Source organism: Daucus carota, chromosome 5, assembly GCF_001625215.2.
Source record: "Daucus carota subsp. sativus chromosome 5, DH1 v3.0, whole genome shotgun sequence".
In the NCBI taxonomy this organism is placed as follows: Eukaryota; Viridiplantae; Streptophyta; class Magnoliopsida; order Apiales; family Apiaceae; genus Daucus; species Daucus carota.
The window spans coordinates 31,744,128-32,281,097 of NC_030385.2; the positions used below are offsets into that span (position 1 = coordinate 31,744,128).

General features: G+C 34.1%; 71 protein-coding genes, 4 long non-coding RNA genes, 4 other non-coding genes and 1 pseudogene across 127 annotated transcripts; 47 read left to right on the top strand and 33 right to left on the bottom strand.

The window, feature by feature from the left end:
* Nucleotides 1–3,512: 3,512 nt before the first annotated feature.
* On the top strand, nt 3,513–3,620 carry LOC135146873 (small nucleolar RNA Z107/R87). Its single transcript, XR_010283967.1, has one exon. It is a non-coding gene; the product is annotated as a small nucleolar RNA Z107/R87 (small nucleolar RNA).
* A 91-nt stretch (nt 3,621–3,711) lies between these two features.
* Nucleotides 3,712–3,809, top strand: LOC135146912 (small nucleolar RNA R30/Z108). Its single transcript, XR_010284005.1, has one exon. It is a non-coding gene; the product is annotated as a small nucleolar RNA R30/Z108 (small nucleolar RNA).
* Nucleotides 3,810–3,861: 52 nt separating this feature from the next.
* On the top strand, nt 3,862–3,952 carry LOC135146885 (small nucleolar RNA snoR31). The gene has a single exon (XR_010283979.1). It is a non-coding gene; the product is annotated as a small nucleolar RNA snoR31 (small nucleolar RNA).
* A 5,311-nt stretch (nt 3,953–9,263) lies between these two features.
* On the top strand, nt 9,264–12,512 carry LOC108224113 (histone-lysine N-methyltransferase, H3 lysine-9 specific SUVH5). Its single transcript, XM_017398670.2, has 2 exons — nt 9,264–9,441; nt 9,615–12,512. The coding sequence occupies exon 2, from the start codon at nt 9,638–9,640 to the stop codon at nt 12,368–12,370; it is 2,733 nt and encodes a 910-aa protein (XP_017254159.2). The 5' UTR covers nt 9,264–9,441; nt 9,615–9,637; the 3' UTR covers nt 12,371–12,512.
* Nucleotides 12,513–13,374: 862 nt separating this feature from the next.
* LOC108223706 (polycomb group protein EMBRYONIC FLOWER 2) lies at nt 13,375–31,048 on the top strand. 9 transcript variants are annotated; one of them, XM_064093620.1, is made up of 23 exons: nt 13,438–13,573; nt 17,917–17,967; nt 19,117–19,219; nt 19,891–20,038; nt 20,535–20,587; nt 20,733–20,847; nt 20,926–21,097; nt 21,185–21,247; nt 21,945–22,084; nt 23,247–23,309; nt 23,416–23,525; nt 23,681–23,745; nt 24,797–24,849; nt 24,935–24,988; nt 25,066–25,128; nt 25,490–25,533; nt 25,683–25,807; nt 26,478–26,667; nt 27,558–27,606; nt 28,487–28,570; nt 28,885–28,964; nt 29,502–29,591; nt 30,685–31,048. In XM_064093620.1, exons 3-23 carry the CDS (start codon nt 19,191–19,193, stop codon nt 30,833–30,835), a joined length of 1,941 nt encoding a protein of 646 aa, XP_063949690.1. In that variant the 5' UTR covers nt 13,438–13,573; nt 17,917–17,967; nt 19,117–19,190; the 3' UTR covers nt 30,836–31,048. The 9 variants fall into 9 exon arrangements, with proteins under 9 accessions (XP_063949693.1, XP_063949691.1, XP_063949698.1 ...); XM_064093623.1 differs by lacking the exon at nt 17,917–17,967 and having other exon boundaries at nt 13,375–13,573; nt 21,188–21,247; nt 21,948–22,084; XM_064093621.1 differs by lacking the exon at nt 17,917–17,967 and having other exon boundaries at nt 13,403–13,573; nt 21,948–22,084.
* Nucleotides 31,049–41,868: 10,820 nt separating this feature from the next.
* LOC108221577 (oleosin L) lies at nt 41,869–43,392 on the bottom strand. The gene is made up of 2 exons (XM_064094344.1): nt 42,646–43,392; nt 41,869–42,178 (listed from the first exon to the last, which is right to left on the bottom strand). Exons 1-2 carry the CDS (start codon nt 42,942–42,944, stop codon nt 42,064–42,066), a joined length of 414 nt encoding a protein of 137 aa, XP_063950414.1. The 5' UTR covers nt 42,945–43,392; the 3' UTR covers nt 41,869–42,063.
* A 1,284-nt stretch (nt 43,393–44,676) lies between these two features.
* LOC108220123 (ethylene-responsive transcription factor 2) lies at nt 44,677–45,732 on the bottom strand. Its single transcript, XM_017393801.2, has one exon. The coding sequence runs from the start codon at nt 45,633–45,635 to the stop codon at nt 44,859–44,861; it is 777 nt and encodes a 258-aa protein (XP_017249290.1). The 5' UTR covers nt 45,636–45,732; the 3' UTR covers nt 44,677–44,858.
* Nucleotides 45,733–56,382: 10,650 nt separating this feature from the next.
* LOC108223678 (ATP-dependent 6-phosphofructokinase 4, chloroplastic) lies at nt 56,383–66,504 on the bottom strand. Its single transcript, XM_017398054.2, has 14 exons — nt 66,004–66,504; nt 62,140–62,186; nt 61,947–61,986; nt 61,797–61,859; nt 61,594–61,731; nt 61,226–61,384; nt 61,092–61,145; nt 60,433–60,501; nt 59,879–60,008; nt 59,743–59,783; nt 59,343–59,567; nt 58,802–58,850; nt 57,610–57,764; nt 56,383–57,007 (listed from the first exon to the last, which is right to left on the bottom strand). Exons 1-14 carry the CDS (start codon nt 66,307–66,309, stop codon nt 56,840–56,842), a joined length of 1,644 nt encoding a protein of 547 aa, XP_017253543.1. The 5' UTR covers nt 66,310–66,504; the 3' UTR covers nt 56,383–56,839.
* Nucleotides 66,505–67,730: 1,226 nt separating this feature from the next.
* Nucleotides 67,731–73,405, bottom strand: LOC108220255 (lipid droplet phospholipase 1). Of its 2 annotated transcripts, none has more exons than XM_017393970.2 (10): nt 73,005–73,405; nt 72,295–72,362; nt 71,521–71,591; nt 71,201–71,440; nt 70,691–70,854; nt 70,535–70,590; nt 70,392–70,444; nt 70,191–70,311; nt 69,312–69,412; nt 67,731–68,093 (listed from the first exon to the last, which is right to left on the bottom strand). In XM_017393970.2, exons 1-10 carry the CDS (start codon nt 73,121–73,123, stop codon nt 68,022–68,024), a joined length of 1,065 nt encoding a protein of 354 aa, XP_017249459.2. In that variant the 5' UTR covers nt 73,124–73,405; the 3' UTR covers nt 67,731–68,021. The 2 variants fall into 2 exon arrangements, with proteins under 2 accessions (XP_017249459.2, XP_063950549.1); XM_064094479.1 differs by having other exon boundaries at nt 67,872–68,093; nt 69,312–69,415; nt 73,005–73,275.
* A 1,744-nt stretch (nt 73,406–75,149) lies between these two features.
* On the top strand, nt 75,150–81,847 carry LOC108224016 (uncharacterized). Of its 2 annotated transcripts, none has more exons than XM_064094144.1 (8): nt 75,150–75,345; nt 75,517–75,703; nt 76,082–76,295; nt 77,138–77,304; nt 77,578–77,702; nt 78,611–78,665; nt 78,967–79,015; nt 81,520–81,847. In XM_064094144.1, the coding sequence occupies exons 2-8, from the start codon at nt 75,524–75,526 to the stop codon at nt 81,609–81,611; spliced, it is 882 nt and encodes a 293-aa protein (XP_063950214.1). In that variant the 5' UTR covers nt 75,150–75,345; nt 75,517–75,523; the 3' UTR covers nt 81,612–81,847. The 2 variants fall into 2 exon arrangements, with proteins under 2 accessions (XP_063950214.1, XP_017254024.1); XM_017398535.2 differs by having other exon boundaries at nt 75,175–75,345; nt 75,522–75,703.
* A 1,371-nt stretch (nt 81,848–83,218) lies between these two features.
* On the top strand, nt 83,219–83,941 carry LOC108221578 (F-box protein At5g07610-like). Its single transcript, XM_017395446.1, has one exon. The coding sequence runs from the start codon at nt 83,219–83,221 to the stop codon at nt 83,939–83,941; it is 723 nt and encodes a 240-aa protein (XP_017250935.1).
* A 69-nt stretch (nt 83,942–84,010) lies between these two features.
* On the top strand, nt 84,011–84,556 carry LOC108221579 (F-box protein At5g07610-like). Its single transcript, XM_017395447.1, has one exon. The coding sequence runs from the start codon at nt 84,011–84,013 to the stop codon at nt 84,554–84,556; it is 546 nt and encodes a 181-aa protein (XP_017250936.1).
* A 266-nt stretch (nt 84,557–84,822) lies between these two features.
* Nucleotides 84,823–84,893, top strand: TRNAG-GCC (transfer RNA glycine (anticodon GCC)). The gene has a single exon. It is a non-coding gene; the product is annotated as a tRNA-Gly (tRNA).
* A 520-nt stretch (nt 84,894–85,413) lies between these two features.
* Nucleotides 85,414–90,347, top strand: LOC108220875 (uncharacterized). Of its 8 annotated transcripts, XM_064092904.1 has the most exons (7): nt 85,414–85,720; nt 86,990–87,130; nt 87,252–87,281; nt 87,481–87,816; nt 88,532–88,772; nt 89,390–89,461; nt 89,609–90,347. In XM_064092904.1, the coding sequence occupies exons 5-7, from the start codon at nt 88,635–88,637 to the stop codon at nt 89,747–89,749; spliced, it is 351 nt and encodes a 116-aa protein (XP_063948974.1). In that variant the 5' UTR covers nt 85,414–85,720; nt 86,990–87,130; nt 87,252–87,281; nt 87,481–87,816; nt 88,532–88,634; the 3' UTR covers nt 89,750–90,347. The 8 variants fall into 8 exon arrangements, with proteins under 8 accessions (XP_063948974.1, XP_063948970.1, XP_063948969.1 ...); XM_064092900.1 differs by having other exon boundaries at nt 87,252–87,816; XM_064092899.1 differs by lacking the exon at nt 86,990–87,130 and having other exon boundaries at nt 87,252–87,664; nt 87,762–87,816.
* Nucleotides 90,348–91,573: 1,226 nt separating this feature from the next.
* Nucleotides 91,574–92,929, top strand: LOC108221580 (F-box protein At5g07610). Its single transcript, XM_017395448.1, has one exon. It carries the CDS (start codon nt 91,574–91,576, stop codon nt 92,927–92,929), a length of 1,356 nt encoding a protein of 451 aa, XP_017250937.1.
* A 1,087-nt stretch (nt 92,930–94,016) lies between these two features.
* On the top strand, nt 94,017–95,339 carry LOC108221582 (F-box protein At5g07610). The gene has a single exon (XM_017395449.1). The coding sequence runs from the start codon at nt 94,017–94,019 to the stop codon at nt 95,337–95,339; it is 1,323 nt and encodes a 440-aa protein (XP_017250938.1).
* Nucleotides 95,340–96,664: 1,325 nt separating this feature from the next.
* On the top strand, nt 96,665–98,366 carry LOC135152583 (F-box protein At5g07610-like; annotated as a pseudogene).
* A 207-nt stretch (nt 98,367–98,573) lies between these two features.
* LOC135152867 (F-box protein At5g07610-like) lies at nt 98,574–99,877 on the top strand. Its single transcript, XM_064093999.1, has 2 exons — nt 98,574–98,725; nt 98,770–99,877. Exons 1-2 carry the CDS (start codon nt 98,574–98,576, stop codon nt 99,875–99,877), a joined length of 1,260 nt encoding a protein of 419 aa, XP_063950069.1.
* Nucleotides 99,878–100,828: 951 nt separating this feature from the next.
* Nucleotides 100,829–102,019, top strand: LOC108222427 (F-box protein At5g07610). The gene has a single exon (XM_017396350.2). It carries the CDS (start codon nt 100,829–100,831, stop codon nt 102,017–102,019), a length of 1,191 nt encoding a protein of 396 aa, XP_017251839.1.
* A 1,571-nt stretch (nt 102,020–103,590) lies between these two features.
* LOC108223227 (phosphatidylinositol 3-kinase, root isoform) lies at nt 103,591–115,957 on the top strand. 4 transcript variants are annotated; one of them, XM_017397369.2, is made up of 18 exons: nt 103,591–103,814; nt 104,462–104,561; nt 104,765–104,861; nt 105,551–105,709; nt 105,819–106,028; nt 106,175–106,353; nt 107,522–107,669; nt 107,930–108,025; nt 108,184–108,319; nt 108,409–108,530; nt 109,272–109,460; nt 109,572–109,742; nt 109,806–109,943; nt 110,380–110,534; nt 110,659–110,802; nt 110,920–111,067; nt 111,151–111,295; nt 115,554–115,957. In XM_017397369.2, the coding sequence occupies exons 1-17, from the start codon at nt 103,736–103,738 to the stop codon at nt 111,286–111,288; spliced, it is 2,409 nt and encodes an 802-aa protein (XP_017252858.1). In that variant the 5' UTR covers nt 103,591–103,735; the 3' UTR covers nt 111,289–111,295; nt 115,554–115,957. The 4 variants fall into 4 exon arrangements, with proteins under 4 accessions (XP_017252858.1, XP_017252856.1, XP_017252857.1 ...); XM_017397367.2 differs by having other exon boundaries at nt 103,591–103,847; nt 115,554–115,655; XM_017397368.2 differs by having other exon boundaries at nt 103,591–103,847; nt 115,597–115,655.
* A 1,531-nt stretch (nt 115,958–117,488) lies between these two features.
* Nucleotides 117,489–122,945, bottom strand: LOC108219941 (uncharacterized Rho GTPase-activating protein At5g61530). Of its 5 annotated transcripts, none has more exons than XM_017393542.2 (10): nt 122,808–122,937; nt 122,186–122,262; nt 121,838–122,100; nt 121,045–121,107; nt 120,922–120,940; nt 119,790–119,888; nt 119,632–119,709; nt 119,312–119,556; nt 118,817–118,979; nt 117,489–117,936 (listed from the first exon to the last, which is right to left on the bottom strand). In XM_017393542.2, the coding sequence occupies exons 2-10, from the start codon at nt 122,244–122,246 to the stop codon at nt 117,791–117,793; spliced, it is 1,137 nt and encodes a 378-aa protein (XP_017249031.1). In that variant the 5' UTR covers nt 122,247–122,262; nt 122,808–122,937; the 3' UTR covers nt 117,489–117,790. The 5 variants fall into 5 exon arrangements, with proteins under 5 accessions (XP_017249031.1, XP_017249030.1, XP_017249032.1 ...); XM_017393541.2 differs by having other exon boundaries at nt 117,589–117,951; nt 122,808–122,945; XM_017393543.2 differs by having other exon boundaries at nt 117,589–117,933.
* Nucleotides 122,946–123,639: 694 nt separating this feature from the next.
* On the bottom strand, nt 123,640–126,064 carry LOC108219716 (hexose carrier protein HEX6). Of its 2 annotated transcripts, none has more exons than XM_017393219.2 (3): nt 125,808–126,064; nt 125,125–125,447; nt 123,640–124,871 (listed from the first exon to the last, which is right to left on the bottom strand). In XM_017393219.2, exons 1-3 carry the CDS (start codon nt 125,944–125,946, stop codon nt 123,807–123,809), a joined length of 1,527 nt encoding a protein of 508 aa, XP_017248708.1. In that variant the 5' UTR covers nt 125,947–126,064; the 3' UTR covers nt 123,640–123,806. The 2 variants fall into 2 exon arrangements, with proteins under 2 accessions (XP_017248708.1, XP_017248709.1); XM_017393220.2 differs by having other exon boundaries at nt 125,125–125,475.
* A 190-nt stretch (nt 126,065–126,254) lies between these two features.
* LOC108219715 (hexose carrier protein HEX6) lies at nt 126,255–128,677 on the bottom strand. The gene is made up of 3 exons (XM_017393218.2): nt 128,283–128,677; nt 127,626–127,948; nt 126,255–127,413 (listed from the first exon to the last, which is right to left on the bottom strand). Exons 1-3 carry the CDS (start codon nt 128,419–128,421, stop codon nt 126,349–126,351), a joined length of 1,527 nt encoding a protein of 508 aa, XP_017248707.1. The 5' UTR covers nt 128,422–128,677; the 3' UTR covers nt 126,255–126,348.
* A 4,174-nt stretch (nt 128,678–132,851) lies between these two features.
* LOC108222209 (putative expansin-B2) lies at nt 132,852–134,683 on the top strand. The gene is made up of 4 exons (XM_017396115.2): nt 132,852–133,119; nt 133,246–133,358; nt 133,726–133,913; nt 134,004–134,683. The coding sequence occupies exons 1-4, from the start codon at nt 132,906–132,908 to the stop codon at nt 134,368–134,370; spliced, it is 882 nt and encodes a 293-aa protein (XP_017251604.1). The 5' UTR covers nt 132,852–132,905; the 3' UTR covers nt 134,371–134,683.
* Nucleotides 134,684–137,616: 2,933 nt separating this feature from the next.
* Nucleotides 137,617–141,263, top strand: LOC108220512 (DNA-directed RNA polymerase III subunit rpc4). The gene is made up of 10 exons (XM_017394302.2): nt 137,617–137,670; nt 137,739–137,808; nt 137,926–137,984; nt 138,214–138,274; nt 138,682–138,721; nt 139,206–139,450; nt 139,527–139,590; nt 139,972–140,063; nt 140,224–140,628; nt 140,817–141,263. The coding sequence occupies exons 2-10, from the start codon at nt 137,767–137,769 to the stop codon at nt 140,964–140,966; spliced, it is 1,158 nt and encodes a 385-aa protein (XP_017249791.1). The 5' UTR covers nt 137,617–137,670; nt 137,739–137,766; the 3' UTR covers nt 140,967–141,263.
* Nucleotides 141,264–141,885: 622 nt separating this feature from the next.
* Nucleotides 141,886–158,805, bottom strand: LOC108223767 (mitochondrial intermediate peptidase, mitochondrial). Of its 5 annotated transcripts, none has more exons than XM_017398178.2 (17): nt 158,520–158,805; nt 158,113–158,194; nt 157,042–157,094; nt 156,888–156,942; nt 156,385–156,523; nt 156,245–156,299; nt 155,746–155,947; nt 155,379–155,474; nt 153,321–153,440; nt 153,088–153,213; nt 152,411–152,566; nt 147,386–147,502; nt 146,062–146,187; nt 145,919–145,986; nt 145,563–145,698; nt 145,289–145,454; nt 141,886–142,308 (listed from the first exon to the last, which is right to left on the bottom strand). In XM_017398178.2, the coding sequence occupies exons 1-17, from the start codon at nt 158,678–158,680 to the stop codon at nt 142,061–142,063; spliced, it is 2,106 nt and encodes a 701-aa protein (XP_017253667.1). In that variant the 5' UTR covers nt 158,681–158,805; the 3' UTR covers nt 141,886–142,060. The 5 variants fall into 5 exon arrangements, with proteins under 5 accessions (XP_017253667.1, XP_063949399.1, XP_063949400.1 ...); XM_064093329.1 differs by having other exon boundaries at nt 156,883–156,942; nt 157,029–157,094; XM_064093330.1 differs by having other exon boundaries at nt 156,883–156,942; nt 157,029–157,094; nt 158,113–158,189; nt 158,520–158,682.
* Nucleotides 158,806–159,853: 1,048 nt separating this feature from the next.
* LOC108220688 (uncharacterized) lies at nt 159,854–164,776 on the bottom strand. The gene is made up of 2 exons (XM_017394525.2): nt 164,345–164,776; nt 159,854–160,375 (listed from the first exon to the last, which is right to left on the bottom strand). The coding sequence occupies exons 1-2, from the start codon at nt 164,638–164,640 to the stop codon at nt 159,901–159,903; spliced, it is 771 nt and encodes a 256-aa protein (XP_017250014.1). The 5' UTR covers nt 164,641–164,776; the 3' UTR covers nt 159,854–159,900.
* A 5,486-nt stretch (nt 164,777–170,262) lies between these two features.
* Nucleotides 170,263–170,868, bottom strand: LOC108221583 (uncharacterized). The gene has a single exon (XM_017395450.1). It carries the CDS (start codon nt 170,866–170,868, stop codon nt 170,263–170,265), a length of 606 nt encoding a protein of 201 aa, XP_017250939.1.
* A 1,497-nt stretch (nt 170,869–172,365) lies between these two features.
* LOC108220395 (probable UMP-CMP kinase 2) lies at nt 172,366–176,654 on the top strand. Of its 3 annotated transcripts, none has more exons than XM_017394151.2 (9): nt 172,366–172,819; nt 174,233–174,286; nt 174,644–174,698; nt 174,974–175,091; nt 175,183–175,339; nt 175,471–175,551; nt 175,670–175,777; nt 175,959–176,023; nt 176,201–176,654. In XM_017394151.2, exons 1-9 carry the CDS (start codon nt 172,751–172,753, stop codon nt 176,202–176,204), a joined length of 711 nt encoding a protein of 236 aa, XP_017249640.1. In that variant the 5' UTR covers nt 172,366–172,750; the 3' UTR covers nt 176,205–176,654. The 3 variants fall into 3 exon arrangements, with proteins under 3 accessions (XP_017249640.1, XP_017249639.1, XP_063950826.1); XM_017394150.2 differs by having other exon boundaries at nt 172,532–172,819; nt 175,465–175,551; XM_064094756.1 differs by lacking the exon at nt 174,233–174,286 and having other exon boundaries at nt 172,611–172,819; nt 175,465–175,551; nt 176,201–176,341.
* Nucleotides 176,655–183,702: 7,048 nt separating this feature from the next.
* On the top strand, nt 183,703–184,599 carry LOC108224042 (21 kDa protein). The gene has a single exon (XM_017398582.2). It carries the CDS (start codon nt 183,788–183,790, stop codon nt 184,373–184,375), a length of 588 nt encoding a protein of 195 aa, XP_017254071.1. The 5' UTR covers nt 183,703–183,787; the 3' UTR covers nt 184,376–184,599.
* A 4,568-nt stretch (nt 184,600–189,167) lies between these two features.
* Nucleotides 189,168–190,828, bottom strand: LOC108222375 (21 kDa protein). The gene has a single exon (XM_017396294.2). It carries the CDS (start codon nt 190,162–190,164, stop codon nt 189,589–189,591), a length of 576 nt encoding a protein of 191 aa, XP_017251783.1. The 5' UTR covers nt 190,165–190,828; the 3' UTR covers nt 189,168–189,588.
* A 2,089-nt stretch (nt 190,829–192,917) lies between these two features.
* On the top strand, nt 192,918–193,814 carry LOC108222020 (21 kDa protein). The gene has a single exon (XM_017395899.2). It carries the CDS (start codon nt 192,982–192,984, stop codon nt 193,588–193,590), a length of 609 nt encoding a protein of 202 aa, XP_017251388.1. The 5' UTR covers nt 192,918–192,981; the 3' UTR covers nt 193,591–193,814.
* A 4,782-nt stretch (nt 193,815–198,596) lies between these two features.
* On the top strand, nt 198,597–199,505 carry LOC108220821 (21 kDa protein). Its single transcript, XM_017394681.2, has one exon. The coding sequence runs from the start codon at nt 198,705–198,707 to the stop codon at nt 199,311–199,313; it is 609 nt and encodes a 202-aa protein (XP_017250170.1). The 5' UTR covers nt 198,597–198,704; the 3' UTR covers nt 199,314–199,505.
* Nucleotides 199,506–205,614: 6,109 nt separating this feature from the next.
* Nucleotides 205,615–206,385, top strand: LOC108223685 (21 kDa protein). Its single transcript, XM_017398061.2, has one exon. The coding sequence runs from the start codon at nt 205,689–205,691 to the stop codon at nt 206,295–206,297; it is 609 nt and encodes a 202-aa protein (XP_017253550.1). The 5' UTR covers nt 205,615–205,688; the 3' UTR covers nt 206,298–206,385.
* Nucleotides 206,386–207,756: 1,371 nt separating this feature from the next.
* Nucleotides 207,757–210,998, bottom strand: LOC108223686 (uncharacterized). The gene is made up of 6 exons (XM_017398062.2): nt 210,798–210,998; nt 210,615–210,670; nt 210,267–210,390; nt 210,078–210,184; nt 208,179–208,248; nt 207,757–208,088 (listed from the first exon to the last, which is right to left on the bottom strand). Exons 1-6 carry the CDS (start codon nt 210,877–210,879, stop codon nt 208,009–208,011), a joined length of 519 nt encoding a protein of 172 aa, XP_017253551.1. The 5' UTR covers nt 210,880–210,998; the 3' UTR covers nt 207,757–208,008.
* A 2,887-nt stretch (nt 210,999–213,885) lies between these two features.
* Nucleotides 213,886–214,482, top strand: LOC108221584 (uncharacterized). Its single transcript, XM_017395452.1, has one exon. The coding sequence runs from the start codon at nt 213,886–213,888 to the stop codon at nt 214,480–214,482; it is 597 nt and encodes a 198-aa protein (XP_017250941.1).
* A 4,302-nt stretch (nt 214,483–218,784) lies between these two features.
* On the bottom strand, nt 218,785–221,865 carry LOC108221585 (endoglucanase 4). Of its 2 annotated transcripts, none has more exons than XM_017395453.2 (6): nt 221,699–221,865; nt 220,106–220,606; nt 219,738–219,908; nt 219,520–219,628; nt 219,262–219,425; nt 218,785–219,176 (listed from the first exon to the last, which is right to left on the bottom strand). In XM_017395453.2, the coding sequence occupies exons 1-6, from the start codon at nt 221,861–221,863 to the stop codon at nt 218,856–218,858; spliced, it is 1,431 nt and encodes a 476-aa protein (XP_017250942.1). In that variant the 5' UTR covers nt 221,864–221,865; the 3' UTR covers nt 218,785–218,855. The 2 variants fall into 2 exon arrangements, with proteins under 2 accessions (XP_017250942.1, XP_063950737.1); XM_064094667.1 differs by having other exon boundaries at nt 219,520–219,646.
* A 5,052-nt stretch (nt 221,866–226,917) lies between these two features.
* LOC108223684 (probable pectinesterase/pectinesterase inhibitor 59) lies at nt 226,918–229,582 on the top strand. Its single transcript, XM_017398060.2, has 2 exons — nt 226,918–228,083; nt 228,752–229,582. The coding sequence occupies exons 1-2, from the start codon at nt 227,159–227,161 to the stop codon at nt 229,444–229,446; spliced, it is 1,620 nt and encodes a 539-aa protein (XP_017253549.1). The 5' UTR covers nt 226,918–227,158; the 3' UTR covers nt 229,447–229,582.
* Nucleotides 229,583–245,830: 16,248 nt separating this feature from the next.
* On the top strand, nt 245,831–249,943 carry LOC108222169 (NAC domain-containing protein 7). The gene is made up of 4 exons (XM_064092979.1): nt 245,831–246,197; nt 248,200–248,402; nt 248,516–248,791; nt 249,019–249,943. The coding sequence occupies exons 2-4, from the start codon at nt 248,240–248,242 to the stop codon at nt 249,645–249,647; spliced, it is 1,068 nt and encodes a 355-aa protein (XP_063949049.1). The 5' UTR covers nt 245,831–246,197; nt 248,200–248,239; the 3' UTR covers nt 249,648–249,943.
* Nucleotides 248,899–251,399, bottom strand: LOC135152596 (uncharacterized). Its single transcript, XR_010291904.1, has 2 exons — nt 251,111–251,399; nt 248,899–249,594 (listed from the first exon to the last, which is right to left on the bottom strand). It is a non-coding gene; the product is annotated as an uncharacterized LOC135152596 (long non-coding RNA).
* Nucleotides 251,400–253,993: 2,594 nt separating this feature from the next.
* Nucleotides 253,994–257,807, bottom strand: LOC108222818 (beta-fructofuranosidase, soluble isoenzyme I-like). Of its 2 annotated transcripts, none has more exons than XM_064093056.1 (7): nt 257,165–257,807; nt 257,028–257,036; nt 255,639–256,495; nt 255,378–255,539; nt 255,031–255,185; nt 254,606–254,693; nt 253,994–254,360 (listed from the first exon to the last, which is right to left on the bottom strand). In XM_064093056.1, the coding sequence occupies exons 1-7, from the start codon at nt 257,505–257,507 to the stop codon at nt 254,154–254,156; spliced, it is 1,821 nt and encodes a 606-aa protein (XP_063949126.1). In that variant the 5' UTR covers nt 257,508–257,807; the 3' UTR covers nt 253,994–254,153. The 2 variants fall into 2 exon arrangements, with proteins under 2 accessions (XP_063949126.1, XP_017252228.1); XM_017396739.2 differs by having other exon boundaries at nt 254,953–255,185.
* Nucleotides 257,808–257,935: 128 nt separating this feature from the next.
* On the bottom strand, nt 257,936–265,230 carry LOC108222817 (beta-fructofuranosidase, soluble isoenzyme I). 2 transcript variants are annotated; one of them, XM_017396738.2, is made up of 8 exons: nt 264,542–265,230; nt 264,350–264,358; nt 261,728–261,972; nt 260,900–261,511; nt 260,300–260,461; nt 259,937–260,172; nt 258,695–258,782; nt 257,936–258,461 (listed from the first exon to the last, which is right to left on the bottom strand). In XM_017396738.2, exons 1-8 carry the CDS (start codon nt 264,972–264,974, stop codon nt 258,261–258,263), a joined length of 1,986 nt encoding a protein of 661 aa, XP_017252227.1. In that variant the 5' UTR covers nt 264,975–265,230; the 3' UTR covers nt 257,936–258,260. The 2 variants fall into 2 exon arrangements, with proteins under 2 accessions (XP_017252227.1, XP_063949125.1); XM_064093055.1 differs by lacking the exon at nt 264,350–264,358.
* Nucleotides 265,231–275,485: 10,255 nt separating this feature from the next.
* On the bottom strand, nt 275,486–277,468 carry LOC135152600 (uncharacterized). The gene is made up of 4 exons (XR_010291921.1): nt 277,421–277,468; nt 277,122–277,320; nt 276,356–276,464; nt 275,486–276,257 (listed from the first exon to the last, which is right to left on the bottom strand). It is a non-coding gene; the product is annotated as an uncharacterized LOC135152600 (long non-coding RNA).
* A 1,367-nt stretch (nt 277,469–278,835) lies between these two features.
* Nucleotides 278,836–281,167, bottom strand: LOC108222191 (uncharacterized). Its single transcript, XM_017396097.2, has 4 exons — nt 280,895–281,167; nt 280,309–280,477; nt 279,766–279,875; nt 278,836–279,166 (listed from the first exon to the last, which is right to left on the bottom strand). The coding sequence occupies exons 1-4, from the start codon at nt 281,006–281,008 to the stop codon at nt 279,041–279,043; spliced, it is 519 nt and encodes a 172-aa protein (XP_017251586.1). The 5' UTR covers nt 281,009–281,167; the 3' UTR covers nt 278,836–279,040.
* A 3,302-nt stretch (nt 281,168–284,469) lies between these two features.
* LOC108223229 (E3 ubiquitin protein ligase RIN2) lies at nt 284,470–292,962 on the bottom strand. Of its 2 annotated transcripts, none has more exons than XM_017397375.2 (13): nt 292,749–292,962; nt 291,479–291,899; nt 290,670–290,747; nt 289,999–290,085; nt 289,808–289,929; nt 289,493–289,589; nt 289,289–289,391; nt 288,168–288,325; nt 287,916–288,053; nt 287,774–287,841; nt 287,456–287,683; nt 286,531–286,891; nt 284,470–284,808 (listed from the first exon to the last, which is right to left on the bottom strand). In XM_017397375.2, the coding sequence occupies exons 2-13, from the start codon at nt 291,716–291,718 to the stop codon at nt 284,752–284,754; spliced, it is 1,737 nt and encodes a 578-aa protein (XP_017252864.1). In that variant the 5' UTR covers nt 291,719–291,899; nt 292,749–292,962; the 3' UTR covers nt 284,470–284,751. The 2 variants fall into 2 exon arrangements, with proteins under 2 accessions (XP_017252864.1, XP_017252865.1); XM_017397376.2 differs by having other exon boundaries at nt 289,319–289,391; nt 292,749–292,906.
* A 787-nt stretch (nt 292,963–293,749) lies between these two features.
* LOC108219767 (putative glycerol-3-phosphate transporter 1) lies at nt 293,750–296,427 on the bottom strand. The gene is made up of 3 exons (XM_017393274.2): nt 296,271–296,427; nt 294,638–295,692; nt 293,750–294,507 (listed from the first exon to the last, which is right to left on the bottom strand). The coding sequence occupies exons 2-3, from the start codon at nt 295,638–295,640 to the stop codon at nt 293,948–293,950; spliced, it is 1,563 nt and encodes a 520-aa protein (XP_017248763.1). The 5' UTR covers nt 295,641–295,692; nt 296,271–296,427; the 3' UTR covers nt 293,750–293,947.
* A 6,255-nt stretch (nt 296,428–302,682) lies between these two features.
* On the top strand, nt 302,683–309,203 carry LOC108223923 (nuclear cap-binding protein subunit 2). 4 transcript variants are annotated; one of them, XM_064094227.1, is made up of 9 exons: nt 302,683–302,791; nt 302,978–303,028; nt 303,964–304,187; nt 304,603–304,741; nt 304,819–304,852; nt 306,834–306,944; nt 308,195–308,242; nt 308,353–308,459; nt 308,862–309,203. In XM_064094227.1, exons 2-9 carry the CDS (start codon nt 303,011–303,013, stop codon nt 308,931–308,933), a joined length of 753 nt encoding a protein of 250 aa, XP_063950297.1. In that variant the 5' UTR covers nt 302,683–302,791; nt 302,978–303,010; the 3' UTR covers nt 308,934–309,203. The 4 variants fall into 4 exon arrangements, with proteins under 4 accessions (XP_063950297.1, XP_017253885.1, XP_063950296.1 ...); XM_017398396.2 differs by having other exon boundaries at nt 302,685–302,791; nt 308,195–308,251; nt 308,826–309,203; XM_064094226.1 differs by having other exon boundaries at nt 302,685–302,791; nt 308,195–308,251.
* Nucleotides 309,204–311,678: 2,475 nt separating this feature from the next.
* On the top strand, nt 311,679–312,583 carry LOC108221586 (putative F-box protein At1g67623). The gene is made up of 3 exons (XM_017395454.1): nt 311,679–311,833; nt 311,921–312,077; nt 312,167–312,583. Exons 1-3 carry the CDS (start codon nt 311,679–311,681, stop codon nt 312,581–312,583), a joined length of 729 nt encoding a protein of 242 aa, XP_017250943.1.
* Nucleotides 312,584–314,414: 1,831 nt separating this feature from the next.
* On the top strand, nt 314,415–316,656 carry LOC135152632 (uncharacterized). Its single transcript, XR_010292006.1, has 3 exons — nt 314,415–314,558; nt 315,466–315,542; nt 316,392–316,656. It is a non-coding gene; the product is annotated as an uncharacterized LOC135152632 (long non-coding RNA).
* Nucleotides 316,657–325,410: 8,754 nt separating this feature from the next.
* LOC135152617 (uncharacterized) lies at nt 325,411–328,056 on the top strand. Its single transcript, XR_010291972.1, has 3 exons — nt 325,411–325,561; nt 326,867–326,943; nt 327,792–328,056. It is a non-coding gene; the product is annotated as an uncharacterized LOC135152617 (long non-coding RNA).
* A 1,005-nt stretch (nt 328,057–329,061) lies between these two features.
* Nucleotides 329,062–330,329, top strand: LOC108221587 (putative F-box protein At1g67623). Its single transcript, XM_017395455.2, has 3 exons — nt 329,062–329,334; nt 329,417–329,582; nt 329,736–330,329. Exons 1-3 carry the CDS (start codon nt 329,180–329,182, stop codon nt 330,129–330,131), a joined length of 717 nt encoding a protein of 238 aa, XP_017250944.1. The 5' UTR covers nt 329,062–329,179; the 3' UTR covers nt 330,132–330,329.
* LOC108223598 (uncharacterized) lies at nt 330,318–337,234 on the bottom strand. 3 transcript variants are annotated; one of them, XR_001807280.2, is made up of 10 exons: nt 337,073–337,234; nt 334,882–335,010; nt 334,296–334,335; nt 332,502–332,577; nt 332,217–332,417; nt 331,910–332,122; nt 331,392–331,799; nt 331,243–331,298; nt 331,030–331,112; nt 330,318–330,523 (listed from the first exon to the last, which is right to left on the bottom strand). XR_001807280.2 is itself a non-coding variant. In XM_064093496.1 (8 exons), the coding sequence occupies exons 4-8, from the start codon at nt 333,911–333,913 to the stop codon at nt 331,455–331,457; spliced, it is 897 nt and encodes a 298-aa protein (XP_063949566.1). In that variant the 5' UTR covers nt 333,914–333,927; nt 334,296–334,335; nt 334,882–335,010; nt 337,073–337,204; the 3' UTR covers nt 331,302–331,454. The 3 variants fall into 3 exon arrangements, 2 of the variants coding, with proteins under 2 accessions (XP_063949566.1, XP_017253410.1); XM_064093496.1 differs by lacking the exons at nt 330,318–330,523; nt 331,030–331,112; nt 331,243–331,298 and adding an exon at nt 333,852–333,927 and having other exon boundaries at nt 331,302–331,799; nt 337,073–337,204; XM_017397921.2 differs by lacking the exons at nt 330,318–330,523; nt 331,030–331,112; nt 331,243–331,298 and having other exon boundaries at nt 331,302–331,799.
* A 1,641-nt stretch (nt 337,235–338,875) lies between these two features.
* On the bottom strand, nt 338,876–345,988 carry LOC108220296 (F-box protein At5g51370). The gene is made up of 3 exons (XM_017394029.2): nt 345,376–345,988; nt 339,440–340,108; nt 338,876–339,270 (listed from the first exon to the last, which is right to left on the bottom strand). The coding sequence occupies exons 1-3, from the start codon at nt 345,906–345,908 to the stop codon at nt 338,979–338,981; spliced, it is 1,494 nt and encodes a 497-aa protein (XP_017249518.1). The 5' UTR covers nt 345,909–345,988; the 3' UTR covers nt 338,876–338,978.
* Nucleotides 345,989–347,551: 1,563 nt separating this feature from the next.
* On the top strand, nt 347,552–349,883 carry LOC108221588 (QWRF motif-containing protein 7). Its single transcript, XM_017395456.2, has 5 exons — nt 347,552–348,253; nt 348,373–348,609; nt 348,750–348,842; nt 348,962–349,069; nt 349,204–349,883. The coding sequence occupies exons 1-5, from the start codon at nt 347,552–347,554 to the stop codon at nt 349,252–349,254; spliced, it is 1,191 nt and encodes a 396-aa protein (XP_017250945.1). The 3' UTR covers nt 349,255–349,883.
* On the bottom strand, nt 349,392–353,585 carry LOC108223545 (leucine-rich repeat receptor-like protein kinase TDR). Its single transcript, XM_017397868.2, has 2 exons — nt 350,683–353,585; nt 349,392–349,952 (listed from the first exon to the last, which is right to left on the bottom strand). Exons 1-2 carry the CDS (start codon nt 353,297–353,299, stop codon nt 349,543–349,545), a joined length of 3,027 nt encoding a protein of 1,008 aa, XP_017253357.1. The 5' UTR covers nt 353,300–353,585; the 3' UTR covers nt 349,392–349,542.
* A 7,268-nt stretch (nt 353,586–360,853) lies between these two features.
* On the bottom strand, nt 360,854–363,848 carry LOC108219841 (large ribosomal subunit protein eL15). The gene is made up of 4 exons (XM_017393385.2): nt 363,710–363,848; nt 363,348–363,514; nt 361,471–361,668; nt 360,854–361,296 (listed from the first exon to the last, which is right to left on the bottom strand). The coding sequence occupies exons 1-4, from the start codon at nt 363,711–363,713 to the stop codon at nt 361,051–361,053; spliced, it is 615 nt and encodes a 204-aa protein (XP_017248874.1). The 5' UTR covers nt 363,714–363,848; the 3' UTR covers nt 360,854–361,050.
* A 1,419-nt stretch (nt 363,849–365,267) lies between these two features.
* On the top strand, nt 365,268–368,644 carry LOC108222069 (uncharacterized). Its single transcript, XM_017395957.2, has 4 exons — nt 365,268–365,807; nt 366,826–367,069; nt 367,683–367,776; nt 368,077–368,644. The coding sequence occupies exons 1-4, from the start codon at nt 365,368–365,370 to the stop codon at nt 368,355–368,357; spliced, it is 1,059 nt and encodes a 352-aa protein (XP_017251446.1). The 5' UTR covers nt 365,268–365,367; the 3' UTR covers nt 368,358–368,644.
* Nucleotides 368,645–373,588: 4,944 nt separating this feature from the next.
* LOC108224084 (protein EXORDIUM-like 3) lies at nt 373,589–374,949 on the bottom strand. Its single transcript, XM_064094231.1, has one exon. The coding sequence runs from the start codon at nt 374,873–374,875 to the stop codon at nt 373,826–373,828; it is 1,050 nt and encodes a 349-aa protein (XP_063950301.1). The 5' UTR covers nt 374,876–374,949; the 3' UTR covers nt 373,589–373,825.
* Nucleotides 374,950–387,573: 12,624 nt separating this feature from the next.
* Nucleotides 387,574–390,523, top strand: LOC108220693 (uncharacterized). The gene is made up of 3 exons (XM_017394533.2): nt 387,574–387,841; nt 388,206–388,536; nt 389,971–390,523. The coding sequence occupies exons 2-3, from the start codon at nt 388,207–388,209 to the stop codon at nt 390,484–390,486; spliced, it is 846 nt and encodes a 281-aa protein (XP_017250022.2). The 5' UTR covers nt 387,574–387,841; nt 388,206; the 3' UTR covers nt 390,487–390,523.
* A 1,992-nt stretch (nt 390,524–392,515) lies between these two features.
* LOC108222059 (uncharacterized) lies at nt 392,516–393,683 on the bottom strand. The gene is made up of 2 exons (XM_017395947.2): nt 393,518–393,683; nt 392,516–393,394 (listed from the first exon to the last, which is right to left on the bottom strand). The coding sequence occupies exons 1-2, from the start codon at nt 393,572–393,574 to the stop codon at nt 392,780–392,782; spliced, it is 672 nt and encodes a 223-aa protein (XP_017251436.1). The 5' UTR covers nt 393,575–393,683; the 3' UTR covers nt 392,516–392,779.
* Nucleotides 393,684–397,935: 4,252 nt separating this feature from the next.
* LOC108222258 (uncharacterized) lies at nt 397,936–399,971 on the bottom strand. Its single transcript, XM_017396185.2, has 3 exons — nt 399,849–399,971; nt 398,918–399,165; nt 397,936–398,807 (listed from the first exon to the last, which is right to left on the bottom strand). The coding sequence occupies exons 2-3, from the start codon at nt 399,065–399,067 to the stop codon at nt 398,193–398,195; spliced, it is 765 nt and encodes a 254-aa protein (XP_017251674.1). The 5' UTR covers nt 399,068–399,165; nt 399,849–399,971; the 3' UTR covers nt 397,936–398,192.
* A 403-nt stretch (nt 399,972–400,374) lies between these two features.
* On the top strand, nt 400,375–402,469 carry LOC108219951 (probable rRNA-processing protein EBP2 homolog). The gene is made up of 2 exons (XM_017393554.2): nt 400,375–400,511; nt 401,315–402,469. The coding sequence occupies exon 2, from the start codon at nt 401,318–401,320 to the stop codon at nt 402,194–402,196; it is 879 nt and encodes a 292-aa protein (XP_017249043.1). The 5' UTR covers nt 400,375–400,511; nt 401,315–401,317; the 3' UTR covers nt 402,197–402,469.
* Nucleotides 402,470–403,846: 1,377 nt separating this feature from the next.
* On the bottom strand, nt 403,847–408,635 carry LOC108224107 (AT-hook motif nuclear-localized protein 7). 2 transcript variants are annotated; one of them, XM_017398662.2, is made up of 6 exons: nt 408,370–408,635; nt 407,762–408,144; nt 406,494–406,561; nt 405,655–405,786; nt 404,905–405,066; nt 403,847–404,618 (listed from the first exon to the last, which is right to left on the bottom strand). In XM_017398662.2, the coding sequence occupies exons 2-6, from the start codon at nt 408,084–408,086 to the stop codon at nt 404,226–404,228; spliced, it is 1,080 nt and encodes a 359-aa protein (XP_017254151.1). In that variant the 5' UTR covers nt 408,087–408,144; nt 408,370–408,635; the 3' UTR covers nt 403,847–404,225. The 2 variants fall into 2 exon arrangements, with proteins under 2 accessions (XP_017254151.1, XP_063950452.1); XM_064094382.1 differs by having other exon boundaries at nt 407,762–408,140; nt 408,370–408,542.
* Nucleotides 408,636–409,728: 1,093 nt separating this feature from the next.
* LOC108220216 (65-kDa microtubule-associated protein 3) lies at nt 409,729–414,975 on the bottom strand. Of its 3 annotated transcripts, none has more exons than XM_017393919.2 (13): nt 414,743–414,975; nt 413,863–413,924; nt 413,511–413,717; nt 412,922–413,173; nt 412,608–412,814; nt 412,366–412,521; nt 412,072–412,231; nt 411,824–411,975; nt 411,657–411,744; nt 411,347–411,420; nt 411,029–411,103; nt 410,638–410,932; nt 409,729–410,420 (listed from the first exon to the last, which is right to left on the bottom strand). In XM_017393919.2, the coding sequence occupies exons 2-13, from the start codon at nt 413,908–413,910 to the stop codon at nt 409,942–409,944; spliced, it is 2,193 nt and encodes a 730-aa protein (XP_017249408.1). In that variant the 5' UTR covers nt 413,911–413,924; nt 414,743–414,975; the 3' UTR covers nt 409,729–409,941. The 3 variants fall into 3 exon arrangements, with proteins under 3 accessions (XP_017249408.1, XP_017249407.1, XP_017249406.1); XM_017393918.2 differs by having other exon boundaries at nt 413,863–413,948; XM_017393917.2 differs by having other exon boundaries at nt 413,863–413,975.
* Nucleotides 414,976–416,179: 1,204 nt separating this feature from the next.
* LOC108223749 (protein YLS7) lies at nt 416,180–421,120 on the bottom strand. The gene is made up of 4 exons (XM_017398150.2): nt 420,880–421,120; nt 419,886–420,689; nt 418,525–418,799; nt 416,180–417,184 (listed from the first exon to the last, which is right to left on the bottom strand). Exons 2-4 carry the CDS (start codon nt 420,517–420,519, stop codon nt 416,375–416,377), a joined length of 1,719 nt encoding a protein of 572 aa, XP_017253639.1. The 5' UTR covers nt 420,520–420,689; nt 420,880–421,120; the 3' UTR covers nt 416,180–416,374.
* A 950-nt stretch (nt 421,121–422,070) lies between these two features.
* LOC108221589 (zinc finger BED domain-containing protein RICESLEEPER 1-like) lies at nt 422,071–423,007 on the bottom strand. The gene is made up of 3 exons (XM_017395457.1): nt 422,495–423,007; nt 422,241–422,326; nt 422,071–422,131 (listed from the first exon to the last, which is right to left on the bottom strand). Exons 1-3 carry the CDS (start codon nt 423,005–423,007, stop codon nt 422,071–422,073), a joined length of 660 nt encoding a protein of 219 aa, XP_017250946.1.
* Nucleotides 423,008–431,904: 8,897 nt separating this feature from the next.
* LOC108221922 (uncharacterized) lies at nt 431,905–436,064 on the top strand. 2 transcript variants are annotated; one of them, XM_017395779.2, is made up of 3 exons: nt 431,905–433,002; nt 434,623–435,179; nt 435,279–436,064. In XM_017395779.2, exons 2-3 carry the CDS (start codon nt 434,655–434,657, stop codon nt 435,825–435,827), a joined length of 1,074 nt encoding a protein of 357 aa, XP_017251268.1. In that variant the 5' UTR covers nt 431,905–433,002; nt 434,623–434,654; the 3' UTR covers nt 435,828–436,064. The 2 variants fall into 2 exon arrangements, with proteins under 2 accessions (XP_017251268.1, XP_063949154.1); XM_064093084.1 differs by lacking the exon at nt 431,905–433,002 and adding an exon at nt 434,276–434,481.
* A 6,088-nt stretch (nt 436,065–442,152) lies between these two features.
* On the top strand, nt 442,153–444,023 carry LOC108220264 (protein PSK SIMULATOR 3). Its single transcript, XM_017393981.1, has one exon. The coding sequence runs from the start codon at nt 442,323–442,325 to the stop codon at nt 443,757–443,759; it is 1,437 nt and encodes a 478-aa protein (XP_017249470.1). The 5' UTR covers nt 442,153–442,322; the 3' UTR covers nt 443,760–444,023.
* A 561-nt stretch (nt 444,024–444,584) lies between these two features.
* On the top strand, nt 444,585–445,917 carry LOC108220168 (uncharacterized). Its single transcript, XM_017393857.2, has 2 exons — nt 444,585–445,567; nt 445,651–445,917. Exons 1-2 carry the CDS (start codon nt 444,725–444,727, stop codon nt 445,756–445,758), a joined length of 951 nt encoding a protein of 316 aa, XP_017249346.1. The 5' UTR covers nt 444,585–444,724; the 3' UTR covers nt 445,759–445,917.
* Nucleotides 445,918–445,956: 39 nt separating this feature from the next.
* On the bottom strand, nt 445,957–452,673 carry LOC108220166 (LRR receptor-like serine/threonine-protein kinase ERL1). The gene is made up of 27 exons (XM_017393855.2): nt 452,242–452,673; nt 451,692–451,836; nt 451,520–451,591; nt 451,342–451,413; nt 450,943–451,014; nt 450,782–450,853; nt 450,543–450,614; nt 450,370–450,441; nt 450,208–450,279; nt 450,051–450,119; nt 449,886–449,957; nt 449,685–449,756; nt 449,540–449,611; nt 449,362–449,433; nt 449,215–449,286; nt 449,028–449,099; nt 448,863–448,934; nt 448,711–448,782; nt 448,564–448,635; nt 448,406–448,477; nt 448,241–448,312; nt 448,098–448,169; nt 447,948–448,021; nt 447,730–447,861; nt 447,310–447,648; nt 446,800–447,170; nt 445,957–446,591 (listed from the first exon to the last, which is right to left on the bottom strand). The coding sequence occupies exons 1-27, from the start codon at nt 452,336–452,338 to the stop codon at nt 446,232–446,234; spliced, it is 2,955 nt and encodes a 984-aa protein (XP_017249344.1). The 5' UTR covers nt 452,339–452,673; the 3' UTR covers nt 445,957–446,231.
* A 5,930-nt stretch (nt 452,674–458,603) lies between these two features.
* On the top strand, nt 458,604–460,329 carry LOC108222032 (CDGSH iron-sulfur domain-containing protein NEET). The gene is made up of 2 exons (XM_017395916.2): nt 458,604–458,933; nt 460,079–460,329. The coding sequence occupies exons 1-2, from the start codon at nt 458,725–458,727 to the stop codon at nt 460,179–460,181; spliced, it is 312 nt and encodes a 103-aa protein (XP_017251405.1). The 5' UTR covers nt 458,604–458,724; the 3' UTR covers nt 460,182–460,329.
* A 4,986-nt stretch (nt 460,330–465,315) lies between these two features.
* On the top strand, nt 465,316–467,157 carry LOC108223975 (xyloglucan galactosyltransferase XLT2). The gene has a single exon (XM_017398472.2). The coding sequence runs from the start codon at nt 465,460–465,462 to the stop codon at nt 466,918–466,920; it is 1,461 nt and encodes a 486-aa protein (XP_017253961.1). The 5' UTR covers nt 465,316–465,459; the 3' UTR covers nt 466,921–467,157.
* A 4,677-nt stretch (nt 467,158–471,834) lies between these two features.
* LOC108223738 (mitochondrial metalloendopeptidase OMA1-like) lies at nt 471,835–478,554 on the top strand. Its single transcript, XM_017398134.2, has 3 exons — nt 471,835–472,935; nt 473,016–473,164; nt 478,135–478,554. The coding sequence occupies exons 1-3, from the start codon at nt 472,024–472,026 to the stop codon at nt 478,385–478,387; spliced, it is 1,314 nt and encodes a 437-aa protein (XP_017253623.1). The 5' UTR covers nt 471,835–472,023; the 3' UTR covers nt 478,388–478,554.
* Nucleotides 478,555–481,046: 2,492 nt separating this feature from the next.
* LOC108221591 (mitochondrial metalloendopeptidase OMA1) lies at nt 481,047–483,735 on the top strand. Its single transcript, XM_017395458.2, has 3 exons — nt 481,047–482,654; nt 482,737–482,885; nt 483,323–483,735. Exons 1-3 carry the CDS (start codon nt 481,740–481,742, stop codon nt 483,573–483,575), a joined length of 1,317 nt encoding a protein of 438 aa, XP_017250947.1. The 5' UTR covers nt 481,047–481,739; the 3' UTR covers nt 483,576–483,735.
* A 5,371-nt stretch (nt 483,736–489,106) lies between these two features.
* Nucleotides 489,107–491,229, top strand: LOC108222674 (transcription factor bHLH118). Its single transcript, XM_017396560.2, has 4 exons — nt 489,107–489,595; nt 490,046–490,083; nt 490,197–490,562; nt 490,654–491,229. The coding sequence occupies exons 1-4, from the start codon at nt 489,349–489,351 to the stop codon at nt 490,720–490,722; spliced, it is 720 nt and encodes a 239-aa protein (XP_017252049.1). The 5' UTR covers nt 489,107–489,348; the 3' UTR covers nt 490,723–491,229.
* Nucleotides 491,230–494,062: 2,833 nt separating this feature from the next.
* LOC135146722 (transcription factor bHLH36-like) lies at nt 494,063–496,472 on the top strand. 5 transcript variants are annotated; one of them, XM_064093041.1, is made up of 4 exons: nt 494,063–494,622; nt 494,756–495,121; nt 495,239–495,327; nt 496,303–496,472. In XM_064093041.1, the coding sequence occupies exons 1-3, from the start codon at nt 494,332–494,334 to the stop codon at nt 495,281–495,283; spliced, it is 702 nt and encodes a 233-aa protein (XP_063949111.1). In that variant the 5' UTR covers nt 494,063–494,331; the 3' UTR covers nt 495,284–495,327; nt 496,303–496,472. The 5 variants fall into 5 exon arrangements, with proteins under 5 accessions (XP_063949111.1, XP_063949110.1, XP_063949109.1 ...); XM_064093040.1 differs by lacking the exon at nt 496,303–496,472 and adding an exon at nt 495,422–495,673; XM_064093038.1 differs by having other exon boundaries at nt 494,065–494,622; nt 495,252–495,327; nt 496,303–496,465.
* Nucleotides 496,473–508,469: 11,997 nt separating this feature from the next.
* LOC108222696 (uncharacterized) lies at nt 508,470–512,359 on the top strand. The gene is made up of 4 exons (XM_017396578.2): nt 508,470–509,776; nt 509,859–510,272; nt 510,371–510,418; nt 510,745–512,359. Exons 1-4 carry the CDS (start codon nt 508,633–508,635, stop codon nt 512,166–512,168), a joined length of 3,030 nt encoding a protein of 1,009 aa, XP_017252067.1. The 5' UTR covers nt 508,470–508,632; the 3' UTR covers nt 512,169–512,359.
* Nucleotides 512,360–517,407: 5,048 nt separating this feature from the next.
* LOC108220175 (carboxylesterase 1-like) lies at nt 517,408–518,615 on the top strand. The gene has a single exon (XM_017393865.2). It carries the CDS (start codon nt 517,475–517,477, stop codon nt 518,441–518,443), a length of 969 nt encoding a protein of 322 aa, XP_017249354.1. The 5' UTR covers nt 517,408–517,474; the 3' UTR covers nt 518,444–518,615.
* Nucleotides 518,616–518,645: 30 nt separating this feature from the next.
* On the bottom strand, nt 518,646–520,934 carry LOC108220174 (receptor-like serine/threonine-protein kinase At4g25390). Its single transcript, XM_017393864.2, has one exon. The coding sequence runs from the start codon at nt 520,662–520,664 to the stop codon at nt 518,793–518,795; it is 1,872 nt and encodes a 623-aa protein (XP_017249353.1). The 5' UTR covers nt 520,665–520,934; the 3' UTR covers nt 518,646–518,792.
* A 7,639-nt stretch (nt 520,935–528,573) lies between these two features.
* On the top strand, nt 528,574–531,991 carry LOC108220497 (alpha-L-fucosidase 1). Its single transcript, XM_017394282.2, has 3 exons — nt 528,574–529,159; nt 529,692–529,931; nt 531,113–531,991. The coding sequence occupies exons 1-3, from the start codon at nt 528,624–528,626 to the stop codon at nt 531,780–531,782; spliced, it is 1,446 nt and encodes a 481-aa protein (XP_017249771.1). The 5' UTR covers nt 528,574–528,623; the 3' UTR covers nt 531,783–531,991.
* The last annotated feature ends 4,979 nt before the right edge of the window (nt 531,992–536,970 follow it).

Here is a 536,970-nt window from a genome sequence, read left to right on the forward strand (position 1 = left end):
AGCTAATAATTCTATCAATCAAAGATTGCTCCAGTTTTCTGTTTAGTTTCCATAGTCAGCAAATCACTCCTCAGCTTCTATCCTTCCTTGAAGTATATCCGCTTCTGAGCTCTTTCCACGTGTAAACTCTGTCGAGCCTTGACTATGTAAACTCTGATCAGACTTTATTAAACTCTGTCAGACTTTGCTAAACTCTGTCAGACTTTGCTAAACTCTGATCAGCTTCCAGTTTAAACTCTGATGATTCCTGTTCTAAAACAAACCTTAAGAACATCAGTAATCATCAATTATATCTAACATAGTTTAAACATCTTTTTAGATATATTCAACACAATGATAATTAGTGTTCAACAACCGATGTTGAACCCCAGTTATAAATATGTTGAAAACACGATTTATTTATGCGTTATTTTTAAAAATTGTGATGTTTTTTGAAGAATTTTCAACATGGATACTTTATATAACTAAGGATTAACACGATGGAAGATTGAAAAAAAGTTTGTAAGTTTGTAACTTAAAAAATTTTTTATTTGATCCTATCCCTATATATATATATATATATATATATATATATATATATATATATATATAATTTGTAATAATATATATTTCATAAGTTCATTTATAAGTTATTAAAGTCAATCTCTTCATTAAACTAAAAAAATATAAAGCAAGTAATGATATACAAATCATATTTAAAATATTAAATTATGTAGGAATAACTATTAAAATTTATGATTAAAAAGTATATTCTATTTGCAAAAGTATATAATTAAGGTGAAATATTTTCAACATTTACTTATCATTTATTTTTTATATTCAAATATAAAATAAAATAATTTTTAGTAATAAGTAATTTTAAATGCTTAACGGGCAATAATAATCCAAATTAGAATAAAAAAAGTATTTCATAAGTGTGTACTGCTTGTTCTGTTGTTTTGTTTTAAGAACAAAAATAATTGCATGTGCTAGGATTTGATGCCAGGACTTGTAATAACGGGGCGCAACAGCCGCTTTTGTGAAAAGCAGGGGTATACCTGCTTTCTGTAAAAGCAGCTTTTAGACAAAAAGCGTGGTTATAAAAAGCTGTTTTGGACGTTACTAAACAACTTTGCACCAGTTTATTGACAAAAAGCTACTGTTGTGGTTCACAATCACAACTCCAAACAGGCGCTTAATCTTACCAGATTTTTCTAAAGCAGCCCAATTTAGTTTGAAAACGGCCCAAGCCGATTTTAATGATATTTATTTTCCCGTCTCAAATCATTTTTAGGACGAAAAAAACGAACGGCTATATTCTAGCTTAAATTAAATGACTATATTCTAGCTTAAATTAAAGAAGTGGAGTAGAATTGAGAAGTAAATAAGTTAATAAAGTGTTTGGATTTATCGACCCAACCCATAATTTTATAAATTTTAAATATGATTTGTATATCATTACTTACTTTATATATTTTTTTAGTTTAATAGTTATTTTAATTTATATTTTTTATCAGGATTGTGAGAATTTGTTGACTTGCTGTATATTTTTAATTAATTGTCATTTATTATGTGTTTTGTTTTAAATTTTTATATTATTTTATACGATCATTTAACGTCTACAATTATTTTGCAGGTTCAGCATAAAAATATTGTAGTTTACGAAATTTTGAAGATAGCCGATTGAAAAAGATATAAGTGTACACATCATTGGATGCTAATTAGGCGATAATTGTACCTTAATTAAGAATATTAAATATTCTTAATTAATGGTTTTTGTACCATTTATGGCGACCATGATTGGGGTATTTATTGCCCGTAGAGGCATTTAAGTGCCATAATGTTGGCTCATTTATGTCTTTATTTTAATTTTTTCAAATTCGTTCACTTTCCTTCATTCGGTTTTGTCTTATTTTTAGGATGGTTGAAAGAGATTTAAAGAATTTACTAACAAGACGCGAACCTTGGTGTCCCAGACAATTGAGCTACCAAAATTGATAGAAAGGAATAAAGAAGACATCAGTTTTTAGTCTGTTTTATAATCGATGTAATTTTTGTAGGGCACTCTTTTTCCCACTTGAGTTTTTTTCCCACAGGGTTTTACTCTTGAGGGGTTTTAACGAGGTCTTTTTTTGTGGGTTATCTCTTCTGACTTGAAAGGCTATGTTATCTAAGCTTCCGGAGTATTTACATACTTTCGGTTAGATGATATACCTTCTTGAATGATAGAAGCTGTGAGACAGAAGCTAGCAGTCTCAGCTTCCTTCTACTTTTTTACACAAACAGGTAGGGGTTTACGCGGGCCTGGTTGGCCCGGTTTAGATTTTTTATCGACCCAACCCGTCAATTAAAATTAATTTATAACCCAACCCAATTTTCGAACCCAACTCATTAAAATTAATTTATAACCCAACCCAATTTGTCATACTTCGGGTTGGGTTGGTTTGGGTAAGTTTGACGAGTTACTAAGTACTACATCGTAGTTTTAAAATTGCTACACAACCTATAAATTATAGAGCATTAAAACAAGCTCGGACTTTTAAAGAATAGTAGTCTCATTATCGAACTCTCAAAGGCAAGTAGACGAATGACAAATATGCAGGGAAGATATTTTAAAGGAAACTCGAGGAAAGATACCAATGTTATAATTCAATTTTATCACACTAAAGTTATAATTTCAATTGGGTAGCTATATTTTACATATATACAATTTTGTTATATATATATTATATATATATATTGGGAACTGATAAATAAGCTCCATATATTACTATTTAAGCTCTAATTGTAAATTTTATACCACATTTACCCATGCCTTCTATACATGTTTCATACATATTATAGGTAATAATGCCATTTGGATAAACGAAAAAGTAGAATTTGGAGCTTAAATAGTAAAGTTTGGAGCTTATTTATCAATTCCCTATATAATGTATTTTTATTAAAATACCCTCGAGCTGGGTTAGGTTGGCCAAATAAAATCTAAAACCATGCCCAACCCATTAAAATCGGGTTGGAGACGATTCAACCCAATTAAAAAACGGTTTAAAATTCTGGTAAAAAAAAAAAGGTTTAAAATTTTCGGTTTGGTTCGGCCGAAAATAGGACCAGTTTGTGTCGATTTAAATGGTTTGGGCAACCGATGTACACCTCTATAAACAGGTAATAAAATAGAAGCCCAAGGAAGCTTTTGCTTCTCCATCCCAAAACACGCCGTTATCACGAAAATAAATATAAAACCGCGAATCAATATTTTGCACATGAATATTGGACGTTATTCATGATGAATCTGAGTTGTCTTAGCAGAAGCTTAATTCCGAGCCCAAGCCCAGGCCCAGTTATCTTTCCCCGTAAACCCTAAAATGAGAGTAGCAGTAATCTTATAAATACCTCTCCCTTCGCCTCCGCTTCTCTCACATCTCTTCACAAACACGTCTATTTCTCACTGTAGTTTCAGTTACAAAGCTTTTTTCTTAGAAATTATAATTTTTATGTTCTCGTTTCTAATTTACAATAATCGAAAAAGAGAAGGAGATCGTGATGATGACTCCATAAATTCAAGCTCAACAGACCGGATTGCAGGGTTTCTCTCTATAAGAGAAGCTTTATGCGTGTCGAAAACCCCGCTGAACTGAGCGATCTCTCTCTCTCTCTCTCTCTCTCTCTCTCTCTCTCTCTCTCTCTCTCTCTCTCTCTCTCTCTCTTTGTTTCTCTTTATTTTGTTATTAATTTGAAGATTACAATGATGATATCAAGCTCCCTCTTCTTAATTAATGTTGAGGACACTCGCTGGCTGAATCGAACCATAATATACTGCCAACACTGAGTAATCTTCTCATATTACAATAATTTTTCTATTTTTATTTTTTTTATAATTCTGAAGCGATGATGAAGAAGCATAATAGTTAATTATCCAACACTTGGACTGAGAAATTTGTTTTCGATTGATGTCTCAACTTTATGCTGAATCGTTTCTCTTCTTTTTCTGTTATTTACATTATTTTATGTTTAATTTTAAAAAAAATGAGAAATGCGAGATGGATACATATATTTGAAATGAGATCAAGTGATGAAAGATAAAATAATCTTAGGACACCATTGGACACAGCTCATTGTAGTTGTGGATGAGAAGTATATCTTTCTGATGTCTGTTATGATTTGATTGTTCGTTTTGCTTTTCTTTCTCTTTAATTTTTTGTTCCTGTAATTTTGGTCGATTGAAATTTGAATATTTCATAGTTTTTTATTCAAAATATGATTAGTAGCATTGTTCTTTTATTTGCAAAGACACAGAGTAGAAATTTAAAGCGATACGTGTTGGGAATAATTTGTTTGGTAAATACTCCACAATTTAATCCCTGGCCTTGTTCTAAAAATTCATAATTTAATCGATTAATTCCTAATTAATTCTTGTAATGTTGTTGACCGATTCAATTTTTGAAATCATTTAAGATGGACAAGTCTTCATTTAAGATGACCAGTCATTTGATTGTGATACTGCAACAGCTTATGCTCTTTGGTAGTTCTCATCCATATTGTTTGAGTTAGTGTTGCTTTTCAATGATCTTGCTTAATCGATAATTTCATGTTTATAAGGCTGATCCGCTGTCTTCTTTGATTTTTAATTTTTAGTTCAATCTCAACATCATGAAAATCATGAGTTTTTTGACTCGAATCAGATGTTAAAAAATTCTTACCAGAGTTTTGACTCGAATCAGATGTTAAAAAATTCTTACCAGAGTTTGTGAAAATCTAAATCGAACTTGAATAAAACTCGACAGGTTTGGGTTGGAGTTTAATGATTCGGGTTCTTACGGGTTTGGGTTTGGTAAAGAAAATTTCGGGTTTGGTTTTTTACTAAACTCGTTTTTACCTACCCAATTGTCATCTAGGATTGGAAATGAGCTGAAATTCTCAAGAATGGCTCGAGGTTCGGCTTGGAAAGAGCTCTAGTCAGGTTTAGTTCAATTTGTGATTGGACAAAGTTAAACACAGTATTATTAATCTATTAATCTATTTACTAATGTATCCACCATGATAACAATATAATTACAAGTTTGTGAACTCGCTTGGACAAAGTTTGTGCTGCAGCAGAATATCATATTTTGTAATATTATATTATTAAAATTGATTGAGAATTTTATGTTGTAAGTTTGATTTGCATTTATAACAAAGTGCATATATATTATTCCCTCCATTCCAAAATAATAGTCGCTTTGATTTTCTGCACGTATTTTGAGGTGCAAAAAAAACATACTTTTACATGTTATTTTTGAATTTTTTTTCTGAATAAAAATAGAGATGTTAAATTTTTATTCAGAAAAAGAAAATTTCAAAAATAATGTGTAGAAGTATGTTTTTTTTACACCTCAAAATACGTGCACAAAGTCAAAGCGACTATTATTTTGGAATGGAGGAAGTAACTGATTATTGTGATGATTAGGTAGTAGTTAATGATTATTATGATTTGTAGTAATAATTTACATATAAAGATAAAGTATCTTAAATAGCATTAAGTTGTAATTTATATTTATATAGCTAAGTAGATCATGACCATTGAATTGAAATTCATCTGATGGATGTGTGTGGTCTCAAATTCTAATTTTAATATTGGTTCTAATTTGAATCTCAACCGGTTGGTGAATATGTTTTATTATTAAATTTGTGAACATGCCCATTTTTTATATTGTTGAGTAGTTTATGAACAAGTTTAATGATAATCCAAGTTTTTTTTATCAAATGATTATAATAAAGCTAATATATATGTGTGTATGTGTGTTTTCACAATCCAATTATTTATTAAAACATAATTAGTGACATTACTAATTAAAAATCTATTTTATATCATATCAGATATTAACAATATTAAATTTATTCACATTAATTAAACAAAAAACATATTTAATTGCAAGTGTTAAAAGTTTTTGAGTATATATCATTCTACTCAAAAATCTCATCCAAACCACCGATTAAAAAATCATATCATTTAAACCACTGAAATGAGTATATATGTCATTGTGTTTGACGATATTATGGTATGTTAAATTTTTTAAACTTTCGGTCTCAATTTAAAGTTGACGTGTTCATCAACGTTATTTTCGGCATGTATTCGATATGACGTCTTAGATTAAAAAGGTTAATCAGGTCAACCTAATACAAACGTGTAAGGAGAATAAAAATCTCAAATTAAACTATTAACTCAAGATAAAATGAATTTAAGAGGTCATATATTCGACCCATGAAGTTTGAATTGTGATGAAAAGTTTAAAATTTTGACATTCCTCGTCAATTAGCATGACGTAATCAAACAAAATTATATATATATATATATATATATATATATATATATATGTGTGTGTGTGTGTGTGTGTGTGTATATATATATATATATATATTCAATTTAATGGTTTAAATAATATAAATTTTTAATGGATGGTCTAGCTGAGATTTTTCGGCAGAACGGGTGTCCTATTTGATATAAAACTCAGTAGACAAATGACCTGTACAATAACATGATATCTCGCTCATCCAGTTTCACATATTTAATTTATTCATGAATTTAAAATCATGAAAAAACTAATGAATGAGCTCGTGAAAAATATTAATGATTTGTTATGAACTCGTGAGACATTTTCATGAGCTATTCGCGAACTTTCGTGAATAAGTTATTCCTCAATAAACCAAATTTTTTAGTTCAGCTAAGTTCGGACCTAGGTTTGATTTTTTTTAACAAACGATATATACAAGCACACTAGAGTTCGGCTCGACTCATTTACGGTCGCAAATAAAATTAATTATAATCTTTTGGTATAAATGACAGATTCTAGTCTATCTCGACATAATGGGGCCTTTTGGTTGAGCTTAAAAATAGTGACTTATTGCTTAAAGTAAAAAAGTGGATTAGAAGTGAGAAATTAATTTAGACTTATAAGCTATTACAAGTGTTTGGATACCCCGGCTTTAAAGTTTTTTAAGTGTTTGGATAACTTAACTTATAAACTGGTATAGTTTCGTAATATTGTCATATAATTATTTGATATTTACAAAATAAATTGAGAAAAGTTGATAAAAATATTAGATTAGATTAATATTTATATTATATAAAGAATTATCTCACATTTAACTATTTAAGAGATTTATAAGTGTGTTTAAAAATTTATATAAACTTAATATATATGAGTATTTCATAAAATTGAAGGCAAAAGTTTATATAAAAAGTATTATATTCAATCACCTCGTGTTTGGATGAGATAACATCAAGTAGACGGCATGAATAAAAAATAAACAAAAATAATAGGTAGCGGAATGTCACGAGTTTAGAACAGCAGTGCGTGACAGGAAGCTGAAAAAAGCTGGAGTCCCAAAAGAAGCTCCATTTAGTAGTTTTTTTTTTCTTAACTTCTTTTACTTGTTTTAAGTACTTCATATCATTTGCCAAACACACAGCAGAAAAGAGAGGAAGTGGACTTGCACGCTTTTAAGCCCAGAAGTCCAGTTCCCAAACGCCCACAATAATTACATTAATGAATCAAAGGACATCTTTTTTTGCTAACAAATCACAGTGGAAATACTGCTCCCTCTACATGTTATATCATTTATGAAAAATAATAATGATATTAAACTATCAAAGGGCATTGTGTTGGGCATTGTGTTTTCTTGCAAATCTCACTGAAAATACTGCTTTTCCTGCATGTTAAAATCATTCAGAAAAATAGTTTAATAACATTATATATCATATGGTTGATGACATATATCCAAAGTGGTCGATATTAATACAAACTATTCACAACCATAAGTCCATGAAAAAGTGTTTTGCAATAAACAAGAGGCGCGTCAAATGTATGTATGTATATGTGTGCATGCATAAATAAGATGAAGCTTTTTTAGATACAACCTCATAAATTTTTGGAATAAGACATATTCTATGGAAAATGCTACGTATCCGATTTTTAACCAGATTTGGCAAAAATCGGTTAAATCGTATCATATTCTATCGGACGAATTTTTAACCCGATTCGACAAAATTCATTTAAATCGATGATTAATTGGTCAAAAATTGTATTGATCAGTAAAATATCATGTATAATATTAAAATTTACAAAATTTGTGGGGAAATTTTAAAATGACTATATATATATATATATATATATATATATATATATATATATATATATATATATTATTTTTAAGTATAATATTAAATTAATTTCAAATGATAATCTTATTAATCATTCCGACTAATCACCGATTTTTCTGATTCTTGCTTTTTACAAGGCTGGATATTTATTTATTTATTAAATCATGATCTTGACAGGATTATAACATAATTTTAATAGATCAACGCTTTCATTGTGCGGTACTGAGTTAAATAACCTCATACAACTGTTAAAAAGCGCTATGCAAGCACTGCACAACGCTTAAAAACCAGTGACATATCTTGACAGGATCCATATAAATATATTTGTGGTGGGTAATGATAGATTAGTCTTTTCGAATTAAATTTCATTGATTTAATTAGGTGATTTATGACATTTGTAATTTTATCGTTTGTATTTTAAATTTAATTGAAATACAAAATGATCATACTGATCGAATTTTCTTATATATTTTGCCTTTATTGATAATAAAAAGGTTGCTGGAACACGTTATATATTAGAAAGACCCTTAAAATAATACCGACGACCAATAAAATTATTTATATTTCAGTTTTAATTGAATATTAATAACAATAGTATAGTATAGCATAGTATAAACAGATATTTGGTAATATGGAATAAGTAAAAAAATTATTAATGTATAGTTGAAATATATCATTGGTTGTATGACATATTATATATAATAATATTATCTTATATATATATATATGTTGCATGTGTTATTAATAGAAAATCGGTTTTTTAGTTAGGATTCTAAAGAAGATAATGTGTTTTAAATTGTTATTGTCCAATGTTATTTTTAGAAAAATAGATTTTTTATTAGAAAATATAAAAAAAATAATTTTAGCTAAATAAGATGGTTGATTATATAAGTGGGTTCATAATCTGGCTCATGTATCGACCGCCCAAACATTTAATATTTTTGTTTTAAGAGTATAGTATAGATAACAGATTCTGAAGTTTTAGTCTCGCCAAAATTTTCTATTTTAAACATTATCATAAGAATTTTTTTAAGAACAATCTAGAATTTAAAGCAAATGGATATTTATTTAACATCTTATTTTTATTAAATATCAACAAAATCTAATGGATATTTTTAGCATATCCTAATATTTTTCTAACGTAAATAATCTTTAAAATCTATCCCGCTACACCGTTCCGTTATAGAAAAACATCAAGTCTTCTCGCCGTTGTAAAATTAGGGCAAAGACTAGGGTTTCGCATCCGTACTTAGATGCTCTGTCAATTTAATTTGGTCAATTTGACGTCAATTGTAGTAAATCTTCCTGTCCAATCACTAAGAATCGTAAGTTTCCTTACATATATTTCTCTGAATTTTATTTTCAACGTGTAAAATATATGTTTGGGTTTGTTAATTGTGCATTTTTACATTCTATTGTGTATTTAATTTTTATTTAGTTGTCGAGATTGATTACTCTAGTTAAGTTGAATTTTAGTTTAAATTTTATATTGACGCAGGGTTCATATATGTGATTGTGTTGATGGTCATGAGCCCTGTAAGAGATGGCGATGTTTCTTTAGTGAAGCAGGATAGAAATTTTAAGCCAGACTCGAAGCGGAGAAAGGTTGATACAAGGAGACCTTCAGGGAAATATTGCGGTGTTGGTGGAGTTTATGATGAAGAGTGCATTGTAGAAATAGCGAATAAAAGGGCAAAGGTTGAGTGTTTAGATCATCCGGGATGTGATAATGGATATAATTCCGAGTGTAAGGATTTGATCAGCACAAAGTGTGGTCGGGAAGTTGAGCGTTTTGTAGGTTCTAGAGCGATAGACGGTGAAGTGGAAGAAGGAGAGATTGTGGAAGAAGATATTGAGGGTGAAGTTAATGTTGGAAGTGGAAAGGGTATTGCTGAATCTGGAAAGAGTGAGCACTCAACAGAAGTTGAAGAAGGGGAGATTATAGAAGATGCTGTTAGTGATTATGTTGAGGATGTAAACGGGGAGGGAGATGATGTTGAAATCGATAAGCCTGTGGATGAAACTGGAAGAAATTCGAACAGTTGGGGGATGGTTTGTTACAATGACAGGGAAACAAACTTGCCCGAGAATAAAAGTGCATCTCCAAGAGATGTCGAAGGAGGGATTATGAAAGGTGATTTTAATGACTCTATTGAAGTTGTAATTGGGACGGGTACTGAAGTTGAAAAGGATAAAAAGGTGCATGTGACGGAAACAAATTTGAAGAATCAGGAGATGATCTGTTACAAGGAGGCGGAAACAAGTTTGAATAGTCAGGAGATGGTTTGTTACAATGCTCAAAGCATCAAAAGCTGCGATTATATAATGATAGATGATCCCAAAAAAGGCACTGGGCACAACTTAAATGGCGAAATTAATGGTTCAAAGATGTGCTCCCAAGGTACAAAATCTGTTCTGAGGAAACAAGGAAAACGGGTTTCTGATTGTGCACCTACTATAGCTACCCTTAGTAGATTCAAAGCAAAGGCTGATGGTTCTAACAATTGTCCAGTCGAACCTAAAAGAAGTAGTGTGCCAAAAATGAATTTTGCTAAAAGGGTATCTGTTTTATATGGTAAAGGGGAAGGCAGAGATACTCTAGCTGACAAAAAATTAAATAATATGAGCATTGTTCCTCATGATGGCCAGGAAACTCCAATTCGCAAAAAGGTGAAGGAAACTTTAAATCTGTTCCAGCAGGTCTTGCAAAAGTTGTTACTAGGCAAAGAAAAGGTTTCACAATATACTTACGTAGAAGCTGCAATGCAAGTTAAGGAACAAGGGAAGTGGGTTAATATGGATAGGCGAATCTTGGGAGCTGTTCCAGGTGTTGAAATTGGGGACAAATATCACTGTAGGGCAGAACTTGTTATCATTGGCTTGCATCACCCGTTTGCTGCTGGTATAGATTCCATGGAGGTTGATGGGAAAAAGATTGCTATCAGCATCGTGGCCTCAGGTCGTTATGCTAATGAAACGGAATTTCCAGATGTTATAACTTATTCTGGTGAAGGAGGAAATCCAGCTATTAAAGACAGGGAGCTTAAAGATCAGAAACTTGAGCGAGGTAACCTTGCCTTAAAGAATAGCATGGATGCGGAAACTCCAGTAAGGGTTGTTCGAGGTTATCGAGCTTGGAAGTCGTTTAGAGCCGGGGACAAGAAGAGGGAGAAAGAAGCAACATTTACTTATGATGGTTTATATGTTGTGAGTAAGTATTGGCAAGAGAAAGGGAGACATGGGAATTTGATTTATATGTTTCAACTGAACAGAATAAAAGGTCAGCCAAAACTTACAGTAAATAGTTTGAGTTCAGAAACGTCCACAATATCGGGCAGTTCAGCAAATTCTTCTATATCTAGAAGATCAAGAAAATGCAAAAGAATATTAAGCAAGATTGGAAGATCTAACCCGTTGAACATGCCAGAAAATTGTCAAACATTGATCACGTTGGGAAAAGCTGAAGTCCCTCGCAATCCTATATTGGTAGATGACATTTCTTATGGGAAAGAAAAGATAGCTATACGCTTAGTTAATGACATTGATGATGCGATACCTCCTGTCTTTAATTATATAGCCAATATGGTATATCCACACTTGAGAAAATCCTCTACTAAGACAAAAAGTTGCCAGTGTATGGACGGGTGCTCCGATAGTGTCAAATGTTCTTGTGTTGTCAAAAATAGAGGTAAAGTACCATTTAATGAAGATGGAGCGATCCTTAGACAAAAGACTATCATTTATGAGTGTGGTCCATCTTGCAAATGCCCCCCTTCTTGCAATAATAGAGTTAGCCAGCTTGGCATAAAGTTTGAGTTAGAGGTCTTTAGGACTGAGTCAGTGGGATGGGGCCTTCGGTCACGAGATTTTATACCGTCTGGAAGTTTTATCTGTGAATATGTAGGGGAGTTGCTAGAGGACTCGCAAGCTGAGGAAAGAAGTGATTGTGATGATTATTTGTTTAATTTAGGAGGGAATGATGAATATACTATTGATGCAGGTATTTATGGGAATGTTGGAAGATTTCTCAATCACAGTTGTTCACCCAACTTGTATGCTCAAAATGTCCTCTATGATCACGGTGACAAGAGGATGCCTCACGTGATGCTATTCGCTACCAGCGATATACCTCCTTTACAAGAGTTGACTTTTGATTACAACTATGAAATAGATAGTGTTTATGATGCGAATGGAAATGTGAAGACCAAAACTTGTTGCTGTGGTGCTCCTGATTGTAGCGGACGAATGTATTGACAGATTTTTATTTTTCAATAACTTGTCGAAGGAGACAGAACAGTCTTTCATAAGTGTAAGCCTGGTTTATGAATATAGTTGTGATGTGTCATCTAAGCATTTATTTGTTACAAAATTAATGTGAAGATTCGTTTTTATTGTCTCTTTTAAACGCTTCTTTTTGATGTAGTGAATGGTTTTACCGCAGACATTTTTGATGTAGTGAATGGTTTTACCGCAGACATCCCATCGTTTTGTGAAGATTGTCTTTTCCAGGCTACATGTCATCGATTTGCTAGGTCTATTAGAGTTTAGTTACAACTTACAATTTCACTGTGTTATGAGAATAATCCAACTTGTATATAAATTTCATGCTAGCAGTTTTTTCTTGCTCTAAAGTTAACTTGGATGTTTGTTTGCATATCTATTCAGAGTACCAGGTATCTTCTGTGCGTGTCCATGACAGTGGAAGATGAATAATTTCAACATGGTTTTTTATGTTCAAATTTATGCATATGTTTTCCTCTCAAAAGTTTAAGAGTCGGAAAAGAAAGGAATTTTGGACCATGTGATATGAAAACTCATTGCAGGAGACCGGGGGTTAACATTATTTTGTACCATAATAAAATTAAGTTACACGGTTTAATCAAATATTTAAGTTCTGAAATTAAATTATATTGTTTATCAAATATTTAAGTTTAAAAGTAATTATTAATTTGACATGTTATTTGAAATTTATAATTGACATTATTATATTATTTTTCACAAACATATTTTTTTTTGAAAATACAATAATTATTTACTTATTATCTCGGCAATTGGAAAAACTCACTAAAAAGGACATCAATCTAATCAAACAAGCGGAATGAGCGCCATATTTGAATTACGTTAAAAAAATTTAAATAAGCAAAGGCGCAAAAAATCCAAAATTTACCAATTATACGAAACTCGAAAAATTATTTTGAATCATAAACTACCAAAATTATATGCCGAATAAAGTCAGAAAAAACCCGGTTCCCTGTTATAAATACAGACGGAGACGCACACTCACATAATTCACATTCGATGCAGTAATTAAATTAAAGTCTAAAAAATTGGGTCTGGTTTGTATCTATTCTAACAAATTGAGGAGCATTCCAGAAACCAGTCCGATAATAGAGTTGTAATCAGCTGCATCTTCTGCTTCCGTGAAGCTCTAGGTGAACCTAGGGTTTCGATTACCAGGTAACTCTCTCGCTATTTACTTTCATGCAATACATATCGCTGTCCTGATACTATGTTATTTTTCGATTCGTCAGATCTTATTTAGGATTAATGTTAGGGTTTGGTTTTCGATAATTGTTCGATATAGATTTTGTTTAAATTGTGTTGCGCGGAACAGGAAATATATTAAAGCCTATGTATGTATGTGAATAGGTACTTTTTGTATAGTTTGGTGTAATATGTGTCAGCTACATTTTAGTTTACTCTCTCTTTGCCATTTAATTTCAACTGCTCGACACGCATTTCAATACTCTTATAAAATATAGTTCCGTAACTTATTTTTGAGATTTTTTTTTCTGAATAAAATTTAACATCCAAACTTTAATTCAGAAAAAGGAAAATTTTAAAAATAAATTGCACAACTACACTTTACAGGAGCATTAAAGTTCGTGCCGTGTCTCCGTCCCCATTGAGGGACGGAGGGAGTAGTTGATTATGGGATGTATAAACTTTTGGCTTGAGTATCTTTTTGAAGAAATAGAGTGAAATGCAATGAATTAATTAGGAAAATTGGGTGAAAATATGTGTTGATTAGTTGGTATGGTGTCAGGCATAGAATTACGATGATTCGGGTTCAAGGTGGCGGTCCTATGTCAATGACTTAAAGTTGATATTAGTGCAGATATTTTTATTTAGGTTACGAATAGCCTAATATGTCAGTTAAGGGAAAAACGTGTTCACATATTTAGGTTAATGCTGCTTGAGCTTACTTATGTAAGATGATTAAGGGAGCCCGGATACCTACAAAGGCTACACTCTCCATAGGGTAGGTCAGGAATTTCAGCAGATTTAGGTCATTTATCTTACCAAATTATATAACCTGATGACAGTAATAGTAACTGAGCTGGTTTGTGTATTAATCTTTGCTTTGTTTAATTGCCCTACATCACATACCTTACTTACCTGCCTCTTCGACTTACTTTCTCTACACATACTATTTTTTGTGGCTTGCCGACTATCTGTTTAATAACCCATGTGCGTATGATGAATTATCATTTGCTGTGGGCAATATCAGTGCCTAAGCAAAGCAAAAATGACCCATAAGAAAAGTTTTAAACTTTTGATTGTGGAAAAAATTTGAGTTGTTGAAGAAGTCCATTGTATTAAAATTGATATACAGTAAAACCTCGGTTAATTAATAACCCATAATAAATATATATATATATTTGAGCTACATATATTTGGTCTCAATATAATAGTGATAATACATATTTAACCTTGATAAATAATATTTATCAAGTTATTTAAATAACTTGATAAAATCTAAATATATTATTATAAATACTAGAAGTCATAACATATTAGTTGTTTGTGGTAACATTTAAAAATAATGTGTAAAACTCTGTAAATAATATTTTTACTGCTTGAACTCATATTTCGAGGTACTTGTTTGATATTTATGATGACTTTAGTTGATAACGTTTTCAGTTCAGTGACCAACTTGATATATTAAACCCACTTCAATGACCAAATAGATATTTAACCCAAATTATATCTCCCTAAATATTCAATATCGATCCCCGCACGGGTTTAGATGTGTAAGCTATAATTCATGATGACAATCTACAAAAATATAGTAAGAATAAACCAAGTTGGCAGAACTATTATATACGGCAAGAAATTGCTAAATCTCTTATAAAGTTTTGTTAAATGATTAAATGTTTGTAAATTATAGATAGCTTGTGCTGAATATATTTAGGAGCGAACTAGTGAATATGTTAACTGCCCAAAAGATAATTTTAAAACCTGTGACTGTGTTCTTTGCACTAGGTGCAATATCTTAAGCTAGGCATATCTTTGTGTGGTGATAATTAAATTTATAGAACTCGTGGACAAGCTCTTTTCATGGAGAGGGGAATTTTGAAGAGCAGAGAATTTAAATATTAAGATTTATAATTTTGTTTCGGGAAAGAGGTTAATTTTAATTTATTAAGTATGATAATATTATATCAATAGATTTTTAGGAATATTGTGGTTTATAGTTTTAGACGAATAAAAGGACGGGTTTCCTTACTAGGATTTTACTTGGTCAAATGAGGGTTTTACAATTGAAGGAGATGTAATTTTTTATTATCAAAATCCACTAATTGTATGTCTCACCCTTAATTTTATGTGCTTATTATGTACAAGATTTCTTTATATTAAGCTGTCTGTGTATTGTTTTCCTTGCCTGCATCAATACTAGTCCTACATCAATATTACAAGGAACAAATTAACTCAGTCGAAGAAAATTAAACAAGCAATGTGCTAAGCATTTACGAGCCATAAAACTTTGAATATATATTTGTTTATTAGTTACTTACTAGACATTTGTATTAAATGTTTACCGGCTTATAATCTAGAATCTATCTTTAAATCTTAATAAGAATTGATCATTTTATTGGATGTGTTATGTATAAATATGTTGGTAAGTTAAATCTTTGTGAGTTGTAAATTGTAATTTGTTATTTCCATTGAATAGGTTAAAAACTGATCAGTGCTAGTGCTTTACAACTTACAACCAATGAATAGGTTAAATAATGATCAGTGTTAGTGTGTTACAACTTACATAATTTGCGGCTCGTGCCATGCAACTGCTAACTGGTTCACTTGTGTTAAATTGTGGTTGAACCATGTCAGATACAATAGTGATTTGTTTTAAGCAATTCTAGTAACGTAAAAAATGATGATCCAAAAAGAAGATAATTATGAAATAGGCGATTCGTGGCCAACAACTTTAGACTGGACTTGGGCAATCTCTCTAAAAAAATATAAATATGAAAATGCACAAGTCAAAAGTGACCAACTGTTATTTTAACGTCGTCCAGGAGACAACATAGCTTACTATAGTGTTTGCCAGTTGAGTATTAACTTCTAACTCTATCACGGTGCTGCAATTTAACTTATTATTGAGTTTGGGTGTATCTATACTAGTGCCCAGATATATCCAGAAAACTAATTTGAATACTGAGTTGTTACCAGCTGCTGCTTAAGACTTGTTTCGCAGGATCTCTCTCTATATATAATTTTTAATTTTCTTTCCTTTTTTTTTTGTTCGAGGGTCAAATTAGGGTTGTGATTGATTGGCGACTGTCTTCTTGTTATTCCATAGAGTTAAGTCTGTGATTTCTTAAATAGAATTTTGTTCTTAGCTTTAATTTGGTGCTTATTGAATCTTCACTCTAAATTTTTTGTGCTACTTGAACTTTCTCCCTCTTTCTCTCAATGTATAGATTTACATATATGTATTTGGATACAATATTGTTTGGTATATGGTACCTATGTTACACGGACTTGGCTAAAAGTGTCCCACATGGATATGTGTTAGAGTGTCGGACTCGGCAATATATTGAAAATTTTACATGTTTTTGGCCTATAATAAGTGTCGGAGTGTCCATAGGACTCCATACCCATTTGGGCATGTCCGAGGGTCGAGTGTCTGCCACGGATACTCGAGGCAAAATGAAGAGTCGGGTTAACATAGATGATAGCACATCTGTACGTACATGTACTTGGATAAAATATTTTTTGGTATATGACAGCGCATCTGTTTTAACTTAAACTAGTTCACTTGTCATTAAAATAATTAGTCTATAATGGACTGCAGTCCCTTACTTGTCATGTTCAGTTTACAAGAATGATACAAGTAAGGTGTCAAGTGTGCAAATCCATACAGACCTTTTTATTGCATATTAACGTTTTAACCTTCTTTTCTCTTAATTACTGTCAACCTTCATTATTTCAAAATTTATACCAAATTCCTTGGTTTTGTTTTTATTTGCTTTCTTATTTATGCTTAATGTACACTCATTCTATCACCATATTATATATCAAGAGATTCTTTTTTTTTTTTTTCTGAGAAATAATGATTTCTCAAATTGGTAAATAATCGAATAATATTTTTAGTAAGTATTTATCACACTAAGTTTTGGTACTAGTAGAATTATGATTGTGTCGCCATTAGATTTTGGTAACTATTTATTAGTATCAAGACTGTGTTAAATAATTAATATTTAATAAGCAGGAAAAATTTAGATGTAGAAATGTTTTATAAGGAGCTACCCATATAATATAATGATTGAAAACATAATTGGATAAAGTTGTGTTATGGAGTGAAAGGGCCTACTAGTCTATATTAATGCCTTACCAACTTGCTCAAAGCTTGGGGCTGAGGCCCAATACTATGAAAATAACAAGGCCCAACACGGTCGAACTTCAGTTCTAAAATATTATAGAAGTTAATAGTTTGGGCGTGTATATGTGAGCTTGGGTTTGAGAATTGAGTTGTCACCAGTGTCAACTTTATACCTCTCTTGCTGTTGCAGGATCTCTAAGTTTTTTGGGGTTTTAGGTCAAACTAGAATTTTGATCACCAGGTAATTTTTCTTTCTCTATTTAGATGCACTTTATGTTTGATGTAATACGATCTAAACATTTCTCTATCAAAGCGTGATTTGTGGATCTTCCAGATCTAATTTGGGGGAAGAACATAGGGGTCTGCATAGGTGAATCTTCTGTTGTGATTTTGTATAAAAGTTCGTTTTTAGCTTTGATTTGGTGTTGATCGCATTTTACTCCCAACTCGATTCGCTGCTTGAGTCCTCTCTCAGTTATATACCTGCCCAACAGTCCATCTGGACGCTTTGAAACTCTCTCATCCTTTAAATTATGGTCAACCTTCTTAGGAATCTTTTAATGTTTTCCGGCTAATTCCATACGAATCCTTTACAATTTTTTTTATCATGGGTTTCTGTATATACCTTCTATTGTATCTATGTTTTCTATGTCAAGGGCTTTTGTTTCTTTTTAGAACTTTTATTGTCTCAGATTGATTAATGAGCTATTGAATTGTTTCAAGTATTTATTACACTACGAATTTAAAGTTAAAACTCAAGACTTGAAATTTCAATTTGTTACTAAAGAATTATACTTCCCAGTTCTTGCAAAATATCCATTATTCACTTCTGTGTGCTAGACTTGCCTGTTGATCTTTGCTAATCTATAACAACTATCATTTAACTATTTAAGTATGGTACACATTGCTTGCATTTTAGGTGCATATGATTTTAAGTTTGTGCAATTTAATTTTTGTGCTCGAAGAGAATATTTGTCTTCTTTTTTACATATATTATTAGATATGAATGTAATATTACTATAGAGGTAACATGTAATGTAAAATATATCTCACTACAAGTCAAGATGAACTTTACATAGATTGGGGGTTGGTTATGTCAAAATGAATGTATTATAATGTATAAACTATCTATCAGCTCTCATCTATATGGTTGATGTAACCCGGGTAAGAAGGTTAGATTAGCTGCACATCGGTCATGAGCTTTACAATATGTAAGCTTCACTAATTGTGGTGACTGGTGTTGATAAAATTATTTTTCATATATGTAATGTATAATTGTATATCAGTATATATCTACTTTGTGGGTGAGCTTTTCTTGCTATGTGTGTACCACCTCCTCGAGAGGAAAGAGAAAAGTAGGAGCATTAATAATCTAGTTATTGTCTTGCAGGTCCAGTGGGTTAAATCTTTTATTCTTGCAGAGGATGCCATCTTAATGGAGTTACATATGTACCTGTGAGAAGAATGCCAGGCAGACCTTTGGATCCTTATATGTATGTCCCCTTTTATTTCAGGCAACCTACTCCTACCTTTTCTTACTCGTGTACAATTCAGTATTTCTGTTATGGTGTGAAAGCATCCATCGTTCCCCAAAAGCAGTCACTTGGATGAATCTCTTTGTGTTTGTTTATCAATGAAACGACACAGGTGTGTCTAGGTTTGTTTCAGTTAGATCAAAATGATTGTGTTAAAGTTTTCTTTATTGGAATCTGGACAGAACATCAGTATAACAGTGAGCGGTAATTGACTTCGCAGTTCTGTCAACTATATGTGAAGATGCAATTTAACTTTTGTATTTTAAGTGTAGCAACTATAATACAGACATATATGTTCAACATAACATATTGTTTTGTAGCAGAATTAACGAGGTTGCACAATTGTCTTTGATATTTCCTGGTTCATCTATATTCTCTAGAATTGTGACTGTTCCAATTTAACGCAGCATAAATAAAATATATAATCCATTATTACATTTGGCATGCTAATTATGCCATGGGATCCACCAGCCTCCATCACTCTGGTTTTTATTATTAAACACATATAGCACATGTACATGTCAGACCGAGTTAACAAGAAGTGTTAGATTCTTTTGGTGATTTCTTTGACTTCCACACATTTATGTTTTACTGCGATGGAGCTGAGTATGAGCTGCATACTTTTTCAGCAATTCAAGAGTTGAAGATCAAATGTGTCGCCAAGATTCTCAACCGCATTTGTCTCCAGAAGAAGCAGCTGCAGCAGAAGCAAGCCTCTCACTTTACTGCAAACCTGTAGAATTGTACAACATTCTTCAGCGCCGTGCTATCGATAAGGTCTTCATTTCCATTTCTTTTTTCTTTTTATTCTGATGTAATGGCATTTAGTGTACAATGAATTGTCCTGGGGCTTAAAGTTTCTTTTATATCTGTCCTTTGATGGCTATGTGAATTTAGTTATTGTATTAAATGCTGAGGATGTTTATATAATAAGACCAAATCCTTGCTTCACTTTTAGTACCTATGTGGGTGGACGCTTGGACATGAGTATGAATGTTCGAACACTTCAGTTTGGACTAAAAACATGCAATTTTAGAAACATGCATGATTTTCTAAAATATTGATGACTCTGACGGACACAATCGATTTTGGACATGTCACACATGTAGCCGGGTCTGGGTAATATTAGTGGCTTAGTGCACACCCTCATACATAAAGTTCACAGTTTGGGGATGGCTTAGAAATACACCATTCATGATTCAAGTCGGAAAAAAATTTGTTGACAAGTGTTAATTTTTTATATATTTTTAACTTTTAGTACATTTTTATGCAGCCAAGATTTCTCCAACGATGCTTGCGGTACAAAATGCAAGCAAAAAACCGGAGGTAACAGGGTGTACTTTTGTAGTAATATTTTATTTAAACAGATCAGTAACTTCGTTAGTTCAGTGGGATATTCCCTTATAGTGATTTCAGGTGCTCGAGTGCCTTTCTGAATTTGATATTCGGTGGTTTTGTTCTGTTTTTGTAGGTTAAAAATGGCAATATCCCTAACAGGAAGTACAGTCCTTGGGTCGCAACCTCAGAGTTTATTCCCAGTCTATGTATTGTTGGCAAAACCACTTTTTGATATCCAGGATACACAGGTACTAATGTGCTTAATGATTGCTTGACCCATAGTAGTTCCTATAATTTTATTGACTCTGTTTTCTGCTTAATGTCAGTCCAAAACACAGAGTTCTGATGTATATCACTACAGTCGGATGGGTGTATTGAGCAATTACATGGGAAGTGAGAACTTGAATCAGTCTCATGTATATTTTATTCTTCCTGAAATGGAAAAGCTCTCTGCTATCATTGATGATAATGCATTTTTTGTGCTGTTGATCAGCTGTGGTATGTAGTACTCCATAGTATTCAATGACATTTTAAATTGTAATGCTCGCTGATGATTTGTTTATATGTCTTTATTTCTTTTTTAAGCAGGAAATGTTATCTCTGACAATGATTCTACCATGAACAACATAGATATGCCATCTTTTCCATGTAAGATGCATCATTTCGGAGCTTAAGTTTTGAATTTTTTTTGTTCAAGATTCTATATAGAACTTTTGATTATTTTTTTTAAAGCACCAACTCACAAGAATTAGTGCAATCAAAGATTATGACAGACCTAGGGGTGGTTAGTATTGGAAGTATATAAGAATTGCTGGTGATGTGAATCTGAAGTCGAAGTGCTAAGACTTTTCATAGATATTAGATGGTTGTTGTTTCTGCTCTTTTGGGGGAAGTACAGGATTTTAAAGTTAAAGAGTTTACTCCATTGCCGATTGTTCCTGAAAGAAGAGTATACCCAGATGTTCTCCATCTGCTTTAATTGATACATTGAGTGCCTATTTTGGATCTCACTCCTTTTGGGGGTCCTTTTGGTTTAAATAGACACCTAGCGTACATACAGTCAGCCCAGTTGGATCTTTCACAGTTTGTTAGGAAATAATTAAATGACTACGACAAAGCACTTAAAGATGTATGTCTATGTTGATAATATGGGAACCTAGAATCTCATTATTATTGTTTTTCAGACACCAGGATATGGTTGTAGTAAATGCAGATTTAATATATTATTTTCTCATCTTCATTCTTATCTTCCTGTCCTGAAGTTCTTTTCCCTGTCCGATATCTAATGTATGAGCACATATACATGCTTTCTCTAGTTGTTTATATTGTTTTATATGCCGTGTAGCAGGTACTGGAGGCAATGCCCTGGTTGGTGAAATTCCTTTACTTCGACTGTTCAATTCATGGAAAGAATCTCTTAGATCAAACGGAAGGGAAAGAGCTGTTATGTTGACGACTGTTGACCTGAACCCTCGTGCTCTGAAGGTATTCTTATCACTTCTTAATACAGAATTACCCTGCCCTTTGAAATGATTTAATGTTATTGGCTTGGAACTGAAAGATGTTGTGTGTGGTACTTTTCTGCCATATAATTTCTAATTTTTCTTTCGATAATTGATCTCACACAAGGCGTTTTTCTCCTATGGAGGCTTAAACCCTTCCTCCCCTTTTCCACTCTACCCCCCCCCCCCCCCCCCCTCTTCCCTCCCTATCTCCTCTCCCTCTCTCTCACACACACACACATGTATGTTGTTATCAGTGACCAGATTAAATACACTATATGTACATAGAAGGATGAGTAAGCGAAGGAGCTATGTTAACGACAAAACTGGATTGGGATTTGAGACTTTTGAGCAACAATTAATAATTGATTACTCGAAGTAGAAAAGGTGAATAAGGATAAGTGACATGAAGTTGTGTTCGTGAGGCTCGTTAGTTATAAATACTACAGTCGTAAAGATTTTGATACGGTGATCAAGTTTTGGTGTCTGCATTTGAGGACTTTGACTATAACAAGATGACTGGAGGAAAGTGGGTTGTAACTTTTTCACTAGAAAGCAGGTCATGCGTACTGCATGTTTTCTACTTGTTTTTGTAGCTGTTCCTTTTCCGTATCTATTCATTGTAGGGTCATGATTACATATATGTCCTTGTTCTCTTTATGGTATTATGCTATTCATGATGTCAAGCTTTTCTAGAGTGAAATGTTATGAGAGATGCCATAGTTCAGTTGTAAAGCTAAGTGACATAATATGATATTAGGGTTAAGTATGAGGATATAAGGTGCAATTAGCTCTGTATTAAGCAATGATGTTATAGTCAAAATTTATTATTTTCATTGTGCATATTCCCAAGCTCCATATGGGAAAGAATCGTTGTTGATTTATTTTGTGCTAAGGATCCATATTAGATTATTATTTGCTTTTGTTGCCATGACATTAGGAAACTTGTGAAAATGCTGTAATTAGAATATATAGAAAAAACTCTTACATTGCGGTTCTAAAATGTTCCTAACCTACTGTTGTCAATGCGAAAAAATCGTAAAAACCCCTCTGCCTTATATTGCTAGGTATTTACCTTTTTTTTATCATTCAATTTATACCATTTTAGTTACTGAAAGTTAATCCTCGTTATGTGCTATTTGCAGCTAGTGACATTGGAAGGCAAAAAATGTATATCTATTCAGGATCCATCTGACTCTGGGGTTGTGGTATGTTTGCTTGCCATTATAATTGGGCATTTATTTAATATCTCTGTTCACTAATTAAAATTGTTATTCTTATGAACTTTGCATCCTTAAATTTGACCTACTGAAGAGTGTGCCCCTGCAAGTCCCTGTCAGTGGTTGCGCAGAGGAGATCTGGACAAAAGACAGAAATCCGTACAATTCATCGAACTATGGCCATTCAGAGTCTCATCTTGCCCGGTAACATTTTTGTTTATATTAATTTATCATCTTTTTGATTGATGTGATGTTCTGCCGGTTTTTACCATTTTCTTATTCGTTTGCTTTTGAACATGGTCTAGGAATATATGTATACGAGTCAGTTAATCTGTGTTATCTCTTTCTTTCTTTTCTAGGTTAAGAAATGGAAACGTGATATTCAATTACAAGTATCACTTCAACAAACTGCAGAGAACTGAAGGTAATTTATTTAACATCTGTCTCCTCATGTTTCCTAATCCTATTGATACACCACTGGTGGAGAAAATCTTCAACAGGAAGTGTTATGCATAGAACATATAAAAATTATATGAGAGTTGTACTGCAACAAATTGAAATAATTTAATATGTGCGTGTTTGTAGTTCTTGTTTAAACTCTTCTCTTTGATGATGTATCACTCTAGAAGGCAAGGTGATTTGATTCTCCCATCTAAATAATACCGGTTCTTTTATATATGGAATTTGGTTAAAGTTTATTATGGGAGAATAGAATTAGAGTTATTAGTTTGTATACTCACTGTGTTTGTATATATATGTATATCTAACTTATGGGGGTTTTCTTAGCCTGGACTATCAATGTTTTAACTTGTATATCACATAATAATATTAGGAAAAAAGCAGTAATATAGTACATTTTAAAGTGGGATGGTTTAGGTGATGGTACTTTTACTTTGGATACTTTCTAACACAAAAATGTAAATAAAAACATGTTGTTTATAAACCATTTTGGTTTAAAGAAATCATAATTTAAGATGGTGATATAGTGTAGAATGAAGTACTAAGTTAAACACTCACTATTATATAATTACACATTGACTAGCCATTATTAGGAGAATATGGTTAAATGATGCTAATTGAAACTTAACTTCATAATAAACTCCCTCTGGTTATAAGGCTTGACTACTAAAATGATGCCTAGACTTGGTTAGAGTCATATCCTCGTATAGCATGCTGCTTCATTATAGTTCCTCTCCCATATTCATGTCATATGTTTGTTAAACCTGAATTGAATTAACTACTCCTGGGCAGCTCATCTTCACCTACAACAGAGGAGTTAGGTGGTTTATAAACTTTTTAACTGATGCTTACAAGAATTACTTCAATCTTTTCAACACACACACGCACACACAGACATACACATGTTTTAAGTGGTATGGAGCATGTTTTTTTTTTCTCTGAAAACTTCTGGCAGTTGTTAATATGCTGTGTAATCACATAGACTCAAGATGTGCTTATAAATATCAATTTTGTAGTGACTGAAGACTTCACCTGTGCCTTCTGCTTAGTGAAAGGTGCAAGCTATGAGGTAGACCTGAATTACCTGTGCGAATATTTAATTAGTTTTTTTTTTTTTGGAATAATTCTTATATACTTGCTTCATTTTCTTTTAGGGTCTGAAACATCACTTGCTCGCATCCCATGATCTATTCAACTATGAATTTTTGGTTGGTAACCTCATCAGTGACTTTTGATTAGTTGTTTGTTTAGTGAATACACTTCAATTCTATTCACTTTTTGACAGGTAACAGAGGAATGTCAAGCCGTTGATGTTACTGTAGATACTGATTCTTTATGCAATTCTGAGGTTAGTTTTTTGAATGTTTGTATAATGTTTTGCCACTGATATTTGATGGGTCCAGGATTCTTATTCATGTAAAGCTATTTATTAGCACACCTTTAGTTGTATATTAAGGCATATACACCATTTTGTACTGAGACCACGGCAAAAATATCTTGTTAATCGGACAGTAGCAGACTGGCAAACATTGTAGTTTGTTATTTACCAAAACAACAATGTCACAATGAGATCCCATGAGAAACATATCTGCTACATCTATCTAGAAACATGCTCTCTCTTTACTCAATAACTCTATCACCTACTTGTTTTGGGTTAATGGGGTTTAGTTCATTATGCTAGTGATACTTTTTCTTGATTTTCCAACCAGATGAAAAGCAGTGTTGATCCTAAGCGAGAAACATTCATATTGTGGTAACTCTCTCTCTCTCTCTCTCTCTCTCTCTCTCTCTCTCTCTCTCGTGTGTGTGCGTGTGTGTGTGTGCGTGTGTGTCATTGTGTAATGTAGTTCTGATCAGTCTTACATTGATATTTTTTTTAACATAAGTGAATTGTGTGAACAGCTCGAAGTCATTTAAACGCAGAAAAACAAAGAACCATGGTCAAGGTGCAAGAAATGTGACTGCACTGGTCTTAGATTCTGGTGAGTTGCCTTCCACAATCAATGGACATCGCGACACTGTTAATGGTGTGTATTTATTTTCATCTGCAATTCCTTCAAGTCAGTTTGTAACTGCAATTTTGATTTTAACATTAAAGTTTCTTCTTTGTGGATGTTATATTTCATAGTGTTTTCATATAATGCATCACTTATGACTTGTGAGAAAAATATCAATTCTTATCTATCTTGAATTTTGTGGTAAATGTCAATTACAGAAACCTATAAACAAGCTCATTCCAACCCTACTGGTTTGAACCCTCAACCTCTTATTTCCAAGAGGATAGAGCTATCAGTAGGTGAAGCCTTGCAGATATGTCTAAATTTTAATTAGTTTTGAATGGATAAAGAATAAAATATAGGAAAGAAGGGCTTATTGTGATTTAAAATTAAATGTATCGTTTTAATTAAAAAAGAGATGAGACGTAAGGTTTTTCTTCAAATTAACCAGCTAAACCCCTTCAATATGAAGGGAATGAACATATGATGAAAAATCCATCATACTTTATTTTATATTAAAATTAGTGTTCCACCAAGTTGTTCACTCTGCGTGTAAGCTTCCAGTTGAGGAAGAAAGTATATCTAACATAACCAAGATTTTGATTCCCCTCATACCAGTATTTAACATTATTTTTAGATATTGATTCCGGCCACAGTAATGATGACCTAATATATGGTGCATGTTTTTGGGTCCTATCAGGTGCCCTCGAATATCTAGAACACAATACATCTAGCCTTAATAATGCGACAGGATGCTCAAGTGCCACAGCTCATTCATATGCAGATCTTGAATGTGCCCAATCTGCTCCAGGAAGCAACCTTGCACTTTTTTCTGCACCACAATCTGCAAAGTCTAGAAAGTTATCATCTGAGCGCTCTGACCCAAGAAAGTATGTTGAGAAAATGCACTTAATACTGTTCTTTTTTTGGTATAGTGCGAAGTATTACTTTTCAGGACTATTTAAATAGCTGATTTATTATGTGTGATCAGTATCTGTAGTTCTGTACATAGTGATAGTAGTCAAAGCATTAAGTGGGTAACTAATTGGTACAATGGTACCCTTATTAGGATTAAAAGGTTTTCTACTTGTACAGCTGACTGTCTAATGTCATGCAAGTAATTGGCTTGTGAATCATCACGGTCCCTCAAATTTACTTGACATGACTATCTAGGGTCAAAGTTTGATATATACTATTAATAACCGAAGTAGGTGCATTATCATTTCTCTGTAAATCTTGGCGACAAGAGTGGAAATTAACTTCAGGACTGTATTCCAAATAAGCACAAGGGTGATCAGCAGTCACCTTTCTTTCTGGACTTTATACTATATCTGTTTGCCGTACAATAAGCAAAACAATATTGTCCGAAGAATCTTTCCATAGTGTCATTCTTGCTTCAGCAATCTACGAAATCTAGGTTGTCAACAATCAGTAGGTCTTCACAATTGGAAAACATATCAAAAGCTCTGTCACTCCAGTAGTCAGCTTGAATCATTATTTTGGTCGACGATTTATAAGATCTTAGAGGTCTTCTCGTAGCTTGTCAGGTTGCTTTTTTTGTTTGTTTGAACCGTGTTCCAGGTCATTTCGGTTGCCATTTCTTAATTTTTTTAAAATTATATTTAAATACTTAAAAGGGTGTATAATACATGGTTGACATTTAAATACCTTTGTATTAAGATGGTCCAGTTCATGAATTTACTGTTTAATCTGTTGTCCAGACTATGTATATAGTTTCGGTGGCTTCATTTGACTAAGATGTTTATGGTTTTTTCCCCAGTCGAACTCTGCTGCAAAAGAAACAGTTCTTTCATTCACACCGGGCTCAGGTACTTGCTAGTATTGTACTACAATATTATATGGCCCCCTCTCTTTTCGCCATCTCTGCATGAATTTTTGTATATGTTTCGTTAGCCTCAGTTTATTTAAAAGTTGTAGCTCTAATAATTCTATTAGTCATGCAAATGACATTGATATTATTGTAATATGTCATTAAAAGTGTATAATTGTCTATACTACTTATAATCAATTACAAATACTGATGTACATCACACATGCTTGTGACAATTTCAGTTGGCAGAAAACCCTTCTATCATCGGATGTTAGTGCTATCATGATGATAAGATAATGTCTCATTAGTTTCTGTTTGAACTTATTTGATATCATTATATATTATTCAATCTTAGTAATATTATATAGTTTAGTCTGCATTTAGTTTTGCCTTCTGTTTGCAATTCAATCTTTGCATTCTGTAGCTCGAAATAATATATTTGTGGCTATGCCGTGCCTGCCTATGCATGATTCTGTCAAAACTTGCTTTGTTGAGTTGATGTACATCTTTCGGAGCTTTTAGAGTACATTTTTTGTGTGAACAAATTTCAAGCAACATTGTAGATATGAATCGGTAGAATGGTCGGTTTGTGCGTTTCTGGTTATATCAGTATAGCACTTGAAGGATAATACAGTTAAACGTCATTCAATGCATGTACATTCACAGATCTGCCAGCTACTGGATCTTATGTTCATCTGTTTGTCAACATCGTTTCCAACTTGTATCTTAAAATTAGTTGTAATCACTCAGTCCCAAAAATAATTACCTTGCGGGAAGATTGAAAAATTTCATCCGTCTTTTGCCTTTCAATTTCTTGTAAATATAAATTTCATGGATCATAATCACCAAGTTGGGAACCTTTTTTCATGTGGATGAAGCCTATGGCATTGGAGCAAGTTTTATCAGACAGAGACAGTGAAGATGAGGTTGATGATGATGTTGCAGATCTCGAGGACAGAAGGGTAAGTTATAAAAACTTTAGTTTCTGTGGTATTCAATGTGGTTATTTATCTTTTCAAAATATTATTGCTTGTTTAGGAGAGGTATTATATTTGGTCAAGTATTTTTTTTTAGATTGATTTAGTGTGTTTCCTGGAATCATGAACTTAACTGAAGTAAATCAGTCAGCATTTTTATTTTTTGTTTTCTAAAAACTGTTTTAGATTTACTTTACAAATTAATATTGGATTTATGGATAACCTATTGATATTAATCAGAGCTAGTCTTGTTCTGTTTAACATGTTTCTGGTTTGTCAATTGTGGTTAAAATTTTCAGATGCTAGATGATTTTGTCGATGTTACCAAAGATGAGAAACATATGATGCATCTCTGGAACTCGTTCATAAGAAAGCAACGGTATTATCTAACTTTGGCTTCATCTTATTGTTTCCTACTTTATCATTATCTTTCATTTACCAAACTTTACAAAGTATCCGCTGACATGTAAGCAAATGTTATTTATTGGCTGCAAAAAATTTTACCGTGACATTTTGCCTTTTTTCACAAAAAAGTTCTGGTCATGATTTTTTTGGTTGTAGTTGTGTATATTAAACAATGGAGTTACTAGAGTAATTTTAGTTATTGTGCTTGGCCGGGGGGGGGGGGGGGGGGGGGGGGGGGGGGGGGTCGATTCACATTTATATTTTCTTTGATGTATATTTTAGACCGTATTAAGGTTTAGAGTTTAAATTGAATCGATGAGGTTTAGGACTAATCCCTTGTTATGGTTTTTATGCCCACACACTTGGCCCCCCTGCTGCTTGAGCCCTCGGCCTCTTATTACCAAAAGGAGATCTAGAAAGTTGGTCATTGAGCCATTTTGTTGAACTAAGGCTGCAAATCTGGGCATAAGTTTATCCTCCCGTCTAAATTTTATAGTTGTAAATGTTGCAGAGTACTGGCAGATAGTCATATTCCATGGGCATGCCAAGCATTTACAAATTTGCATGGAAAAGATTTCATACTGGCACCAGCTCTTCTTTGGTACACTCCATGACCTTTCTGTGCTTGTCCCGTAGATATCTTCTGTTCTTCTTGTTATTTTGTCTTTGCATTAACTTCGTGCATCTCATATATGCATTGACAATGAAATTGTTGCAGAGGCAGACCCTAATTATTTTATAGAACTCGATATCTATGCTACTTAAATATAACCTGTCTCTTGATTTGTATGTTTGATTCAGAGTCCTTATCTGTAAGGACCATAACATGTACTTCTGAGTTCTAGCTTTGCCTTTAATTATGGGTTTAGTAGATACTGGAATATCTGTGGTAAGACTTCTGGTATGATTACTGCTGGGGATACGGTCTACTTATTGAGATTTTGACTTGACAAATTTATCAGTTACTAGCTTATAACCCGTGTCATGCACGGGTGACTTATAATATATGTTATTTAATTACATATATTCTAATATTTACTTTTATTGTGAAGATGAAATTGTATTAGAATAATATGCATTTTTTAATTAAATTGATTTTTTAAATAATTTAGACGTGTTTGGGTTAGTATATTTTTTTATTGGGTGTTAAATAATTTTTTTTATTTAACTTGTTGAATAAGTTCTTAATAGTTAGGCCCTTTAAAATATATATTAACAATTGAGCCGAAAACATATGTTTCCATTAGAATGTTTAAATATGTTATGATGATGAAAAGGTAATGTTATTTATTAATATATTGTGGTTGAAATGTTTTAGTTTGTGATTATAACTGATATATATTCATCTAGATATGCGAGGCACTTTTATATGATATTGTATTATTGTGACTTGCAGTTAAATCTTTTACATGTTTTGTCAGTCTAGTCCACTTTCACAAGGCACACCAAATGAAAAATTTTGTAGCGATTTAACTAAAGGAGTTATGTTTGAGGAAAGACAAAACAGCTTTCTATTTGGTTTTACCACCTTTTAATATGCAACAAGACCAGCTTTAGCTATGGTGCCATGTCAAATAATTCATCATCTGATCCTGTTAGTTGTTTAACATGATTGAGGCTCAACTTTGAATCACATAACCTGCAATCTTTTTTTTAGCTCCTCTTGCAAAGTAAAGTACGTTTTGATGTTGCAGGTGCTGGAGATTATTTTTGATCAAGTTGTGGAATCATGGGCTTCTAGATGCATGTACCATAAACAAGTGTAATGTCTTACTTGAGAAGTTTCAATCCCAAGAGGTTGATCCTTTGAGGATCCAAGCAGGCGATGGTCGATTATCTACATAACAAACATGTGTCTGCATAAGACCCAAATGTAGCCAGTCACCTGAGTTATTTTGGTATTTCTTTAAGTTGTCCCCGTAACTTTTATGTAAAAATGACATTGGAGTTCACATCGTTAACTTTTGATACCCTGACAATCGGTCGTGATAGATGCGTATACAAAAGCACATTTGCTACTTATGGACATCAGATTATGTTATCTTCTGCTTTTCCAAATTATCAGCATCTCAAGCTCAACATGGATATAGGCGTATATGGTAACATTATGCTAGACTGTATGAAAATTATTTTGTACATATGGGTCGAATATGGTGAATTTAAAAAAATTGGAACTATGTTGTCATGTTCTTGACATAATATCTGCTTGGGTAAACGGTGTTCCTGCTCGGTGATTCCCAGAATATGAGCTTAACAAGATAAATGATAAAAATTATGATAGTAACTGTTTTATTTCGAAAAATAAGATCCAACCACAAATGAGAGGGTTTGCCCGTATAATTACTCGAATGAGTGAACTGAAATTGTTGGGGAGGATGATTACCGCAAGTTTTTAGCTCAGGCGTAATGTGATTTTTGACTTTAGATCTGTGCAGAATATCCGTGTTTAATAAACCTTAAAGTTAAAAATAGTGACAAGTTGATCTTCGATTTTGTGCGGTGGTCTTCGAGACGGTGGAGGCTAAAATTTTACATATAAATTTTAGTGAAATTTGACTGAGACATGTATTGTATTGTAAGAGATCTTCTATTCAGAAAATTTATTACCTAATAGAAAAACATGTCAAAATGTTCCTGGACATGTAGATAATTAGACTTTTATGTCTAATAAGCTAAGTTAAATCGTTTTTACAAAGACAAATATCCTAATCATTATTTATTTTTTCCTCCTATGAAACTAAGTTAAGTAATATAATAAATTTGAGGGATTATTAAATTAATATAATACTGAGACAAATAATTTTATTAAATAATGAATCAAAATCATCACAAGTCAAGTACCCTCACTATCATGAATAAATGTGATTATGACTATCTCAAATCAAGTATTCTCACTGGTATGAACAAATGTGATTATGACTATCTCAAATTAAGTATTTTCAGTGTGATTATGACTTTCAACTGAATTAATCAGATATTATTCATGAAAAAAGATGTGTCTTGTAAAATACTAATAAGCTTTTTTAATACTCTTTTGAGTATTAATAACCTATTTTAAAATATAATGAAGTCGATTTTTATGATGTCAGTTCAATGTTCATAGACAATTAGCATAGAAAAGAACAGGATAGTGATGCAACTAGCAACTTTGAAAGTTAATATATCAATTATTCATTTTGTTATTACTTAGGGTAGCTAATTTTGATAAGTAAATCAAAATTCTCATATATTTAAATAGAATATAAATTTCATTTTCAAATGATGCTGGGTAATCTACCATGAATTATCATATTTAAGCCGATTACAAATAATAATCTCATTTACATACTAGTATTTAATCAATCAAAATACTAAAAATAACCCTGGACATGATTAGAGTTGGTGTATTTGCATTACTATACATGAATGTAAATGTGTGCATCGAGAGGTGGATCTAGCACACAAATGTTAGTGGGACACGAAACAAATTTTCAGAAAACATCTATATATTTTTAAATTTTTTGAGATATTTTATAATTTTGTAAAATTTAGAATAGTAAAAAAATATATAAAAAAATGATTATGGAGGACTCATGTCAGATATAAAAAATTTATCTTACATCCTTTATCCTGTAAGGAAAATGGTAAATATGAACGCCTCTAAACTTGACCAGCAAAACTCGTATAATAGCAGGTCAAGTTAAGCTAATTTGATCGAAATTTGTAATTGAAATTTAGCGGTTTTGCTAGCAGCTGTAGAGCTAAAATTGACGACTTTTACGATGGCGCAACTTATTTCTTCTATGATGTCATGTGTTCAGAGTTTTTTTTTTTCTTTTTCGGATAGAAATTGCATGTAAATTTGTCTCTTTGTGAGTTATAAGTTCCAAGCATTTACACGGCAGTGTCCAGATAAAATGTATGAGCCGTTTCATAAATTTAAGGCAAATGTATTGACCAAATTTAAGATGAGAGCAAGTCCAACAAACGTTTTAATTCAAATTTTATATATAATATACAAATTATGTTATAATAATTTGGTACATATTCAACTATCTTTAACTTTTTACAATTTATCTTATCTTGGTCATATACTTATTTAATATTTTATTATTTTTTTTGAAAGCATTTAATATTTTATTATTAAAATTTTCTTTCATCATTAAAGGACAATTTAGAATAGATAGAGAATTAGAGTGTTTATAATAATTTATTATAAAATATAATATATATAATAAGAAAAGAGGTGATTTAAAAATAACACGGGAAGAGATTGTTCTTGGGATATTATTGGATTGAACTTTTTGTAAAAAAAAATAATCAAATTTCCTAAATTATAATCTAGGACATCAATAAAGCATCATCCTTATATCTTGACAACATGTAATACTGAGTGAAACCTATAACTCACAAAGGAAAATACTTCACTAACAAAAATGAGGGTAAAATCTTTCATAAAATAATTTATGTTAAGTTTTACGTGGAGTGAGCACCTATATCATCTAGCACCTATATCATCTTATGCCAGATTTTATATCCAATTTGTTAATGCTCGACTCAAAATTAGCTATTCATAACTTACAAGATTGAGTACTCTGTAAGATAATTAACTAACTTAACCAATTTAAACCATTCAACAAGTTATATTTTCTTTTCACATTTTTACGAAACATGTCATATATATTATGAAAATTTGTATAAGAAGGTAATACTCCCTCCATCCCATTTTAAATGTCCATTTTGTAATTTTCACACATATTAAGAAACAATTAATGTAATGTTTTTATCATCATCTTTCCACAACTAATCAGCTTAGTTTTCATACATATTAATTACGTATCTTATTAATTATTGTGTATTGGATCTTCTCTCACTTCAAATTACACTATACATTCATAATGCTTCTAAATATATTTATGAGGAGTTGTTGGTTGTACTTAATACTATATTGGAAATAGTATAAATTTTACATGGATAAAGTAGGGCTGTCAAAAAAATCCGAAAAATCCGAATCCGTCCGAATTATCCGCCACCGTATCCGAGAAAAAGCTAATATTTTTCGTATCCAAGAAAAAGAGAATATTATCCGTATCCGAACCCGTGATATTCGAATCCGAAACTAAATATATATATATGATATTTAAATAATATAATATATAATTATACGTAATTAAAATTTTATGTTATTAGCTTGTAGTGTGTGTGTATATGCATTAAATAATACATTTATACAAAATTTATATAAATATATAATACTAAAACACTTTATACATATATAAAATTATCATTTGAGCTTAGTCATAAAAAAATTGTTCGAAAATCATCGTCAATATGGTATGAACATAAAAAATATCCGACATCCGTCCGAAATATCCGCACCCGTATCCGTAAAAAAGCGGATATTATCCGTATCCGAAATAAAGCGGATATTATCCGTATCCGAATCCGACAGTTGCGGATAAGGATACGGATATAGGCATATCCGTATCCGAATTATCCGTTTGACAGCTTTAGGTTAAAGAGTATGACACATATTTTGGGAAATTTTTTTTTGGCAAAGTGGACACTTAAAATGGGATGGAGGGAATAATAACTAAATTTATAAGAGGGATAGGTCGTCAAATACATATTATTAAGCCATATCCCATCTATCAGACGTTGCCGATTAAATTCAGGCCTATTTGACTGTTACAGTTTTGATCCGATTTCAAAGATAAGAAGAGAATAGCGATGCAATTAACTGTTTTAGAAGCTACTACATCAGAGCTAATTCATTTCGTTTTTAATTATAGTAGCTAGGCAGCTAGCTAATTTTGATAAGTGGATTAAAATACTCATATATTCGTATTTTGAATAGAAATTTTGGCTCTGTTTGGAAATTAGAGGGTTGGGACAAAATTAGAGGTTTTGGGTGATTTAGAGGTTTGATCATTAGAATCCGCTAATATAAGTGTTTGGTAGTTAGCAGATTGAAATAGAGGTTTGGACCCATAAAGCTAATTTTGAAAAAGAACTTTGAGGAGTTTTTTGAGTAAGAGGTTTTGGTTTGTATCAGAAAAAGCTAATCAATCAGCTATTAACCACACAGTTTCATGAGAAACAACTAATTTAATCCATTAGTCAAAACATCTAATTCAATCCGCTAACAGCTAATCCCGAAACAGGGTCTTTATTTTTGGATGGTAAAATGTAATCTGCCATTAATTATTGTATTAAGGTTGATTGCACATAATTAATATTTTTACTTATTTGTATTTTGAAAAAATAAAACGGTCTTTTGAATGTGTGCCCAAGGGCACACAATAAGCACCAACTTTCATGAAAATGGCTTGTTTTGATTGGTGGAATTGATGTGAATGCAGGGGGGCCATTTACATTTATTATCCATCCACCAATCAAAAGTTAGTATTCTCATGAATATTAGTGACTATTGTGTACTCTTGGGCACACATAGAAAATTCGAAAATAAAATACTAAGAAAAAGCCATGCATGCAGTACACGTGGCGCATGACCGAATGTACATATACCCACCTAAATATACCTCACCTGCAATTAAATACTGCATAGATCTTCAGTCTTATCTCACGGTATTTAAAGCTAAAGTTTGTGATGCTTATATACTGCATGTAGAATTGTCTTATTCTAACAAAAAATGCATGCAGAATTGTCACTTTATACAAGTTCAAAACATGTATCCGATAGTTACGACAATATTGAACGTATGAGCCGTTTTCGTAATTTAACGGAAGTGTATACAACCAAATTAAAAGTTCTTGAAGCTCTTAGAAATGAATATCTTCACAGACACAAATCACTTAACTTTATTATTATGCATACGGTACATCTGAGAAATAACACATAAAAAGGACACAAACAGTAACAAGAACATACAACCATAACGAAATACACACATAAATTTGACGCATAACACATAACAAGAGTTTATCGGAAAAAAAAAAACACATAACATGAGTTGATCACGATTATAACTTCAGAGAGCTTGTTTTATTAGTTCCACAAACGGTATTCCCGAGTCCAAACCGGTGCTTCCTCTCCCGAGTTGTTGTTGCGGCCAGTGAGAACCATCTCTTTGAGCTGCTCAGCTAATCCATCGAAATCAGACGGCCAATCGTTCAAGGCTGCGCTCCAAATTGAGGCCGGAGATGAGAGTTCAAAGGTCAGAGCAGGCGGATCCGTCGCAGCAGAGTCATCAGTAGCAATCCCTTTGTCTTTACGAGCACGGGATGGATCAGCAATAGGCGCTTGTGCGACAAAATGAGTATTTGGAACAGGAGAGTTGGGACGGTCACCAGCAACACTAGTAGTGGCCCTTGAACGCGCTGAGAGCGCTCTGAGGACCTGGCGAGGCGCGATGGCCACAGGCATGTGAGAATCAAATGCAAATGCGTCATGAATCTGATCAGGAGTCAGTTCCCACTCTTTACGGAGCTCCCCTTCGGTGTGTGCAAAGAAGCAGACCTTCCTCTCACAGCTTCGCCCGTTCGTGCATCTAGTAGTCCTGTACTTGCCAGGGTGCAAGAAATACTCAAACAGCCCATGAGCAAACTTGCACGCTCCGCCTCGCCTGCATTTCTCGTCGTCCTTGAAGAACGGGCAGAGAATCGGAAGGTAATGACGCGGGTCACGGCGATACGCACGCTCCCCGAGGTGAGTAAAAGGACAAGAGGTCCAGTCATGAGAGAAGTGTCTCGGACAGAGCATCACCTTGTATTTGTACATCCGGAACTCATCAGTTTCATAGAATGAGGGATCCATGTTGACCAAATACTCATCAGCTTGGTGATTGCAGTGCCTGCAGTGCATATTAATAGTGCTGGATGAGAGCCTTCGGGCCATAGTTTCATCCATAAGGGGGAGGGGATGGAGAGGTTATTTTTTAGTTTGTGTTGTAGTTGTGAAGAAACATGGATCATAAACGCTGTTTATATAGCACTAGAGTAGGAATATTAACGTTTTAGCTGACACAAGCTCCATTTGTGATTTGTGGTGAAAGTTGGATCTCAATTCTAAAATAATTTCTTGTATTTGTGCTTTAATAATTTACCATTATCAACTAAGTATTGTGCTTTAATAATTTAAGCCAACGTTCCATTCGATTCAAATTTTGCAAATTTGTAAATTTATTTAACTCTCAACACTTTATTGTTTCAGCACATTAAATCTTTAAAATTAATATTTTTAACTTCATATATTGATCCGGTTATTAATTAAACTAACTTTTAAATATCGTCGATAATAATTATATACTTTATAAATCAGTATACATGCTGACAAATAAAAGGAACGGTCTTATGTATTATATATAATATAACGACAGTTATGTGTCATATGTATTGTTTGGATATTACCGAACTCGATAAACGACAACTTACATACTTTACAATAAATACACACAGACAATTAAACTTAAAAAACGATCATATGCTTACGAATAATATAACGACAATAGATACTCATAACGTATATCGTCAAGTTTCGTAAACGACAATTAACTATTTTACGAATATGAAAATATGGCGTACGTGTAAGTAAATAAAAAAATTGATGTGTGCAACTGATAATGCCATATTCAAAAGTTTTTATTTGATAACTTTTACGTATACTTATTTCCGGCCATGTATAAATATTGTTTTGTTATTAAATTTAAAATACATAATTTTATATGCATAAACATACGTTTAACGAAACTAAAACTCTTCTATCATACATTGCCGATTAAATTTGGGGCCCTTCGAATATATGTTACTCTTTGTATCTGGCTTAAATCATAAAAAGGGGTTAGATGCAACTAGCAAATTTTAAAGTTTTTATATTAGGACTAATTTATTCCGTTCTTAATTGATGTAGCTAATTTTGATAAGTGAATTGAAATATGGGTTAAATATCAAATTGACCACTATATAATTAGCAAAATTTCAAATTTACCACTCACAAATTCGGGATTACAAATTGGCCACTTTCCACACATAATTGCTGATTTTCGGTGATAGATTTGAGATTTTGTTAGTTTATGACAGACTTAAAAAGTGGCCTATTTGAGACCCACCAACTTGAAGGTGGCCAATTTGACACCTCGAATTTGTGAGTGGTAAATTTGAGACTTGGCTAATTATACAATGGTCAATTTGATACTAATTACATATATTTGTTATTTTAGTTAATTCAATGATGTAGGCTAATTTATCATGAATTATCAAATTTAAACTAATTACACATAATTAATTTATGGGTCTTTCTAGTGTGTGCTTATGGACACATACTTCAATTATTTTTTATTTTGGTGAAATATTTTACATGCGGAGGGGTCATCATTATTAATGGAATTGGAATCAATATAAATTTGTCACATAACTAAAAAGTTATTGTTAGTGTGTGCTCATGAGAATCGGTTAATCTATTTACACAGTGGTGCTACGATAAACAGAAAAATAAAACATAGTCATGAAGTACACATGGTGCATGCGCAATAGTGGAAGTGTCTAGTATGCATAAATGTACACGTGTCTACTTTTTAAAACACTTCAGCTACACTTAACAACTGTATAGATTTGCATGAAATACACATGGTGCATGTGCATGAAGTACAAGTGTCTAGTATGAATGTACACGTGCCCACTTTTTAAAACACTTCAGCTACAATTAACAATTTTACAGATTTTTATTCTTATCTTAAAGTATTTAAAAGTAAAGTTGATGATGCTTACAACAATGCAACTTATTTGTTTTGCAATGCATGTATAGCTGTCTTTTTTTGACAAAAATTGCATGTAAAATTGTCACTTTGTGGGTATTCAAGTTCAAAGCATCTACGTACCATCAAATTTAAACAAGTATGGAAAACAAAATCAAAGATGATGAAGCTCAAGTATACCTTGATGTTAATCCCTAGATAACTTAGAGGGGGTCGAATATGTCACTACAAAATTATCAATTTCGTTTTCATTTGCGGATTATCAAGTTCAATTAACTTCGTAAATCGAAATCCAACTACAACAAGTTCAAGGAATATATTCGTACTGCATAAATTTCGAGAGTGTTATAAATTTAACACGACATTTAACTGTAATGATAGTAATACTACTGATCACAATCTCTTGACTTTCCTACCAATCTATCTTTATAACTTTGCTAAGTGTATGTGAAGAGTAATGTACACAAATAATTGTGTTTTGTTTTACAAGTGAAAACATTTATCTATTTAATTATAGGCATTCAATCTCACCATGATTGGTTAAGTAATTGGTTCCTTGCAGTCACTATGTATTTTCGTTCTTACGATTTTGATGCTTGATGTCGAAAGTTATGTTCACTAGCCATCTATATCCTGGGAGTAGGCCTGTAAACAGATCGGATTTGGATCGGATCTAGCTAGATCCATATCCTAATCTATTTAATTTTATCGGATTCGGATCGGATCGGATCAGGAGTCGGATATTTTACAAGTCAATCCATATCTGATTCATTCAGATCGTGGATAATCCCACTAAAAATTATGAAATATTTTTTTTTTCACCGTGGAAAATGTTTTAACTTCCATACAGAAAAATTGATATTTTCTAGCTATATCAATTCATGAATTTTAACGTAACAAGCACACAAAAAAAACTAATAAAACAACAAAGTAAAGTCTGTAGCTTCATGTTATTAATAAAAATGCAACTGAAAAACTTTGTTGGATGTTCTTATAAAACCTTCAACATAGAATGTATCAAGTAAATAGAAAAATAATAAATAAGTTGCTTGATACTTTTGGAGGATTCTATTAATAAGGATTAAAATCAATAAATATGTCTCAAATACAGAACCAGGTGATTGAGTAGGTGTTAAGTGTAAGAGTTTAGCTCCCCTGTGTTTATATTCACTCTACACAAAAAAAGAGTGATCATTAGATTAACCGGATAATAAGAGTGAGAGTCAAGTCAAGACTTAGTAACGGCTGACCGGTTATAAAAGCTTTGTTTCCCCTAGTTCCAAAACACAACAATAGAATTTCAACTAGAGTCTAGGAAAAAGCTTCTCTATGATAGCGGGAGTTCAGAAAGGATCTGCTAGTAGATTAAGACTGAAACCTGCACGGGGGTAAAGGCAGGATGTAGCCAAGTGGATCAAGGTAGTGGATTGTGAATCCACTATGCGCGAGTTCAATTCCTGTAGTTCTCAATCATTTTTTGGCATCGGGCGTGGCTAAACCAAAAAATATGATTTAGGGTTTTGTCTTGTATTTTTAGAAATTTTTATTTTGTATGTAATATATTAATAATAAATTATATTATAATACAATATAATATGAAATATATAATATAGTCAAGCTGGGATCGGATCGTTAATAGATCGGATTTGACTATATCCATATCCATTCTTTATCGGAACAGATTATTATCGGATCGGAGGATTTTTTTTAAAGGATCCATATCCATTTATTTAACCACGGATCCGATCGGATCGGATCGGATATCCGATCCATTTACAGGTCTACCTGGGAGCACACACCAATGCTGATAGATAGATGTTATGATATCATTTAGCACTCAATGATATTTATGTAGATTCGCGTGAGTTCTTCTAAATGCTACAAAGATATCCTTCACCTTTGTTTCATGGTTTTCAGCTTCCATTTCAAGTAGTTTGAACACATCATTTGTAGTGTCCCATTTCCCGATCATCTCCTAATTAATTTTTGATTTGTATTCTTCTGCCTTATAATCTTTCTTTGATTTTCCAACTATCGACTTATCTTCCTCTTTTTAGAAAGTACTTCTTTAAATCGAGCGCTTCCTGTGGATTATCAACTTCTATTTCATTTCATAGTTTCATACACAGGTAAGCGAGTTTATTCATGATTTACATTTGAAAATTAAGATATCACAAACGATGCCAAAAAAATGCAAACAACTAATTTTAGTTATAATTTTTAAAGAAAAAACTGGTCAGGATTTCAAAATATAAAAAGATTTTGAAATTTATACTGAAAATTATCGCACAAAAAAAATATAATACTACTATACATTTGAGTCAAAGTTAAGAATTACAAACGGTAATTAACTCTACATTAAACGAAAAAAATTAAACGATAGTCACATGCATGAAGTACACATGATACATTTGCATGAAATACAAGTATCTAGTATGAATAAATATACATGTGCCCGCTTTAAAACAGTTCAGCTACACTTAACAATTATATAGATTTTCATTCTCATCTTAAAATCTTTAGAGCTAAAATTGATGGTGTTTATGATAGTGCAACTTATTTGTTTATGATAGTGCAACTTATTTGTTCTTAATACGTACATAGCTATTTGTTTTGACAAAAATTGCATGAAAATTATTACTTTGTAAGTATTGAAGTTCAACTAATTGATTTTCATTCTCATCTTAAATTTTTCAGAGTTAAAATTGATGGTGTTTATAACAGTGCAATGAAAAATTTGAATATATCTCACTCAATTTATTTTATAATATGTTAAATTTTATACAATATAAGAGTATTCTTGGTGAAAAATCAAACATACATGATTATCAGAAATAAAAGTAAAAAATATGATGTTACCGTCGAGAAAAGTCAATTCCACCGACATATATACCATAGAGAATTTTATTTTTTTGACATTACTATAGCTATTATCTTCATTTATTTTTTGATCATTCTGTTCTCCCAATCAAATAATATAAATGAATCATTTCTTTAACTAAACACAGCATAAAATGAATAAAACCATTCGAGAACCAGAGCCCGTTGGAATGCTCCGAGTCCCCTTGAAATGCTCCAATGTCCCGCTAACCCGGTAGATTCAACAAATTCTTTTTATCTCCACTAACGTCCAATTACAATCAATTTTCTTAAAGGCATATTACAATCTTAATACCTACACCAAATATAAGTTATTTGGAAACCGATTTTTCTTGATATCCAGAGATTGCAGTTGCAGGGACAGATGGACTCACCAAATTAAACTATTAAAACTACAGATGTCTGATTATTACAACTCCAATTACGCAGTAGAGGTAAATAAAGAAGACGCATCTCAAATCGAATATTATAAAAGAAAGTGATGCAGAATTTTAAGTGCAGCTAAGTACTGGTGGCGTGCTCAGCCCTTTCCTTCATCTCCCGAGCCCTGGCCGCCAGCTTCATTCTTGCCTGCTCCAACGCATCTGATCCCACTGCCTGCCCTCCTTTCAAGTACCTGCACCCATATAAATCCACACATACTCAACGACATCAATCACAATATAAATCCACACATACTCAACGACATCAATCACAATTACACATAAGACCCATCATCCGTCCCTTTGATTTCTATACACTTTTTTTAATGTCCCATTTAATTTTATATATTTTAAAACTTTACCAAAATAATAAGTATTTATATTTAAATATACTCCAACCACCAACTACTTTCTACTTTTTCATCTATTTTTCCAAATTTATCAATTAAATACTAATAGGTCCGCTCACTTTCCCTACTTTTCTTTCTCCTTCTCATTTATTTTATAATTTATACTACTTTTCTCATTATCCTTCTCATTATTTTATACTATTTTACACATTTTTCTTAGTTTCTATGTCCAATACTAGGAGGGACGGAGAGAGTATAGAACTCAGAGGGACGGAGGGAGTATGTATTAAATTTATTCTTCATGGGTTTACTTGTAGATCCATGTGAGCACAGAGACTGCGGCCACACCGAAACCTCCAGAAGCCAAGAAGCCGGAGATGATAAGGAACACAAAGATAGCCGCGGGAACGAGCACAGGACTGAAGATGACAACCAGAGGAGTGGCGACTGCTAGTCCGATCACCGTGCCGGCAAGAGTGAGGCCGGAGAGGAGGAGCAGTGAGCCACCGGCTGTCACTGCAGTCGCTGCTTTCACCACTTTGTGAGCCTTCGGTTCATCTGCCGGCTCCATCTGGTGCTGCCCTTGTGGATTCCTGCGAACACTAGCCATTAGTACTCAAGTCTCTGTATGTGTATTCTCTATATTATTATATTAAATTATATTATGTTTTGTTTACACTTTGATTTGATGTGGATGTTATGTGGCTTGGTGAGTGTGTTATATAGTGACAGGCGTGAAGTGTAGGCGTGCCACGTGTTATGGAGGCTAGTGCCGCGTGTTCGAGGATTTGCATGCATGCAGAGGTGGCTCGTTAGTTTCGTACACGTAGCTTTTCATTTTGTCTTATTGACTCAGAGGAGCTGTTTTCATTGACCAAGCTGACGGTATTCTCCTGCACTTTGTATTTTTCGATTTTTCAAAATATTTCTTCAGAGCATGGCCCTGTAGAACCCGAGTACGTTAAATTTAGCCCAAAAAATATGATGGGCTATGTTCAGATAATAACCAGATTCAGCCTAAAGACTTCTGTTATGAGCTTGTGAAACTCCTCAGGATCAACCAAGCCCAGTGTAAAAATAGTGACCCAACAAGTTTTGCGGAGATTAACACATTGGGCTGCTACATACAAAATATATGTGGGCCTAAATTTGTTATCACTCAAATTTAGCACAAACAATGGTGTATGTTTTTTATTTGGGCTTTAACGGAACTAGGTAATCCCTTTCTATTTTAGAAAACTCTTTAGTTCTCTGTTTTCATCTTGCAGGTAAATTTATTAATGACAACTCACTTCTAGAAAAAATCAGAGAATCCGGGTGATAAAACAACATCCAAGCTCCTTTAAATACCTCCTACCCCATCAATAAGCACAAGCTGAAAGCAATAAAATTCTTGTACTTCTTTTGTAACATCCACCCCTATTACTGTTATGTTAGCAGCCCATTTTAGCAGTTATATATGTGCAGTGATCCAGACCGCATGAAAAGAATATATCCCCTGTTATATTTATTTTAGTCCTTTATTCGGTATAATCTAGCCCATATATTAAAACAATTCAAAGCTCGGTATATGTTATAAATTTTTAAAAGATCAATTCACAAGAAAAAATGCGGAACATTTGAGACACCCAGCTTCCATATTATATGGAACATTTTTACCCAGTTTGACATCGAGCAGATTTGTACCTTTTCCGATATTTTTATCGTGCTGATTTTGGACAACAAGATATGTACCATCTTAAACTCTAACCGGCTAATTACAGAATTGATGCCGTTAGACATGACATATTCCAGAATTTGTCTACTATTTGTGACTAGTTGATACTCGAAAGAAAATTTATTGATTAATGTTATCAAGCTGATACATTACGTATCATGTTCTTCACCCTCGAGGTTCTATCGAGAGTTATATACTTGTCACTTGTCAGACATGATCGATGCCTCCTCTTGCCAATAATCATAAATAATCATTTTCATCAACTTTATCTTTAAAGATAAAGAGCACCCTGCGTTATATACTAAAGTTGATTACTTCTTTTGCGTTTTTTCCTTTTCAACTTTGGCATTTGACTTTTTAGTAACAAACGGTGCCTTTTTTACACAAGTAAAATATAATTTTCTTGTTGGTAGATCTATATTAGTGTTAATAACAAATTTAAATAAAATTAAGGTGTTTATTCGTGTTTATGAAGAGACCCCTGCTTTCTTTTTGGTGGGGAAGGTACACTTAGCTTTCCCCATTCATCACTTTTCCAAAAGCTTAGTTCCAGCACAGTGATATTTCATTGTCAAAACTAATTTGGTTATTTGACATATAATGTACAATGACGTCATCGCTGATCTGTGATCACAATATAATATTGTCTCATTTCTTCTGGAAGTATGCGCTTTAACAAGCCCCAGATTTCACGCTCCCTTTAATGGCAAGTGAAATTTAAAAGAAAAACAAAAATTGAAAATATTCATTTCTATACAAGGTCACACACAAGCCAAACAGCCCCTACAATAATTTCACATTATTAATCTAGCTAACCAATAAGGTTTCCCCACCTGGCATTTGTTTTATCTGGCTCTCTACTTCCGGCTCGGCTTTCTCAGCTACTAAGCCTTTCTTTCTACGCTTTGAAGACTCACTTCCCGAAGCCGATGAAATCGAAGCCGTCGGCTCAGGAGAAGCTCTCCTCTTAGCGGTGATTCGCACCGGATCAGGCTCATTTGAGCCGGCTCGGTGCGGGAAATTCAACAAAGCCTTTGAGCCACGCATCCTGTAAGCCGCTCTATCATACGCCAAAGCAGCTTCCTCCGCCGTTTCGTAAGTTCCAAGCCACACTCTCGCGCCGTTCTTAGCCGGATCTCTTATCTCCGCCGCGAACTTCCCCCACGGCCTTTGTCTCACACCCCTATAGTGCCTTCCCTTCGTCGGAGGTGAAGCCGGCTCAGCCGATTTAACAACAGCCGGAGCCGAGGTTGTAGGAATAGAAGCCGCAGCTGGAGCCGTACTAATAACCACAACCGGCTTAATTTCATCAACCAGCTCACACTTCACGGTCTGTTCTATTAACGGGATATACTGAGTACGTTTAATTTGACTGCTCGACTCGGGCTTAATAACGTCGTTCGCTGTAAAAGCAAACGGCGTCCATCCAACATTAACCGCATCACGCAAGAAATTATAGATGACCATATCTTCAGAATCATCTTCTTTGAGCGGCAAATCACCCCAAGTATCCGATGATAAGCAAGTCATCAAACTACTAAAACTCGAACTTCTATTGTAAACCGGCAAACATATTTCAGACATATCTAACTGAATATTAATATAAGACTGTGTATGAATACTATGTTGTTGGGTGTTGAAACACTTGAAAGAAAAGAGAACAGAGAAGATTAATTCTAGGATGGGGTGGGTGTGTGAGAGATTATATAGTGGAGTAGATTCATGAACCTAGAAGTGCACGTGGAAATAAAATTAGCCAATTTTATTTAATTTAAAACATTTATCTGGGTTTCACTGAAACTTCGCTATAGTTTAAGACACAAGTGGGCAAGTGGGAAGTTGAGCTTTCTCATCACGTGCCGAAACATCATATTATATGTAGCTACTGACATAATTTTCTTATGTCACCACCTTTTCTTCTGGACTCGGACGAGTCCACATACATTTGAATCTTTGCTCAAAATTGAAGAAAAACTGAAATTCATAGTATGCTTTTGTCAAACTTAAGTTCCGGGTTACTTATTAAATTGAACTGCAGTACATAAAATATTTTAGATTTGCTGTGAAGGGAAACCGTTCAAACAGAGATGAATTAAGCAAATTTTAACGACACAAATATATGGCCGGGATATAGACTCGACACACATATAAATTTCTTCATAATATATAATTTTATAAATTGTTTTTCTTTTGAATAATAATACAATATTTAATATTTTATTCAAAAATTAAAATATTAGAAAAAAATCATACCATTTTATTTAAAAATATATTTAAAAATATATTGAATTGAGTGAGACAGAGGATTATATGAATTCCAAGTTGGTGCATATTTTATTCATTTATTAATATATGATGAAAACCGTGAAATGTAAACAGTTTGTCTAGTGTGTGTCCATGGGCACATGCTAAGAGCATCTCCAACGGTGTTGCCTATAATCGCTGGCTAAACTGGACATGTAAGACATTATGTAAATTTTGCTGAACTTGTAAGACATTTTGCTACAATGGTACTGGCTATATTGGTTGGCTATAATTTAAAAATAGTATGTTATTAATATTTTAAATTGTTAAAATAGAATATATCAGTTCAATATGGTAATAAATGATGTACAATCTTTCTACAGATTTTCTTACAGTCATGTAGAGGTTCGACAAATTTAGAGATCCATAGGAGGTTGGCTAAATTTATAGACAACAGCTCATCATGGTTGGAGTTGAGTTTTTGGAGCTGTTGGCTAAATCTTTTTATTTTAAGTATGCCAACTCATTTTTTAGCCAAGAACTTTAGATGGTTGGAGATGCTCTAAGCGTAGATTTCCATGCATTTAACTCGTTTTAATTGGTGTAGTTTTTACATATGCAACTTGATCTATTATTATTAATAAATATGAACCAATCAAAATGAGTTAGATATATAAAATTCATCGCTTCGCATGTTCATCGCCATCAGATAAAAATCCAAATGTAAATGTTAAAACTAAAATATTGTGTTTTATCATTTATGGTTACAAAATCTAGGGGACATACATTTTCACGTACAAAGATACGAAACATATTAAACTGGATATGGTCTTTACTGCTACTCATTAGATTACTTTTATAAAGGAGACAAACGCACTTCGATAACATTTCGGTTGGTGAAAAACTTGACCTATGTGCAGATGTTTATGACCTTATGGGTATGATTTGTGCACATGTAATTATTCTAAATTTAACGGATAACAACCAATCGACCGTGCAGCCCGTATATTAAGCAACTTATGAGGCTCTTCTGTTGTTTATTGTACCTATTACAACACGATTCACGATTATAATATACAGATGGAGTAATCTTTCTTCTAGTTCAAATCTATCTTCGGGATGGTTTGACTCTTTGTGGTTGAATATTAAGTGGCTAATGGTAAGGGGGCAGAAGATGGGTGCCTTTTTCTAAAATATCATAATATTTTTTCACTAAATTTATAAAACAAGACCGGTTATCTTATAAAACATATAAGAAAACAATTTTTTTTATTGAATATCTATGAAAGGAAAATATGTAGATCGTGCTGATGATATTTATCATTAATAATCACAAAATTTGATATGTCAAAAATTAAATATATATTATGTGGTTTGATCCCGTGTGGAGCTCGTAAATACATATGAATATCGCAAATTTAAGTGTGTTGACGACACATAAAACTGTTAAAAGAAATTTGAACTTGATCCTATTGAAATATAAAGAAAATATTTAAGATTAATAATTGATATAAATTTAACTTTCTTATACACTTACATTTCATGTAATTACATTTTATATATAATCATAAGTAGGATAATTTGGTGGTTTGGTATATTACTGTCCAATTGGTTTGCTTTGGTTTTAAATTTGTAAAACTGCTTTTATTAGTTTAGTTTGGAAAAAATAAGAAAATGGTTCAATACATCCGCCAACACCTTGTCGTCCGAATAATGAGTTAGTTGATTTAATCAGGCGACTTATATGTACTAGCCTTTAACCCGTGCGAAGCACGGACGGATATATAATTCGTAATTTATTATTTATAATTTAAAATTTAACATCATTTTATTAGTATTTTAGTATTAATGGATTGATTTTAATTAAATTATATTATTCAACTGACTATATTTTCTCCCAATTACTTGAAAATGGACAAACCCTAATAAATATATATATAATGTCAGGATTTTAGTACATTTAATCCGAATTTAGTACATGAAGATTCAAAAATAAAAAAATCTGAAAATTCAAATCTTTTCCAAACATAGCCGATCATGTAATACCTTTGTAGGATTCAGTAATTTAATCAATCGAATTTCAATGAAATTTTGTAATCTTGGTTTTTTTACAACAATAACTTTAAGATTAGAGTTAAAAAGGGTTATGTAATGGTTCGTGTTTATATTGAAATAGAATACGTTAAACTTAAAAAGAGTTATATGAAGGTTCTTGTTAAAAAAAAATATTCAAAATTGTATATTTATAATTTTATTTATAACATCATTATAATTTTTTAATGAAATATTATATGATAATGAATTGTTATGAGTGTTTTTAGTAATTGAAACTGTTTAACAATATAATACTAATAGATACCACATTTGTAGACTTGTAGTATCAAAAGGAGAGGACCAAACCAAATAATAATAGACTCCACATTTGTAGACTTGTAGTACCAAAAGGAGAGTACCAAACCAAAAAATATAACTAAGACCTTGGACTACAAATTATACCCATGTTGGCTTATTATAGTATAGTATAGTATAGATAGGTCTCATTATTATTGTTGATAGTAATTAATTTAAGAGTATATTACACTTTGTAACCCCAGATTTTAAATCATAGCAAATTAGACCTCATACTTTGAAACGTGACAATTTGTAACTTTAAGTTTCATTTAGCTTTCGGTTTGTAACTCTGACCCACACATCCGTTAAAAACAGCCGTTAACTTTAACTGTTTAAGAGATAACAGTATGTATATTAGTTTCTAACAGCTACTTTACCCCATGTGACCCCTCAAAATTTATGTATTATATTCTGAAATTAATTATGAACACACACAAAGATGTAAAATAATTTTTAAAATATGTATTTAGATTTAGAATCTGAAAATTTATTTATATTTACATAAACGATGTAACTTATTTTAAAATTTAGAATAAATACATATCTTAAAAATTATTTTAAAATTTCTTTACATCGTTATGTGTGTTTAGAAATAATTTCAAAATATAATACATAAATTTTGAGGGGTCACAGGGGTTAAAGTAGCTGTTAGAAACTAATATACACACTGTTACCTCTCAAACAGTTAAAGTTAACGGCTGTTTTTAATGGATGTGAGGGCTAGGGTTACAAACTGAAAGCTAATTGAAATTAGGGTTACAAATCGTTACATTTCAAAGTATGGGATCTGATTTGCTAATGAGCTAAAGTCTGGGGTTTGAAAATGCAATATATTCTTAATTTAATCAAATCTTAAGATTTGGTGAAGTTTTCGAAATAATTTTAGATTCTCTACCATTTGTTTTAATATCTATCTATTATATATATAATAGGCCAACATGCCACATTTTATTCATCATGTAAATTACTCTTTTGACCCTCTGTTTCATTAATACACTTGCAACTAATATCTCTTCCATTAATACATATAATTAATAACTTGCAATTAATAAGTGTAATTATATCTAAGACTTTAATAAATTCATTATTAGACATGTAATTGATGTTTACCTTCTTTATTAATACATTAAATTAATATTTATAATTAATATGTGTGATTTATCTAACATATTAATTTATTCATAATTAAATTTGTAAATAATATGTTAATTATTAATGGGTGGGTAATTAATTACATCGTCAAAGCATGTATCACACTAACTAATTTATTGTAAAAAATCTAAATTTGCATAATTTTTAACAAAAATACGTTAATTAAGTTCTTGGATGAATGCCTATCTAAATTATCTGTGGGCCCTAAATACCTCTAAAATATTTTACCGTTAAAGGATTATTATGAGGATACGTCACAATCAATTGGATATCATGTGATATTTCATTCGGAGTTTTGCAACATATACACTACAGCCAGTTAAATATCAATATAATACTCCACTTGAAAAAGAATATCAGTGTGATACTTGCTCGCATTATTATAAGGACAACTATATATAATTCATATTAATGGTTAATGCATCACCCTGCAATAATAAGAACTCAAACCTAACACTTGGACAATATTAAGATAACAACATCCACGCGCATGAGAACATTCCCGTGTGACTGTGTCTCAACAATATCTAACCCCATTATGAATATTTAGTAGAGAAGTCCTAAATATTCTCAAAATATTTGACTGCAAGAGTATTATCATGTTGATATGGACAGCCAATCAAATATCTATATGATACTTCACTTGTAAAAGAATATCAGTGTGATGCCTTACTCGCATTATTATAAGGACAACTATATATAATTCACAATAATGATTAATGCATCACCTTGCAGTAACAAGAACCCAAACCTAACACTTGGACAACGTCAAGATAACAACATCCATCCACGCGTATGAGAACATTCCCGTGTGATCGTGTCTCAACAATATTTAACTAAATTATGAATATTTAGTGAAGAAGTCCTAAATATGCGAAATTTTTTTGTTTGGAAGAGTATTATCATGATGATAAATCAAATTAATTGAGTATCAGGATGATACTCCAATGGTAGAGGAGTATCAGTGTGATATTCCACTCGGAGTGAAACTTATACATTTATAAAAACTTAATTGAATTCTTTGGTAATTGCCTGCCAAACTACTCAATTTTCAACAATGTTTGACCAAAATATGAATATTCAGTAAGTTGGGGCCCTAAATACCCAGCATGCCCGTGACTTAACAATATTTAACCAAAATAAGCATATTCAATAAAGAAGGCTCTAAATACCGACAAAAGCTTTGATTGCAAGAGGATTAACATGATGATATATTGTAACCAGTTGAGTATCAGGTGATACTCCACGGGTAGAGGAGTATCAGTGTATTTCTCACCATGAGTGGAGTAACATATTTATAAACTTGGTTAGATTTTTGGGCAAACTTCCGGCCGAAATAATCAATTTTCAACTATATTTAGTCAAACTATAAATATTCAATTATAAAGGGCCTTAACTACCCACAACATACTCTAATATCAGAGTATTATCAGGATGATATGCCACAACCAGTTGAATATAAAGATGTTACTTTGCTAAGGAGGACAAATATCTACAAAATTTTTACTATAAGAGGCTTATCATGATGACACTTCACAACCAGTTACCTACAAGGGTGATACTTCATGTGTCGAGGAGTATTAGTGTGATATTCCACTGACACTGGAACAATATATTATAAGTTTAATTAAATTCTTAGGTGAATTATTGGTCGAAATAGTCAATTTTTTTTAAAAAAATAATTAAAATATATTGAAGGTGAATGAGGAAGATACACTACAACCAGTTGAATATCAACGTTATACTTCACTGATACATGAATATCATTGTGACACTTTGCTTACATTATTTTAAGGACAACTAACAGTTATCGCACTCTAATAATAAAAGATATGTTTACACTGCACTGCAATAACAAGGATTTAAAATTCAAACTCTTTATATTTGACATTATCGAACAATAACAAGAATAACAATATTCATTACGCATATGAGAACAGCCCGTGCCTCGCACGGGCTACAGTGCTAGTTATCAAATTATACTGCACAATGATTTAGCTATCAAAATTTTAACCACGCAAGCTTTTATATTGATCTGTAATAGCATCAAATAATAGCAGATGCGATCTAAAAATTCTGCAACAATATTAAAATAATGTAAGATAAAGAAACGCCTTTTGGCTGTACCTGAGGACAAAATACAGAGACACTAAAACACATGCGTATATAGATTTATAGATATCTCATGTTTTTCTGCTTCATTATTGTTTACAGAAAACTGAATGATTCGTTTTGGGAAGCTATAATTAATTTTTTAATTCTGAATTATTTGATTCCACCGTCTAAACAATTCCCCATCTGGACTTATGGTTATGGGCTTCAATTCAAAATAAGGATAAACTATATGAAAAGATAAAGTTGCTGAGTTTTACTATTAGATAATAAAAATAAAAAATAAAAAGACAACCCCGTGATTCAGCACTCGACATTATTAAACGTTTTATACTCTTATCAAACAGCACATAAACGAATGCTACCTGAATCTTCAGGGCCCATCTGCTCAACTTACGAAGAAATAAATAATCAAAACGTCTTTATCGCTGTTCCTGTTCGAAAGCATCTTGGTAATGTTGTTCAATTATTTTTCTTTGTTGAATACTAATATCTATCATGTCCATATGTACAATCAATTAATATTGTCCTATATGAACAATCAATTAAGATATTTTATTTATAAATTTTCAGGCAATTATAAAAGGTGATTGTAAAATATAGAATATTTCTCAATTTTAATCTATCATTTCAAATTAATCAAAATAATATATAATATAAGGAGTTACTTATATTATATATTATCGAAAGATCGACAATTATCGAAAGAATTAAGTGCGCGTTATGAGTTGGAATAAGGAGTCCAAAAATCCAAAAATTTTAATTAATTTATTTTGATTTTTGAATCATATTTTATAAAAATATGTAATTATTTCAGAAGATAATTATCCTATTTTGTAATTAAATTACTAGTTTTAAATCCAATAATCTATAAATTATTTATCAATTAACTCATTAGATATTTGGAGTTGCACATTATTTCAAATAGTCATTGGTGATGATTGGTAACATAAAAACTAGTATATTGTAGAAGTCAAATGTTTTAAATTCACGGGTTTGATACTGATGGATGAGTCTGAAAATAATTGCTAACCTGCCTCATTTTTGATCTGAGAACTATAATTAATTTGAAACTAGAAAAGAAAATATAAAGTGCTAACCTGCCTCATCTTTGATTTGAGAACTATAATTAATTTGAAACTAGAAAAGAAAATATAAAGTGATTAGACTTCAAATTTTGACACAGACTATTTGGCTTAATGAGATTAATTAATATTACTGATTTGGTATGTTTAGCGTTGTTGTTGCACACAGCAACTTTTACTAGAAAGCAAGAAAAAAATTGTTTAATCTAAAATTAATTTTTTTGAATTGCAAATTTTAGTTGAAAATTTATTTTAGAAAAAATAAATCCTCTCGTATTTTCGAAAAAAGCCGTTTACTATACTGTATAATTTTTTAAGCATATACTAGTTAGAAACTCTTTTATGAAAAGATACAAGGAATTAGGTACCGCGAGTTTTCACCTTTTGTAGGAATTTGTTACGGATTTCATTATAAAACATCATCAAAAAAATTATTTTTTATATTATAAAATTAAAATAAGCACACATCAAAAAAATTAACAAACAATAATCTCATTTTTACAATAGCATTTTTTTTTACCGTCACAATTTGCAACATCACTACCCTTGATCATACATGCATTTTGTTTATGATACTTCGTAGTTTGAGAATTATTATATACATATTGTGGCTGTAATTTTTAAGTACTTGTGATACTATGGTCCAGGAATGAACCCTAAGTTAAAATCCATCCCTAATTTGTGAGATTATGATTTAGGTAGCTTTTCGTAATTATGAATGTGTGTCGGCAAACAGCCACATTCAATTGTATATATACTCCAATTAACTTTACATTAGCTTATAGGGCTGTAACCCAAATATATAAAACAAAGAAAGCAGGTGTGCAAAGTTATTAGCAAACTTTAATCAAGACAAATAATTGATACGGACATACGTACAGCGATGCAGGTGGATTTGATTAATATGAAATTGAAACTTGATGGTGGTCACAACTTGCGGAAGATTGCAAATATCGCTTACACTTCTTATGTGTTGTCACGCACGCATATTGGATTGCCATTTGCCAATATAGCCAGATTAGTTGTGAACTACTAAAACCTTCCAAATTGTTTACTAATTAATCAAGAGCTAGCTGCTTCAAATATGTTTCCACTTTCAGTAAAAGAAAAAGAAAGTGTTTGTTGATCAGGTACGCTCGTTTGATTCGAGTTATTCGGATGTCATTATATCTATTTTAGCTAAAAACCGCACCGCCCGCACCGCGATCACCCCTATTTTGAACAAAACTGCTGACCAAATTCTCATCCCTCCGTTGATTGTGCTGGCGTATAGAAAAGGACAAACATATTTTCTTCCTCGCTACAACATTTATTACCAAACCCTACGGTGGCTTGGGTCCCAAAAGAACTACGAATAGAGTGATATACAGAGGGAACAAGAGGGGCTCAATTTGTCAAGCGCAACCAAGTTGTTGTGAAAACTCAGTTTGCAACTTGATGATTCTCCCGCAAAATGAAAAACTATAATTAAATACTAAAACAAATTGCAAGTTGTCACAAAACTGATGTCCAGGATAAATGAACTCGCGAAGTCTGATTGCTACATCCTTGATCATACATAATAGTTTCGGCACCCATCTTTCGGCAGCCACTTTTTTCCGAAATAATATTTTAATATCGATATGTCTTGACTTTAATAGAGAACAATTATTTGTTTGAATATACTACAGGCCTGAGGCATTTTTTTAAATATAAATAACAGAGAATGTATAGCAATTGATCACTACTAGATCCAGATCTTATTGTCATTTATCAGAAACTACAGGAAAAACATGTTAACTCAATCTGTATTAGCTAACTGGCTGTGTATTTAATTATTATATCTTAGATATTCCGAATATTATGAGGAATTTTGCTATCAGTATTATTAAGAATTAAGAATGAGATCAATTAAATTTGTCACTGTTTATTTTGTCGATTTATCACAATTCTAATCTCAATAATTCCTTTTGTTTCATACTCCTTAGGGATGTCGAATATTGAAATTAAAAATATTATTTATTTATTTTTTTACAAACAGAAATTATCACAGAAATAACAAGTCATTGAAATAATTATGGAAAAAAAACATGTCATTGAAATAAGAAAATACGTAGATGAAATTTACAGTTTCGATCTCCAAATCTGGGGGGTGAAAGTGAATGCAGCAAAAAGGGTTTGTTGCATGTTTACAATAATACTATATCATATCTATCCGCGTACATTCGCGCATAACATTTTCCTTGGTACAAGATTTTTCCAAGTCAATAGTATATAAAATAGTATATATATTCATTCTTTTTTTATCTCCGGCTATAACCGGTCTTTTGTAATTTCTTCACGTTTGAAAAATACACGCATACGGTTCTTAACGTAACCGAGAGGTCTTCACCAGGTGCAGTGTAAACGAGGGTTTGGCTTTAAATGTAATAAGGCACCGTCTTATTTTTGATGAATTTGCAGTTAAAAAAAAAAAAAAAGAAAATCGTATTTCTAACTCCAATTACCTTTTTCAATTTCAGATCATTCCACCACCACTTCATTATATAATAATCTGCTTGCTTTAGATAATAAAATTATCGTCAACGTAATAATGATATAAAGGATCACAAATAAAAAATTTGTAAAGAGAAATTAATTTAAATTATATTACAATTCAAATTAATTTATATTATATTTGGTGAGACTTAATTAATTAATTTAACTAAATTATTAATTAATTAGAAATATGATTTCCATAGCTATTAAATTATTAATCAATCATTTATTTAGAGAGAAATATTATATTAGTATACACGAATTTTGCCGACTTAAACACATAAATAAAGTCTCATTTTTAGATCACATAGAATTTTCAACCCCGACGACCTCAGGGCTCCGAGGTATATTTGGGGTTCCTGCTCTAAACTCTAAAGTCATATCATGTGTGTGGAAAAGCAGCTTTCTAAGAACACATGAATAAAATAATCATGTTTTAGACTCCAAGACTTTCCTGCAGAAATTTATATTGGACCCGCAGCTAAAAAACTAAACGAATTCAAATGCGGATCAGAATCAGTTGAATAAAACTAGTGTTTACCAGACCAGTGGACCAGTAGTAGTTGACGAAACTAACCATGGGGCAGGGCCGAGCAAGCATACTAGCGGCTAAGACCAGTATCTAATGCAGCCAAATATATAAGTCTGCATCTGTTAGTTATCTGGCGAGTCTACAACATTATGAGATGTGTACAATAATTGTGAAAACAGCCTGAGCTAGTTGACCAACTTGCGTGGGGAAATCTCTTCAAATTGTAAGTTCAACTTGAATGATTACTACCGGCAAGTCGGTTAACTATGATCCAAACCAGTACTAGATTCTATAGTCAAGCGCTTAGAATTTTGTTCAATAAACATAAAATAAAAATATCAGTAATAAACAGCTCTGGTCCATCTCTTGCCTGAGTGTTCCTTGTGTATGTAAAGCTCCAGTTTGTTTACGCAGTCACAGTCATTACTCAGACCTTTAAATAAAGAATTAAATAGATATTCTATCATTATACTGACCTAGCTAATCTATTCCAATATTGCACCAGACTTTACACAAGGATGATACTTGTTACAAAGTACAAATGCCTGCTAATCTGAGTTCTGCAATAGTCTATTAGTCTTCATCCGCCAAGAAAACTGAACACACTGGATACATGTATATGTATCGGTAATAACACAGTATCCCATTGATAGACCGTCTTCTATGTAGCTGAGGGCTGCAATCTGTAGTCAACATGAATCAATGAAAATATCTGCAGATATATCATTGTATACAGGTGTATGAGCTCACAACTTCTAGATAGAGGTGATTCTCATGCTGTCGATGGCATCAATAGTATCCTGATCAAGCTTTTCTCGTTCCACATCATTGTGTTGTACAAAACTGGGCTGATTGGTGGATGCAAGAAGCCTAGCCCATGATCTATCCGTCAACTTCACAACGTTTTGAGTTTCAGTCACACGCTACAATACGAGATTAACTTTATTATTCCGGAAAAAAGAGCAACACCAGAATTTACAAGTCAGTCCAATAAGGAAGCAAGAACCCCTAGATCCAATCTAATTTAATGTCCGTCTGTATAGACATGAGAAGGTTAAATTTGGTTCTTGAATCACCTAGAGGACCGGGAATGAAAAGAAAACTGAATACAGGATTTGTAATTTGATGAAGATTTGGGAAATGGAGAAAAATGAAGATGAAACTTCTACATATCCCCCGCATATAAATAGACTCCCCAGATGTTACCATAGACTCCATAGACTCCCCAGATGTTACCATAGAATGTGAATCTGGCAAATGTGCATTTAGGTTTTGTCAGCTGTATGGCAAATAGAGGTTTCGTGGACCTTTCATAAGATAATATGATCATCTAGTATGCAACAGTATATTGCTTATTGGGAGCACTGTAGTCTAATAATAATATGATATCAAGAATAAAGAGAGTGGTTCTGTAACGGTGGTTGGTTGTGGTGTGTCTCTAACTAAAATTTTAAATTCAGATATACTTGGAGTTTATTTTTCAAAAACAACAAATTTGCAGGCAATTTGCCTAGAAGGAACTTACAGATATGGGAATATATGCATGTCTGCTATTGACTGGTCCAACTGTAAAGCCAGTGTACCCAGCCATGGCCCCGTGAACAGCACTTTGAGCCAAAAGAGTGCAGTAGATATTGTCCGATGCATTACTGGGGACTGCTCGGATCATGTAGGTTGGATCTACAAAATAATCAGCTTATCAATTATGATTAAAATTAGTCTGCTTAACTCTTTGCAGTTAGAACTATGTATATGACTGGCAGCACATTGCAAAACTTAGGACAAGAGAAAGGATGGGAAACTGGAGATGGCCATCTCATTTAAAACTGAACCCCCAAGGTCTCACGCAAGTTAGAGATGCTTGTGTTATTCATAATATATCCTAGATAATTAGCAAAACAAACTTAGGGTGGGAAAAATAGAACAAGAGTTAAAGCTGAAAAGTACAGATACCATTAGATTTGGGAATGACTATTAAAGTCACATGACTGTGCACATAGAGGACGCGCATTATAATAGCAGATGTAACCCATTAATTGAAACAAACATGATCTTTGTCATCAGACAAACAGCAGTGTCACATTTGCAAATAGAAATTACCGACTACCGTCTACCAAATTTTCCATGACTGGCTGTGGATCTAGTGAACAAAGGAAGAAAAGAAGAGGGATGCAATGTCGAATCAGAAAACTCCAGACCCCGTTGAGGCTCATTTCAGTGGCAGGAAAGTAGAAATAATCTTTCATTTCAAGAAAATATAAGTACATCTTTTCTTATTTGAGTTATCATTACTTCTTAAGTAGGGTTCCTGATATGGTGGATCACGTCACACATCACAGGTTTATGAGTTAAGACTGAGTTGATAGTCCGCCCCTTCTTTAAAAGACAGATCTTTGCAATTGAGTGTTTGTTTCCCGAATCTCCTTGAATCTTCAATGAAACTACTAGGACAGGTTAATTCATTATGAATTTCCTCCTTCACAGAGGTAGGAAGAAAATTGTCCGCGATACAACTAAATCTGTTTCGATCCTATATTTCCAAGAATTGCAGAATTTCCCAACTGAAAACCCAACTACTGGAATGTAAATTTTACACTTGATTACTTGTAACATTTCTGGTTGACAGTATATAACTTACTTTTTAAATCACTATGGTTAAAATAATAGAAAAAACAGATAACATGGCAGCAAATATAGAGTCAAATTCCCAGATTTACCTATGTATTTTAGATTTATTGTCATCTTCCGAACCTTTGTAAAGTGATCCTGTGACGGAGAAAGTATGCATGTAAGTGATCAAAAGCTAAAACACTATATTTATTAGATAAAAAGTAGATGAATATAATAGTGTCCTGAACAGAAAACATAGGCAAAGGATGGGTAGAAGATGAACACAACTGTCAACTCAAGCAAAAAGTGCAACAGAACTTTACTATGAGAAAATGAGAGCCCAAGGGAAAAACTAATAGCCCAAGCTCTGGGTAAAGTTGTATCTTCTAAAATTCATACATTCCTACACTCTTTACCTTGTTGCCAATGCCAACACCTACACAACTCGGCAATATAAACTAACAAAAAGAAAGTGATGGTGACATGCATATGAAATTTTACTCTTGCCTTTACAAATCAAACATAAATTTTTCCACTTCTACTTGCTTTCAGATCAGAGATAGATTTACACGTCTACTGGGCAATTTTGAGATGAGGATTTCTTTTGCGATCCTCGAAGATGATGTTTCAATGGAATATAAATCATACCTTAAATTTCTGAGTTAGCCATTGGCCAACGTCTAAAAGCAGCCTATTTCCAGATGCATCTTTCTCGTCGATTGATTGCATGGTTTGAGCAACAAATTCCTGCCCTGCTCCTTCTGCAACTACAATCACAACATGGCTGTTTTCTTTGAGCCTTTGTTCAACAAACTCAAAAAGTCCACCCTGACCTTCCAGATAAAATGGAGATTCTGGAATCAAACAACAGTCCTGTTTCAATTCAATACAATTATGAACTCTTGCAATAGTCATAGTGTCAGGAGAGAGATACATCCTTTAATTAAGAGCCAATTTAAATCTAATTTAAACTACACAGAGCATTGACACAGTTCCCTGATCAAAAGACATGTGAAGTGTTATGTGATGAATCAGTCTTAAATCTTACCACATCTCTACTAGCCAATGTTGCATACAGAGCTATGAACCCTGTAACCAAACAGTCAACATTTGAAAAATAAGAAAAAAGCGTACATGTCAGGAGTCTACCCAAAATAAAAAAAATTCCTTCACAGGAAACTTACCACTATACCGTCCCATAAGCTTCACAATTCCAACTCCATTTTCCACACTCTCAACTTCAACATGTGCTGCATTAATGGCCCTCTGAGCTTCTTCAACAGCAGTATCAAAACCAAAAGACTTGTCTATTACCTGATACAAGAGAAATTTTATGATCTTAACATGTATATGCAAGTAATAGTATTTTATATCCTGGAAACATTACTAGCATGTGCTTTTTGCAAGGTTAACATGCAGTTTGCATTGATATCAAAATCAGACATCTTAACTAATTTATGCAAAACAGAATGCACACCTAACTTACACGAGTAGTTTCTTACATACGAGAATTACATATCAACTCATCTTCAAACATCTTATAATATTTGCTCCATTACCAACAAAATATATTAGAACAGTTGTCCAAAACACAAGCTCCATGTGCCAAGAGAACTGGTCACAATCAAGTACTTAATTGGGTGTAGCTGAAGGAAGCAGGTTATAGCATATACTTAAGTGCTATACATGAAACTGCAGATGTAGATAAAATCAAGGTATAATTACTCATAAAACTTACTGCAATATCATTGTCAATTGTCTTTGGAATCCCAGCTACCGCAACTTGAAGACCTCGTTTTTCAACTTCCTACAAGAAAAAAGCAAGTTTTAGATAATGGTTCAAACATAAATATAGTGATCAGTAGAAACCAAAACTATCGAGTGGGTATCAGTTAATTGTTATCAAAAGGTTCATTACACTCAGCTTTGTATCATTCCATCAACTTCCATCTCTTATCTTGTCAAAACTAACATAGAGTAGGCGATGGGGAACTATTTGTAATTAATAGATAGGTGGCAGCTAACATGGAAAATCAGTAAAATAATATAGAGGTTTATAGATTAATATACAAACATACATATGCAAAGAAGAGGAAGAAAGGATGAGGGCACCGAAAAAGATATATGCTAAAAAATTCTAGCATCAAAGGCCATGTATATGCCATATCATTGCCAATTCATCAAACATGCCAACTTGTTAATATTATTCATTTGACATTAACAGAGAGATACCATTGCTGAGTTCAATGGCCCTTTTGAGACCATTTACAACAGATGACTGACTTCATGTATTAGGTTCCAACTGATTACCCAAAATATATCAATTTGGCCTAGCTGGCTAGCTGTGGCCTGTGATCGGACAGTAGTGTAGAAATTACAGTTATTTGATCATCTCACCTTGTAAATAGCATTAGCTCCTCTTTGTGTACCATCACCTCCAATTATGTAAACCTTAGAACCAGAAAATTTCAAGTGATGTAAGAAACTACTTGAACTAATCATGCATATAACAAAGAGAAATTTGTGTCAACCTGATTTATTCCCCGGTCCTGAATGTTGTCAACTATCTTAATTGTATCAGACCCCCCTCGTGAAGTTTGAAGTAGAGTGCCACCACGTTTATGTATATCATCGACACTTTTAGGTGTCAATTTTTTAGTATTTTTTGAGTAGAAGCCCTTATATCCTCCCTAAGAAATTCAACGGTCAATTAATGTGAGTTCTATAAAAAGAGGGAAATTTTTTTACACTTTAGGCACAATTTATACTATTACAAATAGTAGATACCTAATTTGTCATACTTGCGAGTGAATAAAACTCTATACGTATGCAACTCCTGCTTTTAAAAGCATACTAGGCAACATATCTCTTAATTAGAACCCTTATCAACATCACTCACCTCAATTCCAAGTATATCATCAACGCCATACATAAAATTCAAGCCGCAAACTATTTCCCTAATCACTGTATTGATTCCCGGGCATAAACCGCCGCATGTCACAATGCAAGCACGTACCTCCTCCGACTTGAAATAAACCTGAGGTAACAAGCTGCTTAGAATAATATACATTTTAATGAAGTAACTGCTTGTGACATACAAACCTTTTCCCGCGGCCCGGCACGAGGAAAATGCACCCCTCTAGAGCTGCCCTTCTGGAGAACAATCTGAATAAAGAAATGAAATGACTTATCATCACATGACTACAGCTTGTTAGCAAAATTGCAACATAATGGAAAAGAAAACGACCATACTTTTTGTGCTACCACATCTTCAGGGCTGACAAACGTTTTCCTGAAATAGAATGGAGTGACAATTTTGAGGAGATCTTGGGTAGGCTTAAGTATAAAGAAAACAGATAAATAATATAAATATTCAACTTGACACACTAATGCACCTCAGCCCCAAAAAATAATTAATGTTTACAGAAACACGTTGTTCACTTACTTGACTATTGCATAAGCCGGGCTCTTCTTCAATGGGTTTGGATAAGACTGAAATAATTAGAGAAAAAATGTGTTATAAATAATCTTTTACTCCCTACCTTGCTAACTTTTCCAGCATGCATTAGGGAGTTTTAGAAAAAGATACCAACACATCATGCACTTTTGCGACTTCAGTTTAGAGTGAATATTTAGACTTATTTAAAATAACATATTTATTAATATATAGTGTAAATTACAATAAAATAAATGGAAAAGAGAACTAATCTAGCGGAGTAGATAATTTTCCTGCCTATGCACCTTTGAGATTCGTATCTTCAACTATATTTTTGCTTTATGAAAAATTGTTAAAAACATGATTTTAAGGCGCTTAGATGGAAAAAATCAATAACACAAATTGTACTAACGCTGAAGTATAGTACGTAGGAGAAGAGGCAAGTAACTACTCCCTTTGTCCTGGTTCCAAAGGGTTCAACACGCATTTTAAGGCTCTTATAAAATATAGTTCCGTAAATTATTTTAACTTTTTTCTCAATAAACATTTAATGTTTATATTTTTATTCAGAAACAAAATATTTTAAAAATAAGTTATAGAACTATACTTTATAGGAGCTCTAACATGTGTGCCGAACAATGTAAAAGCCTGTACAGAATTGAGTGGGACGGAGGAAGTAGTATCGAGAAATAGTAAACAAATACAAACTTCGCAATTTTTTTGTAGTAGGCCCTTTTAAAACTCAGGATTGTGAGTAATCTTATTCTAGTGGTAAGTCCAACTCAACGCAAATGTAAAACCCTTAAGGGTACATAATAGAAAAATGAAACTATTTGTTTCATGTATTTATTATTTATTTAATAAGTATGGAGGCTCAATTATTTCATCTGAAACAACAAAATTGATATGATTAACCACCTCCAATATATTTTTAATTTCTATTAAAAAAGTCAACATGCTCCAATTTATTTCAAATTTAATATTCTTTTAAGGCTTCAATAAACTAAGAATTTAACTCCAAATTTGTATGATAATGCCCTCAAAGCAATTGATTCATGTCCTCTAATAATACTTATAGTTTTCCAATTGATGTTTATTCTATGGTGAATCGTCTCTTCATTCATTAATTCTCAGTTATGTGAAACTAATGGATTAGTTTTTTCAAATGGTGAGGAGAATGACGTTAAACAAGGAATCAGAATATTAATTGTAATTCATATTCGAATATAAAAAATTAAAAAAAGAAAGAACGCTTTACAAAAATAAAAAATACTATCATAATACTTCTCTTTCCAAAAAAAATGATTTGTTAAGATTATAATTACATAGTTAAACACCAATTAAACTTAATATATGAAATCTAACATTCAAGTTCATCATATTATTAATATGAAATATTATAGAAACCAGAACAGAATCCAGAATCAAATCATATATATATAAACATAAATTTTACATGATGAATTTAACATATAATCATGTAAGTTCTAATCCATATTTATTGTTAAACATGTAAGATACTGTTATTATTCAAAATGAAAGGTCAATTAGCTTAAAATTAGAATTTTATTCAAATTTCAGATGAGATTCTGTATTCGATTCTATAATGTTCTTTTATGTTATTCTTTTAAGGATGCTCTTATTTGAGCAATGACATATATATAGACACTTAGTGTTGTTTAAGGTGCAATATCTTAAAATTTATAGGACCTAGTTTCGAAGCACGACTCACGGAGCGTCATTAATCATGCGCTTTTTTGTCGGGAAAAAAAAGATCATAAATATATATTATTCATTAGATTCTCAACTTTCAAACATGGTAGAGCATGTATAATAAAACAAAAATATAGATGATAAAGTATCAATCACTGATTTCAATATTTCAAGAGCTTCAAAATCATTTAGTTCAATTTCCAGTCCTTCAATTTCTCATTTTTCCTCTTCCTCTTTATCTATTAGAGGTAAAAAAGAAAGCCTTTGAGTTGCATTTTGAGGCTGAGATATTCCTATTGTCTATAGAACTTATACGATAAAGAGCTCCCTCAACACCGGAAGCAATACACAAATCATTCTAATTAAGGCCTTCGCCTTCATGCACACACCTTGAGGGTTTTCTACTTTTTAACGCTTAAGTGCACTTCTTGAGCACTTTTGCTAATTTCATAATCGCATTAAATCGCTAATATTTGAATTGCACATTTTGAGCCTAAACTGAAAATGTCATTAATCACACAATTAAGCACGCCTTTAATAATATGTATATAGTTTGTTTAATACTCCCTCCGTCCCATTTTAATTGACACTTATTCCTTTTTGGGACGTCCCAAAAAGAATGAACCTATTAAACTTACTATTTTTGAACACTACTTTTCACCATTACACCCACTACTTTCTTCCACTATCTCTATTCTATAATAATATAAACACTATTACACCCACTACTTTCCTCCACTATCTCAAATCTATTATTAAAATTTTGATGGGTCCCACCACTTTACCAACTTTTCAACCTTTTTACTACCTTTTTCTTAATCTCCGTGAAAGTCAAAGCGGTTCAATCTTTTCGGGACGGAGGGAGTATATGTAGTTAGGAACAAATTTATTTATAAGATTTTTACTTAGTGATGAAGATTCACTCTTGAATATTGAGATATGATGTCTTATTAAAAGATTTAAAATGATTAATAGAAAAATAGATTTTCTCTTATACAAGTTTATTTATAAAATATCTTATTATTGGAAGACTTTCAATGATAATATATTATATTCCCTCACATAGGCTTAAATCTCTAAAACTTTATCACCTAGTAAAATTTTGATAATAAAAAAGACCAATCATATTCTTATTTCAGGCATAATGTAGAATATTCTTAATAATTTATTTATATAATATAATTAAAATTATAACAAATTACGAATAACTTTGTTTTTAATTAACAAATAATAAATCAAGTTCATATTTTAATTCCTCGTTCTACATCATTCTTCTCGCCTTCTAATGTATATGCCTCATAGGTTTTAGGGATAAAAATACGAGGTTAACTTTCTATTGCAAAGCACACACATAAAATATATATAACGTGGAATACCCACGTTATTATTAATCAAAATCGTTATCAATAATACAAACAATTAAACTATGATACTAAAATACTCAAGAATCTGCTCTCCAAGCGATACCTAAGTCTACATCTTGAGCACACATAATAAACACAATATATATATATATATATATATATATATATATATATATATATATATATATAAACACACACACACAAACACATATATTGACTCAAACATCCACTCTTTACGTACCTATTGTGGGATACACCACTTGTGCATGTATATATGTAACATATATTGTATAAGCAATGTGAGGATAAAAAAGTTGAAACTGAACAACAATGTAAGAGAAACAACAACACGTTTGTATAATTACAAAATATTCAAAGTTTTGTTGTTTCTCTTACATTGTTGTTCAATTTAGAAAATATTAGCTATGTAAATAGATGAAACAAAATTGGAGCCTCCAATTGCAATAAGACAAGTAGTGACTAGTGAGTAGTGAATCATAAGACGGGGACACTCCTAGATTCTGGAATGCCTACAGCTAAATAAGCAACTAGAATCCGTGCACAAAACTTGTATTCTATAATGTATAATAATTAAAAACTCGATCCATCCTATAACAATCGTGCAATCAATTATTCATACAGTAAACACACAAAATTAGCAATGATGTGAAAAAAAAAAGATATACAAATGACTATCACCGGACAGTCATTTATTAATGTTAAAAATACATCGGCTCTATAACAAAGTAAATCAATTTATCGAGATTATTCATTTATCGAGGTTGGGGAAAAGAACCTGTAAATCAGGGAGGAAATCGGTTAAGTGCGGAACATTATCAACAATGAAAGCATCGTCCTGACTGTCGATTTCATTTCGAGATTGAGCTCTTGCTTGATGCTTCTTTACCAGAACCAGAGGTCTATAACTCAATTTGTTAATAAACTTGGAAGAGAAAAAAGGAGTTAAACTAGTGCGAGAAGAGAAAGAAGTGTGTGTGATTCTAGAGAGAGAAAGAGAGGAGGGAGATTTAGAGAGAGAGTAAGAGATAGAGAGATCCATGGACGGAGTTGAGATCGCAGATGATGGAATAGGAATATACATACAGATTTCAAAAGGATGGCGGCCTAGCTGGGAAATATCGGGACGACAGTGTTGTTGCGTTTGACTGAAACAACACCAAAGGGGCAATTAAATAGAGGACTGTGTATCTTTTTCTTCCCGCCGTGGTGCCATTCTTCAGAGCATCTCCGACCACAGAGTAACTTTGGCTAAAATGTGAGTTGGCATACCATAATTAAAAATTATAGCCAACATCGTTAAAAAAGTACACTCCAACCACGCCCACCTGTTATCTATAATTATAGCCAACCTCTTATGGATGGCTAAATTTGTCGAACCTCTACAGATCTGTAAGAAAGCCAACCAATATAGCTAGTATCATTGAAGCAAAATATCTTACAGATTCAGCAAATTTTACATAATGTCTTACAGATCCAATTTAGCCAACGATTATAGCCAACGCCGTTGGAGATGCTCTTAGCTCTTTTTTACACGTTTTCTTTTGCATATTTATATTTAATTGAACCAGTTTTTTGTCTTTTTTCAACATTTTTATATTTAGTTACCTGAGCAGTTTTTGTCTTAGTATTTATCATATCTTCTAGATATAAACTGATTACTAGTATAGTAGCATTCTATTATAATTACGCATGTTACTAGTGATTTTAAAAGCTTATTTGATACCAACAAATATCACGATGGTTTTATTACAATTCTTTTATTAAGGATCAGATTTTTAAATAGACTCGTAGCATTCAAAATATTATCTTCAATACTTGTTTATAGTGTTAACCATTTTAAGAACTTATTTGAGATTGTGATTCAAGTATAAGCAATTTTTTTTTATAAAAGCTGAATTATTAGCATATTTTCGGGTAAAAGGTTTAGTTTTACAAATTAATAGTTTTATGGACTTCTGAACAAATTAAGAATGATATGTATAAATGCCACCCTCCCTCTCTTGAGTTTCAACTTTTAACTGATGAATGATAGGAGTTGCACCCCTAATAGGAGGTCTTGCCACAAGCTACATTCCATTACTCCCTCCATCCCTCCTATTTCTTATCAAATGGGTTGGGCACGGAGGTTAAGAAATATGAATAAAGTAGTTGAAAAGAGAAAGAAAAGTAGGTGAAGTGGTGAGACCCACTGATTTTTAATGTATAAAAGGGGGATAGTGGAGTAAAAGTAGTGTGAAAAGGAAAAAAAAAAGTGGAGAAGTGGTGGGACCCATTGATCATATTTGGTAAGTTTTGAAATGTAAAGAATTGGATGGGACACCCCAAAAAGGAAAGTGTAAAGAAATGGAAGCGACGGAAGAAGTATAATTTATAACAAATACAATCTACATTTGGTAGAAGTGAAATGGAATATGCAAAAAATAGTGTTGGCTTTTAAAGGTTAGTTTAAAATAGTAGCCTAACTAAACCAAAAGAGAACGAAGAAAGAAGAAAGGAGAAGAATTACTGAAATTTGACATCTACAATTAGCCTATAATTCTATTCTTCGAATAAAAATATTTTAAACATATTTTGTTGATAAATTGTAATATATTACAAGAATACATTCTACAGCTGCATCTTTAGTTACAATATCCTACATACTATATGCATTCAAGAACATTTCAACCTGCTATCAAGAAACCATTAGTCCAACTCGGATGATGGAGACATCAGTCAGCTTCCAATGATTTGACCTTTACAAGAATAAGATAATCTCCAAATCCTCTCCGATAAACTGGACCTAAAAGGCTTCTATACATGAAAATGATCAATTATGTGCTGAATTACATCTGCACCTTCTGAATGCAAGTTTTCATTTTTGACCTGTCAATTACAAATATACTTGAAATCAAATAAACTGCCGAAGGTCAATAATCAGCTGCAGTCAGGATGAAAGACACGCAATAATAATGATACAAATTAAAATGTACTTGTCTATGTTATCAGACAATACCATTTTAATCTAACAATGATTTCTATATATAGTTGATACAGAAGTTGATACAATAGAAAAGTCCAAGAGATACCTTATATGATGTCCTAAGTTAAAATTTAGGGCATTTGATAAAAAAAAATATATTGATCAAGCAGTGTCCTAGTGATGCCTTAGAGCAAGTCCAACAGCTGCCCTATTTAGTGTCCGAAGTCATAATATAGGGCATTTGATGAAAAAACTTGATCCAACAATGTCCTAGTGATGCCCTATATCACTAGGACAACTCATTCAAACCCTATTTTTGAGGCACTCTCTCTCCTTACCCTATCCCATATTTTATAATAAATTCTTACCAACACTCTCTTTCTCTCTCTATTTTATATTATGTTTTAATGATGAAAGTGAACTTTTAATAATAAAATATTAAACATATAGTGAAAATAAGGGACGTTGGAGCTTAAGTTAGTAGAATATGTCCTAAACTACTAGGACATAATTTTTTATATTATATTTAGGGCTCCAACTAGGACACTGTTGAACTTGCTCACTAGGACAACATCTTCGAGCCTTATTTTCAAGGCACCTATCCTATATTTTATTACACACATTCTCTTTCTCTCTCTACTTTATATTGTCCTTTAATGATGAAAGAACAACTTTAATAATAAAATATTTAATATATAGTTAAGTTAAGACACATTGTTGGAGTTGAAGTTAGTTAAATATGTCATAAATCACTAGGACATCATTTTTTATATTATATTTAAGGTTTCAACTAGGACATTGTTGGACTTGCTCGTAGTAAAAGAAGTGATAATGCTTTCGACAACAGAAAGCAAGTACTGATATTCTTCATTAAGCAACACTCAATAACTGGGCAAAGTAGAGACTGTCTAGTTCAGTGTACAAGAAACGGGTACATACAACTTTAATTTCAAAACCTTACTGAAAAATAAAAAAGAAATGAACGGTACTAACTAGCAGACAACAACCTTATCAGAACTATATACCGATGCTTTAATGTTTAAGACGAAGTCAACAAATTATGTAGTTGAAATGCTTATAGAAAAACTCCCTACTTGCACACAAAGAAGCAAAGAGGCTACCTGAATTACACTGTGAGCAGCAAACCGCTGTATACTGCCGCTGTGAAAGCTGACATCTACTTTTTCCCATGACACACGGGACAGGCCAGTCACCAATTCCTCTGCTTGAGTTGGTTCAGAAAAAGAAATCATAGCATTAGGAATTATATGCAGAAACAAATATAGAGCACAGTGTACACTAAATAATAGATTATCAGAAAGAGCGCTTGCAATAGCAGTGCCACCCTCACTCCTTTGCAGGAGGTTGACGGATGAAGCCTTGTCAAAGGACAAACGGCTGTATGAGTGTGTTTCTTAGCAAAAAAAGAAAAGAAAAGAAGATAAGCATAATAATTAAATAGCTACTTAATGCAGTAGAATTAAAGCATATGCAAGTAATTCGCTTTTGGCAACAGCACATCTCAAGCTAAAGCACTCACAGCAAGCAACTATGAGTATGCATTTTTTGTTGGAAATGCTGCAACTTGCAAGCCAACAGTGAAAAGTAGGAACAATTAATCAAACACACTTGTCATAAAGAAATTGGCTTTTTGCAATCTTGCAGCAAAAAGTAGATAACTATAGATTTAGATTCCGAACAATGAGGTAGCTAAGATGATAAATCCTGCCCAGAATGCGTATAAAAACAACAAAACCTTAACAAAAAATTCCTCTTATCCCACTCTATAATTTGAGAAAAGAGAGAAGCGCTACTAGCAAGCTATTTGATTGCAGGGTGATATCATGATAAAGAAATGTGTATTTGTGTCAGAAACAGTAAGGCAACAATTGTTCATCGACTTTATATTCATTGTTTTTAAATATGTATTGGATCTAATGTCAAGGCGTCGGTGTGCTTAAATGCTCACTTGTTGAGTAAACAGTGATTCTAACAGTCACCTTCTATATTGTCTAAGCTATCAGCCTCGGCTGACATAGGCTCGTCCTGCTCAGCATCACATGCCTTGCAAAGTTCTTCATACACGACATGAGGATACTTTTCATTCACAGAGTCCTCCCACTATACCAAAAAAAAATATATCATCATAATCATAAATATAAAACAGAGTATTAGCACCAATTAAAAAGCTGCGATAATACCTTGGGCAGTTCAACTGCACGCCTAATTGATGACGTTCTCCAGCCAACAATATCTGATTGTAATAGTCAAGGAAAAATGATGATAATGTATGATATGAAGAATCCTAAACTATCCGTACAGCTCGATTAAATAGTAAGGATACGGTCATAACCAACATTGGAATATGCTACACGACGTTTAAATGAACGTAGTCCAGACCTGCATTATAAAATAGGGCCTAAATAAGACTTAAGAAGAGCATCATAGTAATACACCATAACACAGAGACACTTTACAAAAGAATGATTGGACAGCATACATAAAATAATAGTGCTCGTGATCTTCCACCATGCGCTTAAGCAGTGGTGGCTTTCCATCATCATTATCAGTAAGAAACAAATGCCGTCCAGTTCTTTTAAAAATCCAATGGATAACCCCAGCAGCAACTTTCTCGAGAGCAGTTAGACCAAAAAGAAATGGAACCTGCCAGATTACTGATTACCCTAAGATGGAATGGCTTACAGATATAGTAGAAACCACAATGTCATTAATAGAAAGTTCATTATATATATATGCCAATGGAAGTTCAGGCACCCTCCAGACACTACTTAAAAAGTCAAGGCAGGAGTAATTAGGGTAAAGAGGAAAGTATTGCATCCAAAAATCAAGATTTAGTTTTAGAATTAGACCTCTTTATAATGAAAAGATTGGCTTGCTCTAAATTAGACTATGAGAGTACCTTAGTATCAACACCCTTAAATCCAAAATAACATTTCAATAATGCATAACAATCAGCTTCTCAGTCCTGGCTAAAAAGCAAGGCTCGTACCTGCTTGTTACCTCTTGAGCCAAGATGAGGCGTGGCAACAGTAATAAAATTAACTGGTTCTAAACCACCTATTGTCCCCTTAAACTCATCACCAGAAACAGCTGATAAATCCTTTTCATTTTCAGTTTTACAAGGATTGTATAATTTTCCGATAGCATATCTTGCCACCAATCCTCCAACAGAATGAGCAACAAATGAAATCTTACGGAGATTTGGCTTCTGTTTAATCAATTCAAGGACCTGAAAAAGAAAATTATAATGTATTATCTATATATTTTAAAGCTGACACCTATTGAGGCATAAATAATAGTATAACAGACCTCTTCTGCCAATCTTTCCCCCATTACGTCCACACCATCTAGCGTTAGCTTATCCATATTCTTTTCGCTTCCTATACGGAAAATTCACAGTTAAGGGTTAGATTTAGCAACAATCCAACCTAACGTAGATGGTAAATGATATCAGAAATTGCTGAGCCAGATGAATATAGTTGAACAATTCTTAGCAAAGACCCCAACCACAGGAGAGAAAGGAATGGGAATAACAAACAATATAGAACTCAAATGAATACTATATGGCACGCCATTAAAGCTTCTTTTCATGTTGCCAAACCTATTTCAAATATTGACGTATTAACGTATTATAGATATCATTAAGCAGTTACTAGGGATTACAATCAAGGGACTCTACGGTATCGTTATCAACTCGTCAAATAGGCACAAATCTTATCATTTACAATCTTCGACCAGACTCATAATAGAATGTTCTGGTGAGCGGTCTAGTTTTCACCTATCAAAAAACCTTGAAGATGATAACACCTACGAGAAAACAAATCCATGGTAAATTTCACCAATGCAAGCATAGGAAAATTTCCATCTTCAGGAAAAAATAAAATTTATTTTCCTATATTTCTGTATATGGAGGAAACAGATGAATACTACCATTACATATTAATAATCATACATGATACATATGCACTACACTCTCAGAAAAATAACTAAATGAGAGTAAAGGCAAAGACAACATGAGGTCCAGAGGGGAAGAGAAAAAATAAGACGCAAAATTTTCGGCAAGCATAAAAGCATGTTGCTTACTGTGAACAAATACTTTGTCAGGGAGCTTTCTGACAAACTGTTCAGCAGCAAACTTCCAGTTTGCAGAACTGCAAAAATAGTACAACAAAAATGTCAAGAATCTTGAAAATTAAAAAAGAACAGAATCACAACACAAATAATACCATATCCAGAAGCAAACAATACCAGAAGAACAATCATAGTTCTGCTTAAAACTTAGGAATTTCAAAATTTCTTTCACAGAAAGGATTCATCCCCAGAAACTGTGGTACATGCGAGGTATCAATAACTACAGTAATAAAAATTTCTCTATGGAAGATATTTACTTTTGGAATATAAATCTCGATAGAGAAAAATCAAAGCATTAAAAATGTTGATGCACATTATAATCACAGTTCATATCCCATTATAATTTCACATAGAGCAACTCACATAATATAATCATACTAGTGTAATGAGTTGCTTCGCAAAGCTATATACATATCACACTTTCCCCGGCAAACTAATTTACTGCAACCAATATCCAAATCATCCATCACAAGCACTTTCATTTAGCTGTCTAAATTATCCACACCAATTAGCCCTGATCAACTGATCTACAATTTCGCAGTCTAAAATTCAATAATTACACAATGACCAAACTAAACATGACCCTACAATCCATTACACGATACATAACTCAAACAACATTAAAATTGTACATAAATGCAAGGAATGAATTGAAAACATACTTCCCCAAAATACCATGGATCATAACAACAAGATGATCAGCAGACGAAACATCAGATGGTTTGCCAGAAAATACATCTTCCCCATTAATCGAGTCCGATGAACAAACCCCGGCATCCATTTTCTTCAATATGTTCGAGATCACTAGAATTGCATTACAATACGATAAATATCTAAGAAATATATAAGAAGAAGATTAATTATTGGTGGGCTCAAACGTAAATAAGTTTAGAAGCAATGAAGTTTGTTTGTTTGGAAAGTTCAGACGCAGTAATAAACCAGAAGAAGTGTAACCGTGTGATAATAGATGTGTTTTTCCGTAGGATGTTGGTCAGTGGCAGATATATATACAACATGTGCCTGTAAGTATAGATTTGTCTATCCATCGACTTCATTTTTCTGTAACCGACCTTTCCGGTGGGAGACTTTATTGTTTTGGATTGTATTGTGACGCTGACTTTATATTATTTTAATTTTTCTAGTAACGTTGTGTAATTTTAGAGCGGCGATTATGTGAGCCGTGAGCGTCTAATTAGTAGTAAGAAAGATTTTGATATCGAAAAAAACGTATGAAAGATTTATTTGTATGATACAAATTCAGAAAATGTATATTTTGAAAAATTAATTATGATATAAAAATTTTATTTATATGATAAAAAGAAAATCAATAAATCGGAGATTTTTTTTCACAACCCTGAAATCATCATCAATATATATACTTATACAAAAGAGAAGTAGACGTTGAGGGGCGCCTCTCGGAAGGATCCGTTATGTTTTTCAAATTTTTTTAAAATTTCTGAATTATAAATATTAAAAATTAAAAATTATTATTTTTAGTTCGATATGTTTGAAGAAAATTTCAAATTTATTTTTTATGATTTCGAAATTATTGTATGGAAGTTTCCACTAAGAGATCTCGAACGAACATCGCTTTGGTAGTAAATTACGAAGGTATGTCATCACATTGCTCTCGATATATCAAGTTGGTCACTATTTTAAATGGTCTTAAATCGGTCACTTAAGTCAATTACAAGTATCGTCGAATATTAGCTCAAGGAGTGAGAATGTTATATTATTTATAGACGTCTACACATTATTCTTGAACGTCATCACAGCTAAGTACAAGGTTATGAATTCTAGTATTTATTATAATATATTTAAATTTAAATTTTATCAAATTTATTTATTATTTATTTTTAATTAAAACAAAAAAAATAACTACATAATAAAAAATATAGTAAATAAATCTAATAAAATTTAAACATACTATCATAAATACTAGAGGTTATAACCTTGTATTTAGTTATGGTAACATTTAAGAATAATCTGTAAAGGTCTATAAATAATAAATGTACTCTTGAACTCATATTTAGTGGAACATGTAACTTCATATATTGAGCCCACTTTGATGACTCACCTTATTATTAACCCTGAAGAGATCTTTAATCATACAAACTCTTAGCTAAAAAGTGCGTTGGTATACAAAAATAAAAAAAATAGTCAAATTCTTAAAAAAAAACTGCACTCCAACCATACCCATCTATTGTCTATAATTTTAACTAATCTCATATGGATGACTATATTTATCGAACCTCTGCGTATAAGATTACACATCATTTATTATCATATTGAACTAATATATTATATTTTAACAATATAAGATATTATTAAGATACTATTTTTAAATTATATTTAATACCATTAAAGTAGAATGTCTTACAAATTCGGCAAATTTTATATAAGAGCATCTCTACCCTTAGCTAAAAGTTGAGTTGGCATATAAAAAAATAAAAAATATAGCTAATCTCTTCAAAAATTTACATTCAACCATACCAACTTCTTGTCTATAATATTAGCCAACCTCTCATGGATGATTAAATTTATCGAGCCTACCGCTAAGATATCTGCACGGGAGCTCGTGGATTTACCCAGTGCGTACCCAAAGGTAGCGGCTGCGGGTTCTTATGTTTAGAAAATAAAACAAAAAAAATCTGCATATATTCTATTTATAACAATCTAGATCAATATAATCAATATCATCAAAATACGAATTTTTACAAATTCAACAAAATTTACGTAGTATATTATATTAGACGTCTAATTTATCCGACGATTATAAATAATAGTCAGGTATGCTCCAATATCTTACCGGTCCTATTTGCCATTAGAGCCGGGTCTATCAGTCCATGTGATATTATACAAAAAGTAATCGAGAGCACACAGCGGGTGATGCAATCAAGACCGTCCAAATTCACCTAATTAATCGACAAGATTTATCGCTAGGGTTTCTATTCTCTCCGGACTCCGGCCAAACACTCCTCACAACACTTTCCACTCCCGCCGGTAAGTTTCATCTCTCTTCATTTTATATTTTAATTTTAACATAATAGATATTGTGAAATCAACTCTGCTACAATCACTAATACGCGTGTATATATAGGCAGATAATTAATTTTGTTATAATTAATTTGAAAATAACTAGTATTGAGATACTGTTGGTGTGTGTTTTGGTAGATCAGAAATGTTGCCGAGATGGAGCAGAGCTGTTACTCATCTTTGTAAATCAGCTGGAATTCGTAGTAATATTGAGAATTCGAGGTATCGAGATTTCAGTGTTTTTTCATGTCGAGGATTCGCGAAGGTAGCTGATGCACGGGTTATTGATGATGGTGCTGAGGATGCCTCTGCTGTTAGATCACAGGTTTATTTCTGTTTCTCTGCTTGTTTATTCATTTTCACGGTTTCAGCTGCTAATAGATGCCGGTGCAATTAAAATTTAACAAAGTTAATGGCATTACGATTGAAGTTAAAGTATGTAAATAAATAATGAAAATGGCAGTGTAATGAGCTTGTTGAGATTATTTTGTTGATAACTGTAACGGAAACTGAAAAATTACGCTGAGTATGGGGTGGGGATATGTAGGCAACCCTTGCCTCTATGTCCTTGGATAGAACTAGAGGAGTTCTTTCCGTAAAGAAATGAAAAGTTCATTTGGGCAGATAGTCACACAATATATGTAATGTTGTTCAGTTGTTTCATCCAAAATATGACCTGTGGTGTTTGCGTTATTTTCGACAGGTAAACCTGAATAAGATGTTCTGGTCCAAGCCCTGTTCATTGGCTTTGCCCGCTGATTCTCCAATAAGATTTGAAGAGCGAAAATATACGGGTATCAAGCATATTATGATGAAGTTAATGCTGGCCTATAGTAAAGAAAGCAGGTCCATTGAGCGTGCAAATGTAATTTACCGTCGGGTGGTTTATCATGTTGATCCTCCTGCAATATACGATGGTTAGTCTTACCTTGTTCTAATGTTCAAGTAACTTGCAACTTTAATTTTATTTCATGATATTTGTCTGCCTAAGGAAAGCTTCCACTTTTTTGCTTTGTATCTGTTATCTAGTAGTAGTTTCATGTGATAATTGTGTCATTGGTAGTTTCTTATATGCATTTCATCACAAAGGAAGTTACTTGTGACGAAGTTGAATATCATTTCCATTACCGATAACTAACAATTGTTTATGTTAGTGAAATTGAAAAATTCCACAATTTGTCAACTCACATAATGTTTAAAAAACTTCTACTCTATTTCAAATTAGTTTATGTTTGTGAAGTTTAATACCAAGTAGAGTGGACATTTGATGTCTGATATATTTTCAATAAGTTTCTCCCTTGATTGAGAAGATGTTAGTTGCTAAGGTTGCAACCTCTGTCTGCAAGATAAAATGGTGATATATTGCAAGCATTTTTGGACACTTTGTTGTTTTTATTTGCAATAATACGGCTTATGTTATAGAAATGCCCTTGATTTTGTATATACTTATGAAACTTATGATTGGTGTGTCAAATGGAAGACTTTGCAGTGCATATTACTGTAATAATGATTAATGACTGAATCTGGTTGCTTTGATTTATTATGATACACAGTTATAATTTGTTATTGTATCGACAGTTATGTACTTATGTACTCATCTTTCGCGGTGTCATTGATGACATGCAGGGACTGTGTCAATGTCAAAGTGTTTATTTTTTATGCTGTGATTGTAGCAGAAATATTTGAGGCATTTACATACATGATAGAATTTCAACTGCTTTGTAATGCTAGCTCTAATGATTCTTATTTCTATGTGCAGTATTTAACTTGGAGAAAACCTTCAGAACAAACTTCTCTTTGCTTGTACTGCATATGTGGTTAATCTTGCATCGTCTGAAAGAAGAGGGAGACGAGGCTGCAGACTTGGCGCAGAACTTATATGAGATTTACAATCACGATGTAGAGCTAAGGGTCTATAATGCCGGGGTTAGTAATATGGACATCTATGCCTTCAGTTCCCTAGATTTTGATTTTAGTTGTTGTTGCAATGCAATACTTCTAGCAAAAAGTCTCTAGCCTCCAGTGCAGATAGCTGTAATATGTTTTCAATTCAAGGAAACTAATGGCTAGGCAATAAGTAAAAATGTTGTAACTTTCTTTGCATCTTGTATGAGTAGAATTTTACTTTTACATATACCATGTCAGATTTGGGAGTGGGGGTCTATAGTTAAATTAGTCTATTATTCTGTGAGCCACCAGGTTAACCTACTGCTAGCTCGATGGATGAAGGAGTTAGAGAAGATATTTTATGGGAGCGTTGCTGCCTATGAGGCTGCATTAGTTCCAGAAGCAAAACAAGATGAGTTGCAAAATGCTTTATTTAGGTAAGAAAGGCACCACAGTTCACAGCGTAGTAATGATCATATCTTCTTCAAGTAGAATTTTCTTTATTCAGCACATTCTTTGATGGGAACAATATAATTGGGTAAAATATCAAAGTGGTCACTGAAGTGGAGGTCATATATCACTTTGCTCACTAATCTTATCGGGGTCTCATTTTAATCATTAAAGTCACAATAAATATCAATCAAGTACCTCCAAATTTCAGTTCAAGGAGTAAAAATATTATTTATAGAGTTTGACACATTATTTTTAAATACTACCACAACCAAGTAAAAGTTTATGACTTTTACTATTTATGATAATATATTTAGATTTTTTAAATTTTATTTACTATTTATTTTTTATTATATTAATACATTTTTTTATTTTAATTAATAATAAATACTAATTAAAATTGATAAAATCTGAATAAATTGTCATAAATAGTACAAGTCATAACGTTTTACATGGTTGTGGTAGTATTAAAAAATAATGTGTCAAACTCTATAAATAATATTTTTACTCCTTGAACTGAAATTTGGAGGTACTTGATTGATATTTATTGTGACTTTAATGATTGATATGAGACCCCGATAAGATAAGTGAGCAAAGTGATATATGACCTCCACTTCAGTGACCACTTTGATATTTAACCCTAATTATAGCTGACTAATGAAACTTCTATTCGACAAACCATGTCTGCAAGTCATATTTTAAAGGTGTGAATTGTTAGTAATGGTCTTTCATCCACCCTGTGTTACGATTAAAAATTGTTTATCAAGGAACCTGATACTAATCAGTTTAAGATGGTTCTCTATGGAACAATGGCCTATATTATATATATATGTGTGTGTGTGTATTCAACTTTTGGTGCTCTGCTTAATCAAAGTGATATTTGCTTGTGTGCTAGGAATGTCTTTGCAGAGGAAGGTGTGTCCATAGAAGATGCTTTACATGAAGTTCAGGTAAATTTTTTTTTTTTTGATCGCATTTCTTGTTTTAAGGTATTACTTGGTACGAAATAGCTTTGCTCTTCTATGAAAAATGCAAGTAGTTTTAAGTAGTTAAGAATAAAACTTCTACGATTCTACTCTTTTCCTCCTACTTACCAAATTATATCTTCCCCAGTATTTGATGTGCCAATGATGGCATAAAGTGCTAGCAATGATAATGACATTATTCCAAGTAAAACCCTAATATTAATGCAAGAATATAGGTTCATTCATTCTTGACCATCTATTTTGTGTTTCTTGTTCTTAATTATAGGCTATGTCAAGGTATGTCCGTCGGGAAATCGCTTGCATGTCGTTAACAGGTCAGTCTCAATCTCCCTCAACATTACCGTTAGTGGATTTATTTTGATATTTTGGTGTAAGAAATTAAGAAGTTAAGAGGCATATGTTTTAAGTTTTTATTTAGAGAAGTTCTACTGTAATATTTTAGTATATTAGTAAAGTAATCATATGGAATATTGCATATTTATAGGCCAGTGGAGTCGTAAAGTGACTTTTTTTTACTTTAGTATTTAATCATTGTTCAGGGTATCAATTGGAATAAGTAATATTTCCCTAGGATATTACTTGTTCACCTAGCTTTGGGACCTCTATATACAATGATGATGTAATCATGAATTTATATATATTTCAATTCCAAATCTGTGAGATCTAGAAATATGTCTCCATATCTAAGTCCGTTTCTACCAGTGCTCCGTGAAGGTATATGGAGGCATCTAGTATTCTAGTGCTTTTTCTTTCACCTGTTTAGTGTTGTGTTTCGTCAAGCGGTATCAATAGCCATTTTTTTTGGATTTAACTATTTCTTACTATAATCGAATTTCTAGCATCACTTTTTTGTTAGTCGTTAGAAATCGAAGACAAAAGTTGCAATCTCTAGCAGGAATGTTCGTTGCCTGGTCTCAACTTTACTTGGTAAAAAATTGTTTATCCGGGTTACTAACACCGACACATTATTTCAGAACATGTAGTGAAGTTTATGAAATAGCTGAAATATCGTAGTTCACATCCCTGAGGCCGTTCAGAAAGTATCTTAACCCCTGGCTTATCTAATTTGCAATTGAGACCCTGAAACTTTCTTGGAATTTTTTATGGCCATATATCTTCTGTTTGCAAAAGGCCATTTAATTGTTATTTTTAGCTTTATATTACATTATGCAGAGTACAAGTTAATTATAACGGGGGTTTGGTGTGCGGGTCTGTGGGATACAGGCATGTAGCTCCACTGATATCTAGGCTACTTTTAGTTTAGAGAAAGAAAAAAAATCTGAAGTAGCTAGCCTCTTGTCATCCGTATTATGTGAAGCATGTGTGTGTGGGTTCTATATATATTTTAAAAAATGATGTTTCTTAAATATCATTCTTTTTTATGAAAAAATTATCATCTTTAATGATAATAATACTTTTGATAAGACAAATATATAAAAGAAAGCAGTTATAAACCATTATAATTTGTTAAATAAAAAAAAATTAGAAACAAATATATTTAAAGTTTTTATTTATAACATTTAATATCTATTATAAACTACTAAAAAGTAAAAGACATTATTATTTTTAAATGTTATATATAAAAATTAGAAATATAAATATCTATACTTGTTTGAAATCATATTGCCATTATGAAATAATTTAAAGATAAATAAAATTTAAACGTAAACCATTACAAAAATATTAAACTTTCATAGAAAGTATTTTTATAAATATATATATATATATATTCATAAAATTTACTTTATGTAATTAAGTAAAAAACAAAACAAGCAAAGCAATTTCTAGAATTAGATTTTACAAAATAAAATAAAAAATCTCTAAAGTTATTAATTAAAAAGAATTAAAAAATAATTAAAAACACAACAACTAATCTTAAAATATATAATAAAACAATTTAGAAGTGTTCAATACTAGCGTAGGTAAATCCAAAAACCACGGGTAGGCTAACTAAGTTCCGGTTTTTTGCAGTAACCCTAAACACATCGGAAGTATAAGTTCCCAGGTATTCTCTGAAAGTTGTATAACCAAACAACGTAACTAATCCATCTTCCAAGGAACTTAGAGTTACATAATTGGGTTACACTCAACCACACGAGGCCCTAGGCTACTTTTTGTTAAGAGAAAGAAAAAAAATATTCTGAAATAGCTAGCCTCTTGTCATTCGTATTATGTGAAGCATGTGTGTGTGGGTTCTATATATATGTGTGAGTGTGTGGCCTTGTGGGGAAGCTTGCCTTTGGAGTTATTGTGCTATTTTTTAGTTGGGGTTATAGGTTCCCTACTGATATACATCTCTTTTTTGGGGGTTGGTATATGCAGTTATCCAATAGGGGGTTGATATATTCAAATTTTTGTGGGAAAGCTTGCTTTGGAGTTTATTTGCATCTTTTAGTAAGGTTTAATGGGTGCCTTACTGTAATAACGAGTTTGCTTTTCACAGTAAAAGTTTTTATGCCTTGCTATATTATTACTTCATAGATTTCTGTTTCCTTGCCTTCTTTTACTGATCTGTTCCAGTCTTAATAAAAGAAACTGATTAGACATCTCAATAGGAGCAAGGAGCTGAGAAGATGTCCATGAGGCAGTTATTTGATCTGTGGCTAATTGTTTAATACTATCTGTATATTAAAGTGAATACTTAAGGGCTCTGGGATCTGTTGATGCATACCTGCAAGGCTGCAATCATGTCTATATTTTACTTTCTTGAGGATATTTACATCTACTGTTGTCATTGGAGGGGGATGCTATGAGAACGGCTTTTACTTGGATGACTGTTTTTGCTTATTTGATGATTTACCCTTTTTTTTTGCTGCAGAAAAAGAAGCTATTCTATCTGGCAATTTTTTGTTCACCCAATTTGATAATGTAGTTCCTTTGTCCGGGCAGCATGGAGAAACTCACAACTGAACATCCGAAGTTGCAACGTAGAATGTAGGTGAAGTTGTTGCATTGTTGAACACTGTAGACATTAAATAAGCAACTGTATAGTCATTGTCGCGGGACAAGTTTTTGCCTTCATTTATAGCATGCATTTTGCCTCGACTTCTTAATATTTCCAATATATGTAACAACCTAGACAAAAAGGAATGTTGAAATCAGGATTTTTTGTTTTATTTATATCTATAATTGTGTTTACACGGATATCCCAGTTTGTTGTTTGCCTAATCTCTTGTACAGTGCGAATACATTTATTGTTTATGCATATTACATGCTGCTTTTATATAATTTCTTTTTCGACCCTAACCGCTGCCGCTTTTCTTCACTTCATTAAAACATCAGTAAACGTTTTGTTACGTTGTATCATCTTTCTCAACTGTCAGTTGGCACTGGCTTATATATTGATCATATATGGCACACTTAGACATCCAAAGCACTCAATAATCTGACACTGCTTACACATTCAAAGTGCTCAATAATCTGAGATGGCTTATACCTTATTTTTGTGGTATGCGTAGACGTCGAGAGTGCACTGTAATTCAAAGCACAATTAAGATGTGTGTGTGTCTTCGATTATACAGGTGTGCTTTTGATAATTCTTTATAGTAATAATAGAATACATTGCTCCTATTATGTATGTAATACTTGAATAACAGTCTGCTCTTCATACTTTTTCTCTGTTTATATTTTATTTTTTCCTCTATTTATATTACATTTTCAGTTGATAAAAAATTGAAGATAGAGTTGAAAGAAAGTGAATGGAATCGGAAATATTATTTTCACAAAAATAAGTTAAAGTTAAAGAGTAGTCTTTCAGGAGAAAATTGCACTGTATTTAGGTTCAAGTTTCGGTAGGTGTAAGATGTGAGTAGTCTCATTTCTATCATCTATACTATACTATAATAAGTCAACATAGGTTTAATTTGTAGTCGTACAAAATTTTGGTTTGGTCATTTCTTTTATAATTACAATTCGGTCACATGTAGACTTCTCTTACTCTTACAATATTAAAGAGTTTTATACCGTTCAAATTACAAACACTTGTGATATAATACAAGATAAAAAAAAAACTCCACCATTATTCTTTTAAATATAAATTATATATTATTTATATACTATATTATAATAAACTGATATTGGTATAATTCGTAGTCGTAAAAAAAAATGTAATCAGTTGGTAAATATAATTTGGTTAAAATCTAATTCATTAATACTAAAATACTAATAAAATGATGTTAAAATTTAAATTATAATTAATAAATTACGAATTCTATACTCGTCCGTGCTTCGCACGGGTTAAAGGCTAGTCTTATTAAAAGTCAACCAGCTTAATAAATATGGTCACTTGGTCAGACTAGTATAACTTGAACGTTTTAGGAGAGACGTAAAGTGTATCAAGGAATTCTCCCATGGTTGTTGATTGATAAGTTAATGCAAATGGATAACTAAGAAACGCAGTACACTACAAGATTAGCCGGCAAAGTGAGTGAAAGAGAGCCAGAGTGTATATATATGGAGCAAGTCTTAGTATTACACATACATCAGTCTCAAGTCTCAACACAAACACTAGATTTAACATGATCACAATAGGAGCCAAAAGAAGCCGAATATCGAAACAACACTCTCCTGTTTCATGCCATCCTGACATGAGTTCCTCTCATATGATAGCATCTGCTGTCAAAGTTGCTTCCAATGAAGACCTTCTGCTTGAGATTCTGTTGCAGGTCCCCATAAAGACCCTTATGCGCTTCAAATCTGTATCCAAACAATGGTTGTCTCTCATTGCTAATCCATACTTTGTTCGTCTTCGTAGCCCTCTCGCCCCCTCGGCCTCTTCACTCTTCTTCGCTAATTCCTCCTGCAGAAGCAACCCTGACTACCAGTTCATTCCTCTGGATGTCGTGGATGGAAGCCTGGCCCCCTTCAGAACTTTTAAATTCATTAATGACCCGTTAGGTTCTGGCGTTTCTGCTTTACAGTCCTGCAATGGCCTCCTTCTCTGTGCTAGCTATCGAGCACGTGAATTTAACCGTAGATACTATGTGTACAATCCCACCACTAAGCAATTTGCCACCCTCCCTCAAATAAAACGCGAATTTTCAAAAACTGTTTGCGGGATGAGTTTAGCCTTTGATCCCGTGACTTCACCTTACTACAAAGTTGTTTGTGTCAGACGCTCTGAACTGCGTCAACAACATTTTCAGATTGAAATATATTCATCTGAAACTCGGGTGTGGAAAGTCTCTGGGGAGCCTTTTACTGCACCAAAGCATACCAAATTCGAGAAATGTGTATACTAGAACGGTTCGGTTCACTGGTGGAAAGGCTTCGTCCACTGGGGGAATGCCTTGATCCACTGGAATGTCTGGATGGACGAGCCTTATACGCTCTACTTCAAAGTGGACGCGGAGAGACTAGAAAAACTGCCAATGCCTGTGAAGCATCTGGAGACGGTTCATTTGCACGGGCATGAGAAGGCGAAAACTTATTTTGGGGCTTCGTACCTTGGAGAGTCAGGGGGCCATTGGAATGTCGTCGAATGTAATTCTAATATCACATGTTTGTTAAATGTGCATGAGATGGCAAGAGACTATTCAGGGTGGTTTTTGAAGTATCAGGTTGATCTGAATGCAATTTCTGATGTATTTCCGGAAATAATCAAGAAGAAGGGCGACAACCGAGATAGCGGTTACACATTTAACGTAGTTTCGGTTGTGAGGAGTGGAAATGAGGAAAATCATGAGTCCTTCGTGGTATTGGAGATACCTGGTGGAATGGTTGTCCGTTACAGCCTTGTGGATAAGAGGGTAAAGAAACTGTGGGAATTTACTCAGACTGGTTACAAATTTTATAATGAAAAGGGTCTAAGAGGTGTCTGTGGATTGCCCTACATTCAGTCTCTTGCCAGTGTGTGATACTTGGCCGTTTGCTTGTGATTGTTATGCATGATTTCTAGTTCAGTGGTATTCAGATTGTGAAGAATGATAAATTGGTTGTTATTTAGTAGTCTTTACTAATAAATCAGGATCCAGGCGGTCATTAAAATTTAGTGAACTTTAAAGATTTTTTCAAAAGACAAACGATTTATTTTCACTCATTTCCGAATGCACTTTAATCTGGAACCATGTATACTCTGTATTCTAATGGATATGTAAGTAGAATCATAGCTTCTTGTCATCAAGCACCAGTGGTCTAGTGGTAGAATAGTACCCTGCCACGGTACAGACCCGGGTTCGATTCCCGGCTGGTGCAAAAGAGTTATGATGACAAATGCACCAACTGCAGACGGTTGGGTCCGCTGCTCATTCGGACAAATTTGGACGAATTAAGGTGTTGCTGAGCTCTTCCATTTTTGGACATTTCTGATCTTTATAAAAATGACATGTAGATATTCTCCTTGAACGCTGCAATATTTTTTTTTTTTTTATAGAAAATGCATTATGAGTTGTTTCATAAATTGTTCCATATTTCACCTTCAAAGTTCCCAACTAAAAAAGGAGTTAATAGATATACTCTTCTAAGAGGCCGTTCGTGGTGACTTGAAATAATTTTTATTGCTTACAAGAGAGAAGTAACTTTTAATCCATGTGTGTGGATAATTTTTTGATATCTGCAACTATTAAGTATAAAAATTATTCATAAAATATAGTATTTTTTAAAATTTTCCAATACATGTTTGTAAAGTCAAATTCCAATAAAAGAAATAAGTCGTTAAAAGAAGTTAGTATTCTCAACTTCTATAAATCAGAAGTCGTCAAAGAAGCTTTAGCCAAACAGAAAGATCCGACCCAGGGTGTTACTGGTAATTCGACAATCAACTTGGACCACCCAATACAAAGCGGGTTCCGACCCGATGCCAAATACTGCTGTTTTACTGAAGAATTTTTCAAAGATCCGAATATGGCCGGGCGACCCATCACTTTTTTGAATTTGTTAGTTAGTTTCGTGGAGCCATAATTTCAGGAGAAGTTTCCTCCATCGACTTCAATTCGTCGTTAACTGCTGACGACGAATATCTCCTCTGTGCTGTGCATTCTTCACATTCCGAGATTTGAAACTAACAGTGGCCATGGATTCTGGTTAGTTTTCGACTTCTATTGGTTATTTCTGCATGAATTTTCACGAAATGTGTATCCACTTTCTCTTTCTTTTGTATTTTTTATATACTTGCTAATGTAGGAGTGATTCTTCTATAATTTTTTGATTGATAGGTATCAATTTAATTTAGCATTCATACTGTTTGATATAAGTTCTGAGAGAATTGTTTGCTGTTTTTCCATGTTTAACTTTATCTCTTTAATTGTTCGAATACAAGTACGCGATATGTGTAAATATGATTTTTGGAAACAACCCAATGGGACATAGGGAGCATTAAATTTGAGCAATATATTGGTTTTCAATATCATTCCCGAAAACAGAACCACCAGCTACAGTTGATGGTAATGGGACTGGGACAGAGATTAGGCATATTATGCTGACAACTATTGTGAATGTGTATTAGCGTCCATGTTATCCATGTCTTCCGGTTTCAATTACCATCCTCTACAATCTCTTCCGGTTTTAATTCCTCCGGTGAGTGTGATATTTTAAGGACCCTATTTGATGTACATTTATATTTTTATTGCTTTATTGATATTTTAAGGACCCTATTTGATGTACATTTATATTTTCATTTTCTACCCTATTTGTGAAAATATTGTTTTTAAGGTATTCACCATCAAGGTCTTATGTCACTGATCCCTCAACGTAAATAAACTCCAGCCAACAATCTTGCTTCTTTTCGATTACCAGCGTCTAGGTTATTTCCCTTAACAGAATGTTGTTTCATTCATGCTTGATAACTGATTGCTATCAAGTTTAAATCGTGATATATATATTACTTAGCTGATTATATTCCAGGTTTTAATATTTATGACACAAAAATAGGTAGGATCAACGTCGTGCACTTACAATCTTTTGGCAGACACAACCAGGCCTTCACAATATAATTGCCTTTTATTTATATTATTTTAATATACAATTAATATCATTTAAATGTTTTTAATTTTTTTAACATGATGTAATTTATTAAAGAATTATTTCTCCAGATGTAGCTTTTCCCCTGGACTTTTTACAGAGATTTATTGTTATTTTTCAAAAAAAAATTATTTCTCCAGATGTAGCTTTTCCCTCCATCCACACCTATTAGTTTTCTATGATTTTTCTCTTGAACTCAATTGTTTTACCATAAATTGCATTCCGAGATATTTATTGTCAGAAAGTTTCAAGCCCTCATCCTTATATTTTTTGCATCATAAATTTATAATATCTTCCTTTGTTCATGTATGTTCCATAAACCTCCTGGGAAGGGCATCTATATACAAATTTTGATACGATCCTAAAGAACCTATAGAACCTACAGAAGGAAGTCAAGAACTATAAATCCAAGCCATTTATTATCTTTATCAATGTAGCCAGCTTTGCATATCATTGCATAAGCTGAATTTAAGGTTGGCCCTACTATGTACTGTTTTACATTTTGCTCTGAATTGTGCAATGTAAATATGCCAGAAAAACATATGTTCTAATTCACTGATGTCAAAGTATCTGTCACGATTTCATTTACTGCAGGTCAAAAGAATGTGTAGAGGCATAATGATGGTACGCTATATCTTGACACTTTTAAGGATGGTATATACTTCTATAGTTATCACAGATATTCAATAAAAGAAATTTAATCCGCAATGCTTACTATTTCTGGATCATCTAAGATGAGTAGCAGGTCTAAATATAGTACACTGATTGTTCCAAAATTTAAAAAAACTCTTAGTGTTTCTTGAAGCATTGAGCTCGGTTACAGGATGTTCGATATTGCTTCTTTACCAAACAGAGGAGGCTCTTGGTGAAGCCATATTGCAAGCTCTTAGTCTAGGTCTGATCAAGTCTCGTGATGATGTCTTCGTCACTTATAAGATCTGGTGTTGTGATAATCATGGCGATCATGTCCTCCCTGCCCTACCAATGACTCTGCAGTAGTATATCGGGTTAGACTTTATAGTTTTGCTGATGAATATGGTGGAATGCATTATGTTCAGGAAAATGAAGATGGAGTATCTTCATTAATATCTCATTATATTCCAGCGAGCCTAAAGCCTGGAGCAACTATTGGCGGAAAATTATTAGCAAACCCTCCAAAGTAAGCCAGCCCTCTTTCCCTGTGTTATGCAGTTATCTATTTTCTGCTGACTTTGGAAATTGAATGAAGAATTAAGCTGAGATTTATATAGAAACATCACTTAGATCAGTCTTGATTTGTTTATTTTATGCACTGATCAACTCATGCACTATTACTTCATTTTTGGAGAACTACTCCCAACTACTGGTATATCTGTTAGAGCTTAAATTCTAATAAATCTTATTTTAGTATAATGTCCCTATCTGTTGGAAATAATTATATTCTTGGGTTATTTATATAATCATAATTTTCGGGCTATTTATTAACCAATTTTAGAAGAATTTTTTTTTAAAAATTAGTTGAAACTGAATATTCCCATAAATCATGGAAATTCATGGTAAGTATAAGCTTTCTTTTCGAGGTGGAATCATTCAAAAACATTGAATGATTCTAGCAGGACCATAATACACATACAATCTTTCTTTCTTCAATCCAGGATTCTTAACTTGCACGTTCCCGGACCACCTGTTAAATTCTTTAGTATTATCAATACTCTCCTTATTAAGTTGAATATGTCAAAAATTTTGCGCTTGGAAAAGCAGAACTGTTTTTATTATTAGATTCTCAAGAAATGCGGTTCAATATTTTTTGTTGGCAAAATGTGAATTTGTAAATATGTTGTATTTGGTGCCAACTAAATTTATTGTACTAAGTTAATCTCCGTGGACCATGGCAGTGCAGGAAAAAGCATTTGTGAGAAACATCTGAGCATAGAGGATTCCTGGTTCTGCAATTGATGGCATATAAGGAAATTGTTTAGGTGGGATTAAAAGAGATAAATGATAGGAATTCTGAATCTATTTCTTGCTGCTTCAATGCCGGTGCTGAAGGTGCTTTTGATAACTGCTGTTGGTTCATTCCTTGCACTAGACCGGATCAAAATATTGACAGAGGATGCACTGAAGCATTTAAACACTGTAAGAAACAATTTAAGTCCTTGATGCTCTGTATCCTGATCTGTAATAGCTGCATGATATCCGGAACGCTTAACTTGCTAGCTACAATGCACATACAAAGCTGAATGACTGGTCTCTGGTATTGCTAAATGAATCATGATGCACCGGCGTTAAGTTTGCCACATACATATTAAAATGATGTTGCCATTCTGTTTTAATCACGGTTGCTATATTGTTCATGGCTATGCATATTCCAAGTTTAAAGTAGAATTTTTGAGAGTGATTGAAAGTAATTAATCAATCAGATCTAAAAAAATATTGAAAGGAATTGAAAGTGGGGTAATATTAGAGAGTAGTGGGGTTGTGGAAAATTTAGAAATTTAATCATGCCCTTCGCCAACATATTCTGAGTCATAATATGAGTATAATTTATGGACTTTTTGTTCAATATTTTAACTGTTTATTTATGGTATATGTTAAGCATATCAAAATGTCCACTTAAGGTGTAGTTTTGGTTATTCCTGAAGCTTATGATTGCATGCTGGAACCAGCCTCTTTTTATTTATTAGCTACACATGTTATTTTATGCAGTCATAATATATACCTTCCCCTCACCTTTTCTTTCATTTTTGCTGCAGGTGTTATTTTCAAAAGCTGGTGTAATTGGTCTTGGTCCTAAATTCATGTCAATCTACATTCAGAAGCTAGCTGTATGTGCCTCTCCCACTCATGTTACAAGTTTAAAATTTACCCACTTTTTCCTCTTCAAAAAGATAAATATTGAATTCTATAAATTTGGTTAGCAGACAATATTTCTAACTTCCCTACTATGCTTTGTGTCATCTATGTGCACCCAGATTGAGCGGCATATATATTATGATGAAGTTGAAGGATTGACCGCAGAATGGCTTGATGCTACATGTACATTGGTACTTAATTTGAGCACAAGTAAACGTTTGAATAAGAAGGGGAAGTCCAGCCTATTGCAGGCCACTTGAGGAGGTTGTGTTAATCATTAGTCCACATAAGCTTATGCCAGCAGTGGATTCCTCTGGTGAGAACTTCATTACAGTTCTCATGACAGAGGATGACGGTCCTCCTGACGTAGGAGCAAGGTTGTATGTCAGTACCTATTGTGGATAAAGATCTTTCTGGTCTAATACTTGGTAGAGCAAGTGGTTACTGAAGATGACATGATTCCCAGTAAATATTTCGTCGGAGATTGAATCTATTAAAAAGTGGAGGAAGCAGAGGCAACAGAGTGGGTTCCCTGGGGATGGAAAAGATTTTGACATCAACTTATCATTTGAGGATGAAAATTTATTGGAAAGCTTAAATAAAAAGAGACCTGGGGTGCTGGAGGCAAGGCACAACAAGGTACTGGCAAGGGTAAACCAGGAGCCAAACACTGCTGAGACAACTAATGATATGCGGTGCTATAGTAAAAGGTTTCTCCCAGAACAAGAAAAAGAAGACTTGAACGGATAGGTTCCTGGGTATTGTATTAAGTTAGATTTATTGTAGCTTGATTGTACTTTTATAATCTAAAACAAATGATTTTCATTATAAAAATTCCGAAAAATTAAAATTTTATTATTGACCAACTTTTATTGTTATTTAATAATACATACTTGATATAAATCTAATTAATTATACTCAACTCAAAATTATATAATTAGATTTTTTATTATTATAATAATTTATATGTTAAAGACAACGATTAATAATCCCCCGGTCCCAAAATAGTTGTCACATATCTATTTTTTTGTCACAGTTGTCACAATTCTATTTTTGTTGGTCAAATTGACTAAATTTTGACCCAAGATTATAAGTCAATCACTCATTATTTTTAAAAACTGAAAATCACATCTTAACGTAGATTAAAAGTTATTTCCGGTGATATTTTTTTTTATTCTGTCAATTGATAAATATTAATAAATTTCAGTCAAACTTTAGTCAATTTGATCGGCACAAAACCAAATGTGACAACTATTTTGGGACGGAGGAAATATTATGTTATGGGTCAGAGAATAATTACTATAATTCGTAACGTTATGGGAACCTATTGTATTTTTATTAGTCAATATTATAATTAAAAATACATTACAATTAATTATTTAAGATTAAAAATTCAAGCGTTACCCGTGTGCGAAGCACGGGCCAAATTGCTAGTTCCAATAAAAGAAATAAGTCGTTAAAAGAAGTTAGTATTCTCAACTTCTATAAATCAGAAGTCGTCAAAGAAGCTTTAGCCAAACAGATAACAGATGGAACAAAAATTCTAATTCCAGCCTGAGAAGATGATGGCTGGTTCAAATGTCAGTGACCACGGACCAAGACCCTTTTTTCTATTTGTATATGTATGTATCCAAACTGTTTTATGGTTTTCCTAATATTTTTTCTGCCCAGTTTCTTTTTATGTACTGCTTGTTTCCAAAATGATGGTTGCCAAGTTTGTGCAGAAAGTAGTTTTGTACAGAACTGCATCGAGTTACAAATTATCACCCAATTTTTTCTTATTAAACTTGTCTGTTTGTGATGTTCATTAATTTATTGGCCGCTTAAAATTTAATAATTATAGGCTGCTGATCAAATGTCAACCGGCTTAAAATATATGATCACACTAATGGAGGTAAAGTTTGTTCAGGAATTTTCGCAATCCAGGGACTGGTGACTTATTACTTATTAGCAACAAGTAATCAGGTGTACCCTGCAAGCTTTGCCGGCCGAGAAAGAGAGCCAGTGTCTATAAATAAATGAAACAATTCTCAGTATTTCACACATCAGTCTAGCACATAATCCTTAAACTAAATATGATTAAGATGGGAGCTAAGAGGGGTCGAACATCTAATCAGCTTTCTCTCGTTTCCTGTAAAGAATCTTCTATGATGGCATCTGCTGTCAATGTTGCTTCTAATGAAGACCTTCTGATTCAGATTTTGTTGCATGTCCCTATAAAGACTCTCATGGCCTTCAAATCTGTATCCAAACACTGGTTGTCTCTTATTACTAGTCCAGGCTTTGTTCATCTTCGTAATCCTCTTCCCTCTGCTGCCTCCCTCTTCTTTGCTACTTCCTTCTGCAGAAACAATCCCAGCTATCAGTTCATTCCTCTTGGCGCCACTGATGGATGCCCGGCCCCCTTCAAGACCCTTGATTTTGTTCATGACCCTTTAGGTTCAGGCATTTCTGTTCTTCAGTCCTGCAATGGCCTGTTGTTATGTGCCAGCTATCGAGCACGTGAACTCAAGCGTAGATACTATGTGTACAACCCTACCACTAAGCAGTCTGCAACTCTTCCTCAAATTAGACGTGAATATGCAAAAAAAGTTTGTGGTATGAATTTAGCCTTTGATCCGGTGAAATCACCTCACTACAAAGTTGTTTGTGTTAGGCGATCTGAAACTAATCGTCAACTATTTCAGATTGAGATTTATTCGTCTGAAACCCTGTCGTGGAGAGTCTCTGGTCAGCCATTTGCTGCACCTATGTATACCTCATTCCAAAATTGTACATACTGGAATGGTTCTGTTCACTGGTGGAGGGGTCGTGTTGACCCGTGGCATCGTTTCATCCATACAGGTGTTCGCATTGATGGACCGTATACTTTGTACCTCAAAGTGGACGAAGAGAGAGTAGAACAATTACCACTGCCTATGAGGAATATTGCCACTGTTAACTTGAATGAGCAGGATGAGGTGAAAACTTATTTTACCGCGTCATATATTGGAGAGTCCGAGGGCCATTGGCATATTATAGAAGAAGTGCCAAGGCATATTCTAGGAGAAGTGCCAAGGCATAGAAATAATCCTAATTTAAGTTTGTGCAATGTGTATGAGGTGGCAAGAGATTACTCAGGGTGGTTTGTGAAGTATCAAGTTGATCTATCTGCGATTTCTAATGTATTTCCAGAGATAATCAAGTACCGTTACAACCGTTGTAGTGGTTACATACTTAACATACTTTCAGTTGTGAGGAGGGGAAGAGAAGAAGAAGATGCTTCCTTTTTAGTCGCGGAGATACCTGGTGGTAAGGTCATCCGTTACAACCTTGTGGACAAAAGCATGACAAAACTGTGGGAATTGACTCCAATTGGTTACAAGTTTTATAATGATGATGGTTTGAGGCGTGATTGTGTCAGTGCATTCTCATACATTGAGTCTCTTGCTTGTGTGTGATTATTGATGTATAGATCAAATTTTATGCAGTATTTTAAGTACAACTGTATTCATAGTTTGAAGAGTGATGTTTGTGTTTTCATAGATTCGTGATTTTTCTGCTATACTTTGTTTCTACTTTTGTTCCTTTGTGGATAATAGCTTTTCCCTCCACAGCTGATAACATTTGAAATCTCTGTGTTCTCTACATAAATTAATCAATTAATTCATTCAAAAATCGTATAAGGATGCTTAGTGTATGCAGTTCATGTATATATAGTCCCATAACTATTTTGCCTTCTCCAAGTATACCTAGACAGTGCTCCAGAGATTTTAGTTAAAGAATGGAAGATAAGAGTGTTTGTAGAAAATGAGAGAAAAATATTGAAAATGATGCATTGAAGGGAATTTTTTAAAAATATTGTGATTCTTATTTGGGAAGAAGTTCGCTGGGAGAAATTTTTGAAATTTTCTTTCCAAATCTTTCTTCTTCTCTCCTAGAAAAGGTTGGGAGCACAGCTCGGAAAATTTTCTCTCTCTCTCTCTAAAAATCCAAGAGCACAGAGATAATGTCCGGACATTGAAACATGAGACAAGAACATCTCGAAGGAAAGAAAGACAAGGTCAAGTAGATAATGAGCTATCTTGGTTGAAGGCCATTCTCAGGCCAGTTTGTGTTTCACAGGCTTTGTAAACATTGACTTGCAGTTGTGTCTCTGTTAACACTCAAAAAGCTTAGATGTATTTGATTTGAATTATTAGCAAACAAGTGTATCGGAATAAAGAAATGCTAGTGGTTTGCTCTTGATTATAATTTTTCAACTGTATGTAAAATCATTCATACAATGTGGATCATGGGAATCACCATAATAAAATTACTCCTATATAAATAAGAAAAACTAAATCAACTTCTTATATGGTTTTTTTAATGTCAACGCTTCATTAGTTAGGGAAAAGTTTGTTGAGGTCTTGAGGATTGCTGACATGTTAGGTGCCTCCTGATTTACTAGCAAAATATAACGAGCAGTACACGATACGCTTTGCCAGCAAGAGAAATGGATCATGTATATATAATGAAGCAAGTTTCCCCATAACAAATCAGCTAATTATGATTCAGATAAGAGCCAAGAAGGGGCGACCTTCTAAACAGCTTCCTCCTCTTTCATGTAATCCTGGCCCGAAATCATCCTCCCTCATCATACCATCTGCTGCCAATGTTGCTTCAAGCGAAGACCTTCTATTTCAAATCCTCTTGCATGTCCCCTTAAAGCCACTTACTAGCTTCAAATCAGTTTCCAAACACTGGTTATCTCTCATTACTAGTCCACATTTTGTCCGTCTTCGTGGCACTTTCTATCCCTCCCCCTCTTCCCTCTTCTTCCGCGTCCCCTGCCCATGGAGAAGCAGAACTACCCCAGAGTACCGGTTCATTTCTCTTGACGTTGCTGGTGAATGCCTGATCCCCTTCAAGACTCTTGATTTTATTCCTGAGTATTGTTCAGCTAGAGAAATATATGTATACGAGTCGTGCAATGGCCTGCTGCTATGTTCTCTTCAAGCACCTCAAAAAGAAAAAGTCTTTTGTGTGTACAATCCCACCACCAATGAATTGGCTACCCTTCCTCCAATTAGTCTTGAACATATTGTACACGCTTCTCGTATGAGTTTAGCATTTGATCCTGCAAAGTCACCTTACTACAAAGTTGTGTGTCTTGGACGTCGTCCAATTTTTCCTGAAACTTTTCAGATTATGATTTATTCCTCCGAGACTAGGTTGTGGAAAATGTCTGGTCAACCTTTTATGCCACCAGAGTTCTCTAATTTCTCTGAATGTGTATATTGGAACGGTTCTCTTCACTGGTGGGATAGTTACTATAACCAGAGTCTTTGGGAACACGAACCATATGCTTTGTACTTTAAGGTTGAAGAAGAAAAACTAGAAGAGCTGCCAATGCCTAAGAATCATACTGAAATGGGGTACTGGCAAGATCAGCAATGCCAATACCCTTGCTTTTGTGCCGGTTGTGCTGATTATTCTTATTTTGGAGAGTCTGCAGACAGTTTGTACTTCATTTCAGTCAATCCTGATTACGTGTTAATTGTGTATGAGCTGGAAAGAGATTACTTGGGGTGGTTTGTGAAGTATCAAGTTGATCTATCTGCCATTCCTAGAAAATTTCCCGAGATAAATCAGTACAACAAATACTGTGCTCATGCCTTTGCTATACTTTCACTTGTGTGGAGAGGAAAAGAAGAGAAAGCTGGATCATTCGTGATTTTGCAGATACGTTATAAGATTATCCGTTACAACCTCGTGGATCAAAGTATGGAGATGCTGTATGAATTGTCTCCAACTGGCTACTTAAATGACGAATATGATTTGAATTCTGTACTTCTTCTACCGTACATTAAGTCTCTTGCTTCCGTTTGATTACTGGTGTTTAATCAAGATTGATTAAAACTATTAGTAGATTGTAATGTTTGATTCGATTATTGTCATGCACTGTCTCAAGTTCAACAGTATTCAAAGTCTCACGAGACAGGAAAATTCCTGGTTCCAAGTTTACTGTATGGATATAAGAAAATGTAATATATAAAACTTCGTGAATTTTCATTTTTTGGCAGTTATCTTTGTGAATTTTTTGTACTTTCTAAGATGTTACAAGCATATGCCTATCCCGAAAATCTTAGTTTTAATCTACTTTTAAATGCAAAGTAGAGCATGTACAACAAGCAGCCCACAACAGCTGATTAGTAGTCAACCAGCTTAGGAGACAAAGTGTGTTCAAGAATTCTCAGAATGTTCTCTATCAGTTAACAAACAAGAGTAAGCTGCAAGCTTTGCGGAGATAGGGACACTGTGTAATAAATATGGAGCACGTTTATTCTTGTGTCGAATTCCAGTGAAGCTTTGCTAAGGTTGAAAAGACATTCCAACTGAAGTTAATATGACGCTAAAACTTTGGCAAAAATACATAGAAGTGATCTTACCACCGTTTGTTACAAATGATTCAAGACATGTGTAAATGTGCTGCTGAACATGAAAGTTTGTGCTTCTGTGGTATGAATTTAACCTTTGATCCGTGTAAACCCTGCTACAAAGATGTCTGTTTTAGACGATCTGAAACAAAACTTCTAAAACTCAGAGTCTCAGTTTTTCTTTTTAACAAATTTTGATGCACTGTGTTTGTTTTCTTGATGAAGTAAATTCATCTTTATCTAGCATCATAACCTAACTGGATACCTTTATTCTCTCCAAATTTGAGTAACAAGAGGTTGACGGCCCGTGTTTGACAGTGAATATATCAGGCTGTCAGCGTTTCAAACTGGAATGATGATTCGTATAAAGTTAAAAAGGTTTCAGAACTAAGCATAGAACTTTGATGTCGTGGTATGTTGTATAACTTGACTCTGTCTGAGATTAATAACGAAAATCATCATGAATGTGGTTACAAAATTTAATCTTGGGCTTATTTGTTTGGTTTTTAATTATACAAGTTTTAAGTAGGTGTGGCCATGTAGGATAAGAATTTTATCATCTTTCCCATCTTCTGATGTCAACCATCTTAGGAATTATGCTCAGAATAGTTTAATAACTGAATGCCATTAGTTAGGAAACTCAAGGTGAAGTATTTTGAGGAGTGCTGACATAGTAGATGATTGGTGATTTATTAGCAAAATATTGTTAGAAGTGCGCTGTAAGCTTTGCCGGCCAGAAAACTTGAGCCAGAATGTATATAATGGAGAAAGTTTCTGCATAACACATCAGCTAATACATACTCAGTGAATAATTATGATTAAGATAAGAGGCAAAAGGAGCCGACGAACTCCCAAACAACTTCCCCCTCTTTCATGTGATCCTAACCCAAAACCATCGTTTCCCATAGCATCTGCTGTCAAAGTTGTTTCAAGTGAAGACCTTCTAATTCAGATCCTGTTGCATGTCCCATTGAAGGCACTAACTAGCTTTAAATCTGTATCTAAACACTAGTTATCACTCATTACTAATCCACACTTTGTTCATCTTCGTCATGCTCTCTTCCCCTCTGCATCTTCCTTCTTCTTCCGCCTTCCCTGCCAATTGACAAGCACCCCAGAGTACCAGTTCATCCCTCTTGACCACGGAGGTGAATGCCCGACCCCCTTCAAAACTCTTGATTTTGTTCCTGAGCCATATATGCGTACTGCATATGTTTTCCAGGAGTTCAATTTTGTTCCTGAGACATATGCAAATAAAACTCTATATGTTTTACAGTCGTGCAATGGCCTACTGTTGTGTTTTAACTATGGGGCACCTGAAGTGGGGAAAGTATATTATGTGTACAACCCCACCACCGCAGAATTTGCCATCCTTCCTCCAATTAGACCTGAACAACTGAACATTGTTTATAGTATGAGTCTAGCATTTGATCCAAAAAAGTCACCTTACTACAAAGTTGTTTGTATTGGACGCCCTGCAAGGGTTAGTGAAGATTTTCAGATTGGGATTTATTGTTCTGAAACTAGGTTTTGGAGAGTATCTGGTCAAACTTCTACCCCACCAGTTTTTTCCCATCTCACTCGGTGTGTATACTGGAATGGTTCTCTTCACTGGTGGGATAGTTCTTACGATCAGAGTTTTGGGGAAAATGAGCCATATGCTTTCTACTTCAAAGTTGATGAAGAAATACTAGAAAAGCTGCCAATTCCTAAGAATCAGAATGGCATGGAGTACTGGCAAAAGCAGGAGAGTGGTTGCCTTTGTGCCGATTGTGCTGATAATCCTTATTTTGGAGAGTCTGCAGACAGTTTGCATTTAGTTTCAGTCAATCCTGATTTCTTGTTAAATGTTTATGAGATGGCAAAAGATTATTCAGGGTGGTTTTTGAAGTATCAAGTTGATCTATCTGCCATTCCTAAAAATTTCCCGAGATAAAGATGTACAACAAATACTGTGCTCATGCATTTGCTATACTTTCATATGTGTGGAGAGGAAAAGGAGAAAAGGCTGCATCTTTCGTAATTTTGCAGATACGTTATAAGATTGTCCGTTACAACCTCGTGGATAAAAGTATGGAGTTGCTGTTTGAATTGTCATCAACTAGCTGCTTAAATGATGAATATCATTTAAATTCAGTACTTCTGTTACCATACATAAAGTCTCTTGCTTCTGTGTGATTATTGGTGCGCGATCAGGTTTAACTAATTGTAATGTATGATTTGATTATTGTTATGCACTTTTCCAAGTTCAGTTGTATTTGAATTCTCACAAAACAAGAATGATCCCTGGTTCCAAGTTTAGTACTCCGTATAAGGATGTAAGATGTGCAGTCAAATAAAACTTTTTGAATTTTCATTTTTGGCAGTTATCTTGGTGAATTTCATATACTTTGTTTGAATGATAGGAGGATAAGCCTTTCTTTTGCAATTCTTAGGTTTAATGTATTTTTAAATGAAAAGTACAATATTTACAACAAACAGCCCACAAAAACTGAATAGTAGTACCAAAATTTTCACAAGTCAACCAGCTTAGAAGACTAGAGGCAAAGTGTGTTCTGGAATTCTCAGAAGGTTCACTATCAGTTTGTAAAGAAGAGTATGCTGCAATCTTTGCCAAGACAGAGAGACAGTATGTATATAAAAATGGAGCAAGTTTTTATACACAATATCACTTCAACACATAATCATGGAATCATATGTGGTTAAGCTAGGAGCTAAAAGAAGCCGAACATCCAAACAACCTTATCCCTTTTCACGTGATCTTAAACTGAAATCTTCCTCTCCGATAGCATCTGCTGCCAAAGTTGCTTCAAGCGAAGACCTTTTAATCCAGATCCTGTTGCATGTCCCTGTTAAGACACTTCTCAACTTCAAATCTGTAGGTTATCTCTCATTACTAATCCACACTTTCTTCGTCTTTGCAACCCTCTTTCCCCCTCCCCCTCTGTCTCTTCCCTCTTCTTCGCCAGCTCCTCCTCCTGCAGAAGCAACCCTGACTACCAGTTCATACCTCTTGATGTCAATGATAAATGTCTGGTCCCCTTCAAAACTCTTGATTTTACTGATGATCCTCTAGGTTCAGGCATAGCTGTTCTACAGTCTTGCAATGGCTTACTGTTATGTGCTAGCTATAGAGCACGTGAAATCAAGCGTACCTATTATGTGTACAATCCCACCACTAAGCAATTTGCTACCCTTCCACAGATTAGACATGAATGTTCAAAATATGTTTGTGGTATGACCCTAGCCTTTGATCCTATAAAGTCGCCTTTCTACAAAGTTGTTTGTCTGAGACGCTCTGAAAAGTCTCGTCAGCTTTTTCAGATTGAGATTTATTCATCTGAGACTCTCTCATGGAGAGCCTCAGGTGAACCTTTTACCGCACCAAAGCATACTGAATTCCAAAATTCTATATACTGGAATGGTTCTGTTCACTGGTGGAACGGTTCTTTTCACTGGTGGAATGGCTTTACCAACCATGGTTGTTGGAGGATGGACACACATACTTTGTACTTCAAAGTTGATGAAGAGAGTCTAAAACAATTGCCAATTCCTAAGAAGCAATACGCTTACTATCATGTAGCTTCTTATGTTGGAGAGTCCGAGGGTCATTTGTATCTTGTTGAAGGAGATTCTGATTTCAACCGTCTATTCAAGGTGTATGAGCTGGCAAGAGATTTTTCAGGGTGGTTTATGAAGTATCAAGTTGATATGTCCGAGGTTACTAATGTTTTTCCAGAGATGATGAAGAAAAACCCCTTCCACGGGTACACATTAAAAATCATTTCACTTGTGAGGAAAGAAAAAGAAGAAAAAGATGGCTCTTTCTTGGTTCTGGAGATACCTGGTGGTCAGATTATCCATTACAACCTTGTGGATAAAAGTGTGAAGAAGCTGTGGGAATTTCCTCCGGGCCACAAGTTTTACAATGATAATTGTTTAAGGCATGTTTTGGCCTTATCCTACATCGAGTCTCTTGCTTGTGTGTGATTATACTGTGATCCGGTTTCAGTAATAAGTTGTTATATATGCAGAGATTGTTACTTTGCAGTAGTATGTCATAGGGGATGTAATATATTCTCTATAATTTTGTAATCTTTCTGTACTATCATTTACAAATTGAAGAGAATAAATAATTTTGTTAATAAAAACGGAAATAAAGAGTGGATTTCCCCTTGAAGAACAAATTTACTCAGAAATAAACCAAAAAGATTAAGTTTAAGAATACCTACTAAATGCAAAGAAATCAGTGACACTAAATTGCAACTTTTCAGAATTCAGTGAAACTGTTAAAGGGCCAAGTAACCAGCAACTAATCAAACCACTGATTGTGAAAAAAAAAATACATCAGGGTTGTGTAAATTGTCCCAATTCACTTCTGCTTTCTATGAAAGAACACAGAAATTAATAACTCTATCATTGCACTTGATCGAGCATTACTTCAGCTAGACGATCAAAGATTCACATACCAAATATTCGTCACGGTTCGTTTCTGCAACCCTGTTCATCACAGCTCACTGATTCATAATATGCTTCACATTGTTTAGGAGTAAATTAGCATATTGATTATATTATACAGATAAGATAATATGCTAACAACCTGAGATTTTGGCACAATTATTTTAATAATTAAGATCATATGCTAACTCAAGCTTTTAGTAGAATTAGATTACTTAAATATATTAACATAAAATTATAGCAAGTTGTTAAAAGTCAATTGGCTTATAAAATATGATAGAACTAGTTGAGTTGAAAGCTTCATTGATGAGCAGACCTGAGGTGAAGTGTGCTCAGGAATTTTCACATGTTAGGTAGGTTATTTAATAAAAACATACTTATAATCAGGAGTACACTGCAAGTCTTGATAATTGCTAAGTGTATAAATATGGAGCAAGTCTTTATATTACACATCACTTTTAACATATAATCTTGGAATTAATCATGATTATGAAAGGAGCCAAACAAAGTCGTATATCCAAACAATTTTCTCCGGTTTCATGTGATTCTCATCTGCAAACCTTAAGAGAATCTGCTGTCAAAGTTGCTTCAAGCGAAGACCTTCTGATTCAGATCCTGTTGAAAGTCCCCATCAAGGCGCTTATGGGCTTCAAATGTGTTTCAAAACAGTGGTCATCTCTCATTACTAATCCGCACTTTGTTCATCTTCGTAGCCCTCTACCGTCGGCATCTTCCCTCTTTTTCATCAGTTCCACCCGCAAACGAAAGAACCCTGACTACCAGTTCATTCCTCTTGATGTTGGCGATGAATGGCGGACCCCCTTCAAAATTCTTGACTTCATTCATGACCCTTTAGGCTCAGGCATATCGGTTTTACAGTCTTGCAATGGCCTGTTGTTATGTGCTAGCTTTCGAGCACATGAATTAAGTCGGAGATATTATGTTTATAACCCCACCACTAAGCAATTTGCTATCCTCCCTCAAATTGGAAGTCAATATGCAGAACATGTTTGTGGTATGAATTTAGCCTTTGATCCTGTAAGATCGCCTTATTACAAAGTTGTTTGTGTTAGACGCGTTGGTAATCTGTTTCAGATTGAGATATACTCATCTGAAACTCAATTGTGGAGAGTCTCTGGTAAACCTTTTACTGCACCAGAGTATACAGAATTCCAAAATTGTATATATTGGAATGGTTCTGTTCACTGGTGGAGTGGTTCTTTTCACTGGTCGAATGGTATCATCTACGGTGGTCACTGGAGAGACGTGCCATATACTTTGTACTTCAAAGTTGACGAAGAGAGTCTTGAAAGATTGCCATCACCTAAGAAGCCAAACTACCTAGTACCTAAGTATGTTGGAGAGTCTGAGGGTCACTTGCATCTTGTTGAGTTTAAATACACTATTTTATTAGATGTTTATGAGATGGCAAGAGATTACTCTGGCTGGTTTGTGAAGTATCAGCTGGATCTATATGCAATTTCTAATGTTTACCCCGAAATAATCAGGGAGAATAAAACCTATGCATATCATATAATTTCACTATTGCGGAAAGGAAAAGAAGAAGAAGAAGATGGATCTTTCTTGGTTTTAGAGATAGTTGGTGGTAAGACTGTCCGTTACAACCTTGTGGATAAAAGTGTGGAGAAGCTATGGGAATTTGCTCCAGGTTAAAAGTTCTATAATGATGATTGCATAAGGAAAGTATATGGACTACCATACATCGAGTCTCTTGCTAGTGTGTAATTGATAATGTAAAATCTCAAACATGAGGTAGAATTACCTTGTTATGTTGCTGGTAGATGGGATTTGACTTATTCTAAGGATGGAAAATCCCAGTTTCAGGTTTACTACAAGTATATGAGATCATTGTGGTACATATATATGTGAGACATTTTATATTTATTTGATGTAGCTTGGGAGATTGAATGATTTTTCCCTGTCGATAAATAGTTCAGGGAAATCACGTCAACAGCTCGTAGATAAATTTTGATTTAAATGTCAAAGTTGCTTCAGGCCAAGACCTTCTGATTCAGATTCTCTTTTTTATTTTTGCTAATTAAATATATTAAAGAAATTTATTCAAGAGAAATATATCAAGTGGAACTTCTCTTGTATGTTCCGGTGAAGACACTTATTAATGATCCTTCAGGTTTAGGCATATCTGTTTTGTCCATGGTGATCCTGGAGACAAGAGCCCTACACTTTGTATTTCAAAGTCGACGAAGAGAGACTAGAACAACTGCCAATGCTGCCATGTTAGCGTGTAGCTTCTTATGTTGGAGAGTCCGGGGGATATTGCATCTTGTTCAAGTTCATTCTGATTCAAATTGTGTGTTTGTTGGGTATGAGATGAAAAGAGATTAATCAGGGTGCTTTGTAAAGTATCAAGTCAATCTATCTGCGATTCCAAATGTTTTTCCTGAGATGACTAAAACCAACCGCTACAGCTATGGTTACACATATAATGTAAGAAGAGGAAAATAAGAGGCTTTGTGTAAAGTTGAATAAGCTCCCACTGTGTGAGAAAACAAAAACATTATAAATAAGTTGGTTTGGTTTACGATCATAAATAATTATACTGATGGCGCAAAAAATGAGAAAGCTATAAAATTTCTATCCTCTACGTTGCCAATTTAATTTAATAAATTTAAGAAATATAAATTGACAATAAGGGTTATGTTCTAGAGATAATTGTTAGAAAGAGATTCTAATATTAGTTAGGGTTCTGCAACACAACTACACATGAAAAAAATTATATTTTTAAATTAATTTTGAAGACAACGATGCAAAAATACGTGTATTTAGATTTAGATCCTAAAAAACTATGAAAAATATAAAATTTTAGTGGTTTTATGATTTTATTTTAAGCGTTCTCTCTTGAACGCAACACTTAACGATAAATCGAGATTGTTCAGTATAATATTTAAAATAAATATGTTATAATATGATGAAATGAAAAATATATGATAATTGAGACCAATATAGAAAAACGTATGACCAAATACTTTTTAACAAGAAAATTTCTTGTTACACGCACGACAACATCATCCAGTAAATTATTAATAATATATAAATTTTGATGAGTAATTAATATTATTAAGTAATTAGTCAAAATTATTGATGAATTAAATATAAAAATACAATTAGAGTTTTTTTATCCCAAGCAAAAGCAATTTTGCAAGTTTTGACAAGCAGCCAGAGAGACTCAGAGATGATAATAAACTGCACAAATAGCATATTTGTGTGTTTATTTAAGTGCAGCTTTTAATCTTCTTCTTCAGTGATCACATATTAACATCTGCGTAAACTCTTAGTACAAAAATCACACTTGATCTACATACAAACCTATAGATACATGTGTGTATGTATACATAACTTAGTTACAAAATGAGTGGGAACGAGTTCCGATTCTTCTTATCGTGCGACATCAATCTCCCCGTTACTTTTCGAATCGATAAATTAGAAGGCAAGTTTTCTTCTAAATCTTCCCCTAATTCAGGTTCGCTCTTAACCTAATTTGATCGTCCAATTCTTCAATTTTGTCCTTTTATTTCACAATAGTTGTATTATTTATCCACTTTTTTGTATTCTTCGTATTAGTTGATTTCTCGCTACTAATATCTAATGTTTACTTCTACGATTAGCTCACAGTGAAAATCAAGTCTTAAATTCGTTTGTTGTATAGTTGTATCATTGATTCAGTTGTTATGTTCTTCGTAACTAGTTGATAGGTGGACATGAAAGATTATTTGTTTACTAGTATAGTTGGCTCGGAATGGAAGCAATCGAGGCCTAGAATTTGTTTGACATTTAGTTGTATGATCTAGAGTTATTATATTCTCCGTAAGATGGATAGTTATATATACTTAAGTTCTAATTTGTTTGTTTATTAGATAGCTCATAATTCGAAAGCTGCGGATAGAGTATTTATTTCTACATGTTTACTGTAACTGTTAGAAATGATTAAAAAATTGAATAGTTTGAGAGCTATTGTTGGAATGAATAATTTTGTCATGCGTACTTACCTTTGCGAGTTGGGATTATAGTTTTAGCTTTGTATGAAGTTTACGGTAGGTTTTTCTTTGTTTTTGATGAATATTTTTGTTTATATAGCCAATGAGAATGGTACGGTAGAGGATAGGAAAGGGGAGGTCTATGTTGAGTGTGCGTTATACATCGATGGTGCTCCTTTTGGGCTTCCGATGAGAACAAGGTTTGTCAGCATGACCTTATTCATGTCTCTGTTTAAAATGTATACTATTTCATTATCTATATTATGTTGTTTTGCATTTATTGGTTTTCTCTTTAATGTCTACTTCTGTGCCATGCCTAACAAATACCCTGGTCTATGTAGTTTACACCACCTTGTTGTGCCATATTGGGTTTTAATATCTATTAACAATGACTAAATACCAGGTTAGAGTCCCCAGGGCCATCATATTGCTGGAATGAACTCATCACTTTGAGTACAAAATACCGGGACTTGACGGCCAACTCACAACTTACATTAACAGTATGTACTTCCTAGAATAGTATGTGTATTATTTGGGTAGATTGAGGCTCTTTGGTTATTATATGTCCGTTTTGCATGATTAGTTCACCTGCACAAGCATCATTTTGAGAATTATATCAAGTGATAGTACATAAATGGACAGCACTTTGTCCTCAAGCCAAGCTCTAAAAATTCGACAAGATTATCTTATTATACTTTTCTACTACCTCTAATTGGGGCGAGCATCTTGTGAATTACTAAAGTAATATTTCTGGTTATAGTAGTTTACTGGCTATTATACTTTATTGTTCACTTGTTTCCCAGGAATAAAGTAGTAGTGGATTTTGTGCATCCATCATAAGCCACCAAAACTAACTGCTTAAACAGAATCTTGAAAAGCATATAGCTCGTAACCTCCGTTAAAAGCTAGGTTAAGAACTTTTTAGAGAAGCAGATACATCAATTTCAGTGCTTGGATTCTTTTCAGCAACCAGTCTGACCATCTATTGGTGCCCCCTCCCCCTGCGTCTATTTCCTCCCTTTTTGGTCATATAACCGTTTATTATTGTAAGTATCTCTCTAGGCAGTTCGACAGTAAGCAAATTAAGCCGATACAAACGGGGGCTTGGTAAAGACGATAATGGTATCCTTTAACTTTCTTTAATAGGAACTTGTGTTTGAAGTACAATGCCTTTTTCTTGATATTGCAGGTTTGGGACGTTTCGTGTGAGAAAAATGAGGGTTTGATTGGTGGAGCTACGATTCATCTTTTTAACATGAAAAAACAGCTCAAAACAGGGAGACACAAGCTTAGGCTTTGGCAAGGAAAAGAGGCAGATGGATCTATTCAAACCACTACTCCCGGAAAGGTTTGCGATTAGGACTTCATTAGCGGTTTTATATAAACTATACTTGTTCTGTTGTAATAAGTTCTGTTATATTATATATAATCTTTTTGCTTATTTGAACCTTCTGAAGGTTCCCAAGGAGGAGCGTGGGGAGGTGGAGCGTTTGGAAAAGCTTGTGAATAAGTATGAAAGAGGACAGATTCAACGAGTTGATTGGCTGGACCGCCTCGCATTCAAAGCTATGGACAAAATTAAGGAACGTGAAAACAGTAAAAATGGGAGTTCCCATCTTTACGTAGTTGTTGATTTTAGCAGCTTTGAACATCGAGTTGTTTTTCAGGTAAACATACTGTCCTGTTGCCAAGAGATTATGTATATATATGCTCGGAACAGAGGTCGGCTTTTATAGTTTGCTGTACATCATTGCTGTATATAATTGCCCTATATTGTGACAATTGACATGGTGTAGCTCGGTTTGATATCTAGGAATCAGGAGCAAATTTCTTAATACCCTCTCCTTTAGCGTCAACTAATGAACTGGTTACAGTTTGGGATCCAGAAGTGGGAAGGATTAATCCCTCTGAACATAAACAACTAAAGCTTGCTAGGAGTTTGACTCGTGGCATCATTGATAGGGATCTCAAACCAAGCTCTACTGAAAGAAGGTACGAGTAGATTTAGGTTCAATATGGCTTTTCCATTATGACTGCTTGTTTTTTATGTTTGCATGCTTTGGGCCTACTGATCATACTTTGGTATCTTATTTGAAAGTACTGATAAGCTGCCTGAAGTACAAAAGTGAAGTCCTTTTGTAATAAAGCTAACAAATGTTCCCAACTGAAATCGTTTTTCAGAAGTTAATTTTTCTATGCCTAATTGAAAGATAAATATATGAACTTATTCTAGAACTTTATTATGGGTCCCCAAAGCCAATAATAACGATAACCCACTTGGAACCTTTCTGTAAATGTCCTGCATTAATGGAAGGCCTAGTTAACTGTAGGTAACTTTTCCCTCAAGTGCCACTGTTATTACAACAACTAATGCTAATAGTAATATCCATATCATTTAAGCATTCGAGGCCTTCCTGGCATCCTTCTACACTTCATGAAACACAAAGTCCTCAGGGTGGATTAATAATATCTGGAAAACTGCACTTGAGCAAATCCTCATCCTTCGTGGTCGTGGTAGCATTACACTACAGCTTTTCCACTGGGTTGAGAGCTGGTGAACTACCTTATACTTTTTTACATGCTCCTTGATCCAATTATTTCAGAGGAAGCGTGTTATAAATCCCCTTATAAAGTTATATGAGGAAGTTGTTGCTACATCTTTTTTTCTACTGTGGACATGGTTGATAGGATGAGCCCTATCTAAGTTAATTGAAAGCCTTAACTAAAGATTTATATAATAATCAACATTCCTACAATATAAAACCCAAAATAGGTTTTGATCTTAACTTGTGCCTTCCTTGTCAAAAGTTCAATTCTTATTTTTGGCACAAAAATTTTATTTGGACCTACCTCCGGGTACCTTTGTGACAGCACGGGCCTGTTAGTAGTCATATTGTGCATTGAAACCTAAAGGTTGGAGTAAATTTTGTGCAAATGGCTAATTAGTCTACCTCAGTCAAAATAAACTCTATCCTCAGCCTTGCAAATATGGGTAATTAGTATACCTTAGAGTCAAAACAACCTTATTCAGCCTTTTCATTTTGTTTTAAGTAAAAATTTTATTTTTGTTTTTTTTTCATTTGCAAATGTATATGCTGTTTACAGGTAGCAATGCTTAATTACTTATCTAACTAATAATCCTTAACTTCTTGGATTTTAGGTCAATACAGAGAATAGTGAAATACCCACCCACACGAACTTTGAATGGAGATGAAAGGCATCTTTTGTGGAAATTTCGCTTTTCGCTAATGTCGGAAAAAAGAGCTCTCACAAAGTTTCTTCGATGCGTTGAATGGAGTGATGTTCAGGTTTTAACAAGTTACTGATGTTTAATTTGTATTATTTATTAATTTTACAGTATATATAGTGTGAACTTAATGATCGGTAAATGATTTTTAGTCTGTGTATTTCGTTTAATTTGTTGATGTAAACGATCCTATCTTATCAACATGTTTCTATATTGTAGATCATATTTACTACTCGCTAATTAGCAGCTGGTTTAGTCTTCTTATACTGTGAATATAGGCTTTTATACACTGTAATTTATCAAGTCGACTATGTTTTGCAGGAAGCGAAGCAGGCAATAGATCTGATGGGTAGGTGGGAAATGATTGATGTCTGTGATGCATTGGAGCTTCTATCTCCTGTATTTGAGAGTGAAGAGGTGAGTGTTTCACCTGTACACTCCTTGCATGTATGTTGCAAGAATAATTTATAATTTACTTGTGATGTCATAATTAATACAAATATGAATTTGGTGTCAGCTACTGATATATTAAGGTTTTACAGAAATTACGTGTAATAGAAATATGTGCAATACAGGTCCGTGCATATGCTGTTAGAGTTCTTGAAAGAGCTGATGATGAAGAGCTACATTGTTACTTACTTCAGTTGGTACAAGCTCTTAGGTTTGAGCGCTCTGATAAATCTCGCCTTTCTCATTTCCTTGTTCAACGATGTAGGCTTCTTCTCGTCTGCTGGTGACTTCCAAATTGTATTTTTCAATAGCATCATGGTTATGATTGATATATCTGCAACTTCTTGCAGCCTTGCGCAATATTGAATTGGCCAGCTTTCTCCGTTGGTATGTTGCAGTGGAACTTCATGATCCTACATATGCGAAACGTTTCTATTGCACCTATGAAATATTGGAAGAGAATATGATGAAGGTGACTCTTTATTTAAATTCTGTTCAGTTTAGTGATACCTCTATATGTGATTTCATCACTATGACATGCACATCTGATATTAAGATGATAATGTAAAGTTACCGTTTTTTTTAAAGGGGTATACATGAATATTAAAATAGACTTTGTGCCCGTTTTTCTGTTCTTACAAGTAATCTTTGAGTTCTAATTGTTTATAAGATTATTATCGGACTGATTCATAAGAAGTGAATATCATTTACTTGTGAATTACAAGTTAAATATTGAGAGCAGTAAATTTATACTTATTTCATTTACTTATTGTGATTTGTAACTTGACTTCATAGAAATGAATGTGATTTCTTCCAAAGGTAACTTCTAGTACTTTATTGATATTTTATTGTTTTTTATATATTTAAGTTACATTACTACTAATAAAGTTATCCGAACAGATAGTAATATATAAGACCAAAAATGTGTTTTATTTATAAGTATAAAAGTAACTTTAAGGTGAAAACTGAAAAGTAACTTTCTATAGTAACCTATGCATGTTGTATATCTACTCTATTCTCATAGGCATTGCTCCTCAAATTAGTGGGCATCTCAGATGGATATGGAAAAGCAGCAGTGACTAGTCTATGTATATATAGCATTATAGCTAGTTAATTATAATTATTGAGGAAAATAATTACTTCGGCCAATAATATGTATCTGTAGTGTAATTTCATCCTCAACTTTGAGTGATTACTAATGCCTTGCAAACAGTTGGGAGGAAATGAAGATGAAGATGGATACAAGTTGTGGCAGAGTTTGGTGCGTCAAACAGAATTGACAGCGCAGTTGTGTTCTATTATGAGAGATGTAAGAAATGTTCGAGGTGGAACTCAGAAGAAGATTGAAAAGCTTAGACATCTTTTATCTGGCCTCTTGAGTGAGCTTACGTATTTTGAGGAGGTACTTCCATTAACTCTTCAAATGATGCCTGAGTCAGCTTACATTGCATGTATCTACTGTTATCACTAGATTCCATTGAGATTCTATATTAATATACTTAACTATTGCCAGCCGATTCGGTCACCTCTCGCTCCCAGCATTCTAATTGCAGGAATCATTCCCTCAGAATCATCAATATTTAAAAGTGCACTGCATCCTTTGCGTCTAGCTTTTAGAACAACAGATTGTGGAAGCTGCAAAATCATTTTTAAGAAAGGAGATGACCTTCGGCAAGACCAGCTGGTATATCCTTAATATATTTCTTGTAATGGAGAGCCTGTTTACAATGATACTTGGTCTTTGCAGGTGATTCAGATGGTGTCACTTATGGATAGACTCCTTAAGTTGGAGAATCTTGATCTACATTTGACGCCATACAGAGTATTGGCTACTGGACATGATGAGGGCATGCTGGAATTCATACCATCCAAGTCTTTGGCACAGGTGTTTTTTTTACTTTTTTAAAAAAGAAGTTTTTAGCACAAGTCATGGTTCTAAAGAAGTTAATGGTACATTGTGCTAAGTATTCTTACTATATTTATGTCCTTTAAATTTACCTTTTGTATAGTATAGTTTACTTGAGATGATATTTGATGATTTTATTGTAATTTTCTTAAGAGAATATATCATGTGGCTAGCTACTGATATGGTTGGTGTGTTGAGTTGACATAAGGTCGTATTTGGTTTGTTACAAGTCCAATGTAAATAACGAACAACATAACACAAGGAAAAGAGGTAAACGAAGTGTTGTCTACCTGAATGCCACTGTTTTCTCAATGTTTGACGAAGGAACTAACAATTTTAGCTAAAAAAATTTATAGCACATTGTGTATCTTATTGCTGTGTTTAATACATTGTCATTTCCTCTATTATTTTCCAGATTCTCTCAGAACACCGTAGTATTATAAGTTACCTGCAGAAGTTCCATCCAGATGAGGAAGGACCATTTGGGATCACAGCCACATGTTTGGAAACATTTATAAAAAGCTGTGCTGGCTACTCAGTTATTACATATATACTGGGCATTGGGGATAGGTAAAACAATATGAGCAAATATAATAATGATAATGAATGTATAACTTCTTAAAGATATCAAACTCTAAGCTGCATAAATAGGGCATACTTGACTAATTGTTGTATACGTCCTTGCGGTTTATAGGCACCTTGATAATCTTCTACTACGAGATGACGGCCGCCTGTTCCATGTTGATTTTGGTTTTATTTTAGGTCGAGATCCAAAACCCTTTCCGCCACCTATGAAGCTTTGTAAAGAAATGGTTGAGGCTATGGGTGGAGCAGAAAGGTACGTTGTTTCTAGTATGCATGGAATGCTTGCTAGCGCTGTACATGGTTCTCGTATCTATCTGATCATCATATGCAACTTATATTTGTCTGTGTTTCCTGGTTCTGTCTTCTACAGCCAGTACTATACCAGATTTAAATCTTATTGCTGTGAGGCATACAACATTCTTCGGAAATCTAGCAACTTAATATTGAATTTGTTTTATCTGATGGCCGGATCCAACATCCCTGACATAGCATCTGATCCTGAAAAAGGCATCCTAAAGGTAATACTTTGCAGTACTTCATTATATTCTTTTAATATCATGTTGTGCCCTGTTGAAATGACTGAGCCTTTTCTTGGTTAAAGCTCCAAGAGAAATTCAGATTGGACTTGGATGATGAGGAATGCATACATTTTTTTCAAGATCTCATCAATGAAAGTGTCAGTGCATTGTTTCCCCAAATGGTTGAGACAATCCATAGATGGGCTCAGTACTGGCGCTGAGTTAAATGTAAGGTTTATATACATGCCTATGCAGTTGAGCTGTTTATGCTTTATATCTGTTGTTTTGGTGGTAAGTCTCGCTGCATGGTTTATACACTGTTCAGCATGCTCTGATTCTATTCTGATCCGGTTTCTTTTTTTTTGCTAAATATTAAAAATGAATTAATCTGAAAAGATTACAAGGATAGGGTCCAACCCTTAATGAAAAGGGGGGACTATAATACGAAGACCAGTACAGGCACTAGAACAAGCATTAAACTACCAAGCTACAGATTGTTAAAAAAGACAAGCTAGCAAATTAAATCAGTAGAGAATGGCTACAAAGGAAGGGTCCCGTTTAATTCTAGCTCTAAAAGCAGCACATGAATAAAGTTTCTCTCGAACAATCTGCTTGATCTTGCTAATCATAGTGGAAGGATTGCATCTGGTGTCACGGTGAATACGATTATTTCTCTCAGTCCAAATAGCATAAAAGACAGCCGAGATGAATAAATAACCAATATGCTTCTCAAAATCATTCGGTTCAGGTTCAAGAAATCGTCCACTAATAAAGTTGTCCCAAGTCGAGGACACTTTGAAGGGGCATGCATTAAGAACAATTCTGCTGTAGGCACAGTGAGAAAACAGATGAGAATGCGTTTCCGGGTGAGTAGCACAGAGAACACATATTGGATCAGTGTAAAGACCGAATCTCAGCATACGATCCTTAGTGAACAAACGTTTTTGCAAAACAAGCCAAGCGTTAACTGCATACCGAGGAATGTGAAACTCGTGCCAAATAAAGTCCAACCAAACAGGAGCGGTGTTGTGTTGCACTAGGCTCTTATAAACAGAAGATACTGAAGCCTCACTATCATTGTTCCATAGAATAGCATCACGGCCTGAAGGAGTGATATTCTGGCAGAGAAGTCTTAGGTGAATGACGGAGTAGCAATCTCTCAGGTTCCACTGGCCATTCCAAATAATTGTACTCAGCTTAGCATGCAACGGGGATCGCATAGCAGACCTAAGACTCGCATCAAACTGATGTAATAAGGGAGCACCATTACACCAAGGATCATGCCAAAGAGAGAAGTTGGATTGGGAGCCAACTTTATAATGAAGGTGTTGAAGAGCAATAGGCCGTAAACGAAGAATACGTCTCCAGCACCAAGAGCATTTAGATGGAATTTTTAGCGTCCAGAAATGATTTTTATCAAGCTCATAAGCATTAAGCCAGGAAATCCAAATTGATGGTGCCTGATTAATGATTCTCCAGATTTGAAATAAAGCTGCAGCGTCATTCCATTTCCTGATGTGTTTGAAACCAAGGCCACCTTCATGTTTAGGGAAGCAACATTTCTTCCAAGCCACTTTAAAGTTGCAAGAACCCGAACTCGTACCCTTCCAAAGAAAAGTGGAGAGGATAGAGTGGATTTTCTTGATAACAAGAACCGGGAGGAAAATAATTGAAGTCCAAAATTCTTGGATGCTGAAGAGAACATGACGAAGTAGTTGAATTCTACCAGCTAAACTCAAGAATCTACAAGTCCAGAGGTGGATTCTTCTACAAAGCTTATCAATAAGAGGTGCACATTGTCTAGCATTTAAGCTTCCAGAAATAAGAGGTATGCCCAAATATAAAATTGGCAGAGTACCTTCAGAAAATCCCGAGGCAGAGAGAGCAAAATCTTTCACAGTGTTATCAACATTGCCAAAGAAGCAGTGACACTTAGATAAATTAAGCTGCAGACCTGAGATGCTAGAGAACAAAGAAATGCCCTTGAGGAGTAGAGAAATTGAGTCCTGATTTCCGCGACAAAATAGTAAAAGGTCATCCGCAAATACAAGGTGAGTAAGTTGAAGCTTTGCAGTGCGCCAGTGATACTGAAAGTCTCCTTCACTAATGGATTGTTTCATACATGCATTAAGAACTTCCATAGCTAGGACGAATAGATAGGGGGAAAGAGGGTCCCCCTGTCTAAGCCCAGATTTGGCATCAAAGTAACCTTCCAGTGAACCATTGATTTTCACAGAGTATTTGCAAGAACTAATACAAACTTTCAACCACGAAATAAAACCAGGAGGGAAATTCATAAGATGAAGAGTCTTCCATAAAAAAGACCAATTAAGACTATCAAAAGCCTTTTTAATGTCAAGTTTACAAGCAAATTTTGGAGTTCCACTCTGTAAATGATAGTCTCTACAAAGAAACTGAGCAAGCATAATATTATCTCCCATTTTACGACCCGGGATAAAGGCACCTTGATTTGTAGAAACTAAACTCCCCATGATAGGTTTAAGCCTGGCAGCAAGCATTTTTGCAATACATTTATACAATGTATTACAACAGGAGATAGGTCTAAACTGCTTCATAGAATTAGCATTCTCCTCCTTGGCAATCAGCGCAATGGCAGTAGAATTAATAGCATTCGGAAGGTGCCCCGTATCAAAAAAATGAAGAATAGCTTTACTAACATCCTTACCAACAATAGACCATGCTTTAGTGTAGAATTCAGGAGTAAAACCGTCTGGACCCGGGCTCTTGCCTTTACCCATGGACTGGAGAGTAAGAAAAACATCAATCTCAGAAAAAGGTTGCATAATTTCCGAGGCCTGTTCAGTAGAGAGCTTTGGCAAATCGAAGGAGGAAGGAAAATCCTGGACTAAATGCTCACTGCCAACCAGATTCTCAAAGTAATTAACTGCCAATCTAGAGATGCCCTGGTGAGAAGTAAAAAGATTCCCTTGCTCATCCTGCAGCTTGCATATTTTATTAGAGTTCCATCTCCCTTTGCAAGAGTTATAGAAGAAAGAATTATTCCCATCTCCATAATTGAGCCATTTAATTCTGGACTTTTGCTTTAGAATTTGCTCTTCCTTTGCTAAAGCATCATTGAGCAGACAAATCAATCTATTTTCCTCTTCTCGTTGGGAAGCATCAGGAATTGAGGGAAGAGAGGACTGAAAATCAGCAAGATCATTTCTGCAGGAGACAACTAGATGGTGCAGATTGCCCTGTTCAGAATTCAATGACTTTAGAGCATTCTTCACAGCATTGAGTTTAGATTTTAGCACAAACCAAGGGTGACCAGAGAAGTGAAAAGACCAAGCATGGGATACCACCTCAAAAAATCTTTCATGCTCCAGAAGATAATGAAAAATTTGGAATGGTTTTTTAATTCTTTCACAATGAACACCAAGGCCAACAACAACAGGGCAATGATCAGAGATACCTCTTGGCAAAATTTCTGCAGATGAGAGATCAAATGTAGACAACCATGTACTGTTAACTACTGCTCTGTCAAGTTTTCGAAGTAGAGGAGAGCTTGTGTTCCCATCCCACCAAGTAAAGATTGGACCAGTGAACCTTAAATCAGAGACACCAATATCACAAATACAGTTTCTAAATTCAGAGATAGAGTTATTCCTCCGAGGCAAACCCATATTTGATTCAGAAGATTCAAGAAAAGTATTGAAATCTCCCATAATACACCAAGGAGTATTATCAGAGATAAAATCAACATCAATTTGCTTTAAATCATCCCAGAGAACTCTTCTATTACCAACAGCATTAAAGGCATAAATGAACGAAATTACACAGCAACAAGAACCATGTCATTATGCCTTTAGTTATTTGGAACCATTTAGATAAAATTAGTTCTGGGAGACCAAGCTAAATAACTGAGCATTACAATGCTGAATCTGAAAGCATCTCACCTACCTTAAATAAGTTGCAAGGTGGTAATCCATTCAGCTTATGCCCATATAAATAGAAAATTCATTTTATCTTTAAATGTGTGTGTGTGTGTGGGTCTGTGCTACCTTTTAATTTAGCAGTTTTTTTGGTTCTCATTTACTGTTTTGTTTGAATTGACACTAGACAATGCAAGCTAAAACGCATGGGGCAGTTTCAAGCCCCGCAAATAATAACCATTTTGGGTACCTTATGAAGGTTGACCTCGATGTGATAGCTTAGATAATAAAAAATAACTTAGCCATGGTGCTGAACAGAGATTGTCATGGATTATGCAAATCTGCTTGTAAACACTCTGTAAATTGCATCACGTGAAAAGAATTTTATCCTTGGCAATGCATTAATAAGTTTGAGTGATTTATAATCTATTAACCTGCAGTGTAGTTTGAGTGATTTATAATCTATTAACCTGCAGTGTTGGTTCATTAATTTGATGATTGCATCACATTATTAGAAGTAATATATTAGTTTCTTAAAGTTGACTATCTCTTGTATGATAAAATTCTTTTTATTTTGGCAATAATTACAGCTTTGGCAGCATTGATCGAGTATATAGGATGTTTATTTTCTAGGTCGCGGATGATGGCGAAGAAAAACTGTACATGGGTTTGTTCACTATTAATGTATAGCTTGGTCACAGAAAAATGAATTGCATGTGCCACTGGCCCAGAGGTATAAATTATATCGAATTTTCTAGTTAGACAGTTGCATTACAAGCTGCCCTGTAGCACTTTGCTGCTGATCTAGGGGTGATTCATGTGTATTACTTTCTGGTAAGTTGTAAATAGTATATGTCAATCTAGAAGATATAGTCAGAAATGTTTTTTCATCTTTATGACTAAACCTTTTTGTTACCTAGGTTATTCTCTGATCTCTACTCATTATGATACCCCTTGTAAGCAAGCAAGGAATGTAATATTTGAATTTATATTACTTGGTTTGTGTTTTATGCTTTTGGCCGTCTCCAGCACCCTAGCATTATTCACTTTGACAGTTTGACAATAATCAGGAAGGCCGTGACAATCATATGAATATCATCATCGCTGCTCTGCTCCAATGGCTTTTATTCACTTGATGATTTTAATATTAAAAACTAGTTGAAAAATCGAGCATTGGAAATAGTTACTTGAATTTTAATGTGATAGTTGCAGTAAAACATTGGTAAATCATATGCATTGCTTTATTTCGAAACTGTGGTAGTAATTGGCTGTTCCCGCCAAAACCAAAACAATTGTCTGTGATATCAGTTTGGTGGTAGATGAACCTCAAACAGAGAACCAAAAAAAATGACATTCTTCAAGTCAGGATGATGTCGAAGAAAAATAGAGCTTCGAAAATATGAAATGTATCTGTTACAGACCTAGAGCTATAATGAATGAACGCAGACCCTGACCTAACAATTTTGTGTTCACAATACCGTTATTTTGATATTACTCTTGTTTTATAGAAATATGCCTTCAATATACAGAACATCACTTTGTTTTAGATTAACACATGAGTTTCGAATTATACTCAAATATTAAGTCTTTCCGGAACCTGAATCTCTTTCCAAGAATCATTATTAACAGAATACATCGCTTGAGCCTTGTAGAGCACAAACAATATCATCATCAAGCTCCTGCAGAATAGGAGCAATCCTAAGAATCTTGAAATCATTAGAAATATCATCAAAACCAAAGCCAAACAAAACCTGTTCGCTATCTGGTTGTTGAATGGGAGTAGGAAGTTGTTAATAAATCGCCAAGTCATGGGATTCAATAAATAATAACATTACCACGATGATTAGCAAGACAAACAAGACCATTACAAGAACATACCGAACCAATAATACCCCAAAATATTCGAACGTGGAGGAGTGTACAAGTTTCACAAGTATCAACACAGATGAATTTGTTGACAACTTTGAGTACAGAGGAGAGCTGTTTTTGGTGGGGTTTGGTGAGGTGCGTTTGAAAAAATTAGAGAAAATGTCCCAACAGTTACTATTTTGAGACAAATAGGCCTGAACCTAAAGTTGCGTTTTGGTTTTCTGAGAAAAACACGACTTGAAGTTGCGTTTTCAACTAAGAACACGACTTGAAGTTGCGTTTTTGTTCGATACTGTAAATCGAAGTTGCGTTTTGAATTGACATTTTGAGTATTTTTTTTCAAAAAGTGACAATAGAAGCCTAAATAGTGACATTTGAGATCTAACACCCAAAAAATTGGGGGTTTGGAATAATGGATAGCCAGGATTCGCAAACTGATTTGCAACAGAGTGCCGAGATTACAAGCAAGAATGTTAATACACTCAACACGGGTCGGATTTGGATTAGCTAAATCCAAATTCAAATACTTTAGTGTCAAAATCCAAATCCGACAATTAAAGAGACTGCAGTAAAATATCAACATATCTCCAATTTTACATTTCATTCACACTCCATAAGTGTATTTAGAAGTGAAATAAAACCTTCACCAACTGATATTGGTCCATCAAAATTTCGGGAGCTTCTTGAATTTAACAGCAAAACCAATCCCTAATGTTTATCACAAGTATACATCCCCATGACTCTGTCATGTACATATATAGAACTTTTTCCTAAAATAACTTGACAAATTTACAACTGTCACATTGAGCAGGGTAAGACTGGATAATTTTCCTTCATATGTAACTACAAGTTTAGGAGTCCTGAACCTAAGCAAAGGATATGATTGATTGATCATAAGAAGCTACAAGTTTATGAAACCTGATTCTAAGAACCCATGTAGAAGAATTATATGCCAAATTCACCTCCAGACAGTTTCATTTGCATCAGTGAAAATCTCATTGTGATGTTCTATCAAGCTTTGAACAACATCAATCGCACCAAAATCAGCTGGAAGGCCATCATCCAAAGATATGGGTGTAGATGCATCAACTCCTTCATTCTCTTCTGCATCAGGAACAACTAAAATGAAGCCACAATCTTAGGTTATTGAATTGAATCTACTAAAGAACAACACTGATGGCTTATATATATAATGTAGTATCCCGAAAGTGCAGACTATTTTATCCAACGAAACATGACTTTCATATGCAACTCTAAGCGACTAGCTAAATGGGCTCCTAAGGTGGAAATACAAGGAATTTGGCACCAAAACTTGCTCCAATAGCCTCTTAGTGAAACCTTAAGAAGTTAAAAGCTCCACTTCCTCATTTTTAACAGCTCCTAGTCATCCCTTATACTTTTTTTGTGAATAAAATATTCACTTCCCTCCCACTTAATCTTCTTTTCTCTCTCTTTCATTTGAATTTAAAATTATATAATATTATTAAGGAATATATATAAGGAGTGCTGGAGTTGTAATACCTGGCAATGTTCTAAATCACAAAGAGCCTAATTTTTTAGGGTTCGGTCCCTGACATACGAATTTCAGGGCAGGAAAAACCGTTGGACGGCTTAACCTTAAGTTTTGGATGCATATTCCAGCACTTTTTTTCGGCTGAATGTATACTACTAACATTCGCCTGTTCAGGACCAGCTGCCAATTGTTTATATTATTTATAAGGAATGCACTAAGAGGCTCTTTGAGTTGCACTAAGCCAAAAAGTAAATTCAATAATCCAAAGTTGAAGCAAATGCAGTAAACATTTCAAAATAGCAATTGCAACGAGAAGTTAAAGATTCATTCAGGCATGAGCTTGTCAAAAAGTTTTTACTGAGAGAGTTCTTATTATCTAACAAACAAAATTTTAAACAAAATAACAAAACAAAAATTAGAAGTCTAGATATAAATATAAATAAAAATAGGACTAAAGACAGGAATGTTTACCTGCAAGCATATCAATTTCAACATTGTCCCTTGAAAGATCCGCATTATTCTTGGGTTGATTTCTCGAAGGATGACTCCAGAACTGTCTATGAAACTCTGGCCTCTGACCCTTCTGCCACAATATAATGGGAGCCATTTCCATGGCAAGACTCCGAGCATCCATCTGTAAGAATCAGCTAAAGTTAATCATCATGGATTTAAGAATTCCTTAATATAAGCCTGACTATCCATAGCAATTCTTAACTATTACAAATTTTGAAGAAGCACTTTAACATTCATAATAAGAGTCCAAGACTCAACCGCATTTACTTTAAAAGGCAATTTTGGTTTATGTAAAGACCATTGGGAGAGAGGAGACACACACACACACACACACATATGTGTGTGTGTGTGTGTGTGTGTTGAAGGAAGGGGGGAGGGAGAGAGGGAGGGAGGGAGGGAGAGAAAGAGAGTGGGGGAGAGAGAGAGAGAGAGAGAGAGAGAGAGAGAGAGTGCCTTGGTAAGGAGTGAATTCTGGCTAACACGGAGCAGGAGTGCAGTAACAAGTTCTAGTGTCATATAGTTAACTGTTGGAAGCCTTTTCAATACATCTCGCAACCCAGGTATGCTGGAACGTGATCTTTTAATTTCATCATGTAGTTCAAAGGTAGTTAAAGGCTCGGGCAGGCTTTCAAAATAACACTTGATCAAGGTTGCAACATCAAGAGGGTCTGTACCTTCTGGCAGCGAAGCGTTGGGATCTATGAAGAACAAACACCAATTATGCTATTTACAGTATATAATTAGTGAAATCTTAAGAATCTTGCACTTCATACCTTGGTTGTATAATGAAACCAACTGCTGTATAACCTTTCTATTTCCTTCAGACTTGAACAATTCTTGAGAGTTTAATCCTAAATTAGCAATAAAATTGGTCATGATATGTAGAATTCAAACTACCATCATTCATACATTTACTTGTCATGCAAATTACCTGACAGTACAAGATAATCTGCACACTTCACTAGTATGTAAGGAATAGGCCTGGTTGACTCTTGCCTTTGCACAGTGATTTCAATTGGAACTCCAAATACTGAAAATATATATATAAAGAGTTAATGCATTACGTTTTGAATGGACTAGTTTTTTACCCTTATCAAGTGCATTAAAATCTTTCTTACAAGAGCAAGAAGCATATATACAAAGAATTGGTACAGGGTCTATAATCTTACCTCCCAGTCTGATCCTGAGGACTAACCAGCAAATAATTGGTACTCGAAGCATTAATCAGTTCTTTTTAAAAGAGTACAATGGCGACTACTTGTTTCTATGTAAAATATAGTAATTACTATTACAATATCAGTGAATTATGTTTGTGTTATTTATTGCTTAACTTTTTTAAATATCCCTACTTAGATGTGAACTTAATACCTGATTTAACATCTTATATTTATACATGGAGACTGGAGAGTAAATAAAAGACGGTAATATCTTTTCTGCTCTCTTGCTTTTTGTTCAACATTTTTTTTAATAATCTGCACACTTCATTAGTTTGTCTCATTTCAAATTTTCATTTCTCCAATCTCTTAATGCAATTCCACCAATCCCAAGCTATGTTACCCGGACTCTTCCTTTTGTCTCGAGTATCCGTGTCGGACATTCGACACTCGGACATGGGTATGGACACTCCTACACTTATTTTAAGCCAAAAACATGTAAAATTTTCAAATTATTGCTGAGTCCGACACTTCGACACGTATCCATGTTGGACACTTTTAGCCGAGTCCTGGTAACTTAGATCCCAAGCCTTCACATGTCCAGAATCGGTATTGATATCATTTTCATTTATTTTAATTAGCTCAACATTCAAACTCTAGCCCCCACCCCCTTCCATCTCTCTAAATTCTCAACCACAAACTGAATTCCATTCTCATGAAAACCCTAATAGTGACGAGCGGCTACAATTATTAAATTGTTGTAGATATAAACTGTATTTATGTTTTAAAAAACCTATTACTAATGATAATTATAGAAACTAAAGTTTGCTTCCCCAAAAAGAAAAATATATGGTTACTCCTAAATCAACTCATAAGATAAATGTTGACAAAGGTAACTAAGACTCTTACCATCTGTGCTTGCAACTCCCTGCAAAAAAAAAAAAAAATCAGATATAAGAGATCTACGAATTGTAAAGTACGACGTAAACAAATGTTAAGAACATTAACTTTTACATAGCATATACAGTATACCTTCTGCCAACGCTCAAAATCAGTCAAAAGAACCTTGCTCTTCTGTTTAGTTATCTTTGCCACCTGAAATACATGACCAACTCTTATATGTCAATTCTGACATTACAAATTATGCTTGTTACATAAACGAAGACAATGTCTGGAAATAGTGAAGGAAGCCCGATTTTCACTCCTAGGATAATTTTCTTTTTCATTTTTTCTTCTTTCAATAATGAAGTTCCAGGTATAATAATTTCTTAATTACACTATGTAACAATGTACATGAGAGGCTATAGCCAACTTTGATGCCATGAAAGTAATATACCATCATTACTATTTACGACACGTAGACGTCCACAACATTGAAGACCTATTAATGGGTTACCTTATCGCATTTAATGCAAAATAGTATCATGCTATGTAAATCTAAAACAAGCAATTGAAATTTTATCCAGCTATATGTTGATCAGTCTTTCCATAAAAACCCCAATTGTTCACTATACTTTTTTAGAATTGGCAGGTCATTAAATAATAATAAAGTGAGGAACAGATCAAATTGAAAACCCAACCCAAAGATAATACAACATATAGTTATATGAAACCTGGGGCACACGTCAAAGGTTATTATCAACATTCAACACATCACTATAAAAACAAGTACCAATAAAACCATGATTAAATGAAACCCACTTAATTATAATCTAATATTTATCACAGAACCTCTTAGGGGTAAGCTTGCGATACCAAAAACAAACCCTAATGGAGTTATCCAGTGCTTATTAATGCATATAATAAATAAGAAATATTAAATTACCTCTTCGACCTTTATCTTTCCAACATTGACCTTCTCTTTTGTTTCTGTAACACCCTTTCTAAACAACATTCCAGTTGTGGCAGCAGCAGAGATAAGACGTTCTTGCATAGCATGTCTTGTAGATGGTTGTTGAAGAAATGACCAGCGACTTTTCACTATTGAGCCAACTTTTTCAGCCACGTCTGCAACATTGCCTTTGGCATCTTTTGCAACCTCGCCTACAAATGTTCCCGCAGATTGCCCAGCTTCTTTAAGCTTCACTCCTGAATTAACAATATAAGCATACTCACTATAGAGATATACATATGCATTTTTTACTAAAAATGGCAGAAATTATCCTTTAATTACCTGATGTTGAAAAGAAGTCACTAGCCTTCTCCTGCCACTGAGGTGAGACTGGTGTAGGCATTGCAACGAAACTAAACCTGATTCCATTAACAGAAAAAATCATTAAAAACACACAAATGATATGAATAGTCCAGTTAATTCCATTCAGCTAAACAAACTATACTATCAAGAACTCATTTCAATATACCATTCATTTACATTAGGTAACAGGTTTAATACATCCTAATTACTCTCTATCTCCCTCCCCCTCTCACTCTCTCCCTCCCCATCTCTCTCTCTCTCTCCCCCTCCCTCCCTCTCCCTCCTCTCTCTATCTCATTCGTAAATGATACCATATCAATAAACACTAAACCAAAAACAGAAACAACGAATAAGACTAACTAGGATGAATTCATAGAGGCCAACATAGGATACATACCTCTATTTCTATACATACATATACATCTATACATGATCAGATCAAATCAAACATCAAAAACAGACATACACATAAATAATCACTCCAAGTTGGAAACTTTAACATGAATCTCAAAGCCCACTCTACACTGAAACCCAAAAACCCGAAAAGATTAAATTTTTAAACGAAATTCAAGAAAATCTCAAGTGGGCACTAAGAGTTTACCTTGTGTTTCTTGTATACAAAGAGCTGTTGGTTTTGATCAACAGGCAGGGGGGAATGAAAGAAATATAAAACAAGAAATTAAAAAATAAAATTGAAAAGTCACCCAAGTACAAAGGAGAAAGCTGATTGGTTGAGTGGTAGGGTGTATATTGTTATTGGTGGTCAAGCACCCAGGCTAAATAACCCATCAATCTGGAATTTTCCAACGATTATAACGGTTCTTCGGGTCTTTCTCCTTTCAAATTTTCCACCTTTTGGGGAAATCGGATAACCAAGAAACCAATATGCAGTAGATTTCTTGTTTTTATTTAATCTTTTTTTAACTTTATTATTAATTAATATTGGCTAAAATTGATTTTTTGAGACTCATTTACGACATCTTGACTAGTTTTTTTAATTTTTTTCGAAATGGTTAGTTAATTTTTAATATGTTGTTCTTAGTAGAGAGAAAAATATCAAATTCATTTTTATTATTATTTTCAAATAAAATATCAAGAAACTATATAATACTTTACAATCATTGTATTTTATACTTGATTCAAGATTTAATCAGTTTATAAATACAAATTTTAAAGGTCATAATTTGTGCTACACTTTTCTTTATAGTATGTGCGTCATGCTTTTATATCCATCAGTTTTATAAAAAATAATAGATAAATGAATAATATGATTATGTAAATATTCCATCTTTATGACTGAAAAATCATAAAGAAAAATGGATAAATTTAAAGTATATATGATTTTGATTTTAGTCCCATAAATACCTTAAAAATCATGAAGGTTTAATAATAAAATCACACATTGGAAATTGAGGCTCAAGAAACCATTGACATATTATGAAAATTCATAGAACAGTGATCATTTCATATCTTGTCTAAAAATCAATCACTTCACTTCATATTCCAAGGGAAGATGAACTATGATATTTCCCATTGCATGAAGTTCTGCTATCATGTATCAGATTATCTATGCAATACTAAAATTCTTATGCTTGATAGATCATATGACTTCATTGGATGCATCTCCTCTCACTGCATTCTTCCAAAACCAATGTCCTTGCCACACTCTCTCCATTTGCTCAATCGGCACATTTTTCGTCTCAGGCAACAAAAAGTGCACAAAAAGTGTCATCACAAGCACCCAGCCTCCGAAAAAGAAGAATATCCCAGACTTGAAGTGACAAAGCATGGCTAAAAATGTCTGAGCAATTATAAAAGTAAACAAAAATCCTACTGCAACTGTTATACTTTGGCCAGCTGATCTTATCTCTAGTGGAAATATTTCACTTGGAACTAACCAGCCTAATGGCCCCCATGACCAACCAAAACCAGCTACATACATACATATCAAAATTAGAACTATGTATGACCAGCCTTTGCTGATTCCACCTGCATCCCCAAGTTTAGCAGCTAGTACTGCTCCTACCATAATTTGTGACACAAACATTATAATCCCCCCGGACATAAATAATGTGCGACGACCTAGTTTATCAACGCTCAACATTGACAGGAATGTTGTGACGATGCCTACAGAGCCCGTCACAACTGCAGACATGAGTGATGCACTTTCACCTAAGCCAATTGTGCGAAACAAGATTGGGGCATAAAAGGAAATCACATTGATTCCTGTCACCTGTTGGAAAAAAGGAATAGCAATTGCCATGACTAGTTGAGGCCTATATTTTTTCTGTAATATGTTTTTGAATGGTTTTCTGGTGGTCTTTGAAGTGTTGCTTGCTTCAATCAGATCATCTAATTCAGCTTGAACATTGTCTGTGCCTCGTACTTTTTGTAGCATTTTCTTGGTCTTTTCATGATCAGTTCCACGCTGAATTAAGCTGTTTGGTGTTTCTGGCAAGAAAATTGCACCCACTGTTAATACTGATGCCGGGGCTGCAGCCATTGCTAGTGATATTCTCCATCCCCAACCTGCCTCAATTTTTTGAGTTCCGTAGTTTATAAGGGTGGCCATTAAAACTCCGATACCTACACTAAACTGAAATCCCATGTTTATGGCTCCTCTTAAACTTGGAGGTGCCATTTCTGAGAGATAAAGTGGAACGGACTGCAGAAATAAAAGAAAAAAAATATATAAATTAATACTACTGGTGTTTCATTAGGAAAAGATTTGCTGAGCATCTATACGTTTTGGCTGTAATTTTCAGTTCGTATTATTTCTATGACAAAAAACAAATCATTTGAGGATTTTTCATAGAGGATTGATGCAAAATGTTACTTATTAGCATATGGATTTATCAAATATTACTGGAATCAGGTATAACATAAATAAGGAGTAGAATGAGAGAAGACATCGTTACCTGATTAGCAAAACCAACTCCGACTCCAAGCAAAACACGGCCAAGAATGAGCATGTAGACATTATAACTCCATCCTCCAAGGCCTGAACCAGCTAAAAATGCAATTCCAGCAACAATAATAGTTGGCTTACGACCGAAGGAATCAGTTATGACTGAAGCTACAAAGGATGCTATGAGACCAGCTACATATAAAGATGATGTAAATAAGGTCAGAAGTTGACTCTCAAATTTGCAATAGTTGCTAACTTCTGCATCTTCTTTCATTCTCCTGTACACCTTTGGGAAGAACTTCTTCAGAAACGAATCCATTGACGTAACTCCACCTTCACAATATTTACAATTATGGCAAGTCTGTGACATATATAAATACATATTGAGTTTGTTTCTGTATCGCTAACCTTTTTTTCAACATATCATAAGTATGAAAAAGAAGTGAAAGATACTTCAGAAAATGAATTTTGACATTTTTCAGAAAAAAAATTAATTCCATGAACCAAACTGCTATATATTCCTCAGATGGAAATAAATTTGCAGAGAGTGATAACAGTACAATTTTAATGTCACGTTTGAAGGAATTAGCGCAAGCCTACAGAATTTTGTCATTTGTAGCTTGTAAGAGTGGAATTAAACATGCATCTGTGTACTCGACGCATATAGAAGAAAGTAACCAGTAAGTTATGAACCTGAGATTCCAATATCATAGCCGAAAAGGATGCCACCCATGGCAGCAACCATACATGATAATACAACAAAGAGTGTGATTTTTTTGCTGTAGTTATACTGCCCAACTTCATCGCCTTTCAGGGACATGCCTACTGCCATGGCTATCTACCAATAGATTTCTATTCTGCAGCTACCACACAGTGCTCTGGATCAGAAAGCAGATTTGTGTAACTTCACTAATTTCTTTTATATAAGAAGAAAAATAGTTGTAGTATACTACTAGTATTCCAAGTTTGACTAGTCTATTTATATAGAAATTCAAAGATAAGTGTTGATATTTGAACTGTCTGATATTTATAGAAAAAATGACTTAATTTGTATTTTCTGCAACACAACAATCAAATCCCCTGATGCCTGATACCAAATTAAGCACATAGAATGACTTAATATACATTCTTCTGTAAAAATCATCAGGAACTTTGATTCTTTTCATTGTATAGTATAATCCTGTATCAAATTTTTTACAGAATCTCAAAGTTATAAACAAAATACATCATATGTTCAAGTAACTTCATTATACTTGTCTCCTCCGACTACATTCTTCCAAAACCAGTGTCCCTTCCACACTCTCTCCATTTGTTCAATTGGCACATTTTTAGTCTCGGGCAACAAAAAGTGGACAAACAGTGTCATCACGAGCACCCAGCCTCCGAAAAAGAAGAAGATCCCAGACTTGAAGTGACAAAGCATGGCCAAAAATGTTTGAGCAATTATAAAAGTAAACAAAAATCCTACAGCCACAGTTATACTTTGACCTGCTGATCTTATCTCTAGTGGAAATATCTCACTTGGAACTAACCATCCTAATGGTCCCCATGACCAACCAAAACCAGCTACATATACACATATCAATATTAGAACTATGTATGACCAGCCTTTGCTGATTCCACCTTCATCCCCTAGTTTAGCAGCTAGTACTGCTCCTACCATAATTTGCGAAACCAACATTATAACCCCCCCGAACATGAATAATGTGCGACGCCCCAGTCTATCAACACTCAGCATTGACAAGAATGTTGTGACAATCCCTACACAACCCGTCACCACAGCAGACATTAATGATGCACTTTCACCTAAGCCAATTGTCCGAAACAAGATTGGTGCATAGAAGGCAATTACATTGATACCGGTTACCTGTTGGAAAAATGGAATTGCAATTGCCATGACGAGTTGAGGCCTGTAGTTGCTCTTTAGTATGTTTCTGAATGGCTTTTTAATTGTTTTTGTATTGTTGCTTGCATCGATGAGATCATTTAATTCAGCTTGAACATCATCTGTGCCTCTAACTTTTTGTAGCATTAGCTTGGTCTTTTTCTGATCAGCTCCACGCTGAATTAAGCTGTTTGGTGTTTCTGGTAAGAAAATTGCACCTATTGTTAATACTAATGCTGGGGCTGCAGCCATTGCCAGTGATATTCGCCACCCCCAACCTGCCTCAATTTTTTGAGTTCCATAATTGATAAGATTAGCCATTAAAACTCCGATGCCCACACAGAACTGAAATCCAATATTTATTGCGCCTCTTAAATTTGGAGGTGCCATTTCTGAGAGATATAATGGGACAGACTGCAGAAAATATTGGAAACATTCATGAATGAAGAGGACAAATTTTTTATGCAAAAAGAAGAAAAAATTGCTTGGCAGTACCAATTTTGCAAATATAAGTTATAATGCATTCAAATTTATCACATATTATTAGAATCAACAACAGTGTAATTAAAGAGTAAGACTATTATTCATCAAACAAAGAAAGTAAGATCAGAAATGAGTAGTGTTACCTGATTAGCAAAACCAACTCCAATTCCAAGCAAAACACGGCCAAGAATGAGTATGTAGACATTATAACCCCAACCGCCAAAGCCTGAACCAGCTAAAAACGCAATTCCAGCAATTATAATGGTTGGCTTACGACCAAATGAATCATTTATGATTGAAGCCACAAAGGATGCCACAAGGCCAGCTATGTAGAGAGATGATGTGAAAGAGGTCAAAAGCTCACTCTCAAACTTGCAATAATTGCTAACTTCCTTGTCTTCTTTCATTCTCCTGTACACCTCTGGGAAGAACTTCTTCAGAAATGAATCCATTGATGTTACTCCACCTTCACCAAATTCGCATCACAATCATTTCAAAATCAACTCCTTATCATACATAAAATTATTTAGAGTCTCTGTTTCAGTGCATGACACTTTGACTAACCTTTTTCCAAACATGCAAATAACATTTGAGCTTAATTACTTGTTCTGTTTGTTAAGTGACCAATTCTCCCAAAATCTCAAGGTGTTAGGAGAAGGCTTACCAGGATATATCATAATGTATTTTAACACTGTTTCCGTAAATCAAATTGCAATACTTTCTTAGGTAAATGGAAATAGATTTCAAGAATGTGTTCCAATCTTTAAAATTTAAAGCCTATAGAGAAAATAAGCATGAACCTGAAATTCCAATGTCATAGCCAAAGAGGATACCACCCATGGAAGCAACCATACATGACAATACAACAAAGAGTGTGATCTTTTTGCTGTAGTTGTACTGCCCAACTTGATCAGCTTTCATGGCCATGCCCACTGCCATGGTATCTACCAGTAGATCTTTATTATTCTAGCTACCACACAATTCTCAGGATCAGAAAGTAGATATGCGGGCAACTTCTTATTGCTCTTATTACAAGAGAGTGGGAGATATAAGTGGTGTCCAAGTCTGACTAGTCTATCTATATACAAACTACACTTCTTTATCAATGATTGGACTGATGTTGTAATAAAACATCAAAACAAGTGTGCTTAATCAACCAAATTGAATTTGATATATCCTGCTCGAAAATAGGGTTAATACATGCATGCAATAAATTTATTCCAAAGAGACCGTTCTGGTAATAACAGCACTCGGAGCTGGAGGTGAAGTGATTACAATTTTAGATAGTTGGTGAGACTTAAGAATCTTGTTGGAGCCCAGAAAGTAGACGCACCACTTAATAAGCTTTGTCCAAATAATATTTTTCTTTTTATTTATTAGAGCGAGTCCAATATAATATTATAAATAAATATACAAATATTACAAAAATTAATAAATAATTAATATAATTTTTATAACAAGTTAAGAGCATCTCCAGCAGTGTCTTAGTGTCTTCCTTATAAATATTATAAAATATTGAATCCTAGTGATTTAGGACAAGATTTTGTATTTCAACTCCAACAATGATCCCTATAATTCATTCCTTATTATTATAATAATAATAAATTTGGAAAGAGATTGATAAAAGATGGAAGGAAGAGAGAGAAAATAAATGACAATAAGAGAGAGAAATGATTTTTTTATTAAAGAAATCAAATAAGGCATGGCTAGTGGTGCCTTATTAATAAGGCATGGAAGGAGGATCCTAGTGATTTAAGGCACCTCTAAGACACTGCTGGAGCACTAATTTATGTCACATTCCTTATAATTGGACTTAAGATATGAAATAGGGAAGCTGCTGGAGTTGCTCTAACAACCCTTTTCTTTACTGACACATTTTCTAAATAGCACAACTATCTTTTTAACAGCATTTACATTTTACACTCTCAAAACATTTTCTAAGCGAAGCCGCAATATGTATGTGATTCCAGGTACGTTATAATAAACGATTTGAGTTAATTGCAATTGGCACCCCTTTGGTTTCGGCTTATTACACATTACATCTAATAATTTTTGAAAATACACTTTGCATCCCCAGACTTTTAGCCCGTAGACACTTTGCGCCCTTTCCGTTAAATTTTGCCGTTACCGTTAATTTTTGCAGGGGCATTTTGGGAAATTTAATTATATTTAATTAAAATCAGACTTTTATTTAAATTTTTTGACCATCTAAACGATATTTTTCGGAAAAACTTAAAGAACGAAAGTTGTAGAGAATAAAAAGATCTTCTTAGAACTATAAGGTTCAAAAATTTTCGTAATTCTTTATATAATTATTTTTAAAAAATTCAAAAATTAGCAATTTTGTAAAAATGAACAATTATTTTTAAATAATTATTTAAAAATGAAAAATATAATTATACATGATAAAAATCGAGATAATAGTACAACTCAAAACACTAGTTGACTACTGAAATCTCACTCCAAATAAAATTATATTTTTCTAAATTTTTTTTAATATCATCAAAATATATAAATGTTGACATCCGTACGGTTGGATCATCCAAAAATATTTTTAAAAAAATGTAAGCAGTAATACATGATAAAACACTAAATGCTTATACAAGTCAAACCACTAGTTGACTGCTAAGCTCTCCATCCAAATAAAATTATTTTTTTCCTGAAACCTTTTTAATATCATCAAAATATATAAATCTTCACATCCGTACGGTTGGATCATCCAGAAATAGTTTTTAAAAAATGTAAGCTGTAATACATGATAAAACACTAGATGTAAGTACAAGTCAAACCACTAGTTGACTGCCAAACTCTCCATCCAAATAAAATTATTTTTTTCTGAAACTTTTTTAATATCACCAAAATATATAAATCTTGACATCCGTACGGTTGTATCATCCAAAAATATTTTTAAAAAAAATGTTAGCAGTAATACATGATAAAACACTAGATAAGGTAAACCACTAGTTGACTGCTAAACTATCCATCCAAATATAATTATTTTTTTCTGAAACTTTTATAATAACATCAAAATATATAAATCTTCACATCCGTACGGTGGATCATCCAGAAATATTTCTTAAAAAATGTAAGCTGTAATACATGATAAAACACTATATGCTAGTACAAGTCAAACCACTAGTTGACTGCTAAACTCTCCATCGAAGTAAAATTATTTTTTTATGAAATTTATTTTATATCATCAAAATATATAAATCTCCACATCCGTACGGTTGAATCATCCAGAAATATTTTTAAAAAAATGTAAGCAGTTATACATGATAAAACACTAGATACTAATACAACTCAAAACACTAGTTGACTACTGAAATCTCAATCCAGATAAAATTATATTTTTCTGAATTTTTTTTAATATCATCAAAATATATAAATCTTGACATCCGTACGGTTGGATCATCCAAAAATATTTTTTAAAAAAATGTAAGCAGTAATACATGATAAAGTACACGATAATTGTACAAGTCAAACAAACCACTACTTGACTGCTAAAATCTCAATACAAATAGAGTTATTTTTTTCTTCTGAAATTCATATAATATCACTGATACATTTAGACCTCAACATCCGTAAGTATGGATCATTTAGTAAAAATGTAAATAACACTGTATACATCAGGGACTTGAACTCACTGTTGTTATTAATGTATACACCATCAGGGACTTGAACTCACTGTTGTTATTAATATATACACCATCAGGGACTTGAACTCACTGTTGTTATTAATGCGGTAAGGGTATGATAGGAAAATGAATTATGGAGGGGACATCAGTGATATAAAGTCACTGATCAGTGACTTTAAGTCACTGATGTACGCAACCAGCACCGTAGATCTCACCCAACCAACGATCATGATTTGTTGGTTGTAAAAATGGGCTGTACAATTGTGTACATCTAAAAATAAAAATAGAACTTCTGTAAGTACAATAATTTGCTAAAACAAATATTTTTCGCTGAGAAAACTTCACCATCAGTGTCCAAATCTAAATACGATCACAGATATATTAATATTAAATATTTTTAAAAATATTTGCTGACAAAAATGAAGGCCATGAATATTTGTTGACAGAGAAACGAGAGAGGAAAAGATTCGGTGGGTGAGATCTCAATATCAACGAGATTGTTAATATTATTTAAGATAATGGTTTCGGCATAAAAATCCAAGAAACTCAACAATAATTCGTTTTATTGCCCTTTAAACCAAAAGTCATACAAGTAAAATAACAGAAATTATAAATTTATATTATCACAATACCATGCATGAATGTCGTTTTGATAAACCCATACATAGAGTAGTATTAACTACCAATGGAGGGAAATGCGCACAATAACGACTTATAACCTCCATCAACGGCAGAATCGCAGAATTTTTGTCCAAAAGTTGACTTGTTGAGTTTGAACGTTTCATTGAAGGATTTTATATGCCCACCTCTGCCGACAATTTCTCATCTTTCTCTGGTTTTAGTACTTGTTTAGTGGCTTTATGACTCTGCACGAGGAAATTAAACCATAATACCAAGACATTGGGGATTAAAGTATTGATTAAGTACCCAAATCTCGCATGCTAAATTTCAATACCAAATATTGAATATAGAAAAATGCTAGTTAATTCAAACTTTCTTCCCAACTTCACGTGTCATCTTTTTCGACCTAATCCTGCATTTACATCAACATCATCAAAACATTTTTGCTGTTAAATATATTGACATACTCTCAAATATATTGATCACGGGCTCACGGCCCTTCAAAACGCATCATAAGGCAAAATTTATAATTTGTCAAAATCCATGATATATCCTTTTTGAGAATAATCCATGATATATCTGTTTAGTGATTTGGATAACTGTAAATAGTCTTTAGCACTCTGATTAATTTTTTGTTAATTATGATCTCTTCTCACTAGCTAATCAATTCGCAACTTGACAGTACCATGATTATTTTAGCTGTACTTGCACACTAATGATCGATCACATAATCTGAAGAGATTAGATACGTACGTGTACTTATGATGGTAATTTTAATCACAACCTTATGGATGAACTTCGGATACTAGAATCCTTGTAGTAATTTGAAACCAAGTTCTCAAGCTGAACAGAATTGCCCCCAAGTTGTGGCAGATTCAATGGTGACATGCATGTTCTTCATACACGACTGCTCAGTAAAGCCAGCGATAACGCCAAAATTTTGTGACGGACTGACGCCACAAAACAAGCCTATGAAAAACAACGAACATGGGGTAACTTTTCGTTCAACCATTTTCTTTGTATTTTTAATTTACTCAATATTATTGAATTTGTATGTGATAGCAACAGGGCACATGCTTTTCGTCTATATATTACAGTGAATTCAACACTGCAATGTCACAACTAACTTAGAGCAGAGGAGCTACTTGGCTAGCAGATATAACTATGGCTACTAATGTTTCCCCTGTGCTCTTTTCAGTTTCGAATTTACCACATTTCTTCATTGTTTACACATTGTGCTTGCTGGTTTTCTGTAGTCTTAATTTTAACTTGTGCTATGGGATCAGAGCAAGACATTTTAACTTGTCCACTGTAGCCACTCACTGGTCCACTGCTGGTGCAACATGGTACGGCAGCCCTCAAGGCGCCGGAAGCGATGGTAATTTTCATTCTGTTTTAGCTACATTGACTACTTTTTGAGTACCGCTGTCAACTTGACTGAGCCTTGAACCCTCGACCTCTGTTATATGTGCATGGATAATCTAACACTATTATGTACATGCAGGAGGATCATGTGGATATGGGGATTTAGTGTCTCAACCACCTTTTTCTTCAATGATTACTGGAATTGGCCCTTCCCTGTACAATTCTGGCAAGGAATGTGGAGCTTGCTATCAGGTACTTGGCTACACATAACAAAACATTACAAATAATGCATGAAAAATATAATTTACTTACATCAGCTAATTTGCTTTATCTTAACAACGTTGACTTGCCTTATATAAATATTATCATTTTGTACAATCCAAATGTTTACATTTGTGTGGGCACGGAAGTTAAAAAAATATGTAAAAGTAGTGGGATAGTTGATTTTTGTATATATAGTTGGTAAAAATTGAAATGTAAAAAATTGGATATATAGCGTGTAAAGAAATTGTTTTGACTGAGGGAGTAGTATTCACCTGAATGATGGCAAAATATTCAATATTTATAGTTCAGTGCTTGAGTCTGTTATAGTGGTTGAGAAAACTGTTGAATGTTGTAGGTGAAATGTACCAAACACCCTTCTTGCTCAGGCAAGCCAGCAAGAGTTGTGATTACTGACTTTTGCCCTGGATGCACAACCGAGAAAGCTCATTTCGATTTAAGTGGAACATCATTTGGTGCCATGGCCATTCCTGGTCAGGAGAAACATCTCCGAGATGCTGGAATTTTAGAAATCAGATTTGCTCGGTAATTAACTATTTTCTTGCATCCAGCAATCACACACTATACTCAGCTTATCTACAATATCTTAGACCTGACCTGTGACTTTAATTGCAGTGTTGCGTGTGATTATGCTGGGACAAACATAGCATTCCACGTTGACCAGGGATCAAACTCTAATTACATTGCATTCGTGGTTGAGTTTGAGGAAGGAGATGGTGATATTGGCGCGGTTGGCCTAATGGAAACCACCTCCTCATCAAAAACCTCGAGTACTAATGGCCAGGTAATCACAACTGAATGGAGGGGAATGCAACAATCCTGGGGCGCAGTTTGGAAGCTCGATGCTGGCGGAGAATTAAAACCTCCATTGTCAATCCAATTAACCTCTCAGTATACAGAACAGACAATAGTCGCAAAGAATGTGATTCCAGTAGGCTGGAAACCTGGTGCCACCTATCGTTCCGTGGTCAATTTTCTTTGACCCCCATCCGTGCTGGATAAAATCCAGCAGCCTAGCAATTATGTATAGTTAGTATGTTAAATCACGTCCCGAGAAAAGAATTGTACTGTGTCTCTGCATCAAGCAGGGGAAAAATGATCATTCTTTTTAGCAAGGAGACGAGAGTTCGAAATAATGAAACGGTGTGATGTTTCTAAGTGTCTTGTGTTTGACACAACATGTAACTTTAGTTTATGATTATGTGACTGTGGTACTAGATTGTAAGTTGGAAGTACTTGAGCAAATCAAGTCCATGCCCGTTTATGTTTTAATAAAGAGGTGTTTGTCACTTTAATGCGTTATGAGATGATAGTATGTAGGGCTGTAAATGAGAACCACTCGTCCACTCGGTGTTCGGTTCGATTTATGAACGAATCGTTCTTGAGCATAATTTAAAGGTTCGTTTTATAAATGAGCTGAACTTAAGTACAGTAGAGTTCGCGAACAAGTTCGAATTATGAGTTCGTGAACATAGTTCGTGAACTTGGCTCGTGAGCGTAGTTCGTGAACTAGCTCGTAAACATAGTTTATTATGAATTTATGATTCCTTAGAGTATAAATTAAAATATTGTTAGAATTTTAATTTATTTTTTTTAATTAAGTTAAATAACAAGCAAGCTCATAAATAAATTTATAAGTATAAGCTAGCTTGTTAGCAAAGTTTATTAAACAAGCCCGTGAACAAAATTAATAAGCAGTTGTGAGCAAAAATTCGAGAGACATGTTCGTGAGCGTAAGTTAATGAGCAGTTCGTGAGCAAAAGCTCGTGAGACATGTTCGTGAGCGGTTCACGAGCCGTTCGTGAACAGAGTTATTCCTTAATGAGTCGATCCTCAAATAATATTTTTGGCTCGATCCAAGATCGAGCTCGAGTTCGTTAATTTTTTAACAAACAATACACGAGCACTCTAGAGTTCGGCTCGGCTCGACTCCTTTAACCTAACAGTATGTGCATTTGTTCTTTCTTTGTATATGTAAAAACAAATATTTGATCAACCACTATGTTAGGTAGTACTCTCATCGTCCCACCAGGTAGTTTACGTTCACTGTTTACACGCATTTTGAGGTTCTTATAAAGGATAGGTGAATAATATTTTTTTAAATTATTTTTTTTCTGAATAAAAGTTTAGACATCAAACTTTTTTTCAATAATTTTTTAAAAGTTATATATAAAATGTAAGTATACTTTATAGGAGCCTTAAAATGCGTGCCAAAAAGTAAAGTAAAGCACCTGATGGGACGGAGGGAGTATGTTTTAACCATGCATTAAATATTAAACATGCAACTATAGCAATGACTCGAAGAAAATTGTATTCGTCTCCCCAGTACTCAAATATCTCCGTATCTGGTCAAGAAAAGGACCAGATATTGCACTGAGCGAAAATTGTGGTAACAAAAGCAGGGAAGAAATATTGACGAGGGTTGTACTGTGAGAGATATGCAGGTAATGAGGCAAAGTATATTCAGAGTATCTCATGGCCTCTTCAAAAAAATTTTATTTTTAAATTTAAATTTAAAAATTATGTCAAAAGAAATAGTGCTATAGCTGATTCCTAATAATTTACATTGTATTGTATTAGTAATAATCAAGTAAACAAGTTATCATTATAATTACATAACAAAATATATTTCAAGACTCTATCGACCTCTAATAGTTAAATTATTTTCAAATTTCATGTGATTGACAATTGAATGCATTATAATTAAATTAAGTGTGTGGAAGTCATGTTATTATATTTATTTTTATTCAAAAAAAATATAATTATATAAAAACTAGTTTAATATATACTTTCGTACACAAATTACGGTCTTCCATTTTTACTAAAATCTATTGTTACCAAATATAAAATTATATAAAGGGAAAATAGATTTTTTTGCCACTGAACTTATTGTGTTTTTAGAAACTTACCATCCAACTAAATTTTTTTTCCATTTACTCGCTAATGTTAGGTTTTGTTTTGTTTTTAGCCACCAACTTAGGTTCGGATTTGATTACTAGCATTATGATAATTTTTTGTAGTATCATTTATACATAGTGCTAGTATGTAATATTTTGATAATGTGTCATATATTTATATCTTTATATATAGCAATAATAATAATATAAAATAAGCCGACGAAAAATTAAAATCAGAAAAAATCGTAATTAGAATTCTGAAAATTCAATAAATCATGAATATAAAATCAATGACTCCTAACAATTCTCCCTCTCTCATAAGATAAAGTGTATTTGAGTGATATGATGCATCATCTTTCGCTATTAAAGTTTCAATGGACTAGCTCAGTCTAAGATCTCTCTTAAATTTATCTTCAAAAATTTTAATAACTTTATCTTATTACAATTTTCAAAATAAATAAATAGAGAAATAAACTTAATTTTCGATGATTGTCCTCTATAATGCATCATTTTGTGTTATTATTACTCCCTCCGTCCCTCTCATTAGTTTACAGTCTTTTCGACTGCTTAACAGTTATTTAAGACTCTTATTAAACATAGTTTCATAATTTATTTTGGTATTTTTTTTCTGTGTAAAAATTTAAACGCTGAATTTTCATTCGGAAGAAAAAAAAATTATTTACTAAACTACATCTTTTAAAAGTCATAAAATACGTGTAAAATTCTTATCAACCAAGGTAAACAACCTTGAAGACCTAAAAAGTACTATATATAAAGATACAAACATATATCAAATCATCAAAACATTACAGACTACTACTATATCTTAATAATGCTGCATAGAAAATGTAATGCTAATAATCAAATCCGAACCTAACTTCAGTGACAAAAAAAAGCTGAACCTAACATTAGTGAGTAAAAAAAAAATTATAGTTGAGTGGTTAGTTTCTAAAGACACAATAAATTTAGTGATAATAAAATTTATCATAATGCTAGTAATCAAATCCGAATCTAAATTGGTGGTTAAAAACAAAACCAAACCTAACATTAGTGAATAAAAGGAAAAAAGAATTAGTTGGGTGGTAAGTTTCTAAAAACACAATAAATTGAGTGGTAAAAAAATCTATTTTCCTTTATATAAATTATTATATCAACAATTAATAAAGTTCGCAAGATAAACAAACTCAATAATCATAATAATCGAAATCGAACCAAAGTACCAAACCTATAAACAACAAATCTGAAAAAGGGACTAATATTTAGTTATTTACTCTCTATGGGACTCATCTCCAGGAAAAACTATTAAAACTATATATTACATCAAATTTTATAAATTCACTTGTGGTCAACTGGATAGATATCGTTTTATCGCAGCACCAGTCCAGGTTCGACTCCCCACGGTTCTTTTTTTTTTTTCCTTCCCGTTTCTAACCTAACCCTAGCTTTCTCACAGATCGGAGATCAATTACCGGAAAACAGCCATGGATCTCGACGGTAGTCCTTCAAAACCTAAAGCAAGAAAGGTCTGTGATTCATAACTACTACTACTGCACTAATCAGTCATCATTTTATTACTTGATTTTTCTTCTAATTTTGATGCTTAAATCACCAGAATTTAATGAAATTGTTGTGTTTTACAGGTCAAATTTGCTCCTAAAGGACCTCCTCCTCGTCGTAAGCTCCCCGTTGCCCCTAAAACGTCCGTCTTCTCTTTTCCTTCCATCTGTCTATATAATATAAGCTTGTATGTATACATATTTTTTGGTATTTATTTAACTGAGACTCAAACTCTCGAGCGGTTAAAGCGAGACTCGAACTCTGACCATATCTATTTTTATTTCCGAATTTAAGACTAATGTATTTCGATGATTTTATATTTAAGTTAATATTAGTTATTATTAGGAGTATGATGTAAATTGTATTTGCAGGGAGGAAGAGATTGATGCAAGGGATGAGGAAGCTGCACAAGCACTCTTTCGTAGAGCCAATGTAAACTTTTATCCTTTCACTTTTTAAAATTCTATTATAGATAAAATAGGGAGAATTTTGTTGTTGGGGTGTTTTGAACCTGTGACTTGGTGTTTATGTGAGTTTTTGTTGGACTAGCTGGACCAACTGGGCTAGGGGTCATCATGTGGTTCTGTGAATTGATTATATTTAGTTTTATATATTTCTGATAACAACTAACAAGAGTTGACCAAGTACATAAAAATTGTGTGTTCACCAAGTGAGCTCACTTTTATAGTGTGTTGCTTGTTTAGCCTGGACCATAATCGGTTTCAGAAACATAATAATCTCCTTGAACATGTTAATTCCAGAATTTGGAGCACCATTGTGGCTGGATTTGTTGTCATCATTTTTACTAATTTAATCATTTAATTTTCTTGTTTCTGCAGGAGCGACGTGGAAAACGAGAACCTAAAGTCGACAAAAAATGTAATTAACTATCAAACTATCATTTTTAAATGACTAATCATAATGTCGTGTGAGCTTATTGTGCATCCTAGCTGCATATGTTCATGATGGAGTTCAGTTCAGTTCTTGTGTCATAGTCGCGCATATAATTGACGTATATTTTTGTGTAGAGTTTCTAGTTACTTTTGAGTTTTGATATTAACCAAATTGGTCCGTGATGAATTTTATTATCTTTGACTGCAGAACAAGTTTTAAAGCATTGAATTTACTTCCCTTGCTTACAGCCATTATAAAATTAGATTTCTAGTAAAAGATTGGTTAGGAAACCAATAATGGTATACTTTCGTGTGTGGCTATTGTGCTACTAATCTGTTGATATGAAAATTTGTAACACTTGTAAAAATGTAAGGTGTGACTCAGATGAATTCCTATCAAATTGTTTTCATATTAAATGTAGTTCCTATCATATATCTGGTTGTGCCTCATAGTTGGATTCACCTTGCAGCATCAGTGCATGTTGCTTTTGGTGGGAGATCTGAAACTTCAACTTCTTTAACTAAATGGGGAAGGCCCAAGGAAGGAATTTTTAGTAAAACTGAGGATCTAGTATTACATGATTCCGCCCAAAGCTACAAGCAAAACACTGTTTCTTCCCTTTTAAATTCTGCCACAGATGAAACTGGAGGAGGTCCATTAGTCTGCTTTGATACATCACATCAGAAACTTGAAAAGGATTACATAGAGCCCTGGGTAACAACTCTTTGTAACATTTTTCATTTTCCTCCAAACTCACTAGCTGAGGATTTTTTATTTTTATATCTGGCAGGATTACAACCACTCATTTTATCCTGTCACTCTTCCCTTAAGGAGGCCTTATTCTGGAGATCCAGGTATGCTAGTAGTGCTTTGAAGAACCTGTCTTTTTTTGGTATCCTAGATACATCTATAATTAATCATTATCCGAAACATATTATCAATTTTCTGGTAACCTTGCTGGAGACCCAAAGTTGTGACTCTTGCATCAATAGTTTTGAATCCTTGCATAATGTTTGAATGGAGGTCCATGGTGTCATAGTTGTAGTACATCTCATGACATTGGTTTTGCAAACCTATTACCTTGAAGGGAAAAAGAGATAATTGAAAGTTTCTTTCCAGTCAGATAATATCTGTTGTGTACAAAGTCATCTGTAGCAATGATTCCCGACCAAGTAGCAACATTGAGTTTCTATAGCAAATCTGTGTGCGTTAAAAAATGTTTTTCCTTTTGCAAGAAATTCTTGATCAAGCTGAATTTGGGGAAGGTGGACCTGCCAAGGAGTATGATGAAGAGCTCACAAATTCTGCTGCGGAGCTTGGGTTGCTGGTCAGTAATACCCCACCCCCACCCCACCCCCCTCCCCCCAAGCATGTCCCCAAAAGAAACATGTTGTAGGATCGAATACATACCATATGCGGGTTATATGTTTGTATCTTGTGCACTCATTTTGGTAGACTGTGAATTCTTTTCTGTGTATGTCTGACAGACTGAAAACAAGGATACCCAGATGCTTTTTTTCCAGCTTCCTCCTAATCTGCCACTATTCAGGAGTCGGGCTGGTGCAGATGCTACAGTTGACAACTCAAAGATATCTGAGAGTGAAAGTGCTTTGTGCACTGGAAGGGAGCAAGAAACTGCTAGAAGCTTAACACCATTGCGAGGAGCAGATGCTTTAGCTAAAGCAAAGGGAAAAGAGAAAGTTGGCCAAGGGGGTACAGGTATTTCACATGGTGTTTCACCTGCTTTAAAGGGGGTGGAAATCATTGGCAGGTCCATGCTATCAAGGAAGAAAAATGAACATTTGGAAAACTTACCAGCAGGATACATGGGGAAAATGTTAGTTTACAAGAATGGGGCAATTAAACTAAAGCTGGGAGACATCTTATATGATGTGAGTAACATGTGCTTCATATATGATTGCATTTTAATTTCACTATAAAATCCCGTTAATAACTTTGCAAAAGAAATTCTTATTAATTTCATATAGTGCACTGCATATTTATTTAGGTAAATGAAAGAGAATATTATTGTTGGAATGGATGAAGTTGTTTGTACTAAAATGTTATAAATTCTGTGCAGGTTTCTGCTGGTTCCAGTTGCAACTTTGCTCAAGATGTTGCAGCTATCAATACAGTTGATAAAGAATGTTGCTTTCTTGGAGAAATCGGGAAGCGAGCTGTTGTAACACCTGACCAATCCCTTTATGACAATGTGATTGACTTAACATAAGGGTATCAAGTTTCAATTTTATGGTTAATTGTTACTACGGTAACAGTGTACAGGGCAGAGCTTTTACTGTGCATTGTTACTAAGGTAATGGTGTACAGGCAAATCAATTCCTTTAAATTTAATTGACCATGTGTAGGAAAATCTGTGAGACACTGAGGAATTTTCACCTCTGATCTACATTGTATCTTTTGTATAAAAGAATGATACTAATGTTGAGCTATGGCTCCCTGCTAATCTGATTTTCGGAAATACTGTCCTCATGATTTGTTTGAAAGATTACACCGCTATCTTGTTGGATATAGTTCTTGCTCTTTGTAATTCTTCTTGTTGGATATATTTCTTGCTCTTAGTAATTCTTTTTTTTCACTTTTTATATAGTTCTCTTGGTAAATTCTTCGTAATTCTTTTCTTCACTTTTTATATTCCTATTCAAAGTTGCCCCGCCTGGAAGAACCCGCTTCGATCTGTACCGGGACCATCGTCTAGCATCACAGGCTTTTACTAAGGTACCCAAGGCCGATTAATTCATCCAAAATTGTTAATGTTTCGAACTTACAAAAAACTAAATTATGTGAGGTAAAACTTGTAGATAAATTAACTTTTCATAAATGAGGCACTGCCTTTTTTGACTTGTAATGATTTTTAACATCCACGAAGCTCGAATACATACTTCCTTTTACCTGAACAACTTCTGATTGATGAAAGAAAAATTAAAGGGGTGATAAATAATCGTTAAGCATCAACTGTTTTTTTAAAGATAATAGCACATGTAGGTACTCGATAACAAAGTATAAACTTCATGGAATAAAAGAATGGAGCAGGTTTGTTTAATTTTCCATAGGATTTTTTTGGCAAATGGCTTTTTTACAGGAAGAATTGAAATTTTGTAACATCTACAATGAAATATATTCTCTAAAACTACATGGAAATACATTTTCTTTTATCCAGTTAGAATTATGCTTTCAGTTGTAAAAAGAATAATTATTCAAAATCGTTAATATCTACCTACATCCTATCTGTTGATACAATAACAGACTACATATAACAGATTAATGTTGCTATAAAAGTTGTTACAGATGGCTCTTGCCTTAATGTTACCTCTTCCGCAATCCCAGTTCACCATATAGACTACTTACATCAGGAACAACATCCCCACCAAACTTTGACAAAATTCCATCACCTGCAAGGTCATTCAACAGATCTGCTGGGTCTTTGGCTCCACCATGCTGCAATAATCTCATTCTAATTGCAGACCCGGTGGCACGTGATAGCGGATCATCCTTGCATATTTTTTGCCATATGGTTGCAGCAAAGCACTTGGCATATAAGTAGGTATAATAACCTAAACATTTTAAGATAGTATACATTCAAATATTCAGTTAGGGTCAGATATTTCAAATTTTAATATGTTATCAACTAACTTTAACAGATCCCCGTCAAATAACAAATAAATCAGGGATATAAACAGTCATATATTTGAACTAAAGGTGGAATGTTGCTTTATTTAAATTGTTAGGGCCAATACTAGCACATTGAAGCTAATCTGATTCGATAATAGTTCTTAATACAATTATCCTATCCCATGTAAAATTAGCTATCCTAAATATAATTAGCGAAAAGGAGTTATTTGGTCCATGGTCGTCAAGGGGCCAAAATCGTGATTCTAAGGATGTCCAGGAGGTTCTTCTGATTTCCTTTAAGCAACTCAGTTTTAATTTGAACTTTAAAGTAAAAACTTGTAGGTTTTTGTAATAAGTAAAAAAGGTACTTAAAACTTTAAAAAATAAGTGGTAAGCACTTTTTGAATAACTTATTTCATAGTTGTGAATTTAGTTGATGGGACACATGCACAAATTATGATTTTTAATTTATTCTATTTGTTATTAGTAACCCACATAAATACAAAAAATTCATTCAAACAAAACATAACTTGAATTTTAATTTTGAGTTTTTTTTTTTGATTAGTTGAAATCATAGAAATATTTTAAATGGGTTAATTATCAAACTTATCACTGAAATCGACAAAAAATATCAACTTCATCACTGATCTCTACGGGATAACACTTGGCTCACTAAACTGATTTGATGGTATCAAAATCATTACCGCCGTTAAAAAGACTAGCGGAAGCATGGGTTGAATGACAGATGGCATGAGGAATGACCGCTGGCAGGACATATGTGGTTAGTCTGAATCTTTATAGTTTAACATTAATTGTTGTAATCTTTTTGGGGTTATTTGTACCAAAGAAAGACATGAAAATAAATGTATGTATTTTTTATTTTTTTGCATCTTAACTTTAACTTTGCTAATGTATGCAATTGATAATAAATGAGAAAAATGCAACAAAATATTTGGAAATAAATGAAGATGAGTGTTGATTAGGCTTGATTTGAGGATTAGGGTTCTTCTCTGCTGATGACTATTCTCCTTCGATATGAATCTCTGTGCGAATGGATCGACATATTTGTAACCAGTGTAACTATAAGTGAGTTTTTTGTTTCTTTCTTTCTATTTTCTTTGTTTTTATTTCCTTTCTTTATATTATCTACGGTCTTTTTTTATTACTATGCCACATCACCCACCCTGGTGTATCTCCGTTTAACTATCCGTTACTTTTTTAAAAAATATTAACGGCGGTGATGATTTTGATACCGTCAAATCCGTTTAGTTAGCCAAGTGAGACCTCGTGGAGTTCAATGATGAAGTTGATATCTTTTGTCGACTTCAGTTGTGAGTTTGACAATTAATCCTATTTTAAATGTTACTCAAATGGGCTCAAGGGAATTTACGGGCCCAATTCTCAACAAATACAAGAAATAACATTGTATTTATTCCTAGGACAGCTTAAAAAGTTAGATTTCTCAACACTATATTGTTTGATTAACATGAAGAAAGATTAAAATCAGGCAGGCATTATAAAACAAGATAAAATAAGATATCATAAGATACACAACTATAACCAAAAGTAAAATACAAACTACAAACTAATTTAAGCCATTAGATCAATCTAATCTAATGGCCCCCTAGAATTCACCACACAATAAACTTGTACCCTCCCACACATGATTCCACAAAATCCCTCCGTTTTTAATTTGATTTTTCCCGTTAATCAGTTCACTTTTTTTGAAATCTGACTTCACTGTGTTTTTCTTCATCTCCCAACAATTAATTTCCATACCGTATTTGATATATTTCGATGTGATTTATAAGTTTTTTATTTTGGTTTTTAGTTTTTATTCTAAGAGAGGTTTGTAATGGAGGAGCACCCTATATTAGGGTCCTACTCCAATACAAACTAAATACAAGCCAATGAGATTAAGTATGGGAATAGTTTTAGGACCGGGGATCGACCCCGAGATGGGCCTAGATGGGGTCTAAGTGGGGCCTAGTAGGGTCGGGGCGGGGCCAAGTTTTAGCTCTTAAGAGTTAAGGCTGTGTAGAGCCTGTCTAGGGCCTGTGCGGAGCCTTGGCAAAGCCCTAGCGGACCCGAGGTGGATTGAGTGGGGGCGAGGGTGGGCCCTAGGTGGGTGATGACATATAGGGGGTGGGTGATGTCATTTAGGTATAGTTTCTCTTGGTTTGTATTTTAGTGGTTTGGTATTTGAGCAATTGCCTCGAAAGTAGCTGGTTCAGCTTCAGCCACTCGAATTTTCAATATTCCTTTTTATTTCTCATCAAATGATATATATATATATATATATATATATATATATATATATATATATAGTTTTTTTAAAAGGAGGCCTTGTGTTGCACACACAAAATACACATAATCCGCCATCTCTCTCTTAAGCTCTTATCTACACTAGTAATATTGTCCATGCTTCGCACACAGACAATTCATGTAATCCAATTATAGTCGGAGATAATAAGTAACAAATCCTATTAACGATGGAGGTTGTTGTGACTAAGATAATAATCATGCTGTTTAAAATAATTTAATAATTTATTAAATTATCATTTTATTAATTTAAGTACTACTAATCACGACAATGGATAGAATTGTATTTCCTAACTATATTTCCTCTCTTTTCACTCGCAGATAACCACAGATGCGTTGCAAATGGACGAAGAATGTATGACACAAAACACACACACACACACATATATTTATATAAGCTTACTAAGATGCTAATTCAAGATTTAGAAATAACTCTCCAAGTTGCAGCATGATTATTAAGCAAAATTCGAAATGATCCAACATTTTCTACCTTCTAGTCTCAGAGCTTAGATATCATGTCAAATATATTATGTTGAACCTCTGATAGGATAATTATACATCAAACTTACAACTGACTGTTAAATAAGAAAATAAAGTTACCTGCCCCATAATTTAGTAGGTGGGTAAATCGCGTGTGCCAATGTGTGCCCTCCATATGCTTCCAGCTTGTATGTTGCATCTTTAAATCCCTAAAAATAGCAACTGTATCCTTTGGAACAGACAATTCTTCCCCGAAAAATTTTTGGTCAACCATTGCATAAAAAATCTAGTGATAAATTTTAAAAAAAAAAGTCAGAATAGGTTGTTCTTAAGATGTGAAAAACAAAAAATTATAATAAATAATAATTGTAGTCTTCATTCTTCCAGAAAGAACCTGGCGTTGCAACTCAGTTGCAGCAAACATTTTTCTGGCTCGATGCAGCGCCTCCACCAATTTCTCAGGTATAGGTTCACCAGTTGAATAGTGTTTTGAAAATGTCCTCAACACCCGGTAATCCCAAGCATAGTACCTGCATATAAAAAGCAAAATATGCTTTTACATTGAAAAAATTGTAGTATATAAAGGGAGACACAACTGCATGCATATAGTATAAATGGATAGTTAGATATAGCCGATTTTCAACAAAAAATCATTAAAAACATATCACTCTAATGTTTTAACACATACAAAATGTCATTGTTTCCATGTACCAAAAAAAGTTTGCATTCATCTCGTAGCATGCTACTTACTCAAATAAATTTGAAGGTGTTTCAGCAAGATCAAATGCTACTCTTGTGCCTGAAAAATGTTGGTAATCCTGCAGCAGGAAATTAGCACGGTATCAGATGAAAGTCAACATAAATGAAATAATTTTAAAGTTTCAGCATCTTACTGTTCTTGAAAGCAACGAATGTAGGGCATGTCCAAATTCATGAAATAGGGTTTCTACTTCTGAGTGGCTTAGCCTTACTGTTGATGAATTACGTGATTCTGAAAAATTGCATACAAGGGCTACAACCTACACAATAATACTGAACAAGGTTAATAATTAGATAAAAGAATAACCATATACTTTACCTGTACGATATTGAACAATATACTTTACCTACAAAAGTGAACATTGGCCCTAACCTCTATATATATATATGTTAACATGCATAAAACACTGAATACTTCATGGGAAATGAACACCATCATATAAAATAATAGAGTACTAACATCAAATATGATTAATAGAAGGTTAAAATACATGCAAGCAACTAAAATGAGAAAAGGTGATGTGGAGCGAGGAGTTTTATAAAATTAATCTGTTTATATCATACAATATTATTTGTGAATAAAACAATTGCAATTAATTAGGTATGTTAGTTATATAAGTAGGCATATTATAAGAAACATTCTAGCTTATTGCAGTAGAATAGTAAAAGGATTTTCTTTAATTAACTATGGAAGTAGATATAGATGATGTCAGGAACAGTGATTCTTGACTTTAGACATGTAAAAGTTTTTGTTTTTCTGTTATAGAATGAGTAGACTAGCAAGTAAAAGACAAGGAATAGCAGAGAATAGCACTGTATAACAGAGAAAGAAGCTAACTTGCTGAGAAAGTAGTTATAGAGAGGTAAAGTCGTGCAGTCCCATATAAATCCTCAAATTCATACAATAATTAATAATTCAATATTCATCGTCTATTTAATAATAGTATATATGGATAAACTATAACTTGAAAGCCAAATAATTTCTTATTGAAAAGAAATTTAAGTCCCTTATCTATGTCTACTACCATAATTAACCAAGTGACACAATTCCTTTATTGTTCTACTACAATTATCTAAAATGCTCCTAATAATATATTTGATTTAACTGAAAAATTAATAAGTTATAATTAATTTTTCGCGAATTAATAACTAATAACGTATAATATATACAAATAATTATATTAATTCTTTGTTACATTCATCTTCCAAAAACCATGCTCTTCATCTATGTGAATTTCCCTTCATGATAAATAAATTAAGCACTCCTAAGTCACACCAATGCCTTGTGCAATTACATCACTGTGTTGATGTCAAGGTGTTGGCTAGGAAATGCTGTTGTAGATAGCTTTGGACTTGGGCACCAATTGTTTACTGTGTTCCATATATAGGCATATATTTAATACATAATTGAGGTGAACAAAATATTGAATAAAGACATGTTAAACAACTTTCACATACCGGAAGTTGATAGTCTGATTCCGAGATCCTGCGACCCCCTTTTATGGTATAATGTGCACAGCCAGGATACTTGCCCTTCCTTGAAGTCAGATCAAGGTACAAGTACCCCAAGTCGCCCTGATAGACAACGGTACAACAGATCAGTCAAAAAAAAACCTTTAAAAAATAATTTTCAGGGTTCACACATAGATAGGATGACAAATGAGTTGAGAGTTTGGAGACTCTTTTAACAAGATTGTTTAAAACTCGTCTTTTTTTCTAATGAATGGAGCATCAACACATCTCGGTTCACTAACGAGCCAATCATAAGTGCGGTGAAGTTCGGACCAAAAGCTCATGAACAGTCTTGCTTATAATGTTTATGAACATGACTCGTGAACAGGCTTGAGTGATGAGCATTACTCTATCATATTTATATGGTTTATAAATGTTCATTTGCATTAAACAAAATATTTAACTTTTCAGCTAGAAATCCGAAAAGTCATTATGTAACAAACTTAGCTGGTTCTCAATAGAGCATGGATACAGGTCCATACATCTCATCTCTTTCTAATCCTTCACTTGTTTGTCGATTCAAAAGTAGCAAAAATTTCAAGCAAATGGGTTTAATTGACCACTTGAAAAACTAAATTACAAAATACGGAATAGTAAATTCTCAAATAGTATACTGGGTAATAGGGCTGGCAATTTCAGACACGACCCGATAACCCGACACGAATTCGACCCGCAAAATACGAATTCGGGTCAGGGTATTTCGGGTTCGGGTCGATTTCGGGTTGACCCAAAATTGACCCGAAAAATCGGGTCGGGTTCGGGTAACCCGAAATTAACCTGCATATATATATATATGTGTGTGTGTGTGTATGTATATATATATATATATGTATGTATCTATATATCTATATATATGTATATATATGTATCTATATATATATATATATGTATGTATGTATGTATATATATATATATATTATATAAATTAAATATTATATATTAAAGCTTATACTTAACATACATCATACAACCCTACAGATACTTATTGATTTTCTTTCTTTTTACAGATATGAGCGGCCGCCTTCATCCCTCTCAACCCTAAATCTCTCAGACTCTCGCCTTCCAATTCCAAATCAAAAACCATCCCTCTCTTTTCGAATCTCCTCCCCTCTCACTCCCTCTTCACTCCGATTTGAGTCTCTCAAATGGATTCATATCTGATTTAGTTTTTCACTCTCAAAAACTCTCCCTCCACTCGAACTCTCACTCGCCCAGTCGCCTTCTCCACTGGATTCGTATTTGGTAAGTTTCACTCGAACTCTCCACTGGATTCGATTATTTAATCCTATTTACTGTCTTATTGATGCAGATGGAAAGTGGCAGCGAAAACATGGAATTGAATCAAGAAATTGAAGATGATGTGGTGGAGGTAGAAGTCCAAGAAAGCACCTCCAGACGGGAATGTAAGCGTTGAAACCAGTAGCACGCAGAGTAGAATGCGACTTAAATCTGATGTTTGGGACCATTTTGAGATGCTTCCACTGATACCACCAAACAAAAAACAGCGATGTAAGTGTAAAAAATGTGGTACAACCTATGCTTGTCCTAGTACTTTTGGTACCGGTAATCTTCATAAGCATATAGAAAAATGTGTTAGGAGAGATACTAGAGACATTGGTCAGATGCTAATAACCCGTGAAAGTTCATGTTTAAATTTAGCAACTCCTAAATTTAGCTAAGAGAGATATAGAGAATTACTTGTTGCTGCTATTATCATGCATGAGGAACCATTTCAGTTTGTGGAATATGAGGGTTTTAGAGCACTACACTATTATTTGAATAATTAAGTGCAAACAATTTCAAGAAATACGTGCAAGGCTGATGTACTTAAGACTTATGCTAGAGAAAAAGAAAGAATGAAGTTTATGTTACAATCAGCCCCCGGTTGAATCTGTTTTACATCTGATTTATGGACTTCCATTGTTACTGATGGGTATTTGTCATTGACTGCACATTTTATTGATAAGGATTGGCATCTACAAAAAAGAATACTGAATTTTTCTATCATTCCCCTCCCCATACCGGTGTTAATTTGTGTGAGAAAATATATTCGCTCTTCTTAGATTGGGGCATTGAGAAAAAGTTTTTTACAATGACTTTGGACAATGCAAGCTCCAATGCTCGTTTTATCAACTTGCTGATTTCTCAATTAAATGTGCGAAATTTGCTTATTTCCAAGGGTAATTATGTGCATGTTCGTTGTTGTGCACATATTTTAAATCTTGTTGTGCAAGATGTTTTAAAAGTCATCCCTGAAGGCATTGATGAGATTAGAGATAGTATTAAATATTTGAAAGCATCCGATGCAAGGAAATTGAAGTTTAGGGAGTGTATGAAAAACATAGGAATTGTTGCCAAAAAAGGTCTAAGACAAGATGTTGCTCGATAGTGCAATTTATTATCGCCAAGCATTTTGTCATATGGCTCTTGTTGACCCGAACTTTGCATCTTTGTGTCCTAGTTTAGATGATTGGTATATAGCTGAGAAAATATGCAAGTTCTTGAGTGTATTTTATGAGATCACACAAATATTCTCGGGAAGTAGTTATCCTACTTCGAATTTGTATTTTCCGGTGGTGCCTATAGCTCATTTGACTTTAAAGGATAAATTGGAAGATAATGATGAGTTTATAAGGATTATGGCACTTAAAATGTACGAGAAGTTCAAAAAGTATTGGGCTGATTTCAGCACTATTTTGGCAATTTCTTGCATTCTTGATCCTAGATATAAGCTTAGTAGTGTTGATTTTTTCTACAAAAAGTTCTATGGTGCGAATTCCTTCCAATTTGATAATCCCAAGGAGAAATTGTTCTCGCTTTTTGATGAGTATGCTTCTACTGCTATAACAAGTGAGCAACCATCATCAAGTAAAAAACAAAGCAGGGCAGATATTTTGTATGCTAATGAAGGCCGAGACGTTTTCAAGGTAATTCAACTAAATTGCTAAATAAATTTCAGTAGGCTGTAGTCTTGTATTTGGTCTGATTTGATATATATTTTTTGTAATTAAATAGGATCTTGATGAATTTGAAAATGAGGAGTCTGTTCAGTGTGCTAGAAAAACCCAACTGGAGTTGTACTTGGAAGAGCCAAAAATTGATAGAAAAGTCAATTTAAACATTTTGGATTTTTGGAAAGGTAACGAGTTTAGGTATCCGGAGTTATCTGCAATGGCTCGTGACATACTGAGTATCCTGATATCTACTGTGGCATCGGAAGCTACTTTTAGTGCAGGTGGCCGTATACTCGAATAATATCGGAGTTCTTTTTTGCCGGATACAGCAGAAGCAATTGTGTGTACAAGAGATTGGCTATACGGAGAAAAAGGCAAGTACCATGTCAGTTTGTTACTATATTTTTTTAGTTGAATGTTATCTGACTTGCATAATATCTGTTTTTTATTGTAGCTGTTGCAAAGTTGAAGCTAGAAGAACTTACTGAAGATATCATGGATGTAGACCTTAACAAAGAAAAGTCAAATAATACTTAATCATGATGTATTCTCAGGTTAGCGTACTATCTGTACAAGCATAACTATTTGTGCATTGATTAAGAAAGAAACAAATCTGTCCTGTTTTTACTTTTGTATTGGATCCATTTCATGCACTTCTGAGCAGCCTTAACATAAGCTAAAATATTAGCCTCAACTTCAGACTTCTTATTATAACATGATGAATAATTTCTGATTTATTATTAACAGTTATAGACTAGATAATCTATTTATTGTGACTTGTTTTCAAATTAGGAATTCTATTTACTGTAATAGTGATATTATTTTGCTGCAATTCTAGTCTTCTTTCTTGTATACTAGTTAGAGCAATTTACTAATATTTAATTAGATTACTTTATCAGGCATCTTGATTACACTAGTCTGTTGTTGTAGTGTTGATTCACAGAGTACTATATTAATGAATATAATTATGTGTATTGCTTTAAATGCTCCGAAATTATGTAATTGTCCTTGAATGCAGAATTGCAGAGTATGCTTTATATGTGAATGGAGGTGACTGGTAAGGAGGGGCACTGGTGCAGTCCAGCTTTCAAGCTAAATTAAATTGCAGACAGCAGATTTCCACTTCCTTGTGACATTCAAGTTGAATTTCCACTTATTTGTATTCAAGTTGTAATTTTTTTTATGAAATTTAATTATGAATGTTTGAACAATTTCTATATGTGTGTAATGAAATTTAAGCTCCTGTGAAAATATGGCAATTTCTCCTCTGAATTACATGATTTATGGCTATTTCCAGTGAATTGTATTAATAGCGGGTCGTGTTGGGTTGGACACGAAACGAAACATTTTGGGTCGTGTCGGGTAACCCGAAATATAATCGAGTCGTGTTCGGGTTAGGTACCTGTACCCATTAAATTTTCGGGCCGGGTTCGGGTTGGGTTAAAAATACTACCCGACAATGTTGACCCGACACGAACCCGACCCACTACCTGAAATTGCCAGCCCTGCTGGGTAATGGTAATAACAAAATAATGAAAGAGATTTTGACAAAGCCCCTGTAAGTTTCTGGCTGTGAACTTCAAAAATTGTTGCCAATTATCAAAATCCAAGTAACGATATGACCCACACACAATATAATGAAGGAAATCAAAAACCAAATTTTGTTTACCCCACTCCCCACAATTCGCAATTGCTTTTTAGATGTACTACAAGAATTAATGAGTTTCCATTCAATATAATAAAAGATTATACTTTATACATGACCCCAAACATAAGTTGGCCCTTTTTTTTTTGCTTTTTTCCTATCAAAAGACGACTTAAGCTTTTTTTAATGTTGAATCCTCTCATTTAATAATTAGAGCTACTTATTGTTTACACTGCAACAAAGTCTTACAGATAATAAACAAGGTATTAAAATTGGAGATTTCCATTCAAAGAACAAGATAACTTCTACTGTGTTCGGTAAGAGAAACACATTACAATATACTTTTAACAAAAATTAATTAGTCATCCATACCTCATCTGGATGATATAGAGACATTTTCAGCACATCTGGATGCCATGTCTCACCAGGTGCTACAGGGATACTACGAAATGTCATACCAAATAAAGACTCGGCTAACACTTTCAGGCCCTCAATACATTGTGACAAAGGGAAATATGACGATACAACCTGCATCCCAAAAGTGTGACAAAGGGAAGTATGACGATACAACCTACATCCCAAAAGGAGCAAAATAGCATATATATATATATATATATATATATATATATAGGGTCATATTCAAGAGAGAACCATTAGAGAGAGAACCATAGAACCCTTACCTTATTAGGTAGGGTTCTGCAGCCGAACTTAAGTATTAGTTAGAGTTCTGCAGCAGAACTTCACATGCAAAAAAATGACAATATCTATATATTATATTTTAAAATTATTTTTGAACACATACAACGATGAAAAAACATGAAAAAAAACATGTATTTAGATTTAGATCCTAAAAATCTATTTAAAATTTAGGGTTCTGCAGCAGAACCTTAGTGGTTCTATGGTTCTATTTTAAGGACTGGTTCTCTCTTGAGCGCGACATATATATATATATATATATATATATATATATATATAATATTTTTCCCTCCCCAAAAGATGAATTAAAAAATTGAAATATCATGTGAACACGTGAGAAGAAGAAAACTAACAGAGAAGTCCAACTCGGAAGCAGAAGATTTCATCAATCCTGTCAAATAGGTCTCATCCCACGGCTCTAGATCTCCACAATCTTGACCGAATTTTTCTTTTTTAAAATTCCAGATAGCCTCGAACTCCTGAAAAATTTTCAGGTACACTTTAGTCTCAAGAGATGTAAAAAGGTTTCAAGGCAGATATATAGAGAGAGCGAGGTTTTGCATTAAAGTAGTTCAGAAAATAATACCTCATCGGCCATGGGCCTCACCATTTCGCTCATCTCAAGAAGAAAATTAAAAACAGCATTAGGGCTCGAAGACAAATTCAACTGCATACAATATTCCGCATACGATTTATAGCCGACAATCTGCAAAATTCCATTACCTGAAATCATGACTTATCTGACATTTCTGCATAGTGCATAGACACGCAACTGAAAAGACTAGTATTATGCTAGGAAGCATAAGTGCGGGTGCGGGTGCGAGAATACTTGAATTCGGGAAATTAAAGAATATGGGGATATTCATGCTCGTGCAGGGGGATTCAGCAAATATTAAAATATTAAAAATATTATATATATAATATAATATAATATAATATATATATATATATGGGTCATGTTCCAGAGAGAACCATTAGAGAAAGAACCATAGAACCCTTACCTTATTAGGTAAGGGTTCTGCAGCAGAACTTAAGTATTAGTTGGGCTTCTGCAGTAGAACTTCACAAAAAAAATGTCAATATCTATGGATTATATTTTTAAACGGTCTTTCTAATGTGTGCCCAAGGGCACACAATAAGCACCAACTTTCATGAAAATGGCTTGTTTTGATTGGTGGAATTGATGTGAATGCAGGGGGACCATTTACATTTATTATCCATCCACCAATCAAAAGCTAGTATTCTCATGGATGTTAGTGACTATTGTGTGCCCTTGGGCACACCATAGAAAATTCGATTTTTAAATTATTTTTGAACAAACAAAACGATGAAAAAACATGAAAAAAACATGCATTTAAATTTAGATCCTAAAAATCTATTTAAAATTTAGGGTTCTGCAGCAGGACTCTAGTGGTTCTATGGTTCTATTTTAAGGAGTGGTTCTCTCTTGAGCGCTACCTATATATATATATATATATATATATATATATATATATATATATATAACTGCTTAACAAAATGGAGAAGTAATACTCAAATTAAACGAAATAGTCAAATACATAAGTTCACCAAACTTAAGTCTTCAAAAGTAAAAGACATAATTTGTACACTAGTTCATGCAAAATCACTTAATAATACCTAAATATATAAACTAACTGACAATTAATTCTGAAAATTCAAACTAAAATAATAAGTCAACAAAAATCACCCTCCCGAGATGCATATATACATACACTAATACACGACACACACATCGGAGCAGAGATGGTGGTCGGAGCTGAGACCTTCTCCCTCGATATGTATGTGTATTCCAATTAGGGCTCAAAACTGAAATTAGGGATACAACTCCTGGCTTTTCTAGTTTGACTGGAAAATGAACAAAAATGCCCACCTCGTATCCTCATCCCGTATCCCCCATGAATCCAGTGAGCGGTGCAGTCCATAACTGTTGCACCCAAGCTTCCCAGGTATTATACATCTAGAATTGTGCTTGCGTTCAATGTCGTTACAATTAATACCTTCTCACAGAAGAAGGATACGCAACTAATCTATCATTAACCTAATTAGCAGACAAGGTTTCAATTTCTTTTCCATAAAATATAATGCATAATTCCAAACAGCAGCCTGATTTTATGTCCATATAGTTGCACTTCCACGCAATATCTTAATAGTTCCTCCGAGTAAGGACAGGCAACTAAGTAACTAACGATTCCGTTAACTTAATCACTTGAGATGTTTTTCTTTTGAAGTTTTCAAATATCCATAAATTTCAATTTATATTTCTAAACAGCAGCCTTGATTACAATCTAACACATACAGGATTTCTTAAAAAGGACATAACCTGATACTTGGAAATTGGAATGGTCTTTATTTGAAATAATCTATGTTTTAAATGTATTCTATACCAGTAACAAAGGTGTCTCTGCACAGGAAAATAGAGAAACCAGATTCCACAGAGCGCCCAAGCAATAATATAAATACACTATGCTTGATTGCTAGGCCTGAGAACCGTAAAGGCAAAAAATGTTTCTAAACAAAATGAATTATTCTATCAATACTAAAAATCAGTATATGTATGTAACCATTAAAAAAAATATTGTTACGAGTATTCATCTGACTTCATAATATATTATGTGTTACTCACCTGAGCAAGCTCATGGCGGGCAGCTATGAGCTTATCGAGAACAGCAAGGTTTGCATGTGGGACAGAATTTCCTCGGGCGTATGCAATCTTCCTAACCTGGGAAAGAACAGATAAAACAAAGAAAAAATGTTGATAACAAGGAAAACAATGAATCGTACTGAAATCATCACCACCAGATTGCCTATTTCCGAAATTAGGTGTTATTCAGTAAGTTAGCAATTTAAAAGGGGGATTTTTATTTTTTTTTATTTTTTGAGGGGGGGGGGCTCACAATTTAGACAAAAAAAGGATAAGGAAGAATGAGGTCTCAAGACATTTGACAAGTAAAACCACTAGTTATGTCAGACAAAAAGCAACTAATGAGAACCTTATCATCAGGTACATGTTGCAGAATTGAGTGCAGAGTATTCTGCTCAGTAACTATCCGAAATTCCTTCTCCTTGTGTCTACTGGTGGACCCCAATGATTTGTATCTTTTGATTGGTTTCACTAGATGGTGCAGATGTTTTGGTATAACTGACGCTGGAACGTCCACATGACCTGGATCATTGTCTATATTTTCACTAAACCTGGACAGCCACAAACTGAATATAAGCATGCAAATCACACAACTGCACATATGCTATCGTCTCTGCAAAAGGAATATAAATGAAACACATTTGTATGTAAATGACTAAACTTCAACTAAATAGGACATAGATTCAGTCAAAATGACTAAAACTTCTGCGACTTTATATTTACTAATGACATAAGCATTCACTAATGAAGAGTCCAATTAATAAAAAAGAGGAAAAGTGATTATTTGTTTTAAGTATAAATCTTTCACAATCAATCAATGTAGTGAAACAGTAAAGGTTATCACTTACTCCATACAGAGTTGAGCAATATCCCCATTTAGCTTGTTAACTCTATCCAATTTGTCTGGAAGCAAATAAGTAAACATTAGTCCAAAAGATAAAATTCATAACATGCAAATACTAGAACGACTGCAAGTAAAAATAATTACCACTACATAGATGAACTCCACCCTTCTCAAAGTCAAACCGCAGGTGATAGGCAGCCCTCTTATCTTCCTCAGTAGGCAGAGATTTATCTTGCTCAGCTTTTGCCACAGCATTGTATAGGTTCCGGTTCGTGTTTAGTAACTGCAGGATAGAGGCCAGAAAAAAATGATGCTACACGCCTGCTGACCATTCATAACTGTACAACCATGATTGTAAATAGATAATTTTAAGTTAAAATAGCAGATTAGGCATGAGCTGTCTAGGGTATTTTCAGTAAAACCAATAGTACATTACGAAGTGTTGTTGACAAGCAAAATAATCATTTATTAATTGGGATTATTACATTATAAAAATTGGTATAGGCAAATATTGAAAGATGAAAATAAAAACTGGCATCATCCATCATAGACAAGACCAAAAACAGCTCATACTATAAACATATAGAATAACCTTATTCTTTAACCTAGAATTATTGAAATGCCAAACCTATCTTTAGTCACCTCACATGTAGATATTCGTTCATTCTCATTGATGCCTTTGTTGCCTCTTGAACAAATTCCCTGTAAGAAAATAAATGTCGAAAAAATACTCACGATACAGTAAACTTCACAAAAATTACATGACAAACACAAAGGAGGCACTTAACAACTATGAGTAACCTGTCCGGATGAGTTTGCCTGCAGAGTGTTGTAGAATCAAGAACCGTACAGACCTAGAAGCACAAAGATACAATCAACCATTACATATAAACACTCGAATATACCTATATTATACTATAAAAAAACCAAACTGAAGAGCTGTTGTAGTAGGTCAGTGTCTTCGGTTTTTGGCTAACTTTGCTTGACATGATATTTCCATAAACAAATGATATAATAGAAGATGGGAGTTTAAAAGAAAAATATGTGATATTATCTATTATCATAACTGGGTTAAACAATATAGTTGGGTAAAAATATAAAGGATCTCTAACACAGTATATTAAACAGTTCATAAGAACTGCAAGTAAGTTAAGTAGTTAACATAAATAGTTAAGTTTAAAAATTCTAAATATTACGCAACAAATCGGTAAGGCACAATATATAGCTAGTTTAGATGAAGAGGTTTAGAAAATTAATTTATAGATAAAATATAATTACACCACAATTGTACTATCTAACAATTTTTTATATACTCCCTCCATCCCATATTAGACGAGCTAGTTGAATTTGGGCACAAATGTTTAGGTGCATTGACCACATAGTTACGTAAATTATTTTTGAAAAATTTTGCTATATATAAAAGTTAAAGTATCAAAAATTTTATTTACAAAAAGAAAATTTAAAAAAAAAAAATTACGAAACTATATAATCAATGCACCTAAACATGTGTGCCCAAAGTCATTTAGTTCATCTAATTTGGGATGGAGAGATTACTTAGTAGTATACAGGCCCATAAAGCATAACCTCGTGACGTTTGTACTAAAACAAAATTATACATGATACACAAAATAAAGAAAAATTTAAGATATGATCTAAGCATAAAAATTAGAGTTCATACAGGTTGGTTCACATATTCATACGTAAAAAGGTTCGCCATGTTCATACATAATATTACAAAAATTCGCTAATTACAGAAATCAATGATGAAACTTGCGGATTTTGTTAGCCAAAAATTTTGTAAGTCAACAGATGTCTGTACATATAACAATGTGGTAATACATAGAGCGTGCAGTTTGAAAACTTGAAACCTACTGTATCCGATATCTCGTCCATCGCCTGCAAAATTTCTTTCGAAGATGGCATTCCAGCTATGTAATCAACAAGTTCCCCTGACCTAACATTAAAAATTACAATCCAAACTTACAAAGTTAAAAGAGAAAGTTCCACATCAGCATTGGCCAGGACGTGCTGTTTACTATCCATAATTCTGAGTTTTTAATTGTCTATCGAGATTAGTTCTAAGAAATTCACTACTAAGCATTTATTTTCGAGTACTGACTCTGACCGTCACCCCGACTAAAACGCTGGATATAATTGGTTTACTTGCTTGTGGAAAACATAATGTTATCAACAAATTTTAACAAAATCATTATCATGGTGTAATTAACAACTTTTAAAATCAGACAATTACACTGGTACAATTAGGTTTATTTGTTTACCTTTCGATAGCATCGTCGACGAAACGTTGAAAGCCTTGAGGAGACTTCAATTGATGAAAACCATAGAGTCCGGTGGCGTTAGAACCGGCAGTCCAGAGGTGACGAGTTCCGGTGAGGTTTGATCGGAGATTCAAAACGGCTCGGCGGACTAGGCATGACATTGGCTTCCGTGCGCGTACTGATAATCAAAGAGAGGTTGCTTCCGACAAAAAATGCGCCGTTGCTCTTAGCTAGGTTTTATGGGAAGGCCAGAATGGTAACGATCAAGGGAGTGTCAGCTGTAAGAAAAACAAAAATGGTGAATGTAATTTTAAATAATCTAGAAAAACATGCTTGCAATTTAAAATAAATTAATTTTTAATTTTAGCGTCAAAATCATATCATTCAATTCATTATTATTTTAATTTACATCAAAATAATTTATTTATGATGTGAAAAGAATAGATTTATTTTGTTAATAAAAATAAGCGTATTGTCAAAATGATGAAAAATTATCAAATTTAACGTAAAAATTATATCAAAATATAATTTTAACACCATATTTAGATCATACTATCCATTTGATGTGTTTCTTTGAGGATAATTTTACTTTTTATAAAATATATAATGTCAGAGTGTTGAACTGACAAAATATAATTTTAACACCATATTTGGATCATACTATCCATTTGATGTGTTTCTTTGAGGATAATTTTACTTTTTATAAAATATATAATGTCAGAGTGTTGAACTGACACACATATTTAGGTAATTACTTAAATACAAAAAATATATATAAGTACGGTATATTCTAGAGTTTAGCAAAGATTACTGTTTTGAATTCTAGAATTTGACCCAACTTCGAGCTCGAATTCGTTTATATTTATTATAAAATATTATTAAAATTCATCTTTATTATATATATTAAAAATCAATTATATATTTTGTTAAATTTCTATTATTTTTTATTATTTGCCGATCTTACTTAAATCAGGATTGATTAACAGCAAGTAGATTTGACTCCACTCGTTTATTATACGAGTCAGGTCTGTTAGAATATTCTAACTCGCTAAGTTAAATGATCGGTTCGACCTAACTCATTTAAATATAAGATTGAATTCGTATAACAAATATCATTTTCGTTTTGTTCTACCTGATCGAATATGTTTCAAACTAAAATAAATTTTGATCTCCAGAATTATGAACATTAATGCGAATTTCGAGAAGCCATGTATTTAATAAAAAAAATTATATTCATTTACATCAACAAGACAGCAATATCCCTCTGAAGTACCATTTAATCTGTATCGATGTGCTCTATCCTGAAGAAACTAAAAAATTCAGCCATCCAGAGCTCAACAGAAAAATAAGGTATATAAACCGACTTCTGGAATAAAATATGTCATAAAAACATACGAAACACATCTATATCAAAATTGATAGGAGCAACAGGTAAGACAAAAATGTCATCTATTTTATACTTAAATGCATCCAAGAAAAGACCCATAGTAACCCCTGCCTTCCAAAAATTAAACATGGAAACAAAATTCTTAATCTTTCTAAGTAAAGGAAAAGAATTGTTATACATAAGAGCCCCAATTCCCTCAACCACAATCACTGCTAGACCGGCAGCTAAAACATCCCAATCACCCGTTTGTCCGATGACAGTTGCAAAACCTGTTGCGCAATAAAATCCTACCAAGAATAACAGCAACTTCATTGGAAATTCATTCTTAATTTCTTCAAATCTTGCAAACAACTTTATTTGAAAATCTTTAATGATCTTTACAAGCCGAGATGGACCACTGCTGCTATTTCCAGGAGAAGAGTTGAATCTGCTACTGTCCATACTGCTATTAACTGACCACGTTGTTTTCCTAACAAATATACAAGAGTAATGTATCAATTTTAATAAAAATGTTTGATGTACATATTCATTATATAAAAGTGAACTATATTTATCAATTAACATGTCAGATTTTCAGATTTATTGTTACGTATTTCATCCATAGGTATGCACTTAAGTTTATAGGACGAGTTAGCTAGGAGTATTACATTGCTGAAAAAGTATAGTGAGGATTATCTTCTCAAAGGGGAAAAAAATTAATAATCCCTAAAAGTGAAAATAACCAAAGAAACTACTTGGAGAAATTGCGCAATTAGATGATTACTTCGGTAGATTATCACGTAGTTCTCAAGTCTACGAAGGTTGCAACACAAAACATATAGAAAAAATGTATGTATTCGGTCAAAAATGTTAAGTATAGGTCATGTTACCTCGTATCAATACTTGAGCAAATAAAAAGATATGCATACTATATATTCCACGAACAAGAATAATGCATTTCGAAATACATATTCTGTATTGATTCATTCAAAAGCATAACAACTTCCAAGACTTGCTTTGATACGTGGACGGGAAAAGACTGAACTAGACACATATACATAACTTCGTTACTAAGATGATCCACTACCATGAGAATGAAATTTTAAACGAAAAAGTGACACGCAAAAAGTTGAGCTAAAAACTACAAAGAAGAGGAACAGAACATTGCAGATAGTTTGATGATGTTGTTGATGCTAAATGTACCATGTCAACCTTTTAACATCATCATAAAAACATACAACATATCGAAATTCAGTGTCACATGCAAGCAAGTATAACAACTTCCATGTATGAGTTCTTAAGTTACAAAGAATGTAGCATAAAATAATGCTACAATAGTGTCTTAGTGGTTCCCTTAAACACCAACACAAAGAACTTTTGACCGTTTCTTATTTTTGAGGAACCGTGGTCCATCCCTCATTTCATATATATCAACATAATAATCATTTCCCAGCTTTTCTACACTTCTTTTCTCTCTCCAATAAATTTATGATTACAATAATAATAACAACAATAATAGTAATAGTAATAAATAATTAGCAGTAGACAGTAGTAATAACAATAAACAAAGTATAAGGATTATTGTTGGAGTTGATATACAAAATATTTTCCTATATCACTACTGTTCCTTTTTCAATACCAAAATTTATAAGGAAGCTACTAGGACACTATTACTTGCTCCACGAATCACTTACGATGTGTTCACGAGTTTAAAAAAGAAAAGAATGGAAAATTGGTTATTTTCTTTTTTCTCCTATCTTCTCATAAGTGGGAGAAATTTTGTTGGACAAATATACAAGAGATTTCTTTTCCTTTCTTTCTCAGTATACCACCGAACACGCAAGAGAAACTGAATATCTCTCTTTCTTTTTCTTTTCTATTATAACAAGAACTCTGGAACACAGCGTTAGTTAAACTAAATCCGGTGAGAATGAAATGAAATTTGTATATGGATAAATGTTTATAATTTCCATACCTTCCTCCTAACCAGTCATGAAATATTAAACTAGAGGTCAATATTACCAACTCAGCCATGAATGATCATATTCATTTCTACTTCCTATGCAGTCATTCACAGTCCCTTGTTACAGAAACTCGCACTCTCCTAATTCATCAACTACCCCTCTTACATCCTTCTATTTAGCATTTAGCTTTGTTTATAATTTCATAACTACCTCATTCCATTCTTTCTAACAAAACAGAGCATAATATATTAAAACGGCAATAACAACATACACACTATAAAATAGGCACACGATTCAAGAAAATATTTAGCATTGCTTTCCATCACTTCTAGGCCTTCAATCAAACTTGCAACAAATTAAACTCTCATGATCTACTTTTCAGGCAATATCTATAGATCATACACATAATTCATACATTTCTCCTGTAGCCGTTGAAGACGAACATAGGCTAATCACGAGTTAACTAAACGTAAAGAAGAAATGCAAATAAATGTTACATTATATAATTTAAAAAAATATAGTTAGAGCATCTCCAATGGGGTTGGCTATAATTGTCGGCTAAATTGGACTTGTAAGACATTATGTGAAATTTGCTGAACCTGTAAGACATTGTGCGTCAATGGTATCGATAATATTGGTTGGCTATAATCTAAAAATAGTATGTTATTAATATTTTAGATTGTTAAAATAGAATATATCAGTTTCATATAGTAATAAATGATGGGCAATCTTCCTACAGATTTCTTACAGGCCTGTAGAGGTTCGACAAATTTAGCCATCCATAGGAGCTTGGCTAAAATTATAGACAACAGATCAAAGTGGTTGGAGTGTAATTTTTTCAGGAGGTTGGCTATATTTTTTATATTTGGTATGTCAACTCAATTTTTTTCTAAGGGCCTTTTATGGTTGGAGATGCTCTTAATAGTTTAGCACTAGAATGAGGCTAAACAGTATTAAGTTAAGTAGTACTACATTGTACATGTAGTAAATTAGTGTAAAGAGAAATGTTTTAACATAAATTGTTTTGTCCTTCTGTAAGTGGTACTTAGAATCAAAAGAAATTGCAACGAAACTCTTGTTGTTCGGGGATGGAGGCGAGGTTGGTTAAAACTGTTTATAACTAAAATAGTGATCGGTTGCGAGACATCTATCCAACGAAAAGATCAAAACTTTGACTCGCTTGTTTCAAGTATGAAGTAAAATTAATATTTCATAATTTTTTAAAATTAAAATATGGTATATGTATTTTTATTCATAAAATTATACAAAAAAAAAAATCAATTTTAGCTATATAATCAAAATCTAGTTGAGATGTGCATAAAATTTAAGAAATGATAAGTATGAACATATAGTTTTAATATATCGGCTGAACTTTAATTCTAAAATTCGAGCTTTATTTCTATCTATCTTATTTTGGTTTTAAAATGAATCTTAATAAACTAATATTTCAATATATATATAATGTTTTTTCTCCAAGGATACATACATACTGGTATTAGATCTTAAAATAGCAGTAATACTATATTTTTGATTTAATATTAATAATGAAATATAATTGACTCGATTAAGTTTAAATTCTCGCATCATTCACAAATATTTGTAATTTATATTGTTAGCAACGAACTTAAAACTTAAAAGCATATACTTCTAATTTGATTCAACTAAAGTATCTTTCTAATTTTGATAATTTTTCGTTTAAATTTAATAGCACAGAAGTCAACAGGTTACAAATCAAAGATTCATGTTAATAGCCCAAGTGCACAAACCAAGTACAATTGAATAATAGGCTGGACAGGAAGGTGTAATGGACCAGTACATATACTTCTGATATTTGTTGTTGATAAGTATAAATTTCTGCTTGTTAGAGAATATAATTCTGCCCAAGTCTGTTTTAAGGGCCAGGATTTTTTTTTTCTTTTTAATTATAGTTCCTGCAATTCCGACCCCCCTACAATTATGGTTTATACGGCACAGTTTGGCATTGTTGTTGCACATTGTTGCCCGTACATCTTATTACCTTGTTTCTACTAATAAATTTGACGAGGTCTGATTATAAAGTGTCGGCATGTCACTATTTAGCTGAAAAAGGTCTCTATTGTCACTTTCTGAAAAAATGGCCCAAAATGTCACTTCAGAACGCAACTTCATGTCGTGTTTTCAATATCGGACAAAAACACAACTTTAAGTTGTGGTTTCAGCTGAATACGCAACTTCAAGCCGTGTTTTCCTCAAAAAATCAAACGCAACTTCAGGTGATGTTTTGAAGTGACATTTGGGGTCATTTTTCCAAAAAAGACATTGAAGCCAATTTATAAGTAGCAACTTTTGGGACCTTTTCTCTAAATATATTATTAAATACAGGAAAAAATTAATAAGATGACATCTGTGATTATATACTAGTGGCTGGAGTTTAGGACACCAAATCAGTTTCAAAGGGTTAAGGACAAGTGATTTCGAGAGCAATTACACTGATACAGTGAGGGTAATTTGTATACCTTTTGACAGCATCATCGACGAGACGTTGAAAGCCTTGAGAAGACTTCAATCGGTGAAAGCCATACAGTCCAGCGGCGTCAGAACCGGAAGTCGAGAGGTGACGAGTTCCGGTGAAGTTTAATCGGAGATTTAAAACGGCGCGGCGGACTAGGCAAGACACTGGCTTCTCTTGGGGAAACTTCAATCGGTGTAAGCCATAGAGTCCGGTGGCGTTAGAGCCGGAAGTCCAGAGGTGACGATTTCCGGTGAAGTTTGACCGGAGATTTAGAACGGCACGGCGGACTAGGCATGACATTGGTTTCTGTGCGTGTGCTGATGTAATCACAGAGCAGTTGCTGGGGACTAAAAATGCGCTTGCTCTCAGTTGGGACTTGGGTTCTATACTTGGAAGGCCAGATTGGTGACGACCAACGAGGGTGTCAGCTGTTAAAAATTTGTTTGGATACTTCACACAACAAATATGTGATTTATTTGTTTTCTGTATAATGAAAATTCATATCATTCCAATATTAACAAAGAAATCCCGACAAAAAAAGATAAAACATTAACAAAGTAATACTCTTGACATTATAAAATAGGCTAAATGCCCTCTTAACCGTCGTATTTGAAAGCTTGTATCTATATTGTTTTAATGTTTTAATTCAGTCGATTCAATCATTCAGGGGTAATGAGAACGAGCAAACTTTATCTTCAATAGTAATTGTCAAGTTTATCCTTCGTTAAATATCATTTTTTTTAATTTCTCCTTCATTAAATATCATTTTTTAATTTCATCTCGGTATGAGGGTTAATCAGAATATATCGAATACTTGGAGCGTTATATCGGTCGAGTTAAAACATTGATGATGTAAAGGACGTGAAGACTACAAAATATCACTAATTTGGATATTGATAAAAAAAATAGTCAATCTCAATCCTTATTATTTTCATATTATTCATCGTCAATAATAAGCTATATTAATATATTTCAACTTAAATTTTCTATTTTATTGTCAATTGTATTGATTCACCGATGTTAAATGAAGAACTTGGTCGTTTTTCTTTACTTTCATGAAAACAAAGATATATCTTAAAAACAAGAGGAATTACCTTGTATACTGTTTTTCCAATCTTATTTTCAAAAATGCTACCTTCTCCAATCTTATTTTCAAAAATATCATCTTCTCTAAAATTTTTCAAATATACTATCTTTTTGAAAATATTTTCCAAAAATACGGTGGTTGCATATGCAACCATATATGCAACTACAAATCCTGGTTTCAAGTTCCAGTTTTCAAATGTCATTTTCGACCTCATCTTTGAAATCGATATATATATAATATATTGAATATATTTTATATTGAATTAAGTTGTGTATATTTCCATACACATAAAAGACCACAAAAAGAGTTTTGTTTTGTGGTTCTTACGTTACGTATACGTCTTCTTTGACTAGAATGAGCGTTATGAAGAAACTTCATGGTACAGAAAAAAAGAGGTATTCTTTTGTTTTTATTTCCTGCTGAGAAAGCATTCATTATCTCAGCTCATTTCTTAAAATACTTCAATCGGTACACGCAAGAAATAGGCCAATTCAGCAGCTTTTTGTTCGATTTTCCGTGGAGTAACATTCTCATCAGTACGAGTTAAAGGAATGGCCCCCTGGCCTCTGATATCCATATAAAGGACACGACGAGCATAAATACCCTCTTTAACTTCTATTCTGACGGACTGGATATCCTTTATAAGGAATCGTCGGAAGATGCGACGATTATATATTATATTATATATATTATATATATAATATATTATATAATATTATATTTGTTATAAATCTAAAGTAATAAACTAAATATAATATCAAGCGAGTAAGAGAAATATGCGTCGATGAGAAGGTGAGAAAGACATGAGAGATATGTTATTGCTTATACCTTCAACTCATTTGTACATGCTTTATTTATAGCTGAAAATTACTTAACTTGCATAATATGAATACAAGCTGGTAACCGTGTATCGAAAATAGAAAGTAGGCTACAGTTTTCAAATTACGTGTATTGGTAATTGCATTCTTCTGGTAACTTTGACAGTCACTCTGCTTCATTTATAACACTCCCCCTTGATTGTCAATGTGAGTTATTATTACAAAGATTGACTGCCTCGTTAAAACCTTGCAAGGAAAAACCCAATGGGATAAAAACCTTGACGAAGGAAAAAGAGTACAGCCTCCCCCTGAATAAATTGTCTCACATGTTGACATCTTGATGTAGTAAACCTTTTAATCTCCGCATACCCATATTATTTCTCAGCTTCTCAAATGTTGATGTCGGTAGTGATTTTGTAAGTATATCCGCCAGATTATCGCATGAACGAACTTGTTGTACATCAATATCACCATTTTCTTGAAGTTCATGAGTGTAGAAGAATTTTGGCAATATGTGTTTTGTTCGATCCCCTTTAATATATCCTTCCTTAAGTTGTTTGATGCAGGCCGAGTTATCTTCGAATAAAACTGTAGGTTTGTCTGAAACATTTGATAATCCACATGATTCTCGAATATGTTGGATGACAGACCTTAGCCAAATACATTCTCTGCTTGCTTCATGAATCACTAGTAACTCTGCGTGGTTTGATGAAGTTGCAGCCATAGTATGTTTTGTAGGCTTCCAAGAAATAGCAATACCACAATATGTAAACAAATAACCAGTCTGTGATCGTCCAAAGTGAGGATCTGACATGTATCCAGCATCTGCATATCCAGTTAGTTGCGAACTTGAACTGCTTGGATAGAATAACCCAAGATCAATTGTACCCCGAAGATATCTGAATATATGTTTGATTCCATCCCAATGCCTTTTAGTAGGGTCAGAACTAAATCTCGCCAATAGGTTCACTGCAAATGCAATATCCGGTCGTGTGTTGTTTGCGAGATACATGAGGGCGCCAATTGCACTGAGATATGGAGTCTCAGGTCCAAGAGCCTCTTCATCTTTCTTTCTAGGACGGAAAGGATCCTTTTCAACCTCAAATGATCGAACAACCATTGGTGTGGTTAGTGGATGAGCTTTGTCCATGTGGAACCGATCAAGAATCTTTTCAGTGTAGCTTGATTGATGAACAGATATTCCTGAAGGTAAGTGCTCCACCTGTATACCTAAACAAAATCTTGTCTTTCCAAGATCTTTCATTTCAAACTCATTTTTCAAATAGTTAGTAGCATTAGCAATATCTTCAGAAGTACCAACAATATTCAAATCATCCACATATACAGCGATAATAACAAAACCAGTCAGCGAACGTTTAATGAAAACACAAGGACATATTTGGTTATTAACATATCCATCATTCAATAAGTATTCACTAAGCCTGTTGTACCACATACGACCAGATTGTTTCAAACCATACAATGATCGTTGTAATTTAACTGAATATAAATATCGAGGCTTAGTGTCCTCTATATTTAATCCTTCAGGGATTTTCATATAAATATCACTATCAAGTGATCCATATAGGTATGCTGTCACGACGTCCATCAAATGTGTTTCTAGTTTTTCCATACAAGCCATACCTATTAGAAAACGGAAGGTAACTCCATCCATCACAGGAGAGTATGTTTCCTGGTAATCAAAACCAGGTCTTTGAGAGAATCCCTGAGCTACAAGCCGGGCTTTATATCTTACAATTTCATTTCTCTCATTTCGTTTTCGTACAAATACCCATCTATTCCCAACAGGGACTACACCAGCTGGTGTTTGGACTGCAGGTCCAAATACATTTCTTTTGCGCAATGATTGCAATTCTTCTTGAATTGCAATTTTCCATTTTGGCCAATCATCTCTTTGTCGACATTCTTCCACACTTTGTGGTTCAGGATCAGAGTTCATAATAATATCAAATGCCACGGAAAAAGCATACACGTCATCAATTTCAGTACTCTCACGATCCAATAATTTCCCGTTATGTACATAACTCATTGAGATCTCATAATTCTTAGGTACCTTTGCTTCTATGGAAGCATTTGCCACTTCTGGGGCATGTGCCACTTTTGGGGCAATTTCCACTTCAGGAGGTTTTGTTACAGCCACTTCAGGGGCTTGAATCTCTTCAGGAGGCAATACCACTTCTGGGGTATTTTCTGAAACTTTTGCCACTTCTGGGGCAATTCCAATCAATTTCTGTTTTCGTGGTACAATATCTTTTGCACCAATAGGTCTACCACGCTTTTGGCGTGGCTTTGAATCACCAATCAATTCCTCTGAAATTGATTTATTGCCAGGTATTTCACTCCTGGCCGGAGCATTTACAGCAGGTATATTAAAAGCATCTGGCATTTGATTAGCAATATTTTGCATATGTATAATTCTTTTAACCTCAGATTCACATTGTTTAGTACGTGGATCAATAGCATTTAATCCTGAGGCATTCCATGATATTTCTGAATTTAATTTATGCAAAATTTTATCTACCCCTAATGTAGGGAACATAGATTCATCAAAATGACAATCAGCATACCGAGCAGTAAATACATCACCAGTCAATGGTTCCAGATACCTTATAATAGACAGAGAATCAAACCAACATATATACCAATTCTTCTTTGAGGTCCCATTTTAGTTCTTTGAGGTGGTGATATAGGAACATATACAACACAACCAAATACTTTTAAATGAGAGATATTAGGCACTTGACCAAGAACTAATTCTTGAGGGGATTGTTTGTGGTAAGCAGAAGGTCTTATCTTAATTATATTTGCAGCATGAAGTATTGCATGACCCCAAACAGATATAGGTAACTTTGCTCTTAGGAGTAAGGGACGGGCAATAAGTTGAAGTCTTTTAATTAAGGATTCTGCTAAACCATTTTGTGTATGTACGTGAGCTACCGGGTGTTCGACTGAGATTCCTACTGACATGCAATAATCATTAAAAGTTGCAGATGTAAATTCAACAGCATTATCTAGTCGGATTGATTTAATGGGATGATCAGGAAATTGAGTTCGTAGTTTAATGATTTGGGCAAGTAATTTGGCAAAGGCTGTGTTTCGGGTTGTAAGCAGACATACATGGGACCATCTAGTTGACGCATCAATTAAAACCATAAAGTACCTAAATGGGCCAGAAGATAGATGAATAGGAACACAAATGTCACCTTGAATTCTTTCTAAGAATTTCGGGGACTCGGTTTGAAACTTAACTGGGGATGGTCGAACAATTAGTTTTCCTAAGGAACATGCTGAACAATGAAGTTCATCTTGGGGTATTATCTTTTGAGCTTTAAGAGGATGTCCTACAGAATTTTCAACGATACGACGCATCATTGATACTCCTGGATGACCGAGTCTTTCGTGCCAAAGGGAAAGTAGTTTTGGGTCTATGACTTTGGGGATGTTGACACTATGAGATTCAATAACTCGTATACTCGTAACATATAATCCGGAAGAAACCGAGTGGAATGTTTCTAGGACGTTTTTATTGTCAACGGTGTTTGCGGTGATGAGAAGGTATTCTTTTTCATTCTCATTAGTAGTTTCAACGTGAAACCCATTAAGACGAATATCTTTAAAACTCAATAGGTTTCTAGTTGACTTACTAGAGTATAGAGCCTCTTGTATGTGTATGTTTGTCTTATTTGGTAGAATAAAACTAGCTTTCCCAAAACCTTCTATTATATTTGATGTACCCGATACCGTCTAGACATGTGAGTTGGTTTTAGTCAACTGTGAGAAGTATTTCTAACTCTGTAAAATAGTGTGTGTGGTTGCGCAGTCAACAATGCATATATCTTCCATCTCTATACACATATATAAATGAAAAAAACATCTTTATTAAAAACACACCGAGTACATATAACAACAATATAAAACAAGTACATAAAACGAGTACATAATGAAAAAACATAAAACACAGAGGAAATAAGTAAAGTAAGACAATACATATGAAGCCTAGTCGTCTAAACCATAATAAAGATTAGCACCACTATCTTTTTCATTTGAGGCCTTATTGACTGGTTCATTAACTAGATTATAATTAGCAAAGTTTGTTTCCACTCTCTTTCCAGTATTCCTTTTGAACGACTCGTAGAGATCAACAAGATGTTTGGGTGTGCGACAAGTACGTTGCCAGTGTCCCTCAGTTCCACACCAATGACATATGTCTCGTTTCTCTCCTTCTTGGGGTGCCTTTCTTTTGTTTGACACTTCACGTTGGCACTTGTTGTAACCATCACGTTGCCACTTCAGATGGCCAGAATGATATTGATTGCGAAACCGACCACGGAAATTTCCACGTCCACGGTTTCGTCCATAACCTCGTCCTCCTCTATGCCCTTTCCCACGTTCATTCTTCAGGAATGACGTGTTATGTACTTCAGGTAACTGGGCAGAGCCTGTGGGACGTATCTGATGATTTTTCAGTAGCAACTCGTTATTCTTTTCAGCCACAAGAAGGAGAGATATCAACTCGCCATATTTCCGAAAATTCCGCTCCCTATATTGTTGAGCCAGGATCATAGTGTTGGGGTGAAAAGTTGAGAGGGTTTTTTCAATCATTTCAGCATCAGTAATATTTTCACCACATAAAATTAATTTTGAGCTTATCTTGAAAAGAGCAGAATTATATTCAGCTACGGATTTGAAATCCTATAGCCTCAAATTAATCCAGTCATATCGGGCAGATGGCAAGTGAACAAGTTTCTGGTGATCAAATCTATCCTTGAGATTATTCCAAAAGGTGAGTGGATTTTTGATAGTGAGGTATTCAGATTTTAGGTCTTCATGGATGTGATGCCTAAGAAAGATAATTGCTTTTGCATTTTGTTCAACAGTTGAGATTTTTTCTGGGTCAATAGTATCTTTTAGGCCATTAGCACTAAGGTGTAATTCCGCATCAAGGACCCATGACAGATAATTATTTCCAGAAACATCCAAGGCAACGAACTCTAATTTTGCAAGATTCGCCATTCTGAATTTAAAATACGACACAATAATATAACATGTTGGTAAATAAAATAATTAATCATGTGTCACATAATAATATAACAACAATATAAACAAGTTTAAAAAACTATAATAATGACAAGGGTGTTGATAATAACATTTATAAAATAAAATAAATAAGTTAGAGCGTACCTTCTTTGTTGAAATAAAACCCGGATAAAATCTTGTACTCCTTTATCGAAATAAACTCGGATAAAATTTTGTACTCCTCTATCGAAATAAAACTCGGGCAGAGATTCGTGCTGATAACGTGTTATAAATCTAAAGTAATAAACTAAATATAATATCAAGCGAGTAAGAGAAATATGCGTCGATGAGAAGGTGAGAAAGACAGGAGAGATATGTTATTGCTTATACCTTCAACTCATTTGTACATGCTCTATTTATAGCTGAAAATTACTTAACTTGCATAATATGAATACAAGCTGGTAACCGTGTATCGAAAATAGAAAGTAGGCTACAGTTTTCAAATTACGTGTATTGATAATTGCATTCTTCTGGTAACTTTGACAATCACTCTGCTTCATTTATAACAATATTATATATTATATATCGATTCCAAAGATGAGGTCGAAAATGACATTTGAAAACTGGAACTTGAAATCAGGATTTGTAATTGCATATATGGTTGAATATGCAACCATAATATTTTTGAAAATATTTTAGAGAAGGTAGTATTTTTGAAAATAAGATTGGAGAAGGTAGTATTTTTGAAAATAAGATTGAAAACTTGGTTATGAATAAAAAAAGCCCAAAAACAAATACATATTTATATATGAGTTGAAATTTCTAGTTAAAATAATATAATGACTAAAGGAACGAAAGTTATAAAAATATTCTATAATCAAACACTAGACGATCGAGCTCAAGAGATAGTCGATCCTTAAAATAGAATCTTAGAATCATGAAGGTAGAACCTTGAATTTTAAATAATTTCAACATATAATAAACAAAAACAATATTTTTTACATGCGCAATTCTATTGCAAAATCATAATAAATAGTAAAAATAGAGATACTAAAAATTCTAAAGCCAATAATTTTTTTATATAATTTTTAATTTCATTCTCCTTTGTTCCATCTCATCTACGTGACCTTCATGAAACAGGATACCCACCGAGTCCGAAAGGGACTTTGGCCGTGAAAACAAAACAAAATAAATCTTGTAAAAATGAAGACGGTAATATCCGGTAAATGCATCTGAGTGATGTGGGACAACGACGCTGGCTGTTAGTAATTTTGTATGCCACGTTCAGCGTAGAAATGCAAAAATCTACCCTTAAAAGGTTTGATTAATTCCATAGGCATTTTCCAGACCTGTGATATCTACAACGAGCACAAGGTGTTTGACAAATCGCGTAGCTGAGGTAAAACAAATCTCACTCTCGCAACTCGCATTGTAAAAACAAAGCAGAAGAGCTGAGTAGATCTTAGCGATGTGGAGACGAGTCACTTCGTTGTCTCATCTGCTTTCTTCCCCCAAATCATCTCCTCAACTTACTCCGGTATGAGATCTCCTCATCATCATCATTTTTATTATTTGTTTTCTTCGCGCCACCTATCTGTTAACTAGTTGCTATTTATCTGTTTTATGCCGTGATCGTCGCTGAATGTAGTGAAAAGGTCAGTGCTGTTTACTGTGTTTTGCAGCTTATGATTATCACTGAATTTTGTGGAAAATAACTTGTTTGTAGTCATGATTGTGAGAGCGGTGCTATTGACTTGTTTTTAGCGATGATTGTGACTAAATTTTTTGAACAAGTTGTGGTGATTTTTTTTTTTTGCTGGTTAAATATCAACCTTAACATCCGAAAGACTCTCGAAATAAGAATTATAATCAAACATAGGGTAACTTGGAGGATTCATATTTAGAAAGACTGAAATGGATGATATAAAAACAGATAAACTGAAATTAAAGGTACATGGACAAAGTTAAAAGGACAAGAGAACTGGAATCGAAATAACTGAATGAAAAATACTGAATTCAAACAGGAGGAAAAAGATAGCTGGTTTCTTCGATGCCCTTCTCTTGGCTCCCTACAACATATATATAGCCAGACTTTTGTTAAATGGGCTTTATTTTAAACTTCCAGTAGCAAGAGGTCCCACTTCTGTCAACAACGTAGCCAACTTACAAAATATGTTCGAACCTGTTACAGTTTTATGCTATTGTTGCAGCAACTCTTTGTTTGTAATGAATCAATAAGGATTTGTTGGGGATGATAGCGTGTTTATATGCGTCGTTGTGCTATTGTGGATCCTGATCTAGTAGTACACTAGTGTTAGTCTCGTGTATAGAAATGTTGAAATTGAATCATTTTAATTACCTCTTGGTGCAATGCTGTATTAGTAGAACTGTTTTACATTATATAGTGTTAATATTAATATTACCTATTTTTTGTCTATTGATCTCTAATAATGAAGTAGATTGAAAAGGCATACCTGAACAATCAGATTTACATAGTTTTTTTATAGAGTAAATCATGCAGTCTGAGGAACAAATGGACATAGGGTCTATACTCTATAGTGACTAGTGAGTATCTTATTTGAATTTTGTGTGTCCAGTTATTGATTACGCTCTGCGTAAATTGCTAAAACTACAAGATTCATTCAATGCCTTTTACTAAAACCTACAAATTTTGGTCACTTGAACATGGTATCCGAATGTTTTTAGGAGAAGTATCGGGAAATTTAAGTCCTGTAAAGATATTGTTATGGCAGTTCACTCGTGCGAGTGGGGGATTTGTAGAATCCATTTATTAGCCTCTTTTAACACTTTAAGATCTTGGCAGACTCTGTAATCTAATAAATATGTCTTTGTTTCAATAATTAACAAATTAAAATTGATGTCGAGTTCTACTACTGGTTAGCATACAACTTTTGATTGTTTTCCTTCAACAATTATTTTCCAATTTCAGACGAGCTATGGACCGAAGATCTGGGAAACACTTAGCACGGAAGTATCAAAAAAGGTTTAGAAACTTCCCTGATTTGTCGTTGAACTAGCAGAATTTTTGTTTTCACAGATCTCATTCAATATTCTATATTTGTATTCCATTGTTTAGGCCTTTATGTAGTTTTTACAGTTTTTTTCTCAATACAGTTATATTATTGTTTCACTATCTACATTGGAAAAATACTGATGACATCTTGGCTATCTAGTTAATGCTGTCTATACATCCACACTTCAATATTAGTTCACCTTTAAAGTTCAACTTCTTTTTATCTGTCCTATCAAAATGGATATTATTAAATATAGTGATCCACTTTGTGTAAAATGTTCCGGATGTTATATTTTTTCTGATATATTTTACTTTCTTAAAATGCAGTCGGGAGGTGGAATCTTCTCAAAAGAGAGAAGTCCATTTATCACCTTTGTGTTGGGTAATTATCTTCACTGAAAAAAGTTGCTTAATTTTTCATTCCCGTCAAAAGTGTAGTTCTGTTCTGTCTCTTTTATTCTTATTCTCCTACTTTTTTTCCTTTTTTTTTTTTGGGTACATTGTTGCTTTTTTCAAGCTGTTTAGAAACTCGTGGAAAAGTAATCTGCACTCCCTTTATTGTTTTAACATATAAGACATTTGTACACTTCTTGCATAGCGATGCTACAATAGATCATGCGAAGTGATATTGCTAAAGCTTAAGATTTGTACTTTCAGGAGGCCCAGGTAGTGGGAAAGGTACACAGTGTTCTAGGATTGTTGAGACCTACGGATTCACCCATCTAAGCGCTGGTGATTTGTTAAGAAAAGAAATAACTATGAATAGTGAAAACGGGTAGAGTCAAGTTCTTTTTCCAGCTAAAAGTGTCGTCCTCTGTACACGTCATTTTGTGAAGTAGTGCACTGATTCATTGATATGATTTCAGCGCCATGATTCTTGACACAATCGCAAAAGGAAAAATCGTTCCATCAGAAGTGACAATCAAACTAATTCGAAAAGCAATAGAATCAGCTGAAAATGATAAATTCCTTATTGATGGATTTCCAAGAACTGAGGAGAATCGTATTGCCTATGAACGTATTGTGAGTTTTTTATGATTTATGCAAACTAATTATCTGTATTCTGCCTTACCTATATACGAGCAAATAATTTAAGGTCTTTTCATCAATATACTTCTGTTCCAAAATGATAACTATAAGAATGTTAGGTGCAGATCGGAGCAGAACCAAATATTGTGCTTTTCTTTGATTGCCCTGAAGAAGTGATGGTGAAACGAGTGCTAAGCCGTAATGAGGTGATTTTTTTTTATTTTTTTTTAATTTTACTATATGAAAACAACAATCAACAAAAACTTTTGTGCTGCTTTTTAGTTATTTGAGGGAGGGGTAAAGAGGTGCTTTTATTTTGTACAGGGGCGTGTTGATGATAATATAGATACGGTTAAGGAACGCCTCAAGGCATTTAGATCTTTGAACCTTCCTGTTATAAATCACTATTCCAACAAAGGAGTACTTTACAAGGTATTATGTTGCCAATTTTTATAAAGTATTGTGTCTGTTACTTTGTATTAGGTATACATTATGTTAATGTTAATTTATAAGTTCCCATGCATGTATCTAGGTTATGGACTTGTGGTCTCTTCTGGTTACTGAGTTTTTTTTAGAAATTTGACCTAGATTTTTGTATGGGGCTTTTGTGCAGATTGATGGTACTGGAACAGAAGATGAGATCTTTGAACGAGTTCGTGCAGTTTTTGATGCTTGGAAGTATGTACATTATATTTAAAGAAGCATATAATATACTATCTACTTTTCCGGGTTATTGCCAAGTCTACCGTATGATATATTTTCCTTATATATTTTGGGGGTGTTCCCAATACTTGTTTGTTGGGTCAGGTTAAGCATAATGATTTTCTTACATACAAAACTGTCTTTTGCTTACAGATAGTCAATGTTCTCCAACAGGCGTACTTCAAGGAGGGAAAAGGCAAGTCGAAAACAGAAATAGTTAATGAGACTCCCAACAGCAGTTACGCTGTTATTACTTATTTAGTAGTAAGTATGCGCGGCATAGTGAAGAACCCTATAGTTGAAGGATAGAGTGGTCGGAGTGAACACCTATACCAAGAGATAAGTTTTCCTTGCATCTGGTAAGCAACAAACAGAATGTGATTTGGTTTGCACATAATATCAGAACATTAAACCTATGTTATAGGCATATGAAGATGTGTTGTCCTTTTATTGTCTGTAATAGTGTAACTTGCAATTATTAATACATTGCAGAAACTGAGAGCTCACCTAACATTCTCCTTTAGTGCCCGCTTGTCTGGGCTTACATGTCAAAAACTCCTTTAAAATTGTGATTCCCCTTGTCGTTATAAAATAGCTTCTTCGAATTGTTTTGGTTCTTGAATGATATGTATCTTTCAATTTAGAACTTGAAAAAGTCCATTGTCTTATCACCGAGCTTTAAAAATAACTAGTCTTATTACTCTTGATTCAATCAACTGTTCTCGGGATGATTCAAAACTAGCTTTATAGCCCGTGCCTCGCATGGGAATGTTCTAGCAATGTTTTCATTTGAGGTTTGGATACAGATAAAGATAATGACAATGTAGTTTGAGCATAATTTTTCCACACTGTGTCCTCCATTGGATTGGTTGATCTTCTAAATAACTCAGGGATCTATGAATATAGAGAGTGCGTTTGCTCAGGAGATTCGTACATGCATAAATCATATCTATAATATAGCAAATAAGTTGTTAATGTTGTCAAAAACTTCTCACCGAAGGCATTTGAAAAGAGTCTCAAACACAATAACCTGGAGTTTCACATGGTTTGCATGTTAAATGAACACACTGCATTTTAAGAAGAGTCCCAAGAGCGTGGTAGAACACGCTGCCACAATAGTGTATTCCATCGCTCCCCTTTTCTGAAAATTAGTCACTATTTGAGTCACAAAAGATGCTTTTGTCCAATAGCTACATAAACATATACTTCCTCCGTCCCAAAATAGTTGTCACATTTGGTTTTATGCCGGTCAAATTGACTAAAGTTTGACTGAAATTTATTAATATTTTATCAATTGACAAAATAAAAAAAATATGTTACCAAAAATAACTTTTAATCTACTTTAACTCTTTAAGATGTAATTTTTAGTTTTTTAAAATAATGAGTGATTGACTTATAATTTTTGATCAAAACTTAATCAATTTAACCAACAAAAATAGAAACGTGACAACTATTTTGGGACGGGGGAGTATTATTTTTTGGTCTTGTTGGTTCATAATCGTATCTATTGCTACTATTTTTTTTCTCTGTTTGTCTGTCCTCATCGAATCAATAATAACTTGCTCTTAATCCATCTCTTGAAAGGGGAAGGTCCATAACAGAGTTTAGCCTTCTATACGATAATTCTAGCTCGCCATCTTCTTTGTATGGCATTTCCTCTCTGACTCCTTTGATCCTGACCTAAGGATTATGCTTTCTTTTTCCATTAACTTCCTCATATCTTACGTATGGCTCATCCATGCTTAATGATTATACTGTCCAACTCATAATTGGCGAATTTGTAGATTCAATTTTTACTGAATGCACGCCAATGAGACCCTCCAATAAATCTATTAAAATTGGTTTTGTATCAATGGAATCTCATCATCCATACATAAGGAATTAGTGTGATATATTCATATCATAGTATATGAAAAATAAGGACTAGCGAAAAGGATGCAAGCTGGAAGGACCTGGACAAGAGTGAACAGAAGTATAAATATCTTCATAAACCAAACGCTCGTTAGTGAGCATTGCTTCTTCAAAATTCCACGACATAAAAGTTATGGGATAGGCAAGGCCAGCTAAAATTGGAAATCTTATTTATACTACAATATATCATTAAAATTAAACACACAAAATTTTGATCGATGATTTGTAACATGATGTATTATGAGGCCGTTTGGGTTATCTTAAAAGAAGTGACTTCTAGTTTAAATTAACGAAGTGGAGCAGAAATGAGAAGTAAATAAGTTAATAAAGTGTTTGGAAAAGAAGCAGAAGCTGTGAGACAGAAGCTAGCATTCTCAGTTTCTTAAAAATGCTTTTGCTTTTTTACACAAACAGATCAAAGAAAGCAGAAGTCAGAAGAAACTTTCACCTCTCCATCCCAAACATGCCCTATAATTATATTATTAAGATTAAACATACAAAATTTGATCGCTATTTTATGATTCAGTAAGTTGTAACTATCGATCATTTAAATCAAATTTAGAAGAAAGGTCTTGATCAATTAAAATTGGTAAAAGTATATATATATATATAGGGTGGTGCTCACATGAGAACCCCAAATAATATGAGATATGAGATCTAATCTCAGCCCTCCATTTTATATAAAAGCTTTTAATCCAAGGCTTTTATCTCTCCAAAATCCCTCGTCTTCATTTACCTGCCAGTTTTGTTTTTTCATCTTGCTTTCACCCATCCACCCACCCACTACTCGCCGACATCCCTATATTGTACCACCATCTCTCTCCACCATTGATCCCTAACCTTAGTTACTTACACCCAAAATCAATACACACGCCCTTGCTCTGTTCATAACGCAATCTCCGCCTTCCCGCTGCAACACGATATCGGCGCCGCCGTAGTCCCTCTCCACCTTCCAGTGACTACCGCTCGTCCCAGTGTTTCTCCAACGGCGTCTGCTGTAGCCTCTTGTTATATTTCGGCCGACGATAACGTAGCTGATGCCCCCCTCCAACAGCCATGTCCTTGTCCCGCTAGTTCTTCACCTCCGATTTCAATACTTTTCGATTGAATCGACCGTACTAACGTCGACGCAGATCTGGAGATGGTTTTGTTGGTGGTAGTATTAGTGTGGCAGTGGTGGTATTGGTTTAATACAATGTTTTGTAAGGTGGCTGGGAAACGATTTTTCGGAAATGATGCGGTGATTATTTTTTTTGCAGTGGTGATTTTTGTTTTTCAGTGTTGATTTTGCTCTGTAGTTGGTGATTTTTCAGATTTGGGGGTTGTAGATGGTGGTGGTGGTCTGTAGATGTGATGATGTGGTGATTTTCGATTTTTGACAGTGATTTTCATTTTTCCGGTGGTGATTTTTAATTTTCCGGTGGTGATTTTCGGTTTGCGGGTGGTGATTTTATGTTTGTCGGTGGTGATTTTCCGGTGGTCGCTGGAGGTGGGGGTGGTCGGAAACGGTGGTCGGCGGTGGTCAGAGGTGGCAGGTGGTGGAATTAGAATGAATATGGTGATAAAATATTTAAATATTAATAATTAATGTGTAGTGAAATATTGATATAAGATTTAAAAGGTGTGGCTGAGATTAGATCTCATATCTCACAATAAAAGTGGTTCTCATTTGAGCAAGACCCTATATATATATATATATATATATATATATATATATATATTAGAAAATAGTAACACAGCGCCCCTCCGAGAAATTAAAATAAATCTAGGGATACTCTACTGCATTGTGCAGGCGTGTAAACGAGCCGAGCAGAGTTACTTCGAGCTCGAGTTCGCTAGAACTTTTAGTTTTAAGCTCGAAACTCGACTTGTAAAGTTTGATAGACTCATATTCGGCACGAAAACTCGAATGATTTCAGCAAAATATTAACAAAAACTCGAAATATGATCGGTTTTACTCGAGTTCGATTCGATTAAATATATAAAAAGATGTAAAATTAAATATTTTATATAATAATATAGAAATAATTATAATAATACAGGCTCGATTAGGCTCCCGAGTTTCACGAACCAAATAATATGAAGCTCGAATTTGATTCGATAGACTATTCGAATTGTCGAGTTTGAGTTCAGCTTGATTATTTTCAAAACGAATTCGAATATTTTCCGAACAGCTCACGAACTGTTATGCTCGTTTACATGGCACTAAACGGTCCACTGTTTACTGTTCATATATATATTGATTGGAAGAGTAAGCAGATATCTACATCATAATTTTCAATTAACATCACATATACCTGCACATGACATGTCGAATGTTATTTCACAAGACCGGAGCTATCATGATGCAGATATTTTTTACTCTTATGTGGATACCTCGACAACTGGACTAAATTTTCAGAGAGATTTTATTACACATAAGATCTATCCATTCTTTCTATCCACTAATCTGGTTATTCTTCTGTAACAACCTTCAATGTAGTGTCAAGTGTCAACAGCATGCATGCACGCAATTGATATTCCGGTATGTCATAACGAACTTCAATTATATACATAGTACAGTACATAGAAGAAATTGAGAAGAAAGGAGAATCGATGATGCACTGCGTCGCTGCAAACAACGATGTTTGAACACGCAAATTGTACCTGCGGGTGAATAATATATTAAGGAACAAATTGCTCTTTAAATGCACAATTTCATCCACCTACGTGTTATATCATATTTGTAAGAGCGTGCCTCTAAATTTAAAAAATATTTTTTTGTGTGATAAGTCCGAAAGTTAAAATTAAAAAAAATTCTGAAACTGATCTTAAACTATAAGTCAGTTTGAGATCGACTTAAATTTTTTATTTTTTATTATAAAACTTCGTCAGAATTCATAAATTATTCATAAATCATTTTTATTATTATTTATTATTCATTTGTACAACATGTAAAAAATCGACTTGAAACTAAAAGGTCACAAGCCAACTTAAAATTATAAAACATATATTTTGATCCACTTATTTTATCTTTATAATTTTGTTTTAAAAAGTCAATTTCAACACTTAAATAAAAAATTATTATCATTTTTTATTTTCTGAAAACTCATAAGTAATTTATAATATAAGATTACTTAAAATAAATTATTTAATTGAACACTTATCATATTAAATTAATTATTACTATAAATAATGATTTTTCCGGATATCATAATCTAACCTGACAATAAACATGGGAATATAAAAGTGGAGAGTTAATATATGAACTTAAGGACAAATTCGTCGCTTTCAATCTGAAAGCATCCAAAGCAAGTCGATTCATCGGTAGAAAACTAGAGATGCAGGACTCAACTAAAGTTTTGGAGTAGCACGGTTTTTTAAATACATCGTGCATGTTTAGGAAAGGAGGAGTTGGGCTTTCTTAATAGAAAGCCGACTTGTTCTTTTCTTAATCTGTGCGGGTAAAAGGGCATAATATCTTTAATAAATTTTGGAGAGAAATATAAATTGAGAAATTTCAGTTTATTGATAAAATTTCTGTCTTTTTTATCTTGTTTCCTATTATACTCTACACCTTTAAATGAACAAACATTTTAACTAAAATTATCTATATATATATTATATAAACTATATTAATCAAACACTTAATAATTTATTAATAACAATCTCCTATAATAATTCATTTTTTTTTTACTTTTTCTTTTAGAAAAAAAACTACTTCTTATATTGACCAAACCGTCTCTGACGCATATTTTAACAGCATTTCGAGTTTTCCTAGCTATCAACGTTTTGGTGTAAAAAGTTATGGAGGGTACGAAAGACGTGGAATTAAGATTGTGATCAGTTAAAAGTCATATTGATTGACATAAAGCCATGAGTGCATAATTGCAGGCAATCTAGCCCCCACAACCTAGCAGACGTCCCCGTGACTTGCATACAGGAAGAGCACTTATTTTCTTAGCTCTGATTTTTATATTTATTTTATGGCCGACCACAAGAAATTAAAAATATGGCCACGGTGTACGTATACACATATCAGTCGACTTTAGTTTTAGCTGTATTGTTTTTCCGACTATATTGCTTTCTTCTATTAATAATTGGGTTCAGACTCCTTGCACCGACTTAAGGTGGTTTTTGCGTTGGCTGTTACTCGTATTACTCTATTAGTCGATGTCGGTAGCACAAGTTGTAGGGTACTACTGTATAGTTTACTTTTTATAAATCATCCGTACTATTTCTTCTTCACACTTGACCTTTTAGACACTTAAAATTTTTAGTCTTTCTTTTTATACACTCATGTCATGTGTTATTTGTTCGGTTTTTTCCTGTCCATGAGGGTTTCGAACATGCAAAGTAGAGTATAAGTATGAGTAGGGGTGATCGCGGTGCGGGCGGTGCGGTTTTTGGCTAAAACCGGAAACCAAACCGCGTATGCGGTTTTGCCAATTTCTCAAACCGCAACACGAAAAGTTAAAACCACATAAACCGCACCACGAAAATGCGGTGCGGTTGCGGTGCGGTTTATGCGGTTTATATATTATTATATGTTAAAATTAAATTATAAAATTTGTTAATAATTAAATATTTTTCTGAGAAAATATAATATGATAAAAATGGAAATACGAATACTAAAAGCCAAGGCCTGAAGAAATGAATTGAAAGCAAGCAAACCTGTCAAGATGTTTTATATAAAGTTCAGCATAAAATGCCTTAATTATTCATATTAAATGCTTTCAAATAAAGTACATATAATTTAATATATTAAGAAATGATTTTAACAGATAGGTAAAAACTAAAAATAAACAAAATAAACAGTAGGCAGAACATATACACATCCTTACATTCCAGACCACCTGAGGCCCAAATTGATATCTAATAAAGTAGCATACTAATACATATATCCTCTAATATATATATATATATATATATTTATATATATAGTTAATATATTTTATTATATAATATATCAAATGCGGTGCGGTGCGGTGCGGTGCGGTGCGGTTTTAACCGCATTTTGTAAAATAAAAACCGCAACCCGCACCGCACCTTGCGGTTTGACAAATTTTCAAACCGCAACCGCACCACAAAAATTAAAAACCACGTATCGCGGTGCGGTTTGGTGCGGTGCGGGCGGTTTTTGCGGTTTATGCGGTTTGATGATCACCCCTAAGTATGAGTATACTCCGTCCGTCCCACCAGATTTTTTACGTTACGACACGTATTTTAAGACTCCTATAAAGTATATTTACGTTATATATATATTTTTAAAAAAATTTGTGAAAAAAAATTTGAAATTTAAACTTTTATTCAAAAAAAGAAAAAATCAAAAATGCATTATAGAACTATATTCTACGAGAGTTTCAAAATGCATACAAATAGTGTACGTAAGCTTTCTGGCGGGACGGAGGGAGTAACTTTTTATTTAAATGACATTTCTTTGATAAATTTATGCAGTATGAATAAATTAAATGGAAAGCTTAATATTATAAGTTCGTACTTATCGGCTCAGCTAGCTTTAGACAAAAGAACTGGTTTACGGTTAATAGGACCATAATATTCAAGTCTCCGTGATTAGTGGGACATTTCAATATTTCATCCTCCCTGATTACAAAAGGCCAAATCGCACACATCCTTGGTCTATAAAAAACAAAACAAAAATAAAAATTTAAATACAGTACAGTAACACAGTACATAAATTATCAGAGGACCCCACTCATAGACATGTAACAAACCCCTCAGCCTCTATAAGTAGCAACACTCACATCCACAACTTCCCAAACATCACAAACTCACACTCTCATCATCAAATACCTAACCAAAACTTTATTTTCTCTATACCTCTCGAAAATGAAGCTTTCTAAATCAACCCTTGTCTTCTCAGCCCTCCTAGTCATCCTCGCCGCCGCGGCCGTCTCAGCCGCCCCGGCCAACCAGTTCATCAAAACCTCCTGCACCCTCACCACCTACCCCGCCGTCTGCGAACAATCCCTCTCCGCCTACGCCAAGACCATCCAAAACAACCCCCAAGAGCTCGCTTCCACCGCGCTCCAAGTCAGCCTCACACGCACCCAAAAAGCTCAAACCTTCATGAAGCGCCTCAACAAATTCAAAGGCCTCAAGGCGCGCCAATACGCCGCCATCCACGACTGCCTCGAAGAGGTCGAAGACAGTCTGGACCGCGTGAGCCGATCCTGCGACGAGATGAAGAATCTGAGCCACGCCAAGGGGAATGACTTCACCTTCAGGATGAGCAATGTGGAGACGTGGGTCAGTGCTGCGTTAACGGATGAGACCACTTGCATGGATGGGTTCGCTGGGAAGGGCATGGATGGGAAGATCAAGGAGTCTGTTAGGGCGCAAGTGGTTGCGGTGGCTCGTGTGACTAGCAATGCTCTTGCTTTGGTTAACAACTTTGCTGCAAAACATAAGCACTAGAGTTGGGGCTTGTTTCAAGTTTTGCGAGATCTACTGTAGTGAAACGGTGTCCTGATATATGTAGTATATAATGTTATATATATGGATGAGGATGTTCGTGTGTGTAAAATGTAATATACTGGGTTTTTTCTTTTGTGTTTTTCGTTCTTTCGGCCACTTTTTGTGACCTGGGTGGAGTGAAGTGTAAAATACACCAAGGTTAATGATAACTTATAATTATTCCACTTTCCTGTCTGTCTCCATGTCATAAAAAGTTCGGTCAAATCAGAATTTTGGTAACTACAAAAAATAATTTCAGGATCGATTTTGAATTTAATCTGATTAAACTCTTGACAGTTATTTTTGGATTAGTTTTATTCATGATTTGTTTTCGTATTGGTTAAAATTTCTATATTTTAGTGCGAACTTATAGTTCAAAATTATTCAATGGAACTTCTTCTTCTGTTAGCTCCTTTTGGTGGACTATCTATTGGTAGCTGTCTGTCATTTGTGTAATTTTAGTATTCATTGTGAGTCTGTGACGGTCAGGGTTTCTTCCTTATTTCTTTATCTCAAGTATCATATAATCGGCGGAGCGGTGGAGATATTAAAAACAATCGCGAAATATTTCATTGAAATATTAATCCAAGATATAGCTTATATTTAGAAACATGCAGAAGAAAAGTTGATACAAAATTTTCAGAATAGATAACTTTTTTTTTTTTTTTGAACTCATGGATAACTTTTGTTAGTAAGTAAAAGATAAATTTTCATAGAAACAAGTATGGTAGTGTATTAGTACTCGTTGATAAGTTGTTCCGTTATATTTGATGATAAAATAAATTTATTTTCTTCATGTCATAGAATTTTTTCTAATATAAATTATGATATCAATGAATTAAAATGCAACTTATGAATGATTTGATTTTAATACATAATTTCTTGATTTTTTTTTCCGTAAGGGGTACGGAAGGCAGAATATCGAATTAACTACACGGAAGGCGGCAGAATATCGAATTAACTAGATGCATTAACTTGAAATACGTCTTTACTGGAAGGAGAATATCGAATTAACTAGATGCATTAACTTGGACTATGTCTTTACTCGCTGCTGTAGTGCTGTAGGCAGAAAAATAACATTGAAATGGAAACTTCTAGTTAAGTCTTTCCTTTAAAAATGAAAGGACGAATAGGTACATATCAGAAAGTCTAATAAAAATAATTCTAATGAGAATAAATAGTTAGTGTTCGAAAATTTAACAATACTAGCTAGTCACCTCTCAAACAGACATTACTATTATTTTCCTTCGACCAATTCCCGTGAAAAAGAATGAAGAAATCAAAATTTTCTTGCTGATTAAATAAGAAAAATAATATATTAACTGGAAATTGATGACATAAATTTAATGTGATTAGAGAGGAAAGCTGAAGTGCTAAACGACCAAATTAATATTCAACTCATGGTAGTTATATACTACTCCCTCCGTCCCTAGGTCGTTTACGTTCACTGTTTGCACGCATTTTGAGACTCGTATAAAGTATAGTTCAATAATTTATTTCTAAAATTTTCTTTTTTTGAATAAAAGTTTCAACATCAAACTTTTATTCAGCGAAAAAAAATAAAAAAAATATATTGTGGAACTACTTTAAATGAGAGTGGAAAAACGTGCCAAAAAGTAACGTAAAGAAATGAGAGGGACGGAGGGAGTACTGTTTAAAATAAAACTTGGTAGTTGCGTGTCCTAGTCATATGACGTTCTTCGAACGAAATCACTCAAATCAGGGATATTATACGCACTTAGGCAATCACGGGTTAGATTGTGTGAAACGACTGATCAAATAAAAAATTCCTAATCATTCACTATGTAAAACACTAATTTGTCATTAATCTATGTCCCTTATTGTACAAGAATTTCTTTTAGCACAGTACTTGTGATGACCTCTTCAAGAGTAATTAGTGATTTTTTAGCACCAGTGCATGACCTTATTATGCAGTTTTCGTCCCAGAATGCAAATATGCAATAGATGTTTAATCTATTAAATCTATTCATCTATTCCACTTTGAAAGCAATAATTTCGGTAAAAATAAGTGCGCGTCTTTTTTAGTAATGAATAACCAAACCAAACATATGCATATATCTGTTTAAAGCAGGGTATGAGGCGAATAAAATGTACGACTATGTTCATAAATTGCTTCCAAATCTTAAATATTATTATTTTGGGTTTATCTAATGTGTGCCCATGAGCACATGTTAAGCACGAAAACTCATAAATTTGGTGTGTTTTCATTAGTGTGGTTTGTGTGAATGCAGGGGCCATCATTATTAAAGGAGTGTAAGCCGATCAAACCATAGAAAAAGTATTAAATTTTGTGCTTATTGTGTGCCCACTAGAAAAACCGTATTATTTTAATAATAAAATACAGATATAATATTCTTAAAATTAGTATATCAAAATAATATCCTAATGGGAATTACTTTTTAATATATTTATAACATGAGTAATGCTAGGGACACAGAAACGGCTACAGAAAATTTTCACAGAATGACGTGTCTTTGCTGAGATGTACCAACATTAAATAGGTAGTCGGCCACTGTGACATTTACTTATACTTTCTACACTGTTATACTTATATTTATCTCACAACCCTTTCCACATAATTTGACGATATATATATTTATTATCTAATTTTATTTTGTTTCATTACAACTTTTTTCTAACACACTTACTAATATATTCAATTATTATTTCCAATTCATGTTACCACATTCAACACATATTATCATTTTTTGTTATATTATTTTAAATTTAAATCTTTTCTACTCTTTATGTCCCAAAATAATAGTCGTTTTGACTTTTTACACGTAGGTTGAGGTGTAAAAAAATATGCTTTCACATACTATTTTTCCAATTTTCTTTTTTTGATTAAAAATATAAATGTTAAATTTTTATTTAAAAAAAGAAAATTTTTAAATAACGAATAGAAATATATTTTTTTTACATGCGAAAAGTGGAAGCGACAATTTGGAACAGAGGAGTATTACGTTGTATTCAAAGTATAGAAATATAATTACTTATTTTCATTTTTTTGTGAGAGAAGAGACATAACACGCCATCACAAACTACATCAAATTACGTAAAAGAATATTATCTGTTTATATTTTTGTTTTTTATATTTATATGTTTGACATACTTATTAATATATATTTATATATTTATATTTGGCTCGTGTTTTATAATTTTGAAATCTTATGTCAAGAATAAATCGATTCAAATAAAATAAAATGGAGTATATTTAAATAAAACTTTGTAGATTTAAATAATTTGAGTTGTTGTTTAATATATATTCAATTCTAATTTAGTAGTGAACAAGTTTTAATTTGTATACTAGTCAAATTATTTTATTAAAATATTATAACAAAAAATGATAATATGTGTTAAATGTGATAACATGAATTGGAAATAATAATTAAATATATAAAAATATATTAGTAAGTGTGTTAGAAAAAGTTATAATGAAACAAAATAAAATTAGATAATAAATATATATATCGTCAAATTATGTGGAGAGGGTGTGTGAGATAAATATAAGTATAACAGTGTAGGAAGTATAAGTAAATGTCACAGTGGCCGACCACCTATTTAATGCTGGTACATCTCAGCAAAGACACGTCATTCTGTGAAAATTTTCTGTAGCCATTTCTGTGTCCCTAGCATTACTCTTATAACATACTCTTGTTTCTTTCTGAGTTTTTTAAATTCATGATAGTGTGTGTGTAGATCTTAAATTAGGCTGGCGGAATGGAGCGAGCACATGGGCTTGATGACTTTTGTGATCTCCTTGATGGCCCATTATCCGTTATAATAGCACATGCTGCGTGATAATAGCTGGGGCCTACCTCAGTAGTTTGTTTCCACCACCAAATAATAGAAGAGACACTATGATGCGTCTCAATTTGCATTCAAGAGAAAAATAATGTGTTCTGTTTAACGCATTCAACTTACTTTTCTGTGCGCGACTTGTGTATTTTTAAAACTAGCAATTTTGTCTGCAAAATGTTAGGTATTTTTCATATTCGAATTGGTTACTCACTGATGTTAATCCAAGTGTTATTCTACCTGATAATATAACCGATTAGTTTTTTCAGCACTGTCCTAACAGTTTGCATTATATGTTTGGTAAAATAGCAGATTAGAATTGAATATATTGCTCACTTTAGAAACTAAACTCACCCGAACTCTTTATAAAAAAAATAAAATTCGTCTTTTATAGTAAGAAAATGCTTATTCACACGAGCTGTCCTACTCTTATCGTATTTGAAAAAACAGATAATCTCATTAATAACAATACGTGTGACTTCAGATTTCCCCACATCAATTTATCCACATGTGACTTAAGACTCCTCCACATCAATCCGAATTTACACTTTGTCATTATTTGTTCAATCTCATCCTCCGAAACCAAATTTTTATTGTCTTGTATATTAGTTTCACTATTGGAGAGTTCAAAAAATTTCATTTAACACAATAAAAAAATCTTTTTGCTAATATACAAAGACAATAAAATTTTGGTTAATTTCTAGAGAAGTTCAGAAAAAGGTAATGGTTGACTTAATATTACAGTGTCCCGACCACGAGGTACGTAAACTACACGTGGCAAATGCATGTTCACATCGCATGCAAGGCATTGTGATTTGTAATAACGTGCATGTCAATGCACAATCCTCTTCACTTCGTGAAGCAAGCTTCAAACCAGATGAAGTTAACAGTATAAAACTATTAATACAAGATCAATTTATTCACATGAAGGTCATTAGTGAACAGTGCCTATCTAATTACAGTACTTCTTAGGGGGCGTTTGGTTGATGGTTAATGAGCCCGGTTAACGAGAATCGGAACCTAATACCCATACATTGTGTTTGGATGAGTAAAATTTTTGCTTGGAATGGGAACCTCATTCCCTCTTGAAGGGTAAATCAATACCTCCACACCCCTTGGGTTACCATTTCCCATACCCTCCATTCTCATACCTCCCATTCCCATTCCCCATTCCCATTCCCACCAATCATCCAAACACCCCATTAATTTTACAATAAATTCACATAATTAAATAAAAGATACATGATTTGCACCAACATCTCAGCAATTTCAATATGCATATATTGCCAGAATGCCAGACAAGCTAATTAACTGTAATCAATCCAAATATAATTTACTTGTAATGTAGCTAGTATCTAATACAGATGATTAATGAGATATAAAGCATTACTGTTTAGTCTGGTCACACCTACCAGGCTGTTCTGGACCCTCTTCTTAACAGATGCACTTACAGGACTCTCCTGGAAAGCGTCAATGCAAGTATTCTCATTCGTGATCGCAGCACTCGCCCATGTCTTGGCATTGGAGAGCTGGAAGGCCTTGTCTTCACCGCGAAGATGGGCAATTGCCAGAAGAGTCTGCTGAAGCTGATCCACCGAGTCTTCTATATTCTCAATGCAATCGCGGATGATCTCGGCTTCATAGGGTGTCAGCCGCTTGTTCTTGGCTAAATTGGAGATCAAGGTGGATGAGGCGTTCGCGGCCTTGAGGGTGAGCGAGAGGGCGAGGTAGGTCAGCTTGAGACGACTCGATTTGATGTAACCAGCGTAAGGAGATAGCGCTTTGTTGCATACGGAGGGGTACGTGGTCACATTGCAGGAAGTCTTGACGAATTGTTTGTCGGCTTTGGGAGCGGAGGCAGAGGAAGCTGAGGTTATTTGTAGGCAGAAGAGGAATAACAAGGCATACGAAACTGGCTTTGTTCCTTGCATATTTGATTATCTGTCGCAACTTGTAGATTAACGAGAGTTGTAAAATTGGTGTGCATTGGGATAAGAGAATGAAGGAATTTATAGGAGAAGATTAAATCATATTTTAGAGATGTAGATCGAGGGATCGTAATGTGCAGAATGTATATAATAATGTCTTGCTTCTGTGATACAACAAATTGTGATATGGAAGTAATGGAAAGATCTGAGTGATGGAGATAAGAAGTTAACAATGGTGGATTAGTATGAAAGGACAAGTTACTTATAATTCCAAACAACAATAAGGTTATAAAATTGGGGATAGGCGAGAAGGCAGAGGGGTACGCAACGTGCTCCAGAGATGAAGGCGCGCTGGCAGGACGGGGCGTCGGAGTAAGAATGTGCACACGTTAAAGCTGGACTTGCTGACACCTCTTTTATTTTAAGACAAGCAAAGTCAGCCGTTAGTTCTGGAAAATTAATACAAAATTGTCTAGAACTTGTGGTACTTTATTTCTGTACTGCTGCTGTGAACCACTTTTGCTAGCTTCTTCGGGTCTCCTGCAGATGCAGTCTGCAGGTTCATTTTAGCTAATTTGAAGCCTGTTCTATTGTTTTTTACCGTGTAAAAAATTAAACGACCTAATATCGAAGATGACGGGAGTAATGCGATCACAAATCGGGACTAGTAGTCGATAATCTGGTAATCTCAGACATTGAAATATATTTGAAGCTGACATGGTCTGAATGACTAAATCTACAAGGAAGAATAAGAAGATTAAATTAGCAGCCAAAAGTACTGTGATAATTCCATTTGGAGTAGTGCTACATGCACAAAATTGGGTACATAATTTTACACAAAATGACATGGCAATCTAGGTGGGGAGTTTTAATTGGTGCTATTAATGCATGTGCAGGAGGCCCATTCCAATCACAAGTTGACACATACTCATTCTGTGAATATTTCTGTACCCAATTATGTGCATGTAGCATTTTCCATTTGATGCATCATGAGCCGAAAAAATCCCAAGCAACTGTCCCACAGGACTGCGTATATTGTATTATATTGATCGTGGGAAAGTATGCATGAAAACGGGAGTACAATAATACACAGACACTAGCAAGAAGAGTGGGCGTTATGAGAAAGTCAGAGCTTGAACTGTACGGTCGATCATGTTAGGTGAAATTCTAAAGTCGCTCTTTCTGGAGTGGCCGATTATGGCCGTATGTGTGTAAATAATTATAGAAGTATGAATGCAAGTAGCGTTGGCCTCTTGAGTCTTGTGTATACTAGTTGAAGTTCATTGCATGATTCACATTTTCTTTTGGCTTGCTTCTACTCCTGGCCGACTTTTGTGATGGGAAGTTTGGGGCATGGCTTGCTCAACTTAAATGCTGGAAATAAGAGTTTTCTCACTGGTTTTTATATTTGCATACTACTAGTTTTCAGAATAAAGTGTAGAGAGAACGTATGGCTTCTTATCTGACCAAAACAAGCATTTATTTTTCAAGAAAACTAATAAATACATATTTTTTCTAGAAATAATTAATTTATTCTAGAGAAATAAGATACGCAAAATATTACATTGATTAGGAATATTAGTAGTCTCTGATATTATATTTAGCTTGGTTGAATGAAAATGAAAAAATATAATAATATTTGAATTATAATATAATTCAATATTAAGAATTTCATTCATTTCATTGTTCCATTCCTGTGAGGTGTGACCACCATTTATTGAGGGGGTGTTTGGATAGTTAGTGGGAATGAAAATAAGAAGTATGAGAATGAGATATGAAAAATGATAACTCAAGAGGCGGGGAATGAATGATTTATCCAAAAGAGAATGAAATTTTCATTCTACACAAAAATTTTGCTAATCCAAATATAGTATATGAGCATGAGGTTTTGATTTCCCTTAATTGGGCTCCTTGACATGAAACAAACACCCTGTAACTCAAACCTGACACTCCCTCGAGGAATCATCCTCTTTTTTAACCAAATCTCGTCATCCCCTGTCATTTGCTATTTATCTTCATTTTTGTTTATTCTGTTATATCTATTTACTCCCACCAAACACATTATAGTAAGTCCTTGAACTATCTTGAATTTTTGAATTGCTCCGACCTTCGTAAAATTTCCGCTAAAACAATTCCTCATTTACATCGGCTGGAACAGTCTTTACGAATATGTTACCGTATTAGCTAATTACTGGCTACTGGCCTCCTTTGTTATGTCAATATGAGAAATCATCATTATTGCATTTTGGAACGTCTCACATCATCCACACTTGATCCTGCTACGGATTGGTCGACCAAAAATATGGACACCATTGTGAAGCAAGTTGATATTTCACATTTGCCAACTAGCCAATATTTCAGTAATATCTGTTTTCCACTCTAATCCAAACGCTGAGCAGACACACAGCATCAAAGCGGTCCAGCCTCGAAAGTTCTTACAACTTGCATTCTCCACGTTGCTTTGCCTCCAACTCTGCCCACTTCCCAACTATACTAAGTTCACTGTATTAACTCACTCTTTCATTCGTTTTTTTTTCCTTTTTTTTTTTTATCACAATTACGACTATTGGCTCTTTCTTCTTTCAGTTACTAAATCTATCATTCCCGCTATTCGACAAAATTAAAAGAATTTGAATCATCCACTAGGCCTTGATTAACTTGGAAGTAGCCCCCTTGCGTTATTTTTCACTTCTCTAAACAAATATCCTCCGAATAATATCTAAATATAACTGCAAAGTTGCTATAAATAGGCAACATCTTTTAAGTTGAATCACTCAACCAGTTCATATTTTATAAAATTCGAATTCAAATTTCCTAGAAATGGAAGGCTCCTCAGTTAAGATCACTTCTGCCCAAGCTTTTCTTGTTCTAATCATTTCTTTCAATCTCTGCATTAGCTCAGCCTTGGCTATCGACTACGGAGCCGAAAAGGCAAGCGCCGAGTTCATCAAAACCTCGTGCAGCAAGACTACCTGGCCTAGTCTATGCTTCACCTCACTCTCGAGCCACACCAGTGCAATCCAGACAAGTCCTCGGCTTCTTGCTCAGACAAGTCTGTCAGTGGCTCTCAGTCACGTGGTTTCGACATCGGCAGCCATGCTAAGGCTGTCAAAAGCTCATGGCATGAAGCCTGCAGAAGTTGGGCCGATGAACGATTGTCTTGAAGAGCTGACTGACACGATAGATGAGCTCAAGCGATCCATGGGAGAGATGAGTCAGCTCAATGAATCCCCCAAGTATAGACTCTTGATAAGTGACATTCAGACCTGGGTCAGTGCGGCGCTGACAGACGAAAACACTTGCATGGATGGGTTTGCAGGAAAAACAGGGAGCACCAAGAATGTGGTTCGGGGAAGAATTTTAAATATTGTTCATTTGACAAGCAATGCTCTGGCTCTGATAAACAACTACAATTCTCTTCATGGATAGTTCAGACTTCAGAGTAGAAATCAAATTAGTGGTGTGTGGTAGCTTGCTGTGATATCTGTTGAGAAATGAATATTAAAATAGTATCGATCTTGTGATAATATGGCATAATCAAGCCACAAATATGTATTATGTAACTGTAAACATCCATTTTTGTAATATGTATGTTGATCTTGTTACACCTTTTTTGAGACCGAACACTGATTAATTATTAGAGTACTTGATAATCCGCAAAGCTTTTATTAATTTTAACCTTAAATACAATTTTGCTAGCATCAACTTCTTTCATAGCACTGAATGTCGAGCAAAACTACAATTAACATGCGGACGTACAATACACAGCAATCTAAAACCAATTACATGCTCTTGAGACGTTATAGATTGGTGTCTACTTAAGAATCTACAGGATAAGCGGTGTGTGAGCGTGTAGCCGGGTATACATAACCCCGGTCTCCCACGTCCATTTTATTTGTCTATTTATTTTTTTCCCCACCTACTTTTAGAAAATTTGGCTTAATATTTTTTTAAAATTTATTTTTTTAATAAAAATTTAATATTTATATATTTATTATCAAAACACTTAGAAAAATATTAATTTTAGTTATTGAATAAAACAAACATCAAGTAAGTGGACGGATATATAATACGTAAATAATCTAAGTCTATCCGACTTATAATTGGCGTTCACTTATAATCTAAGTGCGTGTTTGGCTGTGTGACTTCTGGGCTTAAAGCCTCAGAAGCTCACTTCAGCTTTTACACGGACCGTTTGGCAACAAAAGAAGCTGGTGGATTAAGCGGAAATAAGCCCAGCAAAATAAGCTTTGAAATCTAGCTTATTTTTCACCCCGACTTCTGCTTCTTTCTAGGTGGTGTTTAGGTGTTGGAATTTAGGAGTTGGTTTGATTGCTGCTAAGTGTAAGGAGATGCAGAGTTTGGATCTGTCTTACTTACTGGTAATAAATTATTTATGTTCATTAGCTGATAATATTGCTCTTGATCTAGAATTTAGTGTATTAAATTTAGTCCAAATTTTTTTAATTTTAATGCGGTTATTAATTTTTTTAATTTTAATGCAACGTTTAAAATTTGGTACTTGTAAAATATTTCATGTATTAACAATAAAAAATCTTTTGTAATTATAATTGATTTTTTAAAAGAAACAAATTATTTATATTACAAAATTACCAAACTAATACCAACTTATAAGTTAAGTTATCCAAACATTTAAAAAACTTCTGGTAGCTTATAAATCACGGTATCCAAACACTTCTGGTAGCTTATAAGTCCAACCAACTTATCGCTTTTAATCTATTTCTTTATTTTAAGCAATAAGTCATCTCTTTTAAATTCAGCCAAACGGCCCCTAAGTCTTTCTCAAATTGGAAAGAGCAACTTTGCGTTCACTAGAACGAATTGATGGCCGAGTAAAAAGATATATGTACTATGGGTGATCAAGGAAAATATTATAATTTTCATTCTTTTCATTCTAATAATTTAAACTACAAATTTAACCAACATAATTTGAAAGGTATGCTTTGTGTATAGTTTACATGATAGAAAATTTAGACTTACTCATATTTATTCATTATTTTCTCATACTCCCTTCATTTTTTATTAATTTTATTTATAATTTTTCATTGCATTCTCCCCGGTTTTATCCAAGTGAATACAATCCAAAGGACTGTTTGATTTCATAATTTTTTCTAATTTTTAGAAATTAGAAAACCGTTCTTATAATGCAGACATGGTGTCAAATAATTTTTTTAAAAAGAAAACAGAAAACTAATAACATGAAAATGTAGATTCTAAAAATAAATAGAAAATAGAAAATAATACCTTATGTTTTATTAGTGGATAGCCTATGATTTTTTTTCTTTTTGCTAAGTATTACTATCATCCTAAAAAAAATCATACATGGATTCCTTTTTTTTTTTTTTTGGTGGTCATTGTCATTTTTCAACTTGGATAGTTGCCGCAACATATGGTGAAAGAATCGGACCCAAAGAGTTGAAGTGATATATAGGGAGCTAAAGGGGGCTTCATTCATTGGACCGAAAGGCAAGTAGGAAACCAGATTAACCAAGGTCGGAATTATTAATTGAACTGATTGCAAGTTTAGGGTGAAGTGCCAAAATATCCATATTTTGGATAATTTTTTTTAAAATGTTTATAGGCGGAACGGGATGCCCAGAATGATCAATTAAACGCGCATGCTATACATGCGTGGTCAAGTTTAATATTTTTAACAAAAGAACACGCATTTTGAATTTGCGTATATATTAACAAGATTGTGATTACGCATTTTAGAAATACGTGTTGAGCATACCAACTTGATACGCATATAAGACATGCGTATGTCTTCTAAAAAAAATCACGGTCACGTAGGGCGACCGGGTCAGGCCTAACCCATGAATAAAAAGGACTGACCAACCCAGCTTTATTATATGCGCAAGACTTGATCCTGTATCTTTGTCCTGTATCTAGATGTGAGAATTCGTGCAGAAAGAGCGAGGAAGATGATAAATGGACACGCATTCGAGACATACGAGTTCGGTTGATTAAAAAGGACACACTCTCCTATATACTCCCTCCATCCATTTGAAGTGTCCTGTTTGACTTTTGAATGGTCAAATTGACCAAATTTTGACTGAGATTTACATATATAATATAAATTTTAAAAGTGAAAAAATATTATATCATTATAAAGTACATATAATATACTATAAAATGTAATTTTTAGTTTTTTAAAATAATAACGAATTTGTTCTTTATGTTTGGTCAAAAGTAGATCAATTTGACCGTTGAAAGTCAAAACAGGACACTTAAAATGGGATGGTGGGAGTATGTCACTTGAATTTTAGTTATTCTAGGCTTTTTCTCGCAAGTTTACGGTGCGGGCTATGAACGTAGGTGCAGTGCTTTCACACTCCACACGTACCTACATCTTTTAAGACCCCCAAGTTTTATTATACACGTATTCTTTCTCAGTATTCTTAGCTCTTTTACATCTCCATTTATTAGTTATTCAAGTCCTTATATAATTTTTTTATGAAGTCACTACTAAATAAAAATATATTTCTATCTAACCAAAATTTATTATTAGTGAAAAATAAACTCAAAAATTGAACTAATATTCCTTATAGTTTAAACTTTCTCATATTTATGAAAATTTAAAATAATATAAACAATCCGTATTGGAAAGTACTAGTACCTCTTAAGTGTAGATTCATTTCAATATAATACTATTCTAATAATACGTATATTTAAAAATCAAAATAGATACATATTTTTATTTTGAATAATTTATTATTTTATTATTTATGGATAAAATATATTACTACGATTTAAAATATTTTATAGGTTTTATTTTTAAATTTTGAAGATGGCCCTTCATAAATGATCATTAGCCGCCCGCAATTTTGTTCGATATGTATGTTTGACAATGAGTCTTTTACTACAACAGTACGTAGAGAAGAAAAAAAATACAATAATTGTAGTTTTATTCTAATAACGAATTCACTCGTTGTATAAACACCTTATACGACCCGCAGAAATAAAAAAAGGAATTCTTTAAATACGATGGTCGTTATTTAATTATTTCTATTCCACGATTCTACGACCACGCAGACATGTGGAGATTCTTGGACACATTTGGCTGCGGCTGCTGCCTGCTTTAATCTTGAGACGCTGCAATAATGCATCAACGAACAAAATCAGATCGCAATTCTCAACATTTAAAGCAAATTTAATCATTATCAAATTGTCATCATGTATAATAAATTCGAGTATTATTTTATGCAAGTCAAGCTGAAACACTAAATCAAATAATTTGAACGAGACATAATCGATCTAGAAGGGAAGAAGATAGAATCAGTAGAAGTGTGCGCATAAAAAATAAAACTTCTAATCAAGCATAAAAAGTTAAAACTAAAATAAAACGAGAATGAAACTTCTAGTTAAGCATGTCAGATAATTTTCCACAGTCAACTGAAAGTCCTTGATACTATAGTGGTGTTGAATCTTTTCACCAGTTGATTCGAACTGTACTTAAGATGCGTGTATGTAACATACACGGTGACACTAATACTTACTTTAAGCGCATAATTATAGATAACTCGATACAATACGGAAACTAATCTGAATGGTTACAACTTACAAAGGATAAGGTAGCAAAAATATGTATGATCTTTGTTGCTTCTACGTACGTTAAACTACAAAGAACGAACATCACTATACTTTGCATTATTGTACTCTTTTTTTAAAAAATTATTGTTTTGTGGCTAGTGTGTGGTCGAGTATACTTGGTCCTTATGCAGGACGTTCTCCTAAAAATCCAGCCGCTCACAGATGATGCAGGACATATATTGGGGTCATTACTTCCCTTTTAAGTGCTAAACAGCCAAATAAAGAGTTCAGTATGAGGCTACAAGACATGAGAAAGGGTATTTAATCATGTCTCACTCGTTTTTACAATTTTTAAAATCCGAATACGCGACAAACATTGTATAAGCTGAAAGTGCCGACTGCTCAGTGAATTTGAGCATCCCGCAATTATGCTGAGACATGAAGTAGGGGTGAAGTTTGCGTACATCTTACGACTCGTAAAAGTTTAGCTAAACCAAAGAGGCGGAAGGCAAGTCGATATTTTGTTGCAGTGATGTTACTCTATCCAAATGCCGAGTAGATAAGAATATCAAAACGCCCCAGCCCCCGGCCTCAGAAACTTCTCCAACTTGCCAAGTCCAATTTGCCATGCATCAAACTCAGGCGACAACGCTAGTTTGGAGTACCAGACCCCATCGTTTCATTTAATTAAGTTAAGACCACGTACCCAAATTCATTTACGACAGACTAATTGTTCAGCCTGATCTAATCACTAATCTTATTACGCTATTGAGAAAAAAAAACAAATTGACATCAACCATAAGGAATAGATTAACTTCAATAGTGGCCCCTTTGCATCAACTTGTTGTTCTCTTCGAACCAAATCTTTCACATAATATCCAAACACATGGACAACTTCGAATTCTCCTATAAATAGGTAATCAACTCCCTTCTACTTTCATCACTCCACTACTCCATAACCTAATAAGTTCCACAATTAAAACTGAGAAATGGAAGGCTCCTTGATCAAGATCACTTCTGCTAAAGCTTTTCTTCTCGTGATTATTTCTTTTAATATCCACATAAACTCGAGCGTGGCTATGGACTATGGAGCCGAAAAGGCAAGCACTGAGTTCATCAAAACCTCTTGCAGCAAGACTATCTGGCCTAGTCTCTGCTTCACCTCACTCTCAAGTCATACCGGTGCTATCCAAACAAGTCCTCGGCTTCTAGCCCAGACAGCGCTCTCAGTCGCTCTTGATCAGGTGGTTTCGACGTCTGCTGCCATGCAGAGGCTGTCAAAAGCGCCTGGCATCAAGCCCGGGGAAGTTGGGCCGATGAATGATTGCCTAGAAGTGTTAACGGACTCGATAGATGAGCTGAAGAATTCCATGGGAGAGATGAGTCAGCTTAACGGATCCCCAAACTACGCGCTCTTGATAAGCGACATACAAACCTGGGTGAGCGCCGCTCTGACAGACGAGGACACTTGCATGGATGGGTTTGCTGGGAAAGCTGGGAACACGAAGAACGTAGTGAGGGGAAGAATTTTGAATGTTGTTCATTTGACAAGCAATGCATTGGCTTTGATCAACAACTACAATTCTCTTCATGGATAGTTGAAAGTTTATTAATCGTCGTGTGATATATAGTTTGCTTTGATTCCTAAATCCTACTAGACTATAGAAATTGAGCTTGTAGTGTGTGCTAATTAATATGCTGTAATTAAGTCAGAAATAGTTGTGCATCCATTGTGGTATTTTGGCCTTATATTAATATATTTTTATAGCTATATAAGATGATTTGCGGCATGCATGCACACTCATTTTGTGTCGCACGCCTGTAAACTGTAATCCTCTAGCTCCTAGGGTTAATGTTGGGATTATTTATTTAATCTAAACTTGTGTCAATTATTGTTATGGGGTGTTTTATTTGTTTAGTTGTTTTAAATAAATTATATCAGTTACGTGTGTATAAGTAGCAGTAGGAGAGATATTATAGGAGAGTCATGGGAAGTGGAAGTATATTAGGAGTCCAGTACGCTACTTTCTAGGTTAGTTGCTATTTTTGTGTTACCCACCTCTTGCCTGTGGTTCTATTTAAACTGCATGTACCTTGTTTAGTTTATCAGAAGAGAATACAATGTAATCTTTATGTATTTTCTCCGTTTATACATATAAAACTACCGTCTCTATATCCTTTTTATTATTTTTATCAAATTCCAACATGGTATCAGAGCTTGCGGGGAGTATCAAGGCTTAACAGCCTTCCCTACCATTCCTTGGAGGTACGTAAGAGCAGTTGGAGTGAGGGAGCCGGTGAAGAAAGAGTTAGGACAAAAGGTTGGTTTGATAGAGTGCGCCAACTGTTCCATGAAATGCAGGAGAGATCATCATGTGCAGTATGGGATGCATATGGAATTCTTTCATTAGTCTAAGTGTCAGATGGGCGTGCCAGACGGGCAAATTTGAAGTGCGATACAGTCAAAGAAGTAATAGCCATACGGGCTTAGAAGTAATAGCCATACGGGCTCAGAAGGATAGCCATACGGGCTTGTGAAGAATAGCTATACGGGCTCAGTGTAAAAGCCATACGGGCTTGTGAAGAATAGCCATACGGGCTCAGAAGAATAGCCATACGGGCTTGTGAAGAATAGCCATACGGGCTCAATTTAAAAGGCCACACGGGCCAATAAAGAAAGTCTTATCGGCTACCAAGGTCTTGCCAGATGGGCATCAAAGATCATGCCAGATGCGAAGAATTTGCCAGGCAGCTAAGTTTAGATTAAGGAGGAGATTGTTGGGATTATTTATTTAATCTAAACTTGTGTCAATTATTGTTATGGGGTGTTTTATTTGTTTAGTTGTTTTAAATAAATTATATCAGCAGTTACGTGTGTATAAGTAGCAGTAGGAGAGATATTATAGGAGAGTCATGGGCAGTGGAAGTATATTAGGAGTCCAGTACGCTACTTTCTAGGTTAGTTGCTATTTTTGTGTTACCCACCTCTTGCCTGTGGTTCTATTTAAACTGCATGTACCTTGTTTAGTTTATCAGAAGAGAATACAATGTAGTCTTTATGTATTTTCTCCGTTTATACATATAAAACTACTGTCTCTATATCCTTTTTATTATTTTTATCAAATTCCAACAGTTAAGGCGGTGACTTTGGTCATTTGTTGCATTCAGGGGTTAAAACTCAATTCAGTCTTCTAAGAATAAACCGATGAACGCTGCTTAAATGTTTGTTTATTAGAACCGGAATTTTAGCAAAGAATAAGAACGTGTGCCCTGAATGGAACACATGCAAGAACAGAAGATATTTTTGTGTGTAAAACGTTGATAACATCCGGCTCGTATAGTATATTTGCGCAGACAGAGGATAGGCTTGAACATACTGTGGGCATGTTGTCCACATGTTTTTTAATGAAAGCAAAAAATTATTTTCAGAAATATTTTGTATTTTTGTAATAATTTGACGAATAAATTTCAGGATTGTGACCAAAGTTTTTGAAATGAAAATGTTGCAAGAAAGTAGTTGAACTTCAAAAATAGCAAATATGTAGCCGAACTTCACCTCCGTTTTTTAAAATAATGACACCGGTCAAGTGCTGTTAGTTGAGCGCCGTTAACTAAAAATAAAGAAAATGAAGGGGTACATGAGAAAATTAACCCAACATATCCTAACCCCGTGAAATTCACATCTCATTACTTTTACTACTTAATTGTAAACCCTAATCAGAACAAGCCCGTGTGGCCGTGTAGGAAACAGTGAATTCTGACTCTTGCAGCGGCTCTGTGTTTTTGCATTGGACTGGCAGTATATGTTGTACACTTGTATTTACCTTTGATTTTGTGTTATTTTATTTGTTTGTTGGATTGAACCTTCTACTAAATCTCATACTTAATTATACAGAAATCTAAGTTTCATCCGTTTATCAAAACTCTATAATCACTAGTATTTGGATGACAATAGTTGAAAGTTTTGTTAGTTAATACTCCCTCCGTCTCAATTTATAGGTCCAGTTTGGAAAGAAAATTGTCCCAAAATACTTGTCCCTCTCTTCTTTCAATACAAATTTATCTACATATTAATTGTGATTTTTTTGAAACTCAACATTATTCTCATTTCTCAATGCACTAAATCCCTATATTTATTGTGATTTTTTTGAAACTCAACAATATTCTCACTTATCAATGCACTAATTAATGATACATGAGATAAGATTCCATCTAACTAACTTTTTTCTTAATATGTGTGTTTATTCCAAAATGGACCTATAAATCGAGACGGAGGGAGTAATTACCAAGATTGCAAAGTTTATATCAAACAAAGAAGATATGTGAATTTTTCTGCCAAATAAAACCACTAAAATGAGATGAAACTATTTTATTTTATATTTTCAAAATCAAGTGCACCTTATCCACTGCCAGTTGAGATTAAGATGTTTGCCATTACGAAGTATAGAACTTAATGATAATCTGGACAAAATTGCATGTTCTGAATTCAATATTCCGAACGTGCATGCTGGTTAGTTCTCCGGATTAGTTGAGGTGCACGAAAAATGGTCCGGACTCCAGAAAAAAGTATGCTGGTTAGTTCTCCGGATTAGTTGAGGTGCACGAAAAATAGTCCGGACTCCAGAAAAAAGTATGCTGGTTAGTTCTCCGAATTAGTTGAGGTGCACGAAAAATGGTCAGGGCTCCAGAAAAAAGTATAGACTTCTAGAAGATATGTGCACAGTGTTCCTCTGACAATTTTGTTAGTGTATTATGAAAGAAAGTTCACCTAAAAAGTGAACACAAAATTTACATCATACAAGAGGCAACTAAGTGATGTATAATCAGTCTATATATATCCTGTCGAATGGAAATATCAGAAAATATATTAATTCTTTAATAATAATATCTATACCTTTGGTTCCTACCAAAAATCTGATAAAGACTCGGACCACAAGAGAGCATGACTGCATGGGTAGCCCATCTTCGACCAGATACATTATACAAAGTTATTAAATTAATTCATTGAATTAGAATCCAAAGGCAACTAGAAAATCACGGCTGATTTCTAAACATTGAAACCAAGGCAACTTGGTTGCAGTCCTATCCAAGTGTACTGTATTACTCCCTATGTCCCTCTTATTTTTTTACAATTTTTCACACTGTTCGACACGTATTTTAAGGCGTATACAAAACATAGTTTTGAAAGTTTATTTTTTTGTATAAAAATTTAAACATCAAATTTTTATTGAGAAGAAAAAAAATTCAAAATAATTTATCGAACTACATTTTTGAGAATATTAAAATGTGTGCGGAGCCCCCGTCTCGCGATGTAAAGAAATGAGGGGACGAAGGGAGTACACTCTATCGGTTAACGCTCAAGTAGATATATCTTCGAATCAACAGCAAGTGGCATATCGGACAAGCCATTATATCAGCACCTTAAAACAAAGCGGACTGTATGGGTTGTTTATCACAAACAAGTACATTTTTAAAGATAGTTTTATAAGACTCTTGCAGGATTCCGTCTCCATGTAACGTAGGCCGTAAATGTATGCATCATACATACATGTCAAGATGGAACACAACTAGGCACGGACAAGAGCCGAGAGCGGTATCATTTTCTTTTCCTTTTTTTTTTCAGGATCTACATACTTGTAGATGAGTTGTATCATAGATACAATAGCCGCATCAGAGATTACTTTCATCCAATAAAGTTTATCATCTAACCGAAAGATACGCAAAGATATCTCCGGACGTTTAGATAATAAGACTTTAAAGTCTGATAAGAAAACCCGTAATGTCTCTCTCCAAGATCCTGAAAAACAAAGCAAGCAAAAATAAGCATAAGAATGATAAATTAAAGAAAAAAAGTATGTTGGAGGAAAATAAACCCAATTATGACATATAAATCCTGAAAAAAATAATTATAATAATATAACAACTTATTCAAAAATAAGAATTTTAGAACTAATAAAAATAAGATACAATTATAAAAAGTGATAATGTCTAACCAAAGTAAGAACTTTGGTTAGACACGCAGTACTAAATAAATCATAATACATACTAATCTTTCTTATAAGAACAAAAATACATAAACAAATATTTTAGATTTTTTTTTTAAGGAAAAGAAGGAAATCAAAATTAAATCATATTTATATCCCAATCAACGTAAATTTATTATTTAATTATCCAATTAGTCAACGAAAGGGTTATCATAACATCACAAAGTAAAAGAAATAATAGAATTTAATTATTAATCCAAGAACAAATTAACCGCAAAATATTCATTTAGGACAATAGGACGATAATCGTGCCAACCCATATTGGTCCAAAAAATATATGCCACCAATTATGGCCACCCAAATTAGTACAAACTCCTTGAACGTTATCAAGACCTAATAAAAGCCATAAATTAGGGCACCCAATAAATTTTCATAAATATTAATAAAATAACAAAATTTAATATGCCAATTAAGCGGAATAAATGCACATAAATACTTACCAAACACACATTTATTCAAAAACATCCCTAATATGTAAATATAAATTGCATTTACACAAATATTTAATACCTTCTGATGTATAACCGAAGTTTTTAATACCTTCCAATCCAAAATTATTGCATACTAACATATATACATGCATAATATATAAATTTATACCATAATTAAAACAATTCATATTCAAATCATAACAAATCAATAATCTATTCGTACCTGCAACTAAAAACAATTTTGAAAACTAAAATTTATAAAGTAGAAGATTAAACACACACGAAACACATCCATCAATCAATAACTACGAAGAACACATATAAAAACTAAAACACGCCTCATTTTCGACTAATATTGTGGCCGACGACCACATCAAATCCGGCCAAGATAAAACAACTTAGAAAAATATAGGTACTACACTCAACAAAATTCACAACCTAAACCGAACAAATTCCAACAAAGTTACAAATGAATCCGATAACCGAAAAAACCCTATACAACTTCTATATCAGAAGAGAAGAGAAAGAAACATGCAATAATGTACATATACGATCATAATAAAATACAAAAGCCAACCAAACAAGCGAAAAGCACACAACAAACATAAGAAAAGACGTACCTTTTAAAGAGACATAGGGAATTTGATCAAAAAAATAAAGGAATGATATTACCGATTTTAAAATAAAACCCATAAATCACCATCGAATCGGAATTGTGAGGAGGAAGGAGATCGGCCATAGAATCGATCGATTATTCTATTGATCGCCATCCAAACAGATAAATGTAATTAGCCGTTGACCACAAATCGTAAGAACTCAGATGGAGAAAGAGAATAGTGGCGGATAGCTTTCGATGGTTTTGGTTTCTTGGGGAGTAATCTCTTGTTTGTATTTTTGATGATAATTGGCCGGTAAGTTTGTCATCGAGAGCGGTATCATTTTAATATCATAGGAACCACGACTATTAGATATTTTGCGATTAGATATGCTGCAGTGATTTTATTGTTCATAGGAGCCGCGACCATTAGATATTTTCCCATTAGATATGTTGCAGTGATGTTATTTCTCACTTTACCGAAACGCCATGTAGACAAAAACACCAAAGAGGTCCAGCAAACAGCCTGGAAACTTTCGAAACTAGCCTTTTTCGACTTGCTATGGATCACACTATGGTGGCTACACTAATTGAGAGTATCAGACCCCGCCTCCCCCCCGTTTCATTCATTCATTTAAAGCCAACACATGTTGGTTAGATTCAACCATTAGCCCTTCATTTGCCCCTAAATACATTATACGCATATCGACTGAAATATGTTCTAATCACCCACTAGGCTTTTATCAACTAAAATGCCCCACCCCCTGCCTTTGGCTAGATATCCTTGAACTAATATCCTCTGAATCATTATCCAAATTTCACTATAAATATGTAACCCCTCCTTCCACTTTTCATCACTCAATTATTCTATAACCTTCAAACTTCTACAAACAAAAGTGAGAAATGGAAGGCTTTTCAAAGAATTTCACTTCTGCTACAGCTTTTTATCTTCTATTGGTTTTCCTTTGTATCTGCATAAACTCAAGCATTGCTATTAACTATGGAGCTGAAAAGGCAAGCACCAAGTTCATCAAAACCTCTTGCAGTACTACCAATTACCCTAGTCTCTGCTTCACCTCACTCTCGAGTCATACAAATGCTATCCAAACAAGTTCTAGGCTTCTAGCTCAGACAGCTCTCTCAGTCGCTCTCAATCATGTGGCTTTGACATCTTCTGCCCTAGTAAGACTGTCAAAAGCTCCTGGCATGAAGCCGAGAGAAGTCGGGCCAATGAATGATTGCCTTGAAGAGTTAACCGACTCGATAGACGAGCTGAAGAGATCCATGGGAGAGATGAGTCAGCTTAATGGATCCCCAAACTACGCGCTCTTGATAAGTGACATACAAACCTGGGTCAGTGCTGCTCTAACAGACGAGGACACTTGCATGGATGGGTTTGATGGGAAAGCCGGGAACACCAAAAACGTAGTCAGGGGAAGAATTCTAAATGTTGTTCATTTGACAAGCAATGCTTTGTCTTTGATCAATAACTACAATTCTCTACACGGATAGTCTACGATAGATATTACATTAGTGTTGTGTATTATGCCTCCATTGTACTACATTGTCCTTATATATTACATACACATTTTGTGTTGCATCCAGAACGTAATACTTGTTCGTTTCCAGGGGTCTGCATATAAAGGTTAAAACTCTATATAGTCATCTAACAATAAGTTTATAGCTTTCGAGACATCAGACAAGATACATTATATTTTGTATATAACAGCTGAAGAAGATTTTTATTGGCTTAATTCAAAACACAGGGCACGACATTTAAACAGGGGCAGAGCTACGTGGTCCAAGAGTTACCTATGGCGTCCTCTTACATGTTACATATATAAGCGATCTCCAAAATAAGATGGGCGGAGCTAGTTTGAGCTGCTAGAAGCCGAGAACAAGACTCTTTTAGATTAAAGCTGTGAGTGCACTTCCGATAAATAAAATAGTAAATTTTGAAGTACCCTAAAATCGACGGGTCTCTGCCACTCGTATCACCACCTTATCTCCAATTCATATTGAGCTCGAGATAAACCCAGACAATTTTGTTCTGGATAACATGTAGAATGAACAGATGAAGATTATGAAACTGACTTATCACCACACCGAGCCAATTCTTATAGATAATTACTATAGATAAGGTAGTAAACATTTGCATGATATGATCTCTGTTGTAAAATTACTAGAAAGCCAATTCATGTGGAGACAAATTTCATTTACCAAGAGATTTAATATACTTGGCCCATAGGCCGATGATTGTCCAAAGTGCAACTAGGGAACATCCTTATAAATCTAAACTTACACAGATTAAACAGGGTATATTACTTCCTAACAATAAACCTAGTAATAAATTCAGCATTTGTTAACAATGAATATTTTGAGTGTTGAATCACTAAAAAGAGATGAAAAGCAAGCAAGCGAAACAATATACACTTAATAAAGTTCTTTGCCCTGTAGTTAGTTGCTATCCAGTCGGTGTTCTCAAATCAGGAAGAAATTAGCAAATATTCTGTCACTCGAGGTTATCCTATAAATTTTTATAATTTAAATTATTTTATTATCTAGTTAATCATCGTTTCCTCCCATCCCACAGATGAGAGCGAGAACCACTATGGCTATTCATACACCGGACCCCAACCCCAAGACATGGGTAGCCATCTTATGCTAGGATACAGATGTTTGCTTTCATACATTGCACTCTAAGCAAGTAGGATACCAAGATTCAATTTCAGTTAAATCCAAGGCAAGTTGGTTGCAGTTCTTTTAATCCATTCGCATGTAACATAAACCATTCCTCTAACACGTGTTCTGAACTTCATATCAACAACATGTAGGTCTGCTAGCTTAAACCCCTCAAAATATTTTTAAAAAGTTTTCTCCTCAAATAATACATCCGGACCAATTATGTTAGCAATCTTCCTAAAAGATCTAAAAAAATATATTACAATTAGAAATTTAATTGCACATCATCTTTAAGTCATAATCATCAACAGTAAAAAATCATGCATCATTCAAAGTGTACAAGGATCCCAAACTGCTGCAAAAGAAGCTGTGTAGGAAACCAGCATACGATATGGTTTGACGAAATAAAGTAATCTGAGATCCAATGTCAAATCTTGAAAAAAAAAAAAAGAGAGACCTTTTTCAAACAATTAGGAGAAAGGAAGTACTTGTTTTGTATAGCCTGGTGAGAAATTTGAAGTAAATAAGGTTACAACAATACTTAAGAAGCTCTCTTAGGAGGAGACATATTACTAATTAAAGATGTCGTCGTGCTGATAGACAATATCTGTACCAGCAAACCTGATAATTGAAGTGAAGGCATTAAATGACAAGAAACTTTCAAGACTTCTGTTATATAATGTAATTAGTTGTAAGAAATATGGAACTCACCAACTAAGACATCACCAACACCGATAAGTTCAAATTTCTTCGCTTCCCAGACAGTGGAATCCTGGACAATCTACTGAAATTATGACTCAAATTAGCTATCACATCTTATATAAGATTAACGTTAGAGAGGAAATTGATCAATAATATCATGCTTATATGATATAGTTTTCTTTTTGCCAGGAGAGGATGTGTTGTATGGATATGGGCAGTAAGTGTAGAAGTGGACATTTGACACTCCCAAGTAAACTTTTTATAATTGTTCCAAGGGCACTTGTAGGACTCCCATCTCCATGTAAATTAGGTCAAAATGGTATAATTATAACTACTAGATGGCATAGAAAAGAAAACCTTACAAATGTTCCCAAATATTTATTTGCTTGCAGATTATGGCAGCATGAATACAGATTGGAGAGAAGCTAGGTGAACAAAATAGAATCAACAACAAAAGATATCTTATTTTCATTCTTAGGTCAATAAAAATAATGTGAACATACTCTTTCTACAATAAAAGTAGCGAAGAATCATGGGACTTCTCCGATACCCTTATGTCTTGGAAATGAACTCAATCACGGAAATGACCGGGCAAAAGAGAATGACTACTTCTTAATTACCGAATGCCCCTCCCCATGACTAACTAAACTATAAGTAAGTGTACCGGCTTAATTAGTCATTTTATTGTTCTGCACCTAACCAATTATAGGAAGGAGCCCTTCATTTTCTTAATCCTCCAGGAAGACTCTTATATGGAGTGTTCACATTAAAGCAGTATTTTGATAAAGCTTATTGTATCCATAAAGTGTCCCTTGGCTGGAACAATTATCTTTTAGAGACTCAGACTATACCTGACATTTCTATTATACTCCGTGATACTTAATCCTTAAATTGGGAGGTATAGCAAGGCAGTCATCTCTTTGGGTTACAGTCGATTAAGGAGCAGGAGCGGTGAGGCAATTGACTAATCGCACTTTTGTAATAGAAATGATTTTTTTGTCTAGTAAGTGTAAGAAAATAAAGATCATATTGAGAGAGAAAAATGTAAAGAAACAGCAATTAAGAAAGTAATATTGAGAAGATGAAACTACAATCCAAGATTTGTATATTTGTACTACTTTTACTTTGTTTCTATTTGTTTAATTTTTTTTGTTAAATTTCTATATAAAAAATTAGGATATTTATTTCTCTATTCCTTTTTGCAGATAACTCTTCCTCCTTTATAACATTTTAAATAAAAAAGATATCATTACATTTCTATAATTTAATTTTTCAATTTGAAAGATAAGCGTCTATATACATTTTTGTAACCCTGAATAAGTATTTTCATTAAGGAGATGCCTTCAATCTCCATTAATTGATAGAAGGCAATTATCTCCCCACCTCACCTCCACTAATTAGCACTGGTTTAACTCGAACCACATGGAATCAAAATTTCTATTCTGTCATCCAAATTCATAAATATGGAAGAAGATATACTTGATTAATTCAAAGATATTATGCCTCCATGGCGCACATTTTATATACAGTCAAGGTCATTACCTTGTCCGACACTCTGTCCGTGCATGTCTTTGGTTGAAAATAAAACCATATAGGTAGCACATGCTTATAAATATAACTTTTTTTTGACTAATATGGCTTATAGCCTTACAAAGTGAGTATCTGTTCGAAGATATTCTCGGGGTGAGCCAGAGTCGAACCCATGACCTGGGACGACAGAGGATAAACCCTTAAATATAACTAATCATGCTAATTAGTATACTCATATGACCTTTTCAATACGATTGAGAGGGATATTACAGTACATAAGACTAAAGATGATGAAACGCTAGGCAAAATTAATAGGAGTCACCGGTCCTTACAAGTCAAAAACAACCATTGAATAGGGAAGATTATAAATCAGCATACCTCTTGTAAAATATTACTCTTCAGAACACTAACAATTGAAAGCAACATTCCCAGCGAGGAGCACACGATGTAAAACTTTAACATGTTTACTCGACTCCGCTTCCGTCCTTGAACAAAACACCCAAAATAATATTAAGTATAAACACTACAAACAAACCATGAAAACGCCATCTAAGCTTTAGCTATTACCTATTTCCCCAAATAGCAAAGAAAAGAAAGAAATCGCGGTGGCTGACACAGCTAGCTGATCAGTACTTCCATCCTTGGAATATGAATAGAATAACAGCAATGCTCCTAACAACTGAACAACAGCCTAAAATACAATGACAAACATAATCACGCAAAGTGAAAGTACAGAACACGCGATGCATCCAAGTGAAAAATAATATTAATAACAAATCGCTTAAAACACACTATACTCTACAAACAACATCAGTTTCTCAATCAATAGGTAGTTAATTATCTAATTTGTCAATAACATTGAAACCCGAAAATATCGAAATTATAATACAGTTAACAGAATTAGGAAAGAATTACCTGAGAAAAGATGAAGAAAGAGAGACGAGACTTTGCTTTGGCTACCTTTTTGTATCCTATTAATAAAATAAGCAATGATAGAATAAGAATACAACATTGAAGTATTAAGAACCCTAATTACTTATACAATACATACAGATCGGGATAAAAAAGATTAATAAGAGAAAATAGAAGGAAGCATACTGGAATCGACGACCATGCGGTAAGAGAAATCAGAGCCGTCAGTGCCAGATGGTCTTCCATTCCCTGTTTTTCTCTGCTGCATCTCTCTCTGCCTTGGGTAGTAATATGCGTTGTTTGTTCAAACGGCAGCAGTCTATTTACTATTTAGACACTACTGCCGGTGAGCCGGTGAGGTACAGTGGTACTGGTTTCAATGATTTTACAGATTTTATAATTTAGGGGCTTATAAATAGTTTTGTCCGATTATGAAAAAAAAAAAAAATAGTTTTGTTCGATAAAAAAAAAAATCAATTTTGAGAAAATAAAACTTTATATAGAGTGGTGTATATAACAAACAATTCCTCTTTTAGAAATGATTTCTTTTTGAATATATTATCCCTTATTATTTGTATAATGTATATACTTTTATAAATAAATTAATATTCTTCTTGTTTTTTTTTTTTTTTTAGGATCCTTGGTAGAGATTTTTATGGGTTTTTCTCCTCTCAGACATTAAAGTATTATTATCTAAACGTGTGGAGATATCCTGCATGTTTTTCGATTAGCTGATAATTTTTTTTGGATGAATGAAGTCCCTTGTAGCGGCTATTGTATCTCGAGATACAACTCATCTACGAGTATGTAGATCCTGACAAAAAAAATAACAAACAATTCAAATTTTAAAAAATAAGAACTTTATATATTGATGGGAGGATTATTTTTTTTCTATTATGAAATTCGGTTGTATTCAACTTAAGTTTTAAAAAAATATATCACGATATTTAATTAGAATTTTAAATTATGTGATAAATATGATGATATTCAATCAAGATTTTAAATTATACTTAAAAATCCAATTATATTAAATGAGATTATTTAATATCCATTAAAATCTGAGTTGAAATTCTTTTCCATTTCAAGATATTACCTGTATTTGGACTTTGGAGAGGCTCTGCCACCATTCTCCCATATGGTCAGACTGAGGTCCAAAACTTAGCCTATCCTGGAAACATTTTGGATCCTCTCCTGGAATGCCGTGGATCACTATTGGATCAAAATTGGTATTTGGCTCCTATATAAGACTGCCAATTCTTCACTGAATTTGAGCTGTTACATGAGGCTACTGGTTCCGGTATCAACATGTACCTTGGAGATCCTAAGGCTCAATATTGTAAAGATTGATGTCTTTATTGGCATCTAGGCCACTCCTTTTAGAATTAATCTTTTTTTCTTAGATAGCAATCCACCACACCAGTTCTTCATCAGTTGGATGGAACGAGAAACCAGGAGGGACTACATGAGAAGATGTATCCATTTTTGTCTTTCAATAATCATCTAATCCGATTCAGACCTGCAACTGATCATTAATAATAATTAATTGTCATTTAGTTATAGACGGTCCATTTTATTTTTCACGCATTCTTGGACCAAGAGAGCAAAAAATAAAGATAGGCAGAACATAGAGTGAAAACATAAACAATTCTTGTTGGTAGAAACAAGAAATTTATATCTGTTTCTGCAATGTACTCAGCATGCAGAAAGTTCAATTGCTGGCAGGAGATCTAATCAGAGTAATTCCTGAGGACTGAAGTTACATAGCACACGATACGATGACAATGTACAATCTCCGCAATTGAGGTATATGAAGTCTAGAACCTAGTTCATATAATCACACGCACTGCAAATTATAGTCAATAATATATACTATATTCAACCACCAACCTTTGGAGTTTTTTCAAATTAGAAGAGGGCAGGTGCCAATTTCAATCACAAAACAGTGCCTGGAATTAGCCATGCAGCATACCCCTTGGCCCTTGGGGACAATAATACCAAGCAGCTGAGCCACGCCATAGCTCTTCCATGGCCATATTTTGGTGACATAAGGATCAAAGAGCAAACTTAGGGCTCTAAATACTAAATGACCTTCTATTTCTTAACTTTTTCTATTCCATGCTCATCGCAAAGCCAATAATTGATTAAGCAGTCAGGGAGGCACCATTTTGCTGATCATAATGAATAAACTATTAACAGACCCCCCTTTGGCCTTGCTTGATTCTGCGTGTGGCCCTGCGATTTTTTTTTTATGTCCCCTATCTCTAACCCTGGTAAAGGCTTCTATACATTCTAAATTAAGTAAGAACAATTATTTTAAGAGGTTGCATATATATAGTTGTAAAATCTGACTCCAGTGAGGAACTCTTGAGATCCTGTTTGTAAATATAACGAGGCTCCAATTCACAACTTGTTTTTGGACAAGTTCAGAATGTCTTAATAAGTGCCAAATATATAATTAAAAGCAGTGTCATAGTGATTAGTAAATTATTTTGGTGTATAAATTCTATCTAGCATTTCTTATAATTGTGCTTTCTTATTAACATAATAATCTAAAATACTTTATTACTGAAGAGAATGGAAAAGATGAGAGAAAGAGGTGCGACGGAAATTGAAATGAAGGAAAACAAATTTTTTTTTATTGAAAAATATGTTTTAGGACATGTAGACTACTTAAAAATAAGACATATGTTAAAAGTCTAAGTATTTTAAGACATAAGTGAAACATCTTTGGAACAATTGTATGTGTCAAATATCTTACATCTTGGTTTAATACATGATTTTATGAAAATTTGCTATTATATCTAATGAGAATTATGCATGCAGGAATAAGGTACGAGTTGGCTGAGTTGTAGAGTGCAAGGAGGCCAACGTGTCCATTTACTTTATCGCATTTTATTTTATCATACTAGTAGTTGTGACATGCTGATGTGGCATGGGCACTTTAGTATTTTACATATGTAGTTTGTTATTATGGTACCGTTATGCTAGAATATAAGCTGGACGAATGTAGGGTGGTCCTCAACATGTGAGGCATTCTCTTTTCTGAAATTATTGTTGAGAGCTTAGTAGTACATGTTCGTTTGTTTTCTCTCCTACACAGCTATTCATTGCATACTGTTTCTAGATCTATAAAGTTTTTATGGCATCAGAGCTTGCATCTGGTAGCTGCATTAGTGAGAGAGTTTAAAGTTTAAAAAGTTATAGTCTAGTGTGTTGTTAGTCGAGTTGTCTTTCCTGGAAAAGAGTGAAAAGCTGTAAGTTTCCAGATTTACTCATGGCTAATGGTAGGCTGAGTTTTACAGACCTGCAAAACCCTTTGTTTTTGCACCCTTCAGATGGTCCGTTGTGTATCAGCGTGTCAAAGCTACAAGGGGCTGCAGACTACAGATCTTGGAGGAGGTCATTTGAGATCCAGTTGTCTGCGAAACGAAAGTTGGGGTTTATAGATGGTTCTGCGAAAAGGAGTGTCACCGATGAGGTTGAAGCATGCCAGTGGGACACATGCAACAACATGGTAATTTCTTGGCTCCACAATAACATCTCTGATAATATCAAGAACTCTGTGCTTTTTATTAACACTGCTTTTGAAATATGGAAACAACTTGAGAAGCGTTTCTCACTTACTAATAGGTCTAGAAAGTACAAGTTAAATAAAGATCTGTTTAATTTAAAGCAAAATGGGATGAAAGTGAGTGATTATTTTACAAATCTGAGTAGTTTGTGGGAGGAAATCGAGTCAATGAACCTTCTACCAACTATTAATAATGTCACTCCTGAGGTAACTAGATTGTTAACAGCTATAGATGTAATGAAAGAGGAGGCTAAGTTGTTTCAGTTCTTGAATGGGTTGGATGATGTGTATGAGGCTTAGAGAAGTCAGTTATTGATGATGACACCATTACCCATGGTGGAAATAGCTTGTGCTGCTGTGCAACAAGAAGAGTTGCAGAAAGAAGTGTTGTTGCAAGGAGGAGCAAGAGACACTGACATTGTTGCCATGTATAGAAAAAGTCAAGGTGAAAAGAGCTCACCTGAAAGAAATATGGTGTGCACTCAGTGTGGAAGAAGAGGGCACACAGGAGACAAATGCTGGGGTGTAACAGGTTACCCGAAGTGGCACTATAAATACAAACATGGTCAAAAGATAGTTCCAGGAAAGTGGAATACAAATCGATAAAGTCAGGGTGCTCAACCAAAGGTTGCTAACAATGTGCAGGGAAATACGAGTAACTCAGACACTGTGACAATGACGGCTCAACAGCTGGATCAGCTTTTGAAGCTGATACCAAAAGATGACAGTGCAGCCAGGAAAGAAAGTGAGACTGATGAAGAGATTGACTATGGTTTCTCAGGTATGGTGAGCAAAACAGGGGTAGCTAGTGGCGCAGAGTGGATCATAGATTCCGGAGCCTCAGATCATATGAAACACTCGTTGCGAAATATGATGAATATCAAAAAGACTACGAAAACGTTCACAATAACCCTTCCAACAGGGGCAACTGCAGTCATAACACACATTGGTGATGTTCAGCTCCAAAATGGACTGACGTTGTCAAATGTGTTACATGTTCCACAGTTTAACCACAATTTGTTGTCAATTCACAAATTGGCCAAGGATGCTGGGTGTGAAGTGATGTTCAAACCTGAAAGTTGTGTGATATTGAACTCGATTACCAAGGTTGTGATGGGGATTGGAGAAATGAGGCAAGGACTTTACTACTTGAAGAATGACAAGTTGTTGGTCACAGGACAGTCAATGAATAGACAAGTCACAGCAAAGGCAGAAAGTCACAATGCTGCAAAGTCAGGAGAGCATGCCTCATTCTCCCTATGGCATCAAAGATTGGGCCATGCCTCAATATCCAAGATGCAACATATACCAGAAGTAAAGTCATGTCTCAATCAACAACAGGATCAAGTATGCCTTACCTGCCCTCTAGCAAAGATGACAAGGCTACCGTTTCCTGCAAGCAGTTCACATGCACTACAAAAGTTCGAGTTGGTGCACACAGACATCTGGGGTCCATACAAAGTGCCTACAAGAGGAAAATATAGGTACTTTCTAACACTGGTGGATGATTTTAGTCAAATGACTTGGGTTTATCTTTTGGAGAAGAAGTCAGATTACATGAACACACTGTTGAAGTTCGAGAACTTTGTGGAGACACAGTATGGGGGGAGTTTAGGGTGATTAGATCAGACAATGCTCTGGAGTTTGTGGATAAGATTTGTGCAGATTACTTCAACAAAAGGGGAGTAATTCACCAGCTGTCATGCCCATACACTCCTCAGCAAAACGCGAGGGTTGAGAGGAAACACAGGCAGGTGCTTGAGGTTGCAAGAGCACTGCATTTCCAGTCTGGGCTAAACCTAAGTTTCTGGGGTGAATGTATGTTGACAGCCACATATATCATTAACAGAATTTCCAATGCTGCTCTCAAATTCGAAGTCCCTTATGTGAAGCTGACTGGTGAAGCTGTAGAATATGAAGACTTCAAAGTGTTTGGTTGTCTAGCTGTGGCCTACAACTCATCTCATGGTACTGATAAGTTTGCAGCAAGAGGTGTGACGTGTGCATTCATAGGGTATCCTTATGGAGCTAAAGGGTATCGTCTACTGAATTTGGCTACAATGCAGATAATTATCTCAAGGCATGTGAAGTTCAATGAAAAACTATTTCCCTTGAATCATCATACAGCCAAGCCATACATGCATCCTTTGCCTCTGACCATGCCATATGTTGATGATGAAGAACTAGTAGTTAATGGGATGAATGATGACACAGAGGAAAGGGAGATTGAGGAAGAAGGAGACAACCCCACCAATGACACTAATGAGAATGAAGTGCAGGATGATGCAGATGAAACCACATTGCGTCGAACAACAAGAGTGACAAAAAGGCCTGGCTGGATGGATGACTTTGTTGTTGCAGGGTCTTCAAACAATGCACAGTGCATGAGTGTTGCAGCAGTGGCCACGCAAGTTACAAGTCCAGAATATCATTGTTTTCTAGCAGCCATAATTCCTCAAGTTGATCCACTGCACTTCAGTCAAGCAGTAAAAACTCAGAACTGGGTGGACGCAATGAATGCTGAGTTAGATGCGTTGGAAGCAAATGAGACATAGGAAATCACTGAGTTACCTCCCAATCGAAAGGGAATTGGATGCAGGTGGGTATTCAAGACCAAGTTCAAGGCAGATGGTACCATTGAAAAGTACAAAGCAAGGCTGGTAATTTTGGGATATAAGCAGACATACGGAATAGATTATGTGGAGACATTCGTCCCCGTGGCAAAGATGACCACTGTGCGAGCACTACTGGCAGTTGCTGCATTGAAAGATTGGGAAGTTCACCAGATGGACGTGTCTAATGCCTTCTTGAATGGAGATTTAGAAGAACTTGTATACATGTTGATGCCCCCAGGGTACAAAGGATTGGGTAGCAGAATTGAGTTGAATCAAGGAGCCAACTCACCTGCAGAGACTCAACAGTTGGTGTGTAGACTCAAGAAAGCCATATATGGGCTAAGACGAGCGTCTCGCAGATGGCACCATAAGTTGTCGGTAACATTGGTGTCCATAGGCTTTAGACACTCTAAGGCTACAGTCTCTATTCCAAGATAACATGAGATGTCATAACACTGGTGCTCATATATGTTGATGACCTTTTGATATCTGGGAACAAAGTCAGTGTTATGGAAGATTTGAAAACTGTCTTGTCATCTCACTTTCACATGAAAGATCTCGGAGCAGTAAATTATTTTCTGGGTTTAGAAATTGACAGAAGCAATGCAGGTATCTTCGTGTCACAGAGAAAGTATGTGTTGGATTTGTTGAAAGAATTTGGTATGTCGAATGCGTCGCCATTGAAGTTACCGATGAATTCACATGTTTCTTTGACTCCAGACAAGGGAGAAGTGCTTGGAGATCCACAACCCTATCAGAAACTTCTGGGCAAATTAATCTATCTGACGATCACAAGGCCTGATCTTAGTTTTCCTGTTCATCACCTTGCCCAGTTCATGTAGAGACCCACAAATGTGCATATGCAGGCTGTAAAACGAGTTCTGAGGTACTTAATTAACAATCCAGCACAGGGAATACTTCTAGCATCATCAACAGCAACAAAGTTGACGGCATACTGCGATAGCGATTGGGCTAGTTGCCCCACTACACGCAGGTCTACCTCAGGATACTGTGTGTTGCTTGGAGACTCACCCATCTCCTGGAAAACCAAGAAACAGTCGGTAGTAGCAAGATCCACAGCAGAAGCGGAATATAGAGCCATGACTATGGCGTGTTGTGAAGTGACATGGATATCATCACTGTTGAAGGATATGGGTCTCACTGATCTACCACCTACACTCATCAAAAGCGACAACCAAGCTGCACTAGCCATAGCAGCTAACCTTGTGTCGCATGAAAGGACAAAACACGTGGTGATCGATTGCCATTTTATTCGAGACAAGATAGCGGAAGGAGAAGTTACAACTATGCATGTCCCATCTCATGCCCAGGTGGCAGATATGTTCACAAAACAACTTTCAGTGAAACAGCACAATCATCTACTACGCAAGTTTGGCGTCTCGAGCTCACTCTCCACCCCACTTGAGGGGGAGTAATGAGAATTATGCATGCAGGAATAAGGAACGAGTTGGCTGAGTTGCAGAGTGCAAGGAGGCCAACGTGTCCATTTACTTTATCGCATTTTATTTTATCGTACTGGTAGTCGTGACATGCTGATGTGGCATGGGCACTTTAGTATTTTACATATGTAGTTTGTTATTATGGTACCGTTATGATAGAATATAAGCTGGACGAATGCAGGGTGGTCCTCAACATGTGAAGCATTCTCTTTTCTGAAATTATTGTTGAGAGCTTAGTAGTACATGTTCGTTTGTTTTCTCTCCTACACAGCTATTCATTGCATACTGTTTCTAGATCTATAAAGTTTTTAATATCTATAGTTATATTCAACCACCGGGCAATTTTGGATTAGCTCCATGCTTGCTTGTACTAGCTAGCTAAAACGAGAATCTTGCCTGCGGTTCATGCGAGCATAACAAGTTCATGCAGTTACAATTATGTTTTTAGAGACCATAAATAACATTTCTATATATTAGACACCAACTGCTTTAGGGTGGAAAAAGTAAGGAAGAACTTTACAGTCCCAGAGAACTCCATTTAACAATAATCTTTGGTATAGATTGTATAAAGTTTTTACACAGGCTCTAAAGATAATATCTAAGAACCATAATTTGCCTTGAAATAGGATAATAGACCTACCAGAGGTGCATTTACATAAGTTGCCGGTTCAGAGTGACCGGCATCATGTCGAGTATCGTTATACTGATCGTTGATATCCGGACCTCCTACTATAGCTCCGATTAGCAAGTTATAATTAGTATTGTTACTCCAAAAATAATCCCATCCATGTCCGAGGTGTGGCTCTTGATCAATGGATGGCAATGATGATGCCCTGTGATGTATTCTTTCTGGAAATTTTTCTCCATATCCCACCATGTATGACATGTTCATTGGATTTTTTCCCAATATATAATCCACCTGCAATCATGGAATTTATAGTTATTTTTATTTTTTCCGAGTATCAGTAAGTGGCCTAGTCATCAAACTCTTAACTTTCTGTTACCTGTGTTCTTGCGAAATAAGTAAGCCTATAAGGAGTTGCCACAAATCTGTCACAAGCGATCACTCGATCTGATTGCTTAAGATAGCGAGCATATACAACAAGAAGAAAAGATAAAGCTGTTACACGTTGCGAGTTTACCATGCCTGGCTTGTACATTAATCCACCTGCATATAAAATATATATGAACAATTATATAATCAAATAAGATTCTTTACAAAATTAGTAGGGCATGCTACAAGAAGAGAGAAACTTAATCACCTGGAGTAAATTCAACACTCGGGTTTAATGATTCCGGTAGTAAACTACATGCAAACTTATCTGCCCAGTGAAGAAATGGACTTGAATGTTGCTTGTTGTTTAATATGTACTGTTTACAACATACACTCTTTAGCATTAAGATAAGGAGTTTGCAAAAATTCACAATATGATATATACTGATATAGTGATATTTATCGGCAAATTGCAAGACAAATTACCTTGGAAACAAGTACATTGATGCCTGCGTTCTTGGTGTCCCACCCAAATTCATACAAGCTGCCTTCATTTTGAGGACTTTCTACCTTGTGTATGTTCTCCATGACATACTTCCAGTAAGATGTCTTATTTGTTGCTTTATGAAGCCATGCTGCTCCCCACACCAATTCATCCTATTAAAATTCATGTTTAGCCTAATATAATCATTAATTTGTGATATTTAGTAAAATTATAGTATACAACCTATTAAAATTCGTTTCAACTAAGATCAAGTAGCTAAAACTTACTTCGAACAACAAAATTTGACTATAAGTTTTGAAGGAAAGATTAGTCAAACGAACTATCGCCAGACTAGTCAAGTAATACATACCTGGTAACCACTAAAATCACAGTAATGTGGACAAACCCAACGCCCAATGCTATCATTATACGAACCCTGATACTTATCTGCAAAGTCGAAAACCTGAATGGCTCTACGAAGAAGAAAATCAGAGTATTTGCGATCAGAACGCCTAAACACAATAGAGGAAGCTGACAAAGCAGCGGCAATCTCCGCGGAAACTTCAGAGCCAGGAGACTGCGCACTGACTGCAAATGCAGTTCGGGGAGTGTCCATGTCCTCTGGCCTTTCCCAGTTATCATGGTCAACAACGGCATCACCAAGTTGTGCATAAACAACACCAGGAGTGTTGGTGCATTTGATCAAGTAATCTGTTGACCAACGGATTGCTTCAAGTGCATGGTTTAGATCACTATCCATGGAATTGCCGAATTCTATTACGCTCCAGGCTAGAACTGTTGTTGTGAATGCCATTGGAAAACTAAACTTGATGTTGTCTCCTGCATCATAGTATCCTCCTACCAAATCCACCTGAGAGTTCAAGTAGATTATTACAAATTATTGTAAATATTTATTGTCAGTTTTTTCAAAGATGTGGTTTTATTGCATTTAAAGATACCGAGTTACATCTCCATTGTACATCTAAATTACAGTATAATTTTGAGAAATATGATAATAAATACTCCCCCGTCTGTCCGAAGTGGGTTATATACGTTCACAGTTTACACGCATTTCGAAACTTTTATAAAATATAGTTTCATAATGTTTTTTTTTAACTCTTTTTGTTTTCCATAAAAGTTTAAAAATCAAATTTTTATTCAAAAAAAAATATTTAAAAATATTATAGAACTATATACCTTAAAATAATCTTAAAATGCGTATCAAAAAATAACGTATAAAATTGAATGGTGCGGAGAGAATATTACTCAAACGAAGTTCTAATCAATGCCTCAAAAAATTAGGATCCTCCTCTCCTTCCTCCTCATCCTCATTTCGTTTTTAATAAAGTACTCCACTACCCACCTTTTCCGTATTTTTTCCGCCTTTTTTACATTATTTTCTTAATATATATATTTTAAATTTAATAGTATAATAATATAAAAACAAATAAGCATAATTTTGAAAAATATACTAACTTTCTAAATTAAATTATTTATTATATTTTAGGGTCATCAGGATGCTGACACTCTCAAGTGTTGTTTAACAAACCAGTTGAAATTTATGTTTGATATTTCCTCCTATTTCTTCTCATAACCACGGTGGGGTTGATATCCTAGCAAATAAAGAAACAAAAAATATAATATTTTGAAAAATGTAAATATATATGGAAAAAAATTATATGATTAGCCTCACCCTCACTCGGAAACAACTATTTCAAATATATGAATCTCCATTCTGATCGAAAAAATAATCAACAATAATCATTTTCCTTTTATTGAAATTGAAATATATTAATAGATGACGACGAAATTCGCAACTAGCAAAGTTATCACAAAATTTTAGAAACAGAGTTAAGTCAAAAATTAGGCATGTGTTACATACTATCTGGTTTGTGTTCTGCAACCAAAAAGAAAAGAATGAATGAAAAATAAAATATCAACTATGCAGAGCTAGAAAACTTACACCCTGGTCAAAGCCGTCACGGAGACCCGAGTCTTTTCGCCATGTCAATCTCTGGTTATTTGGTAATTTTCCCGACCTTTGACCTTCAAAAAATAAAATGCTCTTTGTCAAGGCCTCCGTGTAGTCCAATTTAACATCATCTGCAATCACCACTTTGCCCATCATGCTCATTAGTGTTACCATAGCCAAAAAAACCATTTTCTTTGCCATCATTTTTCAAATTTTAATATCTTTCATATGTGAGATGTTGGGTGGAGTCTTCTATTTATAATAATATCACAAACTCAAAAATATTAGCATTTATGTTTTATACTACTTAATAGGATTTTTTTTATATATCTTCATATTTAATTCAAATGAATCATATATTCGGTATCATAATAAAAACATTCCATCTAATGTTTATCAACTTTTCAAATAATTGTGTCACTAGTAAGTAGCATCAGATCCATTTAGCGGTTATAAGCAAAAGTGAGTATATATCACTACATTTTTGGTATCGTTCGTGAGAAAGTTGACTTCTTGGCTATCCGTTTTCTATTTTCAGAATAAATACTACAGTACCCTGTATATGTACTTTAAATATTACTGCACTATTATCTTAGTCCGGCGAAATACTTTTCCAAATCAGTAAAGTATCAAAAATTATACCAATTCTCAATCGAAATATGCAAATTCCGACAGCGATTACGTAGATGCAAAATATATATATAGATAATAGATACTCTCTCCGTCCTATTTAATTCTATACGTTTCATTTCAACTGCTCGACACGTATTTCAATACTCCTATAAAATATAATTATGTAACTATTTTTTAAGATTTTTTTTTCTGAATAAAAATTTAACATCCAAACTTTAATTTTTTTAAAAAATTAAGCAACTACACTTTAAACGAGCATTAAAATCCATGCCGCGTCCATATCCCTGATGTATACTACTATCGAGGACAACGGAGGGAGTATATGTTAGACGAACATGTGTATTTAATTGTGATTTTGAAGGAGTTTTTTCATTTATGAAATATGAGGATATTCAAATTGGTTTTAAAAGAAATCCACTAAAATCTTGAGATATTTTATTGGAATTTTGAATTATGCTACAAAATCTGGTGTTATTCACGATTTTAAATTATGCTTAAAAATTTGATGGCATTTAATTGAGATTGTTTAAAATTTATTAAAATCTAATTATATTCAAATGCTGATGAATCTTTTTAAATTTTATAAAATGATTGATTTTGTGAGATTATTTAATATATATAAAATCTTTTGAAATCTCATCAAAACTTATAAGATTTTGAAACATTGGGACCCGTTTGGATTAACTTAAAAAAAAATGACATTTTGCTTATAGTAAAGAAGTGGAGTAGAATTGAGAAGTTAATAAGTTAATAAAATGTTTGGAAAATAAGCAGTGTAGAAGAGAAGCTAGCATTCCCAGCTTTTTAAAAATATTTTTACTTCTTTACACAAACGGGATCAAGAAAAACAGAAATCAGAAGTCAAATTTGATTTTGGAAACAAACACCACCATTGTGTTTAAATCTAAACACATGGTCTCTTCTAGGTTGCCTGTAGAATTTGGTAGGCTGAAGAATTTGGCAAGTCTCAACTCGTAACGCGCTTCTCAGTTTTCACTCGCCGCTGTGTTTGGCAGGTTACCTGACTCAATAGTCCATTCTTTGAACACTATTATGTTGTCTAACGGTTTAGTTAACATATAATTATTGGTGAATTAATTACTTTTTCTAATTATTTATTCTTTTTGTTAATTAGTGGACAGTTAATTTGAATGTATGTAATATATATGTTGAGTTCGATGATAAATTTAGGTATGCACATGTTCACGATAGTATTGCGAAATTAATATTTACGAATTTTGATAGATGAAAGATTTAGTGTTGCAGTTCAATTTTTATAATAAAGGGAAATAAATAAATAAGTTTTTCTATTAATTTTACTCTATAAATTATCAATACTTAAATTTATATGATTAAATCTTATTTTACTACAAATAATAAGATACAAAAACTTTTAAAATCGAACTATTACTGTGTAAGAATTTAAAAGTTACAAAAGCAATCCTTTCATTCGATAATTTTTCTTTTCACAGCCATGCTAAGTTGCTAACGGAAGACAGAGAAAGCAGAAATTTTGATTTTTAAGACAACGCATGGAGACCTGGGGTGAGTTAGCTTATACTTAAAGGGACAGCGAGTCTCGACTGAAATCTGAAAATCTACACAATTTTATTCATCCAAGTAATCCAAAAGATGCACTACATGATCCCTGATCATTGCACTTACTTTCCAAACTCCTTTTATTTGTTTAGTGATCTCGTTTGTTATCCACTAATCTGAAAGTTCATGTGCTAACCTATGATCTAATTTATTAGATAAGTATATATTTTTAGAAAAATCTATATATAGATATATTAAACATTAAATATTTTTTCTAATAAATAAGAAATAAGCCAAACAAGACTAAATCTTATATTAAAAACGAAAAGAAAGTGATATAAACATCAAAAACCTTAAAAAGGACATCATAAACAAGATAATAATTCGACTTTTCCAACTAGAAATAGAATCAATACCCTTTATTAATAAGCGAAACCACATTTCAGTGGAACATCGGTACCAAAAATACCAAAATTTGGTCACTTTCCTATTGATTAGGATTTTATAGTCATTATTATACAATTATCAAAAGACTTCTATATTGAATAAAGTTTTATTATTAAAGACCTTAATAGACAGCGAAAGACTTCTATATTGATTAAAATTTTATGAAAAGACTTCTATATTAATTCCGATTTTATTATTAAAAATTTTAATATCTAATATAACATTTATCCTATCCGCACAATTAAATCGCTAACAATTTAACTATGAAACAGTTTTATAAAATTCATATCAAAATTTGGCTATCATCATATTATTTTTTATTTAACAATTATTACTATTATCAAAAAACTTCTATATTTGACAGGATTTTGTATTATAACAATTATCTCACTAATATACGGAACGAACTCTATAAATCTTTTAACATGCTTTATAGTTCAAATTAATAAGGAGTTCATATTGATATTAATATAATATCCTATCAATAGAATAATAATGTCAACGAAATTATTCGTTTTAATTTTTACAAATCATACAATTTAATTTACGAAATAAATTTATAAAATTTGTATCATATTTTAGAATTAAAATAAACAAGATTCAATATTGATACTAAAGTAACAAAAAACTTGGTCATATATTTTTTTTAAAATAATAATTATTATCATTCAGTGTTTTCAGAAGATTGCGATAAAAACGAATAAGGCGGTGGTAACACTGACTTGAGAAATAGAAACTCAAAAAAAATAAAGTCATTGTCCATATTGTTACATATAATAAAAAAACCGAAACTCTAGACATACGTCAAATATTCGTTTTAATTTTTAAAACTCATACAATTTAATTTACGAAACAAATCTATAAAATTTCTATCATATTTCAGAATTAAAATAAACAAGATTCAATATTGATATCAAAAGGATCGTGTTCTTATTAAAAGACTTATATTGGTCATGACTTTATAATATTCATGAATTGATTAAAATATTATATTAAAGACGACTTCTATAATTATTAGGATTTTGTGATCATATAAATTTTTTATTTAATAATAAGAATCATTAAATTATTATGAAAAAGATGTCATATTGGTTAGGATTTTATACATCATATTATTTTTTATTTAACGATTATTACTATTATAAAAAAACTTCTATATTTGACTGGATTTTATATTATAACAATTATCTCACTAATAAAAACAATAATTTAAATAAGTATAATAAAAAAATGATGAAAATATGATAATATAATTAAAAAGACATTATTTTTTCAATAAATAACAAATTTTAAAATTTTATTTAAACCCGTGCTTGGCACGGGTTATCAACTAGTAAATAGAATAAGCAAGAGGGTGGTTTGATTAGAGTATTGAATGACGCTTGGGTCCTCGTTAACATATAACTTATGCTTATTTCCGACTTATCCGAATCATCTGGTTTTATAATTTTTAATTTGAATTATGCAACTCACACTTCGTTATGTATTATAAGACTTTTTATATTTATAATATAAAATTATATACATATACATATATACAGGGCCCTACTCCAATACAAACCTAATATACAAATTAATGCGATTAAATAGAAAGAGATTGAGGACGGAAACTAATCAGGAAATGGACTTAAACATGATCTAAACGAGTCAAAATTTTAACTCTTAAGGCCGTCTAGAACCATAAGACCTGTGCAAAGCCTTATTGAGTCTCTAGTGGACCATGTTGTATTGCGGCGGAGAAGGGTGCATGGTCCCTGGGTGGGTGATGAGAGTGATGACATAGAGCGTGTGTGATGTTGTTTAACGGTTTTTTTTATATTTTAGTTTGTATTTTATGCATCTTTTTTAATATTATAAAAAAAAATTCATGACCCTTTTCTAAATTATATAGAATTTAAATATCAAATTTTTGTTAAATTATTTTAAAGATATTTATGAAATTATATTTTATATTTTAATTGAGGAGACAACTAAATAAATAGGATAGTGGCAATAACTAATATTTCCACTGTCCCAATCAATAGTATACTTTTGTTTTCACTGCTCGACACGCATTTTAATACTCTTATAAAATATAGTTCTATAATTTATTTTTGAATTTTTCTTTTGTATAAAAATACAAATATTATATATTTATACAGAAAAAATCCTAAAATAAATTACAAAACTATATTTTATTGAAATATCCCTCAACTTATACTATTAGCCGGGACGGAAGAAGTAACGCTGGTAAATAATGTGAAACAGATCCGAATCTGATTAGTTACTCCCAAAAACGTAAACGTAAAGTAACGTTGACATTTCGTATTTAGTATTTTCTTTTGATGCTATAATTTGGTTGCCGTATAACCTGTCACCTCTTGTTTATAGTTACAGCCACAAATACACCGACCGTCCCCAGGCGGAACAAACTTTAGGATCAAGATTATGCAACAATTATTTCTTTTAAATTAAGTACAAAGCAATTATAACACAGATATTCTATAGTGCTTCTGTACTTGAAATTAGATCATCAGACTAATCCACTGTCGTTAAAATCACAACTTGAGAATATTTAATTTCACGACACATGGCTCTACTAATAGAATTCAACATGCTTTCGACTCGTTTCGGTATGATGTGCACAAAATTTATCCTATATATGATTATACTTGCGAGCAAGACAAGTCAAGTATTTCACCCTCTGGTCAACCCTTCTAAATTTTATGCTTGTTGAATCTTATAAATTATATATCTGATCATTAAGCCCAGGTCTCAAGCTCAACTCCTTCAGAACAAACTTGAGCTCTAACTTAGACAAGAAAAGCAACTTTTTTTTTTTTAAATTTTTTGATGGCAACTAAGATGTTACTATTGTTGATACACATCTATATCTTCTTCATCATTCTCATCTCCCGATCAGAAGCTGCAGATTTTGATGAATTATCAGCGACTGGTGGCGACATTTCCTACTGGTGCAAAACTACTCCTCATCCCGAACCATGCATGTATTTTTTAGGCCATGATTCTCATAATAGGCCAAAAAATCGAGCTCATTTCCGGCAAATGCTGTTCCAAGTGACTCTAGACCGTGCTCTGCATGCGCGGAACTGCACGACGAGGCTTGGAAATGAGTGTGGAAGCAAGAGAAAGAAGGCGGCATGGGATGATTGCAACAGGCTCTTGGGTGACACTATTTTTCAACTCAACAGAACTGTACAAGGCACTAGAAGAAACACAAGTAGAAAAGGCTGCTCAAGCTTTGACGCGCAGACTTGGCTTAGTGCTGCCCTAACAAATCTTGAGACCTGTCGATCAGGGTCGTTTGAGCTAAATGTCACAAAATTCATAGCTCCAATTACTACCAACAATGTTTCAGAACTAATTAGTGATTGTTTGGCTGTTAATCGAGCTTTCTTGTCTCATAAAAAATATATTGAAAACGACGAGGATCCAGAGTTTCCTAGTTGGGTCAGGGAGGGTGACAGGAAGCTGTTGCAATCTTCACCGTGGGCATGGAGGGCGAATGTAGTGGTAGCGAAAGACAGATCAGGGCAATTCACTTCAATACAGGCCGCGATAAATTATGCAGCCAAAGTGAGGAGAGGACATGGGAGGTTTATAATATATGTGAAGCGAGGTGTTTATTGGGAGAATATTGAGGTTGGCTATAACTTAAACAACATTATGTTAGTCGGCGATGGGATGAGATATACTGTTATTTCTGGCAGCCGGAGTGTTGCTCGAGGATTCACAACCTACAGCTCTGCAACTGCAGGTAAAATTCTCTCTGTTTTTCATTTCGTCTTATGTTTTACTATTCAAGCAACCGTAATAGTCCATTCCAAAAACTTGTGCTTACTAATCAAGTTTAGGAAATTCTAATCCTGCAAATTAATTTTACGCGTTGAGATACGCCTAACAGTGATATCAGCGGCTTCAGATACTCTGGTTATCAACCAACAGATATCACTTGAGTGTGTTCGTGAGTTCTAAATTTGTAAAGATTTTTAAAATATACAATTTTTCAAATTATGTGCTTTTGAGAGGGCCTTGGGCCAAAAATGACATGGTTCTTGAGTGCACATCATTTTTAAGTTGCTTCTATGACAAGAGTAGAAGAAGTGGAACACTTACCACAAATACCACAAGTCCATAACAATTATTGCCAGTTATAATACACATCTACACTTTTTTTCTAGAGGCTTTAAACTTTTAGTGTATGCAATATCAGTGAAAACTTGGCTTGTACGAGAGGTTTTAGTCTTTTAGATATAACATTTCATAGTATCATTTTCCGAATTATAATCATCTCTTTCAGTAAACTACATACTAAACGAACTGATTTCATATTAATCTCACCACTCAACTCATAATAACTTAGGTTTAGTGTTAAATTTTACAGTTCATCATTATGAGAAAAAAATTAACGAACTGATTGTTCAGGAATTGATGGAATTGGATTCATAGCTCGTGGCATAACATTCCGCAACACAGCCGGTCCACAGAGTGCACAAGCAGTTGCACTTCGATCCGCGTCTGATTTCTCCGTCTTCTACTCGTGTGGATTCGAAGGATACCAGGACACACTCTTTGTCCACGCCCAGCGCCAATTCTACAAATATTGTTACATTTATGGCACTGTCGACTTCATTTTTGGTAACGCAGCTGTAGTTTTCCAGAACTGCCTTATCTTCGTTCGACGGCCTTTACATGGCCAGGTCAATGTCATCACAGCTCAAGGCCGCATTGATCCCAACCAAAACACTGGCATTTCGATCCAATATAGTGTGATCAAAGCAGCCCCGGATCTCAAACGTGTAGCGCGACACTTCAGAACCTACTTGGGGCGGCCTTGGCAACAATTTTCGAGAACAGTGTTACTAAAGACCTACATTGATAGTTTAGTGAGTCCACAGGGTTGGTTGGCATGGGAGAACACGAACTTTGCATGGGATACTTTGTATTATGGAGAGTATAAAAATTTTGGGCCTGGATCTTCTACCAGAAACAGAGTGAAATGGAAGGGGTATCATGTTATTAGGAGTGCTAATGAGGCCTCTAAGTTCACGGTGAACAAGCTTATAGCAGGCAGGACATGGTTAAGAGCCACCGGGGTGCCCTTTAGTTCTGGGCTTTGATTTATTATTTCTTTTGATTTAGCTTTATCTTAAGTTATAGTGTTGTTATGTGTGGTGATGAATCTGGTGATGTACTGGTGTGTTTGTGTTGATCAAAGGAAGCATGTAGTTGTTTAATGCATTAATTTATACAGTAGTACTTGTGATTAGTATTTTGGTCCAAGTAGTGGATGGTTTTATCTTATACAACAATTGGGCCTGTTTTCTTGACAGGAATTGGGCTTCTTTCAGAAACCTAGATTCTATTGTGCGATTAAGAAACTATTTCTCCTAAATAATTTTGGAATAACGGCCCACAATGATAATATATAGAAAATATTGTCTCTGCGTAGGGGTGTACGCGGCTTGGGTTGGGGCGGGTTGGACCCAACCCAATTAAATCGGATTTTCAAAATTTCAACCCAACTCAAACCGTATAAATTCGTAACCCAAACCAATTTGTAGTACTTCGGTTTGGATTGGTTTGGTTGGGTTAATAAGTGGTAACAAATAATGAACAAATATATTCTTAAATTTAATATGTTTGTTTGCTACTTAAACAGATAAATTTAAAGCCATAAAATACATTTACATAACAAACAAACAATATTCATGTTTATGTGCTCTTTGACAAACATAATAATGAATTTAATCTCATATTCTCATTCATAAATTAATCTAATATATATTTAAATAGCAAACAAAAATTACTATATTAAATTTAAGAAGCACACAAATAAAAAAAGAAAAGAAAAAGAAGCACACAAATACAATAAAACTAAATAGACTTGGGGGCCGTTTGGTTAGGGGTAACTAACAAAGAGAAAGGGAAACAATCAGTTTCATTCCCTTTGTTGTCGTTTGTTTTATGAAATCTGTCATTCCCTTTCCCTTCTTTTAGTTTTAGGTTTACCCCAAATCCCTCATAATCCATTCCCCACCCCCACCAGGTTTCTTTTCCCTTTCCTGATTCTTTTTTTATTTTCATATATAATTTATTTCAAAAATCTTAACATTAAAAAATAATATTTAAAATATTTTTGAAGATCAAAAATAAATTTTAATTTAGTTTTTACATATTAAAAATAAATTTAATATAATTTTAATGTCAAAATATTTATAAGATTAATGAAATTTTTAAATAATAAAATATATCAAATTATAAACGTAAATATATTTAACTCTTTCAAAATATTTAATATTTAAAAATCAAATATAGGAATAATCATATAATTTTTCATTCCGTTTCCGGATAAAAACCAAATAGGTAATACAATTCAGCATCATTCATTTCCTTTCTCTTCGTTTCCCTTTCTGTATTCCATTCTCTTTCCTTAAGTCTAACCAAACGACCCCTAGGCTAATATGTGACGGGATTGATAAATTTAATATGTTCTCATCTTTTTTAATCGGGTTGGGTTGGATCGGTTTATAAAACCCGAAACCCATATCCAACCCAACTAATTCGGTCGGGTTAAAAAATTTCGGTTTGAATCGGACGAAATATGGTCGGTTTGAATTGGGTTGGTCGGTTTCGCCACCCCGTGAGCACCCCTATGACTCTGCGTATTTTAACATTTGAAGTGCATATGAGTCTTGTGGTGGTTCGAAAAAGATGAGCCGGAACGCTCAACATAAATTTTTTTTTTAATCGTCCGACGATCATTTCTTTCTTTCTTTTTGCTAGATCGTGCGAAGATCATTGGTGTTATTATTGTTTAATCTTTGTTTCAGAAAAGTGATTTCATATGGACTTCTACGCGAACATGGTATCATCTATTCATATTTTTTTATTCCGTATGTAATATACACAATACGTTTTTTTTCTCGATTATCTTGTTGCAATCATAAGTAAATGATTTTCGTGTGTTTTGTTTCTTGTTTTGTATATATTATGATAGCATATCTGAATTAGTAATTTTATGCTTTCTTATTTTAAATTTAAGGTTGTATAGATTTTTTAGGTGATAGATATTATGAATTTGTATCTGGTTTAATAATCTTGTTTGGATTAGTTTGTAGATCAGGTCGAGTTTTGTAACTTTCTTTTCGTATTTTTCTAACATGTTTTGTCTTAGCTGGATTTGTTCAACCGGATTTGTTTTGGTTGGTTGGAGTATTGATTTGAAATTAGGTTTGTTATAGATTTTGATAGGTGTTCTTGGTGTTCTTGATTGTGTATTGGTGTTCTTGATTGTGTGGGTATGTTAAATGTGTGGTTTGATCTTCTATATTAAAATTTTTTAATTTTCAACATGTTTTTAGATGCATGTTTCTATTGATGATTATTTTGTTATAATTTTAAGTTGAATATTAATTTTTAATTATGATTAATGTGCTAATATTATGGATGTTCAAATCTCTTGCATGATAATTACACTTTATGAATATTTAGTAACATTTGTGGTGATCATTATTGACGATTTTAAACGATTTAATTTTTAATTGTGCCTTGATTGAGGTGTATTTGTACCATTCATGGGTGGCCATAAGTGATGGCGTATATTTCGGCTTGTAAGGAGCAATTAACTCTATTTTAACTACTTTAGTGTCTAACCAAAGATCCTTCTTTGGTTGAGACTTTATTTTATTTGTTACTTTAGAAAATATATGCACACACGCTTTTAGAAATAATCTATTTTTGGATATATTATCCTTTATAATTTGTATAATGTATATAATTTTATATATGAACTTATGTTCTTCATGTTTCGTTTGTTTTTTGCAGAATCCTTGATTTTAATGGGTTTTTTCCTTTCAGACATTAAAGTATTATTATCAAAAACGTCCGAAGATATCTTGCATGTCTTTCGGTTAGATGATAATCTTTTTTGGATGAATGAAATCTCTTGTAGCGGCTTATTGTCTCTCAAGATACAACTCATCTACGAGTATGTAGATCCTGACAAAAAAAAAAAGATACAAACTTACAATTTTTTTTTCAAAAATATATTATTCTTTATCAGAAGGAGAAAAAAAGTTAAAATAATTCATTATATTATATTTTATGTGTGAGTTAAAATCCTTGTCGAGCTCCCATCCCAGAGTAAAGAGGACACAGAGAGTAATATTTTACAGATTAGGTTGATTTTTATGGAGTTCACTTTTTATCTGTAAATTTACATATATTATATTATAAAATATTTTATTATACAAAATATGTTCCTTAGAGCATCTCCAACCATGAAGACCCCTTAGCTAAAAGGTGAGTTGTCATTCCAAAAATAAAAAAATTATCCAACTATTTCAAAAGTTCACACTCCAACCATATTGACCTGTTGTCTATAAATTTAGCCAACCTCCCATGGATGGCTAAATTTGTCGAATCTCTACAGACTTGTAAGAAATATGTAGAGTGATTATACATCATTTATTATCATATTATACTGATATATTATATTTATAACAATCTAAATATTAATAACATGCTATTTTCAAATTATAGCCAACCAATATAGTCAATATCATTGAATCACAATGTCTTACAGGTTCAACAAATTTTGCATAAAACGCTACAGGTCCAATTTAGCCAACGATCATAACCAACCAATTGGAGATGCTCTTATACATAACAAATATGGATGATTTCCAAGATTCGCAGTAAATTGGTGGTTTTCGTATTACTTTTTTCTTGTATACGCAATATTATTTTAAGTTTTAAGAGCCGCTTTTATAAATAATCCGCTGCCACATGGGAAACCAGATATTGAACATGATAGCGCACGCATATATATATATATATAGAGGGTTACTCCAGTGAGAACTTCTTAAAATGTGAACCGTGAGAACTTCCTTAATTTATCATATTTTGACTAATCTAAACATCAAACTAGTGGGTACCCAATATAAAAAGTGTATATAAAACTAGTCTCTCCCTAACTAGTCAAAAAAAAAATTCAAAAAAAAATTCAAAAAAAAAGTCCACTGCCACGTCATCAGTGATTTTTTTTTTTTTTTTTTTTATTTTTTTTTCGGCTAGCTAGGTGGAGACCTTAATTATATACATTTTTTGTGAAGGTGCCCCTGGCGGGGCCCTTCAAATGAATGAGATATTGATAAATTAGAAAAGTTCTCACGGTTCTCATTTTAAGAAAGTTCTCATTTGAGCAAGTGCCTATATATATATACACACACACTAGCTTATAGTCCGTGCAAGGCACGGGAGCTTTTTAATTATTTATAATTTTTTAATATATTTTAAATGGTATGAAAAAATTTAATTTATAAATAATAAATTAAATTTTCAATAAAATAAAATTCGAAATTATGATTTGTTTGTAAGTTAGAACTGTTGTAAATACACCATCACAACCATTAGTGGTTTCAAATAAATTATTGTAATCAGGCCATTCCTTTTGTCGCATGTATCAATGCCAAAATATTAAATTCTTTTTATCAAATTTTAATATATTTTGAGTAGAATACGTTACGCCAACTCATATTAGAATATATTTTTAAATTTATTTATATTAGAATTATTATAATGTAATTTAAATATTTTCAAAAAATTTATATGGTTCTAGATTAAAATTGATAAACATAATTTGTTTTGAATTAAGAAAAGGAATCATAAACATGCAATAAGAAGGTAGAATCTATTTTGGATTAAGAAAAAGTTTTTGTATTCGTTCTTCACGTAAATCCGGCTTATTAATTTTAAAATAAATTATAAAAAAATTGTGGCGGTGCAATTTATATGATTCCACAAATAAAACTGGTAGGAAATATTTATTTTGGATTAAAAAATCCATAAACACGTGAAAGACATAATTTGTTTTGGATTCAGAAAAGGAATTACAAACATGCAAGTAGATATTAGTTGTCTTATAGAACAGAAGTTAATTTTGTTCCAATCTAAAGGTGCTTATTTGTTCAATATACGATCCAACGGATGATAAACTTTTGGACCATATGATCATGCGACCAAATTATCTCCCTTACGCTTATTATATATAAGTATATAATGGTAAACTAATATTATTGTTAAAATAAAATTATGATATATGTAGCCCATGTTAATAGTAGAAGATCCGTTTTTTTAGTTAGAATATATAAAAAAGATAATGTGTTTTAGTTAAAAAGGTAATTACTATGTTGGTTGATGGTATTTTAAATAATAGAGTTTTTTTATTTGGAAAATATAAAAAAAAGATAACATATTTTAGTTAAAAAGAATAATTGGTATATAGATAGGCCCGTATTTTGGCACAAGTACCAACTGACCAAAATTTCAATATTTCGGCTTCAATAGTATAGTATAGATAGATGCGTATATATTTTTTAAAGTTTGATTTTAGTTTTTGGTATAGTCAAATAAGTCTTATATTTGTTCTATGTTTTGATCTTATATTTGTTTTATGTTTTGAATTGTTTATATTTTGTTTGAAACCCACTAATTTTGTTTGAAGCCCGCTAATTATAAGAGTCCGCATAAAAGCCCGTGTACCGATCGATCAAATTTTTATTGTTTTGACTTTAATAATATAGTATTTTTTAAGGTTTGACTATAATTTTGGTATAGTCAAATATGTTTTATATTTGTTTTATGTTTTGATTGTATATTTGTTTTATGTTTTGATTTGTTTATATTTTGTTTGAAACCCATTAATTTTGTTTGAAGCCCGCTGTTTTGATCGTATGTTTGTTTTATGTTTTGATTTGTTTATATTTTGTTTGAAATCCACTAATTTTGTTTGAAGCCCGCTCACTACAAGAAAAAACACTAAAAGCCACCAAATAAAAGCGACCAAGTATAAAAGCCACCAAAAACGGTGGCTTTTATTCAAAATAGAAATTTAAGTTGACTGATAAACAAAAGCGACCGTGTTTGGTCGCTTTTATTGGCGGTCGCTTTTGTTTGGTGGCTTTTACGAGGGGTCGCTTTTGTTTGGTGGCTTTTGAATATAAAAGCAACCGGCTAAATCTTGCGATCGCTTTTAACTTTCATGTGTTTGAGCGGGAAATTTCCCGCCTGAGAGAAGTAAAACTATATAAAAACAAAAGCCACCATGTTATAGCCGGTCGCTTTTGTCAAGAATAATTAATTTATGATTTTTATAAAAACATTATGAGTTGATTTTTGTGATGTAAAGAAATAAAAGTAAATATTTATTTATATTTTATTATAATAGTCAAAATTAAATAATTATTTTTAAATAACTTGTCTTGTGGTCTATGATATTTGATTTATTTTTTTTACCATTCAATCATAAATATCTTAATATGTGTTGATTTTAGTTATTTGAAGAAATAAAAAATAACAATTTAATTGTGTATTCTCATAATAGTCAAGAAAATTAAACAATTATTTTTAACTAGTCTTGTCACGCATGATTATTTCCATTTTTCTAAAATTATTTTTTCATGCAACGACTTGATTGTATTGAAACGTAATAGTCAAATTATCAGTTGACTGTTAAAATCTCAAATTATATAAATTGAATATTTATTAATTTTTTTGGAATATGACTAAAATATATTGATCTTGACATCTATAAGGTTGGATCATCGATAGTTATTTTAAAAAAAATTCAAACTACCAAACCAGGAATATACACCATTTAGATGTAATAGTCAAATTATCAGTTGACTGTTAAAAACTCAACTCATATAAATTGAATATTTATTGAAATTTTAGGAATATGACTAAAATATATCGATCTTAACATCTATAAGGTTCGATCATTGATAATTATTTTTATAAAATTCAAACTATCAAACCAGGAGTATACACCAGTAAGATGTAATAGTCAAATTATCAATTGACTGTTAAAATCTCAAATCAAATAAACTAAATATTTATTGAAATTTTAAGAATATGACTAAAATATATCAATCTTAACATGTGTAAGGTTGGATTATTGATAAATATTTTTAAAAAATTCAAAGTACCATACCAGGAGTATACACCATTTAGACACCGTTTAGATGTTACAGCAAAATTAGTAGTTAACAATATTTTTTAAAAAATATAAGAATTTAAGTAAAATATATTAATCTTGTCATCTATCTTTTGAATTGGAGACTAAAAAATAGTTAGATTTAATAATCAAATCATAAATTATATATCAAAATCTTGTGATAATCGATTAAATTTTGTGAAATATATAAATATTTGAGGTATTCAAAAAAACGTTAGATTTTTCTTTCAAAATTAAAGGTGGCTAATTTGTAAAAATTGTGTTGGAGTTAGTAAATATTACTCAAAAAATTCATTTTTAAAAGAATTATATCAGTGGGATTCTAAAAGTATTTTAAAATTTTCCTATTTAATAAAAATCTTCAATTTGGTGAACATAAGATTTTCTATATCCCTTTTATTTCTCATAATATTTCTCATAATCTCGCACAGAGTCAGCCACGCACATCTCCATCTCTTGCTCTCTGTCTCAAAATGTCTCAAAATATCAGACCAAAACACCTATGGCATCGGCAGACGTCACCGACGGCCCCCCTCCCTGTGAGTCAAACTCTTCTCTCTCAGCTCCCTTTGCTCTTCCTCCGCCCTTAACACTCACCAAAACGACATGGTCATCCCCAAAATCGACCGTGCCGTTTTCACCGAATTCGGTCCTGCTGAGATTTTAGCTTCTAGAGCTAGGGTTTGAGATGGGTATAGCCGCAGATCGTTTTCAGAGAGAAATTTATAGGCGGCCCAGGTGCGCGCACAACCTGTCCGATGTTTTGTCTCCGAGAATCAGGGTTTCAATTGGGGCGTTTTCAGAATTAGGGTTTTACTCCGCTTTTCTCTGGTATGACTTCGAATTTTGGGTTTCCATTGGTCGATTTCCATGTTTTTGTAAGTTATGTGGGTTCGATTTTGATGTTTTTACAATGAGGGTTTGGTATGTTTTATACGGGTTTAATGTTTATGTTTCAATTGGTTGGTTTCTTATTTTTCGTATTTGTCGAATTGCTATTTTTTTGGGTTTTGTATTTGCCGATTGTGTGTCAGAATCAATGTTTATCATATGTCCTATGTCCATTGAAAATAAGTTTTTAAGGAGATAAATTAAAATTTTATCTTATACCCAGAGCTTTTGTATATCGAAGTTTGCTTTTCCTTTGAAGATCAGGAGTTGAAAGGAAACTGTTTATATGTAGTCTGTATTATTTTATTGAGTAGGTACTGTTATAAAATACTTGAGAACTACCCTCCGGCATCAGCAGCGCCTTTGCTATGTGCTGGTATAACTGTTTACACTCCCATGGTTCGCCATAACATGAATAAGCCTGGTACTACTTTGACAAACTCTGCTAGTATGTTTTGTTTTTTCAGAGGTTTGGATTTGGGTATTTTGTGTAATTTTGGGGCCAAGAATTGTGTTGAATACAATTTTTTTGGGCTTTTTTTATGGTCTGTCGTGTGGCAGATACTGTTTAGTTAGTGGTTAGCATATTCATGATGTATTGGCTAATAGTCATCATATTTACTTCAGTTTTATGTGATATCTTGTTTATTAATTTTCATTGTGTTATTAGTCGTGCATTTTCAACTTTTTTGGTTAGCTCAGGTGATATGGTCACGAATTTGACTAGCTAGTTGAATTTTGATGATGGGTGGTTGTGGATTTCACCGCTTCATGGTGTGGACCTTGCCATTTCATTGCCCCAGTTCTGGCAGAGTTTGCTAAAAAGATGCCTCATGTCATCTTTCTTAAAGTCGATGTTGATGAACTTGAGGTAAGCCAACTTTTCAGAGGCCAGCTTAATCATTATGGCAGTTTTTTTCGTTTTCTTCGAGTTTGAAATTTATTATTTTTTCAGTATAGTGATATGTAAGTCGCAATTTCAGGCTGTTTCCAAGGAATATGAAGTGGAAGCCATGCCAACCTTTGTGCTTATAAAAGAAGGGCAAATTCTGGACAGGGTTGATGGTGCAAAGAAAGATGAGTTGCAGATCACCATCATCAAGCATGCTGGTGCTTGGGTTGGAACGAGTTGTAAACTTGGAAGTAACTTTCATTTAGCCATGGATTACACTAGTTTCCTAGTGGCGTAGGGAGTAATGCGTTTCTGTGCTTGTGAGTGTGTGTCTGAATCCTGTTCTAATGTTGTTGTTTGTTGATAAAGATTTATCTATTATTAATATTTTGTGTTTATTAATTTATATTTTGTTCCCACCTCTCCCTAGTATATGGATACGTAACTTATTTGGATGATTGAATGGTTTATTGAGCTGTGCACTAAACAGGGTTAGCAACAAAAATAATTTTTTTTAAAAAAAATAGCCATATAAAAGCTACCGAATGAATTATGGTCGCTTTTTAAATTCCACCAATTTTGTAAGGTGGGAAATTCAAAATATGGCCAAAAATTTGGAGTGGTTTAAAGGAATTTATTTTTAACAAAAGCGACCAGCAAAGCGGTAGCTTTTATATATAAAAGCGACCAAATCAGTAAAAGCGACCCCCTTCGAAGCGACCAACTCTTTTCGGTCGCTTTTACTTAAAAGCGACCAAATACGGTCGCTTTTACTTAAAAGCGACCAAATTTCGTTGGTAGCTTTTAATTATTTTTCTTGTAGTGGCTAATTATAAAGTCCATATAAAAGTCCGCGTACCGACCGACCAAACTTTTAATATTTCGGCTTTAATAGTATAGTATAGATATGTTGGTCGATATATTTTGCGATTATCCAAAGTATACAATTGTATAGAAGACATTTTGTACTTTTTCTGCTAGGCCAAGACATGTCGAACTTTATTATTGAACAAACAGGGTAACAAAATTAATAGAAACTTGTTATGTAGTTAAGGATGGGTGTAAATAAGGGATTAGTCTATAATTTCAGAATTTTGACTTTAAAGAATAAAATCATTTTCTTTCTTGATATACTTGAATATTAAAAATCCGAGATGCGATGATTATCACGGGACGAGCGATACACAAGGAAAATGAAATGATTTGCGGGATTTAATTTGTAATGTATATTTCTTTTGTTTTGAAATAAACATACTTGTTTCAATTGATAATATCAGAATCTAGTACACGAGGAAATCATGTGACTTATCATATCACATCTCCAAACTTGACATAAAATATGCGACTTTTGCTAACACATGCGCCATACTATTCGTAGATTGATAATCAAATTGAACTAGCAATGGATCTATGTGCTTTAATAATTGGATACAATTTATTAGTATGCATGATACCAAAAAATGCTTCGTCCAGAGTTCCATTGCAAACCATAGCAAGTGCCAAGTGGTTTAGAATTGTCTCAACAATATTATAGTGGTCATAGTGTATTAGTGTTGTTCTATCACCCAAGACAATACTCCCTCTGTCCCATTTTAACTGATGTTTGACTTTTTGACACGTATATTGAGGTGTAAAAAAATAGTATCTACGCTCAATAAAAAGATTTAATTCTTATATCAAATAAAAGTTTAGATTCTAAACTTTTATTTGATATAAATTTTATAAACAATAATTATGTTTAGATGTGATTTTTTTAACACCTTAAAACACGTGTAAAAAAGTCAAAAGCAGTTAAAATGGGACGGAGGGAGTACTTCTTTCAAATTAATTGCTTTCGCCTCATTTTGGCACTTCTTACATCTTGCATCTACAAATCTCCTTTGAGTATCACAGAAAACACAGTCAACATTGATGTTACCATCCTGGAAAACTGCAGTATCAATATTAAGTTTCAGCCTCCTGATCAGTTCTGGTTTATTCCAGGTTCGATCTACATGTGAGTTTCTTCCATGCATCCGGCCTGAGCAAGTTGGTTGCAGCAGCCTGAGCGAGTTAGTTGCTTTCTACCACATCCACTTGTTTCGCCTATTCCAGATACTCCAACACAACATGCCGATAAAAACACCGATTTTTGATTCGTGCATATATCAAAGGCTCTGTGGATCATCAAAAAAGCTATATCTTGTACCCAATGCATGTAATAAAATTATTATTAATAATTAACAAAAAAAATCATTTCGTTTGACGTACTTTCCGGTAATGCATTAGCATTTCTCAAGTAATTCCTACACTTACACATTAGCAATGACATTACTAATAAACATACACTATTTCTTTCGGACATTTTATTAGGTCCCATTATATTACATACGAAAATATAAGTGTTCTTCCCGTTCTCTTTATGTCATTTTTGAAAACTAGATAAAGAAGTTGGTTAAAAAAAGTCGTTTACTTGTCTTTTCTATATACTTAAATATATTAAACTAAATTAATTACACGTTAAAAGTAGTACTCCCTCTGTCCTCCTCATTTGGTTACAGTTTTTTCACACTGTTTGACACGCATTTTAAAGCGCATATAAAACATAGTTCTATAAGTTATTTTTAAATTTTTTCTTTTTTACAAAAATTTAAGCATCAAATTTTTATAAAACTTTTTATCCAACTACATTTTACGAGGGCATTAGAATGCGTACCGAGCTCTCGTCCCCTAATATAAACAAATGAGGGGTCCGGAGAGGTCCTACAATACTTGTATAGAAGGACGAAGAAAAAATATATTTTTGCAACGCAATACTAGTCCGGGTAGAAAAGCAGGGAGTGTGGGGCAAGTTGGGACAAACTTTTGATTAGAGAAACCGCAATATATATCATAGATTGCTTTACTCTTTGGCCACTGGGGAATAGCCACGTCACCGGAAAAACGGAGTTATTTGTGACCATTCAACGTTGGAAAGGAAACAACGAGCTATAAGCATGATTTGGATGTAGGTCCACCCCAGCCCCACAACCAAAAAGTATGACCCTATTTTATTGTACTTGGTAGTAGAAACAACACATAGGGACTTGCGCTAGAAAAACATACTCCTATGTTTTCTTCGGAAGATCCGAGAAGAAGAAGATATTCCTTTCTCATATTTTAGTTGTCGATTTTTTATTTTTAAAGCTCAAATATTTTTGATAAAAAATTAGGAAGTTTTTATTATTTTAAAAATTAGAATTTTTATTTTAAACATAATGTATGAATTTTATAATAATAAAAATTTTCTTCTGTAAGTTTACAAAATATTCTTACTAAGACTAATATTATATATCAACAATAATAATAACGAATTAATTCACTTCACAAACAAAATTATATTTTTGTTATATTTTGTCTGAGCTGAACTCCATATATTGAACTCAGTGTTCGTACTTTTATCCAACAACAATAGGTTGAGTTTATGGTCGACAGGCATTATGCTCTTAACATTTATTTCATTTCGAAAATAAATTAATATCGGTTAATTATCTGCGTCCTTAGTTGATCAAAACAGTTTTTCACCTCGATACATTAGATCTTAAAAAACAAAACTTTAATTACTAGACACATCGGACAGCAACACATTTTACCCTAAAAAAACAGCAATTACATTCAAGAATTCATTATATCACCAGTACTCATTCGTACATGTTCTTTCTATCAATCTATGATATGCTGTGAGAAAATAGGGCGGGACCCAGTTCACAATCAGTGGGATCCACGCGCACAACTCAGCCACACACAGTATATCCAATGCATGATAGCGGCTAGCTCACGCCAGACCGCAGAGCCGCCAAGCGCAGAGTCACCCCATCATTTCGTCCTATCTAATCGGACCCACCAACCAGCTTGGCTCACGTAGCTTCTATCAGCTCGGCTCTGGCATGACCTAAAGGAGAAAGGGTAAAACAGTAAATTCGTAAGCAAGGGCCATTCTCCCCACAAAACATAATGGACACTCGTGCAGTACTGAGAGCAATCAAAACAAAGAAGCTTCAACGGGACGGAGCTGATGAAACTCATCAACGGACAGCTGAAGCTCCGTTATACTCGAATTGGAAACCAATATTAGCTGTATACGCATGTAGATATCCATGTATTATTATACAGGAGCGTTTGTATAGACATATTATAGTAGAACAAGTTGCAAAGCTGTATAATGATGAGCGTCGGTGGTGGAAGTAAAACGTATAAGTTACGATCATCAACAACGGGTACCGTTACTCTATTGTGTCGTGGAAATTTTTTGTGTTGTGGGTTATCATAATATTAATCTAGATGTGCTAATTACCTAGCCTATCTATTTGCGTCTACAATTTATAACTTGGTTATTGTTGCTCATGCTTCAGTACTTAGTAATGGAGTTTTTGCACAATTTGTTTAATTTGCAGCAGAGAAAAAAAACTGATTGATTTTCTAGCATGTGCAACCAAATTTTAGTTAAGTACTGGATTTTTATTTGCTCTAATCTCATTAATAATGATATCGGTTCTAATTAAAATCATTGACCTAAGTAACCGATAGTTATTATTGTGTGTTTCTCTGAACACACTAGAAAGAAATTTTTTTATAAAAAAAAGACTCAGAGAGATAGATCATATATCAAAGTCTTTTCTTGAAATCTTATATGAGAGTTATGTGAAATTCAAAACTGATTACATAATTACAACGTATTGAATGCTAAATATGCTTCTAACCTCAAAAATTCCATTGTCTGAAGATAAGTTTGGACTGATAACGAAAACTCACTACTGTATCTTTTGTTTAAGTTCCCATTTGGCTTTGATTGAAAACTACATATATATCTACATTTTTTTTTTTACAAATTACTGAGGTTGTGAGGGCTTCTGAACCAATTAACTTTCACTACAATATACCGAATTGAATCTTCGTAATTTCTTGATAAATTAGTTTTATCTTGCTTTTATTATATACAACTTGATAAATTTACTTGAACCTTAATTTATATACAACTTTCAGGAAAAAAACTCATTTTGTAATTTTTATTTAATTTCAGAGGTACCTAATTAAGTCATATAATTTACTTGATACCAACTTTTAACACAACAAAAATTTAAGTTGCGCAAGTTTTTCCGTGACGAAGAATAATTTGACGGAGAAAAAAAATATGTAAGCATTGCTGATTCAGGTTGTCGATCCCCTGAATTTTTTTTATCATTTTGAATCAAGGGCCAAGTATCATGATGTATATAGATTGCTTTAAATAGTGTGGTTGTATATTTGTCACGTACTACGTCGATCATATTCACGGAAACATACTCCGATCCTTATTTTCTCACAAACTAAAAATATGATCCGCTTACATTTTACATTCTCAACAATATCCTGTTTTAAACTTGATATGTTTGATTTGGTTTGATTTAACATAAATAACTAAATGATCATTTATATAAAAAATTAGGATTTGGATCTTATTAATTATGTTTATCATTAACATTAATCCCTTAGCAAAAAGTCTCATGTACTAAATAGTATGAGTTCATCATCAAAACTTTATCACAATATATATTGCGAGTAATATTGTAAAACTAGATTTTAACATCAAATTAAATATTATGCACGCACTTGTTAGCTAATAAGTGGAGAGTAATTTCCATGTAAATTAACATGTATATGAAACGATACCCAGAGTGACAGAGGAAACATATCGACAGAAAGGGGAATGTTATTGTTAATTCGGATTAAGCCATGCGATTAGTACTGGATTACTGATTACTGATTGGTGCATGCCATTCGCTCATCTCTGACGTCCTCCGTGTAATCTTTCTTTTCATATAAGGTTCTCACTCCCGTAATCAAAATCTTTATACTTATTCACATAATTATAGCTAGGGGTGTACACGGGTTGGCGAAACCGACCAACCCGATCCAAACCGATCATATTTCGGCCGATCCAATCCGAAATTTTTTAACCCGATTTGTAATTGGATTGAAATAGCATTAACCCGATTTAATTGGGTTGAACATGGGTTTCGGGTTTTATAAACCGATCCAACCCAACCCGATTGAAAAATATGGGAACATATTGAATTTATCCATCACATCACATATTAGCCTAATCCAATTAGTTTTATTGTATTTGTTTGCCCTAAATTTAATATATTAATTTTTGTTTCCTATTTAAATATATATGAGACTAAATTTATGAGTGCGAATATGAGATTAAATTTATGAATATATTTGTTTATTATTTGTTACTACTTATTTTTTTTAACTAAATTCAATTTTATGTTTTTGACAAGATTGTTAAAGTAATTTTTAGTGTAAAAAATTTGATGTTGAAGACCTATTTGACACCGGCGATTATAACCAAACCAATCCAAACCGAAGTACTACAAATTGGTTTGGGTTACAAATTTATACGGTTCGGGTTGGGTTGAAATTTTGAAAACCCGATTTAATTGGGTTGGGTCGATAAATTCCGCTAACCCGCCCAACCCGAACCGTGTACACCCCTAATTATAGCAGTTCATTATTATGCAAGTGTGTGTGTCACTTTAACATAGGAACGTAAAATTTTCGATGTACAGTGTAGGCAGAGTCTTTATCAGTTGCGGCCTTGCGGGTGGTGGAGTTAGCGCGCAGTTGCCCCACGCTCCCCTTTCTCTTTCTCCACCTGTGTACTGTATGCATCTATATCAGAAATTAGGTCCGCAAAGGACTACTGCCCTCGTTGAAATTAAGACAAAGCAAAAATACTTAAATAATATTAATAACTGCTATAAAAATATTTCCGATAAACTCTTCAAACAAATTTTTAATTTTAAATATAAAAAGATATTATTGTTTAAAAAATGACTTGGGTTAAAGATCATCTAAATATATTGGTATCTAATCCATATCTATGTAAATTAACAATTAACAATAAACACGATAAATATATTATAGATAAGTATGTGGTAATTACGCGTAAATTATCAATGAGATATTTGAACTATCTATATATTGTGTTAGAGCATCTTCAACAGATCTTCATTTAAGTTATTAATTTGACTTTCTAGAAAGAAGAGGAAAAAAGTTGTTCCAAGAAATTTTTAGATTTATAATGGCTTTTGAAATTACTAAGAGTATCTTCTCTCTTCTCTCTTATGAAAAATTCTTAATCATTCTGAGTGAGAAGCGTTGTTGGAGATGACTACACATTAAATTACTAAAAATCAATATTTTATAATATATTTAAGAATGTGTTAAGAGTCTTTAATTTGGGATGCGCTTGAGGACGACAAAAACTTGTCCTCTAATCTAGGTTGAGAGAGAGCTCTAACTTGGACAATGAAAGAACAAAAAGGGTGCGATCAGATCACAAATCCTTGAAATTATGGGGCCGTTTGGGCAAGCTTAAAAAAAGTGATTCCGTGCTTAAAGTAAAGAAGTGGATCAGAAGTGAAAAGTAAATAAGTCAATAAAGTGTTTGGAAAAGAAGCAGAAGCTGTGAGAGAGAAGCTAGCATTCTCAGCTTCTTAAAAGTGCTTTTACTTCTTTACACAAACGGGTCAAGAGAAGCAGAAGCCAGAAGCAGCTTCTGCTTCTTCAATACAAACAGCCCCTATGCCTACTAGCTACCACAATTAATAGTTGTTAATTGTTTGCAAATGATTTATCATCATTAGGGCTTCCATCTCTTCATGTAATAAGTACCAGTAATATATTATAATATAGATAGTGCTGCTGTGTCATATATTTGTTTGGTGGTGGTCATGTCCATGTTCGTCTCTATATAGCCCTAGTTCTTTTTCCCTTCTACCATTCCTCACCCTTTTCCTTTTTTTACTCCTCCATCCCTCCCTCCTTAAAATCACTTCCTCTTCTAATTCTTCTTCTTCATTTCCGGCCTCCTCGGGATCTGAAATATTCCTGTGAGCTGCTAGGTTCAAGTCCCGAGGTAACCTTAATTTGTCTTTTGTAGTATCATCCCACTAAATAGGATCGAAACCTGTTACGTACGGCTACTAGGGTTTCCGATTATATTGACAAGAGGAAGAAGGGTAATTTGACTTGCAAAGAGATTGCTTATCATCTCTGTTACCGTAAGATCCCTCTTATTTACTATTCTTTACATCTTTAGTTACTGTTAATTGATTAATAATCTTGAGTAATCACACATGCTTTATCTCTAATAATAACTGTTATGACATGCTTTCTTATTACCAGACAGGATATGTACATGTTGTTGCCATGAATTATATATCTCTTAACTATAAGTAGATGAGTAATTCATTTCGATCCATTGACTATTTTCATCATTACATGCCACGTTTTCATAATTGCATCAAACCTCAGTTGCTTGACTTTTGTGGATTTCTCACATGATCTTCATATTTATAACTAAGTGGATGGACAATAATAGTTAATATTCTATATCGCGATATAACTGGTTTACTCTAATATAACTTCAGTAAAGTTCACGTAAACTAAAATCGAGCTTTTTGATTAACTTAATTATTTATTTTGTTTCCCCAAGAACTTGGTGACCTATTGGTCAAGTGATCTACAAGCATTATGAATCCTTCCACGCCGTTATAAAGGATATATAATGGTGATGATTAATATATATTTTTACAGATTTTTCATTGTTAATTTCTCCTGTTAAATTTTGAATTGTTATATATATATATATATATATATATATATGTTTAATTTGGCTTCTAGCTCGCTAGCTAGCTTGTTATATATTAATATATTTCATGATTTGAAATATCACGGATTTCACAATTAATAATTATAAAGTGATCTGGCGATTTGATTTTCCAAATCCTATTAATTGTTACATTTTCTTTTAAAAATGATGTAACATGTTTACAGATTAATTCTCAGTAATTTGATTAACTTTTAAATGGTGCATGTCTTCAAATGGACACTGATATTTTTCGTTTCCGTTGTTGATTTATTCGATTGCCTTATCCCTGCTCAAGTTGAAATCAATATTAATTATGTACTGAAAAACATATATACTAATTTTATTTATCCAGACCAAATATTTTTTTTACGCAATCAGGACAAATTATTAAATAATACAATGCAAAATATTACATTGATCAGGCATTATATTTTCCAACTCTATTAGGATGTGAAATTGTGAGGTCCTTTCTCACAAAATATATTTATGTTTGGCTTGCTCCGACGAATACTGGTCTCCTTCATCGAGTCAAGACACGTCAGCATGGACTTATCCAAACCCTTCTGCCGGTCTAAGAAAATTACGAAAAGCAAGTACATTATTCTAGGGTTAATCTAACAGCAAGTGCAATAACGTAGGTTACACTAACGGCCAACTTACGGCCATAGTTGATTAATTATTTCTGATTTTTGGCCTACAAAGATCGATTTTGTGTCAAAAAAAGACCCTGTTTCTGTTTTTTGTTGTGTTAGTCGTTTGCAATGGAATCATTCACTACACTTTCATATGCTGATCGATTCTAATATTTAAGCAAAGTTTGTCACACTGATTTTGTTTCTCTACTAATTAACTAGATACGTTGCTCAAAGGATAACATGAATTTATTATGCCCGCATGAAGCGCAGGCAAGATGCTTCCTTTTAGCTAGCTAGCTAGTACAAGCATGGAGCTAGTTAAGGAATACAAGGTCATTTAGTATTTAGAGCCCTAAGTTTGCTCTTTGATCCTTATATGTCACAAAAATATGGCCATGGAAGAGCTATGGCGCGGTTCAGCTGCTTCGTATTATGGTTCAGATTTCAGAAACTAGTATTGTCCCCAAGGGGCATGCTGCAAAAAAGTGGGTGAATGTTAGTGTGTAAGGCTTAATTTAGTCTGCTCTTGGATATATCCTTGCTTTCTTAAGATTATTATGAGATAAGTAATGGATTAGAAGTGTATAAATCACGGATCTCCTGCAATTAATTGAACTTTCTGCATGCTTAGTACATTGCAGAGACAGATGTGTACAACCGGATTTGTTTATGTTTTCACTCTATGTTCTGCCCATCTATCTTATTTTTTTACTGCGTGAGAAATATGAAATGGACTGTTTATTACCTAAACGACAACTAACTATTATTAATAATCAGTTGCAGGGTCTGAATCGGATTAGATAACTGGAAGACAAAAATGGATACATCTTCTCATATCGTCCCTCCTGGTTTCCGTTTCCATCCAACTGATGAAGAACTGGTGGATTACTACCTAAGAAAAAAGATTACTTCTAAAAGGATTGACCTAGATGTCATCAAAGACATCGATCTTTACAAAATTGAGCCCTGGGATCTCCAAGGTACATGACACATCTTAATATGATCATTATACATAATTAGACACACACGAACAGAATTGATCACTAGCTCAGCTTATAATTAACACGGAAATTGCACTGATTAATATATGCAGAGCTATGTGGACTGGGAGTAGAAGAGCAGAATGAATGGTACTTCTTCAGTCATAAAGATAAGAAGTATCCAACTGGAACTCGCACGAATAGAGCCACAGCTGCTGGATTCTGGAAAGCAACAGGAAGAGATAAAGCAATTTATTCTAAGCTTGATTTAGTTGGCATGAGAAAGACATTAGTGTATTACAAAGGTCGTGCCCCCAATGGACAAAAGTCAGATTGGATCATGCACGAGTATCGCCTTGAAACAGATGAAAATGCACCTACCCAGGCAAGTTTTAATCAAATACTATACTCCTTGTTACTAGCTCACATTGCTCATACTATTCTTTGTTAAGCATTACAGCATTTTGTTAAATTTGCATTCTAGAAAAACCAAGCATAACATGGATCATGGATGTTTCTAATTAATTCTTATTGTTGGTTTGAATGACAATCAAAGTTTGCCACAATTGGCTTATATATGTGTGTGTGGCTTTGCTTTTGTAATGACAACAGGAAGAAGGATGGGTTGTTTGTAGGGTGTTTAAGAAGAAAATTGCAGCAGTGCGAAGAATGAGTGAGCACGAGTCACCAATATGGTACGAAGATCAAGTTTCATTCATGCCAGACATGGATTCTCCCAAACAACCGAACATTACATACCGTTATCCTTATCCTTGCAAAAAGGAGCAGGAATTTCAGTATCAAAATATATCTGGATCGGACCATTTTTTCCAGCTTCCCCATCTTGAAAACTCAAAAATGCTGCAATCACCGCTACCTCTCATCAGAAGCTGCAATTATATGCCCCCGTACGGCCTTAACGTGAACCTTAGCAGAAACATTCCGCAATCTTCATCCATTGCACAAGACGAAATCAGCTATCCATCGAGTTATGATCAAGCAGTTGAGCAAGTAACTGACTGGCGTGTTCTTGATAAGTTTGTTGCTTCACAACTCAGCCACGAAGATGTTCCACAGGATAATCATGAATATTTGAATGTTAATGCAGCCGCTCTAAGCAGTGTCGTTTCTGCAGATGATGATAACTCAAGCACCCTTGTCAGAAATTTGAATAGCCAAGAGATATTGGATCCTGAAAACACGTCAAACTCAATTTCAAGTTGTCAGATTGATTTGTGGAAATGATCGTTATTATATGACCTATTGAAGAAAAAACTTCCCCACATTCTTGTAGATAACAAGATTACAGAACTATATATATATATATATCTATAACTCTTATAACTGCTGTTTCTGGATATTATCTGTTCCAGTAACCAGAATGTCATTGTATATAACATAGGCTGTATTATATAGCCTATATTAACGGAGCCAGATAGCCGCAGGCCTTTTATGTTGTTCAAGCCGCGCCTGGTTTATATGATCAGATATGTTCATCTTGTGTTGTATTCCAGAAGTACTACATATATAAATGAATATTATGTCTATTGACTATTGTATAATATCTTAGTTTTTATTATACGCAACCTACTCATCAGTACAGTGAATTACTAGTAATTAAGTTTTTAGATCTCCTTAAACCAGATCAGAAAGCTCTACATTTGCATTCTTATGTATCATACATATGTAATAAGGCAAAATATTGAGTTAATTGCATACATGCAATGATATCTTCATCATGATAGTGCTAACGGAAGATGGAGCTAGCTGGGCGCATTATGCATTGAACGGGAAAATGTTTATTAAGCACACACAGATTTAGTTACTTCGAGAGCAAAGTGTGTGGAAAGATGTAATGTGTGTGCACACATAGTGTGTGTAATATACTAATATATCCATAGATTAATACATAAGAAAGTGCGATTATCATCCAGCAGATATCCAGATCTAAGACTTGTTAAAAAAATGTCGAATATACATTTTGCAGTTCAGTATTAAAGAAGGCACAGACAGCCCAGTTCTGATAAATTCATCCCAAGGTTATAACTAAATGTATGTTTTGCCGCTTGTAAGGTGCAAAAATACTGCTTATAAAGTAAGACCAGTTTCCTTGCAGGAAAGTTTAAGTGAGAGTGTAAAATTGTACTTTGACAACACTTTAAAGGGAAGTGAATGTCATCAACAAAACAATATAAGCGTGCCTTAGAGCATGCAATACCTTCAAAAAAAATTCCTGAAGTGGCAATTGCAAATTAATCAAACGTGTTAAAGAAGATAAAGGTCTATTGGATGCCACATGTATACAAAGAAATGTTTGTAAGAGAAATCAGAAGAGCCGAAGTTTTAAGGGCAGGAACTTAACTCCTTAAACAATGCCAAAGAAACTCCGAAGATCATGTATTACCACGACGTATCAGGTTATGAAATTAATCAAGCAAGTATACATCTATCCATCTATGTTTCTTATGGGATAAATATATAGAGGGAAATCCCACTATTAATAGTTGTTGCATCCATATATGCACGCAGCATGCTAACTCCAGTCAAGAAAGTGACCATCATCAAGATCAAAGAAAGAAGAGAAACCAAGAGGGGATCAGTTATCTACAACCGCAAAACCAATGAGAACGATTGCTATAGTTGGAATATTGCTAGTATATCTGAACAAAAAGGGCTTGGAGCCTAGTACATTGGAGAAAATGACTTACTGCGAACAATGGAAGCTCCGGAAATGTAAACTTTATTAGCTAGGTAGCTAGCTCCAACCTTTAGCTTCGTACTTACATGTGAACGATTTCAACTTGTTGTGCAGCAAGTAGAAGCTATGTACATAAAACATTGAGTCATTGTAAAGAACACTCATATTTTGGAGACATAAAAGAGATTGCAGATGATTAACAGAACAGTGTCCAGGAAGAAAAATGTAAACAACTTCTTTCTGACCAAGCCAAGTTACGATCATTGTTGTTGAGGTTCCACTATACCATATATACAAACACGTGGCTTTGGTTTTGATTTTGATTTTATAGATTGTAACAGATTCTCATTCCCATCGATACTTTATCACCTTGGCTTTTAGTTGGACATCATTTTGGAAGGATAGGAAAAGAAAAATTGGAAGAAAAATAAAAAGGATATACTTAAACGTGAAGGGGAAGTTAGAATGATGCAGCATAGTAGGGGGGATACAGTACTAGTACTTAATTGGATTGCCCTCTCAATATTTCAGTGTTCATCTTTCTCCCTACAAATCCCACTGTCTGCCGCAGGCCTACCACTCCACTAACTTTTTTGTATAAATTTAATCTCCTCTTGAAACTACTACTACTTCTTAAAACTACTTAATCATGTGCCAAAACCAAAATGCCAAATGGTCCTAAAAGAAGTGCAAGTGGTGCTGCAGATGGAATGTGCAATGGCTTCAATGGTATTTTACAAGGTCTTCTGCATCCAATGGCAGAACCTGGATTTTAAAGGTCCCTGTTTTGGTGATCGTATCAAATGAGATTTTAAATTATTTTACATTAACTTCTTGATGTCTGTCGGGACTAAATTAAATCTTTTCTACACTAAATTTGGAGGTTAGTCGAGGCTTCAGCCTTCCTAGCTCCTCACCTGGTTTCAATAGTACGGCATGAGAACCTAATAAACGATGCTTGATAATTGATATCCAATTTGGGTCCTGATCCCCAACAATAGATAGCCGGAAACTTTTAAATTACACACAATTTTTGGTCCGTTGGACAGGATTGTAACATCTTTTTTAACATATTCAGCGTTTTTTAACTGCTAGATGGGTAATCGTCCGGCGCTTTTTTAACCGTTGGACGGAGTCATTTTACCCATCCAGCGTTTGAAATGTGTTGGACGTGTTAAAAAATTATTATAATCTTGACTGTTGATGTTCATCTAACTGTCCAAAAATCGTGTGCCGTTTAAAGGTATCTAGCAATCAATTGCCAGGGGTCAGAGCCCATCTAATTTTTAAGGAAAACTAAACCGGCTAAGTTAAAATACGAAAAAGCACATCGTAAAACTCAAACTAATTACTGACCATTCAGAAGGAGCAGAAGCAAAGTTTACACCAAATTTTACATTACAGACACCCACTTTTCTGATAATTTGCAAAAGACAACTAAAAAATTGCAAAATCTCCTCCCTCTCTGATTAAATTCAGAAAGCTTACCAAGTCTGAACACATCTACACAAGCATAGGAAGCCTTTCCCTGTCTAACCCACATTTACGTTCACTTTCCCAAACTAACCTACTTTGTTCAATTCTTCCCAAAATGATCTATTTTTTTCAACTCTTCCCAAACTAACCTAGTTTTTCTATATTCTAATATTTGGTTATAATTATAAAATATACAATATTATTAATATATATATATATATATTTATATATTTACTGAATTAATATTTTAATATTATATTTTCAATAATAAATTAAAATATTAAAATTACAATAATTCATTAATACTTGCTTGAATATAATATACATTATATTTTTTCAATGTATATTATATTCTTGGTAGTATGGGCCTCTAGTGTTAATCCTCTTGGTAGTAGTATTTTTCAAGGTCAGTGTTTTGAAGATAAACAATCATCGATTCAAAACAGATAAGGGATTAAAATATTAATTCAGTAAATATATATATTAATAATATTGTATATTTATAATTATAACCAAATATTAGAATATAGAAAAACTAGGTTAGTTTGGGAAGAGTTGAAAAAAATAGATCATTTTGGAAAGAATTGAACAAAATAGGTTAGTTTGGGAAAGTGAACGCAAATGTAGATCAGACAGGGAAAGGTAGAACAAAAAATATAAAGATAGTATAGGGAAACAACCCCATACCTGGCACAAAATAGGGAAAAAGCCCCTTTCATTTTGAGCCTCAGTTTTAAAATAGCATTGCTAGCACAAAACAAAGTGACATCATAATTCATAATAGTCTGCTGAACCTCACTTCTCTCAAAAACTAAACTAGAAGAGAAGCTGACAAATCTGACCAGCATTTCAAACGTGCAGGTGCCGAAAAAATTAGTGATCCACTTACTTTCACACACCACTTGTTTATACTCCCTCCGTCTCAGTTTATAGGTCCATTTTGGAAAAAAAATTTGTTCCCAAAATACTTGTTCCTCTCTTCTTTCAATACAAATTTATCTACATATTAATTGTGATTTTTTTGAAACTCAACATTATTCTCATTTCTCAATGCACTAAATATTGTAATTTTTTTGAAACTCAACTATATTCCCATTTATCAATGCACTAATTAATGATACATGAGATAAGATTCTATCTAATCAACTTTTTTCTTAATATGTGTGTTTATTCCAAAATGGACCTATAAATTGAGACGGAGGGAGTATACTGTAAAGCTCTGTTGTCAATGTTATCACTACGACAAATATATACCTCTACACAGAATAAGAACAATATTCTATTAACAAATGGCCTCTTTTGTGATGTTACATATACATATACTTCTGCATAAAGATTTTCTCAGAAATCTTTTTCATATAACAGCAACAAGCAGTATATTGTTGGTTAATTTTAATTCAAATAAGTTGAACAATCATAATCTAAAAAACGTATCAACTACCAAAAATTTAATAATTTAATTCCATGACAAATCTCTAGTGTTGAAGTAGAATGCATAAATTCACCCCACTGTTTGCTTGGCCTCAAGTCCTTAACTACCTCATTTATCTTACATGTGGTGATAAAGGAGAGCTCCGTTACAAGTGATCGCCATTTTGTGGAAAAGGAACCGAGTTTGCAGAAATCATTTGCCAGGCTTTTACTGATGCTGTTACACTCACTCCCGTAGCATTGTTAAACACAAATAGTTTTGCTCCTCCATTTATTGCTTTTGTTGGATAGACCCGCGATGTTATCACCTTTCTTCCTCCTTGTGCAAAACTTTCTACAATCGAATGATCAACCTGAAATATAACATCCAATACATTAATTATCTATCATGTGCCCGAATTTTAATGCTGCTGAATCGGGTCTTACTTATAACCTAATTACATTTTAATCTTCGCTTTGAACATTGATTGTGCACAGATAACATGATTTGTCTGTGTCTCGTTCTTTTTACTTTCTACTTCGCTTACTATAAGTGAAGATACAATTAATTTTGTCATCCAAAGAAAAAAAAATGGAAATTGGGCAGATCTTCACATACCAATAACCTCATTGACAGTTTTTCACCATTGAGCACAGGAACATCACTTCCATATATCAGCTTTCCAACATCAGAAGCAGTTGAAGATCTACATAAAACACGTAAGCAATATTACTTGCTCTTACAGCAAAAGAGAAGGAAAATGCTATTTTTTGATATGGAAAATTGCAGGCTTATAAGTATGCCACCACTTTATTGTTTTCAGGCAAAGACATCAACATTCACTCCATAGAGAAGCTATTACTATACTTATTAGATATTTAGACTTTGTAGGTTGAACACTTCATGAAAACAAAATTTGATTAAAATAACTCAAAAGTCTAGATCAGAAAACAGAAGGGGCAAACCGTGATTGATCAGCACAAAAATGAGTTTTGGCAATCCCATCAGTTCCTTTACTAATGTAAAAGTAAACAGGAGTTAACTCGGACAATGGTTCGTCTGCAAGAACTAAAATGCCAAATGGTCCAAGAACCCCTCGACTGGCACCACCACTTGAGCTGCAGTTGTAATCCTCATTAGCTTCTACTGTACTTTGTAATGCTTCTTCATCTATCTCAAATGTAGCAACTATGTCCAACTGCAAACAACAAGTATATACAGCCTTAAGCTCAAAAGTATTGTACACAGAATCACATTGAAACATGTGCAGAGCGTGCAACTTAGCATCAGATAAACAGAACATAATCATAAACCTGTGTTGCTGCAACTTCAAAAAAATACAGTAAAATCATTGCAACTTAGCCTTATGACATAAAATATAGTGACAAACCTGTGTGGCTGAGCCAATATTAAGTGGCAAAACTGATCCTGGTCCAAGCTTGAGCTTGTCAAAATCATAACTTACTGATCTCAAGCTCTCTACTTCCTCCACTGGCCATTGAAGTATATTGGTTCCAGTTTCTTTATCAAATACAATTGTTCTTGGAATGGCCTGCATATACAAAAGGTAGCAAATTATCTGACTATACTCAATCTTTTGACTCCAAAAATATGATATTTATAAAGCTATGAAACACGACACTGCCATTACCTGAAGAGATGCCCATCCCTTCAAAACGTCAGTAGATTCACTATCACTTTCACCAACCCAAGCCCAAATGATCCGTCTCTTCTTATTTTGGTCATAAAATGTCTTGGATGCATAGAATTGCCCATCATCCACCCGCAGGCCAAGGCCAACATCTGCCTTCGGGTCATCGGGTGTCCACTTGTCGCTCATTGGATCATAGGTTCCTATTGCATAATAATCCTGCATATACTGATCCAAACTTGCTTTCAACACGTGTTTTACACCCGCCCCATTAGCTGAAGTGTCCAATCCATCTGTGCTGGCCAGTGACACCGGGTAAAAATCAATACATTCCCACATACCGGAACCAGGAACCTCATGTAACAGCTCATCTGAAAGCTCAAATTCAGTAAAATTGGCAGTTTTATATACGAGCGATAAACCATTGTTGTTAATTTTTGATCCAATAGTGATCCGCCACATTCCATCCGGGCCAAGCCAGGCAGTGGTGGGATCCCTAAAATCCTTAAAACCTATGCCGGGTGGTGGAACCATAACCGGATTACCCGGATGCTTGACCCATTCCAGGAGGAGAGGATCTGAAAGGTTTGCAGGATAGGCTAAGTTTTGGACCTCAGTGAGATTGGCAGTCTTTCCTGTGTAGAGCATAATAATCTGACCATCTGGGAGGATGGTGGCAGAGCCAGTCCAAACACCAGCGATATCATACCAATTATCAGGGACCATAGCGATGGGAAGATGGAACCAGTTGATGAGATCCTTCGATACAGCATGGCCCCAGGTAATGTTTCCCCAGACAGCAGAATTAGGATTGTACTGGTAGAAGAAATGGTACCATCCCATGTGAAACAATGGACCTAATGGGCAGTGCTTAATATTGTCATTAAAGAGTTACTTACACATTGTCTTCCTAACAAAATTAAATTAATAGTATCATGACGTTCCAAGATTTATACTTGCAGAGTTGCAGGACGTCATAAACGGACTAGCACCAAAACTTGACAATATGACCAACATCCTGTTGTCAAATTTTATTCTACTTGTATGCTTTATTCTATACAGAACAATAAAGGTGAAAGAGTTGGCAAGTTTGAACAAATATTTACTGTTACAGTACTACATCTAATTCATTGCAGACATATCCTGACTTTGTAAAAGTTGCAGCAAAACAGATTAAGCTTTAATGAAGCTTTTGTAAAAGTTTTATAGGGAATCTGGGTCTTTCTGTTCTTAAATTGTTAGGTTACTACTGTTATGTATTCGGACTTCATATTATTCAAAAAAATACCCTACTGTACACAGTTTAAAACTCCTCAAGGAGCTAATTGGTGTCCAAAGAAATTAAGAAATGGCCGTAAAGTTAAAAGAACAAGAGTTAAAGTGGCGTACCATTAGGATCTGCTCCAGAGATACAACAGTTTCCCCAAATTTAGAAGCCATGAAATTAACATGAACAAAGATTGGGTCATTACAATAAGATATTGAAAAGTCAATACTTAACTGTAAGAGTGTACGAGTGGGCTAACCATTCATCCAGTTCTTTTGAGGTTGAAAATGATAAGAAGTTCTCTGCCAAGATAACATATCATTGGTCCACGGATAAGCCTTCACTCTTTCACCGGATACATCTAATGTGATCTCTTTCGACACCCATCTCCATGCTTGCTCCAGCGATTTCAAATTAAGATCATTTTCACCATTCCTAGTAATCCTTGGTCCTTGTTGGACAAAAAGCAATACTAACAAGGTTGACACTAAAAGAAGAGAACACAGACCCTTGATGGATCGCTGGTGAACCACTGAAGCTTTTTCTGTTTCGGCTTTGTCCAGGAGGGGACTGCATGGAGGGACAATAATCTTGGTATCCATTGTAGTAAACTGGCTTCAGAGTCAGTACTACAATGGCGAATCACAAATTATGTTTTATCTTACAGTACTTAACTACTTATGTATAGACAAAGAGAAATGATGATAAGCTGCAATAATGTGTGTTTACTAAAAAAATCCCAGATTCAGAGACCTGAAGTCATCCAAGCAACTTAGTAGATCCAATCATAAGAAGCCAAACAGGAATTACATACGTGCAAAATTAGCAGCCTAAGGTGACCCCACCAGATGTATATAACTGGAACTTGTACACAGATCATGTGATCATCCAAATAATATCTTTAAACTGAACCAGTTCAAAATTGTAAAATATTCTAATTGATCTACTTTCAGATTCATTTGTATCATAATTTATAATGCATACCTTCAAAGTGGCAAGTAGATTATAATAATGAAAAAAAAACAAGATGGGCCCAATAAAAATTCACTATATATTCCAAATTTCACTCTTCACTATATATTGCAAATTTCACTCAGATTGGAATACAACACAAATAATCATCAAAAAAGAAAAGAATACAATACATATATGCAATAGGGACAAGCCTATCTTTCTAACCTTCTGGTTGCAACTTGCAAGTCCATCATAAAAAATACCTCTCTTCATAATAGAATCACTTCCAAATTTTGTTCCTTCAATAAATCACGATTTGCTGCCAGGCGAAACTCTCGTCCTTCAATTATTTGTTGACCCAAGGAAAGATAGGTACACACTGGGGTAGCTATATTACAAGGTTACAACTGATCGAATGGGAAAGGTTTGAGAGTTGCTGAAGCCATTTGCCATGCCTTCACTGACGCTGTGACACTCACTCCTGTGGCATTGTTAAACAAAAACACTCTTGCTGCACTGTAAATTGCTCTGGTTGGATAAACTCGTGACGTTATAACTGTTCTACCTCCTTGAGCAAAACTTTCAACAATGGAATGATCCACCTAAATTTTGTTTACAGATATATTTCAGGCTCATGTGCATAAAATTCAAATTTGGATTCATTCACATACCCCTAAATGCTAATATTAGTAATTTTGATAAAGTTTGTTTTCTTAATTAATTTTGAACTTCAGGTATGGCAGTAATAGATTCAAAAATCAGGGATAATTCATAAGTCTAACTTAGCCTGTCTATTCTTTAAGACATATTGTGATTAAAGTAAACTTTCACATACCAATAATCTCATGGATAAGCTTTCACCAGGGAGCACGGGAACATCACTACCATAAACCTCTTTATCAACATCAGAAGCAGTTGATGATCTGCATTACATGACTTCGCTTATTCATTAAAATGCAACATTAAACAGAACGCAAATGACTACTCCCTCCGTCTCAATTTATAGGCCCCTTTTGAAAAATAAATTTGTCCCAAAATACTTGTCCCTCTCTTCTTTCAATACAAATTTATCTATATATTAATTGTTACTTTTTTGAAACTCAACATTATTCTCATTTCTCAATGCACTAAATCCCAATATTTATTGTGATTTTTTTGAAACTCAAGTCTATTCTCACTTATCAATGCACTAATTAATGTCAAATGAGATAAAATTATATCCAACCAACTTTTTTCATAGTATAAGATTAGGATGCAAAGCAGTTAACTCAGTTCCCTTCAAGTTCGGCTCTTTTTTTGGCAATAATCCTTTTATGCTCATAGGGGTAGAATAAATTAAGAAAAGAAACATAAGCATAATCAATGCTACAAGTAAGTATCGAACATATTGAGCTGGACTAATTAAATTACAAGACTTGTCACCCATATAGAGTATAAATCTGAGTAAGAGATAAATTCTCCAATGAATGTCCCTTTAAAGCACAGAATTTCTTTTCTGCATCTTTTCATCATTCCAAAATCCAAGTACGTCTTAATTTTATACCATGATTGTTTATTCTTGGGAATTGAATTTTATACCAGTTCAACTTATCTCTGTGTTGAATATATCTGTGTAGATTATATTTTTTACATAAGTTTGACACATATCTAGTGCCTTGGGTGATCAATGCATTCAATTCATTATAGGCTGCTCGAAATTTTTTTGGGACTAATATATTGTTGTTTTTCTTTTTCCACAATTGTAAGCGCGTGCCAAAGAACCTGCTGTTATAACAGCTCTTCCCAGGATTAAGAATAGACCACAATTTACATATACATCAAAGACTTAGATTATACCTTAATATTACTCTGCATACCGGATAATTTTTCCAAACATGTGATCCAAGATCATTGAGGAAATAAAAATTTACATTCACGTTTATATGTACCTTTTTAAACCAAATTAATAATCTTTAAACATAAACATCAAAGGCAGACATATAATTTTAGCAAAATAGATATGAAAAAATTTACGCATAAGAAAGAATCAAGAATGTAATTATTAAAAGGTATTCAAAGAAATTATAAACAGGCAAACCTTGATTGATCAGCACAGAAATAAGTTTTTGCATTTCCATCAACACCTTTGGCAATGTAAAAATAAACCGGAGTTAATTCGGAGAGTGGATCATCAGCAAGAACCAGAATTCCAAATGGTCCTAAAATGCCTCTACCAGCAGCACCCTCACTGGCAGTGCAATTGTAACTCGCATCTGCTTCATATGTTCCTTTAAATGCCTCTTCATCAACTTCAAAACTTGCGACTATATCTAACTGGACAATTAGGTTTTAAAGAAAAATACACAATCAGGTGTCAATCTTTATTTGTTCAAATCAAGGATAAGCTAGCATTATACAAGGTCAACATTCCACAAAATCAAATTACATGTACAATATATACCTGTGCTGCTGAGCTTATCTTGAGCGGCACAAGTGATCCTGGTTTAAGCTCCACATCATTAATTTCATAACTTCTCGATCTCAAGCTTTCAACTTCCTTGACTGGCCACTGAAGTATATTAGTTCCAGTTTTTTTGTCAAAAACCACTGTTCTTGGAATGCTCTGTAAATTAAAACATCAGCATTATCACAACTACACCAAAATAGAGTTGTATTCCAAAACATAATCATTTTAGCCTACAATCTCCCAAAAGCTATATACAGAATTCACTAAATACTAAAACAAAGATATCACATAATCAGAACATAAAAGATGAGGTTAAAACATTACAATTCACCATTACTAGTCTGACTACAGTATAATCAATATTTATTAATAATACACATACAACATAGAATGCAGTAAAGTTGTCTGAATGATTAGTCTGTAGGCTAAATAATATTGTATTCATGTACACATAAGCATGTGTATGTTCCACCAATATTTAAAATCCTACTTCTAAAAAAATCTCTAGCTCTTTAAATAAAAAATTCATGATTTGTGCTTAGCAAAAAAAAAATACATAATTTGCACCTTTATTTTACAAGTTCTTAGATTTACCTGAACAGAAGCCCAACCCTTGAGAAGATCAGTACTTTCATTGTCGCTTTCACCAATCCAACCCCAAAGTAGTCTTCTTTCTTTATCTTGATCATAAAATGTTTTTGATGCATAATATTTGCCATAATCCAATCTCAACCCAATGCCCACATCCAACTCCGGGTTATCGGGTGTCCACTTATCATTTATCGGGTCATAAGTACCCAATGCATAGTAATCATGCCTGTCATCATCTAAACTCGATTTCAACACATGCTTAACTCCTGGTCCATTGACAGATGTGTCCAACCCATTTGAACCGGTGACTGATACCGGGTAAAAATCTACACACTCCCACATACCCGTACCTGGAACTGCATGCAACAAATTGTCTAATAACTCATAGGTTATAAAATCTGTTGTCTTATACATAAGTGAAATGCCTGTTTTGTTCACTTTTGATCCGATTGTGATCCGCCATTTTCCATCCGGGCCAATCCAGGCTGTAGTCGGGTCTCTGAAGTCTGTACTACCAATGCCTGGTGGAGGGAACATGACCGGATTATCCGGATATTTTATCCAGTCAAGCAGGAGGGGATCCGACAGGTTGGCAGGATATGCCAAATTTTGAACCTGCACGTAGAGTTGTCAACACTAAATACCGTCCAAAAACCACCAAAATTAAACTCTAAACATATAAAAATAATTTCAAGGTGTGTATATTCAAACATCTTATAAAAAAAATATTTTTTTTATCATCCTAAAATTAGTGAAGGTCATAGAGTATTGAACTTTGCGGCATGCAATAAAATACTTGACCGGTTATTGTTACACTCCACCCCTGCCTACCTGCACAAGATCATCTGTGTCTCCTGTGTATAGCATTACGATCTTGCCATCAGGGAGAATTGTAGCGGAGCCTGTCCAGACACCATTGATATCATACCATTGATCTGGCTGCATTGCAAAGGGTAAGTGGAGCCAATTGATAAGGTCCCTTGAGATTGCATGGCCCCATGTAATATTTCCCCAGATTGCAGAGTCTGGATTGTACTGGTAAAATAGATGATACCATCCCATGTGGAATAAGGGACCTGTAGTTGGACACATTATTGTGTGGATTATAAGATATTCATTTGTTTACAATCAAGCAACCAAGCAGAATTACGTACATAACACTTCTGTTTCACATGCAGTTGTTTAAATGTTCATAGAACTCTGCATAATTCTTACTATCTGTTTATCTTTTGTAACTCTCTAGTTATGATTTATGAATATACAAATTTTTCAATACTCAGTAACATAGCTATAGAAGAACCCTTTATAGGATGTGAGGATAGAAAAATTATACACCATATAATATCAAATTATCTTCTTTTTTTTCACTTTTAGTTAGAGCCTGAATATTTTTCGACAAATTTTTAGAACTCCGCTAGACACAAACATTGATAATTTTTGGATTTCAGCTGAAGATAAATCCTAATTTCCATATACTTTTTCCTTTGACAGAAGAGGAAATTCCAGAATAGAATGATTGAGCTTGTTTGTTAATCTTCTACAGAATTGGCAAATTGCCATATGAAAAGATTCGAGCTAGCAAATATATAAAGCAGTACAACTAAAACCAGTAAACTTTACATCAGAGAGCGATTGATGGTTAGCAACTTCTAACTTACTAGCATCTTGCATAACATAAAAGCTAATCTAATTTGTAGTAATAAAAACTCTATAGTCCCAACATATTTATCAACTATACATTCAAATAAAACTCAGTAAGCATGAGGGTGGAAGATGATATTTATTTTAATATGTTCGAGAGAGTGAGATTAAAGGTTAAATAACTCGATTTACCTGTTGTTGGTCCAGATACATTTCGCATCCTAAATTTATTTATTTATTTAAAAAGTTACGTATTAAAATAATAATAATAAAATTTTATTATTTATTGTGATGATACGATTAGAAGTGTATTATTGAACAAGTACAGGTCATGTACACTAAGCATTCCTATCCATATCAACCAAATCACTGTTGTGTGTATTGTCCCTATATCACATGCTTGAGACTTGAGAGAGTTGAGACGATACCAAAAATATTGTTTGGTAATGAAAAGTGTATCCCAGTCGTACCAATAATACAGAAATGCCGCATGGAAAAGATGACAAATATAAGAGGACCGTGCTGGGTTAGCGACAGTGAAATGACTAATCGAGCAAAATCATTTATCTCATTGGTCCACAGCTTTGAAAAAGCCCGACACATTCTTTAAAATCTTGAGTTTGGTATATTTTATAATCGTGCATAGATTAAATCACCACGTCTGCTAATCGAATCGTATCATTTCAATAATACTCCTGCTATTCAGATTTCCCCGTTTACATCCCGCACGATATCATATTATAATCTATCTCTACATTATTTGTGAAGCTCATTCTCTTACCTGCTCTTGGCGTATCTAATTTGCCAAGTTTCTTACCTCTTTTGGCAAGTTATTGAATTTTCTAATTATGATTTTTCAATAACAAATTGCTAATCACACACTAATATTACAACTTTAACAACAATAGCATAGTCAAAGGATGCCAAGGGACAGATGACAATCCCAAAAGTCGGTCAACGACAACGAGTGTATATCTGTCACAATTATCTTTATGCAATTTCTATATTCAAGTAGAGATAATCACACTACTTTCTTCTATTAATTTTATTTTATAATAATATAAAACATTATTAAAATTTATATACATTGATCCTACCATTTTATTCATTTTCGATCTAATTTTATTATCCATTATCCTAATTTTCCTGTCGAAACCAATTCAATGAGAGAGAGTATATTTTTCTAAGGAAAATCAGCTTACAAGTAAGCTCCCGCTGTTGACTAATTAACTGACTGGACTCCATAACGGGTAAAATCACGCGTTTGTACATTGATAAATGACGCTCAAAATATGATAAATATTTCCTGTAAATTAGAGTTTCAACCTCAAACTTAAAAACTCTAAAAATCTAAGTGATTTTTCAAAATTAAAAATTTTAGCTAATGTCTAAAAAAAACATCACTCCAACCATAACAAACCTTTGTCTATAATTATAGTCATCGAACTACTGAATTCCACGTCATCTCCCGCAATTTATTTTTCTCCTTCCCGCTAATTACATATAAATTATTACCAAATTAAACTGATATATATTCTATTTATAACAATCTAAATACTAATAACATACTATTTTTAAATTATAAATTATAAGTAACCAATATAGCCAATATCACAATATTTTATAGGTAAAACTATTAGAGATGCTCTTACGGTATTCTATTATTCACTTCACATTCTGGATTTAAATGTATAAATTTGTACGGTGACTGATTTTTATTTCGGTATGTTATTCACGTTAGAACTCCAAAACCACAAATTAAGAGGTAGAAAGAAGAAGATGGACAGAGAAAAAGGTAAATGAAGGGCCTACCATTAGGATCTTCAGAACAACAAAAGAGAGAAAGAGCCCCCATGAAAGCATCCGCCAAAAGTTTGGATTTGCAAGATAAAGACATGATTAGAAAATGGACTTAAAACAGGAGATAAATAAACGTGCATATACAAAATACGTACTAGAGTCAATCTATATGTTAAGTGTATATTTTGTAAAAGGTAAGCTAACCATTCATCCAATTTTCTTGAGGTTGAAAGTGGAAAGAAGTTCTTTGCCAAGACAGCATATCATTCGTCCACGGGTACGACGGCTCCGCCGTGGCCTGCCGGAAACTCTTCTCCGACACCCCTTGTGACACTCCTCGTGACGGTGGGCCCAACATCTCCGGAGATTTCGATGCCTTGTTGTGATCTTCGCCATTACTATTTTTAGACACTTTTTTACGTACAACTTGTTGCACATTAGGGTTGACTAACAAAAATATAACAAACGAAAAAATGAGCGTGGCGAGGAGAACACTAGACACGATCTTGATCGGACGTCGGTTAGTTTTCGAACGATCTGGATCGGGTTCGTGTCGGGTTTCAGGACTATCGGGAAGTGGAGTATAAGAGCTTGCATGTTCGAGATCACGAGAGGGGAGAAAATGGTAGGTATCCATTGGATGGAAAATTAAATAGCATAGACTAGGAGTAGTCAAGGATAGTTGGAACTAAAAATATAGGTGAAGCATTTATAAAGATGGTGAGATATAATGAAGTGGATATGGGTAATGGGTGGATAATGGGTTGGACATGTGGATACTTTGCAGATGGGTCGGGTGTCAGAAACCGACGTGAACCTGTCTGTTGATAACTCCTGCTTATTTGGACATTGAAACTTCAAGAACAATTGGCCTACACAAGAGGAGAAAGAGAATTCGAATCGCTAATCGATTATATGTAGTAATATTGGTTTCGTATAAAAGTGAAAGTGTTGACCATTCATCGATGGAGATTATTTTTATGTTGCTGTCTCTGTATTAAATAAACGTTTCGTATATTGCAGCTTTTATCAGATAAGTATAAAGGAGTCCTGTGAGTAGGAGAATTTTACTTACGAATAGGTAAAGAAACAATGTTTTTGTTTTGGTCAAGTCACCTTCTGTAGTTCTGCGCTCTTGGTTATTAGCTTCGCTGGATTAAATTTTGCAATTTTTTGTTAATGTGTATGGATATGTTTGTAGAGACAAATTCGATGTTCGGCTTCAATCGAGAATCATATTTTTTTAGTTAAGAAAGACTATATATAATCCCCGATTAAAATGGGAAGATTTATGTATATTTTCGATCAATTTACTCAGTTTTGCCTTCAAATACATTTGCCAGGAATGTGTTAAAAGTAGACCTGGCAATTTGGTACACGACACGAAAACACGAACACGATACGAAAAGGTCGGGTTTGGTTTTCAATATTCGGTACACGAACATGAAAGTACACGAACACGAAAATACACGTTGAGTTTAGTGTCGGGTTCGGGTTTTTATTTTATATATACGAAAGTACACGAATGTACATGGTATAAATATATTTTTAAAAAAAATAAGTATATGTTAATGTAAATATATACATATTTATGTATGTAATATATATACATGTACAATTTTGTACATAATTGTGTACATATATAAATATTTAATATATATTTCATTATATAATACATAAAAATGTATATACTTCATTATATAATATATAAAAAATGTATTTTTTTAAAATATTTTAATTAAATTTAATTATTATATTTATTTTAAATGTACACGAAAACTACACGACACGTTTCGAAACGGGTACGGGTTTGAGATTAAGTACACGAATCCGAAACGGGTCGGATACAGGTTTCACCTTCAAATACACGAAACGTGAAAGTACACGACACGAAAGTACATGACACGACACGATTGTCAGGTCTAGTTAAAAGTGGATTAGGCTGTGAATAAGACACCGGAAATAATGCTGTAATCGCATGCATACAAAAACAAATAGACATTGAAAGTTAAGTGTCCAAGTGTCGTAGTGGTCAGAGCTGTTTATGGGTTTCGAAACCCGACCTAACCGACACTAATTCAATCCGGAAAAAATAAAATTGAAATTTAATTGGGTTAAAAATTATAAAAATCGAATAACATGAACTGGGTTAGGATTCTATTAGTTTTAAACCGACCCAACCTAACTCTATATTTAATTATGCATTGCATCCCTGTCTTGATGCGAATTATACAGGATATAGGACACTTGTGTTATCTATTATTTATTTTTGAAACTCCGAAATCTATTATCTACTTTTGAAAGCACATTTATATTTATGAGTTGGGCTCTTTAGAGACTACATAGTTTAGAGTCTTTGGAGACCATATCCAACACCAATGGATTATAATAAGATGAACGGTTGATTTCAAAGACAGATGGATAAATTTTTTTATTTTAGAAAAAGAAAACAAAAACGTATACATTAAATTAGGGATAGTGCTTTATAACAGGACATATGTATCCATATTATGCTTTCTTGTGCAACCCAAAGACAATTATAAGTCAATCATTCTCCTTCAATTTCTCCCCTAAATCACATCAAAGCGCAAGAGTGGTAATATTCATGGTCGAAATCAAGTGCAGAACTGAGGAATTGGGCATTCGAGCATTGTCTCCTTTTGACTCAGTGGTTCAGAACAACCAAGATGAGTTTTTTAGATTACAAGACAACCAAGAACACTTGTAGGACAATCTGAAATTGAATCTTTTTTGAAGAAAAATAATTTTGCAGAACTCTTTTAGATGTGGAAGACATGTAAAATCCACACACCTGATGGCTCTTCTTGATTCATCATTTGCAGCACAATCGAAAAGTGAAGGACAACTAGACCGAGAAGAAGAGGGACACAAAAACAAGATAATCATGATACTAGAATTTGTACGAATAGAATACCGTCATGCTGATTCTTATACGGTATAAAGATAATATACGTATAAATTAAAATGTAATAGATAAACTTTAAAAACAACAAGAAAAGCCGTTGGATTGAAGAAAATGGACGAATTAGATGGAGAACTCCAATACTCCAAATAAGTGTGGTCTCCGTATAACTTAAGCCTTGTGTGACTTTATGTATTAGAGTATACAATGGCACTATGACCGTTGAATTAGGCATTTGCTTTTTTTCCTTATCATTTTAGCTTCTTTCCTTTACACACGTTAATCTGTGTTTTATGTTGATACATTATTTAGGCTGGCATGAACTGCTTTGCTTCTGCCGTACCTCTTACATTTCTAACCAGTTTAAACGTAAAGTTTTCAAAACTAATCAACTTACGTTCAACTTTTCAAAACTAACCAGTCTAAATTCTATTCAACTTGGGCGACCCAAACTAAATCTTGATCAAAGCATGGGTCGCCCCAGCCATGGACGACCACTGTGTGGTTTTTTTCAGCATGGGTCGCCTGTGTATAGGTCGACCCTCGGTGCTGGTTCTGATTTTACAAAGAGGGAGGCGCATGGAATGGTAAAGCCTGCATGTTACGTTTTCTGATTTTATTTTTTTTATGTGATCTTACTTGAGAATAACCACATATTTGTAAAATAATAACAATAATATTATAGTAATATTATCTATAAATATTATAATAATAATATTTGTAAATTCCGATTATAATAATATCATTCGTACGAATATTTTTTTACAAAAATATTTTTTTTCCCGATTTTGTTTATTATGTTAACCATATTTGTAAATATAATTAGAATAGTTAATATTTTTAAATATTAAATAATAATATTTGTAAAAAAGAATTCGAATAATATTTATAGAATTATATTTGTAAAATAATATTGTTATAATCAGAATTTATAAATATTATTGTTATAATCTGAATTTTCAAATATTATTGTTATAATCGGAATTTACAAATATTTGAATTCTTTTTTTTACAATATTATTGTTTAATATTTACAAATATTAAATATTCGAATTATATTTACAAATAGGGTATATAATAAACGAAATCAAAAAAAAGAGGAAAATATTTGCAAAAAAGAAAATATTTGTAAAATAATATTGTTATAATCAGAATTTACAAATATTATTGTTATAATATGTATTTTCAAATATTATTGTTATAATCGGAATTTACAAATATAACAATAATATTTTTACAAATATTATTGTTTAGTATTTACAAATATTAACTATTTGAATTATATTTACAAATAGGGTAAACATAATAAACGAAATCGAAAAAAAAGAAGAAAATATTTGTAAAATAATATTGTTATAATCAAAATTTGCAAATATTATTGTTATAATCAGAATTTTCAAATATTATTGTCATAATCGGAATTTAAAAATATTCGAATTTTTTTACAAATATTATTATTTAATATTTAAAAAATGTTAACTATTCGAATATATTTACAAATACGGTTAACATAATAAACGTAATCAAAAAAAATGAAAATAGTTTTTTAAAAAAATATTCGTAAAATGATATTGTTATATCGGAATTTACAAATATTATGGTTATAATCGGAATTTACAAATGTTATTCTTATAATATTTATAAATAATATTGCTATAATATTGTTAGTATTATTTTATAAATATGTGGGTATTCTTAAATTCATTCAAATATTACAAAAAAAATTAATCAAAAAACGTAATAGCTTGAGCTTGTACCATTCCATGTGCCTCTCCCTTTTGTAAAACCAGCACTGAGGTCGCCCTATACACAGGCACCATACAGGGGTCGCCTGGAGCGACTTATGCTTTGGCTAAGATTTAGTTTGGGTCACCCGAGTTGAATAAAATTAGACTGGTTAGTTTTGAAAAGTTGAACGCAGACTGGTTAGTTTTGAAAAGTTTACTTTCAAAAAGGTTAAAAATATAAAGGAGCATGAGATGATCACTGGAAAACTGAACATCCGTCAAGGAATTGTTGTTTGAAGCATTTTTTTACGGATTTATCAATCACTGAATTGAATCGAAACCAGGATCTCATTTTCCTCTAGCACTATTCTAAGGAGAAGACGCATGGACTTTCGGAGACTCGGAGACTTCATTTTCGGCATTGTGATTTGCCTTGGCTTGATCCTTGATCGAAAGTAGAGGACTCGAATTAAATTAATCTTCTACACATTGTAAATATCTTTTCGATTTCTTATTTTCTATTATCGAGCCTTCTCTTCGAAAGGGAGATAATGGGAGAAAATGAGAGTGAGACGAGAGAGGAGGAGAATAAGTAATAAAAAAATTAAAAAATGAATTAGAGAAAGTAGTATATTTGCAAATAATATCTAAAAGATAGTATATTTGTAAGATTTTAGAGAATATAGTATATTTGCAAAATTTTAGAGAATATAGTATATTTATTTATTTATTTGAAAAAAAATATTTTATATTTTGTGAAGGAAAAAAAATTAGATACATAACATTATTATTTTTTATATATAACATACTTAAGTCATTTGACATATTTAAATTATCCACTTCTAAATATTCAAAATAAAATGAATGGTGGTTTTTAAAAAAAAATCACTCTATTTCTATTTCTTAAAATTATGTATCTGCGTATTCATATAAATCTGAACTCGCGTTATCTTTGTTGAGGACTAACAATTTTACTTTCATCCAAAATCCCCGTGTCGTATGATATGGAACGGTCTTGATTCCGCAACATTGTTTTGTACTAAATTCGTACTAAATTCGAATACTATTCGAATAAATTATTTTTAAAAGAATTATATAGAAATAATCTACTAAGCCTATGTGCTACAGATAGAAAATTTACGCATTATGGGGGTGTTTGTTACCAGCTTAAAAACCGGACTCCTGGTTTATAAGTTAGAAGCACTTATTTCGTACTGTTTGTGTAAAGTCGAGAAACACTTATAAAAAATTAGGAATGCTAACTTTTGTTTCAGGGTTTCTGCTTATTTTCCAAACACTTTAATCATTTATAAGTCTTAACTTGTTTCTAACTTTTACTATATTTTTTTATTTTAAGCCAAAAACACTTATTTTAAGCTCAGCAAACGGCCTTTATAATTGTATAAACGACTAAAGTTTTAAATATTTACTTGCCTTACAGACTCGAGTTTAACATACCTACGCTATACATTTTGACATTCTTGTTCAGGAACTATATGTCCCTACGGCTCCACCAACACAATAGTATACGAAAACGTGTAATAGTAAGGAAACTGCGGGAATGACCCATTTGTGCCACTTGCGTGTAACCTCATGCACCACATGCTGTTCGATTAAATTAGCGAAAATCATGAGTATGATTAAATAGTTTAAGTGGTGGATTTAATTTTGCGGTGACATTATATCCAGACCCGTGAATTCGACCTGAATCATCCGGAAAAGTATTAAAATATATATTTATTTATAAGACATAAAAAAGGTACCGTAAAAAAATTAATGTTATTAATAACAAAAGAAATATATATATACCCAATTGGATAAGAAATCTGAATATTCTTTCTAATTAAAAACCAAATTATATAAGTTGTACGTACTAATTTGACATTGACAAGTTGCGTACATTTGTGTTAGTTGCGCTAAGAAGGAATTTAAACAAAAATTCGATATCAACCGACTAAATAGAACTTTTTCTATTGAAATTTAATGTCACATTTACACAAGTGATTATATATTATATTTAGAAGAATTTTATTCTACGAAAATTCAAAAATATCTAACGGCATGACAATATGCGCAAGTTTACAGCTTTTCGAGATGAAAACTTTGTTCGGCCAACTTTCCGCTTTTACGGGAGCAAATTATAAATTTATAATTTAACACGTATTTTCAATAAACTATAAAATAAATTATAATTTTTTTTGAAGCAATAAAATAAATTATAATTATATTCAGAATTGGGAATACCGCCAACTCTCTCTACGGTTTCGGTTGGTAATCATTTCTATTTTTTAGATGTTTCATTAACTTTTTATTAATAATAAAATTCTATAATTTAAATAACTCGACTAAATTCAATGTTTTCCATTAACTGCCAACATCTCTCTCACATATTTGTTAATATGTTATATCATTTATTCAATTTAACTGATTTTATTCTCCTATTTAAATTTCTTACCCAGTCTAATTATAAAAAAATATCTATTCCAAATATGAGTGAGAAGATCAATTCTGATAAATAAGAAAGGAAAAATATTTTCCAAAATATTTATCTATCAAATCATAATAGTAAAATAAAAAAAATTATGCCTGCCCGGATTATTTTGTCGCATACTAAATTGTTCCCGTGGAAAATGGAAAATAGAAAACGCCGCACTGTACGTTGTAGTACTGTTTAAGAAATAGACATTCAATAAAATATATAAAAAATTCAAACTTAAATAATCCAAGGAAAAAATCAATTCGTGGATGGTAATTTCTACGTTCCCCTCGTTTCTGAGGCAATGTGGAAGAGCTTTAATCTAACAAAAACATGTATAACCAGGTGTAGACGTGGCACGCATGGTGGGCCACGATTTATTCCATTACTATTTGGTATTGGACTGGGGAGTAGGAGACACGGTAAGCTTGCTGGGCCATAATGAAGTGATCATTTGATTTGTTATATATTACTAGCTGATCTTGCCGTGCTCGGTGCTTCGGGTTATGTTTGTAGTTTTATATTTTAGAATTGATTGTGTTTTAGTAGACAACCAATAAATAAGACCATAGATTATTACGTGTTTTTAGTTGTAACGTGTTTAAGATTAAATTCATAGACTGATATAATAATTTTTTAATAATTTTTTATACAATATTATAAGTTTTTTTAGAGTGATACGAACCATAATTATTATAATTTGAGCTAAAAATCTAATATTTGATATAAAATCAAATATCCCTAGTAAAGAAAATTATAATGTGAATCAAGAAATTATATCATATACTAAGTCAAGATATTTAATATATATATATATATATATATATATATATATATATATATATATATATATATATATATATATATATATATATATATATATATGCAATGTTTCAAAACTACTTAATCGAATAGACGCTACATTAGCGATGCATATATAAACCATGTTCGTCAACAAAGTTTGTCCGGTGGATGCACGATACAATTAATAAAAGTGTTTGGTTGAACTTGCATATTGTTTATAAAATGACTGTGGTTGTGAAGTAAATTATTGAAACCACTGAACTTGAAATATTTATGTTTCTGAAGCAATGTTTGAAGTGAAATCTGGTTTCAAACTTTTTGATATTTAAATGAGCACCTTAACAAAAGTCATCATTTTTCTTGTAACGGTGTTGTTTGAATGTCATATCTCTTGCATGGGATGTTAATACCTATTGTTAGTCATGATAGAACTATTTTCCATTAGTGTTTTTTGCTCTTATTATTTTATTTTATTTTGAAATAGAAGTGATATCTAATAATAAAAAGTCGTACGGCATCTACGATCGAGTCGAACAAACAGTAATTTGTAATCGCATGTTCTCATAAAAAGACAGTTAAACGATATTTTGAAGAAAATATATATATAAAAATACAGGTACCCGCTTCATGCATCCTCGTTGAATTATTGATACACTCTTCATCATGACTGACAGAGCTATCGACCAAAATGATGATTCCATACACATTTTCATCACCAAAATCAAGACTCTGGTTTTTGAATTGGGTCTGATGAGACCGAGTACTTCACTCCGAACATAAACAAATGATGAATAAAAAATAAAACTGAAACATTGGAACGAAGACAACTATTCATTTATGCATCCCTGCAGTTTGGGACATAAAATCCTTGATCAGATATTTCTCTATGAAAAAAAACGAAGCATTTCATTTGTGAAGATTTAGTAAATTAAGATTTAATATTCAAATATTTATTAAAATCTATAATAATAGTTAAGAAAAACAGAAATTTATGAATATTACATATCGAATATGTTAGGGATAATTATCAAAATTAAATATGAATCGAATATTTAATATTGTCATTCTTTTATAATTATAAACAAATATATTAAGCCAATATCTTCGAAAAAGTAATATCAATTTTATGATTATAATAATAGCGAGTAAATTAGTAAATAATGAATTTAAATGATTTAATTAATGATAGTTGATAAATAATATCTTTTTAATATTACTGGTAAATATTAAATTTATAAATTTTAAAATCTTAATAATTAGTAAATCAAGTTTTCTTTTTCCGATATCTTTTAATAGTTTTTACATTGAACGATAATCATTATTAATATTGGATGGTCAATATGACTTGTGTTTTGTAACTTTGAAAAGATAAAAATATAAACTCAAAAATTTCATTTTAATAGAATATATATGATTAAATATAATTCGAACACTAATAAAATATAAAATAAAACAAAATTAATTTAATATAATACACTTAATTCAATTAAAAATTTTATAAAAAAGGTGGGTGGAGTCGATGAAACTTTGTATTCTAAATATTTAAAATTTAATATAATACACTTAATTCAATTAAAAACTTTATAAAAAGGTGGGTGGAGTTGATGATACTCTGTATTCTAAATATTTAAATAACTATATTTTTTAATTCATAATATAAGTTAATATCAGACTCTTAATATTCTTAATTTAGTTTTAAGTTATAACTTATAATTAATTACTTATTATTGAATTAGTTTATTAAGAATAAGTTGATTTTATATCTTTTTGGTCATGTGTACACTTAGAAAACAAAACAATTAATATATCTCAATATTAAAAGTGATCCAAAATCTTTATCATCCTAAACACTTTATTTTTTAATTTTTTTTAAATTAATAAAAAGGTAAAAAGTATTATATCCATCCACTTCAACATTGTAAGCCCCTCTGCTAAGACTTAAATTATTATACTCTGAGAAAAGATTTCATACAGCCAACAAAGTTTCTACAAAGGAGTTATAAAAAACCAGTTATATTCACGGAAGGATCTCTATATTGTATATTCTATATCGCCAACATATACTGGTTCACATTTGCAAGAGGTGCAGGATCTCCAGAATTCACAAAACCATCAACTTACACAACTTTATTAGCTAAATATGTAACAACAGAAACAGAATACGTCTCTGAAACCTTGCTAGCTCCTCAACTTGGAACTTTTATAATACTATATGGACATATGCAATACTTCTACCCATCTACGAATGCTGCTTGTTAGTGATTAAAGCCAAGTAGGACGCAACAGTGGTACGAAACTAAGTTTGTTCTCCTTCAGAGCTTTGAATATAAGAAGTCTGCAACAGGCATCTTGCGGCATGTGGTTACTGCAGAGGGAGTTCTGAATATCCTTTCAACTGAAACTGCCAAATCAAGCAAGATCTCTTCCAAGGACAGCTATAAGCCATGAACACAGGATTTCAAAGAGCACATACCATTTTGTGATGTCCCAATAAAACCCTACAATTAATATTTACAGGAGAAAGAAGCCTAATTAAGGAAGTTGAATATATGCACAAAGTTAAAAACACCAGATTCATGTGTTGTGATGTGTCCAACATAACTATGTAGAGACTAAACTAAAGCCAAGAAAATCAACACAATGTACGACCTGCCTAACAGAATAGATTATCCAAAATATTATCATAGTAAATTCAAGCCTCCTTATGGTTAATAACATGGCAAAGACACCTGAGATTATCAAGCATTAGATTTTATACCAATAGGCAGCACACAGCTGTGAAGTAATTTTAATTTTTAATATAAAATACCTTGTAATGAGAGAATCACCATCACTTTTGTGTGTATTCTGCGATGATTTTGACTACGGAACATCACTGCGGCCTGGGTGACAGATTTTGAAATTTGTGAAAGAATAGATAACCATTTTTATGAAATAAAAGGCTGAATTGTAAAATTTATATCAAAGTGGTTGCCAAATATAATTAATGTGACATGTAAAAATTGTAGAAAACCACTTCTAACGACTGAAAAAAATAGGTACTTTGTGAATGAAGGTTCTCATTTATTGAGATGAGTATTTGGTTAACTTAAATCCAATCTAACCTGGTTTATTTAGTGACAAATTCCTGACAGAAACACTTTTAGCTAAGTAATGAGGTGCAAAAAATACTCATCCTATGAGTTCATTGATCATTATGCAAAAAATACTAAGGCCGCCCTTGCATATGACATGGGTTTTCCTGTCAAAATATCCTATGAGTTCATTGATCATTTAATATGCACTGTAACAAAAAAGTCGCCAAAATCTGTGATAAGTAATAAGGCATAGAGTAAACATATTAAGCACACTTCATTCCGCCAAATAGTAATCATGTCGGAATTGATAAGTCTTTGCCTGTTGACACAGCATTAGTATGGTTTGGGGTGTTTTGACAACTTGGATCAAACATGTCAAAATAAAAGACCGGTAAATATATGATAATGCCATGTATTCATTCTTTTCCCTCGCCTGCTTAATTTTAGGGATATAAGAGTATTAAAGTTATAAATAAATACTTTAATCGTTCAATCTTTACCTGTTTCTACTTTTCTATGATAGTAGTTGTAGTAACATCAAATTTAATCTGTTCTACATAGGTTTTTATTAAATGTATGATAACAGAATGGGCATCTCTGACACAACCATATAACAGGTTCCATCAGTGATGGCCTGCAAACACTTCGGTTCACAGCTATTTAGAATCATCACTGCTGTTTGTGGGTAGAGGGAGTTTAAATTCTCGTACTACAAAAGCTGCAAGAAAGTATTTGGTTTGAGCGAGTTTTTCAGTACCTTTGCTGTTGGTGAAGGAGATGTAGTTGTCATTAATCTTGCTAAAGATCACAGAGCTTCCATGTGAATATTTAGATGCACAGGAGAAGAGGTTGACTATGAAAGCAACCAAACTACTGTCTTCCGGCACTCCAGTTAGAGCTTCTTCAATGGAGTCTAGCCAGAAGAGGATATGAATGGTCAGTTAGTATATTTTTGGGTCATGTTCTATTAATGTTTTTACATGATACCTGATTTTATAGCATGCAGCATACCTTGGCGCAGATTTGAACCTGCCACTTAGACTAAATGATATCGTTAACGTCCATTACAATATTTGCGTGAAGGAGGAGAAAAATTTAAGGACAGATGGACTTTTATAACCTAGCACAACAGTACAAAACATTATAAATCATAACCAAATCAATCATCCAAACAACACGATTACGGATCAAGAATGTAAAACTCACCCGGTTTATTTGGATTTGAATTTTCTGGATTATCCATCACATTAATACATATTGCAGATGCTCACAAATATACGATTCGATATTCAAATGTTAGACATGTCAAAAGCATTAGAGTTTGAACTGGGGAGCAATGTAATCAAAATTAATGTTCGTTTTGGTAAGCAGCATTATATCAGTAGTAATTGTAGGACCTCTCGACGGGTTAAACGCCATACAACACATTATGCATACCGTTCAAGGATACAGCTAATGAAGAGGCCCGGGCAACATGAACATCATTGGCACTTTTCGAGAAACTATTAATTTCAGCAATATTAATTTCAGTGCTCAATTATCACACAATTATCTCCCGAAATTGCAGCACAATTCTACACACACTAAGCTATTCTATGTGAGTCATTATTTAGTACAAAATCAATAATAAAACCATGTATGAAAATATGGCACACCTTTGCCCCAAACTAATTACAATTGCAATTAACAATCAACTAAAACTAAAACTAAAAGAGAAAAAAGTATATACTAATAAAAATGATTTAAAAACTATTGAAAAATGGAATTATGTACACACCTGGTGGATGAAGTGCAGAAATAAGCCACAATTTTCACGATGATGCCGACAGTTTTACTGTTCACGATCAATGTCACTGATTCACTGCGATTTGAAATTCAAGGAGGAATTCGTGCCTGAAATCATGGCTCGAAATAACTGTCTAATATTTTCAAAAATTTCCCCGGATCATCCAGCAGTTTTCGGATCCTATCAGAAACTATTAAAAAATAGAACCACCAGTTACAACAGAGTCTAAAAAACTAAAACAAAACGCACCACCACTATCACATAATGAAACATTATACAGAAGAACTGACCATTATCCATGGTTCCTGATATGTAAAAATTGATGCCAGCAATCGTTTTATGGTAGAATTACGATCAGAATTCGGATGAAGGTCACCGGTTTCTGAAATTTGAAATCGAAGGAAGAAATGGTGGCTGAAATCATGGGTTCCGTAACTGATAAAGGATATGCAAAATGACCAACCATGCCCTTTCCTAAAAACATAATTGAAACACAACAGATGCACTCGTATAAAATGGCGTTCCCTATATTGCTTGTTGTATAAGACTTGCTCATAATGTCACCAACAACAGTATACATCTGTCTCCTGGCCTGCTTATCACCATTGCCGAGAAGTGCTAGTATCTTCAGCAACTTGAGGAGTGCTATTATCCATGGTCAATAAGCTCGGAGTGGTCGGAATGAGGAGAAAGCGAGGTCGCGTTTGGAAGCGGGATCACAGTTGTGCACAATTTTGAAATGAACGTGGTAACTGACCGCTGAAATCATGGATTGTCAAAACTGAAAAACGTACTGACCCGCCCAAGTTCGGATAATCCGGAAAATCATTCAGCAATACACTGTTAAATGTTCCGGGTAAGGACCCGTTTTGGTTTGGATGGTCCAGTCTGCTTGTGCAATTACGCTGAAGTCCCCAGACGTGTATATTTTTTTTGTAGAGTAAGGGCAGAACCTGTAATTTGGCACATCCTTTGTATTCAGGAATTAGGATTATACATATATATATATATATCATGCTTGCCGATCTCGTTTGTCATCGTGTATGCCTTTTGTACAAATTCATTAGCTGGAAATCTATTCGTAACCTTGTTATAGCATCTCCAAGGGTAGAGACTTTTTAGCTATATCATCCATTTGGCATTTATGTGTCATCTAGTTGGCATGTTTAGAGGATGTGTAAAATGTGAAACACTCCAACCATTACCTCTTAGCAAAAAAATATGAATAACTAAAATTGGGGTAGCTAGATTTGGAAGACCTCTAAATGAATTATGCATAATTTTAGATAATATGATTATACATAACATCATTGGAGTTAACATAGAACCTATTAGCTATAATTTTAAATTATTATCTATATATTATATTATAACTAACAACTATACATAACACCCTTGGAGATGCTCTTACGATCCTAATTCCTAAGCCCATTTAAAATTAGAAAGCCCAAAAAGCTTTCTCTTTTGTTCCTGGTATAAAAGGATGTGCTTTGATTAAGCACATGATTTTAGGGCCTAGCCCAGTTTAAAATGCTTCCACGAATGTATAAAACTAGTTGTCACGCTGCGTCTTCTTCAACTCATACTCAAACTAGTTAACCATTATTCTTCTAAAATCTACATACATCTGCAGAATTTGAAAAATAACGATAGGGATAAGTTATGAACTAGTAGAATTGTTAAAGCAAAAGTTTGGTATCAGTTTATCAAATAATTAGAAATAGTGCTCTTCTCATTTATTTAGCAAGTCAGCTTCTGCATTCTGGATATATATATTACAGATACTCAGTACTCACCACTATATTACATTAATCTACCATCTTGAATATGCAATCATGTACTAATATATTAGATAAGTATCACAACAGCATTCAAATCTATGAATGCATATATAGTTCCAGAGGAGAGATTTATTTGTTGTGAATTGGTGTTTTCCGCTGTGGTGGGCTATAATCCTTCTCCAGAACCACAAGCCTTTCCTCCACTCCCTCATTTAGAGCCTCCTCTTCCTCGTATGGTCTTCGCGATTTTGAGCCCTACATGATACTCATCGATTACATGTTAAGCTTCTTTCTTGAAACTTTACTGTTTACAAGACTATTTCAGCATATACATGTACTATAAGAACTGATAAACTAAATGACAGTTTTGCTTTATGACCATTGAGTTCCTAATTACCAGTTGGAATATTTTCTTTAATTAGCAGGAATACTTATTATTTTTGAATATATATTCTTAGGGGAACTGACTCTCCACTCCACGGAGTAGAGGCAAGGTCTGTGTACGTCTTATTTTCCGCATACCCTGCTCTTCGAGCATCATACACTGCCTAACTAAGTTTCAGTTATAACATATTGCATGTTGCAAAAAGTGGAGACGACAACTTGATGGGAAGCGCTGTAGGAATCACTATATGAGTACTGTATATTTAGCTGCATATACATGGGACCAGAACTATTTAGTGCATAAACATGAGCATACACATATAATGCACACGGATCTTTTGGCCTTTTCATACTCTGTTTGGAGACACTGAAAGAGACATTTTACCAGTCACAATTCTCCCACTGCCCCCTGTTCAGAGTACTAACTTATAAGTACTCGGTGATTAGTTACTTAATGATCAACTAATTACCTCTGCCAGAAGTTGTTTTGCATTTTGAGAGGTTGGCTGATCAATCCTGTTGGGGGATGACATTGACTCATCAATCCTTTTTTCGGACAGTGACACATCAATCTCACTCCCTGCATGTTAATTACATCCCTATTAATGTTTCGTCATAGGATAACACAATAATACTCTTATGAATTATTGCAAATAATATCACAATAATCATGAATTCTGGTCATAGTATAATTAGCAAGTTTCATGGCTCCCTTTGTTATGATAATGTATATTAATATTGATTGAACCTACAAAATACAAGTATTTTCGTGCTAAAAGCTAGAGTGCTGGATCTTTATATGAACCGGTGCTGGAGATCTAATCATCGGTGTGATTTTTTGAGTTGAGAGTCTAATAAAAGTTCTGAGAACTTTGAGTTGGCTGCTTAATTGTGAGATGGAGGACGTGTCATTGGTCTGGAATAGTCGGAGAAATAAACAGGATTTGTGTGCTGGTGCTTTGGTTGCAAGTGCCATGACACTGAAACTAGAGTAGACTTGTTTGAAATAACACCTCTGTGATCTTCATGAGTTTTTTCCTGCTGAGAAGTATCAGTTTCCTTTGCTGCGTCTGGAATGTCTGCACTGTCCTCGTCGGCATTATGAACACTTTTCTCAACCAGGCTCTTGTTTGCATTTGTATCTTCGTCTTGATTCATCTTAAAGTTGACAACCTTAGCCATCTGGGAAAAAAAATCCCAATAGAAACATAAATCACCAGATGTAAACATATTTGTCAATTGTCGTGGTAAGTATAAGTATTTGTGTACATAGCCATCATTTTTTTGAGATCTATATATATTCTATATAATATAAACAAATTTTTATGATCTTCAAATATTAAAATACTGCTGGTTCTACCGGAGCTTTTCATGAAAATCAACTTTACTAATAAAATTCACAATTCTAAAACCTTGAAATTTGTACTCATTTTTAGCGTGAGACAGTGAGATTGACTCTTCTGCATTCTGAAAAATTGCATATTCTCACATTTTCTTAAAAGTGCAGAACGATAATTCTCACGTTAAAATATCAACCCCGCCCTAACTAATTAACATTTAACATATAAGAATACCAGAGAAAAATATATAGAGACTTACCTTGGCTGGAAAAATTTGTTGGGGGAAATCCTTATCGAAAAGCGGAAGATGGCGAGCGATACAGGCATGCATGCAGAGGAAGATAAAGATGAGAAGAGATGCAACAGAGTACATGATTCTAATGATGATGATGATGATTGCTTGACCAGGTAGTTATATGGATAGGTTGTACTAGAAGTGCATATGAATGTGATAACTAGAAAGGAGTATATTTATATGAGTTTGATTGAAGGAGATTTAACCGAGCAATCTCAGTCGTAGCAAGTGATAGATAAGAAGATAGAAGAAGCTAGAGCGAAGCAGGGTTGTGGCATTAAATAAAGGTGGTGAAAGAGAGTAGTTCTGGTGTTAAGTTTGTGATGAGACGAGACAGTCTATGGAGAGAAACGTTTCGGTCCACGTCTCCAGTGGACTCCCCTTGTCTACTGATATTTTCTATCACCAGTCCTCTCACCTCTTGTATATATTCTATACAAACCAAGCGTTTCAAGAGCTTCACCACACTTCCTTCCTTGGCCCCTCAACAACTATGCATGCATCACTATTTATGCATGTGCGTCCGGTTCTGCCTGTAACTGTGTATACGGTTAAACCTGAATTAACGGATACTATCAGAGAATTTTATCCTATGTATTATCGGACATCCGGATTTGACTATCGCTCATCCAGAAAATATTAAAATATAAATATTTGTTTGTAAGACGGTTAAACCTAAATTGTCAAAAAATCATAGTTTGTGTGATTTATTATACAAGCTTAAATATATTTCATTCGACAAGTTTATATGTGCATGGAAAGGTCGCTCGCAACTAATTACGCATCTATGCCGAGTAATTCAAACAGAAACATAAAATAAAGACACAGTTAAGTGACGGCAAAGACTAAAGCCAAATGGTAAGTTAACAACATGCTAGAGTCCACCGTGTTTGTTCAAACCGATCTCATTTTGTCTCCCTGGATCGCTGTTTCATTCATGTTTCGTGGCTCCGTGTTTTCCACCTTAATTTCTTACCACAGCACAATACCTTCTTTGACCTTTTTTTCTTTAACTGAACATTTTAGTTTCTCGTGTACAGGTCCATGAATACTAAAATAACTTATTCAACCTTGTTCTGTTTTTTTATATGACGCTTTGACTTGTGACACTTTGACCGGGTAGTTAAAAATATTATTTTTTAAAATTTCCTTTTCTGAATAATAGTATATAATCAAAATTTTTATTTAGAAAAAAAAATTCAAAAAATAATATTTTTAACTACCCGGTTAAAGCACTTAAAAGTGTGTGCCAAAAGTCAAATCGTCATATAAAAAAAACAGAGGGAGTAATAACTTTATGTTCTCCATCCCTTTTGACTATTACCTAGTAAAATAAATTATATTTTAACTGAAATGTATATATACAATATAATTTTAAACGATTAAAAAATTATATCACTTGAATGCATATTTAATTTATCTTTTATTTATCAAAATAATAAATATATTTTAATATTTAATCAAATATCGATTGTTTTGATTTTTTGAAAATCAAAAGACATATAACTAAGAAGTATTGGAACAGGTAGTTCCTTCTTTGTTTATGTAAGGATCGAAGAGGAATCCTTTTAGGTAATAATTACAATGTTAAATGCTCCTTGTGATGTTAAATTTTCTTCGGTAGTGTTAGATGTACAAAAAATTTGTATATGATGACATCACAATTGATGCAGTGAGTTTTAACAAAAATTATATATTTTAATTAAACCCCAACACATGACATCTCAACAAATTTGTTGTGCACAATTATATCCCTCGGGCATTTTTTTTGTATACATGTAGGAACGATTTATGCTTGGCTGCAGCCCACAACGATTTAACCCAAGCAGAGCTTCTAATTTCGATTGACTTTAAGCAACATATGATTTCTATTAATGTTACGGATTTGATCAATTACTTCTAAATTGCATTCAGAATGAGTAAATTTTAGGATCCCCAAATGGTTCATGAATATCAAATTATGCTACTTAATTTGTCGTGTAAATGTGCACACTTCATTTTTAATACATATTCCTTGTCAACTATGCATTTAAAATATTCATTATTGTTTGGGGATGATTTTGTGAACTCTAGCATTCTCCTCGGAATATGACTAATGTTGTGCCTCTAAATTGGATCTGGAGTGAGTTCTCCGGTGCATTTTTGTGCGACAAGACAAACACATACATGTGGAACTACCTCGTAAATGCATAAATGTTGGAAATCTTGTTCGGATCCAATATCAAACATGTAGTAGTAGCATTGCTGTTGGAACCAAGAGAATGCACTGTAATTCAAGCTGGCACTTTTAAGTATGGAGCTTGCAGAAGTCCCTGCGTGCATGTCTACTTAATACCCTCCAATTTTCTTAAACTCAGACCCCATTGTCTTCAATCTCGAAATCATCGTCCACATATCTTTATTCATTGTACATAGTTCTACTCAATTCCCTTCATTCTTCTATTCTAGATCTAGGGTATTTATATGCCGACACACAAAGCTTCAAGTGCACATAGTCCTATCACCTATGGTAGAAATGTGGCAACTTATGAAATCCGTAGAGCAACATGAGACATATATTTTGAAATTACAGACATAAGTCCCACATTTTTTGGCCTAGCCAGAGAAGGTCAGGTTGCTAAGCTAACGTGTGACTGAGTTTACAATGCTAATGTGTGGCATGAGTCACCACGTCGACGGTCTACCACTTGTCTATTACTCTCACACACGTTGATCATCTGCTCACTTGTCCACTCCTCTCACACACGTTGATCTCATACATTGTTTTGATATATATTTTTTCCATATATTAAATTTTACTATTATTTGTATATACATAATTCTTGGAATGCGTGGCAAAAAAAAAAGTAAAGTGAAATGAAAATACTGATTTACCGAAAGTCGTAACACATTTTCTTTTAGAGCGGTAAGAAATTATCGATGAAAGTCGTAACACATTTTCTTTTAGAACGGTAAGAAATTATCAATCAACATTGAACACCCCCTTTGATGAAAAAAATGGACATATTACTTTGTCAATTTAATCAATGAACACTTGATTGCCAACCTATTATAATTCTATGATTGGAGCTCTCATTGTCAAGAGGTTGGCTCAAGATAGCTCTTATGATTGGAGCTCTGCCGGTTGGCTTAAGATTGCTCTTAAGAGCTGCCCCCATTATAATGCTGTAAAACATTGAACTAAACTATCCTTCTCGATGAACTCCAGAACACATCGATCACAGAAACACGCACACATATACTGATAATAGCTGCCAAAATATTTAAGGTCAAAAGTTAACCAAGAAATTCAAGTTATAATTGCATATAGCTACAAATCGATCAAAACTCGATGCGAAAATTAGATTTGATTCAAATATAATTATATTTTGTTATATTTAAACAAGGAGTACAGTAATCTCCTGTCGAATTATAATCACATATATGCATCAACAAATCCTTTTTCACGGTTGATATTGTACTTCGAATTTCAGTCACAATATGCATATCAGATGTCACTGAAAGCAACCACTACATTAACAGGACAAACTAGCACACAATTGGGCAGCAGAGCTAACTTATTTATTTCCGAAAAAAAATGTTACATTTGCACATATTCTCTCTCTTTTCTCTTACATCACTTAATATATACAGGAAATGAAGCTATTAGATATCACAAACATGTTGAGGCAAGCCAAAGCACCCTGTAATTAGCAAACAAGCAACTCTTTGAACCTGCAAAATGTTGCCACCTTCTAGCTCCAGTAATGCATTCATTAATCGGATTAATTAAGAATGGCACATGTAATATATGGTCGCAACTGGATTAATGGAATTTATGATCATGCTCGAAGAAGATTATTCACAGTTACCGTCACAGAATTCGTTCGTTGCAAATCCTGCATGTACCAGAAACACTTATTGAACCATATAGTGAAGGGCAGCTATACACAAGAACAATGCAGCTCACAAGTAACTGGCACACAATACAGAAAATGACGAATATATTGAAGGAACTTTGTCCATATTTATCTTATTAAGGTTATAGGAAATGACAGTTTTTTCTTCCCCCCAAGGTAAACTAGATTCTTATGATATTTGGAAGAAATCCAAAAAGTTCACTACATCTAAAAACACACCGTCAAGGGGTCATTGGTTCGCTGATACAAGGAATGAGGCTCTGGGTTTGGAGTAAACAGAGTTCATACCTAAGAGTAAGTGATATACTTCGTCCTATATCTATATCATAGCACCAAAAACAGAATACACCACTCCAATGGTATGCTAAACATCCTGCTAAAATAGCACAATGCTGTAGTTTGCGTTATACATGGAACAAAATATAGATAGAAGCTATATTTGACAACTCATCAAAGAGTGGATAAAAAAAAAAGGGATGAGGAGGTACTTTGAAAGTGTGGGATACTTGAGAATTAGTTAAATTTGTATTGAAAAGTGTGGTGTATTTCGAAATTAGTTATATATGAAACAAGAGTTAGAACAACGCATTGAAAACACCGTTCCATTTTAACACCCAAAGCCACTTTTGATACTAAATTATATAACAATAGCTCCATTTATGTTAGCACAACCATCGGACTTGCTTAAATGTCTAGTTGGATCATTTTTAGTTTTCAAACCCGTATGTTTTTAAAACCCTAACAGGGGAGATGTTTACAATTGGTGGTGAGGTATCAATTTAAATTTTATTATTTGATTTTAATTTATAAGATTATATGTAAATTTTAAATACAAATATTTTATATAATGATCTTTTGATCTTACATTAGTAAGATTTATTTTTATTTAATACCAACCGGCTTATTCATACATATTATTTTATATGAAAATATTAGTTAATATTTAGTTCAATATTTTGCCAACCATGTGTAACAATCTCATTTCACATTGTGTGTGTGTGTGTGAGTGTGTGTGTGTATTAAAACCAGAAAAGTTATGTTTTAATACTAATTAAGATGAAATCAAAATAGTAGAGAGATACTTATATTCAAAGATTCACAAACATAAATATTATATACACAAGCAAACATTTTTCCATAATCTTTACAAAAAAACATTTTCTTATACAATAATAAGTGGATTTAGCTAATGACTCAAATGTTATAAACCAAACACATGATATGAGAAATGGATTTCCGAACCCATAGCATCCCAATCCGATTCATGATTCCACTTTCTAGACCCATCTCACTCGCTCCGCAAACCAAACGATGCCTAAAGGAAACTTCTATGCTCATTCCGCGAACCAAACGATGCCTAAAGGAAACTTCTATGCTTATACTTATATCCAGTAAATCGCAGCATGCAAGATTATAGAGAATTTAAGTACTTAATAGCCATTGATCATATACGTATTACTGATCTGTATCCGCGTAAAGGTATAACATATTAATTCTAAAGCAATAGGAACTAATATTACCAATCCCACCCTTTATTGCTATTTATGTTCCTAGAGACTCACACACTTATCTAAGCTTAAACTAAATAGTGCATCCTTCATTTTCAGAAATGTAGTTGAATATGATCTCATTATTCAAAAATATGGATTAAATATAAACACTAGTTATATATATACTATAAAAAGTACTATCAGTACATACCTGGAATATTAATTCATCCGGGACATGGGGCAAGACCTCTCGTACTGTTTCAGCCATGGCAAGTATGCTTGCTAGGTTCTCATTAGCAGCACGAGAAGTTCGCACATGTACTCCACCTGCATTTCCACTATATCTTACACTGCCAGGAGAAGTAACTGTTGAACTAGATGTACTAGCTTGGGAGGAACTTGCAGACCAAAGGTTCCAAGCATTGTCTTCCAGGGCAGTCTGAGCATAAGTTTCCCCTACAGCTGCAAGATGTCTCATCATCATCTGAACTCTTCCCAACCCAACTGACCTCATAGTTGTAGATGGGCCCGCTCCATCAAAACCCAGCCAAGCAGAATCCGTTCCTCCACCCCTACAGGAAAACATACAAACAACTGGTACAATAAACGTAGTACCTCAAATTGAAGAGGAAGAGGGAAAAAAATTGGTCCTGCCAAGTACCCGCTTAAACTCTCCACATGTGAATGCTTACCACAAAAAGAAAAAAAAAAACTTATTAACTTTCTCGCTAGGGATCAATACTTAAATGCACACTTCAATATCTAACTAAGCTGCTCAGAGGTTCATCTGGTACTTCAACTGTTTATGTGCCTTGTAAATGATTGCATGCAATCTGCGAGGCTTAGCCTAGCAGATTCCCATCCCTCTTGGTAATAAGAGGTCGAGGGTTCATGTCTCGGAGGAGGCATGTGTAACAGTGTAACTGAGTTTTTAATTACTGTCTTTGACTATAATAAAATAAAAGATGATTTCATGCAAGACATTTCTGACAAAAAGGACCAAGTTTGTTTATATTGCCCTCTTCAACAAGCAACAGTCAAAAAATTATATAAAGACTGAAAAGACAAATCGACGTAAACTTTGAACAAAACAAAATTAATGAATAAGCACCAACATGTCAGTGCAACAAACAAACCTCCAATCACCACCATCCAAAGGATTCACTGTTTGGTCAGGTGAAACCCCTGCAGGCAAGTTAGGAGCAGGAGGAAGTCTATCAAGCCTCGAACTTAGTTGCCGGGCAAGTTGTTCATCACTTGAAACTTCTCTAGCACGAGGATTTACATCGTCTTCTGGTCTTCCCACAAAAAGAGGCTTCCGACAAGTAGGGCACAAGTAATTATTATTCAAACCTTGATCCAACCTGGGTTCACATACCATTTCAGCGTTTAGTTATGTCATAGAAGTGCAACTCACAGTCACAGAGCAATCTACACCATATTTGAGGCCATACCAAGATCTCAAGCAAGCAAGATGAAAAAGATGATGGCAAGAAAGCTTCTTGGCTTTGGCCATAGGTTCCTATTATATATAAGTTATATTAGATAATATCATCCACATTGATAAAAACTTTTATTGTATACACTTAAACTTACCCTGCAGATAGCACATTCATCATCATAGGCTTGTAGCTCTTCATGTGTTGCATCAGGAAGTGCCCCATGAAGAGTGCTTAAAGCTATCGTCAACTTGATAAATCCTTTATTACGTTTCACAATAGCACTTAACAATGCCTAGATTATACATGAAGTGGAATGAGGACTATGATTCAAGAGTTAACAGATTCAGATCAACCAAATTAACTAATCGCTGAAAATTGTAGCGGCGCTAGCAAGTATAAGACTTACCCGTATATTTAGGAACAGGACTGCATCTACAAGATGAAAGGCCATCCCGTGAAGCCACCATATATGCACGTAATGACCAAGAGCCATCAGCAGTGTCATCATGTCTAGTACAAAGCCCAAATTTCTCACAAGAATGCCTTTCCATTCGTTTAATGACCCTACAGTCATAACCATTATTTTAGCAGAAATTTATATATAATCGATTAACAATAAGGGTAACTATATATTATTTGATAAATTACATATGTGGCTGTAAAGTAATAAAAGGTATCATGTCCTATATTTAAGTATGGTGGGGAATAATTATGTGATATTTAATTATGGTAGCACATTAACGAATGTTATATACGATTATGTTAGAATATGATCCTGGTAAGCCCTTCTCCTAAAACCTCAAGGTGTATGTTAAGTGACCAATTCTCCTCAAGGTGTTAGGAGGAGGGCTTACCAGGATCATATTCTAACATTCCCCCTCACTCGAAAGCCCATTTATGGGTCGAGAGTGGATCACGGGCGCCCATCTTTTGGGGCATAACATTGCCTTCGTGTCCTTAACAAATTCTGAGAATATTGGGGGTCACAGGGAGTCGAACTCGAGTCTCCCGCGAGCCTAGGCTCTGATACCATGTTAAGTGACCAATTCTCCTAAAACCTCAAGGTGTTAGGAGGAGGGCTTACCAGGATCATATTCTAACAGATTAGCATTTGATCGAGTTGCAAATCAAAATAAAGCAGGTTGATAGCGTATTGTCCTCAAATGTCAAATTTAAACAGAACTCTTATATTGCTAATTTCTTATGAATGCACAGATGATATATCTTTTGGCCTTTTCTCTATGGTACACTTAACCATCCGGTTAACAAGAACATTAACAACCAGCTAAACTAAACGTAAAAGAAACTTTTGGAGAAAAGGTACTGAATATAGACACTTCCAGAAATAGATATAACATAATTTATTTTGCAGATTTTCCAAGCAAGATAACAATGACCGGTGGTAGTCATAATCCTGTTTCTAATCCTTAAGGACCATCAAGTTACATATACTACCCTTAATTAGGATATAAAGAACTAAATAAAATAAGAGAGAATTGCATAAAATTGCAAGTTGGATTAGCAAACCTGCTGATATATCAAAAATGTTCGATTTACCCTGGGATGTGCTATCTTTAGCAGAGTTATGGAGCCATATATCAAGTAACTGGAATCCATGAACTACAATAGCCTAAAATTGAACATTACACAAGCAGCGATCTATATCAGTATCTAAGTTAGTTACGGTCCAGCCGGAGAAAAATATGTGCAAGATTTTCGATGAACTTGTACCTGTAGTGTCTCGAAAAGTATACTTAGGGGCTCATAGAACAATAAGAAGAACATAGATGACACTATTGTTCCATAAAGCATCAGGCAAGTCCTTATCCTGCAACCATCAACCAAAATAATGAGAATTTCCGAAAAGTGTGCGTCTAGATGGGCGAGGGTAATATATTTAGCACGAGTATTACTTAATTTCTCCATATTAATCTAATCTATAGCTAAAATCCTCTGCGAAGTGCGAACCAAAATCCTGCCAACTATATCTGCATACCCAACAACGAACTATATGTTTAACATTTCCTTAAGGGTGTTGAGCGTTACCAGAGCAAGTCAACGATGAAGACTAGCAACAGAACAGAATACACACGGAAGTATGTCCACGGAGTAGCAGAAGGAGAAGCATTCAAGCGATCAAGTCGATCTCTAGCAAGAGCTTGGAACATCTATACAAGAAAGAAGCACAAAAATGTCACTGTTAAATCTCTTACAAACTATTATATCTCACTACATACCTTTAAGGAGCACAGAATGACCAGCCATGCAGTCCATAAGCTCCCCTGGTATATTGTTGGCGGGACTACCAGTGGAAGAAAGGTTCCCTATAATAGTCATCAACACACAAACTCACACCATGAGTTTCACTATATAAAACAATATTTCAACTTGTGAACTGTACTTAAAGTAGCAAATATCAAACGAGCAAAACAGTCAAGAATGTCTATTAACTTCTATCAGTCGATAAACATTAAACAATTAAGTTTGAACCCTCCAGAACCACAAAACCGTTAGTAACTTGCAGCATTGTCATTAGACTCCCGTCAAGTTGGCAAAATTTCTTTCTTTCTTTCTTTCTTTAACATCTAAAAATTATAGAAATCTTTATTGATGGCTATCGGCTGTATCAAACTCACAAAGATTGTACGCTAAATCCAGATAACTACACCATATCATCATTATGACTACCTCCAGATTGTAGACCACCTTTTTTCCTTACTATTCAAAAAATTAACAAAGGTCTTTACTTTTGTACCAGCTTCATTTACAATCATACAGTATTGAATTTACTTCCAACGCCAATCCATGCCCATCAAAATATATAATTTTAAAGGGAAATAGCTAGGACCGGGAAATCATAGAAGGTGCCACATTACAACATCTACATTGTGTTATAAGATCATATGACCTTATATATGACATAATTAACGAGCCGCTCAACCAGTTTCCGACTTTCAGAAGAGTGCAACTCAGCAAAGAATATAGTCTGCAGCAAAGAGTAGAGAACATGAATCAAAGATTTAGTTAGGAGACCACTTGTGTAACAAGGACAATATATAAATATAAATTACAGTGTACTTACGAAACCATAAAAAGTGACTTAAAAACATGACCAACATACTACAGGACCAACTGACACACAACACAACAACTTAACCGTATAATAACTGTCCTACTTTCAGCGATAGAACTTTCAAATGTGACACTATATTTAAAGAATGCCCAGGCACCTTATAAAAAATTTCCTCGATAACACTAAACTAAAGTCTGCAAATCATAGGGCACAAAACATTTTAGAGATACATAGCCCTCTTCAAAACATGCTAGAATTGCTTATTTAAATGAATCACAACTACGGATAAACATATTTTTCGGTCTTAATTATCATATAAGTACCTAGTGACGCTGCACTTTCTCTAAAATTGGGCAAAAATTGAATTGTTCAAATTCCGTTCCTAGATTATTAAAGTACTACACTATAACATATATCTGCAGTTTGACAAAGTTCTTTTTCTTTTTTACATGTTCAATAAATTGTCAAAAAACACTGACCTCTTGCACCGCATATTTATGATAAAACTGACCACATTAGTATGATTGAAAAACCGCCAGAAAAATATTTAACTCGCTTAAATGATCTTTGATACATAGTAATAGTATCTTGTTGCTACATGGAATAACTGTGACTAGAAAATTTTACTAGAGACAATCGATTACCTTGAGAGACAGAATGGCCAGAACAAATATGTTAAATACAAAATTTGCTACCAATGCAATTGATGTGTAAGAATCCAAAAGGGACTCCAGAGCTTCAACAACATTTTCAGAGAGAACAAAACTTTGACTAATCAAGCCATCCAGTAAAAGTTTTTCAGGTGACAGTATCGTCCAGTAACGAAGGCCCGCGTAGCTCAACGCAGTAGAGAATAATGAAATTGTTACGTAGCTCACACCCATCGACAATAAATTAACTCCTTTTACTACAACCAACGTTTTAAAATTTCACGAGACCAAAATAACATAACCTATTGCCTAAATGTTGGTTCCATTACATAAATAAACATCACACTGTACTATTTCTCAGATCAAAATAATTTTCTGATCACTGTCCAGACATATTGATCCACAACAAAGAAACCTGCACCATAAATTAGGAAAAACAATTAGAATATTAACAAATTCTTCAACAAATATAATTGTTAAATGACCCCTAAGCATGCCCCCTAAAGTTCTTTTATGCCTAAAACTCAATTCAATATAAATATTTACACCTAACAAACCACTTAGGATAATCTAGTTACTTAAGTCAAATGTGTCATCTTGACTCATAAGCCAAGCTAAAATCTTGAAATTAGGAAATTCTGGTATACAAATATGATTGACTAATTGACAAAATATATATACATAATCCCTGATCATGTCCCATAGATTTCTTCTACGCCTAATATATCTAATTAATTCAATTCCTCGACAACTAGCAAACCACTTCAGAACAAGCGATTACTTAAACTCAAGTGTCGTTGTCTGAACTCATAACGCTAAATTCTTGATATTTGAAATCCTTCTATGCAAAAATAATTGCTTAAATGATAAAACAAACTTATTAGCATCTGATCATGCCCCGTAGACTTATTCAACCCATGTTATAACCAACCTAATAAAATTCTTCAGAACTAGCGAACCACTCAGAATAATCTCGTAAATAAACTCAATCTGATCGTTTAAACTCAAACCTCAGCTAAAAGCATATCAATTGTGGTTTGTGGACACATAGCTTCATCAAAACGAAGTCAATTCAGAAAATTCCAGCTCCAATTTAGAGTCAAACAATCAAAAGAGAGTTGAATTACAATATGACACCATCACATCATTCAAAACTTGATCAAATTAAAGAAATCAACAATAGTTTATAACAAAATCAATAAATTGATGAATAACAAACAATTAAATTGATATATACATGTACGAATTGTTGGAGATTGCAAACCTGATCGATCCTTGAGATAGCGCGATCTTATTGACCTCGAGAATTAGGGCGAGATTGGGGCAATTTTTGCGGGAAAAGCGTATAGTAAACCTCTTTTCTGCTTTTATTTTGTGTTTTGTTGGTCTTGAAGGGTAGGTTGGTGTAATAAAATTAATAGTGGATATTAAAATGCTTGGACTTTGTGACCATGAATTTTGATTTTCTCATCTCGTACAGAGTTGGTTAAATTTGGTCCCTGTGTATATAATATCGAGATTTTGAAACTTTGAATTATTGTATCAAATAAAATACAGGAGAACTTTTTTACACATTTTCTTTTAGAAACATAATAAAGTATGCCTAAATTTAATAAAAGGAAATGTATAAAATAATAAATAGGACAAATGAATAGTGAAATAGTGCTGCTGTTTGTTAGTTTGTCGTTATCTTCAATAATTAGGTTTGGGGTCTCAGTATTACCGAAGGCTGTTCTTCCCATAGACCGGCTATGATTCTCTTTTTCGTGTTTAGATGTGTTTGTAATGTTTTTTTTATTTGTCTCGATATTTTTTTCTTAACTTTGTTTTTGGTCGGGAAATATAATTTTATTTGATCATGTTATTTTATTAAATGACTTTAATGCTACTTTCTGTCAATCAAATTCATCTATCTAGGTTAGTGTTTATTTTTGACACACGTAACTAGCACTTTGTAATTGTTTTCAATTTTTTTTAAAATCTAACATTACTATTTTATTCAGATAAAAATTCGGGAAAAAATATTAAACTATAATTTACCTGCACCTTAAAATATTAATTAAAACTTAAAAGAAATAAGGACATTAAAAGTGGGATGGATAAAAATAATTAAAATCAGACTAGGATATTAATTTTTATTTATATTTTATTTTTTAAAATAGGATCTTTTGGTTAGACTAAAATAAATTATGTAAGAAGTTATTTATAAGAAGTATGTTCTTTCAGAAATGAGCTGCATTACTCTGTAGCTCTGTGAAAAGGCTCTTGTCTTCTGCAGATGCAATTTTGCTTAATGAAACTAATGTACATTGACATATATGTGCAACAAAGTCCTCTAGCTATCCTATTTGATCATGTAACATTCCTCTTCTACTCTATGGACTAAAAGTTTTAAACCAAATCCTGAAATGTTGCAATTAAGTCTTGAGACTTGGAGAGTCATTCCTAGATTTTGACTGAAAATTACACTTCAAGGGCTGCAGGAGTCCTCGAAGTAGGGATGACTCTTCTTGATTGGTGAATCTTAGCTCCCACTTCCGCTACGACAAGCCTGGTCAGAAACAAACCAGATACTAGAGCCGCTGTCATGAGCATTGTAAAAACTGCACTCCAGCTGTTAGTAGAGATATAACCAGTCAGCAATGGTCCAATTGCAGCCCCTATCGAGCCAGTTCCATCGATGATTGCTGTGACAGTCGCGAGTGCTCTTGCATTGCCTCTCAAGGAGCTGTGTGTCCCTAAATCAGCTGACACGGCTGTAGTTATTAGAGCATAAGGCCCATTTACGAACACACCAGTGATCAACATGAGAATTATGTTGACAGTCATCGAAACATGTCCGTAGTTTCTGTATAGGTAGAGGGCAGGGATAGCACAGTACATAAAACTTGCAGCAGTTATGGCTCTGGCATCAAGGCGATCAGAAACGTGACCAGCCAAAATTCCACCAACTACACCTCCAACATCGAATAATGTGGATAGATTTCCAGCAGCTTCATTTGACAAGTACTCGCCAGCTATAGCTGCAACACAATTAGGTAGAAATTAGGATCAAAGTATAAACTCTAAAACAAATCTGTGGAGAAACATTATCTGAAATGAACATATGTTACACAAAAGCAAATTATACATTGGCTTAGTGTAATTAATTACCTGTGTGACTAACGTAAAATGGGAGCCAGTAGAGAAATGTGTAAGCAACCAATTTCGCGAAAAAGAGGCAGAGGGCAAAAGGAGCAACCCCAGGAATTTTCCATGCTTCTATAAACCCCACAGCTGATTTATCCCCATCTGTATCTGAGCTCAACAAAGGTTCTCTCACTCCCTCTCCTGCCTTTTGTGGAACATATAAATCATCTTCAGAGTTATCACACCCAACAGCCCCAGGGCTAACCGGCAAGAACAAAAACAGGACTAATCCAAAGAAAATAATCATTATACCAGGGACAACCATAGACCATCCCCAACCATACTTTAACAAGGTCGAAGCAACTAATGATCCGGTAATGTTCCCAAGCGATGTATGAGCATTCCAAATTCCCATTATAAGTCCTCTCTTTTTCTTTCCAAACCAGTTTCCAACAACCGCAACTACTGAAGGCCATCCAGTTGATTGGAACAAACCAGCCAGCATTTGAACAACCAGGAAGTAATAAAACACATGGATATTCGCCCAGTATCCCACTCCATATAGTGCTGTAAACACACCAGTTCCCACCATTCCGATTGTCAGAAAAATCCTCAGATCCATTCTATCACCCATATGCCCCGAGAAAAACATCCCCATGGCATATACAAAAAGGAAAGCCACATCAAGCTGACCGAGCAAAGCAGTTCCATCTTGCCCATCAAAGGGTGCCCAGCCACCTCCTAACACCCACGATTGCTTACTACTAGCAGTCAAATTATTAGCTTCAGCTCTTTTAAAGAAGGATGTTAAGCTCAAGTCCGGAGATTGAGGATCGAGTGCACTTTTCACAATGCTGGTGGTTTTCCTAGTAGCATGATAGCTTGTGTACGCCAAAAATGTCACAATTAAGACAATTGCTTGGTGAGTTTTGAAAGACAGATTCGATTTCTTAGTGTATTCCAAGAACCGGATTCCCGGAGGCTTCCCACACCTTTTCACTTCAGCAGAATCCATTATAGAACCCATGTGTGGTTCTGATTGCAATAAGGCCTACCTTCTTCACCCTGTAATTAGCTAGCTGAAACAAGAAAACAAGATCAGATTAAGAATACAATAAGACAAAAAAGCTGAAGTCCACTAATATACGTGAATTACACTCTTGCATTTGTACAAAGTCCACTTAATGTATTCAATAATCAAATCGATAACCAATAAGTACGCCGTAATTCATTTTTATAATTCTGTTTAACATCAATTTCTTCAATTCTTCAAATAGCAAAAAGAACTTGAAGTTCCCTGGTTCAGGGGATTGGAAAGGTCCCGATACACCAGGAAACACGTTTACATTTTATCCCGTAATTTAAACGCGTGATCAGCCGCCTGATATGCGGCATCTCAGCAATCTCGTACAAAACTTATTAAGAGTACATGAACATGACTAATACACAAAACCACAACATAGAATAAAATTCAGAACCCATTGTCTTAATTCAGACGCCAAACTACATAGAACCAGATTAAACACATAACTGTAGTAAATATAGATGGTTCAACTTGTAACCGAAAATTCAGCATTTCAGAAGCAGGAGTAATACAAAGGCAAATAAAAAGTTACAAATAAAGCAATGAAAAAGAGATTTCTAGACAAGAGCATACCTGGTATTAACTGAGCTTGATGGAGTGGTGCTGCGATATGTATGTGCAGAGACCGTGTGTATGTAGTTTAAGAGCTAGAGCTGAAAGGATGAGTTTAAATATAAGACGAGGCAGCGTCTGATGATGTCTGAAACTGTGGCAAAATGCATAAACGTCTAAAGTGTATTTAATGAGGAGGTTGCTTTTTATATGACGGATGTACCCATGCTCTACCTTCTTATTTACCAAGGACGAAACTTCCTCCTTAACGACAATCGACAAACAGCAGCGCAGTTTGACATAATAATGAAAACTGCTTATGTGGTTACATCATAAAGGTAAAAAGGAATTTAAAACGATATTCGAATATAATGTTCGAGAGAAATAATGTAATACAGTATATCATAGGCCGTTATATATTAATGTGGCCCATTCCATTATGATCAATTAGAGTATAACTAATTCGAGTATATTACGATCTATTTTTTGGATTTTAATCTAATTCGAAGGATAAGCACACATGTTAAATTAAATAAATCTAGTATCATATTGTACGAGAAGACGAGTGTACGTGTTAAAACAATAATATGTAATTAGATCAACTATTTCTCAGTTAAAATTCACCGCATGGGGATGCTAATCTGCTCCAAATCACTATTAGGAAAACACCATTTTAATACGGAAATGCGGAAAAATCGATTATTATTGATATTAATACTACATACATGGTTATCCGTTTTTGATGAATATAGTTAACAGAAATTTCAAAGAAAGAAAAATGAAAAACAATTTTGCCAAATGTATATGTAAAGTAGACAAGTACGTGTGGTAACTTGTTAAATAGGTGTTCAGAGTTCCGTCTGAGCTAGGTTAAACCGGGTTTGAGTGGTTAAGTTCAGGATTAAAATGATCTCATCCTTCTTTCTTTGCCTAATATCCCATCTTATAGTTTTTTAGATTCAGTTCTTTCGTACTTACTCCATCCCATTTTATTGCAATTTGTTTAACTTATATATCTTTAAAAAAAAAAAATATTAGACATAATTTTAATTACAGAAAAAGAGTTATTGACGGTTAGATAAGTGTATTTTGTAAATATGTTGTTGTAATAATTTTAAATAGATGTTACAGGTGAAAATTTCATCCTTTATGTGACATCCAACAAAAGAAGAAAGTGAATAATTTTTTTTAATCAAGTTTAAATTTATAATATAATATCTCGGGTCAGTTTTTTTTTTTGCCAGAATATCTCGGGTCAGTAAAATCAAACCCTAATTAGTCATTTTGTCGATATTGCAAAATTATAATGTACTGGCATACTTTTCTGATATATACTGGCATACTTTACGAGATATTATCAGGGAACCGATTATTCACCAAAGTCATGATAAAAATATATAAATTGCAACCACAGGAATTTCTAAACATACAAGAATTTGTTATGGAAGAACGCTTTTTGTGGATAATTTCATCCGTTCTGCCAGCTCTATAAAGTGAGAGTGAGGAGTAAGCAAGTCCAAATCACAAGGAAATTTCGCATTTTGTTTGCTGATAAACAGCGACTCCTTCGAGTTTTGTGGCCATCTATTTACCCAGCATTAAGTTATTAAAAGCCAGCTCCTCATCGTCATGTCTTGGCTCATGCAATTAAATAAAAGTTGTAAAAGTTTCACAACCACTTGTAAATTAGAATAATTTTGGTGGACAGTAATAGTGCTGATTCATGCACCTGTGACTTATGTGTCGGATTACACTATACATCTGCTGATATAAACGTACAAGTAAAACAAGTCGGCACATTTGTTTTCAACAATGACTACGCTAAGGTCGCACCAATTAAGACTTGGCTAGGAAGAGACTAGAACGAGGTGCAAGTGTTGTGAAATCGACACATTGTCTACCTAGCTCGGTCCACACCCAGTTTAGTATTAAGTATTGGTTGGCTGAGCAAAATTGTGTAGAAAGTTTGTTGGTGCATCAGTGCATGCGATGCGACCCGAGCCAACATATTTCGCACATTTCGTAGACTTATCGTCTCTTCCTAATTATTTGTTTATAAATTTCTAGATGATCGAGTGAGTTGCCCCTAATAATTGATTGATATTTTAATTTATTTATTGTTGGATCTATTTAGAAGTGTTATCAAAATTGTTGTATCTAGAGAAAAAACGTTGATAAAAAAGTGCTATTATGGGAACAGTTTTGCGAAAAAAAAAAAAGAAGTTTTTAAGCTAAAAAAATGTTGTTTAAATGGAAAACCTTTCTTACGGTACCTATGACCAATTATCATTGCCTATAAAAATTATGTTAAAATTCATCAAAAAGATTTTTACCACTGTAATGACAAATGACAGTATTGTGCGTGCTGGGAAATGGCTTTTCAATAAGAGTCAATTTTGCTTCTTTCCAAAATAGTTTAATCGGTTAGTTATAAGTCTTACAGGATGTTTGACCCAGGCTTTTAAACCCGGCTTATGGAGTTATAAATTAGAAGTATTTATTCATGGTTTTTGTACAAAAAGTCGAAATACTTATGAAAAACTAATAATACAGTTAAACCTCTTTAAAGTAATATTTTTTGGACCGGGAAAATATATTACTTTACCGAATTTTATTATTTTATCAAATTTCTATATGTTTATAAATTATAATTCATTATTTTTAAAAACAAGAATCAGTTAAATGCAATGTATTTAATTTAAAATTATTTTTAAAATAATTAATCATATGTGAAAACTAAATTCATGCATGCACTAGATGTTGAGTATACATGTTACAACATGAGCAAAACATACCGAAATTATTTATCGTTTAAATAAGGTCGAGGATGAGGTTAATTTTTGCCTTGGTGGAAAGAAAAAACAAACTACTATAGATTCATATTTTAAAAAGGACTGAATTTTGAATTCATATACATTTTATATATATATATATATATATATATATATATATATATAATTTATGAATTATTACTTCACATATTAACCGGGCCTTTAATGAATTTCTAAAATTTTATTATCTTATACTTTTAGCGAAAATATTACTTTACGACATTGGCCCAAGTTGGGACCGACAAAATTTATTACTTAAGCGAGGTTATTACTTTATCGGATATTACTTAATCGAGGTTTAACTGTATTTAGATTTTGTTTCATAGCTTCTATTTTTTCTCAAACACTTTTATCACTTCTTTGCCTGATTTGCTTAATAAATACATTCAGGCTGGTACACCAAGCAATTATTCTAAATATTTATTACTCGTGCAGTTATACTAAAAAACTTATCATCAAAAATTTAATGTTAATACTATCTTCTAATTATTTTTAGAAAATTTTATAGTATAATCAACACGTATTTTAATAGTTTTGTATAGTACGATTTCAAAAACTATTATGAAAATTTTCATCCTTCATGATAAAAGTATAATATTTAAATTTTATAAAAATAAATTGTAAAATTATTATTTTAAAATAAGAATAATTATAAAAAAAATAGGGGATAGAGAGAATCTTTTGTGCGCATAGCTATTTAAATTTTAAATAGCAAAACCATAGTCTGGTTTACTGTGGGAAAAGAACATGGTTTTACTTTTGAGTATAGATTGCTCATATGACTATGACTATATGAGCAATAGCCAATTATCCTAGAACTAAATTAATGGCAAAATCGTAATATTCGCTTCATGTAGGACCTAATCTTAATCTTATAAGTCAGGCTATAATTGTTACGATTTTGCGTCACGGCATCACACAGCTATATTCGCATATTTGAAGGAATAAACCCTTTCATTTTATTTATTCAAGTTTATTGAAAACATGTGCCCCTTGCTATTTATATTATGTGGCATAATGGTTGGACCAGACGACTCCATTTCCCTACATAAATCATTTGCTACTCCTTTGTAACAATGTTCATCGTACTCTTGGTCATGGAATATGCGCACGTCTATTTTAATATATATTATTATATTCTCCAGCATTATAGTGGCAAATAATACAGAACACTTCGTTTCATGAAATTTAATTTATTTATCAGGATGTGTCCTTGTGTGGTTTGCTCTCTTCTTCTCTCTTGCAGACCAGCTCATTTGCTTGGTGGATAAAGGGGCCGTTTAGGTGAACTTAAAACAAGTGTTTATTGCTTAAAATAAACAAGTTGAGTAGAAGTTAGAAGCAAGCTAAGATTTATAAGTGATTAAAGTGTTTGGTAAATAAGTAGAAATCCTGAAACAAAAGCTAGAATTCCTAGCTTTTTATAAGTGCTTCTTGGCTTTTTACACAAACAGTACGAATAAGTGCTTTTAACTTATAAGCTGATATGTCCGGCTTAAAATGGGTTGCCAAACACCCTCAAAATAATTTATAGACTTTATTCATGTTGGGCCCGCGTCTTGTATTCTCATTTGCTCGGAGGAGAAGGCTACTTAACGTAATGACTAGCCCAATAGTACGAGGGCCTGAGGCTAATGAGCAAGTCCAATGCATCGCGTGACAGTGAATGCTACTATTACTGTTATTTATTTATTTTTTTGATAAATGAGATTATTGTTTTTATTATATCGAATTTTTATGAACTACTATATTCAATGTGCTATGCTTAAAAATGATTGATCCATACCTCATTTTTTACATTATCAATATTTATGACGGAGATCAAGAATTGAATGATATTATAGTGTACTTTATCAAATATCAAAATTATATTATATTACATTGGATAAAGGTTGTCGTGAAATTTATATTGAATAAATTGGGGCAAGATCCTAACAATATTTTACTTTATTATATTGATGGATTTAAGAGAAGTCACGTTTTCTTGAATCTGGACAATTCTCACGAGTTGTCTGCGAATATATTCAGTTAAAAACATTATTCTTATAAATTAATTTTTACACATTTTTCTAATATTTATATGTTTCTCTTTTGTCACTCCAGTTATTGTGTATTTAGAAATTTAGCATTCAATTATAATTTCTTTTATTTTACTTACTGGTGTTAGGTTCTTTTTACCACTAAAGTTAAGTTCGACTTTGATTATTAACATTGTATTAATTCTTTATAGCATTATTACAATATAGTGGTAATATGTAATATTTTGATAATTTGATATATGTCTATATCATTATATATAATAGTTTTTATGTACACAATATCGTTTATCTTCGATGGAAAGAGTTTGATACGCAGTTTACGGGTTCTGAATGATGCATGATAGAGGACAATCATCGAAGATTGAGTTTTCCTCTTTATTTATTTATTTTTATCTTGAAAATCGTATTAAAATTTATGAAGATAAATTTAAGAGAAATCTTAGGATAAACTAATGGATTGAAACCTTAATAGTGAAATGCATCATATTACTCGATTAGACTTTCTAAAATTCTAATTACGATTTTTCCTGATTTCAATATTCTATCGCCTCATTTTATGTTATTATTGTTGTATATAAAAACATAAACATACATCACATAATCAAAATATTACATACTATCACTATGTATAAATGATGCTGCAAAAAATTATCATAATACTAATAACCATATCTGAACCTAAGTTAGTGACTAAAAACAAATATAAACAACATTAATGCATTTAGTTGAGTGGTAGGTTTCTAAAAATATAATAAGTTGGGTGACAAAAAAAATCAATTTTTCCTTCTTACTAATTTCATTTTGCTACATAATATTTAAATTTTTTAATGATAATAAATACCATCAACTTTTTAACCATAATTTCAAAGGATAATGAAAACTTGGGATAATGTTTTGGGTTCATAGAATTTTCCAATATGAAATGAAATACCATCATATTTTTAGAATAATTTAAAATTTTACTTTAAATTTTTGATACAATTTTTAAAATTCAAGCGAATATACCTGTATATCATGAATGATTGAATACATATGTTTTGTTGTTAAAATCTCAATTAAATACAATACGATAAGATTTGCTTTCTCAAAAAAACATGACTTGTTCAGCAATTATGTTTTAAAAATGTATTTATCACTCTTTTTAAATTATTATAATTAAAAGATATCATTTATACTCTCTCTGTCCCATTAAATTTATACATTTCTTTTTAACTGCTCGACATGCACTCCAATACTCTTATAAAACATACTTATATAACTTATTTTTAAAATTTTCTTTTTTCGTATAAATATATAACATTCAAACATTTATTCATAAAAGAAAAATCTTAAAAATAAGTTATAGAAGTACACTTTACCGGAGCATTAAAGTCCGTGCCGCGTCCCCGTCCCCCAAATGTATATAACCCAGGGGGACGGAAGGAGTATTAATTATAACAAAACTATATTAGATATATTAAAAATAATATATTTCAAGAAGGAATCTTGTATCGTACGAGTAATAAAATAAAATAAATATAATGGAAGAATTGATATATTTCAAAAAGTATTTTTTTTTCCCACGAAAAGTACTTTTTTTAGAAAAAAGAATTAACTGAATCGAGACCCAGAGTACTTGTTATATCTCCTCTCTCCTCCGGCCTCCGTTTTTCGCCTCGCCGCAGCTAACAAGGTCAGTTATCTCTCCCACTTGTTCCTGTTCGTGTCTCTCTCTTTCCCCACAAATACATATCAAACATTTTCAACGTAGTATTGAATTCGCTTCTATTTATTTAAAACCTAGCATAAGTTCCCCTAATTTTCAGTATCTAAAACCCTAGCTATTCAAACTCTTGCGCAAATTGCGTTCAATTTGCAGGTGATTTTTCATTTTGTCGTTGTACAAACCCAAATGGCCTTACTGTTCAAGGTAATTTTACTTTCGAGCTCATTGCACGCATCATTTCGTGTGTTTTTTCGACGTTGTTTGAGCTGTGGTACATGTAAGAGATGCATTACATGTTGATGTAGCATTTTTAATTGATGCACAAGCTTACCGGATCTTACATTGCTTGTATATGATTGGAAGCTAATTAGAAATAAATTTTTTGGAAGCTAATTAGTAAGAAAATGATGGAACGAAACTTGACTAAGTATTGTTTATTTCTGAAAGTCGCTACAGAGGTAGATTAAGAAAGTGTGACATCTTATTAATTTTATGTCGAATTTGATGTTTAGGGTTAAATCAAAAAAGAAATCACATTATTGTGGAAGTTAATTGGCACCTAAGTGTAGTCTACTGATCCTTTTTTATTATGTATTTTATGATCAATATGCCTATGTTATATTTCCAACAGACACAAGTTTTGCCTATATTTGAGAAATAGGGTAGTATGGTTGGACATATAATTAGCAGATAATTATCTGACTGCGAGAGAGATGAAAAGAGTGGGGAAATAAACCTTGACAAAGTATTATTTATGACCTGAGCGGAGGTAGAAGACATATGATGTGGGCACCTTACTAGTACTAAATTGTTGTATTTAGCATATAAACTAAAAAAAATTGTATTTCAATATGGAACTTAATTGTTATATACATGTAAGTTACTGGTTGTTCCATTATGTATTTTTGTACAAAACCTAAGTTTTGGATCGTGTCTATGGTTGGAACTTGTGGCATATAGGTATAGGTTATTTCTGACTATACACATATCTATTTAGTATTGATGTTCATCTACTTTGTTTATTTTAAGCCTTTTGCTGTAGTATTTTCTTATATAAGCATCCAAGATAGCCTTTCTGTTTACATTTTTTTTCAAAGTTGTTTATGCCCATGTGTTGTTATTTTCTTCTTCACTGTTAGGATCCAAACAAGATCTCTGCGTATAGGGATAGAAGGTTTCAAGGTTCACAAGAAGAATTTGAGCATGCTCTCCTGACTTCAACAACTGTTTATGTTGGCAACATGTCTTTCTACACAACTGAAGAACAAGCATACGAACTGTTCTCTCGAGCTGGAGAAATCAAAAAAATCGTAATGGGATTAGATAAGAACACTAAAACTCCTTGTGGTTTTTGCTTTATTATGTAAGTTCCCTATCTTTACAATTGTTTCTGGAGTGTTGTGTTTCTTTTGCAGTTTCTTGTGCTTTTAGACATGCAAACTTCCATGCATTTTGTCCTAAGGTTGTTTGCGATTATGATATGTTGCTATAAAATATTATTGCTCTCGTCGGTAGTTCTGAAGACTCAAATCTTCTAGATGTATGAATTTCTCAGGCAGTATTATTTGGTGTTGGACTTTTATCATCATATTTTTATAAGTTGATGATTTATTGTGGTCTCTTATTCAGGGTATTTCTGCCCCTGTTAGCTGCTGAAGTTATTTAACATCGTGTTGTTTTTTATTTAGTTGAAACACAGTCTCTTAGCCAATAAATAACTAAAAGGGAGTAAGTGTTAAAGTTCTAGGCTAATGCAGCTCTGTGATACATTTCTGTAGGTACTATTCTAGAGATGATGCTGAAGATGCTGTTAAATATATAAGTGGGACAATACTTGATGATCGACCTATTCGTGTGGATTTTGATTGGGGTTTTCAAGAAGGAAGACAATGGGGACGTGGTCGAAGTGGTGGCCAGGTGATTTATCTTTTAATTGTTACTTGAGTTTCTACACTCAAAGCTGCACTACATCTGACACGAATCTTATTTTTCAGGTGCGCGATGAATATCGCACTGACTATGATCCTGATATCCTTTTAAGCATATAAGATTTTATTCTTGTCCTCTTCAACTATGCCACTTATAGTTTTCAACAAGCAGTGACTTGCTACATTTGGACCACCTAGTCACTTTAATCAACATTTTAAGTCCCTCTTTCTATCTGCAGTCATCATCTACTGCACATCTTCTCTTTCTTCTACTCCATGGTATAAGATTGTAAAAGTCTGCCTCTGTGTCCTAGGCAGGCCCGGCTCAATCATAAAAGAGGCCCTGTGCTAAACTTAAATGTTGGGCCCTTTTATTGAAAACAATTCACACCGCATAAATACTTTCAGTACATCCTTAAGAGAAAAATCTAGATTTCTGTTACATTGATCATAACTTAACTATAATTTACATATTTTATTATATAAAAAAATTAGTAATCACCAAACTCTCTTATGTTTTATTTACGTGTCTTCTTTTCTCTAGAGTTGGGTGCGATTCTGTCCAATACATATAACATATATACCGGGCCTAGACTTATTGGAGGCCCTTGAAAATTTTCGTCCCTGTGCCTTTGGGCTGACTGCACAGGTTAATAGCTGGCCCTGGTCCTAGGTCGAAGTTATGTGTGCTGTCAGAGCCGTGCCTGAGGGTGTTCCAAGTGTTCAACGGAACAGGGCTCAAAATTTTGAGGGGCCCATTTTTTAGTGCCTTATACACATAATAATATAGTCTTGGAAAAAAAAGTAATTATAATTTCATTTCAAAAAAGAAAAATGCAGATAGAATAAAGTTTAAAAAATAATACGCGCTAACTAGTTATCAATTATAATTATAAGTAAACTTAAAACATGTTATATTGATCTTAAAGATTAAAATTAATCATAATAATTTAATATAGACTACTAATCTTACTTATTTCATTGAACTATAATACAACCGTGAACACTAAGGTTTTGTAGACAACTTCTACATTTTATCATTTTTTTAGTAATTCAATTCTTAGGTGATTAAATTATTTTATTTTATAACTACATGCAATGTTTACATATTAAATGAAAAATATTAACTTATAAAATTACATTGATTAAATTATATATTTATATAAAATTTAAATAGGTTTACATATAAATTAGGTTTATGTCATTGTTTTTTTGTTTATAATGATTACATCTTATTAATTATGTACTTGTAATTTATCTCTTGATTTTCGATATATTTAAATTATATTATAAAAGAAGATATTTAGTTAATTTTTGGATTTTATTTACTTTATTATTTTATTTTATTTTAATTATAGGGCACCCGTCTAAAATTTTGTACAAAGCAACATAAAATCTCAGGCACGGCTCTGTGTGCTGTGAACCACCTGGCTCCATTTTTGTGCATTATCTCTGCCTGTTCAGTATATATTTTCATCCCTTGAAAATTTTCGTCCCCTGAAAATTTTCGTCCCCGTGCCTTTGGGCTGACTGCACAGGTTAATAGCTGGCCCTGGTCCTAGGTCGAAGTTATGTGTGCTGTGAACCACCTGGCTCCATTTTTGTGCATTATCTCTGCCTGTTCAGTATATATTTTAGTTCTGTAATTGCTTCTCATTCGTTTAATTGTCATTACAAGAAATGAAGTTGGTCAGTTTAGCTTTTAAGCAACCCAGTATCATTAAGAAAATACATATCATTCTTTAGTGATGGAGCAATATCCTTAAGCTATAATCAGTGCTGTATATGTATCTCAATTACCCCCTATACAAATCTTACCATTCGAGCACTTTGTTTTGTGAACAACCAGTTAGGACTTAGGAGTGACCAAGTCCAGCACATCACATGATAATAGTTTCGGTTTACGTATTATGCAGTGATATGTTTCTATTTACGAAGGTGGTAGCATTATTGTAGAACTTTGATATGTTTAAATACAAATTTATTGAATGCTCCAGTATTAAATTAATGTATTCTGGGCCAAGGTCTACTTGTCCCAATGTGTATTAGTTGAATCTTTACTTCTCCTTAACTAGCTGTACGCAGAGGTGGTTATGGAAAATTAGTTCAGAAGGAGCTGGAAGCACAAAGGGAACTAGTAGATTACGGTGTAGGGTCTCTGGGCTCTTTTCCACCTGTTATGCCATCTAATTGTAAGTTCAGAACTTTATCTATTTGTAATTTGCAATGCAATATTGTTACATAACTATCACTCCACTCTTGGGATTTGACTTGCATTTAACTACCAAGAGCTCGATGCTATTATGCGATTTAATGGAAGGTCACCAGTTTGTTAAAACTTTGCCATTTTTTAAATTATTATTTTTTGAGGGGGGATGATTGAAGGTGGTCCCTTCCTTTAGTTACTTAAAGGACACAACTAGGGGTCGCTGAAGGTCAGCTGCCCCCATTGCCCACACATCCATTGAATCAATTTTAAAATAAATAACATGGACACAGACACACACACGCACACACACTGCTTCTTTAGTTCTTGTATTTAAGAATAGAATCTCTTAATATGTTATTTACGCAGCATGAAAATTATATATATGTACGTGCATGTATGACTTTCAACTGTTATGATAAAGTTGATGCTTGATAGTTGATAGTAATCTAAACGTACTTTAACTTTGAATTGGAAATAGAAGTATGTGTTAATAATATCATTTATGGATTTTACTAATTTAATTGATTTAAATTATATCAATATATCCTTTTTCTGTAAATTGTTTCTTCCTCCTTTAATCCTGTCTCTTCTCTGTTTGTAATTGATGTAGAGTGTAGAGAATACTGGAAAAAGTGTTTCTTATATGTGTCATGTAAGTGTAATATTGTGCGTCTCTTAAGGTGAAATCGCAGGTTGTCTTCACTAAACCCTGTGAAAGAGTAACGACACTAAGAAACATGATGTATATAGGGCTCAACAGCCTACCTTTATGATATAATTAGTCTTAAGGATATGGAAACAATAGACATTTCGTTCAGCGGATTAGATAAGGCCTATCTTATGTATGACATTTGCAAATTAGTTAGGGAAAGTCGATAACCTTTTTCAAGAAAAAACAAGTGATGTTACAAAGTTGTTCGTGGTAATTACCTGGTTTAAGAGGCTAATAGACTATAGTGGTGGACCTGTCTTTTCCTTCTCACATTTTCAGATCAAAGTAAAATAGTAAAATAATAATAATTGTATAGATGGAATTGTTCACTGGCTCTTACCCTTTTAGCTGTTAATAAATGCCTTTGTGGCTCGTCTTGTTGACCAGGATGGAAGGTTTGTTTATAATTGTTTCAGATTGCAGTTTGCATGTTTGAATTTTATTCACTATCCTGAATTTCCATGTTCTTTTTGTCTGTCTTGGCATTAATGCTTTTTGGGTCGTCTGAATGTATTCTATAGATGGTAGAAACAGTGGAAGACAGGGCTATGGCGGTTCTAGTCGACAAGGTAGAGGAGGTATTGATCTTTTAAAGAATCAATTAGCATCCCAAATCATTTCTATGATTATGTTATTGCTGTAAAAAATATTTAAATTTGCATTATGTATGGAAAATTAGATTATCAGCGGAAGAGACATCGGGAAGATGACCGTTTTGGACCAGAGATCACCAAAAGAACTTCAGATCATGATTCTCGTAGAAATTCTGATCATGACTCCAGACCGGTAAAAACTAAACACCAATGCTCACATGTCGCAGTTACTTATATTTTCTGTAGCTAACACATATATTTAGGTCTCGACATAACAAAATTTGTATATTAGATTTGCTGTATCTACTATTTAGTGATGCCCAGAGCGGGCTGTGGTCAAAGATGGGGATGTTGCCTTTCATCTCTTACTGCAACAAATTGAAAGTTTCAATGCTCATTACTGGCATTTGTCTGATGCAGCTAATTGAAAATTGCTAATATTTAACTTTTACTTGGGCCCTTTTTTGTGTCCGAGGACAAACAAAAAAAGTCCTTTGCTAATTGTTCCTGTCCTTTAACTTGCCTGAAATTTTGATCCATATTATTTCCTATTAACCAGGAAAAGAATCCACGTTTCCGAGAAAGTGGTGACCAGGAAAAGAATCCACGTTTCCGTGAAAGTGGCGATTCTGACGAGGATGAAGACGATCGGAAAAGACGCCCTTAGCTGGGTCCAAAGTACTGACTTATGCAGCATATCAATCCTTTGTTTAAAGCCAGAAATTACTATTATAGATTTGCTTGTAATGTGGGGCACATAATATTGTATCTCAGGAAAATATTTCATTGCATTTGTTTCTCCTATTTCTAATGTGCATCTTAGGACAGTAGGGCGTTGCTGTTGTTTCTCAAAATTATAGGAATTGCCTAGATTGTTGGGATCCTCAATTTTCCTAAACTTCATCAGGATCTAATGCTTATAAAGTATTCGACTCCATCGAACTGTTCCTCCCTTTTTTCTTCTCTCCCTTTTTTACCTATATTGTTTGTCGGCGCTCATCAATGTTTTGTATTTCATACATCAAAATTGTCATCTGTACATGCCTTGGCGCCCATCAAGGTTTTGTAATTTATACATCAAATTTGTCATCTGTACTTGCCTTTTGAGGTCCGAGGATGCTAGCATGACATTTTGGCAATTAGCTTTAACTAAAAGGTCTTTCGATTTTAATATGATCGTACGACCATTTAAGCAATTTGTACATTAGGAACTTCATGTTAATTAGAATGTACAATAAAGAAAATGGAGAGACTTTTAGAAACAAAAGCTTTTTTTTTTTGTTTTTTCTTAGTTTATCCAATTTATCATGAAAGGTAAAAGGGGGGTAAAGGGACCATGTGTTGATTGTTCGCTAAATGTAAGTTTTCTTCTTCCGTGTGTAAAAAAGGAATAAATAAATCAATCAAATTCCGGGAGGTTTCATGAAGTGCTTCTTTAGGAGTTAAACTTCCATTTGTCCATATTTCAAGAAAGAGTATTTCTTGTTTATCATTCCCGTGAATGGTGAATCTAATAGAATCCTGATGTGAGATGATTTCGAGTACTAAAATATGAATGACAAGTTGTTTTTAAATAGATAATCGATTCTATTGGCTTCAAGTTTATAACCTGGACGAATTAAGATTATGTACAATTTAGATATATACTAGCTTATAGCCCGTGCAAGGCACGGGAGCTTTTTAATTATTTATAAACTTTTTAAATATATTTTAAATATTGTGAAAAAAATTAATTTATAAATAATAAATTAAAATTGTATGTATCATGCCAAAGTATTAAATTCTTTCTATCAAATTTTAAAGTATTTTAAGTAGAATATGTGACGCCAACTCCTATTAGATTATATTTATAAATGTATTTTATATTAGAATTATTATAATGTGATTTAAATATTTTTCTAAAAATTTTTATGATTCGAGATTAAAATTGATAAACACGATTTGTTTTGAATTAAGAAGATGAATCATAAACATGCAATAAGACGGTAGAATTTGTTTGGATTAAGAAAAAGTTTTTGTATTCGTTCCTCACATAAATCGGGCTTATTAATTTTAAAATATATTAGATAAAAATAATTTTTTAACGGTGCGATTTATATGATTCTACAAATAAAATTGGTAGAAAATATTTATTTTAGATTAAAAAAATTATAAACACGTGAAATACAGAATTTGTTTTGAATTTGGAAAAGGAATTATAAACATGCGAGTAGATATCAGTTGTCTTATGGAACAGAAGTTAATATTGTTCTAATCTAACAGTGCTTATTTGTTCAATATACAATCCGATGGATAAAAATAATTTTGTGACTGCAATTTATACGATTCTACAATTAAAATTTGTAGGAGATATTTATTTTGGATTAAAAAAACCAAAAACACATGAAAGACAGAACTTGTTTTGGATTCTGAAAATTAATTATAAACATGCAAGTAGAGGTCAAAGGAATTATAAACATGCAAGTAGATGTCAGTTTCCTTATAGAACAGAATTTAATTTTTTTCAAATCTAACGGTGCTTATTTGTTCAATATACGATCCAACGGATGATAAGCTTTTGGACCATAGGACCATGCGACCAAATTATCTCCCTTACGCTTATTATATATAAGTAAGTATATAATAGTTGCAGATGTAACATAACTACAAAAGTTTAGCTTTTGCATCTCCAACATGGTGTACTTAAATAATATAAAACATTACTTATGTTAAATATGTTAAATTTATGAGGTGTTGTAGTCTAATAAAATTACTCATAATAATTGACCATACCTTAAAAATAATATTTATTAATGTGATAATAGATATGGATAATGATAATACACGTGTTTGAGAAATATGCTAATAATTCCAGATTAGTGGAATGCTTATTTGGAGTTTAGCAAACTTTTTACTAATTGTTCATATATTTTAGTTTTTACATATCAGTTAAGATTTTAGCTAATGATTTTACTAGTCTATTTCAAGCAAAATATATATTTTTTCTGAGGGAACAAAATTTAAAAAAATAATATTTTTTGAATGTTTGCGGAACAATGTTTGCTTCTCATTCGTTCCAACATTCATTCCAAATATCAAGTCAATGAATATATTAAGCCCAAGGACAGTAGCTTATCCGAAAAAAAAAGCCCAAGCACACTAAAGTAGAAACAGGATCTGGGACTAAATTTTTTTTCTCATACTCTTCCATAACGTCTCGGAGATACTCTTGCTTCCATATATATTGCAGCCCCTGATTTAGTTAACACTAAAGAAATCAAGTAAACTTGAGTGCTGATCAGGGAAGGAAACAGTTTTCTTTACGGACATATATACACATTGAAAAGCTATAACAATCTATAAATAATTATCTATAAACAATCATAAACAAATCCTGAAGAACTGTGACCATAATCATCTCCTAGCCATGAAGATGGGTGTAGAGATTAAAGCTACAAAGAAGACGAATTTCAAGAAAATCAACCGCGATAAAAACATATTGAACTCCATTCCAACCGCTCTCATCACAGAAATTGTAGCTCGTGTAGCAGCATGTTCGTCTGATGACTTGTTCAACACCTCTCTAAGGTATATTAGAAATTTCGATGTACAAAATTTGAAAATCTTCTTGATCATATTTAAATTGCATGCTTAGTCTTTTACACGTTCATGCAGCTGCAAAACTCTGAAAAAAATAGCGGATGATAAATATATCATTCAACATGTTTCACTTGACAAATTCTCCGTGATTCCATGGACATCGAAAGAGGAGGCTATCCTGGACCGCTGCGCCAGCTGTGAAAATCCAGAAGCTCTGTACCGGCATGGAATTGTAAGCATTAGAAATCCCAGTTCATATTTACCTTGTATAATTTTGTCATTATATTATATTTTCTAAGATTAATATTTTGTAATATATAGATAAAGTACTTTGGAATCAAGAAGGATTTAAAAAACTCGGGCCTCAAATATCTGCTAAGGGCTGCAGATTTACGGCATCTTGGGGCAATGTATGTGATTGGGATTATCATGATAGTAGCTGGAGGTGAAGGTAAACAAACGGGGATAAAAATCATCTGCGACGCGATGAAGAGATTAAAGACATCGAGAAAAGAAATTAGAGAAATTCGGGAGAAATTTTCGAGCACAATTGGTCGAATGTGGGTGAAAAACACAACGGGGGTGGAACAGATAATTAGGCCAGTTTGTTGCAGAATTCACCAACTTGCGAAGCCTGCAGGGTGGGATGAGGACGAAGATGTTGATTTAGAATGTGAAGCATGTTGGTGTGATCAACAAATATTCCGTCTGTGGGATGTTATACCTTATTACATCTAGTTAGCTACCTAAATTCCCAAGGTTGTTATTGGATCCAATTTTCGGTGTTCAACTGCATATATTACACCATCACACCCCTCAAATTAATTTCTTCACATATATATTAATTAAATAGAAAAAAGTTTCATGTAGTCCACATATCTACTGTAGTACCGTAGACCACGTATGTTCTGCAACTATAGAATGACATAAAAACATTGCAAAATGTGTTATCTTGCAAATCATGTTCTATAAACATCATTATTTTGTTAAAAATTTTGACAATCCTAAACATTTTATAAGTTAAATAGTGAAAAACACATTATTCTGCAAAACATGTTAAGTTTGCAGAACATATTTACATATTACAGAACATATGTGTTCTACTTGTCGAACATGAATGATTTTCAATATTTTTCATGAAATAGTGATATTTATAGAATGTATTTCACAAAATAACAAGTTTCATACATTTTGCAATATTTTTATGTCATTCTATAGCTGCAGAACATACATGGTCTACGCTACTACAGTAAATATGTGGATTACATGGAACTTAACTGAAATAGAAAAATATGAATGCAGGCATAGACTCTGTTAGTTATTTCTTGCTCCGGCTAATATTATGATCTTGATTAAAATTTTCAAGAAGGGAAAATTAATTCTAAAGTCCCTGAACTATATGCAATTTTTTCTCTAGGTCCCTGAAGTATAAATGTCAATTCATATGTAATTCAACTCTTGATTTTTTCCTACCTGGGTCTTTCTGTTAGATCTGATTTGACGTCGTTAATTTTTCCGGCGAACTTGGTCGGAAAAGCTCAAATCCGGTGAGGGATAAATATCAAATAGGTGACTCGTTTCGTCCAAATATATCAATTGAGTTACTGCTTTCCAAATTGACTCAAATTAGACACTCATTTGAAAAATTTGTATCAAAAATATCACTCTATCGTTAGTCAAAAATTTGAAAGTATTATATATTGAGTTTCGCACATTTTTTATGAATGGTATTACATCCAAATGAAAGATTCCGAGTCCTACTATTTTCGCTAATATTTTTAGATTTTTAAAATTTTATCAACTATTTATTTTTAATTTTTTGATTGTTTTATTTGATTTAAATAAAAAAAAATAAATAGAAGATTAATTTTAAAAAATCTAAAAATATTATCTGTAATACTAGAACTCAGAATCTTTCATTTGGATGTAATACCATTCATAAAAATTGTGCGAAACTCAATATGTAACAACCGCGAAATTTCAAGTATGTAAATTTATTATTTAATTTTAAGCAGTTACAGTTATTTATAATAATTGTGAAATTATTATTTAATAAAAATATTGGTACGTTAAATATTTAAGGCTAATACGAGTTTAGAATATGTTGGCTAGCAAATTAGATTTAGTTACCTACCAATAAAAATTAAATATTAGCTACGTAAATAAATTGGTAGACGTAATTTTTTATGACACGGAACATTTTTATATTACGGGTTAGCTAAAATAAATATTATTAAAGTTTTGAAATATATAGAAAAATATTAGAGTAATTATTTAATTAATTATTCTAGTATTTTCGAGTAATATTGTATATATTTAAAAAGGAATTATTAAATGAGTCGGGACTGAAATATTTGTTAAATAAACGAAACAAAATCAAGCAGTGCGCGACGTTTAATTGCGGGCAAACAAATAAATAAAATAATAAAATAATTAAAAATTACAAACCGACTAAATAAAACCAGGACATGGTTTTTGGTGGCACACAGGAGGTTGAATAAACCGTGTGCTATATGGAGTAGTGGCCAAGTAATTAAATCATTATAATTAATTAAGTATGTTTAATTTGCTAAGCATGATTAAAAATTTGCTATAAAAGCCAAGATACAGAGCAAGCTACCATTTTCACATAATTCGTCAAAAGAGAGGATAATCAGGAGAACTAGATTAAATTGCAGTACCATGCAGAAAGTTCAAGGCTCCTTTAAATACAGTAAGTATTATATATGTCAGCATCAATTTCTTTCCTTTAATTGCTTGGTCCCATCATTAATAATGCTAATATACTCTTATAAGCTCTCTTGTGATATATAAAAGAGTATTGTGGATAGCTTCTAACGTTGTGAATGTAAAATTTAATAGGAGTTCATGTCTATGTTGGTTTATCACTTGAATCATCGGAAAAATTTGAATTGATTATGAATTAAGGTTTGTACTCTAAAAAGAAGGGTTTTGAATTATTGAGGTTGGAGAAATCAGAGGGAAAAAAAAAAGTGGTTGGACTGATGGGTTGTACGGCGGAATTCGCCGAGAGATGTGGAAGAAAAGGAACTGAGAGAGAGAGATATTACAGCGGGGAAAGGTGGCCGTCGGAGCCGAGCTCCGGCCGACGAGGATGATGGCAGTGTAGGTGGGAAGATGAGGGAGGTGGGTAGAGGGTGAAAAATAATTTCATGACCCGGGAATTAATTAAATTAATTAAAAAGGAGGTGAATTGGTTAATAAAACAGGGAATAAATAGAAATTAGTAAAATAATGAATTTGGTGGAGTACTTGTAAGTGGGATTTAAATAAAATAAAGAGGTTTTGGAAATTGCTTAATATAAGAGGAGTAATTAATTAGTTAAGAGAAGTGATTATTGATTTACGAATCATTTAGAAAGGTGGGATTTTGTAGAAATTTGAATGAGGTGAGTTAAAAAATATTCATTCATTCATAATTTAATACATTATGGAGTAAGAAAGCTTATAATATTTTATTTAATGCAGAGCGGGTAACAAAAGAAAAGAATAGTTTGATTAAAGCTTATAATATTATAAAAAGGAACTATTCATCATAAAGTAGATCATTTAAGATCATTCTTTTATAAGGATATTGATTACAATGTTGTGTGATATAGAGTATTTATTATCTGGAAAGGACGAAGTTTCACTGTGCGAGCTAAGCTAAGAAATATTTTATAGCAAAGGAGACCAGGCAAGTTCACTATCCCTGTCTTGATGTAAAGTTTTTCGTGCCTATTTGATAATTTTGTGAAAAGTATTAATTGTGAAGATATTATATTTTGTACCATTGTGAATCGAGAAAATATCTTTGTTTCATTTTGAAGGCTTTCAAAATATTGTTCACATACTACTTTCTATAATTCGAGCCCTCCCATTATTCGGGAATGAGCTGATCCTATAACGATAATATTTTGAATTTTCGAAACTTGATGTGAATACATTGCAGTGATGGTCTCAATTTACTTCTTTTGGAGATCATCTTATCCTTTGGAATCTAATTCTTCTAAATTATTTTTAACTTCTACCTTCGGGTAATCTTTGTTATGATGAAAGGGTGCATTGTTCGCACTTCTTTGATAGAGTTGAGGGTGATAATTGAGAAGTGTTTGTTTGAGAAAATTTCCTTGTATTCGGAGGAATCTGTTCAAGCTGGTCAACACGAATTTATTAAATTGGTGGGAGAGTTGAAATGTACTATCTGGTAAGGCAGATAGTAGGGTTCCAGTGTTAAACCCTGATGCTAGCAAAGAGAGTGTTGGTGTGTCTTCAGTGGTTACGATCAGACCACTAGGACTACACAGGAGAACGGTATTCACGAAATGGTGCTGATCGAGCCATGTAGTGTTACCGAAAGGTGGAAGACCAGCATTTTCAGTACTTGAAATTGTGTTGTCATTTGATGGTAACTGTTTTGTTACTTTGACTTGAATTGTCTTCTATGCTTTATTCGCATATCCTGTTAATGATTGTTTTGTGCTATGTGGACTTGCTGAGCAATTAGTTGCTCATTTTTTGCATCTACTTTATTTCTTTTGAGCAGTAAAGAGTTAGTATGGCACAAATCAAGAGAATCGCCCGTAAACGGATTTTGGCAAAGTAAAGGAGAAGGCACATCACATGAGCTGAAGCTGCTAGGCAACGTCGTTTGGTTATACCATCTACAGTTATTATAATAGTCTGTAATCAGATTTGTTATTATGTAATAAAGTTAGACCTGGTAGAAATGTTGTAAGACGATCGACCCTGGACTTGTGGGGCAATAATTGTGCTTGTATAATATTAATATAATGCAAGTGTTGTTTTGAGCCAGATGTTTAGTGACGGACCAGATCTGCGAGATGCGGATCTGGGGGCGTCACAAGTTTGGTATCAGAGCTGTAGTTATATCCTTAGGATTTAAGAAACCCTAGGAATATAACGAGCGAGAATGATACGAAGTTTAAGATAGGTGCCCTAGTTGAACCTATGTCCATACGTGGGAGAACATATGTGCCAAATAAACTTTTAACGAAGGGTTCATAGACCCTATAAATATAAATATTTATGGTTACGAGCAATGGTAGTAGTTATTAGTAATGATGTTTGTTGTATTATGTAGATGTCAGGTTACGAGGCTGATTCTGATCCAGCGATGGAGATTGATATGATAGATAACAAGTATGAGAATTTTCTTAAACAGATAGTAGAGCCACCAGAACCTGAGATCATTAATATAGTATCTGAGGAGATCGAGAATAGAAAATTTTTTGAGTTCACTAAGAGTGATTGGATGAATATCTTTTCATCTTTACTTGAGTTGATTTCTTTTCCCACTGTTACCACTTCTACTGTTCCTCCACTTATTTTTTTAGAGTAAAGACCCTCTCATTCTGGACTTGCTTCGACATTTCGAGCCTACAATTCTTTCTTATAGTCCTATTACCACATATACTTCTGATTGTTATCATTTTGGGACTGTTGTATCATCTTTGATTATGGATGCTCCTATATCACCCTTGAGTAGCCACACTTTTGTTTATACACTATCGGAGCCTCGAGTTCGAGATTCCACACTGTTACCACTTTATCTGAAACTTTTGTACCATTTACAGTTTTATCTACTATTCTAGATTCTGCACCTCAAACTACTCCTTTTCAAATTAGTGGATCTTCTTTTGTACCAGTTTCTATACCTCCAAGTGGCGACTTTGTACCACTTTTGGAGTATATGTCTTTGGTTCGCCACTACAAGCAGTTGAGAGAGTCTATCGATGACTCTAGATTTGAGATTCCAGGATCTTATAATCCTGTGTCTATTACTGCGGGTTCAGATTTTCTTGCTCGGGTGTTTGGTATGGAGATTGTGTATAAGATTTCTGTTTCTATATTTGAGGGAGTCCGTGCTGATATCTGTGAGAACCCTCCACCGGCTCATGATATGTAAATGTTAAACTTGTTACAATACTGATAAATAAAGCCTTTTCTGAGTTCCAAGGTAGGGTCTCAAAGATATATGGTTGATATATTTGTTGTGTTATGTATAATTTGACTTTGGGAGATAACACACGTAGTCTGTGTGTATCTTGGTTATGGCATATGATGTATCTGGAGGATATGTGGACACTATATAGTATCAGAATAGAGAATCGTGCACTTCCTTTTATCTGGATGCAGATGCTATAGTTTCGATCAGTAGATCATTCTGGCAGTAGAGATATGTATAGGTGATCTTTTGTATAGTGATGTCCAGATTAGACTTGATGTGGTAGGATGATGATCAGATCACGTGTACTTTCTATATCATGACTCATAAAAACTTCGGATATTATGACCACTTTAGGAGGATGATAAATCTTTATGTCATATTATTGTTTCTTTTTTTGTCTATACTTTCCCTATGCTTCTTGCACTTGTCAACTACTTTTGACCTGTCTCATTTCTGTCAGCTATCTTGCATTTGCTACATCAATGATCCAATGTGAAGTCTTCAACTTTTAAATTTTTTAGAGGTTTTCAAGAAGAGAAATGTTTCAGTTTCTAAAGTTTAGAGTTTTCAAAAGAAAAGGTGCAACTTTTAAAGTTTCTAAAAGTTTACAAAAATATGCAACTTTGGTACAACTTGCCTTTTTAACCAAAGTGTGGAACCTGTTTTCAAAAGTTTTATACTGTGTATTTAATAAAATTGCACCTTGTTGTACCTTTGGATAAACCTTGTATTTTGTTTAATGATGAGACCTATTAAACTGTTTCGTCTACTCTTTTTGTAAAGCATAATGTAACGTAAATGTAATTACGATAACTCAACACAACAAAAGACAGGAAACAATAGGTAAGTATAATACAGGAATCTACAGGTTGGAGATTCGATACGAACAGTCAAAGACAATCAAGATATCTGAGACGAGCATCCGTCCACTGAAAGAAGTTCATTAATATGTTCAAGTCTCAGTGAAGAATAAAGTTCTATGTGTTTCTGCTATCAAGATTGCCTGAAGATCAAGTATCAAAGACCAGAAGATTCCAGTATATTTGATTTGATTATTTATAATCAAATTTATCGAAGCAACATCTAACCCGGAATGATTGCTCAAGTATATTATCAAGCAAAGGATTCAAAGAATTATTTCAGTTCGAGTCGTTCGTGAACCAGACCAGTGCACAGGACGTCAGGACATACGAAAGTATTCAGTGGATTCGATCAACGGATTAATTGATCAAGTCAATCGAGCTGCTCCAGGATATATTGCCAAAGAATTCATTATGCATATATATATATATATATATATATATATATATATATATATATATATATATATTAATTGTGAATTACATGAATTTGAATAATTCAAGTAATTAAATTAACACAATTAATAATATAAATATATATATATATAATGGTGCAAATGGGAGTACAAGGAAAAATAACTAAGTATACTACAGGGAAGGGGCCAACACTTGTGAAGCGCAAACTTTGACTAAAGTCAAAGTTTGCGCCTCAATACTTTCCAGTACTTAGATTTTTCTAAGTATATACACTGCATACTGATACTACAAGGAAGTGGCGCAAGGTTTGACCTCAAGTCAAAGCGCCAACTTTGACTTGAGTCAATCCCTTCGAATTTAACTAAGGCAATGCTCTCAGGGATACAGTAATGCTCAAGTGAGGCGCAACCTTTGACTCACGGTCAAAGTTTGCGCCACACACTCCCCAACCGTGTCCCAGGCGCAACTTCAGTATTTTTATCTAAGGCATCACTGTGGAGTACTGTTGGGCGCAACATTTGACTCCCCTGGCGCAAGGTTTGACTTTTTATATATACATATATATATATGATTCAAAGCGCAACTTTGATGTATATATATATGTGTATATAGAACCTGCGCCCCTTCATGCATACAATTGGAGTTAGTTTTATTTTTATAAAACGAATCCGTCCAGGACGAACTCAAGTCGTCCAGGACGAACTCGTTAACCATGGTTAGATTTTGTAAAGCCTATAAATAGAGCCTTGTAGTTTCATTTGAAACTAACTACACACTTTGTAAGTGCACACACTATACACATTCTCGAGAGTTGAATTAGAATATCGTTTTTATCGAGAGTTTGTAATAGAGTGATTGTAGTCTCTGCAGCCGACACTTGTGTTGGAATTTGTAGCACCCGAGGATTATTTCTAATACAAGAATATTCCCCGACTTGCTGGAGTTATTTATTTACGATTGATTTAACATGGACTGAAACAAGATTATCCGCAATTAAATTAAATCGAAGAAATTGGTACGACGTATTCAACCCCCCCCTTCTACGTCTGATTGGACCTAACACTTTTATATAGAGATGAATTCAAAACTGAATGAAAACCCTATTGATGAATCAATACCAGATGCTTCACCTAGACTTCAAACCAGACCCAATCTTGTTCAATTACTTGTTGATCTTCTTCAATAACATACCTAGAATTTTCAAAACAATTCTGAGAGAAGTTCTTCGAGTCAATTTATCAGACCTACCCTTTCCCTCAAATCTTTCAAATTCTTACAACCCCTATTGTTTAAAGGTACTATAGATCCCGTTGAGGCCAAGATATGGCTAAGAGAAGTGGAGAAAAACTTTTGAAACAGTTGGTGTAGAAAAGGATATGAAAACTAACTTTGATACTTATATGCTTAATGTAGAGGCTAATAATTGGTGGGAAGCTAAGAGATTTCTAGAAGAGTCTAGTGTGATGTCATGAACTAGGTTTACAAAGTTATTCCTAGAGAAGTATGTTCTTAAACACCTAGAGAATCAAATGGAGCTCAAATTTCTAGAGCTTAAGCAAGAGAATATGTTAATAACGGAACACGAAGCTCAATTTATCGAACTTTTGAAATTTATTCCACATCAAGTAACTACGGACGAAAAGAAAGCTAGATGTTTTCAGTCAAGCTTAAAGCCCTGGATTCAGAATAGAGTTGTTCTCGAAATTACTAATTATGCGACGTTAGTGCATAAAGTTGTATCGTTGAGTCAAGTAGTGAGTTGTTTGACAAAGAGAAAGTCGATAGGAAGAGGAAACTCTCGCAGAATAATCAAGATTTTGAAAAAGAAACCTTGAAATCATAGTGTGAAGAAGCCTTTTGTGAAGTAAGAGATGTCGAGAGCATAGAATATAGGTAATATAGAAGGAAATCAAGGTTTAGATCTTCGCAGACTGTGCACATGTTATAAAGGAGACCCCTGTTGCCTGAGTATAAGATCTGTGAAATACGCCATTTATGAATAATATTACGTTTCACACTGTTTCGGCTCAAGTTGACCTCAAATCTCATTTTGAAAATTGAGAAGTTTATAGTGTATCTTGAGTCCTTCCTTGTCTGGAAGTGACTGCTCCTAATAATCAATATTTTTTTTGACGTTACAAAATCTTTTGTGATTCATGATTTAATATTCGAGAATTGGAATACATATATACCACAATGATGATCTCAATCTAATAATTCTAAGAGATCATTCCGTATTTGATCCTATTTTCGATTCTATCCACTGAAAATCCTTGATTTGTGATTAAAGGATGCATTGCTCGCATTCCTTGGAAGAAATGTGTTGAGAAACAAGTATGGTAGATCAAGTTCGTCCAAATTGTGAGATAACGATTCAAAAGCAAATCTTTGATATAGATCTTATTTCCTTGATATTTCTTCAGTCTGATTGGGATGAACAACCCTAATTATAGGGGACACAAGGTATACCTGTCTGTGTGATAGGAGTTGGATGGGACACCATCACTTGTGTGTGTTGTGATTACAAGAAGGTTAACAACCTTTAGTAGTGTCTTAATTTGGACACGCAACACTTAGTTCATTTGATCAAATTATTCTCCCAGTCATTCTTTTATTTCAATAAAAGCTATTTTGAAAAATCATTGACCGGTGATTATCATTGTGAAAGACTTCTATATATCCAACAAAGTTTTGAAATTCTTATTTCCTTGAAGTTCTCTTCAGAATACTCAGATTTTAAATTTTTGATTTTGTTCTTTTCCAATATACAGTTCTTCTTTCAAAGGTGTTTTAAGAAGATCTTGTATGGAGACATCAAATCTAGACCCTCTGATTTGAGGATTGTTACATTGATTATCGAAAGTTAAATAAGATGACCTTTTACCTAAGGTTGATGATTTGTTTAATCAGTTGAAGAGAGCATCTTACTTTTTAAGGTAAACTGGAGATCTGGATACCATCAGTTAAAGAATCAGGTCTGAGAATGTACCTAATACAGACATTATGAGTTGATGCCTTTTGGATTGACTAATGCACCTACAACATTTATGGATACTATGAATAGAGTATTCGAGAAATATTTGGACAAGTTCATTATTATATATCAATAATATTTTGATTTATTCTAAGCCAAAAGAAGAGCATGTTGAGCATCTTAGGATAACTTGGATATTTGGAGGAAAGAAAAGTTTTATGCTAATTTCTTAAAATGTGAATTTTGGATGGAGCAAGTACTGTTTCTAGGTTACATAGTTTCTAAAAAAAAAAAGTATATCAGTAGACCTTGCAAAGATCGAGATAGTATCGAATTGAGAAAGACCTAAGACCCCAACTGAAGTAAGAAGTTTTTTTTATTTAGCTGGATATAATAGAAGATTTGTAAAAGATTTCTCTAATATTGTGACTCCTTTGACCAAGTTGACTAGGAAAAAAAAAAAGAAATTTGAATGAACGCCTAAGTGCGAAGAGAGTTTTCAGGAATTAACGAAGCGACTTACAATGTCACCTGCGTTAGTTTGACCTGATGAGACTGGAAACTTTGTAATCTATATTAATGCATCTCATAAGAGACTATGATGTGTTCTTATATAACATGGAAAAGTGATAGCGTATGCTTATAGGCAACTTAAGGATTACGAGTTAAGATACCCTACCCATGACCTAGAATTAGCTACTATAGTATTTGCTTTAAACATTGATGACATTACTTGTATGGTGAGAAATGTGAGATATTTACTGATCATAAGAGTTTGAAGTAATTGTTTACTCAGAAGGAACTGAATATGAGACAAAGAAGATGGTTGGAATTGAACAAGGATTATGATTATACGATTTAATATCATTTAGGAAAAGCCAATGTAGTTGCTAATGCTTTAAGTAGAAAAGAAAGAATCAATGTGATGTCTTTACCAAGCGAGTTGATCAGAGAGATGGAAAAGTTAAATTTAGAAGTTAAGGGTTCAGACCTTAAAGATGGGAGGAATAGCGTTCTAAGTTATCAGGAGACGGTATTTAAGTGTAAAGGATGAGAAAAGAATTAGAAGGTTTGCAAACAGGATTTGGATTCCTAACATGACAGATCTCAAAAGAGATATTCTAAGTGAAGCACTCGAATAAAGATATTCTATTCACCCGGGAAACACCAGGATGATCAAGATTTAAAGAAGAATTATTGGTGGCCTAACATGAAAAGAGAAATCGTTGAGTGGGTAAGTAAATGTCTGACTTGTCAAAAAGTGAAAGCGGAGCACCAGAGACCTAGTAGATCATTGCAGCCATTAGAGATCCCAAAATAGAAATGGGAACACATCACCATGGATTTTATAGTTGGATTACCAAAGACTCGAGCTAATCATGATGCTATTTTGATAATTGTAGATAGGCTGACGAAATCTGCACATTTTTTTTCCTATTAGTGAAAAGTATGCAATGAAGAGTTTAAAAAGCTATATATGAATGAAATTGTGACTAGACATGGAGTGCCAATGACAATTGTTTCAAACAAGGATGCAAGATTCACTTCAAGATTTTGGCAAGCTTTTCAAGAATGTTTCGGAACTAAGCTCAATCTAAGTACGGCATATCATCCTCAGAGTGATGGGCAAAGCAAATATGTTAAGAGTTTGTTCTTTGGATTTTAAAGGAAGCTGGAATGATCACTTACATTTAGTGGAGTTTTCTTACAACAATAGCTATCATTCTAGCATAATAATGGCCCCTTATGAAGGATTATATGGCAGAAAGTGTAGATCACCTCTTGTATGAGTTGAAGTTGGAAAGAAAAAGATATTGAGACCCGAATTAGTCCAACAACCCACCCAATCAATCGAGAAGATACGTAAAAGATTAGTTGCAACGCAAGATAGACAAAAGAAATATGCGGACTTAGAAAGAAAAGACAAAACATTTGAGGTCGGGGAAAAAAAGGTACTTTTGAAGGTATCACCCTGGAAAGAAATAGTCAGATTTGGGAAAAGAAACAAATTAAATTCAAAGTATGTTGGACCCTTTGAGATTTTGAGAAAAGTTAGAGTTGTGTCATATCAAATGGCTTTACCCCCAGATTTACAACATATTCACGACAGTGGCGGACCCAGAATTTTTTGCGAGTGGGTGCCTTATATAAATGTTAACAAAGGCAAGGAGGAGATTTAGAACACTGAGAGACGAGAAGGCAGTTAAAGTTTTCTTTTTCACTCTTATTTCTGTGTTGTGGACCTTGTGCCTGCTGTAAGATTGTTTTATATGGACTCTATTTTAGTTTATCAGGCTTTACCTAATAGGCTAGTAGTGGGTTCATGTGAATAATCCAATGGTTTTCGTTATAATCTTTACTATATATAATACACTCAGGAGCAGCCAAGTGGGTTCCTTGGCACCCAGTACCAAGGCTGTAGGTCCGCCCATGATTCACGATGTATTCTACGTATCTCTTCTAAAATCTTACAAGACCGACGATCGACATGTCCTGAATTACGAGCCAATAAACCTACCATCAGATCTACCATATGGAAAAAAAAAAATGCGCCGGTGGATATTGTAGATTCGATATATCAAGGATTGAGAAATAAGGAAGTGAAATTGATTAAAGTAATATGGCGAAATCAAGCGATAGAAGAAGCCACGTGGGGGCTGGAAGACGCAGTGAAAGCAAAATATCCAGAATTATTTCAACATCAAATCTGATTCCGAGGTCGGAATCCTTTAAAGGAGGGAAGAATGTAACAACCGCGAAATTTCAAGTATGTAAGTTTATTATTTAATTTTAAGCGGTTACAGTTATTTATAATAATTGTGAAATTATTATTTAATAAAAATACTGGTACGTTAAATATTTAAGGCTAATACGAGTTTAGAATATGTTGGCTAGCAAATTGGATTTAGTTACCTACCAATAAAAATTAAATATTAGCTACGTAAATAAATTGGTAGACGTAATTTTTTATGACACGGAACATTTTTATATTACGGGTTAGCTAAAATAAATATTATTAAAATTTCGAAATATATAGAAAAATATTAGAGTAATTATTTAATTAATTATTCTAGTATTTTCGAGTAATATTGTATATATTTAAAAAGGAATTATTAAATGAGTCGGGACTGAAATATTTGTTAAATAAACGAAACAAAATCAAGCAGTGCGCGACGTTTAATTGCGGGCAAACAAATAAATAAAATAATAAAATAATTAAAAATTACAAACCGACTAAATAAAACCAGGACATGATTTTTGGTGGCACACAGGAGGTTGAATAAACCGTGTGCTATATGGAGTAGTGGCCAAGTAATTAAATCATTATAATTAATAGTATGTTTAATTTGCTAAGCATGATTAAAAATTTGCTATAAAAGCCAAGATACAGAGCAAGCTACCATTTTCACATAATTCGTGAAAAGAGAGGATAATCAGGAGAACTAGATTAAATTGCAGTACCATGCAGAAAGTTCAAGGCTCCTTTAAATACAGTAAGTATTATATATGTCAGCATCAATTTCTTTCCTTTAATTGCTTGGTCCCATCATTAATAATGCTAATATACTCTAATAAGCTCTCTTGTGATATATAAAAGAGTATTGTGGATAGCTTCTAACGTTGTGAATGTAAAATTTAATAGGAGTTCATGTCTATGTTGGTTTATCACTTGAATCATCGGAAAAATTTGAATTGATTATGAATTAAGGTTTGTACTCTAAAAGGAAGGGTTTTGAATTGTTGAGGTTGGAGAAATCAGAGGGAAAAAAAAAAGTGGTTGGACTGATGGGTTGTACGGCGGAATTCGCCGAGAGATGTGGAAGAAAAGGAACTGAGAGAGAGAGATATTACAGCGGGGAAAGGTGGCCGTCGGAGCCGAGCTCCGGCCGACGAGGATGATGGCAGTGTAGGTGGGAAGATGAGGGAGGTGGGTAGAGGGTGAAAAATAATTTCATGACCCGGGAATTAATTAAATTAATTAAAAAGGAGGTGAATTGGTTAATAAAACAGGGAATAAATAGAAATTAGTAAAATAATGAATTTGGTGGAGTACTTGTAAGTGGGATTTAAATAAAATAAAGAGGTTTTGGAAATTGCTTAATATAAGAGGAGTAATTAATTAGTTAAGAGAAGTGATTATTGATTTACGAATCATTTAGAAAGGTGGGATTTTGTAGAAATTTGAATGAGGTGAGTTAAAAAATATTCATTCATTCATAATTTAATACATTATGGAGTAAGAAAGCTTATAATATTTTATTTAATGCAGAGCGGGTAACAAAAGAAAAGAATAGTTTGATTAAAGCTTATAATATTATAAAAAGGAACTATTCATCATAAAGTAGATCATTTAAGATCATTCTTTTATAAGAGCATCTCCAACCATCTAAAACACTTGGCTAAAAGATGAGTTGACATACTTAAAATAAAAAGATTTAACCAACAGCTTCAAAAACTCAACTCCAACCATGATCAGCTGTTGTCTATAAATTTAGCCAACCTCCTATGGATGGCTAAATTTGTCGAACCTCTACAGGTTTGTAAGAAAATCTGTAGGAAGATTGTACATCATTTATTACTATATTGAACTGATATATTCTATTTTAACAATTTAAAATATTAATAACATACTATTTTTAAATTATAGTCAACCAATATAGCCAGTACCATTGAAGCAAAATGTCTTACAGGTTCAGCAAATTTTACATAATGTCTTACAGGTTCAATTTAGCCAACAATTATAGCCAATGCCGTTGGAGATGCTCTAAGGATATTGATTACAATGTTGTGTGATATAGAGTATTTATTATCTGGAAAGGACGAAGTTTCACTGTGCGAGCTAAGCTAAGAAATATTTTATAGCAAAGGAGACCAGGCAAGTTCACTATCCCTGTCTTGATGTAAAGTTTTTCGTGCCTATTTGATAATTTTGTGAAAAGTATTAATTGTGAAGATATTATATTTTGTACCATTGTGAATCGAGAAAATATCTTTGTTTCATTTTGAAGGCTTTCAAAATATTGTTCACATACTACTTTCTATAATTCGAGCCCTCCCATTATTCGGGAATGAGCTGATCCTATAACGATAATATTTTGAATTTTCGAAACTTGATGTGAATACATTGCAGCGATGGTCTCAATTTACTTCTTTTGGAGATCATCTTATCCTTTGGAATCTAATTCTTCTAAATTATTTTTAACTTCTACCTTCGGGTAATCTTTGTTATGATGAAAGGGTGCATTGTTCGCACTTCTTTGATAGAGTTGAGGGTGATAATTGAGAAGTGTTTGTTTGAGAAAATTTCCTTGTATTCGGAGGAATCTGTTCAAGCTGGTCAACACGAATTTATTAAATTGGTGGGAGAGTTGAAATGTACTATCTGGTAAGGCAGATAGTAGGGTTCCAGTGTTAAACCCTGATGCTAGCAAAGAGAGTGTTGGTGTGTCTTCAGTGGTTACGATCAGACCACTAGGACTACACAGGAGAACAGTATTCACGAAATGATGCTGATCGAGCCATGTAGTGTTACCGAAAGGTGGAAGACCAGCATTTTCAGTACTTGAAATTGTGTTGTCATTTGATGGTAACTGTTTTGTTACTTTGACTTGAATTGTCTTCTATGCTTTATTCGCATATCCTGTTAATGATTGTTTTGTGCTATGTGGACTTGCTGAGCAATTAGTTGCTCATTTTTGCATCTACTTTATTTCTTTTGAGCAGTAAAGAGTTAGTATGGCACAAATCAAGAGAATCGCCCGTAAACGGATTTTGGCAAAGTAAAGGAGAAGGCACATCACATGAGCTGAAGCTGCTAGGCAACGTCGTTTGGTTATACCATCTACAGTTATTATAATAGTCTGTAATCAGATTTGTTATTATGTAATAAAGTTAGACCTGGTAGAAATGTTGTAAGACGATCGACCCTGGACTTGTGGGGCAATAATTGTGCTTGTATAATATTAATATAATGCAAGTGTTGTTTTGAGCCAGATGTTTAGTGACGGACCAGATCTGCGAGATGCGGATCTGGGGGCGTCACACAATATATAATACTTTCAAAATTTCGACTAACGATAGAGCAATATTTTTGATACAAAATTTTCTAACGGGTGTCTAATTTGAGTCAATTTGGAAAGCAGTAACTCAATTGATATATTTGAACGAAACGAGTCACCTATTTGATATTTATCCCAATCCGGTGAGCTTGAATTTTCCGACGAGGCTAATTTGAACATTAAAAATCACGAAAATTATATGAACATGCTCATAATCACACGATCTATCAATTTACATCATTATAATTCGAATAAAAGCTATTAAAATGAAAACTAATATTCAACTCAAAATTCGGAAATTACTAAACTAAATTTTGATGGTATAGATGGATAGAGGATTGAAAAACGAGCAATTTGATTACTCAAGTTTCAAATTTGGATACCGGAATCACCTTCAAAATTATCTTTGATTCTCATGAACTGAAGAAGAACTAACAGCGTCAAACCAGATCTAACGGAAGGACCCAGATAGGAGAAAATCAAGAGTTGAATTACCTATGAATTGACATTTATAGTTCAGGGACCTAGAAAAAAAAATGCCTATAGTTCAGGGACTTTAAAATTAATTTTCCCTTTCAAGAAAAGAAACCTTCGTGCAAATTGATTTCCTTTTTTTTCAAATGTTATTTTTCTCCAACGAAACATGATTTAAAAGTTTATTGCCACCATTATGTTGTTCATTAGTCAAGACATATATATTACGGCCTTGATTAATTTTTTTGCACGAAAGAAGTTTTCATGGAAGTTGATTTCCCAAATATGAATGGGATTTTGTGTATAGTATACACATAAACCACATAATTAAGATTAGTCCCGTTTGTCATAGGAAAAAATTGGAAATGGAATTTTAGTACGTAAACTTACTTTTTATATTTTTAGTTTTTTAGTGTAATGTAGAATTTAACAAAACCTATACGGAATAGGAGAAGGTAAACTGATCCAAGTACCACAAATACCAGAAGGAAACCGTTTTCTGAACATACGCATATAAATAGAAATCTCCGGGCACATCAAAGTATCGATACAAAGCCTTCCATCTCCACAAATTTCAACATGGGTGTAGGTATTAAAGCTACCAAGAAAACAGATTTCAAGAAAACACACACTAAGAAAAATATATTGGAGTCCATTCCTGACGAATTGATTATCGACATTGTAGCCCGCGTAGCAGCATCTTCTTCCTCTGACTTGTTCAAGGCCAAGCTCAGGTATAATACAATTTTCTGTCTACATAATCACTTAATATTTATATGATGGCATGCTTAATAATTCTGTAATGTGTTCATGCAGCTGCAGAACCCTTAATAAATTTGCGGATGATAAATACATTATTCAACGTGCTTCACTTGATGATTTTCCCGTAGTTCCATGGACACCGAACAATCGCAAACAAGCAATCTTTTCGGAACGATGCGCAGATTTAGAAAATCCAGAGGCTTTATATCGGCGTGGGATTGTAAGTGTTTAGATATCAGAGTATATTTGCATAATTTAATACGATCAATTCATTATATTTTTTGAAATGAGTATTGCTACGTAACCCAAATTCTGTTCCCAAATTTTTCTTTGCTTACTTCTCTGTTCATATTTATATGTTTAAATATTTTAGGTAGGATATTTCGAAAAGATGGAGATGAGTTCAAGCATCGACTGTTTAGTGAGAGCCGCAAAATCTGGACATCTTGAAGCTATGTATGTGCTGGGAATTATCATGATACTGCATGGAGATCAAACTAAAGAACAAGGGATGAAGATCATCGTCGACATGAAGACATTACAGACGAAGGAAAACATTGACATAATTCGGGAAAGATTTTCAAGAACACTTGGATCAATGTGGGTGAATAACACTATGGTGGTGGGACTAGTAATGCCGACTTGTTGCACGATCGCAGAACATCCAAAGTCTTCGAGGTGGGGAAAGCTTGAAGATTCAGAATGTGAAGCGTGTTCTTGTGATCAGGAAATAGTTCATCTGTGGGAAATTTTGCCTAAATCAATCTAGTGGTCAAATTTAGCAGGGAATAAAGATACATATCACTTTTAAACAAGTGGCAAAGAGACCCAAAAAACTGCTGTAACATTCGGAGTAATAAATTTAGCAGAGAAGAAACAGTAGTAGAAATTATCATTTATACAAATATTAACCCCGTTATTGTATCTCAAACAAATCATGCCAAATATATTATATGGGGTAAAATGTTGAAAGCCAATGTACACATGCTATCCTCCAGAAGTTATGTACATATATACTTTCATTTGTCTCTATCATTTAGTAAATAGTCCAGCACACATCACTTTGTTTTTTTATCTGACCCTCTGCACCAAGGGCAGGAATTTCCAGGCATAACACAATCACGAGTGGCACTTTCAAGCTAGGCAGATGACATCAGCTCCCTGCAGTTTGTATCATGGGAACAATCTTCTGTATACAATATCTGAAACAGACATTCATACTACCTTGCCACACATTGATCTCTGCGCAGTTATACCAATTCTGGAGCAATTTTATTCTAAATCTATTTCGCGCAATTGTAAAATGCTGTTATATGAAATATACATCTAAGGGGAGCATATGCAACTGTATATTACAAAATTCAATGTAGCCTGCATTACTTTGGTAATTCTTTCCTGGTGGGGGGGGGGGGGGGGGGGGGGGGGGGGGGGGGGTTTGATCTATCAATACCCCCACGATTTTTCTTAGCTTGCTGGCCATAACTAGTAATCATCTCTAAGCCAAGGTTCAAGTCATTTAGCTAAAGTAATTACAATTCATACAGCTCACTATGGGTCAAATACATAATTTTCTTAAGGACAGCCAAAAGCTTAAAAGAACATTTAGATAGTGCCAAGTGGAAGCCAGTCCACAGGCCTACACCAATAGTTTGAGATATATGATTTACCTCACAGTTGAGAAAATGGTGATCCTTTTCAGCAGCTGGTCTACACATGCACAGTTGCACACTAACCAAGTCCATCTTTTTAACTATTTGAATTAAAATCCCAATAACCCAAAAACCAAGTTAAAACTCCAACAGGAAAATCTTAGTTATATGTGTGAAAAATCAGCCTAAAAACAGACCATGACAGAGTTAAAACAATGATGTTATACCTACCTCATCACTTTCTCCTTTAGTAATAAATTGATGATAGGAGATTAGTCTCAACAAAGCTGTGAGAACAAAAAAAAATCCGCCCATAAAAAGTATAATTTAAAATCCAACACACAAATTCATCAAACACAACAAATCATAAACATGTCTACCTCTTCTGACTTCAACTTTCAGACATTAAGCAACAGTATTCAGTAATATAATTGGACGGGATTTCAAGGTGACCTTCTGTGACTACGCCTGCTAGGGGAACGTGATCTGCTCCTGTTACGCTCTCGGTATCTATCTCTACTTCCATTCCTGGTACTGTTGTACTTCCAATCTAACCCTCTCCCCCCTTCACGACTTCCTCTACCATTCCTCTCACGAGACCTTTCACGATCTTGGTCTCGATACCTATCCCGCTCTCTGTCTCTATCACGACCACGGTCTCTGTCTCTGTCATCTGACCCACTTCTTCTACGTCTACTCTCAACTTCCTTTTCCCTCTGCTTTCTTCTTTCTTCTGCTTCCTTCTCCCTTGCTAACCTTTCCTCTTCTCTTGCTTTTTCCTTAGCTTCCTGCTTATTCGATTTTTGGCAATTACTCCCACAAACAGAATAATTAAACAAAAGAAACAAAGAAATAAAGAAATAGGAGATAAAAGTGAGAGGCAAATTCAGAACAGTACCTTAAACTCGGCTAGGAAATCACGGACCATGCCATAACCGATATGCTGCTTGCCAGTGACGTGAGATTGAGTTCTCTCAATTACATCATTTGCTACTAAGAAAGAACCACAAGTTTCACATAGAGCCATCTTTTTTTCCTGAGCAAGCATTAAGAGTTTGTCATTCTGGGGCTGCTGCGTCAAGAACGTCTTCTCTGCATTAAGCACATCCACCTGTGAAAAAACATGAGCAATCACAGATTAAGGTTTTTACATTCCAATAAGACTAGAAGCAGAACCATTAGTCTATCAGTTAACACGTTTTCACCTTTCTCATTAGTGCTTCAGCTTCATCTACCTTGCCTGCTTCACCAAGGGCCTCCACTTGTTCTAAAAGATTCTTTATCTTTTCCTCCAACACTGATAACTGCTCAGATTTCTCTGCTGGAACTGGAGGGGGAGCGGGAACTTCAACATCTTGATCAAGACGTTCTCTCCCACGCCTTACTCTTCTGTCCAAGTCCATTACCTAAAACATAAGGAAATCATGAAATACAAACTAATAACAGATTACACACAAGTGATTTGTATGACTGGTATAAAAAGAGCTCACCAATTTCTCACAGAAATGGGCCAGGTCTGCTTCAAACTTTGGCACGTACGAATCATGTCTCGGGGAACCCTCAAAACTATATAAAACACCAATCAATTAAATCTCACGAAAACTCAAAGCAAATATTTTTACTGGTAAAGGCCAATTATAGATTTATACACACAACCAATCCTCCCCGAGGTTTGAACCCTTTTTTACAAAGAATTGAGGGGGTAATCCGCTAGGCCAAGCTTTGCAAATTAGGAGAAGCAGCTTAAATATTTCATAAACTGACATTGAAGTAAGAAGGCATTACAACACTACCAATCACCACATTCCAAAATGTACTTCATATCCTCTGTAATTATCACACACTTACACCTGAATATAGATGGAAATGGCTGCATATATACTATAAGCTTATACGATAATTGTAATATCGGCATATCGCATTATAAACTTATACCAAAATAATGCAAATTATGTGAATACGTATTTTAGCAACTGCCTCGTGTTTTGGGTAGCCACATATTCTGTTATATCATAAAAGGGTAATATGCGCTAATAGTAATTTGAAGTATAAAATCAAATCCACATTTAACATGGATAACCTAATGACGTCACGATATGCTTTCAGATAGAAGAAAAAACCGCGGCAACTAAATAAAATCTAAAAGTTATCGCGAAGCTAAATTTCATACAAAGGATAACCAATCAAGTACAAAAATAACACCCATAACAGATCAACAATATTGAGCTGAAAAGATATATGAAAAAGTTAACAAAAGGTATATATTATTATGTGGACGAACATGCACTTCCTATTTAAGGTTCGGAGGTCTTTTAAGTTGCTTACATCCAACTTCTACTGTGCAAAGGCTAATCAATCGCACAACATAGAGATCTTATGAGATTGTTACGACTGCAACGCTAGAGTTTCGTTACTTCCTACAAATTGGTTTTTCCACCATAAATGATATTATTGTGATGATTAAGAAAGGGTTCGAGCAGATAGGCCATTGAGTATTGACTGAAAAAAGATACTATATCATGTAAAACAGTCTAAGCAGAAACATTACATGAAGCAGAAATTGAAAAGTGAGGTAGCAATCCATCACTTCAATATAGATCCTGTTCTATCAGATTTTCTATAGAAGATGGAATCACTACTATTGTTGCAAATATATTCTATGACCTAATCCGCTACGAAAGTGGTTTTAGGTCTTTTATAGGCATGTGTGCAACTAGCTTGTCATGGTAGCATTATTGGCCCTGCGAGGTGGGGGTTACTACAGAGCCTTTAGCTGTGGCTGGTAACTTATATATGTTGTCGTTGTATGCATCTGATTAAAAAAACTATAGACTGGTTACCTCAAGGAAAAAACCTGCAACTGCCAGAAGCCCAGATTCTTATTAGCACGCATGTTACTCATATTTAGGGTCCACCCTACACATGTGGAAATCAGTAATTTACTAACGGGAAACTTTCGATATTAGCTGATACAATTCCTTCCGCAAATCAGTACTTTTACTAAGGGGAACTTTCGATATTAGCCAATACAGTTCCTTCTAGCAACTATTTAGTATAGGTAATTCAATTCAATACACACTTTAGTAACAACATAAATCATAATTACATTCTTAAACCAACTATCACACAAGATGTTCCAAGCTCCATGCACAATAACATACTCCTTACTTTTACTGTAAACTTTTTCGGACAAGTGCCAAGGAAAACTACAAAAACATTTGTAGCAAAACTAACAAAGACATCACATAAAACAGATCTATGATGAATATCCCATTGGCAATTACCTCTCTTTCAATTTCGGGTCATGAATTTTTGGGCATGGTCCTGCAGTAATAATAATGACAGATGTTAAAGGGATACAATTTTAAAAAAATAATAGAATTGGTCAATATAAAATTAGAAAAATACACTTAAAAAAAAAAATCTACTAACTGTTGTCCTAAGAGCAAGTCCAATGCATAGCTATAATTGGTTGTATAGCTATAATATAGGACTAAGTTTGTAAACCACCACTCCAATGCAGAGCTATACTTAGTCCTATAAATGAATATATGGATAGTTGATCCTATACTTAGGACTAAGGATAGCTATTGTCATCCTTGCAACATCATCCAACCAACTACGTTTAAAGGAGTTTGGTGTAAAGTTAGTAAGATTTAAATAAAGTTGGTCATAAGTCCTATTTAGATCTATGCATTGAGCACTAATTGTATTTTTAAGACCATAAGCTACTTTTTTGGTCTCAAATTATAGCAATGGCTCTATCCATTTTAACTTGAGCACTGGACTTGCTCTAATAAGTATGTGACCCTCAATGACATGATATAGTAAAAAATAATTAAAGTTATAACAGATCAGTAGATAACCTACCTAGATCGCTCCTTGTGTTCACAAACAGATCGTGAGGACAAAAGCGAACCATATAAAAGCCACACACTTCCTTGTCATCCCAAGTGGTTTCCTTGTAACCCTTTCTCTCTTCTTCAGTTAAATTGCGAGCTAGTCCAATAGAAAAGTTAAATATAAGAGAAGCACAAGATAAAATAATGAAAGATTAAAGATGAATTAGCGTTGGGTAAAGAACATAAAACAAAAGTATAAGAACTAAACTTAATATAAATTAAACTAATCCATTGGCTTATTTTGGTCAAAAGAAACAGAGAAACAAGAAAATATAAAAAGAAGAATGGAATAACGACAAATGTTAGAGCAGTCCAACACTATAACATTCTAACAAGGCTATTACTTGAGCAAAACGGATGTTTGCACATTTGAACTATCATGAACCATTGTTCAAAAATTTCATTCCTTCCCCTATTTCATTCCTTACATCCAATACTAGAGTTCACATTCCCATTTTGAAAAGGAATGGTCCATTCCCACCTATATCCAATTTGTTCTCAAATCCCATCATAACAATTTTGCACTTATTTATTTTATTTTCAAAACTCCCTCTTACCTCTTATATTTTCTTTTGTGTTTGCTCATTCCATTCCATTCTTACCAACCAAACACAACATTAGTATTCAAAATGCATCAACATGTACGGACAAGGTTGTTCTAATAATTTCTTTTTAAAAAAAGGTTTGGAACTACGGAATAGATGTCCTAAATATTCAACATTCATAAAGGGTACTTCAAAATATAAATTCAAGGACAAAATAGTCAGAGTACAAACATGCCAATTATTCTCTTTTCAAAACATAGGCATATCAAAACCGCGCCAAAATTCCGGATAATTTAAGGAATACCTTAATCCGAAGTCGAATTACCAATCTAAACTTGATTCGACTTCTAAACAATGCTAATTAAATTCATTTATGTTCAACATCAAATCTGAAATGTCCAAGTAAAAAGAAGATAAATCTGACCACACCACATGTAACACCCCCATCTTAAATTAAGACGAGAGGTTACCTACAAATCCAAAATCTGCAAACAGAGTACTAATATGTTCCAAACTTGAGTAAATAGAATCACTAACCATAAATTCTTAATAACACTAAAAGTCCATCATCCTAGTTCAATTTTAAATCCTAATTATAATCCAATTTTAATCCCCTTTTTATTAATACTAATCTATTAATGTTATTCTAAAAATTACTGGATATTACATTCTACCCTCCTTAAAAAGAATTTGGTCCCCAAATTCTCTCAAATCTACTCTCCAAACCCACTTAAATCAAGACATATAACTAATTAATTAAAACTACGTATATTATATATATACCCCCTTAAAAAGGATTCCGTCCCCGGAATCTAACGAAACTAAAACTCGTACCTGAATCGAATAAGTGCGGACATCTCACACGAATTGAATCTCTAATTTCCAAGTAAACTCCTATTCCGATTATCCTTCCATAAAAGTCGAAACAACAAATAAAATACATTTGAACAGAATACCCATCCTAATGCGGGTCTACCCACTCTCACAGGTCAACCTAAATAGGTCTTCTACAGGAAAGAACCTAAGCTCTGATACCACTTTGTAACACCCCCATCTTAAATTAAGACGAGAGGTTACCTACAAATCCAAAATCTGCAAACAGAGTACTAATATGTTCCAAACTTGAGTAAATAGAATCACTAACCATAAATTCTTAATAACACTAAAAGTCCATCATCCTAGTTCAATTTTAAATCCTAATTATAATCCAATTTTAATCCCCTTTTTATTAATACTAATCTATTAATGTTATTCTAAAAATTACTGGATATTACACCACAACATACATAAATCGTTCATACCTGATGAGACCGGACTAACTCAACTGGAAACACAAAAAATGTCAAAATTACAGCTTAAAACAATAAGAAATTCCGCATACATCAAAATAGTCAAAAATACAGTTCAATATACAGCATACAGTTCGAACCAAAACAGATAGATTGATATATTAATTGGCTAGAGACAAGATAAGAAAAAACCAAAAACAGAGAGAGAGAGAGAGAGAGAGAGAGAGAGAGAGAGAGAGAGAGAGAGAGAGAGAGAGAGAGAGAGAGAGAGAGAGAGAGAGAGAGAGAGAGAGAGAGAGTAGAGGAGATGAAAGAAGGGCAATACCAGCACCCATGAGTTCATCCAGCAAAGCTCGTTGAGCATCCATCACTCTTAAGATCGAGAGAGATCGAGGGACAGAGAGAAGTGTGTGTATATGCTTAGGAGCTGGTGTTGGTTTTAGGGTTTTTAACCAGAAAAGAGGATCGATTATTTGTACATCTCAGGATAAGCGTTAATATTCGGTAGGAGCGGCATTTTTAGTAGCAAATTAAAATTGTATTTAAATTTAATATATTCTGAGTGATGTAAAAGTGGATTAAAACGCATAATACTCGTCTTATATTTTAAATTTTAAAATCGGTAGACTCTATTGTTTCAACAATTTTAATTATATATTTAAAATTTTTAATTTCCCCATATTGATGACCCGGATACTGTCCCATAACACTTACATTCTGTTTCCGAATTTTAAACATAGAAAAATGTAGAAAAAGATAAATCAAATATTAATATATGAACTCACCTTGATGCTGACAAGAATTTATTTAGGAATGAAAACTAAGTGGACATGGCGGTAAGTTTATAAAATTTCATCCCAAAATTTTTTGAGCCGGATGAAAAGAAAATCAAGAAGTGTAATTACAACAATATTGAAATTGACAAATATGTCTTTATTAAATAAGACATAATTATTTAAGTTAATGGCAAAATTATAACTAAAAATCAATTAAATGATTTTCTTCCGATCTGGGAAGACATTAATGAAAGTAATCGCCTGTCTAATTTTTATGATTCGGAAGCAAGCGAATCTAATAATTTCCGATTACACTTACTTCCACTTATATTCTTTTACATTTCATCTGTCGGAGCAACGCATTTGATTATGAATATTACAATAATAAACTTAGAGAATTTTGAGTCTGATATCTTCAAATTTATTATTATTAATAATTTAAACTGTAATTTTCTTTTGAATATAAGAATTTGCATTCATTAATACTTCTCCAAAATAATATTACATGCTATGCTTTCTTTACTACCAAATGAGCTACGTTATTCATAGACAAGTGAACAAAAATCACTAACACTTCTTTTAAAAGTAAAGTTGAATTTCATTAATCAACCAAATAATCATACAAGATTGTCTCCAACAAAAATGACGGAGAAACATATATCCAAGAAGCTATTAAGCTAAGGAAATCAGATAATCTGACGTGCCGCGTTGTTTGCTCACTTTCTAACAAAATATACCACACCTCCTTCTCTACTACTAATCATGGACTTACAGTGCTGCACCACATTTCCAAGCTCAAGCAGATTAGAATTTGCTCCCTTTATTGTTTTGACACAGAGTTGTGAGTCGGTTTCAATTGTTACAATCCAGGTACCCCATTATTCTATCAATTTACCTGTCATCGAATCCAAATCCCCCCATCACATTTTTAATAAAACACCATTCAAGCCTATCATACGTCTTAGATATATTTATTTTGAGTCCTGCCTTTGATATATCTATTTTGAGTCCTGCTATCCCATTCTTTCCTTGTGTCCTCTCTTCATATAGTGATATAGCCAGTTGAGATCTTCATTTGGCCTCAAATGCCGGTAGGAAAGTCCAGGGAAGAGGAAGTAAACTAAATCAGTACACGGCATGCATGTTACAATCAGAGTGACATTGGCAGATCCTCTGTCTTTTTGGGTGCTCATGCTCTCCTGCTCACACTATAGTGGCGCAACAGCAACCAATTTGTTCTATGGACAAGCCTCGATCTTACCTTTGGTATACACTAGTATCATTTTAAGAACACTTTGGTCGAACATGTTTCAATGTGCCAGAATTTAAAGTTTTTTAGACATTTGCTGATGTAAAAGAAATACAGGAACATTTTATCATTTAGTTTGTTTCGGGAATATCTATGTTACAATAATAAGATGAAGGATCATATTTTACAGCCATGGAGCTCCAAATCTAAGCACCAGATAGAAACTTCCAGTCTTGCGCCTTTCTAAAACTTTTACCTCTTTTACCAATTCCTGTTGAAACACGGTTTGCAGACACAAGGGATTTGGAATCAGGCCTCCACTTGAAATCCTTGAGTGAAGAAAATAATGTTGCAAGCATAGGCGTTACTTCACTATCCTTCACTTTGCTACATGATATCACATTGATGCTTTGTAGCTCCTTCCATGAATGAATTACAGCCTCCAAGCCTATTGTAGTTAGCCTTGAGCAACCTTCTAGAGACAAGCAACTGACCCTCCTGTAACGATATGTTAGAAAATATTCGTGGAAGGAGACTTTGCAACATTACGAGTGGAACTACGTATGAGTGGGATATACAGTGTATGTTTGTTTTGTTTTATCTTTAAGCATCACATATAGAATAACTGTAATGTAGTTTGCCAGAGTAAGAAAATCAGATACTATACCTGCATATATGTGCTGTGCTGAAAATCTCATCATCCAGACCCCAACAATTTTTAATGACAACCTCTTTTACAGTTCTACACACAAGAAACAAAGCTCCAACACTCTGCTTATCCCTTAATTGGCACCTCTCCAAATGTAATCTCTCAAGTGCAGGACAAAGATCCAATACCTCATCCGCTCTAAGACCACGATCAATACATTTACACGAAAGAACTCTTAATGTCTTTAAACTGTCGTAGTAAGCCAGAGCAGGTAACCAGGCACCTTCAAATCTATGATCACTCAAAGTCAATTCTTCGAGCATTAGACAACACTGTCCAATAGCTTTCATCCCCTCGTAGCTCCCCCCACAACCTACTAGCTCAAGCTTTAGTAATGACTTGCACCCTTGAGCTAAAATAGTCAATCCCAAATCGGAGACCAGTGAATTATAAATACCAACAACATTTCCAATCAATTTCAGTGTCTGTAAATTCTGAAAAGCAGCTATGGCACGCAGAACCTGGTCGTTACACATATGCAATTCTAGTTCTTGCAATACAGGACATCCCTCAGCAACACTCAACAGCCCCAATTCACAAGCATTAACAACTACAAGTTTGCCTAAATTTGGATACCGGCTAGCTAATATCTTTAACCCCAACTCAACCTCATGTACAGATAAAACACTTCTATCCGAAACTAAACTTGTTGTCGATACATTGGTGTCAGTATACCTTTTCAAGTCAGAAGTCTTTCTAGAAACATGCTCTCTGCTTGTTGAAGCAATAATGAAGTCTGCGCACATCTTACACTCCTCAGACCCCACTTCCGAGTGATATATACATATTGAAGGGACACTTATTAATCAAATATTTTGGCATATTTACTTTTGTCCCTTTCTATTTCTGTTAGAACATTTGCTGCACTTTGTCCAACAGCCTAGTACTATATCTGTTAGTAATGTATGGTCAGGATCATTTACCGTTGTTGTCTTTTGTCATGTAGTAAAGCACTCATCTATAAGGTGCTTGTTATTCAGTGTGTTATGCAGACAAGTATAATGAATATCACTCTTTGGTGAAAACTTGAATCTCTGATATGTTTTGTGCTTCATGAATCAGTCATTTCTTTATATCACACGATCCTAGAATACTTGTCATCATGGTATCAGAGCGAGGTTGCTCTTGAACCAAAACCAATCTTCTTATTCTGTACATCTTTTCTCCAGATCTACTTTCTTTTCTCCTATCAAATCTCTTCTTCAAAAAAACTCTTCTCTAAATGGCTTCCTCAAGCAGAGTAACTCTCTCAGACATGTCAAACCCACTCTTCCTTCACCCTTCTGATAATGCCACTTCGATACAAGTGGATAAGCTTCAAGGTAGCTCTGACTATCGAGCCTGGAAACGCTCAATGGAGATAAATCTATCTTCAAAGCGCAAACTTGGTTTTATCAATGGTACTGTGCCTCTTCCAACAGATGACGAGACAAAAGCAGAGTTGTGGGAAACTGCAAACAACATGGTCATAGCCTGGATCACAGGTAATGTATCTCCTACCATTCGTCAATCTATCATGTACATGTCTAGTGCTCAAGACATGTGGATAAATCTTGAGAAACGTTTTGCCTTGACAAATGGCTCTCGAAAATACAAGTTATGTAAAGATCTGTATGCTCTAAAACAGAATAATATGTCTGTTACTGAGTACTATACGTCCATGAAATCTGTTTGGGAAGAGTTAGACGCCATGAATACACTGCCTGCTGTTTCTAACTCTTTACCTGATGTTGTCAAGTTGTTAACATCCATCAATATTCAGAGAGAGGAATCTCGTCTGTTTCAGTTCTTGAATGGTCTAAATGACATTTTCTCAAACCAAAGAAGTCAGTTACTCATGGTCGTACCGCTTCCTACTGTGGAAACTGCTTGTTCAGTTCTTGAACAAGAAGAAGCCCAGAGATCTGTATTAAACAGCACTCCCTCAATGGACCTCATGGCCATGTTTGGACGAAACCAAACCGACAAACAGATCCCTGTATGCACTGTCTGTGGCAAGAAAGGACACCCTGCAGACAGATGCTGGAATGTTATTGGCCACCCAAAATGGCACTCTTCCAACTCCACTTCTCCTCACTTCTCTAAACCAAGATTTCAAAATCAAACCTCTACCACCAAAAAATGGCCTTCCTCAGTAAAACCCTCAAACCAAAACAGAATGACTGCTGCTAATGTTATCACACAGCCTCCACCTTCCATGTCTCAAGGTTTACTATTTACTCCTCAACAGCTTGAGCAGCTCGCCAAGTTGGTTCCTCAGTTACAAAACCCTCCAGTCCAAGAAACTGAAACTGATGAAGAGATTGACTACCATTTTTCTGGCATGCTGTCACTTACAACCAGCAAGGGTAACTCATGTCTCTGGATTGTTGACTCTGGAGCTTCTAACCACATGACACCACATCTTTCTTCTATGCTGCAACCTACAGTGGTTCCTTTGACTCAACAAATTAATCTTCCAACTGGGGCCACTGCACAAATTTCTCATACTGGCTCCGTCAACTTTTCTACTGGCCTAACTCTGGATAAAGTCTTATGTGTTCCCTCATTCAAACATAACCTCCTTTCTGTACAGAGGCTTATTGCAGATAGCAACTGTGATGTACAGTTTTTCTCTACTCACTGTACCATCACAGACAGAACTTCTAAACTGCTTAAAGGAGTTGGACGTGCCAAAAATGGAATTTATTATCTTGATGCAGCCTCACCTCTGGAACAGTGCAACAGTGTTTCTACACCTGCTCCACATGGTACACACTCCTCACCCCTCTCTTTATGGCATCATAGACTTGGGCATGCTTCTATAGGAAAATTGAAACATATTCCATGTGTTAAGCCTTTTAGTGTAGATAATTCACAGATCTGTGTTTCTTGTCCTATGTCAAAGTTTACTAAACTCCCTTTTCCTATTAGCCAGTCATATGCTTTAAAACCTTTTGAGTTAATTCACATCGACATTTGGGGTCCATATAAAGTTCCTTATTTGGATAATTGTCGATTCTTTTTAACAATAGTCGATGATCATACAAGACACACTTGGGTTTATCTTATCCAGCGTAAATCTGATGCTTTACAAAGTCTTAAGACTTTTGTAAACTATGCTCAAACCCACTTCACTGCTGTTTTCAAATTCCTTCGTTCTGACAACGCCTTGGAATTTGATGACAAACTTTGTCACCAGTTCTTCTCCGAACTTGGTATTCTTCACCAAAAATCCTGTGTCAAAACCCCACAACAAAACGCCCGGGTAGAGAGAAAACATCGGCATATTCTCGAGATAGCAAGGTCTTTAAGATTTCACTCTGGTTTTCCTTTAGATTTGTGGGGGGCGTGTGTGATGACAGCAGTTCACATAATTAATCGTCTTCCTACCCCTGTGCTTAACAACTTGACTCCATATCAGCTCTTATACAAAGACCCACCTGACTATACTCACATGAAGATATTTGGTTGCCTTGCTTTTGCTTCCAATCCCTCCTTTCCCACTGATAAGTTTGCTCATCGTGGAGTACCTTGTGCCTTTATTGGTTATCCACCTTTAAAGAAGGGACACTTATTATTAAACCTTCTCACAAACAATCAATTCATCTCAAGAGATGTTATTTTCCATGAAAACATATTTCCATTTCACACCAACTCTACAAAATCATATATGCAGCCTATACCACCCTCTCTACCTTCTTTTCAACAAACATCATGTGATGATTGGATACCTGAAGATGATGACACTGATATAGAACCTAACAGCAGTCTGAATACTCCAAGATCTACACCTAATTCACCTCAAAACACTGATAGCTCTCTTACTCCATCAACCTCACAAAACACTCCAAACAATGAACCACCTGTTAGAAAGTCAACAAGAGCACATGTTCCACCTATGTGGCTACAAGATTATGTCACTTCTCAGCCAACACAACATATCTCGAACCTTGCCAACACAGTGGTTGAACCTCAATTCCAATGCTTTATGACAAGCCTTGCTCAAACCAATGACCCTACATCTTTCAAGGTTGCTGTGCAAAGTGACAGCTGGGTCGATGCTATGAATCAAGAGTTAGAAGCATTAGAATTAAACAACACTTGGTCAATTGTTGAACTACCCCCTGGAAAAAAAGCTATTGGGTGCAAGTGGGTCTATAGAACCAAACTTCACCCAGATGGAACGATTGAAAAACACAAGGCCAGGCTTGTTGTTTTGGGAAATAGGCAACTATATGGAATTGATTATTCAGAAACATTTGCACCTGTAGCAAAATTAACCACTGTAAGGACTTTATTGGCAGTCGCTGCTATGGAAAACTGGCATACTTGTCAAATGGATGTAAGGAACGCCTTTCTGCATGGGGATTTGTTAGACATTGTGTACATGAAGCTGCCACCTAGGTACACTCATATAGGTTGCAGACTCAGTAAAACATCTGATAACACTCTGGACAATGAGAACAGTACTCTTGTTTGCAGATTAAACAAGTCTCTTTACGGCCTTAAACAGTCCCCTAGGCTATGGTTTGCTAAGCTCTCAACTTTTCTTTTATCCATTGGATATACTCAGTCCAAAGCAGACTATAGTCTGTTCTTTCTGCATGACAGCGATTGCTTGACTTTCATACTGGTGTATGTTGATGATCTCTTACTGTGTGGCAACTCCATGTCTGCAATCACCAGCCTTAAAAACAAGCTGTCACAGACCTTTCATATGAAGGACTTGGGGGATCTTAGATATTTTCTTGGAATAGAGATTAATAGAAACAGTGATGGTATTTTTCTTTGTCAAAAGAAATATACTTCTGATATATTGTCTGAGTTTGGTATGATTAACTGCAAGCCACTTCAATTACCACTGGATACTCATTTGAAACTAACCCCAGAAAAGGGGGATCCCCTTCCTGATCCTACTGTGTATCAAAGACTTATAGGTAAACTCATTTACCTAACAATAACAAGGCCTGACATCTGTTTTTCAGTGCAACTCTTGTCACAATTCATGCAGCAGCCAACAACTGTCCATCTTCAGTCAGCAAAACGAGTTCTGCGATATTTGAGTGGAACTCTTTCTCAAGGTATTCTCCTAGCATCAGAATCTGCAGCCAAGCTTACAGCATTCTGTGATAGCGATTGGGCTAGCTGTCCAATCACACGGCGGTCCACATCAGGGTACTGCATATTTCTGGGTGATTCTCCCATCTCCTGGAAAGCAAAGAAACAGAGTGTTGTGGCAAGGTCTTCCGCTGAAGCCGAGTATAGATCCATGGCCTTAACCACATGTGAAGTTACCTGGTTAACAGCCCTCCTCAAAGATCTTGGACTCAAAAACATTCCTCCCACTACTCTCAAATGTGACAACAGAGCTGCTATAGCCATTGCTGCAAACCCAATTCAACATGAAAAGACAAAGCATGTGGATATTGATTGCCACTTCATCAGGGATCACTTAAAAGCTGGCACTATCACAACAGAATTCACTCCTTCATCTGAGCAAGTGGCCGACTTACTCACAAAAATCCTTCCTGTCAAGACTCATCTCCAACATGTCAGCAAGCTGGGATCCTTCAAATCTTCAGCATCACCAGCTTGAGGGGGCGTATTGAAGGGACACTTATTAATCAAATATTTTGGCATATTTACTTTTGTCCCTTTCTATTTCTGTTAGAACATTTGCTGCACTTTGTCCAACAGCCTAGTACTATATCTGTTAGTAATGTATGGTCAGGATCATTTACCGTTGTTGTCTTTTGTCATGTAGTAAAGCACTCATCTATAAGGTGCTTGTTATTCAGTGTGTTATGCAGACAAGTATAATGAATATCACTCTTTGGTGAAAACTTGAATCTCTGATATGTTTTGTGCTTCATGAATCAGTCATTTCTTTATATCACACGATCCTAGAATACTTGTCATCAATACATGGTATATTTGGTTTAATTTGGTATACATTGGAATCAATTTGAAATGACACAACTTGGTTAGTCAACAATATATAAGAACTTTGAGGTGAAAGTACACAAGCATTAACCAAATCAACATGAGTAAGATTTGGAAACCTCGTAAATACACGACCTGATAAAAGAAAGTCCCAATCAAGAAGCTTCACTGACCTAACCAAGCTGCCAAGAAGATTCAGCCACCTTTTCGAAACAAGAGAAACTGAATTTCTTTCGGATTGCGACAATCTTGAAAGAATCTGAAGAAGAATCTCGTCAGAAAGCAAAGAAGTCCGGTCCGAAACAACTTTCGGGTGATCAAAAACTTTACATTTCTCCTGTGGAGCAGTGGCTTTGTTGGGTTGTTTGGGGAGATCAAGATTTTGCACAGAAAATATGACATTATCAAGAGTTTTAGTGTTGTTCTTGAACCACCAGCTCTTAGTACATGGGCTAACTTTTGGTTTAATTGGTGAAGATAACATCTCTATTGTTTCCACCATGATTCAGAGGATTCAGAACTAGAAGAGCTATTGCTGTTTCTATTGTTGTTTGGCCAGTCTTACTTCACTTAATCAACTGAAGTAATCTATAGAGTACAAAAAATTGCCTTTGAGATTTTTGTCTTTAGCTTTTCCAACGGCTACTTGGACTTTCATATTTTGAATCATATTATAAGAGGCTACATAAAGTTGTTCTTTTCCAGAAGCAATGATTAATAAATGTTTGCTTTTAAACGGTTACTTATTTTGTTATATGTGAATACATAATTAGCATAATGACATTATAATAACATCATATCAGGATTTCATCGGTTTGAGCTACTTGCAGGTTGCAGCTAGCTTGATTAACCAATACTAAGCAAAAAACAATTATTTTCATCAGTTGATTTTTAACATAATAACGACTCAAAGATCTGACAAGGTCAAAAAAGTCTTAACTCGAAATTATTATGATAAATTTCATCGATATATACACACAATTTTTTCCTGGTGTGAGAAAATCTTGATGGCCTTCAAACAGAGGGCAAGCCGAATACTGGAAACAGAGGAACCTAGTTGTAACCGAAGTCAATCACAAGGCCTCTGAAATTCGATTACATAGATGGTAGATAACAAAAACATATATCTGGGTCTTACACCTTCCACCGGGTAGGAGATGTACCCCATTTATATATATTTTGTAGCTACGAATTATAAAGCATTGGTTCTTGGACAAAATTGAAGGAGGTCTGGTGCAGAGCAATAGTTTATACGGTTTTGAATTTGAGCTGATGTCAATTAAACAATAACGGGATTATTTTTTTTTTTGCTAAACCGTATAAACTACTTCTCTGCATCAATGTGCAATCATCTCCGTGGGGGTCCGATAACAGAATCTTTGAATCATTGTATTGCAAGATATTGAATTTGGCAATGAATTTTTGAATTAGACAGCTTAACTTTGAAGCCATCAGTATGGTTGCCAAAGATGCAGTGATATATGTCATATGATACTGAGTTAGGCTTATCCCGACACTGGACACTGAGGTCACAAAAAACCAGATTACTAGATTTCTGTATTTAAAATGGGTCTTTCCATCACCTTTTATTTACATGAAAGATTTGATTTGGAGAGATTTTTGTGTATGCAGTGACCATCATTATTAATAAAATTGGAGTTAATAGAAATCTGTCTTCTAACTAAATATGGTTGTTAATAGAAAATCCGATTTAAAATATGTAGATAAAATGCTTGAATCCCGTATCAGTTCTCATGTCATTTTTGCATGATCATTTCTCTGGCTAATTAACACCATTTCCTAAAACATAGGAATTGGACATGTCATCTTTTCTCAACACAATTGAGGGAGAGAGCATCTCTAACCTAATAATGTATACTAGTATCAAACATGCACGTTTATTCTAAAACCTTAATTAATCTTGTTGGAAATTTGACTTGTTTGAGGTTCAGTTGATAAGAAGCGCTCTCGAATCATTCAATTACTCGTATGAAATGCATGCACGTTGATCATGCTAGTCATTCGAATAATGTAGTATAATATAGTTTTGCCTTACGTGCTCTCCAACTTCTCAAATGTTCACCTACATGCACGTTATATAACTCCCGTCAACTTCACCTCTGATTAATTAAACAGACAGACTAAATGGAGGTTTACACCAAGTCCCTTAGACGTTATGAGCCCCCAAGTGATGCTGGAACTGCACGGCGCTCGCCCGGCCTAACACGAAGCAAAAGCGGCAATACTCTGGCCTTATCACTACCCGAAAAGCCGGTAGTTCCAGCTGTTCACCGCTCTCCATCTACTACTAAATCAAGAACAAAGGCGTATCCGGATCACTTGATGATCCATGCAGAACCTGCAAGTACTACAAATTCATCGAAAAACAAGAAGAAACTGAAAGAAGACAAGGATAAGAATAAAGATGGCACGTTTGGTCGCTTTTTACAGAGAAACACGCATTCTGATAAGAGTGTGCCAAAGACTAGTAGTGCAAGGTTAAAGCCTACTTCTCCTTCTGCATGGGCTTTGTCTCCTGCTCGTTCTTCGCAGTTCTCTCCGGTGACAAAGACTTATTCGTCTTCAGCAACTACTTCTCCGTCTGCATGGGCATTGTCCTCAGCACGAGCTTCCCCTGCCTTTCCGGTGACACATAAAGTTTCTGCCTCTTCAATAACCACTTCTGGAGTGAATGGTGTGTTGAAGTACTTTAAAAAGAAGAAAGAGTCGTCATTGCATAAAATGGAGTGTCAACATTTTTTGGTTTTAAATAATAATCTCTTGCAATGGAGGTATGTTAATGCGCGTGCTCAAGCTGCAATTGATGCACGCAAGTTAATTGCCCAGGTAAGAAATCAGCATCCATCACATAATTGTTATGACTTAGTAAATGATGTCACTCACTTGCTCATGACTATAGAGATTTTTGTGTTTACCTGATGTTTTTATTTTGCATTATGTAACAGAAAAAGTTTTACAATGTATCTGTACAAATCCTTAAGATGAGGAACTCCATCTTAGAAAAGCGAGTTGAAATGCAGAAAATGAAGCAAGTGAGCAAAGTGTATCAAATAATCCACTCGCAGGATCACTTGCTAAAATTATGGGCGAAAATGGAGGGTAAAAATTCTGAAGCTGTTGGCAGGGTAATACGAAAACTTTCAGCAATATCAATTAGAGTCCCTCTGGCTGACGATGTTAAGGTATATATTATAAACTATTTTCGTTTTTGTCAGAGACGAATTTTCTAAATTATTGTTTCCAGTTAGCAATATATGATAATTTTGTAGTTTATGTATCAATTGAACCTGGTCTTGAATTTCTTGTATATCTAATTGTGTAGGGAGATGTTTTCTTGGTCAGTGATGCCATGGTCAAGGCCACAGATGTCATGGAAAACGTGGAAGAAACATTACTCAAGAAATTTGATTATCAGGTCAGTATTTTAGATTCATCTTGAGAAATCTAAGCACATACTGAATATGTAGAACAAAAGAACTGCATAAAAATGAGCAGTTTTCTGACTTGTGTGTCTGGTTTGACTCATCACATCAGGTTGAGAGAATATGTTATCTGCTAACAGAGCTTTTAATCATAGTAAAGCAGCAAAAGGAATATTTAGTGGAACTAGAAAACAGTGTATCACTGATTGCTTCACTAAAGGTAAGAAATTCTTCCAGTGAATCCCTTAGTACATTCTAATCTCACTTTTCACCTCCAAACAGGCAGTTTTATATGTTTGTTTCAGGACCCAAATTCATGTTCTTTTTCCATGTCTATTTCTGTGTTAAAACTAGGCAGAGGAGAAAAGCTTAAGGATCCAACTCATCCAGTTAAAAGAGCAGTAGAGAAGAGCTAAAGTCCATTCCTACTATGTATCCAGACTCAATTCGGTGCTAGGAATAAGCCTTTATCACTAGGCCGTGATTCGTTTTTTAGTTTTTATGATATTCGAAAGTTGGGTTGGTGACAGTTGAAACCAATGTAATATCAACAAGCACATATGTATTTATAGGAGTGCTGGTTTTTAACAGATACTAGCTAAATTACATTGAGAAAATGACAATGAAAAACGGTGAAATCCTATACCAATGCCCACGACAATGAAAAGATATTCAAAATGTATCAAACATATATCAACATTCAGTGACAGACTTTTGTCCATCAAAATCAGCCAGTAATTTGTTCACACCCCCAAAATCTCCATTTCCAGGCAACTTCCTCTTCGGCTTGGCTTCTAACAGCATCGACACCACATCTCTCATTGGCGGACGATCAGCAGGATTCCGACTAGTGCAAAGCAAGGCAACCTTCAGCACCAGCATCATCTCCTCTCTTACAGGTGCACAAGATGCACCTGCATTCTTATCAAGCACATCTCTGAGTCCCTCCTTTGTTTTGATCTTTGTTCTAATCCAATCCACAATGCTGTTCCCATCTCCAAATTCCGCATTCACCGATCTTTTTCCACTTAAAATCTCCATTAAAACCACCCCATAACTGTAGATGTCACTCTTCTCATCAACTTGTAAAGTGTAGGCATATTCTGCAAGTGAAATAAATTGTCAATCGGTTAAAGTTCCTTTTGGAACAGATATATTAATATTCTAACTTCAATGTCTGTTAGAGAAAAACAGAGATAAGATCATAGAGGGGACCCGAGAAATGATAAAAAGGCAAATGCAAAGAATAAAGGGCACATCACGCGTAATAGTACTCAGCCATAATAGCTAGAAACTGGAAAAAAGAAAAAGATGAGTTGGTCCATTCCCTACTCAAACCAAATCGGTCCAATACCATTTTTCCACTTATATTAAATCTTTTAACATTTTATTACAAACCACGCACCAACGCTGATTTCAACATATAGTTCACGGAATTCATACTTGTTAAGACATGATGTCATAGACTACAAAGTTAGATTGAAAAGTTGTTCATTAGGGAGGCTAATAACGTGACTATTATCACGTTTTATGTCATTTAAGGAAAAGGATTAAAGGAGCAAATATAGGGGCTGTTTGGCAACGGCTTTTCTGAGTTTATAAGTTAGAAGCATTTATTTCATACCGTTTGTGTGAAAAGTCAAGAAGTACTTATAAAAAAAGCTAGGAATGCTGGCTTTTGTTTCAGCGCTTCTACTTATTTCCCAAATACTTTAATCATAAGTCTTAATTTGTTTCGGCCCCATAATTTGAAAACTGAAGAGCTGAATTGTGTGCCATATAAGAACATAGAAACTAGAAAGCAAAAGCACAGATCGAAACAAAAGATCATACCTGGCGCGATGTAGCCATATGAACCAGCAATCACGGACATAGACTCGTCGCACTGGATCAGCTTAGCCACTCCAAAATCCGCGACTCTGGCTTCCATCTGACCATCCAATAAAATGTTACTAGGCTTAAGGTCGCGGTGAACAATTACTGGATCACAGTCATGGTGCAGATAGCAAATTCCTTGAGCTACTCCCATTGCAATCTTGTAGCGAGTTAGCCAGTCCGCTACAAGATTATCGCCTTTATTGTTACTATGTAACAAATCGTCTAGATTTCCATTAGGCATGTACTCATATAACAGCATTGTGCACTCGCTGTTACTGCAACATCCTAATAATCTCACGATATTCCTGTGCCTCACGTTTCCTAACACTTCCACCTCAGCTAAAACGCCTCTTCGTCGTCTGATTGTCTCTTTATGCTTGCCCCACAGCTTCTTCACTGCTATGATCTCGCCACCTGGCATTTCAGCTTTGTAAACTGTCCCAGTAGACCCCATTCCCAGGATCTTATCTGTCATAGACAACGAGTCCAAAACATCATCTGCGGTGAAATTTAATCGCTGGAAAGCTGTTAATTTCCAAGGCCCGATTTCCCTGTCACCTGATGCAAATCCGCGGTGATACCTGGCATGGTAGTACCTTATTCCCGCGATTAACATGAACAGAGCAATGCCAAATGCTGTGGCCATAATCCACACAATTGCTCCAGCAGTCCTTCTCGGCTGCTTGTGCTGCACTTCTACATCTCTCGGAGAAGGATCAGTTGTGTGGCAGGGATTCTTAAGTATGCCACCACAGAGGCCTTCATTGCCAATAAACGACGAAGGATGGAAAATTGAAAGTATGTTTCCTGATGATGGCACTGGACCCGTGAGCTGATTATAAGACACGTTGAAACTTTCCAGTGTACTACAATTGTCAAAATTGGAAGGAATCGTCCCTGCCAGAAGATTATGTGATAAATCAACATCAGTGATGGATGGAAGAGTTGAAATCTCCCAGGGAATGATTCCTGTCAGGGAATTTCGACGCAAATTCAGTACAATGAGCTTCTGACAGTGACTAATGTCCCAAGGAATGCTGCCAGTCAATGCATTTCCTTCTAATTCAATTCTGTAGAGTTTTTCACATCCAATAAAGTCAGGTATTTTTCCAATCAAATTTGAGTGACTAGCTGAGAATATCTGCAAGCTGTGAGAATTCCAGATATTATCTGGCAATTCGTCGTGAAAGAAATTGTTGGACATGTTCAAGTACTCTAGCTGAGGTGCATCGATAAGATCTTTGGGGATTGATCCGCTGAAATTATTTTTGCTGACGTCCATGAACGTTATATTAGGCGAACGCCCAAAGCCTAATGGTAATGAGCCATTGAGATTGTTGTCTTGAACCCGAAACCTTGCCAAAGATGTGCAATTCACTATAGACAAAGGCAATTGACCGGAGAATTTGTTTGAAAAGAGTAAGAGCTTCGTGAGTTTATTGCCATCACAAACATGTGGAGGTATGGGACCGGATAGCAAATTTGTCGAGACGTCTACCTTTTGCAACATTCCATTTGAGCCAAGCTTCCAAGGCAAGACTCCAGTGAGAGAATTGTTCCATAAAGATAGAAATTCTAGATTAGGAAGATCAGCTATGCCCTCTGGTATCTCTCCAGTTAGCTTGTTTGTCATCAAATTCAATGTGTTTACTTGCTTAAGTAATGACAGTTCACTAGGAATGATGCCAGTAAGCTGATTAAAAGATAAATCAAGAAATTTTAGTGACGCTAATTGAGATAAACTCGAAGGAATGTTGCCTGTAATGCGGTTATTGAAGAGTAACAGAGACTCGAGCTTCGTCAGGTTGCCAAAGGCTGGTGGAATTACACCTGAAAGATTTGAAAATGAGATATCGAGGTAGTTGAGATTTGATAACAGGGAAAATTGTGCTGGAAGGTCTCCAGTGAAGCGATTGTATCCGATTTCAATTCTCTCAAGTTGCTTCAAAAGGCTTAATTCTGACGGGATTGCGCCAGTGAGTGAGTTTCCTGCGAGGTGCAGGAACTTGAGGGCAGGAAAACTGCCGTAACTTGGTGGAATCTCGCCAGAGAAGTAGCTGCCACCAAGGTTGAGGTGCTCGAGGAACTGGAGGCGGGTTATGTCTTGAGGTAAAGAACCGTTGAAATCGTTGCTATAAGCGTCTAGAAGGGACAAGTGTTTGAGTTTTGATATGGCAGAGGGGAATTCAGAACTGAAAGCATTGCGACTAATGTCAAGGCTTATAAGAGAAGGTAATTCAAAAATGTCTCGCGGAAGAGGCCCTTGGAAAGCATTGCTGCTGAGATTCAAGAAACGGAGGTGGCCTAATTGGCGAATATTAGAAGGAAATGTACCTGAAAGGTTGCGGTTGGAGAGGTCTATTGACACGATACGACTATGTCTGTCACATTTGATCCCGGACCAGTTGCACCAAACAGGATTAGAAGTAGAATCCCAATCACTCAGATGATGCAAAGGGTCGATAAGCGATGATTTGAGGGAGAGCAGGGAGAGGAGTTGGAGAGGCAGAGTTGTCGCGGCTGAAATGCCTCCAAGAAAGAAAAGAAAGAAGAAGAAATGGAATTGTTTCATGGTTTTGAAATGTTTGAATTGTGTGTGGTGTTAGTGTTGGTGTTATGAAGAAGCTAGAAGAGTAAATTTAAGGAAGAAAAATGCTTTTGTGGAGTGCAGTTTGGTGCAGGAGGGGTGGTGTATTTCTCATGATTGGTTTTCTTTTCTTTGTTTGTTTTGAGTGATGGTGTGGGGGAAAAAAGAGAGGGAGATGAATTGAAAGAGAAAAGAGGTTACAAGTAAAGAAACTACTATTATATTGCTACAGTTTCCTCAGCTTCAACTAGCCCTTTTTTCTGTTTTATCAACATTATTATGAAAACTGCACTTTATATTTCTTTCATCAAGAGTATGTTTGTTTGTTTGTATTTATGTATGTATATATTGCTTTGTCTGCTCTCAAAATACCATGCTTATATGATTTCTTTTTATTCACTTCTACTTTTTCATCATTCATTTGTTTCCTTTAACTTTGCTTATTAACATTCTGGCTCTGCAGTAGTGGTTGATGGATTTAGCTATCACCATCTCAGGATCCAAGAAAGTGATTTCTGGTCATCATTAATTACCACTATTAATTAGTTTTATTATTTAATCCTGTTTTTATATTATCAACTAATTAAAGAAATTGGTCCCTCCTACTTCTTTTGAGAATTACTATCATCTTTTACAGTGCTTCTGTCACCTTGATGGAACCTAATTGTGAGAGTGAGTCTGTGACTATAGCTAACTTACGAACATGGACCACTGCCCCCGTCTCAAAAGAACTTACAGAATTATTAAAGCAGAGAAGGTTGTACATAAACACCCACGTTACTCGTTTTTAGAAATCTAACGTATATCAAGGAGACACTTAACAATTGTGACAATCAGGACCTTTTTTATACTAAACGTATGCAATGAGGTTCCCGTTGTTTGCTTGATGTTATTTTTACTCTTCTTGACATCGGCAGCCGGTTCTCCTCCAACCTATGTATTCCATGATTCGACCTGTCTGTATGTGGGTAAGGGTGTACCAGAGAGTTCAAAGTCCTCAGATTTTCAAATTGTCCCTGTGTATTATTTATTGTTTTGTTAGATAAATTATCAGAGGACCAAGGGAAATCCAGACATGGGACTGTAGTGTTGGACCAGTGGATTCTCTTTTTGTCAGTTACAGAATTTTAAGATCATCAGCTGAATGATTATTATATGTTTTTGTTTCTTTCTACTAATATTGTGTTAAGACTTCAAAGTATACTTGATAATAAGTCTATGTTTGGCTAAGGTTTTTTTCCCAAAGTTTTCAAGATTATCTCTGAAACATCTTATCTTATTTAAATAATTTGTGTAGAAAATTTATAAGTCAATTTCCAATTTATAAATTTATAAGTTAGATTCTAAAAAATTGGAAAATCAAGTTTGAAAAGCTTTTCTACTTCTTGCAAGCTACCCAGGGAGAGGCATCAATAAGTTTGTCTACAAATTAACTAAGAAATTAAATAACGCGTGCTGCCTAGTTAGTTTCAGCTCGAGAGCGAATTATTTCAAATACTCCATAGGAGTATAATTTACCGTACCATTTACGGTTACAACTTGTGTACGGCACAACAGTTGAGTATTTTGTATATACTAGCCTTTAACCCGTGCGAAGCACGGACGGATATATAGTTCGTAATTTATTATTTATAATTTAAATTTTAACATCATTTTATTAGTATTTTAATATTAATGAATTGAATTTTAATTAAAGACTCCACATTTGTAGACTTGTAGTACCAAAAGGAGAATACCAAACCAAAAAATAGAACTAAAACCTTGGACTACAAATTATATCCATGTTGACTTATTATAGTATAGTATAGATATCCAATGATCCATACTGCAGTCTGCACAACTTTGTTGCGTGTGGAGGTATAAACTTGAAAGAGAGAATGAGAGAAAATATATGTATTAAAAATTAATAAAGTATGTGTAACCGCCAAAGTTATATTCCAGCTGGAAACGAGAACAAACTGGCTTTTAGAATCGTCACATATATGTACTTTGCGTTTAGTAGTATACTTAAACTTAGTACTCTATACTACTCACGTCGTCCCATCAGATTCTTTACAGTTTCCTTATTTGATCGTTCCATCCATTTTTTTACATTACAAAACTTTCCTAAAATAGTTAATGGGTCCCATTACTTTCCCATTTTTTCTTCTTTTTCACGCTACTTTTACTCCACTATCTCTCTTCTCTCTTTTCTACTATTTTATACATATGTCTTAACCTTCGTGCCCAAACCCAATGTAAAGAATTGGGTGGGACGGAGGGAGTATCAATCAATCAGAAGCAGCAAAAGCTGTAAATACATATATGTGCATGACAGATCGCCAAAAAGATGAACATATTTGTTGTTAGTCGGAGCTAAAGCAATCCCCACGTAAAAAAAACAATTTATGTGTTGTCGATATGATTATAGAAATCAAAAATCGAAAATAATTAATTGATTTGTTAGTTCACGATTCAATGGAGATATTTTGATTTATCAGAGATATTTTCATAAATAGGAAACTTTTGATAAAATTGATAAAATATTTTAAATAAAATAATTAATTAAATATATACTGTTATTATTATATTAGAAACAAATATTAATTCATCACGAATAATTAATTAATCAAGAATTGAATGTATCTGAAGAACCGAATGCTATCCTTTTAAGATTCATTACACTCATGAGGTTGTCGGGGTGGGATGAGAGTTACTCCCTCCGTTATGAAACATAGGTCGTTTTACTTTTTTTGCACGTATTTTTAAATCTTTTGACCGCAGATTTAAAATCATTATTTTTGAATTTTCTTTTTTGAATAAAAATATCAATCATATATATGTATTCAAAAAAAAATGTCAAAAACAATGATTTTTGACATGCGATCAAAGAACTTAGAAATTAGTGAAAAAAGTCAAACTGACTTATATTTCAAAACAGAGGGAGTAAAATAGAATATTGTTCTGATACGGTTCGGGCTATATATGGAATTTTAAAGATTCTTTTACTTGGCAAGTCATAAAAAGTGAAGTAGCTTGATATGAATTTCATGTTTGAAGAAAACCATTTTGTACCAAAACATTCTGGAGCTGAAGTTGATACAATCTACAAGTTGGTGCAGAGATGGTAACCAAACAACAAAGGAAAATGATGGAATAAACTGGAAAGAGAGAACATTCTGTAATTACTGAACCTTCTTTTACGGCACATCTAATGTGGGCTGGGTCCACGGCCTACTTAGTGGGGCCAATTTCTGCAACCCATCTGATTATGCCTAGCCCATTTGAAGTATAAATATGATTCATCTACGCTTTTTTTTCGTTTAATCTAGTGTTAAGCCCTCACGTACGCACGCCTCTCTGTAGTCGACCACGCATGACTCATGAGTCCATTAAACACCCGCTACAATCGCATGCATGCGTTCATGCTCCACTATATATCAGTGTTCTAAAAATCGCCGAGTCAGCCGAGTACTCATTCCGAGTACTCGTTTTTAACCCCTCGTCCGATCCGAGTTCCGAGTAATCGGGTTCGAAACCGATTTCTTAAAAAATCGGTCAGAACTCGGTTCGACTCCGAGTACTCGAGGTCAAATCCGAGTTTGACTTATTAATTTTTTATTGTTTTATTTGAAAATTATTTCAAAAGAGACTAAACGTAAATTTATATATGTTTTGGTCTTGTTTTTGTAGAGTATTGACATTAATTAGAAAGTATATGTGTTTTATCATCAAAACTTGTGAATGATTATTATGTCAAAAATAATCCAACAAGTAACTTTTTTTTTTTTGACGAAAACAAGTAACTTTTATTTGAACTATATTGTGTTATTAAAATATTAATATTATTAAACAGTTTTATTATTAATCAGTATATAACTATATATGAGAGAAAAAATTAATTAAAAAAAATACCCGATTAGTTATCCGATAACTCATTCCGAGTACTCTCCCGAGTTCCGAGTACTCATTTTTCTAGAACCAAACCGAGTTGGACCGATTTCCGATTTTTACAACCTTGCTATATATACATTATAGATTTATAGGGCAGACACACTTGATTTTTAAATCCCCTTTGATTCGAATCTCGAATTCTCGTATTCAAACTGTTATGAATATGCATAGAATGCCAGAGTAACTGTTCACGATTATATCATGCACAGTATAACCAATCAAATTATTCTATTATGTTGCTAGTTTTAGATGCACACTTCCCCAAGTCGACAGTCAAATGTCGATTCAGGTCACATATTCAGACATATTTGGCCATCAACATGTTTAAGTTGATGATTCATGGCCTATCTATACACCTTACCACCTAACATCACCATAGCCATGCACATGCCTTGGTCATAACAATCTTTACCTATAGCTAGCTTAAGCATAAGAAGAAAGACAACTCTTGTAACATTTGATAAAATTCGAATTCTCGACATCTTGATATTTTTTTTGAGAAATAAAATACACATGTTATATTTCTCTAGTTGCCTGTATATGTGAATATATGGTGTAGTAAGAGCACGCACCAAAATATTCGAAAATTGATGTTTAAAAAGCAAGAGGGTGCTATCAAGGTTCAGGTTGTTGAGAATCTGGGCACAAAATCTGAAACGCGAACAAGGAAAAAAGATAAAGGAAAAGAAAATAGGACATAAAGATAAAGGGGGTATGGGCCCAGAAGAGAATGATAGAAGCAGAGAATTAAGCGGCCCAAAGAATGACAAAAAGCTGTCACATGGCTCACCTCCACAGTTAAAAACAAATGGGGCACTCCTTTCATTTGACTTCAAATTGGACTTTTGATTATAACATTTTCTCCTAGTGGAGAACAAAATCATTATTATTTTTGGTGGGTAGAAAAACTCAACAACACACATTTCAAACTATTTCTCTCTATTATCGATATATTTGTTCACTTTAAAAATAGAGTATAATACGTGATAAATAATTGTATTGAAATGTAGAGTTTTGAAATCGAGCTTTTGAAAAAAAATAAGTAAATTATCAATTTAGAGTTATGGATAGAACTGCTTTAAGTTAAATCTTTACTGTGATGAGACCAGAAGAAAGTGCGTATATATAAATAACATAACGTTATGAAAAATATTTGACAATATGGTGAGAAAATTTACATGGAATCCAATAGCAAGATCTTGATAATTATCACACTTTGAAAGTTTACGGATCGGTGGGATTGTTTGGGTCCGAAAACAAAATTAGAATACAACAAAATGGTTCATACACATCCGACTAGTATCTTTATTAGGCACTTGATAAAGTTTTGCTTTAAGTCAAGTTCTCTCTCTATCTCTCTCTCTGGAAAACACACCTTAACTAATACTCTTATTAGAAGTATAGGACAGAGTTATTTGACTAGTTAACCGGATGATATGGACCTCTTAAAGTTGATTAGAGCAGGACAACGACAATTAGAATTTTGCTATTGTTAATTGATATTTTATGTAAAAAGTAGAATATATTAGTTCAAGAAGTCTATCAATTACTTCTGTTAACTGGTTGTCTCTATTGTCAAACTTCTATAACACTGTGATATTGCCAGTAGTGTGGGAAATTCTTGTTTTCACTTTTGGCTCCATTTTGTTCCGCTGAGGAAACTATGTTAAGTGATCAAGTTTTCCGAAATTTTAAGATATTAAGAGAAAGATTTACCAGAATCGTATTCTAACACTGTACACCGTTTTTAAGGGGAGCATACTAGACTAATAAGAGCAGGAAACCCTGCAGTGTTGAATCTCACTTGATGGACATTGAGGATGCCAGTTCTTAGTGGAACATAATGTGCATACTTGCTTTGCTTTGTAATCAAAACAACTCAACAGCTTCAATTCTTCAATCATTCAATCTGCAGTAGTGGACTAGTGGTGATTAAACCCTGGATGCAAGCACTTATTGATTTATAGGTTTGAAATTAACACAAGCAATGCAGGAGATTCTTATGCAAAAATCAACCTGTGATGATGCTATATTGCTATATCATGGATTAACTTTTTATGGTTGGATACCCTTTTTTGGTTTCCTTTTCACCGTACACTCGGCTTTGTCCACATCTTAATTATAAGTTTCATACTTCTATTCTTTTTTCCCACTTTTTCTCTATGAATTAGGAAAGTTAACTTTGAAACTTATAATTACTAGTCAGTCACTCTTAGAAACATTGGAAGACAACACATAATAGACCCGTGGAGTCTCTTTTATCATCATGTTTGCATGGTTCATGACTACCTCAGTTCAGCCTCGCTTCTTTTGCTTTTTATTAATCGCTACAGCAATTCACTAAGAAAGTTTACCTTGATGGGATATTAGAAAGAAGGTTACATCACCAAGAGTTTTGAACATGAAAAGTAGAATAAAATTGAAAAAGGACAAGTTTGTCCAATGCTAATTGTTGTACAACTTGCAAATTACAATGTACAATAGATTGCTACCACCACCAGATGCTCGCTGGAGTATGACATATTGCGTATGCTGATACGGAGGAGCATGACAAGATATTTACCCTAACTGTCGAATATTGTTAGCATACATCCGGCACGAAAAAAAACCTAGTCAAGAGAAATTATAATATGAATCAATTTTTCGCTAGATTAAACTATAATTCCCGCATATACATTTAAAATCTAGGATTAAATCATATGACGAAAAAACTTGTAATAGTATGTTCTGATATTCGTATGTCTTGAACCCATACCCATATTTAATTATTTGCCAAAGAAGCTACCCTGATGGAATACTAGAAAAGAAGGTAACAAGAGTTTGCGGAAACGGAAAAAGGCCATCTTTGTTTATTACGGAATATGCCGTGTGTGTTGTTGATCCGAGTACAACAGATTATTCCCATCACCAGATCCTCTTTATAGTATGACATCAAGCAAGCCGATCCGGGAAAACCCACGATACATTTTTTTTTTTTTTTTTGTAAGTAAAAAAACCCACAATACATTGTTTAGCTTGATATCACTAAAAAACTGTAGGCTATTTTGTTAAAGAGGCAGTAATGTCACAAGGTGAAACATCAAACTTTGAGGAACCATCCAGGAGTAATATCAACAGAAAATTAATGTAGGAGTAACTAACACTGCAGATATCTTGCAAAGTTACAGCTACAAGTAAACTAGTTAATCTGAAAATTGCTTTTTTTTCAAATATGCATTGACAAACCAATGTGTGCAAGCATTTCTTTTTACGCCTGGAGAACGTTAATTTTTAATCTTAGTATAGGTAGAAAAATCTTCTTATTCAATAAACAAGTCAGGTAATATGACAGGAAAAACTGATCCCATCTGTTCTCAGTACCTTTCATAATTATTGAACCCAACAAGGAAAAAAACTGCGATAAGATCCTATCTGCTAGACAGACCAATAGACAATTAGATACCCAATACAATCTATAAATAGCAACTTATATAATGCTATTACAAGGCAGAAATAAAGTTTACTAGCCTTATGGTGGGTGGTCAGGGTTCTGAATTTTATAAACCTTTGAAGCTCAGTTGTATATGAACTTAAGAAAGGGGTGCCTGGGCTGCAAGGTGAAGAAGATTGACAAGTCTAATGCAAAATATAATATTAAACAAACACAAAACTTAGTATCTTGCACTCAGAATGTTAAAAATGCTTCAAGGTAAGTCCTAGCAGAAAATAGAAACAGTACACTAGAAATCCAAAAGGATGATGATCTTAGTGACAGAGAATACTCTATATGAGTATTATCTGTGACATATAACACTCTATGATGATTAACGGTAACGTCGAAGGGACAATGTGTTGTTTCTCTTCCAGGTAGCCCTTCTTGAAGGTCGTGCTTTGTGATTACGGTGACCCTTTCCACGAAGACCTCTGTATTTCTTTCCAGCAGAGGTGAGTCCACGTAGTTCTCTGTGCTTGTGCACAGGGTTACAGATCCAGTTGATCCGTGGGTCATTGCGGATAGTAGTGTGGGCAGCATCAACCAAAATTACCTCAAAGTACTTGTAGGTTGAATCCTGAATTATAAATGTCAGTAATATCATTAATGGGCTTTGATCAACATGTTTTGAAATAATGACATTGTACTGTAATTCACAAATAGAATTATTACATAAAGACGCCTTGTGAAGGGCGCACATACAAGTAAACAATTCTTAGACATGATACTGATCGTGTTGCATTGTGCATACCTCATTGACCCAGTAGGAATTGAGAACCTTCAGACCAGCAAGTTTGCGACCCGCACGTTCCTCAGCAACTGATCGTTTGCTACGTTGAAATTTCAGCTGAGTAACACCCTGGTTTGTGGGCTTTCCATATACGATACCCTTGGAAACAGGTCTCTTACGTCCACCACGTTTTACACGCACACGGTATACCACATAGCCCTGCATTGGAATATTATCAGCAATCTTAGAAACCACAAGAATCTGTAGAGAACACAACACCCACCCCATTAAAATGACTCTGCAGTTATCTACACAGAATTTTTACTTAGCCCCGTGACTTGTCGAAGAAATGATTTGTTTAGTTAAGGATGACAACTAAAAGATTTTATTTGCATTAGATAGTATTTAATTTCATCATTACACAGTGAGTTGCTTCAGCAAACTTCATCCATCGGCGTTGCTCAACAGAATCCACCAAGTGAGATATATCATAAAATATAAACGTAAAAGGCCGTTGCAGCTATTGTTTATGATATTTAATTTATCATCAAAAGGCTGGCATATTATAAATATAATGCACTTTACGTATCTTGAAAAAGATACTTCTACATTCAACTTTAATAATGTTGGTGACTACCAATGTTCTAACTTGTCCACAACTACTGAAGGAGAAAGTTGTACTAGAAAATCAAGGGAACGGACAATTGGAATTACACCAGCAATATCATCCCACAATCAAGAACAACTTTCAGTTTGTAAAGTGTTATATCAATAAGCAGAGAGCAGGTACACAACAAAATGATCACTTACACACTCTTAAGCTATATGTTAGGCATAGATATGTACATTAAACAAACTAATATGCAAAATTCTTCCAAATGAGTAATTCTTGAGCCAAAGTGCAGAACATACTTGTCAAGAGGCAAAAATATTATGTAGAAGACGCAATAAATCTTGTTTGATATTAACCAGGGAAAAACAACAGACTGCGCAGTATATATACCAACAATATTTATGTCTACAAATATCATGCGTAAGCAACTAGCTGATAACCATATAATTATATACATATATGTCCCTGGCCAGCACAGCCCATCAAAAGGATTTATTTTCTGAAAATATTTGAACATTTAGGTCTAAACTTTAGAAAGAGTTAATATTGATGTTCATACATTAAAGTCTAAAGCCTCTACTCGATCAATTTTACTTTTCATTGTGTTCTTCATATCATCTAATTCAATAATTCTTTGGCTTATAGCTTGGAGTGTGAATTAGACATAACAAAAAAACCAGATCATCCAAACTCAACATTGAAGCCCGTACTTGTGACCAAATTTAATTTAACATGTTAATGCTATAATCTACGTATCACATTATTGAATCCAATCAAAATTGCCTTTTTTACTAAGTAAATACTTGATTACAGACAAATCAAAGAGCTTTGATGTATTATTTTATCAGAAGGGTAATGAACAAAAGGCCAGTTTTCTTTCTTTTTACTACTGAAAATCAACAAGTATACAGGGGAAGTGGCAGTGCTTGAATTATACTTTAGGGGAACTGAAAAGCCATTATGTATATGCCCTCAAAACTATAATCCATGTTCCACCCCCTTGTCTGTATTACTCAATATTACATCAACAAAATTCAAAGAACAGACAACTTAAGAAACTGAATCTTTACGGATTAAAAAACAAATGTTTTATTATATATTCATTTCCTCACACAATATACCAACACAAATTTGACAAAACCGATAACTAGTCCTAAAAGCAATATCACAACCTAACAAAAATCAGTTGAACAATTAATCACAAATGCAGAAGTAACAACACAATGCAAATCAGCTATTAAACAAGCTAACACCATAAGTTAAAATGTTTAACAAATGGATATACCTGCTTGGCCTTGTAGCCGAGACGACGGGCCTTATCGGGACGAGTTGGGTGAGTGACACGCACAATGGAAGGATGCTGACGATACTCCCAGCACCTAACCCTCTGCACAAACCTCATCACATCTGACTGCTTCTTCCTCCATAGCTCAGAAACATAAGTATAAGCTCCTACTCATTTTTATTACAAATCAATACATAAGTCTATGTAATAAAATTAAGCAGAGGTATATTACATCAGTTATAACAATCTTAAACTAAATGCATCTAACAAAGTACTACCACAGTTTAAACATGAACATCAATTTATATGTGTGTAAGGATTTGAATAAGATTAAATTAGAAAGAAAAACATAAAATGCGTACCCATTGTTGAACTGGAAAGCTTTGTCCCTCCCTCGGCTGTTTGGTTACGGCTGAAATATGGTGTCAATCAATATATGAGAAAGGAGACCTAATTAGGGTTTTAGCTTCCGAGTTATAAGCGGTGAGATAAGGGCTGGGCTTGGCCCAATATGTTTCAGATATATTTTGTGGGCGATGAAGAGAATAAGTGGGGACTTTTGGGTTTGTGAGTCCACATTATTAAACCATGTCGACATTAAGAGGGGATTTTCATATGGGACCAGGCCCAGGATTTTTCTTTCTAGTGGGCTAATAAGAACATGGGAAATTGAAAGTAACCTAGGGTTTTAGGTCGGCTCTCTATCAGAAAGACGGTCCAGACCCAGTCCAATCAGATAATTAATTGGCCATACTGTGATGTCCAGGTCCGATAATACTCAGATATGAATTTAAAATGATTTGATTTGTTATTTTTTGATAAAAATGATTTAATTTATTAATGACGGGATCCAATTTTATTATACATGATATAATATATATGTTATTATCATTTTGGTCCCTTATTTTCGTGCAACACAACATTATATTATCAATATATCTCTAATTTTTTATAATATACAATATCATATTACTTAAAAGTGTTAATTATCCGGACATAAAGTATTCTTTTCCTTATTAGTTGAGTCCGGATTTATCCGATTATCATAACTCTGAGATTTAAAATCTCTCGTTAATATGAGATAGTTCCTTGTAATTAAAACGGGCAAAAAAATTAATTATTTATATAAGTTATATATATTAGTAAAAAAATATAAATTAATGACATTATTAATGTAAAATATAAATTTAAATTATTCAATCCTATCTGATTTTCCCCAACATATGTTCATCAAGAAGTAACATATTACTACTGTTTTCTCGAAAAAAAACATATCACTACTGTATCAGTGTTACAGAAATCGGGAATCAGACCTAATCGGTTGAGCTACCGATTCTAGGATTAGTCGGAAATCGGGGATTACTCGGAAGGATTAATTGGAGTTAAAATCGGGTTTATTTTAATATTAAAATATTATTTAATATTTAGTTATTATTATATTAGTTATTTAGTAACTAATATATAAACTATATTTATAAACTATATAATTATTCATATTTAAAGTAATATAGTATTTTAATTTTAGTAATTTATCACATATACTTCGATTATGAAATATATATAAGTATTAATCGGATTTCAAAAATCGGACCAGTGACCGACTTGCAGGGGATTAATCGGGAATTTATCGGTTAAATCGGGGATTTTTAGAACACTGTATTGTATACGTAAATAAGCGATTGAAAAGGATATTTTGAAATCTTGTGTGAACTTGCAGTAGATGCTCAAGATGGGTCAATCTCAATCATTTCTCAGAAATTACTTCAAAGTCGATACGCTAAATTAACTTAAGAAAAATAAAATCGTGCCGGCAATGAAATGTACAATGCAAAACTCCATGTAAGATATGTTGCAAGTACACGTAAGACGATTATAATAGTAAAATATTGTACCTAAAGATAAAATACAAAGTACTATACATCATCAACCAAGTCTCGAAAAACAAAAAAGAACATAGGTCCAAACTAGATAATCTCGGGTCTCCGTGTTCGGATAAATAAACCAAATTTGGATAAGGAAGATGTTGAGGCGGTCATTTGGTAGCGGCGACGGCGCCGGAAACAAAGGCGGTGCGATGATGAGGTCCATCCACAGAACCGTGCGAGCCGGTGGTTGTGGTGGTGGTGCAACCCAAGACTCTCTTTCTCGCCCTACTTCACCAACCGGTAACACCACTCCTCCTAGACCCTCGTCCAATATTTTCAAACCCAAGGGCTTAAACACACTCTCTGTGTCCAACTCTAATGCTACTGCTTCATCTCCTTTTTGCAATCCATTTCATGCTCCAATGTCCACGTGGGCTTATGCTTCTGATTCTTCTGAGGCTGATGAGTGGGAGTATGTTGATAGCTGTGATGTAGTTGAGGAGAAGGATGTGGGTTTGTGTTGTGATGAGAATCTTGTGTTTGGGTCTGTTCCTTCTGTTGAAGAAGTGCAACATGCAGTCTCTTCTCTCCAGCAGTAAGAATCTTATTTTATTATTTCAAAAAAGGTTATAATCTTTGATTAAAAAAAGTTAAATTTTTTTCTTATGCTTATCTCTTGATTCACTGGGGAATAGCTAGTTTATCATGTCAAAAACTTTAATTTTAGAGTAGGGCTACGTGCCCCAAATTCTGTTCGGCAGACAAGTGGCTAATTTGTATCTATTAAACTAGAACTAAGTAATTGTCTTGTTAGATTCCATATACGTTCAGACAGATAATATATACAAACCGTTACTTTCTCATTATTCTTTAATTTGAAAGTGTTCTATATTTTGAGGATTTTCTATGGTACTAGGAAAGTGACAACTGATACAGATTGATATTCCCATTTTACTAATGGAGGCATATATACGATATTTGATGTTATTTAGCAAAAAATAAATAACTTGACATTCGGGGTGCTTTACGAATTACTCTTTCATCAATTCATTATTGACTGCTTGTGTGTCTTTGTACCAGAATATTGATGATCATAGATATTAGTTGCACATGTGAAGATACTTAATTTTAAATACCAAAAACCAATGAGCAGATAGTTTGTTTATGCCAAAAATTGTGTTTGTAAATTATTGTATATGGATAGATTCTCAGAGAAAAACTCTCTACTCTTGGGAGGGTAGTTTGTGTACATTTTATTTACTTAGCCTTAGGAATGATGCAGCGGATACACTTGGTTTGATTTGGTTATTGTTAACTTTGTATAATGTATTTTAATTAGCATCAATGACAATGTATGTGTAATTGCATGTGAAGAGAATTGCTAGGATAGCTACTTGTATTAACTTGACCTGGCTTTTGCGATGTTGCTTTGATTGGCAGAGATATGTGTTGATCCCCTTAATTTCCAACTAGAGTTCTGAAGCAAGTAAATAGTTGTTACATTTACTTTATTGGCATAGATAAGAATTCACCAATGCTGTGCTTCTGAGCTAAATGCAGTTTCTTCTCTCTTGGCATCTGCCCAGACTTTACTAATATTTGGTTCCAACTAGGGTCCTTGACCCAGTGTTGTTCCAACAGGTTCTAACGGGTGATGCTGTTAATGACTTGGATAAAAAGTTAGTGGACCAAGTAACTAGTCCGACCAGTTTTCTGCGCAGAGTTCCTTCATATGGGTCGGAGGTAGATTGGATGGAACCCTCACTGCCACTCTGTAATGCAAGTCTTTTAAAGAATTTTGGTTCAGATGGATTGTATGATGCTTTTCATTTACTTCGGACAGAACCACATGTTCAGGTAAGGCTGCTGTTTATGCTGAGCATTGACAGATTATCTCCCCTTTACAGCAGAAATTTGTTTTCTATCATAATATTTGATCAGAATTGCCAAGGAAATCTATGTCCAAATGCAAATTTAAAGATTAAATAATCCAAGTATCCAACTTGCTGGCGCTTCGGACATTGTATTACATGTAATTGGTAAATGTGTATAGCTATGTGTACTTATTTAAACAGTTAAGTTATATCTTTCTTTTAAACCAGTAAATGCCTCTGATGATATATGAGTATCGCTTTTAAATGTCAATCCGCTGATAGTAATGAAAGCTTTTAAATTTGTTGTGTTGCACTTCTTACAAGTTACAGCCATGAACTACCATCACCACTCTAGCATTTTTACTTTTATTTAGTTAAGCTAGTGTTGCATGGTGTATTATACTTTGCCTACTTTCCACTTGCCACTTTTTCTGAGACATCCTTAATTAACAAAACAGGAGAATGGAGGGCCACTTATGATATATGTAAATTGATGAGATTTAGTATACGTTTTCCTGTTCTGACGTTACAATTTGATTTCCTATAGATCAATGTAACGTGAAGTACTTTAATGTTCTCCACTGCATTTTGTGTAGAAAATGGTAATTTCACTGTCTTCTGACAAAGCTGTATGGGATGCTGTTTTGAACAATGAGGTTGTGCGGGAAATCAAACAATCAATTGCTCAAGGTTTGTGCAAGTATTTCATCTATTTATTAAATTGTCTTTAAATTAGTCCAGGTCGCTTTACCGAATGTCATGTTCTGTATATATGTATTGAGTGTCTGCGTCCCCTATAAGATAGATATTGAACTGTAATTAGCAAACATCCTGAAATATTAGACAAAATTTAATCAGGTTACATTTTTTGGCTTAAAGTGAACGTGTAAGCGTTAGAATTTAATATACTTAATGAGTGTTTCAGATACTTGTCTTTTTTCTGAACTGTAATATTCGTACTGCTGACTAGTTATGCGTTATTAAATGCAGCTGAAAGCAATGCCTCTCTGAGCTCCATATCCAGTGATGATTCTCATGACTCGGGGACATCAGTAGACATATTGAGTTGGATATTTGTCAACATGAAGGCAAAATTTGTGGACTTGGTCGACAAAATAACAAATATGATGAATGGCTTGGTTCTGCCATCTAAAAGTGCGAATGAAACGGAACAAGTTGTGGACTCATTCGAGGAGAAACTAAAGGCTTCTTTCATGCTTTCCATTGTGGTCTTCTTGATTGTGGTTGTGAGTCGAGCCAGTAGGGCTTGATTATAATTTGCCGACTTGCCTAGCCTAACGTGTCTTCTTGGATTGTATATGGAGGTCTCAACTCCACTCAGTCCAGGGTATGATACAGTTCATGTATTAGCCTAGTAATATTAAGTACCAGTATATAACAGCATGCTCTTTCTTTAATCAGTGATAACGGATATTCCAGGCCGAGGGGAAACACAGATAATATATGCAAATCGGCATTTCATAATGTAATGTGAAGGGAATGAGACTGTATCAGCTCATGCTCCTCTTCATTTCTGATCCACCTTTTGGTTGCATTTTATCTTACTACGAAACTTTGCCAAATGAATTAAGAACCTGGAACTGTTTATGCTTTTTTGTAGAGCAGGATTCTTTGCAAGCCATGGATATGAGTCTTGATTAGGCCCATCACCAAACAAGAGTGGGCTATCTATTGGGCTGTGTTCACTTGTAGGTTGGGCTGATCCCTACGACTAGCAGTAACGTCTTTCCATTTGTCATTACCGGATTTAGTCAGTGAACCTTTTTACATTAACTGTAAAAACTTAAGTTATTTACTGTAGAGCTGTAATTCGAGTCGGACGGCTCGCGAGCTCGCCCGGCTCGAACTCGTTTAAGTGGGCTCGGCTCGACTCGACTCGTTAAACGAGTCGAGTTCGGGTAAAGATTTCGGCTCGTTTAATTAAACGAGCCGGCTCGACTCGACTCGTGAATTTAAACGAGCCGAGTTCGGGTAGAGGTTTGGGCTCGATTAAGTGTAAAATTATACGAGCTGGCTCGCTCGACTCGTTAAAACCGGCTCGTTTAGCTAAACGAGCCGGCTCGACTCGACTCGTCTCGTGAAATTAACCGAGTCGAGTTCGGGCAGATTTAGGCTCGATTAGTTAACCGAGCCGGCTCGGCTCGGCTCGAATAAACTTGGCTCGAATTAGGCTCGGCTCGAAACTCGCCCGGCTCGACTCGAATTACAGCCCTAATTTACTGGTTCCGTAGTTTATGAAATGTATATTTAAATTTTTCTAAATTTGTCGTAATTTTTTTAAGTGAATATGATTTATGTCAAAACTTGAAAGCATGGTAAAAGTTGCCGCACTCTGAAGTCAAATCATGGAGCAAGCGGATAAAATATTGTATTCCTCCATGATTTTAGATGTCTCAAATATATTGCATCTCAGGACACGTGATATCTTATTAGGTATATAGCTTCAGGTTTCTCCTTTACGTTGTGCCATCCGGCGTTCTAGTGTTCTTGGATAGGTGGCGAGGAGAGGCTGGTCAGATACTACCTCCGTCCCACTTTAGGTGACTTGTTCACTGTTTATACGTACTTCAATGTGTTCGATAGATGTATTTTTATATAATATTTTTTCATAATTTTTATTCTATATAAAAATTTAAATTTTAATAATAAATTACAAAAAAAATATTATGTGCAAGTACTTCTTTATATCTATCTAATAAGATTATATAAAATGGGACGGAGGGAGTAAAGGTCAGATAACGTGTCCAGGTGCTTGCACAATCGGAAGGGTGGCTACAGCGGAGCTTTGTTCTTATGGGGGGCATGGTGAAATAAAAAACACGTAATGAAAGCTGACGAGCAAAACTACTAATTACGGATGATAATTCGAAGTTTTGTGGCAAAATTAATAATCTGCAGTCGACAAAAGGCTCGACAGTGCCTAGTTGTGTTATGTCAACTGTCAAGCTTGATGTTTAGAGCAAAATGTTTACTAAAGTCTGGACATTTGATAAAACTGTGAGTTGTGTGCTAGTTCAAGTCTAGGGGTGATCACGGTCTGGTTTAAACCGCAAAATCCGCATAAACCAATCCGATATTAATCCGATCCAAACCGAAACCGAAATGAGGTTTACGGTTTCGGTTCGACTAATTTAAAAAACCGTGGTTTGTGGGTTGGTTTCGGTTTTATATTAAACCAACCCGTTATAAAACCGAACCGCATGTGTATATATATAATATAAATATTTAATATTATATATATACAAAATATTAGTTTTACATAAATATATTAATTTTTTAGTTTATACTTGCTAGGTTGTCTAGTTGCTTACCTTATCAATACCAACTACAAGTCATATCAATTCGGTATTCCACGACTTCGGTTCAACTTTATGCATTTTATTAGACCAAAATTTGTATTTTAATTTAACTATGTGAAATTATGTAAATTGAGACAAAATGATCCTCTATTTTCTAGTATTATTCATGAATTCTCATTTCTGATTATAAGCCTTAGTCATAAACCGATCAATCCGCTTAACCGAACCATTAAAAACCGCACCGCTTGGTCCGGGTTAATTGGTTTGCGGGTCGCGGGTTGGTTTGAGATTATAAAAAACCGCTAATATATGGTTTGGTTCCGGTTCTATCTCCAACCCGAACCAAACCGGACCGCGATCACCCCTAAGTTCAACTGTGATAAATCACTAACTAGGTGCATCCATTATTCAAAATATAATATAATAACAAATATTTAATCTATTGTGGAAACAAGTTCAAAGTTCTCATGATTTCTTGGGATTCTTATTACGCCTGGTGTAATTTTTATAATTTCTCATCTTTGGATGATTTTTTCGTAACTAAATCAAACAATTACTAGGGTTTGAGATTCATATGTGGCCTAATTTATGTATTTTTGTTAGACATATCCGGCTAATCTAGTCAAACGTAATCCACCTTTCAAATTGTGTTTTTATACGAACAATAACAAAAGAAAAGTTTACAATGCTGGCATTTACTTTAAAATAGTGCGTTTCTCGTTGTGAATTTGTCTGCCCTTTAGTATATTCAAATCAGCCTATTCGCTTTTTTTTATAAAATTATATTAATTTTTATTTATAAGTCAAAATCTTATAAGTTGAAAGTCCTAATTTATTTTAGTAACTTATTTATAATTTTAAAATTGAATTTTCATAAATATATAATATCATTTTAAAAGATAATATATATTATTTTACTATTTTATTAATTATTTGAGATATTGAATATTAATAACAGAAGATTATTAATTATTTAATTTCTAGTACAAATAATTTTAAAAAAAGTGAAGTAAACAAACCCGTATGAAAACTGAAAAGTATAAAAGAAAAGATGTGTGCGAGGATGAGGCTGTATAGAGGATTAGAGGTGGCAATATGGTTGTAAAACTATTAAACCATGAATTTGGATCAATATGAAATCACATTTAAGAAAATGGATTTGGTTTGGTTTATAGTCTCATATTTCGTCCCAAAATATGGATCTAACTATATTTGATCTATATTTGTGTCTCCCGGGAGAAGTCAAGAGCTTGAACCACTACATCAACTCACACACTCACACATGATATTGTTATATTTACTATTCATTACATTGTCATTTGAGTGTATTACTTTTTTTTCATCATATAATATTTGTTTTTATTTATTAAACTAGTTTACCCATAATTCAAACTAAAATCATAACCACATTTTTTTAATATATGGTTTGAAAATGGTTTTGATTTATTTATCCAAACTAAGTCTATATAATGAGAACCAAAACCAAATCAAAACCAAATCAAAATCACATTTTGCCACGTCTAGGGCTGTAGGCTGTAGCACAATGCAGATAGTAGGTAGCTCAACTCTGATGTACAGCTTGGAGCCTCCTTTTTTTGATGCTAGGTCCCCAAGAAAAAAGTTAAACAAATAATAATTGTTTCGAAAACATAAAACATTAGCCGAAAGAAAATGAAAGAAATAGTGCATGTAATTAGGGAAAAGAAAGTGAGCAGGATGGGACCTGTCTGGTGGTCTCTGGTCTTGGGATAAGCGTTGAAATCGTACTGGACAACACTCTGATTGCTGACATTGACATTTGCAATTTTGTACCTTTTGAGTGCTTCACATATACTCCTCCATACACATTTTTTAAATCTCTATTGCCTGCGATTCTTACCACCGTTTCTCTAGACACTCATGTCAATCGTTTCTCATTCCTTTTCATTGTTTTTTCTTGTATTGCACCCTGCTTTTCTCTTGCACTCGGACTCCGTATCTGCATCATGGCCTTTATTTCAAACATTAGGTTTGAGTTTTGACCTTTTTGCAAAGTGTTCTCATCGATAGGGTATCCTATGTTGAAGCTTTTTTATTTTGGGCATTTGTCATAGCATCTCCAATCATGAACACCCTTTAGCTAAAAAGTGAGTTGTCATGTCAAAAATAAAAAATTTAACCAATCATTTCAAAAGTTCACACTCCAATCATAGTGATCTGTTATCTATAAATTTAGCCAACCTCCTATGCATGACTAAATTTGTCGAACCTCTACGTGTCTGTAAAAAATTTATAGGAAGATTGCACATCATTTATTACCATATTGAACTGATATATTCAATTTTAACAATCTAAAATATTAATAACATACTATTTTTAAATTATAGCCAACCAATATAGCCAATACCATTGAAGCGGAATGTCTTACAGGTTCGGCAAATTTTACATTACGTCTTACAGGTCTAATTTAGCCAACGATTATAATCAACAGCGTTGGAGATGCACTTAGTAGGATAAACAAGGTACTCTATAACTCGCAGCTTCTTAAAATAAGGTACTCTATGACTTCTTGAACCTTAATTCCGTATTGCTTTATTAATAGGGTTCGAATTTGGAAACTCAGCATAGAATATTAGAATTTCAACTTCCTTCAGTTTTCGTGCTCAGATTTGATGAATTTAACTTCTCTCCGTCAAGTTTTGAGCCTAAAAATCTCTACCTTCCTCGTATGTTGAGAGTGTTTAAATTCGAGACTACTTCTGTATTTTTTGACTTGTTATTGACAAGTCAAGTTAAATCAAAATTTATATATATTATAATAATTGAAAAGGTAAAGAAATTTATCCTATTTTTTAATATATTTAACCTTTTTAAATGATAAATTTTAATTTTTGAAATGAAAACAAAATAAATACTTTTTAATACTTAATAAAAAATCGGTCAATTTAACTTTCAAAAAATAAAATTGGAGTTTGAGTTAATAATATCATCTGATATCAATTTTACAACCGGTCATATTATAATCGACTTTAAAGCAAGTTTCAGGTCAAAATTCTACCCCACGCATCTACCAGTAAAACTCGGATTGAAACTACTGAGTTTCACCATCCTGCCATCCATATCCAAAAAGAAAATAGTATAGTAGTTGAATATGTATTCCTAGATAGTGGGCTCTGCAAAATTTTTGCAGAATATGAATTCAATTACAACAAATAATACAGTAGTACTTTATTTATAACATTGGAAGAACCAAATCTTTTTTTCTTTTTCATTTTCTCAAAACAAACTTCACCAAAAGTGACCATTATAAACTTACTTAAACAAGCTATTACAAACCAACTCTTTTTTTCTTTTTCATTTTCTCAAAACAAACTTCACCAAAAGTGACCATTATAAACTTACTTAAACAAGCTATTACAAAACAACATTAAAACACTAAATTACAGATCAAGAGCATTAGGGCCGGTACAGTAATTTAACAAAGGGTTCCATATCCACTGCACCAAAAACTTCCTTCTAATCCCATGCATATTATACGTGGCACCATCCTTATCGTTGATCATCTGCCCCGTATAAGACCCACCTCCCCCAGTTCCATAAATACCCTCACAAAGATCCGCTACCTCAACGGGGAAAATCGGATCCGACCCGGCATACCAAGCATTCACCAACGGATTAGTTGCCATCTCAGCAATCTCATGACCAATCACACTTATCATCCCATCTACCCCAACGTCGTCGTTTGGTGATTTCACTGCTTTCAAACCGGGTATATAATCGGGTACAGCAAACGGGTAAGCACACATTCCGGGGCAAAGCTTACCCGAATTACCCACCCATGCGTACGGTAAAGTGTACCCCACAATAGATGGAAACGTAAAGTAGTGGAACCCACACACATTCTGACAATAATCTTGTACCATTACGTCATCCGACGTCAGTAACAAGTACACACCCCCTTTCGGGTTAACGGGTAAGGGTCGGGTCCTAGCAGTCACAGCACTCTTTATTACAGACTGTATAGACAAACGTGTAAGAGACTTACCATGAGAATAAAACCGGTCGTTCTTCTCCGGTCCGAGATGAACCGTCCGTGAAATATTAGCACCGGTTTGGTCCGTGTAGAGCTGAACCGTCCTCCACCATTTCGACACCGATGGCCGGTTCGGTTTCCGGGTCGGGCCGCGAGTCGGACCCGGGTCGGAAATGGAAGAGATAAATTCACGGATAATTTTCTTCTGGGGTGTTTGCCATTTGCCATACCAGATGATATGAACGGTGATATTGGCAGTCAGAACCGGGCCCATGTGGTACCGGAGCTTCACGAAGTCCGATGAGCCTTCGTACTTTTTGGAGCCTCCAAACTGGAGCTCCGACTTGGTAGCGTTGTGAGTGGGCCATGGGCGCCACGCAGTGGAGGTGGAGATGAAGAAGATGGATAGGAGAGCGAGTGTGAACAAGGGGTGGACATGGATATGACTCCCTTGCATTATGAAGGGAGAGTGAGGGTGGGGTGGGAAAGAAAGAGAGTGATAGATGGGGTATTTGATATGGAGACTGCGTTGATATATATACTTGGGATTTTGAATTTAGCTCATTTTCATGTACTAAGGTTTTTGGTGTGGAGATATTTTAGTGTCTTTCGGAAATATCCATTTCTTTTATTAGTTGAGGAATTAATCAACATGTTGTTCGAATAGAATCGAGTTTAGTGTTAGGAAGTATTAACTTGACCTGCTTAATAGTTTAATTTGCTGTTAACTAGATAGGGGTGAACACGGGTTGGGTTGTCCGGGTTAGGTGCAAAAATTCAACCCAACCCAATTTAATCGGGTTATAAAAATTCGAACCCGTTAACCCTCAAAAATATTTCCAACCCAACCCTATTATTTATACGTCGGGTTGGGTTGGGTAGGATCGGATTTATCGGGTTTTAACCTGTCAAAATTAAAAACTAACAAACACAATTTGTATGTAGCTTAGTAGTTTAAATAGACTACACATTGCAGAAACACATTGCAGCATTTCAAAATTCTGGACTCAATCCCAGTCCCAGAGACATAGATGCACTAGTAATAAATTGCAACATTTGCTTTTCAACTCCATCATTCTCTGCTATGGTGATTAACAAGTACAAAATAGACAAACAGATTTAAACTACTAAGCTACATACAGATTGTGGTTAAATAGACAAACACCTTGCATTTGCATAATAATCTAAGGATGGTTACAAACTATTATTAATAAGTTTATGAATATTTACAGAGAAATTAATATAATAACAAGCTATGAACTAGAAGCATAGAGAAATGATTTAGGTCAGATGCTAATGGACTAGGCTGCAATACTTTGATGGACTGTTATAATTTTAATAATGGACTACTGGACTATGTTATTTTAAACGGGTTGGGTTGGGTTGGGTGGGGGTTAAAAAATTAAAAACCCTGACCCAACCCAATTTATTCGGGTTAATAAAAAACGAACCCAATTACTTTTCGGTTTGGAACGGTTCGGTTTGGTCGGCCGAAATAAGGTGCGGGTTGGGTCGGTTTTGCGGGTTAAACGGTTTTTTGTTCACCCCTATAACTAGACTTCTAATTAAGTCAATTTGAGTTTATGATGTCGACCTGAATTCTGTGAGTTTCAGTCGGGAACTTTGTAGTTAGATCGTTTGGATAAATTTAAAAAACTGTTTCCTATTTAAAATAAAAAATGAATTATAAATAAATAAATTGTTTGGAAAAGAGTTAGAGGTAGAGGTAGAATGGTAGATGTCCTAAAAATATTAGCATATTTAACTTTTTATGAATATTTATAGTTTTTTAAACAAGCGGATTAAAAAATATAGAGGTCAATTTTCTTATGAAAAAACCCATAAGTGACACACTAACCAACGTGCACATTAACTTTTTGTGCAATGCCTAATAACATCAATTAATATTTGATAAATTACAATCTTATCAAATCAGTAAATTAATATCACGGTGAATTGTCGAATCTTTTTATTGAGATTCATTCTCATTGTCAAAAAAAATAAAAAAAAATCAGTAAATTAATATCAATAATTAGGTTGTATCTTTTTGTATTAGATGAAATAGAATGTGATGACATTTATGGTATGATTATTTCTTTCATCCTTCCGTTTTATGTTTTTGAATTAGAACTCATAGTCCGCATATTTTTAAAGCGTTGTATCATTTTCACTTATTCGATATTATAATATTTGTCATTAAAAATTTTAAATTCACATATGTTTATTTACTTTTATTATTTTAAAATTTTTAAATTCACGTTAATTTATTTATTATTCTCTCATAAATTTTTACTCCTTCCGCCTCACTATTCGGTCGGCATTCATTTTAATACTGCGATCAGTTTTATAATTTCTAAAAGAATTTCAAATAAAATTTTAAAAGATTAAAATTCTATTTTGGAAAGAAATCTTAGAAACAAATTATTAAGTTACAATTTACAAAAATATTAAAGTATGTTTTATTTTCATTTGTCTCAATATATATAATTCATGGGGTCCGAGTGCATATTTCTTAACAAAATTCTTCGTAATTTATACCGTCTCATTTCTACCCATTCAATTTCAACCTAAGGTTTTGAATATATAAGACTATAAATAGCGTTAATTATTTTTCAGAACATTATTAGTAAAATTGGGTTTTAGTGGTGGGCTAAATTGAACATTATATATAAATTTTGTTGAATTTGAAGACGTTTTGTTTCGGTGTTGCTGACTATATTAATGAACTAATTTTAAAAATATTATATTATTATTATTTCAAATTGTATAAGTATAATAATATGTTGTCCAAATATGATACTTGACGACGTTACATTTGTTACAAACATAACTATTATAGAAATTAGGTTAAAATTATAAATAAGTTCAGTGGAAGATTATTTAAAGTGTAAAATTCATAAAATTATCTACTGTCTCATTTTTTATAATTTATATTGTCAATATATGATTAGATCCCTGGTTCCTTCAAATAAAGGTCATTTTTAGTTAGGAGTAACTGATGCGACTCGAGATTATCAATTTATCAGAGTTCTCAAAGTATAAAAAGTCCTAGGCATATTAAATATAAAAATTATACCCAACTTTTTAAAAAAATCACCCTTCAGCCGTACCTATTTTTTATCTATAATTCTAGTCAACCTATTTTGAATGATTATATTTGTCGAATCTCTACAGACCTGTCTGTAAAAAAATTATACATCATTTATTATCATATTGTAGTGATATGTTATATTTTTAACAGTCTAAAATATTAATAACATATTATTTTTAAATTATAGCCGGCCAATATGATTAGTACCCGCTCTAATCCATTATATAAGACGTTTGACTTTTTACACGTAATTTTAAATAGTTTGATCATATAGCAAATATTAATATTTTTGTAATTTTCTTTTCCTTGATAAAAACATAATATAAATATTTTTATACAACAAAAGAAAATTTTAAAAATTCTAATTTTGAGCATGCGGTTAAAACTCCTAAAAATATGTGTAAACGGTCAAACACCCTGTATATAATGGATAAGAGAGGGTATCGTTGAAACAGAATATCTAGCAATCCGCAATTTTTATCAAAATGTATTACAAGTTTAATTTAATCAACGATTACAGATAACTCTGTTGCATATGTTCTTAGAATTTCATAAATATCACGAGATTAGTCATCCATTTGTGTCGCGAGAGTTGTTACCATAAATCCGAATTTACTTGTCTTGATTAAATGCGACTTGCTTAAAATTCAAGCCGAAGTCGACCTCAATTGTTATTGATATTTTTGTTTTAAGAACTCGAATCAAATTAAACATTATTAATATTATCTGAATTTGAATAGCCCATCTCTATTGAAATTTTGAGATCATACGGGGCTGAACATGACTAACACTTAGCAGTAACAAATGCAAAATTATAAGCCTCTACTCTCGAGTTATAATTAAAAAATAATATAAATGAAAAAAAAAATAAAGTTATGTCAGTGTCACTCCAATTTCTGCTCTCGAGTGAATAATACAAGTGAAAGTTGATGCAAATATAACATGCTTTCACTATAAAAATAGGATGAAAAAAAAAACAGTTTTCATTTATATTCACTTGCTTTCCTTCTTAAAAAAATTTGAGAGCAAAATCTAAAAGAAAAGAATTAAGCTAAGACATGATTAGCTAATCCTCCCGTGAAACCGAAAATCGAAATAGTGGGCAAGCAAAAGTCATGGTAAAGATGAAAGGAGGGGTTAAAAAAGAAGAAACAGCCATTGATTTGCGGGTAATGGAGTACAGACATATTCTTAAAAGAGTAGCTGAGAATATGGACCCCTCGTTTGGTGGGTCAGGGTCGGGCCAGAAACACAGCCAACGGCGCCAATTGATGTAACTGTCCTTTCTTCATATTTTCTTTCCTTATATACAATCTGTATATACACATTTTAACATACACACACAACATAGTGAATCGATAGTGGGGGCATGGAGACCGGAGAGTGATGGTGGATTTTTTTTTTTTTACAGAAGTTTGAAAAATAAAACAACGAAGGCGGGGAAAGACTTTGGGGAAAGACTTTCATCTTCTTGATAAAATGATGTAGAGTTAATATAAATTTTTTAGGATTTAAGCACAATATTTCAAAATCTCATAAATTTTGGTAGAATTTCAAAAAATCTTAAAATATACCGACAAATCTCACAAAATCCATCGTTTTGTGAAATCCCAAAAAATTCATCAACATTTGAATACCAATACCATCGGATTTTAAACAATTCAATTGAATATCATCGGATTAAAACATAATTTAAAATTTTAATCATACCATCGGATTTTGTAGCATAATTTAAACTTCCAATTGAACAGTTCAAGATTTTAATGAATTTTAAACAATCCAAATTAAATATCTTTAAATTTCATGATTGCAAAAAATTCATTTAAAATTTTAATCCAATACACCACTTCGTCTTACGCTGTCTTCTGTAAGAGATCTTGTAAACCTTTTTATTATTCTGATTTCCGAATAACTGATTATGAAATTTTAAATTTAACTCTTTTTTTTTTCCTACATTAAATTTAACTCTTTTTCATGTCATTGTTTCATTTATTAAAATCGATTGATTTATGATTATTTCAATGATTTATTATTTTAATATTAGTGATTTCCGGATTTTATAAAGACCAACATTGATACGGTGGTTGTTTCAATCTCAAACTCTGGCGTCAAATTAACTCGGTTCGGTGGGTTTGTGTACAGAATCTCTACAAATTTAGGTTTATCTTCGTTTGTATCTTATTTTCATATTCCAGCTAGGCAGCTACGTGACAAGCCTGTGTATGTGTATATGAACCCACGACTCATGTTTGTAGTTATTGTTTGATTGAATTTAGAAAATACAGTATTTAATTATCAAATTGCACTCCATAACTTGGCTATATATAATGTTAATTATTAATAAAAAATTTTAAATTTTGTTGCTGCTCATCTTATGTAACTAGTATCGATTGTGATTATTGATAATTTTTTTAGTTCTTTATTACTGCTTGATGATGTATTGTTTATATAATTAGTTATGGTTAATAGACAATGAATATATATTAACAACTTGAAATTATAGAAATTTACTATTTTCTCTGTTCCTAAATTCTTTACGTTAATTTTTAAAACGATTTTTATGACTCATTTAAAGTATAGTTTTATAATATATCTTTAACATTTATTTTAAAAAAATTAATGTTTAATTTCAAAAAATAAATAAATTAATGTTTAAACTTTTATCAAAAAAATTGAAAAGATATATTTTAGAACTAGAGAGGGACATATTTTGTTGATATCTGGAATCTGGATAACTTTTTGTGTTTGTACATGTGGACTGGGAGTGTGTTTATTGTTTGGGCGGGAAAGTTTGTCGTGGGGTTAGCTTTGTCTTTTTAACGTTTTATTGTTTAGTACTCCCTCCGTCCCAACAGATTCTTTACAGTTTCCTTATTTGGTCGTCCCATCCATTTCTTTACATCATAAAACTTTCCTAAAATAGTTAATGGGTCCTACCACTTTCCCACTTTTTCTTCCTTTTCACACTACTTTTATTCCACCAACTCCCTTTTATATATTAAAAATCAATGGGTCCCACCACTTCACCTACTTTTCCTTCTCTTTTCCACTACTTTATACATATTTCTTAACCTCCGTGCCCAAACCCAATGTAAAGAATTGGGTGGGACGGAGGGAGTACGCCACTATGTAGGCTAGGGCTGAGCAAAAAATCGAAAAAAACCCGATCCGAAACCGAAACCGGTAAAAACCGGGTAAAACCGAGCCGAAAAAAACCGATCCGAAACCGAAACCGAAAATTAAAAAACCGAGCCGAGTTCATGGGTTCGGTTCCGGTTATCGGTTAAAACCGAACCGAAAAAAACCGAACCGAACCGATTATTTAAATAATAATAAAAATAAATAATATAAATTGTAGATTTACTGCAGATTTTAGTATAATTTGCATAAATATGAGGATTTTCTAGTTTTGCGGCAAATTTGAGGATTTTCTATTTTGCACCAATCCACTTGTGTCTCTGTTTTGCAGCAATTCACTTGTGCCTTATAGAGTTTTACAAGTCTGAAGTCAGTTTTAATAATTGGTTCAGTAGCCTTAAATAACTGGCTCATCTGCTTCTTTCAGTTTTCCGTAGCAAACTGGGGAGTAAGGGTAATGAAATTCTCAAATGAAATCAGCTTAGATAAAAGAATGCAGTAGATAACTTTGCATTGGTCCAATTCTCTTCGACTGTTCACATTTTGATTACAACACTCAATGCTCTTTCTTTCTCAACATGCTTTTTTAGAAGATCTGTAGATTCAAAAGATTTTACTCTAAGCACAAAAGACATGCCTTCAGGCTTCAATCAGGCCATATCAGTATCTCAAAAAAAAAACTCACTAATTAGTTACTGGCTAGTTACACATCCAGTGTCCACACAAGGAGATTGCTATTTTGCATATATTCTTTCTCAAAGTTTACCAAGTTACAGTGTATAAAACTTGAACCTAAAATATACTCCTATTATTTGTGCTAAACGACTCTTGTATTAATTATTATGTATGAATTGCGAGCATTAATTTATCTTGTTTGTATATTATTTTTATCGGTTTTGTAACCGAAACCGAGCCGATTATAACCGAACCGGGATTTTTTAAACCGTAACCGAAACCGAATCCGAACCGGCGGTTGCGGTTTTTGATTTTGAAAACCGAGGATATATGGTTGCGGTTCCGGTTTTGTCCAAAAACCGAGCCGAACCGGCCCATGCTCTCCCCTAATGTAGGCAATGTGAGTAGCTCTTTTCTCTTGGTCCTCTATTCTGGGGGACCGCCGGCATTTCTCTACTGGCTTTTAAGCTGACCCAGGCTCGGCAGTCGGGAATCAATATTACGTCGTCTTCGATACTTTTCCAGTAGACCGCAGTCCAAAATTTTCTTGTCAATAGTACACACATAATTTTAATCGATTTTAAAAGTCTGATATATAATATTTTTGAACTGTTTTTTCTAAATTATAAAATATGCATCCATATCAGGTCTCTGTTCTATTTTATTTGAATCATTTCTTTTTAGAAGTCTCAAAAAGACGTCTCGGAAAAATTTCCTTTTGTAATATTTAATTAAAATTATTACATACACACATATATCTAACATCAATTTTTTTTTTTATGACTGAAGTTTAAATCCAACACTGTATTGGTCAATTCAAAAGAGACTGATAAAGTAATAAACATATCATTATTAATAAAATTTCTTACGGGAGAATAGAGTTTTGTAAATTTGTGGTCCTTAAAAAGCTCCCAATTTATCCTGACCTGCTGAACTCAAGAAATCTGGAATTCAAGAAAATGCATGAAATGCATTTAATATATAAAAAGCAATGTCGGATCCTTTCTGGTCATCTAGAATTAATTTTTACCAGTAGTACAATTTCACAGTGTATATTTGCGTGCAGAAAGAGATTGATCGAAAGTGTCATATAATAATGATTTACGTGGACATATATACAGGATAATTTAATATTTCATCTGCCATAGCAAGCCTTTAATTTTACTCGTGGAGGTGGATTGGCAAGTATTGGACGATTGTGGGGATTTTTCACATGTTTGTGTCATTGTAGACCTGTAATTATGTTTGAAGCACTTAATACACTTAAATATTAATTATGTCTGTGAGTTGTAAATGGGGTGGATGGTTGAATAACTGGTTGAGTTGATAATTCACTTGTGGGGTTATGTTGATTAACGTTCTATTAACTAAACTAGGTCGGATGACAAGTTGCTAAGAGCAACTCCAAGGGGCTCTCTAAACAAGCTCCTAAGTCTAAATTTTAGGAGCAAATCAAAATTTAGTGCTCCAATGGGCTCCTAGATGCTCTTTAAAAATTTAGGAGCCTACTCTCTCTCCTTTCTTTTAAAGAGCATCTAGTAGCTCTTAACTCAATATTATATTAATTTCCTTTCAATCTTCTCTCTCTTTTAGTTAACCTTTTTTTCTCATTTATACAAAATAAATATAAAATATGAATAAGGAGCCAAGTATAGAGAGTAGCATTGGAGTTCTCACTTTTTCCGGTGTATTAACTTACTAGGAGTCACATTTTATATTATTGTTTAAGAAATGATTTAGGAGCACCGTTGGAGATGCTCTGACTACAGAAAATTAATTCATACTAGTATTATAGATTTTAGTTTCCACAAATGCAATAGACCTGCACTCACCTGCTCCAGTGCTCTATGCAAGGATAAAGAGGAGAGGAATAAGAAAAACAAGACTTCTATACTTACTATTGAAGACATGACCATACTTTGTAGCTCCGTTAATTCAAACGTCCATTCTAAACAAATAGTGATAACAAAAAATATTTTGAATTTACATGTGGGATTGCTGACAGAAATTAGCTTAAAGTTTTAGATGATTATAATTAGAAATGTTCATAATTCAAGGAATTAGGTGTTACCAAAAAACAAGAAAAAAAAACAAGATAAGAAAAAGTGAAAATTATATGGAATATTCATGTTATTTCATTCATTAGCTTATTAAAAATAATATTCCTATTATTTTACACAAGCGTGTGTCACTTTTTTATTTAAAAGAAGCAGTCCATCTTGTGTGCCAAATAAGCACATAGAGCAAGTCCACTGAAGATCACCATGATATCGGTGTTTAATAGGGGTGAGCAAAAAAACCGGAAAACCGAAACCGAGCCGAAAAACCGAAAAAAACCGTAACCGACAAAAACCGAAAAAAACCATAACCGAACCGAACCGATATAACGGTTTGGTAACGGTTACGGTTTTAGCCCTAAAACCGAACCGAAAAACCGAACCGTTTATATAATATATAATAAAAATATAACATTTATTATTAAATATAACATATTATATATATATATATATATATATATATATATAAATATGTGCTACAATATATTAATTATATATTTTAGTAAGAGAAATTGATATAATAAGTATATAATATTTTTCTAAATTAATAAAGTATTAAATTTGTATAGTAGTTTGAACCAAAACACCAAACCGTTTATTTAATATATATAATAAAAATACAATATTTATTATATATTATTATATATAACATATTATATATATATGTGCAACAATATATTAATTATATATTTTAGTAAGAGAAATTGATATAATAAGTATATAAATATTTTTCTAAAATTAATAAAAGTATTAAATTTGTATAGTAGCTTCTAATCATATAAAAACCGGAAAAAAAACCGAAACCGACTAATGATTAACCGAACCGAAAAAAACCGTTTGAAACGGTTCGGTTACGGTTTCTACCTAAAAACCGAACCGAACCGAAATACACGGTTCGGTAACGGTTTTAGGTAGAAACCCAAAGTATATAGAATAACATTATAATTTATTTTAAATATAGAATAATAGATATAACTAGGAGCTTTTAGGTACTTTTGCGATAACCCAAAGTATATGCAAATTGCAATTTGGTGGCAGAATTTCAATCAAAGACAGCAATGATGATGAGAAGCAGGTAATAACAAGTATGCTTTCTTTTTGTTTTAGTTACGCAGTGGATTGCGCGGCTGCCCTTTTACTCATTGCACCCCATGCAATACAATCATAATGCTACTACTCTAATTATTGTAGAAACAAATACTAGGAGATCGTTTGAGGGAGTTTCAAAAAAGTGTTTCTTGCTTAAGATAAATAAGTGGAGTAGAAGTTAGAAATAAGATAAGACTTATAAATGATTAAAGTGTTTGGGAAATAAGTTGAAACCCTGAAACAAAAGCTAGCATTCCTAACTTTTTATAAGTGCTTCTTGACTTATTACACAAACGGTACGAATAAGCGCTCCTAACTTATAATCCAAAAGCTGGACTTATAAGTTTTTACCAAACACCCAATATATTCATTTCTCTCGTACACATTAAAGCTAATATCAAATGTGTTGGACGCGTACACCTGAAAGGCTAAAAGAGAGTCTGAGGACCTCGAGGTTGATATATTATACATGCGGGCTTAGCATGCATTTCAATATTCTAGTAATATATGTATAATAAAGAATTTTTCTAAAAATAAATTATGAAATTAAGTTTCGTATACGTCTTACAATATATGTCAAGATTCAAGAACTATAAAAAAAAATATTGTGAAGATTCACCATACATTTCAGGGACGAAACCAAGAAAAAAAATTTGGAGGGGCGAATCAAGATTTTATTAATAAGTTCATGAATTTGTACGAACAAAATCCAAATTTACATGAGACTTCTATATATGTTTGAATGGGCCGTCAAGATTTGTTAGTTATGGGGGACCAAATGAACTCTATAATCAATTTCTATACTCAAGATTCAGTAAATACAAGTTTTTGGAGAGATTTTGGGGAGGTTAAATGACTATATAATCAACTTTTATATTCAAAATAAAATAAATTTAAGCCTTGAGGGGAGGTTTTGGGGGGACACGTCCATCGGTAATAATCTCATAAATAAGAGTATATGATCGACATTGGTCATTGAATGACTATGAAATAAAACATGTAGGAAAATGCTAAATCAATATCACAACTGTTGCAACCTTAAATTGTAATTATAGGTCTTAATACATAACAACCAGATGCCCCAAACACAAGTTCTATTACATATCAGATGGTCCAGATCAAAGAAATAGGAGGCATTATAATAAATCTACGATGATAACTTCAACCTCCACACACCAAATGAAAGAAAAAAAGAAGCATATTAATAAATCGTTATAACTTCAACCTCTACATGGGGTTCAATAATGGATGTAATCTGCTTAACGACATGATCAGGAGAGTTGAAAATGTGAATTATCTACCCCATGTGTTTGTCTTAAAAACTTTGATTCAAGCCAAGTTGGTTAATAATATCGTAGTACAAGTTAAGAATACTGTTCTCTTCACACTTGCAGTTTGAAGTAAGTAATGACATGGATCGGTAATTTTTTTTAGTAGTGTTTAGCAATAGATTTGATATGTATAGTCTTAAATTTAAATTTGACATCGAGAACTATCAATATTTTAGAATTTTTAATTGATCAATTAAGCCGCCTGTTTATCAAATTCTAAATCTGTCATTGCATGGATCTATGTTCCTGACAAGTAAGTTATGCTTTGTTTCCCAAATTTGGAACAATAAGCTCATGACAGTGCAAATAAATTCACACGAAAACTGAATTATGGAGAGAGAGAGAGAAGTGCAAAGTCCAAATGGAAGTTCATTAGAATCAAGTGTTAAGCCATTTTCTAGCTCCAGTACTAGAATAGAATCTTTATTGGATACTTTAGTTCTAAAATTTAATGAACCTTTTTATTGTGGTTGGATTAGTGTTCTTTGATACTTCGTAGAAATTTGATATAAAAGAATGTTTGTTAACGTTTTGTGTTAAATTTTGCACTTGGACTTGATGACCTTCATTTTGCTTCTGGCTTCTGCGATATTTTCTAGTGGATGAATTTCTTTTAGAAGGATTTGTTAATGTTATACTTAGTTGAATATTCATTTTTTAGTTATCATACTCAATTTCAAGGAATGGTTTAGCCTTGGTCTTGCCGCATTCTTATGCTAGGTGCTAGGTGGTTTGTTGTTGCTGTAGTTGTGTAAATTTCAGTCTGGCTCAATATTGTGTGCCTGCACTATTATTTCTCTTTTAATATGTAGGATTTCAAAGCTTAATTACTTATATGTTAAAATATGTTTTGGATTAGTCATAAAGAAGTAATAAAACATAATCATTAAGATTTAAGGGTAAAAGGAATGATTCACACTCTATCTGATTGCAGCTCAGTGCCAAACATGAAGTGGCATACATGTATGCAAAACAAACACAGGTGCAGAGTCCGCTTAGCCTACAAGTCAGAATGTGATAACCAAGGCACTGGCTACATACAGGGAAATTATGGTTAAATATGCAGGGAAATTTTGGAGTTCACTTGCCATCAGGCTGGGATTAAATCGAAGATTGACATTCAGATACAACTTCAGTAGAAGAAAAGGTTTTTGTTACAGTAAAGCGTGGCATCAATGTTTATTCATTTCTTTTAGGCTTGATTTACTGAAATACATTGTTTTTCATCCGACCTCCATTTCTGCAACCATTGTTTAGTTATCTAAACTGACAGTTTTCTTTTCGAACGCTCATAACTCAGGAGCCATCATGAGTCATGACTTCTTGTTCTGAAAAGTACAGGAAGAAATGTTCATCAGCTTCTGTCTTGTAGTTCTGCGAACATGAACCCCAGGTGCATGCACCGATTCGCTTCCAACAGATATTACAGCTGATATTCAGTTCCTGCATGTATCCAACAATCTTTGCCAATGCTGTCCTGTTGATCTTTCAACTCAATATCTGAACTCTGAAGACTAAATGGAATAAAAAAGAATTGGTTATCTAAACCAGAATAGTCAATATTATTTGATACGTCTTCGATATGGCCCCAGAAGGCCAGAATCACAAACTTTCTCAAATTAGTGCAGAATCCTTTTCCTCGTTACAATTTGTACCTCGTTTTATTAATTTTGACAAAAAATATTAAGGGAGTGTTTGGTTGGAGGTTCATGGGCTTGGTAAACGGGAATGGGCTCCCCATTCCATAACCCAATGTTTGGATTAAATTTTAAAGGGAGGGGAATGTGAACCCGTGTACCTTTGGCCTGTTAACACAAACCTGCCTTCCGCCCCGGGTTACGGAAACAGAATCCCAGTCAATCGTCTCGCTCGATATACAGCTCCTGCATCAGTTCTTCATTTCTCTATCATTTTTTGTTGTCTGTCGATCTCGCCCCCCTCTCTCTCCGCCTCTCCCTAGCTCCTCTCCATCTCTCCCTCTCTCCCAAGCTCTCTCCACTCTCCGTCTCTGTTATTGCTCGATAGTCAAAACTTTTTCCAAGGTAACTCTTTGCACAAAACTCTCATCATATCTATACTCTCGTCACAAATATATGCATATATTTGTGTAAATTGGCTCACCATTTATGCAAGCCATATGCAATTTATGAGTCTGCTGTGCTGTGTGTTTACTATCTGCTTATACATGAAAACTGGTATCAAGGTGTTTGATTAAATGTCTAAGTGAGAATCTTATAGCTGAATTGAACAAGTTATGTTCTTCAATGTTTTGATTTGAGTTATTTATGAGTCTGCTGTGCTGTGTGTTTATTATATGCTTATACTTTGTTATGTGGGTCATTGTCGAATTATTCTTGACAAACTTTTTAAATGCTGATATGTTTTTTCCGGACTTTTTATATATAGTATGAATACTGGAAGAGGGCAGAACAAGATGAATTGGAGTGATGAGGAGGATCGTGCTCTCATTGAAACCCTTCAAGAAGTGGCTGTTGATATAAATTGGAAGAGTGAGAAGGGATGGAGGGATAGTTACTTGGTCCGGGTTGAAGAGTTGATGGCAATGAAAGTGCCTATGGCAGGTTTAAAAGCTAATCCGCACATTGAGTCAAGGTGGAAGTATCTGAAGCGAAAGTATCACGCGATAGCCGATATGCGAGCTAGTTCTGGATTTGGTTGGGACGAGAATTCAAAAAAAATTCAATGTGATAAAAGCGTGTATGACGAATGGTGTAAGGTACATAGTTACTTTCCTAAATTGTTTATTGTATTTCTGATATAATCATATATGCCTGAAACCTGTCTTTAATGAGTACAAAATATTTCTCAGAAATGGAAGATATTGTGCTTTGTTTGTGCAAATAACTAGATCAGAATTGGGCAAGAGTTTATGAGAGTTTGCTACAGTTTCTGTCTTTTTTATCAGTTTTTGGGGTTTATTTTGATGGTTCATTTCTCTTTCTTTTGGAATTATTTTTTCAAACTCTACAAAGGTTGTAGTGATATTCAATTCCCTATATAGATTGTTGAGCATGATATCCTTCTTGATCCCGACAATTGCATGTTGTCTAGTTGCTTAAACCTGTCAAAATACAATGGCATGTGCTTGAATATGTTTCATTTCTACCATGATCACATTGTTCATCTTCTTTTCTTTTGACTGGTATAACTCAGGCGTGCCAAATGATATTTTTAGTATGTCTACTTCATGCCCCCCCCCCCCCATTTTCCTGTGAGTAATATAAGTATAAGTGGATTAACATAAGCTTAAGTTGGATGAGTAAACGATGCAATTATTAATAAACAGACTTGCTTTATGTTCTTGCAATGGGCTAATTTTATATGAGAGGGATACACTAGGTACTATATGGTTTATTTTTTTCTAATTCAAACTTAATAAAACTTTTGAGGACTTGTATTATTATCTTATTTGAGCCGGATGCCCCTATATATTAAAATCAACCTTTTTAAAAGTTATTGTTAGTTTAGGCATGATTTTGGCTTGTAACATATATTTTTAATGCTTGAAATTTTCGTTTCTTTTTCTCCTGGCAAACTTACTTTGTAGCAATACATTTAGGACAAGAATAGAGATTAACTTGCCCTGTCGCTAAAATTTGCATTTAGCTCCTCCAGTGATCTGTTCAAGTTTAGGACAAGAATTAAATAAAGTTGGAAGTAGAAGTTTCCTGTTGTAAAAGTTATCTTAGATTCGAATTACATGCCACTACTTGTGTAAAAGTACACAAGTAGTGGCATGTAATTTTATTTCTACGTGTAATTGTGTTCAACTTTAATCTCTGGGCATAATAAAACTGGAGTCCTTATTTGGTTGATCATAGTGGTTTTTGCATTCTTTCTAACTCGAAGATTATTATTAAATCAATTTGCTGGTCATGGTATTTCTAGTTACTTTCTCAAGCTCAGAACTAAAAAAAATATGATGTAGTTTTTGTAATTTGCTGTAAGAAAAATGTGGTTCATGTCTTCAGTAGCATATTGTTAATTAAGGCAGATAGCTACCTTAATTTATCAGCTACGAAAGTGCAGCTTGCATTATAAGAGAATTTATCAGCTAACTTAATAGGATAAGTCTATATGTAAGCTGATGTTGTTTAATCAATTGTTTCTGCTTCATATCGACTAATGTATTTATGTTTGAAACTTTCAGAGCCACAAGGATGCTAGAGATATGTGGGGTGTTTCGTTTCCGCATTTTCATGCACTTGCAGAGTTGATGGGGAATGATCGAGCAACGGGTAGTAATGCTGAAAATTTTGCAGAAGCAATAGAGAATATGGGGAATGAAACAAATGACTCGATGTTTAGTACTTCTACAGAAGAAGCTGATCAAGATTCTGTTTCCAAACCTGGTAAAAGGAAGCGATCAAAGGACAACCCTGAAAAAAATTTAATTTCCATGTTTGATGATGTATCTAGCAAACTAGGCTCATTTATGGAGAATATCGATAAGCATCTTGGCAAGTTAGTTGCGAGCGAGAGTGATGACATGGCTGCTAAAGTGATGGAGGCTTTGAGACAGATGGAAGGATTGTCCGGTGGTCAAGTGCTACAAGCTGCTGAAATACTTATGGCTGAGCCGCCTAAATTAAAGGTTTTTTACCATGCCGATGCAGAGTTGAGAAAAGAATATATTTATCGTATTTTATTAGCTAAAAATAAGTGATCAATGTTTCTTGAATTTACTTATTGTTAATTCTGCAGCCATAGTGTTTAGTAGGGGTGAGCAAAAAAAACCGAAAAAACCGAAACCGACCCGAAAAACCGAAAAACCAAACCGAAAAAAACCGTAACCGACAAAAACCGTAACCGACAAAAATCGGAAAAAACCGTAACCGAACCGAACCGATATAACGGTTACGGTTTTACCTCTAAAACCGAACCGAAAACCGAACCGTTTATATAATATATAATAAAAATATAACATTTATTATATATTATTATATATAACATATTATATATATATGTGTGCTACAATATATTAAATTATTAATTATATATTTTAGTAAGAGAAATAGATATAATAAGTATATAAATATATTTCTAAAATTAATAAAATTATTAAATTTGTATAGTAGTTTCTAATCATATAAAAACCGGGAAAAAACCGAAACCGACCCACGGTTAACCGAACCGAAAAAAACCGTTTGAAACGGTTCGGTTACGGTTTCTACCTAAAAACCGAACCGAACCGAAATACACGGTTCGGTAACGGTTTTAGGTAGAAACCGAACCGAACCGAACCGTGCACACCCCTAGTGTTTAGAAGACGGTAACATCCAGCAACATGAAATTGCTTATTTTGCTACTAGCCAGATTTAGCTTTAAACAGACCTTGTTGTTGTTATGTGATTGAATTTTCTTGTTCTTATGTGATGGAACTTTTTTATGTGGAAGAAATCTTGGATGCATGAGAATGTTATTTATTAATTTGTTTGTTTTGCTCCTAGCCAAATTTGTCACGTATAAATTTTATTTTATCACATGAAATTTGCAACACTCAATTTTTAAGAAAAATTACTTTTAACAAAATAAAAATAACTTACCTATTGGAGTTTCAATTATTATTATTAATTAAGACAAATAAGTTGATTTTAAATATAATATTCAACAATTTTTTAATAGAAATTTTCAATTTTAACAAAAAAAAAAAATTCATTCCCATTCCCATTCCAGAGTAATCCAAACAGCTTCATTTTGTGAACAGATTCCGATTCCAGAGCAATCCAAACAATCTCGGTAACCTCATTCCCAAACCCGATTACCCCCATTCCCATTCCCCTGATTCCCATTCCCATCAGCAATCCAAACAGCCCCTAAGTAGTGTAACACAACCAGAAATACAACTAAAAGCAACTTCTGATGCTCCTCCAAACTCACCGACTGTATCTGTCCGAATTTCGCGAACTATGAGTCTTTAAATTTCTTGAGCATGTCGTTTTCTGTTGACTATATAAAGATATTGATGTTTTTTCTTTATCTGCCTTTCGTTTTTACTCTTATAAAATACAGAGGTTGCTATTGCCTAGTTAGCATCAACTAGAGCTACATGCCATCAGCAATTTCTTCTTGAATATAGTTTCTGGTTTAAGTAAATAATTTTTTCATTTATCTGTGTAATACATAACAACTTTTCTGTCTAGAGCGCATTTCAGTAGCATTTTATCTCAAAGCTGAGAGCTGTAAATTTGGTTTACTTAATTTTATCATACAGTTACTATATTCCGTTTTGCTGCTTCTAATATATCTTTGTTGTACCACTACCATTTCATGTTTTTCATATCAAGTCAAGTTTGTCGATTAATCCCTCTCTCCGTGTATGTTAAACAATCTCCATTTATTTTGTGAAGTCTCAGTTTGTCCACTAATCCTTCCCTCTGTACATGTTGAACATTCCTGTCATCTTTGAATACTCCAATGACTGGGGGGTCCTTTGGCTGAGAGTCATAGTTTTGGTGTGCACACATCAATGTGTAGTTCAGAGGCCCAAGGGTCTCCCTTTGTTACTTTTTTGATCTAAGAAACCTTTGCAACTAAGCAAGAATTTTTTTTTTGTGAAGAAACATGTATGTCGTGCTTGAGAAGAAGAAGATTCATTTCTGACTTGCTTAATTCTGCTGTTAAATAGCAAAGAAAACAATTGATTCCTGAGATTGTTATGTTTGCTCTACAACATTAATAGATTCTGAGCAGCATAATAAAGAGAGAAGTATATAGATTTACATAATTCAGGCAGTCCTTATGAGTCATGCATAGTTCTCATAAAAACTCTGATTTCTATTTATGGTATGGGCAACTTCAGATCTGATTGGAGAAACCAATTCAAGACCTAGCTTGGTATGATCTTCAAACATAAAAAATGCCAGAATAATATCTGCTAGTTACACTGCCACTGATATGATCAGACTCTAAGATGCTACTATAACATCTTGCTGTTATATGAAGCATATCAGTCGAATCTATGCCTTAATTACTGCTCTTCTATGAGATGACCTGACCCTGAATACATGCTCTTCACCTGTACACCTATCTACTTTAACTATCCAACGACTTCTCTTCCCTGAACAACCATTTTCATGTCCACTGGATTCCCCTCTTGCTGCTATAGTAGTCATTAGCAGCCCTTCACCGATGGGCAAAAGATGGGTCTCGGAGCCACCCCACTGCCAAGAATTCTTACAGAGTGCATTGTAACCTAATACAGTTGTACTCATCTTTCTCCTCTCAGCTGATATTTGCACAGCTTTAAAAATATCCTCATGGTTTTCAAGATTGCAGTCTATGACTACAAGATCCGCCTTGCTGTATTCGCTTGACAGCAAAGTTTGAGGTTCCCCAACAACAAACTCAACTTGAGTGGCATTGCAGCCAAGTATGTCTATCGACAATTGAAGCTCTTCTTCACTGCTTACAATGCAGATAACTCTTCCTCCAGTTTGATGAGCTGCAGCTACTAGTCCAAGTGCTGGCGAGCCTGCTCTGGTTGCACAAGCAACCACCATCAGTTGTGCATTCTTTCCTGCAGACAGTGCTGAGATAAACTCGGCTACATTTGGTTCTTTATCACTTGATCCCTGCATAAGATGAATCTTAAAAATGTTATTAAAGATGTACAGAACTTAAGTTTTTGAGTCTTAGAACTATGTAATTGGCTCCAGACAAATGAAGAAATGCATGAGAAAAGTTATCAAGCTTACCATTTTGATGGTTCTTAGATAAGCCTTAGTCGCATATTCAGCAGACCAGCAACCCATCTTAACAAAATTATATGCCTTGTGTAAATGGTTGTTCAAGCTTCAGGCTTGAAGAGGAAGGCAACCTTAAGTGTGTAATAGAGTGTTTTGCCTTGACATTCTATCCATTGTAATTGCGCACACATATATATAGCAAATCCATAAAGGTTAATTGTTGAGCCTGCTCAGCAATAATGCAGGTGGCCATGTATTAATTTTGTACACAAGTTATGATTAATTTTTTTACTGTTTCCAACCAACCAACTCAAGTAGATATCGCATTTTGGTGCCTCTGTTGAACTTTCAGAACCTAATATTTGAAAAAAGAAAACTGCAGGATGTTTAAAATGAACTTGTTACAAACAATTTTCTTTTACTAACGTTATATCAGACATGCAAATTTAGTCACTTTGCAAGTCTAAGAGGGAGTATATCCTGGATCATGAAGATTACTGTTTAATATATAACAGAACTGTAAATTTGTACACAGCATTGTTATCCTGGTTTCCGTCTAACTTGAAACTTATGAAGAGGCTGGATGCTGACAATATTGATGCAATTTTGTATTGTTCTTCATATATGACAATATTGGTAAATTTCTGATACCTTTTGGAAAAGTTTCTGATATCAAACATGTAAATAATAACAATTCAAATCTCTAGCATTATTATTTACGTGCTAGAAATGAAGCAGATAATATTTACTCTGAGGATGCTTCATTTTGTGATATTTGTTTTAACAAAGACCATTTTTGACAAGCTGCACAGAAAAGTAATTAGCATATGTATAAGAAACAGCTAAACAGAATTGAAGAAATGATCCATTTTGCCTCCCAACAGCGTTACAGAGATCTGAATCTAATCAAGTTGTTTCCATCTCAGAAAAAATGGAATTGTCTTTATTGAGACATAAGTTGTACATCTTTTTATAAGAATTGAGACATGGAGTGGAAAAGAAGGTAAAGGAGGCTATCTTGTTATGTTGCTGGAGATGAATGTAACAAGTTGTGGGGCACAAGGCTTTAAACATACTGCTAAAGGATGAACATGTTTGCATGGGGACCACAGGGGAGTGAAGGATTAGTGGAACTAGCTAGTAATATTGCATGTATATCTTTGTTTTTTTTGTTGTAATTCATTGGCTAGACTAAAGAGCAGTCCATTCTTGATAAATGATGCACATGCAGGCATCAATAAATCAAACTTCAGTTCATCGCCTCTGCAACAATCTGGACTAGACGATGGCTTGTAGGTCCAGCTATCCGGTCAGTGTGTCCCTCCACTTTTTTAATTTGAAGTGTACTCGACGATGAAGATTCAAACTCAGCATATGATCATTTTTAAGAAAAATAATATGAAGCACACTCATTTCATTGTTCATGAAAACAATGAAGGAGGTCAATAGATATAAGTTGAGTATAAATCAATCATTTCCTATGACATAAAATTTCAAATTAGCTCAAAAGAAAAAGGTTTGGGGTTTTTTTACAACTTTTTTTTAAGTATGCCAAATCAATTAACTTAAATAATGGACCTGTTAGTGAGAAAACAAGTATACTAGTTCATTTGTAGCGACAAAAATAGATACTCATTTAACGCAATCTATATTTTTTTCAGGTATAATGTATTACTCTTTCTAACTGTACTGATGGGATACTCAACTCATGTTGGGAAGAAGAGTTAGAATCACAAGATGCATGAGTAATTCCTGCCCATCCCCAGACCCCAGCAGATGTCCAGCTTAGTCAACACAGTGTAACTTACGTGTGGATCAGTGACCCCTCTTACTTAAGTCTGATACACCAGCACCAATGGATCAATCCTACATATTTTCATGATTGATACAGTACATATGATAGTTTGTACTTCTGCAAATGGACCAAAGTACCGCCTGTATGGATTTTCCAGAACTTACACAACATGGCTTGATTTTAAACAACCTAACTAACGTTTTTTTTAACTGTTTAGCGCCAAGAACTGAATTTTCACAATCTTAAATATTTGAGACAATTTCCCTTGCCATGCCAAGGACTAAATTTTCACAATCCTAATTATTATACGCAATCTCCTTATCCTGCCCTTCCCTTTTAAAGGGAATAGAATTCTTCCCGGGGCTTATTTCATTGATAAGCAGATCGATGCCACAAGTTAAAAGAATACCCTGCAGCATAAATTCAGTTTAAGCACAAACTAGAAATGTCAAATGTATGAGAACAACTAAGGAATGCTCCATCTAATGTCTTTAACAAAGAAGCCATCATGGCTTCATTCAGGAAATACAGGATGAAATGTCCATCAGCATGGGCGCACCAGCATGGGAGGAGCTAGTGAATTAAGGACCACAGGGGAGTAAAGGACCGGTGGAGCTAGCTAGTAATATATAGCATGCACAATATATATTTCAGATTTTTTATGATATTTTTTTTTTGGTTTTTATACAGTGACTAGACTAAAAATCAGTTCATTCTTGATAAATGATGCAAATGCAGTGTATCAGTATCAAATTAAACTTCAGTTCATCGCGGCTCCAACAATCTGGACTAGACGATGGCTTGTAGGTCCAGCTGTCCAGTGTGTCCCTCAACTTTTAGAATTTGAAGTGTACTAGACTATGAAGATTCAAACTTGTTCAATGTTATGTATATCAGTATAATTAAACTCAGCAAATGATCATTTGCTTTAATTTGAACACTCATTGTTCTTGATATTATTGAAAGAGGTCAATTTCACTAGATACAAGCAGAGTACAAATCACACGAATCATTCTCCAAGTATACCAAATGATTTCACACGAATCATTCTCCCAGTATGCCAAATGATTCCACTCAATATACATTTTCTCAGATTACACTTGAAAATGCATATTATGTTGTGTTAAATATAGCATGCATAATCAGAATAGGCCTTTCTGGATAACGGATTCAAAACCAATGTCTAGTGTTAATGATAATATACGATTCAATCAGGCCATCATCCTTGCTCTTTGAAGGTCTTCTGTTAGAACATGTTTGTTTAATAAGTTAAGTTGTATTAAGTCGACGTCTATTATAAAGAATGCAAAAATCACTTATATAAAAAACTATCTAACTGTACTGATGGGATACTTGACATATGAAGAAAAGTTAAAATCACGCGATGAATGACCCAAACATGTGATATTGTAGTAATTCCTGCCCATCCCCAGACCCCAGCAGATGTCCAGCTTAGTCAACACAGTGCAACTTACGTGTGGATTGGTGACCTCTCTTAATCAAAACTAATAAACGCTACCTTACAGAAATTCATCCACCGGCTCAATCTGATAGACCTGCTTCCTATCCATTCATCCCAAACCCTACATATTTTCATGGTTGATAGAGTACATGAGATAGTCTATACTCTTGCAAATGGAACAAACTATACAGCCTGTGTGAATTTTCCAGACTTGCACAAAATGATTCGAACAGAATTGTACACTGTTTATTGCCACAAACTTAATCTACTCAATCTTAATCATCTGATACAATTCCCTCTTGTCATGCCAAGAAATGAATTTTTACAATCCTAACTACTCACTCTGTTTTTAAATAAGTGACGTTTGACTTTTTGGCACACATTTTCTTTATCATGTCCGCCCCTTTCAATTAGAATTTCCTCAAGTCTTGTTTCGTTTCTGGTGATAAGCCGATTGATGCCACAAATTTAAAGAATACTGCAGCAGTCAAACCAGTTTAAACATAAACTAGGACTGTATGTGAAGAACTAAGAAATGCTCCTTATTCTGATGTCTACTCTTTAACCCAGGAGCCATCATGGCTTCGTAATCTGAAAATACAGAAAGAAGTGTCTATCAGCTCCTGTCTTGTAGCTCGACAAACACGAACCCCAGGTGCATGTACTGATTTGCATCTAACGGCTATTTTTACAGTTAAAAAATCAAATAGCTAGTCCATTTCCCTGCATGTATTAACTGATGATGAACACCTTTAAAATCTCTTCGCCAATAATGTTCTAGCTGATCCATACATATCTGAAGCACTGAATGCAGTAAAGAATTAACCAACTAAATCAGAATAGTCCTATCATTTGACATGTCATCACTATGACCCTACATCCACAAACTTGTGATGCTCCTTAAAAACACACCGACAGATCCTCCCAACCACTCCTAAATTAATATACTTCGTCATATTACAATGAAGCCATATTAAGGTTCTAACTTCTAAGAATAAGCATCTTTACGTGTTTCGCAAACTAAGGGTTCTCTGAACAAGAGTAAGAGGTGCAAAGTCTAAAACCTTATGGAGTACAGGTCTCCTTAAAACAACACTTTTCAATTTGTGTGTTTTTTTTCATCTGCATGCCATTTTAACTCTTAAAAAGTACAACCTTTGCCCTTTAAGTTGTTTAACTGAGCTACCAGTGTTGAATCAGTTGGCAATGAGAAAGTACTTAGTTTAACATGATCGACAGATCAAGTCCTTGTGAGTGAAAAGAAGTATTTCAGAAAAGCACCTGATATATTTGTTCACAATTTGAACAGCTTAAATCTGATTGGAGAAACCAATTCAAGATCTTGCTTGCTAGAATCTTCAGATATTTAAATTGCCAAAATACTATCTGCTATTTACATTCTTTCATATTAAGCACATCAGAATAATTTATGCCTTGATTATAGCTCTTCCATGAGATGACCTGACTCTGAACACATGCTCTTCACCTGTACACTTGTCAACTTTAACTATCCAACGACTTCTCTTTCCCAAACCACCATTTTCACCACCAGAAGGCTCAACTTTTGCTGCTATTGTAGTCATCAACAGGCCATCTCCAATGGGCAAAAACTGAGTCTTGGAGCCACTCCATTGCCAGGAATCCTTGCAGAATGCATTGTAACCTAAAACAGTGGTATTAGTCTTAGCCCTCGCGGCTGATATTTGCACGGCCTTAAATATCTCTTCACGGTTTTCAAGTTTGCAGTCTATGACTACAAGATCCGCGTTTCTGTATTCACTTGACAACAAAGTTTGAGGTTCCCCAACAACAAACTCAACGCGACTGGCATTCCATCCAAGTGTACTAATTGAAGTATGAAGTTCTTCTTCATCACGTACGATACAGATAACTCTTCCTCCAGTTTGATCAGCTGCAGCAACTAGTCCAAGCGCTGGTGAACCTGCTGCGGTGGCACAAGCAACCACCATCAGTTGTGCATTGTTTCCAGCTGATAGTGCTGAAATGAACTCAGCTACATTCGGTTCTTTATCAGTATTTCCCTGCATAAAGAAAACATTAAAAATTGTTATTACAGATAGAAATAAGTAAAGGCTATTGACTGTGCCATTTGCTCAAGAAGAATGCAGGGGAAAAAATATGAAAAGCTTACCATTTTGATGGTTCTGAGATAAGCTTTAGTGGCATTTTCAGCAGACCAGCAACCCATCTTAATTAAATTATAAGCCTTGCGTGAATGGTTTTGTTCAGGTTTTTGGGCAACCTTAATTATAAAACAAGAGAGAGTGTTTTGCCTTGACATTCTGTCTATTGCACTTGCATATATATAGCAAATCTGAAATGGTTTATTACTGAGGGTGCCCACTCTGCAATAATAAAAATATGTAGCAAGCTGTGCATCTGTAGCCACACATTTCTCATTGTATCAGTACATGCAAAAAACCAGTCTTTTAAATAATTCGGGGTCAAAAACAGTTCTTAACTCTTAAGGTGCTTATTAAGCCATTAATTAGAAGATTCTATAATTAGTGGTATAAATCTAGTGGAAGATTCTCTTCATCAAGTCGCATACTCGTATGTGTTACTTAATCTACAGTTCAAATTTTAGAAATGAAAATTACACTAAAATGCAGACTAACTAGAGGGGAAGGGTCTCATATCTGCCTCCCAATAGCAATACAGAGATCTGGATCTAACAAAATTGTTCCCTGGAGAGAACAAAATTGCAGTGTCTCTATTTTGGAGTTCAGACACAACGTGTACAGTATTATATTCTGTATGAATGTAGTCCAGAAGATGGCAAAGAGATGTAAGAAGGATATGTTGGCATAAACCAAGTGCAATGATCAAGGTGTTTGCATGGGGCAGCAGCGTGGGCAGCATGGGCGAAGCTTGCTAGTAATATAAAGGACCACTACCACTGTGGCCCTACTGAGCAACTTCTAGTTAGTAATTTCGTTCGTGTGCTTGTAGAATTGACTATTGAGCTTTGAGTATAATGCAGTGTGGTGTCATTTTTTTTTATTATTATTAAATTACACCGAAAATAATTAAAAAATGAAATGGGAATTCACAAGTCATACCCGACAGGTCTTAAAAATGATGCAGATACAGTGCATCAGACTTTGAACTTCAATTCGTGTTGCCCGTCTTTATAAGGATTGTGGACAACCCAATGGCTTCTAGTTCCAGTGTGGCCCTCCATTTCTAGTGCTATATACAAATTAATAAATAATAAGTTGAACGGGTTATTTCAAAAAAAAGAAAAAAAAAGTTGAACGACACTAGCTAGTAAAATATGGAGTATCATTTTTAGCGAAAAATAACTGTTTTTGTTCTTATTCATTCTACACTCTTATATGTCAAATAACCAAATGCTACGCTTATTATAAATAAAAATAAAATTATTTCAAATTATTCGTGGAATACATAATGATGAATTAATAATATATCAAAACTTAAATACACTATCTTCTCATGTTAGCCACAAATTGGGTAACATTATTTTATCAAAATTATTAGCGAGATTGTATGGGTAGTATTTGAACTCAAAAGTCGAACCTGGGCCGGATTTTCATTTTCTTACATCCAGTGAATTAAAGGCCCAATTCATCCCAGCCCAGACCAGCCCATTGATACCTAAACCTAAATCCGTTTAGAGTCCAGCTAGGTTATTTAGAATCCCAATTTAACTCCGACGTTGTTCTCTCTTACACCTACCGGAGCTCCTGTCTTCACATTCTGCGGTGAGTCTCACGTTCTAGTACCCCCTGTCCGTGTATCTGTGTGTATAGTTATGTTTGTTTGTAAGTGATTCCTGTTCTATATATATTTCAGCTGTGTAATTGATAAAAGATTTCATGTATGTGAATATAGCAGCAACATTCGCTGCTATAAAAAAATTGATAATTGATAATTGATAATTTTTATTTAAATTAACTGATATAACAAACTACTAATTCATGCTTCATTTTGCTAATTTTGGCAATGATTTTAGAGGGTTATTAGAGTGTTTGTAGATTATAGTGGACTATATTGATAAGTAGAGTTATGGAATGCAGTTTACACCCTTGTTTTGATAATTGGGTCAATTTGATTTTTAATAAACTGCCAGAGAAAGCGTAAATGAAAGCAAGATGTGAAACTTGAATGGTATTTGTATGCAACCAATGATCAATCATGTTTGTTAATAGCATGAAGTCATGCTCGTTAAGATTCGGTTTATGCTTTGGTGAGTAGGTTATGTTAGGGAACTCTTTCGGTGTTTGCAATAAGTACTTGAGTAGTGCTATGTTTAGTGGTCTGTATGTTTGTGCCCAATACTGCAGATTAAATTATATGAATTAGCCTTTGTCCAAAACCCTAGTGATTTAAGTGAGTTCCTTTTCTTTTTTGTCCAATGATTGTTGGTTTTTCTTTTAATGGATAAGTTATATCTCAGGTCAGTCCCTTGAAAATCTAAAATTCTTACTTCCTTTTTGTGGTGCAAAATGTCACCCTATTCTAAATTGATGTTGGTAAAGCTTTGTTTATTTGATCTTGATGATAGTAAATGGCGGTGCACCAAAAAAGACCTGCCGTGTTTGTTGCGGAAGCAAAGAGTAAGGCAGACACTGAAAACCTTGATACAGAGTCCTCAGAGTCTGAGTTAGAATTCGATGAGGATGATGAAGTAAGGCAAAGTGAACCTTCGGAAAATGCAATATACAACAGGGATGGCTTGCTTGATAAACTGGGAGATATCAGCTGGCCTGAGAATGTTGATTGGATACACAAACTTTCTTTTGATGTGAATCAAGAGCAGGAGGTGGATGCAAATGATGACCTGACACGAGAACTTGTTTTCTATACTCAGGCATTGGAGGGTACAAAAGAGGCGTTTTTGAAATTTCAGTCCATGGGGCGCCCCTTTTTGACGCCTACTGACTATAATGGTGCCATGGTGAAAAATGATACTCACTTAGAAAAGGTTAAGGATCAGCTTCTGGCAGAAAAGAATAGGGTTGAGGAGGCTGAGGAGAGAAGGAAAGCAAGGGAAAGTGAGAAAATTGCCAAGGAAGCACAGGCACAAAAATTTAAAGAAAAGGCTAAGCAAGAAAAAGAGGAGAAAAAATCTGCTAAGAAATTGATAAAGGAGAGGCAAGAGAGTGGCATTAGCGAGCCAGAAGAAGATGGTGATATTGGTTTAGCAGATGAGGACGATAGTACATTTGATGAGAGTGATCATTCTGAAGGCAAGGCAAAAGAGATTACTGGTAAGGGGAAAAAAGAAGCAGATAAGAGGAGGAAGAACAGGGACTACAGAAACTCAAAGCATGGACTTGGAGTGAAGAAAGGCATAAGAAAGCAAAATAAGGCTGAAACCACAAATGATACAAGAAGAGGCTTCAAGAGCACTGGCTTCGCCAAGAATAAGAGAAGGAAGACATGATAAAAGCAGGGCTGATTCAAACTGCGCAAACTGCTGGAATTACTGTCATTCATATAACTAAGAATGATGTGGTGCAAAATAGGGTTATATTTACTTTCTTTCGTAGTGCATTCCCTTAACCTTAAATTTTGTTGCTAGAGTGTTTGGTTTTTTACCTGACTTTGTTGATTACTCCACTTGTTTGGATTATATAACTCTCTCGCTGATGCACTTGCAAGAAATGTATTCAGAAGTGTTTGGATATCGATAGGCGAAAATCAATTTTTCTCAGTACATCAGGGATAAGTATTAATTCTATTGTTTTTGTAATGTTCTAGATGTGATTATTTAGAACATTTAAGATCATGTTTCATCTTTGATGGTACATGTTTTTTAGAGATGATATTGTGTTAGTACCGGAGTTAAAGAGGGTGATTAATGTAAGATTAGAACAGTTGATTACAACATTAAAAACAAAGAAAAATACATTTAAGTCGTTAAAAAACTGAGTATATTTGAGCTAATTTTAGTGAGGAGGATAATGATTGGATTTCTCATTCAACGGTCCACCAGATTGCTTAATACTTTCTTTATTCACCTTAGCTCCTTATCAATTATCACCTGTACTCCTAAGAGACTACTGCAAAATTTCGATATCACAGTTCCCCCCCTCCACTGCTTATAAAAGGATTTGCTAGCATTAACCAACTCTAAGCCACTTTAAAGTTCTCCTCTTTTCCAAACTAAAATTCTACTGACTTGCCGCCAGGATGCTCAACTCTATGTTGGAGCTGATCAATTTAGTTGCTTCGAATTCATTTGTTGTCTTCTGTTTCTGCAATCTGATCATAATCATTTTACTCGTTGGCATCTCGAAAACAGCTTCAGACACTAATGAGGACAGGACATCTCTTCCATCGAACGGATTGGTACGGGGTAGCAAGAAGTACATGACTGCTCACAGTAAGAAGAGTCATCCTTCTTTCAATGATAAGAATGAATTCAGAAGCTTCACAGAGCCATGCAGGGTAGAGAGGAAGCAAGAAGATGATGAACTAACGGAAAGAGTAGAAGCATTCATTGATAAGACTACTAAAGCTTGGAAGGCTGAGATGTTGCAGAAATCTATTATCACCCAATAAACACATTTACATGCCGATTATTTAAAAATAAGTCAATATTTTGTGAAAATCCGAAAATTTTAGCCACAATCTTGAAATTCTGTATTAGACAAGATCATCTTTCTGTAACTTCTAATTGCCGTATTGGAAACAAATTTTTATCCTGCTATCACATTATTTTTTTACAGTATTGATAAGGCATTTTTTCTTTAATTAAATATTTTTCGTGAACATGAAATACGTCAACCAACCAATTTTGATTTAATACCTGCAACCAACAAATAATTGACTTATTTAATTATTGGTTGCGGTTGTTGTACTTCAACGTATCCGTCTTTTTCATCCACCAATAAATTCACTTGCCACCAACTAGAAATGAGTTGACCCCAAAAAAATAATTCAGGCATGACAAATCCTGGATCATTATTTCATAATCTGCAGATTTAATTTATATACTAATTTGCATCCCACAGCTTTATATCCCTGGTACTGAGGTAATAGCTGTTCAAACAAACTTGCAGGTATAAGATAGTAAAACACTACACAAAAATGAACATCACAAGTACTGACAAACTTCATTCAACTACGATCGTTCGTGATTTCAAACCACACAGCTATAAATATATAAAATTTTAACTTCCAACCATCCTGATATAAGCAAGTCAGGTAAAGCGAAAACAAAGTACTGATACACTTAAAGTTCTAAATCAACAACCGCAGACAGCAAATGATCACTAGAGCTAAAGGAGAATTTGCTTTCTGAAGTCCTAGCCTAAAAGATAAGTAGTAGATATTGTAAACCTAGATTTGCCTCGGACCGAAACTAGCCTGTTTGATATGGGGACTAAACGGGGTTGAGCCTAGAACTTTTAAGGTCTTCAAGGGCAAATCACTTGACCTGCCCAGAACTGCGAGACAGATTGCCTAGATCAGCATGAAACCATGCACTTTGATGGACTGAGATTTTCTGATTCTCCAGGCTTAGATATGTTATTTTCAGCAGCAACCATAGTTTGGCCATCTCCAGGCATAGGCATGTTATTTTCGGCAGGTACAACAGTATGGCCTTCTCTGGGCAACGAAGTATTATTTTCCGCAGCTAAAATAGGCGGGCCATTAACAAAGTTACCTGCATTCCCATTGATTCCATGATATGAAGGAGGGGTGATGCTTCGGATTGGACCAGTATATATTGAATCAGTACTTCCTGCATAAGCATGATTAGGAGCAGGGATCGGAGAGATAGTTGGTGCAAACTCGGATCTCTGCTTTTTAGGCTTTGGCTCCTGCTGATAGCCAGGAATAAAGCTGCCAATCACAACCTAAAGCATATAAAGATTTTAGTCAGTAATGATACTCAGGAGTGTCTTTCCTACGGTTTAAACTTTAAACTATTCAACATCTTTGTATTCCTCAAAACTTCACGGCTTCACTTGTAAAATTCATTCTTACAACCAAATAAACAAGAATCATGGCCTGAATGGATCCAATTTGAAAACATATACAAGGAGAATTATAAGCTAATTTATGTTATCAAGAAAAAAAATAAGATAAAATAATAATAGTAATCCTACTTTTTCCATCTTATAATATGAGAAATGATCTAACCTGAACAGGACCAGCTGCTACTAACAAACCAGCAAGTCCGCCACCCATGACCCGTCCATCTGGGCCTGCCAATGAGACACTCATGCCACCACTTATGCTTTTTGCTCCCCCGCTATCAGTAGGCCTAAAGGATCCAGACAAAGATAGGATCTCAAAACGTCCCTGCAAAAAGCATATCAATCTCTGAAAAAGAATCTCCTGAAGTAACTGGTCCTTCACAGAATTTACTTTCAAAGTTCATCAGATTTATTTTGGTTTCATTTGAATAGATGGCCTATAATATCTTTATCTTGGGAGTAATATAAAGGCATAACATAATCCAAAACCTTCCACAAATAAGTCCACCCAGTGTTACTTCTACCAAAAACCTCCTATCACTATACTTTATAATAATTTTATGGCACTCATTCATAGTTCTACAACATGAAAGTCTGAATATTGCAATGGTGCACAAATTACTATTCTTTCGTTGAATTGAACTGCTAAAGTGAAACTTCAAATCATATGAAACCTTCAGATTTCTGTGCATAATAATTTTATGTCAAGTTTTCTCGCAGAGAAGTAGGTGCGGAAGACACAAAGAAATTGTTCTTTACTAAGTTGCCTCTGAAATATATTACTGGTGATGGAGGATATTGACCTAGTTACCCCACAATTTGTAGCAATATTTCTTAATATTGCTACAAATCTCAGTGTTGCAAACATTCCATGCAAATTATGTTGATAAAATAACAAGAATTACGTTCACACCTCGTAGGTCAAAGTTCCTCCAGATGAATTAGGCTGCCGAAGAGTAACATTGGAAACAGCACCATTTGCTGCAAGAATACATATAGCTCTAGAACCTTGCTGAGAAAATGACATGATCTTCATTGAGACATCCTGCAAGCAATTACAAATAAAAAAAGTTAAATAAAAAAAATGTACTCCAAATTGTCCACCGCAAGGATGTAACTACTGTCATTCTCTTTCATCCAGCATTGTCACATCTGCAAACTGCTAACCTCATCAAGACCGCACTCTTTTCCACTAAGTAGTTTTTTAGTAAGTCAATATGACAATAAATATGCAAGACAGAAGAGGACAATAAAGGCCGTTTTTGCATGACTTAAATTCTACTGTCATAATTAATCCAGGTTTACAATTGTTTTAACAGATAGTTAAGACTAATGCTATATGGAAATAATTGTGTGCTTATACTTTCATGATATTCTATTAAGGAGCATGAAACAGAGAAGTATGGAACAAAAAAATTCAAAACATCACATTTCTTTATTATAACATTATCCAAACTTATATTAATTATAAAGAATATTCGGATTCGTTTATTTAATATGTTCAAAACAGATGGGTGATAAACCTGCTCGGTGTTCAAAGGAGGATAGAAATTTCAATAAAGCATCATAATTTTCTCCCATTCCCCACAATACAAAGAAGTCGTGTCTTATTTAATGAGTACCATTAATCACAATAATGAGTAGTTTGATTTTGAGATGATTCAACCGTCATTAACACCACATAATATACAAAACAGGGTACACAATATGATATACACACAGATATATATCTCGTATAATAATGTAAAATACCTCGCCAGCATTAACAGTAATAATGTGTGGAGTAAAATTTGCCCCAGCAGTGTAGGCCTCCCTCTCACCTGCAAAATAACCTTTTTAGTCAAAGCTTTGGTAACTCATGCATATTTACAGCTTACATAAATTGCATACAGATAAGCCAACAAGGTCCTAGGCTAGAGGCGAAGACTGAGGTCCTGCGAACGATAGGTCATGGGCTTAATTCTTTCCCTCCTCATTTGCACACTGCCCTTGAGGTCATTAGCATCAAAAATACCACCAAGGCATTCATGGGGATTAAACTTTGATTACAAAAACAGTAAGTAAACCATGCAAAAGCAAATGTCTATATTTACTAGAGATCACACATACATACTTTCCCAGTAACAAGTATAGATTTGATCCGTAGGTAAACTGTGACATCAAATATTGTGCATGTTCAAGTATATCTAGTTAAAACACTGAAGACAAACCTACTGCAGATTAACTATACAAAGAGGAGGGATGAAACCTAGATATATTACTTCTATTTCTGAACAAACACTACCTATGAATATGTATGTTATGTATTTATCTTGTCAAACTTTACAAGAGTGATCAAGTCAAAACATGACATTATTTCAGAAAACGAGGGTTCTCTAATGTGGTATTAAGTTTATCTTAATATCACAGCAAACTTGCAAGCAGAACAAGAAGATTATGTTTAAGTATTGCATATTATGAAAACATTCGAGTATCTGTTTCAGATGTTATGAATCGACTAAAAAAATGATATACAGGTATGTATAGAAGAAAAGACTTAATATTTCTCTATATTAGCTATCAGATATCCTACGGGATTTCACATATCTAAGCTGGATCAGCCTTGCCATCATCATCTGTGTCCAGAAAAATGAGTCACCCAACTCCTTTGGTCCTAGTCTGACCTTAACTTCATCCAATTATTAGGTAAAAGACAAACTTGCTCTGGTCAGGCATCACTTATATAAACATGAAGGTACCCCAATTGTACTCTTTGCTTTTTGAAAGCATCTTGCCCAAGGTAAAAAAGGTAAGATGGAACAGCAAGATTCTCAAAATCTCCTGCAGTAATAACTTTTTACAGCAATCCCAGATCAAATATTATTGCACCAGAATTATAGAATCTCACACAACATAACTGACTCCATAATTCTAGATTTAGTAACATCATATTCTCATTATGTCAAATGAAGCAACAATCAAAGAATTACCGACACATAATATACACACATATGACATATAAATGTATGTATTGAATTTACCTTGTGGACTTCCATATTCCATTCTATGCTTCTTCATGTACAAGTCAATTGGCTTCTCCTTCTTAGCCTTCCACGTTGGATACTCTCCTCCAGTCAACGGAATTGAAGCTGAGATTGGCATCGGAGACAAAGCCAAAGCCCCATCCGGGCCATACTTTCTTGGCCTCCCCCTTTTCTTCTTCCCATCCGTACTCACCGGGGTTTCTCCTGCCACCGCCACTCCCTCAGGGGCCACAGCCGGAGCAGCCACCGGCGGTGAGACAGCCCCAAAATGAATTATATTTTCAGTTCTTGGAGCCATTTGAGAATCCTCTTTTCCCTCCATTTCTCCAAAAATCAAACACAACCACAAGAGATAGACTTCAAATTCACACTTTCACTACCTACAAATCATAGAGTTCAAATCTCTCAATCACCATTCTTCAAGAAACACTAGAAAGATTCAATCTTTACACAAAACAGTCAAAAAAACATCAAGATTCACAAACAAAGTTAAAGAACAACAAACAAACATACAAACAGCCTTAGATTACAACAAGATCAAAATCTAACTACAAATACACACAACATATATGTATCTATATATTCTACAGTAAAAATATACTTACAGCAACAGTACTGTGTTGTAGCTTTGTCTGAGCTTCAATGGCGGGACTTGATTCATACAAAAATATATGAAATTATTTATATAATTTTCCCGATGATTTCAGAAAATTTGTTGAAGGAATTGAAATTAGGGTTTTGCAGGAAGAGCAGGAAAATGATATTTAATAAATTAGAATTGTGATTATAATATTCCATATGTAATTATTAAATAATATTTATATTACAAAATTCGAAGTATTAATTTTGGTTAAGAAATGGTTTCAAGTCCGTCTTGGAAATTTAATAAAATAAAGAATTGGGAATTTATATTTAATTTTAAAGGTGCATATTAGCATTATATTATTGAATGTATTAATTGTTAAAGCTGTAAAGTAATATCGTAGACCGCTTCCTTGTCTTTTCAACTTTTCAGGTAAACCTAAACTTGAAAATATAATTTCATATGCCCTCTAATATGTGAATAATTACTATTATGCCATTTGAAGTTATCATATGCTTGATTTTGGATTATTGATTGATTAATTAATTTAGGCTAACCCTTTTACTAAGCAAAGTTGGTGAACTCATATATGCACTAGTTTACAATTTTGTCTCCTAATTTTTTAAGAAGCATGGTTACATCCCCGGATAACTGCAACTTCAATTCTAAGAAATGCGACAAGTATGGGGCCCGCATACACTTTCAATAACATGATGTCAATTATCAAGAAATGTTCAATTTTAACTTTTTTTTTTTTTTAAAGGATGCTGGCCGGGCAGGTGCATGCGAGGAACGGCTTATATAACATACTGATTTTCGAGTGAAATAAGGCTAGGTCAATGTGTTAGAGTTTTGAAAGGACATGCAGTACTAGAGTTATGTTTTGTCGAATTTTGTGTTAGAAGAGTAATCTTTGGTCGAATTTTGTGTTCAGGGAGTTGCTTTAAGTCTATAGTTTGTTTCTGGCTTTCTGCATTTGACTGGAACAGTCGAACTATAAGGTCTGAAAAAATAGATTCATCAGAGCAAGTCCAATGCTAGATGCTATATATCTATTGCTATTGTTATAATATAGCATCAAAAAGTGTTTTTTGGTGCTAAAATAAAACTTGCACTCCAATGCTAAGTTCTATAACTAGTTTCAAATTTAACCAACTCATTAACTTTTACCTAACTTCTATAAATTTTATTAAATATCTCAACCAATTTCTAGTTATTGATGATGTGGCAACATAGATGGATCCATCCTTGGTTTCAAATATAGAACCAAGGATGCATCTATGCATGGATGCATCCAAATATAGCACCCCTTTGGAGTTGATTTTTTTTACTTTTGATGCTATAATATAGCAATAGAACCAAGTATAGCATTGCATTGGACTTGCTCTCAAAGAAGAAAATTTCCAAATGCTCACAGTTGTGTACAGCTGATGCATATGCCTTGTTCCAGCTCATATATGAGTAGACTATTTACAAATAAAAGAAAGGCCAGCTAGAATTGACCTTCACCAATCAAATTTGAAGTATGTAAATATCAGATGTAATGAGTAACAAGCGACAAATATGTCTTGCAATCACTGAAATAGTCTGAACATCAAACTTGCAACACTGACTGTGGATGTAATCTGGTGAGCAGAAAGCCTGCTCTTCTTTCCTCGAATGAGTACTCGATCTCTTCGTAGAATTCTTTGATTGGAGTAGTGCCACAAGCGAATGCCTGAGGAGCTGGGGTCATCATGGTTTGCATTGGAACTGATACTGTTTTAGGCGTACAAGGAACAGGCGGTATCATTGTTTTGGCAGGAGTCCTGTTCTCTTCGTATGCAGTGGAAGTTAATTTGGTTGGAGTAGTGAATGGTGTGATGTTACTAGTAACTGTTTTTTGGAAGTTCCCGTCATGTTTCTTGTTCAGGTCTTCTGAAACGTTATCTGCATGTGCTTTTGATGATTCGGAGGAGGATATAGGTGAGAAAGGCTTGCGTGTACTTGGCATCTCTACTTCATTAGCATTGCTTGTTGCGTTGAAAGAGTGCTTTCTTACGGGAAGGCCATCAATGTCCAAGCCTCTTCTTCCTGAAATGAAGAGCAAAGAACATATGAATTGGTGAGGCGAAAGGCTGATGTATACTACAGTTTTAAATAAGAACAGTGAGAAATTAACGGACAGTAGTTGCATAAATAACTTTAAAAAAATCCACCTTGCAATGCTTCAAAATACATGAATTCAGCCACTGAGACATGTTGACCTTCAATAATGAAAAAAAAAATGCAAGAGAACTTAAGTAATTACCAGCTGATAAAGCAGCAACTTCATCATCCCTTCTGCAATTTAACGGATTGTCTTGGTGCGGCCGCTCATTCCTTTTGTTCTGACGTGTATTCGGAGTGCCTTTGATAGAGTGAAGCATATGAGCTTTTGGAGTTTGTAACATAGCTCCTCCAAGTGAAAGTCTTCTATTGCTTGGAACACCACCACATGAATATCTAGCACCCTTTTTAAGGTTCTGGGATTTCATAGGGCTTGGTTTTGATCCAAATATTGCTTCCTGTTCAGTAATTAACTGCCCTTGCAGCTTCTTCTGGTCCTGAAATGGGGGACAAATGTGTAAATGGATCATGATTGAGAAATTGCTCACAACCTTCCATATTAAAAACATGACTGAAAAAGTATAGTTTCATACCCTCTGTCTCTTGCGTTCTTGCTCTTTTTCTTGCCGTAAGATGTTGTACTCTTCAAGCATGTAAATAAGTCGAATCTGAATGACACAATACAGAGAAGATTAAAATAAATCCGAGGCAAGAACAATAACTACACTTTAGGTATTAACAAGCAAAAACAGGGAATTTATAGATAGGGCAAGCTTCCTTCCCCTCCCCTTTCCCCTCATTACCATGAAACACAATTTGGATAATCACTCTTCTCCTTGTTATCTTGAGGTTTCTAAGCATTGGAAAATATGTAACATACCAAAATAAGGGGCCTAAGGATAAATTCTTACACCGTCATAAGTGAACTCAATTCCTTTTTCGCATTCCCATGTGGTAGTTTTCATAGCCAACGACTCCACCATTCCTGTATCATGTGGTGCAGGAAAACAAAACAAAAGTGTCACAGTATATTTTTAGGGTGGATTATAGAGTACAAGTTATATTGTAGTATCTTTTGTTTCCTAATTATAGTGTGCAAGTTATATACAGTATAATTTAATTTAATGCACTAGATAGGAACTTAAGCCAGATTTCATTTGTAGATGGTCAGATTTTATAAAATGATAAGATAAAAAGAATTCAGTATAACTTTAATCTTACCTGGAAGTTTGCTAACCAGAGCGCGAGCTTTCTCAGCACGCTTAAGGATGATATGAGCACCTCTTCCAGCATTGTATCGGTTTTCATCCTGAAAAAACATGGTAAGTATATCTATTTATGGAGATCTATGCAAACATGTTACATTACCCTAGAGACAATTTACGAACATTGTTATATTCATCAAGCCAGCACTCCTCCTCGCATGCCGCCATCCACTTCTCAACCTTTTCAAGTATTTCTTTTCTGCCAAGGGCTTCCTCTTTTACTTTACCAATTTGAATCTCGATTTGTGCAAGGATGGAAGCAGGTTCCACAACTCCTTTGTTAAAAATAGTGACAAATCAAGCATGGGGTTATTTTCAACATTACAACAATATGATTAACGTGATATAATTGAATAACCACCTCTCCATACCTGTTTCAATAGCATCTATAGCAGCTTCCATCGCACTGTCAAACTCTGGGATCATGTGTGTCTTCCTGCAGATCTCCTCCAGCTCAGACCTCTTCTTGAAAACGAGTTCTTTCATTTTGCTTGCTTTTAATCCTTCCAATCTGAACACTTCTGCCTCTACCTGCATCATTGTTTTATATACTCAGTTGTAGATTTATTTATTTGATAAATATGTAGTTAATGCTAACAGGGAAAGGCTAATGAGTAGCAGGAATTACAAAGACATGGATATTTAAGTTGAAGTCATGAACTCACATAACTAATGAATTCCACCGAAAGAATATTGGGTTCTACTATCTCTTGTTCTGAAGCAGCTACATTGCTAGTAACATTGTGAAACATCTCCTGCTCCTCAACTGGAGTGTCCATCAGATTCCAAAGTTCCAGCATGGAAGTTGCAAGATCTTGTAGCTGCACAGCTTAAGATTTTATCACAAGCAGCAGAATAAATTATACTTCTTTTACAGCAGTGCCAGCAATATAATTCACTAATTTACCTGCTGCATTCTCTGAATTTTAACCTCTTGCAGTCTTTGTTTGGCAACTGATAAACTCTCAATAGTATCATCACTTATACTTGTTCCTTTCGGATCTCCCAAACTGGGATGGACTTCACTAATTGTTTCCTCATAATCCATGCCAAGGACTTGGCAGAGCAAACTCAATGAGCTCAGGTAACCAACAACCTGCTCTAGGCGATCATTCTGCAATTATTTCAATTTTAAATAAGATGTCAAGGGAATTTGGAAACAAAAGATTTGGTGACTATAACTTCTGCATCATATGTGAGACAGAATCCAAAAGAAAGCACCTTCTCATTTTGAAGAGCCTGGAGTTCTGTGTGCAGTTCTTCAAGCTTTCTTAATGACAAATCTGCATCATCGATAACATTGCATATATCTGCTTGTTTATTAGACTCATAAATTTCATTTCTTATCTTTTGTATTTGCTCTACAACTTCAAAAAATTGGTTTCTTCTCTCCGCTTTCCTCTTCTGCATCTCCTCTAGTTCTGGATAAATGGTCTTGAGTTCTGCCTTCAAGCTTCCAGGAACTTGATCAGACTGAATAAATCACAACAATGAAATCTGATGACAATTGATTCAAAAGGTAAATTTTCAGTAGATTATTAACTATATTCTATTATTACAAATTCCTAAATCATCACCGTCACCCTAGCACAACTTAGATGCTAGCAAAAATCCAAGTATCAAACCCCATAGCAAATTAATTAAAAAAAACAATAAGTATATTGTCACCATCTCCCATCATTTGTACTTTTTTACATAACTTAAAATGTAGTAATATTTTTAAGGATTTAGAGTTCATTTTAAATTTAGGGCCAATAAATCAGTTTTCAACTCATAATACCTGGCACAATGATAAGTTGATAACCCCTACCTGCCTAATATGTACTGGTCTTTCTCCCATTGCGGAGCATATAGCTGCAAGTTGTGTTTCAGCATCAGCAATTTTCTGTCTTAGCTGAGCTCTACACCTGTTAGCTGTATCCACCTTTCTTCTGTATACCTCTAGGCACTCTCGTTCAAGCTCAAGTAGCATTTCATCTCTTTCACTGTCAGACTCCCCAACTTCATCCCATATTATCTGTTTTTCAACACAAAGTCCAGAATATATTGAGAGTATCAAAAAATAGGTGATTAACGTGTAGATTTGTAAAAAACAACAAAGAAGGAAAGTAGATAAAGGATAAAATTAACTCATCAGTTCGTAAAGAGGGGCTGGTAAGTACCTGGAGTTCATACAGCAGAGATCCACATGTTGTCTCTACTTGCAGCATTGGATCAATATGAACTGCAGACATTTTAAAGAACAGTCCTGTCAATGATGGCGATTTATGTAACCCTGTCAATGATGGCGATTTATGTAACATTCAGATTCAGGCCAATGTGCTCAAGATGTATGAAAATTTAAGAACTAATGTATAACTTATTAATTAACATATAAATTAGAGGTTACATAGTTGTACGTGTACCTTCATCTAAACTCGCCAACAGCACATAGCAAGATCTAGCAGTATTATATATATGTTTTTTATCACACAAATTTCTTATATTTGTTCTACCCTAAACTCCCAATTTTCTTCAATCGTCTCCTACTTTTGACATTATTTTGTACAAATTTTTCCATTGTAATCCGACCTCATTCAATTCCTTCAGTCAAAGAGGGGGATAAAGATCTCACGCGTAAGAAAACAAAAGCTGATCCCGTATTATGCTTCTCATGAAATGTTCACCATAGTTATGATAGCAAATTGCTACTTATCAGGTCACTAAATTATTAACACTCGTATTGATGCCTTATCCAAACAATATATTGCTAAAACTCGTAATTCAGTCTACTAGTAGTTGCATACCTATAATTTCACTATTTATCAGTAACTTCACACAAAATTATACAAGAACTAACTTAGCTTACTGCAAAACAAAATTAAAATCTGTTACTAATTAACTTCAATTATACATAACACTTCTCTTGAAGACAATCACACCGACCGATACTCAAGTAAAATTTTACATCATCAGGTGCTTGTATAAACCAGTAGCTAGCTCATTTTAAAATCAATCTTAGGACAAAAGGATCGAAACAAGATCGTGAATGTAACTACATACCTGTAATGAGTTGAGTCTGACACTGGTAGATTGAACTGGAGAAGAAATGTAAACTAAAAGTGTTGAAGTTTCAGCTGTCTGATGAAGTTGTTGTTATAAACAGATCAAGACATAAGTGGTTTGAATTTAAGATAGAGTAGTTGTCTGTGTATTGTATGTGAGACAAAGACAAGTGAAGTAAAGTAGTTGAGAATTGGGCGCTCTGAATATTTGAATATTTGAATTTCGAATTGATCGAGGAGAGAGCAGATGCAACTTTAATTTTTAATCATCGTAAAGACAAATATAATACGAATACTATGTAACAACATCATTGTTAATCGAAGTGCAAGTGCTGTTTTTGATTTGGGTTAATTATCAAGTTGGTCACTGAAGTGGGCTTAATGTATTACGTTGGTCACTGAACTCAAAACGGTATCAAGATGGTCACTGAAATGGCCATTAATATCAAACAAGTACCTTGAAATATAAGTTCAAGCAGTAAAAATATTATTTATAAAGTTTTACACATTATTTTTAAATTTTACCAAAACCAAGTAAAAGGTTATGACTTCTAATATTTATGATAATAAATTTAGATTTTATCAAGTTTATTTATTATTTATTTTTAATTAAAACAAAGAAAATAACTATATAATAAAATATAAATAATAAATAAACTTGATAAAATATAAATATATTATTTTAAATAATAGAAGTCATAACCTTTTAGTTGGTTGTGATAACATTTAAAAATGTGTAAAACTTTATAAATAATATTTTTACTTTCAAGGTACTTACTTGATAATTATGGCCATTTCAGTAACCATCTTGATACCGTTTTGAGTTCAGTGACCAACTTGATACATTAAGCCCACTTTAGTGACCAACTTGATAATTAACCCGTTTTTGATCTTAACTTTGTGCATCTTCTTTCTAGTATAATACAACTTATAATATGAAATTATACTATTTAGCTCTCTTCTAAATATTTCGATTTATTAAAAAATTCCTTCTTAATATTTTAAATAGATTTTACCGATTTAACTAACAAATCTCGATTTATCAGGAAGAATTTCTAAAAAATCCTAAATCAATAAATCAATTAATTAATTTGAATTCCCGATTCTTATAACCATGCTTTGCAGTGAAAAGTGAGCATTATAAATCAAGTATTACCTACACATTTAGACCAGATCTAGATTACAATAACGTGATAGATAATTTGTCCTCCAAAACATGATTCTAAACAAAGAATCAGAGCATTACATTAACCGCGCAATTTTAACTTGTCACCAGTCTCTGCAAGGTGATTAAACATGTAATCATAACCTAAACATTTCATGTCAATACTATCAGTTGTATTATGCACTTGCCTTTATTTTATGATCTTCTGAATCTGCAGCAATCACAATTCACAACCATAATTATATATGCCTCAACTATTATATCAGGATGTGCAAGCATAATCCCATCGGCATCTTTCAACTGAAAAAGAAGTTGAAAATTGATGAATGTTACACGGTGCTACAAAAAAATAGATCTAGAGAGGCTGAACCCTCATCAATATAGATTACAACAGCATTGTAAGCCAATTACTCTCTGTTCAAGTGTATAAAGTATAAGAATAATGTCATATGGTATGTATTTCACTCAGGAGTCAGGACCTGTACCACCCTCATACTCTCTTCTAATTATTTCCATCACCAGCTCGTTCCATGTGTCAACTGGTCCTGGCATGCACCAATGTAGGCAATCCTGTGGCGGGGGCTTTCCATCTTTGTCTCGTGTGGTAACTTTGTTAGGGTCAGGACTTCTGTATGGTCCTGGATGTCCATCGTGTCGATAGCTAAAGGCTTCTGTGATATCCATCAATCTAAGTTTTGATTTGTTTGTCGTCTTCTTCAAGGCATTGTTGAAACCGTTAACTTGCTTCTCGTGCATTATGTTGGTAAAGCCATTCACGACTATTTCACTAGCCAGTGCAGGTTTTACCTTTCCAGTGCACGAACCTCCAGTATTCCAGGCTCCGCCCTCATAATGATCAGGTGAGAAAGACCTAACTATGGTCAAACCAGTGTAATTTGGATGGGTGCCAAGGGAAGTAAGAATTGTTTCTACAGATATTCCAAAAGCTTCAACGTTATTGATTTTATTCTGCCTGGAACTGTCTGGCCACCATAGCTGTCCTCCCAATATCTCATTGTTCAGGATATAGGCAGATCTCTTTGCAAACCAGTGGCCAGATGAAAGGACAATTACATCAAATTGTGGGACAAATTCCATAAAGATCTCATCAGGAGCATCAAGGTGAAGCTTATCCAACCCTTCAGGAGCAAAGTCAAAGGGCTCAGAAGTTCTGTGGACAAGCCACGAGGACCATATTCGAACAATCATAGTAGAAGTTGACTTGAAGTAATACCGTTGCATTCTCTTGTTCCCGCGATTTTTGGGAACTTCAACCTGTGGCAATAATACAAGATCAAGCGGATATAAATGTGTGATTGGTTTGGTTTTGGTTCTCATAAAATGGATTTAGTTTGGAAAAATGAACCAAAACCATTTCCAAACCATATATCAATACATGTGGTTATGGTTTTACTTTGAATTATGGGTAAACTAGTTTAATAAGTGAAAACAAGTATTATATGATGAACAAAAATTAATATACTCAAGTGACAATGTAATGAATAGTAAATATACAAAAATGTGTGTGGGTGTGTGAGTTGATGTAGTGGTTCAAGCTCTTGGCTTTTCCAAGAAAGGTCATGAGTTCGAATCACGGGGTGTGCATGTGTTGTAACTAGCAAAAGGAAAAAAAAAATAGAAAAGAACTGTGTGTGTGTGTAAAGAGTTATAAAAAAATCCTAAAAGTGAGACACAATATAGTTAGATCCATATTTTGTGAGAAATATGAGACTAGAAACCAAACCAAATCCATTTTCCTAAATGTGATTTCATATTGATCCAAATTCACAAATTTGGTTTGGTTTGGATTGGTTTAATGGTTTTGCAACCATATTGCCACCTCTAGCCAAGGGAATTATTTGTATAAAAAAATGAATAACAAGTCTGCGAAGATATAAAACACAGCCAATGCCATGCCTCCAAAAGCATAAAAGACTTCATCCAATCAGGCATCTGACATGGTTATGATTATTAGCACATTAATGCTTACACTCTACTCTAGTCATAACCTCAATTTTTTAGTACCTTGGGAGTGCAAGCAAGTATGTAACAGATGTGATTCTTTTCAGGGTAAAGGTTGGTAAAAATTAATATCATGCTTATGACCAATGAAGGATTCAACACCCTACACATGCCTGGTGAGGTAATAAAATAATAAATAATACAAGTATTTAAATCCCCATAAATCTGTCTCTACTACTGTACATGTCACTTAATATCAACCAAAACTGACTCAAGGATGATGAACAAGAAAGAGTCAACTGCTTACAGGTTTGCTAATTTAAATCTCAATTCCAGACTAGGGAAGGATGGGCAAATGCATTTCTATGCTCTTGAATAAAAATTTAAAATGATAAACAATGAAAGTATAGAAATGAAAAAGAAGACGAAGAACCATGAGCAAGTAATATAATACTGGCTGATTTGGATGTTAGCTCATCAGTAGTACAAAATGAATATGATATCATTTATGCACATAGATGTAGAGGCTTCTACTTCCCCAGTTTAGAATCAGAATATGAAAACTTTTGAGAGCCTTACTACCTCAAATTGCTCAAAACTAATTTCAAATAGACTATTAACATGCTTGTACGTTAAGAGGTTGGAATACTTGCCTGCCAAAGGATGCACAACATTGACTCCATTTGGTTCCGAGCAACTGAATCGCCAATAAAGGCTAATGTCTTTCCTCTCATTAATTCCAAAAACTTCTTCGGATCAAACCTGGGGAGGTCACAATGTTCAGGTTTCCATCGCCAATTTTCATATTCCTTGTCGGGCCTACCATTTCCCTGGCAGTTTTGCATCTGCGTCAGGACAGGACATGAGTTGTTGGTATATAAAGGACCAGTTTCGTCATATACCCATTGCCCATGGTACAAATCACAATCTGACATTTAGCCAATATAGAGAATAGTTTAGAACTTGGGTTCATGTTTTATTCTTGTACAGTATTCTCAGTTTTAATCACGATGGTATATGAGCGATAAAATGATTTTCATAGCCACATGAAGATGTGAATAATGAATGGTGTTATGTCTGTACATTACCAACAAGAATATATTTCAAGTTTAAAACCGTAGAATAAAATTTCTTTGACCATTCACTTCTTCTGGAAACAAATTCTTGCTACCAAATTCGTAATTACCAATCATTAGTAGACAAATGCAAAGTAAAATATGTGGTTAACAAAATCATTAAATTAAAGCTACCCCTTAGTTTTCAGTTTCTGCCTCCTTCCTAATATGTTGTATGAAATAAGGTTTACCAATTGTTTTATATTTACGACAGACTACTATAGGTATTGGTATTACTTTCCAGATATGATTCAATTCTCTCGTTAGCATGTCTAAGTGAACATAGAGTTTGATTAACCACTGTGTCTGAATGATTGGTCACAAATATTCAGATACATAAAAGTGAACAAAAAACTCCATCCTGCACCTTCTAAAATTTTTGCCAGAATTTGATATAAAACAAACTCAAAAAATGTAACTTGCTTTTTCTTGAGGATATCAGTGAACTGGTATGAAAGAATGAGTTGTAAAATGCCAACCAAAAGCACTAACAATTATTTGACAGGCAGACACCTATAAGCTGAAAACTCGAGACACTTTTAGTCTTTTACTCAAGATCCATATCCGTCACTTGAATAATAAACAAAAAATAGGGAGTGGACCACTTTAATTTGATTACTTTATACACTCAAGATTTAGCAACATTGTCTCCCCGCACTCAATTGAAGACTCTTCACCTTTTTCAATGATGATTTCAATGTAGCACAATAATGGGAACTATGAAATAGGAAAGAGAGCCACCAAATATTCAGCACATGTAATATTAAGGAGTAGAAAGAACATAAAGTAATTCAAATAGAATTGAACATTGCTATTAGGAATTAAGGCAAGAAAAGCATTTTAGGGGTAAAGACTAGCAATTATAAAAGAAAGGAAATACAATCTGGACTTTAGAATACCTGAGTAACCTGAACCAACTTTGCTGCTTATATTATCCTCTAGGGGAGATACAGAAGATAACACATCAGTGCTTGGTGTGGAATCTTTTCCAGTTTGAACACTATTTGTGACATTAGTTGGCAAAGAAGTATTATGGAAATCCCCCTCATTTAGTGAACCAAGCTTTCCTGCTGGTTGGTCTACCGTCTCCTCGCTCTTAGATACAGCTGGATTTTCAGACACAGTTACACTAACCTCCGGCTGTGAAACCAATTTTTCATTTGTACCTTGAGGAGTAGAATGTGGGTTCTTACTAATCTCAACAACATTAACATCAGGCGTACTAACAGTCTCAGATGCACTCCCTCCATTTTCAAGAGGAGGAACTAAAGTCCTGTCACCCTCTGTCAAATTCAATTTTGTCAAATCTTTGACCATTCCTCCATCAGGGGGCACAGACATGGAACCAAAATTCTCTGAACGACTGACTCCATAAAAATACCCACTAAGCGTAGACCCAATCGGTTGTGAAACCATAAACAATGAAGTCAAAACCAAAAACACGGTCAGTCCCACCAAAGAGGCTACAATCAATGCAAGCCTCTTCGGATAGGCACTCTTTGCTGAATGCCCTTCAGTGGAACCCTGTTTCATAGCTAATCAAACTAATTGAATTCAAGAAACTCCAACAACACATGTAGCTTCCAAAACTGAAACCTCGCTGACCTAAACTATCCCACAAGCTGAAAATACCGCAACTTTAATCATAAATGAGCAAGAATCTCAAATGGGCACTTATAACATAACCAGAAACATACAAAGATCTGCAAGAAACACAGATTAAAGAAAAAGTAAAAATTGGGTACTTTGACAAACACATGGCATTACAAAAGAAAACAGCACCAGTTCTATAATTAGCACACACGAAGATATATACAACATAAATATAGACAAATAGATACAAGAATCAACAAGAGACAGATAAAAGACAAATCTTGAAGAAAGAAATGAAACCTGTATGATGGATTTGATCTGGATCGGTAGCAAAATGCGACAAGTACAATTATTGTCAATTGCCTCTCCAAAATAATCGGGGTTTCAAGATTTAGTTTTGTTAAGCGCTGTAAAAAAATTGCAGAACCGACTCGCGCAATGAATCACACCAGTGTTTTACAGCTAAAACAAAGATTTATCTGGGCTATCGTTAAAGGGCTCAGGTGAAATGTACATAGTACCTTCCTCCCATATTAGCAGTAAGTCCTTTAATTATATATAATCTTGAGTCATATAGTTTGACATTTATTATATATAATTAAAATTTTAATATAATTTTATGTATATTTTAATATAAATACATTAAATTTAATTAAAATATATTTATCGATTAGTTATATTTTTTTGCCAATTTAGATTTTATAATATTTTTATATATAATAAATCGGTAGTATAAATAATAAATATTGTCATTATCTATCTCTAAATGTTTTTTTTAATTTAATATGTGATCATGTGTTTTTAGATTAATTCTAAATTATATTTTTCATTTTATAAAGAAAGATGTAATTTATCATATTTTGGCTTCTGTATTTGTTTTGGAACGTCAGAGTTAGAAAGAATTATATGTTATGAATTGAAAAACGAACGGTGAGCTACGTACTTAAGAATGTTCTTGAGTGTCACAACTCGAATAGGTTTTTACCGGATGTCTACGAATCTTTAGTTTGTGAAGAAATAAATCGAAAAATGTTGTTTTAATTTTGAAGGGGGTAAAGCCCTTCACACGGAGATCTCAAGAAGTGGAGACCAATTAGAACTAAGTGTTTGTGTTTGACGTAGAATAGGATTAATCCTAAATAGAGATGGCAAACGGGTCGGTCGAAACGGGTTTTACAAAAATCAAACCCAAACCCGATTTTACATAATAAACCCGAACCCGAACCCGAACCCGAACCCGAAAAAACCCGAATTATGTAAACCCGAACCCGAACCCATCGGGTTTTATTCGGGTTCGGGTTAACCCGAAACCCGAAATACATAATTGTTTAGCAAAGATGAAAATTCAAAAATTCAATAATTTAGAACAAAAATATTACAAAGTCGGAAAATTTGAAAGCAAATTATAATTTAAACATTACAAAACCATATGGTATTCTGTTCATTTAGTCTGCTAATATGAAAAACAAAACACTTAAGCAACACTGGCAACTAATCCTGAGCATCCAGATTTTTGTATTCGGCCAATGCCTGAAATCCTCCCTGGCTCCTCCTGCATATAAAAATTAAAGAATAAGGAGCAAATAGCATTATCTACAGAAGTGAAATGAAGTGTATGCAGATGACATAAGAAGACAAAATCAGTAATAGTTAGCCCATACCTTAAAAAATCAGAGTTCTCTAGTAAAACAAGAATCCTCCACCTCAAAATCTTTATAGATAGTTGCATATCCCGAAGATGACTCACCTAAATCACATTATTTACATCAATATATATTGAAATAAAAACTGTACTTTTAATCTAAAAAGAGATGTAGATAGTATTACCTTTCATTTCAGCAGCCCACAACCAACTTTGAGCACACATCAAGGCTTCTATTGTAGTAGGATGAAGCCTGCTGCGATGTGGACTCACCAACCTTCCGCTGTAGCTAAAAGCTGACTCCGAAGCTACAGTAGACGCGGGAACAGCTAAAAGATCTCGAGCCATGCAAGCTAATGTTGGATATTTGGGTGAATTTAACTTCCACCAAGATAATACATCAAAACCATCTGCCTTTGTCCAAACATCCTCATCCAAATAATGTTCTAGCTCAGATTTTATGAAGTCCACCTTTTTACGTTTCTTAGTACTTATAAATAAATCATACTGCGAAACATGTCCAGTAGTAGCTGAATTTGATGAAGTAACAGATTCATCATTCCCTTCTGTATTTGAATTAAGTTTTTGATGGTACTCCCTCAGCAAAGAAAAACAAAGAGTACGGACATTTTCAACTTCTACTAGAGCACGTGACCCAAAAAGTTTATCAAAATAAAATTCCAACACCTCCAACTTGTATCTAGGATCCAAAACTGTTGAAACTCCAACAATACCATGAATCACATCCCAATATTTCTCAAATTTCACTAACATTTTCTCTGCCATTTTTTGTATAATGAAATTTGGACTTTCGCGCCATTCCGTCATAGCTAGTCGAATCTCACAAATATTAATGAAACAAGTGTTGGCAGTGGGGTATTTTGTTCCAGAAAATATTTCAGTTGCCTTGTAAAAAGGTTTCAATTTTCCACACACTTCTTTAGCAAATTCTCATTCTTCAGGAGAAGGGAGAGTTTTATATTGAGGCTCCTTATGACTCAATCTAGTGAACCCATCTTTGTACAACAATGCAGTTTCAAGCATCAAGTAGGTCGAGTTCCACCTAGTTACACAATCAAGTCCTAACTTTTTGGTATTTGGATTACGCAATTGTCGGGCTGTTTCCTCAAATCTCTCTTCCCTTTTAGGTGTTGCTGTCCAATAAGCAACTGAATCCCTAACTTTTCCAACTCCTGCCTTTATTTCATCTAATCCATCTTTTACAATCAAGTTCAAAATATGTGCTGAACAACGCATGTGAAACAAACTACCCCCTGCCAAAAGTGATGAAGTATCTAACCTTTCTAATACAGATTCAATCATGGCATCATTGGTGCTACAATTATCAACGGTAACACATGAATTTTTTTTGTCCAAGTTCCAATCCACCAAACAATCAACCAAATTCTCACATAGGGCATCTTTAGTGTGTGGACAAGGCACATATATAAACCTAAAGAATTAACAGAATAGACAAATACAATAATTACTAAATAGTCTAACTAGTCATGTACTAAAAACTCAGTATTTGACAAGATTAAAATGTGCATACCTCATGATAACACTATGCAAAGTCCAAGAATCATCAATAAAATGTGCGGTGACTGCCATGTATCCTTTTTTTTGATTGCTCGCAGTCCACAAGTCCGTTGTGATAGCAATTCTACTTTTATTGCTCTCCATCAAACTCATTGCCTTCACTTTCTCAAACTCATAAATTCGAAAAATCTCAGTTTTAATCGTGTTTCTACATGGAACCTTGAACAACGGCTGAAGTGAAGCTGAATACCTCTTAAATCCAATGTGGTCAATAATAGAAAGAGGGTACTTGTGCATGATAATCATACTTGCAAGCTCTTTCTTGGCTACAGCTTGATCAAAACTATAAGTGGTCATATGTGGCTGATCTTTGTTGAAGTTACTTGTCAAAAGTTTCTGCCTTATATTTACATTTTTCGAATGCTTCTTCGTGTAATGATTTTTCAAGTGTGACGTTCCAGAACTGCCTTCAGCACTGAGGTCCTCTGGACAATATTTGCAGAATGCTCTAAAAACACCATCAACACTCCTCTTGTTGAAGTGGTTCCAGACTTCACTTCTTAATTTTGAACCACCCTTTCCTTTTTGATTTTTTGATTGTGCTTGAGCATCTTCATTACCAGTCACATTTGGTCCAGTTACATCCGGGCTTGAATTGCTATCATTGAAACCCGATTCAGGTCCTGAGGGATTTGATTTTGTTGGCTGAGAACTTTCATCAGCTGCTCCTGACTGAGTGTTCATGATGGTGAGTCGGTGACTACGTACAAAAACACAAATAAACACCAAGTCAACAATAGGTTTGATAATCAAATTAACAACTCTGGACATTCAAATAAAGAAAAAACTCAACATAGGAATATAGGGTTTTAGTTTAATTTATAAAAAATAATTAATATACGAATCATTGATTCCTAAATCTAACACTAATCAAAGTATAAACTGAAAACTATCAAACAGAGTACAAATATAGAAAAAATAGATCTTAAAGGAATATAGGGTTTACCTTGTGGGTGTTCCGTGCTCGAAGATGTTGAGTCAGTAAGTCCGTGGTGAGTCTGGTGGCTGGTGAGTCGCACCGCCGTCTGAAGTGAAAAGTGAAGTGGGATACTGGGATTTAGAAATTAGGTTTTAGGTATTGAGCTCATGACTCATGTGTTGTGAGATCTGACCGACTCCAAGACCAAGTCTAATAAATAAATATATTATTAACGTATGTACATATTAGTATATTATTAATTATTAATTAGTAATATATTAATATTAATATATATATATATATATATATATATATATATATATATATATACGGGTTTCGGGTTCGGGTTCGGGTTCGGTTTGAACGGGTTTCGGGTTTTCGGGTCGGGTTCGAAACGGTATGGCATAAATCCGAACCCGACCCAAAAATAGTTCGGGTTTAAAAATTAAACCCGAACCCGAACCCAGACCCGAAATATTCGGGTTCGGTAAAACCCAATCGGGTCGGTACGGGTCGGGTATCCACCGGTTCGGTACAAATTGCCATCTCTAATCCTAAATTGTTTATACTAAGGACTCTTGAGAATCATCTCTGAGGAATTGGAATCCGTATAGAACTTTGAGGTTCTTGATTCTTCTTGACAGTCTCTTTGTTGGATTAATATTCAGATTCTGATATTGACAGGACTGGGGTCAAACCCTGAAATTTGACAGTTCACACTTCACATAGCTCATGTGACAGTTCACACTTCACATAGCTCATGTATAGATGTCCATTGTTTTAATTAATAATTCATGTTTTAAACTCTAATTAAGTGAGGTTTATTTTTCTAGGTCATTAAATAATTCAATAATAATTAGGAATTATTTTTGACTCATATCATTTGCCCTTTGATTTTGGAAAAGTTTCGTAGAAGATTTTTCGGAAATTTTAAAACCTTTAATATAACGTTGCAAGCCTTTGTTCTGATTTATAGAGTCTTTTATTGGAATTTTAATGATTAAATACCAATTTTCTAGAATTTTCTAAGACTTAGAAACAATTTTCAAAATAAATTAAAAAAAATTTGTTCAAAAAAAAATTAAAATTTTGTTTTCAATTTTTTATAATTATCCTGAATTTATACATTTTTTCAGGATTTATCGAGAATTTATATGTTTTTTTAGCAAAATTATACTTAATTTTTAACTTTTTTCTGAGTTCTAGGGACTTCCAGTCTGTTCGGCCCTTCTTTGTCACCCAACTCGAAGGCCAAATCGAGTTGGCAGTTCATCAAGCTGAAACTAGCTCCAACTCCAAGCAAAGAGGCCATTCAGGTCATGTCCGGTTTCGAGCTCGTTGCTCAAGGTGTTTCGACCTAAAATGAGGTCTAACTAGCTCAAGCTCTGCCTTCCGGTTGGAGGACATTTTTTAGCTCATAATCCTTGTTTATTTGACCTCGAACGAGGTCGAACTATGGCTTGTTTTCCCACGTAGAACCGATGCTTATATCGAGCATGGTGTCAAGTGATCTTGATCTAAAATGAAGTTGCTAACAGGTTTGATTTAAATTCCTTTGCGCTCGAACTGGTGGCTCTTGGTCCTTGGAACATCCAGCTCGATACTTTTTTCGAATTCAAGTTTGGGCATGATTCAAACTTAAACCAGATACATATACATAGTGAAGCTTTGGGTGGAGCTTTTAAGGCTTTCGAGAGTTATAAGTTAAAAGCATTTATTCGTACCGTCTGTGTAAAAAATGGAGAAGCAATTATAAAAAATTAAAAATCCTAACTTTTGTTTCATTATTTCTGTTTTTTCCAAAACACTTTAATCACTTATAAGTCTTGACTAACTTTTACTTTTACTTTTTCTATTTTAAGCCAGAAGCACTTATTTCACCCAAACGGCCTCATATTCTTTTCATTTTCTTAAAAATTATGAAGAACATAATGATTTTCGCTAAAATAAAATATATCATTCTAAAATAAATTGAAAATATAATATGTATTTGACTATATATATTTTTAAAAAATAAATTTAAAATAGAATCAAATGTCAGTATACGGAAAGTTTTATATCCAAACAACTATAATATTTATAATTATATATAGAAGATAATAATATTTTTTTGTATAAGGATATTATAATTAAAATTAACAATAAATTTTTAAAAATTATTTAAACCGCCTTTTTCGGTTGTGATTTGTGCAGATGGTCATGGACCACAACATATGGTTTTGGGCTTTAACATGAAAGCTCAATAGCTTCCTAGTTCCTACAGCGAAATTGGCCGTCGCTTAGTAATATTCTGAGTCTTCAATAGTTTATTTTTTCTTTTTTGCCAGGTGAGTCTTCAATAGTTATGTTCTATTGTACCAATTTTTGAGTATTTTTTAATTGTGTGTTGATATCCGGTACAACACTAAATGAACAGGTTTGGGAATAAAAAATGTATTTGATTTGTTCAAGTGATTTTAAATTTGTTTATTCATTAAATGAAGATGACGGTGAATTTAAAAATCTATGAGAAGAGCTTTTCCCATGCCTGGGCTTGCACTCGGCCTAGGGGTGAGCAAAAATTCTCCAAACCGATCGAAACCGGCCGATCCAATTCGTTCAAATCGAATTTAACGGTTTAATAATGGTTTGGTTTGGCTATGGTTTCAAATTATAAAAACCGAATTATTTCGGTTTTTACCTCCAAACCAACCGATAAATCCGAACCGAATGTGTAGATTCAAACATTAATATACATGTACTAATAATGTATTATTAAAAATAAAATTATAATCTACAAAAATGTAAAATCTTAAACATATAAAAGGTATCCTAGTAAATATTTTCTTTAAAATATTATTTATTCTATTTTATGATATTAATTTTGATGCATGTATTATGTTTCCATTCTTTTTATTTATTATTTTATAAAAGTATACGAATCACATTTTATTTATTTTCCTCCGTCTCTGCTTATTTATCAAGCTAATATATTCTTGTATCCTCTTTAAATATGATTAAATAGAAAATATAACTTGAATTTTTCATTCCTTATTTTTCAAGTTAAAATTTAATTTTGCTGCTAACTTTGTTTTACATATAAAAAACGGTTTAAACCGAAACATAATGGTTTGGTTTTGGATTGAGATTTTGAAAAACCGATTATTTCGGTTTGGTTTGGTTTAGACCTTCCAAACCCCCGATGCTCACCCCTAACTCCGCCCGTTGAGTTCGAGTTCGGTTAAAGCCGCTTAGTTTAACTCACTCGGATAGGACTCAAAATATTATGAATATTGATAGATATTTTAAAAAAACAAACTTTCACGTCAATAATATTAAACACTTGGCGCGAAAGATGAAATGATACTGAAAAAAATAAGCAATTAGATAAGTGAGTTGAACACAAGTCTAATAATTAAGATTTTATATATTTTACAAGTAAAAAATATATATGAATAGTGTATGGGATAATTAGATTTTGTTAACATACTCGTTCTCGATTCATTTATTAACGAGTCGAACTTGTATATCATTTTTCTACACTTAAATTGATTTTTTTCAGATAAAAATATAACTCAACTGGATTCGGATAAAACTCAACTTACTATCTTCGTCTGCAGCCCTGTTTTCCTCTTCTCCCATCCCTACCGGACCTTTCTCATTCCTCGTAAAGGTCCTCATCAGCTTGAACAGATATAAGGGAAGGCGGTTGCTATATTAAGATATACATCATACATCAAGACGAATCAAAGCGATAGATAATACGGTTTGTCTAGTGTGTGCCCATGGGCACATGCTAAGCGCAGAAATTTTTGTATTTAGGAGATTTTGATTGGTTTGGTTGGTATATTTGCAGGGGGTCCACCATTATCAAGAGAGAAGAGTCAATCAAAATGATCTTAGCACAAAATTTTCCGCGTTTAGCATGTGCCCATGGAAAAACTATAGATACTATACCGGTTTACATACAATGTTATCTTGCCAATCTATTCTGCTTTTTTTTTTAGCGAGCCATAACCATAAGGTAATTAAAACATTACTAGATCAATAACGTTATAGCTTAAAGACCTCTTAGTCATCCCCTTGGATTCAAAAATGATTTGATTTGGGTGGATGAACGCATTATAGGAACGTCTTTCAGCATTTTAAAAATGTGATGTTCCCCTAGAGTTGAGATGATGGTAGACAGTGTCAAATCTGAACGAGCGACAGGCTGTTCAGATGTAACTAGTTTCCTGAATCACAAGAACAGCATAATGACTTAAGGTGAGCTAGTAGTGGAATCTATCTTGTTCTGTATATGTAATCTTATCGCATCTCTCCAGATATGTCACTCATTCGTCTTTTCTGCCTACCAGTTGGCTAGATAGAACTTGTGTATTTCTCAATGATTTTAAGTCCTGATTATATTCTCTCTTCAATTTAATATGCAGAGTTATATAAAGTTTAATGTCTTGTAGCAGTTATTTGTTAATATTTCTGATTAGAATTGTTGATACTAAACATAGCGTCTTGGCATCAAGATCTCATCCGAGGCTTTTTGTGCAGAATTGTTTCAATTATTTATATTATCGATGGCTAACTTGTACGTAAGAGTTGTCAAGAACAATTTAAAGTTCCACTGAGGCAAAGTTACATGGAGAATGTCAAATAAGGCTGAAAATTACGCTGAATCTCTATTTACTTGCTAGTGGATTTGGTAAAAGAGAATGACTGGGATTCCTCTTTGGGTGGATGAGTGTAAACCAGCAGCACCACTTCAGAATGTTGGTGTTTACCCAAATTAGCCTAAGTCAGTTCCTATTGTTTTTTTTATAATTAAAATCACTCACGAGTCACGACCGTCTTGTCTTTGACAAGGTTCAAACTCTTGACATCCGGACACTAGCCTAAGTCGGTTCATATTGTGCAGTAATCTAGATTATACTGCAGACTCTGAGGCCACCATATCATATCTTATAAGAATCTGTTGCGATTTATCAAGCTGATTTACACCAAACATTTTGCGATATCTCGGCACAAATTTATATTGGTGGGGACGAATTTACGTCAATTTTATCGTGACTGAAATCTCATTTCCCATAGTTTGTGAAACCAAATGAGTTGATCAACATACTACATAGGTCAGTTCCCATATAATGAATGATGACACACGTGGGGGGGCTAATGAAGGGAGTTCTGGGGGAAGGGAGGGGGTTGAGTGCACGGTGTGGTCATGCTTAGGAATGTTTAAAGTGGGATTAGTATTTGACCATGGATATAGCCCCCCTCCCTCGAAGAATGTATAGCAAAAGTGAAACAAACCTCATCGATTACTTTGAATATTGAGGCCCATGATTTGTAATGCCCTCACGCGTTTTCCTCCCTTTCCAGAAGATACTACTACTGTTGTATTTAGCGAGTTGCACAAACCTGGTTCATGAAATGAAAATGGTGTGTATTCGAAAATTATTTCTAACTTTCTTTGCTCAAATATTAGTTGATAATATATGATCAATATAATAATAAAATCTGTGCATACACATAAGTCAGTCAATTAATATATATTATTTGAAAAAAAAATTGAGGACAGAATTTTAGTTGGCCCACAACATTATTTTTAAGAAAAATGTGCCCAAAATAAATGAGCAAGGGAAGAAATGTAAATAAGTTAGTTGACAGACCTGCACAAGACTATTCTTTATATGGTATGATTTCCATCAAATTTTTGCCATATAAGTAAATTGTTTCAAATGATTGCTGCGTCGAATATCATCTGAATTAATCGAATTTAAGGATATATTATGGAATTTAAGCATATGTTCATGGAACAAACTATGTGCGACTATTCTAGATATCTCTTTCAATTTATTTGGTTTTTGGAAAGTAAAACTTGGGAACGGTCAAAGGCGAAATGAGTGGGATTTTGACATGCAAAATGCATTATATACATGTAGTGAATGAGTGATGTTACATTCATGCATCTCATAAGATAAGTCCGAGTTAAGTCGGTCTGTCGTCTTTCGCCGACTCGGTTTCGACATTCTATCGCACCCAAAAATCGTGTGCTGCTTGAAAGTCCCACCAACTCACCAAGTACAAATGATAACAGAGAGTTTCGATAATCTTGCATGTTCTTGTATCATCAAGAAGGCAGGGATTACGGTCAACTGAGGAGTGGTCAAACGCTTCGAATAATTCAAACTAATATTTATCGAGCCTTTTAAGAGCATAAGGTAAATTATGCAAATGGACCGATCTCATAATTAACATGTATGGAGTATACTTTGAGGACGTGCATAAACAGAGAAGTACACATTGACTTTGCGAGCAATTATGCATCTCAGGAATGATGATTCTCTTCTCGCGAGCATCATACTGCATGTTCAATTTAAAGGGTCAACTTTCAAGACAAGTTCTTGAGAGCCTGGGCTGTTCGTTGACTAATTATTAGTCCAGTGAAAATTTGAATATTTCTCTTTGGGAAATTCTTGGTGCACATAATTGTGTACAAAAATATGTACATAATGACATGTGGTAGATTTTAATTGGATGGCTCAATTATGTGCACCTAGCACTACTCTTTCTCTTTTCCTCTTCGTTAAATTTCACGATCATGGTCATGAGCTACTAGCCTACTATTATGATCCAAACGATCTCCTCGGTTGTAGATGATATTGATATTATGAGTGGAAAAGGATATTAGAAATTGAGACTATATTAAGATATATCAAAAGATTTGATCACCTGAAATATGTGATATCTATGTTGGTTAATGGATTGAAATAATTGTTCGAATAAAAATAATTAAATAACTAACTGAACATATTTATCAAATATTTTTGTATAAAATAGTTAATTCAATCCAATATTCTGAATATTGATATTCTGAATATCAATGGTTAATCAAAACGGTTAATAGCAAAATATTTTACATGAGCAGAGATAATCTTATAACATAAAGATATGAAAAATAAAAGAATTACTTTAATAGTAGAACAATCAGTTTCGTTAGATTTGTTTATATTATTCAGGTACCATATAGAGTATGTTTTACTGGGTCAACTGTCTTCTTTTCGCCAACAAATTTCTGGTTTAATGTAAAATATTATATCTGCGTAAAGTCAATGGCATACACACACTAGGAGATCCGAGGTCACGGAAATTGGTATGTATAACATGCACTCGCCACGGCTTGCAATATATAGGATCTACTCCATATATTCAACTAACTTTCCCCCACAATATCACACACACTGACACACAGTTTATCCAGCTGAGTATCCAATTCCAAGTTGCAATATTATAAATATCCAAGTGCTGCCCCATCTGCATGACTCCATTTAAAGATTTGTGGATGCATTAACATAGATACTGATAGATTTAGTTTCTGTCTTCTCTCTCTCTCTCTCCAGAATGGGAGAGCCGTTCTTGTGTATATGTATTTGTGTGTATTCTTTTCTCCTTTTCTTGTTCTAATTGTTTCTCTTTTTATTCTCCTTCTTCTGCTGAGTCATGCTGAGTCATTCCTGATTTTCCTCTTTTCAATCCACATGGGTATATCTATTATGTTAGGGTAGGTGACTGGCTATTTAATATGCACAGGCAGGCAGGTGAGTCAGGGGTCGTAGGGACAGGTGTCGTCATGGAAGAGCTTCCACGTGTAGCTATGAGAGCTTTGAAGGGCTAGGGATTTATGCAAGGGAGTTTGTGTCTCAGGCCTGGTTGGCTCTTCCGGTGCCTTACATAGCTAAGGGTCCTACGGTCTTACAGTCTTACATGTCCTGCAGTCTTAATGCTTTCGGGGTTTGTTTGGGACAGCGCCGGGATGAGACCTACGGTCTCTTGGTATTGGCCGATTCTCGGTCCATCATATGTCCCCCCGTAGTAAAGGAGCCTTCTTTAGGAGGCTTTGATTAGGTCTAGCGAAAGGTGTACAAGCGTCTTCCTGTGGGAATTTGTTTTTTGTTTTGTTGTTTGTTTTTTTTTTTTTTTTGCCGTATATTGTATATTTCTGAAGTTTCGTTCGTTTCGTTTCTTTTTTTTTTTTTAAGAGGGGCGCGTATCTCGAGGGTTAGTGGGAGGGGCCCGCGAAGGCCTCTATTGTGAGTGCCTCGGGAAGTGAGCGGGTTTTTTGTTGTTTAAAAGGGGGTTGATGTTAAGTTATAAGTTAACTTGGGCTTTCAAAACAAAAGATAGTGGGGTGAGCAGAGGAACCGTCAAGTTTTCTTGTCTGGGGCTTCGAAAGGGCTTCAAAGAGGGTTTTTTGCTTGGAGGTCGTACGCTGCTGTATTTCTACTTACGGGTAAGATCTATTGTCTTTTATTTCGTCGTTTGTTTTTGAATGTTTTATTTAACTAGATAAGGTGCATGTGATGCTCTTCCGTAGTTAAAACATATGTTTAGAGTTTGATTGTGAGGCTTTTTTAGGGGATTTTTTTTTACTGGTGGGGGGGGGGGATTTCATGGCTAGTTGCTCTTTTGTTTGTTGATTTGCGAGAGGATCTCGAGCTTTTCTGAGATTGATAAGTTTGTTTGGGGAATCTTTTTCGACATTTTCTCCGTTTTCACTGTAGATACTGCTGAGGTAGAGACATGGCCAGAGGTAAGGTGAGAGTGGAAGGAGGCAGTGATATTAGTGTTACCGACTCGGAGAATGAACTGTTGTCCGCCTCGTATGGCGTGGGAGATGAATCCGACGGGGATGAGTCGGAGAGTGGGAGTATTTCGATAGACAAAGGGAGTGACGGTGGTGATGGTGATTCGTCATGTGACGAGGCGACTATAAGCGAGTTGATTCGCAGCAGGGCTCAAACCGTAGGGCTAAAGAGGAAGGTTGAGGAAGGAGTTGTGGGTAAAGGGAAGGAGATAGCAGGGAAAGTTGGGAAAGTGAGTAAAGGGAAGGAAATAGTAGAGGGAGTGGAACCTCTGGGCACAAAAAAGTTAAAGACTTTGCGAATTCCTACGTTTAGCTGTTTGGGGAGTGCTTCCGGATGGTTGGAATGTGTGGAAAAGTTTGTTTTGAGGCCGGTGGCATTCCAGAGAGAGGAGTATTTCAGGGTGTATGGGACGGCCTGTTCTTATAAGTCTCCGGGAGGCGAGGTTTCTGATGTCTTACTCAGTGAAGATTTGGGGAAGCTGGAGCATATTAACAGGCCCTGCAATTTCGATCCTATTTATCTTCCATATGTAAAGGCTGCTTTTCAGATTCCTTCGGATTATGAAGTGAGGATGCCCGAATCGGGGGAAATGATATACCATAGAGGCGGGGATATGTGGGTAGGCATTCCTCTTGAGCATTTAAGGGCCGGGTTGCGGTTGCCAATGCATAGGTTTTTTCATACTCTTCTTGTGAGTATGAGGGTGGCTCTGGGGTAATTGGGGCCTAATTCTATTCGGAAGATTTGTGGGTTTATAGCTAGGTGTACTGAACTGGGATTGGAGCCAACTTTATCATTATTTTGGTCGTTGCACCGTTTGCAGGGGTCGAGGGATTATTATCCCCTTCAGGAGTTGCATTGGGTGGTGGGTAAACATTTGGGGGGTACTTTGATAGAGGTGCCTACTACTAACAGAGGATGGCATGAGGAGTTCTTAATGTTTAGAGGCGGGGACTTGGGCTATTTGCCTACGTATTCAGATGGGATTATGGGTGGCATCAGGAGAGTCGAGCAGTTAGAGCAGCTGGAAGTACTCGAGGCCAAGAAGTTTGTAGGGGGGAAGCCGAAAGGCCTATGGTCTGAGAGGCACTTCCGGATGGTGTCTTTCTTAGTATCCCGTAACCGTAAGTTTGAGGGGATAAGTGTTTATCAATTCATCGTTTGCAACTAATATATATTTTCTGTTCAGTTGACTTGTTTTCATCATGCGGTAATGGTAGGTTCATTTAACTTGTTTTCTGACTTGTCTTTATTTCTTTGTGCAGTGTTATTGAGAGATCAACCATACCCCGTCGGAATGAACAAGTCAAGGATACTCTCATTGGCTCAAAGGCGGGCGTTAAAGGGGGAAAGCGACAAGGAGGGAAGTTCTAGTGGTGTTCAAACAGGGGAGAAGGGAATAGGTCCTGAAGGGGCGGTGACTTCGACCTTGGCCTCTGTCCTAGGGGAGAAGCGGATTCCTCTCAAAAGGACGAGATTCGAGACGGCAGAGGGAAGTGGTAGGAGGCTTCAACTGGGCGAGTCTTTTGTTTCGGGAGGGCGTAAAAAGTCTGAGATTTTAAAGGAGAAGGGAACGGGCGAGACCATCGACACGAAGGAGGTTGAGTCGGTGTTGAAAGGGTCTTTGTCTTCACCAGCTGTGCAGGGGGAAAAACGTACGCTTCTTCGGTTCCATACTGGGCCGGGATGGCTTAGTAAGGTTCCGGGTCCTACGGCTCCTGTGGGAGCTTTGGGAATTTTCGAGTTGGGTCTAGATCAAGGAATATTGGATTCAAAGGGGGATGATGAGGTGGTTGCAGGCGTTAAGGACGCTCTTGGGGTGGTATGTATTTCGTCTCCCTTATACTAGTGTTACCATTTATAGTTTTTATATTGGCGAGTGCTTGACTGATTATGGAGTAACCATGTTTTCAATCTGCAGCTAGGGACCTATGTCATGAACTTGGTGGAGCGTACGGAGAAGAACTATGATAAGGTAGCTGTCGAAGTTTCTAGGGCGGAGTCTAAGGAAAGAGAGAGAGTTAGAGCGGTGAAGCGGGCTGATGAGTTGCAGAAGGCTCTTGTTGCTAAGGATAAAGAGCTTAAATCGGAGAAGGATAAAGCGTGTTCCGTGGAAAAAGTTGTGGAAGAAGAAAGGGGGACGATTTCTCTTTTGAGGAAGGAGGTGGAAAAGTTACAGGAAGAGCTTAGGAAAGAAAAGGGGAGGGCCGATAAAGCGGAGGAGGCCTTAGAAAAGGTGGAAAAGGATGCAGCTATTTCTTATAAAGATGCGGTCGAGCAATTCAAGAAATCTGAAGAGTTTGAGGAATTGGTAGAGGTAAAGGCGGGGATCTTTCATGAGGAAGGTTTTAATGATTGCTTGGCTTTTGTTGGCGCAGGGAACGTAGTGGATCTTACTGTTCACAATGTAGGAAGCTTCAGGGCAGCAGAGTTAGACAATGAGGAGGAGCGATTCGGTGGTGGCCCGTAGACTGGTCATGGGGTTTTCGTGTTTTGTTTGGTCCGTTTGGTTTTGCTTTTAGCAGATATTCTCGCCTACTTAGCGTTTCATAATGTTTTGAGAAATGATCTTCCTTTTTATGGTAACTTTTGTGAAATTTCATGTCAACCGGATTGTTTTGTTCAAGTTAGACGTGATCAAGGATATTGTAATGGATGATATTTAATATCATATGAAGCTTAACTGTTATGTTATTGTGTTTCATAATTTGTGGGCATTCGTACTTACATGGTTATTCTTGGCCTGAGATAGCAAAAGGCTTCGATTTGTAAGTGTTGTCTTGATATTTGCATTTTCCGACTTGGATAATGAAGAAAACTTTCCGACTTCGATTACAGTTTGCAACTGTGTAATAAACTTTATCTGAATAGTCTCGTATTTTTGGATAATGAAGAAGTATGATATTATTATTATTATTCTTTTGATTGGCTTTTTCGTAAAGTTGTAAAGTTGGCCGGTGTGAGTTGTCCTAACGACGTGGGAGCAATCTTGAGGTTGCTCTAAGGTGAGCATTTTGGTAGTCTGTATGGTAGGGACGTAGTTTGGTAAGGGTGTAGCCATTATTGGCCTTGGGCCGAAGGAATCACATGCGTATTGGCCTTGTGGTGAATTAGCTCTGCGTGTAAGTGGCTTTTCGCCGTGGGGCTGTAGCTGTTGTAGGGTTACCTATGTTGGCCTCTTGGAGAATAAGCCCTGAGCTGTAAGGGGGCTCTTCGCAGTAGGGCCGTAGCTCTTGTAGGGCTACCTATGTTGGCCTTTGGGCGAATAAGCCCTGAGTTGAAAGGCGTGTAAGCCTTTGTAAGAATCATAGGCGGGGTAAGCTTGTAAGGATCGTAGGCGTGTAAGCCTGTAAGAATCGTATTAAATTTTTTGTAAAGATCGTAGGCGTGTAAGCCTTTATAAAAATCGTAGGCGTGTAAGCCTTTATAACAATCATAGGCGTGTAAGCCTTTGTAAGAATCATAGGCGTGTAAGCCTTTATAAAAATCATAGGCGTGTAAGCCTTTGTAAGAATCATAGGCGTGTAAGCCTTTATAAAAATCATAGGCGGGGTAAGTGTACCGCCAACATGGTGGTATAAGCCTTTATAAAAATTGTAGGCGTGTAAGCCTTTGTAAGAATCATAGGCGTGTAAGCCTTTATAAAAATTGTAGGCGTGTAAGCCTTTGTAAGAATCATAGGCGTGTAAGCCTTTGTAAGAATCATAGGCGTGTAAGCCTTTGTAGGAATCATAGGCGTGTAAGCCTTTGTAAGAATCATAGGCGTGTAAGCCTTTATAAAAATTGTAGGCGTGTAAGCCTTTGTAAGAATCATAGGCGTGTAAGCCTTTGTAAGAATCATAGGCGTGTAAGCCTTTCTAAAAATCATAGGCGGGGTAAGTGTACCGCCAACATGGTGGAGTAATCTTTTAGGTTACTCCGTAGTTGGAATAGAGTGTTTATTATAACGAGCCGTAGCTATTGTAGGGTACTCATTGTGTGTTTTTTTTTTTTTTTTTTTTTTTTTAGGAGCCATAGCAGGGGTAGGGATATGTATGTTGGCTCGTTGTTGAAACCCGTAAGGTCATGCGGGTTGCAGTGAACCTTATGGCCGTAGCGAATTTGGCTTACGTATGTTAAACCCGTAGGATTGTGTGGGTTGCAGTGAACCTTATGGCCTCAGCGAATTTGGCTTACGTATGTTAAACCCGTAGGATTGTGTGGGTTGCAGTGAACCTTATGGCCTTAGCGAATTTGGCTTACGTATGTTAAACCCGTAGGATTGTGTGGGTTGCAGTGAACCATAGGGCCGTAGCGGCTGTAGGGCTACGTATGATGGCCTTGTGGCAGGGTAGCCATAGCGAAGAATGGGCTATGTATGTAGGCTCTCTGCTGTTGGGCCGTAGCGATTGTAGGGCTACGTATGATGGCCTTGTGGCAGAGTAGCCATAGCGAAGAATGGCTATGTATGTAGGCTCCCTGCTGTTGGGCCGTAGCGATTGTAGGGCTACGTATGATGGCCTTGTGGCAGAGTAGCCATAGCGAAGAATGGGCTATGTATGTAGGCTCCCTGCTGTTGGGCCGTAGCGATTGTAGGGCTACGTATGATGGCCTTGTTTTATTATGTGTTAGATAACGCTTAAGGAAAAGGTGAGATATATGAGGTGGTAGAAAAAATTTACATACAGATGTGTTATTTGTATGCTAACTGAAAGTCGTTGTATACCTGTATGCAATCAACCTTGAGATCGTGAGCTAGGCGGAGGCCGGCTAGATGGCTTCGTATTCAGAGCAATTGTTAGTGGCGGGGAAGCAGAATCTAATGGATTGCTGAATTTGAAAGCACTCTACAGTGGTCGGAGGACCTGGACCTTGCTCTTCGTCCATGTCGGGGACTGCGGTTGCCATATGGGCAGTGGTGGGAGTTTTCTGAGGCTCGAGACCTAGAGGAAGAACGTTTTGGCCGATGAAGGTGGTCATCTAGGCGGCCAAATTATCCACCTGCTCTTGTAGATGTCGTTGTTGAGCTTCATATTGGTCGAAGCGATCGAAATTCGGGGAGTGAGATGGTGAGGGAGTGATGCTATACGGGTGGTGAGAAGATTGAGATGGTGAAGGTGCTATACGGGAGTGATGCTATACAGGTGCTCGATTCTTCGCTCACCTTTCTTCATTTAGGGTTTTCTTCCTGGTCGTCGTGGTATGGCGGTGAATTTCACGGGTTTCTCTTTCTTTTCGATCCCCGGCGGCGGCGCCAATTGATAGATTTAGTTTCTGTCTTCTCTCTCTCTCTCTCCAGAATGGGAGAGCCGTTCTTGTGTATATGTATCTGTGTGTATTCTTTTCTCCTTTTCTTGTTCTAATTGTTTCTCTTTTTATTCTCCTTCTTCTGCTGAGTCATGCTGAGTCATTCCTGATTTTCCTCTTTTCAATCCACATGGGTATATCTATTATGTTAGGGTAGGTGACTGGCTATTTAATATGCACAGGCAGGCAGGTGAGTCAGGGGTCGTAGGGACAGGTGTCGTCATGGAAGAGCTTCCACGTGTAGCTATGAGAGCTTTGAAGGGCTAGGGATTTATGCAAGGGAGTTTGTGTCTCAGGCCTGGTTGGCTCTTCCGGTGCCTTACATAGCTAAGGGTCCTACGGTCTTACAGTCTTACATGTCCTGCAGTCTTAATGCTTTCGGGGTTTGTTTGGGACAGCGCCGGGATGAGACCTACGGTCTCTTGGTATTGGCCGATTCTCGGTCCATCAGATACCATCACCGTGTTGAGTCAATGTATCAACAACCAAACCAAGGGGACTGCTTGTACCTAAACTACTTCTGCAGGAAGTTCATTAGTCTCTTCCTCTGTGTCTCATGTTTTGATACATGTTAAGTACGTGATTAATCAACTGATCAAGATTCTTAATGATCTTCTTAAACATATCCCGGTGCCCCCGGGCTTTTCTCCACTTCAAAACATATACTTGCATGGAGTGATGCAATTTTAGCTCATGTTTAATTAAGATTATTATAATTTATATATACGTTCATACGAGTGATAATTATTCCGTCTCTCCCCTTAATTTCTTTATTTTGATGGCAAGAACACGACAAATATAGTTTTATAAATTATTTTAGAAAAATAACTTGTAAATAAAATATGAAATTATATTTTGAAACCATCAGGATTTCAAGTATATATTACACTTCCATTCATATTGTTACATGAGTATAAAAATTGATAAGAAAACAAACACTTGAATCGAGACATAGAGATGTACACTTGTTGCATGTATGTTTATGGTTTGCCGACATAATGCTCTTTAATTGGTAGGCTCTGAACTTAAATTCATCTTTTATAACTATGCTTATAGTATAAACTAATCCCTTGTGAAAATGATTAGTCAAAGTCCTCTATGTCTCACTGTCCTCGATTAGCTTAAAAGTTCTTTCTGTATCTTTGTCCAATGGGGCTCTTAAATCACTCTCTAAAATATAATATAATATTTGGCTCCTAATGAGTTAAGACATCGAAATCGATTTCATCTCCAATGCTCCTCTTTATACTTGCTCCTTATTAATATTTTATTCATATAAATGAGAGAGAAAAATGAAAAGAGAGAAATGTTTGTGATAAAGTTGGAGGGAAAGTAATATTATATTCATGAAAAACATGTTAAGAGCTCCTACATGCTCTTTAAAAGAAAGGAGAGATGATGAGCTCTTAAGTTTTTAAAGAGTTTCAAGGAGCCCATTGGAGCTCTATTTCTTGTCTTGCTCTTAAAATTTGAAGTTAAGAGCTCATTTAGAGAGCCCCTTGGAGATGCTCTTAGTTTAGTGTTGCTGGTAATTTCTTCTAATTATAATATCAATATCACTATCACGTATTGCTGGAATTTGTTGCGGAAGGAAAGAACTTCCCCAATGTTTGTTAAAGACAAAATGAGAGTTCTACCTGTAAAATTGAACAAAAGCTGTCACTAAATTATTTTTTAAATTTTCCTAAGCAGAATTCACAGAGGAAGAAATATAAGCATATTTCACCGTCAACAAATATAGGTTATAGTCGTGATAGAAGCCTTACGATTAATGCCCGAATCTCTATATATGAATCGGGCATTAATCTCACAAAATGATGATCGAAAATATTCTTTTCAAAAATTCTTATCTGAGTTCTGAAAACAAGTTTATCAGATTTTTGAGAAATCAAGTGTAATTAGCTGGAAAATTAGGAGGAAAGATTTGAGGAAAACAATACCAAACGCGGAGATGAAGTACTGTAGATTGAAGGCAACAGTTGAACCACCCAACCCACTTAAGCTATAAGCTTAAAGCATGCATGTGAGTAGGAATGCGTAAGTGGGGAGTTTATCAAACCTCCTCTTTCTAGCCAGCCCCTAATGCTTGGCCTTAACGCATGCTTTTCACCAAATCATTTTGTGTTATTCACATCATCTTGTACCGTTTTCATCTGCTACTTTTCTTTCCTTTGTCACTTTTCCCTTGTCCCCAAAACAAACCACTGTATTGGTCAAATTCCTAATCCAAAATTGCTTAAACTTTGCTCTAAATTTCGAACTCCTAATCCATAATTACTTTCACTTGCTAAATATTATGGTTGGAGACTGATGTTGGTTGTGCTTGATTCATAATTAAATCGGTCCTATTTTAAATTTTAGCTTCTGTTGTAATTTTATGAGGAAAAATATATAATTTTTGTATAATAAGCGCATAAACTTGTTATCCCACAGCATCTGTAAACGGTATTAATTAAAAACAGTTGGCTAGACTAGACATATAAGAAATTTCGGTAATGAGTTATATTTTAAAAATGATATGTTATTATTATTTTAAGTTATTATAAATATATCATTTTAATACGATAACAAATGATGTGGAATCTTGATACAAGTTTGGATTTTAGTCAAATATAATTAATATTACCGGCTTAGGTGTATTCTTAGACATGATTAATGTTTAGTGAACAAAATTTTACATAATACTTATAATTTGATCGATCTATTAAATTTTAGCTAAAGATTTTATAAAGTTGAAAATGTTGTTAACATGGAATCTTGGCTGCTTGTAAATAATTTTGATTAACTACGTTCTAAATGAAAGGAAGACCGTGTTTTTGATAGGTGTTCCGTGTTTGTATTAATGTACGCTGTTTTTACATCCTTTTTTCATATATCCAAATCATATAAAGACAAAAACTAGCAATAATGCTTAACTACTCTTGATTTTATAGGAGACTTTGAAAGGAAGAAGAGACCTCAACTCGCTTTTGATCCTGAGTGTAGGTAGAAGAAAATTACACGAGTACCATTAAAATAGAGAAAGAAATATCCATGATGTATCAAAACAAATCCGAATAGAACCTTACACCGACTAAAAGATACGATAATGAAATAAAACAACCGAATACATAATTACCTTAAAAATATACTCCATGAATCTTAGAGGCTGCTCCAAATTGACCACTCGGAAACAACACCAACCCCTTGCTCTCGAAACGATATAGATATGTAATGCAAATTCACTACTCCCTCCGTCCCCTTTTACTTGTCCCTTTTGAAAAAATAACGCATCTTAAGAAAATGTTAGTTGGATATCTTGTTTTCATACATATCCCTAATAAATGTAATGAATTAGATAGAATTGTGTATATATATATATGCTAGTCAAACATTGGAAGTTGTTACTTTTTGAAAAAACACACAAAAAGTTGCTTTGAAAAGAGAAGTGGACAAGTAATTTGGGACAAATTTTTTTTTCAAAGTGGACATGTAAAAAGGGACGGAGGGAGTATTTTTTTTCCATTTACACTCCTCGCCCATGTGGCTCTTAAACTACTATATCTAAAGCTTTTCAACACCCCACGAGAGCCTCAGCACTCCCCTGCTTTCTTCTAATCTTTTCTGCAACTCTCTTCACTTGTTTCATTTCTCTCAAATTTTATTCTGAATTGTTCTTGAGGTAGCTGTTTGTAAAGCGATGGCGCTCGAGACATGGTTTTCTAAGGTAAAGAAGAGTATATCGAACACTTTTAATACCACACCGCCGAATGCAAAGCATGTGATCAAGAAATCGACGAATGTGGGAGTTCTTGCTATTGAGATAGCGAGCCTCATATCGAAGATCATGCATCTGTGGCGGTCTCTTTCGGAGAAGAATATTGCTCGGCTCAAAAGTGAATGCATATTGCTTGAAGGGGTTCACAAGATTGTTTCTAATGACGAGGCTTTTCTTGTGAGCCTGGCTTGCGCGGAGATGGTTGAAAATCTGAGAAATATAACCAAGTCCTTGGCTCGGCTGAGCAAGAGGTGTGAGGACTCGAGTCTTCAGTCGTTTGATCGCGTGTTGGAGGAGTTCTCCAACACGGGGCGTGATCCTTGTAACTGGATCATGAGCTGGAAAGAAATGGAGGCCAAGATCAAGAAGATGGACAAGTATGTAAAGGCCACAGCCACGCTTCACAGAGAGCTGGAGGAGCTTTCGGCAATGGAAAGTGTTGTTAAGAAGTCGATGAAGTCGTGCAAGGAACATGAAGCTTCAATTAAGCAACTCAAGATTATTGATCAGCAACAGAAATTGGCTTGGCAGAGACAGGAGGTGAAGCATAAGAAAGAAAAGTCTTTGTGGAATCGAAATTTTGATACGGTTACAATTTTACTTGCAAGATCAGTGTTCACAATTCTTGCGAGGATTAAGCTTGCTTTTGGAATTGGTCATGCCTATCCAGTTCCGGCTAGTTCTCTGCCTCGTAGCCTCTCGGCTTCTGCAGCTGTGTATCCATCCGAGAACCATTTTGACAATTCTGTTAGCATGGTTTCAGGGCCATTGATCATGATGAAGAACTCAAAACTACAGCAAGAATCACAACCACCGTCTCAAGGATTCTTTGAGTTGAACTCTGAGATACTAAAACCGCCTACAGGCACACTAGGCGCAGCTGCTCTGGCCCTGCATTATTCCAATTTGATAATTGTGATGGAGAAGATGATAAGGTCACCACAGCTGGTTGGATACGATGCTAGGGATGATCTTTACGCGATGTTGCCACAAAGTATTCGATGGTCTCTTAGAGGCAGGCTAAAAGGAGTAGGATTTACGGCGACTGATCCAGTTCTTGCTGGAGAATGGAGGGATGCACTTGGGAAGATATTAGGGTGGTTGTCACCACTGGCACATAATATGATAAAATGGCAAAGTGAAAGGAGCTTTGAGCAGCAGAACATGACACCTAAAACTAATGTTCTTTTGTTACAAACACTGTACTTTGCAAACCAAGAGAAGACTGAAGATGCCATAACTGAGCTGCTAGTTGGTCTCAATTACATATGGAGATTTGAAAGGGAAATGAATGCCAAGGCCTTGTTTCAGTGCAGTAACTTAAATGGATTCTTGAAATTACAGACTGATGCTAGTTAATTACATGGGCTTCTTTGTCTTCCTGTATTAGTCCTTGGGAAGCATTCTTCTTTGGTTAAATTTGTCTCAAATGAGTATAAATTAATATCATCATGATATATTTCTTTGTATTTTTCTTTTTAAATAGATCGAGTTCAGAAGGTCAGATCTGTGAGGTTTTGTTTTGCTTCCTAATCTGATCTGTATGGTGTGAAACATAATGTTTATATATATGACATTATTGAATCAGATTTTAATGAGAAATCTTGATTCACTTACATACCATGTGAACATATGTATTCTTCTATTCTGGTCTTCTTTTGATCCTGTGGCAACATTGGATTCTGATTCTGTAGGTTTTAACAGATGATTCCAGAGCAGGATAATATTGCTATCAAGTCTTTAGGTAACCCAACTTTCTGTATCTGTTGAGTTGTTAATTTAACACTAAACAAGGTCAAACAGCTTTTGGCCTTACTAATGACACAACCTAATCATTCCAACTTATCACATGCAAAAAATTTAAAACTATTTTCATTCTGTTCAACTATGATTTTATTCTAGATTTGAATACTTTGTAGGGCTTAAATCATCTGGTAATGAGCAAAAAAAACTCTCTATCAATTCTCTCAGAAGCCCACAGTTTTATGATTGTCGATTTCAACCTTTTGTTGGACTTACAAAATAGGCAATGAGAACATATAGCCCAATTGCCCATAATGAAATCATTTAGCATATAATATAATGGATTAGTTACAAGAACATAACACCACAGGCAAATGTTTAATCTTCTAGATGCAAGGAGATTAAAAGTGCAGGTCGACCTAATCTTCGAAACATACCATTAGTGCAGCTGGTATTTGCAACTAATAAATGGAAAATTTTCTACCGCACTAATGCTCCCAGGGCTCTGTATATATTTGCATTTCATGAATATGTAAATGGATCCTCAGAGCTAGAAGATCAAATTTAGTTCACAGTGCACAATGGTAGCCAGCCAGTATTCTTCCCAGGCTTCGAATAGGCAGAGGATTAAACAGCCAGCTTCTGTTCCATTTCTTTGGGAAGTCAGGCCAGGTCTCCCTAAAAAGGACTGGAAGCCTAACCCTTCTGTCACACCAGTTGATCCCATTGCTCTGCCTCCCGTCAAGCTCATCGCCTCGGTGCCATTCAAATGGGAAGAAATGCCAGGGAAGCCTCTTCCTTACTCCCTGAGGGAAAAGCCAAAGGCAGCTCCGCTACTACTCTTACCCCCACCACCATCTATGCCAGCTGATTTTCAATCACCTGCGCGTACAGTGTACTCTCAAAATTATTGTGATAATTCAGATGATGAAATGTATGATTCATACCTTGATGCATGGGGTTTTGAGTTCGATGAGGAGTCCATCAGCTCTGCTCCATCGCTTGTAGCCAATCGCCTGATACCAACTTTGGCGCTTACTAATGCTGTTCCAGTGGAAGAGAATGTTCCGATGGATACCAACAGTGGCCAGCTACAAGCACCAGGTTCACCAGCATATGAGAGTGACAGCAGTACAAGCAGTTACGCGAGTTATGCAACTGGTAACACAAGCCTAGTCGGAGCACCATTCCTGGAACGTCTTTTTCCATTACTAACTCCCAAGGTAAGTTTCCTGGGGAAACATGGATGCAACAAGGGAATAGACTCCACACCTCAGGCAGTACCAGGCAAGGACGTGGATGTTGAAAGTGAACGCAGCCTTGCGGTGAAGAGGCCATCCACTCTGGGAGAGCTAATACTAATGAGCCGAAGAAGAAGCTATCAGAGGAAAGCCAACTTAATGCGTGAACAGGACCTCTCTATGGTAACTTTCACGACCCTTTCTTCTTCATACTACTTAATCTCACTTCCCATCAACATAAATTAGTAATAAGCACTGAATGGCAGGAATTTATGAAGAAAAGCATGCTTGGATGCTGCAGGGTTGGAAGCGGCAACAAAATTAAAGGACTACAGGAGAAGTGGAAGCAGCAACTGCAACTGAAGCTCAGTTAGAAGCAACTCTGTCTAGATTGCATCCAAATCGCGATGCTTACGTTAATACGTTCCACTTAACGGATTACTTTCAGAGCTACTAGTTCTTCCACAATGCTTCTATCTTCTAAAAATATGTAAAAACTTTAATATTTAAACAAGTGCAATATGTTTGTTCAAGTTTTTGCTCAACAATTTCATCGAAACTTGCAAAGTTAATTCAAAGAAACACAACGGCAATTCCTACTTATAAATACCATAAAGTTCCTTTAAATAAGTGAATTTACATACGATGGTCATGGCAAACTACATAGCTAGATAAAATATACAATACATCAGCTGGTTTACAGTTGCAATATCTGGTGTAAGAAATCGTCTAGCTTCATATATCTCAAAAGTAAATACGAGGGATCAAAACTTGGGATCTAGTGTATTGTTGCATCCCACCCACTTCCATAATGTCTGCTGCTGCTTAAAATTACTGACCAACAAGTCTACGAGGTATGCTTTGATGCTAGTTCTTGAAACTTGAGAAACCACTGGGCATCGGAGGAATTGTGGTCGGGCTGAACATGCTGCTGCTCTGTGGGAAGTTGAGACTGCTCTTGACCCATCACAAATTGGGCATAGTCGAAAGCTTTGTAGGGAGGACAAATTTTGGGAACCGGAGATGGAAGCAGAGAGAGTAGAATCCTGGTAACATCGTGCATTGTGGGTCGCTCGGAAGGGTGCTGTTTAGTGCACAGTAGGGCAAGTTGGAAGGTCTTTTTAACATGTGAAATATCAGTGCATGTAAGAGTAACTTCAGGATCCACAGCATCCATTACTGTATCATTATCTGCTTTCGACAATATCTGAAACATGAAACAGAGTTTAAAAGAAAGTACACTTATTCCAATGTGCCAGCTTGGAACAAAGCATATGACTCAATGTGCAAACTCAAAACTATAATCTGCTGGCTAGTTGTGTTTGAGTAAATGAATTTATAATGAACTTAATTGGTTTGCAAGCAGTTTAGGTTAATAGAAAGGAGAAGGATATCTAATAACAAGAGATGAATACCAGCTGATGCAAGTTAGCCTCATTGTCTACAGCCTTCTTTCCTGTCAGTAGCTCCAGAAGAACAATACCAAAACTATACACATCCGATTTCTCAGTTAGCCTTGAAGTCCGGGCATACTCGGGGTCAATGTAGCCAATAGTGCCTAAAACATAGGTTGATGCATGAGCTTTAGCAGTTGGGATGCATCTTGCAGTCCCAAAGTCAGAGAGATGAGCCTCAAAATTCTCATCCAGCAGAATGTTGGAGGATTTCACATCCCTGTGCACAACCCTAGGGTCACAATCATGATGAAGATAGGCAAGCCCTTGAGCAGCTCCGACAGCGATTTTTAGCCTTGTTTCCCAGTCAAGTTTGACCTTCTTTAAAGGTCCTAAGAATAAATCAATCACAAAATAATTTCAGAGAGAGTGCTCCATCAAAACCACATATTAAGGAGCAAAACTTAAAACTAGACAACCATAACTATTATTTTCTATTTATTTATATATGAAAAGGAAATGTATGCCAACCATGAAGAAGATCCCAGAGGGAACCATTTTCCATATAGTCATAGAATAGCAGGTTCCCATGGGGGGAGAGCGAGTATCCATGAAGGCTGACAAGATTCCGATGCTTGATGCTTCCAATTGTTCCGAGCTCTGTTTCAAACTCTTGCAAGTTGTGTGTATAATGTGTGTAAACACGTTTAATTGCCATTGGTCGGGTATTCTTCAAAACACACTTGTACACGTTACTTGAAGCTCCGTATCCTATAATGTATTTCTCGCTTAAGTTCTCGGTGATTCTCATTATATCTTCATATGTGTGTATTGCCATATCCTTGTGGAGTGGGACAAGTTTAGGTGGACCTGACAGAGAAATCAGCAAACATCTGATAAAGGAAGAAAACTAAACGTCATAAGAAATGAAGGCTAACAAAAACTATGTACCTCGAACACTTTTGTGAGATTGCTTCATAAACTGTTTTGGTTGGTTAGATTTGTATAATGCAACAATAACCATGGATAACAATGTGACTGAGCCCAATGCTATGCAAACAACTGCGGTTCTTGAGAACAAGACTGCAAAAAAATTAAAAATTATAATTCATATTGGTTACACATGTTTTCCCAGGCTAGGAATAATGATGGAAGAGAGATGAGAACACCTTTGGATTTTCTTGCATACGGGTCACAAATTGAACCTAACCAATTGCCACATAAAAATGGATTGCCAATATAGCTGAACAACAAATGATGCAAACAATCAATAGAGCATGTAAAGGATGCCAGGACTTGCAAGAGAGTAAAGGACATACCTGTCTGGTGAAAATCGAGAAAAGTTTCTCTCAATAGGTAGAACCCCAGAGAAATTGTTGTACGAAATATTCCTACAACAAACAAGAAGGGTCAGTATTATGTAAGGCTGAATAATCACATAAGAAAAGGGGGTATCTCTTACATAGTTGCAAGACTGAAACATTTGGTTAATTGATCCGGCACTTTTCCATCCATTTTGTTGTTGTTCAAAATACTGCATAAGAGAATTAAAAGACATCGTAATGCTGATGACTGAATAAGGATAACAGCATGAGTGTATGACAAAGAGCAATTCTAAAATACTCACAGAGATGCTACATTTTGCAACTGGCCCAATTCTCCAGGTATCCCACCAGATATATTGTTAAATGACATGTCACTACATATGAGTGAAGATTGAGATCAATAATAAATAAGAGGCAATTTTCTTAGTTCAAGTTGAATATTGTTGTTCTAATGACTCACATCACTACTATACTTCTGAGATTCCCGAATTCCGCAGGTAATGGTCCATCAAGATGATTGAAACTCAAATTACTACAAAGAAAATGAGCAGTGTCATATAACAACAAGAACATTTAGTTACAGCCTACAGCACTACACAAGTCTTACAGTGTAAGAAGGTGCTCAAGATCTCCAATAGAAGCAGGGGCATGCCCAGAGAAATTATTGTTTGAAAGATCCCTAGCATGAACAATATGCCATCAAGGCTATGCAGTGAAAATTAACCATAGCAACAGAAAAGTTTACAAGGTCAAACTTACAATGTATCAAGATTGATGATTCTCCCGAGCTCAACAGGTATGCCGCCTCTAAATTCATTTGAAGAAAGATTCCTGAGGCATTAATTGATATTTAACCATCTATCCGAGAAAAGTTATGTTATGGTAGTTCGATCAGAAATTAACATCAAAGAAACAAGAGCATACAAGTAGGTAAGGCTCTCAAGATTGCGGAAACTCAGAGGAATAGATCCATTCAAGCGGTTACCGTGAACGTTCCTAAAAAAGAGCTTAGATAAATCAATAAGAATGTCCACAGATCATTTAGAAGTACCATATTTATTAAATATCAAGGGCATTCTTTGCAACAAGCAACTTGGTGAGTAATACTTACAGCTGATTCAAGGAAGTACAGCTACTGATGTTTTGAGGGATTGGCCCTTCCAGATTGTTTTTAGCAAGATTTCTAAACAATTAAGTGATCAATGTCAAATTTTTAGAGATGTAAACGTAAAGCACTACGGTAGAACACAGAACTCACAGTTCAAAAAGCTGCTCTAGTTTCCCAAGTTCAGCAGGGATTCCACCGACAAGCTGATTGTCATTTAATTGCCTGAAATTATTTAAGCTTAGAATAGTATACATTTAAACAAAAGATATACTCCGTAATAGTGTAATACACAGATACAGCCTTTATTCTTTTAAAGTATGCATCTTACAAGTAGCTTAGCCTGGACATATTCCCGAGCTCTGGCGGAATCGGTCCCGTAAGTTTATTTCCATGAAGGTAACTAACATGGTTGATAGATGAGTCAAACACAAAATAGGTACACGAATAATTCCAAAAACAAATATCAAACTTACAGTTTCCCAGTGTAAGATAAATTGCCAAGAATTGGGGGGATTGATCCAACTAGCTCATTATCACTTAAATCTCTAAAAAGGCCAAGAGGGGGACATCATTAAGGAGCTATGTCAATATACTAGATAATAAATTCTAATGGATGCAACAAACTCATTTATGATTTATCATGTAAAACCTACATACAAACTTAGAAAACTTACAGAACAGCTAGGGCTTGCATTAAACCTATCACTTCTGGGATATTTCCTGTTAATTTATTGCCTTGAAGAGACCTGAAAAGAGTTTGTATCCATCACTGACCCCCTTGATAAATTCAGCAATAGCTTTAGTTACCAAAAAAAAAAAAAAAAAAGAAGCAAACTTACAAGGTAGCCACTTGTAAAAATCCAATATTGTATGGAATCTCTCCAGTAATTTCATTGTATGAGATATCCCTTGCATTGGAAAGAAAAACCAAAAATATAAAGACTGCAACATACAAAGACATGAAGTTCCAAACACTGAATCCATTTAGGCACTTACAATATCTCAAAACTCGTGCAATTACCAATGCTGTTTGGAATAGGCCCTGTCAGATAGTTGTGGCGTACATCGCTGGAAGTTGGTAAATAAAATTAAAAATGTCACAAGCATAAAACAAAAAAGAAGTATAAGATTACAAAACAGAGTGCATAGGATACATACAAATACCATAAGCCGGTCAACTGGCACATATCAGGGGAAAGTGATCCAGTCAGAGAATTTCCACGCAAACCTCTATAGATGTAGTTTAATTAGTTTGCTGATCAGGTAGACTTACAAATGTTTAAGCTAGAATTTTTAGATAAAAGAAAAAGGTGTGGAGCTTTCGCACTCACAGATACTGGAGTACTTCATTCCAATAGATTAAACTTGGTATTTCACCAGAGAGCTGGTTCTGAGCAAGATCGCTAGACAAATACAAACATCAGATACAAGAATTACTCCAATGTAACCAAGGGCCCAATGCTAATGTGATGTAGCAATCAGGAGACACGTGAAGACTAGGAGTTGTCTTGAATTTTGCTTATGATATATATATCAATTTATACTTCCAAAAATGTAAAGAACAACTCACAGAGTTTTGAGGTTAGGAATCTGTGTCAATGTTGATGGTATAGGACCTGTTAACTGGTTGTTCTTCAAGTTTCTATGATCAGATGACAACAGGTCAGAAAATTTGGGACAAGATATATGTATCATCAAAACGAAGCTGCTTCAGTTAGTATTTGCACTCACAATAACTCAAGCTGTCTGAGTTTAGATATCGAGAAGGGTATGTCACCATACAGCAAATTATCAGACAAATCCCTGCATTCATCATCCACACAGAAAATAATGGAGTTAAAAATTATCAATTTGTTTGCACTAACCAATTTCATCAATGCATCACTTTAAACTGAAGATGGTTCTGTAATAGGCTATAATACTAGGTCAACAAGTATTAAAATTTGCTACATTACTATTAGCGAGGGTATCCAATCCTAAACACAAAAGTCCTGTTTTAACACAAGAGTCATTTTTTGCTTCTAAACAACAGTGGCCATGTGAGTACTATTATTGTCAAAATTACTGAACAAGTGTTATATTATTACTAGTGTTCTGCAAATATATGAAAGAAAGCAGGGGGATGCTTACAAATACACAAGAGAGACACAGTTGCCTACTTCATCTGGAATTTGACCAGTCAACTTATTCCCCTGCAAGTCTCTGAGAAAAAATTTCAAATTTCAACATCAGCAGAGAACAACTTTTACACAAAATTTTAACCATTACATACAAAAATCCCTTAATGGATCAAGAAACATAACCATACATGGATTGCAAATCCCTCAAATCTCCAATGGCTGTGGAAATTTCACCACCCAAGTTCAAATTTGACAAGTTCCTAGAAACAAAATACAAAAAATGTATTAAACAAACATGAATAATACATTTATTCATGATTTTAGTGAGATATAAAAATAAAAAGAAATAGAAAGACATACAGAGAAACAACAGAAGTGCTGAGATTATCAGCACAGAAAACTCCTTTCCAAGAACAATAATCGGCATTGTTAACATCATCATCCCAATCCATCAATATATTTGCTACATTTTTAAAAGATGACTTTATCGACAACAGGGCTTTTCCTGCAAATCCCAGAAACAAAACTTTATAAAAAACACTGTAACACATTACAATAATAAATATAAATAAATAAAACTTAAGTGGGTCACGAGATTCTCGTTTGGTATACGTGCAATCTCGTTGAGTTTGGTAGAAGATGATTAAATTAGGTGAAGAATAGTAACAAACCGGTTAGAACATAACGTACGTACAACTATACATGCACTGCAAGTCTGCAACTAAGCTTACTAAAATTTTGTTACTGTAGCACTATTCCTCTGTTTTCTCAGAATAATATAGTAATCATGTTTTTAAGAACAAAATTTCATGCATGATAATTCAAAGAATGTCAGATATGTATGTAAGTATAGGTTAATAACACAAGAATGAGAAAAAGTGTTTCAAGAATCATAAAAGAAAAGATGAACCTTGATCAGTAAGAGTAGTAGAAGCTGGAGCTGCGAGTAAAACAAAAATCATTGGAACAATGAAGGCCATATTAATAAAAAAGTGCTGCATTTTCATCTCTATCTTGTTGGGAAGGATACAAAGATTTAAACTTTGTGAGAGAAACAAGAAGAAAGAAGAAGGTGGTGCTAGTAGTTGGTTGCCATGTATGAGTTGTTTATTGCAGAAGGGGGTGAGTAGATAATAATAAAACAAGAAAATACAAAAAGGAGTTACTAGTGTTGGAGAAGTAGAAGTATGAGGGTGCTACATTTATTGAGAAAGCTGTGTGTCAATAAAGAGGACATGCATGTATTAGCAGTGAGAGAGAGAGAGAGAGAGGGAGAGAGATGAGAATGTTGGGGGAGAGAGGGGAAGGATTAGGAGAAAGGAGAGAGCAGGCTTTTGGCGTGAAGTGTAAGGCAGAGATTTTTATGAGAGAAAAAGTGGTGCATTTTGTTAAATGAAGCCTCAGATTTCTTCGATAAAGTACAGAATAGTAAAAGGTAGTAGAAGCAGTGAATTTATTTTATTATTTACAGGAAGAACAGTAAATAAAATGGAGGTTGTGTCTGAACCCTATACACCCAAGGGAAGAAAAGAAAATTGACAGTTGGAGAAAAGTGACAGGGCCGTCATTATCATACCTATCCTTCCCCTCTCATTATTTTCTTTGTTTTTACCTTTACCCCTACTCATATGACTATTAAGATGCGACCCTTAAATTGCACTTCAGAATCATTTTATAATAATCATACAAATTATTTCTAATTATGCGCGTATCACCTCTAAATTCTAATTATTATTCTAATAATTTATGGGGAATGAAATTAGTTTTTATTACATAAAGATATGGTGGGTGTTTGGGAGCATCGTTTTTGGGCTTAAAAGTCTGAAGTCCACTTTCGCTTATTATCTGTCTGCTCGGCAAACGTGATGAAGTGCTTAATTAAATGAAAAGAAGCCCAGTAAAAAAAAGCTAGGTTTCCTTGCTTTTTTTTAGACTCAACTTCTGCTTCTTTCTATTTCTAACAGAAAATGACTTCAAAATTGTCAAATTAATACTAACTTATAAGTTAAGTTATCCAAACACTTAAAAAATTTAAAATCACGGTAACCAAACACTTCCTTATATGTTCAAACCAACTTCTTATTTCTAATTGTTTAGACAATAAGTCACTTTTTCTAAATTAGCCCTGCGATCCAGGGAGACACTCCATGTCCATGCAGAGGCTGGAAGAGCGTAGAGGAACTGTTTGGCAGGCCTGGCAGCTATAAACACACGTAGAGTAGACAGTGCTAAGTAGCTGTCTTATACAGATCCTCCTCCCTTGACTCCTCTTACACAATCTTATTTTTTATATTAAAACATAGATGTACACTTGATAAAAGCTACACCCCTACTAGCTTTTTAACACTGATCACCGTCTTATCGGCCGGTCACCCGCCGTCGCCTTCGTATCATCCTTAAGAGTATATTCGTACATATTCATTATTTTATTTTTTCAAAAAATATTTACAAAAAACATTCTACTGTATTGTAGTTTGTGAAGAAAAATTACGTCTAGAGGCCTGCTGAGTATAGCTAGTATAGGGCACGGTAGGTATGGGACCAGAGCTGAAAAGAAAGGGGATGGTGGATTTGGGGAGGTTTAGTTGGGAAATTGAATACATGGGATTAATTGTGCGATCATCACACTCGTGAGTCGTGACCAATTATTATTATATACTCCTCCGGTGTCTTCTCTGTTCTCCTTTGGTCTCATTTTATTGTATTTATTACACACTGGACCGACTTGACTCGTTGGTCACACTGTAGACAGGAATATCATGTAGTTTACATGTGTATATTTTGCTGGTAAAGTGTTTCTCTGCTTGTTGCTTAGTGCTTACTCGTACAAATCAGTTTTACATGCAGTGTGTTCTCCTTCCACCTAATTTTAATTTGTTAGGACTTAGAGCATTCACAATGGGTTCCCCTTCCCCATCCCCAAAATCATACTAAAAATAGTAAATCCCTAAAATTATCTTCAAATTTTATTTATCTTCTAAAATTTTTTTACATCCCAATCCCCATCCTCATCTCTATATTCTTTTTAATTAATTCTTTCTCTCTCTTCTCTTTACAACATTATTTACAAACTATTATTTTTTAGTTTCTCACTCCTCTATCACATATTAAATTTATATAAAATATGAAATGGGGGATGAATAGTAAGTTCCCAAATTTGGGGACTCATTTTTTTGCCCCTAAACTTTCCCCTATTATGGGGAACCGGATGGAGATGAAATTTTAACTAAAATTCATTATTTTCCTTAAAATATGGGGATAGGGGATATATGGGGAATGGGATGGGAATGCTCTTAGGTTATGTATGTGCATTACATTTATTTAACTTATAAAGGAAAGGGTTTGAAGAGGGTGTTTGGCCCGTGCTTAAACACTTATTCGTATTGTTTGTGTAAAAATCAAGAAGTATTCAGAAGAAGTTGAGAATGATAATTTTTGTTTCATCACTTTGCATCTTTTCCAAACATTTTAATCAATTATAAGTTTTAGCTTGTTTCAAATATTTTACTTCATTTTTTTTATTCTAAATAAGAATCACTTATTTTAATCTACTGAAAAAGCCTCATAATACCAAAAGAAAAATGCGGCAGAGAGGCTGAGAGTTATTGGGACGTTTGGCTAAACTTAAAATTAGTGCTTCTTGCTTAAAGTAAAAAAGTGAAATAGAAGTGAGAAGCAAGTTAAGACTTAAAAGTGATTAAAGTGTTTGGAAAATAAGTAGATGTCGTGGAACAAAACCTAACATTCTTAGCTTTTTATAAATGATTCTTGACTTTTTACACAACGGTACAAATAAGTGCTTACAACTTATAAATCCAAATAAATGCTTACAACTTATAAATTCAGAAGTTGGGCTTAAAAATCCAGCCAAACACCCCCATCATATTTTATTCCACCTCGGTGTCATTGTAGGTTCGATTCTCGGATCATTTCTAAATTTCTTAGAATGGATATTAGGACATGTCTACTTCTTCGACACATAAAAATACAGTGGGAAATTCTCAATGCTACACTCTTGGTTTTGGCTTTTCCAAATGGTACGCAAAATAATTTTGGCTTCTAGTTGGTACACTTAAACTATTATACCATTCTATACCATACTCCTCCCGTCAAGCCCTGTTAAGCAAACGTTTACTAATCATAAATTAAAGTAATAATAAAAAAAAATACACATATATCTATTTTTTTGGCAACAGAAGCGGTTATCAATTTTGGGAAAAAGGCGTCTAAAACCAGGGTTACAATTTCTTATTATTCAATTCAAACTTGATTCATAGAGAATCGTGTGTATATATGTTTGTGTGTTGTGATCGTGGCTATGTGTCTATGGGTGAATCGGTGCGGCGGCGGCGCTAGTGATAGAGGAAGGTAGAGGCGGAGGGGGTTGTTACAGAGTGGCAGCGAGGGTTGTTGGGGGATTGGTTTGTAGGTGAAGGGCCGGGATCGTTGTGAAGGAAAAATGGGTCGTATGGCGGATTTGTTTTGGGTGGGGACGGTGACAGTGAAGGAGGAGAGTGGGGTTTGCGAGGGGACGCTACAGTGGCTACGGAGCTTGGTAGACGTGGATGGCAGCAGATGGTGATGTATCGGCGATGGGTGTGATTCCGGCGCGGCTAGAAGATCTTGAACGATTGTGGAAAGGGTGTGTGAGGCAAGGTTAGAAGTCGGGTGTGCAGAGGAGGTGTGGATGGATATTTTGGATTTTTTTTTTATGTTTTTTGTTGACTTTTTTGAATTCGGTATCATGTTTATGCTGTTTATATGATTAGTAAACGTTTTCTTAACAGGACTTGACGGGAGGGGTATGATCTAGAATGGTACAGTAGTCTAAGTGTACCAACCGGAAGCCAAAACTATTTTGCGTACCATCTAGAAAAGCCAAAACCATGAGTGCACCATTGAGAATTTGCCAAATACAGTGGATGTTATGTTCTGCTGAGCAGAAGTATGACTAATTTTAGTCACATCCGCATCTGTTTATCATGTGTTTCAAGAATTCCTTGATACATTTTTATATAAAATTGTAATTTTTAAAATTTATATACAAAATATTTAATACATCCAAATAAACTAAACATAGCCATATTTTATTATGTTATTAATTTTTCGATGATTTATAAATCATGTTATCTAATATTTATATAATTTATAAGTTCCAACTTATTTATCACGTATTTATATAATCTTTTTTTTGAACAATAAGTAATTTTTTTTTAAATCCATTCAGACGGTCCCATGAACAAGTTTTCACTTGCCAGTAGGGATGAGAAGAAATCGAACCGAAAATTAAAACTACACCAAAAAACACATGAAACCGCACCGAATAAAAATCAAAACAAAACAAAACCGCTCCGATACTTTGATTTTAGTTTTGTTTTCTAAAACTTTTAAAACCGAATAGAAACCGAACCAAACCGCGACAATATTATATTTATTTATTTATTTTATATATTTAAATATAACATATAAATTATATCTATTATAATTTACCATGTCTATTCTTCTGTCATCTTTTTTTTAGAGTACCAACTTATGTAAGTGTTCAAATTTCTCCGAGCATGTTCATTAATCTGCAGAATGTGGGAGTTTTTGTGTGCACATGTTTGGTGTTTGACCTGACTCTTTACTCCTGATTACTGCTCATGATTTTGTTGAAACAACTTCTAATACATTATGTTTTTTATTCTGTCCAAAGTTGAAGTCATATAGTTTTATGGCATTCATTTTACTCATCATATCAATCAATATATTACTGGTTATATCAATCAATAGTTCCATATTTTTCTCATAACTAATGTAACTACGGAGATGTAACTATTTTTGAAATATTTATTGTAAATTTGTTAAAGAATATCCGAAAGTTTATTGAACTCTTTGCGATTCGAAAACCGAACCGCATCATATAAAACTGAAACCGCTCATTTTATAAACTGCATCATATCATAATATTTGGTTCAGTTTCAATTTTTAATTTTGGAAACTGTGAGTACTATGTGATTTAGGTGCAAATCACACTAAACCACATGCACATCCCTACTTGCCAGGTATGTATGTGGACTGTGTAGTAAAGTTGTGCACTGGTTTCTGGCTTTAGGGAAAAACCTGATTGGGTTGGGCCTAGTTTAGTAACAGAATTGAGAAGATTTCTCCGTAATTGGGTTGGGCCCTGTTTTGCAATAGATTATAGCAGTGGACTGCATCTTTGTTTGGGCCTGCTTTCTGGATTAACATAATTTTAGATGCAACTTTTTATTTCCGGAGGCACGAAAATATTTAATATAAATATATGTTTGTACAATAATTTGCTAAGTTTTCAAAGAAAATCGTAACTCATTTGGGTGAAGGGTATTTGGACTCAGATATGAGTTTTGTTTATTTCAAACCCATACATGCGTTTGGTTGTAAAAATTAAAATTTCAAACTCATACCTCAAATCCTCAAGATATAAGTTTTTATACCCAAGAGAGGAGGTGGGTATGAGATGGAAGGTGTGGGAATCAATATCATTTTTGATTTTTTATCGCTATTTCAGTAATTAGATATTAATTTTTAATACAACAATAATCAATGATGCAAAAGCATATAATAATAATATTTTTTAATTAATATAAATTAATAATATATATTTTTTAAAAATTTAAAATATATTGATTGCAGGACCCAACTAAACAATTGATATGAGATATGATACCTTAAACTCATACCACTTTAACCCGATTTCTCATTCCAACACCATTCGCGAACCAAACGAATACTTCTTCGAAGAAATAGTAAGTTTTCCGTGAACTTTGGGGAAAAAAACTTTACAAAATCAGCTGTTGGCTTTGCAATTTATTCACGAAATACACGGACACACCTTTTTAAAAATAAAATAATCTTATATATATATATATATTTTAAAAGATCATATTTTAGAAAAAATTATTGAAATAATTGTTTATTCTCAATTTTTATCAAACCGATCAAAATTTAGTTCAACTTTATATATATATATATATATATATATATATATATATTAATATATATATATTATCTATTGGAATATTTTAAAAATAATATCAGTAAAATTAAGTACAATCTATTTTAAAATATGAATTCAAAACTTTTAAAATTATAGATAAATAAATTGAAATTTTGACAGATGAGAAATTCAAAGTGCACGAGTAATCTAGAAAGAGGCGGTATTATATCAACACAGTTTACGTGGATACATTATACACCAGCCACGTAATATTATAATCGGTGACGATGATCACACAGAACCTGTGGTCAAAATCAAAGAAGAGTGTGTTCTCCACAAGTTTTACATACCCCCAAACATACATTTTCACCTCACACAAGTACACAAAAACACTCTCCATTAAATTCTTACATAAATTTTGTGCGAAGATTAATGGGTTCGATTGCTGCAGGCTTCGTGGGTTCTGGATTATTTTCACTGGGTGTGTCGACACCTACACGGAAGCTCGGAAATGAGAAGTTGAGGAGGACAGTGATAGTGAGAGCAGAAGGTATAAACCCAGAGATAAGAAAGTCAGAGGAGAAAGTGGTGGACTCTGTTGACCTTACTCAACTCTCCAAGGCCGTCACTCCTTATTGCAGGTACTAGTTTTTTACTTGGCTTTCTTACATTGTTTCCGATGATGTTTGTTTGCTTCGAGTTTATGTGTGTTTTGTTACTCGTCTTGTAGGTGTAGTAGGAAATTGTAGTACCATAAATACATGTCCTGCAAATCTGAGTTGACGGTGTTGAATTGTATTTTGAGTCTTTTAGATTATTCGAGCTACTTTAAACGAATGGCATGTGTATGTAAATGCAATTTAAGCTGCTGAAAACAATTACTCCCTCCGTCCCAATCAATTCTATACAGTTTCCTTTTTGGGACGTCCCATCATTTCTATACATTCCAAATATAGTAACTTTTAATAATATAAAACACTATTACACCCACTTCTTTCTTCCACTATCTCCATTCTATAATAATATAAACACTATTACACCCACTATTTTCCTCCACTATCTCAAATCTATCATTAAATATAAATGGGTCCCACCACTTTACTCACTTTTCATCTCACTTTACTCACTTTTTACATTTTTACTTGGTCTCCGTGTCCAAATCAAATGTATACAATCTACCGGGACGGAGGGAGTACTCTTTATGTCCCTCTCATTTCTTTACAGTTTTTTCACACGGCTCGACACGCATTTTAAGGCGCATATAAAACATAGTTATATAACTTATTTTTAAAATTTTTCTTTTTTTATAAAAATTTAAACATCAAATTTTTATTCTGAAGAATAAAAAGGTTCAAAATAATTTATCCAACTACGTTTTACGAAAGCATTAGAATGCGTGCCGAGCCCTCGTCCTCCAATGTAAACAACCCCAATGTAAACAAGTAAACAAATAAGGGAGACAGAAGGAGTAGGATTTAGGAACAAGAATGTGGGATACGGGGGTAGGATTCAACTTAATATTTGTCCGGGCACCAGAACGAAACTTCAAATTTTGCTAATATATGAAATAGGGCTTCAAATTCAATCACAGTATCTTTTATGAATATAATTTGTGGTCATTTTGTAATGAGTTGGATCAGGCTCAAACTCAATTTTATCAGATTTCTATTTGGCCCTATGAGTAAAAGTGGGTGCATAATTAAATTGTTGCTAGACATGAAAAGCTATTCTTTTCTTTTGAATGACATTTATATTGACTGATGAAGATCGGGCTTTTTTTTTGTAGATGTTGGAGGTCCAAAACTTTTCCTTTGTGTGATGGGAGTCATGTGAAGCACAACAAGGCTACTGGGGATAATGTCGGGCCTCTTCTCTTGAAGAAACCGTAATGATATACTTGTAATGCCATGCTCTGAAATTCAATTCCCATTTAATGTCATGTTTTGAACTGAGATCAATCATGTATCCTGCAAAAGACTACTTTACTCATTTTCCCGGGTGCTCTCTTCTGGATCAATTGAAGCTGCATTTGGTTATCATTGTATGTAAAATTACAGTTTAAGCAAAATTTTATATCTGCCAATCGGGAAACTATTTTTGATGTCAAAATCATTTTTTTGGGGGGGGGGGGGGGGGGGGGGGGGGGTTCTAAGATTTGCGAATCAAATACAGTATCAGTATGAAGTTGGATTGTAAGATTTGCCTTCGTAATTGTGCCTGGCGTGCCATAAATATTTAAGGAACAAAAGGTGAATCTATGTGCTATCAAAATTTACGTAGTTGAAACCATGGATAAATTATAAATATAAACAAGGTTGTGTGATCGACAATGAGGGAGTTGAATACATTAGTTCTATGAAAATGAAAATGTTCATTAGCGCGCAGAATGATTTTTCTTGTATTATAGCTAGTTACTGGAGATGATTGAACACTACGGTTTCACTCCAAACATTAAGCTGATCAATGTGTGATCAAATCATGTAAGGATTTCACCGTTGACCACTTATGTGTTGTTAATAACTGGAGCATATTTTAGTGGAAGTATACGTAGAATAGAAGTTGTAAAAATGTCCCAAACCATGAGGGTATTATTACTCCTAGGCTCATATGGCCCTTTTACATATGCGGGACTGCTTACCAGAAACCTTTCCTAGTGCCGTGCTAATGATTCTTGCCAACAGTTGATGTCTCTGGACTCTGGCCTAGAATATTACATATTTACTTTCCTTGGGGTATATTTTATGGATTGCTCTCTTGGCAAATGATTTGAGCTTTAGTAGTACCAAGGCAGTTCCATGATTATTTCACTAGCTTTATCATCTAAACGTAAAATGCTCTTTGTGACTGAATCAGTATGTTAGTTCTCATCCATGTAATGTAAAACTCAGAATCTCTCTTGGTTGGTATAGATGCTGAATGCACTCTAGAATTTGCCATCTCCATTATTAAAGGTCTTTCAGTAGTACTACATCTTTTGATCTTTAATAGTAGTACTACATCATTTAATCATTGTATGGATGATTATGTCAAAAGATGGTTTGTGGAACTAGAACTGTCTTTTATTTCTTTTTCTGTATATTTTGATTCTTCTGAGAATGGCCATTACTTAATTTCCATGTGGTTCTTTTATAAAAGCAATTCATAGACAGTCTGCATCATTAAAGCAAACAAGTTGTGTTAAAATAACAGTAAAAGGTGCTTAAACATGTGAGTACACTAATTGAGAATGTTATATTCTGAAATTTTTGGGATGGCCATTCTTTAATTTCCATGTGGTTAGACTTTTCTCCATAAGCCTGATAAAGACTAGTTGGATTTCTTTAGACTTTCTTTAGGTCATTTTGTTTTGTTCTTTTATAAATGCTAGTAGAATACATATACTTGTTTATCTGAGTCCGGACTATGCCTAATTTAATCCTTGGTAGAAAGCAGACTGCCTTCTGCAGTTGAGATGCACAAGTTTATGTTAGACAGAGTTGACCATAATTGTATGTCGGCGTAGTTAGTGTTGGGGCATCACTACATCTTCAACTCAACTTAGTGTCCAAGTTAATGCAAATGTTCCCATCAACCTAAATATTCTGAATAATATTAATTCTCCAAATTAGGCAGCTCTAGAATAAACAATGGGATGAAACTCAGTCATTTGCTATGACTCATCGTAGAATTGAATCTCAGATGCACTAGTGCTGTTGTGCCTGCCCTCTGCATTACAATAATTAATTAATCTTGTTATTTTTTAATCAGTCAACCTGCACAAGGAATGATATGCACACTGCAATATGCAGTTCTCTAGTACAATTTTGTTCGTCCACTTCAATAATTATTTTTATCAAATGTAATTCTAAAAAATCAACATTTTTTCGTAGATTCGAAAACCCTAAACCGAAACCGAAAAATCTTACGATTGTAACATGTGGCTGAGGATTTGACAAAGAGACGAGAGGAAAGGGATAAATCTGATTCTTATATCTCAATCAAAATAAATGCCAGCAAGGTCAGCCTGTACTCTGAAACAACGCAATCAGATAAGCCTACGAACGCAAAGTAACAACAATTGTCGGTACATGACCCATAAGCAGCTTCATGAACCTCCTCGTCTCATTTTCCTCATGTCATGTTTCGCAACAACTTACTTTTATCTGTACACAATTCGTGTACAGCTGCGAAATAGCTGATTTCTAGACACATGTAAAGCGGATCATGCAGCGTGAATTACCCCGCTAACCGCGCTTGACGTACTGTGCTAGCCACCACCGACGGCACCGATTGATATGCGCATTGCATATGGTTCGCAACATTAATCAGGTTGTGAACACTTGGACCCATTTTCACGTGACGCTAAAATATAAACATCTTCAAGCTGTCTTGTGTTTTCTTTATCACAAACTTATTTAGCTTTCAACTTTGGACCCCTTCTCCATGAAACTTAAATGATATGTTTTTCCTAGTTTAGTTGCGGAGTCTTAGATCATTTCCAACCATGAATACCCTTGGCTAAAATTCTAGTTGTCATATAAAAATAAAAATTCAACCATCCTCACCTGTTATCTATAGTTATAGTCAACCTGTTATGGATGATTATATTTGTCGATCCGCTACAAGTTTGTAAGAAGATCTACCGGAAGATTACACATCACTTATTACCATATTAAAGTGATATATTCTATTTTATAACAATCTAAAATATTAATAACATACTATTATTAAATTATAGCCAACCACTATAGTCAATACCATCAAAGCAAAATGTCTTACAGGTTCAACAAATTTTACATAATATCTTACCGGTCCAATTTCGCCAACCATTTTGGAGATGCTCTTGGACCCTTCCTCGCAAACAAACGCAGCAGGAGTAAATCACAACAAGAAAACATAACAGCTACTCCCTTTATCTCCTTACTTCAATTCAATTGTATACGTTATTTTTTTTGATACGTTTTTTTAATATTTTTTTAATATTTTATTTTTTTTTTAAAATAAAAAATTAACATTTAAACATTTATTGAGACGATAAAATTATGAAATTATAATTTATACGAGTTTCGAAATGTGCAAATAGTAAACGTTGTATATAATTTACGGAGACGAAGGGAGTATCAGAATAGATCAGACATTCACTACTCCCTCCGTCCCTCTCAATTCTTTACATTGGAGAGGGACATGGAGATCAAGACAATGTAAAAAAAATAAGTAAAGTTAGATTAAAAATGGGTAAAGCGGTGGGACCTATCAATATTTAATAATATATTTGAGATATTGGAGGAAAGTAGTGGGTGTAATAGTAGTTTTTATTGTTAAATATGAGATAGTAGGGGAAGATAGTGGGTGTAATGATGGGAAAAACTTACTATTTATAGTAACGTAAAGAAATGAAAGGGACATCCCAAAATAGTAACTGTAAAGAAATGAGAGGGACATAGAGAGTATAATACTCTGATAAAGTATAATTTTATATTATTTTTTTGAAAAAACATCTTTAAAAAGATTATAAAATTATACTCCATCTCTCCGAGAAATCCTAAAAAGTTTTATATTCTTAAAGTGGTCGTCACCATTATCCGAAAAGCTTTTATTGATAGAAAGTCTCAAACTCTTTTATTTGGTTTCTTCAATAATATTCCTTTTCAGGAAATGATTTCTATCCTTTTAATTAGGTTTAGTTTGTTTTTTTAATCTAGGAGTTTCAGTTTACTTATTTTTAATTCAACCAAAGTTTATGTGATTTGAGAGTTAATCGTCTATATTGTGGTTTCGACGATTAGATTTAAATTACTTTTATTTGTTTTCAATTTGCTTTTATTTTAATTTTTGACTAGTATTTTCAGGTTATTTTCTCCGTTCGGTGAGAGTTTTTTTCCGCTTCTTGATTGCAAGTGGGGGTAATCGACGAGTGGTTGCTTGTATATGTATATATATTATCTTTAAAATAATTTTTTAATTAAATTTTCAGATTCTAAATCAAAATATATATTTTTAAATAAAAAATACATATTTTTTTATAGCATCCCCAAATTTTAAATAAATTTTCAGATTTTAAATCTAAGTACATATTTTTTTACATCATTGTGTGTGTTCAGAAATAATTTTAAAATATACTACATAAACTTTGAGAAGTCAGGATTATAAACTGAAAGCTCATATAAATTTTGATGTACGAACTATCATCTTTCGAAATATGAGTATTGATTTGTTAATGACCCAAAGTTCAAAGTACCAAGAAATAGGGCTGCCAAGCACCTGCCTAAATATTTCTATAGAGTATGAAATTTGAGCCGGTGGATAATAAAATATTATTTTGTGTTGGTGGGAAGTCGAAAGTGCTCAACACAGTGAGTAATAAAAAAGGATTATTTTGGCTAGAAAAACATTTAACCTGTGAAGCATACACACTCTAATGACATGACATGTGTACCAGAGAAAACAAAACCATGAAACGAAAGAAAATGACACGTATAACTCATTTTCTTGTCGGTTGCGTTTCTAATTAGGTGGCTGACCATCACCTCCTTTATTTTTTTACCGTCGCGAAGATGCCCATGAATGCTGCAGCCATTTACGTTTTCATTTAACTCATTTTCTCATTTATTTAATTCAATTTTGCTTATCATAATTTATTCTCGTATAATTATTAGCATTAAAAGTTCGTGTACTGTAATTTATTGCTCTTTATTTAATACCACTAATCAAATGATTTAGTATTTAAAAAGAGTTTCTTTAACAAATTTGAAAATTTATAAAATATTTTTCAAGGAATTTTCAGTACAAACAAAAATTTCGTTTAAAATTTAGGACGCCAAGAAAAAATCACTGTGTTATATCACGCACCGATGTAATTTATGTAAAAAATCCCATAACAACTATTTTAATTTATTTATAAGTAATAAATTTAGGAAATTTACTGATAACATTATTGATTTTTACTAATCATCGTTAAAATTTATAATCACAGGCACAGCACTTCAGATACAGTAAAATGTAAATTACACTCCAAAATAAAGTATATAAAACGTGGCGCTTTTGTATCTATACTTTGTCTACCACTTTCCTAGGAAACTGTGTCAAACTCCCATCCTAAACACTTCCACTTCAAACACCCCTTCCCTGTCTCCCCACCCCACCATTTTCCGGCAACAACTCGCCGGAAAATCGTTAAAGCGCTTTCTAATGCTTCCCATTTCCGACCCCCACTCCCCGGAAAAACCGAAAACCCCGACCAAATCATCACTAGACCGCAAAAACTCAAACTCATTCTCATTCTCCCACATACAAACCCTAATATATCACCCCCGCTCATGTCTCATTCTCCTGATCCTCATCCTCCAGATCCTCATTCTATACGCCTCCCTCTCTCTCCCCATCTCCACCTTCTCTCTCCACGCCCCGATATCCGTCAAATCCGGCGGTCCCAACTCGACGGAGCTTTGTCCCGACGGCAGGGTTTATGTGTACGACATCCCGGAACAGTTCAACAAAGAGCTGTTACAGAACTGTGATAAGCTGAGCCCGTTTGGGTCCCGGTGCGGCACGTTTATGAACAACGGGTTCGGAGAGAAGTTCACGTCGGTGGCGAATGTGGTGCCGAAGAGCGTTGTGAATGCATGGTACTGGACTGATCAGTTCGCGTTAGAGATTATTTTTCATGATCGAATGATGAATTATAAGTGTAGAACTATGGAGCCTGAATCGGCTACGGCGTTTTATATTCCGTTTTATGCTGGACTCGCGGTGGGGAAGTACTTGTGGTCGAGTAATTTCACGGCGAGGGATCGTGATTATCATTGCGAGATGATTTTGAGGTGGGTGCGAGAGAAGCCGTATTTCAATAGGTCGAGTGGGTGGGATCATTTTATTACTATGGGGAGAATTACGTGGGATTTTCGGAGGTCGAATGATGGCGATTGGGGTTCCAAGTGTATTTATCTTCCGGAGATGAGGAATATTAGTAGGCTTTTAATTGAACGGAATTCGTGGGATTATTTTGATGTTGGTGTGCCTTATCCTACTGGATTTCATCCTAGTTCGGCTAATGATGTGAAAATTTGGCAGAATTTTGTTAATGGACGGCGTCGCAGTACACTTTATTGTTTTGCAGGGGCGACGCGGGGATTTATTAAGAATGATTTTAGAGGGTTGTTGTTGAAACAATGTTATGCTGATTCGGAGAAATGTAGGGTTGTTGATTGTGGTGGTTCGAAATGTAGTAACCGTACGGCTGCGATCCTTGAGACGTTTCTGAGTTCGGATTTTTGTTTGCAGCCTAGAGGGGATAGTTTTACTCGCCGGTCTATATTTGATTGCATGGTGGCTGGTTCAATTCCGGTTTTTTTCTGGAAGAGAACGGCTTATTATCAGTATGAGTGGTTTTTGCCTGAAGAAGCTGGGAGTTATTCGGTTTTTATAGACCGGAATGAGGTGGAGAATGGGACTTCTATAAGAAGTGTGCTTGAGAAATTCAGTCAAGAAGAAGTGAAGAAAATGAGGGCAAAAGTGGTAGAATATATACCAAAACTTGTGTATGCCAAGCCTAATACAGGTTTAAAGGGCATGAAAGATGCATTTGATATTGCTGTTGAAGGTGTTTTAAAGAGAGTGAAAGAACGGGAAGGAGGGTATAAGTGGAAATAAACAGAGATATATGGAGGGGTAGTTGGGCATTGTTTGTAATGATGCTCTATTGTTATATTGTATAGAGATGCAGCAGAGGTAATGTAAAAGGGTACTAGTTTTTTTAGTTTGTTACTGCCATATTGTAATAGTACTAGGATAAACTATACTTGTATTTTGTTGCTGTTTTCCACCTGTAATTACATAGTACCATGTTTTCGTATACAATTACTCTAAATTGATTCTTTTGATTTGAAAGACTTGAGCTGTCTGGGCAGTGCTGCTAATGTATTTGTAAGGTTATGGACATAATTGTATTTGCGATAACTGCAAGTCCGGTAGAATACGTGTCTAGAAGAATAGTTCTGTGACTTAATGTGCTATGCCCAAGGTAGAAAAATAGTTTTGCGAGGTATGCTGGACCATCTTAGCTATGATATTGATATGTAATTATATCTGATCATGATAAGTTTTTTTGTTCTGCAATAGTTGTGTCCTTGTGTCAGCTATTAGAGCATACAGGGTTAACATTAATTATGTTGTGATTAATTTTTAACTTGTACATCTTGGTTGTCAATTCCCTGGGATAAGCACCTAAAGTTGTGTTATCTGTCATAAATATCTAAGCAGTTGTTATAACTCGACTTCTTAACTATGTTTAATTGTGGCCAAGTTTGTTAATTCTTTATGTCTTTTTCCTAGTACAATCTAAACTGCTACATGTGGACTGTAATTAAGCTATGCTATTTGAGCTAATAGGGATTGTTATGCATACTATTCGGAAATATAATTACCCTTTTTTTTAGCTCTAACCTGCATTTGTGTGATTATGCTGTTAATATGATGTTGTAGTTACTATGACAGTGTCACAATTTGCACTGATGAATTTGAAACAAAGCCAATAGATCAAACAGTGTACCTCGTATCTATTTCTAACAATCACTTCACTTTTCTGCTATTTTGGATCAACTTTTTTGAATTCTCTTCTCCGAATTATTTTTGAACTGTATAACAAATCTGATTGTGTTACCCTGCTCTTTACATTCCGTTGTCATTTCATTTAAATCCTCTATGATTATACATGAGGCAACTAGTGGAAAACCTTTGAAGATGCTTAACCCTCTTTTCCTCCTTCCCCATCTGATGGATCACATATGTGCAAGTGGATAAACAGCAAGGCTCATTGGACCCCAGACCCTGGAGAAGATCACCGGGGTAAATCTAGCTTCAAAACATAAGCTATGGTTTGTCACAGGTGCATTGACTTGGCCAACAGAAGATAATGTTGTTGCAGAGCTATTGGGAGCCTTGCAACAAAACGGTCATTGCTCAGCTCACTTGCAATGTTTTTTCTACTGTTAAAAGGTCAGTAGGCTCTTGAATATAGCTAAAGACATCTAGTCAAAATTGTCTCCCGCTAATGGATTGAGAAAATACAAATTAAACAAAGGATTATCTGAATTAAAACAGAATAGCATGTCTGTTTAACGCCATACTATACTATCATGAGAAGTATATGGGAAGAATTTGATGCCACAAAGTTAGCTGTTTGTAGACAGTCTCGATGATATATTCAATGCAGAGGAGTCATGTTTTGTTTTATACAGTGCCATGTTATGGATCAAAAGAGCTACTCATGATCATCTTTGATTAAAAAACAAGCTCGAAGCTGGAATAAATAAGCAACAAGTAATTGCTCGGGAAAAAAACCCAGGAAATTCAAAATAGAGTTCAAGCAGCAAGTGATTTCAGATTGTAGTTTGTACATGTTTTGGCCAGCAAATTATGCTAGAGTGAGTTAGTGGATTATCGCTATTATTATGATGTCACAAGCTATAATTAACTGAAACTTGTGTCATACAGCAGCATATGTCTGATGTTAAAGGGTTATGATAAAATACAAGTTAAGTTTTATCTCCCATCCTCTCATCTCCATCTTCACTGATATCTATATTGACAATCATCTCTTAACTTTTAATGAACTTTTAACCTGACTACATGCTGAAATGTAGTAGCTAGTTAGACTGATTATTAGATAAATTGATACTTGCTAATTTCTTGCTATTAGTTAAAAATGTTTTGCAGTTCTTTATTTACAAGAAGCAACTGGAAGAAGTTAAGGAGGAGTTGGTGAATTTCAGTAAAGTTGATTCCTCAGCAATGCACAGCAGATGCTAAAACTAATCTGACTCGCTGCTCAGCTTCTGGTGGAAAGGAATCGAGGGAGGCATGTAGTGGACATTTATTGGTAATCTCTTGGGATCATATCATACTAATCAAACCAGCTCCATTACTGAACCAAAACCTGTAAATCAGGTAATTGACTCCAGACCAACAGCATGATCTATGAATGCATATGCTAACGGGTTAAATGTGGAAAACTAGTACTGGGGATGCATGCAAAAAAAATGTGGAAAACTAAATAAAAACTATTTTTAGTTCTCATACATATATTGCATGCAAAATAATGTGGACAAATTCTTTAATTCTCATGCATATATTATGATGCATTTTTATTTGATTTTTAATGATTAAAATTGCATCTGCTTAATATCTATTCGTAAAGTGATATAAAGTTATCTTAATGATTAATTTTAGTTTGATATGTAACCCTCGGAATAACTGAATAACAATTTGGAGAAAGAGGAGGGACACAAACATATGACCTGTCCTTCGCTGTTCTCAGTCTGTCTCTTCTGAAACTGATGATCATCTCTTACAGGTTATAGGCCAAATTATCTGCATTTCTGTCAGAGAGAATGAGAAAAGTTAACCGGAGCACTGGTTGTTTGTGACTTTGTGTAACAATCTAGGCAGAAGAATGGAGATTGATTGTATGAAAGTTAAGTTTGAGCACAATGATACTTTCATAGTTCTTGTTTCTTAGGCGAAGAGTAGAATAATTTGATTGTCCAATTATTGAAAGGGTTCCGTAGAATCATAAGAATATGGTTCAGTGGTGGCACTGGCGGAATCATAAATTTTCAGAGAATTGGCAAAATAATCCTTCTTTGTGCACAGGTGCGTACAGGGCATTAACACAAGAATTTCATTCTGACGAGTTCTTGCTGTGTAGATTGTTCATGTGTTTGACCTGTTAGGCTTCGATGTATTTATCATTTTCGTATCATGTAATTTGTTATATAATAATTTCATTAGAATAGATATTACGCAAACAAAGGAATAGCACTAAAATTACTTTGATAAGTACTTTAAATTATATTTTTCAAATAAATCTTTATGATATTTAAATTTCTTTTCTTATAAGTTTGTTCAAACTCCAAACTCACCCCACCCAAATCAAACACGGTTATATTACAAATTTGTTTCATATAAATCGTGTTAGAAGTTTTCACATGGCAAGCTAACTGATCGAGTGAAGAATTTTAGACGCTGCTGAGTTTTTTTTAGGAGAGAAAGCATGCGAAAGCAATTTTCATCTCAATCCCATTTTTGGAGTGAAATTATGTTATACTAGTATGTTTGCCCGCTCCGCATGGGCGTTGAAAAATAATGTTTTGAAAAAAAATATGTTTGATTAAATTTGTATTTGATTGTAGTTGAGGTTTTTTGATTTTGGATGGAAATTATTTTAATTTTTTTTTTCTATTTTTTGTTCTCATCTAAAATAAATTCTAAACTAAAAAATATCTGATAATAGAGTTAATCTCATTAGTCCAATATTTGGTACGATTAAAAGTGGCAATTGTTTTATTTCGTATAATTTCGTTTCGTGTATTTTCGTGTTTTGTGTACTCGAGGTGAAAATCGTATCCGCCCGTTATTGGTTTCGTGTGCCTAATTTTTTTAGGAGAGAAAGCATGCGAAAGCAATTTTCATCTCAATCCCATTTTTGGAGTGAAATTATGTTATATTTGCATCATTTTCACTTGCTTTCCTTTTTTAAAAAAAACTCACAAATAGGAGTGAAAATTAAATAATTTTACATTCCTTTCACTTACTTGCATCCCTAATTATAACTTTGGAGTAGGGAGTTAGAGTTGTATTTATTTGAGAGTTTTAACTAATTTAATTTTTAATAAAATATAGGGTGTATTTAGTTCAGATTTTAAAAAATTTATTTTTGAAATTTTATTGTAATTCATAACATGTTGAAACGAGTGTTGTAAAAAACGGGAATCGGACTTAATCGGTGAATTTATGGAACAAGAATTAATCGGAGATTAATGGAATTGATCGGGAATTAATCGAATTGATCAGTGATTAATCGGAGATTTAATCAGTTCGACGAGGTACGGAACATGGATTAATCACCGACTTTTAGAATAGAGGTTGAAACATTTAAATATAAAAATTTTATATTAACTTTGTAATATTTTATCTAGAATCTGCTGAACTATGCGTAAAAACAAAATTGGATGAAATTTATTCAAATCCATATATTATTATTAATTTCTTAAAATAATTGAATACACTATTAAAACTGTATCTTTGCATGATTTAAGTCATTTTTAATTTTAAATCAGAAAATTTGTTATAAATTTGACTCAAACTTAATAATAATTCATAAACAAATTTAAAGTTAGAAGTCGGTAAGAAGTATGCTTGATTAATTTTTTTTATATTTAGGAATTTTAAATAAAAGTTGACTTGAGTATTAAAATAATTATCCATAAAATTTATTTTTACAATTATATTCTTTATGACTTACATATAATATAAAATTATCGAAAGAAATAATTTAAAATAGAATCTTTCACATTAAACTATTATAAAACATTAATCATTATTAATCTAGTACATTTAATATATGTTTTTTCTGAAAAATAAATCATTGATAATATCTTTTAACAACTTATTTAAAAATGTTTATTAAGATTAGTAAAATAGTACCTAGTAATAAAAAGTATCTGAAAATTAGCAATAGGAAAAAAAAGAAGTTAAATTTGAAAGTACAGTAAATTTAATGTTTTTGTGGTTTGTTTGGTTAAACGGTGGAGCTGGAACATGTTTATGTTACTGCTTCAGAGTTGCTTCTAGACTCCAGTGTCCAGACATTTCCAGGTCGGTCTCTAATTTTCAATTTTTTGAGTACCCTTTGATCTTTTCTTTGTTTTCTCTTGATATATAATCCTTGATTCTTACATGTATTGCTAAGCAACCATGGGATTGTACAAAAGATCCAAGCTTTTTCTTGATTTGTTTAAAAATTACACCTCAAAAATCACTCCCAGCAGCACCATTAAACAATCAATTCCTAAAATAAACCAATATGAATCATCTTTTTCAAGCGTGAACAACAGTAGATTGTATGGGTTTTCTCCAATTTCAAGAAATTGGGGGTCTAATTATGGGTATAAAAAGAAAGAATTGGGCGTTTTAGTTGGGAAAAGATTTTACTATGTTGATCGACATCAAGTTCGTCACTTTAGGCCAAGAGGGCCTAGGCAATGGTTTGAGAATCCAAGAAACATTTTTATTGTTATGGTTTTCGGTGGTGGTGTTGTGTTTACTCTGTATTTTGGGAATTTGGAGACGATACCGTATACCAAGAGGACACATTTTGTGCTTTTACCACCGGGCATGGAGAAGAGGATGGGTGATTCGCAGTTTGAGGAGATAAAGAAACAATTTAAGGGGAAGATATTGCCTGCGATTCATCCGGATAGTATTCGAGTTAGGTTGATTGCCAAAGAGATTATCGAGGCATTACAAAGGGGGTTAAGGAAGGAACAGGTGTGGACTGATGTGGATTATAGTACGGACCATGTTGGGGTGAGTGAGAGTGGTGGGGATCAGACTTTGATGGTGTTAACTGATAGTGCTGAAGCAAATTGGAGTAAAGAAGATGAGGTTCTTGATGATAAATGGGTCCAGCAAAGTAGGAAGAAAGGGGAGGAGAAAGGTGTGAAGTCCTCGATTTCTCATTTGGAAGGTCTGAACTGGGAAATATTGGTTGTGGATGAACCTGTTGTTAATGCGTTTTGCCTACCAGGTGGGAAAATTGTTGTTTTTACGGGATTGCTAAGACATTTTCAGACGAATGAAGAGATTGCAACTATTATTGGACATGAGGTATGAATGCTATGCTGTTTTAAATAAATAGCGTATATTGGTTTGGTATGTTTTATATTTTCTTATGTCTCTTCGAATAGGTTGGTCATGTTGTTGCGCGACATGGAGCTGAGGGGATAACAAAGAACTTTTGGTACTTCATTATACAGCTGATTCTTTATCAGTTTGTTATGCCTGATATAGTCAACTCCATGTCACATCTTTTGTTAAGACTGCCCTTTTCAAGGAGGTGAGATATATTCATGACTTTTACTTGCTTAGCTTTCTTATTCGTTTGCATGGTATGATGTTGTACATAGAATTCATAGCAATGGCTTCTTTTCTAAAGGTATATAAATGGTTCAGAATAATTTTCACTGGTTTTGTTAATTGCTAAAAATCGCATTTTACGATTAGCGCTTTAAAATTGACCCTTGCATTTCTGTCTTGATAGAATAATGATCAGGCCAAAATGTTGAAAGCTCTCATTGCATTTTGTTCATCTAACATGACAACATATGCTGGGTTTTATATTGGTCTTGGTGTACTAGGACAGATAACATTTGTTGGTATACGTTGAGGGCTTATCAACAAATTCAGCCCTAAGGTGATTTTGTGAATGGAAAGTTGAATATTCCATCTACTATAGAACAAACTCTGACTTGCTAAATAAGGTGTACAAAATCCTCCGCGCTATTCTGTAAATGATCCAAAATACTATACTCTGCATTGTTTCTTTGTTATGGAGGTGAGGGTGTAGGGTGCGGCTGTTTTCTTTAAGTTTCATGTCTCTTATTTATGTTTCCTAGATCAACCTCACTCCACATATTATGGTCATTTAATGAAATTAATTTACAAACATTCACTTTTCTTAAACTGTGTTAATTTTTGAAAGTGGACATCTAATTTGAAACTTAGGGAGTACATAATTATATTGGAGTCCATAAAAAAATGAAAATTTGTGTCACCAAGAAGGTTTGATGTGTGTTCATCGTGTTTTCAGGTTTTCAGATGTCAGATAAGTCTCTCTATATTTAAAAGTGAAATTGTAAAAACCCCATCAACCTTACCCCAAGTTTAAATCCCTAAATTAAAAATAATCAATTTCAATTCAGAAAAAACAATGTTGTATAATCAAAGCTACCATGACATGATATGTTGGGATTACAACATTATATGGAGAATAAACTATGTTATGGACTAAGGCATGATAACATTACTCTTTATTATAAATAAACTACTAGACTAATAAACCAGTAGCTCCACATATATAATTAAATAAACAACTACACTAATTTCCAAACACTAAATACAATCAAACTATTTCACTAACAAAAAATAGAAGACTCCTATTATTTTCTTTTTCGTTGCTCATCATTTAGCCTTGGCCAAACACTTCTTTTTAATTGTTATTATTATATTTTTTTCCATTTTTTCTGTAGTTTTTTGCCTTCACATAATCACATTATTCCAATTTCCAAGTAAAAAACTTTTTGAAACTATGCATTTGTGAAACAAGTCATCAGGAGTGTCTCCACTAAGGAAACTTTAGCTCCACTCCTTCAAACTGATCTGGTATCTTATTCCCTGCATCATTTCTCTATTATGGAGGTGACATTCCGTATAATTAGGTAACAAGACATTTGGCTACTGGTTTCCTCTATATTAGTGGGGTCTGTTTGTTCTTTTGTTGTTCATTCTGAGTCTTTTGCGTTTCGATATACTTCTCTAACCTGATGCCTTAGCTAGTGACATTCCTTATTGCAACCACTATTTTCCTCCCCTGGCTGTATTGGTAAAACTGCAAAATGAGAAGTTACAAGGGCTGAAGTGAAAATTCTGAAGTTTAGAAGTTATCCTGATTTACTCCAAAACTTAAAGGGCTGGTTTGATTAATTTTAAAACTGTAAGAGTAGTTTGTGAATTCCATGGAATATTGGGGCTGGATTCGGAAGATCAATAGAAATGGGGTACTGGAGTGCAATTTGACTCACACTTTAGGCTAAGAAGTTTAGTAATTGGCTTAGGATATCAGGCTGACAGGCTCACTGGCAATTGTTTCAAAAAATAAGAAGCGCCAGTCAGCCATAGACATGCATTTTCAAATTCTACGTGGGCATCCTCTAATTTCTAAAATTTTATAATGTGGAGAAACTATCAATTTTCTTTTAAGGGGGGACACGTGCCCCCCCATGCCCCTTAGATTTCGCCCGTCTGTATGGGTCTATGAAGCAGGAGTGCGGGCGCGGGGACTTGGTGTGGGGATACGGGAATTCGGCAAAAAAATAGTATGGGGATTTGGGTGTGGGAGGATATGACAATTAAGAAAATAAAAAATATATGTTATACATATAGTTAATTAACAAACTAAAGGAGTAGCATTCAAATTAAACCATATGGTCAAATACACAATTTTATCATACTTAATAAATGAAAGACATAATATTCGATATTCAGTTGACACATGAAATCAATCATCTCGATTATCATAGCTTCCATCTTGATTTTTTCCGGCAGTAGCTACTGCCTTTGGCAATGAATTCCATTATCACAGTGCCACAAAATTACAAATCCTTCCCGCACCCTCGTGAATCCCCGACCAGATATGCTGGGATACGCCAGGTGGTGCACCCGGTGCGCACCCAGCCACACTGCAACACCAGCACCGCACCCGGTGCGCAGTGCAGCACCTGGGTGCCGCACAGCTTCATAGGTATGGGTAGTAACTAGTGTGTATGTGAGTGTAAATGTGCAGTGTGTATGTATGTATATCTATTTAGATATCTGTGTCTCCACTCATATATTGCTTTCTGATATCTATCTATGTACACATACATGCTTTACTTCTATGTACCATTTGAATGGCTGAAAGAATATTTATGCTATAAACTAACCTGGTGGTCAGATATTCTGACTCGACGAAGAGTCCATTTCTTAAACAAGGAAAAAATTCTAGCTTAATTTACAATGAGTCGAGAATTAGAATGCTGGTGATAACTTTCATAAATTGAAGAACTCTATAAACTACCACTGCAGAACTATGCACTGAGAAGAAGAACAGCAAATGAACAGATATGTTCTGCTGTCATGACTCAAAGGACTACATTGTAATGAAAAACATATCTAGAATGAAACTAGTGGGGCTTTATATAGAGCCCAATACCTACTCTATAACAAAGACTAAACTACCCTTGTATTTTATTCCCCAATACTCCCCCTCAAGCTAATGAGTGAGAACAAAGTGAAACTCTTAGCTTGAAGATATAAAACAAAGTGACAAAACATTTAAGCTCTAAGTTGGATGTCTCTCGACCTAATAATGTCAACCTTACTTGCAAGTTCTTTCACAGATCTTACCAATAGCTTCACCTCCTTTTTACATCAAGATAGAGCTTTCTTGCCTTAGCTGTTGAGCTTCTATTGCCACTCCTCCATTTTCATCAGCAAGTTTTTTTTTTTTTTTTTTTTTTTTTTTTTTTTTTTTCCCATCTGAACTCTCCTTCAAAGTAAGAAGTTCCGCATGCATGACATCCCTCTCGTAACCAGCTGACTCCATTTCTTAAAGCATCGACAGTCTCTGTTGTAGCTTTTGCACCTTCCAGCACTATCATCTGATCATGAATATAAAAAAAAAACTCTTTCTTTTTTTAAAAATTAAATTGCCGCCCTTTTTTCTTGGCTCGAGTGAACTCCTTGGCCTTTTCAACTCAGCTGTAGCCTTTTTCAAAAGAACTTTATCTGTCTTCTCCAGCATTTCAAGCGTCTCAGTTAATTTATCCAAAGTAGCAAACATCATTAGTTTCTGGTTAAGGTTTCCCAAATACTCGATTAAACATGTCTGATTGATGATAATGAATCAGAAACCTTTTATTCAAGAAACAGAACCTTTTCAGTAGCTTCATCATGCTCATTCTCCAAATTCTCATAAGATGCCAGTAAATTTCCAAATTCATCATTCTGGTCTTTGTTGCTAGAAGTAGATTTTTCATAACATTTTAAGATAAAGAGCAATCCTTTCAGAACACAATATTTCCTCTTTAAATCAGCTTGAAGTATAGCAGTTTTAAAGATGACCTCTTCAGAAAGAAATTTCACCGAATCTATCACTTCAATAAACATTATTGCCCCTTTCACATATTTCTGAATTTCCACTATTTTTTTTTTTAACCTCTTCAAAAAGTCCTGTACACTTCATGTGTCTCGAGTCCATTGACTTGACAATTTCTCAAATTTAGAGCTCAACTTCCTGAGAGATTCACAGTTAATCTCCTCACTGCAAGCCGTTAATCATGATTGGTCATCAGTTTAATTACAAGGGAACTCAAGGAGACTTGGCACCAGATCTCGTTAACCGTTCCAGCTAAATCCTCGTACTCAAAATAATTTTTCACCTTTTTCAGTTCTTCTTGCCTTGGTACTCCAAAATCCTCTCCGCATTAATACTCTGGAGCAACTTGGATATAGAACTGGCATGACAGATTCTTCTTTGTTGTAATTACTTTTACAAGTTCACTTCTCAGTATATATTGATGGAGTGTACTGTATATATTCATCCTTGTCCAACCTTGTCCTGACAGGTTCTCCACGTACTGTCAACAGAGGACTAATTTATGTTCACATCCTGACTTTGCTTGCCATTAAATACCTACTCTATAACAAAGACTAAACTACCCTTGTATTTTATTCCCCAATAGATGGCTATACAGAGCATATAAACACAGAAACATGTGATTAGAGCGTTTGTAGAAATGTAAATCTCCGTTGTCTAGTGAGTGAAGAATGATATGATTAGAATTCTTCAGATGTTACCGAACACTAAGTTCCTGCTGTACGGAGATGACTTGGTAACAAGCATAATTGGATTGTCAAAGACTCAAATCAATTGTCAGAATTGTGATGTTAAAGTGCTTACTGGTAGTTTAGAAATTTGACTACCTGACATCTAATGACACTATTTCTGGGCACGTGGTGAAAATCTCTTATGAAGTAGTTTTATCAGTTCTGAACCCAAAAATATTGGTTGGTTGGGTAGTGTTCTTATTTAAATCTAAATGTTCCGGGACTTGTTTAGAACATCTTTAAAGCCATATGTTAGTGCAACTGCGCAAGTGTTGCTTATACCAAATTCTAACTATTGTTCTGATCATCTATAATGGTTCTTCAATAGATACTTACTCATATATAGTGTATGTTCAATTGCATAATTAATTTGTATTTTAGGATGGAGATGGAAGCGGATTACATAGGGCTATTACTACTTGCTTCTGCTAGATATGATCCTCGAGTTGCACCTATGGTTTATGAGAAGTTAGGCAAAGTTACCGGTTCATCGGCCATGTTAGACTATCTTTCTACACATCCCTCTGGGAAAAAGAGAGCCAAGTTGCTTGCTCAGGCTAAGGTTATGGAAGAAGCAGTCTCTATTTATCGAGAAACCAGAATGGGACACGGAAGTATTGAAGGTTTTCTTTAGGAGTCCTATCAAATGCATCATGGACGCTTGTATCTAATGTCACTGAGTCAGTAGCACAGACTACAGATGTAAGCAATTTATTTCTGCGTTGTGTGATCTGAGTTGCACTGATGGTTTATTAAATCGTAAGAACTTAATCAAAGGATTTGCTGGTAAACTTATTGCAACGCAAGTGATGCAGCAGCATGTGGAATTCTTTTTTCTCTAACAAAGCTCTCCCACAAAAATATAAAGTATTTTACGGATATGTCTGTGACTATGTCAAACAAAATAGGCATATATTATCATGTAATTGTCCATGTTTGGAAGTTATGGGTTCATATTTGTAAATTTGAAATTGCAAACAGAATGGGTACTTGCAAACACTTCACAATAGAAATAGTAGTCGAAAATGATTGGTTACTATAGTGACAATCGTAGTCAAATTAAAAACCAATAACTCATCAAGTTTTTTATTTTTATAAAGAAGTAACTGGAGCATGTGGCCGTAATATATGCAGTGATCCCAATAATTGAATTTAGTCATTTCATCTTATAAAATTAAGAAAGGGACTAAATTAGCACGTGAAGGAAATATATAAATAGTTAATCCCTCTGTACCGATCATTTATATATAAATGGTGGGTAAAGTAGTGGGACTCATATATATTTAATGATAGATTATGAGATAGTGGAAGAAAGTAGCGAGTGTAATAGTGTTTATATTATTATAGAATGAAGATAGTGTAAGAAAATAGTAGGTGTAATAGTATTTTATATTATTAAAAGTTATTATTTTTGGAATGTATAGAAATGATAGAATGTCCTAAAAAAAACTGTATAGAATTGACTGGGACGGAGGGAGTACCGATATTGATCGTCAATTGTTGAATCTATTCTTGTATCAGGGATAGTAGTCTAACGTTCAGATTGCGTGGAATAAAGGTTCGAAAGGATACAGTAGTTTAAGACAGTACTCTTTAATTCTTAACGTTACATGAGTTTTTACTATCGAGAGATGAGCTGCATTTGACATTTAAATGTAACAAATTAACAACAAATTCCACTGAAATTCAAACTTTTTCGAATCCCGCAAAGAACCCTATTGGCATTTCACATCAATGATTGCCACCTAGAATGTTACTCCCTCCGTCCCAATGAATTGTATACAGTTTCCTTTTTGGGACGTCCCATCAATTGTATACATTCCAAAAGTAGTAAACTTTTATAATATAAAATATCATTACACCAACTACTTTCCTCCACTATCTCAATTCTATAATAATATAAACACTATTACACCCACTACTTTCCTCCACTATCTCAAATCTATTATTAAATATAAATGGGTCCCACCACTATACACACTTTTCATCTAACTTTACTCATTTCTTACACATTTTCTTGGTCTCCGTGTCCCAGCCATTTGTATACAAATGACTGGGACGGAGGGAGTACTTTTCTCGAGTCCGGTAGAAATTCTTTAAATTAATACTAGGTAAATTAATAAATTCTCTAAAATAATAAATTTGTCTGGTCCCGACTTAGACCAATGTAAAAAATTGAAAAATTCGATAAAATAATAAGATAATAATTTTTGAAAGATCCCTTCATAATTTTCGGTCTCAAGAAAATCATAAATTAATAATTCATAGAAACTGAAAAAAATATATTACGTTGTATTGAAATATGAGTTGTCTGTTTTCCTTTTAGATTTCGCAACACCCTTTAGATGAGAAGCTATCCTGTGAGATATGATTGAATACTCTAACATATTCATGTAATTTTTATGCCAAACTTGTTTAAAAATATATTGAACATTTGAACACATTTATTCCTCTTATTTACATTTCTTGTACAGTACTTTAAAAGTCGTTACTGATTTCTAAAACATATGAACACGATTGTTACTAATTTACCATGAGTGTCAAAATTCTCTGCAATGTGATTTTAAGAGATATAGACTAATTTGCTTTTTTGTTTGGTATATTAATTTATATACAATATGCCTTTTTGTTTGGTATATACAGTATAATCAGTTAAAAACTTTTTAAATTAATAATTATTAATTTATCAATAAATTAATAACTCTTTAAATTAATAAATTTTCCCGGTCCCGACATTATTAATTTATAGAGTTTTTACTGTATTAATGCATAAGTGCATAAGATTGCTATTCCATCCGTCCCTATTTAATCGTTATATTTGTGAAAAAATTTGTCTTTAAATAATTGTTTTATTCTTGTTCCAAAGTATATATATACAAATTTTTTCATATTTATCTCTTAATTGTTAATTTTACTTTAATTTTACCACCGATATTTTTTTAATATGTGTGTTTTTTACAAATGTGACAATTAAAAAAAGACGGAGGGAGTAATATATAGTGGCTGTTTGGCGGGGCTTTTAAGCCCCGCTTCTGGACTTTTAAGTTAGAAGCACTTATTTCGTACCGTTTGTGTAAAAAGTCGAGAAGCACTTATAAAAAGCTAGGATTCCTAGCTTTTGTTTCATGACTTCTGCTTTTTTCCCAAACACTTTAATCACTTATAAGTCTTAACTAACTTCTAACTTCTACTTCACTTTTTTATTTTAAGCAAGAAGCATTTATTTTAAGCTCACCCAAACAGCCCCATAATGTAAGGATTAATGTTATATTTCTGTCATTTACTATACCAATATGTCAAAATTTCGACGTTGTTAAACATGTCTTTGCCTTTAATGAGTAACGGTAGGTTTAACGGAATTATTATACAAATCAAGGAAGGGAACTAGAGGCTTTAAGGGTCGGAAAGGGAGCCGGAGCCCCGCCGCGGAACACTCGCCGGAGGCAACCTCTGACAGTTGAAAGGGAGAAATGAAATGATGGGGTGTGTACAAGCTTGTGTAATTGTGTGTTACTGACTGATGAGAGTGTGTATGTGTATTTGCTGTGTGTGCATGAAGTTTGTGTGGGTAATGGCGGCGACGTAACGGTTGAGCCGTCGAGGGGTTGATGGCGATGGGAAAATGAGGGATGGGAAGGATGGATGGTGTGATGGTGAGCGTGTGTAATAAGAATTGATGAGAAGTGCATAATTATGTTAATAAAAGAAGAATAAGATGTATGATAATTGCATATTAAAGATCCAAGTCACAGTAAATTTAATAAAATGTATAAAAAAAATAAATGTATAGTTAATACTACTTAATAAAATTTTGAATGATTCACCGATGACTATGCAAATATGAGAGTATCTTGTGCCGCAGGTTAGACATTCCGAAAGGTTCTGAACATAGAGTAAATTTAATGTTTTTATTGTTTGTGGAGTTAAATTACAAGTGTAGTGACTAGTGACTGTCAGAACATTCTTATATGTATTGCTAAGCAACCATGGGATTGTACAAAAGATCCAAGCTTTTTCTTGATTTGTTTAAAAATTACACCTCAAAAATAACTCCCAGCAGCACCATTAAACAGTCAATTCCTAAAATAAATCAATATGAATCATCTTTTTCAAGCGTGAACAACAGTAGATTATATGGGTTTTCTCCAATTTCAAGGAATTGGGGGTCTAATTATGGGTATAAAAAGAAAGAATTGGGCGTTTTGGTTGGGAAAAGATTTTACTATGTTGATAGACATCAAGTTCGTCACTTTAGGCCAAGAGGGCCTAGAAATTGGTTCGAGAATCCAAGAGACATTTTTATTGTTATGGTTTTTGGTGGTGGTGTTGTGTTTACTCTGTATTTTGGGAATTTGGAGACGATACCGTATACCAAGAGGACACATTGTGTGCTCTTACCACCGGGCTTGGAGAAGAGGTTGGGTGATTCGCAGTTTGAGGAGATAAAGGAACAATTTAAGGGGAAGATATTGCCTGCGATTCATCCGGATAGTGTTCGAGTTAGGTTGATTGCCAAAGAGATTATCGAGGCATTACAAAGGGGGTTGATCAGGAAGGAACAGGTGTGGACTGATGTGGATTATAGTACGGCCAATGTTGGGGTGAGTGAGAGTGGTGGCGATCAGACTTTGATGGTGTTAACTGATGGTGCTGAAGCAAATTGGAGTAAAGAAGATGAGGTTCTTGATGATAAATGGGTCCAGCAAAGTAGGAAGAAAGGGGAGGAGAAAGGTGTGAAGCCCTCGATTTCTCATTTGGAAGGACTGAACTGGGAAATATTGGTTGTGGATAAACCTGTTGTTAATGCATTTTGCCTACCAGGTGGGAAAATTGTTGTTTTTACGGGATTGCTAGAAAAATTTAAGACGAATGAAGAGATTGCAACTATTATCGGACATGAGGTATGAATGATATGCTGTTTTATATAAATACTGTGTATTGGTTTGGTATATTTTGTAGTTTGTTATGTCTCTCTTTGAATAGGTTGGTCATGTTGTTGCGCGACATTTAGCTGAGGGGATAACAAAGAACTTTTGGTACTCCATCATACAACTGATTCTTTATCAGTTTGCTACGCCTGATATAGTCAACTCCATGTCACATCTTTTGTTAAGACTGCCCTTTTCAAGGAGGTGAGATATATATTCATGACTTAACTTGCTTGGCTTTCTTATTCGTTTGCATGGTATGATGTTGTGCATAGAATTCAGAGTAATGGCTTCTTTTCTAACGGTATATAAATGTTTCAGAACAGTTTTCACTGGTTTTGTTAATTGCTAAAACAGATCGCATATATCTCATTTTAGGAGTATTGCATATATCGCATAAATCTCTTATAAAGTAGTTTTATCAGTTCTGAACCCAGCATATTGGTTGGGTAGTGTTCTTGTGTATATCCAAATGTTCCGGGACTTGTTTAGAACATCTTTAAAGCCATCTGTTAGTGCAACTGCGCAAGTGTTACTTATACCAAATTCTAACTATTGTTCTGATCATCTATAATGGTTCTTAAATAGATGCTTACTCATATATAGTGTATGTTCGATTGCATAATCATTTTTTATTTTAGGATGGAGATGGAAGCGGATTACATAGGGCTATTACTACTTGCTTCTGCTAGATATGATCCTAGCGTTGCACCTAAGGTTTATGAGAAGTTGGGCAAAATTACCGGGTCATCGGCCATGTTAGACTATCTTTCTACACATCCCTCTGGGAAAAAGAGAGCCAAGTTGCTTGCTCAGGCTAAGGTTATGGAAGAAGCAGTCTCTATATATCGAGAAACCCGAATGGGGCACGGAAGTATTGAAGGTTTTCTTTAGGAGTACTATCAAATGCATCATGGATGCTTGCATCTAATGTCACTGATGAGTCAGTAGCACAGACTACAGATGTAAACAATTTATTTCTGTGTTGTGTGATCTGAGTTGCACTGATGGTTTATTTAATCGTAAGAACTTAATCAAAGGATTTGCTGGTAAACTAGCATATTGCGAAGCAAGTGATGTAGCAGACAATGCTCTCCAACAAAAATATAAAATATTTTACGGATATGTCAATGCGACTATGTCAAACAAAATAGGCATATATGAACATATAATTGTCCATGTTTGAAAATTATGGGTTAGTATTTGTAAATTTGAAATTGTAAACGTAATGTGTCATTTTTTTTTTACGTAGCTGAACCAACCGGGCAAGAGAATGTGTACTTGCAAAACTTCACAATTAAAATAGTAGTCGATAATGATTGGTTACTATAGCGACAATCGCAGTCAAATTAAAAATCAATTTCATCCATTTTTTATTTTTTATTAAAGAACTGAAGCATGTGGCCGTAATATATGCAGTGATCCCAATAATTGAATTAGTCATTCCATCTTATAAAATTAAGAAAGGTACTAAATTAGCACGTGAGGGAAATTATATAAATAGTTACTGATATTGATCGTCAATTATTGAATATATTCTTGTATCAGTTCAGACTTAGACTATGTAGGAGCCGCAAGTTTATGAATAAAATAGAAAAAGTACTCTCTCCGTCCCACCCAATTCTTTACATTGGGTTTGGGCACGAAAGTTAAGAAATATGTATAAAGTAGTAGAAAAGAGAAAGAAAAGTGGGTGAAGTGGTAGGACCCACTGATTTTTAATATATAAAAGAGAGATAGTGGGGTAAAAGTAGTGTGAAAAAGAAGAAAAAGTGGGAAAGTAGTGGGACCCATTAACTAAAATAGGAAAGTTTTGTAATGTAAAGAAATGGGTGGGACGACCAAATAAAGAAACTGTAAAGAATCTGGTGGGACGGAGGGAGTATTAGATAGTAGTCTAACGTTCAGATTGCGTGGAATAAAGGTTCAAAAGGATACAGTAGTTTAAGCCTAAGTACTCTTTAATCCTTAACGTCATATGGGTTTTTACTATTGAGAGATAAGCTCCATTTGACATTTACATGCAACAAATTAACAACAAAATCCACTGAAATTGAAAACTTTTTCCAATCCCGGAAAGAACCCTAATGGCATTTCCCATCAACGATTGCCTCCTAGAAAGTTACTTTTCGAAGTATTAATGCATAAGTGCATAAGATTACTATTCCCCGTCTCTCTTTAATCTTCACATTTGTGAAAAAATTTGTTCGTAAATAGTTGTTTTATTGTCATAGACGTAGTCAATAGTTGTTTTATTGTCATAGACGTAGTCAGAATACATGATGACTAGGGGTCGAAAAACAATCTCATAAAAAAATCAGCCTTCTGATGTGTGCCCGTGCCCAAGGGTACATAATATAAGCATCAACTCTCATGAAAATGACTTGTTTTTATTGGTGGAATTGGTGTTAAAGCAGGGGCCATTAATATTTATTATTCATCCACCAATTAAAAATTACTATATTTGAAAGTTAGTGACTATTGTGTGCCCTTGTCACACCATAAAAAAGATGATTTCATTTTTTATATAAATTTATGCACTTTTGGGATTAAATGTTTTATGTCTCGGGTCAAAAAATTTACTTTTTGGGGGTCAAAAATCAAAAAATTAAATTTTATATAATATATACAAAGAGGATATGAAAAAGTGAGGGGATGCAAGTGACCCTGTGTGATGAACGTAGCTACGCCCCTGCTCATTGTTCCAATGCTTATTAATACATATTTTTTTTTCATATTTATTCCTTAATTCTTAGTTCATGATTTGACTTTACCACCAATATATACACTTATGATTTAGTATTTAATACAATAAATAAGGACATACATTGAAACAACTTAAAACATTTAATTATTTTTAATATGTGTATTTTTTGCAAATGTGACAACTAAAAAAGGACGGAGGGAATAATATATAATACAAGGCCAATGCTCTATTTTGTCACTCTGCTATACCAAAATTTTCAATTAGCCTACTGAGTCAAAAAAGTGTCAATTAAATAAAAAAAGCATTTAAAAGCTTTCATTCATGAGATTAAGGTTTAAAAACATTTCAGCGCTTTCCTTTGACGAGTAACGTTAGTTTTAATGAAATTGTTATAAAAATTAAGGAAAGATGTGAGTGTGTTTTTGATGTGTGCACGTAAAGTTTGTGTGAATAATGGCGACGACGAAACGGCTGAGCCGTCGAGGGGTTGATGGTGACGGGAAAATAAAAGATGGGGAAGATGGATGGTGAGTGTGTGTACTATACGGGGCTCATGTGCGTAGTAGAGAAGCATGGGTGTGTTTTGGGGTTGAGTCCCACATCGTGTCGGCAGTGGTGGTCGGGGGAGGGAGGGAGAGAAAGAACGGGGTAGGAGAGACTCCGGCAGGCGGATGATCGATAGTGGTTGTCACCGTGGGTTATCGGAGTTGTGTTGCCGGGAAAGGAAGGAGAGGGAAATCGCCGACGGTGGTTATTGTTGAAATGGCAGGGGTCAAAGAGATTAAAGCGGGGAGTCTGTTTTTGTTAAATTTTTAACAGAGATTGACAAAATAATCTATTTACAAGTTTTAAATGATACAATTAATTGACAGATTTTTTTTGAGTATAAAAAAAATAACGATTCCCTAAAATCGTTGTAAATTAGGTATTATACGAAATAACACACACAATAGATTGAGAAAAAAAATATTGTAAGAAGTTTCCAAAGACATGGTTTTGTGTGTAAAACTTGTCGTTTTTTCCTTATATTTTAAAACAATTAAAATGATTTTTTTAATGAATTTTGGTTTTTTAAGGTGTGACATAGAAAAATATATTTATCTTATAAATATATATAGTTTACCAGTTTTAAGTTGATACTTTTATGAATCTAGTAATAATATTAATATGTTATGAATCCAACAAGAGTATTAGTATACTTTCTTATTAAAAGTTATTACATAAGTACTGGAATTTTTCATAAAACTATAATTAGTTTTAGATTAAATTTGTAAAATGATTTTTTCAATGGTTGAACAATACAGATGTCAAGATTTTTTAGTATCAATTTTGTATATAAAAACTAAAATTTTACAAATTCATTATGTGTGTATTTTTAATTAAACTAATGTGTTTTAAAACATTTTCGTCTTATTGTAAAAAGGTACTTTTTTTCTATAAAATAGACAATGTTTTTTTTATAAAATATGTATTGTACGAGTTAAACAAAGATAATGATTTTTCACTTAATATCGTTGTTAAATAAGCATTAAACATGTAGACTAAGCTAATTCAGACAACAATATATTGTATCATTATGTGAAAACGTTTTACATTATACCTCATAATAACACTTGTCTGATTTTAAAAACCGTCTTTCATAACATAGTCTGAAGTCTACTTAAACAACGATTTTATTAAACTGTCGTATAAAGCTATAGGTTTACAAAACATGACACATAGAAAGTGTTGTCTGATTGAGTTTTTTGGCCAATGATTTTGAGATCCCTGTAAGATTTATGGTTTAGACAATACTTTTGGAATGATGAAAATTAATAGTTGTGTCTTGTTTTAAACAACGTTTTCCCTCCCGTTGTCTGATGATCGCGTTTTTCTTGTAACGAGGATTATTAAAAAGTGCATTAATATGTGAATGATGAGAAGTGCATCTACAAAAAATTAGTGAGATAATCCCCAGCCCCTTGTATAAAAGAAAAATTAAGATGTATGATAATTGCAGAGATCCAGGTCACAGTTGAAACTATTGAGAATTGACAGTTTTTTTTGTTCAATTTCTCTCAAGTGTTCTCGACAACAGTTGACACGCTAGAAGAAATTAACCTTCAAATTCGATCAGTATAATTTTAACTCTTAGGTATTCGAAAACATACATTACATTACCTCAGAATTAGTTTAAAAGTTAAGAGCATATATAATTGCAGACCTATATAAATGAAGAATATCATTACAGCACAAACGTTTGTGAATTTTTTTTCTTTCCGCGATAAAGATGAATTACATAAATTCAAATACACGAATCTTTATTGAGCTTCGAACTTCGACATCTTACTACCGAGACGAGTAGGTGTTTGATTAGTCAGCCTTATTCGCAAGGACTCTTTATGGGACAACCGCAAACCCTGGCAAATCTTGTTGGATCCCACTCTCAATTGTCGAGTCCCCTTTGAGGGCACAATGCCACCTTGTATATACGCATAGACATAAAAATGTGGTAAGCAAGTTTTGTTCTTATACTTTGTTAATTCGCTGTATGCATTTTATGAAAAGTGGTCCATCCATTCTAATTATACACAATACAATAATGTTTAAATAAGTTGAAGTATAAATGTATGTGAGGAAACGTATCTTCCCTGTGGATATTGTTGGTAACACTTATCTCTTTTCCCTTCGGAAAAATCCAACTGGGGTCTGCGCTACCCACCGCAAGACTCGATATTAGACCAGATACAGGCATACAATCGTTTTGCATCTCATCTTTATATTAAAAAAATGAAGTTATTTTCCATAATCATCATATAAATTTCCAGATGATCAAGAAGCAGGTCCGATACCATTATAAGGACCACGCATGCTTCTAAATAATCTAATTTTCAAAACCAGCTAGTTCTGAAGAATATACCTAAAATTTATCTGTAAGTATGTATCTTTATGTGTACTAAAACAAAACACCCTTGCTGGTTAGTTAAATGGATAACCTAAACATTTTATTATGCGTAAATTTCTTCTCAAATCTCAATTTTCAAAATAATCTCCTCTAAACCTCTCATCTACAATTTTCATTATCCACTAATTCTCTTTCCTTCTTAATTAACTCTCATTCTACTATTATTTTTTTATATATCGATTACATATGTTAATTTATTTTATATTCTTTAATAAATATTAATTTTATATCTTTTATAGTTATACGATAATTTTTATTGTTCATATTACTTGACTTTTGATCATTTATTTAAATATCTTGACCCATAATAATATTAATTATCTTTCCCATAGATTAAGATATTAATTATAGTTATATATATTACTTATAAGGATGATCTTTTTATAAAATTAAATTAAATATAATTATGATATAACCAAGCTGATCAGGACTGATCCAATAACTGAATATAAGGTATAGTAGGCGTAATTCTCCACCAGAAAGAACGAAGTAAATTAAAACTAGTTGGAAGGTTCAGCAAAGAACTCCCTAGTAGACAATTATATATTCTCTCTAAACCTTTACATTGATTAATATGGACTTAAAAAAATTAAAAGAAGAAAAAAAGAAAAAAAAGAAATCAGGCGATGATCCGCATTCCAAATAATTGTAATGAAATCATGAGGTTGTAATTGAATATTAGATTTGAAATCGTGGGGTTGTTAAGAAATGTGGGCTAAAAAAATAAGCATTTGTACACAACTACAATTCCCATATAACCGGACCTTTTAAATTCAATTGTTTGTGAAGTCCGTAGCAGTTTTCTCCCATTGACCACAAAGAAACAAAGAACAAGTCATCTACTTGTTTCAAAATATAGATAAACCATATAAACTATTCATCACCTTACAATACACGAGATGTGTGAAGGAATCTTAGGTGTTGATCATGAAGATCTCGTACCCTAACAAACGTATCTCTCCAACTCATTAAAGTTAGCTCAATAATCTTGTGTATTGAATTTTTATTGTTGAGCCATGTTTTCTTTAAAACAAGGAGATGAGCTGGTATTCCAGATCCAGACCAACAACCCTAATCCGGACCAGCAGTCAATCCAGCAAGATCTTGCTTTGAGCCAAGCCTCACCACAGGGTGGCAATAAAAGGCTTCGTAAAAAGCCGTCAAGTTTCGGTGAAGACACTAGTAAAGATGATGAGAGAAGCAAGAAGATCATGCATAGAGAGATCGAAAGGCAAAGAAGACAAGAAATGGGTCAACTTCATGGATCACTCACAGGGCCGGTTTTGAGGGAGTGCAACAAGTGCAACAGCACAGGGCCCATCAAAATTTAGGGCCCCAGATTTATGACTACTTCTTTCTATCTTTTGGTATACTCATGATAAATATAATATAATATTAATATTTCTTTAATTTTTACCATTATTTTATTTAAACATTAATCAATTCTAAATTCCTAAGACCCAGTCATGCACGTCTCTTCTTATTACTTCTCTCTCCCCACAAACTAGTACACTGTATAAGTAGTAAATCCCACACGACCACACACATATTTAAGTCCAACTAATCAAAAAACAAACAATTTTTCAGTTGTAGTAGTTTAATTTTGTGTATAATATTTTGTTATTTTAAATATATTAAAATTTTGTTCTGTCATTTGGAAGGGCCTCATTCTTAAAGTCAGCACAGGGCCTCAAAAAAGTCCCAAACGGCCCTGATCACTCAGATCCTTACTTCCTCTTGAGTTTATCAAGGTGATGAATTTTCTTCTTTTTTTTTTTCTTCTAATCAGTTTTTGGAGTTTGAATTATATTTTCTCTAGGGCTCGGTTTTTGAAGTTTAACAAGATTTTGCCTTGTGTTTTTAGGGAAAGCGTTCGATATCAGATCATATGCAGCAGTCTGTGAATTATATTAATCACCTTCAGAGAAGTATCAGAGAACTAAATATCAAAAGGGATAGACTCCACAAGATTCCAAATTATACCACTGTTATTAGTCAAGGGAGTGGAAGTTCAGATTTTCGTCTGCCTAGTAATTTTGATAATGATGTTTCTGTTACAGTTTCCCCGTGCTTGTGTGGTGTTGAGATCATCATTACTAGCGGATTCATGGAAGAACAATTTCCCTTATCAAAGGTGATGCAAGTACTAATTCAAGACGAGCAGCTAAGTGTTAGTACCTGTGCTTCTACTAGAGTAAATGAGCGGTTACTGCATACTATCCGTGCTGAGGTAAGAAATTAAGCAGTCCTATAACATGTTAATTGTTCATTTAGCTAGGGCTTTTTAAAATGACAATTATTTATTGAGAACATTCTTGCAGGCAATTGATCCGATGTCCATTAATATCTGTGAGCTGCAGTGGAAATTGTATGATGTGTTATATGGTTGAATTCCAAGTAAGTGTACGTAGGAAGCCTGAAGCCCACAGTTGACACTGTGTAATCAAACATTGCTAAGATTTTGTTCCTTACTTGGCCGAGATTTGAAGTATCTACATTTCATTTTTACTAATTCTAGATTATGTTATCAAAGTCTAATCCCAGCACAGCCAAGATTAGCTGTTAGAAAATGATTGCAATGTGGTTGTGTCTGCTCTAACAAATATGTAAGCTCTTGATGGCACGACTAATTGAAGAGAGGAGTGTCTGTAAATATTGAAGACATGGAAATTGTGGTGTGCAAATTAAGAGTATTGTGTCAACCAAAAGTATATGCTCTTTAGTACGTTTTAGTTAATGAAGGACCATAAATTGATTGTTCTATATTTTCGCAGTCGTGCCTATATGTTGAAACCCAGGATTACTCAGCCAGCTTCAAAGTTATATGCCTACTAAAATCTTGAATACTTGGAGCTTGCATTCTGATTAACTCTTCAATACATTGATTGGATTTTACATGCAGTATCGTTCAAATGCAGCAATAACTGGCTAGCTGGTATCATCTTAAGTTACTGAATATATCAATATTTTGAGGCATTGGAAAATAACTAAGTACGGTGTTTCTCATTTTTATGTGGTACTATATATATTGAACAATTATATGGAAAAAATTTGAGTGCAATCCTAAGTGCAGTAATCTTATGCCCTCGGCCCTCCTCTTGTCTTGGTGAACAACAGCTTGATACTGTGGTTCTCAGCATAGAAAGATGATTATCCAAATTTCTAAATGATTATTGTTGTCCAAATCTCACATGATCCGACTGCAGTTACTACAATTACACGAGTGAAACAGCATGGGCTAAAAGCTCGTGATTGATTCACGTAGAGGCCACCGACTCTCTGCAGCATTGCACTCAACGAGGATCTTATAAAAATTAGCACATATGATCCTGAAATTATTGCAAATAGCTAGAGAGGAAAATCATCTCTAAGCTAAGCAATAGGTACAAGATAGAACTGAGGCTAGCTACAAACGATCTTGGCCACTATAAAGCAGAACGTAGTGATGCTGCAAATTTGGATAAGTTAATTATCTGAATTAGACTTCATATATCATCTATATTCTAGTACTTGCTCAACGTAAGAGTATGCACAATCTTAGTCGAAAACTCTATATCTAATTCAAGATTTACATGAAATAGTAGAGTATGTACACATACAATTGGAGGGGAAGAAGATTTTTCCTCTTACAGATCAATCAATCAATAGGCATTCTATGATCCCTTTGATCTCAAGCCTCTTCAAACGTGCAATAGTCAATAGTACCATATCATTCTGAATCTAAGTAAGCTGATATAATCTTATCTACATATTAGTCTGTTTCATCCGCTTAATCTGTGTGCGAAGATTTGCTAAGTACGAAGGAATTAATCTTTTTCCTTTTCTAACCATATTCGTGCTCAAGATTCGAAAATGAGAACAAAATTGAAAATAATAACGAACGAGTGTAATCTTGAACCTTTCTTTTATAATATATCGGAATAAATAAGTAGCATGGTATTATTACGAATGACTGATCAAATGCAACGAACGAAGAAGAGTGAATGCTAAAAATAACATTTATTTTGAAATGATAACATTTTTTTTTATCAAAATGAATGAGATTATCATTTTCCGAAGGAGTTGATTTTATCTTACCTGACGGGATACCCGATTGGGAGTTGTAAAAACCTTACTTTCAGTTGGATAAGTAAAATGGTGGTAATATTGAATCATCGTAATTATAACAAAATGGTGACGAAACCAATTACCATCTGTCAAAATGTTGAATAAAGAATACTCCTATAAAATAAATGTGAACGCGGCTGTAATTTATATATAGTTGATCCTCAGTAGTCAATTTAGTTATCCAGTAAGACATGATGAAACTTGTTTAAGCACATGATCATATGTAATCCTCTGTTATTGACTTGGTATAAAAGTAGTTTATCCCTTAGTAGAACAACGTTGTAAAACCTACTACTACTCACTGTTTGAATTGTATATCAAATCATCATATATGCAACAAATAAAGTTGTAGCAGTGAAATCGAAGTAATAAATTATTCATATTCGAAGACGGCAGGTCGGCAGGTGATGTCGCAAAGTGATCATACTGTGATAATGTCCCACGCTATATAAAGAAATCAACTAAGATTATAAGAAATCTGTGACATCGCGATTTAAGTCCCCACTCGCACTTGTTAAATCCTCCTAATTATGCCACCTTAAGCAAGTCTTGTCATTATACTGTGTTTAGCTGTCCGCATTTTATATTTGTAGGCACGTTTGTTTTTCTTTATAGAATGCCCAATTAATTGGTATTATCACTTAATTTTCTAATATTTTGAAAGGAGGATATAATTTTTCTCTTACATATATTTTTGCATCATTTTAAATATTCTCAATTTTACACTAAAGTACGTAAAAGGCTCTAGTACACTGTTTGGGGTCATTTCTTGTTAACAAGGATGGTCCACTAATAAATTTCTTAATTTGATGGAGGATCGCATATAAACACGACCTTTTCTGTATATTTCAGAATTGATTGACAGCTAAATGAGATTGACATCTAAAAGGGCCTTGAACCGATCAATAATTGGGGAGACACATTCAGGCTTCAGCTATAAAGTGTTGTGCACCGGAAGTTATCCATACGACTTCATGTATAAATTGTATCACTTCAAGCAACAAAATTAATGCTTAACTAAGATTCAAATTATAATCAGTCTCACTGATTAATTAATAAATTTTGCCAGATATCTCAAGAGCTTTGCCAACAAAACTTATTGTTATTTTACTAACACTTTGTGATTTTCACACACGCTGTTGCCTAGTTTTGAAGCTATCTCAGCACAACATATATGCTGCTCAATTTGGTACCTCGGCCTTGTATAAAAAGTTGTGCACTTGATACTACTAATTGATTAAGCAAGTACGGATCGGACAATATCTGATCCTGTGAACAACACCACTATAACTTATAGATAAAAGAAGATTGAAGAAATATATATATGTGAAGGAGCAGACACACACGAATGTATAAATCTTAAATTATAACATAAAGTAGACAATTATTGGATTACATATAGATAAATACGGACTTAAAAATACTTGAAAGATATCAGAGATGATCTGCATTCTAAAGTATAGTCATGAAATCAGGGGTGTAATTGTATAATAGATTTGTAATCGTGGGGTTGTTAAGAAATGTGGGCTAACCAAATATGCATTTATACACAACTCATACGTACAATACCTACAAGCAATATTCCTTTTTAAAATATAAATCGTTTGCTGGGGATCGAAGTCAGGACTCAGGAGTCAGGAGTACTTTTCTCTCACTGAAGTGAACATTAAAAAAAAAACAAAAAGAAGTCATCTATAAATTATTACTCTCTACTTTATTCATTCATGAAGAGATATCTTAAGGAATCTTAATTAGCTATTGATATCGAGCCCCCATTGATGAGGATCTCGTACCTCAACAAACGCATCTTTTCTTTTATCATTCGCTCATTATAGTAAGCCCTACAGTCTACACAATCTCAGATATTGTTCTTTGATTTTGGTTGTTGAGCTATGTATTTTTTTAACCAAGGGGATGAGCTGGTCTTCCAGATCCAGAATTTTGACAACCCTAATCCGGAACAGCAGACAATCCAACAAGATCCTGTTATGAACCGAGACTCTTCTTGTTCTCGAGGACGCAATAAAAGGCATGGTAAGGAGGTTTTGAGTATCGGTGAGGACTGCAAAGATGATGAGAGAAGCAAGAAGATTATGCATAGAGAAATCGAGAGACAAAGGAGACAGGATATGGGTAAACTTCATGTATCACTTCGATCCCTACTTCCACTTGAATTCATTAAGGTGTGTAACATTTATTTAATTCCTATAAATTTATGCGTATTAATCACCTTTATTTAATAAAAAGCCTATCTTCTCTAGGGCTCATTGTTATAATTAAATTATGCAAAAATTAATTACATGGAATGAATTTCAGGGAAAGCGTTCGATATCAGATCATATGGAGCAAGCTGTGAATTACATTAATCACTTGCAGGGAGAAATCAGAGAACTGGATGTCAAAAAGAATAACCTCATCAAGAGTACTCCCAAGAAATTTTTTATTGATGACCCGGGGAAGGGGACTTCAGATCTTTGTTTGCTTGACGATAACAATGATATCAGTGTCACCGTCACCCCATGCTTCTGTGGTGTCGAGATCATAATTACTAGTGGATCGATGGAGGAGAACTTATCCTTGTCAGGGGTGATGCAAGTACTGATCCAGGAACGGCAGCTTAATGTTACAAGCTGTTCCTCTACAAGGGTAAATGACCAGTTAGTGCATATTATCCGAGCTGAGGTAATTGATAATCTAGTTCTTAGAAACTAATTGTTGCTTGATTTAATCAGCTAGGGTTTATTGATCATAAGTTTAACGCTGTTATTCTATTGAAAAGATCTTCACCTCATATCACAGATTTTCCTTGCAGGGATACGAGCCGGCTTTTATAGATATATGTGAGCTGCAACAAAGATTATGTGGTGTGATCCGTGGATAAATTTCAGGTAAGTGCAAAGACTGAAAGATCATCAAAGTCTATTAAGTGAAACGATGCCAAAATTTTGCTGCTTACTTGGCCGAGATTCGTTTATGTTTCAGCTACTGTCCGTTGTTCTATGAAAGTGTGTGTTGATTATGTCAACCCTAGGCTAGCTGTTTAGGGAATTTATGCAATGTGATCAGCTGTGTGTTAACAAATTAGTCGATCTCAGTGGTGCGACATTGGGAGAAATTTTAATTTTTCTGCAGAAATCAGTGATGGCTTGAGATTGTTTCTTTTGTCCTTGTTTTCCTGAATAAGATTGCGAATATTGTTTTAACTGAAAGTGTAATGTGTTTTGTATTCTATTACTCGCACAGCTCTAGAAATTGCAGAATATCAGGCAGCTTAATCGAGTCATGAATTGCTGGAACTAGCTCCTAGATAAGCTCAGCTTTCACATACTGAGCAAAATAGCTGATTTCTATTCAACATCTCATTTGTTTCCTTTCTTTCATTTCAAGACGCTAATTTGCAAATGCTGGTACACACATATATACCATTCAAATACACATGCAGCATTCTCATTAGTACGACTATCGAGCTTATAATACCACCTTTCATTTATATATCATCTGCGTTATCATATATGATATCAAACTGATATGATGCCATGATGGCGTATGACAAACTTAAACTTAAATAGGAGTATATGGTTAGGCGAGTTAGCACCTTAAAAGCAAAATACATGCACTAGTATTCAGGAATCAGGAACATCGAGCTTTTAGAAAGAAAAATAAAAAAAAATCGGCTTTCCCTCGTATATCTGTTCATAATTACTAATTAGGATACTCTAGATCCTCTATTTGCTGTAATTTGATGATGTATTTTGTCGTATTATTACATTCCGGTTTGTCTAGTGTGTGCCCATGGGCACATGCTAAGCACCAAATTTTATAAATTTGATTAATTTTGAGTGGTGTGGTTGGTGAATTTGCAGGTGGTCCACCATTATAAAGAAGTCCACCATTATAAAGAAGTAGTAGCCCATCAAAATCATCCAAACTTATGAATTTTTGTGCTCAACATATGCCCATGGGCACACACTAGAAAAACCGTTACATTCCTGCTAAAACTATGTGTTTTAATTGCATTACATAAATGAAATTACCACACATACCCAGTCTTCAACAGTCTACCTCCTGAAATAGTGAAATCAAGATAGCTAAAGGGGTATTCACTGTGTTCATTACTGAGTTATCAGCTCTTCTCAACTTAAATACTCCCTCTATCCCATTTTAAGTGTTCGGTTTTGACTTTCAACGGACAAATTGACCAATTTTTGACCAAGCGTAAAAAACAAATTTTTATCATTTTAAAAAACTAAAAATTACATTTTATAGTATATTGTATGTACATTATAATGACATAATTTTTTTTACTTTTAAAATTTATATTATATGTGAAAATTTCAGTCAAAATTTAGTCAATTTGACTATTCAAAAGTCAAACAGGACACTTAAAATGGGATGGAGGGAGTATGTTGTAGGGGAGGTTAATTAATATGTTTATCGTCTTCATTTCCAAAATTCTTTCTTGAGATATGATAAATAATCTACTGTGGCTATACATATTATATAATAAATATTTTCATTTTCTGTTAATTGCTAGCTGTACAATTATAATTAGTTAGGATTAGAATATTCGTTTACATCTATTATATATATAATACAACAACCATGAGTAATTTAATTCAAAACGATCAATTTACCCTTTGCTCATTATACAATATTTATATATGTAAAAGTTATTATTGACTTTTAACACTAACGTATTTATTACTCCCTCTGTCCCATTTTATGTGACCCTTATTCCTTTTTGGGACGTCCCAAAAAGAATGAACCTATCATACTTACTATTTTTGAACACTACTTTTCACTATTACACCCACTACTTTCTTCCACTATCTCCATTCTATAATAATATAAACACTATTACACCCACTATCTTCCTCCACTATCTCAAATCTATTATTAAATATTGATAGGTCCCACAACTTTACTCACTTTTCAACTTAACTTACTACCTTTTTCTTAATCTCCGTGAAAGTCAAACCAGCTCACTCAATATGGGACGGAGGGAGTAGACATTAGTAATTTTATTCATATTACAATCTTACCCCTATTTAATTATAGGCATTAATATCTCGTATTTATGACACACACTTAATTCCAATGATTATTTTATTTTTTTGTCATAATAATAATTACTTTATTAAATTATTATCAATATCTCATATTTATAACACACAATTAATTTTAATTAGTTACTACTTTATAACATTATTATCTTTCATAATTACATATTAATAAGTCATATTCATCATTATATGAAAGAAGAAAAAAAAGGAACGATCAAGTCAATTGATACTTAATAAAAAAGACTGATTTTTTTATCTTTTTTCTATTATATGAAGTATAAATACCGGACTCTGAAATAAAATTGTGATTTCAAAGAGCATATCATATAATTATAATTTTATAAACAAGTCTTTTGACTCTAATAACTGGAATAATGGTAGCCTTTTTCAAAAAAAAAAAAAATAAACACTCTACTTTGGAGGAACGATCATGTTGAAAACATCTGGCTGCAGAAGACAAAATGTCCAATTACGTGCCAATTTGCGAATGACTTCTAAGTAATTTCTCGACTTGAAAAATGTAACATATTTCTACTTTTTAAGTTAAATCAGGCAGGTTTTACAGAAAAAGAGCATTTTATCTGTTAACAGGGCCGTAAACGAAGTAATCTGGTTGTTAAACCGTCTCGATCTCGACTCGGTAAAAACTTGATCGGCTCGTTAACGAGCTCGAGTTCGAACAACCAATAATACTCAATAAATATTAATTTCTATAAATATTATCATCAAATAATACAACAGTAATAAACTTTATCACAAAATTCATAAGAGAAATTATATTTTTAATAAATAAATAAAACAATAAGAATTTTAAATTAATTTATCTCGGTTTGTGTTTCACGCTATCTTGTGTTCATTATATTTTAATTGGCATTTTCTAAAGCATTTGTCCTAAAAACTATTTTTCTCATATTTAAAATTTAAAATATAAAATTTTTTATGTAGGGAACCTCAATGTTCTCTATTTTTTTAGGATATCCTCACTTTCATTATTTTCAATAATTTCCTCATCTTCGTCTGAAGTTCATTACTAATCATCACGATCTATATTTTCTACATGATCAACTATTTTTGGGTTTTCTCTTGGAATAAAATTTCCAAACATTGTATCCACCGTAACATATATGGAACTTTGTAGTCTTACTACAAAATATTTTATTTTAATATATATAAAGGTTATTATTGACTGTTAATACTAACACATTTATTATACATTAATGTCTAAGCAATATATTTATTATACATTAATGTCTAACCATTTATATACATTAATTATAATATGATCATTATTTGAAATTATTTTAATATTATACATATAAATAATATATATCTAATCATTTTTAAAATTTTAAATTTTCCCCACAAATTTTGTAAATTTTAATATTCTACCTGATTTTTGACTGATTAATCCAATTTTGACCAATTAATCATCGATTTAATCGAATTTTACCAAATCGTATTAAAAATTCGTCTGTTATCGATTATTCGGTTAATCGGCCGATTTTTAGAGTATTTAATTATTGTGATTTAATAAAATTATATATATGATTTAATAAAATCATATATATGATTTTTTAACTATACGACACAAACTCTGATTCGACAAGAATCTTATTTGTTTTTATCAAATTTTCATAAATTTTAGGTGAATGATAATTTAATTATATAATAAAATTTTAAATAGTGTTTATTTTTTATATTTACATTTTAATAAATATCATCATAGTAAGGATATATGTACATTTAGACATCAAGATAATAAGACTTAAAATACAAGTAAATATAAATTTAAATTATATCTAGGAAAATTCTTGATGGTACCCTCGTAGAAGTGGTTTTTTTCAATGGTACCATCGCATTTTTTACTTCTACCGATGGTACGCTCGTACTTTTAATTTACTCTCTATGGTACACTCGTGTACTTTTTATTTACTCTCTATTGATTACAAACTTAAAACAAATTGTATATTTGAAATCCTTGCGAAAAGTTACATAAAATAGACCCTTAAATCATGTAAAACAGAGTCAAATGATGGTATTCTTTCTGAGCAGTTTAATGTTCGATCGTACATGAAGGTATACTCTTTTGTCATAGTCAAAACTCTAAGCTGACGATTGCTACGCGGCTGCTGACATAATGAGATGTTATATTTCCAATTGTGTTTTAACATCATGTAATGTATACTGTAGTTGATGATAAAAGAAGCGGTTTGGCTGCTGACATAATGAGATGTTATATTTCCAATTGTGTTTAAACATCATGTAATATATACTGTAGTTGATGATGAAAGAAGCAGTTTGGCCAAGCATCCCGGTACAAGGGCTAATGACCAGAAGCCTGAAACAGTGATTAGCGAGTAATTATTTTTTTATTCTATATATCTAAGTATCTGACACATACTTGTAGCGGTAAAATAGAATGTCATTAATATTTTAAATTGTTAAAATAAAATATATCAGTTCAATATGGTAATAAATGATATGCAATTTTTCTACAGATTTCTTACAGACCTGTAGAGGTTCGACAAATTTAGCCTTCCATAAGAGGCAGTGGCGGAACCAGAGGGTTAAGGGATGCTAGAGCCCCCCTAACCTCAAAAAAACAGTGTATATTTTTTTTCCAAACCCTCGCTGAATTAGTCTAATTAACAAATACATTCAGAGCAACTCCAACAAACTCCTTAACTTCTCTCCAAAAGTAATATAAACAATCAACTCTTAACTATTTAAGAGGTAAAATTACACAATATCTCCAACAATATTCCCTACATACGCTTTGTATCTATATGTGTTATTAAAATATGCATACCCACAAACTATATCATGCATGTTGAGTACTTTGTACATAAAAAAAATAAATATAAAATATAGTTTAGAGGAGAGTGTGCTCCTCATTGTTGAGGAAGAAAATAGAGCCCCTAAGTTTTTGAAGAGGTGCTAGGATCTTGTGGAGTTCATTTCATCTCCGTATTCTACAAATTTTGGCTAAAGAGCCCATATGAAGAAACTTTTGGACATGCTCTCATAAGTCATACGCACACATTGACACTACCCCTAACTTAGTGGAGTTCTTTTGCTGAAAGTAATCTTGGCAATTACTAATTAAGTGTCATAAGATTTACAACAAAGAACTTAGAATACTATGACAATGGTTCGAAGTATGAAAATTAAATTGCAGCTATTAAGAGCGGAAGAATGAGAGACATTTTTAGATGTTCATTGCTATAAAACTTGTTCACTACTTTGTATTGGCTTTTTGGATCCAAGAAATTAATTTTCAAGTTTCAATAACTCAAAACTGGTCTGCCTTGCACAATTTTATCCAAAGGATTTCTCTTTACTAGACCTGGAGTTATTGTCAAATCAGTTAGACAATTTTATCTATGATATGAGAGCGGATAAAGATTAATCTGGACTTCAAAGTATAAAAAATCTTTATGTCATGATTGTTAAGAAATACAGACACACTGCTTATCCCTTAGTTTATCTTCTAGTTGAGTTACCACTTGTTTTACCTGTTGTCATTACTACCGTTGAGAGAGTTTTTTCTGCTATGAAAACAATCAAGACTTATCAGCGTAATAGGATGGGAGATGCATGACTGAATGATAGTATGATGGTATATATTGAGAAAGTTATTTATGCAAGTATGAATGACGATACATTTCAGCCCCCTAACTCTTAGTCCTGGTTTCGCCACTGATAAGAGGTTGGCTAAAATTATTGACAACAACTTGATATGGTTGGAGTATGAGTTTTTCGATTCGTTGGCTAAATTTTTTTATTTATAGTATGCCACGTCACCTTTTAGTTAAGGGTTTTCAATGTTGGAGATGCTCAGATTAGGAGAAAGTTTGCGGTAAGACATATATGATGAAAGGTGTCAACTAAAATTATTGATGTAATCAAATTGTTAAAAATAGATATTTAATTTTCAACTTCTCTAATACTTCTAAAACATTCTTTATATTCTGATAATTGACACTCAGAAGTGTCAATATATTTAAATAAATATCATTATAAATAAACGTAAAAGTACAAAGAGTGTATGTTTCATTTTTATTTCGAGGTGTCTGACTACTTTGACACTCCTCCCATTTTAATCAAAAATCAATACAAATGGACCTGACAAAAAAAAAAATCAATACAAATGTCATATTAAAAGATAATAAATATATCCTTGCTTGTCATATCATACTAGCTTATAACCCGTGCAATGCACGGGCGGTTATAATATTTGCTATTTTATCGTATTTATATTAACTTAAACTAATATTATTGTGAGAATAAAATTATGATAAAATAATATGATTAAATAATTTTTTTATTTAACAGATGATAAATTTTTAATAGTTAATTTCGTCAAATGGCTAATTAAAAATTAGGTCGAACATATATATTTTACTGAGAATGTTAAAATACGTTTTTTTTTCATGTTATAATTTATGGAGATCTAAAAATCAGATATAAATCAACCAATCAATCTTTTAATATTTCGTCATTGATAATTAATAATATAGTATGGAACATATTAAGTTAAAAAGACGCTTAAAACCAGATGCCGACCCATCATACTAACCTAAATATTTTGGTTTAATAGATAATAAAAAAATATATTATAACATGTTATAAATTAAGGAGGTTCGTGGGTCGAATACCAACCGGCTCACCGAACTCGACTGACCTACTGACCAATTGAACTTTTCATATTTCGAATTTAACAGTATAATAGTATGTTATAGATTTATAATATTACTATGTTTCTCGATATTATTTTAAATGATGAAGTTTTTTCAGTTAGAAAATATAAAAAAGGATAACATATTTTAATTGAAAAGAATAATTGGTATATAGATATGCCCGTATTTTGGCACAAGTACCGACTGACCGAACTTTTAATATTTCGGCTTTAATAGTATAATAATATAGATATATAATATCTTTTTTATATGAATGTTGCATGTGTTATTTTTGGAAAATCGATTTTTGAGTTAGGATTCTGAAAAAGATAATGTGTTTTAGTTAAAAATAGTAGTTGCTATGTTGTCCAATATTATTTTTAGAAAATTGAGTTCTTTTAGTTAGAACATATAAAAAAAGATAATAGATTTAGTTAAAAAGATAATTGATTATATAAGTAGGCCCATAATTTGGCCAAGTACCGACCGATCAAACTTTTAATGTTTCGGCTTTAATAATATAGTAAACTAATATTATTGTGAGAATAAAATTATGATATATGTAGCCCATGTTAATTGTAGAAGATCCATTTTTTTAGTCAGAATATATAAAAAAGATAATGTATGTGGTTAAAAAGATAATTACTATATATTTCGATGTTATTTTAAATAATGGAGTTTTTTTAGTTAGAAAATATAAAAAAATAACATATTTTAGTTAAAAAGAATAATTGGTATATAGATAGCCCCGTATTTCGGCCTAAGCACCGACTGACCAAACTTTCAATGTTTCGGCTTTAATAGTATAATATAGATACGTATATATTTTTTAAGATTTGATTTTAGTTTTGGTATAGTCAAATAGGTCATATATTTGTTTTATGTTTTGATCTTATATACGTTTTATATTTTGATTTGTTTATATTTTGTTTGAAACCAATAATTTTGTTTGAAGCCCGCTAATTGTAAAAGTCCGTATAAAAGCCCGTGTACCGTCTGATCAAATTTTTAATGTTTCGGTTTTAATAGTATAATATTTTTTGAGGTTTGACTTTAGTTTTGGTATAGTCAAATAGGTTTTATATTTGTTTTATCATTTGATCATACATTTGTTTTATGTTTCGATTTGTTTATATTTGAAACCCGCTAATTATAAAAGTCCGTATAAAAGCCCGTTATGTTTCAATTTGTTTATATTTTGTTTGAAGCCCACTAATTTTGTTTGAAACCCGCTAATTATAAAAGTCCGTATAAAAGCCCGTTATGTTTTGATTTGTTTATATTTTGTTTGAAGCCCACTAATTTTGTTTGAAGTCCGCTAATTATAAAAATCTGTTTAAAAGCCCGCGTACCGACCGACCAAACTTTTAATGTTTCGGCTTTAATAGTATAGTATAGATGACATTTCGGTTGTTTTAATATGCGGCATCATTACCCTCTTAAATCTAACGAGCTTCCTGACAATATTACTCTCTTTTATCTTGAAAAGTTGATTTAACAAGCTCAACATTGTCTCCAAAAGAGACGACTATGCAATAACTTGCCCCGCTATTAACAGCATTGCTAAGCTGATGAGAAAAGAGCCTGATTGGGCTTTTTATGAGAGCCTCTTTATTGGGCAGAAAGGCTACCAGAGAGAGATTGTGGGCCTTAAAAAACTTGGGCCTGGCCTAAGTTTCACATAAGTTTCATATTCTTGAATAAGTAGTGATCTTGCCATGATTTCAAATAATTTGGACCTGGGTCCCTTGAGCCTAACTGGTTGGGTAGGGTTTTCTTTCTGACTGCCATCAACTCAAATCGAAGTTATAAAAAGAAGTGGATCGCAGGCTCCATAATTCAATCGGGACAGCATAAAAGTGGTAGGTAAAAAGAGAGAAATTATAAACGGAGTACTTGTGATTCCCTCGAATCCTCAGTATACAAAATAATAATATATTCAAATCCCGATGGGGGAATATTTGTGTATATAAAGTTATAAACACACATACATAATACAGGTGGGAGAGATGAGAAAGCTTCATTTCTCACTCAGCTATCATATCAAATCCTAGTAAGGACCCCCTACGAGGGCTATGAATATATAGGAGTAATCCTTCTTTCCTCCTGCATGGCTCTTTCAAACATGTCAATACAGGGAAAAGCACTTATTATCTGTTTAAAGCTTTTTCATTTTTGCATCTATCATACATTCATCTTTCATCTTTCTGCACATCCAAATATCCGATATATATGCATTCAATTTTTGCCGAAAGCAATTAGGGAAGGGTCAAAAGTAACCTCGATATTGAGTATGCCCGGAAAATAATTTGTTAAATATAATATTATCAAAAATAATATTTATTAAGCAATAAATTCCAAAATCACGTATCAAAATTTAATTATTTATAATTAGATAAGTTGTGAAAAGAAATTTCGAGGTTAGCAATGAAGAATCTTATGTGCGTGATGTATCCATGCATATGTATGCAGCATCTTTCATAAGCTAACTGTTTTAATTACTCCCTCCGTCCCAAAAAACTTTTCCCGTTTGATATGTCGTCATGACATGAGACAAATTATTAATTTACGTCTAATCTATAAGATGAAATATAGTCATGAGTGATTTTGTTGGTTCCGTATTTATGAGTACTTTAATACGGTGAAGTTTTTATATTTAATACTAATATGAAATTAAAGATATTAATAATTAAAATTGTGCGTTGCCAAACGTGATAAAGCGAAACTGGAAAAGTATTTAGGCACGGAGGTAGTACTACACACTACACTACTGGACAGCTCCAGTATCTACTAATCCTAAGAATCTAGCAGTAATCTTTCTGTACTCACTACTCATGCTTCTTTAAACAGCACAGCACAGCACAGAAACACATCAAGTATGTGTGATCTGTTTAGCGAGAGCATCTAATTTCCAAGTGTCCAAAAAAGCTTCTCACACCAAGTCAAATACAACAATGACCCCCCTATTACTTAACGTATATGCATAAATAAATGTACAGGATCCTTCACACTGATTTGTACTGTTAGCTCTGCTGCTTGCATTCAAGTAAACATGGGGAGTATAGAGAGAGAAGGCATGAAAAGCTCGCAAAAGGCGCCGTGCTAGAAATACTAGGCTGCATAGTATGAGCTAGCTAATAGTAGATGGTATCTACACATATAAGTGTGTGTATGGGTACTGTGTCTAGCTAGATGCCATTCACTTGTCATTCAGTGTCTCCCTCTTGCCAACGGTTTGAGAAAATGAAGGCCCCTTGTGACCGACCATTGAAATACTTATATCACTCACAAAAGTTGAGTTTGCTCCATCCTTTACTTGCTTATGCAGCCTTATTCTGTGTGTGTTCTTGCAGCTCCTATGTCCACTTAGCACTTACGGAAAGCTCCAATCCACTGGATTTACTACTTTCCTCCTTATTTTTTTTATTTTCACAAATGTTAGAGCATTTCCCGCAGACTCCTACCAGATTACCTAAATATAAAAAAAAATATGTATTTTTCAAGGGATAATTTCATTTTATTGAATGGGAACTCCAACAACATTTCCTATTTATAATTCCAATTATTATTATAACATTATATTCAACTAGTAATAAGAATAAAGAAAACAGAGAAAGATCAGGAAAAGCGAGAGAAGTGAATATTTTATTCTTTAAAATGATATCAGGAATGGTTACGCCATCCTTACAAAATGATGGATGAAGTTGGAATCCTTAACTTTTTAAGGAATTGTTAGAACTCTGCTGGAGTTGTGTTATGTGTCATATTCCCAATTATAATAGATTAGGACATTATATAGCTAAGATGTTCGAGATGCTCTTAGCTTTATTCGTACTAGCTTATGACACCTACTAAGGATTTAAATAAAAAAATTTAATTTATTAATTATCATAATTATAATATCTTTCTATTTGATTACATTATTATCTTCATAATATTCTTATTTACAGTATCATTGTTTAAATATAAATTTTTCTATATATTTACATTTGATTCAACTTAAAATTTTGAATTTTTCTATTAAAAATATATTTTCAAAAACATGTTATGATATAAATCTGTTTCCCATGCAATAATATATTTTATTTTAGTAAAATTATTATAGGACATTGATAAATAAGCTCCACATTTCAATATGATAAACTGTCTTGTATCTTGATCCTTTATTATATTTTGTAACCTGAACAATTGTTATAATGGTGATGGTCATACCAGTGACACGAGGAGTTTGTGTTTTCACGACAGTACGTATTATTATCACCTTGTTCGTATTTATCACAATCTTGTAAAGAACGAAGCTTCAATTAAATTTTGTATTGATATTAATTTGATGCAGACTACTTATTTATTTGTTAAATTTTATTTGTTAAATGAACATGATAGGGATTTTAGAGAGTTAATAATTTTATAAATTAAATTGTAGAATTTTAACAATTAAAAAATTAATTTTGTTAACGACATGGTTCTGTTGGTGGTTGATAATTGTTATCAAATAAAAAACTTTATAGGATGATGATAAAATTTTGATATTTTGATATTTTGTACTCTTGATGGTCTGTCCAAAGACAGTTTCTTTTCTTAATATAGGATATAAATTTTTAAAAGAAAATTATAAGTCAAATGCATAAATCAAGATATGATTATGTATTTCATGTTACATGCAGTACATCTATATTATATCGGAATCACGGATAACGAGTCTGCGTGCATCTTTAACATCGAATGAACGGAGATTTAACAGGATTATAAAGTTTTGTGGGCTGCAGAGGGTGCATCATTTAAGCTGTGCATGCGACAGAGGCTGGGATGAAAATTTGATTTGAAGAACAAATCGGACAATAAATAGATTGCAATTTAGGGTAAAGGGAGAAGAAGAGTTCCATATTAATGAAAGAGAGGATAAGGAATTCCACGCGAGTACAACTGGAGAATACAACTGGCTGGACCTGGAAATGAATGATATTAAGGTGGAAGAAAAAGAAAGATAATTGAAAAAACAGAACACAGCCTAAAAGCTCTGCTGCACAACAACTTCTTCTTCTCTGAACAAATCTGCATGCCTGCCTCCTGCTCCACACATCTCTCTCTATCTCTCTGCTTTCTGTTCAGAAAGAGATATCGAGAGAGAGACGAGAGAAGATACCATATGCTCACATACTTACAAACTCACATGGATGTATGATGTATAAATTCCCGAAAACACAACGTTCAACAGTGGCACTGTCTCTGCTGTGCGCAACATACAAACATAAAAATCCAAACCCATTTAAAGGTGGTGAGGTATGCTCTAAAATAAATAAGGATATGAATGAATAATAAATTTTAGAGCCGCGTTGGTCAGAACAATCATTATTATACCGCTATTTGCTCTGCTCGCTTTTTTTTGGGAGAGGTCATAAAGTGGGAGCACAGCCATATTAATAAGTTGCTAAACTGAGAAGTCGTAATCACGTCGCAGCAGCTCTTCTCTCGTCTTTTTTCTGCTGCTGCTTTTATGCGCGCCTTGCCTGTCAATATTCATGTCCAAACAAATGCTCCGTACCTTTTTCTATGCTCCGTCCGTCCCACTTCTTTTGTCATGTTTCACTTTTTGTGGTTAAATTGATCAAATTTTGACTGGTAATAAGTAATTATTTTAACATGATTTTTTAAAAATTGAAAAAGACATCTTAAAGTAGATTAAATGTAGATTCTAATGATATATTTTTTGTAATTTTTTTCAATTATTTAATATATGTAAATTTCAATCAAAGTTGGGTCAATTTGACCACAAAAAGACAAACAAGACAAAAGAATTAGGATGGAGGGAGTATACCGCAATTTATATTAATCATTATTGTTAAATACTTGTTATCCCTACCGTCTAGTCGTCTACTGTAGCACACATGATTAGGGCAAGGAGTGTTATTTAGAAACCATAAAATCTAAAAATGTATAAGAAAAAAATTGAAAATTCAATTATAGATAATAGGAGTATCCGTATGGTTTAACTAAAAGTTTTAAATCATCTTTCAATATTTGAATAAATAATCAAGATTGTACAAATGACTCATAACTTTCAGAACATCTAATACGATTTCTGGACAAATAAACCAATAAATTTTAAACCAACTATCCGATATCTGAATAAACAGTCAAAATTTAATATAAGACTTGCCATCTGATATATGAATAAATTTAATAAATAACCCATAAACTTACAATAAAATATGCTAGAAAAATACAAAAACCACAAATAAATTAGGAGCTGCAGGTGTAGGCAGACAAGCACAGGAGAAGGGGTATAAAATGCAATGAAGGAAGCTGTTCCTAGAGTTGGTTAATTCTTTGCAGTTGTTGGTGAAGTATAGTGAAAGCTAGCTAGGGTTTATAAAAAATTAAGTGTGTCAAATCGATAATATTGAAGTATATTGGGCCATCCATCCATTATTTCATATCCATTCATCCAAAAATGGGTGACACCAAAGGAGGAGACAACACAAAGAAACAACATTTGACCACCACCACCACATCATCTTCTCCTCCCACTCATCCCCAACAAGCATCAGCAGCAGCAGCGCAAGATTCAAGCACTGATTCCATTCCTCATCATCATCATCTAGTTGGAGTCAGTGGTTCACCCTTCCTCTCACCTCCTCCACCTCTTTACACTAATATTCCAGCTCATGGATCTGCCACAGTGCCTAGCTCATTTGATCAGAACCAGATAGTGGTGAATACTAATCCCAAGAGACCAAGATATACTTCAGCTGGACAGTGGAAGCTCTTGCCTTCTCCATCCCCATCACAGAAACAAACAAACCTTCCTTATCAGCAGGTGAATATTCCACTGGTGATTAGCAATGAGTCTACTCCCTCTCCTTCAAATCAACCTCCCTCCACAATACCACCACCGCCGCCGCCACCAGCGGCGGCGGCGGCTTCTTCTTCCGACACCGCGGCCTCATCGCCATCTCACCCGTCTCTTTCCGGCTCCCAAGAGTGTGCTAATTTATCAGAAGCTGGTGGAGATGAACAGCTACTTCAGCAGCAGGAGCAGCGGTTGCAGATGAGAAAAGGGAAAATTGTGAGCCCTCCATGGAAGCCTAATGAGTCCCTGTGGCTCGCCAGGGCCTGGAGGATTCAGTACGAAGGGGGGTCCACAAGTGCACCGCCACAAGAGGGGCAGGGTGGGTCAGGTCAACCGGCAACTGGGAGGTCAGCGACGAAGACACGGGCTGAGAAAGATAAACAAGTCTCGGAATATCTAAAGAGCCATGGGGTGAATAGAGATGCCAAGCAAGCAGGTACGAAATGGGACAACATGTTGGGCGACTACAGAAGGGTTTACAAGTGGGAGAGATTCGGAGGGAGGGATCAAACAGGCAGGAGTTTCTTCAGGCTTTCCTCTGTTGAAAGAAAAACTTATAATTTGCCCACTTCTTTCGACGAACAAGTTTACGATGAATTGTGCCAGTTCATGGGTTCCCGAATGAGAACTCTTATTTCGAATTCAAGACCTGGTGCATTTGATGATCCCTGCCCTTCTCACTTGCTCCTTAGGTCCTTGCCTCCCCCTCCCATTTTTCGCGATGACAATGACATCCCTCTCACCGGTAACTATGTACCAATTTTTCCTAAATTCTCGAGGTGTTGCTATCCTATTGTATTCTAACAATTTTTAAATTTTTTTTACAGCAAGGGCTAAACAACTAGGGTTGACTAGTGGTGGTGAAGCATTCGGGCAAGGAGGAAGAGGGAGTTTACTAGGATATGATACTGGTTGCTCCTCAGATGTGATGTTAACGCCGTCTCGAGAGCTAAAGAGGATAGGTAAAGTGAGAATGATATGGGAAGAGTCTGTAAATTTGTGGGGTGAAGAAGGGGAGCATCACAGAGGGAGAGTGAAGGTGCAAGGACTGAGCTTCTTGAATGCAGATGAGTTAACATATTTAGATGATTCGATGGTGGCATGCACATTAGAAACGTTTGAAGATGCCACTCCTCTCAAAGGCTTCTCTGTGGATAGGTTTCTTTCTGGTCAACAGATTAAAGTCTTTGGCAGAAGAAACTCTTCCACCTCTGCTCCACCCAATCCTGCTTCTTTTTCTGGTATGCAACATCTTTAATTTATTATATTTATTTAAACACATTGCATTTTAGAATAAATTTAACTTATATTTAAAGATATTCTCTATTGTACAAACCAGGTTTCCATGACAGGATGCAGCTTCCATCTACAGAACCTTCTATCAGATGTAAGTCTGTCTAGCTTTATATTTTATTATTGTAAGAATCTTTATATTATTTTTTATCTCCTTGCATAAGCTTTCTGATATAGTCATAAATATAGTAATAAGTTTCAGTACTATTGAGAATCAAGTTCTTAATTTATTGAATTAAACCAACTGCAGAATCAAATGACAGAAGTTAAACAGAAATCATTAATTTACTCGAAAGTACTTGTTTTGAAATTGTATGCATTATTTATAATGTGATGGCTTAAAATAGAATTATTCCCTTCATTCTTATGTATATTATGCTTCTGTCCCATGATTTGCATATTATTTTTTAAATAATGCAGCTATTACTGCATGGGAATTTCAAGATCCAACTGAGTATTATTTAGGGTGTCTGAAAATTCCTCCATCAACACTACCAAGTCTGGTTGAGCTATCATGGTACTTACAAGAGCCACCGGCAGAAGAGCTGCGGTTTCCATTGCGAAAAGATGTATACAGAGACTTGCCTCAAGGAAAAGAACTCTTCTTCACCACCTCCAGTGAACTCCTGGATTGTAGAGCAATTATGTATGAAATTCTGAGTCCAATTATTCGGTCAAACCCTAGTCTCACTGCTTCCACTAGAGACTCTTTTATCGGCCTCTGGGATGATTGCATCAATCGCCTGATCTCCAAATTCTGTTCTTCAGAAATGGTATTTATTCGAAAACCATCTTCACATTCAGCCGAGGATCCATTTCAAGACCAGTGGCCTAATCTTACCGCTTTCATGCGAAATTTCTGTCTGTGGAGAGGGGAGGAGACTGATCAAGTAAGGGAAGGTCAAGTTGATCCATCTAATTCAATTGTGGAAAAGCTTTCTTGGACTTACACGGACCTTCCTTACGTATTAGGCTACTACGCAGTTGGCTACATTGTTACATTTTGCGCATTCAGTCCATCACAAGACGGCAATATTATCCGAACAGATATTCACACTCTCGACTTGTCGACGCCCGCCGAAAGACTAAAAGCCCTAATTCCATGTTGGAGAATTGCTGGGTTACTGTCTTTGTTAGCCGAGAGATGCTTGTTTCACATTAACAAAGGTGGGAAAAATCCTAAGCTTTCGCCTTACAGTGACTTCGAAAGAATCGAATTGGGCAGCGGAAATGTCGTCGAAATGACACCGAATACGGTCACTAAATATTTCTCGAACAAAAGAAAATGGTGCGCGGTGAAAGAAATCTACGATTTTCTGGACCAACGAATCCCCCACTCCGAAATTATATTCCGAGATTCTGAAAAAGACTTGGCTCTCACATTCAAGCCGCGAGGCTGCAAATTCAAGCCAAAGAATCTAGATCAACTCGTCGACGCATTAAAATGCGTGACAGAAGCATTAGTTGCACTCCACGACTTATCTTTCATGCACCGAGACCTGGATTGGGACAAAGTGGTCATGCGAAGAAGCAGCGAAAATATAGAGTGGTTCCTGACGGGGTTCGAGGAGGCGGTGGGAGCGCCGCAGATCTACCCACATGCAGCGGCGAGTGGGAAGCACGCTCCGGAGATGGGAAGGGGCATGCATGGGGTGAAAGTTGATGTATGGGGAGTGGGGATGCTGGTGAAGAGCAGTGGAGTCGCGAGTATTCCAAAGCTACTGAGAGAGTTGCAGAACAGGTGTTTGGACCCGAACCCCGAGCAGCGTCCAACGGCGGCGGACTGCTACCACCACCTGCTGCAGCTACACTCTTCAATGCCACCGAGTACAACGTTTGATTGAAGTCTATATATATTTCTGACTCACTCACAGGATTTGATTATTATTATTATCAGAGTTAACTGGCGAGAAGTATTATTTTGTTTGACAAAAAATATATTATTGGAGGTTGTGTTGTAACATCTCACTGAAGTTACTTATTTGCTGGGGGTCATTGCTATTTTTGAAGAGGTGTGTACGTACTTTTTCAGAACCTTCTTGTCAATTTCAAGTCAATGAGAAAATTAGCTAGGGTGGTAGGTCTTCGGAGTATCCGTGTTTTCAACTGCATTTTAGTGTTGATTCGACCTCACGTGGCCCAATTTATCAAAATCCAGCAGCTCCAGATTAATCTTTTCACAATTTATCAAATCAAATCATTAAGTCATTAAATTGATATAATCGAGTGACATAATGACATTGCAAGAATAAGTTTCGATAAAAATACATAAAATCACGTAACATTATAACAATATCAGGTCATGTGACATATGTATGTTAACAGGAGTATATGTTTAGTGATAAAAAAATTGTTTGAGCACTTTAGTTTTAAGTTTTTATTTATATATAAGCGGCGTTATGATATCGTTCGGTCAAAAATTGGCTCTTCTATGATTTTTTAATTTTTTTGTCGAATGTATACTACTATCATTCATATGTTATGATCCGCTCCCTTACAATAAATAGGTATCAGTTAAAAATTGCAAACACACACACACACACACACACACACACATACATATATATATATATATATATATATATACACACACACACACACACTTATAGTCGACATTTAGTTATAATTATTGATATTTGACTAATCATTTTATATGCTAATTCTTAGTATCTTGACCCAATCTATCATTCTTTTAGCAATAAAATTCAATTACCACTACCGTAGAAGATGATCTCACATACAACTGCTTGTGAATAATCCCAAATATTATATTACAAATCAAAACGCTAGATTGTGCAACGTTTATCCATCTTTCATTTCTTGATGCAATATCATTTAGAATTTTGAAAACTTAAATGCTATTTCATGTAGCGTTCACTTAAAACGTTAGAACATGTTACATCTTTTAGATTTTCGGATCTAAACGCAACATAATGTGACGTTTTCTTCTAAAAATCAAAATACTAGATTATTCAAAGTTGATAAATAATATTTCATGTCTTTTCTGTCAACTCTGATATTGTAGATATTAATTATATAAGTTATGATATACGGGAGCTTTTCTCTGATTCTACTTATATAGTGGGTGTTTGGAAATGGGACTTCTGGGCTTTTCCTCTTTTTTGCCAACTGTTTGGCAAACAATTTAAAGCACTTAAAATAATAAAAGAAGTTAGCAAAAAAAAAGTAACAGAGCGTGGCTTTTTTCTAGACACAACTTAAACTTCTTTCAGAGTTTTAGTGGCCGCTTCCTTTTTTTTATTCATGCTGTCTACTACAGGTTATCTCCATCCTTAATTATATTTTTAATATAACAGAAGTTTAGTCAAATCTTTTCATTCATTCCTTCTTTGATTTTATGAGCTGTACGGTTTTGGGCTGCAAGCTCCTGAATCTCATCCTAAAAAGTAAATAAATGAAATTTATAACAAAAAGAGAGACAAACCAAACCAAACAAAAAATCATTTTTTATATAATATAAATATTAATTAATTTAATCTCATATTTTCATCAATTTTATCTCAATTTATTTCATAAATATTAAATAATTATATTACAAAACCACGAAACTATACCAACTTATAAGTTAAGTTATCCAAACATTTAAAAACTTATAAGTTACGGTATCCAAACACTTATAATAGCTTATAAGTCCAAACCATCTTCTCACTTCTAATGCACTTCTTTACTTTAAGTAATAAATCACTTTTTCTTAAGTTCAGTCAAACGGGCCCATAGTTTTCAACAACATTAAGGACCCTCTACAAAGATCATATCTTCATTTTCATATATGATTGTTTAATTTTACTTTGATATTACATTGCACGTATTTATAACACATAGATAAATTATTTATACTTTAACAAGTGCCTAACACGTGGACAGAATGTAGGGCTGTAATTCGAGCCGAGCCGGGCGAGTTTCGAGCCGAGCCTAATTCGAGCCAAGTTTAATCGAGTCGAGCCGAGCCGGCTCGATTAACTAATCGAGCCTAAATCTTTGCCCGAACTCGACTCGGTTAATTTCACGAGTCGAGCCGAGCCGGCTCGTTTAGCTAAACGAGCCGGTTTTAACGAGTCGAGCGAGCCAGCTCGTATAATTTTACGCTTAATCGAGCCCAAACCTTTACCCGAACTCAGCTCGTTTAATTTCACGAGTCGAGTCGAGCCGGCTCGTTTAATTAAACGAGCCGAAACCTTTGCCCGAACTCGGCTCGTTTAATGAGTCGAGTCGAGTCGAGCGCACTTAAACGAGTTCGAGCCGGGCGAGCTCGCGAGCCGCCCGACTCGAATTACAGCTCTAACAGAATGTATGTCGAAAATCTGTCTTCAACAGACATCTTCAGAGCAACTTCAACTCTTTTCGAACTCTCAACTAAAACAAATTTGACTTAAATCTTAATAAGAGACATAGCTCAAATCTTATTTTCACGATTCTTCGTCGTCTAATAGCCAAATAATTTGTCTTGCAAAATATATACGAGGTTCATGCGTAAGTTCAAGATTCGAAATATTCAACAAAATAGTCATCTTGAAATTATTTTTATCCATTGTCTTCGAGGTTGAATAGGCCTTGATTTTTGCAACAATGTAACAACTGTATAATGGTATAATAAAATCAGGGGCGGAACCAGCCCATGCCTGGGGTGGGCTGTAGCCCGGCCCAAAAAAAAAATTTACAAAATTTTTATATGTATATCCGGGCCCAACAGAGATTTAGCCCGGGCAGTCCAACAAGGAAAAACCTAATTATACAGTACAGGTGCTTCAGAGCATCTCCAAGAAACTCTTCATTTAGAGCATCTCCAAGAGGCTCTTCATTTAGGCTCCTAACTTGAGATTTGAGGAGGGAGAACCAAAATATTGCTCCAAGAAACTCTTAAGTGGCTCTTAAATCTTAAGAGCCTCTTGTTTCTCTCTCCTCTCTCCTCGAAGTTAAGAGCCACCACATGGCTCTTAACTTATTTTTTCACAATAAAAAAATCCTTCCCTCCAATCAACCTCCATCTTTCCCTCTCTTTTGTTATAGTGGAGCCCAATATATGAATAAAATATGAAATAGAGAAGAGATGTAGAGAGTATTGTTAGAGTTTACACTCTTAACTTTGTCCAAAATTACTAAGAGCCACATTTTTTATATTATATTTAGGAGCCAACAAGGAGGCTCTTGGAGATGCTCTTAGACTCCTAACTTGAGATTTGAGGAGGGAGAGGAAGAGCCACCACATGGCTCCTAACTTATTTTTCCACAATAAAAAAATCATTCCCTCCGATTTATCTCCATCTTTCCTTCTCTTTTGTTATAGTGGAGCCCAATATATGAATAAAATATGAAATAGAGAAGAGATGTAGAGAGTATTGTTGGAGTTTACACTCTTAACTTTGTCATAAATTACTAAGGGGCCGTTTGGCTGAGTTTAAAATAAGTGCTTCTTGCTTATAATAAATAAGTGGAGTAGAAGTTAGAAGCCAGACAAGACTTATAAGTGATTAAAGTGTTTGGCAAATAAGCAGAAGTCATGAAACAAAAGCTAGCATTCCTAGCTTTTTATAAGTGCTTCTTGACTTATTACACAAACAGTACGAAATAAGTGCTTCTAACTTATAAGCCCAGAAGTCGGCTTAAAAGCCGTAGCCAAACACCACCTAAGAGCCACATTTTTTATATTATATTTAGGAGCCAACAAGGAGACCTTTGGAGATGCTAAAGTTCACAAATCACGCTTCACAAATCACAGCCATAGCCTGCTCGTGCTCCGCCTGTTTGTATGTGTTGTTTGTCAGGAATGGAGTCACTTTTCTAGCTTTACTCACTTTTGCATCGTTGAGGTTTTTTTTTCTTTAATGTTTTCGCATTGTTTAGTTTTATTTAGTGCTTGTAATTGGGAGTTTCTTCACGAATATATTTTTGTACGACTTTGCGCAAAAAATTCTATTATACATAGGTATTGGGTTGTAAAAATTATACATAGGTATTGGGTTGTAAAGTTTTTACTATCTTTTTCGTTCAGCCCAGGAGGAACCTAAATCCTGGTTCCGCCTCTGGGTATATGGTAGAAAGTTCACAAGTTCGAAAAAAATAGTAACAAATTATGGTGTGATAAGTATTCTTCTGACAAATCGGGAGAGATTATTATGCAAGAAATATTTTAAAACTTAACGTGTAGTTTATGGTAAAGTCTCTGCACCTCAGGGGTGGGCGGATCAGTTTGGTTTTAGCCCGAACGATCTGCTACTTAAACCTTATTCAACAAATTGCTCCAGAATTGTTGGATTAGAAAATAAACGGCCTTTATTTTAAAGGCCACACAAAAGAAGCGCGGCCCGTCACTTGGGCCGGACTTTTTCAGCGTGAGTCGTGCGAGTTGCAGTATAATTTCAAGCAATTGTATGTGATGAACAATGGGTAGTACTTGTTTCTGATTCTGATGACAATTTCTTTGACAAAGTTCTAAGATATGTCATTATTCAGTATGCTGGTATGTGAGCTGGTATGCTGATAGATTGAATTTTCATCTGAGGTAAAATGCTCATAGTCCCTCTTTTACAAATTTTTGGCAAGTGCACCAGGCTCATGCACAAGGATTCGGGCTTGCTGGAACTCTTAGCCCGTGTGAGCCTTTACAGAAAGGAACTATTGAGTTGAAACGCTATAGCTAGTAATGAAGAGGATGTCTTGGGGTGAGAATAAATCAGACCATCTGTACTGTATATAACAAAAACTTATAAAGGGTTAATTGAAAAGGACTTAAACATATTTAGCATAAAAAGAAAGAAACGGACTGCAGAATGAAGTAATTTTCTTAAATAAAAAAATCACACTTTTAGAAAGAAATCATGGACATTCTCTATGATTATACTTTCCTTTGTAGTATTCTATAGAAAACAAACAATCATAATCAGTCACTATCTAACCCTTAATGTATCTCCGGCATTTGATTCGTAAAGAACGTGTGGCCTAGGAGTATATTTGTTGGCTCGTCGATGGAAGCTACTGGCAGAATAATAGAATAAAACAATTTTGGGAATTAGTCATTTGTATCCAAGAATCTTGAGAGGCCTCATATTACCATAAAAGATCACTGTCCTTTCATAAGTCGAATGAAGAATAAACATTGAGTTGCAAAAATCTAAATTCTTAGACATTGAAAATGTCAGACACTCCAAGACCAAAGCTTCCGGCTAACAAGAGCCCAATAGTAAGTAATCCCGATGGCAGTTTTACGCGACTACTTGAAATACCATCCATTCCCGCGACACCTGACGACGATGGACACACTCCTGTTCTTAGTAAAGACATTCCTATGAATTCCGAGAAGGGGACTTGGTTCCGAATATTCATTCCACGACAAGTACTTAATAGTACTCAGAAACTCCCCCTGTTGGTATATTATCATGGTGGTGGTTTCGTGTTCATGAGCGCTGCCTCGGCCACAAGTCATAATTTTTGTGCTAAACTAGCTTCTCAGCTCCATGTAGTGGTGGCTTCAATCGAGTATCGTCTTGCCCCTGAACACCGCCTGCCTGCTGCGTATGACGATGCAGTAGAAGCTTTGCATTGCATCAAGATGAGCCAAGATATTTGGCTCCATCAATATGCTGACTTATCTAATTGTTTCCTTGGCGGCTCTAGTGCAGGGGGCAATATAGCCTATCATGCAGGACTACGTGCAGCTGATATAGTTGATGATCTTGAACCGCTGAAGATAAAAGGGCTAATTCTGCAGCAACCTTTTTTTAGCGGTTTAGAAAGGACAGAGTCAGAAATAAGACTAGGAAGCGGTTCAATTTTGACCCTTGCAGGCAGCGATCATATGTGGAATATGTCGCTGCCAGTTGGTGTGGATCGTGATCATGAGTACTGTAATCCGTTGATTGGAGGTGGATCGGTTAACATAGAGCGCCTACGGGTCCTGGGATGGAGGGTACTTACATGTGGTGGTTCTGGGGATCATTTAATTGATAAGCAGATGGAGCTGCACAGGATGTTGGAGGAGAAGGGTGTACAGACCGCGCTATATCTTGGAGACGGCTATCATGGTATGGAGCTTATGGAACCTTCGAAAGCTGATGGACTTATTGAAGCTGTAAAGCAGTTTGTTTCCTCAACAGTGTCCTAGTGGCGGCAACAGAGTACTTTAAACTAAAATAGATTAATTATCAATTGAGGTCAAGTTTACAGAACAATAATTCGACATTCTCTATGTATTTGAGATGCAACCAGGAACATTCCTATACCTGCGGAATTCCTATGCTCTATATATTGAGATACTTTATACAATTCAAGAATAATCCCCTTTCTTTAGACACACCCAATAAGCATAATCTTCCAAACAAGAATTTTACTCAACAAAGCTAAACAAATATTAGTAATGTAATTTGATTCGGTATTTACATGCAAATCAAACAAGGTAAAATAATTTACAGGTGATAAGACTATACAGTATACTAACACATGATATTACACCCTCATTGTGGCTTCTTGCGAGACTTTGATGCCAAGGGGGAGTTTGGTGAAGGCAAAAGCTCAACTGGCAATACTGGGGGTTCCATTTCTCCAGTTAGCATTGCTGCCACCTCTTTCATAGAAGGCCGGAGTAGAGGTGATTTTTGCAGACACAGAAGTGCTATTGTGATGCATAGTAAAGCCTGCTCAGTGTCTAGAGATTTCATCGACTGATCAACCAGATCAAGAAGTTTTCCTGCACGGGCAAGATGCCTTGTCCAATATAGTAGATTAGCACGCTGAAATTCCTTCATTGGGGATCCTGTAACTTGAAGTGGCCTACGCCCTGAAATCAGAACCAACAGCACCATTCCAAAGCTGTAAACATCAGACATTTCCGAGGGAGTGGAACCACTGCAATACTCGGGAGCAATGTAACAAACAGTTCCCCTCATACTTGGAGTGCTACTAATACCACAACTTCTAGGAATATCTCCACTCACAGAATCATGACTACTACGCCTACCTCTCCCGAGTTCACTACTTACTCCATCAGAAAACCAATCTACACTACCCTTGCTCTTACTCCTTTTCACCTTCCTTTTCACATACACATCATCAACGTCCGTTGGCCACATATTATCCTCGTGATCAACTGCAGACATGTTTTTCCCCTGCTTCTCCTTCTTCTTTTTCATTCTACTAAGTTCCTCACAATACTCCTCCTTCCACCACTCCCTAGCAGGCCTTCTCTTATCTTTCTTTATGTTCTTTTCCTCATCTAATGACACCCACCAATCCAACCTCCTCTTACTCTTCTTCTTCCTCTCTGATTTCCCCATCACCCCTGGCTTTGATGAGCCTCCATTCCAATCATTCTTTGGCTCTTCTTTCCTAATTGCATTTCCAATCCATTCCATCACATAATCTTTCACCACTCCCTGTTCTACCACATCATCATCTTGCTTCCTCCACAAATCCTTCTTCATTTCCCCATTCACCGTTTCCATTCCACTCTCCCCATCAACCCTTCCAGAATTCTCTTCAAACGGCGATCCTCCCTCTGTCAATTCCTCCGTAATTGTAAGTGTAACACAACTCTCCGGAGACTGATCCAAACCAAAATCCAATTCATTACAAGTACTCCCATTAATCACACTATCCTTTTCTTCCATCTGAATTACAGCAAAATCTTTCATCTTCAACGAGGCGAGACCAAAATCACCAATCTTCGCATTAAAATCATCATCCAAAAGAATATTACTAGGCTTAATATCGCCATGAATAACAGGAGGATCACAACCATGATGCAAATATTCTAATCCCTTAGCAACATCAACCGCAATTAAAAACCGAATTTTCCAACAATCAAGTTCAACAGACTTACACTGCAGTAAACACTTCTGTAAGCTCCCATTAGTCATGCGTTCATAAACAAGCAACATGCGACGCCTTTGTCTGTCCAAACAGAAACCAACAAGTGACAAAATGTAATAAGACTCAAATTTAGCAGCCAAGAAAAGCTCATTCTGAAATTCACGCTCGCCTTGTAGAGAACCAGCGTCCATGACCTTAACAGCAACATTTTGTTTGTTTATTTTTCCCGAATAAACAGAGCCAGAGCCGCCTTGTCCGAGGAGGTTTCTAGTGGAGAAAGAAGAGGTGGCACGACGAAGAGTTGAGTACGAGAAGCGGTGAGGTCCCGTGGAGGTGGTGTTTATTAAGGTGGTTTTGTGAGCGAGTTTGCGAAAATAGTGAAAAATAAAGGCTATGAGGATGATCAAGGTGGCAGCGGCGACGGCGAGGAGAGGAGCAAGGAGGTGAGGTTTGTGGTGGTGGTGTGCGGTGGCGGAGTATTGGAGGAGTCTACGTGATGAAACATAACGAGATGGCATGATCGAAATATTTATGTTTCGGCTTGAGTTCAAACGAGAACTAAACTTAAAAATGAAAATCGAAAATCGAGAGTAACAAACTGTGTTACCAGGTGTTTGCAGGAATTTTAAAATAGTAATGAAGAAGATGAAATATAATTGAGATCATTTTTGTATCAAGTCTGAGCTGTGATTCGTAGGTTAAACTTTGTTTTCATTACAAGATTATGAAACGTATGTATGTGTAGTGAAATACAGATCATAGTTCACCCTCAGGCCTCATGCCCATCATTTTCAATCAAAACTAACATCTTTAAAACTGATTACACTATTAAACTTTAGTACAACTTATGTGATTAGAGATCAACACAAAATATTATCGTAAAAAGTGAAAATCAGACTTAATCAGTAAACACCCAGAATAAGAAATAATCAAAAATTTATTAAATTGATCGGAGATTATTCGAATATTTAATTAGTTTGACGAACTACATATCATGGATTAATCGATAATTAATCACCAACTTATAAAACAATGCCCAGAGTTATATAAAAACTGTGGACTTTAAATTTCACATCACAGAAAATGCTAAGAATATGTATGAGCTGCTGTCATGCTTAACTTTATATAAATTAAATAAGATAATGGAGGAGCAGGTAATTTTGTATCTAATATTATACTGAGTAGTCAAGCAAGCCTGCTTGCTGGTTTAATATATGTGATTATAATATTAAACAGGTAGCAGTGATTTAGGTGATTGATGATTATGAATGATCAGTAATTATAGTTTTATGTTAAGGATAACTATGGTAATTAATCTACCTCAGGTTTATTTGTTTTTGTGGGTGAACAAACAGAGTGTGAGTTTGTTCTGGTTGGCTTGACAAATTGATATTCTTATGTGTTTAGTTGGCAGTAATTTTCAGTTTTCCTGATTTGTGTATATTTTTTCAAACTATACTCTGTCACTCTTGTGTTTGTTTGGATCTTACATCATTTTGTGAAATCTTGTTGGATACATGTTGCTTTCAATTTTAATCATCTCGTATGACTATGTTTCTGAAACCTGCCCAAACACGCCTGCTTGCTTGCCTGTAATCATTTTAAGTTCATCGATTGACTTTGTTAAATATTGATTTACAAAAGCTAGTCCAGACAGATATTTACTTTGCAGGTTCATGTCTTCTTCATTCTTTAATGGATGGTCGTCCATGCTGTTTGTGGTTCGCATAATGCCAGAATTCATTCTTGACCCCGTGCAAAATACTTGTAAAGTCGTGAGTCGGACCCTCGTGGCTCACTCGTAAGGTGGAATTAGTCCGATTCGATAAGACGGGAACTTTGTTTGTAGAAAAGATATGCCGACTTGACTTCTCTTGTCATAGCAGATTTTTTCAAAATTGATATTACTCTTTCTGATTTTTTTATATGTCACTGTTGACTTGGGCACGTATTTTTAGGTGAGTCGACCGGATAGTAAGTTATTATTTTTAATTGATTTTTTTTGTGAATTAAAATTTTGATCACATATTTTTATTCAGAAAAAAATTCTAAAATAATACTTTTAACTACCCGGTCAAAACATTTAAAAGTGTGTGCCAAAAAGTCAAACGTCATATATTGAAAAACGGAGGGAGTATTCATGAACTTATAATTGTGCTCGAGCAAAAGACTTTTTGTTCAAATAATTATTTCTCCGTCCTATTTTGTATGAGATTTTTCGACACAATTTTAATTGTTTGTGAATATTAAATAAGTGTAATGATGAATGTATGATTATAATAATTTTTAAAATATGTTTAATAGAAAAATTATTTTTTGAAATATCTAAAAAAATAATCATGAGATCGATGGAGTAATAGGATATGCCCACTGCTGAAAATATTCATGGGTGCCTTGTGACTTTTGACTTGTGAGTAGGGTTCATGTCACAGCGGCACGGGCATGCCAGTTTGGGCATGCCCTAGCCTTTTGTCCATTTGGCATGCTTTTTTACTAATTTTTTATATAAATAATAAAATTTATATAAATATTATATCTTATAAATATTGAAAATTTTAAAAATATAGTCCAACTTCATAGTTAAATATTAAATAAACTACTAATATAAGTTAGTACTCTAATAAGTTCTGTTCTTAATATTCCTGTAATGATGCAGCAGTTTTTGCTATATTTAATGGAAAATGGCATGCTATTTGGGTATGCCTTTTTATAAAATACATGCCTATAGGCATGCCAGCGAGAACTGCCGTGACATGTACCCTACTTGTGAGCCCGCGCATGTAATGGACTCAAAACGGGCTTATGGGTGTGTTGTACAATGAAGAAAAGTATCGAGGCAAGGTTCTCTTCGACCTGTCAAAAACCCAAGCTACCCGGTGGTTATTGTTAAAGAATTTGTGTGGTGCCCAATATCATATCTGTGCTGAAAAGTGTGTACGCAAGGGCAAAGGCCCAACTCAGTAAAGACAAAAGCTAGACTTGGGTAGGCTGTCAATTGATCGAATATCCAGTCCGACATAAGAGCTGACGGTAGGGATGGGCATCGGGCCCTTTCGGGTCGGGGATTGTTATACCCGGCCCCGATCCCCGAATCCAAACCCAATCCCCATCCCCGGCCCGATCCCCATCGGGGATTATTTTTCGATCCCCATCCCAGGCCCGATCGGGATTCGGGGATACCCGCGGTGATTCGGGGATTTTTAATTTAAGCTAAAATTTCTATTTAAATACTTAAATTCATTATTACGATTATTTTCTAAAATGTCTAATTAATACCTAATCATTTTAATAAACAGATCTTCAATGATTTAATTATGACTTTTTTAATTTTAAGACTTATATTAATAGAAATAAATATTAAAATTTATTTTAATATATTTAATTATATTAAAGAGGTATATAAATATGTTAATAAATGATTATAAACATGTGAAAATCCATGACTGAAGTTGACCTAGAGAGATATATAAACATGTTAATAAATGATTATAATATATATGTATATATTTATATTTATATTATATATAATATATAATATAATAATCGGGTCGGGGATCGGGTCGACAGTCGGGGAAAATCGGGTCGGGGTTCGGGGATCGGGCCGGGGGAATGTGAAAAACCGTACCCGACCCGATTCCCGATTTTTTTTCAAAGTCATCCCCGTTCCCCGGCCCGTACCCGAAAAAATCCCCGAATCCCCGCACCATTCGGTGCAGGGATCGGGTCGGGATCGGGCGGGTCGGGATTAATGCCTATACCTAGCTGACGGAGCGGATATAGGGCACCTAAAAAAAATCAGATACGAAGAAATTTTGATCCAGAAAAAATCCGATCTGATATGTATGGGATATGAATTTAATACGATCCGATCCCAAAAAAATCTGATCGACTTTATTTATTTATTTAAAATTTATTTATTCATTTATATTACTTAACTAATATATATATATATATATATATATATATATATATATATATATATATATATATAAAAGTAAATAAAAGTAAAACTAATACGATGCACAGAAAGACACAAGACTTAAACTAAGAGTGTTATAAGACATCATAGTTAGAGTATATAGTGACATTGTTAGTCTCTGCAAGTTTGGCCGTGTAATTCTAATTCTTTGCGGAAATTGTTTGCCAGTAGCTTTGCTTCTTACCCCTTCCTGCTCAAGCTCAACAACTGATTGCATTCCATTGCTTATGTTTTATATTTCCTTAACTAATGTAACGTGACAGTGGGCTAATATGTGTACTAATTTGTGTTTTCATATAACTTCGCTTTTTAGTTTTTATTTTGCAATATTTCAAATTTTTCTGCCATCCGAATGGAATTTTTTTATATTTTTTATAAATATACATGGAGCGGAGATCCGATCCGAAAATCCGTTATCCTACGGATCCAGATATGGATCATGTTGTAAAAAATCCGACTATAATCCGATCCGAATCCGAAAAAATTTAATAGATCAGGATATGGATCAAAGCCGATCCGATCTAAATTCGATCCATGGACACCCCTGGGCTGTGGTAGAAGCACAAAAACATTGCACATATTTCCAAAAAAAAAAAACGATCTTACAATTTAGATTTTATTTGAAAAAATAGCTTTTAAGTAAGAGCAATTCTAATAATTTAGTTATTTGAAATCTTAAATTAAAATAGAAAGGATATAAGATGAAAAAATTCACTCAATATTTTAATAGATTCTTCAATCACTAAAATTATTCTCATCCCTTATCTTTAATTAATATTTCTCCTCTCCTGACTCTTATATTATAATATCTGTCTAAAAAAACTCCTATTTTATAATATATTAGAAACAAACACTTTTTCATCTTTATTTTTTGTAATATATGATATTATTTTTGTGGAAATAATGAGCGACTTCGATTTTCAATAAGTTCTAGTTGTCTCCGAATTTTAATGCAGTCGCTAATAATATAAAATGTCCCTCTTCAGAAGAAATTCATGTGTTGACGGGAATTGAGACAAAAAACTTTTATTAATGCATTTTAGAGATTAAGGGGGTGTTTGTTTCCAGTTTAAAAGCCGGGCTTCTGGATTATAAGTTAGAAGCATTTATTTGTACCGTTTGTGTAAAAAGTCAAGAAGCACTTATTAAAAGTTATGAATGCTAGTTTTTTTTTCCAGGGTTTCTGCTTATTTCCTAAACACTTTATTCACTTATAAGTCTTAACTTGCTTCCAACTTCTACTCTACTTTTTTATTTTAAGCAATAAACACTTATTTTAAGATCACCCAAACGGCCCCTAAGCTGCGTGTAAGGGAATAATTTGGTCTCAATATCACTAAAAATTAGTATGTGTTATAAATTAATGATTTGCCCGTATCAGATCCCGTATGCATTAATAATCTGAAATTCATTTTATATTATTATTTAATTATGAATAAAAATAAAAAAGAATTGATTAACAGTGTACAATTTCCCTCTTTACTCATTTGTATAACTGATTGAATAATCGGTGCGAGGTGAATAACACTGTTCGTTAGTACTACATGTGATGTGAGGTCCGACACTAACCCTGCCATTGCATTACCGAGGCCAAAAAGGGCCACCTTCCTATACATGATTGCTTCCTTTGCAGAAAACACCGAACAATCAAACAAGATTTAATTCGACTCCTTCCTTTTCAGCCTTTTTATACCCTGAGGAATCTCCCACGAGCATCGCAGGGGAATTTTATTAAAAAAATATCAAACATAAATAATTATCGATCATACATATCAAATTAATTGTAAAGATTACCAAACCTTTTCTTAAAAGGGTGTTTATATGTAAAATTTACTATTTCTTGTCTTGTCGAAACCCTGAGTCTCGCTGGACCTGCCCTATCGTTACCGTCAGGGTCTCAGGGACGGAGCTAGGATTTGCGTGTGGGGGCGCAACATATAATAGACAGGAAAGAAAAGGAAGAGGGCAAAAGAATTCTATCATAACCTGTAAGAATCGAACATGCACCTTTTGTACCAAAAAACCAGTACCTCAACCATGAGGGCAAGTAAGCAAAGCAATCAAATATACAGTGAAAATATAGATGGATTGTGGAGGTAGTAGGGATGGCAACGGGTTGGATCGGTTCGGATATTTGAGATATCCAAATCCAAATCTAAATTATTTTTAAAAATTTAAATCCAAATCCAAATCCAATCGGATTTCACATATCAAATCCAAATCCAAATCCACGGGTTTCGGATCGGGTTCGGGTTTATTCAGGTTTATCCAAAACCTGAATTCCGAAATTTATATAGTATTATAAAAATATTATTTTTGATTTTTTCGCCCCTAAATTACATTATATTTAAAACTAAACTACTTTAATAATAAAGTATTACACATAAATAAAATCTTGAACCGTATTTAATAACTTTTAAACACAAATCTTCACTGTATGGAGTATGAAATTTTAAAGTAACTCATTAGCTAAACAAAAAAAGTCACTATAACCCAAGAATATACACATTCACACCCTACCTATATATATATATATATAAACAAAATTTAGTAGATTTAAAATTGAAAAAAAAGTATATTAGTAATACATATACATATACATGTATATATATTGGGATTTTTTTTCGGGTTTCGGGTTTGGATCGGGTTTGGATCGGATTCGGATTTCGGGTCGGGTTTCGATACGGAATGCCTAGTATCCAAATCCAAATCCAAACTCGTTCGGGTCTAAAAATCAAATCCAAATCCAAATCCAAATCCAAAATATCGGGTTCGGTAAGATCCATTCGGATCGAAACGGTCGGGTATCCATTCGGATCGGTTTTTTCTGCCATCCCTAGGAGGTAGTGGGGCAAGTACCCCCACTTTCCCGCGCTGAATCCGTCTCTGGTTACCGTTGTCGTCGATGGCTGGGGTCAATACTACTAATATCCTACCACTGAGCGAGTAAAACTTCCAAACGCATTAGTCAATATGAATTTAGGGATACGTCTGAAAATAGGACTTCATTTATCTCGTGATCTCAAAGATTATTTAGAGTGTGGTCCTTTTTGTTTTTAACGGCATTTCCGGTCGTGATTCAAAACCCAAATTTAGGACAATTTTGCCCCAAATTATTCCAATAGTGGATTAAAAAGTGATTCAAATTTGAACCATAATAGTATTGGTCCAAATTCTCTGGTCCAAATTTGGATCACTAATGTTTGATACAAATCTTTTTAGTATTAAAATAATATTACTTTTATTATCTGATAATTTTATTACTGTTATGAAATATAGATTAATTAAGATTAAAATATAATTAAAATGATGATCAGTTTAAAATAAAAATTTTGAATACATGAAATAAGGGATATCAACAATTTATCCATAGCTACAGAAAAACCAAAGATAAAGATGCTCATCTTGAATTTCGAAATGCACTAATTGATGAGAATTTATGGGAAGAATATATTAATTTAGAAAATTTGTATTTTTATGTAATATTTTAATAGTTTTAATTTATTTTTATGTACAATTTAATATTTTTGAATTATTTTATAATATTTTATTTTTGTCTAGTTGTTGATTTTATTATTATAATTGATGATGAAAATAGTTAACTTTTTTCAAAATATTTAAAATTAAAGTATAAGAATATAATAATAGTGAATGAATTTGGATTTATATTTGGATCACTGGATTGAAATACATTTTGAATCCCGCCCAAAATTTGGATCGAAATACATTTTGCATCCCGCCCAAAATTTGGATATCCAAAGGATGCCTAAGAACCCCACAGTCCCACGGATGTCAAAAGGAGTGTGACATGACAATCTTTATTATCTTCATAATCTCTAAGCGTCGGGTGTGTAAAAACTAGTTTTTGTCAGAAAAATTGTAACATTTTGACATTCCTCAAATCGATAAAAACACAAAAAAAAAATACATGAACTTATATTTAACCTTGACATTTATACATGTTGCGGGTTATAAATAAAAATTTAGATCAGTATTCATCAGCGCACAAAAAAATCTAAAATAATGTCACTAACAATTTAATTTACTCTCTCTCTCTCTCATTATTTTATGAATTTTTTTCCTCACTACTTTGACACACATTTTAAGTTGTATGTAAAATATATTTTCATATCTTATATTTTATAATTTATTTTCCTGTATAAAAATTTAAATATTAAATTTTTATTCAGAAAAAAAAATTAAAAAAAAATATATTTTATAAGATTACTAACATATGTATCGAGTTCTCCCTCTCTAACAAAAAAAGTTGAAGGGGACAGAAAAAATAATATTTAGCTATTTATGACAAAATATAAAAATACAAAAACTGGTGCTCATAGTACTCATTATAACTTTTTGTTTATTTCAGTGCTGATAATCCTCCCTAACAACTGCTTTTAATTTTAAAGTGGGTCCATTTCCCTTTCTCTTTTTATCTTTAAAGGTCCTTTCTCATTGTTGCTCTAACACATCCAAAAACCATAAGCCAGCTAGCTTCATGGCCAGGCTTAACCATCTCGTGACATTACTATTCCTCACCTTGAAATTTGCATTCCTCAATGCAAAATCAGTAACGCCACCCCCATTGCCTGTTCTTCCACTCCCTTCCTATTCCCAACTCAAATGGCAACAAAGAGAACTGATCATGTTCCTTCATTTCGGTGTAAATACATTTTCTGACTCCGAATGGGGAACGGGGAGAGAAAATCCTTCGATTTTTTATCCGACCGCTCTCGATGCCAACCAATGGGTTGATGCCGCGGTCCATGGGGGTGTTTCGCTCATGATCCTCACCGCGAAACACCACGATGGATTTTGTTTGTGGCCTTCCAAATATACTGACCATTCTGTCATACAAAGTCCGTGGAAAAATGGTCGTGGTGATGTTGTTAACGAGCTTGTCAATGCGGCAAAGCAACGGGGGGTGGACGTGGGGTTATATTTGTCGCCGTGGGATCGTCATGATCGACGATATGGGCGTAATCTGCAGTACAATGAGTACTATCTGGCTCAGTTGCAGGAACTACTTAACAAGTAAGTTACAAATTCAATATTAACAGTTTCTGCTAAATAACACCAGAGATTGTAAAGAGCTAAAATATTACTTAAACTTTCTTGAATTCGTAAAAAAATGTGTTTTAATGATACTGACTATATTTGTTTATATTGATCGTCATGTGTATAAATTGGTCAAATGTAGTCATGTCAAGAGATTAACTATAATAATAAATAAAGGGGTGATATATTGGAGTTGTTTTTTTATAATTTTATATTTTTTACTTATAGTATATATTATTAATTTTTAGTTATTTGTGGGGTTGGAAATGCTCTTATCTTAATAAGTAACGAGTATGCCGAAAACTCCAATTTTATTTGTAATTGATTAACTTACTACTGCATATGAGAGAAGTGCATTATAAACGTAATATTCATTTATAAACTTTTATGATTCAGGGATCCTGAGAGTGTAATCATTTAACAACCAACCATACTTTTCTAGCTAATTAAAAACTAAACCATGTGTTGGTTAATTATTAACGTGATAAGGATTTGTTTGGATTTGCAGATACGGGGATGTGAAGGAGATATGGTTCGATGGAGCAAAAGGTAAAAATGCACCAAACATGTCATATTATTTTAGTGATTGGTTTTCGATGGTGAAGGAATTGCAGAGTACAATCAACATATTCTCTGACGCTGGGCCGGACGTCAGATGGGTCGGAAATGAAAAAGGCTTTGCCGGGAGTACATGCTGGTCCACTATTAATCGCACTTCTTTATCAATTGGAAATGAGAGCCTAGTTGGGTAAGTAAAGCTAATGCAGCATTATCAACTTATTACACCACGTTTATTAACGACACTTTTAATAACTCTTACAATTACTTATACTATCGTATCTTTGATGTGAGTACAATTGACATCTAACTGCAAACTGGCCAGGACAAGTATACTAAAATCATCTTGATACTTCCTAGACAACTAGTAAAATAATCTACTGTCAGAAAATTATGAGTTCATTTTTCATACTAATTTTATACTACTATAGACTTGCTCACTTATTAAAAAAAGAAATCATCTTGGAGTAATGAATACTACATTTGGTTGGGCACATTCTTGTTGACTATATGTCATGCAGTGCAATTAAATATGGTCACATGCACCCCCATGTTGTCAAGGCAATCATCATTAATTAGTTCTAAGTCACGATTGTATTTTATACTAATAAAATAAATTCCTGAACGTTTGTCAAAAATAAATCCTATATATATTGGGCGACACATTCTCAAACTTTTTAATATATAATATTTCAATTTCAACACATGTTTTTAGATATTTTGAGTACCATTTTAGAATTTTATATGTAAATTAATTTTCCAATAAAAAAATATGAAAACAAACTAAAATGGTATATAATCACGTCACTTGAAATTATGTGACAAAAATTGATATGTCATATATTAAATTTACAAAGAATACACATTATATGTGTTGTGTTAGATATTCGAAACACCATTGTGTTGATAAGTTATATCATGATGGTTCTGTTTAGCTTTATTTCTTGCGAATTCTCGTTCACGTATATTTAACGGGATTAGTTTGGAGTTAATTTTGTTATTTTTATTACTATTTATGATTTTGCGATTTATAATAAATAATTTTATATAGTAAGGACCGATCTAAATTTGAATACAACTTGTAGCTTTATGTGTGAATAAAATTAATGTGGCAAATATAAAATTTTACTAAATTTTTTATTTTTTTTGGGTCAGGGGTGCACCCTGTCTGTAAGAGAGGTGTTGTTCATTCTAATGCCATTTGAAGTTTAGGGAAAGTTGTTACTAAACATTGTCACATGCACAGATCGTTTGGACAGATCTAAATATAATTGTACTGTAAAGCATAAAGCTAATTGTAGTAACATGATGCACGTACATTATTCTCGCAATGTATCTGATTATCTAGTGGTCACAATGAAAATGTTGCAGCTATCTCAACACTGGTGATCCCAGAGGAACTGACTGGCTGCCAGCCGAATGTGATGTATCGATCAGGCCAGGATGGTTTTGGCACAAATCTGAAAAACCCAAGAAGCTAACCCAGCTACTTGAGATCTACTACAATTCTGTTGGGAGAAATTGCTTGTTATTACTTAATGTGCCTCCCAACAAAACAGGATTAATATCAGATGCTGACGTTCAACGCCTCAAAGAATTTAAATCTGCTATTGACAGAATTTTTTCCACCAATCTAGCTAAAAATTCTTTGGTTAAAGTAAGTAGCCAAAGGGGTGGTCCTGATAGCGATTTCGGGCCTGAACAGGTGCTAGACAGTGACCATTTATGGACTTACTGGGCACCAAGTGAGGATCACAGTCATCACTGGATTGAGCTTACAGCAAAGGGAAAACTACTGAAATTTAACGTGATCAGGATCCAAGAGGCGATCGGGCTTGGCCAAAGAATCAGAACGCACAAAATCTATGTCGACGGAAAATTAGTTGCCAAAGGTACTACAGTAGGGTACAAGAAGCTGCACAGGCTGGAGAAGGGAGTAATTGAGGGGTATAGAGTGAAAATCAGGATTATGAAGTCCAGGGGAATTCCTCTGATATCTTCAGTAGGCCTGCATTTTGATCCCTTTTGGAATCCAAACTAGAGTAAGAATCAGCGTAATCATGAGGTCATAATAAAAAAAAATTGGACAATAGAATAATTGGTCCCATTTCTAGCCAGTGCACATGATTCAGGACCATTATCATGTCAGCTTTTCAAGTTATATGTCTCAGAGTTTGTGCTTTATATATGTCCTATATCATCAATTTTAGCAACTGCTCTGTCAAGATATAAGTTGCCTGATTTTCGTCCTCTTCCCTTTGTCTTTCCCTTTATTTTCTCCATGAATATGTACTATTATAATTACAATAATAACTATTTTTAATCATGAAAAATATTTATTACTTCCTCCGTCCCACTGAATTGCATACATTGGGGACGGGACGTGGCATGGACTTTAATACTCCTGTAAAGTGTAGTTGTGTAATTTATTTTTAAAATTTTCTTTTTCTGAATTAAAGTTTAGATGTTATATTTTTATTCAGAAAAAGAAAATCTCAAAAATAATTTACGGAACTATATTTTATATGAGCATTGAAATGCGTGTCGAGCAGTTGAAAACAAACGTATACAATTAAATGAGACAGAGGGAGTAGTTTATTTATAAACTTTTGTTAATGTAATTCCTCATTTTTGAGGCCTTGTCTTTCTGTTGCACCTTTAAACAATTGGACATTGAAACAATTGACGAATGACAAAACTTAATATTCACGATTGTTATTGGCCCAAAGTTAATTGGGCCGTAAGCTACTCTATAAAACTTTGGACTTGATTCCGGTATATATGATCCAAAATTTGATACACTCTCTCGGCATTTAATATTGCTTCTAGCGTGATCGCGGTCTGGTTTAAAACACAAAATCCGCATAAAACAATTCCATATTAATCCGATCCAAACCGAAATGAGGTTTGCGGTTTCAGTTCGACTAATTTAAAAAATCGTGGTTTGCGGGTTGATTTCGGATGTATATTAAACTAACCCGTTATAAAATCGAACCGCATATTTATATATATACAATATAAATATTTAATATTATATATATACAAAATATTAATTTTATATAAATATATTAATTTAACTACCGACATTGGTGGCTCAAATTTTTTAATTCACGTATAATTAATTCAATAATTAATTATGTGATACTGATGCAAGCTTTTGTACAGTGCAGAGTATTAGATTCTTGATACTCATGCAAGCTTTTGTACAGTGCAGTTAGTCACTTATCACTCATTCAAAATTAAGATGATAATTGCATTAGTAATTCTAGAGGAACATTGATCTGTACTTAATTAGTTAATTATTAGCCATAATTTTGTCGTTTTGTTCCTATGATCTCGTAAACAATCTCATTATTGGACGGAAACATCCAAAAGAAACGACAACTTGGAGGAAGATATTAACTAGATTTTGTAAGATTAATTAAATTACCCGTACTGGCGTTTTACATGCTGGCTAGGGAATATACAGGATCATGAGAGAATTGTTAATTAATTAATTAAGCAATAATTATTGAATGGAAACGAGGTTTCCCAACTCAATCTGATCAAGATCTTTGGCGCGACATGGCAGTAGCCTCTGAATTGCCAACTTGGACCAATCAAAACACCACTGACCTAATCTCTTTTATTTTTGTTTGCTAGCGATAGAGTTAATACTCATTAATATTACTCCCTCTGTCCCTTTCATTTTTTTACAGTTACTATTTGGGGGTGTCCCTCTCATTTCTTTACGTTACCATAAATAGTAAGTTTTTTCATCATTACACCCACTATCTTCCCCCACTATCTCATATTTTACAATATAAACTACTATTACACCCACCACTTTCCTACACTTTCTCAAATCTATTATTAAATATTGATGGGTCCCACCACTTTACCCACTTTTCATCTAACTTTACTCATTTTTCATACATTGTCTTGGTCTCCCTGTCCCCCTCCAATGTAAACAATTGAGGGGGACGGAGGGAGTATAATACTAGTGCGAAAGTAATTTGTCGTCAAGTGTTAGAGCTCATGCCAAAAGTAAAACACAATGCTGCCTATAAATTTACCCGCAGTACTGGTGCTAGAAATACAAGGGACGTCTCTTATTTAGAGTAGATCTCTGATGAATTCGAAATTCCATGGCAAAATCGTGATACATTTCCACGGTATGATACTGTGATCTTCATATAACACTATAAAATTTTACGTGGATTGTTAATTTATGATGGTATAAAAGTTTAGTTTTAGAAGGGTATTTAGAATTTTTAGTTTTTTCTCAAATGTATGAGAAAAGCCCTCATGAGGGTTAATATAATTTCCTAACACTCTGCCTTATTCTTTGATAAAACAACTTATATGTTGACTATATTGAGTCGAAATACAATCTCCGAAAAACGGAATTTCTTTTATTTAAAATATTTGTTATTTAACTTAGAGACATATATGTTCTAAAAGATTATGGATGATAAAATTCTTAATGATCAAGAAAATAATAATTAAAACGAGAAGGTGAAATGTAATTTAAATCCCGAGAAATCTTATACATACTTGTCTTTCATCAAAATATCGGTGATTCCAGAAAAACGTTGTAATCATGAAAAATATAAAAATATAAAAGTCATTACACACGCTAAATTTGATTAAATAGTATTTCCTCCCTCTCATATTACGTGAAATCTCACGATTTGGCGCAATTAAGAAAAATAAATGTCATTTTTTGAAAAACATTTATCTAAAAGAAAAAATAAACGTAAAAAATTATCCAATAATCATTAATTTTTACTTTTGGTCCAACAAAACGTATTTGAAAGGTAAATTAATGAAGGTTGAATGAATTGATATGACGAAAAGAAGTTGGAGTTTGAAAGCAATTACACGAATAGTTAGAGTATCTTCGACATTAAAAATCCTTATCGAAAGGTATAGATGAAATGTCATCAATAAAAATTACAGAACACACAATAAAATATAACACTTCAGTGGATCATAATTTTGTTAAAACCAAGCATCGGGACTAATCTAAGTTATTCATATAACCTGAAATTCATAAAATAAATAGAAATTAGAATAGAAAGAATTTACATGTAGTGTAAAAAACAAAATTCAGCATAGAAAGAAATGAAGTCTCCGGGGTATATAAGCATGATATATAATGAAGAATGGAGCTGAGTGTACAGATCACTCATGTGCAGTGGCCAGGGACAAATTTAACACTACCGAGACTAGCTAGGTCCCGTTGTCATTCAAAGAACATGAAACATATAGTATCTCTTGTGCCCAAAAATTCCTTCCTCTAGTGCTATTGGCCTTTTGCTAGCTGCTCTGCTGTTCACCTGTGTCCGCTCCCTCGAAACTCTGCTAATAATGAGTCCATTGTTACCTGGATTTAAATGTGTTTTGGTGTTTTTTGTTCAAAAATAATATTGATTGTCCGATTGGATATAGTAATTTAATATTTTATTTTGTTATGCGGAGTGACTATATTGGACCTATCCTCAACTTCATTTCTTCCACCTAATCAGTGACGCTTTTATTAATTTGTCATTTCTTCCCCAACTTCAAAACGGTCTATTCTACTTTATGAGAATCCGTGAGGTGTTTTTAACTATGAGTGTTATTTTTGTCCCAAAATATTAAAAAAAAATATTTTATCATATTATTTTTCAATTTTTATTATTCTAATATAAATATTGATGTTAAATTTGTATTCAAAAAAAATAATTAAAAATATATTTGTTTCATATCGAAATACGACAAAAGGTCAAAACAACTCTTAAAGATAATAAGTACATGATCTGTAACGATTTCAAAACTAAACTATAACTAAGATATAGAAACCTGGTACGAGTTGAATTTCAAAAGTAATAATCAAAGTCGAATCAAGCATTATTGAATTTAACGTTCATTTTTATGCATTTCAAGTTCGAACAAAGTAAAGTGTACAATTTAATGTTGTACAACCTCGGAACTATATTTCTACATCTTCATGGGAGACATCTACATGAAAGTACGGCAACAGAACCAAACGAGAGGGTTTAGAACGGGACGACGGATACGACATGCAGATCGGGAATCTGCGACAAATCTTTGCATATGTCGTCTTATGATGATAAAAGAATGCAAGCTCATAATAGTACTTTTTGTGAGTTATTCTTTAAGCGGAAATTGAAATAAATGAAACTCAACTCGTAACAAAGAAAAGGGCAGATTCTACTTTCAACAAAAGATGACGAGCTATACAGCCACAGGTAGGATTTTACGCAATATTAGAAGTTTATTTTACGGAGACAAGACAACTGAAAATCAACTTCCACAAAACTAGAAGATAATGCAATTCCTGTCAAAAAGGATATCGCTTTTATGAGTATAATAGTAGGAACCCTGTTCAAAAATTAAAAAAAACTCAAGAATATTTCTTTTACAATCCGGAGAACAAAATAACATAAATGAATCTTTATAAACAAAATATGTGACAATAATAGCATCACCAAACACACCAAACACGCAGACTGCTAGCTAAAAATAATTAATATATATTATAAACAAACGTTATAAATAATTACGTGAAAAAATTCTACTCCAATAATGACTTTGTTGTTGTGTATAATTTTATGATTAAATATATTTGTCGAACATTTACAGAGTTTAAGAAGATTATCATACTTTTTACAATACTAAAATGATATATTTTATTTATAACAATCTAAAAAAAAATTATATATCATTTAAAAAAAACTAATCAATATAAAAAGTAGTATCATCAAAACCAAATATTTTATAGTCCAGTAAATTTTATATAAATAATATTTGATTATTTTAATCAATAATTATAAGTAATCCTACTACTAACACCATTGAATATGCTTTTAAGTTGATCAGTAGCTTGTGGCCTTAATCTTAATCCTTCTGATTGAACACAATTATATACGACAATAGTTGAAAGGTTGTTATAAAAAGTTTATTGTTCCAACACGAAAATTGTCATAAATTGTTATTTATTATCTGTAGAGTGGAGCTGGGGGGAAATTATATGAGTAGATTGATGGATGAATATGAGGGAATGGGGGTGGGGAAAAGGAGAGACGAGCGCAAAGAACAAAAGGGCGTCACGTGAAGGGGGGAGGAAGGGGGTGTGGCCATTTTGGAAACTAATACAAATGAGAGCCACTATCGTTGTCCTCACCTTTGGCGGCTCTCCTGTAATCTCCTATTCTATCAGCGTCTTGCTTTCCCTGTCTATA

Coding starts and splice junctions, on each gene's coding strand:
- LOC108224113 (XM_017398670.2), top strand. CDS start 9,638: ATGGTCATGAGCCCTGTAAGAGATGGCGATGTTTCTTTAGTGAAGCAG.
- LOC108223706 (XM_017398090.2), top strand. CDS start 19,191: ATGCCAGGCAGACCTTTGGATCCTTATAT. Junction 20,039..20,534: donor AGCGCCGTGCTATCGATAAG/GTCTTCATTTCC, acceptor ATTTTTATGCAG/CCAAGATTTCTCCAACGATG. Junction 24,850..24,934: donor TGAAAGGTGCAAGCTATGAG/GTAGACCTGAAT, acceptor ATTTTCTTTTAG/GGTCTGAAACATCACTTGCT.
- LOC108221577 (XM_064094344.1), bottom strand. CDS start 42,944: ATGGCTAGTGTTCGCAGGAATCCACAAGGGCAGCACCAGATGGAGCCG. Junction 42,179..42,645: donor GTGCTCACATGGATCTACAA/GTAAACCCATGA, acceptor ATATGGGTGCAG/GTACTTGAAAGGAGGGCAGG.
- LOC108220123 (XM_017393801.2), bottom strand. CDS start 45,635: ATGTCTGAAATATGTTTGCCGGTTTACAATAGAAGTTCGAGTTTTAGT.
- LOC108223678 (XM_017398054.2), bottom strand. CDS start 66,309: ATGTATATTCCTATTCCATCATCTGCGATCTCAACTCCGTCCATGGAT. Junction 61,860..61,946: donor AAGATGTGGTAGCACAAAAA/GTATGGTCGTTT, acceptor TTCTTTATTCAG/ATTGTTCTCCAGAAGGGCAG. Junction 61,146..61,225: donor AGGACCGGGGAATAAATCAG/GTTGACACAAAT, acceptor TCTGGTTCTAAG/GTTTACATAATTGGAGGTGA.
- LOC108220255 (XM_064094479.1), bottom strand. CDS start 73,123: ATGGATGCCGGGGTTTGTTCATCGGACTCGATTAATGGGGAAGATGTA. Junction 71,592..72,294: donor TGACAAAGTATTTGTTCACA/GTAAGCAACATG, acceptor TTTTCCGTATAG/GAAGCGAAAAGAATATGGAT. Junction 70,591..70,690: donor CACGAGCACTATTATTTTAT/GTATGCTGTCCA, acceptor TTTATAATGCAG/GTCTGGACTACGTTCATTTA.
- LOC108224016 (XM_064094144.1), top strand. CDS start 75,524: ATGTTGCCGAGATGGAGCAGAGCTGTTACTCATCTTTGTAAATCAGCT. Junction 75,704..76,081: donor CCTCTGCTGTTAGATCACAG/GTTTATTTCTGT, acceptor TATTTTCGACAG/GTAAACCTGAATAAGATGTT. Junction 79,016..81,519: donor CGCTTGCATGTCGTTAACAG/GTCAGTCTCAAT, acceptor TTTTTGCTGCAG/AAAAAGAAGCTATTCTATCT.
- LOC108221578 (XM_017395446.1), top strand. CDS start 83,219: ATGATCACAATAGGAGCCAAAAGAAGCCGAATATCGAAACAACACTCT.
- LOC108221579 (XM_017395447.1), top strand. CDS start 84,011: ATGGACGAGCCTTATACGCTCTACTTCAAAGTGGACGCGGAGAGACTA.
- LOC108220875 (XM_064092900.1), top strand. CDS start 88,635: ATGATAGGAATTCTGAATCTATTTCTTGCTGCTTCAATGCCGGTGCTG. Junction 88,773..89,389: donor CACTGAAGCATTTAAACACT/GTAAGAAACAAT, acceptor TTTTTGCTGCAG/GTGTTATTTTCAAAAGCTGG. Junction 89,462..89,608: donor TCTACATTCAGAAGCTAGCT/GTATGTGCCTCT, acceptor ATGTGCACCCAG/ATTGAGCGGCATATATATTA.
- LOC108221580 (XM_017395448.1), top strand. CDS start 91,574: ATGGGAGCTAAGAGGGGTCGAACATCTAATCAGCTTTCTCTCGTTTCC.
- LOC108221582 (XM_017395449.1), top strand. CDS start 94,017: ATGATTCAGATAAGAGCCAAGAAGGGGCGACCTTCTAAACAGCTTCCT.
- LOC135152867 (XM_064093999.1), top strand. CDS start 98,574: ATGGAATCATATGTGGTTAAGCTAGGAGCTAAAAGAAGCCGAACATCC. Junction 98,726..98,769: donor GACCTTTTAATCCAGATCCT/GTTGCATGTCCC, acceptor TCAAATCTGTAG/GTTATCTCTCATTACTAATC.
- LOC108222427 (XM_017396350.2), top strand. CDS start 100,829: ATGATTATGAAAGGAGCCAAACAAAGTCGTATATCCAAACAATTTTCT.
- LOC108223227 (XM_017397367.2), top strand. CDS start 103,736: ATGAGTGGGAACGAGTTCCGATTCTTCTTATCGTGCGACATCAATCTC. Junction 106,029..106,174: donor AACATCGAGTTGTTTTTCAG/GTAAACATACTG, acceptor TTTGATATCTAG/GAATCAGGAGCAAATTTCTT. Junction 107,670..107,929: donor TTGAATGGAGTGATGTTCAG/GTTTTAACAAGT, acceptor TATGTTTTGCAG/GAAGCGAAGCAGGCAATAGA.
- LOC108219941 (XM_017393541.2), bottom strand. CDS start 122,246: ATGCCTACACCAGTCTCACCTCAGTGGCAGGAGAAGGCTAGTGACTTC. Junction 119,557..119,631: donor GGTTTCATTATACAACCAAG/GTATGAAGTGCA, acceptor TGTTCTTCATAG/ATCCCAACGCTTCGCTGCCA. Junction 117,952..118,816: donor TGAAATTGATATGCTTGCAG/GTAAACATTCCT, acceptor GCTTCATTTTAG/TTGTTCCTGATGCAGAAGAG.
- LOC108219716 (XM_017393219.2), bottom strand. CDS start 125,946: ATGGCAGTAGGCATGTCCCTGAAAGGCGATGAAGTTGGGCAGTATAAC. Junction 125,448..125,807: donor CTATGATATTGGAATCTCAG/GTTCATAACTTA, acceptor AATATTGTGAAG/GTGGAGTTACGTCAATGGAT. Junction 124,872..125,124: donor GAGTTGGTTTTGCTAATCAG/GTAACGATGTCT, acceptor TTATTTCTGCAG/TCCGTTCCACTTTATCTCTC.
- LOC108219715 (XM_017393218.2), bottom strand. CDS start 128,421: ATGGCAGTGGGCATGGCCATGAAAGCTGATCAAGTTGGGCAGTACAAC. Junction 127,949..128,282: donor CTATGACATTGGAATTTCAG/GTTCATGCTTAT, acceptor AATTTGGTGAAG/GTGGAGTAACATCAATGGAT. Junction 127,414..127,625: donor GAGTTGGTTTTGCTAATCAG/GTAACACTACTC, acceptor TATTTTCTGCAG/TCTGTCCCATTATATCTCTC.
- LOC108222209 (XM_017396115.2), top strand. CDS start 132,906: ATGGCTACTAATGTTTCCCCTGTGCTCTTTTCAGTTTCGAATTTACCA. Junction 133,359..133,725: donor AATGTGGAGCTTGCTATCAG/GTACTTGGCTAC, acceptor TGAATGTTGTAG/GTGAAATGTACCAAACACCC. Junction 133,914..134,003: donor TTAGAAATCAGATTTGCTCG/GTAATTAACTAT, acceptor CTTTAATTGCAG/TGTTGCGTGTGATTATGCTG.
- LOC108220512 (XM_017394302.2), top strand. CDS start 137,767: ATGGATCTCGACGGTAGTCCTTCAAAACCTAAAGCAAGAAAG. Junction 137,809..137,925: donor CAAAACCTAAAGCAAGAAAG/GTCTGTGATTCA, acceptor TGTGTTTTACAG/GTCAAATTTGCTCCTAAAGG. Junction 138,722..139,205: donor ACCTAAAGTCGACAAAAAAT/GTAATTAACTAT, acceptor TTCACCTTGCAG/CATCAGTGCATGTTGCTTTT.
- LOC108223767 (XM_064093329.1), bottom strand. CDS start 158,680: ATGTCATGCCTAGTCCGCCGAGCCGTTTTGAATCTCCGATCAAACCTC. Junction 158,195..158,519: donor GTCGACGATGCTATCGAAAG/GTAAACAAATAA, acceptor TTTTAATGTTAG/GTCAGGGGAACTTGTTGATT. Junction 145,987..146,061: donor ATTCGTTGCTTTCAAGAACA/GTAAGATGCTGA, acceptor TTCCTGCTGCAG/GATTACCAACATTTTTCAGG.
- LOC108220688 (XM_017394525.2), bottom strand. CDS start 164,640: ATGTCATGCCTAGTCCGCCGTGCCGTTCTAAATCTCCGGTCAAACTTC. Junction 160,376..164,344: donor GTCGATGATGCTGTCAAAAG/GTATACAAATTA, acceptor TATATTTGTTAG/GAAAACAACGTGGTCAGTTA.
- LOC108221583 (XM_017395450.1), bottom strand. CDS start 170,868: ATGATTGAAAAAACCCTCTCAACTTTTCACCCCAACACTATGATCCTG.
- LOC108220395 (XM_017394150.2), top strand. CDS start 172,751: ATGTGGAGACGAGTCACTTCGTTGTCTCATCTGCTTTCTTCCCCCAAA. Junction 174,287..174,643: donor GCACGGAAGTATCAAAAAAG/GTTTAGAAACTT, acceptor CTTAAAATGCAG/TCGGGAGGTGGAATCTTCTC. Junction 175,552..175,669: donor GAGTGCTAAGCCGTAATGAG/GTGATTTTTTTT, acceptor TATTTTGTACAG/GGGCGTGTTGATGATAATAT.
- LOC108224042 (XM_017398582.2), top strand. CDS start 183,788: ATGAAGCTTTCTAAATCAACCCTTGTCTTCTCAGCCCTCCTAGTCATC.
- LOC108222375 (XM_017396294.2), bottom strand. CDS start 190,164: ATGCAAGGAACAAAGCCAGTTTCGTATGCCTTGTTATTCCTCTTCTGC.
- LOC108222020 (XM_017395899.2), top strand. CDS start 192,982: ATGGAAGGCTCCTCAGTTAAGATCACTTCTGCCCAAGCTTTTCTTGTT.
- LOC108220821 (XM_017394681.2), top strand. CDS start 198,705: ATGGAAGGCTCCTTGATCAAGATCACTTCTGCTAAAGCTTTTCTTCTC.
- LOC108223685 (XM_017398061.2), top strand. CDS start 205,689: ATGGAAGGCTTTTCAAAGAATTTCACTTCTGCTACAGCTTTTTATCTT.
- LOC108223686 (XM_017398062.2), bottom strand. CDS start 210,879: ATGCAGCAGAGAAAAACAGGGAATGGAAGACCATCTGGCACTGACGGC. Junction 210,391..210,614: donor CTTTCTTCATCTTTTCTCAG/GTAATTCTTTCC, acceptor ATTGTATTTTAG/GCTGTTGTTCAGTTGTTAGG. Junction 210,185..210,266: donor TTTGCTATTTGGGGAAATAG/GTAATAGCTAAA, acceptor GTTTTGTTCAAG/GACGGAAGCGGAGTCGAGTA.
- LOC108221584 (XM_017395452.1), top strand. CDS start 213,886: ATGGCTAATGGTAGGCTGAGTTTTACAGACCTGCAAAACCCTTTGTTT.
- LOC108221585 (XM_064094667.1), bottom strand. CDS start 221,863: ATGATGGGCAAAGTGGTGATTGCAGATGATGTTAAATTGGACTACACG. Junction 219,909..220,105: donor GTGATTTTAGTGGTTACCAG/GTATGTATTACT, acceptor GAATTTTAATAG/GATGAATTGGTGTGGGGAGC. Junction 219,647..219,737: donor TCAATGTACTTGTTTCCAAG/GTAATTTGTCTT, acceptor TTAATGCTAAAG/AGTGTATGTTGTAAACAGTA.
- LOC108223684 (XM_017398060.2), top strand. CDS start 227,159: ATGGCAACTAAGATGTTACTATTGTTGATACACATCTATATCTTCTTC. Junction 228,084..228,751: donor CTACAGCTCTGCAACTGCAG/GTAAAATTCTCT, acceptor CTGATTGTTCAG/GAATTGATGGAATTGGATTC.
- LOC108222169 (XM_064092979.1), top strand. CDS start 248,240: ATGGATACATCTTCTCATATCGTCCCTCCTGGTTTCCGTTTCCATCCA. Junction 248,403..248,515: donor TGAGCCCTGGGATCTCCAAG/GTACATGACACA, acceptor TAATATATGCAG/AGCTATGTGGACTGGGAGTA. Junction 248,792..249,018: donor AAATGCACCTACCCAGGCAA/GTTTTAATCAAA, acceptor GACAACAGGAAG/AAGGATGGGTTGTTTGTAGG.
- LOC108222818 (XM_017396739.2), bottom strand. CDS start 257,507: ATGGATACCAAGATTATTGTCCCTCCATGCAGTCCCCTCCTGGACAAA. Junction 255,186..255,377: donor ATATTGGCTCAGCCACACAG/GTTTGTCACTAT, acceptor TGTTGTTTGCAG/TTGGACATAGTTGCTACATT. Junction 254,361..254,605: donor AACTGTCAATGAGGTTATTG/GTATGTGAAGAT, acceptor GTTATATTTCAG/GTTGATCATTCGATTGTAGA.
- LOC108222817 (XM_017396738.2), bottom strand. CDS start 264,974: ATGGATACCTACCATTTTCTCCCCTCTCGTGATCTCGAACATGCAAGC. Junction 260,462..260,899: donor AGGGTTGGGCTTCTGTTCAG/GTAAATCTAAGA, acceptor TTTAATTTACAG/AGCATTCCAAGAACAGTGGT. Junction 260,173..260,299: donor AGATAAGCTCAGCAGCACAG/GTATATATTGTA, acceptor CTAATTGTCCAG/TTAGATATAGTCGCAAGTTT.
- LOC108222191 (XM_017396097.2), bottom strand. CDS start 281,008: ATGTACTCTGTTGCATCTCTTCTCATCTTTATCTTCCTCTGCATGCAT. Junction 280,478..280,894: donor AACAAATTTTTCCAGCCAAG/GTAAGTCTCTAT, acceptor TTTTTTTCCCAG/ATGGCTAAGGTTGTCAACTT. Junction 279,876..280,308: donor AACTCATGAAGATCACAGAG/GTGTTATTTCAA, acceptor ATTAACATGCAG/GGAGTGAGATTGATGTGTCA.
- LOC108223229 (XM_017397375.2), bottom strand. CDS start 291,718: ATGGGTGTGAGCTACGTAACAATTTCATTATTCTCTACTGCGTTGAGC. Junction 289,590..289,807: donor TTCATCGTTGACTTGCTCTG/GTAACGCTCAAC, acceptor TGATGGTTGCAG/GATAAGGACTTGCCTGATGC. Junction 287,684..287,773: donor CTTGCTTGCTTGAGATCTTG/GTATGGCCTCAA, acceptor ATGTGAACCCAG/GTTGGATCAAGGTTTGAATA.
- LOC108219767 (XM_017393274.2), bottom strand. CDS start 295,640: ATGGGTTCTATAATGGATTCTGCTGAAGTGAAAAGGTGTGGGAAGCCT. Junction 294,508..294,637: donor ATTTTACGTTAGTCACACAG/GTAATTAATTAC, acceptor ATTGTGTTGCAG/CTATAGCTGGCGAGTACTTG.
- LOC108223923 (XM_017398396.2), top strand. Junction 304,188..304,602: donor TGTGGTTTTTGCTTTATTAT/GTAAGTTCCCTA, acceptor ACATTTCTGTAG/GTACTATTCTAGAGATGATG. Junction 304,853..306,833: donor TCGCACTGACTATGATCCTG/ATATCCTTTTAA, acceptor AACTAGCTGTAC/GCAGAGGTGGTTATGGAAAA.
- LOC108221586 (XM_017395454.1), top strand. CDS start 311,679: ATGGGTGTAGAGATTAAAGCTACAAAGAAGACGAATTTCAAGAAAATC. Junction 311,834..311,920: donor TTGTTCAACACCTCTCTAAG/GTATATTAGAAA, acceptor ACGTTCATGCAG/CTGCAAAACTCTGAAAAAAA. Junction 312,078..312,166: donor CTCTGTACCGGCATGGAATT/GTAAGCATTAGA, acceptor TGTAATATATAG/ATAAAGTACTTTGGAATCAA.
- LOC108221587 (XM_017395455.2), top strand. CDS start 329,180: ATGGGTGTAGGTATTAAAGCTACCAAGAAAACAGATTTCAAGAAAACA. Junction 329,335..329,416: donor TTGTTCAAGGCCAAGCTCAG/GTATAATACAAT, acceptor GTGTTCATGCAG/CTGCAGAACCCTTAATAAAT. Junction 329,583..329,735: donor CTTTATATCGGCGTGGGATT/GTAAGTGTTTAG, acceptor TAAATATTTTAG/GTAGGATATTTCGAAAAGAT.
- LOC108223598 (XM_017397921.2), bottom strand. CDS start 337,115: ATGGATGCTCAACGAGCTTTGCTGGATGAACTCATGGGTGCTG. Junction 334,336..334,881: donor GAACACAAGGAGCGATCTAG/GTAGGTTATCTA, acceptor TTATTACTGCAG/GACCATGCCCAAAAATTCAT. Junction 332,578..334,295: donor GACCCGAAATTGAAAGAGAG/GTAATTGCCAAT, acceptor TGTTTTATATAG/TTTTGAGGGTTCCCCGAGAC.
- LOC108220296 (XM_017394029.2), bottom strand. CDS start 345,908: ATGGTGGAAACAATAGAGATGTTATCTTCACCAATTAAACCAAAAGTT. Junction 340,109..345,375: donor ATACCATGTATTGATGACAA/GTATTCTAGGAT, acceptor TTCGGATAGAAG/TGTTTTATCTGTACATGAGG. Junction 339,271..339,439: donor AGCACAGCACATATATGCAG/GTATAGTATCTG, acceptor ATATCGTTACAG/GAGGGTCAGTTGCTTGTCTC.
- LOC108221588 (XM_017395456.2), top strand. CDS start 347,552: ATGGAGGTTTACACCAAGTCCCTTAGACGTTATGAGCCCCCAAGTGAT. Junction 348,843..348,961: donor TCAAGAAATTTGATTATCAG/GTCAGTATTTTA, acceptor TCATCACATCAG/GTTGAGAGAATATGTTATCT. Junction 349,070..349,203: donor CACTGATTGCTTCACTAAAG/GTAAGAAATTCT, acceptor TGTTAAAACTAG/GCAGAGGAGAAAAGCTTAAG.
- LOC108223545 (XM_017397868.2), bottom strand. CDS start 353,299: ATGAAACAATTCCATTTCTTCTTCTTTCTTTTCTTTCTTGGAGGCATT. Junction 349,953..350,682: donor ATATGGCTACATCGCGCCAG/GTATGATCTTTT, acceptor TTTCACTTGCAG/AATATGCCTACACTTTACAA.
- LOC108219841 (XM_017393385.2), bottom strand. Junction 361,669..363,347: donor TCGGCTACAAGGCCAAGCAG/GTATATCCATTT, acceptor ATTCCAATGCAG/GGCTATGTGGTATACCGTGT. Junction 361,297..361,470: donor ATTCCTACTGGGTCAATGAG/GTATGCACAATG, acceptor TTTATAATTCAG/GATTCAACCTACAAGTACTT.
- LOC108222069 (XM_017395957.2), top strand. CDS start 365,368: ATGTTGAGGCGGTCATTTGGTAGCGGCGACGGCGCCGGAAACAAAGGC. Junction 365,808..366,825: donor GCAGTCTCTTCTCTCCAGCA/GTAAGAATCTTA, acceptor GGTTCCAACTAG/GGTCCTTGACCCAGTGTTGT. Junction 367,070..367,682: donor GGACAGAACCACATGTTCAG/GTAAGGCTGCTG, acceptor CATTTTGTGTAG/AAAATGGTAATTTCACTGTC.
- LOC108224084 (XM_064094231.1), bottom strand. CDS start 374,875: ATGCAAGGGAGTCATATCCATGTCCACCCCTTGTTCACACTCGCTCTC.
- LOC108220693 (XM_017394533.2), top strand. CDS start 388,207: ATGAATACTGGAAGAGGGCAGAACAAGATGAATTGGAGTGATGAGGAG. Junction 388,537..389,970: donor TGTATGACGAATGGTGTAAG/GTACATAGTTAC, acceptor TGAAACTTTCAG/AGCCACAAGGATGCTAGAGA.
- LOC108222059 (XM_017395947.2), bottom strand. CDS start 393,574: ATGGGTTGCTGGTCTGCTGAATATGCGACTAAGGCTTATCTAAGAACC. Junction 393,395..393,517: donor ATCTAAGAACCATCAAAATG/GTAAGCTTGATA, acceptor CATCTTATGCAG/GGATCAAGTGATAAAGAACC.
- LOC108222258 (XM_017396185.2), bottom strand. CDS start 399,067: ATGTCAAGGCAAAACACTCTCTCTTGTTTTATAATTAAGGTTGCCCAA. Junction 398,808..398,917: donor ATCTCAGAACCATCAAAATG/GTAAGCTTTTCA, acceptor TTCTTTATGCAG/GGAAATACTGATAAAGAACC.
- LOC108219951 (XM_017393554.2), top strand. CDS start 401,318: ATGGCGGTGCACCAAAAAAGACCTGCCGTGTTTGTTGCGGAAGCAAAG.
- LOC108224107 (XM_017398662.2), bottom strand. CDS start 408,086: ATGGAGGGAAAAGAGGATTCTCAAATGGCTCCAAGAACTGAAAATATA. Junction 406,562..407,761: donor GGAATATGGAAGTCCACAAG/GTAAATTCAATA, acceptor GTTATTTTGCAG/GTGAGAGGGAGGCCTACACT. Junction 405,067..405,654: donor GAGGAACTTTGACCTACGAG/GTGTGAACGTAA, acceptor TGCTTTTTGCAG/GGACGTTTTGAGATCCTATC.
- LOC108220216 (XM_017393918.2), bottom strand. CDS start 413,934: ATGTCTGCAGTTCATATTGATCCAATGCTGCAAGTAGAGACAACATGT. Junction 413,174..413,510: donor GACCAGTACATATTAGGCAG/GTAGGGGTTATC, acceptor TGATTTATTCAG/TCTGATCAAGTTCCTGGAAG. Junction 410,933..411,028: donor AAGAACGCAAGAGACAGAGG/GTATGAAACTAT, acceptor CCCCCATTTCAG/GACCAGAAGAAGCTGCAAGG.
- LOC108223749 (XM_017398150.2), bottom strand. CDS start 420,519: ATGAAACAGGGTTCCACTGAAGGGCATTCAGCAAAGAGTGCCTATCCG. Junction 418,800..419,885: donor AGTTGGTTCAGGTTACTCAG/GTATTCTAAAGT, acceptor GCTAAATGTCAG/ATTGTGATTTGTACCATGGG. Junction 417,185..418,524: donor TGTTGTGCATCCTTTGGCAG/GCAAGTATTCCA, acceptor TTATTGCCACAG/GTTGAAGTTCCCAAAAATCG.
- LOC108221589 (XM_017395457.1), bottom strand. CDS start 423,007: ATGGCAGAGAAAATGTTAGTGAAATTTGAGAAATATTGGGATGTGATT. Junction 422,327..422,494: donor TTAGCTACAGCGGAAGGTTG/GTGAGTCCACAT, acceptor AATGTGATTTAG/GTGAGTCATCTTCGGGATAT. Junction 422,132..422,240: donor GAGAACTCTGATTTTTTAAG/GTATGGGCTAAC, acceptor TTTTATATGCAG/GAGGAGCCAGGGAGGATTTC.
- LOC108221922 (XM_064093084.1), top strand. CDS start 434,295: ATGTTTAGAGGCGGGGACTTGGGCTATTTGCCTACGTATTCAGATGGG. Junction 434,482..434,622: donor TTTCTTAGTATCCCGTAACC/GTAAGTTTGAGG, acceptor TTCTTTGTGCAG/TGTTATTGAGAGATCAACCA. Junction 435,180..435,278: donor TTAAGGACGCTCTTGGGGTG/GTATGTATTTCG, acceptor TTCAATCTGCAG/CTAGGGACCTATGTCATGAA.
- LOC108220264 (XM_017393981.1), top strand. CDS start 442,323: ATGGCGCTCGAGACATGGTTTTCTAAGGTAAAGAAGAGTATATCGAAC.
- LOC108220168 (XM_017393857.2), top strand. CDS start 444,725: ATGGTAGCCAGCCAGTATTCTTCCCAGGCTTCGAATAGGCAGAGGATT. Junction 445,568..445,650: donor GTGAACAGGACCTCTCTATG/GTAACTTTCACG, acceptor ACTGAATGGCAG/GAATTTATGAAGAAAAGCAT.
- LOC108220166 (XM_017393855.2), bottom strand. CDS start 452,338: ATGAAAATGCAGCACTTTTTTATTAATATGGCCTTCATTGTTCCAATG. Junction 451,015..451,341: donor TGTGTCTCTCTTGTGTATTT/GTAAGCATCCCC, acceptor TGATGAATGCAG/GGATTTGTCTGATAATTTGC. Junction 448,636..448,710: donor CTTGAGCACCTTCTTACACT/GTAAGACTTGTG, acceptor TTTTCTTTGTAG/TAATTTGAGTTTCAATCATC.
- LOC108222032 (XM_017395916.2), top strand. CDS start 458,725: ATGGGTTCGATTGCTGCAGGCTTCGTGGGTTCTGGATTATTTTCACTG. Junction 458,934..460,078: donor GCCGTCACTCCTTATTGCAG/GTACTAGTTTTT, acceptor TTTTTTTTGTAG/ATGTTGGAGGTCCAAAACTT.
- LOC108223975 (XM_017398472.2), top strand. CDS start 465,460: ATGCTTCCCATTTCCGACCCCCACTCCCCGGAAAAACCGAAAACCCCG.
- LOC108223738 (XM_017398134.2), top strand. CDS start 472,024: ATGGGATTGTACAAAAGATCCAAGCTTTTTCTTGATTTGTTTAAAAAT. Junction 472,936..473,015: donor CAACTATTATTGGACATGAG/GTATGAATGCTA, acceptor CTCTTCGAATAG/GTTGGTCATGTTGTTGCGCG. Junction 473,165..478,134: donor AGACTGCCCTTTTCAAGGAG/GTGAGATATATT, acceptor TTTGTATTTTAG/GATGGAGATGGAAGCGGATT.
- LOC108221591 (XM_017395458.2), top strand. CDS start 481,740: ATGGGATTGTACAAAAGATCCAAGCTTTTTCTTGATTTGTTTAAAAAT. Junction 482,655..482,736: donor CAACTATTATCGGACATGAG/GTATGAATGATA, acceptor CTCTTTGAATAG/GTTGGTCATGTTGTTGCGCG. Junction 482,886..483,322: donor AGACTGCCCTTTTCAAGGAG/GTGAGATATATA, acceptor TTTTTATTTTAG/GATGGAGATGGAAGCGGATT.
- LOC108222674 (XM_017396560.2), top strand. CDS start 489,349: ATGTTTTCTTTAAAACAAGGAGATGAGCTGGTATTCCAGATCCAGACC. Junction 490,084..490,196: donor TTCCTCTTGAGTTTATCAAG/GTGATGAATTTT, acceptor TTGTGTTTTTAG/GGAAAGCGTTCGATATCAGA. Junction 490,563..490,653: donor TGCATACTATCCGTGCTGAG/GTAAGAAATTAA, acceptor ACATTCTTGCAG/GCAATTGATCCGATGTCCAT.
- LOC135146722 (XM_064093038.1), top strand. CDS start 494,332: ATGTATTTTTTTAACCAAGGGGATGAGCTGGTCTTCCAGATCCAGAAT. Junction 494,623..494,755: donor TTCCACTTGAATTCATTAAG/GTGTGTAACATT, acceptor AATGAATTTCAG/GGAAAGCGTTCGATATCAGA. Junction 495,122..495,251: donor TGCATATTATCCGAGCTGAG/GTAATTGATAAT, acceptor TTTTCCTTGCAG/GGATACGAGCCGGCTTTTAT.
- LOC108222696 (XM_017396578.2), top strand. CDS start 508,633: ATGGGTGACACCAAAGGAGGAGACAACACAAAGAAACAACATTTGACC. Junction 509,777..509,858: donor CAATGACATCCCTCTCACCG/GTAACTATGTAC, acceptor TTTTTTTTACAG/CAAGGGCTAAACAACTAGGG. Junction 510,273..510,370: donor CAATCCTGCTTCTTTTTCTG/GTATGCAACATC, acceptor TGTACAAACCAG/GTTTCCATGACAGGATGCAG.
- LOC108220175 (XM_017393865.2), top strand. CDS start 517,475: ATGTCAGACACTCCAAGACCAAAGCTTCCGGCTAACAAGAGCCCAATA.
- LOC108220174 (XM_017393864.2), bottom strand. CDS start 520,664: ATGCCATCTCGTTATGTTTCATCACGTAGACTCCTCCAATACTCCGCC.
- LOC108220497 (XM_017394282.2), top strand. CDS start 528,624: ATGGCCAGGCTTAACCATCTCGTGACATTACTATTCCTCACCTTGAAA. Junction 529,160..529,691: donor TTGCAGGAACTACTTAACAA/GTAAGTTACAAA, acceptor TTGGATTTGCAG/ATACGGGGATGTGAAGGAGA. Junction 529,932..531,112: donor GGAAATGAGAGCCTAGTTGG/GTAAGTAAAGCT, acceptor AAAATGTTGCAG/CTATCTCAACACTGGTGATC.